This window comes from Melospiza melodia, chromosome 12 (genome assembly GCF_035770615.1).
Source record: "Melospiza melodia melodia isolate bMelMel2 chromosome 12, bMelMel2.pri, whole genome shotgun sequence".
In the NCBI taxonomy this organism is placed as follows: Eukaryota; Metazoa; Chordata; class Aves; order Passeriformes; family Passerellidae; genus Melospiza; species Melospiza melodia.
This window is the reverse complement of record NC_086205.1, coordinates 13,739,794-14,207,361: the sequence shown is the minus strand read 5'-3', so window position 1 is coordinate 14,207,361 and position 467,568 is coordinate 13,739,794. Positions and strand designations below refer to the sequence as shown.

Sequence of the window (467,568 nt, the reverse complement as noted above, 5' to 3'; positions counted from 1 at the left end):
GCAAAGCTCAGTGACTCTTTGGGAATTTTCTCAGCGGTTTCCTCCGCCCCCGACCGAGCTCGGAGCACTCCGGGGCTGCTCACGAGTTACAGAAGCATTCGGCCGCTCTCTCCTGTCCATTGCTCTCTCTCCCCGGCAGCTCTCGCACTGGTGCAGCCTTTCCCATCACGCACAGATACCCACGGCCCATCTCCCCGGGCAGCTGGGGGCTGCCCCTGCCTCACACCAATCCCTCCACAACTGATGACACTGGGGAGATTTTGCTGGAAGGTTTATTAACAGCGCGGATCTGACACTACTGCAAAAGCTTCTACACTCAGAAAGCAGATAAAGCACAAATTCGCCCGGTGTGTGCCTTGCCTGGTAGGACACTTGCAAATAAATGCAAGAAAACAGGACAAGAGATGAAGGAGCTAAATGTGTAAGCAATGTTGGTATCCCTCATTAAAACATTTCAATACTCCTCCCATGTTTTCTGCAGGGATATTTAACAGCCAAGCTCCCTTTCTGGGAAAACGTCTAAGCCCCTTCCAGCCTCAAAGGGAAGGGCTCCTCGCTCCGAGCCTTGTCAGGGCAGGGTGGCCGCGGGATGGGAGCAGGAGCTGCCCTGCTGTGCGACACCGGTGCCACCTGAGCCGCCCTGCGGCCACCACAGCGCTCGGGCCGGTTCGGAGCCGTCCCGGGGGCTGCCACTGACCTGGCGGCAGCGTTCAAATGTCACTGCGAGCTTTCACACAGAAGTAATTCGTTAATCGCAGACTTTAAATAGCCATTAAACATTCAAGAAAAAGTCTCTATTTCATCAAAGTGAGGGGGAAGGGGAAGCCATTTTTTTACCCTACAGTGCTCCAGAGGAAGTCACATTGTGTACATCTTTAAAACCACATTGTGTACAAATTATTTGTATCTAGTTGGCAAAAGAAATGTGCAGCTTAAATGAGCTAAAAACGATTCACTCGTAACTCTTGAAACACAGTATATAATGAAAAATAAACCTCTGGAGCATCTTGTAGCATAGAATTCTTGCCGTTATTTTGTTCTTTAGTTCTAATCCATGAGTTCTTCTCATAAAACAAGACTTTTGCTTTTTAATATATTTTTATAAAGGTTCACATCAAATATTTATCTGGCTTTCTGTGCTCACTACAGATGAAGTGACCATCACCTAGCTAAAGCAGAAATGTTCCTTTTTCATTCTGGAATGGTCTGTAGTAGCATCAATTAGCCTATATTAGGTGATGAATGACAACAGCAGTACTGAGATGCTGGAGTTCATAAAGCAATATCTCTCACCACTATTGTTCTGCAGCACTAATGCAATAAAGGACAGAGATTACAGGGAGCAAAACCAATTCACAGCAGTGAAAAATCATTACAATACCATGAAGTTCAAATTAATCCCTTCTTTCCATTTCACTTGGTTGAAGAGAGATATGAAATTTTCTGAAAAAACCAACAATGCCAGCTCCATTTCTTACAGCATTTAAAAATTAACAAGTAACAAATAAAGATAAGCAAACATGAACTGCAGGTATAACATCTGAAATAGTAAAACTAATCAGTGAACCCAAACATGGAAAGCTGTAATTGGATTCTGCACCTTCCCTGCTGCTACACAGTGGTTACATCTCTCTGAATCAGCGAGTGAGAACTGAAAGCAGCACTGCTTTCATCAAACTCCAACTCAACAAGGAAAACACGAGGCCAGCAGCTCTTTAGTTCAACCTACATGCTGCTAAACAGAATCTTACTTTTCAGAACTGGAGCAATGCAGGTATTCATGCTGGGCAGGTGGATCCAAGTGCCCACACACAACACAACTGTGATCAATCAGGTTCAGTGCAGCTGCTTTAGCTGATCTTCCCACAAGTTTCAGACCTGGTAGTCAAGTAGCACTTGAAGAACTCAACACCAATGAATATTGAATAAGTTTATATGGGAGAGATGTATACAGCCAACTTTCAATTCACAACTTTGGAGCTTTGTTTGGTTGGGGTTTTTTTAATAATTTATATATCTGTTATATGTAACTGTATACAACATATATGGCAAAGAAACACAAAAGTATTAAAAAATGGTAAGAGGCACAGAAAGTGTGTGAAAGAAGAACATTCTGCAGCTGAACAAGTACAGTTCTTCACAAATATATTCAGGTACTTCAGTGTACATTTTCCACCCTCTATTTTACTTCATGTCAAACTTCTTTACTACTTCTATTTTAGGCTCACTAATTTCAGTATACTAGATCACCCATATCAAATAATGAAAAGTTTCCTTTCATCAAAAAGCGAAATTCATCATTCAAAAAGTAAAATTCAAAGCCCAACACTTCTTTCTAGGCCAGCTTTACTTTTTGACAATTACATGTAGTTTGCTTTGAGGAGCAGAAGAGAATGCTACTTTTCCAGTGCAGATTGTTACACACTACAAAACTCAGAAGTAGGTTGGCTGTATTTACCTCAAACTCTGCAGCCAGAAATGTGTAAAGTGAGGGATAAGTACCTGCAATTAAAATTCCCCAATTTAAAAAATGAGGGGAAAATATTTTTTTTCATTCAATACTTAGATATTTTATGTTACAGTTTAGTATTTTATAAACTATGTTTATGAATCTTACATGTAATATTTAGGCAACTCAAATCCTGACTAGCTGAATTTATTCCTCCCTCAAAGTGACACTGCTCCAGTCAGAATTCTCCAAGATCCCCTCCACGACATCCCTTGATTTAAGCAATGGGGCTGAAAAAGGTTTCATCCTTGTTGGAACACTATCCCACTTTCTATTTTTTCATGCTTTAAGATTTGCCTTTCTCATATTCACAAGCATGCAATGGGCACAATAAGTTTTTCCTGAAGTCAAACTTGAGCAAGATTTTATCTTTTAAAAGAAATTTAAAGATGGAGGTTTAAGCTGTTATAAACCTAGTGTGAGATAAGTTCTGGTGCTGATTAAATAGTCCTGTATCTAGACTAATCAGGATAAATAGAGATCCTGAATTCCTCAAACATTGCCCAAAAGCAAGATTCTTAAAACTAAAGCACAAATTATAGACTACAAAATGTGAACAAAATTTATATAAAATTGAGTAGTTTTCAAAACTTGGGAAACCCAAAATTTGTTTAAGACTTTATTTTAGTCTCACCACTAGAGATGGGTGAGAATAGTCTCTACAGCAGCATTTAGAATTGAAGGTGTTTATATTTTGCACCCTTCCTTTTAGTATTGTGCATGATGTCTTAACAGCATATTCAACTTGTCATGCAGCAGTGGCAGCTGATTTCCCTCAAAACACACTTTTTTCCAATAATATTGAATCCTCCAGCAGCCATTCCATTAAGTGATGGTTGCCACAATCTGCCTCCTAAAGAATCCATTTTCTCTTGGATGTTCCTTCTGAACTGTGTGTGCAGGAGCAGCTGGCAGAGACCAAAATTAAAGCAGCCACTCATAAACCAGAAATACAAAACCAAGTGGACAACTTGTCTGCAACAAGCTGTTCCCTACCACCCCAGTTTCTCTTTCATGTTCATTTCCAGTTGCACAGGTGACATTTTCAATAAACTACTTTTCAATAAATATTTATAAATTTCTGTTTGTGCAGCTGAAGGAATTCCAGAACTTTACAAATGTCCTGGGGACAGTGCAGTGTAGATCAGTCCCTACTTGACTTTTATTAAAATTAGATTTTTTTTTCAGCTGTTGTGTAACTGGTTCAAGTTTTTAAGGAAATTAAGATTCTACTTTTATAGCCACACACCTTTAAAACAACGGGCAATGCACTGTTTCACATCACATCTTCCCAAACCTTTAGCAGGTCACACCTATCAGCTACCTCAGCCCCACACATTTGGGCATCTCTGAAACTCAAATCCATGATCCAAATACCCTTCACCCCCAGGGCTTGGGGTGCCCAGGAGCCCTTCAGCTGCTCAGGGCAGCCCTGTCCCTGGATAGCATCCCAGTCCTGGGGGCTGGATAACATCCCAGTCCATAGCATCCCTGTCCTGGGGGCTGGATAACATCCCAGTCCATAGCATCCCTGTCCCAGGGCTGGGTAACATCCCAGTCCATAGCATCCCTGTCCTGGGGGCTGGATAACATCCCTGTCCATAGCATCCCTGTCCCAGGGCTGGATAACATCCCTGTCCATAGCATCCCTGTCCCAGGGGCTGGATAACATTCCAGTCCATAGCATCCCTGTCCCAGGGCTGGGTAACATCCCAGTCCATAGCATCCCTGTCCCAGGGCTGGGTAACATCCCAGTCCATAGCATCCCTGTCCTGGGGGCTGGATAACATCCCAGTCCATAGCATCCCTGTCCCAGGGGCTCTGCCTGGCACCCCCCACCTCCTGCTGCACAGTCCCAGGGGCCTCACTTGCCTCTCCTGGCCCCGAGGGCAGCAGGCAGAAGCCACACAGCAATGTTCCCTTGGATCTAAGCTCTCAGGTGATGGAGCAAAATAGCCAGTCCTCATTTGACTAGAGATTGGACAAATTTTTAAATACCAGGGAAGAGAGTTGCCAATCCTTGTGTAAAAATTCAAACACAGAGCTTTGGGCACAAAGAGTGAGAATTCAGGTTCTCTCATAAGTAACATACAATGTGCTATAAATGACTGTCTAGGAAGGTTCTTGAAATTAATCCATTGCATCTCTTCAAAACTCAAAGTAGCATAAATCATTCACTAATTACTCTCGAAAATCCCAACAATTTGAGAAAAAGAGACTCTATCTGTAGCATTTTCATATTTCTACTCCATACCACAGTGAAGACTTCCTGCAGGCTGGCATGAAAGATGAGTTTTCCCCAGGTGAAACTGCCTGGAAATCAGGATTTATTACAAACTTATCTTCTTCCTTCCTTTCTTTCTTTCTCTCTCTCTCTCTCTTTATTTATTGATTTAGTACAATTACCCTGTGCAAAAACAGAGAATGACAATCTCCAGCCCCATAGTTCACACAATGGTCAGAATCCAATCCCAGTTTGATGCCTAAAAGTTTACAGCAAATTCTTTTCCAGAACTTGCCCAAGGCAAAAGTCTCCATTCAGTTAATCAGCAGCCTGTTCTTTTCTCATAGCACAGGGTAGATAACCTAAAAAGCCAGGAAAAAAAATCACCAGCAATTAAAGAGATGCAGATTTCACGGTGAAAACGCCCAGTATCAGCTGCAGTGCAAACCTCTGTACCATAACAAGTTCAGAAGATTCACCTCTACCCTCCTGAGTCTCTATTTGCAGCAATGTGGTCAGTGTTTGCTTTAGCAGAATCCAGCAGGTGAAAACATTTGGCTAAATCATTCCTGAAACACCAGAGCTGTACCTCTTTAGCATGGCTCTAAAAATATGAAAACTGGTTTCTACTCCCAGTGATGGCTTTGGTGATGATTCTGATTGCTGGTAATGATCCTGGAAGTTCAATCCTGGGCAGAGGCTGCTCCATCTTCCACAAATCCAAATTGTATGCATCAATTCCACCCTCCTCTTCCCACGCCAGCTAAATTTTAAAACAAGAACAATTTGTCATACAGAATTAAGAAATTCTGTAAGATTAAGTCTTTCTGTGAAAGGTTTCTGAGACCTTTACAAGACCTTATGCTTACTATTTCTCCTTGCTCACCTCTCTACAGGCATAGCTACCATACCCAAGCTCTGATCACAGACCTAGGTCCAGCCTCAGGAGGCCAAGAAAGATTCAGGAAACACATTCCACACTTGCTTGCAGGCAGCCTCTTAACAAGGTCTTGAAGGGTCAAACTGATGGTTTGTATTTAAGGCCAACAGCGACAGCAAGTTCCCCAGTCCACACAAGAGTAAAAATAGAGCAGGTCCAGGGATCTCAAAACATCCCATGTTTAAGAACTCTGAGCTCTAAGCAGAGATCTCAGTAACTGGGATTTGTAATCTATCCCAAAGGAATACTCTGGCCTCCAACATCAAGGGTTCATATCCCAGCCTTTCCCATCTTGTGGGGGCATCTGAGATCTCCTTCCTCTTTTTCATCTTTCACAGATCTTGCAGAACCTAAATTACCTTGGAGGCATTTGCTGCACTCATGTTTGAGTGCTGTGTTCAAGTGTCCCTGGAGCAAAGGGGACAAGGACAGAGGCACAGAGGAAAAAGCTCATGGCTGCTAAGGGATGGCCCCAGTTCTGCACATCCTGCCCGCCCTGCACCTCGTCCTGGGAGCCCACTCACCCCTTCCTCAAGGCAAGCTCTCAAACAAGGCAGCAGGAAGGACAGAAGGAGGGAGCAAGAGGCACAGGGAGGGCTGGAACAGGACCTGGCCCAGAACAGCACCAAGGGGTGACAGTGGCCCCACCACAGCACTCAAGGTCCCAGTACAGCACCCCGCAGCTCCACGCCCTCCCTGGCTCCTGCAAACCTCTGCCAGTGCTAACGAGCTGCTCATCATCTCCCTGTCCAGCAGCAGCCCCCAGTGGGAGTTTGCTTTGTTCAAGGGAGATTCACACAGACAAGCAGAGCAGCAGCCCATGCCTCATTAATGAGTGAGGGGAGCACAGAGGTCACTGCTGACAGAGGAACAGCAGCAGCCATCAGGGTTGGACAACACAGGCAGAACAGCACCGAGCAGCACAAGAGCTGCTGAGGCCCAGGAGCTGTTCATGTGGAACAGGCACCAACACTGCTCTCTTCCAGGTTAAAAATAAATCCATTTCTGGCAATCAGCAAACTGACAATTTTATTGTTGCCAGGTCAATTGGAAAATTTTCTTTATAAAATACAAACCCAAAAGCAAGTAAGACAAAAAAGTCCCTGTGAAATTACCATTTCCTCTTTAAATAACCACAAACAGAACAGTTTCTAGCTTATGACAGAGTCATACTGTAGAACATCCCAGCACAAGACCAGACATCAGAAGTGGCAAATGGCACAGGCTCACCCACGAAAGCCAACACTGCACAGACAGAAGCAGGTGGAGGAAAAAACAGTATGCAATTGTTTAAGACCACATGCACGTGTACAGTGTCTGAATAATACCTGACACTGATGCTCAGAAACCAACTCTTCCTCAGACACCATTAGAAAAAATACATACAGCTGTTGTGCAGGGAAGTCAAAAGAAGCCAGAATTTTAAAAAGGCAGTTCAGAGGCAACCACTTCTGCAACACTGGGAAGATTTTAATTGTTGCAAGGAGGCTCTATGTACTATGGAGCTTTCTGCAGCAGGACAGGGCCCACAATCAGCACTGAGCTGACCAAGCCTTGTGGGGACACTCCCGGGGCAGGACGGGCTCAGAGCAGACGCACCCACAGCTGTGTCCCCTGAAGGCTCTCCTGGAAACATGGGCATGTGCAGGAGGGCAGGGCAGGCTTCACCAGAGCTCATCAGCACAGATCTGGGAACATAGCAGGGACATTCCCTTCCCAAGGACACCCCACTCTGTTCCAGGCTGCATGGGGGCTCCCAGCCAGGCAGAACCAGGCTGTACAAGCTACACTCACTTCCTCTGCTTTGGACAAGCCTGAACACTGAAGCATGAACATTTCCCTCTGGTTTCCCTGAGGCAGGGCAGGAGAGGAGCCTATCACCCACTCGTGTCTCCACGCCCTCCCAAAGTGAACAGCTGGACACTCACACACTGAGGGCTCTCACAGGATAATGGGCTCCCTCTTCCTCTACAGCCACAGAAACCATCGGGAGACACAGGACCACACCTCCTCAGGACAGGACTTCATTTCACAAGGCTTCATCTGAATGCTACCTCCTGAATCCAGATCAGTTCTTTACATTACCCACTCAGCACTTCACCCCAAAATGCTGCAGAACACAAGTCCCATAGTAATGGCACACGGTGACTGTACCTTGTCACTGCAACGTGACCTAAAGAAAAATGAATTTCATAAGCAGCCTGATTCTAAGTCTTCAATAATACTTTGCATCTTTTACAAAATATTTGTTAGCAGATGCCGTCCCCTTCCCGTTTCTCTTTGTGGAAAAGCCAAGCTATAAACAAAAGTACAAAAGCAGGAGGAAATTAAGACTAAGCAAGATCAAAACATACTTTTTTCTACAGGGCAAAAAAGTCCAGGCAATTCAGTAAAAGATACAGAATCTTAATTGCTCTTATGAGACTATTGGGTAAGAGCAGCTGTTTGAGCCCAGGACATGAAGCAAAGAACAAGAGGTAAGGCAATGGTATTGAGAGAACAGATTACTGAAAAAGGCATTGCATAATAGAGCAGTTACAAAATACACCCTAATGTGTGTGCTCCTTTAGCTCTCCTGCTACTTGGCTTAAGCTTTCCATAATCACTGATGAGAATTTTGTAAAAGCTGAAATGAAAATTAATTATTGAAAAGTACCTGAAATGCTAAGTGATTTTCTACCCTGAGGGGTTTTAGCTGTTAAATGAAATATACAATCAATTCTGCAGATAAAATACTTCTGTGGCAAAGCATCTTTAGTCCCACTTGACCCAGAACACTGACATTTATCACTCCTGCATTTATAAACAGCTACAATATAAAAGAAATGAAGTTAATTGGATCTGAAGTGATCATCTTCCCACTGCACAGTTAGGATTCTCCCTGTCCCCAACAGATTTTAGTACTTACTTTTCTTTCTAGAAAGCCTCATCTGGTCTGTGCCAGGTATAAATATACAGCATTTAAGAAAAAAAATTAATTGGTATATAATAGTTTAGCAACCAAAATCTCTGCTGAATCCTATCCTGAAACATCTTATGTTACAGGGAGAAAAAAAATACAAAAAATAAACTCTGCATATCTCCAAAAGAGATTCTTTATAATGTATTACAAACAGATAAAAGGTGTATTCTTTTCTTATTACCAATGCACCTATTCCATACTCATTCTAAGAAAGTCTTTACAGTATGCATGCACTCTTCATATTTTCAGAGTTCCAATCAGTGCAGAGTTCTCATTAGCAAACATCACATATGTGATGTGTTGCATCACGTATGCAGCAATTTACATAATCTTATAACAATGTCTCTCATCAGGGAAAAAAGAGAATTTTTTTTTCTTTTTTGTAAGCCCTTTTAGATCCTGCCTCTGGAGGTGCAGCCAGTGAGGCTATTTACATGTCCAGTAGGTTTTCCCCAACACATTTACAAGTCTCTGTGACAAGCCTGTGGACACACCAATGAAGCAGCAGGCCATCCTGCAGCACTCTGTGCCTGCAGCTAAGCACAGCTTTGGCTTTTACAAACAGCTCACCAGAGGCCAAGTCCCTTTTGATTTTAGAATTTTATTTCCATCTCCCCACACCTCCACATATAAACACTGAAACCTCCCCGTTTCTCCTCCCTCCCCCTCTCCCACCCACAGAAAGGTTGCATGGTGAGGTGATGCAATTCAAAGCCACATCAATGCCTAACACACAGAACAGGTTTGGAGAAGCAAAATCCTAACATGAAAAAAAGAAGTTAAACAGCCTCTTGAATCAAAAATATCAATAAATATGTAGTAAAATTTAACTTTTCCCATCTTGAAGAATTTTCACAGAGGAATAAATTCAGTAAGATAATGTAAAAGCTGTCCTTTTGCAGGAAAAATCAGTTTTAGAAAACAAGAGTACTGAAGGCTGCAATTATTGTATCTATATGTAAAAAATCACAGAGCCTCAGGCCTGCTGTCCTTTGGTGCTCCCCATGAGTGCCACAAAGGTGGCTTGTTACTGAGACATCAGTGACACATATGCTACACACACACCCCCAGAGGATGTGTCTTTGCAGAGGCCCTTTTGTAAAAATGAACAAAAACATCACAGTGCTGTTATAAATATTCCCTGTGGTTAAAATGCAGACATAGGAAGCAAAGATTTACCTGTAAAGCTTATCAGGGTGGGTACCAGAGTGCTGAACTCTTCTTACAGTAAAATCTCAGAGCAGGAAAGACAGCCCATCCACGGGATTCAGAAGGTGCCTGTACCTGGAGCCAAACCATGAGAACAGAACAGAGCCACGCTGCACTGAACCATCCAGCACCCCAGCCTGAAACACACAGCACTCCCAAACAAACCCTGCACCCCCTCAGGGATCTGCATCACCACCGGGGCAAGAAAACAACATCTTCATTTTCTGTTCAGATTTTATTTGAAATCTAATTCAAATTGTCAAAGCTACAAAAAGGGGGAACATTTGGGTTATTTCTGCTATGTCACAACATTCTAAAAACAAAATATCACTACTGCCAGCAGATCGGTTACACACATTTCTGATGAAACCTCTAAACACAAAAATGTTTCTTTTGGGAAATAGTCACAATGAAGATATTTTGTACAATATAAAACAATGACAGGTCTACAGATGCCGATACTCATGAGTATACACGTGCATTCACAAAAAAAAAAATCAGGAATGCTTTTTTGTTTTTAAACAGACTGTTCAGGCACAAAAACAAAACTGCATTTCCAGTAAGTGACAGCATCATAAAAAATATTAACATTGTCAGTGTTTGCTTTTCTTTGACTTCTTGTGAGATCTGTGAGGAGAACGGGACTGAGACCTGGATTTTTTCCCTGACTTTTTAGGGGATCTGGATCGTGACCTTCTTGATCTTTTGGGTGTCCTGGAGCCAGAGGGCGACCTGCCAAAAAAAAAAAAGTCAAATATTAATAGAGAAAGCACCTTTTCCTGAAGTTATTTGTATTCATTTATTGAGCCAAACGAGGCAGAAACATCTTCCCTAACAATGAAAGTAACAGGATGATATCTTGCTTTTGAGAAAAAGGCCATTTTTACATTATAAGGTTTTGAGAGTATTTGGCCTTAACTTCAGTGCTTAGGACCCACATGAATAATAACACACACTCATGTCCTTAAACCCACATCAGGAACTCACAGCCTTTCACATAAGCTTGGCTCTTGTATGAACTGCAGCCTATAGCCACAGAGAAATGAAAAACTATGTTCAACTGTGTAACAGTGAAATACTTTTGATTCTCATCAAATGTACTCAGAATGTGATGCACACCCTACAGAAAAAGAAGGGACACTGAATAAATATACTGTCATCTAATCCACACCTAGTATATTGATCTAATATAATGAAACCTGAATAAGCATCATATTAACTCTAAAAAATCTCAACTACTTTTCTACTTTTATTTGAAATCCTTATTTATATAAGCACAAGAACAGTTATGTAGTTATGTGCTATGATTTTTTCAACACCATCAAAGGAGTATTCCTCAGCCTGACTGAGGAATTTTACATCAGTAAGATATTCTGTACCTCTAAAAGAAGTGGAAGGTGGAACTTTCAAGATACAGCAGCTTTAGCGGAATAATAAAATTTCACCTCAAGTTTAACATTAACTAAAGACAAATATTTGTGTCAGAGGTTAGGAAATACCTAGCTTGGAAACAAAACCCCATAAGCAGTATCTAATTTTTTTTTCCCTTAGAAAACAAACTATGGGAGTGAGGAGCTTCATGTAAGCTGATCATCAGTGACAAGCTGCATGGTCACTCCAATTTGAGAGGTTCTACAGAAGGGCTTCAGGAATTTTAGGACTACAGAAGATTTATCCTTTGAAAATAAAAAGCTAAGAAGGCAGCAAGGTACTCTGGTTTAAAGCAGCATTTCTTAAAATCACCAGTAAACAGGTAAATAAACAGGTAAAAAAAACACAGCAGAGCAGAATCTGGAGCTGATTATCAGGGCAGGAGGCTGTGTGGACTTCCAACCCCAGTGCTCAAAGGGATTCATGAGGAACATGCACTAAAGATCCTGGGAGAGAAAGTACCTGAGCATCAAATGCGCTCTGCTGAACACCCCCTCGCCCCCCAAAGCCCAGGCAAGCACACCCACCAGCTCCCTGAACCAGAGAAGATACCAGCTCACCTTTTGCCTTTTTTACTGACATCTCTGGGAGAGTCTTTGTGCGAGGAGCGGGAGCGGGAGCTCTCCTTGTGGGAGCGCTCGGAGCGCTCGGATTTGGGCGAGGGGGACTTGGCGCGGCGGCTGCCGCTGCTGCGGGACGGGCTGGGGGAGGCGCTGTGCCGCCTCTTCCTGCAGGGCAGGGAAACACACGGTCAGGACACGCTCCCCTCTGCAGGCACGGGCTTCAGCCAAGGGCATGTCAGTTACTGGGGAGTAAGTACGGGATTGTAGGCTTTTTATTATTAAAACAAAAAAATCAAGTGTAATGTGTGCAACAGATTTTCTCTGCTTGAAAAAAAATGAAGGCCTGTGAGGCATTTGGTAATGATGATGGTGGAACGGTAAACACATTCTGTCACAGCTCCCTGAAAAGCAAGGCCTTTTACCATAGCTACACCTAGAACCACGGCAGAGTTTGGCTATGCAAGCACCAGAAGATCAGTGTCCCATCAGCTGCCCCAAGCCCAGCTGCTCAGGATCTGCACTGGGGGAGGAGAGGAGTACGACTGCAAGCACTGCCCACCATCTGTGCAGGGGTACCACTGAAAGCACTGCCTGTCATCTGTGCAGTATCACTGCAAGCACTGCCCATCATCTGTGCAGCACCACTGAAAGCACTGCCCATCCTCTGTGCAGTACCACTGAAAGCACTGCCCATCCTCTGTGAGTACCACTGCAAGCACTGCCTGTCATCTGTGCAGTACCACTGAAAGCACTGCTCATCCTCTGTGAGTACCACTGCAAGCACTGCCCATCCTCTGTGCAGGGGTACCACTGCAAGCACTGCCTGTCATCTGTGCAGCACCACTGCAAGCACTGCCCATCCTCTGTGCAGTACCACTGAAAGCACTGCCCATCCTCTGTGAGTACCACTGAAAGCACTGCCCATCATCTGTGAAGTACCACTGAAAGCACTGCCCATCCTCTGTGAGTACCACTGAAAGCACTGCCTGTCATCTGTGCAGGGGTACCACTGAAAGCACTGCCCATCCTCTGTGAGTACCACTGAAAGCACTGCCCATCCTCTGTGAGTACCACTGAAAGCACTGCCTGTCATCTGTGCAGGGGTACCACTGAAAGCACTGCCCATCCTCTGTGAGTACCACTGAAAGCACTGCCCACCATCTGTGCAGCACCACTGCAAGCACTGCCCATCCTCTGTGCAGTACCACTGAAAGCACTGCCCATCATCTGTGCAGCACCACTGCAAGCACTGCCCATCATCTGTGCAGCACCACTGCAAGCACTGCCCATCCTCTGTGCAGTACCACTGAAAGCACTGCCCATCATCTGTGCAGCACCACTGCAAGCACTGCCCATCATCTGTGCAGCACCACTGCAAGCACTGCCCATCATCTGTGCAGCACCACTGCAAGCACTGCCCATCATCTGTGAGTACCACTGCAAGCACTGCCCATCCTCTGTGAGTACCACTGAAAGCACTGCCCATCATCTGTGAGTACCACTGAAAGCACTGCCCATCATCTGTGGCCCATCCTCAGGACAGTTCTGACTGAGGCACTGCAGGCAATTCACTTCACTGCCACAAGACACCTAACCCCATCTGCAGCTGGTAATCATCTGACCATGCTTCCCCAGGGCATAAATGAGCCAAAGGGCAGCTCTGTTCAAAGGGACCCCACTTGTCAATTGTCAAAAATGACAATTCCTTTAACATTTTGGAGCATGTTTTAATAGCCAAAGCATGGGTTTTGTTTGGTTTTTTGTTTTGTTGGGTGGTTCTGTGTTTTTCTTTTAAAATCAGATGTGTGATACAAGGTAATTTCAAGGCTGCCACTGCCTGCAAAGATACTGTGAGGGTTTTCCTCCCATCCACTTCAGCCCAACAAGAGCCATACCTCTCTTTTCGTGTTGGTGTACATTCCTCTTTTTCCTTCTTATCTTTGGACCTGGTCTCAGACTTTTCCTTGTCCTTTTTGTCTCTGTCCCGTTCTCTTTCCATCTCTTTTTCTTTTTCCTAGATAATTAGAAGGATCATGATTTCAGATAAGGTGTGAGTAATTATTAGAGGCAATCAAGCTAATGACAAACAGCATAAAAGCAGTGAGCACTGATGGAACACAGCACATGATCTGAACTAATGGTCACACCCTCCCAGCTCTTTGGGCCTTTCCTCCTGCTTGGGACACAGCACAAACATTTACTGTAACACAAACTAACCAAAACATGAAGGATATCAGCCTGGGTGAGAAATCTGAGCATCTAACCGGAAATGAACAGTCTTCAGTGTTACCAATTTCAGGGCAATCTTACAGCTGTAACACATTTTCTAAACTCAATTAAACATGGAAGAATACCAGGAACCTCTTTCTACTTTAAACATGTGCAGTCATCCATATTAATCCATACTGAAAATTAATATACACTCATAACTAGAAGTTATCTAAAGACAAAACAAAAATACAAACAAGATTCTGCAATAACATCTACTCTGTCAAAAACAAACAATTATAGTCCATTCCTAGGTATCAACAGGACCATTGTGAGAGAAAATACATACCCCTGAGCACACTGAGTCTGTCTGTCAAATAGAAAATTAACTACATAAAAACAAAGCTCATCAGCAAGTCTGAACACAGAGATCAGATGCTGTGGTTTTTAGTACTGATCATTCATTAAAAAAAACCAATTCCATGGCAAAAAATAAACAGGTATTCCCTGCATACCCCATAAAGAAGAGAAAGAAGGGGTGATTTAGCTCAATGGAATAAAGGAGGGATGGTGGGGAAAAAAAAAAGAAAAGAAAAAAAAAAAGAAAAACAGTAGAAGGAGGGGAGGTAACCTAAGTGCAGGAAATACCAGGACATTAAACCTCATCTAGTCTCAAGTTCTTATTACTGGGAAGGCTTACCAGTAAAACCTCCAAATGTCCTTATCCTTACACCTATTCTTACAAACTGCTGCTAGGTAGCTCTAAAATCACTGCACTCTCAAGATGTGCCAGGTTTATTTGACAGCATAACTATGTATTTCATCTTGATAAATAAGAATAAATAGTATTTTGAATAGCTCTAAGTTTCTAGACTCCAAACAATATACAATGTTGCTGGGAAATTACTCTTGGAATTTTAAGTCTGATAAAAAAGAACAACCAACCACCAAGTTCATGGGAAATGTAATCAGGATCAGTATTACATTCCTGTTACAAAAACTAATTTTATTATGGCATTAAAGCAAAAGATTAATTATTCCCTTAACAACAGAGTTACCATTGTTTTCAATGATGGTTAGAAATATTTCTTTCTTTCTTGAGAGTAAAAGAAACAATTGCTAAAAATCAAAAATATTGTGAGCCGGTTGAACTAATTCAACACAAGGCATCTAAAATTTTATCAAGACTGTTATTATCAATTTCTGTTTGTTTAAGCTACTGTCTCACTAAGCATTCTGTGCTTAGTGTACAAATAATTTTACAGAAAAGTAAGAAAACTTACTTACACTTCCACCAAGAAAGTAGAACGTTTTACAATACAACTACATTTAGAAAGAAAATTATAAAAGCCTTATAAAGTCTTAACTGCAAACATTAACCTCCAATGTGTGCATCTCCTTCAGGGATCAGTTTACCTAATTTTTAAAAGTCTTTTTCTTCAAGGTACCGTGAATCAGTCAGATATTGAGCACCAAATAATGCAAATAACAAGTGACAGAAGAACCCCTGGTGGAAACTGCTCATTTGTGTTTAACTTCCAAGGAACTGCATGGGTACCTAATTCCATCAGTGATCTGTCAGGCTCTAAACCAGATGAGAAAAGCAACTGTCATTTATCCTCCCTCACCACATACAATGTCCAAAGAGGTTGTTCTTTCATTATGTTTCAAAGGTTTGAAATCACATCACATCACATATAAGATGTTAACTTTTAAAATCACTCTGACTTCACAGTCCAGAGAGGTCTCCTAAAAATGGTCATGGTACAGAATTAGTCACATTTGGGTGAATGGATGAACTGGAATTATTCAGGAAGCTCAGACACTGGAGAATCAGAAACAGATACACTGCTTCAAACTATTTTCTCCCTTCCTTAAGAAGCCTTTAGTGCAGCAGATCAATTACTAAAAGCAAAAGCAGAAGTCTGATGAGCATCTTCAATTGAGAGCTGTCCTTTCCTTTCCCACACTAACAGTTTGCTTCAGGCAGTAGATGCAGAGGGGTCTCTAAGGTTTCTGTACAGGCTGTGGTACCCAGCTGTGCAGTGGAAACACGACAGGACTTGGATTAAAAAAGGAGATTGTATGTACTCTGCAGAAAGCACTGGGACTTAGGCATGCAGATTGACACTGCAGCAGTATTTTAACAAGAACCACGTGTTGTAATGTTTACAGCCACCTCACATTCAATAAACTCAACAGAAGCCTATCACAGAATCTGAGGCAAACACAAAGAACAGTTCTTACCCTCTGGAGCAGCTTGTCTCTATAGTGTTCAACCTGTTCCTGAAAACTCTGGCCTGGCTTCTTGGGTCTCTTCCCAGACTCTAACTCATCCTGAAACTTCATCACCTTAAGCTGTGAAAATAATACTGACCATTAGATTATTTGACTTATTATAATCAAGTTAGGCAGGTGGCTGAAAATGAAATTTCCATTACATAGCATCTGTATTCTTCATTCCTTCTATACAAGCTTGTGCACAGAGATACAAAATTTAAACTGGATCAAAGTAACGAAACCACACACTCATCTGCAGGCACCTGCAGTTGTTTACAGACCTGGTGAGAACTAAAAATAGAGGGAATTTTTTTCTGTTACTCTACTAAATTCTGTTCTCATCATTAGTACATTGCACCCTTGTATTTCTTGGGTCATTATCTGTTTTTTTTTTCTTTCAAAATGAAATTGTTTACTGCAGGTGTCAATATATTCTTTCAACTTCTCTTGTCTATTTCAAAGTTTCCTTTGGAAACAGCCTTTTTCCATTTAACCCTGAAAGTTAAAATCAAATGACTGACATAATTAGGACATAAAACAATGCACCTCCTCTTCAGGGTTGTTTGCACAGAGTGCCTGAATTGAAAGAACTGATTTTTACTAACATAATACTTTTTCATGTGCTAACAAGCTCAGCAAGCTAATTCAGTTCCCAAGTGCTGCTAAATGTAACACTAAATTTGCTGCAGTATCCCTGGCAGTCACAAAGTTAAGCAAATGTTAGAATTTCTCCATGTGGGTTTTTTTTTTTTTGGTGGGTTGTTTTGGTATTGTTTTGTTTGGGTTTTTTTTTTGGTCTAGATGAACTAAAACCTTTTCCAAGTTGATTCATATCATGAAACTTCACTCACATCTCGTATCATTTGTCATTCTCTCTTCCTAGTGACAAGTCCTTGTACAAACAATCATTCAATTTATTTTGGAGGAGAAGGTGTCTCTTTTCTGGGGAAGAGGGGAAGGAGGGAAGAGCTTTCCCTCTTCCAAATGTTCATGCTCTGACCCTCCTGCACATCCTGTTCCAACACTGGCATTCTATATATGAGTAGATTTTTTTCAGTGCTCGAGCTTTTATTTTTAGCAAACACACAAAGTTGTTTTCTCTTTGAAAATATTTCATTCTTCCACACTGAAAACACACAAAGGAAAAGACTTTGCAACTGTGCGCATTTTGATTAACTGAAAGGATTCTCATTCTCCCTAATATGAAGTAGTCACAAAATCAAACTCTACAGGTTTTTTCTTCCCTCTCAAAAATCCAGCAGACTGGATCTAATCAGCCCTTCCCATTACTGACAGAAAGGAAAGGTATCACAACCTAATCGTGAGCATGTTAAGAAACATAAAACCCAAGCAAGGATAACACTACTTTGAACAAGATCCCCTTTCCCTTCAGCTACAGAGTTTATGACAACACCACATTTTTCATTTTAGTCTCAAATGTAAAGGAACAACTTGCTTTGGGGAAAAAAGACATAAAATAAAATTTTTAAAAAGCACTATTATCTCATACCACAGTAAACTTCTGTCAAGTGTTCTGCTTTCCTCCCTCACTCACAGAGCCTGCTCTACCTGCAGTTGAGCATTTTTTCTGACAATTCAGCCAATGGAAAACTGTCACCATCATTTGTCACACACCATCTTCTATAAAGGCATGTTTTTCTTCCCCCACTTTAAAAGCAGAGTTTCAAAGGCAGAAATACCTTTTGGAACCATACACTCAGTGTCACTACTCCCTGTTCTGCTAAGAAATCAGGATAGCATTTCCTACCAGCGCATAAACTCCAAGCTCAGCAGCTGCTCAGCACCTTCAGTACCAGAGAGGAGGAGTGCAGGGAGGCTCAGCTGATCCAGGAAGCCTCTTGGGCTGTCACGGCATGAATATGCCCATAAGATTTTAACTCTGTTTTCCCAACTAAATAACCCATATAGTTTAAAAAACAAAACAAAACCAAACCAAAAATCAAAAACAACTAAAGTCCACAAAACCCCTCCATCCTTATAAGATGTGTTTCTTTACATTTTTAGCCACAAAGCTGTGACAATTTGATCATATTCTGAAAGTAAAGAAGCCTAAATCTATAGCCCAAAGTAACCTGAGATGAAACCAGGAATCCAAACAGGCTTCACCTGATTTAATAAGCTCAACAGATGCAAAAGATGCTGACATGCATGGCACACAACCCACTACTGGCAGCAAGTTTAAAATGGCAAGAGGAATTATTTGCATGCAGCTCCTCCAGAAACTGAGGGTGGAGTGGGGGCTGAAGGTGGTCATTAGCAGGTGCCTTGAAAAGAGAGAAAAACAGGAAAGGCTGCACTGTACTAACAAGTCACTCAACACTCCCCAGACTCCAGCCATGGCAGGATCATGAGGGGAAAGTTCCTGACAGCCAAGAGAAGGCTGTTCCTGGATTTTTGGTTTTGTTTGTTGTTGCTGCTGTTGTTGTTGTTTGTTTGCCTTGTTATACATACAAACTAGTAAAGAACTATTATTCCTTTCCCCAGAAGCAGAGCAAAGTATTTCTTTGAAAGCTTGATTTTTCCAGCAAGTCTATAAGTAGTGGCACTTCTGCAGCTACAATATTATCAACAACAGATGACAGACATACTGACATACTCATGTAAAGTATCTCTTCTGCCACAGAGCCCTCTGGCCTGCTCCATCACACTCTCAGGCTGCCATGTGTCTTGGAGCTAAGCATCTCCTTGCTTTTGGCTTCATGTAGAACAGAAATAGAGTCAAAGATTTAAAATAGACCAGAATCTTCTGAGTAGTCATCGCCTTCAAGAAAAAACTGCTATAAATAGCAAAACTATTGGTTAAGCAAAAGCCAATTTGTCTCATCTGTTGTTATTAAGCCACAATAAGGCCTAATAGGATATTTAATAGGGTATCTTTATGCCATTTTGCAGTTAAATGAAGCCAGCTACAGAGACCTCCACAGACTGCAAAAACCGAAGGATTATATTTTGTTCTAGTTATAATTCCAGATACTCCTGTGACCTAACAAACAACTACCCAAAATTTGAGTATTCTGCACTAAGCACCATAATCCAGAGAAAGAAATAATGGAAACTGTATGGAACTTCTTGACAAAGGTAAGCACCTGTCCTTTGTGACAGGCAGGAAAATCTCTGTGGCTCTGGGTAGAAAAATGAAAGGACTTTCAATACCAACTGAGGGGGCAGGGGGTGTTTGGTGTGAGTATCTGTGCAGGGAGGCACTGGCAGAGCACAGCCACAGGAGGGTGAACAGGATCCACCCCTGCCCCCCTGCAGCTGGGGTGTCAGCAGAAAGGCTCAGCAGGAACCCTCCACACCACCGCCCTCCTCCCTCAGCCAAACTCTGCTTTCAGGTGGCCAGCACAGGTGAGTAAAGCCAGCTACTAAAAAGGACTAAAATCCTGTTTAACCCTTTTGGAAGCACCAATATGTCTGAATTTGAGATGAGCCTGCCTCCTGCTGCAGATGAAGCTTGTGCTGTGCATTTTTGTTTGGAGAAGGATTATCAAAATTTGTGCAGCAAGGTGGAGGCAGAAGTGAGATACCCTAGAGAAAGGTCCAAAGAGGACTGAGCTGCTTCATTTTGTCTGTGAGTTTACCTACACTCTAAGGGAACATGCTTAATGAACAATTTAAATAATAAATTCTCATTTTTTTCACCACTTCATAGCACTACAGCCTCTTTACAAAGAGGAATACAGTTATTTTTACATGTCTCAGGGAGGAAGAAAGACACACAAAGCACCATAAAGACCACTCTGAAATTTGAGTTATAATATACAGCAAAGTGCCAGTCTTTCCACACTTAAAAAAACAGTTAAAAATCACTGTTCTTCAGTGTTATAAGAAAGGTTCTGCTCCTGCTAAGTTCAGGAAAGAATTCACACTTCAGAAGGATTAACAGGGGCATGAGGGAAGCAAACAAAAGGTTCCTAACTTGCCTCCTCTGATGGCACCAATCTAATGGCTGAGGCCAAAGTTTGTTTCTTACTTCACTTTCTCCTTCCAGCTAACAAGCTTAATTTACTAACTGTGCCAAGAGAAAGAACTGTTGCTTTATTAATGAATTTCCAAAAAATGCATGAAAAAATGGTTCTTAGCTTCCCTGGCAGTCACTGTGTAGACTGTGCAGCTGGCGCATTAAACTTCACCAATTTTTTTGCCAAATATTTTAGACAAGACTTTTTATAACGCATATTAGATGGCATAATTGTTAAAGCTTGTAATTGGTTGTTTTTTTCCTCAGCTCCTTTCCTCAAATTTAATAATGAATGGGGGTTTTGGCAGGGATTGGGTACATACAAAGAACAAACCATGAGTGTAAATGCTTTGAAGTAGTACAGGGAGTACTTTCCTGTCAATGACAAACTTGAGGAAAATTTTAAGTGCTCCTACATAGTGTCTAAAATGTTCTCAAAAGTAAAAAAAAAAAATTCTCCTCTTCCAGCAATTCCAAAAGTCTGAAACCAAAATGGTAATTTACTTACCAAAAAGAATAAAATGCAAGCATGCACTTGAAAAACTCAAATATTTGCCACCTAAAACTTTTACTGACAGAACACACTGCTGAAAGAACATAAAACACTTGTGCAGTGTAAAACTGACAATAGTAAAGCAAATCACAACCTGATCTGCCTCCACAACTGCCAAGATAATGTCAGTAAAACAGATACTCAGTCTGAAAGGAGCTCTTTCCACAACTGCTACAATCAATATTACCGCAACGTGAAAATTAGTTTCACTTGTACTTTCATTAGTCTGACATCATGTATTTCCTACAAAGATACTGCCACCATGAGTCAGGTCAGACATAAATCCCATTCAGCTTCTCACATTCGGAATTTATTCACCTAATATGGCTGTGTATCAGGAACTATCAAACTGCTGTGCTAAGCAAGAGATTCCTAAGTGCTTAGTGAGAGTCTATTAATTGCAATAAAATCTGAATAGTTAAAAAGAGGCATATTTAAGAGAAACAACATTTGTGACATTCTAAAATGTTATTGGCTGAACATTTCAGAAGAATATTATGGTGCTTTGCTAATGTCTGATTTTAGATAACCAGCACAGTATAGCATGAACAGGTAGGCGGCCACAATTCCACCTTCCAAACATTACCCAGGTTATAACCTGTCATCTGGAGGTGCTACAACTGCAATAAGCATTTAGCAACTTCTTAATATCATTTTAATGCACTGAACAGAACAATTCCGATATTCAATGTACCCCCGGGTCTGAATATTGAATACAAGCCAGGAAGTCATGTACAATTTAAAACCTGACTTTACATGGCAGTGTATGGCAAAAAGGCTTCACTGCTACACAGAGCTCATGCTAAATTCCAGTTGTAGTTGCCTTCTCAGTCAAGCACAAGCTCAGAACAAAGCCATAACAACCTCTGCTGGTTAAGCTGAACAGCTACACTAACACCTGTGCTTGGAGAAAGGAGAGAATCCTGAGCCCTATGAACTGCATGTAGGACTTCAATTAAAATACCTCCAACTCATGACTACATGGTCAGCTCTATCTACTTCTTTGATTGATGGCTGAAGACAGTGAAAAGAAACACTTTTAAATGCAATAAAATACGGATACTTCAATGCAAGAAACAGAAAAAACAAGAAAGGTACAGGACTAAGGCTACATCCAAAAGTTAATCCCAAAAGTTAATTTTCCAAGAGGAGCAAAGTGTAAGGGCATCCAATTGATCTAAAGCTACAGTGGTACTGAAACAGAACACTTAAAAAGAACAGTCATTCTCAACAGGCAACATGCCCTGACTCTATTCTTCATTTTTTCCTTCATTATTTTAAACATCAAAACCAGGCAAGGTGAGGGTGTGAACAAACAAACCTTTACAAAAATACACCAGACTACAACAAAATCCACTATACATTATAGGACTATAATTATTGCAGAAAAAAACCCCTCCCAGCTGTATGTAGAGAACTCAGGGTGGGCTGAGAACTGGAAAGGTACAGAAGGGTGGCACAAAACATCCCATGCTCACCTCTATCTCTCGGAGTTTGGCACGCTTTTCTTCGCTCATTTCTGAGTATTTGACTGATGACTTGGAGTCAGGCATTTCCTCTTTAATAGGGTTTGAATACATGTGCTGTTCTTCTGACTTAGAACTCTGTGTGTCTTCTTCATCTTCACTTTCTTCTTCTTGACTTTACAGAAAACACACAGAATTAACTAAGATGTCACAGATATCTTAAGTATATATGAAATGTACTATTTCTCTTACTTAGTCTCTAGGATTAGTTATTAGTTTTGAAATCTGTTAAGTTAAATTATGTAAGTCTGTAGCTACAAATTAGTCTCCATCTGTGAGACAGATCTTTCTCATTTAATTAACTGTTGGTTTTTATGATTCACACAATTTACAGTTTTCATAGAAACAGACTGCAGAAGAACTCATTAAATTTACAGTCATTAAATACATATCTATCTCAGCTACAAAAGGAAACCCACTCCTTCAGCAGAAGCTCTAAGCGCTGTAATGGTGCTTTCCAGGGATATTAGAATAATAACAGAATAACAATATTTACTACTTTTGCTTTTGGGAGATAACCCTGAGAGATGGCAGATACCCAAAATTATATTCCCAGGCTGGCCACTAGAGTGCTGCAGGACTCCATGCAATGCAGGAAGTATTTACAGCATTAACAGACCCTCTCAGCAAAGTAAAAGAGAACTCCAAACCACCTTCTGCTGGCATGGAGCCCATCAGCATCCAGTGAAACACCTCAGAACATGACTCACTGTGCTCTCTCAGCAGAAGAAAGAGTTTTAGATTCATTCATGTATACCTGACAGCAAGATTTCCATGCTATTATCTTAGCTCTTATTATTTGATGCTGAATTCTCAAATCAGCATAAATTCAATGATTATTGTTAGCAACTCTACCAAAAGATGTCATTTACCAGGTTAGAAAAAAATCATGGGAGCTGAAAGTATGCTGCACTAAAATCCTGAGTTTTCTCCATTTTCTTATTTTCCTACTTTCAAAATTTCATTGTTGTTCTACTCATGTAGTAAATAACATATATATCTTATAAGTAGTTCCAAAGACACTCAACATTAGATACATAAAAAAGTACGCTTTCATTAGAATGAAAAAGTATTTACTTTTGAATTTCCTCCTCCTCAGATTCTTCATGTTGGTCAAAAAGCTCCCATTTAGAAGTAGTAACGGCTACAAGAGACAGTAGGATAATTTTAACAACAAAAAAGCTACAACTTAATCTGAAAATTAGTATTTGTAACATAATTATAGTAAGACATACATAGTATATAACATACAATAAGAATTAGTGTGGTAAAATTTGCCAGCATCTAGCACTTTACAGAAATATTCAACCACCCCATTAGGAGAATGCTTATGATTCACAGAGCTATTAATTCCCACTGCATATCATATTCAGTAAATCCTTCAAAAGCAGACAAGCATTTGTCAGTTTGTAAAACATTATCTTTCAAACCAAGATTTAAAAAGACTGCCAGCCACATGCTCACATTTTTGTTGTTTGTTTTCAGTATTTATTCTTAATCAACAGGAATTTACTTTTAAAGGTTGATCAGTTATTGAAGTAGAATAACCATAACAGAACACACCATTTTCCTTTTTGGTTAAAAATTCAGTGAACAAGCTACAAGAGAAAATCCTACTATGTTACATGAATCCTATTATCATTTTAATACAGATCAGCTGAAAATAATCATTACATAAGTGACATTATGCTTTCAGTTTACTTCAGAAGAGATACTTTCAGAACTAACCTTGAGCTTCCAGTTCCGATTCATCCACTGCTTCCCACTTCGAAGGGGCAACCTTAAATATAGGTTCATTCTTTTTTGAGTCTTCAGCTGTATCCACTGGTGCAGAAAGGGACACAGAAAAATAGCTTAGAAAGCTTCTCAGAAGTTGAAACCAAAAAGTACTAAGATAACAGTCAGAACTAAACAATGAAACAGATTACACAATCTTAGTATTTGCAAAGCAAAGAAACCAGGGTTTAGATCTTGCAGGAACCTCCTGTGTTCCTGAAGCAATTACTATCCAAAGACAGTAGAGCATATTGAAATTAATCAACATTTTACAAAGTTCAATGCCAGATCAATTCTGGGCTGTATTTCTAAAAACTACACAGGAAGAAAAGATGCAAGACTGAAGAAGCAATCTGAAAGCTGAAACATTTCGTACAAGGAACTCCATCCAGATCATCATCCAGAGATTTAATTGGGACTCCATCCAGATCATCAATAGGAGCAGCATCAATAGGAATTCCATCCACATCTTCTAGTGGAGCACCATCGAGCTCTTCCTCAATGGGAGCACCATCAAGATCATCAGGTACTTCCTGAAAGCAAATAATAAGTCATTATTTCAAGCACAAATTTATATTGCTTTTCTTCACTTCCCCAATTATCAAATAATTTCTTTTTAAAGAAGCACTTTTATAAATACCAAAACCTCCAAAATACCTATCAACAATTTCTGCTAAGCAGTATAGTTGCTTATTGTAGAGAAAATAACACAACAATATCTTCCTTTAAAAAATTATAGGCAAAAACTTTAATTTGTCCACAATGTACTGGAAGCTTTCCAATATCTATATTCAAAAGAAGAGCTATTAAGTTGAGGTTTAGCTCAAAATCAATTAGATAAATCATACTTCCTTGATATGAAAGTTTCCCCAAGACCAGTAAAATGAACAACAGACACAAAGGGACCATTTAGCAAGAACACCAATTTAAGGAACACACAAATTATAAATACAGCTGTGTATTCTAACTTGTTAGGTACAGGCACTGTCCTTCATGTGTGTGTTCACCCTGCTTTTCCACTCCAAGAAATCAGCTTTAGTTAAATTATACTGCAGGTGTCCCTCCCACTGCTCTGAGAGGTATCTTTCCACAGAGTTACAAGGCCTGAAACTCCACTCAGAATTCAAAGACAGGTATTACAGAGCATTTCCAGCACAAAGGAAATTCCTGTCATTCTGCACTAGTCTTTGCTCTGAAACACTTTCACAATGTAACTCCACCACAGCACCTAATCTACAAGCAAGAAACACAAGAACAGAATAAACAGTATTTGCTTCTGAAAATGTTACACCTCTATTTAGGAGCAAGGACTTGGAAGAAAGAAAGGCTTATTCACCCTAAAAGAAAGAGCAAAAGAATCCTTGCCAGCTCTATTTTATATTAACACATTTATTCCCTGCCGTCTGCAGGCATCACTCCTGAGGTCACTCACCTCTGTTTCTTTATCTTCCATGATATTTACAAGTCCCAGGAAAATATTCTGTAGTTTGATCAGAAATGGTTCTGGATAGATTGCCCAGTCTTCCCATGCTCGGAAGCATGTCATCACCCGTTGCTAGAAGCAAGAGGAAAAAATAAATGCTAAAACATTTCTATTGAGAAATTTTATGTGATGGGAAAAAGATCACAGAGAACTACTACTGTGGGCAACTATTCTTAGGTAGTTCCATACTGAAGTATATTGCAACGATACCATACTGGGGAAGACTAGTAATTTTACAAACATACGTATATAGGAACTACATTTTAAGTAATCTCACTTGGGTTTCCTTTTCCCTATAAATTCCTGTTACATTATCCATTTTGGCTGTTGCCAGTTCTACCCTGACAGTAAATTTCATTCTGCCCCAATGTTCAAAGCAGGTGCCTCTACCAAATGTAAGAGAAGATATCTGTTAGTAAAATAAAATAACTAAAATTAACATTGGCTTATACATATTATTGAACTTAAATTGTGTTCCTACTTTCATTTTATTCAGCCTGGAGAAGAGAAGGCTCTGGGGAGACCTTAGAGCCCCTTCCAGCACCCAAAGTCACTAAAACACACCTGGAGAAGGATTTCTTACAAGGACAGGTACTGACAAGCAAAGGGGGGAACGGCTTTAAACAAAAAGAGGGTTGGCTTAGATTAGGTATTATCAAGAAATTATTCAGTGTGAAGGTGCTGTGGCAATGGCACAGGTTGCCCATGAAGCTGTGGCTGCCCCATCCCTGAAGTGTTCAAGGCCAGGCTGGATGGAGTTCTGAGCAACCTGGTTCAATGAAAGGTATTCCTGCCCATGGCAGGGGGCTGGAACAGCAGATCTTTAAAGTCCCTTCCAAAACCAAATCATTTTATCATTTTCCTTTTTAAAAAGCATATTTGAAAGATGTGTTTCAGTTCAAGTTTGACACACTAAATGTAACTGAAGATGTATATATATTAAAAAATCTTCCTCTCTTTAACATATAATTTAAGAAAGTTTTAAAACAGCAGATAACTAAAAATTGATTCTCAATCTAGAGCAATTGAGAGCAGAAGGAGGACAACCAGGATGAAGACCTTGATTCAGACAAACTAACTGCTCTGTAAGCTATGTATTTAAAGCTTCTGACTGAAAAACAAAAAGAAAAAAAGTGCAGAGACATCATGAAGAGAAAGACAGGGGTCAAGCATGAGAAGCAGAGAGCATTTGACCTCCAAAACCACTTTCAAGTACCCATGGTCAGACTGCTTATCAGAACTCTAAAATAAAGCCTGTCGCAAAAAATAAAAGTTTAGAAGTAACTTTATGCTGTTCTGCCCAGGAGCTTCTTTCCCACACTGAGCACTTGCACACAAGTTCACTTCTGAAATTGAAATACAGGTGGCCCTTCTTACTGTTTCTTACTGAACGGTAAGAAAGCTAGAAAGCCTTGTTTGCAATTCAAGTGATAGATTAGATATCCTCTCAACTCCACAACTGTAACCTACTGGTACACTTCAGGTGGCAGATGCTCATTTCCTTCCTTCACTGCAAGGATATCCTTGCAAAAGAGAAAACTTTTTAAAAATTATTATTTTAAAAGCCTAAATAGAGACCTTGATGTCTAAGCCATCTGATAGTATGTAATCTCTTGTGCAGGAACATCTATTTATGTGACTTCTATGTCATGTAAATAACAATGAAATACATACCTTGAAATTTTCAGACTGTAAATGGCCTTGTATTGTACGGTAAGTAGCATTGAGATCAGAGAATATCTGACATAATTTTGTTTCAAAACTAGAATTAAACATATACATTTCTTTAGTTAAACTTCGTAATATATGTTTTCTGGTCATACACAATTCATGAAAATACCTGGGACACAGGACTCAAAAGCACAATGTTCTGATCCTTATAGTAGCCATGAACTGAACTATAAAGCAAATATGATTACTATATATTAAATCACCTTGGACAACAACAGAACTGTGAAGGGAGATCTTCACATCTGCTGCAGTCTCTTTATACACCCTGGAAAGATTGGAGGACGATAAAAGGAGTTTTACAACCTTAAATAAAATGAAAGAATTGTCTCAAAATTCAATCTGTATTTTAAAAAAATCTTAGTTATACTTGTATTCTAATTTATTCAGTGAGGCCCTCAATGAAAGCACAGTGAGCAACAGTTGCCCGGCTTCCCTTGAGCTTCTCACAATGTGCAAAAAATAAACCAGCACAACACAGACACATTGCAACAGGAAACATCAATTGCAATCACTAGTTTTGTAACATGCTGAGTATTTCCCACCATGCTGCCCTAACATTAGAGAGACTCCAGGAACTAGACATAAACATTGAATATTACAAAGATACTGTCTCATGGACATTCTTCCTAAATTCTTCTCAGCAACTTAGAAATAAACTACATTAATATCCCTTTATAGCTTATTCAAGGTTTATGGAAAGTTACACCACACTAATTTTAATTAAAATAAATCTGCTAAAAAATGTACTTCTTTTCTTGAACTATCTGCTATAGCATATCTTGAATATTATCTACAGCTTTCTGTCAAGAGGCATTCTCACCTTTATGGAGCTCCATGTAAAGGGTCCCTTGCATAGGGCACATACATTTTTTGCATTACCAACATGCTACATCTTACACATTTTCATGCAAACAGATATAAATATCATCAGTCTGTAATAGCAGTAGCACAGAAAAGTCTGAATTTCCCACAACCACGTTTATCCAGAGATGTACATACAGAGATGAATATAAGAGGGTTTTTTTTAACAGCCAACCACCTAAAATATACTTACAATTTTCTATAGTAGGAAGCATTGGCAACTTTAGCTGAAGAGTTGTATAACACATCCGACACTAGATACAATCTTGCAATCTACAATAAAAATGGTCAAATTAAGGTAAGTCCAATTTAAATTTTTCTGAAAATAAAAACCTTTTTTACTGAAAGAATACAAGACAGTTTAAACTATCTAATGAGAATTAAGTGTAGCACAGCTATATTATTAATGAACATGTTAAGAGGCAATTATGCCCCTGTAATGCTGTAGAGTACTAACTACTGTAACATATCACCACAGCACTACAAAGGAGAATCATGGCATTCCTCTTTTAATTTTCTCATTTGAATAGATCATTTCACTCATCTTAATTTCACAGTAAGGCAGAGTATTACTTACAAGCAACTTCAGTAAGAATAAAAAATATGTAACAAAATTCCACAGGAAGAGATGATACTAGAATTCAAGACCACACTTCAGTACAAAATCTCAACACTACCTGAAACTTATGAAATAATGCTTGTAAATTACATATACATGCTGCTAAGTGAGCTCTGCCCCCAAAATACAAGATTATAGAAAATCTCCACACCTTCTTAGGAAGAGGAGTCTTGAGGATGGACAGGGACTCTGTAATGCAGTCCACAATTTCTTCAGCAGCTTCTGCATTATTTAGACAGAAGACCATTGCATCACCAATGTCATTCTTCCGAGGTGTTAACCCACGCAGGATTTCCTCTAGTTTGTCCCTCTGTCTGAAATACCAGGAATTTTAATACTTTCAATATGAAATGAAAAGTACTTTTGTGAATTTCCATTTAACAATGTTTATTTTGTTTTTCCATCTTTAGGAGAAAAGCAATTTTCAATATTTTTATATTCTTTTGCTTGAGTTCTTTAAGTGGTTCATGAATTTATATGTCCATATTACATAAAGTGCAAAAAATTCTCACTCAAGTCTTGATTACATACAGAAATTAAGGAAAAATACCTAAGAAATAACTTAATTAAGCACATCAGTATCACTAATAAAGTAATTCTCTTTCTGGATTTAGTTTAGGTTCAAATCAAATGGATAAATCTAAAGCATGCAAGTCATTTCTGCTACAAAATAAGAAACACTAGATTCAGAAAGTAAACAACTGCTTCACATTTTCCCTGACCTCCATATGAGAGAAATTTTTTAAAATAATCTTTTTCTGAGCCTTTCTAAAAGAAGGTATAAGAAACAAACTGTGTATTAAAACCTACAGAAGCATGACTGTTGTGGTAATTATGATGAGAAGAATAAAACAGAAAAAAAATTCCACATGTTAGTAACACATTTGTAACAACAACAGCAAAATTAGGAAAAGCAAATCTCTATTTCCAGTGCCACAGCCACCCCCAGTATACGTCAAAGCAAAGAACTCTGATGATCTCTCTCTTCCTGTTTATTAACAACAGCTCCCAATTTTAATTTCTGATGAACAGTATCAGTAAGTTTAAGATTACAGCAACAGTTTAGTTTGTGAGGTCCTAACAATGTTGAGAAAGATGCTACATATCCTCAGCTACAGACAGCAGCAGAAAAAGGGGAAAAACTCTCATCTTCCTAATCCCTTTCAAATTAAGCGTTCATAACATTGGAATGAAAGGTTCAGTGATGACAAAGCTAACCAAATCAAGAATGTATCAGCTACAGGTATGATCAGAAACACTGAGGTGAAGAGACACTTACTCAGACACGTACAGAATACTATGACAAGTATGACAGCTCAGGGGATGACACCTCAGAGCTACAAAACCACAAAGGACAAACCCAGGTAGCCCTGCTATCAAGGCAGCACCATCCATCAATGGTGGTACTTACTCTTCCTTGAGTGCACCCTTCTTGTTTGGTTCCTCCACAAACGCTTCTGTTTCCTGCTCTTCTGACATCCCATGCAAGTATGGGTTCAACGGTGGTGGCCTCCAGAAGGATCCATTTTTGAACATGCGGAAATCTTCCGTCCTCCACTTGGTTGGAGCGTCCCCCTGTGAAAAAAAACAGAAGTATTTTTACTTGGTGTTATTTCACTTCACTATGCTTGAAGCTATGAACTATTATGAAAATTCTACTTGCCTGAAGAATTGAATAAAGCTTCCATCTGTAATACACATGGGCTGGAGTCTGGTTTTCAAATAAAAACCTAAACCAAAGAGCAAAGAAAATACATAGAGCATATTACAAATCTTGAACTGACAAAAATTTAAAGGAAACAATAACAAAAACCCCAACCAAACCCTGTTCAGAATCCCACCTCAGCTGCAGAGAGAACACAAGGAGCTAAAATCATGTACACCCACAGCACAGTCAGGCAGAACATGTGCAACTGCTCCACACACTCATACACATACACACGCATGCAATGTGCAGAGAACAGAGCTCCCCAAAGGCACAGCACTGCTCAGAACTCAAGAGCAGAACAAAGAGGGTCAGAAAGAACAACGGTGCAACCTCACAGCAAAGCAGAAGAATCATCAGTACAGACACTACAGGAGCAGCTGCAGCCTCAGCACAAGTGATGCAGGAGTTTGCAGTTACATAGTGAGGTCATCAAATACTAAATGACTTGAAGTTTTCCACCAGTAAATTGTCTAGCAGAGCACTGGCAACATCTGATGGAGGGTGTGGGGACAAGCAGCCCATTTTTAATGGCCAGGATATTTTTCACCTGCATACCTTCTCACTTTACATATAAAAATCATAATGAAGCACTTCAAATTTACTGCAAACAAAACACTGCTAAAAAGTCATTTAACATTTCCCTCAAAACCTTTTTTGAGAGACTGCACTTCATAAGAAATTTAGAAACTGGTCCTTTTGTATTCCATTAAGGACAAGTGCTCAAAATTCTCAAAACTTCCCTATGTCAGCTGAAGTTTAATTGTATTTTAATTGACATATAAGAAAAATTACTCCCAGCTCTTGCTAAAGGTTACAAAATAGGCTCCAGGAAGAGTAGACCTCACATTGGGTTTTTCTGTTTGGGGGAGGAGGGGGATTTTTTTCTTTTTTTAGAGCATATGCTACTGCTTCAACTGACTGTGAATCCCTCAAAAGACTATGTGTTAAATAGCATTTATTAAAATATATAGAAATTTATTACATAGTGAGTGTACTATTGTACTTATTTGTATGTACACATTAGTAACAATTGGAATAAAAGTGTGTTCTGCCTTATAAAAGGATTGTACAGCCATAGGTGTGATTTGTAAAGTTTGCATCTGCACACAAAGAGAGACCCAGCAGAAGTCAGTCTTATTAGTATTTGGAGAATGCAGAGTGTTAACAAGAGTGAAACCAGCAGGTGTTATTTGCAAGGGAAGCAATGCAATAAGCACCTGAACATTGGGTTGTTGATTTCTCGGTTCATGATCATGGCTTCGAACATGGGCCCTTCCCGAACCACAAACTCTATCATTCGATGGATCAAAGCGAGCAAATTCCTACAACAACAACACAGTTAAAGAAAAATTGATTCAGACCTAACACTATATAAAACTACACTCCACCTAAGATACTACAACTGTGCAGGAGATTATTTTGCTGTATTGTTAAGAAATCTGCATAAAAGGTAAGGCAACATGGAACATATTATAGCTTTGCATCACAGACACGGGCATTCTAAAAATCAAACCATGCCTAGCAGTGGTGGAGTAAGAATTTAAGAGACCTCCTTCCTGAATTTCCATGTCTTAGCCTACAACCATGTCTCGCTTAGCAGAAACCTGACACACAAATATGGGCACGTGAGCACCAAAGTACAATTAGCTATCAAAAACTAAGCCCTCATCTACATTGTCTAGAAGTAAGACTGAAGTGTTAGCTGAAGTTCCACAGGGGAACAAGTGGCTGAATATTCTGCTCAAAATAAAACACACATGCTTCTGAATGTTCAATACAATCTGAATTCAGCTTTCAAAGTATTCAAGTATGAAAGGAAAAGCAAATAGCCTTCTTGATGCAAAACAGGGCAATGTATTTATTAAATTTAGATCTTATCTTTTTGGTCAAGACTCGATTACTGGCATAGAACAAAACTGTCCATTCTTTTGTGTCATAGCATCCCATGTTCCCTCCCTCAGACACACAACAGAACTAAATCACAATTTAAAAAAAATAAAAATCTGTATTCCTTCATTCAGCACTACATCCTGAGACAGGCAAGAAGTGGATGTGAAGTGCACATTTTTCAATGTAGAGTCACTTCTAACCATGCTAACAGGAGACAGTCAGAAAAGCTTTATCAAAAACAGTGATAGCCAGTTTCCACCCCTTTGGGGTTTTATGGAAACAGTGTCCTGAGTTTTTAAAATAGATTACCTACACATGCCAAAAGCTTCACAGTACGTGTCCTTTGAATGTGATGCAAGCCCAAAAAATACAGATTTTTGCATTTTTAAATTTCTTAGATGCAACAAATGAGTATTGGATTTTTACACGTAATTCATTAGATTTCCATATAGCACTTTTTAAATGACTAAAATTCCATAAATTTTACATTGTAAAGTTGCAGAATTTTCTATTACTTCTTAGCACTGAAGTGACTATTTTCTACCATGAGTATTACAAGTTCTGCCACAGATATAATGCACTAGATTAAAAAAAAATCAACTTAAAAAATAGTAATAATAGAATAGTAATAAAATCCTACCCCAGCCATCTGCAAGTGCTCTTTTAAGCCATCTAGCACTGAATCTACATTTGCCTTAAATATTACACAAATAAAATCAAACAGCTACCAGTTCAATTTTCCTGTCTGCTTTTTATAATCCCAGAAACACTGCAAAGAGGAGATAGTTTCATCAATTCTGTAGCCATTTTATTTACAGCAGTCTTCTGAAAGTCTGAACAGCCAGACTCTTCTTGTTATATGAACTGTATTTGAAAACATCAGCAAGAAACAAATCTACAATAGCTTTCAAGCCTCTGAGCTATAACAGCATTCATTTATTTTAAGGCAAATCCAGTGTGATCACTTCTGGCTTCCTGCAAATCATCACTGGTTTTCATCTAATTTTTCCTTCATCAAATAAAATCTAGTTGTGTATGAGCAGCTTATGCTTGAAGAAGAACATCTGCTTCATAAGACCTCCAATGTATGAAAATAGATTCAGCTCATCCCATATCTGAAATGCTACAGGCATTTTGGTATGCAAGATGTGACTACTTGGAAGTGAATTTCTCAAAAAAAAATTGATTATACATACTCAAGCTTTGCTGTTTACTAAGAACAAAGAGATGTGGAAAATAGTATTGAAAATTTCTAATCAAAGGAGAATAATTAAACCTATTATCCCACTGAAGTCAGTCAAAATTTCTGCATGATGGGATGCACTGAGTAAGGAATGGTCTTAGCAATTATCACTGACAACTTCCAAAATCAGCAGGAAAAGAATTATTAGAAGTGTTTTCAAATACAATTCATTTAACGTGAGTTCTTATCATGCAGGCTTTTAAAATGCTACAGTAAATAAAATGGACATGGAAAATTAAAAATTTTTCTCTGCCAGCTACTCTGTGAGCACTGTACAGTTTTACAAGTACTTGTTCTGCTACTCAGTATGTTTCTCAAATCAAGACTCCTGTTTGGTCGCCCCAATTATTCAAGTTTCTACCCAACAAAAATTGTACTGTCTTAAAATTCCATCAAAAATGCAGTACATTGGACATTTACTGCCAAGTTTGTTAATGCACAACAACCAGCTCAGAAATCTCCTTCTTCCCCCTCCCCCCACACGAAAAAAAGAAAAAAGGGACTTTGTGACAATTAAGACAGTGTAGTAAAAAACCCATAGTGCATTATTTTAAAAGGTCATTTAGCTTAAGTTGGCCAACAAAAAAAGGTTTTTCAGTTATAATAAAACCACATTTATTGGAGCCGATCGTACCAATGTCTGGTCAAAAACTGTATACTTTCCCAATCCATCCCATGATGTTTTCCTGGTCCCCCGCTGCCGCAGACAGTTCAGCTGGTGTTGCTCACCAAGGCCAATGTCAAAGAGAATTTGGTAATCTTTTGTGCTTCTTTACTTTTAAAACAGTGTTGTGTTCCTATGTTTGGGAAAAGGCTTTAGCTTAACTGAGCAAGAGTATACCTAGACTAGCGTGAAGATAGGAACAGTGATGGGGACCAAAATGGAAAAATATTCTTGCAATAATACAAAAGTGACAAAAATTATTAACTGCTACAATTAAAAAAATAGCAGAATCAAAACTGAACTGGCCTCAATGGAACTGGTTAAAAAATGAACATGTCAAAAAAAAAAGGGAAAGAAAAAAGAAAGAAAAAAAGAAAAAAACCCAAGGAAAAAAAAAAAATCCCACAGCTGCATCCCCATATGCAGAGGTTAATGTCAGGACTTAGGCTGCATCTGTAAGACAGTGTTTCACCCTAGTGTTCACTCACAAAATTACCCAGCATCACTTTCTAGGGATCAAATTAAATGCAAAAGATAATTACTTAAGTCTACCCTCAAAAAAACCCCAAAAACAGTTAATAAGACAAGAATAGTTAGACTGCAAACCACACACATTTCTTTTAACTGTTATAAAATAACCATTGCTCAGTCAAGCCATTACCTTTTCCACAACATCACCATTTTTCTTTAAAATTCCGAAGGGGAAATTTTCTATATTTAGATCAGTAATAATAAAGAAAAACATGTACCTTTCTGTTGGGATAACCACTTTGACTATGGCTTGCGACAGAGTCTGTATATGAAGTCACATCAGATAATAAACATAGAATATGTGAGTATTGTTAACAAGTAACAAGCAAAAATATACATATGCAATGAAAATACTACACATCTATCACAAACTTTGCAGGCAATCACTGCTGTGAAGTTATAACTAAGCAATTACACAAAATTCAAATGGTTGTGGCAGTGAACCATGAAGGTTCACCAATTGCAAAGTATCAGAACATTCCTGTCAGAATGTACATTGAGGCACTGAATAGGAACTATGCTGAATATATAAGAAAGGAGTTCTTACGTTTATGAAAAGATTCTAAACTATTTGACTTGGATCACGTTGGTATTACTTTATTCCCAAGTCTTACAAAAAACAGCCCTGGCATTAAAGTGTCATTCAAAGAATCAATAAATTCTTACAAATGTAAATCAAGTTGGTTTGTGATTTCAAGATACTTACCCTTTTATCAGCTAATATTCCACAAAAAGAAAAGTTTGAAAACTGACTCCATAAGTAGCATAAAATACTTACTCAATGTCCAGATTAATTACCTTCTATACAAAATACATCAACTCTTCTAGGGTAAAAATAATGCTACCCAAATTAAAATGTAGGATTTTCTATAAGGAAAACAATTTAGATACTGCAATTTGGCAGCCAAGAAAATGGGGGGACGTAGGAGAAAAAAATCCAGGGAGCCTGGAGGGGGAAAATGATAGCCAGATTTTAAGCAGCACTAAATTAACCAAGAGCCAATATATTGTACCCTAACACAGACATGAAACAGAGCTTCAGGAATTAAGTAGGTTCCCTTGGGCTACAGCAGGGAGCCAGATTTTGCAGGCTAAGGGCTGCCAAAGTCAGCCTGAACAATGCAAATCTATGAAGCCATTGAAATACTGTCACAGATGTAGTATTTAACAATGAGATACGGCCCAGGGTACTGTAAGTTACCTTCTCAAAATCCTCCTTGTTTTTTGGTGGTGGTAGCATTGGAGCATTGGGATTCTTCAACCTCTCCCTAGGCTGGGCATTGAAGGGCAGTCCTGACGGGGGCGGCGGCAGGGTGTGCTCCATCATGGAGGGCGGAATGTAGATGGGATGTGGTGGGATAGGAACAGCTTTGCCCCAGCCCAGCTTCATTTCAAACGACATTATCATCTTGCCTGAAAATGTGAAAAAAAACCCCTTCATTACCATGTTATAAACGGGTTCTGCATCACTTGGGATTTCCCCTTGCTAAGTGCAACATTTAGGTTTGCCGGCCACTGTTTACCTTTTGCTTACATTGTTGATTACTGTTACTAGATCTATCAGACTACAACACAGGCTAATGAAGGCCTATTACACAAAATGTTTTATTAGTCTTCCCCTAATGTCTGTCTTCAGGACACTACAGTACACAATTACTATTGTTTGGCAATATTCAGCTGCCAGTAGAACAGTCAAGTGTAAACTCACTACTGGTGTGGTATCTACTGGAGTTACAGAACACATCTCACTTGGCTGATAAAACAACCTGAAAATGTGCTTACAGTCTGCAAAGATAATTACAGCCCTGAACTGAGAAATCTGTTTACCATTTAAATTCTTCAATGCTCTTTCAGCATCTCTTCTGTTCATAAAGGCAACAAAGCCACAATTTCTTTCTCTTGCTCTTTCTTCATCAGTTCTTGGCCACATAATTTTAACACTCGCTAATGGTCCAAAGCGGCCAAATTCTTGACATAACATCTCTTCATTCATCTACATGAAAAAGAGGTAAAAATTAACATTTTGCCACTGTAATTCTGTGACAGCTGTTTGCATTATTGTCCAAATGTCAAAATTTTCATTTTTTTTTTTTGACATAACATAACTTCACTGATAGCTCCCCAATGCAATCTACTGCAGAAACAAGAATCTAAAAAATTGCACTTTTAACTGAGCACGCTCAAATGCCTAAGGTATGATCCACCTCGCTTAGGGATATCAATGGAAAAAGAATTTTAACTGAGCTAGAGATTGGTAGTCTAAACTTGAACTTTGCAGCATTATATTCAGAGCACTTATTCCAATGAATATTGCAAAAAAATTTGTCTGGGCCCAAAAATGCCAACACTGCACTCCCTGGCCCCAAACTCACCTGAGGATTGATGTTTCCCAGATACAAGTTTGTTGTGCTTGGATCTCCAACATCATGTGACCCTGGTGCATAATCATCCAGTACTAAAATACAGGAAAACAACAAACAAAAAAAGAAGTCATAATCTCTGCTATGCATTTAAACGACAACATTAAATTGAGTAAGAAAAGAATCTGTATTACCACCAGACGATCTGTTTCTTCTTGAAGGAGCATCCACTGAATATAGAGAAGAAAAATATGTACAATTTAGTCTACAAATCTTGTAGCCCAGACTAACATAAAAAATAACATCTACTTACTTGAACGCCGCTGCCCATCTGAGTCAGACTGGGGTGGTTCAAAACGACTCAATCTACCTTTTGTTTTGTGCCTTTCATCACGCTCCTCCTGGATTCTAAGAAGCAAGTTTAAAGTCAGCAACAACTTAAAACCATTCTGAAGTTTTTATTTTAAAATTTTGAGTTGACTAAACAATTATGAGAATTTTCAATATGAAACAATGAGTTTGTTAGAACTTCCAAGTTGCCAGTATGTCTGAACTTCTGTTTCATCAACTGGAATATATCTACCAGAATCATTCCAGCTGCATGCTTCCTCATTCATATTGTCAGGGTATTTCATTCTCAAACAAAACTGGAAATAAGAACTGTGCTCTGAAAAAGTGACTCCAATTCCACATCCAACTGCCAGAGATCCACAGACCACTCAAGTGACTTTTCAAGATGCACACAACTCCTCAGTGTCTAGTTATGCTTCCAGCTTTTCTAAGCCTTACTCAGAGGCACATCCACATGACTATTTCCAGAATAAACTGGATTTCATCTCAGTTTCTAACTCTGAGGACAGTACTCACAAGTATTTGGTGCCCTGCAGTCTGGCCTTAAATCCGGATATGAAGATAGTGAATCCCAGGATACAGGGATGTTCCTTCAACTCATTTACACCAACTAAGGAACATGCAGCAGTGAGGCTCAGGCACTCCTCACAAAAGCCACATGTGGGTTTAGAATGTTGTACCTACTGCTTTCTAATGCACAGAGATTCACTAGCAGCAGGATAAACAGATGGCACTCAGCTGCTCTTTGTTGTATTCCAACACATATGGAAGTGAAACAATCTGCTTTTTCAAGCATTATCCAACTTGCTTTTAATACTATCTAAGTTGAAGTCTCTAGACTTGAAGCACAATTCTTATTTCTGCATTATACAAAAGCTCAGCCTTCTCCTACAAATTCCTCTGGATACAGTTTAGAAACACTGACAAAGCTCACTCTTGTCAAGAGTGACAGACATTTCATACTGCACCAATCTCTCTGCTACACCCCTGTAGTGGGCAGGTTTTGGTAGTGGGGGGATACAGGGGGGGGCTCTGTGAGAAGCTGCCAGAAGCTTCCACGATGGCAGATAAAGCCAACACCAGCCAGCTCCAAGATGGACCCAACAATGGCCAAGCCCATCAGCAATGGCAGTGATTAAGCCTAGTTAAGTTCTTTTAAGCTAATTAGCTATACCATTTCCCAAGTATTTGTGGAAGAAAAAAAATAAAAACCTTCCTTTGAAGACAACTTAGCAAGAATGATCTTAAATACTGGCAAGGCAAAAACCCTGGACTTTGTTTATTTACAGTAAAAACTAGCAAACTTACTGCTTTAATTCTTCTTTAAAAAGTTCCAAATTACTCTTTTTCTTTTCCTTCTCTCCTTTCTTCAAAGGCTAAAATTAAAGATATACAAAACAACATTTCAGAAGACAAAATGAACAGAATTAAAAATAACATAACAAAACCATAGATAATTTCCATGCACATTTTACCCACAGCTTTCAAACCAAGTAACTACAGGAGAAAAAAAACAATGAAAAAAAACCAAAACAACAACCAAACAGACTTGAAACATTCAGACTGAGCGCTATCAAACACAAAGCTAGAAAATAAAAATTCAGAATAGTTGAAAAAAAAATTTGTTACTTCTCATTCTCACAATGCAGCACATATGATCAAACACTCTCTCTACGACATAAACATTTAAAATAACTGTGAGGTATTTTGTCACTTTGTTCCATTTGGAAACTAGGATGCTGACTACACCCCTAGCATACCATCATGCTCTAATGAATTTGATAGATGTGTGTGCATATATATGTAAATTGTTTTACATATATATTTTCAATTATTTTATCTACAAACATTCTACTTGAAAAGAATTTCCTTCTCTTGCTTCCCTTTGGATGTAAATATAGTCTGAAAAAACAGTTACTTTAAATAGTTCAAGATCCTCAGGAAAAGCTCTTGAATGATGAAGAATATGGATACTGCAATATATTTTTTTTTAACAGTAATATACGTTCCTTAACTAACTCATGTGAAATGTTATCTTCAACAACATTGTTTTTATATAATCAAATTTAAATGAAAACGTTTCCAATAGGCAGACATACAAAATACTTGTGTTACACACTACAGCTTTGGAAAAACTGGACTTCCTACTCACCCCAGGCAAAGTTGTTTGTTTGTTTTTGTTTTTGGGGAGGGTCTGCCAAATAAATAAAATCATTTTTACCTCATTATCTTCAATCACCATTGGACATGGCAAGTGAGTAAACTGATTGCATTACTTCACAAGTATTTATGAAAAATTTGAAAAGCAGTAATAGTCTTACAGTACAAACACTTGCATATGACAGAACAGAGCTCAGAAAAACAAAAAAATGCTACAATTCATTTCTGTATATGTAGAGCTTTACATACAATGAAAATCAAAACTGCCATCCAGCAGTACCCCACTGCTCTAACACTGACATTTGTTTAAACCTGGAGGGAGGTTATGATGGAATTGCCCACAATTATCACATTACATTCATTTCCCACCCTAACAGGCAGCATCTTCCACATTTCACTTAAGCTTTAAAATTGTAGTAAGCTCTATTAAAAGACTTTTAAGACATCCAAGACATTCATTACACATACACAGTAGTAACAGTAATCATATGCAATTATCACTTGACTTGAAGACTGCTGGTTCATATTTCTAATATTTTTAATACTTTTTAAGACAAACCTTAAAAAAAAAACAAAACAAAAAACAACCTAAAAACAAAACAAAAAAAAACTCCATCAAATCATGCAGAAGATAAAATAAATTAAATAAAACAAGGTGTTCAGCTTCTGAACTGTGCAAGTTCTGGAACTCAAAGAGGGACTTCTAAAGGAACTTCTCAAACTTCATCCCCCCCTAAAAAAAACCAAACCAAAACAAACAAACAAACTCAAAGAACCCTACCAAGAAAAACTTGGATCAACACAAAGGTCAATTTATTTTTTCGTTTAAAGTTAAAGAAAAAAAATCAAAAACAGATAGTAGCAACAGAAATTGAGAATTGCACCTAAACCCAGAAATTCTGACGACTGAAGAAGTTATCCCTTTGCAACAGTCACTAAACCCATATCCACGAGAAGTCTGTGCACCTTAGCAGGAACACAATAACAGGGCAGTGCAGCACCAGGTGCATTGTGCCACATACAGGGCTCCTGGGCCTCTGCATTTCATCACCTTTGTGTCTGCTACTGGTCCAGGAAACTCCAAATGTCCACGTTCTCTCAGATGTGACACGTGCAGATAAAACTACTCTGCAAGCACTCAGGGCCCTTTTGCTAAGCACTTCTAAATACATCAGGATGGAGTTAAGATTCAAGTGAGAAACTTACAGGCTTTTTGGTTTCTATCATTAGGAGGGATGGAGGTTTCTCATTAGATGGCTGACTTGGCTGATTTTTTTGATCTGAGAATCGTGACGAAGGTTTATAGATTTTACCCCGTTTTTCATCTGTTTCATGCTCCTCTGAAATGAAAGATAAGTTGAAAGCAAATCTTATTAACTCATGCTGCACAACACTGTTCATTAGAAAGAATGCTGATTTGTAGTCCTGGTCATTGAATGCAATATATTACCCCATTTTTAAAAAGCTGACAATATGAATTTTATATAGCATCTTTTAATATGAAGGAAAAGAACATGGATTAGGTAGTCTAAACCAAGGCATTTTTTCTTCATATAGTTAAAGCACAAATCACACCACTGCCTACCTCAATCAAGGCATAAAGTAGATTTTAGCATCAAGTTTTTTTTGCTCCTAATGTAACATACTAATTTTAACATGCAATTCAAAGCCAATCTTCATCTTTACTCAAAGCCAAATGACCCACCACCTCCAAAAAAAGATTAGTTATACCTTTAGATGCATTAACGATTCCTCCTCTTACAAATGTTTTCACTTTATTACCATCACCTCCTTCAAAGGCAGCAAGGAATTCTTCATAAATTTCTGCAGCAGCCTTCTCATCCTCCTACATAGCAAATGTTCATCTATTTACTATCATCACAGAACAACTTTCACTAGACAGTTACTCTTAAATTAGCTATGTGACATTCATTTTTATTTTCTAGAGTTCAAGCTACAAACAGCATCAAAGGAGCTTTAATTTTGGATAATTCAAATTTCTGAGAAATGTGGGCAGAACACAGCACATAACACACAAATCCACTGAGGCTGTGTGTTCCTTTCCAGGAGTTTACATGGCAATTTAACATTCAAAAGATGCCAAACAGAAAAGCTCAAATCAAAGGCTTATGAGCCTGGAGCTTTGCTGGCCTCAGCATGAGAGAACGGTGCCCATTCCATCTCAGCCTTTACCATCAACCCACGTGGCTGAAGGAGATCCACAAGAGGATCACCCTTTCCTATTTCAGGAAACCCTATTTCAAGAGAACTTGATTTCTCACAGAGAAGGAAAGAGTAAGCTTCTCAGTATCATAAAGCCATGAATGCCAAAAATACATTATACATGTAAAATATAATTCACTTTCACTCTTAGAGAGCTACAATTACCAAAATTAAGATATCTGGTTGCAATCTAAAAGCAAATTTATCTGAGCTCTGCGTACAAAGTAAAATTTTCATTGTACACCATTACCTTCTTTTTTAATTCTTCTTGCTCCTTCTTACTCAGTGTCCGTTTGGCAGCACTCATTTTGCCAATACTGAATGCTTTAAGTTTACTTTCCATTAGAGGCTGCAAAGGGAGTGAGAAAACAGACATCAAACTGTTTACAAAACAATGAAAGTAATGCTACTTTTGACCTCGGCCTACACCAGTAACTCAAACAAAACAAAGAAAGGCCTTTTCTGTACTGATCTGTGAAGTTTTCATTATCTAATACAACCAAAAAAAAAAGTGTGGCTTTTGTAAAACAAATTATCCTTGGTTTAATGAGGAAGCTTTTAATACACCACTCAAACACAGCTGAAATCTGAAGGACACTTGCTGTAAGAGCCTGGACATTTATCACTGTGCAGTGCTGCAGTTTGTAAACCTCCAGAAATACATGCTTTGCCTTACAGTTCTTCCCCCTTCCCTCACAAAAGCTTCTCTGACTCTTTTGGCAAGAATAATGTTTGTGCAAGGTTGGACAGGTAATGGAACAACCATATGGATGCTAAATTTCCATTGTACTTTAAGGTAAAAATTAACAGCTTTGCTGGAACAACAAAATGTATTCTAGAGGTTTTCAGCTATACAAAAACCTCACACAAAAACTTCACATTCAGCTCCTTGACTGTTTCTAATTTCTTTCCAAAACCCTGATGAAGGAAGTACTCCACGTAAGAGTAATTTCTGGAATTCTTAAGACTCTATTCTGGTAGTTGACAGGCAGCAAAGCATCAAGAGAAGAAAGACAACTGGATGGAGAGCATGTTCCAAAGACATGGGCAGTGGGAAGTTAAAAGAGAGAAAAGATACCTCTCTGGAAACTCCTGCCTTAACACAGTAATTCATGAAGAACCAGCACAACAACAAAGCCCCAGAAGCTACTAGTCTTGTTTTCAAAATATTTGTGTTGCTCTTACACAGAGCACACAGCGATGCTTAAAACTATGATTTTTGCAATGACAGTTCTTAAAAAAAAATCAACTCAACGCAACATCAATTCAAATAAGGTGAACAACTTAAATGTCATATCATAAAAAATATTCTGATACCAACTGGAAAGAGTTTCCTCTAGGAATAATTTTCTTTGCAAAGAGTTTTATTTCTAGTATCAGCTTCCTAATAATTTTTTTTTCATAAAAAAGCACCATTAAAAACAAACTGTTGGAAATATCTTCAATTTATAATCCCTGCTTAGCATCACTCTCAGATCTGTGCTAAGCATAGGACCAAGCAGTTCATACTTCCTTGAAACTGTTCCCTCTTCATCACTGAAAGTAAAGCTATCAGTGACAAATTTATGCAGTGTTCTCTGTGAAGTTATCTGGTTTATGACACCATGTTTGTCAACGTGAGATACTGTGACAGGCTTATCAGGAGCTTTTAATTCATCTCTGTGTTTTTAAATTTAATAAAATCCCATCTCCCAGATGTCTGAAAAGCAGCTTCTATTTCAATATGTCAAACAATATACAACCTTGGCATGAGCACACAGCAATGGCACAGCACTGCAGGCAGAGCAAATACCACACTCCTACCCAAGGCTTATCCTGTCATCAGAAAATAATCTCTCACAGTAATGTCACAGGATACCTGCAGGTCAGCCACATGAATATTTGTTCCAGTGACATAAAGGAAGCAGCTGCAAGATAAAGAGTTCTGGCACTAAGAGCTGCTCAGTTTAGAAAGGGTCTCAGGAAAAAAAACACCTGCCAACTGGCAGGAACAATATAAAGTTAAGATTGAACTAATTTATGCCTGCTAGTTAGATTCCAATAGGCAATTATAACATTGTCATTAACCATATGCAGCTTCACAGAATTCTTAACAACAGAACTACACAAAACTTGAAGATCTTCCTCCTTCAAAAAATGCAAGATACTGTGAAAAGGGTAAAGCAAATGACAGAAGCAAAGAGAAGCTTAAGCTGAGTAATCAAATCTCTGTATGAAAGCAAACTTCTGTTTAACCAGAATACTGCACTGACTGTGAAGTGGCACAAAGCACTGAAGTTCCAGTCCCATCAGTACAAAATACTCAGAAGAGATTTAAGAGTAATTGCCCAAACTGTAGCAAGTAAAAGAAATCAATAAAACAAGCTACTTCTCTATGAAAAGTTTCTGCTACCACAACTCAACTAATGCTCTTACAAGCAATTTAACAGCTGGTAATTGACTTCTGCATGTACAAAATCAAATTGAAATCTTGAAGAAAATCCAAACCACAGAATGAATTGTCTGGTATTAACTCCCAGTTTGGCTCTTGCTGCCTGTTTTCATTTTAACTCAGAAACAGGTAAGTCTTCATGCAACATACCAACCACACAACCAGGCAAAGGTCTCGTCACTGAGGGGATAAGGGGCAGGGGGACAGCAGGACCAGGTTATTCTTCTTACCTTTTCCTTTATCATATTCTATTAGAAAGAAAAATAAAAATAAAGGATGGAATTAGGGCCACACTGTCTCAGCCTCGAGAAGCCAACTGCATGTGAAAAAGCACTTGAATATCCCATGATTCCCAGGACCTTGCATCCTCAAGCACTCCCCAGTGTAAGAGACAAACCCATACAGAGTCCTTGCAGCTTTTTTCTGTTCCAGTACCCATTATGGATGCAGTGCCATGCAGCACAGCTTCCTACATTGCTACTTGTTTTGAAAGTTTCAAGGAGTATTTTTAAACATGAAATCATTGGTTCATTTGCAAACACCTACAGCTTACATACCCAATGCACCAGACTCTGCCTGTAGCAAGCAGGTTTCTTTAAAAACAGGCCTAGTTTGGGTTTGGTTGGAATTTTTTTGGTTTTTTGTTTAAGTGTTTTGGACTTACATGTGAATCAGCAGATCCAGTGGTATGTACTGCATCTGGCCCTCTGACCTGAGGAGAGAACGAGGAGGAGGTGAGGCACACAACAAGAAACAGACACACAACCTCTGGGGGGGTTTCCCAGTTCTTGGAATATGAATTGTCATTTCAATTTCAACATCCAAATACAAAAGAACAAATATACCTATAATCCATTTCAATGATCTATCTGACCTAGGTCACCTCAGGAGCAATGTCAATATAAGGCAAATAAGGGACAGAGCTAAAGATAGACCATTAAAAAATCTGAATTTCCACAGCTGGATTTTATAAATACATCAGTAATGGGGAAAAAAAATAGGTTAGTTACATTGCATCTTCAAGGGTTGTCATTAAAGGCTGTCAAAGATTATATTAAGTGCTTGATTACATTTGGCTTCCTATAAAATAATTTCCAAAACTGTTTTTACTATATTGTGCATAGATGGGACCTGGCCACCTCAAAAACCACAACATGTGACCAGGTACTCACTGGTTACTTTAAACTCCAGCTGAACTTTAACACCTAAACCAGCATATACACAAAATCAGACTTTAAATGAGCTTAAGTGATGGAGAACACACTTTTAAATTATGTAATGCCCAAATTCCAGAAAATTAAAAGTATTATTGCCTGATGCACAATTCATACTTTAACTGAAATTTAAGTCAAAGTAACACATTTCCATTAGCTGAAATTAGCATTTCTCCTCATTACCAGGAGTTTATAGTTTATACCAGAAATAGTAATATATGATGCTCATTTCCAGTCTTTCAAAACCAACAAGCAACAAATACTACTCTAGAAGATCATTTACTAGGCCTTGTTTTTATTGTGCATGCTGCTTTTTCATCAGCTAAGACAGAGACATTTCTCTTTTAACAAGTGTATTCCTATGTTATACAGTAAAATCAATTTAGAAAGAAATGGTCTTCAACAGAAACCAGAATTAAGTGCACAAAGGCAGAGTGCAACACACACATACAGCCCTAGAAAGGGAGAAGCAAAAGGCTTCCAGGAATATGTTTGGAGGTTTTTTTAAGAAAGATGATTGGGGCAGGAAAAAAATGGGGGGAAAAAATCATGTCTTACTCTCAAGGACCTCCCAAATCCCCTTCCTTGCAGCACTGTACATGAGTCACAAGCACAACTCTGCACAGAAGCCAATAACAAGCTGAGTTCACATGCAGCAGTAGCAGTCCATTAGAATACACATGCAAGCAAATATCTCAAGCATTTTTTACTAATGCCACTGCCTGCAAACTTCTCCTGCTGTGTACTTGGTGCTGGATTTTTTTGTGATCTCCAGCTGCCTGTGGCACTCAGATCAGTAATCTGTTATGCACAGGTCTCCAGACAGCACAAATGTAGCCTAAGGAAAGCTGTCCTCCCCTCAAAACTTTAGGAAAGTGCAGGCCAACATCACACAGATAAAAGATGTACACTGCACAAAAGAATTGCAGAGCATGGGAGCAGCATTCTCCTGCTGCCAGCTGCCACCCTGCGGCAGGCAGCACCCAGCTGCAATTCAGCCTTCCAACAAACAGTGAGAGCTGCAGCCCAAAACATCAGTCCCAAAGGTGGAGTGCACAGGGCTGTCTGCCCTGCTGTGCTGCTCCAGGAAAGGAGCTTGTCTGGCAGCAGCACAAGGGAACGGCCCCTTCCCGAGTCCCCACATCTGTTCCACTGATGGAAGTGTTGATAGTGACAGCTCCCAACAGGGGGGTGCTGAAGCTGCTCACAGGGGGGACACACACAAAGCATTACACAGAGGAACAGTGGCAATGCTCAGTACAGACAGATTATCCTGAGGAAGAACATAAAAAGAAGCAAGACACTATATCTGCTTCTGCAGCAGCAAGCAGATGATACTGCTCAGAAAGGCTGCAGTGTGTGGTGGCACACAGAGATTCTGTGGGAGCCCAGTGGCACTTCCCAACCCACCCAGAGACCACAGCACTGTAGAGCCACTGAACATAAGCTGAGCAGCACAATTTCTATTCAGGTGCACTCAGAAAACTTCTAAAAGCAATTTTAGCTTTCAGACCAACTGTACCCCACAATAATTAGCAGCTTTGGAGAGCCATGTCATCTTCCTCCTTCAACAATTCTTATTTTTAAGGTCTTCTTTTTCCTATGTATAAATTTAGTTCTACCTTTGATACTGCTCCTGACCAACCAAGCAACTGTTCTGACAAAGCACAAGATGAAAAGGCTCTTGACAAAACCACACATTGCTATCTGCCAGTTTCCAAACAGCAGTTATTTTATTTTAAAAAATCACAGATTCTCCCAGCACTGCACTTTCATCCATCTGCACTGCCTTGACAAAAGGGGCCATTTTGTTTCCTTAGGAGTCAGACCAGCTGCTCTGACTCAGCGGAATCGGTGTCTAACAGAGGGAAACATTTCAGAAGATGTTGCCCACCTGTGTTGAAATCTAGAGCAGGATTGTTTTTTCTGTTCTCATCATGTCAGGAAGCTCAACTGAATTTAACTGCTGAGAGACACACAAAGCTCTGCCCTACACATGAGATGCGAGTGAGGACAGCTCCCTCCTGTTCAAAATGCCAACAGAAAAAATGCAGTGAATCCAACTTCCAGTCACTGCCAGCACAGACAATTAACAAATAACTTCTTACCCCCAATTCATTGCATCTCTGCATGAGAACTATCTTCCTTTTTTTGTCCTCACCCAGACTTTTTTAAGCTGGATCACTTTTTCCATCACTTTCACACTGCACATTTGTCAAAGCACGTGCCAGCACAGCTGAAGTGTCATTTCAGCAGCCTGCATTAAAATACAGCCCTGTCAAAGCCCAGTCCTGGAGCTCAGGTCACCCAAAGCTGAATCCAGCCAACCTCACTCAACCTCCAAAAGAAAAACCAAAAACTTCAAAGAACCAGACAAATGAGATTTATGACAAACTTCCACGAAAATGACAAAGCAGAGACATCTCTGAGATCCTGATTTGTTCTAGCTTCATGGAAGCTTCCAAGGAAAACAGAGAAGAGAACAGCTCTTCCAACGTCTTTCTTCCTGCCCACAAATCCAGCTCTTCATGGTTTCTCCAGACTTAAAGATCTCTCAGTAAACCTGGCATGATTGTGTTATTTCACAAGTATTTAAAATACACTGTATACAATAAATATTTTTTTTAATTAATACTGATGCCACTTAGTGACACAAAGAGCAATAAAAGCACAAAGGCTGCCAATAGAACCCAGGAGACAATCTGTGGTCCTATAAATGCTGAATGGTATTTTTACAACTGTAACTGCTACAATTTAAAACATAAACGAAAGCCCTGTCCTTGAAAGAACCAATAGCTTCAGGGTGAAATGTTTACAGGAAGCTCTGCTGAAAGCCACTCCTGCCCTGTTTAACACCTTCCACCGATCCTGCCCCCACAGTGGTCACACTGAACTCCAGCACTGCTCCTGGTCTAGCTCATCCCCCACCACAGGGAGATGGGGAGCTTCAGCCAAAGCACCTCCCAGCTCAGAGCAGCAGCCTGCTGCCCAAATCATGCCAAAGTAACCAGAGAGGACAAAGCTTGCTAGGGAAGGAGTAGTGAAGGCTGGGACTCCTTGTGCCAGCACCAACAGCAAGGAAAAACAAATGGAACACATCATAAATTAAGATGTCAAAATTCAGCTAAAGGAGGTTCCCAGGTTGCCTTATATTTTTTATTCTCCCTTTCTTTCCAGAAAATAAGTGCTTGAAAACACCTGCCAATTATTTCACAGCTAATGTATTTAGTGTTTGCAGTTACTGCAATAATGCAGGCCAGAATTAGTTCCTACCTGAGTAATCATAACCTGCAAACACAACAGCAAATGGACAGTGGCTTTCTCCAGAAGTATTTGTACAGAATTGTATTCCACTAGAACTTTCAACTCAGGTAACAGGTCCAGCTTTTGGGGTGAAAAAGGGAAAAGTACAGCCTGGTCCAAGTGGAGTATTTCAGTATTTCTTCTGCATATGGCACCCAATTAGGACAGCAGTCTATGTAAGAGCAGAGGCCTTGCCAGACAGTAACTATTCTCAGAAGATACAATGACAAAATCAAAGAGTCACTGAGCAGCTAAAATGTCCTTACATAAATAACAGAACATCTGTATCTGTCATTTCAGAATCATGCCCTACACTGATGTGCTGTGCAGTCTTTGCAATGTCTATTTCCTATTCTTTAATTATCCTTCTTTCCTACTTGGATTTCTGGAAATCTCAAGCACCAATCTTGCTATTCTAATCTCAAAGTGCCAAAGGAATAGTTAATGCTTTTGCAACACATTTCACATGGGAGACTCTCAAAGTAATTTAGCAGCTGCCAGTATCACACAAAGCAGCTGCCACCACAGCAGTGCAGGCACTGGGGGCTCCCTGAACCTGCACCACCTCCAGCAATGCTTTCCAGTGAATCAAACAAACAATGCCTGGCTGAAAAAATGGGATTTTACACTACATATATATATATATAAACTGGGTCAAATTTGGTACTTGGACAACAAGACTGAAGAACAAATTCCAACCATTCTGAAGGGGAGAATTTCTTTTATTTCAGGCACTAGGTCATAGCTCCTCACAGAGCACAGGAAATAAAAGGTCACTGTGTCTTTCCAGCAGGTATTGAGAAGCCAGCAAAGGCACTGAATTGGAACTGCCACTGAAACATATTCTATGAGTCTGGGAGGTACATAAAGTACTGCATTTGCAAAACAAATGTAAATGCAAAAGAAGCCTACAACTTCACTTTTAATTATGTAAGTAAATGAATCCTAAAGTTATTAAAAAAATCAAAATGTCTGATAAATAATTACTTCATAAAATCTAGCAAAATGGTTATTTGCTCAACTGTTAAACCATAAACATTCTCATATAGGCTCAACTAAAAATACACATTTTAATCCCTGTGTGAATAAACTAATTAAAACAAATATTAATAATTTCAATACCACTTCTTTCTGCAGACATCTGAAAAGTATCTCAATGTATATCACAAGCACTTATGGAATAATAAAACAAAGATACCAAAGGGGACACACACTGTTCAGCCCCCTAAGATCTCCCAAGATTTTGTTTTTGAGAAATAAATCCCAAGAGATAAGGATGTCTTATTTTATTTCACTTTTCAACAGAAACATTCCCATGGATCCAAGCAGGTACTACCCCTATTTTCTGGGGCACATACAATAATACTGACAAGAAGGAACAAGCCAGATCCAGAATGTAAAGTGGAAGATGGCAAGGATGTCTGGAGGAATGGAACTGAGGAGTGAGGGGAGTGCACAGAGTGGCAGTGCAGGTACAGACTGTCCTCAGCAGGGCTGGCAGATGAACAGTCTGACCTTACAGTCCCTAGGTGGCTTCCATGGCATGGAAGAGTTAACTGCCTGAACAACCTCTGCAGGACTGACATCTAGGACAGAAAACAATCCCTGTAAATTAATTATTAGTGTATATTGAAAGAAAGAGTATCATCAGTACAGAAATAGCAAATGACACAAATAGCCTACAATGTAACTGCAAAAAGAAAGGGTTGGTGTTCTGTACCACGCTATCAGCTGCACTCATCAATAATTAAATATTCTATTTCTAATTATACTTGAAATCCCAAAATGTCCTATTCCCTGAAAGGCACTGCCCACAAATTAAGATTTATTTTACTACTGAAGTTTTCTGTCCAGCTCTTATTTGCCATTCCAAGTCAAAAGCAAGATAAAAGAACATTTCTTGGCAATATTTGGAACAGATCATAAAAGGGAAGCAAAAATAAAACGCTCCTACTCTAATAACAACTGAGTAAACATGCAAAGACTTTAAGTAACTACACTTCACTACCAACTACGTTAATTACTACAGTTTCTTGGCAGCAAAATAAAATTTTAAAAAACTAAATAATCCTGGTCTTGCTTAATAAAAAGATGGGCAAAAATTATTCATTTATAGCACTGGTAATTCCTGAGCCATAACACGGCTTTCTGTTTGAATGGCTTGCACACACACACACACACCAAAACCTGGAGGATTTATATATTTCTGATCTAAAACCTGAAACGAAAGTGAATGAAAGGGAGCAATCCTCAAACCATCAGCGGCCAGTGCACCCCCCAAAGTATCTCACCCTCCACCCTCGGGCAGGAGCGATGCCGGGAGCGCAGGCAGCTCCGCGCTGCGCCCGCTGCTCCAGAGCACAGCTCTGGGCCAGGTTTTGCAGAGCTGCTGCGCTACCTGCGCTCCTGGGCTGGAAATCCAGCCAGCAGCACCTACAGGAAGTACAGAGGGCTCCGTGAAAAGCGCGGGGAACGCCGCAGCAATTCCATGAAACTTATAATTTCACCGCGCTTCAAAAGAACCCACTCCATCTCAATTCGTGGTTTTCCTTCCCACCCGCGAGCTGGAAACTCACCCTGCGCGGGCTTCGGCCCACGTGGAGGGAGGGAGGGCAATGGAATGGAAGCCGTCGGTGGGCACGGCGGGGCTCGGGCACTGCGGGCCGGCACAGCGCCGCCACCGAGCCCCGCGCCCTCCTCGGCCGGGCCACGGGGACGCCACGGGGACAGACACGTGCCCGGGCCGCTATCGAGGAGCGGGCGTGCCCCGCAAGAGGCCCGGGACCCGAGCCCCCATCCCGCCCCCCACCCCGTCCCGGGGCCCGCGGTCACCCCGGGCTCAGAGCAGGCCGCGCCGCCCGCGCCTCGCCGCCCCGCCGCTACCGGGCCCCGCCGCGTGGGCAGCGGGCCGCGGGCCGGGTTCCCCGAGCGCATCGGAGCGGGCCGCGGGCCATGCCTCCCGAGGCGAAGGGAGCGGGCGCGGGCCCGGGGCGGAGCGGCCTCACCTTCCCGGCGGGTTTCTGCGAGCCGCCGGGCGCCTTGTCCGCCATCTTGCCTCTCCCCTCGCCCAGCCCTGGCGGCGGCCGGGCGAGCGCCGATCCCACCGAGCCCGCGAGCGGAGGGCGCGAAGCCGATGGCCGAGCCGCCGATGGCTCCCCCCGCCCCCCCGCGCGGCAGGGCCGCCCCGTCCGCTGGCAGCGCTCGGCCCGCACGGCAGCGACGGGAAACGGAACGGACAGCGCTGGGAACAACCCGAAATGCTGCACCTCAGTGAGAAAAGCCCTTCAGTACTGAAAGGATAACACAGCACACCCTTTCTTACTGGGTTTGATATCACACTACAACTGCAAGTGTATTGAAGGCTGTTTAACTGGGGATTATAACCAGCCGTCACATCTATCACGAGTCTTGAATTCCCGTGCTTTCATGGATTTTCAGAGTGGAATATGCAGGGGCTGAGATAATACTTAAGGAAAAGACAGGAAGATACAGAGAAGTTAATGAAAGCTTTAATCCACCACCTGCCGACACGCACTGCCCTGTGAGCGGCGGGAGGGAGCAGGGCCTGTGCTAACAACCGCTGGGGCAGCGGAGAATGAAAGTTCCAGAAGGAAGGGGGGGGGGGGGGGGGGAAGCAAAAGGAAAGGTTGAAGAGGGCAGAGGCAACTGCAGAGGGCTGGAAGTTTATAGAGGAGGGCAAAACTCTCAGGAAACCTCACCGGCTGCAGATGTGCGTCCAAGTGTGCAGGGACATGGTCTGCTGAGAGCCGCTGCTCTGCTCGCAGCCGTGTCAGGGTGACGGCTCAGCTGCGAGCACGTCCATGGCAATGTCACCGCGTGTCACCAGCGCTGAGCAGGCTGGGCAGGGCGGACAGGGCACAGCGGCGCGGCAGCGAGGCTCACGGCGGGCCGGAGAACGGCAGGGAAGTCTCTGTCCCTGAAGGGCGGAGGACGCGGGTCAATGTGCAGGAAGAGCACGGCGGGCAGCAGGAAGAGCTCCCTGGGTTTGCTGCCCCGCAGGCGCCGCCAGGGGGCAGGCACGGCCCGTGCCGAGCGCCCGCCCGAGGCGGCCCGTGCCACGTAAGGTGACTCCACCCGAAGTTACACAAAAAATGGCGAAATAAAAAATAACGCTCCCCATCGTTCCTTAGGTACGAGCTGCTTTACTCCGCAGTTCAGTCTGCAGCTGCAGCTGAGGCAGGGAGAAAGGTTACACGGCACCACGCGTTTCTCGGGCTGCTGGCGCCGCCCTCCGCCACACAAGGCGGAACGTTCCGGTACCGGCGGGGCGGCCGAGGCCCCACAGAGGGGGGATTTGTACCGAATACACCGGAGCGACTGCAGCGATAAGCGCGTGCTGGTCCCATCTCCAGCCTGCAGGAGCCTGCACGGCTCTCTTGGATAAATTTGAGGAGGAATCACTGAGGCTTGGCAGGAAGGAGAGGGAAATCAAACCCACGCATTGACAGGCACAACTCCACCAGTCTTTTTTAGGATATTTTGAGCCCCAAACGTTCCCATAGAGGAGTCCTTCCACATGAAGGGATGCCGTTGGTCAAGGAGCATTATGGATGGATTAGGCAGGATTTACTGCTTCAGAATCCAAGCCAAGCCCTTCTCTTCCCCCATCTTTCCCCCTGTTTACTTGAGAACCATTTCACTGCCTTGCAGATATACAGGATTAGTATAATCTGTGGCCTGCTTTTGGGGTGGTTTTTACCATATTAGTGCAAACAGGTGCAGCAATGAGTTGAAAGCAAACCAGCTAGGGAACTTGGGGCTACAGGAGAAGACACGAGATGATGCTCAACTCTGCTGGCACCATATTAATAAACCTGGCATGAAAGATGACTGACACTTCTGGATGAGAAACAGACATCTAGCTGGAAAGAGGAATGTGCCTTTGGATGATAAGAGGTTTCGGGGCCAATAATGTTTAGAAAATTTGTGCTCCATTTGGCCTCAATCCCTTTATTTTATCCACCTCATTAATCCATTTTAATTATCCACCTCATTGTTCAAGTCCTCCTCTTACTGCTTAGCCTCTACTCTCTTTTGCAATTAATAAACTGCACCAAATTAAGAGCATCACAATCCAGAGCATGCTGAGAAAAACAGGAAAGAAATAGCTAAGAGTTTCAAAGGTCATCTCTAAAGATAATTTTTCAGAATGAACTGTATTCCTCAACCTGTGCTATTTATAACACATTGCAATAGTACAGTAGCACTTGTATACAGTTAGTGAATGAGAACACATGTCAGGCTTTTGGGCTTCATGGGAAAGCGAGGGCAGGAAGGAAAGGAAACAGTGAGATACAGAAATCCATGGAGAATTAATGCTGGAAAGGGTAGCTAATAATAATAATAATAATAATAATAATAATAATAATAATAATAATAATAATAATAATAATAATAATAATAATAATAATATTTAAAAGCAAATTGTAGGCATTTTTCATTATAATGCAGTAGGTCTGGTTGCCTGCAGACCTGGGAATTGTTTATTAACTGTAGTCACAATGACAAGTATCATTAGACAATATATTTGGGAAAATCACGAATTATCATAAATAATTAACACTAAGCTACATTAAGTAAACCACATGCTGCAGTGTGTTACACTTGTCTTTCTGGCTGCTTTTTTCCCAACTTTCAGAAGAAAGCTCTCCATTGCTCTCACTCCAGACCAGGGCACAGAACTGCTGCAATTCTTTAGCAAACGTGGGTGTGAGGGAAAGGGAGAGGAAGGATTTCGGGTGCTGTGGAAGTTCCCTAGCCTGTGGCAAAGGAAGCACGTTCGAGGACATGAGGCAGGCAGATAGTGAGTAGGACAGGAGTGCAGCTGCTGGGTGTACAGGTTTGTAACTCTGTAGTTTCACACTTTGCTGTGTAGTTTCGCAGAGTGGCTCACGGATCCCTAAAGCAACCGCCTGTGTGTGTGTTCCCCAGCGCTTAGGCAGCCGTCTTGCAGCTTCTTCCCTCATTGCGCCCTGCGCCTCCTCCGCCAGCGAGGGTGCTCAGCAGAGGCGGCGGCAGCTCCGCCGTGCCCCGCGGGTTGCTAGGGGGCGCTGCGAGCGGAGGCGGGCAGCCCTCAGCCTGGCCTCAGTTGAGATGCCTTAGCAGGGACCACCGCAATAACGAAAAACAGCTAGAGGGGCTGTCTGGGAGAGGGCACTTCGCCTCTCAGCAAGTCTGGTCTTGCTGCCACTGCTCTGTCTGCTCTCTGTCCCTCGGCAGGAGCCATCTCTGTGTTACTCCATCTCTCAGTGCTAGTGCTTTACCTTCCCTAAGCTGTGACTGCTGCTCTACTCCTGCCATTCAGCAGCTGCTCTCCCTTCCAGGACCTCGCTGCTCTCTCCTGGTACACGTCTTATCAGGGAACCCGGGCTCTTCCTCCCCCTGGGATGCCTCAAGCAAAGAGGGGCATTACCCAAAGCAGTCACAGGGGCAGCATCTGACCTGCGCCGTCTGGCTGAGAAGGGTCGGTCATTTGCAGTGTAGTTTGCAGGCATTAGTGCAAGTATCAAATGAAGGCTTAATTTCAAAAGTTCTCCTGCAGCTTCTTGTCAGAGAGAATTAGCCTACGTGGCTAGAATCCAGATGTGCACATCTATCAGCTGTTTTGAAAGCACGGAAGTTCAAGATTAGTGCAATGCCAGTCATTCCTTCGCCATACTGAGAGTCCCTCCTGTCAGGTTACTAACAGCGAGTAGCAATTTGTGCTCTGCAAAACACTCCCACTCTGCACATACAAACAAAACAATTTCTTAGTTATGCACTTTGTAAGTGAGGGTTCAGTTCTGCAACCCTTGCAAAGGACAAGCTGTACTTTGCTCTTACCACAAGCCCCTGGAATCTGGGGCAGTGGTGGATTTTGACCATGGAAAACATGAAATATGCACCCACCCGATACGTTATTCTTCATCACAGTGAAACTAATTTCACAGCAATACTTACGCTCAGATTTGCTGCTGTCAAGAAAAAGGCAAGTTTTACCTCAAATCTTTCAAAACTCTATGAAGACAATAACTAAACTTCCAGAGAAATTTTCTTTAAATGTGAAGAAAATTTAGCCAGTTTGCTGTGCTTGGTGTTTTTTTCAGATGGGTTTCATTGCTGGTTTTTAAAGCATAAAGGATACAAACCTGTAGATATTCAAGGTAAAGAGGGCAGAAAATTAGAAGCTCCTGATCACCGAGACATTAAAATGAACATTGCTGTGCAACTATGGTGTTGGTTACTGCTATTCCCATTCACAACATCTACCTTTTCTCTCCTCCAGCTGAAGCTTTAAAATATAGGTATCACTCCCATTTTTTTATATCTATCAAGGTATTAGCTTTATAGAGTATAATTGACCCTAGTTAGTTAGTCAAGAAGGAGAAAGTGATGCAAGGTTTCCTGTTTATCCAGTCTTACAAAGACAGTGGAGCAGAATCTTTAAAGGCAAGTTAATCACTTCAGTATTAGATCAAAGCACAGTGTCTACTCAATTATTACAAAGTATTGCAATCACTGCAGTGGAAAGTTACCCATCAAACCATTATTTGCAAGAGATTGATACACATTCAAGAAAGGATAAAAAAAACCAACACAGAACAAAAGGACTATTTTTGTATGTCTGTGTATCTCTTCAGATGTTCTCCCAGAGAAACTGCAACCATGAGGTACAGCAAACAAAGTTAGATGAGGCCAAAGCTTCCCTTTCTTTAATAGCTACTCTTTTTAAATAGAGCCAAATTCTACCCTCTCTCTGGTTTAGTGGGGTTGCATGAAAGATGTCACAACAGAGTTACTAAAAAGGTTTCAGTGCAGAAGAAAAATCCAGAGGAAACAAAGAGGGTAAGTGTTTCTACTCAGATAAAACTCGTTACTGAGAAAGAAATCATCAAAATCTGTCCTAGAAGTGAGGATATAAAAAGAAAAAAGGTATTATACAGGTGGAATTGTATGGTGGAAGATTAAGTCAAGCAAGTTCTACTAAGACTGATATTTGCCAGCATGAGTTGAATTGGGTGAGGCTAAAGGTTTATCTTCAAAAGCATCTTGAATCTTCCATCACTGCATATTCACAATAGGACTTTCTCTCTTTTTAAGTTCTTTTTTAAATTAGTTTATTTAGTCAAAAAAGCTCTGTATAGGAGGAGGGCTAAGTACAACCTCTTCCCTAGTGTGCTGAGTATGTTTGAGTGCAAAACATGCATTTAGCTTTTATTTCTTCATTTCCTAATCAAAAGGCATAATTTCACTGGGTAGGGTTGAAGTAATTTAGAATATTTTTTAGGGCTTCTGATATTTCAGACAAAATAACACCTCAGAAATTACTTCAACATCGAATAAAACAAAAGTATAATGTAGAAACAAACTCACATTTGGTATTTTAGCACATCTTTTCCTTTGAGTCTTCATCCAGCTCTGATTAACATTAGCTTCCATTACTTACCTCATTAGGCAGCACCTTCATCAGTGCTTTAAAAGTCTTCTAAAAGGTTATTTGGAGATAAAGCCTGCAGAAAATTCTACACATGGTAGGATTAACCATGGTATATGCTGACCATGCCCTTCTAAATATAAACTCTGGTTAGAGAAATGGAGAGGCTCTTCATGCACTACATTACGTGGACTCCTCTCTGTGACCTCCAGATGTCCTGATTCTCCCTGGCTCACCACATAATAGTCATGTAATACTAACCTTGATGGACTACATATGAATAAGAGGCTATTTTGAGGTTGTAAGTGCTTCAAATTGTAAGGTTCCCTGCACACTATCCCACTGCTGGCTTGGGAGGAGAATACTCAAGTCAATGTAATATGTATGGAGCAGTCTTTATGAAAGCCCAGGCTGTCCTCAGAGATCATTCTCCCTGTGAGGAGTCTGCCTTGGAAATAAGCAGAAGACTTAGATCATTAGCAATGAGTTCCATGAAAGTGGCTGCTAAAGCATTAGTGTGTCCTCCACCAACAGCCAGACAGCCCAGTGTGCACCAGGACTGTCAGTGTTGAATCACAAGCAAAGCCCACCTGCTCCTCCCAGCGTGGGCTGCCCCACTGGGCCATAAACCCAGTGGGTGTCTCCCAGGCAGCCAGGCCACAGCCCAGAGCTCCCTGAGGCCTGAAAGCCTCCCACATCCCTGAACGTGGGGAGGCTGCAGCAAACTCAGAACGTGTCAAACGAGCCCTGCTGCTGCTGCAAGGCCAGCAGTTCCCAATCAGCAGTGGATGCTGTCGTTCTCTAGACACCATCTGTTGCAACAGCTGCTGGTGGCTTTCCAACAGCCTCTTTAGTGCAGGTTTGAAACTGATTGCTCTCAGTCAACCACCCCTTCTTATCTAACCTTCATGAGAGAGACTGAAGATCATGGTCACTCTGGCCCTCTACCACAGGGCACGCAGTGGCATTGACTGGCAGTCTCACTGCCATATGGGACTGAGACAGGATCACCACAGCCCTCCGGGGAGTGCCTGCGTGTGTGGTGGGCTGGGAGCAGGACAGGGGTGGGTGTTGTTCAGCAAAGAGCCCCCTCCCCACTGCCTGCCTCTGCAGGGATGCAGCGCCCAGTCCAGCATCTGGCCTGTCTCCTCTGTGGCCTCTCTAGTGGAGAGCAGCACCATGAGAAGCCTGACCTCTACCAGAGGCAGAGCAGCTTCCACTAATCCCCAAAAGCCTTTCCTCTCCTGAAATCCCACACTGCAGAGCCCACAAGGAGCTGGGCCCTGCCCACTCCTGAGGCTCCCTGCAGGCAGAGCCCTGTCAGTCCCTCCCCAAGGAGTGTCCCTGCACTCCAGCATGCACCCCCTCTAAAACACACGGGTACCAGAGCATATTAGGCCTGTGGTCTGAAAAATGTCTTTTGTTTAATATTTTGCTCCCTATGTTGGCTTCTCAGCAGTGTTCAGTTATGCTTATTTTCTTAGCAGGTCTCCTGTGTAATTTTTATAAAGATTATAAACAGTGTCACCAGTCTGCCCTACTTTTTAATGAAAAATGCATTGAAAATCACTTTCAGCAACACACTTTTAAGACTTTATTTCTGCTAACTTAAAAAACTTATTTCTGATTGCCCCCTTGTTCAGAAGATTTTTCACATTGTTGAGATTCACTACCAAATAGAAGATTTTAATGACAATCTTTGGACAAAGCGTTCTAATTACACTTGGCCTCAGTTTATGTCATGTGACCATGCACATATCTGAATATCACCATGTAAAATGTACTTTTGGCAACCGAGAGCTATTGGATGTTTAAGACTATCTGAAAACAAACAAAAAGGAAACACGTTGAAGCAGCAGAGAGCAATCCCTTAGTCTGCCTCCTACCTGTATCTGCATTACTGGTGCAGGTGCATTAACCTTTTATTTCCTTCAGATGTCTCAAGGAAAAGTAACATCCGTACAGCGCTTTCCCCCGTATTTTTATATTCCGATTATGTAACTGTGCTGCTTGCATAACCGCGACAATAAGTGTAGGATTTGTCCAAGGATCAACACGGAGCAGCTCCTGCCAGCCGTTCCCGAGTGTCCCTCCCAGCCGCCCCGCTCGGAGCGCGCAGATAAGGTGGGTGCCGTGTGTGTCAGTGACGCTCACCCCATGCAGCCCGGCCGGGAAGGTTTAGCCTAAAATAACGTTTGCATTCACTGCATGAGATAATGTCACCAAAGAAATCAGGTCTCAGCGGCCTTACCGAAGCACACAGGACAGACCGCCACCCAGCTGCCACCCGTCCCCTGTCTGGGTGTACTTCCCCGCTCTGTCGCGCCGCCGGGGATCCCCCAGCGCCGCGGGTCCGTCTCCCTTTTCCCGGGGCTCCCGCCGCACGCGCGGGCGCAGCCGCGCTCGGGGCTGGGCGGGCGCCCCGGTGCCCCCTTTGTGCTTTTTACAGCAGAACAGCCCCGCGGGCAGGCCCCGCACCAGGCAGTGCCAGTGCCAGTGACCCTGCGGCCGGGAAGGGGCGCCGCGGGTCCGCTCCGGCCACACGCCTCGCTGCGGGGGCTCTCACGGACCCGCCCCCCCGCTGCGGCCGCATCAATCATTAACGGCGGCTCGGGTGTCCAGCGCCTCCCACCCCGGGAAACCCTACCCGGGGCGGCGGGGGCGTCTCTTCCCGCTCCTCGGGAGCGCTGGATGCGCCGCCGGTCTCCAGTTACCGCGATGCCGGGCGGCGGGGCGGGAGGAGCCGCGGCGGTGCTGCCACTGCCCCTGCTGCAATGAGTGATGCTGCCGGGGGCGGCGGCGGGGGCGGAGAGGCGCAGAGCTACCGCGGATCCTTCGCCGGCGGCTGCGGGCGCAGCGGCTCTGCCTCGCCCGGTCGGCGGCGAGGCGGCGGGCCCGGGGCCGGCCGGGGCAGCGGCAGCATGCCGGCGGGCGATGGGGACAAGAAGGAGGCGGCGCCGCCGCCACCGCCTCGCCCTGCCACCCTGCTACGGTGGGATGAGGTGCCCGAGGACTTCGTGGAGTGCTTCATCCTCTCGGGCTACCGGCGGCTGCACTGCTCGGCACAGGAGTGCCTGGCCTCGGTGCTGCAGCCCACCAACGAGACCCTCAACTTCTGGACCCACTTCATCCCACTGCTGCTCTTCCTCACTCGCTTCGGGCGGCTGCTTCTGCTGCGGGGCGCCGGGGACGTGCCCTTCCACCACCCGGCCCTGCTGCCCCTCTGGTGCTACGCCTCGGGGGTGCTGCTCACCTTCGCCATGAGCTGCACGGCCCACCTCTTCAGCTGCCTCTCCCCGCGCCTCCGCGCCACCTTCTTCTACCTGGACTACGCCTCCATCAGCTACTACGGCTTCGCCAGCACCGTGGCCTACTCCTACTACCTGCTGCCGGGGCTGAGCCTGCTGGACGCCGGCGCCATGAGCCGCTACGTGCAGCAGCGGCTGGGCTGGCAGCTGGACTGCAGCCTGCCCATCGCGGCCTACCGCGTGCTGGTGCTGCCCGTGGCGCTGGCGCTGGCCGTGGGCTGCACGGCCGCCTGCTGCCGCAGCCGCGCCGCGTGCTGCGCATACCCCTTCGCCGTGCGCACCTTCGTGTTCGCCATGCCGCTCAGCATGGCCTGCCCCATCATGCTCGAGAGCCTCTTCTTCGACCTCCGCGCACGCAACCCCACGCTCTTCGTCTACTTCTACCGCCGCTACTTCTGGCTGCTGGTGGCCGCCTTCTTCAACGTCAGCAAAATCCCCGAGCGGATCCAGCCGGGGCTCTTCGACATCGTGGGGCATAGCCATCAGCTTTTCCACATCTTCACCTTCCTCAGCATCTACGACCAGGTACACTACGTGGAGGACGGGCTGGCTGAGTTTCTCAAGGCACCCCTGGCCGCCCCCACCTACCTAGGCACCGTGGGCTATATGCTGCTCCTGACCGTCTGCCTTGCTGTTGTGGTCAGGAGGTTCCTCAACGTTGCAGACATCTGCAAGCAGGACTGACCAGCCTGGCGACCCTCGGGACAGCGACCGCCATGCCAGTGACCCTTGGCCTGGAGGTCCTTGGGCCGATGACCTTCAGACTGGTGACCCTCAATCCAGAGCCACCATGTCCTGAAGGAGCTGTGACACCTGGGGAAACGCACCTGTGGAAGAGCCAGGTCCCTTTCTTGGAGGTTTGCTGGAGAAAATGATCATGGCAGAACTGCTCGTGCTCTTTAAGCTACTAGGTTACCAGGGGAAGCAAGCAAATGCTTACTGGTATGTTGCTGCTTAGAGTATAAGCTGAAATAATTTAGCTCTACTACTAGGAAGAATGCATGAATGGTGAATGCCACTTACTAATTTCATAACAATTAGGTCTAAACTAGCTCTGTATATACATATATATTTATATATCTAGCTATATATTTATTAGCTACATATATGTGTATATATATGTATACACCTGAAGACATTTGTGCAATGATTTCTCATAGACTTTTAATCAACTCCTATGTGAAATTTCCTAGCAGATTATGCACTGACATTTATCTTCCTCTCTGATATTGTAACAGGCCTTTGCAGCCACATACTGGATTTTAAATGCAAAGAAATCAATAGCTATCCATAGTTTCTAAGATCTTGCAGCCTTTTCAGCCAGGGAACAATAGATTTAAGAGCGAGAGGAAAAACAGCTGTGAATTATTACAGAATTACCAGTTAATGGAGAGACCTTAATTAGACAGACAGTAAGTGGTTGGTGTAGCCACTCGGATACTAAAATAAAATAGAAGGATATGTAAAATAACCGAACCAGAAAGGGGTCAAACTGGTTTGGAACGGGGGCAGAGGAAGAACAAGGACCCTGCATAATGGAATGGCTCTTCCCTCAGCGTGTCAGGAACATCTGTTGTGCTGAGGGAGTTGCTAAGGGGCCCCTTTATCTTCCTGGGTAAATCACCCCCAAACCAGTCCTCTAGAGTCAAAGTCAGATGCCAGACTTTCTATAAATCCCTGCCAAGCTCGGTGGGAGTTCTGTGGATGTAAAGAGAGTAACTGATGCATAAGATCTCATTCTGGATCTTTTAAAAAAACTACATGGAACTAGTTTCTGCTGCTCTTTAATTAGAGCACTGTCATATTTACCATCCTAAAATTAGTTGCAGAATACGATACTGCTGAATCCGAGTTCAGCACCTAAAATCTGGCTCTACAAGTACAGGATACTGGCACTTTTTTGTCATTCCCCACTTTTTCCTATTCTGATTAGTGGTGGCTGCAGCTGGATGTGTTGAAGTCCTCTTTCAGAAGCTTTGGGGGAGTTCAAAAACAAGAATTAGGAGGTGTTTTCCAAAGCAGTATCTTTTCAGAGCAACCCATGTATTATCCTTGTCACAGGACAAAGAGCTAAGTATAGATTGAATTTACTCTAGAAACATTTTTGTAAACCATGTGCAGATTTTAAGCAGGTGCATTTTGCGTTCGTCTGACAGAACAAGTGCAATAATGTTACACAAGGGGCTTACCAAGCGAAGTTCAGGTGAGAAACTGCTTGTGTAACCCATTGTCTAAAGAAGGGTGGTACTTCCTTAGCAAACCCTTGTGTCAGACTGCATAGTAGTGTAATACCTGTTTTACTCAGCTCCTATTGTAGAAGTGTATTTCTGCTTGGGTCTTTCCCATTTTCATGGACATGGCATCTGAATCCCACGACAATGTTTTGAGTCCAGTTCTCATCTTCTGTAAGACAAAGTCCCCTTTGTTAAAAATGGGAATATAGGAAGGACTGTAGCCAGGGATTATGAAGTCACATCCTTAAACATGGGTCAGAGTAATCACAGACCCAATAACTGATATGCCCTCTATCAATGTAACAGCTTTATGAAAATTTCTCAATTGAAGTGCATAAGCTAAGAGAAAATTACACTCATTCAATTTAGCTTTTATCTCAACCCATTTAAAGTATAATGGTTTGAATATTTTAGATTCTTAGCGAACGATGAAAATGGCCTAACAAATACTCTTTGCCAGCCACTATTCTGCTGGTATGTCATTTCTGGAAGGGTCAGATGTATTTTAAGGAGATTGACTAGAATTATCTGGAGTAGCAGTTCCCAAAGTGTGGCCTCTTGAGTTATTGCTGTTGGGCCATAAAAAACTGCCTAGCCTGTGTGAGTGGCTGTGTTCAGTTTTAATTTACCAACCTGCGTGAAAAGAAAATGGAAACTACATGAAGTATTTAAAATTTTACCTATTTTCACTAAGTTTTGTCATAAATGTAGCATTGCTTTCTTTATTTTCTTCATTGCTGCCAACAAAGCAGAAAATGATCTGCACCACTGGGAGAGGAGGCTGGTTCACAACAGTTATTCCTTGAAATGTGCTTTAATATTGTGAAAATCCTGAAAACTCACAATAGAAAGCCAGTGGATCAAGACCTTCAACCATGTCATGCTATGAATTTCCACAACTGCAAAAAGAGGCCAAAAATCTTTGAGATGGGCTGTATTCAAGTTAAAATAATAGAGGCATAGTAGTTAGAGCCCAATGACTCATCCAAACTAATTATGTAGAAAGGGTTTGCCTGGGAGATGCCACTAGCACATCCAACCAGCAATTAAAAACTAAGAAATAAATCTTAGGGATAGCAAACCTCAGCATTAGAAGGCAGCTCAGAAACAAACAGTAAAAGCCAAATGTAAAAGACCAGGCTTTCAAAGCATACTGTATAATGAATTATATTTGTGCTTGTCAGTCACAATGTAGAGGACATCTCAAGAGGCAATGTCAAAAATGGCTGTTGCTAACTTGTAAAAATACATTTGATATTTGGAGTTAGGCCACCCAGGGTCATCTATATATATCTCAAAGACAGATAAGAGAATAAAGTTTGGATTGCAACCAGCTGCAATTTTACTGGAATCTTACTGCTGTTACAAGAGTTGCCTGTGAGCCCCAGTCACACTGAAGATTGGTACCTGGCTCTGATATTAAGAATATTGCTTCATTCAGAAGTTTCTGTTGGCAGATTGTTTAGGCACGTGTATGGGCCTGAGCACCTCATGGAATTATTGTAAAAGCTGGTTGTAAGCACTGCTGGCTGAGCCACTGTAAGCAGGATGCTGAATCCTGAGTGAATGGCTACAGGGAGATGTGATTACAATTTAAGAGTTCTAATTAATGGATTTTTGTTTGTCTGGTTTTTGTTAAAAAAAATGTGACTACAAATTAAAAAGGTACAGTAAGTGTGGAGAATATCTAGGGAAATGTTACCTGAGTGTCTGTGTCTATTCAGTGAAGGACATGCATGCAGAAAATAGTTCCATTTGCTGTGTCCAATGGACAAAACTAATCTGAGATAAAAAGATTCAAATTGGAACAAGATATCTATAATTATAGTGCTTGAATTTGCTCATATAGAAGTGAGTCAGCATTTGTGTGACTTGTAAGGGTGCAGGATAACTTTCTGGTGTGAAAGCACATGACTGAAGAACATGTGTAAGCATGTTCAGAGGTCTCACCTGCAGACTAGATGCGTAAGGAAATCCTAGAAAACTAACTTGCTTGCAGAAATACGTGTCATAATGTTTTTATAACCTGCCATAAGGTCTACACTGTGGATTCCACAGCTCATGTTTAAAACCAAAAAGGCTTTTCAGGCCTTTTGGAGTAGATTCTGTACAGGGATGGGAGCACAAGGTGGGGACTGGAGCACAGGGAGGTGGCCCGTAAATGCCTGGGTGTCTTTCTGTGTTTGGCCAGCACTGACTTTCAGACTGACACACCTGTGCTGATGTGAAGTGACTGTTGCTGGGGCCACTTCCCAGAGTATTGGTGGCATAGACACCCTCCCTTGCATTCAGCATGTGCCTAGAACTGCAATCTACACTGGCATATATTCAGTAAGCCTGGCTTCTGGGCACTTCTGAGTAGCCTGTGAGCTTCCAGCTCATCTTCCTGTAAGATCGATGAACCTCATCTGTAATCACTACCCTGTTTTCTGTGGTGATACAGTATTTTTTCTGCAGTGTGTGTATTTGAATGTCACTATCCAGGGAATCTGTGAAGCTCTGAGCAGCCTCATTAGCAAGACTGGAATCTATATTTGGAAACAAAGGGAAAGGTTTCATCTGCATGCTGCACTTGTAGAAATGTAGCAGTTAACAGTAGAAGTATGTTCATATTTTTTTTTGCTAAAATGGTAATTCTGCTTAGTTGTCCAAGTGTAATGCTTATTATTTATTTGCTGAATCCAGCTACTGTGTCAGGTTTTTGTCAACAGTGCACCTGCAGGAAATGACAGTATGAAAGTTTTACTTCATGTTTAAGTAAACTCTGAGGCAGCACATTCATGGAGCATTATTGCACTAAACTCAGTTGATTACCATCCACATGCCTTACAGAAGCAAGTCATACCTGTAGTGATTGCCCAGATTAAACTGTTTTTTCATTGCCTATGAGCTTAAAAATGACCAAGTGGCCAGTAACAAGCTGAGGAGTCAGGCACTCCTGGGTTCTTATCCTTGCTTTGCCACTATCTGTTCTGTTATCTAGGGCAAGTTGTTTAAACTGTGTTCATTTTGAATGAATTTTAATTCATGTGAAACACTGGAATTGTACCAGGGTTGAATTTGACCCTTTGTGTCTCAGTTTCCACATCTGTAAGATGGGGAGAATATACCTTACCTACCTCGCAGGGTTGCTCTGAAGACTAGCAAATGTTTGTAAAGCACTTAAAAATGCAAACACCCTCCCAGGTGCTAAGAAGAAATCTTCCAGCAGAGAGAATGTTATATTTTCCATCATCTCACAGGGAGAGGAGCATGAACGTTTCCAGATTGTGAACTCTTGGGACAAACCCTTGTCATTGCCATACTCCTAGGATGTTCACATCCTGTGTATTTTTGGAGCTGATGGCTCCAGAAATTTCCACTGGCTCAAGTGGGGGGCAATCAAGACCCAGGCAGTATTAAACAGGCTGACTAAATGCTCTAGGGTCAGGAGTAAAGAGAAAACATAAATGACTTACATATGCTTTTCTTCAGAAATTCTCACTGGTAACTTGTACTGAGGAGCATTGTAACACCCACGAGGCCTCCTTGTTCATTTAACCATGGATTGTATTCCAGTTACTATGAAACAATGGAGCAGGATTTCCCATCAGTGTCTGTAAGATTATGATTATGTCTCAGTTGCCATTGGGAATTTTGAACTACGTCAAACTTCTTACCAGAGTAAAAAGACCTGAAGTAAATGAAGCTTTTAAGAAAAAAAAATAATTTGAGAATATAAAATTATATTGATCAAACAACGTTCTCTTTTTCCCTCCTGTTCTGCAAAACCAACTACATGGAGTTAATCTTATGGTTGAGTGAAATCTGAACTGAGATCTTTCGACCACATATATGTACTCCGTCAAGAAGCCCTGAATAATTATTCTACTATCCCACTCTGCCCATCAACTGGAAGGGCTGATACAAAAAGCACCACTGACAAGAGGACCATGTTTTTTAGAGCTTTTCTAACTGGCAGCAGTAGCTGAGGGAAAAAAAAAAAAGACTACATCAAAGGGTTTGAGTGATTTGTTAGTCAAGGCTTGTACCTTTAGAAATTCTCCCAATGTCCAAGTATGTTCCTAGCTTCTGTTAGACACCTCTGAGTCAGGGCTGTATCACCAACACTCAAGTTACAGCTGAGACTTTACTCTCTCAGATGAGATGTAAGATGGTAGTGTCACATGCACTGAAAGACACTGACCTCCATTCAAGACACTTAGTGTCTTGGAGCTGGGTGTGGAATTAAGTTAAATAATTTTCACATCTTGCTTAGACAGATGCTGCTTCATTCCACTGAATTCAGTAATAAATTATTGACCAAGACAAAGGAAGCAGGCTTTTGCTTGAAGTTGCCTGGAAGGGAACACCACCAGCAGACTTCTGCTTTCAGGGCATTTGCTTCCTGGGCCGTACTCAGAACATGGAGGATTCTGAAGTAGGGCTTTGCTACTTCATGGGAATGCCTTAGGATTTGTGGCTGTAGCTGGGGGTTATTAGTACAGAGAAACAGTTTATAGCAAGTCAATTCTGTCTGCTAGAGGTTCAAGCACGCTTTAGTAGGAGGTATCATGTTTAAGGGGCTGTGCATGCAATGAACAAAGTGTGACTTTTGTGTGGTTCTGTTGGGAGGGTTTGAAAATTTACTCTTTGTACACTTTTGGATGCTGACTACTGTATATGTAATGACTATGCATTTTTAGCAAAAAAAAAAGGGTGTGATCTATAAATAAAGTTGATTCTGAATTCATTTTTGCAGAAATGCATTTATAAAGGCTTTTCTCATTTCTTTGTATAATTTACTGTGACACCTGTAGGATCAGAAATGTGTTGAATGCAGTTCTCTTCAAACACAGGTGATGTTAGCATGAGTACAGGAACCTTCAGTTCTTACATAGGGGCATAGGGGTGTTGGTATTTCTGAAAAAACTATACTAGCAAAAGTATCATTGCCATTTTGTTTCTTTAATATTTCAAAGCAATAAAATAGCATGCTTTGCCATTTTAGTTTTCTGCTAACTAATTATAGACATCCCTGTTACATTAAGGTCTAATACATTAATATGTATTAGAAGATTAGTGTTCAGTGCTCCCTGAAAAATCATAAAATTGGTAGCAATAGCAGTGTATAGAATCAGCAAAATATTGACTGCAAAATGAAGAGGTCTCTTTGGCATCAAGTAAAGTTTCCTATTTGGCAGAGTAGGATGGCAAAATACTGTTTTCAGTCCAAGTCAGGCACTAAAAAGCACTCGGTGAACTGCAATTACATAAAGTGTCTGCCTTAAGCCTTTTCTGTCAAAATTCAGCAGGACAGGATGTATCCCAGCATAATTGCAGGTTCCCCCTTATAGGAACACAATGGAGAACTGTAGGATCTTCTAGTTAAGGTGTGCAGAATTCCTTCCAAAATTCTAAAATTCTTGAGATTCTTATTCACAGACTTTGTACATCCTATTTGAAATGTGGCAATGACTTAAAGGATTTGATGATTCCAGCAAAAACCTCCATTACCCTCTTAGAAGTAGATACTTCAAGAGACTACATCCTGCAAATAAACAAATACTTCACAAGACTGCATCCTCCTGTTAACACTTAAGGGTTTTCATAATGTTATCAGTAAACTCTGGATCTGACTGCTGGACATGAACAGGCTGGGGGAAAACCTCACAAAACTGATGAAGCCAGTGAAGATGGCAAAACAGTGAGCAGAATGGTAAGCAACAAAAAGCTGCTAGGACAGGTAATTTATTGAGGTCAGTGCCTCAGCCTTCAGCTGTGGTGGATCCATAGTTACTCTGATAATCTACTGGAAATCTGAAGGCAATCTATATTTTGTTACCATGACATCACTTCTCTGACAAATGACCCTAAAACTCAGGACTGTATTTGAGGAGGAACAAAGAAACATCTGACACACAACAATTACATTCAGATTTTATTCTCTCATCATAAGATCACATAAGGCTAGCAGGATCTGCGAGTGGAGATGAAACACATTAAAAATTAAAAGCTGGTAAAAACATAGAGTATTCAATCAGTATTACTGCTAAAGCTCAGTCTTGGCTGCAGTGACAAGAGCCTTTGGGGCAGACACTACAGATGCACTTTCTGCATCAGAAACCCTCTACCACTACAAGGCAGATCTCTTATCAGGAGTGGCAGTACACTTCTGTTCTGGGGAGCTGGAAATACTTCTCTTGCCAGGGAGCACAGCCTTTGGGTACATGATGCATGCTGTACAGAAGCAAATTAGAGACCATGTCACACAGTCTTTTTGGAGAGTAAGCCATTTTATAGAGTTTTCTAATTTGAGTCTCTCCTGCCTCCAAGGTCTAATCCTTTCCTGTCCCTTCTGACTGATGAAACATGAAAATAGAGTTTTCTTTAAATTTTGGTGTTAAGTATACTTTTCAATATTATACTCTATTTGCTAGAAAACGTCTGTTCTCTCTCACTCTCCTCTGCTGTCTTGAGAAACTGGGCAATGCCACATGTACGAGAAAAAAATCCTTGGGTTTTTTCCCCCCTCTTTATATGCTGGTCTCTCCACATCCACAGTCCTGGGGCTATGGAATTCAATCACTGGCACTCACTAGTGTTCCAAAATCTCAGCTTTTCTTTTTAGCAGCACTTGGAAGGACAACTAGGAAATGTCAGTGAGGTGGATAACAAGCAGCAGTATCTGTAGCCCTCAGAAATAATACAAATAATGAGCAAAAGGTAAACAGGTCCCTGGGGCAGCTTCTCTGATACCTTTGTACTCACAGACATCATCTCTCATTATCCAAAATTTAGTGAAGCTCATAAGCACATGCTTAACTTTAATAGGACTGCATATTTATCTTTGTTCATTGGTGGGGTGAACTTTTCCTTGTGTTTCAGTGTGCTATAGAAGCAGAGCCCTAATGGGCAGACTGTGCCAGGGAAATGTTGCCAGCAAGAGTCTGGCATAGCAGATCCTGCCATCCAGCCCTAAGGCAGTGTCCTACACTCCCAACTCACTTTCCCTTCTTAGCTGTAGCACTTTAAAGCACTCTCAGGGCATCATCTGAAAAATTTTAATACAAAACAAAGAGCAAAGTATATATATAGCCAGTAATGCACCAACTTAGTCATTAAATAAACCTGCAGATTTTGTGCCAATTACAACATCAAAACACTGTTTCTTGTAGTGTAGTAGAAAATCATAGCTTGAAGAGAAACAGTTTGGAACAGTAAGTAACCAGAATCACTGAGCACTGAAAAATATATTCAATAGCCAATATAGTTAAAAAGAATATTTATGTCTGTAGAATATGGACTCAAAACTTAAAAAGAGAAGGCAAATATTCTGTGAAGAACACCTTTGTCCCTAGCAATAGAGCAAGTTCCTTCAAGCCATAACTTATTCTGCCCTAACAGAAGCATGCCATCTCTTCTATTCTAAAGTTCAGACGTTCTTTGGACAATAAAAAAATAATTTTACTTAATTGCGTTCAGTAAAACAAGGAGAACTGATAAAGATTGAGAACATACACAAGAGTGGGAAACCTGCTCAAAATGCAATAATCAGGTTAAGTGAATATTATTTCAAGTCCCAGCTAGCTTAGCAGACCTATCACCTCAGAGGGAATATACAGTGTATCTTCAGATCTGCTTCTACTGGCATGACCAAAGAATACAGTGAATTGATATAATGAAAGGCAAATAGTAGATACCTCAATTACAGTTAATCTGTGATGAGGATATTCTTGTATTCAGATATAAGGCTGAATTACATACATGAAAACGTTGGTGGTGCTCTACATACATGACGGTTTAAAAGAGTTTAAAAGTTGTATTGATTTTGACTTTGCTGGCAGATTCTTACATGGGTTTGCACAAAGCAAATGAACTGGTGGACTTACAAATATTACCAAGTGAAGTAATCACTGCTTTCTCTTCTGAAAGTCACAGTGACTCCGAGCAGAGCTACTGAAGGCCCTCAGTGAATCTGATCTGGCCCTCTCCCCTTTACAGCAGTGGTAGCTTGAAGTGCAAGTCCTCTGTGGAAAGTACTAGATGTTCACCTAGCAGTTTCCAACACACTTCATTGCTGCTTTTAAATAACCCCAAGGAATGTTATTTATTAGCCAAATATGCACATCGAGCTAATAAATAATTATGATTTTCAGGCTCTGGAACTATCATAATTTCTAATTTCAGTGTCAGGGCAACACTGCCAGGTATGTCCTAGACATGGGTGACTTCCAACTTATTACTCAACACTCTTTGTTCCAAAAGCCATTTCAGTCCCCCACTAGCTCATGAAGAAACAATCTGCAGCAAACAGGCTGGTAAATGAAGTCTCTAAGGTGACAGCTTCCCATGTGCACTATAATAGGTCAGCAGCAGTGCAGTTCCTTTCACAAGTGATTCCTGAGCTCAATTCACAAACAAGCACCAGACTCAGTTCTCTTCCCTTGGCATTTTGCCCGGAAGGCTCAAGCAGGCTGGAGAATAATTCTGACTTGTGAAAAGCTCTTTTCCCCTCCTATTCCCCAATCACATCCGTGTGTGCAGCACTGGCACAGAGGAGGCAGCAGGAATGCAGGGTGGCACAGCACATCCCTGTGCTGCACCAGCCCATCTGTGGCACAGAGCCACAGGATCCCACCAGGGCAGCTCCCACACACGAGTCAGAGCAGCCTGGGAAGCTGGCAGTGACAGCCCTGCCTGCCTGCTGGGCCAAGTGAACCTCAGAATAAAGAGATCCAGGCCTGCTGCTCAGAAGGAAGTTTTGCAACATTAGTCTGTGCCCAGCAGACCCATGGAGGACACTGAGGTCAACCAGCAGGAGTTTCCTAGACAAGATTTGGTGTTACTCAGTTTTAAGAAAACAAACTTTCATTTTCAAAGTCAGCCATCAATGATAAATGATACAGAGAATAGAAATTTTTAGTTTCCCTGAAGTTGCTGGATAGAGCTTAAAGACTAAATGACAAAAAAAAAAAAAAGATAAATGGATGTAAAAATATGACCACAGGAGGATAAAGGTAGTTGGAACCAGTGGACAAACAGATAAAAAGGACGAGAGTGGTTTTTTGCAAGTCATTTAACAAAGAAGCAACAGCACATGCCCAAAGGAAAAGTTCAAGGAAAAGTCACCTTTAATATCAAAGCATTCAGTGAATGCAACCACTAAAGTCCCCTTTTATGACTCTCCAGGACCAAAAAAGGACTTCCAGTGAGAAGTGGATACATACAAATTAGTTCTAGGAAAGTAATGTTTATGTATTAAATAAAAACCACATTTTAATGAATATGTATGATTATGATGGATAAATACCTTGTTGTAAAGCCTCACAACACATACAGAATTTAAAAAATATATCCTCTGTGTGTCCTGCACAGGTAAAGAATGCCTGCTTTCTAATGCTTTAAATGTTTTAGCAAGTTTATTCCAGCGAATTTCAGGATCTTCTGTGCTCTGAGGTCTGAGTTGGATCAAATCCTCAATTTCAGTTTGAAATGAACAAAGCAAAACAAATTATTCACATATTTTGAAAAAGCAAGGGGTAATTCAGATTGTTTTAATCTGCCCCAGCACAGGCCCAGGGATGGAGGGAGCAGAGCGCGGGGATGCAGCCGCTGCAGGGGCTGCGGAGCTCCGGGAGCCGGGGCCGCCAGGAGGAGCCGCAGCAGCGCGGCCGGGGCGGGCACGGCCCGGGGGCTCCGGCACGGCCCGGGGGCTCCGGCACGGCCCCGGGGGCTCCGGCACGGCCCCGGGGCTCCGGCACGGCCCCGGGGCTCCGGCACGGCCCGAGGGCTCCGGCACGGCCCGGGGGCTCCGGCACGGCCCGGGGGCTCCGGCACGGCCCCGCTCTCGCCGGGGGAGCTGGGGCCGCGTTTCTCATCTGCAGCGCACGGGAGGGAGCACAGGAACCCCCGCTCGCTCCTGCACAGCTGGTGAAGCGCTGCCCTTTGCGGCATCTTGCCTGGACACCGCTACTGTCCCCGGGGCTGGTCTGGGAGGGATCCCATCCATGGAACACTCAGGGAGAAGCTGGCACAGAGACCTGGCCGGCTGGCAAAAATAATGCCTCAGAGGCAGCTGCTTGCTCATACAATCCAATAGGGAAAAAAACCAAAACTGTTTTGAAGGGGATGACGCCACTCTCTTAGACATTCCTGGAATTTAAACTGAACATAAGTCAGTCGGAGTGAGAGTATGCAGCTTGCCATGTTGGCTATTTATTTAAACATAGTGACTAAAATAAGTTCATTTGATCTGTTTCCTTTGTCACATGCATACCGCAGCAAATGCAGATTAACATACCTATTAGACTTCTATAGTAGTTTAAAACCAGCGTGACAAGCAAGCAAAGAAACAAAACAGGCAAGCAATAAAAAAGATAATCTGAAAGTATCTTCCTGTGCAGGACTGCACCTTTCAAAGGTGAGCAGTTGAAAGTCATCAGTTCAGCAATGGCTCCTTCCTGGCCCAGACCCAGTGAGATGGATGAGCCCTGGTAAAGCCCAAGGTAGCCATGAGGCACTCACCTGGCTGGCACAATGCCATGACCACCCTGCCACAGCCAGCATGTTGCCTACTGGATAGGAACAACTGTTTTACTCTGCTACCCAGGTATCAGACTCAGCCATGTTCATTGAACCTGCCTACCATATTCCCAGCTGATGTCAAACAATGCACATATATTTCACGCTACAGTTTTCAACACCTTAGGCATTCAATTGTACTTTCCAAAATGCTGCAGTCCCCTTCTTGGCTGTAACATTGCAGTGTTAACTGGAGTATTGCAGCAGTGCCATGATTCAGTCCCTGTGTGGTAGTTTACTGCAGGAGCTGTTAGACTGGCTGTGCTGTTTGTAGGGCAGAGCTGACACTCACAGTCTCAGTGACAGACACAGACACCAGCTCCCCACCTGCCATGACCTTCAAGCTCTCCTGGGGAACTCCCATTCATTTTGGCCAGTGACACTTCATTCCCAACCTATGCCAAAGATCATACAGCACCTTCCAGACAGCTGTGCTTTCCTGTCTACTGGTCATCTTTCAAACAAGTCTCTCCTGGGCACAGCCACTATCCAGAGCTGCTATCTGAGGCTGTTAGATTATCTCCACAGCCCTTGTCAAAGTTGGGATATAAGCAAGTTTGATCCACTCATTTCTTATTTAACACCAGCATATGGAAAATGTTTTTACTGTATTATGACTTCCTGTGCAAGCTGCTCAGGGATCCCTACTTCTTGTGTTGGCACAAGCTGTCAAAGTCAGTAGCCTTATTGGATGGATGCAGAATCTCATCAAAGTGTTTCCAACTGTTTTTACTACTTTCTTCCTTTTATTTATTTCTTCCCACTCTCTGACCCAACTTCACTATCTCATCTGTTTCCCTTTACAAATTTCAGACCTGAAGCTGAATTTCTTCAGATCTGACTCCTTCTATGCAAGCAGAACACTGACAACTACCTTGAATGTGGGTGGAAACTCTCTGAGAAGAGCCAAGGTGGAGCTCCCTGTGTCAGTGCCACACTGCTGCCCTGCCTGAGGCTCCTGTAGCTCCATGAGCTGCTGCCACACAGGCAAGACCTACAAGTGACTTCTTTACTGCCTGTGGCCTTTCAGTAGTCTTCTCTTTCTGTCTTCTACTGTTGGTTGTATTAGCACTAAAGAGTAAATAACTCTACATCCCACTTGAAATATGGTTGAAATGTGGCAACATGCAATCATGCTTGTACATTCAGTTAAATCCAGTAATAACACATTTTATTCTGACATGCCATTGAAAACCAAATGCATTTATTTCCTCACACAGCCCAGGTATAGGCAAAGATTTTCTGGATGTTTCAGACACCTTATATAAACTAAGTCAACACACAACCTGTCTAGATACAAAATACCCTTTGAGAGTGAAATTCTGGTCTCTGAGGAATTTGCTCTGGCAATACCAAGATTTACTGATTTTATCATTAGATTTTATTCTTAGGATATCAGTCATCATTTCTTTGTCAACAGATTTTACCTATCTCAACATGACTGATCGACTTGCAAATCCAATCAATGAGAACTCAGAGGCTTCAGCATCTTCTCTGGTAATAACTGCTGGGATTTGCTCTCAGGAGTACAAGAAATGTTCTGCAGTACAAGCCCCATCTTTTATGCTCAATGTCAAATGTAACAGGTTTCTAATAATAGAATCACCACAACCTGTCCAGCAATTCCAGTCCTGGATTTGCCACAGGACATATCTCCTTAGGTTATAGCTAATGCAGTAAACAGTGACTCTTCCTAGTGACATGGTAAAAATAGAAAGGCTTCACATGACAGGGAGTTTTCTCATCTACAACACTCTTCAGAAGGTTTTAGCAGGGGGAGTTTCAGTGATATGTTTACAATTCCTCTTACACACATTACAAAAGAACTCTGGGGGTTTAATATGGCTCTTTATAGGTAGGAAGTACAACCATCTCCAGGGTATACAGATGCTAAATCTTTAATTTCAGACCTCACTTATAATTGTATATTCAAAGATTTTTATTTTATGATGGGAACATAATAGAAGAAATAGAAATGTAATGGGGGCAATAAAACTTTCCACATTATCCCTTAACTGAAAGAATTTTCTTGAAAATTCTCATATTCCCTTAATTAGTTCCATGAAAAGACCAAGTTGCAAAAGTATCAGTTGCTTTGGAACTAGCTGTCAACAAAATAAAATAACATAGTTGTAAGCTGTTGCTCAGCTTTGACAACTGGGGGCAGTAATTCTCTGGTCCAGCAGGTGTTACACTGCAGTGTTCTCACCAATGCTCATTTAAAAGTTACCTTAAGCCTCCAGAGAATTCATGTGACAGCCACATGCTTAACAGGAAGGATAAAAATGATGCAGAGGTGCCAGGCTTCAGGGGTCTCGGAGCTACAATGCAAAACCTTCACGGACCCATATCCTGCAGCTGCACAGCCACAGCTCCCCAGGGACCCCAGGCTCGTGCTCCCTGCTGTGCCCTGCCACCATCCCAGCCTTACACCCTCGGCCACCACCAGAGTCAGCTGAGGCAGGGAAACAGGTTACACTCAGCGTGCCACAGCACAGCCCACAGGCAGGAGCAGGGCTGGACAGAGTCATGAAGTCATGACTGAAAACTCAGATCAGACACCCAAGGACAGGCAGCTACAAACTAAACCTGCAGAGAGCTTTACCTCTGCACTGCCTGCACATCCTGGGCCAGGACAACAGCTTGTTTCCTGTGAGCACATGGCCAGGGACAGACTGCAGGACACCCCAGACTGAAGGACACCTCAGCCTCAGCTAGGCAGTGGCTCACTGCACTCATTTCCCTAGGCCAGGGACACTCATCCCATCAACCCAAAGTCTGGTTCCTGGGCTGGGCTGGGCTTTGTGGCTGCTGCTGTGGTGAACACAGCAGAGCAGTGAGTGGAACAGAGAAATGCTGCTTCCTCCAAAAATGCACACACCCATGGCACTTGCTCACAGTGTTTCTGCACACATTGCAATGGCTGCACTTAGTTTTGTCCACACACAGATGGACACAATGCTGTAGTTTACAAGCATCAGCTACATACACTAGATTTGGTGCAGTACTTGCTGCTTGGTCATTCTCTTTTCATCTGCCAGAGCCTATGTAATATTCAACTCCTTAACCTTTGAGTAGTCATCACAATATCACTTGGTGGATTCTTACCTCTTGCTGACAGCTGCCTGTTCTTTATAGCTTTTACATAAGATGCGTAGATGCAGAAATCTGCTGTGTCCTATCCATCTCTGAGTTTCAAGACAGTCTTCTCTGCCTTTGCAGCAGCTAACATTCAAAATTTTCTTTGAAAAATCTTTTATCTGAAAATATGTTTTAAAGGTTACAGGTCATTTATCCCTCTGCAGTCCAGAACTTCTTTCCAGATGTCAGAAACTACTGTTCTTTAATTATACATTCCTCTGAAAGGCCTTTAACACTACAAATTCTTTTTTGTTTCATGAAAGTCATTTTATTGGCAAAACATATGACTAACAAAAGGGATATGACTTTATTCTTACCGTAATATGAAGTATTACAACACTGTTTACAGCTGAGCTTCAAAAACAATTTTCAGGCAGCTCTGGTTTTGATGACTAAAGCTTAAACATCTTAGGATTTTTTTACTCATTTTTTAAAGCCAGAGGGAGTAAATTTCTAATTCCTGATGCCATTTTTGTCAAGCTGGGTGTCTGTAGGTCAGGCATATGCACTAGAACTATCTATGCTTCTTTGAGTTCTCTAACAGAAACTCATAAAACTGTAAGATATTAGAAAATTGTGACACATTGTCTAATTCACAAACTGAGATAAAGTGAAAGCAGTTTTCCTCAGCCTGCACATAGCTTAAAGCTTGCTCCTTGCCTTAGCCCTGAACAAGAATTTGTTGCCTGAAACATTGTCTATCCTCTAGCTGGCTCAATGAAAACTCATTTGTGCTGAAGAGCTGTGCCTCACATGATGCTTTCAGCAGGACTCTGCACAAACATTACTGCTGGGGCTCCATACAGCCCTGGCTATCCAACTGGCAGGCAGGTCTCAAGAGTTCTTTATTCCTGCCAGACACAAACCATTATAGAGCAGCATTCTCCAAGAGACAGATCTGCTTGTGGGACATATAAATACTGGTTTTCCTTCCATTGATATCAATAGGAACAAGGATGGAGGTATGATGTTATGAGATGCTAAGTTCTTAAAATATGTTCTGAATGATTTCTATTTTTAAGAGCTGTTTTGCTTTGGAGGATGAAAAGCCTGTTCACTTAATATGAGGAACAAGGTCTGTCTCAGAGATGTGGAAGAACATCTATTCATCCAAAAGCTTAGCTATTTCAGGAATAATCTGTAAATTATTTTTAGAGTTTGTTCAAGTGTTGTTAACTATACCTGGCAGATTTCTGGCAAATGCATTATTGTTCCTTTAGACTTCTCCATTCCTGCAAAGAAACTTTTTGGGAGATGAGACTTGTCATTTCTCCTGTTGACACTGTTCTACTTTGTATAAATAATTACACATTCACTGGGACTGGGACTAACACCTCCACCCTCCCCAGGAGGGTTACTGAACCATCAGACTAGAGCATTGTTTTTCTCTCACCAGCTGGCTCCATGAATATTTAAGTATTTTTTACAAAGTGGGACTGTTCCAGTGAAAGGGGCTGATGGTCAGGTCACTGCTGTGAGGCAGAAACCTGAATTTGCAGAGCAGAGGAGAATTCCTCTCAAACACAGGGAGGAATAAGATTTTGTAAGGCATGCACTGACTTCTTCAGGAGCACTAATGCAATCCTAACTTTCTCTGTGGGAGTTAAACATCAGTTCATGTCACTGTTTTGACAACCACTTCCATTAAAAATCCTTCTTTAGCATTAAATGGAATAGTTTGCACCAAATGAAATTGAATTTGGAAACTTCAGTTCATTTACAAATATGAAAAATCATATTCAGCTCCTGTGTACTGGGATTTTTTTTCTTGTCCAAGTATTCAGTCAATTATTAGCTCATCCTAAGTTAGAAAGTCTTCTAATAACATCTTGTTTACCAGTATGAGCTCCACAAATTCTATGCCTTTTATCTTAGTCTAATCAAAGGTCAGATAGATCAATTTCTGCTTTAAAAACTGGGAATTTTATGAATTTTTTTGTTGTCATAGAGTGAAGGGTCTCTGTGAAAGGCAGGGTATCTTGAGAACCCACAGCCAGGAAAACTTCAATTTCCTTAACTGAAAAACTTTCAGTTTAACAAATAGACTTATTTTAAGGGTAGTTCAAACACCAAACTAAACCAAAACAGATAAACTGGGATTAGGAGTGGAACAGACTGCTAAACTATCCAAAATCAAATGGCAGATCTGGCAGATACAAAGTAGCTGCCAAAAGAATTTGGAAATGGAGTCAAAATTGTCACAATAATCTCTGAAGGTGAGGATGCAGTAAAATCAAAAGCCCTGTTGTGTTTGGATCACAGCTCTGATCACTTTCTTACAGTGGAAACCTTTTGGGTCTAAGTCTTGCATTAGACTTTGACTGGAAATGGATGCTGGAGTCTTATTCTACATTACAGAAAATGTAAAACAGATATAAAATCAGAAAATAATCCAGGGCAGATCAGAGATGGTACACTGAATTCAGAAACTACTTAGTTGAATTAGATGTACTGGGCTTACATTAAAAGGAGATAATTGAATAAGGGTACTTAAGAGGAGACTCTGGTGTCAATAAGGACAGAAAGTGATTAAGGACTCCACAGAGTCACACTTTTCCCTGGGTAAAACCTGTAACCATGAGATGGGTGCTAACCAAGAGACAGGCCAGCAAACATTTAGAGTGGTGTCAAGGCAGAGAGAAGTGTCAGCAGGGTTTAAATTCCTAAGAGCCCAGAGCTTTGAAAACCTAGCTGCAAAGCTGAATCCAGAGATGTACTGGATAGACAGAATAACAACCATGGCCTGTTGTTGCACATAGGCTCCATATGAATGAGTTCTTCTCATGCCCTTTCAAGAATCTATATACCTCACATCACATATCTACATCTGCTCCTATTCACAGCAGGAATTCTTTGCTATTTGACACTGCGCAGGATAATTATTATCAGTGCACTGCAGTACATCACGAAAGATGAAGGAATGCTGGCTCAGCATACCTCAGGCATGCACTGCACCTCTTAAAGAAGGATGGATTACATAAAACAGCACAAGAGCTGCATCAGCCTCTCATGCTGATGAAGCCAGGCATAATTGCTTTGAAGTGGAAGAGTTACAGCAGTGCAGGTCTGCAACTGCAGAACAGGTAACAACAGAAATTTAAATAAATACTCACCAATCCTTGCAAATTCTCTGATTTCCTATTCAAAGATGCTCCCCCATCCACAAGAAAATGTTATATGGTAGAGGCAGGCAGTATTCATTCCTTTTTTGCTGGGATTAAAATGAAATTTTGCTGTTATCTCGAGAATAAGCACAAAGACCAGGCTTAGATTCTGGAAAGGCTTTTCTCACCTCAAAGTACCCTTTCAGTAAGTGGGCAGAAGGATTTAAACATAAAGACTCTTTCAGAACAGTTGCCTGTGCTCAAGTGTCCATGTGCAAACTGAAGTCAAGTATAGTTTAGGAACATTGAAATTAAATTACAGTTACTTACTCAGTCTGGCCTTTATTTTGTTTGGTGGATACGAGAAATTTCCTCAGAGACTGTTAAAGCAAAAACAGTCTGAGGCTCTTGAAAGGATTAAAACAAGCAACTCCTGGAATAAAGAAAGGATAAATTGCTGCTTGATTCTGGCACTGCACTTATGATTCCTAATGGACTAAATGACTGCTGTGGAGTCAGAACTGAATACAAGTTTCTGGCATTTTTATACCAAGTATATATCTAATTTAAGCATATAATGCTGTTTCCACAATTCTTTTCCAGTGTTTAGCTTACTTTTCTGATACATTATGTAACTAAAATTACTACTATCTAGAAGTCTCTGATCCCAGCTCCTAAAATTTCCATGTCTGTTCCTTCCATTTTTTATAACTTTCCCCCTTAATTCTTTAACATTTTAATGACCTGTAATATTTTTTCCATAGCAAGAAGCATTTATCTAGTACTCAGATGTGTTCTGAGTACTCAGCAATACCATGCTGAGACTGATATTGATAGTGACATTTCTTTGCATATTAAAAAACAAGGATTCTGTGAAAATCATTACTCAGCAACATAATAGATCACAGATGTGTTTAAAAACATAATATGAGGCTAAACTCTGAATTCTGGTCTGGAAGTGTGTGCATCTCCCAGGGCAGTAATTCAGCACTTAGAAAAAGTAAACTCACTATTGTAATGCACATGGCAAATAGCTGAGTTCCAGCCACGAGTGAAATAATTTGGCCCCAGTTTTGCATTCCATGACCCCTGTACTCTGATGGGAAGTAGGCCATGGGGACTGTCTGTAATTCCTGCAGCCAGAACTGCCCAGCCCTGGTGCAATTTATTGTTGCACAGGAACATCAGTGATGCAACACCCACTTTCTTGCCAGGGACTCTGTGCTGAATAAGGACAACTGAGAGCACAGCATGAACAGCAGGAGGAACCCAGGAAGCCTTTCTGCACCATCAATATGATGCTGCACCTGGCACAGAATGACTGTATCAAGATATTCCCGCACAATTACTTCAGCTCTTTTTGCCTTGGCCTAATCTGCTTGTTAAAGAAAGGGTATTCTCTCTGTTCTGAATTTTCATCTTTGAGGAAGGAAGTCCTTCAGATGTAGGCTCACCTAGTTTATCATTCAGCTGTAGCTGTTGAGCTGCTCATTGAAGTTAGGGACTCCTTTTCAAGCCAAAAAAACAAGTGCAAGAATTATTACAGCTGATGGAAATTTGATTGTATTCTCCCATCTCTTGTTGCACAGGCTGTCATATCATTTGCATATTTTGTAGAGTGCTTTTTTCTCATTGTCCCATTTATGGTAATTTGGAACCAGATAGTGAGTTTTCTTATCAGTAAAAGTAGGAAATCAAGATTTTAGTTGGCTGAACAACACTTTTCTTCCTAAGAGTATTTGCAGTAAATAAATTCGATCCAACTGTTCTCCTTTTTTTGTCCAGCTCTATAAATAATGTAGAGGGAAATTCAGGAAAAGTAACGAGAGCATTGGCAGGAAAGAGTTTCTCAGAGGGCTTAGTTCTGATTTCAAATCTGTGTTGCCAGTAACAGCAAACTAATTACATGTGAAATTGCACCATGAAACCCAGGTCCCAGGTATCACCTGTGCAATAGAGTATGACACCACAACACATCTGATTCTCTTCAGAAACATCTCTATCCTGCAACTACAGCATACAGAAGACAGGAAAGAACTAACATGGGGAGAGGGAACTAGAAGCTAGATGCCTTAATACAGACCTACTTATAGATGATGTAAAAGTCTTTCTTTCTTGAACTCCAGAGAATGAAAACATACACACAAAAAATAGTTTCCTTCTTTGCTTGAGGTTACAGTTTTGGTTTTGACAGCATTCTTGCTGAAAGCCCACTCTCATCCCAAAAGAGACTTCTCTGGCACACCCTTGACATCTTTTGCAACCTTTCTTTCCCTACTTCTGCACGAAGAGCACCTGACAGCCTCTCACTGCACACACTCCTGAGGGCACTCCCATGTGCCTTTACCCTGTGCCTCCAGTGTCACTTGTAGCCAGCTCGAAGGGAAGGTGGCTGTGGCCATGACCAGTCTGTTACCATCAGCTGTGTCATGTAACTGCACTCTCTCTTCATTCAAGTCAGAGCTGAGTTGAACAGTGTCTGGTGGAGGTGGTGCTTTTGGAAGGGAAATGACACTATTGTATAGTAGATTGTTCAAAATATCAGCTCTTTTCATGTCTCAATCTATACACCAGACTCTGATCTAAATCTCCAGAAATTTATTCGTATACAGACATAAGTGACTCTTGTCATTAAACAAGAACAACGGCTCCAAGGATGATTTATATACATACATATCCCTCAATAAAGTAATTCTACTTTGTACCAAGAAATAGAAAGGCTAATTTTTCCATTTTGTGACAATTTTCTAGCTGCTTTCCTATTTCTTTCACAAGAACAACAAAATTAATGATCTCAGGTTTATCTCTCCCATCCACCAAAGCTAAGGGAATCAATTTTGTAATTATGTTTCATAATATTATCCACTTGAAGATTTGCTGATTTAGATTACATCAAGACTGGCTAGCTGATCTATCTTAACTTTTACAGCTATCTAGATAAGAATAGCACCCTGTGACCCTTGCTGATGCCCTGCCCTGTGCTGGAGCTCAGAAGCTGACCTGCAGAGACTGAGGTGTCTTGCTCCTCTCCTCTCTTTCTCTGTCTGCTGCTGGAAGATTTGGCCATGGGGCTGCCTGATTCACAGGTACCTGCTGGCACTTCAGGGGCTCTGCCTTTCTTTATTTTAGGGCCCTCTACTCCACACTTTATGCTCCTGTTCCTTTTACATGTTGAGTATTTGTCTTGGACTATTATGTTTAAAATGCACTGCTAGGGACATAGCACTTGCTTAAAACCGGGTTTTTTTAGAATCCATTCCTCTGATTGGTACTTTAGCCATTTCTACACCTGCTGTGTGGTCACTCTAAGTGCCTGTTCTTGGACAATAGACCCTGGGATGCTTCACTAGAAGTGTTGAAACAATCTTGTACTATGAAGGAGTATCTGCTCCTGTTTGATATTTATTGGATCTCTTTGGTTAGATGAATGTTTGCAATTTAGCAGTAGTTATCTAATTTACAATTTTATATTATGATGAAAAACATTTATCAACATTACTTGATAAATGTAATGATAAATTAATGATGTAATTTATCAAGTAATGATGAATCAGCACCATTCCCCTTAATATTTTGTTACGCTGGCAAATAAGCAACTGACTTTGAACAATAGAAGGTAAAACATTTTAAAAAAAATAATATTATTGAGTATCAGTTTGTATTCCTATAAAGAAAAGAGGCAGGTAGAAACTGATATTAGAATTACCCAAACTGACAAATGGAAACACCAGAAGGTAATTTAGAAAAGCCACATTGAAAAACTCTACTGCTTTTATGATTAATGCATCATGTCTGCTCTCTGTTAAATGCTAAAATGAAATATGAAGTTTTGAACAGTATTAAATATGACAATACTTGAGGTAAAACGAGCAAAGAGACAAAAAAATAAAAGGTAAGAATGCAAGCTTAGTTCCTAAGAATTTCCTAAATTCTTAGGGTGTGGTAATACTGTCAATGCTACATTTGGTATCTCAGAGTCAGAAGAACCAGGGGAAGGGAGGTCTATGGCTCATCACAGTCAGTTTTTATATTAAGCCAGAAACTATATTGTCATTTGATAAATGAGCCAAGAGCAAAGCTTGACAGAAAAAAAGAGAGAAGAGTGAAATTTTTGGCCTGGAGGCTCTGCAAGTTTTCCAGTGACAATTCTTGTGTGGATTTTTATTTCTGTGAAGTAGCAGATTCAGTTAAAGGTGCCATATGGATAACTCTTGGTCTTACAGATCTAAGCAAATTTGGGAATCCTAGGAGCTGGCTGGGCATATCAGTTTGCAAGAGTCATTTTAGGTGCTTGGATTATCCAGAAAATAGGGATAAATCCTCTCTATTGCATGTTTTCCAATGCTATTATGAAAAGGGACAACTTGCAATTACAGGAAATACCAAAGTTCTTTTGGAAGTGAAAATATCAAGATCTTGGCACTTCAGAGTGCACTGAAAGAGCTGGGGTTGTTTAGCCTGGAGAAGGCTCAGGAGGAGCCTTACTGCAGCCTTTCAAAGAATGAGGGGGACTTAATAAGAGGGGGGAAACTTTTTAATAGGGTCTGTAGCAATAGGACAAGGAGCAATGGTTTTAAACTAAAAGAGTGTAAACTCATATGAGATACGAGGAAAGAAATTTTTTATTATGAGAGTGCCAACACCAAGAGAAATGGAGGATGCCCCATCCCTGGAAACATTTGAGGTCAGATTGGATGGGGCTCTGAACAACCTGATCTAGTTCCTGCTTATTGCAGGGCTTATCATTGGATTAGATAACCTTTAAAGGTCCCTGCTAGCTCAAGCCATTCTACGATTCAAATGAAATAAAGTGTGTTTATTTGTTGTCATCTTATTGCAAAAGTCCCATACCTTCTTGGCGATTTCTCATGGACATCTCCTCACAGTCAACAAACTCCATCTCTCACCCATCTCACCCACTCTTTTGTAGCACTTATCTTGTTATTGAACACAGCTGTGGCCTATTGAGGGCAGGCCTGTTCCCAATCTTTGGTGATTGGTACAGCTGCAACTCCTCAGGTGTGAGACTGCCTTCTGCACTATTCTCTTACATTCTAACCCTCCACATTTATTGATAGTATCTATGTAAATTTAAATTAATTTCACAGTGTCAGCTGAACAGGACACGTACAGAAACACCAAGAGAGCACTGCAAGGTCTTTTGCCGTGGTACAAAATGCCAAGGTATTTTGTCTAGGTGACTCTCCACAGAGAAAAGAAGATTTGGTGAGAAGCCTGAAAGCTGGAGCATAAGCTAAGCTTCATGTTCAGTCAGGTCATCAGCCCACTTTGGCTGCTGCACAGCAGCATTATGATTAACTTTGTCCCAGGGAAGATGTCAGGGAGAATATATATGTGGGATACATGAGGCACAGGAGGTTTGCACCAACATTTACACAGTCTTTTCAAAGAACATCTCAGGGACAGTCTGTCACACAGGGTTACATTTCAGGAAGAGGTTTCCACTTTCCACTTCAGTAGCTGTCTCATTTTCAGGCAGACAAGGTCTCACTTGCCAGACATTCATTAGGAAATTTGTCTCGTCAGCTCTGTGTACAAAATATCTTTCTTCAATGCCTGATAGGGAGAATCCCTCACCCCTGGATCCCCAGCATGACTAGCTGAGCCCAGCATTGCTGGCAGCAGCTGGTGGGGGAAGAGGGGTCCCTCAGGCTGGCTTTTCTGCCAGACTGCTGCAGGAGGCAATGACACCCTGTGACACCAGGCATTTTTTATAATTACTATGACACTAGCTCTGTAGTTCATCCATTAAATGTCTGTCACTAAAGATTCATCATTCCAAGCCTGAAGATCTGTCACCTCAGGGACACATGACAGAAAATAGTTTTTGTTCTACCTTCAAAAAGAAACTACTATAGAAAACTTTTGCTGCAATGTCAACTGTCCAAAGTTAGACATTTTTGTCCACATTAAGAAAGACCCTTTGCTTATGCAACTCCATACTATTTTTGTCACATAACCTATGCATCATTTGTGTAAAGATTACATACACAAGGCAGCATAATTAAGATTGCATGAGATTGTAAATATGCCATCTTTTGGGTTTGAGCTTAAAACCTTTCTAGCTGAATTTATATCTACTACCTACAAACAATTTCTAACTGTGCATTCCATGGTTTTATCCCAAAAAGACAGGGACTCTAACAGATGCTGATTGAGCAGCTTCCTGACTTCAAAAATGAAATATCATCAGTATATGAAAGGGTTTATTTTATTTGGTTCCCTGCAAGAGTAGAGGACTGGGCTTGGTGAAGAAGAAAGGTCACTCCTGTTTCTCTGTTCCTAACAGATCATAATTTAGCTGAAGATTAATGTCAATGCTAACAGGTTTATTTATGGGTAACTACTTACTGGCCTTTTACTTTTCTGTTCCTTCTGCAGCCATTGATGGAAACCAGCCAGACATCTCTGGGTTAGTTCATGGATGAATTCTCTCTAGCAACATCATTTACATTTGGTAAATGCAGTTTAATTTGAGAGCCTTGTTTATAGTCTGTCATTTACTACTTGTGGTATTCGCAATCTATTTAATAGTGGGCACTAAAGAAGTACTTGAGCACACCAGACTGAGGGTGTTTGGGGAATACACATTTAGGGTGTGTTTCTGGACAGGCAGTGCCAGGGAGTGATGCTGCTGTTTTTTGCTGATTGGCAAAGGTGCAGGAGCTTGGCTGCATGGGCTGCATGGGCTGCATGGGCTGGGAGCTTTCCCAGCAGCCTGCTCATCACCTCAATTTGCTCAACAGGCCTGAATTGCCCTGTTGCTGCACAGATCTGTAGATATGCCTGGGTGGCAATGCAGAACCTGTTAAGGTGTTAACTGTTCAGAAGTTTAAAACTACCTTTAGATGAGGCAAAATCTGCAGCAACCACATATAAAAGGAGTCCTGGAACATGTAATCCATGAGATCTAACAGCCTTTGTTGGTGGTTTTGCCTGGAGCACAGCTCTTCAGTTGATATTAGGCCTGAAATCTTATTCTTATAAAATAGTCTTCTCTAGACTAAAAATCATTGATCGAAAGGAGCAGCAAGGAACTCGTGTGTCTGTGCTGTGAGGATTACACAGCTTTCTGTCATACACATTGACTTCCAGATGTAACAATTTTTATTATCATTGTAATATATTATACCTAATGTAATATATTATACCATTATCATACCTTCATGACTACACCCAATATACCTCGTGGCACCAGTTAAACTTCTAGCTGCCAACCAGCATCTCATTGGTCATGGTGTAAGTAAATGTTTCCTTTGTAGCCTTCTTACTTTCCATTTCTGTCACTCAAGATCAGTTCAAAACCCAGATGCAAACACAGTCTCTGTTCTCACAATGTTATGATCTCTGTTTCCACAACCCCCTTCTTGTGAGCTGGACTCCCTGCCCCAACCCTCCACCAAGTCTTGCCTGGATGTGTCCTGCTCCTTCCTCCAGTCCCACTGGGGGGATGTGGCAGCCTCTCCTCAGGGCTGCAGGCCAGGCCCTCACACCTGGCTGCCAACACACAGCCTGCACTCCTGAAATCCTGGGCCTTGCCAAACCCACACAGCCCCCAGCCTCTGCTGCTCCTTGTCCTCCAGTGCCTCTGTGCACACAGGAACACTGCTGGCATCTCTTACTCGCCAGCCTCTTGCAGGCTGCCTCCAAAGGTCTGGGACATTCCAACAGCAGCTGCACCTCCTCTCCCACAAAATCCCTCCTGGAAATGTAACAAGCATGAATCCAGCTTAGTCTACTGCCTCCTTCACCCAGCACTGCGGAAAGCAGAGTACAGGTATCATGACTACTGAACTGCAGCATCCACTTTCTGTTTAATCCTCAAAACATCCTCTCTAATCAAGAGCACTCCTTTAAAGTTTTGGTAGTGAGACCACTCTTCTTTGTATTTTGCAGGAATAGGAATGTTAAGTGCTCAATAAATGAACTAAAAATAAGAGAATAGGCTTATATTCTGCCTTATATGCAGGAGAATTTCTGTTTAGTTCCTCAAGTCTGTTCAATTGGCTGTGCCTGAACGCTTCTACCTCCTTCTCCTGCAAGAGACACATATGGGAAGAAGTACTTAAAAACAGTAAGAGGAACAGGTTCTTTTTAAAGCAATACTCAGAACATAAATTATCACTTATCGATGTGATAATCTGTATGTCATTGTTCAATAGCACTAACAATGTGGTGTTTTTCAAATGTCATGTTCAATAAGAATACTGTGTTCAAAATAAGAATACTGGCTTAATTTTTCATTTCTTTTCTCAGTCAAACAACTTTGGCCCAAATTCTGTAAAACACCCAAGTATTGAGTTCATCACTGCAGGCTCAGCCACAGCCTTTTAAAGGGTATCCTTCACAGCCAGAGTGAAAAGGCTACTAAATGGATCAGGATTTACCACTGGTAAACAAAACGAAGCATTTCGAGTTTACTTTAGAATTTAAATAAAGAAGAAATTTCAAAGCAGCATTACTATTTCTCAAGCTTTGGCGGAGCTGCAGACGATCGCACCGCCGGTAACACTGAGTTCATTCATGGCCGGGACAAACCCCCGCACTGTGCCACCTGAGGACGGCAGCGGGGCGTCGCGGGGGGCTGCGGGCTCGGCCCGGGCCGGCGGACGGGGGCGCAGAGTGCGCGGGGCCGGGGCTGCCCGGGCCGAGCCCGCAGCCCCCGGGAGGCACCGGGGCGGGGCCGGGCACACCCGGGGCAGCGCCCGCGCCCCGCGCGGGAGAGAGGGCGGCCCTGCCCGGGCCCCTGCCCTGGGGGCGGAGGGCCGCGGAAGCCTTTGCCTCCTCCCCCGGCCGTGGCAGCCACAGGAGGAGCAGGCGGCGGTCGGAGTAGCGGCTCCGCGGCCCCAGCCCTGCCCGAGTCGCCGCTGCCGCGCTGAGATGCCGCCCGCCGTCCCGCCGCTGCTGCCGCTGCTGCTGCCGCCTCTGCTGCTGCTGGCGGCGGCGCGTCCCGCCGCCCCCCCGCACAGGTACCGCGCTCTCTGGCCCCGCATCCCCTCCCCTCCCCTCCCCTCCCTTCGTCCCCCGCAGTCGCGTTCCCACCGTGTTTCAGTGCCCGTGACTGCATCAGGGCAGGAGCATTGCCCACGGAGCCCGGCACCCTGCGAGAGCAGCCCGGTGCCCGCTAGTCTGTAAGCTCTCTAACATAACAGTAGGATAGGGTGAGGCGTGCCGGTGTCTGAAGCTCGGCAGGGAGTTCGCTCACCCTCGTGTGCTCAGCAGTAGCAGAGGTTCCACGCAGTTTTCCTGGGTTTCTCACGTGTCCGGAGCCGGCACCAGCACCTGAGCTGAGCCCTGAGCACAGCTGGGCCACAGGGCTCAGCACCACGAGCGGGGCTCAGCACGGGGTGGGTTGTGCTACTGAGGTACAAAAAAGTACCACAGACTTCCTTGATTAAAACATATAAATTCAAAGCATAGAAAGGAATGAGAAGTAATTTTTATATCAATGCTATTTTAACTACTATTATATGTACTATAAAAAGTTATTGCTAATGACTTTTCAATAATTATTTTTCCATTATAATAGCAATTTGCAGTGATACATCACATTGGCACACCACTGCACTTAGGAAGTAAAAAAGGAGGGAGACATAACAGTCTGTGCTGACCAGAATTAAGGCCTAAGAAGTTAATTTTTTCTACACCTAAGTTCGCACATTAAATTGCACATTCTATGTCAATTACATTACATTACATTTTATGTAAATGATTAAACATATTCCATATTAGCAATGGCTTTAAATATTTAAGCTGTTGAGACAGTTTGTGCCTCTTATACCAAAAATAAATGAATTTTGTTTTTCTGTTATTCTCAGGCCTACATTTGCATGTGGAGGAGTTGTATCTGGAGAGTCAGGGTTTATTGGGAGTGAAGGATTTCCTGGCGTCTACCCACCAAACAGCAAATGTACTTGGAAAATTACCGTAAGAATTTTTAATAACACAAAATCAGTGCTGAAGACAATGAACAGCAATTTGTTCTGAAACTGTGTTTTACATGGGGTAACATATGTGTAATAATGAACTCAGTAACTCAAACTAGCTCAGCTATCTGGAGCTTTTTAGGGTTGATGTAATATGATAATTGTGGCTGAACCAAACTGGCCTTACCTCATGTCAGAAGCAAGTTTTCATTGACTTCCCTGATGCACCTCTAATTGTTTTAAATGAACCCACTTACAAGCAAACATCTCCCCTTCTGTCACTGTGGAAAGCAATAGCGAGTTCTATCAAAGAAAAGATTTGAGGTGGCAAGTATGAAAAGCAAAATTTCTTGGCAAGAAGACATATAAAAAAGTTTCAATCAAACCCAAAAAAAATCAGGCAGGTTTGTTTGAAGTGTGCTGCTAGCAGAGTTCTGCCAGCCAGGACATCTGGAGTCTGTCATACAGGAGGATGACAGCAGTAGGGAAGTGCTGTTACATTTATAAATGACTATGTGAAATGGAACCATGTGGTACAATTGATATTTCGATGCTGAAATGAGACTGTAGGGACGAGATATCATATTCATGGACAACAAATTCCATGAAACAACTAGGGCTAAATACTCCTGATCTGGATGTCCTTATCTGGTCTGGAGTCAGAGAAGGGAATGTGAATGAATGATTACTGTTCCTCACATCTGCACAAATTAAACCCTCTGAAACTCTTTTTTTACACATAGTTCACCAAGAACTCTTCTGACATTTGGGCCTACAGAAAAAATAGGATGGCATAAAACATAAGTTTGTCTGTGCGTTGACAGGATCACTAAAGACAAGTTCAGTTGAAAGACTGCATCACAGGCTAGGTGCTGGCAGGAGAATAGGAGGTCACAGGATAATTGTTTCCTGCTACTATAGAGATGCTGACGCAGAGCAGGAGACATTGATCTGTTTACAATGTTCAGTTTAAAACAACTCTCGTTCCAAATGAGCACTGTGATTTTAATCGTTTTATCTGAAAGATGCCAGTGAAGCTGCAGAGCTGCTTTCTGCACCTTTCTGTTGTGTCATTATTGGGGCCTAGTTAGAGGTTACCTTTGAGCTGTGTCTGACCTCATCCCAAAGAGGATGTGAAGCGTGGTGCATGCCCATAAACTTGCTTCCTTGCTGTTGAGGGGCTGAGGTGACAGCAGACAGCACGGCCCACCTTGCAGTCTGAAGAGCAGATGCAAATTGCATTTGGAATCATACACACATGCCTTAAATAAAAAACATACAGAATTAGTTTACCAGGGTAACTCAGTATTAGAGGTTCAAAAGTTCAAAATTTAATCTGGAGGGAGATAATAATTTTGCTTATAATAGCATGAAGTTTTTACCACTAAAAACTTGGATAACAAATGGAGGCAGCACTAAAGAAGCAATTACTGAATCATGCCATGTATCTGCCCTTCATATATGGGGGGTAGAGGGAGAAGAGAACAAATTATTGTACTTAAAAAGTCCATACAGAGTGCTTTAATTGCAGACTTTATGTGGCTGTTGCTAGCAAGATGCCAACATCCAGGTGAGCCTGGGCACGGTGAGAAGCATTTCTACAGAGCTGTAGCAGAGCTGTGTCTGCACTTGAGCTTTTTTGACCATTGGAGGAACTCAATGGCTTCTGTCATTTCATGATCACCCTGACTCCCAGTGCTCTGCTGTGCTGCCATTTGACTGCCTCCTGCTTGTCCTTTGTAGTTTGCCCAAAGCCAGAGAAGGGCTGCACAACTGGATAGTCCAGGCTTGCTTGTGCCCTCAGCCCATTTAACACCTGTTTTGTTAAATATAATGTTCACTAAGCCAAGCTGATTTCATCTCCCCATCAACTGTAGAATGCTCTGTGTCTTTTGGGTGTGCAGGAAGGATGCAGGGAGGGCAAGGACTAATAAACCTGCAAGACTAAGCCTGTAGTCTCTTTAAAAAGACCATGGTTTACCAAACTGTGGCAAAACAGTACGCTCAAGAGTCTGGTTGGCCTGAATTTGTACAAGAAAATCCTTTCACCAAATATTGCTGAGGCTCAGAATAGCTTGTAATAGCACCCAAGTAAGTAAGCCAGTTACACTGCCATGAAGAAATACTCTGTAGTTACTGTTAGTCTTCCTCATTTAGCATCTGGTCTTAGAAAGTGACTAAGACATTTGCCTGTCCGTTTTAGCCAAGGGCTGTGAACACCTTTCTGAAAACAGTCTCCTAATGCAGGATCTGACAAGCCTGCAAGACTGATAGAGACGTTGATTTACTTTATGTCTGGGTCATGAGAAGCGTGAAGCTCTTGTTTTCTCAACTACAGAATTTCATCATCTGCACAAGAAATGCAGGATGAAAGGCAGAATGAGACCTAATTCGTTCTTTAGAGGAAAACAGGTTTAGAAAACATTACAGGTGATACAGATAAAGCAATGTAGCATTCAGGTATCATCTGAAATCTTTCCAACTAGTTTGCTAAAGCTGGAAGAGTCTAACTCAATTATGGTTCTGTTATTTCAAGAGACTGTGACTTTTTCAGCTGGCTAAAGAAAACAGCTTCTCTATTCTAAGAGCTCTAAGAAGTGTTCAGCACATGCTTATGGTTCTATTACTGCCTTGGCAGACTACCCAGCAGCTTTTCACTGGCTTTGCTAAGAAGTCATTTGTACAGCTATTTCCTTTCCTATAGTAATGTACATAGTTTTATCTAAAATATGTCATATACACTTGGTTTTAATACTCTGTAATCCTTCTTGGCCATCACCTCACATAAATGTGTCACATAGTCCGAGAATCTGGACTGCTGTCCTGTGTTTTTCTGGCAGGCTGCTTAGTTCCCATAAAACTCCAACAACTTTATGTGCAACAATAATACTGAAAACTGTCAGAGTTATGTAAGGTTATGTTTTTATAGGTTCAGGAGCTGTGTTCCAGCAGGTTTGCTGACAATAAGCAAAGTTTGAAAAATTTACTTATCAGGGCAGTTGGGAATCTGCCCTGAGGGATCAGAATATTTTACATAAATTTTTCTATGTTTTAAGCATTCATTTTCCTATGTCATTGAAAAACTGCCCTTCCAGTAGAAAACAGGTCTTTACACATTGGTTGTATAGCTGGAAAAGAAAAAGATCAACAGGATCTAGTGCCTTATCAGGAAGAACAAGCTAATACAAATTTTTAAAATTGGAGATGGAGATAGACAAGCAACTAGGCAGAAATCATAGTTCTTCCCAGGATGTGACTCCAAATAACTTCTACTTCATTCTCAGAAGAGAGAAATAATACCTTTGGCTTGCAGGTAGCTGATGTATTTTTCAACTCTACCTGGGACTGCTATAGCAAAGCATACATCAGCATTTTTGTATTAAACATATATCAAAATATATTCTTCAACCCAATACAGGTTTAAAAGTTAGACAAAATATATTTGTGAAAGTTGGCATTTAAGGGGTTTCTTCCCTTCAAAGTAAATAGTCTAAACCATGTAATTCTGACGAAGAGGCTTTGTATTCAGTCAGAATAATAGAAAAACAGCATCACTACTTTAAAGATAACTGAACTTTGATTAATATTATATGAAATATCTGCAATGAATTATAAACAAAAACAATCTCATGACCTTATTTTGAGGTGTGTTGTATATATGGAATAATCATGCCCTTTTGAAGAGGTTAGTAATTTACACAGATGATTTTAGGGAATTATGCTCTATACAAACTCCCTCTAAAATTTCTTTAGCCTTCCATCGGAGTAAGGCATTAGTTCAGCATCATAATTTTGAACCTAAAGAAATTCATAGAGTTAAAATAAGAAGGGAAGCAGAGAGTGAGTATGGGTCAGTGCCCTCTTTGTGACAAGGAAAGGCAGAGGATGGAGTGCCTCTGTTGTTGAAAGATACCAGCTGGATGGATAAAACAAAAATAAGGCACACCCTGCAGAGGAAGCATCACATCATTCTTCCTTTGACTCCTCCCTCTTTTTTTTTCCTTTTCTTTTAAGAGCTGAATTCCTTCCAGTTCTTCCTCTGAGGTATCCCATCGTACTGCATCAGGCACAGATGTGGCTCAGAGTAAACAATACTGAGTCATGCTGGCCTTTGCTTGCTCCCCCCTGTTTCTCATGGAACAATATTTTAAATGTCCTGGGACAACCATTGGCAGATTTTAGCACATTAGTTATCAACATTTAAAGAAGAGAATGGTAGAAATCAAAGAAAAGCACAGTTATGCAAAGATGCCTGTATTTAGCACAAGATTTCTTGGGAGTAGCTGCAAACTGGAACAGCTGCTGCCAGAATGTGGAACCAGCATCCTCTGCACTTCGTTGTCATCTACTCAGACCACCAAATTTTAACTGATTTAACATACTGGAACAAATTTGTTATTTTTGTGAATGACAATTATTTTAATAAGCAAGTATATTGTAAAAATAAAAGTAATAGCAGTAAGTGGTGACTGTAATTAAGGGCCTGCCATGTTTCTTTAAATGACTTACCTCTCAAAATTCAGCTAAACATGAGCAAGGATTATTCTGACAACTAAAACCTACAGCAGGCTACATGTTAAACCTTTATGACCACGTGGCTGAGTTTTTCCAACACATTTTTTTACAGACTGTCATGAAACAGAAGTCAGTACATCTATGGGGAACAGTCTTGACCAAGTTCACATAGACTAAACTGACAGAAGCAGAGATTAAAAGCTACAATGAAATATAATTAGAAAGTGTAGTATAGTACAGTACAGAACAGTATAGCCAGTGGTGGGGAGAGGAGAAGGAAGCAGAACACTGCACAGAATGGCTGATACCATGAACCAGAAAACCTAAGGCTTGAGTGAGTGGCTGACTACAGTTTGGGCTTGGCTGCTTTGCCAGCATCCTCTCCCTCCTGAGCAGGGGTCTGTCCCATGCCCTGTTTCCCTCTGTCCCCAAGAGAGTGGCATGCCCAGGGACAGAGTGAGTGCCTTGGGGCTGGTGTGAGTAGAGCAGTGCTGGCTCAGTGCACTCCTGGAACAAAGCTGTCAGTGAGCACCATCAGCATTACTGAGCACTAACCACTTGGCTAAATCTGAGTGCGACTCTACAAGGACAGCAAAATGACCTTTTTGTACCCCAGAACCAGCCACCTCTCACATTTCCATTTCCTTTGAACTCTGGGAGAGAGCAGGTATATTCAAAGAAGGAATTCAGGCTGAGAAGATAGGGAAAAATCTCCTAAGCACTGATAAAACTGTTTAATCTAATATGCTAGAGCAACTCCTGCTCAGCTTTCAAAAACAGGGGAAGGAAAAGGGGAAATATCTTAAAGATGGGCAAGTTTTAGCCAAAGCTGCAAGACACTGTTGTGGGATATGTTGGACAAACTTAACTGTAGGCATGATAGTTTATTTTAAAACATGATAACCTTTAAAGGTCACCCCATTTGCATCCTGTCATACCAGTTGTACAAACATGAGAATGACTGTTCCATCCCAAAAGAGCATATGCTATTTTACATACATACTTCTGGAAAAAAGGCTTCTGTCATCTAACTGCCTAAATTTGACTTTATCTAACTAATTTTACTGTCAGCATTTCTGAATTGACTTGTCCAGTCACACAGAGTTTGTAGTATAACTGTAAATAATATTCAGATCTTCTGGCAGGAATACCAAATTCATTTTAGCTCATTTTATGTTAAAATGACCAAGCCTTATTCTCCTTAGGGATTCAGACCAGAAGACAAGTAAATGTGGTAAGAGATTTAGATATGAGAGCAGTGATTCAAGGAATAAATTCAAGATTAGACGAGTTGTGGTTTTGTAGTAGTAGCACTGATGTGTATCAGCACAGGGGCCCTGAATGCATTTTTGAGAGAACTTTGAACTTCAAAGGAAAATTCCCTGAAAGCAGCAGCAGGAACTGCAGTGGAGGTGGTCAGGAAGTGTGCACATGGACCCTGGGCAGCTGAGAACAGCTCAAGCAGAAGTCTGTCCTGCTGCAGGATCAGTATCAGCACTGGGCATAAAAGCAGCCACATGAGAGAGTAACCTGAACACACCTACAGCACATTTTCCAGTACATCTAGAGCTGCTGCCTCTATCAGTATCTTCTGTGGGTTAAAACAGTCACTTTCATTTATAACACTTCCATCTATACTTGACAAGCAATTTTTAACTGTTGAGACTAAATGTTAAAACAGTTTGACAATTTCATATAGGAACAGTTTAGTTTTAGTTTATTTCAAACCAGTGTTTTAAAATGAGTCACTGTTAAGGAATGAAAAAAATTCATGAACTCTTAAATAACGTGGCTTAAATATGAACTTAATGCAGATATATTAAGTGTATATTTAAAGCAGAAAATTGTAGTAGTGTCTCAGTAAAGCAGAACAGCTGCAATTATTTTAATAGCTAACCACTCTACCATGATATGGATTGAATGCAGATAATTACACTTGCCTGTCTAGGGTCCCTCTATACTTTAAAATACTGTTTCCCTTCTTCAGTTCTGTTACACAGCATTAAGTGCTTTATTAGAATAGTTTTCACTTCTCAGTATGCTTATTTTTCTCTTAAAAGCTTGTAACTGTATCCCAGGAAATGTTCTCCTTGTAAACAATTATGTTGTCTTAATTTACATCCTTCTCTGTACTCTTGTCTCTTTTGCAATGTCCACATGCAGACATGTAACAAGATTTGCTCTGACTTATGTTTCCTCAGATGTTTCAGAAAACAAAACTCTCTTCTGTATTGAGGACACCCACTAGTGGTTCTTTTGAATTCTCTGTTTATAGTTTTACATTGTCTTTCCAAATATAATTATTTCACTGCAGCCACTCCAGTAACTAAATATTAGGGTTTTAAAGTGTCATCCATAAAATTTCCAATTTTATTTATAAATGTGAGATGTATGTCAGTAAATTAAAAAACTCCTTTAAACTATGAAACTTGGTAACACAAATCAGAGAGAGAGGCCATTTCATTTGTTTAAAATGGTAGATTATTTTTTCCATATTTTTTTCATGGTAATCTCATCCTCCTCACCTTGCTTAGTGTCAGGGAGCTGCATGGCTGATTCTACACTTTCAGCAGAAAATAAGAGAAACACACCAGGCTGAACTGGTTTATAATTAACTGCATGAGCCTGACTAGCAGATACTCTGGATCAGAAATAAGATAATGGTAAGAGATGGCCAGAGCCTTGTATTAAGGATTGGTCCCAGTTACTTTAGAAACTGCTGTGCCTGGAATACAGCTGACAAAAAGAGCTCATCTGACCAGGAGGTGAAGGGTACGAAAGCAGTCATGCAAACAGTGCATCTGATAGATATGTGGTCACACTTGCAGATGCATGTCTCCCTCCCTCCCTGTCTGTGCAGGTCCCAGAGGGAAAGGTGGTGGTGCTTTCTTTCCGGTACCTGGACCTGGAGAGCGACACCCTGTGCCGCTATGACTTCGTGGACATCTACAGCGGCCACGCCAACGGGCAGCGCATCGGCAGGTTCTGTGGCACCGTCAAACCGGGGGCCCTGGTGTCCAGCAGCAATAAAATGTTGGTGCAGATGACTTCAGATGCCAATACTGCTGGGAGTGGATTCATTGCCAAGTTTTCTGCAGCAGAACCACACGAAAGAGGTAATTCACCAGTACATATGTGCTGAAGACAAATATTACTCGGCTCTATCCAGAGCCACATTAATGCTTTTAAAGATTTGGTGCCAGAGATATTAAGGATTGTGCTATTTAACATATTTATTAATTACCTTGCCTAGCAAATAGCAAAGTGTAACTGTTTAGCCATCTTAGTTCATCACATAGTAAGGAGAAAGGCTGACAGTCTAAGAGTAGTGAGAGAACTGTACCTAGTAGTAAACTGGTAATAACTAGCCGTTAAAAGGGCAAATGAAATTCAAAATAGATAAATGTTGCACATAAGGGGAAAACACCCTAACTTTGTGTACAGTACAGCAGGTTCTGAATTGACTCTTACTGTTTTGGAATGAGATCTTAGGTTCAAAGTAGATAATTCATGAATACAGTAGTTGAGCATCAATTCAGTGCTTAGTGGGTATCCAAAACGAAGCATAAACGTAATAATTTTTAGAAAGAAAATAAAGACCAAACAACAACAACAAAACCCATGCCATTATAAATTCCTAATGCATGTACATCTTGAATAAAGTGTGCCTTTCTGATGTTCCCATCTCAGAACTGAATATGATCAAATTATAGTAAGGAATCAGAGACAACAAGTAAGATAGAGTTAAAAGAGCACCACAAACATAAATATCAACTGCACAGCATGAACTTCTTCATGCTGGAAAAGAGAAAGTCAAAGGGACTGTAGGAGAGGGCTTTGAAATCATGCCTGGTGGGGAGGAAGTGTGGTGTGGAGGAAGATGGACCTCGGTCCGTCTCTTTCAACATAAAAACCAGATGAGCAAGTGACTGCAAAGGAAAGGAGAGGGTGATTTTTCTCTGTGGCCTGTGAAGCAGTAGAACACTGTACCAGGGGATATTGTGGATTGTCTGTTTCTGTCTTGGTTTAAAACCACTTACAAAAACATATCAAAGCAAAATTCATCAGGTATTACTAAAAATAAAGGTATTGCCTGGTGCTTGGGAAGAGTATGAATAGTGAGAGGCTGGGAGGTCACAGGAAGGTGGTATTGCCCTAGTTAGTGACTTTTACAAGGCTTTTGCTATTGGTATGATACCAGACTGGACAGATTGTTGGGCAGAGGCAGTGCAGGCGGTGAGTAATTTATCAGGCCTACCAGTTGTAACCTTGTATTGAACGATACAGTAAATAACTTTGCCCCGATATAGTTAATTTCATGAGAAGGTTCATAGTAATACTGCAGATAAGGATTACACACCTGATGGAGTTTTTAATTTGGAACTGAGGGCAGGAGATATGGAAGAAAAGACCCCTCTCCATCAAGAACACTCCCCAGGCTGCAGTTCCTTTGGGAGTGCATGTTGGCCCCACCATTGCTGCCATGGGCTGTGGGATGGCTCCTCCAGTACCTGCGGCTTCTCCTCCTCCAGCGTTTGCAGGAATGCTTTTCTCTCTCTGTTTTGCTGCCGTTTATTAGCTGTGTTTTCCCAGAGGTGCCCCAGGGGCGGAGGGCTCGGCCGTGTCTGGGCGGGCTGTGGCGGAGGCTCCCTCAGCACGGCCGCCGCCCTCAGGGCCCCGCTGTGCTGCCTTGCAGGGGACCAGTACTGCGGGGGCCGGCTGGAGAAACCCTCGGGCTCCTTCCACACGCCCAACTGGCCAGAGCGGGACTACCCCGCGGGAGTCACCTGCTCCTGGCACATCGTGGCCCCGAAGAACCAGGTAAGGCCCTGCTGGCACAGCTCAGCTTCCAGCGCCTGCAGGGACCCACGCTGGCCCGGGACACTGCGATGGCACGGCGGGCACAGGCGCGGCCACGCTCCGCCCGTCCCGCCTTCCGCTCCCCCTTCGCCCCAGTGACTCCTGTGCTTCTTCAGCAGGGCCACGCGCTGGTACACTCCCCTAAATGAAACCCATTAAAGCATCTGTGACTGTTGAGGCTTTTAAGCCCAGAAAGGTTTAAACATTATTTTCTTGATTCAAAAAATACCATGCAAATGAAGTCAGGGCATGTGATCATCTCAGCACCAAACGTGATGATGACCAGTGCTGCATTTAAGTCTGACAACGTTTGAGCATTTACTATTGAGGTACCCAGGTGGAGCTGATTGAATTTAATAAAAGCAGTTTATTCTATTTCGTATTTTGAAGGCTCCATCGCATAACATGCTTGCTTTATTAGCCAGATGCCATGAGAGCATATGTTCCCACTTCATTAGGAGCTGAGGAGATGTGCCTGCAGACTGAGAGGGCTCTTGTGCCACGCATGGCAAACACAAGTGTGTTGCCTACACTGTAGGGCAAATCTCAATCCTAGCTGCACATTTTCTGGTTGCTGCTGAGCCATCTGCTCTGTATCTTAGCAGGAGGTATACAGTGATTGAATGTTTTGGTTGACAATCACGTTTGGTAGGTTGCTTTTCTTGCCACATTCAGCTTTTAAAATTAATTTACATATAAAGATGACTTTCCTCTTCATCTTCCGCTCATGACTAATCCTTGAAATAAAAAAAGCTGGCCTAGATAAATATATTCTTCTGATCTTTCCTACTTTTGCATTTACCAAGACAGTTCCTCCCTTGAACTGAAGCAATATGTCAGCTTAGTCTTGCCTGTATTCCTTTTTAATGCATGTTCCTTGTTTGCTAGATACAGGCCATTTAACAGTCCTATAGATAGGCAGTGATTTTTAAACCCTTATCTGTAAACTGCAGATTACTTTGGTGCTTTCCAAATGTCTCTAGATAAGCGTAAGAACTTTTCCTAAGCTCACAGAGATGATTTGAGAAAGGCTATATCAGCATAAAAATAAGGGCATTATATCCTGTGCCTTTTGATGATTCTATTCCACAAATCTACCTGTTTCCAAATATATATTATTCATGTACTGCAACAGTGGTTGTTTGCATGGAAAAAAGGCAGAATCTTGACAGTGCCATTTTCCATTAAGTATTGAATAAGCGTCTCTCTTCAAGTGCACAGAAAAAGCTCCCCAGTCTTCCATTTGCCAGAATTTAGGTGTTGTTGTCTCTATTTCCCTTACATAAGCAAGTGATCAATAAAACAAGGCACTCTTGTTTTGTTGCTTCAAATACAAACCAATAATTACTTAATTTATTACAGAAGATGAAGGAGCTTCTCCTGATCATGAAGAGCTTGTATTCTATCATGAAATACTTATCAGTGCAAAGTGCACTTATTGAACAATAGTGGAGTAGATACTATGGCCTGCTGTTTTGCCTGCTATGGAAAAATTTAGCATTTCTATTCCCAGTTGCATTACTTCTTTCTTTACCATGTTTTTTGATCACAAGCATGTTATTCAGATGGGTATTCCATTTAAAGTGCATTTTTTCATCATGATCCTGAGGGTTTTGAAACAAGCCTGTTAGTCATCTCTGAAATCAAGTCCCCCAAGGTTACTCATACTTCATGGGAAACAAAATTAACAAAATTATGCCTTAAATATCTTAATAGTGCAAAACTATATCCAAGCAAAACTAAGACATCAGCTGATAACAGGCTATCATTACTATGAATGTAGAACAAGATAACTTTTGCTATGTCAGTAATCAAATAAAGTACATGCCATGTACAAATTACTTCTTTTTTTTAATGCAATCTTAAAAGATTTAATACCATCTTTTTTGAGTCAGATCTTTATAAAGGTTGATCTACAATCAGCATAAATCAGTCTTGTCATTCAAGCCTTATTTGTGCTATTTATGGGAAGGTGATTTAAATACTGTTGTGCTTCATCTAAAGAAGCAACCTAAATGCATATATTACCTCTGTTTCCATGCAGTAGTTGGGTTGTGTTTCCCTTCCTTGCCCACTTGACTGACAGAGTCATTCTGCAGAACTCCATTTCAGAGTAGTAGATTCCATTTCTGTTTTCTTGTACATTGTTTTTTTTTTTTTTCTTTAAGTGGAAAATTCCATAAATAAAAGTAATTGGAGATAATAGCATAAATACTGAAATACCAGCATGATACTATTTCACATTTATGACTTGTAAAGCCTCAACAATTATGGGCATCTGACATGGAAACACTGTTCCTTTCAGTACTTACTGTCTCTTGGGTTTAGTTTTACTATTTGCTAATTTTCTTTCTATCAACATTTTAATTTTTAATGTTTTTAATTCTGCATCAAGTATACACAGCATTGGCAACCACAGTGATTTAAACCCTGCTGTTAATGAAGTCAGTGAAATGCCTTGTATCAACTTTGCCTTTGCTTTTTCTTTAGTGTATCTTTAAAGATGCAGTGACATTAAAAGCTCCTTTTCTGTGGCTTACACTTGCTGTAGTTATTTTAAGAGCATTGTAACACCTAACACCTACTAACATTCACTCATGAAAATAGCTTTATCAGAAGTTATTGAACTTGCATACATTTGAGAAGAAAACATTTTACAGAATACTAGAGTCATATGCTGAACAATTAGTTGGAGAGATCATGTGGGTTAAAATACTTCAGAATTAAGTGGATTAAGGAATTTTCCTTCATTGAAATAAAAATTAAATAGTACTTTATATGAAGATGTCACTTACTACAAGAAGTATTAATAAATTCTGCATGTCAAAACCTTAATGATTTATTTCCATTTTCCCTTTAGCTGATAGAGTTAAAATTTGAGAAGTTTGATGTGGAAAGAGACAACTACTGCAGATATGACTACGTTGCAGTGTTTAATGGTGGGGAGATCAATGATGCCAAAAGAATTGGGAAGTACTGTGGAGACAGTCCACCAGCGTAAGTAACCTCCTCCAGTTGGGGACTTCACTGCCACTGTGTGTCATTTTGCCAACAGCTCTGTCCAAGGCTTCTGAAAGATTTTAATTTTTAAATTAAATGCAGTGTTTTGTACATCCAACAGAGCATGTAGAAATTGCTTAGTATCTTGTCTCTCTCTAGGTTTTCTCTATTTTCTCTCTCTCTCCATGACTAACCCTGGCCCCAGCCCGTGTTCTCTGCTGTCCCACAAGCCTCATCAGCCACTGTGTAACAACCCCAGTGCTCCTGATACTGGTGTGGCACCAATAGTAGTGGCAGCTGAACATGAACATAATGTGTGTGTTTGGATTATAGATACTGAAGAACCAGGACCCAGCTGAGCTCTCTGGCCCCTTGGCTCATTCCTCACTTTATCTGACTCACTTTCCTCTCAGCCCTTTTTAAAAAGACAGGATACACAGACTGGGTCAGATCTTTCAGATTTGGCCTTGTAGTCCTGGTGTTCAGGAAGCAGAACAAAGCTCTTGGCAGCTGACAATCAGTGAATCAGTGCCCTCCTATGTCCACAGGCTGTGTTGATACTGCAGCAAGGAAAGTCTGATCTGGGCACCCACCATGGCAGCTGTAAATCCAGAGAATTCCAGTTAATCAGCCCCTTACTTTTGGTTAAGTCAGACCTGGCCATCAGAGTAAACTGATTTCTGATAATCTGCCAAAAAAAAGGAAAACAATGACAAGTTTTTACTTCAAAGACCTCATTAAGGGTTCAAAGAAATCCTGGGTTATCAAAATCTAATAATTGACAAAAAGTGAGCCCACAGAAGTAATAACCCAAAACATTTTATTTTTTGCTGGGTTTCTTGAAGAGTTGCAGCATCCAGTACTTAAGGAATTTTCATAGCCTTTCCAATTGTGCAATATCTTTTTTACTAAACAAAACCAAATTTTAAAACACCCCATTTACTTACTTCCCCTGTGTACAGAGGATTTCTTCAATGTATTTTCCCACTTTCCTAATCTGACCCCTTCCATTTCATGAAAGTGAAGTTTGCAATGAAGTCACTGGGAAGAACTGAACAATACTCATATTGACATAAACTTCAGGAATCAAGAGTTTTAGGTGATTAGTGGAAATGAGTTTCATCCTCAAAACACCAGTGTGTGACATGCCAGCAAAGAATCATGTATTTTTCAGTATTAGTGTGGAGTGTTGGGGGTTTTTTTAAGAATGTTATTAATGCTTTTTGGCTTTGACATGTGAAAGAATGGAAATATTTTATTTTGTTTTTCTATTTTAGGCCTATTCTGTCTGAGAAAAATGAGCTGCTCGTTCAGTTTTTATCTGATTTAAGCTTAACAGCTGATGGCTTTATTGGCCATTACAAATTTAGACCAAAAAAGTTACCCACAACTACAGCTCTGCCTACAACCACAACAGTCCCTGCTACCTCAAGTAAGTCTTACTGGCTCTATTTCATTTCCTATAAAAATTAATTATTCTAGGACAAGGAGAGAGTTACAGAAATACAAGATAGAAATTATATTAAAAATTCAAGTTTTACGGTCTGTTAGTATTTTAAATGTTGAAGGAATTAATGAAAATTAATATACTCAGGGGAGTACTGGAATATACTCAAGAGACAATGCACTCAACATTCTCAAAGGAAATCTATCCAGGCAAGAGTTTAGTGTAAAAGTAACTTACCCCACCTGAGAGAATTTTCCTGTCTGTTTTCAATTTTGGACAGTTAACTAGCACATTCCATAGAAGAATGAAGAAGCTAATTTCTGTTTAATAAAAATTTCTGAATATTTTGGGAAATAGCTTTATTTAAAGGAACTCTTTCTTCTAGACAAGTTGATATGTAAAAATCTTACTGTGTTTTTCTTCATACAGTTTTTAAGATCAAGCAAAATTGGTATGGAAGCCAATTGAGCCCTCTTCAGGTTCTGTGAAAACCCTGTCAATATGACACTCTCCTAGAATAATTTTTATTTGAAAATATTTAGTGATTGGAACTCAGAGAGAAATATGTCTCACTAAAAGTCAGTCTCCTTTTGTATATGAGACAAGACAGCATATATGAAAGATCTGAGCTGGATTTCTCTAAAGGTGTTGCCAAAAATACCTCATTACTGAGATATTGAAGGGATTAATTCTTAGAATTTCTATAACCTGAATGTGAAGCATTTCAGATACAATTATAGCAGAAAACCAAATTATTTATGATGTTTTTGCAAGACATTACCTGATTTGTACTTAAAACACATCACAAATCAGGGCAGCAATCGCTTGTTGGCAGGAAACCAAGAAGCTGTGGTGCTTTAATCTGTTAATGAAGGTATTCAAAATAGATGAAAATAAACATGAAAAAAATGAAACCATAGTGACCTGTAAATCATTCTGATGTGACTCTAACAATAAATAATTCAGCTCTTCTTCACTCTAAAGCACTTGTTAGCGACCTTGTTGGTTGAAACACTTGGTCTCAAGTAATCCAGGCTGTCAGTAACCCTGTTCAGGGTTTTGCACAGGCAAGAGAGGTGAAATTTACCAATTAATTCCAAATCAATTTTCATGACAGCATCAGTGTTAGAAAATGAAAACATGCCACTTCATCTTAGAGAGGGCAACGGAGGCAAAGAGTTCAAAAGACTTGTCAGGCAGACAGAAATAAGAAGTCCTTTCAAGGTGTGATCAGTTTTGCACAGTGTAGGCATTTCTGATCTTCAAAACAAACCACAGCAAACCAAACCTCTACACTTCAGTTACATTTCTGAGCCATCATTTGCATCCAGAAGTGTCCAGTTCCAAGAGACTCATCTTATTATCTTGCAGATCAGATCTGTTTAAACTTGCACAGAACTCCAGGCATGAATAAAATATTAAACTTTAGTAAGCTCTTATAAGAATTACATCAGATTTTATGTAATATACAAATATTAGTAGTTGCAGAAATAAATAAATGCTATAAATAAATTTGTAAAAGTAATGAAGATTAATCCAATACCTGTGGTGAGGTATTTGACTTCCTCATATCTGAAAGTCATAGTGCATAAAGTCATGCATTTTCCTGTCAGTGTGCCTACATGTAAAGTTGTAGGCAACTAAACTTTTATTTCAGTTCTCCAGTTCATGTTTTGCTAAAGTACCTTACAAACAATAGACAGCCTCTGCTGACAAGTCATAGCAAAGCTGGTCACCAACCAAAATTTATTAAACTGAAAAAAAATGAAAGAAAAAAGCACCCTAAAAGGACCAAACAAGATATTTTGTAACACATAATCCTAGTTTTAAATTTAGAAAAAACAGAGCACCTCAGTAAATTTTTGGCAGCTACCATGATGGCATACACTTGGGACTCATCTACCTGCTGAATTTCCTAACCTGCTACTATGGATGCTAACTTTAAAGAATCAAGAAACATTAAATTCTAAATTTTTGGTGTGCTGTGTGTAGCATTGAGATAGGAAGCACTTGCCAGACCTGTATCATTGACATAGTAACTTGTTCTTTAAAACACTTTTCCTTGTGGGAGGCATTTAACTTTCTAAAGACTCAAATACCAATAAGAAAGATGCGAGGTGAATTCAGTTGTTTATAAACAAAGCATTCCATTTCAGAAAGGAAATGTCAGTCCCTAATGTTAACTCCATACTTCAAACATCTTGTTTCAAAATGTCATGAAGAAAAACTATGCAACACTACCTGACATGAAGCTATGTGAAAAATTTGGGGAAAAAGGGTCAGGAATTTGAACTCTGATCCCTTTCATCACAGTGCCATAATTTCCAATAAAAGGCCACCCCCTCCCAGGGAAGTGTTACTGTAACATCCTGTTGTGGTGTTCCAGGTGTTCTACTAGGGCTGTGTAGCAGCAGCAGTGACAGGCTTCAGATGCCACACAAATCTTGAGTGACATCCCATTCTCTCAGGCTGCTGGAACAGACACAGCTGAGACACCTGAATAGACAATGACAGGAGGTGACAGCAGAGAAAAGGAATATTGTTACTGTGCTGCTTATCCCTGAAATGCCAGGTCTAGCTCATGCATACATCAGGATTATTAATCTTTCTTCTTGTCTTTTTTGAACATAGTGCTTTTTATTTGTAGCAAATGCTTCATTTCAGTTTCAATTTACTTTTTTCCCTTCAAAAAGCTGTGAAACCTACAGTTGCCCTGTGCCAGCAGAAGTGTAAAAGGAGTGGGACTCTGGAAAGCAATTATTGTTCAAGCAACTTTGGTAAGGAAGCAGTTTCTTTTTATTTATCCATTCTCTACTGTGTTTTTACACTCAAGGAAATTTTCCCAGATGGAGTTCTGGGTTTCCATTAATATATAGGCTAATATTTTTACACCAACTTATCTATGTATCTGACATTAGTATCTGTGTTTCACTCAGTACATTCTTGGAGATATTCTAAAATAGGCACTGCACAGATATCTGAGACAAACTTAATTTCTCAATCTGAGAAGCAAATGACAATGTAAGACAACCCCAGGATTCATTGATTCAGTTACTGTATTGTCATCTCCATTTTCTGTAACCAGCCAAGACTGTTGCACAACACAGTGTGTGTGCTTCCAAAATGCTTTGAAAAGAAATTAGAAGGGATGGAAGCTTCCAAGCACTGCTTTCTGCACACAGACATAAATCAATCAGGAAAAACAGTGTCTGCTGTGCATTAGCATGGCACTGGCACTGCTGATCTGCTCAGTTATGTGTCTGTATTTCCCCGTATTATACTGCAATCTTTTTTTAATCCCCTATAACATGCCTGGCAATTTGATGGGAAAACTCCCTGCCACTACCCTAATTTCATTTTAAGCTGAGTCCCTCTTACTGCACTGCTAATCCCATGAGATCTGAGGGATCTCAGGGCAGCTTTGCCTGATGGTGCCCAGCAGCAGGGGAGCTGTGGCTGTGCCCCAAGGCAGGGCAGACTCAGGGAGCCCTGATGGTGCCCAGCAGCAGCGGAGCTGTGGCTGTGCCCTGGGGCAGGGCAGACTCAGAGAGCCCTGATGGTGTCCAGCAGCAGGGGAGCTGTGGCTGTGCCCCCAGGCAGGGCAGACTCAGGGAGCCCCTGATGGTGCCCAGCAGCAGGGGAGCTGTGGCTGTGCCCTGGGGCAGGGCAGACTCAGGGAGCCCCTGATGGTGCCCAGCAGCAGGGGAGCTGTGGCTGTGCCCTGGGGCAGGGCAGACTCAGAGAGCCCCTGATGGTGCCCAGCAGCAGGGGAGCTGTGGCTGTGCCCCAAGGCAGGGCAGACTCAGGGAGCCCCTGATGGTGCCCAGCAGCAGGGGAGCTGTGGCTGTGCCCCAAGGCAGGGCAGACTCAGAGAGCTCCTCCCCAGCCTGCAGCCCCTACAGGCTGGTCCAACACAACAGAAACAGGTAGGGGAAAAAACCCAAACCATAAATGGTCTCCTCTTACTGACCACACCCCAGCTTTGTGGCTCATGGTAAATGACACTACATAAAGCTTGGTTTTTTCCTCTAGCATTACAGTAAGAAATCACATTGTTCTCTCCCATCTTCTGTCAAATACTTGACATTTTTCAGTCTTTTCTGTGACAGGAGTGAGAGTAAAAATACTTTATATGCTACTGTGAATGCGAGCATATCCTAAGGTAGGAATAAGAAGTCTGTTCATAGAATATTATTTACTTGAAGTTTATTTGCAGAATTTATGATTTTAGAAAATAATAACTATTTCTCTTTCATCATGCATTTCATTTTATTGTTCCTAGAAATATAGCTGCAATACCCAGCAGTTTAACATCCACAGTTCTTTCTTGATTGACCTGGAATATTCTATTTAATTAAAAGCTCTGCATTAGAGGAAGATAATGTAAAAATTTACAAAATGGCAAAATGTGGATGCAGTTTTGTAAAATAAATCTGGCTGTACCTACTTGGTAATTGAAGATCAAATTTATCCTAGGATAGAATATCTGATGTAAAAAGATGACCTGAGAAGAAACCAAATTGTTAATACCAATTACCATTTCCTTTGGATAAATAAAGATGGCTTAACAGTTAATTTAGTCATCCTAGGGAAAGAAAGTGTCTTGATTTTCATACTGAGAGGTCTTTGGGAGATATGATGGTAACTAGAGATCTGTAAATACATTCAGCTGAAATAAGTAAGTTTGTATTAGGCCTCAGGCAGACCAAAATCTAGTTCTTATGGCATTAACTATTCCCTGCTACTCATGTGGGAGTGTCAGAGCGCTGGGAATTCTGATTTTGGCTAGAAGAGTTTCAATTCAACTGCTGCACAATTTGAAAATGACACATTAAAAGTAGTATCAAATTGTACAGTTTAACTGAAATCAGAGAACTGGGCTTGCATGAGACTGACACATTGTAGAACAGTTTCATAGTTGGTGCCACCAAAATTTGACAGTAGTGAGTTAGTTATTAGCAGTGATACTCATATTTTTAGTAAGTGTTCCCAGTACTGTTTGTTTCCTTATTAGGCACTAATATACCTAATACATTTTTATGATGCCTCAAAATTTTTGTCTAAAAATAATAAAAATGTACCAAATATATCAAATGTCTTTTCTTCTAGTAATAACTGGAACTGTAATCACAACAGTAACACGGGCTGGCAGTCTGCATGCAACAATATCCATCATTAATGTATATAAGGAGGGGAATTTAGCAATCCAGCAAGCTGGCAAGAATATGAGCGCCAAAATTCTTGTTATGTGTAAGCAGTGTCCTCTCATCAGGAGAGGTGAGTACACAGTAATAACTGCTTTGTGTGTTTATAAAAGATAACACTTATAAAAACTACTATTAGAAATATGGACACAAAAATCAGTAAAATTACCATTTTTTTCTATAATCAGCAGTTAGTATTAAAATAAATTTAAAATAACCAGTAATCCAGAGGTTTATTGCATTTTTCTGTTTTTCTGGAAAAAGATTAGGCTCACGTGGATCACAGGAGTTTGCAAAATTTTTTCTTTAAAAGCCTTGTGATGCAAGATAAAATCTGATTTTCTTCTTTATCTCTCAGATGAAGCTGAGATAGATTTGGTGTTTACTTGTATGTATTTTGGAGCTAGTTTTTATACACAGCTGTTTATAAGGGAAAGACAACAGCCTGCTAAACCTGGAAGAGCAGTATCTCACAGGAAATGGCAGAAAATCAAGTTCCACTCTTGTGGATCTCCTGAATGTATTTATAGCTTCACAGAAATACTCATAGCATTAAGCCCACTTTGTATCTGCAAACAGCCAGTACTGCTAAAAGCTACCTTAAGTAATATACAGAGATCAACCAACATAAATTCCAGTTAATTGTGGTAAAGGTGTTAAAAGAAATAGTGAGAGCATTTTTTTATTGAAGTAACTAAGTAAAAAATAAATCTGTTTTTAGCTTTGCCTCATAAGTAAATAGGTAGAACATGAGAACATAAACAGAGTCATAGCAGGAAACAGTCAAAGTAATTTAATAAGCATCAAAAACACCCTGATATCATTCCAGATACTACCAGTGCTTAAGCATATTAACTCAAAGTGGGCAATAACAAAGTGAAAAATCATGATCAGAAATTAGCTTTTGCCTTTAGTTATCTGAAAACAGCACACTGGGAGACATAATAATGTCCTTGGTGAAACAAACTGTCTCCTTTTAGGCAGACTTCTGGCTCCAAACCACTTCTGTTTCTCATCCTAAATCTCAATGAATTATTTAAGAGCCATTACATAATATCTGAACTTTTCTGTTTATATCCCTGTGGTACCATTCCTCTCAGCCCAAGACCTTGCAAATCCCCAACCCTTCTAAGGCATAAAAATACACAGATCCAATTGAATTGTCCAAAGCCAGGTTTTAATACTCATTAAGTCCACCTTGCCTGAATGCTTCTGTATGTACCTAGAGAATGTTTACATTTCTGAGGAGGGAAAAGGAATGAGAGGATTTAAGAGCATTATTGCTTAAGGGCAGTAACCGATAAGCTGAGCAAATGTGAAAATATTGAAAATTGAAACATATTCCACCCTGGGTGACAGTGGTTAGGTTATCCAGTGTTGATGGGCACTTCTAGTGCCTCTCAGACTTGACAGTCTGTGTTTAAAGAGTATCCCCTATATATTTAATTATGTAGTAGACACTTAGCTGTGCATCTGCTTGATTTTTACGTTACTAGTTTGTGGTGTAACAAGTATGGCAAAGATGGGTAAGGGAGTAAATGCTGTAGGTAGGAAGGAAGAAATGTTAGAAGGCATTGGTAACAAACACTGAAATGAACAGAAACCACAGGTCAAGAACTGTACTTACTACTAAATGATGTTCCAGATTTCTGTCTTGTAATCTCATTCTCTCCCTTCTAGGTTTAAACTACATCATCATGGGCCAGGTAGAAGAAGATGGCAGAGGCAAAGTCTATCCCAACAGCTTTGTCATGAGTTTTAAGACTAAGAACTCAAAGATCCTAAATGCCTTGAAAAACAAAACATGTCAAAATTGAACTCTGCAGCTGTGTTCTATCATCTGTCTTGAACAATCATTTTAACTTAGCCTAAGTCATGGAAATACAAGTGACTGCCAACAGTACAACCATGCTGACCCTTCCTCCTCTCCTGTCCACATAAGGACAGCTGGCACAAAGTGAAATCCATTCCATGTACCAGATGAGAACAGACCCTCCTAAGGCTGAAAGCCGAAGATTTGCAGCACAGCCATCTGATCTCATAGAAAAATTCCAATTACTTGGAAGATGTTAATTTATAACTGTCCAATTTTTAAGGAGTTTTGTACGTAAAATAAGAATTCTAAGTGCAATATTTATAGCAACTCAGTTCAACTTAGCTTTTTTCTCTAAAGTTGTTTTATTACATGGATTTCTGCATTATTATCAGTGCTTAATAAAATATTTTAAGATTAAATCATCCACCAACTAGTTATTAATTATTTATAAAGTGGGGCAGCTAAATATAGAAACTGTTTTTTGATAATTTACATGCTTTTGACGGTTTGGGCCTTGCACATCGTAACTGACACTACACTTCCTTGCTGATTAAGGGTCTGATTTTCCTTTCATGGAAGTCAGTGAATCATTGATCAGAACAGGACCTCTTCAAAGAATTAGACAGCTGTAAACCAGCACCACACTTTTCTCCACTGATGACCATCTGCTTAGTAAATGTCACTGTTAAGTTCTGTAAGGTAATAAGGTAGAGGAAAGTAGGAATTAATTTAGTTGTGGTAAGGTGCATATAGTATCTAAGATCCCTTTAATTATTTGTTTTTCTTGTATATAAATACCAGAGCAGAGTTCTTTGGATGATCTGTGACCGTGGGCAGGAAACCAATGCAATAAAAGTCCCTACTGAAGTACCCATTGCCTATTCCAGCAGGGGAATGCAGATTGCCATTCCCTTCACTGATGGATTCTCACATGTAATGCCAAGAGGCACTGCCCCAGTGTCCAGCTCAGCAGCACAGCAGCCTCTCCTCCAAAGGCTTTATGGCTAGCTGGGCTGGGGACAAAAGATCAGAGGGGGGCACAGAGGTACAAAGAGGCTCTGCTGGCAGCTCACATCCAACAGCTCAGTGCTGCAGCCACACTTCACAGATTGCACTGCCCCACTGACCAAACCAGACAGCATTTCTCTCTGGAACCAACAGCAACATTTGGTTGCAAAGCAGATGTAGTTTTGTAATTTTAAAACTTATAAATCAGATTTTTAATTTTCCAGCATTAATTCCTATGCAGACTAAGGGATTTTATGCACAGTGCTCTCTGCATTTCTTGGCAGCAGCCTGGGGAAAAGCAATGTGGAAATCATGCTCTGAGCTGTCTTGAACTACAACAATCTATTTTTATTTATGATGACATGGCCATCTGTCACGCAGCTTTTTTCAGTGAGGCAAGAAAGGACTGGCAGCTTACTCATCATCTGCCAAATGGAAGGTAGGGAGAGCTCCTGCCTGCTCTTCTCAACGCTCCCTTTACACCAGTTCCTTTCCCCAGTCATTGCACTGGTAGCAGTAGGCCTGAAACAGGGAACAGAGGAACATGGAGCAGCGCCAGTTTTCTCAAGTAAGAGTTGGTTATACAACACAGGTAACAATTGTTGCAAGTTTTAAACCCAGTTTGTAGCAACTGTAAACTTAAAACATTTTAAATCCAACTTGCAACCAAATAGAATCAAAATGATCTAATCACAATTTCTGAAATGATTTCTACAGAAATAACAAGACCATAGTTCACCAAGAGAGTAAAGTAAGCTTTCAATCATCATTGATTTTGACCTTCCTGCTCCAAATGCATGCATGAAAATTTTCATCTCCATTTTTCATTTATCAAGCTAAAGCTAGCTCTAAGACAAAACCAACTTTAATATGAAAGGGAAGAAAAAGCCTTTTCCAGTTATCTAAAAAACTTAGTCCTTTCAAGACTTGCAGCAACATTTGTAGAAGGAAACTCTGAATCCTATAGCCAAATTAACTCCAGTTTCCCCAATTTTTTTTTACATGTAAAATTTTGTTTCTGTGCCTGTCTAGAACTATTCTGTCAGCATAAGGGAGACCTTGGAACAGCCTGTACTAAACTGTCAAATGAGAAAGCAATAGCATATTTAACACAGGTGAACTAGAAACATATAAATTATGAGAAAAAATACAGTACAGAGCACTTGGTACCGATTAGTAGCCACAAAGCTTGGAAGAGCACAGCACTTTTCAAATAAAACAGAGATGTATAACATGATATAACTGAGGTATGGCAGAGAACAATCTTTCTGTCTCTCTCATTCTGCAGGTTTGTATTTCAGTGACAAGTAAAAACTCCTGAATTCCCAATCCAAAACCCCTGAGAGCCCTGAAGTGCCCCCGTTCTTCCTAAGGCCATCTACACTGTAGTAGAACACAGCACCAAAGACACTGACCAAGCCAGCTCTGATGGGCTCTGCTCAATGTATGAAAAGCACTCAGAAATAGCTCCATTAGCTCCTTCATTCACTGTCAATACCCCAGTTCCCAGCACTAACCATCCCAGTGCCAAACACCTGCTGGTGCACCTAGGGTCCAACCAGCTGGTCTGGAACCAGCATCACTTCATGGTGCTGCATGAAGCCATTTCACTGAACAAACAGGATGGGCCCAGAAGGAAAAAGGCAGTAACACACTGACACCAGCTACCTTCCTTAAACTTACTACCTCAACATGACCAAAAAAATACTTTCAGTGTGGTAACTGATGTAATGTGTTTGCAATATGACAAATATTAATACAACCGTATTTTTCAAAGAGCTTTTATTTGCTTCCTTTCTTGAATATACATAACATACACAGCACATAGTTTTTATGTTGGTGCATTATTCAAACATGAGATCTCTTCAAATACAAAACTCAGAGATCCTCTTTGCTTTGAACCAGGAGGTTAACTTCCTATTCCCATTAAAAGCCAACACAGATCAGAATCCCTCTATACTCTAACACTTCTGAAAGTGGAGTATTAAAACCTAGCTCAGAAATACATAATTTCATAGTATGGAAAATATATTAACTTTACAAGAAAGAGTTTTATAAGAATTCCTTCAAAAAAGTAAACATTCATGTAAGCCCCCACTCTGTCAATCTCCCAAAATCAACTGCAGTCAAAGACCACAATGGCTACCTGCGCCTTCTGGACACACAACCATTTCAGAGGAGCACCATAACAGCAAAACTGTCCATCAATCCTTTAGCTGTCATAAATATACTTACTTTGTAATTAAAAATACAGGAATCTCACATTTCTCAGTTACAATTTGTCAGCTTGAATTATATATAAGCATATAAAGCCATATAGGACCCTCTAGCACAGAAAATCCACAAAGCCCTTACTGTCCATTGTAAGCAATGTCAGATAAACTATTCTCAGAAAACACATTTTACCTGACAAAAAAAAAAAAGTCTAGCTTGGCAACAATCCTGGTAAAAAAACAGGAAAAAGGCAAACCAAATTTAAAAGTAGGATATGTGTCAAGCAGACCCTTCTAAAGTACATCTCTCCAATGGCAAGACTCAATGACCTCACAGAAAGAAGAGTAGAATGGTGTACAGGAATTGTTCAGCACTGCAAACAATAGCAGTCATGTGCTTCACCTCATTCTCATGAAATTACAGGTTTTAATAATTCACATAATTTATCTAGATTTTAAAAACCCAAGATACTAAACATTAAATGTTCACAGATTAATTTTTAAATTCTGTTCCCAATCCTAACATGTATATTAAAATATACTATTGAGGCACTGCTGAAAAATCCAAGCAGGGTGTGATTGTCTTACACATAACCACAAACATTCAAGAAATGATTGGTCTATTTTGTGTTCAAAATGTCAATGTTCCCACAAAAGTGAAAAGTCTTGATGATTTGCTTTGCTGTATTCTAGAAATGTTAGTTTACAGTCAGTGTTATCATACAAAACTAGAACTGCCTCTTTCAGAGCCATACAGTCTTCACATGCACTGTAACCTACAGTCATACATCATTTCCAGCTGTGCTGGAAATTTTCTATTATTCTTTATCTGACTTTTCTATTAAAAATAAACAGGCTGGATTTTCATTTTAAAAAGCCTATCTTCTCCCACAACTTGAAAAACAATATCAAAAAAAGAACAAACGGCAAAAATAGAAGAAAGAAACACGTTGTGCTAGTTCTGAAGCTCTAACACCTGACAGCCACAATCAGTCTGAGGAACATTTAAAAAACTCCTATATACAAATTTTATATACATACCAAGATTGAGAGGTTAAGAAAATTAGTGTATTTGTTTTTGCATTCACTTTGACCACTTGGGCACCGAGCTGCAACTCACACAAATGCATTTTCAAATGTATTTTTGTGCAATGATCTTACCTATATGATCTGGCAACAGAATTAGGTCAACACTTTCACCTATGGGTCTTTAAAAGCACACACCTTTTGTTTAAAGGTTAGGTCTTAGTTTCTTGGATAAAACATAGCATATTTGGAAGTTCGGAAGCCGAGCAGGTCTCTCATTTCGTTGCGGAACTTTGACAAGTCCTGCCGCAGTTCATTGAGGTTCTCCACAGTGGCCTGATCCGTACTCTGCATCTTCTGTCTCATGGAAGTCAAGTAACGGTGCACTAAGCAGCACATCACCTTCTGGTAATTCTCATCTCTCTTCTGCTTCAGATTTCTCCATTCCTTTAAACAAACACAGCATATTTACTATGGAAGGGATTTTTGAGCCCTAAAGCCTGTATATCCTACAGAGCACAGTAGGATATACAATCCTACAGAGAAGAAATGTGAGCAAAATAACAAAGCTATTTTTTAAATACATCCTGATGTACACAAATATACAGCACATACAGATTGTCCACAAAATTCACATTAAATTATAATCTTCTGTACCAGCAAACCTGAAAATTTTTATCTACCTGGCTTGGTTAATTTTTCTGTGAGCAATCAAGACTTCCATAACCTTGAATGTCTCTCAGTGCAAATTCCATAAAGTGCTTGAATTTGTTTATTTAGCGCTATTTTCATCAGCAAGAAGATGCAAAATTAGTATGCAAAATTGCAGGGTGCAAAAATGTTTATAAAATAAACAAACAAAAAATCCCTTCCCCAACAATGAGAGGCTTCAGTGATCTTTATTGGCTATTTATTCTGACACTTCTGTAATATGTTTAAAACCAATTACCTTCTCCAAAGAATATTCTAACCTCACCGTTTTTGAGATTAGCACATACTTCCTTGAGGTTTCTGTGTGTTTTCATTCAATCAAAGCATTTTTTTTCAGACTATTTCTGGGGGAATTGGGAGTTGGAGGGAAGTGGGTTGAAATTTCCAAACCAGAAAGTTAATAAAACCTTACTTAAGTAGAAATAAGTAACACATATTTATCTTGAATGCAACACCCATAATTCTGCAGTTCCTATTTCTCTTTGTAGCATTCACCTTCTGACAGGCAGCTTCATGCAGCAATCTGTGTTTTCATTTCAGTAAGCAGCACTTTTCCTGCTGCAGAGCTCAGAGCTTGCCCAACCATTCCTCACCTTGAGGCTGTTCTGACGTTTCACTTTGCCACTTGATGTATGAGAGCAGATCCATTTACTGAGACTGTTGAAAAGGTAACAAATGGTCTTGGGAGAGGGAATAACATTAAAAGGTGGGGGGAGCGTGCATTTATCATCAAAGTAGCTAAGCCAAAGCTTGGCACGAGCAAACTTCCACTCCTTATCTTCATGATTCTAAAACATCAGAAAAATTAACAGAGAAAAGAAACACAAATATTAATAGGTTATTTTCTAAGTTTAGTTTGCTCATACCTGAAAAACTGACCATTATTTAATTTTGGTTATATAGCATTTTAATGGATAGAACATAGGTTTGCTTGAATATTCTAACATTAAATACTTAAAACAAGTATATCTTTCTTCAATTCCTAGTATAACAATCTGAAAGTATAGATCAATACCCAGATCAAATGCTAAAGCACCACACATATCAAAATCAGCATTTGAACAGCCATTGTATCAAGAAAGTCTTCAATTACCAGGGGGCCAAAGCCCTATATATATTAAACATGGAAATTACAATTTTTTTTTTAATCAAAGCAAATAAAAAGTTCTTATTTGAAGGAAAAATATGAGTTCACAGACAGAGCTCATCCATGAGGTCTACAGACCAGAGTTTACACACCATCAGAAGACATTTTGTGTAAAATCCAAAGATACAGGTAACTGGTAATTAATCAGACACCACTTACTGCTATCAGCTGAAAACTTTTGTGAAGCATTGCCACAAGGAGTTTTGTTAATACTATCACAACCACCACGTTGTAGGTCCCAACAATAACAGCACCCACAAAAGACTGTAATTCTTCACCGTAGCTGAAACGTGTCACAAAGATTGCCACATGTGCCAGGGAGAATATGTACCAGAAGAGAGCAAAACATGTACCAATAAACCTACAGAAACAAGGGAAAATCTGGTTAGGGAAACACCAGAAGTGTAAACGTCAGTTCAAGATCAGTGAAAAAATCCAGTTCTGTTTAATTACTAGGGATTTAAGGCTAAAACAATACAGTTATTTTAAGATCTCAAACTCACGAATGGAACGTGTCGTTGCTCTGCTGTTCACAGAAAATGCCCGCACAGTCCTTCTCTTCATTTACAGTAAATCCCTTATCATAAAGTTGGGTCAATCCAATTGTGAATGAGAACAAGACAAGAAGAAACATGCCCAGAAATTTTCCAAAATCTTGTAGCATCTGCCCCATTGAAATCTGTGAAATAGATTTATTTCTAATTTTAGTAAAACATGTAGTTATTTTTTATTTGTATTGTCTCCTTCAGCCTTTGAGCAACAAAAAAGATCTACTTACATTTTAAATATTTAAGGTAAATTTTGATATGCTAAACAGATCTTAAGGTCAGGAGATAACCTTGTATTGTTTTTCAGAGAAAAATTCTAGATATTAAAAATAATATATAAGTAATTTTAACATCGCCTGGAAAATTAATGTCCTCCAAGTAACCATAAGCAATAGCATGTACACCTTGTTACTTATTTGCAATACCAATGGTAATAAGAAACTCACAGGTCAACAGACAAAAGCAGTAAATGAAATTAATTTTACCATAAATGCCATCATAGAAATATAAGAAAACACTTAGAAGAACACTGAATTAATCAAAACATTTGGAATAATTTATCACTAATTTAAAAAAAAGCAGTATGCAAAAGCCCATCTGCAGAATACAAAATTAGCTCACTGTACATTTAATGTATGATTTTAAATAAACATGTGTGTAGACACACAGAAATTGAAGGATAAAGCATACAAGGTATGACAGTAAATTCGGATCATTAGTTTCCAATTCAAAATATCCTATACAGAACTTTGCAACATTAGAAATACAGCCCCTTTAAAAAAACTGAATCATATGCTTGTGATTTTTTCCAACACAGGAAAGACCTTGATTTGCTTTTGACGTAAACCCTAATTTCTACACAGACACAGCATAAACTACTTATATAATTTAATTAGTCTTCTTACAAACTTCTTCAGAACAATGTACCATTTTAAAGAATGCAAATATATGAAATGTGGGATTGGGTGGATCTAATCTATATAAATCAGTGTGTGGAAAGCCCAGACCTATATGAATCAAAATCTGTACCAACTCACAGTCCAGAACTGTAACACAATTGCCAGATTTTGCAAGTACAGCTTCACTGGGAGATGAATTCCTGCTCCCTCCTTTGCTGCTGGAACCTCACCAAGTACCTTGTGCAGCACAGCACATTCAGAGTCTGTACAGTTTGTAATGGCCATGGAGACTCTGCAGCTGTGGGCAGAGCTCTGCACCAGTTCTGTGCATGTTTGCTCAGAGGATCACTGTACCCCCATCAAACTGTTTCATCACATCTGACCCTTCAATGGAAAAACCCAACCCAAATCCCAACAACAAAACATTTTCCCTTTAACACATGGTTCCTGCCAAGAGAGAGACAAAGTAGATGAAATAGGAATGCACAAAAAGTGCAAAATGCCCAAAACTAGTTTGTTTGGAAGAGAGTGTAACAACCCATCCCAAATGCCAGTTGCTTTCTTCATAGTTTGATGCTTTCCCTCTCTAAGTATTTACAACTTCTAAGCACTTGAAATCTAATTATCTCATCTAGGGAAGTACTATTCTACCTTCTGTTAATAATAAAATTCACCCCACACTGCCAATTTACAAATCTGGATTATTACAGGTTTTATTAGCCTATGAGTCAAGTAACTGAAGGCTTAAAAATAACTCTAAGAACCAAGAGAACACAGTAGCTGCCTTCCCCTGCCCCCCACTGTTGGGTTTGCATCCCATATTTGATTACCACCATCTGAACTTTGTGACCTACTTTCAGAAAATACTGTAAGAGTTGTTGCACCAGCCCTACTGGCCAGCAGTAATAACGTAAGCTCCTGTGTGCCTCTGAATGGGGTGACTGTTGACTGTTTTTATTTACTTGGAAAATTTCACAACACAGCCTCCTAATAAAAAACTTGTGAAAGATCTAGTACATAAATAAACTTGCACATTAAACAGTGAATCTCTTTAAAATGTGGAAAGTCTTCAGTGTTTAATCAATTTGTACAACCCTAATGCTTAATGCAACATCAAGACTTCAGTACTTTTTTCAAAGTGTGCAAGTACATTTCCATTTAAAATGTGTAACAGAAAATTAGATAATTAAAATGTGGGAGGTTTTACTGTCATCATTAGTGGAAGGCTCCAACAAATACCAAGTAAGAAGAAACCTGTTCTCCCTTCTTAAAACTGCCAATAAATAGGTGAGTATTTCAATACTCTAGACAGATTTATATTTTTCAAACAAAAGCAATTTGCATAACTTGAGGTGCAACTTTAATGAGATGACAGACATAAACAGAAAGGCTTCTGATTACTCTTCCTTGCTACACACTCACTCATCTATTGCTTTAGAAACAAGAAGCTAAGGCAATTATTTGCATAAAACTGCAGGAAGAACCTAATCCTTATACCCTCCAAACTGTGGAAACTTAGCTGGCATGTTATGCTTAGAACAGATGAAAACAAAAAGACAGTATAGGTACAGCTATCATGGAAAAATACCCTAACTGAACTACACAAAGTCTTTCACTCTTTTTCTTACCTTTCCCCATCCGAATCAATGTTTTACACAAGAAATTAATTTAAAAAACAACAAACTTCAATGCAGTATCACTTCTTTCTACTTTTCACTTTCTTACTTTAACCTTTTTTCCTATTTTAAATAAGACTCTTATTAGCAAATGATGTTTAATATTTTTTTCAAACAGTAACGATATTCACCTGGAGTGGTCCCAGAATGGAGCTGGTTGTGTACATGAAGAAGAGACGCAGGTAACTGAGAACATTGGCAAAGGCAAAAAGCCCTTCTGCCACTAGAGTAGGATGGAATGCATCCCAGTCCTTCCTTTCAGCATAATCATGAAACTGCAACATAAAAAAGGACAAGTTGAGATCACTAACATTATAAATACAGAAATGTACCCATACACCTCTCCCTACTTCTACTTCCAAAACAGGCAACAGCATAAAATAAATTAACATATGTCACTCATAGGTGTCATACCTGTTTCAGACAAAGGCATTTCAAAAGCCATTCCAGAGGGAGCCAGAATTTAGAGAATTTAAATTGAACACCTAACTGTCACTCACTTGTTCAAACCATTTATTCTCTGTTCTGCCTTCACTTCTACTCTGTTTTGCACGGTCTATTGAAACGGGGACTTGGGAACTTTATTATATAAACATGTGCATTGCCTTGTGTAACAGGCTTCAGTAAAAAACAATATTGAGATGCTACAAAGAAAACCAAGGTACACATGCAATTGCAATGTGGTGACAGCTGATCTTAAACAGTTTTGGAAAGACTTAGAACTTGGGGGTCCTTTCACAGATTTTATGAACAGCTACAGAGAATGGGAGTCACAAGTAAACTGCTGTTTGATGTATTACCCACTAAGTTTGATGTATTACCCACTACTATTCAACTTATTCAGGGAATATCCACAGATTCCTAACTTTTGGTTTGGCTGAGAACATTCAGCATTTATATTACCAGCTTCTGTTGTCTCAAAATGGACATTCAAAAACCAAGGAACTCTGAGCTGCTTTACAGTAACACCCAAAAGTCTGCAGCACAAAGATGGCAAGAAATAGGGATAGTATTTTCCCACACACTGCAACTGCATGTGTACAAATCCTTCTGCTACGCAGATTCTTCCTTTATTTCTTACAGCTTTAGGGCCTATAACGGACCTAAGATGCAAATTAAACATTTTAACCTGGTTTGCCATATGATTAGTAAACTATAAAAATAAATTTGGACATATAAAAGGGGAAACCCCCCCATTATATGCCTATTGTATAGGACAGGAGTCCTGCATGTTCAAAAAGGTTACAATTTAAATTGGCAACAATGGGTCTTATCTCAGCAAAGGAACTACTACTAGAGACATGCTGGTTGCAAAGCAAATGGCTGGGAAAGCAGCCCAATGTGGCATTCTCCCTCTATTTTTTTCCAAGAAATGGAGCCTTCCTTTCCAAACAATTACCAGCCGCTGAATCAATGCTAGGATAGGAAAATGAGCCAAACACCAAGTTGGAAAGAAATGAACCCGTTTATTTTCCTTCAAAATGCCAGACAGCTGTCAACTTGTAGTTTTTAAGACACAGTAATGGTGCTACTGCACTGGCTTGGATTTTGCTGTAATATTCACATTCAACTGGTCTGGCAGTTTGCCATGTGCTGTGTGGTTAACAACACATGCAACAGAATGGCAATGATCATTTTCACAACTCGTATTTTCCATCAAATCCAGCTGGATTTTCATAGAGACAAGACAAGGCTCCTCTGTGGTCTCAGGACTCTTATCCTTACTACCAAAGAAAGCCTCAACCAAAAAAGTCCCACCAAGTAAAAACCAATTAAAATCCACCACTTATGACATTTGAGCATATGTAATCAAAAGCTAAATAAAACTTTCTATAACAAAAATGCACCAGGCAATCCAAACATAGAGACTAATATTAGCTTTCTGCATAGTACTGAATGGAGTCAGGCAAGCTCAAATGCCCAATCTGATGAGATGCATTTCCCTAAACAAAAATCAAGCCATTTGGAATACCAGGCAGCTCCTACAGGAAGACATTATCTCTGTTTGGGGTCTCCAAGTACTTGGACATGTCCTGATGTGTTTCTAACTCCCATTTGCCTGATCAATGGCGCTATGAAGACCAAGGTGCAACAAGACCCAAGGTCTTGTCACCTCCTTGTGACCCTTGCCTTGCTACCTCCATGGCCTGTCCCACACAGAGCATTTCAGCCCAAACCCACACTGCACCCCATCCCAGGCTGTTACTGATATGGTAACTGCACCACAAGTCCCTGCTTCTAGCACACCATGTGGAACACATCTGCAGCTGTTTTGCAGCAATGTATAAAACCACACCTGCTCAGTCAGCCCCAGAGCAGCTTTGGTCTATGGAGATTGGTGCTCACCTTGTTATGGGCAACGACTTTGAGGGCAAAAGTTGCCAAATAAAGGGAATTCATGACAAAACTAAGCTGATTGCGGGACTCTTCTAAAAAATCTTCTAAACCATCATACCAGAGCCTCTTAACATCTGACCACACCATTCCTGCAGGGAAAAAGGGAAAAAATAAAGCCCAGGAAAGTGAAGCCATTGCACTGAACAGGTATTACTTTACATATAACCACTATGTATTTTACACTGAATTTGTTACAGAATCAGTAAAAACAGAAGAAGATATTTACACACAAAACAACTGGAGTTCTGTTGCTCTATCTTCCCATGGAAGATATCTGTATTCATGATTTTGAAAGTTCACCCAGAACAACACAAAACTTGTTACTAGCCCAAAGTGTAACAAATTCTGCTGTGGCCATTCTGACAGTGATTTTTAGGGAGTATTTTAATGGGACTGTGGAATACAATAATGTAAGACAATCTTTGTTACTTGATTCTTTTAATTCCAGTTGATTTTGCAGAATACTTTCTAAATATGTTTTTTATCAACTTAGACTATTTTCAAGGAGTCAATATAATGTCATTACAAAATAAGCATTTAAGCTATAAATGCAATTACTATTAAAAAACTTGAGATTCAATGATGTGAAAAATAACCCCATTTTAATGACAGTGTTTGCTTAGATATAATTTTTAAATCCTACTTGAAATCCACATTACAGTATTACATGCAGAAAAAATAAATTTCTATAGCCTTTAATTAAAATTACCAAGACCACCTAATGACACACTTTGCCAGCAGACTTGATGGAACAAAAGAATTTATAAAATTATAATATTTAATTTCAAAGCAATGGAGGAATCTGACTTGTACTCAAAATATGAAGTTTTCAAGTTTCTTTTAAGACCTGCCTGTGTTTGTGTGTGGGATACTACATACTTCCAAAATCTGCAAGAACTGCTCCACAGTTTTAATACAGCTCAATTGTGAAAGGGATCATTACTACACAAAAATCCTCTCACCCTAAAATATCAAATAAATCACACTCAGAATTACTTAAATAAAAACTGTGTTATTTTTTTACCATATCACTGTTTTTTACAAGCCAAATTAAACAAATGATACATATCTAATTACCTTTCATTAAGAAAGATAAATTTTAATGTCAAAACAATTGCATGCCAGATGATCAAAAACAAGGTAAAAATTATGAACTTTCAACTAAAAGTTCTTGAGAACTCAGCAAAAATGATACCTGTGCTCCCTCTGCTGCATCAACCAGAAGTGACATGCAGCCTTTCTGCTACAGTTATGATAATGGGTGACAATGACATAGAAAACTGTAACATGGGAAAATAATAGTTGTTTTTGTGTTTTGAAACAAGCATGAGGTAACTGCACACCTCCAATCTGTCTGTAAGATGGAGCATGCATACATAAACACACATAACATATACTTCTTTCTTTAAACCACATACCAACTGCGCAGCAAGCCCAAATTTTGTTAACTGCTTTCCAACCAAGCATTACAGAACTGATCATGAAAGACTGCATTATTACTTATTGCTGATTCACCACTAAAATGGCATTTTAAAATATATTTATCATATGTTTTTTACATATTTAGCAACTGTCATCCAATCCACTCAAATCATACCTACCAATAAGCCATATTATCAGAAGATAGTCTATTCTCTCAAGGGCTGGTCCCATTGTATTCTTCTTGTTCTCATTGTAGACAAGGGAGTACAAATTAAGTAATAACAGAAATGTGAAATATGAAGCTCCATGAATAATAAACTTCATAAAAGGAGTGTGAATTATTCGACCTACTCGAGATTTAGGAGCTAACAAGTAACAGAGGGACAGGACTGGCCAGAAAATGCCAACCATCAGAACAGTCAGGATCTTCTTGCAGGTGTGCTTGCGCCGATAGCCGGCCATCTGCCCAAACCACACCGTGTTCAGAAACTGCTGGCAGTTGGACTGGGCAACAAACTGGGGGGAAGGAGGGGGAGAAACAAACAAGGAATCACTCTCAGATTTCTTCACACGCATTACTAAGTTGCATCATTAAAATTAATTTTCTAACTATATGTATACCATACAAAAAAGTCATTATTTTCCAAGCCCTGTAATAAAAGCAAGCTATGCTCAGACCCAGAGGATCACCAAAATACTTCAGTGTGCTTGATGAATGCAGGCCAGAAATGTGTAATACTGGTTGTAGGGCACTCCAGAACTACAGCTTATGACTTTCAAAAGGTGTGTATTTCAAATAGTTTAAGCCTAGACACGTAGAACAGACAGAATTATGTAATTCCTTTTGCAAATGCTAACTAAAAATGAATTTTGCTTGAAAAGGAAACTTCCACTCTGTCCTTGATCCTTCTACTAGAATCCCACAAATATTCACATTCCAGCACAGATAATTAGAATTATAATTTATGAAGGGACAAAAATTACAATAACCTACTGCATGGAGGAAGTTGCACATTGATGGCATAAAAAGTGCTGCTGTTCTGGAACAGAGGGGCTATTCAGTTATACTAGCACAGGTCCAATCTAATTACTGAACAGCACAGGCAAGGCCTGAGACAAAGCTGAACAGTTAATGACCAGTGAGAGGATGATAAATCATGTTTGGCACCTAAGGATCCATGCCTCTCTAGGCAAGGATTTAATGAGGAACTGAATAAATAATTACCACTGCCCGAGCTGTTCATAAAAAAGCAGTGGCCTATACTTCAACACAGAAGTATACATTCACCTCCACAGTAAACACTGAAGAATCCCTCAGTATCTTGCAGCATCCCAGTTTCACATACTGATACCTGTGTATTACCATCTCTTCTATAACTCCTGCATGTTTATTTCCACTTCTGTGCCCAGAGGCAGAACAACAAAGTAATTAATTAGTCTATCGAGTTACTGCAAAGACAAACCTCTTTCTGATTATACTTGATTGCAAGTTTTAAGCGACTTAAGTTCATCCTCTCCTCCAACAATCCTCGCTTGTCTACGTGCTCATCGCTGGAGGTGTGATTCAGAATCACTTCCAGCTCCCGGGAATTCCGTGCTTGTGCAAGTAAATCTTTAGCAAAGGTTTTGCACTGCTGAGCGAGCTCCTCATAATCATTTCTGAAACACACAGAAGCAGTATGGACTTTACACTGGGCCTGGATTTCCCATTCAATCACAAACTAGCCATTTTTGGCTGGGATTGTATGTTATGTTGAGACAAATTAAAAGAAACCACTCCAGAAGTCCTATGTCAAGTCCAAGCATTCCTAAGACAACTCTGAGTAGTTTTCACCATGTAATATACAAACAATTCCATTTCTGTTTAGCTTGCAAGATCACTAAAGAAAATCTGGCACACACACTTACAGCATATAAATTCTATGTCATGTACACAGAGTTGAAGATCAGAGTTATTTCCAGGACATGAGAGTGCATTTGTCACAAAATATGGCACTGGTAATTAATCATTTGGACTTTCCAATTGGACAGAAAATTCTTTGGGGTTTTGCTTTGTTCCTGTCATCTGAAAACTAAAATCTATTCACTAAATATTATGTATTAATGTACTAAACACATGAAAAGAAACCACATGATTGCCTTGTCTCACCTTGCACACAGTCCATTTTAATGCCATGCTGTATCACAAAAATGCAACAATTGAACTCTTATTAAGAAAGATAGGCAGCTAAAATGCAGAACATTCACATTTATAGAAAATTCACGTATTTAGGAAAGTAGAACTTTACCTTATATAAACACTTGCTTTCACATTCTTGGAAAGCTTTTGTGCTGGTATGTTACAAAATGGTAAAAATCTGCATTGTTTAAACATGAAATTACACTGAGCATTTGTTCATCATATAGAGCATTTTCAGCATGAAGTCTTCTACACACATATGTATGTTTTAAATATATACACATATGTGCTCTTCAAAGTCTTATAATGAGCAAAGTTAAGAAACAATACCCAAAACAACTCCCGACAGAAGTCAGGACAGTATAAATAAGGTATTGCATACTTCTACCCTAATACAGAAAAAAAGTGCAGAGTACTAATGAGATATTGGTATGATTAATAGGTGTATAATTTCCAACTAAGTCAGCATTTAGCATAATTTCTGTTTATTTTTGCAGAGTAGAGCTGAAATTTGAGCTGTTGGTGCAACTAGACACATTAAAGTGTCTATACCTAAAAGGATTTAAAGTAATTAAACTGTCGAAATGACTACTAAGGAGGCATAAATTATATCATGTAACTTATTATGTCTAATTATCAGTTGAAACACTCCACTTACACAAAATGAAGAATAAACTTTTTCTAATGCAAACATATTTCTACACCTGTAATTACATAAAAATATTACAACTGATTTGTGTTACCTGAACTCAACCTCAACAAGGCTTAATTCTTTCAAGTCTGCACTAAGTTCAAAAGCTCTTAGGATTGGATCCTCCTCTGTCAACATTATTAAGGCAGGACTGGCCAAACACCGATAAATGTCAAGACGAAACCTGGACAAAAGAACAGCAAACAAAACAAAGATGTTTTATTTCATTAGCACCTTCAAACCAGAACCTGTTCCAAAGGTTTGCCTAAAATGGCAAGATGAAAGACAAAACAATATGTTTTTTTTTTAAATCAGACACTACAAGCATTAACTGCATTATGTCCTGAAAGATACATGACATATTTAGAACCCTTAAGTATCCAAAATCGGCCAATCTGATTCCCTCTTCTTTTCCTCACTACTTCCATTGTTATCAGTACATCAGCAGAAGTTCTAGATTAAATTAAGAGTTGCTACCTCAAATATTTCTATTGTTTGTCTGCTTTGAATACCCTGACATCTTTTCTCATACTGAAGTTGATGATACAGGGAATAGGATGGATACCAGAACGTGCCTGTTGTAGTTCAACGCCAAAAACTCAAATAACTTTTGAGAAGAATTTTATTTGCATGGCCCCTATGTCCCCAAGTCAAAGGTAGCTAGGATGTTTGAGGCACACCTGCTAGAAAGCAAAGGCACACAGTGACTATGCACAGTGACTAAAAGTATAAAACCAAAATGGAAAAAAGCCACTGCCTCCCACCAGCCTTTTCAGGCACAACTCATGACCAAGAACTACCACCTCTCACAACAAGAGCTACAATATATTAAAGGAATCCACTCATAAATTTCACCTTAAAAAGAAAAAGGAAACATAGTGAATGTGACCCAGGCAATGCCAGAGAATGAAGAACCTTTTTTATGGCTCATAACTGCTAAGTGTTACCTGGAATGTCGCAGACTATCTTTTTTGTTCTTGGCAGTGCACAGGGTGCACTCACAGCCCACAGCATGAGGTTTGGGTAATGATATGTCTTGCTTCAACAGCATAGTGAGAATTTCATAGTTGTTACGATGAGCAGCTAAAATTACTGGTGCCACATCCATGGTTGTTGAGTACTCTGGGTTCTGAATGCGTTCCATTAATTTCTGGAAAAAAATATAGGCAGTATCTACATTTATTACCTACAGTTCTACCACATGTAAGGGGGTTTTTGACTGTACAATCAAGAATTTCTCCTTTAAAACACTTGCCAGTGTTTCATAACAGGAACAGAAAGAAAAATATATAACAACATTCAAACATCTGTCAGATAAATACTAAAAAAGAATAACAGACCCAGATACTTTTCTGCTTTATTTACATAGAAATACTGCCTATTTTTCCAATAGACATGGGATAACAGAAATTGCTATTTTGCTCTAGTTTGTGAAAAAAAAAGACTGTATTTAATACTGAAGTGCAGAAAAAATATCCTGAATGTCCCATACTCTGTTACTCAACACCTTATTCCTTCCCTGCCTCCACCTCCAATTTGTGTTTTTAGGAGTTTTTGGTACTAAAGCATTGACAAGGCAAGCTTCAATTGCTTAATTTCAAGGTGAAGGTCTGATGTTTATAGATTTGCTCTGAAAATCTGTGAAGTTTCAATACATGAATAAACACTTTATAAGTCAAGGCTGACTTATAAAGTGTTTATTCATGTATTGAAACTTCACAGACTACCTTGCAAACAGACTACTAGAAAAGATTTATAACCACTAGGTTTTTTCTCCTCTGAACTAGTCATGTGTTTGGCAGGTATAAAGCCACTGGATTCCTTAGGTGAAAAAGCAAAATCATGTATGTCATCTTTCAAGACAAAAAGAGGTTACAAAAAGAATCCCTGGTCTAGACTCTATCATCTTACAGATGCAGAATTGAAGAACATTGTTTTACACACTACAGATACTCAAAAAAGCAATAGCCTTCACAGCCCCAACCAAAAACCCAGGAGTAGCAACACTTAACCACAATGGTTGGCCTGGAGGATCGTTTAGGTCGGTGATTAAGCAGAATGTCAACAGCTCCCACCACTTCGGAGTCAATAGCCACCAAAAGTGCATCCGAGGACTACAAAGAAAACAAATCATATGTGAAAACAGCAGTAACTTCAACAGCACAAAGAGACAAACTCAAGCCAAACTGCATTTTTAAAATTTAATTTCCAAGTACTAAAATGATGTTCTGTACTATCACCAGGTATATGATCAGGATACAAATTCAGGTTGCCATTGCAGGAGTTCACACAGCATTAGTGACAATTTGCATCACTGCACCAACAGAAGAGGAATCAATTGAATAAATTACTTTCCAGCAAAGACGATGCAGAAGACTTAAAAAATTAAGTTTAAAGACCCAATTTACCAGGTCTATTAGACAGATTAAAAGCAAGTGTTAACATAACACAGCTCAGGCCTATGGGATGCTTCAGCCTTGCATCTGAAATTCTGGGGTACAGCTAGGAAAATAAGCTTTTTCCATCTTGGCTGGTAACCAACCCCTTCTGCACCTTCTATTACACTGAGATAAGCAGCTTTTCATTTTCCCTACAAATGATATTATTCTTCTTGATTAATTTCCAAAAATTTGGAATTTTACTTAAAAAATAAAAGAATAAAAGACACAGCTTTTATTACTGCCACTAATTCAGGTGCAGAAAAGATTGTGGTTTTATTCATGCCCAATATCAAACAATGTACAAAAGATGCTACTTTTCCCTGTCTTACGTATTTAATCCATCACAGCTTCACCTCTCCCACCAGTAGCAGAGATGCTACATACATCTAAGGAAGTCTTGTTGGTAGGAAACTGCCCTGCCATCAAGCACAGATCAAGTCTAACAAGTAAGCACCAGAGAAATGCATGTTTGCCTTAACTTATAATCAACTAACATAACGTGAATTTTTCTGTGTTACCATTTATAAAGTTAATATACTCTAGCCAAAAGGATTTTTGCATTTTACACTTTTTTAATATAAGGCACTCAAACCATGTTCTTTTTTTCTTGAGGATAATACATACATTGTATCAGCAGCAGGAGTAACATTTAAAATAAAACTCAAACTTGTTAACATCATAGCAAATGCTACTTATACATTTGCCATGAGCCAATAAAATTCCACTAGAAAAGTCAACTTGTGACAAGAATCACTTTCACAATTACTTTTTCCAATTTACTGGAAATGTATTGCCTAAAAGGCAGACTGCATTTATGTCCAAAATCTGCCAGATTAACAAAGAAAACACATGACTACACTGAACATTTTTAATAACGTGTGTTGGATACCTGGCAGCCATAATCCAAAAGCAGCTGTAGTATGTCCAAGTTTTCATTTTCAATCGTTATAGTAACAGCATTTCGTCCAAGCACATCCACACAATTTATGTTCATTTCACCTGAGCTGTTTTCCTCTAAGAGTTTCTTAACCATGTAATAGTCACCTGCAGAAGTAAGGCAGGGATATCACTTCATATTATAAAACAATAAAAGCATGTGATTATTTTAAGTACCAGCTACCATCAAACAAGAGACTATTCCATAGACGACAACAGTAACTGAGTCTATCAGACAAGTAAGAAGTCAAGGTACATAAGCATTCTCAGAAAACTGAAGATATTTCAGCAAAGCACCGGACATGTACTTCAATCCACCCCTTTAGTTTCAGTCCTAAAAACAAACACACAAAAGCACGGGTGCTTTGCAAAACTGTCTCTAGGGTAACAAATTACAACACAGAAGACTACGGCCAAGACAGATCTCAGTGTAGAATACTTAGAGAAGTATATGTAGAATACAGTAAAATACATACCAAGAGTACTGAACCAATTTTTTTACAGACAACTGGGTTTTGTTACTTTTCTTGTTATGACGCAGAATTTAGCTCCTTGAATCTCTGTCTATAGTTAAAGAGAGAAAGCCATGGCTTCCTCCGATATTGAGGACAGACTCACGGGCTGTGCAGACGCAAGGCATCGCACCAGCGAGGGTCCCAGAGCAAACTGCTGAGCTCGCCGGCAAACGCCAGTGCAGGAACGGCCCTGCGGCTCTGAGCGAACCTGAGCTCCGGCAGCCCTGCTCATGCTCCAGACACGCATTAAAAGCATTATCATTATAAGCATACCCTAGAATCCAACGTTTCAGAACCTTTTCAGATCAGTTTGATTTAAGGCCACGTTCCGACTTAAAAGTAACTAAATATAGGCTTAAAACAAGCAGCGTGTTTTAGAAAGACAAATCTCTTCCCATCCGCCACCAGTGGTGCAAATCGCAGCATACTGGTCTCGCGTATACTGGGGATGTCTAGATAAGCCCAGTTTTACAGCAGCTCTCTACTCAGAGACCCTTTTAACAGCGAACACCTCCCACATTCCTCCGACACAAACCGAATGCCTCACGAACGCGGAGCAGCGGCCCCGCGCCTCCCTTCCCTTCACCCCACGCTGCCCCATGGCAGCCGCAGGCGGGACCGCACCGCGGGCCAGGGGAGGCAGCGCAGGGCTGGCACCCGGCCACGGCTCCAGCCCTCGGAGCGAGCGGCCGAGGGGGGCCGGGCCGGGCGGCGGGGCGTGTACCTTTGTCGCAGGCCAGCAGGAAAAGCTTCTCGTCCAGCGTCGTCTCCTCCTTCACCTGCCGCACATCCTTCAGCGCCAGCAGCTTGTTGGGCGAGGCCGAGGCGGACGGGTCCGCGCTCTGGTACAGGGCGGCCATAGCTCCGCCAGGCCCATGCGGACCCGGGCGGGGGATGTGGCGGCGCCGCCGCTGCCCCTCGGCACCGCCGGCGAGCGGGGCAGCGGCCCCGGCCGGGTCACGCCTGGCGGGCGGGCAGGGCAGGGCAGGGCCGGGCGGGGCCGGTAAGGCAGGGCAGGGCCGGGCCGGGCCGGGCGGCCGCTCCCCGCCGCAGTGCGCAGGCTCCGGGCCCGCCGCCGGGGCAGCGCAGGCGGGCGGAGCGCGGGGTCCGCGGCCCGGAGGCGCCGCCGCTGCTCCCAGCGCGGCCCTGCCCCTCCCCACAGCCGGCAGGGGCCTGTGAGGGAGAGCGCGCTGCAGCAGCTCCTGCGTCTGCCCTTAAATCTGTTTTCTCCCAGCCGGTATAGTAATTACGGCCCTGCTCATCACAGCATCAGAGGGCTGCCCGTGAAAATCTCCTCAAAGCAATTCTGAAGTAATTCTGGACACTTACAGCAATAGTTCATAAAATAGGAAATAGGGGCCTTTATGGAGTAAGGTACCAAGTGTCTGGCAGGTAAATCCAATACATGACGATTCTATAATTTAATAAGAGATCATTTATTCTTACAGTATAGATACTAACTTGTCTCCATTTGGCCTCTCCTGAATGAGGACTTGGACTGAGTTGTCACCAGAACTCAAATCCTGTACAAAGCTCTGTCATCACCTTGGACTGGGAATAGAAACCAAGTAAATCAAGTCTTGTCCCAACAATGCAAACCAGGAAATAGACAGAGGCTAATGGCTTCAAATCCAAGAACTTAATTCCCTTCAGTCTCCATTATCCCATTATACAATAGAAACTAGATGGATGCATCCCTTAGTATTGCTGTATTGTGTGTAAGACAGTGAAGATGTCAAACTCAGTCCAACTGCTTGCTCATCAGGATTCTCCTGTTCTCTGCCACACTTAAGAGTGGTTTCAGGACCTGAGAGAAAGTAGAAGCTTCATACTTTAAAAGAAGTCTTTAATTTTGATTTCGTTTCCGTATTGTTTGGCTTTTGGTAACAACTTCATTAAATGTACAGCTCCAGCTTGATAAGTGAAAATTTACACGGATGAAAAAGGAGTACAAATAGTTACTTTAAAATTACTAAGAAAAAAATACAGATTTCATCTCTTCCAGAGAATGCACCAGTCTTTCTACACCAAACCTCTGCACACATGATACACATTTTAGAAAAATCAAAGGAATTATATATAAGGAAATGCAATACAGTAATGAGAAAATCCATAGTGGACTAGCCAGCTCTTTATTGTTTTCTTAACACAGTATTTTATGAAAAGGTTAAAAAAACCAATAGCTGTTTAGTCCAACCGCAGAACTTAGCACATATGCAGACCTAATAATGACACGACATTTCTGCTTTCTATTGCTGGTTTTTTCATACAACATGGTTTGTAAAAGTTTCTGCTAAGTAACAGAACAAAACTACTACATATATTTGAAGATAATTCCCACAAAAAAAGTTTCATCAGTTTAATCAGTATTCATTAGTTACCAGACATTATCATAGGCCTTTACTTGCTCTAAAGTCAATGACAAGACTCCCACTGGCTCCAACAAGAGTTAAGCTCTCCAAGAATAAGGCAAGGATGATAATTTCTGTGCAGTTTGGGGTCCAATCCAACAGGACTGGAATGCACCTTGAGACTTGTATGACTATATATAACTAACACCCACAAAAATCAAACAGTGTTTCATAATTGGTCCTGAAACAACATATGTAAAACAATGCAGGTTCTCACAGTGCTATGGAAACTAATACAAATGAAGCTTGATTCATATGGGTTTTTCCAAGCAATACAAATCTATGATGTTAATTTGTTAATGAACATGTTCTGAAAATGGTATTAGCCATAAGTAATTCATGTGTTATGAAACCGAAGAAAATTAACTAATACAAACACATGATTAAAAGATAATTGATATTTGTGCATACAATTTTTCTCATACTAAGTTTCAGAACTCTGTAAACTGCGAGGCATTCATTGTGCTTAACATGGCAGAAAGTTATTATATGTCTGCATTATTTTATTCTGTTCAGTCCTCTTCCCATCAAACATGCAAACACTGTCATCACCATTTTTGGCTTCACTTCAACCAGATCATCTGGGAGAGCATAAATACGAGCACCAATTTTTCGAGCAACTGAAATGGCATACCTTGGAAAACAAGAGAAAACAAATACTATTATTTTCTGGCTTCTACCAATATGTCAAAATTCACAACAACAAAATCAGATTTTAATGGCAGGATATGCCTGTTTAACAGTACTTAGGCTCTACCAGAAAATGGACATTATGGTGAAGAAAGCATGTACTGGCAGATGTTTTACTATTTGTTATCAAAGCATTTCTTTTGGTCAAAAACAGTATGAATTATGGCAAACTGTTAAGAAACCAATTCCAGTGCAGTGTTGGTAGGTCATATCAGCTGTAAATATCACTTCCTATTTTAGATGAACTAGAAAAATAAATAATATTAGAATTTATATTCTATTCAAAAAAATAAATTAGTATTATCTTTCTCCTAACAAATCAGTAAATAATGCATTACACTGTGAATTAATGCATTTCCTGCATTTCAGGAAAATATGAAGCATTCATTTAAAACTTACTTGGCATTATTCAATTTGTCTTGGTAAGAAAGGTCTTCTCTCTTGACCATTTCTGGACGAACTGCTTTTGGTGCAATGGCATCTATTAAATCTAGGACAGGTAAGCTAGTGCTAATTGATCTGTCCTAAAAGAAAAGGACTCAGGATTAGTTTAAAGGAATCTGCTTTGATTATTCCATCTTCAAAATGCAAAAACCCTACATCACATCTTGCATGCATACTCAAAGACAGAAGCCTGTTTTCTTACTTCATAGTGTGAAGGTTCTCCTCACCCTTTATGAATTCTAATTTTCTTTTCTACAATCAGTATTATAATGTTCACCGTGCTGGTATCATTATTGCACAAATGGTTTAAATTTATTTCATCAAACTTCCCTCCTTAAGCCCTAAGGAAGGAAGGGAATTATGTCATAAGTTCAAGGGCTGGACTTTCAAGACAACAAAAAAAGATCCTTCCAGGCCCCCATTCATGTATTTTCCTTGTTTTCTTGCCATGAAACTATTTTCTCCAATAGTTAATGGCTCACTCTTTCTGTAATATTTCAACTCAGATGGTGTTGTGAGCTAGTGTAAGCAGTCTGTGTTTCATATTTAATACAGAGAGATTCTAAAAAGAGCAATTGCTGTTGGTGCAATCATTCCCTCCCAGCTGCCCGGGCAGAGCAGGAGCTGCTGGTGCCAGAGCAAGCACAGGCAGTGCCTGTGGGGCTGCATGGCTGAGCACAGCCACGGGGCACAGCTGCCTTTGTCACCAGGTCAGAACCAGGACTGCCACTTCAGGGGAGTCCCACAGAGCCATCATTAATTATACATCTAAAAATACTAATAGAATTCTGCTTCAAGGCATGAAATGCATGCAGTCCCCAAGACCATGAGACACACCTTTGTTATTTTGACTGTTTGAATAATGGCAGTACTATAGAACTTGGCTTTCTTAGTCCACAGTGAAATATAAGGCACTTCTGCATTCTCTATGGTCTGCTTGCCACAGTGTCCCAAAAGCCAAACAGTGAAAGGCAATATTTATGTAAATATTGTAAAAAATTAGCAGTAAAAAAACCAAATACTGAATAGTGCCACTTTACATGAGTACCTTCTTATCTTTGGTCAACCAGCAGTTGAATTATCTTAAAAACACTATTTGAATGGCCTTAAAAACTCAACCAATGTAACCTCAAAGACACAGGGATACCAAAGGCAAGATATTGGGACAGGTTCTTGTCATACTTTCAGCTTATTTAATATCACCTTTATAACAATTTATGTAGAAATAAGAGAAGCAACATCTCATAAGAAAATGAAGTGAAAACTAAATATTCTTACTTAATTTTTTTATTAATAACGATTATCTAATTAAAATTCATAACATGGTGAACTCTCAAATATTTAACTTGCTAGGTTCTCCTGCTTTGAATCACAGACATAACTGTCTGAGGTTATAAAATGAACCTGTACAAGAATGTTACATTTGTGTGCAATTATTAATCAGCCATTTCGAGAGCAAGAGATTCACACAGAATAACACACCTGACACACATACGGCTTCTTTTGTTTTGAACACTGAAATAACGCGGAAGGAAAGGTTCCTTTATCGGTGTGTTCTTTCGTGCTGAACGGGAGCAGCTCCTGCTCTCCCCGGCCTGCTGCACATCAGCAGCGCCAAGGAGGACACAAGGTGTCGCTGGCTACCCGGGGCTCCCTCTCCCGGCTGTGTCACACGTGAGAAAATCCTTTAACCAGCTCCTAGGAGAAGTGATCATCTGCCCCCCGTATTTCCAAAATCGTTCTTATGGCTTGTGTAAGCATGACAGTGCCTATATCCAAATATTTGGAAAATATACGACATGCCAGGCCCAAAGACTGGTAATTTCAGACAGAAGACCCTTTGAAAGTATAAAGTTATTTTTCTTTTCTTTATTTTTGGGCTTTTTGTTTTGTATTTTACTGCAGCTACTATAAATTCTTTTATTTTTCAATATATTTGAAAAATACTTTTGAAGATTCAAAGACTGTCAGAAATATTTCCATAAACAATTTTGCTAGTCGATGGCAGAGCTGCTGTTAAAACCAAATCATTAACAGATCAGGTTAAAAATCCCAGGTCCTATTGTATGTGGAAAGAAAAGTAAATAAAATTTATTACCTTGAAACTTGTAATTGAAGTTTTCTTGTTTGCTTTTGCAAGTGTCTGATTCACCCACTTAATAATAATTTCATCATTTACTTTTTCGCCCTCTCCAAGGTCAGACAGTACATTCAAAGTATACCTTCAACAAAAACAAGAGCCCAAATTAAAATGAGTGCTGGAACTCAACTTTTCTTGCAAAGCTATAGCAAAGGTAAAATATTACTTCATCACAGTAACAATGCTAAGTACTCTTCATAGGGTACACTTACCTTACAAACGATATAGTAATTGAAATCACTTTTTCAGTGGTTACTGAATAAAATAATAAAATAATATCCCAAACCTCATAATATTCATGGTAACATCTTCATGCATTTGTTTTACTCAGTACATCATAATAAATTATACTTTCTAAGTTAAAATGACTCCCTACCATCCTAGTAGGGAAAAAAACTAAATCACAGCAGTCTGAGAACAAAAACCACTAAATGTTTTGGGATAGGTCTAAGAAAACTAATTTGAGGAAAGCATTTGCAATCAAACACTCCTTAATCAAATCACTTTATAATAATTTTTCTCACTCAATACAGTATAAAGATTTTGATTTGATGAGACTTATGGTATCTATAGCTGTAATGGCCTACAATTTTTTACCCTTTCAACTTCTATAGTGTATGTATCACCACTGCCTTGGGTTTTAAAATATTTAAATTATTATACTTACAGAAAGACACATGGAATCAACATGAAATAAGGTGAATTCTTTTTACTTGCTGCAGGATCTATAGTTTAGACGCAGTTTCTAGTTTATAAGGTTTTAATTGGCACTATAAATTGTGGTTTCAATCACTGCAAAGTATGTAAGATTACAAAACACATATACAATTTTATCTTTGAGAACAGGGACATTTAGAGATTTCTCTCTACAATACCAGTTGGGTGACCTGAATACTACCCTTAATTTGCCTTGATTTACAGACACACATGCACAGACACATTTATACACATCCATCATACACTGCCTAACTTACCTTCTCATCAGCTGCCACACCAAAGCCAAAGTCAGAGTTGGATTACCCTCATTTAGATCATGTCCAGCAATACCAACCAGTGAGAATTTGGCTTTTGTCTTCCCAAGTTCTACTGCATAATTGCAATTCTCAATCTAAAAATAAATATTGTGTGCAAATAATGAAACATATTATTATTTCTGCAATATAGACATATACTCTATGTGCATTTTAAATTACTTTGGCTTACTGTTACCTACAGTGAGATCTGAAGCTAGAAAAGATTTCCAGTCTAGCTACACTGTGATTGAAATAAATAACAGTTTTTACTATAAATGCCATTATGCAAGATTCCAATGATAATTTTTTCCACATTTGAGAAAATCAAGTTTCCACTAAAGTAGTGAATAAAATATATTTATATCAAAACTATACTTTGAAAGATATTGAAATGTGTTCTTCTTAAACAGGCAGTAATTTTTATCCTCTACATTTTAGGCTTCACAACAACCACAAAACTATGTGAAAGCTTGGATCCTGCAAGTCTTGCCCTAATCCTCTGGCTAGCATATAAAACTGCTCTGGGAGGAAATGTCTCACAGTACAGGAGCATCCAGCAACAACAGCCAGGTCAAACCTGAAGCTTTCACTTATAAGAGCAAAATTAGGCCATAAATGAAATATTGCTAAAAGGTGCCCACATTTAGAAACTAAGGTGATATGTGCTATTACTGCTATTTATTCTTTGGGATAATAACTGAAAATTAGATTTTCATTTTTTTTCTCCCAGGGCTGTCTCAGTAGCACAGAAATCTCAACAACCCAGCCTGCCAGGAGCAGCATGGGAGCCAGTGGAGCTGGGCTGCCCCCAGAGCATCACCCACCTTTTTCATGTTGCCCCCGAGCAGGGAGTAAGGAGGTTTGTTAACGTGGCCCCAGTCAACCGGAACGCGCGTCATGTCGTACAGTTGGAAGATGATTAAAGCATCAGAAAGGTCACTAAATCAAGAGCAAAACAATGGGTTTCAGCACAAAAGGACAGATTGACAATGAAAGTAAGTACTTGAGACTTCTCACAGTGTAATTAAGTTGCTGAAAAATTCCAGACACGTAAATAAAAACTGGTGCAGTTCTGTAAAGAAACTAGCCTACATTCCATTGCTTGATTCCTGCAAGTATATACACCAAATTCTGCATTTAATTTCATTAGTATCACAAATCTAACTGAAGCAATCTCAGTCACTGGCCTCAAATAAATAATTACTTTCATAAGGCAGGCATAGACAAAATAGCTGCTAAAAGAGTTTTAATCTATTGATCTCGTTTTAGTTCTCTAAGGACTTTCCCAAATGTTAAATACTCATGCTTTATCTGCAGATGCCTACAGATGAATTTTGCTAAAGAATAATCAAAGCCAATGAACTTATCTTGCAAAAGAAGAATAGTAGGAAAAGTATTATTTTCCAATTATATGTTGCATTACTGATAATTCCCATCAACTACTTAATAAATGCAATTCTCCATGTTAAGATCACTTTACAGAGATCAGAAAACTGAAATAATGAAACCAATTAGTAAATATACATACAAGCAGGGGTTCCTATTTGCTCCCTCAATCTCATCTTTTATTGGCAGAATTTGAATCAATTTCTGGCATAATTTGAAAGTGACCAGAAGCATCTAAAAAGCTTGTTATAAAGCCCTTCATCTGAGGGAATACTACACTGCAGAGCTCCTTACAGTCTACTGAAAAAATAAAAATTATACATCATAAAACACAATTATCTCAACTTTTATAAAAACATAATTCAACATACAAGTGAGTGAGGGAGGGAGATTTAAACCTTCTTAGGTTTTCTAGTCTATCTAGATTATAACTAGAATATTTGAGTCACATACTGCTTAATGTGGTCCTACAGATCAGTTTTCAAGAAGAAACCTAGATATCACTATTCTAGTAGAAATACAACTTCCCCCTCTTCTTTCCTTCTTTCTTCCCCTGTCACCCCTGGGAAGTCAAATAATTCTTTTTAAAAAACCTTACCTGTATAAATGATTAACATATGGGCTCACACCCAGTGAATTCATCCAGTTTCTGAAAGTCCTTTCTTCCTTACTTTCTCCTATGGTGACAAATACAATTCTATATAAGTTATTGGAGAAAACACTTTAATAAGCAATGTTTAAATGTTTCTCATATCCCTCACCACCCCCCTCCCACCCCAAAAAGAGTTCACAATTTCCCAAACAATAGTCTATACTACAAGGCAATCCTATCCAATTCAGACCCACTCAGTTCTGGGCACAAGGCAGGGGGACTACATGAAGTAGTATCATTAGACTACATTTATCTGAGTAAATACAATTTGATAAAATACAGAAATAAACTTTTGTTGTATTTCACATAATTAATATATCATGAAGACGATTAATAGTAAGTTCCTGAAACTAAAATGAGCAGAAACTGCATTCAACAGTTTGAGAGAAATAATATTTTTTTATTAAAAGTCAGTACTAACACATGAGGCACTACAACTCCGTTCTCTCCTCACAGAATTTGACAGTATTAATTTGCAAAGGGCCCCCCTAAAGCAAGGATTTCTTTTTTTTTTTAGTTCTTTGCACTGAAAACATGGAGAGGCAGTGTAGTATTTGTTAACTTTGTGGAGATATTTATACTGCTGAGGGGGCCAGTTATCCTCACAGCTTTAGCCAGCAATTCTACTTACAAGAACTTCAGAAAATTCATTAGGCAGTAAATCCCAACCTTCACTTTCCTGACATAGGTTGCTTTTATTATTGCAATCATGAGTCCTAACCTAACTCGTTCTCTATAAAGTTACAGATTGCAAAAATTCATTAATTTTCTACATATAACACTACCTAAATTTTAACAACATCTCTGTAGACATCTACATGTGAATCAGTGCTGCATAAGCTGTTTTCTCTTGCATCAAAGAGGAGCATTTGAGAAAATATTCAGCCTGAATATGTGAGCTTGGAATAACTTCATAACTTTGTTCCCTTGGGTTGATAATCCACAGTTCAGAAAACAGCGAAGACACCGAGGAGGGAGAAAGCTCTGGACTTCAGAAATTTCACCTGTAGTTTACAGTTTCTAACAGAGTAAATTTTAAAGTTTCAGCCACCTTACCAGGTTCTTTCCTTTCCAATTATTAAGAAATAGTTGATATTCATCTTACCGATATATTTTTCTCAACTATTTTTTTTCATATGGAATTTGAATTAGTGTTTGTTTAAAATATTTACTTGTAAAAATAACCACAGAGCCACTCATGAAACAGTAGAAACAAAGAAAAATACTATTCTGCAAGATCATCAGAGAGCTTTGTTTCACATATTTCTTGCCACATTAAAATTTAAAAGAACAATCACACTTTATGACAAAGTTATTAAAAATATCAGTTTTTCCATTTAAAAAACAATAATAACTCAAGAATTATATATAATTTAAGTTTATAAAGAATACCTTTGAGATTATAGTATTTTGAAGCAAGTGCCTTGTGGTTTTTTTAATGATTTTATGGTTACTGAGCTTTGAGTTGATTTGCAGTACATAAAATCCTGACTGCAAAGTGCTTTTAGGAACACTTGTCCATTACAAAGACAGTACCAAGGTTATTTAGTGAACTCTTAAGAAACAGCATAGCCACAAAAACAGATACTCAGCAACTGCACTCAGACTGAGGATTTTAAAATGCTTGCTCAAGATTGTCAGGAGAATCCAAAGCAACCAAGCAGGAGCAAGAGCATGCAAGCTGGGCAGGACCCTTTTGGAAAGTGGGAGTCCAGGAACTAAACCCAGCATACTATATTTAATATGCCACTCTAAACAAATCCCTTTATCATGCAATACATGAGTGTTCATAAGTTTTCCAGATGGCTGAGAAGTGACCAGTTTTTTTCTCTCTATTCCTTTATTCAAAATATACCTTGTGATCCTATCAGGAGCATATCTTCTGCTGAGTGGTGCAGCAGATAGCCAAAATCATTGGAAAACTGCAGAAAGGGGGCAGAGCTACACAAAAGAGAGAGGAGCAAATTTGGTAGTATCCTTTATATTTATTGCCATCTCTTTTTTGAGATCATTACACTGTGGAACTGAGTGGAGAGTAGCCATAGGGAGGGGATGAAAAATCCAAAGAGCTCCAAATAAACCTAAAATAATCCCTGCAACACAACTGAGCTCAAGATACAGTGGCACCCAAAGCTCAGCCAGCCTGAGTGGGAGTACTTAACCCTCTTGTGGTGACAGCCATGAAGGCTGCCAGTAATCTAAGCAACAGCACAGAACATCTACAGTGGAGGAAAAGTGGGTGGACACAAGTCCCTCCTCTTCCTCCCCCCAAGAGCTCAGTTCTCTTCATGACTTGGACTCCAAATTGCTGCTTTCCCCACAAGCCAGGGCCTCCTTGGATCAGCAGCAAAGGTGGTGCAAGAACTGAGCTCAGGACTGCCCTCTCCATCCCCACACAATATTCAAATGTTCATTTTGCTGTGTCAGTATTCCTGAGAGACACAATCTCATATTTCAATGCACATCACCAGATGTATTATCAGGGCAGATGTCAGTTTATGCACAGCATTGACTGTCTTAATCTGAATAGGACAGCCACACCATGCTGATGAGGTGGGACAGTCCCTGAAAAGATGGAATTTATGCAGGAAAATGAAAACTTTCAGGAAGCTCTACTCACCCACACATACCTACAGCTCGACATCTCAGTTCATGGCAAGCCCTCACTGGCTAAACCCTCCAAAATACCTGGATGGCATTTGACTTACTGCAACTCTTGCCCTCATTTTATATGCTGTGGGGTTTTTTCCATCTCTTTTACTTATGATGGCATATTAAAACAATAGAAAAATGTAAGAACAATGCAAAAAAAGAAATCAACCAGAAAAGGACAGAGATGATTAAACAATAGGGGAAAAAAAGAACGAAAAATTGCAGAATAAACACTTTTATGGAGTACAGAAAAGTACTAAATACAGTACCTACATTAGGAGGGGTCAAATCTGCATTTCATGAAGCAAAACAGGAAAGCATTATAAATTATGAGTCAGATTTCAACAGACAATCTATGATGAAACTATAAAGAAATCAATGTCATATTTTATATCACTAGCTTGAGAAAACATCGGTATAAACACAGGACTTAATGGAAAACAAACAATACATTAACAGGAAAAAAAACATTAACAACCTTGTCTTTGGGCTGAAATAACTATTTTGATGGTTTAGATCTACTTGATACCACGGCAATTATTATTTGAGGGCAAAAAGGAGTCATCTACTTTTCTTTGAATAGGTAACATTGGCATGATTATCCATCTCAAAAATATATACTGTAAGTAGTAAGTTAAATTTGGCCAGTATTTATAATTACAAAATCATAGCCTAGCATTCAGCTGATTGTAACTTTTTAAACTGGTTTGGCTGAGACTTTCATCTCCATCTAAATGTATCAGGAAAGTCCAGAAACCAATTCAACAGGTTTTTCCCATGCCATTGAAAATGCTTCCAAATTTAACCAAGTTTTCGGTATTTCAAATCACACCAGCAATTTTATCTTCAGAGCAGAGAAGGTGAACTGAGCATATTCCACCTCCACCCAGCTCCTGTATGCATTTCCAAGAGCTGACATTTCTAACAAAACTGAAGCAGAGGAAGAGCAGACCTTTCCTTCAGTCATTTGTCCTGGCCAGCAGGGACTGCAGTGACTGGGGATATCACAGCTGGAAAGGGAAGACAAGGTCCTGTGCTCTAAGCCTCTATCACAGCTGGCACCCAGCTGAAGCTAGAAGAGCCAGAAGCCTGAAACAGGAATGCTCTGAGGGATACAATATTTGTGACACAGGGATGCAGCAGCACAGACAAATCATGAAAAAACAGGAGCAAAGGAAGATGGACTCACCTAGATGGAAAGGGAACCTGATAGGAACAGTAAGAGGAAGGCACGAGAAGGCAGTGCAGAGGACTATGTGAACATTGCTGATGATTCTCCCGAGTGCAGCACCCCTGATTCTCACACTCCTTTGAGATCAGTGAACAACTGTGAAATACACTGGCAGGAGCCACTCCATTATCCTAGATTAGCTGGTCCACAGCAAGGGCAACAGCCAAAGATTGCTACCAATTATCCCTTTGTGTCTGGCATTAGGGATCTGAACTGTACAGTTAAAGGCCAAATTCCCTGCTATGACAGGATCTATACAGGCTGCTGATGCAATAGATTTATATAGGCTGCTGATACAGAAGCCTTTTTAAAAAAAAGTTTCCTGCTTTAAAAGGCAACAAACATACACACACATATATACAAATGCACAAAAGTATGTGAAAAATACTTTTAAAGACTATTACAGTTGCATAATATAGCACTTCAAAGAAAAGCCAGAATTTGTATATCAGCTCAAATATAAATAGCATGGAAAGAAGCATGGAAACTGAAAGGAAAGTAGGAGGACAATTTTTGCTCCTGCAAATGGATGGCAGAAGGTTATTCAGGAATGACCATTTGGTCAGGCTAACACAAGTGAACAATATACACACTACTGGGGTTTTCCACTAAGGCTTAAATTGGCTGCTAGTAAGTAAACACAGGCACCAGCACACAGGGATCCTAAATCACAACCTAGAAGGAATACCTAAGTAGAAATCACTACAAATATTCTAATACTAATATTATTCTCTTCCATACAGTTAGAAAGTTGAGTACCTTCTAATAAATTGAGATCATAAGATGAATTGTCAGGCTTGTGCAGGGCTGGATATGTGTTAAAGAGATTTGCAACAAAAGCCAAATTGAGTTTAGGGTTGCCTGCAACCACATCAGCTGGAGTTACAAACTGTCTGCAGCCCAATTTATCTGCCTGTTGGAGCATGTATTCAGCCCTCCTCAAGTCATTTTTATCCTAAAAAGAAAAACAAACAAAAGTTAATTTACATTTAAGTCTAGTACTAGATTTTACTGAATCATCAGCTAGGGAAATCTTTAAATGACCCATGTCAGTTCCTCCCTCATTCTGCCAATGCCTGAGCTAGCTCTTACAGCCCAGGACAATTCCCCTCTGCCTTCTACTGTCCTTCACTTCTGTGGCTGTCAGCACAGCATTCCTCATGAATCACAGCAACTGCAGCCAGAAATGTAGAGATGCTATTTCCATTTCCAGGCTGTTGATTCCCATATTCTTTATCCTCCTACATGCAATAAAGGTTCACCATCACTGCTTTAAAATTATATTCTCAAGTAATTCCAGATGATGCCCAAAACCATCAGTAAGAGTTTGAATGCTTCCAACTTGCTGTCATTTTAATATTTTTTTCTCTTAATAATCATAAGTTGGCAAGTTATGTTTGTTATTCTTTATTAGTACTATACTGGTTCATTACAAAAATGTGATCATATGAACTGTAGGAAATTACATGGAAAAAATTTACTTCTACTCTCTCACTCTCAAAAAACCCAAACAAGAGCAAACAAAGCAAACAAGGAATTTAAGAGAACTAAAGCATGTAAGAAAACAATCATGCACATGGGTTTCATGCTTATAATGAATAATGAGATTCTACTGTATATTCTGATTAATATATAAGTATCTCAGGCATGCAGTTCAACTTTGGAGCAAATGCACTCCCACAATAATCCTTCCAACAGGCATTATGAAGCCACTTAGACAAGTGCTTCCACATCAATGTAGGCTGGTTTTAAACCCTCTGTCCCTTTACACCTTAAAGCTTGATGGATGCCACACTTTGCTGCTGGTTATTGGAAGAGCTCACATGTTATTTCTAATGGCTGCTTGGTTAGAGGAAGGAACAACGGTTTGTGAAGTCTGTTCTTCCTTGTCTGAATTCCAGAACAGGAGAACTGAGCAGGATGCTCTAATATTCATGCTGGATGACCCAACAATGTACACTATTCCAACTGAAAATCAATATACACTACTCCAAGTGAAACATAGCTCCAAACTTTTGACTGCAGGATGCATTATCCTGTTTCAGCAGCACTGTAAGCTCAAGTTTTTGCTCATTTAAGCTTTAGTAACACTGAGCAATCTGGCTGAGTTTTTGCACACCTTAGGAAACAGAAGAGGATTCAGGGATAACCTGGTAACCAGAATGTTGGATACATACACAGAGGTCTCAGATAATTCCAGTCTATTTTTACATTTCTGGATACTTACATGAAATCCTGTAAAATCAATTTTAATAGGCAATTGCTCAGGGTCATCTCCTTTGGGTGCAATCTCATTTAACAAATGGTAGTAGGCTCTTGAATCCTAAAACAGTGTAATAAAAAAAAAAAAAAAGCAGCACATTTGTAGCCTTTCCTAGACATTTATTACTGTAATACTCCAATCCAAAAGCCACAGGAGTCAAATATACAGCTCTCTAATTTCAGTGAATATGGATGAAGTCATGCAGCCATTTTACTACCCTGTTTCACATAGAACTTAATCAGCCAGATGACAGTGAAAAGGAATATCTGCTAATTATTGTGGACAACACTAGTTAAATTTATTCTGCTGAATATTATCTAGACTGTTGCAATTAAGATGTTCAGGGCAAATTTATCAGGGATCACCCACAAAAAGGATCAATTTTGCAGTAACAAACTAAAAGAAAAAACAAACCCCTACTAGTTCTAGAAGTATTTACTACTTCTCTTAAGCACCATATAATTTTTTTACCATAGCAGCAGTTTTCATATAAAACCCTAGTTACAGTCTGCTGTAATAACAGCCTTCTTGACAGCATTTGAAATGATGTAACTTGCTGAATGGTGCAGCAGATAGCCAAAAACTATTAAGGACATGGTTTTGTCCAAGGAAAGGAGGTCTAACCACCTTAAGGCAGTCTTCTTCCTTTGCTTTCAGTTTTTAAAAGTTGCTGTGTTCTTCCTCAGCGGGGCTACTACAATGCTCTGCCTGCCTTTGCAGAATGACTGAAGAGAGAAGGAACCTTTCAGCCCCTGTGTCACCCAGCTGACACACCAGCAAAGCAGTGACTGGCAGTTATTAGCAGCTAGTAATGCAGTGCAAATTATCCTAAATAACTCTAATAGACACCGAACAACATTAGAACTTCCCTGACTATCAGCCTGTTGGAAATGTTCACTTTGCACTGTGATATGATAATACAGGGGATGAGCAACTAAATAGGATAGAAGAGATCAAAATAATTCTCTTTCAGTGTTGAAAAATGCAGGATAAACCTGCAGTCAGATAAAGCAGATTACTATTGTATCTAAATTCTCCTGATCTGACAATTTTTTTCTATGCACTGTGTGTTTTAATACCACTGTGTTCAATTATGAGAAGAAATAACTACATACCTTGATGTCTTGGCTGAAGTTAGTGATTCTCTGCCACCCTGCATTGGCCAGATGGTAATTCACCCAGCGCAGCAAGAGGTCTTCTGGGGAGAGCTTCATTAATTCATCCAGCTCTTCCCCTTCATTTAGCAAGGCAATAAGAGCTAAAAGCAAGTTTGAAAGAAAGCTGAGATCACTGCTATTGTGGTCTGAGCTAATTCCAAGGGGCTGGCATTTCTATAGCAGGCATTACTCTTACCTTCATTTCTGGAGATCTCAATATCAGCAAAAAGGCCAACTTTAATGATCTGCCACAAGAGTCCCAATACCAAGTGTGGTTTTCCTTCTTGCAAATCTTGTGATCCAATATTGACAACTGTGCAGCCAATGGCAGACGCTGAGTTCAGAGCCAGGTTTAAGTTTTCCTATTTGGAATATCATCATTTAACAAACTTGGGAGATTGTATTTTTTAGTAAAATTATTCATATTAAACTTTGGAAGAAAAAATGCATTAATTCAACGGCTTTGAATGGAAAACTGCACTCTGGAGGTTTTTGTTAACTACCTTGCATCTTACCAAAATTTTATGAAAACAATGACAGTGTTAATATGGACCCACTTAAAAATTGTGGGCCACCTTCTGCAGCTGGAATTACTGAGGAATACTTTAATAAAAATATTTTTACCCACATAAAGGATTTAGAATAGTGTGGTTTAACTTGTCATATTTTAACACCACTGCCTAAAATAAAGTCTGCCATTTAACTGAGGCTTTTATCAGCAGTTTTTTCTCACTGGGTTAGTAACTTACGGATCTGCTTCCCTTTCCAGCCCTGTTTTCTTAAACCCAAACTAAGTTCTTAAAAACTGTTGCTGTCAAATTTTTCCATGACTTCATACACAATTAAAATAGATCTCCTCATCCTCTGTCAAAGCTACTCTCCAGTACTGAAAGTGCATCATCCTATCACAGAATATGCAGCCATGCAGACACTTTCTACATGGCTGAAATACAACCTGGCCATCCACTCAAAGTCTAAAATTATTTACTTCAGGTACTCAGTAAGGCAAAACAAAAATAGCTAATAGGGAAAGAATTAGAGAAAACAAGAAAAAACTATTTTTTCTGTAAATAATCTAATAAATAGGAGAATACAGTAGAGTTTTTTAGAAAATATAAGCTCATGCTTCAGGATTTTTTTATTACATATGATTTTTAAATTTTTTTTTCCACCAGAAGAACTGTCATTAAAACAGAAAAATACTTTCTCACTTGTGGCAAGTTCCTATTCATGCAGTACTTACAGAAACAGTGAAAGGAGTGAGTTTTTTCTTATTAATAGCCCTTTCATCAATTGTATCTGGTTGTGAAAAGTTGATCATTTTGCTAAGAAAGAAAAGTCAAGAGTTTATTCAAACTTCCGTTTCTCAGAAAATATATTATTTGGTTATAAACTACCAACACTCAACTAGCTGCACACATTTCTGACAAGATTTAAAAAAACAAAACAAAACAAAAAAGACCATTGTCTAAATCTCCTCTCCCCCATTAAATAACTGCACATTCATTCAGAATGCCTCAGATAATATATTGCATCTTCCTTTTATAATTAAGAGATCATATTTATAACAGTCAAAGAAAGCTCCTGAGATGAAAACTGTAAACCAAAGTAACTTAAATGGTCTCTACTGAAAAACTGTAGTATAATCAGTGTATTCCTGCACTGCATTTCTGTAGTACCTTGTATCTACGTGGATCTCAGACTAATTCACATCAACACTAACAGCTAATCCCTTGTTACCATGGTGTGTCAGTAAGTACTAGTAATCCACTTTAACTAGAAAGTTACAGCAGACTGAAGTTAAGGGATCTACTATATGCTCTCTGTTTTGCCATGAATTTAAATTCAAATTTCTTTTCCTGATATCCCATGATTTAATGACTATAAGTAGTAACTTTTAAAAATATTTAAAATAGTCAAGTTTTCTAATTATTTCAAGTAATGAATTTATGAACTGTTTAATTATCTCCTTTATAAACAGCCTGCACATATCTGGCATGAATAATTATGGGTCTGAAGAGGAAAAATGCTTCTATAACGTATGCACAGAGTCACATAGAAAATATGCTAAAAATCCCATTACTATGGGCAAACAAGTGAAATATTTAAGAGTGGGATCTTGACCTTAATGCCTGTCTAAAGTTTTCTAATTCATGTCACTGTGATCAGCATTTAACCTTCAAGATTAACTTCCTTTCTTTCTCATAGCCTTGGACTCACCAAAGAAGGATGCCATCTGCAAGGGATTTAAACAGACTGGCATCTGATGGGTTCATTGGTAGGAGGTGCTTACAGTCTGGGTCATCTTGTAGAGCTTTATTTATCCAATTAACAAAAGCAACTTTTTCTTCCTCTGAAAAGAAAGACATCATTAAAATAAAAGATGAACATTTCCAGGAAGACATAGTAGTAACAGCATACTTGGGTCATCTGCAGCAAAACCCCTTAATTTCACAGAGGTCAGTTATTAAAAAAATCAGATCAATGAGAAAGAACACAAAAAATGGTAAGTACAGGTTGACCTTTCTCCCACTGCACCCTCTAAGTATCTGGTGATTTTCTGAAGGATAACATGAATATCATAGGAACATCTGAGAAAAGGTGTCTTCAAGGCTGACTTCAAATTTGGTTTCTCAGCAATTACAAAGAAGAGGTGAAGACATCTCATCTGAAATATGCAACATCTCACTCCATGCACTGTTTGCTTAAAATGAGTGTTTGATTCAGCCTTCTGCTGGACTTTGGAGACTGGCAGCCTTTTGAGACTGATCTGAAGTGCTGAGCTGTCTTTAGCTTTGAGAAACTTAAGTTTAATATCTCAGTTATTTGAAGCACCTGACTCACTACACTTCTTTTCTAGAGCACACTTCACCTCATCATAAATGAGATGCTGGGTGAGGCCAGGCCAGGTGAACCATGCTCTAGTGGGGTTTGTTTCTCTCCCCCAAAAACAAAACTGCATCTAAAGAATCACCTCTGATGCCCTACAGGCATCCTTTGGGATGGAGCGTATCCCCTGCTTTAAGGATGTACCAGGTATAGCTGGTGCTGGAATCCTACTGAAAAAGAAGATATTGCCACCTTTGGTTAATCAAAGTAAACCTTACTCATTTACAGAACCTTAACACTATCTGGAACAACACAAATTCCAGACTTAAGTCAATCAAAAAAGTTGCAATATTGCTGATTGCAACATGATCCTAGGAGGTGGCTCACACTCTATCCAGGAGCTGCAATGCAATTAGGCACAATTACCAACTTAAATTACATGCAGCAGGGAGAGGTAGAAAGAAACAGATCAAATATTAAAAGCAGCTTCTTCAGTGTGAGACAGTCTATGCAAAAGCCATGTATGACTGAATAATTCTGTAATGCAGAGACAGCTGAGGAGGGCAATCCATCCAGAAAGGATTTGTGGCATTAGAGGGGTTTTAGTTCATGTTAGTTAACACTGTGGAAATGAAAATGAGGATTTATTCATTTTTTTAATCTGAATATAGGAATAAGAATCCATTACCATACAATGAAGGCAAAAACTTGACTAGCTTTACTAGAAGTACACCAAAGGGGCTTTTCCTCCCCCACAAGGTGTCAGTGCTTGTTTTCCTCGTTTGTTCTCACACAGATGCCTAACTTGCCTCCAAGGGCAACTAAGAGTGAAACTAAGCAACAACTGAACAGAGCTAATAAACTACCACCCACACTTACTTTGTCTATCTCCATAAGCTTTTGCTGTGTTAATTTGCTTTTATTGCCAACAGTTTCCAGTTAGATTCTGTTTTATCTGTAGTGCAAATTCAAAGAGTCCTCCTCCATGGACAATTTACCCATGTTTGACTATTTCTTACCTGAATAAGAGTGCTGTGTCCCCTCACTAGATATTGCTGATGTTCCTCCAATTGCTGTAATACCTTGCTTTTTGTTTATTGATTTTCTGAAAGATTTGCTAACATCTTTGCTTTTCAATTCCTGAATTATCTGAAATTTAAAAAATAGACAGCATTTTGTGATTGATTGTACCTTCAAATAACTGTTAAATCATCTAGGTAGTCTAGAGTCAGTAGTTAATCTGTCTGAATTTCTTTGATATTTAAAATGACTTCTTGTCTAAAAAGAAATAACTACTGTTTGGATATGTGTATCTATACTGGATATCTAACATATTATTTCACAGTGAATACCTCTATTAAGCCATGCTATCTAAAAAAATAGACATACAAAGATCAACACAATTTTTCCATAGATATTTTGGTAAACTGAAGAACACAACTAAAGATACACACAGTTTTGATGATGATGGTATATTTTTTCCACTGATTTCCCCACATGCTTTGCATGTAAAAGGTTCTAATGTGACAGTTAAACATGCCCTTCCTTTATCAAGCTAATACCATTCTCCACCTGCCTGCAATGTAACCCACACTGAATATATCAGTATGTCCTAGGTTTGCCCAAATATTGCAGAGGTCTCAGACTGACAATGAAGTAAAAGACACAGTTAATACCTGGAAGCAAATACTTGCATGTTTAGAATCTCAGAAAAAAAAGATCAATCCCTAATTCAACAAGCAACCTTGTGCAATTAGCAGCAGTACTCTAATTTCAAAACAAAACACCATCATCCCCAAGCACCCACAACCAACAGCCTGATAAGTTCTTGTTTCTTTTAAAATGCACCAGTGAGTGATTCTCATTAGAAAAGCCTAAAGCTTTGAAATCTGCTCAGTGAAAGGGAAAACTTGTACCTCACTCCCAGTAATAAACAACCATTAGTATAGAGATTAAGCATAGTGAAGCACTGCTAAGAGCATTCAGAGGCTGCTATCCAATTGTCTGCTCTTTTGTCAGAGTGAGGGCTGACCCAACAGTTCCTACAATATGTACTCCTTCCCCTCACCTTGGAGGAAACAGAAAACAAGACTGATTGCAAATACTGTTCTTTCACATGCAACATTAAATAGGAGTGTGAAAGATAAAAATTAGAAAATAACAATATAGGATATTCTAGGTTGTCACAGAAAACTCAAAATAATAGTTAAATATAAAAATAGCACTTAGCACAGTAGAGAAACATCCAAAGGGAAGGCCTTACAGAGACAAATTCTTCAAAGTTGATTTTCCCATCCTTGCTGCTGTCTGTCACCAAAATGATTTTTTCTACAATCTCCCGGACTTTGTAACCAGGCAAGGGCAGACTTGCTTCTTTAAACAGGTCTTGAAGCTCGTAATCACTGACATACCCACTGTTGTCAATATCTGTAGAATGAAAGCACAAGTTGTTATACTCATGCAAACCCATGCATATTCATGTACTAAACTATGGTAACTGTTAAGAATAAACGAAGCAAAATAAACACAGTTCTAGGACATGAGTGTTTCTTTCTCTGATACAGATAAGTATGAAGGAATGCTTGTGGATTGGAGGCATAACTAGGACTTGTGCCATCTTGTTGTATGCTTTCTCAGGAACTATCTTCTGATCCCAGAGCACAGATAGAACAAGATAGCAAATTTGCAAATAGTGAAGTTCAAGATTTTCTTATTTGTTTTTAAGACTCACAACAAAATTATCTATAAACATTCAAGTTAAAGGGACATGAATTTATATATGCTTAGTGTAATATTAAACCATTTGCAATCAGCACAATCAGTGAGCTCAAATCTGATGCATGTTGTGATTACAAGAGCTCTATGAATTATATATTTGCAAGAAATTTAAGAGAACATCACAATGAATCAGAAACAGAAGCAGATGATATGGCCACTTCTCTGACTTGTCAAGGTGCTCCCACTTTTGTTTTTTTTTGGTTTTTTTTTGTTTTTTTCATTTACCAGTTAAAAACATCTCTTCATATTGCATCTAGTATCAGAACTCAGTCAATGATACCAGAGTGGATGAATGCCTCCCATTACAGAAGGGCAAGCAGAGAAACATGCTTTCATCTCCAGCCATAATTAATTACTACACAGTAATTTTTTTTGTAATCCATACTACACTATGTAGCTTCTGTACAGCTTCATAAGGCAGCCACATTTCACTGCAGGCAAAAGGCTAAAAATGCAGGGCAAAAAAAAATTGTGGTTTTGATACTATCAAAAGTTCACAAAATAATATACAAACTTGATGTCTGCATATGCATTAATTCATCCAGTGGCTTGCAGACATGTAAGACCACACATAATAACAGGGATGGTCTAACCATCAGAGGACATGCTCATGAGCTCACTCAGATTACCAGCTATTTTATTTCTCTAGGTTCATCTTTCACTGAGGGTAAGTTTCCATGATGACAAGCTGAGAGTTAAATAAATGCCTTCTCTCAGTTTACCAACTTAGTTGCAAGTACTTTATCCATAAAGACATTAGAAATGTGAAAAAAATTAAAACCAATCATGCTTAATTTTTATGTTTTACAGAAAGCATAAGGGAAAAATGCTCTTCAGGGAGTAGGAGCAGTACAGACAATTCTTCAAGCTGAAATAGGAAAAGATGCAGGTAGAGGATGGAGATAAAGAAGAAATACAGATGGTGAAAACCAAACATATAGAAAAGCTGTCAGACAGCACCAGTGAGTCTCTAGCTGTGCTAACATCTCTTAGCAGACTGATACATGTATATAGTGCTCTTCTCCTTGGTCTGTCATCCCAGCACCTGCAGGATATAAACCACTTGAGCTATAGATGTCCTGAGGATTGTTTAACAGCAACTCAGGAGTTATCTTCCATGGATGTATCATACTCCCTGTAGAATTTCTACTCTTTGTTTGGTCTCAGCAACATCCTGAGTCAATGGGTTCATTGTTCTGCTATTTATTGTAAAGTTAGTATTTTTAATTTTAATTTCTCTAGTGGGCATCATGTGATACCTGTATTGGCATATCCTAAGTAATTCCCTCTTCACTTCTTCATACTACTCATGGTCTTCCAAATCTCTAACACACAGTTTCCCAATAGTTTCTTTACCAAGTAAAGACGCCTAATATTTAAGAGTTCTTGCCTAAAATGATCCTGTCCCCCCCATCATGACTGATTACAATCATGGTTGTTTGATTTCCTGAGCTGCACAGTTACACATCACCCCTCAGTAAATAAGAAATAAAGCAGATATGAACATTCACAACAGCAGTGCAATCTGGGAAAAAAGGGTGAGCTGCTATATAATTTCTTACACTTTCTGTGTGCTCTGATTAATCTCTAAACATCCTCTCAAGCATACAAAATTGTACAGTTATTTATTAACACTGGTGTAACAAAGCTGATCTTATTAACAAAAGATCAAAAAATCTTCAAGTTTAGTTCCCTTAAAACATAAAATCGGATTGAATAAATGAAATTATTAGTTCAGCAAAGCATGCAAATAAAGCAAAAACCAAGTGTCAGTAACCTAACGTGAAAATATAGAACACCTGAATCAAAAGTTTTTCCAAATTAAGGAGTTCAGAAACCTGAATTTTGACTCCTTATTTAAAACATACCTATTTTGCCAAATGCCTCTCGTAGATCTTCAAGCTCTTCACGAGAGATAGTAGTTATGTTGTTCTCCATCTTCAGCCAGCACAAGTGTTGTCCTCAACTGCTAATACCTAATAAAAACAATAAACAGGTAAGATACAAGGCAGGCTATAATTCCAGACACATTAAAGTTACTGATCTATTCAACACAAGGCACCAGACCTGAATGACACGTCCAGACCTGACACACTTAAAATGTTACAAACAACACTTTAAAGTACATCAGATATCTACAGAAATTCTTTTCACTGCAAGAGTAAGTGAAAATTCACAACAGCAGCCCCTGTTTACATACATTTGATGTTTTCATTTGCATAGAATAAACACTGGCCAACAACCTTCCACCACTGCTTAAGTGGTTTTCTATCATTAAAATCTTCTCATACTTCAAAAAAAATTTCTGGAAACATTAATTTCTAAGTGAGATGCAGTATCATTGCCAAGCAGTGCTTAGAGCTGGAATCTAGCCCTGCAAAGCACTGAGCACTCCAACATTTACACAACATCAACCTCAGTGGGACACTTCCAAGGACCTGCCCACAATCTGTCAGTGAACACCAGGGAGCCTTTCCATGACACCAGGAGGTACCAGCAGCTGAACTCTACCACCCTTCTGACACCCTGCTGTCTCCTAACACTGTCAGAGCTGAATGAAGGCTTTTACTGTACAAAGACTGGAGTCTGACTGGGAGCCTTTCTCTACTGACCTCTTAGAAAAGCAGAACAAAACTGAAGGCACCTTCATAGGGGTTGGTAAACTCCTATGAAAGATTTTTCTTCTTATCAAAGCCTTACTACAACAGGATGACTCAGATTTATTGGCAGTAAGTAGAGCTTTGTAAAGAAGCCCCATGCAGTTGTCTCCACACCCAAGTTTATATTTGTATTTTTCATTTTCCACCGTGCAGTGCCACTGGCACACACAAGGCAAGCCCAGGGCAGCACAGCCCTGCCTGCACTAAGCTCTGAGTGCACCTGGCTGGAGACAGAGGGAGCACAGGCTGCTACAGGAGGGGTTGTGCCTGTCCTAAATGTCCAAGTTTCATCTTTGCATTTACTAAATAAGCCAAAAGTGACAAAAATCCACCTCACACAAATATTTTCATCAAAGTTGTTCTTGCCCAAGTTTTCCTTTTGGTTTAGTACTTTTGCTTTAGAGCAAGAAAAAATACATTCCTGGAATGACCAAGCTCACAATAAATATATTCTGGTCTGCTAAATGCAGCTGCTTCTTCCCCAAAAATCCTGCATACCAGCAGAACAGGGCTGTTACCCACTGGACAAGACTCTAGAAGAGGAAACCTGACTTCAACAATCAGTTTTAGCATGAATCATGCTGGATGCCCTTAGGAAAGGCTGTACTTTTGCTTCCCCACCTTTTGTGGAAAATTTTTCTCCCACAATGCTGTATAAACAGAGTTCTTAAACAACAGTGAGTTGTTTTAAATAGATCTTGCCTACTTTACTTGGGTTAGTATTTTCTGTGTCTTCACTGGGACTGCTCCTGTGGGTCACACAGGATATGGCCTTGAGTGTGGGTGGCAAGTTAAGTCTTTTTCCTTCATGTCACTAGATCTTATTTAAGTACTAAAATCCTTCTTACCTGTTTTGCTAAGCTTACTAATAGCATGTACCAGTGCCCATAATCAAAAGAAAAAAAATTAAAATATATATTCAGAAGAAATAACCCTTCACACAGATATTTCTGGAAGTGCAAGTACCTTCACTGGGAACCTGATGTGACAATTAATGTGGAAAAATTGATGAAAAAAATAAAAGATTTAAATGTAAATTACAAAGGAAATTTAAACGGCTCTAAATCTAAAAAAAAAAAAAAAAACCAAAAACCAAACAGATGAAACTCCTCTGAAATACAGAAATGGCATGACAAATCATAAGTGAAATATTTAGCTATGCAAGTATAAAAGATATCATCATTTTTGCTGGCACCATTGAAGTTAACTATTTACCATTATCATGACTCAGATCTTATAAATTTCTGCAAAGTTGCATAAAATTAGTTTCACTTCTGCCCTTTTATAATTGATAATTCAGATTTTCCATCATATTCTATTTAATAAAATAGCAATCTTTGATTTCCAAAGATGTTGATTATTTCAGTAACACAGTAGAAACATCTGTTTTTGAATGAAGCAGAAAAAGAAAGCTAATAACTGCTCTAAAGAGACAGCCTTAAATAGCCTATGATATCCTGACAGGGTAAATTATGGCAGAAGTGCTGCAATCATGGTTCAGGCATTCAGGGGAGTCAGAGCTTGAACAGTCAGAGACAACACCTTAACTAGTCAGACATTACAGACAATTCCAGTCCACAAACAGGGACCTTCTATCTAAGCTAATAAATACCTTGCACACCCAGACTCATCATCATCCAAGATGACTCAGGGCACAGGCAATTCTGACAAGATTTAGCCTCAGAGGTATCTGGGTCTTGGAACTGTGACCTGTTCAAAGGTATATTCATTTCCAGAGAACATTTCTCTGTACTCTGAGGATGTTCATATGGCCCTTAGATTTTCTGTAGTCTCCACCTACAACAAACCATTTCCTGCTGCTCCAGGACAGGGTAGGTACAAACACTGTTTTAATGCTGATGAAGTACCCTTGATCCTTTTTTTAGTCCTTGAAAATGTGCTTAGTATGAACTTACAGTATTTATGTAGTCCTAGCCCGCTTCCTATGCCTGGAAGTCTTTTCCAATCTAAAGATAATTCACTGGACACTGCTGGAAATCATCCACATCCAACATAAGACAGATACAAACTACTGTTGGTGCCACTGTGGTATTTCTTTGTGTGCAGAGGAGTATCTATGGCTGAGCAACCACAAAGGATGGAGTAGGTCAAAGAGAGCTCCTGCCACATTTCTGACCTGTTATCAAAGCTGTCAGAAAAAACAGAACAGTTAATTGGCAATCAGGCCCAATACTTGTCTCCATCCATGCAGGCAAGTGGCAATTTCTTTTCCAGTTCTTCATTTCAAATTCTGTTTGCCTCATTTCCACACGCAGCTGCTACTGCAGTGACAATGGAGTTCAGAATGCTGACTCGAGAGCCTATTTTCTTTTGTTGCTGCTCTTTTTGTCTGCATCAGGGACACACCTCCTCCATCCCTGCTGCAAATACTGCCTATTGCTGCATCATTCTTAAAGCTCTTGTCTCTAATTACAGCCAAGAGAGCATCATTTGCATATACAGGTTGTGCTTTTATATCAACAACCAGCTGGTTATTACTATGTACTATCTATAATTACAAAACATGAAAATTCTCCTCTTATTTGGCTTTGAATCTGCTACGGATTTTAATGGGAAAAAATACCCCCAAAACACAGTTTAACCTGTAGTATTCCTGTGTTAGTTATCCAGGTCTCTAAGTCAATGTGATGAGAACAGGATAGCTTTCAAGCACTATTAGTGTCTTTTAATAAACTAGGAGTTCTGTCCAGTCTCAGTGAGAAAATAATGCATTGTAAGGTATAAGACACACAAAATAAACTTTAAAATAAGAATATGCATCACATATTCCCTTTAGACAGTAAGGAAAGAGGAAATGCTAATTAAAAATTACTGGAAATATCTGCATATAATAAAGATTTGAGCAATGGAAGTAACATACAGAATGTTGGCTTGATATGAACACACACACAGAGGTTTCTGATGTTTTTCAAGAAGCTAAAACTACCCAGGGTTTGTTTGTTCTGTTTATTTTTTGGTTTCCCTACCCCAACTCATCTTAGACTGAAAGAACTTATTTATGCCAAGATTATTCTTGTCCTTCAAGTAAAAAGATGATGAGGGGCCAACTGAATCGATCCTTTAATAACATGAAAGCACAAATTGTTTTAGGGGTTGCACTGGTGGTCTGCAATAAAACAGCAGTGGTGATTAATCTGAATTAAATTAGGAAAAGGTAATTTTTTATCTTATTGTGATAAGTCTCAATCTTTATGACAAAATGAATAACCACTAGAGTTCAGTGGCTTTATAATTTTATTGTTATTGTTGCTTGCCCTGGTATAGGGTATGGAAAGATAACTTATCTTTTCTGTATCACTACTAAGGCTGCAGGAGACATCATGAGGAAAGAATTGCACTGTCTGGTATTCAAAGTGAAAAAAGCCTTCACTGTGGAACAGTCACAGAATCACAGAATGCCAGGTTGGGAGGCACAGCAAGAACCAGCCAGTCCAACCTTTCTTGGCAAAAGCACTCTCTGGACAAGATGGTCTAGCAGCCAAATCTTAGAGGTGTCCAATGTTGGGGAATGCACCACTACCCTGGGGAGATTATTGCAATGGCTGACTTCCTCTTAGCAAAAAATTGACTTGTGACCAATAGAGTGTCCCCAGGAGCAACCTGGAGATACTACCCCTCCTCTTTTCCATGTGACTTCTTTTAAAAGGGAGTAACCACCTTTAAATACTGCAACACGGTGATAAGGTCTCTCCTAAACCTTCTTTTCCCAAGGCTGAACAAGATCTTTTCTCAAGGCTGAACAAACCCAGTTCTCTCAGTCTTTCCTTCTATGGCAGCTTCCAACCCTCTGATCATCTTTGTGGCCCTTCTCTGGACCCTCTTCAGCCTGTCCACATCTTTCTTTGCAGCAGAAATCAAAACTGGACTCAGTATCTCAGGTGTGGCCAGCTCTCTAATTGGTTCAGAAAGAACTAATCTAGCACACCTGTAGACTGATGAGCACTGGCTTCATAAAGAAAAAAGATAAAAAAAGAGATCCACTCTAAATGCAGCAAAGAGAGCACCAAAAGGTCAAAGTAATTAGCTATATACACACATATTTAGATACTATATATATATACATGCATATATATATGTGTGTGTATATATATATATATATATATATATATATATATATATATATATATAAGGTATTGCAAGAACACAGGTAATTTTTGAAAGAAGAGATGGGTATAATTATGGTATCAGTTACAGTTATTAGCAGAGGAGTATGAAGAGCAACAATATGATACAGTCAGTCTGAAGCTTCACAACCTGGAACATTCAGAAATTATATTTCTCAGCCTAGCTTATAAACATGACTGGATATATTTATGAGGATCAAAAGTATTTAATAACTAGAAGTTAGAGGATAACAATGAAGAAATATATAAACCAATATTCAACACATAAACCAATAATCCATGGAATTTTCCTCAGTCTTTTAGGAATGACATTACACTGTGAACAAGGTACAATTTAAGAGGGAAAAATAGTATTTTTAACTTCACTGACCTTTGCTAAAATAAGGCTATCAAATCAGCCACAGTGATAAATTTTGTGTCTACAAAACATGTATGTCATGAAAGGAGGACTAGATGTACACTGAAATTAATTACTCACTCCATGGGAATTTATTCAACAGTACAGTAACTATGGTTAGTAATCGACATTTCCTCTATGCCTTTAAGATAAACCTGGATGAATAAGAAGTAAAACAAGCTGAGATATTTGATTATTAGACTGGTCATGGCCTGTTCTGAGTTCACTTACTGTGGTGTAAGTACAGAACAATTTCATGAGGCTCAGGTCAGGATTAAGAGCAACTCTCTTATAAGGAGATAAAAGCTCATTTCAGTAAGATACCTTTTCATCCAAACAAAATGCCTCCAGCCTCATTTGGCTGCTGGGTGTACAGACTAGCCATGCAAATTTATCAACAGTATCAGTTTCATGCAGTTTCCTTTGCATGCATCATTCAGGAGGATCTCAAACTGCCTGTGCTTTGTGTTGTTGCATTCAGAACTCCAAATAAAATATAGCAACAGAAACCTTACCTATGCCTATACCACTCACAGGCAAGTAATTTTGAAAAAGGGCTGTTGCACACTGAGTTCATGGAAAAAACTTTCATGAAATGTCCTGCCAAGCTAACCTCTTTACAGTCTAGCTACACCAACATTTTGGGCTGAATTTGACCAAATGGATTATCTCAGATCACATGTGACCCATTCTGCTTTGGTTAATAAGTTATTTTTTAAACATTTCTTCAAGTTTCACCTGCTTCCAGCACAGAGCTGTGAGTATTGTCATCAAGGGCAAATCTGAAATATGACATTCTCTGTGAAACTGAGAGAGAGAGGGACACTGAGGTGACACAAGTCAATAACACCAGCCCTGAAGAGCTGTGCACACAAGTTACTACATTCTTCAGCAAGTAACAGAACAGCAAAGGAGTTAATTTTTTTATTTCTGTAATACAGTGTGTCCAAGGCTCCCTACCTAATAGCAAACCATTTCCAGGCAAATACATAAACAAAGCTGCTTCCATGCAACAACCAGCTTTTCTTTAGGACTTGAGAACACCAGGAAAATCAGTATTAGAAAGAACAGAAACAAGATTTTTCTTACACATCTCTTGATAAGACACAACACTTCTGTTTTTTAGAACACAAGATCAGACTGTCTACAAAAACAATGCACCCCCTAATCTGAATCAAAATCATTCTACTTTTGACATAAGATTTATGTTTTCTGTGATGAAAATGTCAAGATTCAGTATCTTAACAATCTTCATCTTTTATGTAATTTAAATATATTACCTTTCCAATAAATTATGGAGTACAGAATCAAAGTATACAATACAAAATAATAAACCTGTGCCATAATACAGCAGCAAATTAAGGGACAAAACCAAAGTTTCCCACGTATTTTTTGTAACATGGTTGGATTCAAAAAAATCCAAGCCAAAGTAAAAGTCTGATACAGTGAATCCGTTGAAGTGGCACTTGCTCTCACTTTTATTATGGACAGCCTTTAGCTTGGTGAAAGTTCAATAACAGCATGTAGCTGGTATCCAAATTATGTCAGGAGAAGTACTGACATAAGGAAAATGGAAGTGTAGGAAGAACCTGAATACACTCTTACCATAAATCTTAATTACCTTTTATGCTATCTCAGCTTCTTTCATGGTTTTCATTCACGACAACACAAATATTTAGTCAATAAAAGGAACACAAAAGGGATAAGAACTTAATTTTTAACATAAACATACCAACTATCCACCAATACGACTGTTTCCACTAAAAAGTGTTTTCCGAATTCATTGTGAATAAAAGCAGCTTATGAAATAGAATAAACAGGAATTGAGTTACTGCAGTCTACAGTAGAAAAGGATGCTCCTGTTAGGTTGGTTCCAAGAAGTTTGAGCCTCTCACTTGGAAGGCAAACAGCTTGGAAACACAAGTTTAAATGCCTGGATGACATCAGAAGGTGTGCCACCAACCTAAAGCAGTTCAGCTCTGGAACATCCTATCAAGCCTCACAGCTGGCCTAAAGGAGATTAGTTACTGTGGCATAGAGGACATCCTGCTCAATTGCATTCCAACAGCTTCAACTGTACGGATTTTCAGAATCTCTAATAATCATCTCACAAATCAAGTAATGAAAAACTTTGGAAACAAATAAGTGTAATGCAATTGAAATCTCCTTCCAAGAGATTTCAATTGCATTGAAAGAGAGAGACAGAAGCAGTTCTTGTTTGGTGCTGCCATGGAAATACAAGTGCTAGTGTACACACTCAATGTCTCAGTTTCATAGTTCATAAAGCAGAATGTCATAGACACAATAATATTTTGATTTTGCAATAAGAAAGTACTGCATCCAGCAACAGTATCTACATGTTGTTAATGACACACAGTTGCAACACAAGGACAGGAAACAACCGGCAAAAACAGTGTGAGAAGTGGGACTAGAGAATTCTCTTGGAGGATTCAAGATCACACAGCAGACCTTCCATTTGTTGAGCAAATCCTCTAACAAGTGTCTCCTGAAGCCTATTGGAAAATGGACATTTGTAGAAACCACTAGGTTTGTAGTACATGTGACCTTTGTGGGTGTGGTTCTAACCTTCCTAATGTAATCATTTTACTGTTGCTTTGCTCCTACCTTATTGTCCAGAGTCTAGAAAATTTTTTACCTTTTACTGACACAGTTAAAACTAGTCCTTACAAAGGAAATTCACAAGTCCTGGTATAAAACTTGCTGCCCATTTCTGCTGTGTGGCTTACGCTTGAGAGATCCATTTTCATCTCTGTGTTTCTGATATATAACTATATATAGCCTACTTCTATTTGTCATTAAAGTCACCTGTATTTTCAATTAAAAACTTCATTTTTGTTAGTCATTAACAGGTTTTTCTTAGCTCAAGAACACTACTTAAACTGCCCACTATAACCCAAAAAATAATGCTAACAAAAGTGAAGCAACCTCACCACCTCATCTCTTTATCCAAGAATCTGAAGTTGGAGTTTTAAATTACACATTTAAAGGCATCGTTCTGAAAGCAAAACTCCTGCTTTTCCATTTCACACATGGCAATGTATTTAAACAATTCATGACTCCAGAAATACGTTCAAATTAATTAGCAAGGAAGTAACAGAATTAAGTTGGATTGGTACAAGAAACTTCTTTACCTGTGTAAACAGCAAAATGTTTACAATGGTCCAAGACGCATTTGACTGAGCCTTGAACAGAAAATTCAATCAATATAATGTATTGGTTCATTTATCTGACAAAGTCTTATCTCTTCTCACCATCAATATAATTTAACTTCTCCAATTTGTTACTCTCCAAGTATCAGTTTGTTATACTGAAACCTATGTCCCATGCTGACTCATCATTTGGCTTCCCTCACAGAAGTGCTAGACCCTCCTTCCTGGGGAACTTGTTCAAGCTCCTATCAAGCACCTTTCCACTCCTCCTGTTCCAAAGGCTTCCCTTGCCTCACAAACCTTGTCCCCATATCTTTGTATCTTTGCTCGTGCATCACTTCTGCATGCATCCACAGTGACCAGGAAAATGCCCTCTCTCTGGAGGGCCACAGGTGGCAAGGATCAGGCTTTCCAATTAACACTGGAAGCTTCTACCTCAGATGCTGAGACCAAAAGCAAGGAAAAAATACAGGCTGAACCAAAACTACAGCAGCCAAACAAAGGAATTGTGGCAAAACTAATTCCTACAAAGGTCAAAGCATCACAGCAATTTCAGCATGCAAATACATGTTAGAAGGAAAGAGCACCAATACATAGAGAAAATTTCATGAGTTTACTCATAAAACCTGTTTGATTACCAGTAACTGCTCTGAAGAACATAATTATTTTTTAAGTCCAAACCTGGTGCCTCTATGACATTCCATCAGAGCAAACTACACTAAAATATAAATGGAAAGGCTACACTACTAAAAGCAAGTTCATTCAGGAACTCCATCCTCAAGTCACTCTTTTGTGCCTAGGCTGACATTACATATCAAGTTTACAACACCAAAAGAGAGAGTTAAAAGACACACCAGCAAATGATACTTAATCTCTTTCTTTCTCTGTCTAGGTTTAGGTACATGCAGCTTTTGTTAGCATGCAACTACCATGACAAATATAAGCTGCATTATTTTTAAAGGACATTTCAGTTGGAAAACATCCTGAAATTCTTATTGAAATACCTGGATCAATAAAAACCTCATACTTAGAGCTCATGTGTTGACAGAACCCTCATTTGACAGTAGGGCTTTTTGGGTATCCCAGTCCTCTCAAATAAGATTCATAGGTCGAAGTTTATGCTTTAATTATTCTTTTAATAATAAACTTCCTTTATGCTAGTTAATTACTAAACAGAAAAGCTAATGAGAAGCAACAGTCAGGATTACAAAAATAACTTTTCCAAAAAACCCCTACACATTAGACCCAAAGCAACTAAAACCCACATGAAATATGGAATAACACCTGTCTTCAATTTTCAAATACTTCACATTATTATCAGATTAACTTTTTAAGCCCTGCTTTGCAGTAACTGGAAAGACTTGAAGTTTGTTTTAGAATTAAACAGATTCTTGTGTATTTTCTCAACTCCACAAACTGTGCCAAATTACAGCTAAGTTATGAGCTTCACAGTTTTTGAGACTTTGCTGGATTTTTCATTCTGTCTACTCCAATCAAAGTGTACTCACCTTCGCCTGTTTAATGTGTTACAATGTCACTGATCTTTTGCAAGGCTGTCAGTGTTTGTCCCAAGCCTCTGTTTCTTCCAGCTTCGGTGCCACTCTGGAGGCAAGACATATTGTATTCCCTATTTTTGCTGAGGAATAGGCTTTAGCCTTCTATGGCACTCATAACTTCATAAAAGGATCTTTTTCTTAAGCCAGCTAGAACATTATGAACCATTTTTCTCTTCTCTGAGCATGAAGATAACATTTAGTTACGAGGTAACTGGAAGAGCAGAACTATGAGCAATGAACAAACAGCCTGAGAGGCAGAGAGGAGGGAGGTGTTGAACAGCAAACTGAAACACTCCACAAAACTGCCTTCATCCTGCCCTGTGCCTGCTCCTTGGTAGCTGAAGGAGGAAACCTCAGCTTGCTACAAATAGTAAAACTCCAACAGAGACACGGGCTAACTCTGACTAATGAACTTAGTTTTAAGGTCACCCCAGAAGTTAATCACATGAATATCATTAAGAGTAACAATAGAAATGCATTCATTCTGCCCTTAGCAGTTGAATTTACAGCCACATATTCTCCACACTCTGGCTAATTGCAGGTAGTACTGAATAGATGTGTGGTGCCACAATATTTCCCAGTTTTCATGAATTGTCAGATGGCAGTATGGCCTTCTGACACCCACTAATGCCTCCTTCAGCTCCACATGGTTCAAAAGATTATTAGATTAGACTGATCAGCTACTATACTGCAAGCAAGCCAGGATTTTCTGTCATGGAAAATTCATAGGTTATTTTTGGGTTTCTTTTTTCATTGGTGCAGCTAGAGGGAAAAGGAGGGTCCTCCACAACACATGGCCAAAGCCACTGGCAGCATTTCAATGTGCAGAACCACAGATGCCCCAGTGCTACCTGTTTGCCAGCTCATGGCTTTAAGGAGCTATGTTTGCCCAAGTGCTGAGGATAAAAGAAGCACATTAATAAACCTGAGTAACTAAAGCTAAATAGAGTATTGTTCCCACCTTCTAAACTAGAAGACTATCTGGGGCACACAGGAAGCTCATTTGCTGGGGCTGTAGTTCTTAATAATTAGGCCAGAATAAAACATCTACAGTTGTCGTTGCCAACTGTCATTTTTAATCATGTTTTGTAGATGAAAAAGAACAAAATTCCTGAGCACATTATTTTGTAACTAAATTATTCAAAATCTCAGCCTTAGGATTCCTATGATTAGGAGATAACTTTATATTCTTTAATGAAAACTACTTCTGATGCTTTGGTGAAAACTTTGCCATCTTTTCTGCAAATATCAGAAATCAAAATTAAAAACAATAAACCTATCAAAATCTTCAGTTACAACAATTTATCTTTTTTGATAGTTTGAGCTTGCAACAGGAGCAGACATCCCTAAGCATTAAACCATACATTGCAATTATGCAACAAAGTAATGAGTTTGTTTAAAAAAAAGTTTAAACAAAAGATATATCCAGGCATTTCTACTAAAACAATGAAAATCTAACATTTTATTAATCTGTTGGAAAACAATGCATAAAAGCATTCATGATTTTTGTTAATTAGAGGTTTTGTTTCCTTTTTATAAGTATAATGAAAAAAATCATCTTACCAATCAATGTTAGGTTATAAAAACCTTTACAAAACAAAAAATAATAATTAAAAAATTATTTGTTGCTTTAAAATTAATTACCTGAAGTCCCATAAGGTAAAGTCCAATATAATTGTATCTATACAGTTATCTAGTATGTACTTGCTAAAAGGAACAATACCTACAACACAGAAAATACTGTAAGCTGTAAGCTGGATCACCTTTGTAATGAGCCTCTTTGCTGAAACACTGAGTATTCTTAAATATAATTATTTATGTGTATTCACATTTGTTTTGTGTTAGCCATTTTTAGATGTCCCACATTAAGTGACAATTGTTTACTCACAGCCTGCAGTGAGTGCCAGATTACAGACCAGAGCCTTTCCAAACTGACACTTTCAAGGGAAAATGTTAAATTTCTTACACCACTCTGCAGTCATAACACTTGCTCAGGCTTTGAGAGCAGATTTTCAATATTTGGCAAATGAAATCCAGAGCTAAAAAGTGACTCTTTGATGATAAGATGATCAACTGGGATCAACAGATAAATCAGTTTGTTGTTAAATCAGCTCTTTCACAAGGACAAAACGTCTTTGGAGGAGATCATACAAAATATGCATTTTATTTCACATAATACTTTAACGGATATGGCTTGGATTTTAAATTAGCTACAAATCTACACCAAAGGAATCATCCTACTCCTGCTGACCTTCATGAAACCTCAGTAACTCTGTCACATTGTTTACTGTCACTTTACATGATGGCAATTTATGAAAAATAACTCATATTTCTAAGTCTCCAAAATTAATGCTCTCGAACATTAAACACTACCCTATATTTAAATCCCTATTTTTAAGTATCTAAACATGACCCAGAAATATTCATTGTGCTGTTACTGTCACTCAGCAAGTCAGTACCATGCTTACCCCCCCAAGCTTTCCCCTATTGCTGGTCTGTCTCCTGCTGGGTGAGGAGTCCAGTGGGAAGCAGCACAACTCGTGACATTTTAATGAAGCACTTCTTAGGTGGCACACTGACTCTGGTCAATCACTCACCCAACATATGCTGATTTCCTTGGGGAGAGCTGATATCGAATAATCCCATTGAGTTTACGCCTCCATCTTCATTTACTTAGGAAAATGCAGAATGGCAGCTTAAAGAATAAACTATATGGCAGAAGGGTCTGTTCCACAGATTTACCACACAAAAAAATTCAAGAGGGAAAGCACAAAGAAATTTTGGAATGCAACCAAAATATGTGTTCCATTATTATAGCTAATTTCTACTTTCCCCAAGGCAGTCAGTCTATCAGACAGAGGCTCACTAACAAGCCCAGGGTGCCTGACCCAGTAGCTGTCTTCACACAGCACAAGGGCTGCCATGTCAGGGTACAAGCACCTTATGAAAACAAACACAACAGGAGTGCCAGAAGTGGGGATTTGCTCTGGCATGACAAAAAACAAGTCCTGTGCTGCTGCCAAGCTTCTCTTGGGAGCAGCTTTGGTAGGAGCTGACCAAAACACCTTGCCCGTGGTAAAGAGGCCAATCTCAGGTTTGAGTTTCAAGCAAAATGGTCAAAGATTCTGGAAATTTTAAGGAGTGCACACATTGGTTTTAATTACTTTTTAAATCTCTGGCAATAGCAGAATAATGGAATCTCTTTTGAGAAATCAAAGATATAGAAGTGTCAATAATTAAGATGAACAAGATAGCAGCTTTTAGAAGAATTTGTCCAATAGGGCTTGCACTAGTGAAGCAGTTACCTCCTATATGCAACATCAAGCAAGTGACAACTAACTCTTCTAAATAAGAGTAAATTTTTGGTATTATTTAAATGATAACTAACTCTCTTTTTTAAAAAAAAGAAATTTTTTATAAAAATCTAAATTTATGTGCTTCTAATACTTTGTAATTTGGGATGTGAAGAATATTCTGCCCCATACAATTAAATACACAGCCACAATTAAGTGGCTGATAAGAGTGATGATAAGTAAAATGAAATATATCTTTATATTCAGTTATTTCACATTGAATACATCATATTGCCTGAAAAGGGAGGAGGAAATCCTCACTAGCTTCAATTAAATATATCTTGATTCTATGAATCAAGCTTGGAAGGACTAGAGTAAAATAATCAGCCCAATGGAAAATTGTAACTTCATACTACTTCACACTGCCTTACCTTTAGGCTATGAAAGAAAGAATTTCATTTCTCTTTGTTATAAGGTGATAAATTAGTGCAAAGAGAAGCAGTGGGGCATGTACAAACACAATGGGAGGAGATGTGGAGTTAGAAGGAGAGCTTGATAAATCAGCAAGACAAAAACATTCCAAACTATAAAATTCTGGAAAAGAAAAGCTATCAGAACACCTGGTTTGAAAGAAACAAGTGGGTCCTGAATCTTCAACAGAAACAAACTCTTGAAATTGCATTCAAATAAATATAATCTTGCTGAGAAGATATGACACAGTATTTCAGCTTTTCTGCATGTCAGTGTTTTTAATCAGTCTATTCAAGCACCGATTATTAACAAGATGAAAGGATGAATACACTAATTGAACAAAAGTGGGAAATAGTAGATCCAGCTTTTTTTTTTTTCTCTCTAGTGACTATTATTATTAAGGAAACATCTGCCAAGAGAGCCCTGAAAGTGGGTTGATAATTCTTTTCCCGCCAAAAGCATGCATGGAGAAGCACACATTTTGCTCTATGCATAATTTATTTCTGAGGCTTAGCAGTACCAGTGTCTCTGATGAGCTATTGTGATGCAGTACCTTTATTCTCCTTGGACACCTGTATGTAAGAGCGGTAACCAAGTACACACCTCCACATAAAAACCTAGGTGTTCAGCAGGTTACATTTTGAAGTAGCAAAATAACCATGTAAATAATAAGGCTATGGCTAACACTTAGCATTCCCTGCATTTGATCAGATCAATCAAAGCTGATATAATGTAATTAGTATATTTTATCACAAATATTATACATCAGAAAATAGAGAAACCATCTCTACTGTTTCTGTTTCAAGCCCTTTTTGAAAGATTTAGCAACACCAATGATTAAAAACCTTAATAAAGAGAGCAGTAATGCAGAATGGGTTCTGTCAGTAACCTGAATTCCTGATCCATATTGATCTGACCAATATCAATTGCTATTTTCATTGTTAATATTGCTTTACAAATCACACCACCATCACCATTTGACTGTTTGCTCCTTGAATGCCAGGCTGAAAATGAACTAAGAAGGCAACACCTTCCACAGAAGCCTTCAAACCCAGGCTGCAGGTTGGACAATTGCAATTGCTCAGCTCAGTATCTTTTGCCAGAACTACATTTACAATTTATTGCTTCCTTATTCTCTGCCACAGTACAGTGGAGCCTTGTTCAGGGACAGTTGTTTGTTGGGATCAGATTCTGTTACTTGCTGGTAGTCCTGTCCTACATTTATTTAATCTGTTTATGTAGACCTGGTGACTTTTGGAGCTTTTATGGAAACAGTTATCATGGATGTGAAGTATTTCAGACACCATGATGAATGCTATAAAAGTCTTTTATTTAATTAATTACTGCAATAAAAAGATGGAACATTACACTGAGACTTCACATGAAGTCTTACATGTAAGATTATGCTTATAATTTTCACTTCAGGTATTTCCATACAGCAGGCTGTTAAGCTGATGTCTATTCTACTGACAAAACCCTCACAGAGCAGCAGAAGCTCTAAGTACTGGGAAAATACTCACCAAGGAACAAAGAAGTGATAATTAGTGCTCCACTGCATATAGATTTATTTGCTTTCCAAAAAAAGATGGAAAAAGGACAAAGAATATGAATTCCCCTTCTCCCTCCCCCATTGCACTGATTTTTATAGTAAGCAATACAATGGGGAAAGTGAACATTTAGCAGAACATTTATCAATATTCCCATGCATAAACTCTACTCCAGTTTTTATCAGTACTGAACACAGAATCAGGTGGAAAATTGTAGCTTTTAATAAGTCTCAGAAAACAACAACTTCCTTCTATGAAAACTGGAGCAATGGTAGCTGATACAGTTTTTCAGATTTTCATTGAAGAAATATTAGAATAAAAGAATCTACATAATTTCAACAGTTAGAATTTTCAAATGTAGTTTAAATGAAATTTTAAATGCACACTGCAAAATTTTCTCCTAGCATGACTAGTACAGAGTTTTAGACTTCACTAAGGGATGTTTAAGCATCACTGTGGCTACATGTTTTTTTAAAAGAGCAAATTCCAGATCTTGTAAATTTTTCTTTAGGAAAATAGATTCCAGGAATTTAAACTCTCATTCAAAAATTCTTGATGATATACACTGATACTGGTAGTAAATACATCTCTGAGTTTCCTCCACAGCTACTAGCCTCAAGAATAATACTCTTCTAGAAATACTGGAAAGCAAGAAACAAGTAAGAAAAAAATATAGGCAACTATTTTTAAAAGTAGCAGTTGCATATAAACAAAAAACAGTAATTGCTACTATACCAATAATAAAACTAGGTTCCAAAGGCATGTATATTCTAATATGCCATTTCTCCAAATTTCTAGATACTCTATTTTACATTATCAGTAGTATATTAGTAGGCTTGTTCATAGAAAAACATGAATAAGGGCTTGCAGGACTAGGACATGTCAGGACTATATTTAGAAGCCAAATAGATTTTGGTGTTATATGTTTTCTTTTTCCACTTTTTCCCCTTTTGTACCTGTTAGCTTTTGCTTAGCTGGAAGTACATAATCTGCTTTTAGGTTTCTGGCTCACCTCTTGTCCTTACCACCATTTACTGTTTCCATTTTTACTCTTTTGTTTAATCATCAGACGAACATTCAGGGTGACACATCATTTTAATCTGTGCCACTTCATTCCAGCCCAGTTGACTAAGCAACAGAGGCAGAGATAAAAGGCTTGAGTGCTGAAATCCACATTCTTGCAGTGCAGAGGAGCAGTGCCCTGTGTCCAAAGGTCAGGCACCTGCGTGACTGCACAGGGAAATGTGACTTGGAGCACTCACAGCCTCTTGGTGTTCCTGCAGATGAGGAGCCATAAGCACATCCTGACACTGAGTGAAGCTCCCTAGTCCAGCTCACAGGAGCCCCAGGCACCATCTCAGCTGCATTTCCCTTCAGCACCGCTATCAGCCTGTGAGGTCTCAGCTCCTGAAGGCACCGAGGAACACACACCTGCACTTCCATGCACTCCTTCTGTCTGCCCAAGGAACACACACCCGCACTTCCATGCACTCCTTCTGTCTGCCCAAGGAACACACACCTGCACTTCCACTCCTTCTGTCTGCCCAAGGAACACACACCTGCACTTCCATGCACTCCTTCTGTCTGCCCAAGGAACACACACCTGCACTTCCACTCCTTCTGTCTGCCCAAGGAACACACACCTGCACTTCCATGCACTCCTTCTGTCTGCCCAAGGAACACACACCTGCACTTACACTCCTTCTGTCTGCCCAAGGAACACACACCTGCACTTACACTCCTTCTGTCTGCCCAAGGAACACACACCTGCACTTACACTCCCTTCATCAGCCTGCAGGACAGCTGAGACTGAATGCAGTTCAGGGAACAGCTCACAGACATCCCCAGAGCACATGAGCTCCCAGAACAGTAATTATGCCTCAGGATTAAACAACAGGGGGAAAAAAAATACAATTAACATGCTCATGTCCTCTCAGACCTGCTGGTCCAATGCAAAGTCACTCAGTGCCTTACAATAAGTACAATGTCCTGCAGAGGCATGTGGTAAATAAATAATGAAAGCCAAGAAAGAGAGAGGCCTGAGTGTGGAAGAATCATGCAACTATATACAGTGAGAGGACTGCTTAAGTAGGGAGAAGAGCAGAAAAAAAATGAAAGATAAAAAAAAAGTAACAGCAGCTTTGGTAGAAATCTTGGTAGCGCTATATACACTGAATTTGACACTTAGCTGTACCTATCTGCATGAATTTCTTCCCCTGACCCGAGCTGGGCAAGCTGGGCTCTGCTCATCTCAGATTCCTTTCACCAACATGAATCAGCTGCATTGGAGGAGAAAAGTCTCCAGGCACACTATCTTCATTAGCAATAGCCACTCTCTTCAAATGCCTGGTAACTTGTCTGCTCCTCTCCTTGGGGCCAAGAGACAAAAGTGCAACACAATGACATGAGAAAGAAACAAGGAGATGCTTATCCTGTGCTTAAGAAAAGCAAGACATGAAGGCAGGTGTTTCGGGTGCTGCTTCCCTGGAGGGTCTATGAAACACTAGGGTGTGTGAGTGAGACTCCTTACATCTGCACAGCCCAGTGCAGTTGCTATGGGCACTCTCACGTGGAGTCTTCCAACACCAAGGCAGCTGGGGAAATATGATGGTATGGTGAGAAGTCAGTAGATGGGGCTTTGCAACTGGGAAGTAAAATTCCCAGCTGAAAAATGGGGAGCAGAAGATCTCTCTGCTGTTTTGTTAGAAGTACTTATCACAAAACAAAAGAAAGCCTGAGTTACATGCTCAGTAAATGCTCACAGAAACTGCACAAGAAATTTATGTAGCATTCTACCTGTGACAAATGAAAGCATTTCTACAATAACTATACTAATATGATCTCACTGTTAATTCCAGAGATTCCCTTGCAAAAGCACATTTTAAAATTAGGCATTTTATGTTTTGTCAGCAGAAACAATCACCCTATGATTCAGTATACTTAAGCTTATTTTTTAGGATAACAGAGTCCTCCTGAACTTCCTAACATACCAACAGTATCCTGTTCTCTCAGGGATGACACAGGAGTTTACATCAAACTGTCAAGCAGTACAGTTTAAACCTTCCTTAGTGTGACTGTCATTTCAGTCTTGCAAATTTACACTCAGAACATTGTTTTCACAATAATAGATAATTTAAATTGAAATAGTCTAGAAAATTTTGTGTTCAAAACAACACTGATAACAAAACCCAGATTTACTTGTTCTTTCTTAAGCATTAAAGTTCTACTTAACACACCACATATAGCTACATGGTTCCTGCTTTTTCTCTATGAATAGCTCCAGAAGGACTAACATCTTATTAAGGCAGCTGGTAGAAAACATTGCAATATATGCTGAAAAACAAAGACCAAACCCAGTTCCATAAAGTTTCTTAAAGTATTTTAGGTCCTTGCCAAGTTACCAGCCTTTAAAAGCTCAGCAGAATTTCATTGAAATGACAAACATGTATTTTGCAGGACAAAACCAACCATCTCTGAATGAAATATTAGCAATAGGTTCGCGAGAGCATTCATCTGAAATGGTTCAAGTAATTGAAAGACACGTGGGTTGTTTTACATGCAAGCGACACAGCCCTATCACAGTGGAAACAGGCATCAGAATTATCCTGCAAGAGGATTTTATTTCAACCCAGAAAGAATGCTAAGCGAAGTTCATAAACAAATAGCCGGAGCTCCTAATGACAAAAACAAAGCTCAGGGTGGAGTGTCCCCTCGCGTATTCTCTCTGCGGTTCGCACCTGCCCATGCCCCCCAGTTTTATCCTTTATTCCCCCGAACGCGCGGGACTCGCTGCCCGATTGGGGCCGCACGCTCCCGCTCAGCGCCGACCGCGTCCCTTCGGGGATCCCATCAACGCCTTCCGTACTTAGCACACGTAAACGTTTCGCAAAAGAAACATAACGTAAAGCAACATACGCTCAGAAAGTAACAACAATAACAGAACAGAAAGTCTGTATCTTACACACGCTGCGCACCGCTACCTGTGCGGAGGAGCGCCGAGCCCGCTCACCTGCCGAACGCGCCCTCCCGCCGGCTCCGCTCGCCGCTCGCCCCGGCCCCGCTCGCTCCGGACACGGCAGCACCCGAGAGGCGGCCCCCGGCCCCGCTCACTGCCCACCTGCCCGCGGCCCGTCCCGCAGCGCCGGCGCCCCGCCAGTCCCGCCGCCACCTGCTGCCGCGGGGCCGGCCCGGGCGGGCGGGGCGGTGCCGGGGGCGGGCCGGGCCGCTCGGGGCCGCTCTCGGCGGGGCTGTCCCACACCTGACTCCCAGGTGCGTCCCGCCTGCGCCGGGACGCGGCGGGCGGAGAGGGAGCTGCACCGGGCGCTCCCTTGGCGCCGAGGTTTCCTCCCTACCGCCCCTCCTCGCCCAAGCCACTCTCAACACTGTGGCGCTTCCTTTCGCCCATCCCCTGGAGCCCCCGCCCGTACTCCGCCAGGCGCCCGCGGCGGCCGGGTGGTCCCTCAGTGCTGCTGCCGGACCGGCCGAGGCTCGGCGGGGAGCGCTCGGCCCCTGCTGGGTGTTACCTGTCCGTGCAGCAGAGCCCCGCTGGGGCGGCGAGGTGTCCGCGGGAGCCATCAGGGACCGACCCGGAGCCGCCGCTCCGTGTACAGGGACGAAGCGGTTAAAGCCGCGCAGCGCCGGGGGAGGAGGTTTGGGCCGTGCCGGCCGCCGTCCCGCCGTGCCCGCCCCGCTCCGCGCCGCCCGATTCAAAGCGGCGCCATGGCGGAGCAGGGCCTGGGCATGGCCTCCATGATCCCCGCGCTGCGGGAGCTCGCCGGGTAGGACGGGCCCGGCGGCCGCCGTGCAGGGCGTGTGTGTGCGGGGCTGTGCTGCACTGGGGGAGGCGCGCCCGGCGTGTGCGGCGGGGAAGGGGAGAAGGAGGTGTGCGAGGTGTCCTGCGGCGGGGCCAGGCCGTCACCTCGGCCGGTCCCTTCTCCTCCCGCCGCCTGCCGGGGCCTGGCCCTCTCCCTGCCGGTGGCGCTGGCAGATCCTGACCGGAGCGGCCTGGGGGCCTCAGAGCCCCGGCCTGAGGCTGAGTGTGCTGTGAGCGCTCACTGAGAGCCCTGTGAGCTGGAATTGCCGGGCTCTGCAGTTTTAATGGCAGCACCAGCACTGGAGTTTGCACTGCAGTAGGCAGCGAGCGGGTATGGAGGTACAGTTGTGTACTGAAATTGTGACCCTACGAGCCCTGAGTGCTGAGGGACAGGCCGGTCACTAAAACAAGAAAATTGAAAAAGAACTCCCAACACCTCCCCCCTCACTCCCCCGCAAAACCTCTACACACCACCAAGAAATCAATTTGTATTTATTTTTGAAGAATTCTAGAAGAAAATCAGTGTCTAACATTAAGCTGTTGAGACAGACTTCCAAGTAATTATTTTGTACTTTAAAATTGGTAACATCAAAATATCATTCTTTTTAATTTTAGTGCTAGTCCAGAGGAATACAACACAGTTGTGCAGAAACCAAGACAAATACTGTGCCAGTTCATTGACAGAATTCTTACAGAGGTAGATGTTGGTAAGCATTACATTCCTATAATCTAAAACTGTCTGCTTTATACTTTTAAGTAATTCCTGTCAAAAATAAAAGTTAAGAACCTCTAAAGAAAGCTTTAGTTGAATACAATACCATTTATAACTTAGTTTTTAATAAAGCCAGTGATGAAGTATTTTCCATTGGGATGTGAAGTTCCCTTTGTGAATAAACCATACACACACATCCCCAAGGAAGGAGGGGTGGATGCTGCAGGGTTGTATGGATACAAATGCTCCCAACAGTGTAAAGCAGGAGTGCCATGGAATGTCACTGTTCATGAGTAACACAGCTTGCAATTCTTAATATTCACATATGTCTCAGAACTGAAATCTTGTCTGAATCTCAGATAGTTTCCTTCTTGTATTAACACTGGATAGGATCCCGGTGGGATCTGGATAAATCTGATAAGATTCAAATACCTGTTTCAATGGAGCAGCATCAGATATGTCTGGTGTTTTGTTAAACCTTCTGCTTTAGTGAGCTGAATTTGCCATTTAAAACCTTTCCTGTTCTGGAGGTTTGAAACAATTCTCAACATTGTTTCTCTAGCAAGACTGTAAACCTCGGGAAATGTTAAGTATTTGCTTTTCTTCACTCCACACACAGCCGGATAGAATTTTAACTGAATGCTAATGCATTTGGGATTAATAATATTTAATGAGTAATTTATACTTCATACAGTTTGGAGTCACAAAGAGGGCTTATAATATGCACTCAATTACCTTCATAGATTAGAAAATATACTCACAATAAATAATTTGAAAGGTTTAATACCATATCATAGTATTTTTTATATATGTTTTAAAAATATTCCTCATAAGGTGTGAACAAAATTTTTGAAGTGGTTTATTGCTATGCTGATTTGAATATTGTCTTATTTTTTTAAAGTTGCCTTGGAACTCATTAAGAAATCAGATTCACAGCCAAGTTCTGTGATGTTGCTTGATTTTATTCAACATATCATGAAATCTTCCCCACTTATGTTTGTAAATGTGGATGGAAATCAGGAGGAAACCAAATGCAGTTGCATTGGTGAGTTTGTTAAAAATGTTATGTTGAAGCTTGGTATTTTGAGGATTTAAATTTGCAGACAGTGGGATCATCCAAAAGAAGAGGAAGGTGAAAAAGGCAGATATGTAAGTTCATCATTATAAATTTATGAGTGAATATGATGATAGACTTTGAATATTGTGAATGGATTAACACTTGTGATAATGGAAATTTCTCAGGACAGACTTTGACATTTTCCATTACCATTGTATAGATACATTATTATATGGTGTGGATGAGATATGCTGTACCTGTACTCATTGCTTGAGGGTGTTTTTTAACAGAGCAAAATGTCTGGAAATACCACTGTAAAATGTGTGTCCTCCATTCCCAACCCCCATATTCTGCCCCCTCTTCTCCTCTTTTTTTAATGGGATTTGCTGAGTAAATGTCCCAGTGAAGACTCTGTTTACTGAGCCTACAATTGTAGCATTTATCTCAAGGAGTTTAAATTTAGTGGTAAGCAATCTGCTCTTACGGAGGTCCTCAACTGGAGATTTTAATTTTTATCTTAATAATAAAAATTCTCTTTTATTGTCCTAGAATTTAGTAACTGGATCATAACAAGGCTTCTCCGTATTGCTGCAGCTCCAAACTGCAACACCTTGCACAAGAACATTTGTGATGTCATCTGCTCTTTACTTTTTCTGTTTAAAATGAAGAGTGGCTCCATTTTTGAAGCACTAACTGAAGACTTGCTACATCTTTTTCAAGACTTAATTATCTTGCATGAAAGAGATGCACAGAAGCATCTCTGGGGAGATGGGCTGGTCTGGCCAGTGACTGTACAGAGATTTTCCAGCAATATGAGTGACAAAGTGGGATATTTAAGGCTGGCCCCATTACAGCTGATGGGTATGCAAAATATAGAATATTTGGAAGTTGTATTAATGTCTATTCTGACAAATATTGCTGCAGATATCTTTTTTGTAAGACAGGATATTATTCTTTGGGGGATAGGCTGCTCCCTGTTAGAATATGGCAGTCCAAAAGTTAAAACTTTGGCAATGAAGTTTATAGTGAAGTTAATTCATTTAGGAGGACCTCCAGAACAGCTAGCCAGTGTTTTCTTCTCAGTCTTTTTTGCAATTCTACAATCAACACTTGAAATGGATACTGAGGAATCAGAACTCTTTGGAGAACCACTCTTACTGTTGGTGAGGACATTGCTGCCTTTTGAAGCAGATTCTTACAAAACTATTGAACCTGTCTACTTGAATATGCTGCTAGAGAAGCTCTGCTCATGGTTTGAAGGGGATGTGTTTAGGTGCCTTCAGTGTGAAAAGCTGAAAACTGCTTTTTGCCACATGCTGCAGTATTTTCTGGAGTTTGTTCCAGCTGGCTATGAATCTGCCTTACAAATAAGAAAGGCCCGTATCAGTACCATATGTAGAATTTTTGTGAATGTGCTTGGAACTCAGGAAGAACAAAAGGTAGGTTTATTTTAAAAACTGAATTTATTGTGTGAATAGGTCATATACAAAATTCTATACCTATGCAAAGAAGAAAATCTAGGAAATGTAATCTTTAGTTGCATGTTTAGGTTGATACTCCTTTTTTCTCAATTGTTTCATGTGTTCGTACAGGTCAGGGTTCTTAAACCTGTTGGATGTAGCTGGACTGCTGTTTTTCACATTATTAAACTGCCCATAAGCTATGCAGGCACAACTGTCTGTCCGTAACCATAATATGAGATGGAAGTAAGGCCCAGAGTGCACTCATATGAGGGCAGCTTTGCAAGTAATGTGCAGCAGCTTGAGATGCTCTTACTTTCCAACCATTTGCTCTTAGTCATGCTTGTTAGGGACAGGTAGAAAAGCTTAAATTAAAATAGAGTCAATGGTTTAGGTTGGCAGGGACCTTTAAAGGCCATCTAGTCCAACTCCCTGCAATAAGCTTCAACTAGAGGAGGGTTCAGAGCCCCACCCAGCCTGACCTTGAGCGTTTCCAGGGATGGGACATCCACCACCTCTCCAGACAGCACGTGTCAGTGTGTCACCACCCTCCTAATAAAAAACTTCTTCCTGACAGTCAACCTAAATAAACCCTGTTTTAGTTAAGAAGCATAACAAGGTTGTTGATAATGAGTTATTGATATGCTGAGTGCCTCTGTTCCATCCTGCCTGTTTGTTAAACTTTGTGTGTCTGTGTCATGGCTTTGGTAGCAAGGTATTATGGCAGGAACTGGAAACCAGCTGAATAACCTGCATCCTGTCTGCTAGCACAACAGGAAACTGCATTGCTCATAAGAGCTTTCATCTTGTAATTAAGTTTTTTTAAAATGAAAGGTTTTAGGAACTTTTTTACCACAATATTTTGCAATTTAATATTTTAAGTCAGAAGCAATAATACCACAACTTAAGGCAGAGCATACATCATGGTACCTCTGTTGTTTGTCCATCCCAGTATCTGGTGAGTCCACTTTATACAGCATTAAAAACACAAACAGAAGAAATCTTTGAGGAGATCCAGCAGAACCAGCTGGAGAGCTCAGATACTGATGGGTGGAGCAGCAGCAGTGACGAAGTTCCAGAGAAAAGACGGCGACTGAGCCTACCCACAAAACATCCAAAGAAATCTCCTGCACCTTTAATGTATGGCACTTAGTAATTGCTTTTATAGTCATTTGCATATTGAATAATAATGACAACTTCTTGAGGCAGTTTCTTCTTAACAGATTGAAAGAGCTTCTGGGGAAAAAAATCCAAATTATATTTTGAGGGATCAAAATCTACTGGTGATTTTCAAGCCAAACTTTAGTAAAGAGGCTGTTTTGAATGGGTTCAATGAAAACTATTTTCATTTTTTCACACTGAAAACAAAGCTGAGAGCATACATAGTGTGACAGGATTGTGTGTGGCTGTGGTCTTACACTGGATGTACTTAAAGCAGGTCTAATTAAGTCAAGTTGTGCTCAGATGAACAAAACAAGTTCTCTCAGCCTCTACTTGTGCTGTGCTCCCTGATTATCTTGGACTTGTGCCAGCAGTTGACCTTTTTCTTGTCTTTGGGCACTCAGAATTGGCTTGGGCATGCTGCACTCCAGGTGTGGGCTTGTGATCAGCCTTCACTCTTTGTGTACAGCCCAGGGTGTAGTTGACTTTCTCTAAAACAAGGTCACACTGCTCTAATATTCCACTTTTCCACAAGCCTGCTGGCTTTTTCTCCATTTTCTCAAGTCATTTTCTCCAAAGCTGCTCGTTAATTAGCCAGCTCTCAGTCTGTTCTATTGCATCAGGGTTTTTTTGCCAGTTGCAGGACATTTCATACAGACCGTCACAAAGTTCTTGTCAGCCTAACTTTGTAGACAGTTGAAGTTGTGTGAAGAAGCAGCCACTTTACTCCACAGAGCTGCCTGTCTCCTTGTAGGAGGGAATCAAGTGCACAATTTGCCTGTCATAAATATATGCTGGCTGTTTCCAGTCACCTTCTTGTCCCTTATGCAGGTAGAAATGGGTTCAAGGAAAACTTTTTCCGTGATCTTCCTAGGGAGTGAGATTAGGCTGACAGGCCTATAGTTCCTTGGATTCTCTTTTTTTGCCTCTCTCAGTGATGGGTGTAACATTTGCCATTTTATGGTTGCCAAGACCTTCCAAGGACTGTAGAGTTAAATGTTTATAGCCTATCAGATAAGTCTGATATGAGTCATACTAAAATTCAGAGTTAGGATCTTTTCCTTCCTAAAAACACATTTAAGCTAAAGCTTCATTTGGTATTTTCCCAATCCTATATAAAATATGGATTAGCTCTGGTTTTGCTATGATTATTTATCTTTTCTGAAATAAAGTGTGTGTTGGAAAATAATTAATATGGTCAAATTACAGACTTAGCCCTGTAAACATGAAACTGAGGAGTGCTCTGTGGAATTCCATCACTAAGAAAGCAGCATCCTTAATATCTGTCCTTGAGGAAGAAGCTCTGCCAGGGGATGTTGTCCAGCCTGTGGAAGGGATCGCTGTGATTCTGCGATTGGCTGCTCTGTGCATCGTTCACTGCTCTCCCCCAGCAGATTCCACCAGGTAAAAGTACCAAGGGGAAACTGTGAGACCAACAGTTTCTGTAACTCTCGTTACAATTTGTGTAATTTAATGCTTGCCTGTATGTCAGGATCAATATTGGATGGGTCTCTACATTTTGAAGAAGTACATTTCCCATTTCCATACTAAGTTGGCTTACAAGCAGTTAATATTCAATGTTGTTTGTTGCATTTGTTGCATTGATGTGATTTCTGTTTTAACAGTAAAGAGCATGGAGTGTCTCATCCATGTAACTCTGATACGTGTAAGAATACTCCAAGCTCCTCAGATTCAATGGTGAATGTACAGTTCAAGTGGATTTCCTCTGATTTTACCACAAGAGTAGTGAAAGTCTGCAGAAACCTGTTAGAGGCTGCTGCACAGATTGTTAATCTAGAACAAGTGATTGACAGAATAGTTAAAATCTTTGATGCTTTGCTATATGCTCAAGGTAAGAAACCCTTTAAGATTGTCTTGTATTTTGTAAATTAGGAATTCATCTGACTGTATTAAGTATTTTGGTGAAGGTGCTGATGTTATTAATCTTGTGCTAGTATTCCAACTCTTTTACAAAAAAGATTAAGTAAAAAAAAAATCATCATTTTCTGTTTAGAGACCTTCATTTGCGTTGCTTTATGAACATCATTTACTTCTCTTTGGCTGTACTTGTATTGATTTTTATCTGATGAAGAGAGTACATGGGGATAGTGAAAATACATAAAAAAGGAAAAAACTTTAGCGGTTTTCTTTTAAAGGCACACAGAGGCAGCATAATTTGCTGTCATTTTTCCACTCAACAATTTCAAAGCCCGTGACCAGCTTCAGCAAACATGGCATGTGTGGTACCAAAAATATTGAGTACTTCCAGGTTTTTTAAAAGTAACTGCTAGGATTGAGGACAGACTCAGTTACCAAGACTAAAATGTTATTGTGAGTTCAGCTTACCAGACACCCCGAAGTCCAGCTGAAAATCTTTGCACAAATCCAGAGATACCAAAGTTATATTAATTCTGCTGCTCATGTGTTACATTCTGTCATCTGTTTAATGAGATTTTTAGGTTCCATGCCTAAAAAGTATGATAACATGGGGGAACAGTGATACTAATCTTTGTTGATAGAAAGAGTAATATTTTGTAACAAATTAAGAACATAAAATGTTTTATAAATGTTTTTTAAATGTTTGTTTTGCTGCTTCTTTCCCCTAGTGAAAATTCCACTGAGTGATCAGATTCTTGATGACTTATGTGGATTGCTGTCTCTGCCCTGGATTTACAGCCATCCTGATGATTCTTCTTTTAAGCCATCTATATGGGGGTTTGGTCCTCTAGTTTTGAGTCAAAAAACTGCACAGAGTTTCTGTAAGTATGTTAAAGTATATAAAGCCTAGTTCCACTTTGGAATGATTATTATTCTAAAGTAAAATTATTTTATTTGCCTTCTTATGATGAGTGATGGTATTAGAAATTTAGGTCAGGTAACTCTTTGCTTTCTTTTTTTTCTCTTTAGCACCCCAAACTCAGTCACACTGTGTGTTCCTTCTGACTGTCTTCCCAAAAAACATTCATCTGGACTGGAGAAAATCAGTTTATCACTGGGCATTACAAAGTCACCATGAAATAATTCGGGCTACTTGTGTTAAAGGATTCTCTCTCCTGCTTCAACCTGTGCAGTCCTGCAGCGTGATTCCCAGAGCTCTTTTGTATGTATTAATGCAGCTTTTCTGTCTTTGTGCAAGAAGAAAAGTGGGCATATAATAAATGGAGCATAAGCACAAAAATAAATGTTCATTTCAAATGAAATTCATTAGATCTTAGTTTCAGAAATCATGAGATATTAACAGGATAGGTGCACATGATGATGTCTGTGTGACAGAATAGTGCTCACTTAGTATGTCAGTATGCAAGTTCCTTTGCTAGCTGAAGACCCTCATTTAAATTAGGAGGGGAAGGGAGATATTTTTGTCAGTAAAATCCATTTTGTTTGTTTGTCCATATGTCTCTTCAAATCTTTGCAGCTTCTCTGCCCTTTTTATAGATGTCTTGGTGTCTTCTGTCCTTTTGTGTTAGTCTTCAGTTTCTTCTTTAGAGCATGCCAGCCTCACCATGCCCAGTGCTGCTGCAAACATTTAACAGAACGTGAGGGTGATCTGAAAAGGACAGAGATGATTTAGTGAGACAGATCCTTAAGCTGTCCTGATAGTACTGCCAGTGTAGTTAGAGAACTCAGACAATGTAGAAAAACAAACTTCTAGGTAAATGACCTATTAAAACAATTTCATTTTTGTTTCCATTTCAGAAATCAAATCAGAGATGAGTCTGAGCTAGTCAAGGAGGCCTGTGCTGCTATAGTTGGGAAGTTATCTTGTTGTCTTTCTGGTCCATTCCATGTACAACCTTCCTTAGCAGACTCTGCTGTTAAGGATGTTACTCATGATATTTTGTGTAGCAGCCTTACTGTGACTTCTGCTCATGGAAAAACCTCTTCTGTGCAAGCCTGTGTTTTCAAGCCCTTTTTCATTCTACTTGAGAGCAAAGCACCCAGTTCAGTAAAGCTAGGTATGTGGCTTTACCTTTAGTAACATTTTACACTTCCATCTGACGTACTAAGTCATTATATCTGTACCTTTCTCCATTCCTTTTATTCTGTGTTGGGTTTTTAATAGTTCTATTGATGATTGAAGTGTTGTGTTTCAATTGATATCACTGCTGATATTTAATGTTGCCAGTGATGTTCTTTTTAAGCTGCCTTGGCTTAAATTTGGTCTATGGCTATATCTAAAAGTGTAATACATGATAAAATCTGAATTTTAAATCTCTTCTCTGATTTCACAGTATTTATTCTTTTGGTTAAAAAAGTTAAGTGTGCTTTATGGTTTGTTTGCCTCACCTTTTTGTGCACTTCTGTAGATTTGGAAAAACTATTAAAAGCATGTTTTTCTTCCCTCCTCCAATCCAGCATTTATAGAAAACATACCTCATCTTTGCAAACACCTGGATTTTAATAATGATGAGTCCAGTGTGAAGACTCTTGTTGGGTCTTTATTAAATCTAATGGAAGATCCAGACAAAGATGTAAGAGTGGCTTTCAGTAACTGCATAAAGAACATACTAGAATCCTTAGACTCTGAAGAAGGATTCATAAAAGAGGTGAATTCATGTTTATTTTTGGGTTTTGTTCCTAACTTACTATGGGTTTTGTTTCACTAGTGTCAAACACTAACATTTATGTGCTTTTGTTCTCCTATGTGTCAGCTGTTTGTTTCAAGGATGAAAGAAGCCTACACAAATGCCAAAATGTCAAGAAATAATGAGCTTAAAGACACCTTGATTCTCACAACAGGAGATATTGGAAGGTATTTTGATAGTATCTTGAAAATTGCCAGGTTGTGTCAGTTTGTGATACAAAGTGCCCTTTCTTTAAGTGTAAGATTACTTATTTTGAAGTCACCCTTTTCCCAGTCCATTGCAACTGTACAGAGCTGTTGATTCCTGTGGAACATTTTCTCATTTTCTCATTTTCTTCTGCCCTGTCACAGGAACTACAGCTAAGCCATGCAGACACAAGCATGACTCATTTTGCATGATGGCAATTGCATGTTCTTAAGTAATTTTATTAATGCAACAATTCAGGTTTACTTTTTAATCCTTTTTCTTCTGCTTACTTTGTAAGGGCATCCAAAGGAGAATTGGTGCCATTTGCCCTCCTGCATTTGCTGCACTGTTTGTTGTCCAAGTCGCCTTCGGTGGCCGGAGCAGCGTACACAGAGATCCGGGCCCTGGCAGCAGCCAAGGCCATAAAGCTGCAGGCTTTCTTCAGTCAGTACAAGAAGCCAATCTGTCAGGTAAAAAGAGTGTGTGGTTTAGAAAGTGCATGCCTTTGGGTTCTTTGAATATATTTTGAAAATGGAATTCAAGGTCAAAATTGCAGTATTTCTCAAGATGAAATTTCATAGGACAAGAAAGAAATGATTTTAAGGAAAAGGCCCTACCAACATTCAGGAAGGAATGGGAAATCTTGGATTTTGTTGTGATCTCCCCTCAATAGTGTTGCTTCTCTGGTTTATTCCCTAGATGCTTCATTCTGAAACAGAGGCTCTTGCATTCTGTAGTACTATTGCTGCAAGACAGTGTGGTTTAAAATTGGAATTGAAGTCAGCATTGCACAGGCATAATTCTGTGCCATGATTGATTTAGGGTTTTTGTTCTATCCATTATCTAACGACAACAAGTTCTGTTTAAAAAGAAAATTGTCAAAGCAGACTTTTCTAACTTTGAATATTTTTTAGTAATGCAATATTTGAATCCAGAGTTCCAAAACTGAATATAATTAATAAGTTGATTATAATCCAGTTCTGTTGCAAAGTCATAATCATAGATCTATGTGCAATAAATGAGAGGGAAAAGTGATGCATGGAAAGACCAGTGAAACTTTTGTGTTTAGTTTTAGGGAGTGAACAAGGGGCAAATAATACTAAATACCTCTTTCTTCATGCTTAGTTTCTAGTGGAATCCCTGCACTCCAGCCAGATGGTGGTGTTGAGTGCTCCATGCCAGGGCAATGAGCTGCAGAAAGAAACAGCTGCTCACCAGAGAGAAATGGCTCTGGACATGTTATCTGAGATTGCCAGTGTATTTGATTTTCCAGATCTAAATCGCTTTCTCTCAGTAAGTTGGTCATTCCTTTTGGTATTTTGTGCTTGTGCTTGTGAAGTTCAATTTTAATCCACACTTTCTCTTGGGAATGCTGCAAGTGAGACAGCAAATGCAGAACAGTTTTATCAAGGGGGTAGAGGGATGAATACAGTGCCAATTCAAGTATGGTGGATAAGGAGCTAAAGTTTAAAATGCTCATTAAGCATATTAATGATTTAGTGCACTTGGAGGCATCCTTTGTAAGGTGTGATTTTTGCACGGTGTCAGCTTTCTTATTTCAAAAGATGAAAACTACCTTTTTTACTTCTTTTGGGGTTTTTTAAGATTCTTTTGTGGAGAATCTGGATTGACACAAAAAATGCTAGCTCAATTTTTGTTTACAAGTTTCTTAGTGTGGATTATATGAAGCAGCTCCTGAAGTAATTAGTTCTATCTGCATTTTTGCTAGGTATATGCATTTTATGAAAGTTTTTATCTGTTCATACCTGTGGTGATAATTACGACCAGACACGTGTTGTGGTACTGACCCAAATGGAACTTAGCCTAACCCTGGGGTTGTGGAGGGTTTGTTTGTTTGGTTCTTACATTAACTGTAGTTCTTCATTTACCAGCGGACCCTGCAAGTTTTGCTTCCTGACCTTGCAGCCAAGGCCAGTCCTGCAGCCTCCACACTTATCAGAACCATAGCAAAGCAACTGAATGTGAACAGAAGAGAGATTTTAATCAATAACTTCAAATACATCTTCTCTCATTTGGTCTGTTCCTGCACTAAGGATGAGCTGGAGCGGGCACTGCACTACCTCAAGGTAAATTGGCATTTGCTCTGCTACACCTGCAGATTAGGAGCAACAGCTGATGCATAGTGAGCTTTCTGCTGTATTTAAATTAAGGTATTGCAAAGCAGAGGTTGGGAAATTGCATATGCAGAAATTTTGTTTTTATTGTTTATAATCACTTCCATTAGCTCTGAGGAATGTTTCTAAGATATTTTATGAATTTAACAAATTCTAAAAGCTTGGTCTGTCTAACATTGAGCTGTTTGAAAGCTTTGACTTCTATAACAAACCAACCAGCCCACTGGCTCCTGTCTCTCAGTGCTCTAATTACATTGTGATGAAATGAAATGATATTTCTTTGTGTTGAGTGCAGAATGAGACTGAGATAGAGCTGGGCAGCTTGCTGAGGCAGGACTACCAGGGCCTGCATAACGAGTTGCTGCTGCGGATCGGGGAGCACTACCAGCAGGTCTTCAATGGTCTGTCCATACTGGCTTCATTTGCCTCCCAGGATGATCCCTATCAGGGACCTAGGGAAATAACCTCACCAGAACAAATGGTAAGGACATCAAAATTTTCATGCTCAGTTTTTTCAGTAATTTCTTTTTGGCCATTGTGAGAGTGTAGACAATTTGCCATTCTCTAAACAGCACTTACTTCAGGGGAAAAGTGGAAGAAAGGCTGAGATTTCCTATGAAGTGTTTTTGTAACAGAGAGATCCATACCAAGTATGCATAAAACCAAATCAAAACAAATAGTGCCTGAACAAACCAACAACACACATGTAAATCCTAACATCTTACAAAATAGCAAGACCCACAGCCTAATAGGGATGTCTGTCAATAACACTGATATTTCTGAAGTAGCTACGTAGTTGGGATTCTTCTCATATGTATTTCAGAATTTGCATTTCATACCTGCATTTTAATTTCTTAGGCTTTGAAATGTGTTAATTGTTTGGGGTTTTAACTTATTGTAATTATTTGGGGTTTTAACTTTTTTTTTTCCTCTCCATAGGCTGATTATCTGCAACCTAAATTGCTTGGTATCTTGGCTTTTTTTAACATGCAGTTACTGAGTTCCAGTGTTGGCATTGAGGATAAAAAAATGGTGTGTAAACTTAATTCTGAATATTAAAACAAAAATAAGCAAGCACTGTTATAATATTCCAGATTTACTTGTGTGATCATGCAACTGTCAAGGGAGTCTCAAATATACTAGGGTCCCAAAATGATTCCTTAAAACTGGTGGTCTCACTGAGGGTAGGACTTCTGTGTAAGCTTAAAAGTTCTTGATTTCTTTAATGTTCGGGTAGAAAATGATCAGATAATAATGGCAGATACATATTTCAGTCAGACATGGTGTATGCAAGGATCAATCAACCAGGAATTGTGGGGAGAAATCCAAGTGTATTATTTTTAGTGTGTGAAACAAACACCAGTGGGAGGATGAGGGAATGTGGGAGAAACTGGAATTACTGCATGGGGTTATATAAGGACACCAAAGGGTAAAGTAAAAAGATGGAAATCCAAGAGATTAGTTTTGGTTCCCACAGAACAGCTCCTTTAAGCTTTTCAGTAGAGTGCATTTAGAGAAATTAGAGCTCACAGCTTGAGACAAAGTGAAAATTCTACTGAAGCAGTGCTTCCAACCACAAGACTGGCCTTTTAGCCTCTTCACAGAGTGACTGTAGATGATTTCTACAGGAAGTTTTCAATGCTAGAATGTACATAACCTTTGCTTTGACAGACTGCATTTTCTCTGGTTTTTTTTTTGATTTTCAGATATTCATGTTAAAATGTTCTCATTTTCATAGCCCCTTTTCTGCATGCTTTCTGAATTTCCTAATTTGTACAGCACTTCTTTTGCTGCACCTGCTATTGTTTCTATCTTCTGTTTTTGTTCTTGGTGAGTTTCCCCTTGCATGACCTTTTCTCAAGCTCAGGTTTATTCTGTGTTACTGATCTGCCATGCTGGACATTTTACTACCTTGTTTGGTGTAGTGTTACTGTGACTGAAATATCTCCTGCATCTCAGTATTTCTCTTCTGTCTTTCATTGACAACTGAGCTATTACCTGTTCCCTGATGCTTGCCAGTCACTTCTGTGAGCAGTTGTATGTCAACTCTGTTGGGGTTTTCTTGGTTTGATTTTTCTTTTAAATGCAAATTTGTTTATTTCCTCTGTATTTCCTAAGGCTTCTCTTTTCAGCTTGGGATATATAGCTAATCATGTCTTATAATAGACATCTGTTATCATTAACTCCTTGGTGTCTGCAGTTCTTCCCTCATGATCTGTCAACAGCCTAGATAATGTAGGGTTTTGTTACAATCTTGTCATTAGAGATTCATCCCCTTTTTTTTCTAAACCCAAGTTCTTTATTAAAACATCAAACTAATTTTGATATCTTAGAGTATGATTTCTTAAGCAAGGCTAGTCTGATTTTAATAGAAAATATAATTCCTACATGTTTTCCTGAGTATCTAATACATTAAAATGATTTTCATCTGTCTAGGCTTTAAACAGCCTGAGGTCTTTAATGACACTTATGGGTCCCAAGCACATCAGTTCTGTCAGAGTGAAGATGATGACCACGCTGAGAACAGCTCTGAGATACAAGGATGACTTCCCAGAACTGTGCTGCAGGTGAGCTGATGGTGTACCCAAACAGTGACATCCCTGCTATTTCTGTCCTTTGATGCACTGTGTTGTTTTGTTCTGGACAGGAATCTAAACCACAGTGCTGAAATAGCTTAAAGTGCTTCTCACGACTCACCTGAAATATTTCCTGCAGAGGAGAATCATTGATTATATTTTTTGTTGCCTTTTCTTGTTTAGAGCCTGGGATTGCTTTGTTCGAAGTCTGGACCATTCCTACCTTGGCTCCTTGCTCAGCCAGGTGATAGTGGTGCTATTGCCCCTCATACATATCCAACCCAAGGAAACCACAGCAATATTCCACTTCCTCATAGTGGAGAACAGGTACTGCACAAGATATTTCCAGTTAGATGGTTTAAATCCTTGAACAGGAATGGGGATAACCCTAAATTCAAGTCATCCAGCACTGAGACCAGAAAACATATTTTTCTACTAAATAGTTGCTGTTCTATAAAATTGCCCCTTCTCTAAATTGTGTTGAGGTCTTGAAATGTAACAAGCCTCATCTGAAAAGGGGTTTTTATATTGTCCTTATAAATATATATGATGCTGTGGCCAAGTTACAGCCCATTCAGACACTGAAGCCTGCCAGGTGTTCTTCAGTGTATTTATTGTGCTGATATGGAAAATTACTTCCCTCTACAGAATAATGATGATTGCTAACATTTGCTCTAAGCTAAAGAGAAGTGTACAGAATTGGAAATGGGGAGGAAATTAGTTCTTTGTTTTCTTCAATAATTAGATGTATAATTATGAAGTGCACAGATTATTATGTTGAGTAAAGTTTCATACATTCCATTCAAATGGTCAGACCAACTGAAAATAAAATCAAAGTTTAATACAAAATACTTTAATTCTCATGCTTAACCTTTTTGAAGATAAGGTTGAGTCATAATTCTTTTTCATCTTACATTTTGTAACATAAAAGGGTTTTTTTAGGAATGTTGCTACTTAATAGCTTGATTACTTTTGATGGGTTTTCATTTTTCTTGCATTGTATCATATCAACAGTTTTCACAATAAAAGGTAGCAATAGGAATAATAAGGCTCTTGTACAAGGCCATAGTAGCAATATTGAAAGAGATTTCTTCATTGCTTTATTTGGATGGGGGTTTTTGGATTCAACTAATGTTTGCTGTATTCTTTGCAATATTTTTTTAATAACTATTAGGGATGCAGTACGAGACTTTCTGCATGAAATATATTTTCTACCTGACCTTCCTGAACTAAAAGAAGTTCAGGTTGTCCTTCAGGAATACAGAAAGGTACACCTTCTTTTATTTATTTGCTTGGCTTTACTGCATAAAATGAATTCATGGCAACTGAGGAAAACATGTGAAATGTATTGTTAAGTGGAAATATATTTATCTGCCTGTGATACACAAAATTGGTTTTATGTATCACAAAAAGCATGTTTGAAGCATGTTCTGATTCTGGTTAAGGAATATGTTCAACATTCCTGTTTCTGTAGCGTCTCCTGAACCCAGACTTTTCTTCTCTTTTGTGACAGATTTTAGAATGAGAAGTCAACAGTTTTAGCTTTGGCCATGTTATCTTTACAGGGAGCAAAGTTTGTCTCTTCTTAGGAGTACTCTGTGGTCCATTTCATTTGCTTGTCCTCAGAATGATTAGGAAATAGATGGGAAGTAGCAATTATTTTTGGGAGTGATGCAACAAAAGTAGAAATAATTTAATTCTAGACAGACTTTAAGCAAAGCATTTTCTTATGATTTTATACTTTTATTTACACCATCATTATGTTCACCCAAAAGTAAAATAGCAGCTTTTTGAGTAAAACATTTTTAGAAATAGGCAAGAAGACAATGGTACATAGATATAGGTGAGAATGTAAGCAAAAAGGCAGTTGTTTCCATGTATTCTTGTGTTCTCGGAGATGCTGTTCAGCCATATTCCTGTTATACTTTCAGTCATATTCCTGTTATAGTTAACTTGAACTTCTTATGTCCTGCTCAGGAATCCTCCAAAAGCACAGACCTGCAGACAGCCCTGCAGCTGTCCATGAGAGCTATTCAGCATGAGAATGTGGATGTTCGGATTCATGCACTAACCAGCCTGAAAGAAACACTGTATAGAAACCAGGTATAGAAAACCTCCTTCAGCAGAACTAAAAATAAATCACATTAGCATCTGGACCAAAAGTCTAGAACTCCTAGTTGTGTTCACTTGAGCTGGGTTATTCTCCTTAGTTTATTAAGCTGTTTCTTCATATAATGGGGAAAATGGATTCTTTTTGCATGACACCACTGTGTAGGTGGACGTTCAAATCTTTCAAATCGCTGTGATGCTGATTTAGCAAGGCTAGTGTACTATTTTTTTTTTCAACTCTGAGGAAAGATGTATTTAAGAAGTCCATTTCAGCAATTTGTTGTGTGGGCTCATTGTCTGTTTAGGGCATGTATGGTTTTTGCATCAGAAGCCTCATGCATAAAAGCAAGTGTGTGTGTGTGTAATATATGAAAGAATTAAGATGTGCTTGGAGCACCTTTTTTTTTCTCTTCCTTATTTGTCTTCCACCCTCAAAATTTTGAATCCATTGATCATATTCAAAAGCATTTTATAGCTATGTACAAGCTGAAAATATTGCTTTACAGTTCTGTTATTATTAGCCCAAAGGGTGAATGTGACCCATTAGAAAAAGTAATAAATCTGTACCCTTAGTAGTTATAAGATTGTGGGACGCTCTTTAGCCAGAAATTTAAAAAAAAAAGCCCAGCTAAAAGAACAAACAATCATTGTGTGTACTCCTGGCCAACCAATAATTCTTGCAGCTCAGGTTGGCAAAATCCTACTGTGTCTTGCTGAGTTAGAGGTCTTGCAAAATAATTGAGGCAAATCAAACTTAATTAGTTCCACAGCTTGTGAAACTATTTGCTCTGTTATGTTGGCTGTGGTTTCAGTTTTCATTAAGCATAACAACAACAAACATCTTGATTTTTTTCTGTATTTGGACTAAATGTGAAACTAAGGAATAAAAGCTGGGTCAAAGCAAAAAAAGAAAGGACATCCAATTAAAATGATGGACATTGATCAAAGGACTTGAAACCCTGGGCTTTGTAGGACTTGAGAGTGATGAAATGTCCAAGAAATGGCAAATAATAAGAATAGAAATGGATAGAAATGGCAGGAAACCCAGGAGGTATCACAACAGTTGCATGAGAGAAGTTGGGAGGAAGTATTGGAAAACATGAGAAGAGGGATAAGTAAGTGAAAAATATAGATAATGTAGAAAAGAAAAAATGGTACTTGGTAAGACAAATTAAAAAAATGAAGTTAGCAGAGAGGTGTATGATAATGAAATACAATATTCGCCATGACAGCATTAACTGAGGCCCACATTCCTCACACATTTATTTAGTCCTTCCTAAGGTGAGAAGCAGATGAGTGCAATTGGACTGTAGTTGCAAGCTGAACTTGTGGCCAAATGAAATTGGAAGTGAGTTACAGGTTGAAGATTTCTGAGATTATTTACAAATATGGTTGTAGAATGGCTCATCTTTATTATTCATCTTCCCAGGAAAAGCTGATCAAGTATGTCACAGACAGTGAAACTGTGGAGCCAGTCATCTCCCAGCTGGTGACAGTGCTTCTCATCGGCTGCCAGGATGCAAATTCCCAGGCACGACTGCTCTGTGGAGAATGTTTGGGTGAACTGGGAGCTATAGATCCTGGCAGGCTCGATTTTTCAACAAGTGAAACTCAAGGAAAACACTTCACTTTTGTGGTAAGAAGCATTGCAGTAGTGGTTTGTTTAGCATTAGGAGTCTTCCAAAAGTCCTTGGGAGGAGGGAACCTCTTTTCTCTAGGCCCTTTGAAAATCTGGACTTGCTGTCTCACCTAAAACAGTTTAGAGTTACACTTCCAAGTGGTTATTTAGAGATACAGCTATTACTCTGTATTAGTAAAACTGGCATTCTGTTTGTGATTAAGGCTGGAGTGGAAGATCCAAATTTTGCCTATGGATTGTTAATGGAACTGACCAGAGCTTTCCTTGCTTATGCTGACAATGTTCGTGCTCAGGATTCTGCAGCATATGCAATTCAGGTAAGATCTGTGGTTAGATCCTACTTTTATTTCACAGATTATTTTCTGTAACACTGAACTTAGAACGGTGCAATACAATTTTTTCATTTTTAAGTATTTGAAACTTCATCCTGTAACAGGTTTAAATTAGAAAGTACACTTAGTATTCTGGGTTAGTCCTCAGATAAGATAGATGAGTTTGTTTTTATGTCACAATATTATAGGAGACATCTGATGTTTTAGAGGTAACTGGCAGTCCATACACAGGGATTAAGGACTAATCCTGAGAATGGCTTAGAATTAGTTCAGGTTGCATAGGCAGAAATGAAAAGCAGACTGTTTCTTAGGAATACTCTGTTTCTGCTTACACTTTTAAGAAGCAAGTGAAAAGGAACCTACCCTTATTTTCAGGCTCTAGTCTTTTGTGCTGGTTTTATTTAGCAGATGAAGGTTTTTGCTTTTTCATTCTTGCTGTTTTTGGTGTTTAATATCTTTGTGAAAACGTCAGGATAGTTCTTTAGTCCAGGAGAAAATAGGTGGTCCTATGTAGTCAGCAGGTAAGAGTTTTATTAGCATATGCACAAGATTGTGCACTTCCTGCACAAGGAGGAATCAGACTAAATTCTAGTCCTGGTTTATTGGCAGATGTGAAGAATACAAGATAATGTGGTCCAAACACCAACTGGAGAATCTAGGGAATCCATAGTTGAAATCAAAACTTGCCTAGTAACAGAGGATTAACAGTGTTGGATAACAGTTTTGCAGTTATGATTTCTGAATTAAGCATACCATAACTTGTCTCTCATTACTTATCACAGATTCCTTCAGGTTGGAAAGATCATGTCATGTACATGGGGTTTTGGGTGTATGCACAGGGTTTTGTACTGTGGTCATGAAAATCCTCAGTGCTAACTTGGTGATGGAAACCATCTTTTTCAGGAGTTACTGTCCATCTATGACTGTAGAGAGACAAACACTGACTGCCCTGGCTCCAGGCTTTGGAGGAGGTTTCCTGAGCATGTGCAGGAGATCTTGGAACCTCACTTAAACACAAGGTATATGACAGCTAAAGGAATGGCTTTTCTTAACACATCTGTTGGGTTTTTTCTCCAGGATAGTGTTAACCATATATGGTTTTGTGACTCTCACTCTTCATGTATGAGTGACTCTCACTCTTTTGTGTATGTGTATACACAAAATTGGAATAAGGTCTTTCTACTAAAAGCTGAATTATTACTTACTTGAATGTAATTCTCTCTAAATCAAACAAGCAAAACTTGGAGCTCATACTTTGCCCATGTTCGCCTGTTTGTCCTGAGAGCAGTGACTTACATGATGTTTTGAAGCTTTTGTTTTTCTTTCCCCTCTACTCAAATCTACTAGCATCCTATTAGTCCTACCTTCTACAGAAGTAGGAGGAGTTCAGTGAGTTTTAATTGGACTTTTTCTTCACATTCATTTTGTTGAAGTAATGATAAACTTCAAATGATGTTGCTGTCTCAACTAGAAATAATCAATGTTTTCCCTTCTATTTCCTCATGAAGACAGTCATGCTCACCTGTGATAAGCTTTACCTTTTTAGAAAACAGATTTTCTCAGCTTTCATGTATGCTCTGGGTTTTTCCTGTCAAGAACTCAGATGTTTATCAAACTTCATTTCTTAAAACTGATTACGAATAGCACTTTAAAATATACTTACAAACAACCTATCAAGTTATGAGAATTTTTATTTCATATTTCATTTTAAGGAGCTCTAGAATAAAAGATGTTGACTACTGAAAGTGGGGGTTTTAATTCTACTTTTGAAGAGTCAGAAGACAGGACTTCATATTGCTCCAGTGAGGGAATTTCATAACTAACAATGTGCTATTGTTTACTGTATTACATGAAAAGTTAGTTTTATTAAATGAATATTTCAAAATTACAGGTACAAGAGTTATCAGAAGGCTGTAAACTGGTCTAAGGTGAAGAAGCCAATTTACTTAAGCAAATTAGGTGATAATTTTGCAGAATGGTCAGCAACTTGGGCAGGTTATCTTATAACAAAGGTAAGAAAAGAAATCTTTCTGTAGACTCTTTGCAAGACAGTTCTTGAACCTCATTTCAGTTTCTGCAGGTCAGGGGTGGATGGGAGAATATGGGTGCTGGCTGCAGGCCTCTTACAGGACTTTGCTGCTTCTACAGCAGGGTAGTGCACTCCCCCTTCCCCAGCACTGCTTCCTGCCAAGGCTTCACAGGCAGTAGCAAAGCTAAAAATCAAGGAAACTTGTCTTTGACCAGACACTCTTGTGAAACTGAGGGCACTGAAAAATGCTTGTGAGATGTTTCTGAAATACTTCTGGATTTATCTTCTCAGTTTTGGAAAGATTTCCCTGTAGCTCCACAGCCTTAGCACATAAAATGTACTTGTATCTTCTTTTTCTTTTCCCTTTCCAATATCTAAGTGACCCACTGAAAATGTCACTTCCAAATGAGCCACTATAAGAAGTGAATTGAATTGCAATCGCTCAGTAACTGCACTGTCCTCTTTCAGACAGAGTAGAATTGAATGTCTTCATAATATCCTACTTTCTGCAGGCTTTTAATTGCGGAAGAGAGGCTGAGTGTGGTGGCAGACTCTCAGCCTTAAGGTTGTTTCTACAGCCAGTGCAAGTTCTCAATGGTGTAAAACACATGGAGAAGTGGAAATTTAAGCAGTGCTTGCCTGTCTTTGTGCTGTCAGCAGTTGCTACATGTAATAGCAGCTGCCATCTGGTATTTGTATTGCAGATTTAAGTCCAATGAACCTTCTGTAGAAGACAGGTATCTTAAAATTATTTAATGGACTGGAATTTGTGTTCATCAACCAAAGGAAACCTATTGATTGTTCATGTATTTGCACTTTTGTAATGATGCTTTTCCTGGATATAATATTTTTTCTATAGGTGCGACATGATCTTGCCAGAAAAGTCTTTGATTGCTGCAGCATTATGATGAAAAATGACTACAAAGTGACAATTTATCTGCTTCCACACATCCTTGTCTATGTTTTGTTGGGATGCAGTCAAGAGGATCAACAAGAGGTGAGATGTGTAAAGATGGTAGTGTTTTTCACAGGAATGGTCAGCAGCTGTTCTTCATGAGAGCTGCTCAGCCCTGTAGGCCTACATGAATAAATTGTTCAGGTGTTAAACTCCTTTTTGTGTATTAATAATAGAAATAATAATATAAATTTTCTGACAGGGTTTTGAATATCCTCATACAAGTTTATGTTGGAACTGCTTTTTGGCAGATTTCCATCAGTTGGGCCTGGGATGAGATATTATGTGTTCGATCATGACTGCAGTAACAGCAGCAGCTGGAGTGGTACAGAGAGGAAGTGTGCAACACAAACAGCCAGTAAACTGAACTTTTATAATTCCAAGAATTCACACTCATAATTTTTTCCTCTCCTTTGCATACAATTATAGTTTCAGTGGATAAACTATTCAGCTGCCACATTCATGGGGAGCAGAATCTGTAGATGTGTTGTAGCAAAGCTGGGGTGGAGGAGAAGTCATCCTGCTTCCCTTTAGTTTGCCTGAGCTGTCAGTGCATGTGCCCAAGTGCTGCCATTTGTACTGGGAGCAGCACAGGTATGTACAGAGAGATGCAAGTCTGCAAGGACTCTTTGTAAGCATGTCCTGGGTGAAATGAAGGAATTAAAAGATACTGAAAAGTATAACTTACATTCCATTAATTTGAAATTTCACAGCTAAAATATTTGTGTTTAAATATTGTGGGTGTGTAGAGGCGTGTGATGATTTTTCCTCTGTGAGCATCTGTTATTTATGTTAACTCATATTTTATGGACTAAAACAAACAGAAACAGATATTTTGTCAGGGCATTTATTTAAACAGAAGCAAAAAACTAGATCTGTAATCTTGTAACTAGTAGATAACTTTATTCTTACCAAATTTTCAAGTATTGTATTTGTAGAAGAGATGCAGTAGCATTTGTTGTGTCTTGAAACCTCAAGACTTTCTCCCTGTATAGAATCCCTTGGCAACAGCTGCTGCTTAGTTTGCCATTTCTTTGCCATTTCACTTGTGTCTTTTGCCTTTGTGTAGGTTTACATGGAGATCATGGCTGTTCTGACACACGATGACCAGTCCAGCAGGAGGCTCGAGGACAGCGCATCTGACCTGAGCCAGCTGAGCACACAGACAGTGTTCTCCATGCTGGATCATCTCACTCAGTGGGCCAGACATAAGTTTCAAACACTCATTGCTGAGAAAAATGCTGGCAAGTCTAGCAAAGACAGAAGTGATCTAAAAAGTGAGGGATGCTTATTTTATTTAAAATGGCATTAACATTATTTAAAGAAGTATTTTATTTATGTTTGCAGCTTCACATTGTGACCATTTACAAATGCTGTATTAACATAATATGTAATCTCTTTTATGATTTCTTAATGTTATATTGAGATTTCCACCCCTTCTACCCCAAAGGGATTGTTCTGAATGCCTGTTGCAAGAAATACAGATTTAAAATTTGAAAAATGAAATGTTAATTTTTTGATATGTTTAACTGTTTAACTGAATATAATATATTATGTATGTAATATATAATATTCTGTGCTGTCTTGCAAGATGCAGAAAGTTCACCAGAATTGTTTTAAATGAATTCTTATTGACAGAAGAGAAAACAGTGTTCTTTAATTAGTACAATTATCTCACTAAATTGTTAAATGAGTTAATTGAATTTTGATGCATAAGCTAATTCTTATAAATGAAACCTCAGTTGACAAACGTTTTAATATGTCTTTTTTTCGACAGCATCAAGTGAGGACTATGGAGAATATCAAAATGTGACACGTTTCCTAGACCTCATTCCCCAGGACACACTGGCTGTAGCCTCCTTTCGTTCCAAGGCTTACACCAGGGCTGTGATGCACTTTGAATCATTTATAACAGAGAAGAAACAAAATATTCAGGAACATCTTGGATTTCTTCAGGTTCTGAAGTTCTTTTTGGTTTATGTTTTTTATTTTAAGATTAAAATGTGTATGATTAATAAAGCTTGGTGAAATTCTCCTTTTTGACGGGAAGAAGAAAAGATTTATTTGTGCACTTGTTAAACACAAGTGTTTATTCATCTGTGTTTCAGCAATATTTAGTATGTTCTCTTGCTTGGCATGCTTCTTATGTGAAAAGGAATTAATAGCTTTCTATTGTATAATAAAAGATTGTAAATTCCTGAAAATAATTAAATGTGGGTTTGTTGATAGGATAGTATTTACTGCTTTGAAGTTGGCTCTATGTCTTTTGCCAGAAAATACGGCCAAATATATTAACAAAAAAAAGTGACAAGTACATTGGAAGAAATTCCAAGTGGCTTATTCTAAAGTAGAAAAAGAGCTAATGCTAAAGGTATTGCAAATCATAGAAATTATTTTTAAGAAGTATTTTAACCTGTGGGATGATCCTGTTTGTGGTTCCCTATGGTTTATATTTGTCAGTGACACTTCAAATTTGAAAAAAACCTAGTATGTTGCTTTTTCACCAAAAGTAATCATCTTTATGCTATCATGTAATAATAGGATATTTATTTTACTCTTTATACAGATGGCTTCAGGTAAGTTTATGTGGTAGTCTATCAATAGCATGAGATCATAAATATTACTGTATACTAAGGAGAACTAGGGCTCAACTTTGGAAAGAGCCTGGCAAAACTGACATCTTCAATAAAAATTGATTGCCAATGAGTCCTACAGAGTAGTGTGTGCCCCATGTTTAAGGAGTTCTGTGATTCTGCAGATTATCAGTGAAATACCTGAGTGTTTTTAATGGCCACATCCAATTCTGTTTGTGTACAGAAATTGTATGCTGCTATGCACGAGCCAGATGGAGTGGCTGGGGTGAGCGCCATTCGGAAGGCAGAGCCATCTCTCAAAGAACAAATCCTTGAGCATGAAAGTATTGGCTTGTTGAGAGATGCAACAGCCTGCTATGATAGGGCTATCCAACTGGAACCTGATCAGGTAAATAAAAACCTTATTTTTCTTTTTTAATAAATATCATTATTATTTTTAATCTTTCTAGCTCACAGATGACCAAGGAAAAAAAACTTCTTCAGAATATTTAAGTAAAATAGAAATCTAAGTGTTTATTGTTCCAGTTGCTAAATAATTATTGCTGTTGGAGGTGGCTTACGAACTGAAACAAATCTCTTACTGGATTTTTTGAATGTTCATTTATCTTACAGTGCAATTAGTTATGCCTTTTTATATTCTAAAAAGCACCCAAATGAGCATATTTCTTCCTTCAGACTGCCATGAGTTTAATTAATGTGTATGTAGGGTTTTCATTTGTTGTTTTGGGTTTTTTTCCTCTTTCTAGATCATTCACTATCATGGTGCAGTGAAGTCCATGTTAGGCCTTGGTCAGTTATCTGCTGTAATAACTCAGGTCAATGGAGTGCTTGCAAACAGGTACTGTAAGCATCTAATACACAGTTCATTTGAATAATATGAAGCTTTGGTATAAATATCTGCATCAGTAGCCATTTCTGCTCATTATAAAATATTTGAGGCTTATTTAACATAATTGAATTAGCAGTGTGAAGCTAGAAAACTTTGAGGGCTTTATCTATAAATAATTTAATTTCAAGAAGTCCAGAAATGTTCATAGTTCTTGCCTGCACTGTAAGCAGTGTTGATATGTGTTTTAATTTCTTAAATAGGATTTTTGCATTGTTTCCTATGTCACTGATTCCATTGGTATTCTGTAGTCTAATAGGTAGATAGATTAAAAGCTGGTAGTTTTTGATGTACCACAGAAGTTAAATACTTTGGAGGTTGTATTTGTGGGATCATGTTATACAGATCTTATTTGTAATCAGTGCATGTCCTTTGGTTTTACTGACTTTCTTTAGAAGCAAGCTTATCTTGCCTCTTTTCAAGTAAGAGAAGTTTTATGTAAAGAACACTTGCTAATGTAATGTAGGATTAACATACTGAGAGGAGACAGCACAAAATTGTATTGCCTTTGTTTTCTTTAATAGGTCTGAATGGATTTCAGAGTTGAACACTTACAGAGTGGAAGCAGCCTGGAAACTATCACAATGGGATTTACTGGAAAATTATTTGGCTTCAGGTAACTTACCATTACATGAAAGTATTCATACTTCATTGCATTTTTGAACAATTGTATGTTTTAGTTTAATCATTTTGAATCAAGGGGCAGCTACTATAATTTGGTTTGGATTTCACTGGTAGGAGGGTTGGTTCTGACTGTTCTGGATTTTGTAACTGAATTTGATTGTAACCTGTGTAGTCTTTGAGCAGAAGTTTTGAGTGACATTTTTTGAGTCTATCTGGCTGGGTGGATTGTGGAGTTGAATTATACAGTGTTAATAACATGCAGTTACTGAGTTCTGAGAAAAAGTTATTTTTCCAGTAGCATGTTAAGACAAATTAGCATGTCAGGTTAAGCTGCCTAAAGAAGCAGAGTCTTCTTTTTCTCCCCAAAGATGTGAAGTCCACTACTTGGAGTGTCAGACTGGGACACTTGTTGTTATCAGCCAAGAAGAAAAATGAAGCAGCTTTTTACGAGACGCTCAAGGTTGTTCGAGCAGAGCAGATTGTGCCCCTCTCAGCAGCAAGCTTTGAAAGAGGATCCTATCAGCGAGGATATGAACACATTATCAGGTTTCTCATTTTCATGGCACTATTTTTAAATTCACAAACCATGTAATCAAGTATGCAGCAGCAAGAATTTTGCATTTCTACAGTAAATGGTACATTTTTTGTCACCTTTTTTTTTTATATTCATCTAACTGAAAACCTTTGATTAATTAGGAATTTATATTTATCCTCCATGAAAAACATTCCAAATAAAACTATGTGGTATGGTCTTGCCAAATCAGCTAGCAAGCAAATGTAAACATCAGGTAATAAAAACCAGCAATTTAATTCCATGCTTGGAGTAGTACAAATAGGCCAGTAACTCCATTAACTTAAGAGCATTGCTTTTGATCTGTATGGAGGCTGAAAAACTCTTTTTTATCAAGAAAGAGCAGTAAGAATTATACCCCATCCCTTTTCTTTCTTATTTAACTTTTAATTTGGCTGCAGTAGACTAAAAAGTGAGTAGCCTTTTTGAAAAAAAGACCTAATGCTTCCTCTGCACTGTAAATGCATCCTTATGGCAAGATATTGGCTGAAGCCAGTTGAAGTGCATGTTTTAGTTACTTCTTAATTCTCTTTTCTGTTGGTAATTTCTGCAGTGTTGTTTGGGAAATGAACTTTGGGAATTGAGAAAGAAGTGTTTCAAAGTAGTTTCCTTTAGCCACTGATCCAGGCTACTTGGGAGCCTTTCAAGGATCACTTTTTCTCTGTCAGATGTACCCACTATATTTGTAGCCACTTCTCTCTGCCAGTGAGAACTGGGACATTTACAGCCACTCAGCTTTCCATCTTTACACGGACAGATATTCACAGTAATGGTATTTTAAAATAAATGGAATAACTTCACTTTAAGTAAAAGTATATTGCTTTTAAAATGGGATTTGTTGAAAATGTCAGATTTTCTGAAGAATTGTTGCTGAAAGTAATAGATAGAAGTACTCTATCTAAAGATTGACTTCCTCTCTGGGTGATCTACATTGTCTCTCTGTTCAGCAGCTTGACAAAGAAATATTGAGGAAAAAAGTAATCAGTTGATAAATCCTGGATTTTGTGTGCTTGCTTTTGCTGCATTTTTGCTTTTCAGAATAAATCCTACTGGGTGACATTATTTACAGGACCAAATTTTAGAAAGATAATTGAAAAAACTTTGTAAGATTTGCATGTATCTCAAACAGCAATCAGTTCTCACCAATTTCCTGCCTTTATTTTGCTAACACAGGTTGCATATGCTGTGTGAGCTGGAACACAGTATTGGGCCAATGTTTCAGCAAGCAGATGGTGACCACAGCAGAGATTCCCTGAACTGGTGTGCTCGGATTGAAATGACCCAAAACTCTTACAGAGCAAAAGAACCCATTTTAGCACTGAGAAGGGCTTTGCTTAGTCTCAGTAAAAGGTGAGGACATGACTGTTTCTTGTCTGTGTTGTATGCTCAGTGATTCTCTGGGTTTCCATATATATGTTAGAAGAGAGAAAATAAAACTCAGAGAATTTATTCTAGACAAAAGCAGTCCTCCAGTATTATGTGCCTTCAAAATAAGGAGGAGAAGCAGTGTCTAAAGGCAAGAGAAGCAAGAAACAGGGAGAAAGTGTATTTATTTCTAGGCCTAAATGGAAAAAAGGTGAAACAAATGTATTAAAATAGTTTTAAATTATCATTATGTAGCATATAATTTCTTGAGAAATTCAACTTGTGTTTCAACACATTGATTTTTACTTCAGATTTTAAAGTAGCATTCAAAATGGAAATGTTTTATTTTTTGCAAAAATGTCCCTGCAGCCAGGATTACAGTGAGCTTGTTGGGCAGTGTTGGCTCCAGAGTGCCAGAGTTGCAAGAAAAGCTGGGCATCACCAGACTGCCTATAATGCTCTGCTGAATGCTGGGGAATCAACCCTCTCAGAACTTTATGTAGAAAGAGCAAAGTGGCTCTGGTCCAAGGTAAGGAAAACAAAAATGGAATTTCGTTTTCTACCTGCAAGAAAATAATATTTTTAATTTTCTTCAAGAAAAAAAGGCACACAATCAGCATATGTAAAACAAGATATGTCAGTTGGGACTATCAGCACATTGCAGCTGATCTCCAGGTGCTGGTCAGCCCTGTTCTGTATCCACTGACCTTCCTGGCACCCTTGTATAACACTGGTGGATTACCTGGCAAATTTACATTCTTTTAATAGTACACCTCTTCTTAATTTGCATCCTTTTAACTAATAGCAGCAAGTAGGCAGCAAACATGATAGAAATTATTGTGGTACACCTAAAGGCACAACAATGCTGAGATAACATGGAATACAAGAAGCATTTGAAGTTAGTAATATTCAGTTACCACAGCCAGAATGGCCTAGAAGACATTTGGGGACACAGCTTTGCCTTAAAGCAACTCTTAAAGGGAAGTTTTGCATCTCTCTTATTTCAAGTATATAAAATGTTTTCTGTCTTTCCCATAGGGTGAAGTTCATGAAGCACTAATTGTTCTCCAGAAAGGAGTTGAGTTGTGCTTCCCTGAAAATAAAGCACCCTGCAGTAGCAAAAATCAGCTCATCCATGGTCGGGCAATGCTGCTGGTGGGCAGATTTATGGAAGAAACTGCTAACTTTGAAAGCAATGCAGTCATGAAAAAGTATAAGGTAATCTGGAATACTGCCGTTAACAAGGCAGGAGCTTTGAATGATAATGTATTCCTTAAGTAAGCTGCTGTTCTGCTCCTCATAGTGTCACCCAAGTATAACATAGATGGGATTAAACAGTGCATCCATTGTAGCAGGGAAGCAATTCTTCTTGTTAGGATTTACCTGTCTTAACTAGGTTTAATGTAACACATGAGTACAGGGAAGACTGCAGTTCATATAATTCTTTTTAAATAAACAAGTTACAGAAGTATGGCTTTTTTCTCATGCTTGCACAGATTAGAATTCCTCACTAAAATGGACTACTCCAAGTACTCAGAGTTGACTTGGTGATCCATTGCACTACTCTTCAGTGTTATTTCTCTCTCTGGTGGTGACTTGTAAGTGTGATTTAAATGTGCTTCCAGTCTCTGAAGAACTAGGAAAAGGGACAACTGGTATGATCTTCTTAAACAAAACAGCACTGCATACTTCATCTTGTGATACCTGTGAAACACTTTTTGGCATTGATTAATATTGCCTTCTAAAACAGTAGGAGCTGCAGATGTTTATGCTTCCTTAAAAGCAGCATGTCTCCTGTCCAAGTTTTGGTATTTGATACTGCTAAGAGTTACTGCTGTCTTACTAGATAACATACATCTGTAAAAGTAATTTAGGGGAAAATGTAAATGTATCATACTCAAATGAAGGTTGAAATAATGTAAACAAATGAAATTTCAGTGGATTCTATGAAAACACTAACACTCAGTAGTCTCTGCTAAGTATTGGCACAGGAAAGAAGCCAGTGTTATTAGATAAGGGAAGTCCCTCTCACCAATTATTTCTTTTCTAATACATGTCACACAATTTTTTGTTTTTCTTTCAAACATCATGATTTAGAAGGAAAAGAGAAATGTGAAAAATATGGAATCATAGATTCATTAAGGTCAGGAAGATGATAGAGTCCAACTGTTAACATCACACTGTTTCACTTTTCACAAAGCTCTGAGAAACCCAGTACTGAGTTATTAGGATCAGGAACCTGATTTTAAAGAAAGTATGATCTTTCCTAGTTCAGGAATCCCTTATCATGAATTGTCTGTCTTCAAAACCTAGATGTATTTTGAAAATGGACTTCTGGTTTGTAGAGGCAATTATCTTGAGGCAAAATTAGAATTTTGGAGTTACAGGGTTAACAATTAATAACTATTGTGTACATACTATGGACAACATAACTAATACAAGATTGTTTCTTGAAAAGATTTATTTTTATTTATTATTTTTAAGTTAGCATCCTCTCAGAAGTAATTGTCTCATTTTGATGTTGCAGGATGTTACAGTTTTCTTACCAGAATGGGAAGATGGACATTTTTATCTTGCAAAATACTATGATAAATTAATGCCGATGGTAACTGACAACAAGATGGAAAAACAAGGAGATCTGATTAGATACATAGTTCATCACTTTGGGAGGTTAGAGGGGAACTTGGCTTGCTTTCTGTAAAAGGATGACAATTATCCTGGGGAAAAAAGCATTTCTGTAGGAATATATTGTCTTTCACCAATTCAGACAGACTCCAATTTTTCTGCATGATTGTAAAACAAAGTACTACATCCTTCCTTTTTGTTTCATACATAATTAATTTTACTTCTGACCAACCAATTGTGTCTTTTGTCAGAAAGTTAATTATTTAATCTGTGGTTTTGAGTAATAAAAAAAAACCCCTTTGTATATTTTTTGGTTGTTGCAGATGCATTAAAATGCTGACATCAATTTCTAAAATTAGAATGGAATATTAAACAAATGAGAATGTAAAATTTGTATTACTTCTAATATGTATCATTCTTTGATTTAAACATTTAATCACAGGTCTCTACAGTATGGAAACCAATTCATTTATCAGTCAATGCCAAGAATGCTGTCTTTATGGCTGGACTTTGGAGCAAAAGCATATGAATGTGATAAAGGTAGAACATTTTTTCCCAGTACATAGTTCCCATGTCATTCTTTTGAATAGATGATTGAAAGAACGGTGAAGTAGATTTACAGTTTTTTGTTTAGATTTACTGCCTGAGGTTATATGGAAACAAGAAAGTACTACTATTCTTGTAAAATACAGGATGTTAATATGCAGGAGAGTATTAATTATTTTAATTAAATATTCCAGAATTTTTCTCAAGTATATAGTGAGACAACATTGTTCCTTGGGTAACTTAAGGCATTAGATAAAGGGAAAATCGTTGCATGCCCCTGGTCACCACTTTTAAGCTGCCTCATGAGTGGTTAGTAATAGTGTTGTATGCACTTGCTACAGTGAAGTGTTAGGCCTTGGAGGTTTTTTTTCAATTTGTTTTTGTTCCAGTCTTTGAAGGAATTTTTCTGAAATTTTCCACCTCATTTTACTGTAACAAAAGGAAAAAAAAATCTTTTAGGCAGCAGCATGAAGGCATGAGAAACTAACACTACAGATGCACTTTGGGTGGGAGATTCTGGTACAAATGAAAATTGCAAATACTGCTTGCAGGTGTGGAGTGAAGCAGACAGGTGTGCTCCTTGATCTTGTCCTCATTCTACACACTTAGGTCCACTGTTGGCTGCAGGCACATCAGATCCTGCACTCTGTGTGAAACTCAAGGTGGCTCCTCAGGGACAGGGGTGGAGATAGGAGCAGATGTACTAATTTCATCCCATGGAAAGACTTTCTTCATTTCCTCTCCACTAAAGAACATTGGAATCCTTTAAAAAGGCAAATACATGAAGTGGTTTTAGCCTGTTCTATGCCACTGTATCATTTTAGAGAAGTCATTTTGGGGGTGTGAGGAGATTTAATTTCCTGGTATTCTGCTTAGTTAAATAGCGTATGTATTCAGTCACTGTATGCTGTGTTAAAAAGAATTTTACAGTTGGAACTTTTTAGTTGCCTTCAATTTTTTTTTGGCTCATGAAATTGCCAACAAAATATTATTCTCTAGCCTTGATTTAAATGACTTTCCATTTCCAGTGGGAGAACCAGGAATATGGTCTTTTCGTTTTTCAGCAGGTCGTTCAGAACGTGTTCAAATGAAAAATGATCTGGCTAAAATAAACAAGGTGATTACAGAGCACACAAATCACCTGGCACCTTACCAGTTCCTGACAGCCTTCTCTCAGCTCATCTCCCGAATCTGCCATTCTCATGATGAAGTCTTTGCAGTTCTGATGGTGATTGTTGCTAAGGTGTTCTTAGCCTATCCTCAGCAAGCAATGTGGATGATGACTGCTGTGTCCAAGGTACCTTGATATGTATAGCTACACCTTTATTGAGTTCACAAAACTGTTTTTCTCAGAAATGTAAATATAACCCATTTTACTCTAAGCTGATAAGAAGGATTTGAGAGGCTCATTTGTTATGATACAGTGTTGTAGAAGAGGATATCAGTGCCATCAGTGCAAATTATTTTATTGCAGTCTTAATTCAGATATTACATTTTAAATGTTCCAAATTGGAATGCTAATATGCATCCAAACTTGTATGGTGAATTAGGAAAGGAAATTTGAATAACAAATAGCCGATGAATTGTGTAGTTATGGGCAACAGATTTTGTTGCATTTACAAATTGTGTTACAGTACTTTCAGTCCTATAATCAAAGAATCAACTTAGTAGATAGCTGTAATTACAAGTAATTACTTAGCAATAAGGTCATTCCAAAGCAGACTGGGAAGTGGGCTGCATACTGTTTCTTGAGGATGGTGAAATAACATTCAGGATACACTGACATATTCTTGAATATTGGCCTTTATGTTGTATGACTCCCAAGAATGGTTTCAGAAGTAACTCTCACACACCCAACAGTACCACTTCAGCTTTTCAATTGGAACTTTTCAATTTCAATCCTTTTCCAGACATTAAATATGATAAGCAATATGGAAAGAATAATAATTACTGGGGGGGGATTCTTCAAATCTTTGTTTAATAAATTTTAACTTTGCTTTTTTTTCAGTCCTCTTACCCTATGAGAGTCAATAGATGTAAGGAAATTCTAAACAAAGCTATTCACATGAAGGAATCTTTAGCAAAATTTGTTGGAGATGCCACACGCCTTACAGACAAGCTGCTGGAACTGTGCAACAAACCGGTACCCACAGAAACAAACAAATGGCTGCATGTTGGGGGATTAGTCAAGAATGTCATGCAAAAGCTGCTTCTGATTGCTTTAATTAGCCAATTCATAATAATATAATTTATTACATGGATAATAATATATCAATAATAATCATTATTCATTCATAATGTTACTGTAGTTTAGCAGAAGCACTAAATTGTAAAACATTTAAAATAGCTCTAAATCAAATACACTGTAAAATCTTTCAGTACATAATGGCTTGTTTAACAGTGCATGGACTTCACATTGTTTTGTACTTTCACATATCATTCATGCCCATTAATTTTCAGGGTTTTATTGTAAAAATACGGTGGTTGTACTTTTATGAACAAATCAACTTGATAATGAAGGTAGAACTAAATGAATTCTTTCATTATTCTGTATTTATATTCAAAGTGAAAAATATCTGTCATATCAGCCAGATATACTTACTACTTGATTATTTAATTTGAAATGTAGCTTGCTGTTCTTATTACAATCAGCATTTATTATTCTAGTCCATTTATTAGTTAATATGAAAGAGCAGTATTATTTTAAGTGTTTGTTAACTTTAAAGGTTATTTCTAACTTTGGTCATCTTTTTTTCCAAGGTTGATGGAAACAACTCAACATTAAGCATGAGTATTCATTTCAAAACACTGAAAAGATTAGTAGAAGAGCACACCTTCAGTGAAATTCTCATTCCCTTGCAATCTGTAATGATACCAACTCTTCCCTCAATTCCTGGTACCCATGCTAACCATGACCCTTTCCCTGGCTGCTGGGCCTACATCGCAGGCTTTGATGATGCGGTAAGGCTCTAATTGTCACCTGCTTTTTCACTTCATGTTCAACAAACACAGCTGCAAATGCATCTCTGTTCTCTAGAAATGGGAGGAGGAAGTAGGAAATTCCATAATTACTTCTGTGGAAGCTGAGCTGAGTGGCTTCTGCCACAGCAGCCTGAGGGAACTGTGGCCCCTTGGCATCAGATAAAGATTTGGTCTGAGGTTAATGTGCTGCAGCACCATGGAAGTGCTAACACAGTTGGTTGCAGTGGCTTATTACAGTTACACACTTTATTTTGGATAATCTGGTACAGATGTTACTTAAGAAGTTCTTTTTTCTTTAGGTGGAAATTCTTGCCTCGCTTCAAAAGCCAAAAAAGATCACCTTGAAAGGTTCAGATGGGAAATCCTACATTATGATGTGCAAGCCAAAAGATGATCTGAGAAAAGACTGTCGGCTGATGGAATTCAACTCCCTTATTAATAAGGTTTGATGAATGAGACAATCAGGTGCATTACACTTACTGACCAGAACAGAACAGTGAGCTAACAAAAAATCCAATTTAGCTTTAGCAAAAAAACCAGTAGCAATTGATGCTGTATGACTTCTAACAGGCTTGTGAAAACAATAACAAATTACAATATACAGGACAGGTTATTTACAATAAATAAGTATCTGCAGACTTTCTGCTGTCAAGCTCAGCATTTCTTGTTTAGTAATTTCTAATATATTTTATAAAACACAGGTAAATTAATTTTTTCATACTAAAGTGTCGCCATACCTCTTATTTTAGTTCTGTTTTGCTTTTCAGCAATATGCTTAAGGTTAAGGTACCATGTCCTCTGTGCAGTTAAAGCAAATGACAGCACCTCTGAAACACTGAAAGATTTATTTCAAATATTGCTTTTAAGAGATTTAAGTCATGTACAAGTTATACAATTTGACTATTTTATTGCAAAATCCTTTTTTTTTAAATTTACTTTGGTGAACAGATGCACATTTTGCTTTCATTTGACCTACTGGAGACTGTGAAGCTTAGATTTGTAAATTCTAGATTGTGTGATTAGAAAGTAGTTATAGATAGAATGTAAATGCTATAGATCCATTTTGATCCTATCTGTGTTCAGTGTTAATCTCATTTTCCTTTTGTGAATAGTGCTTAAGAAAAGATGCAGAGTCCCGTAGGCGAGAGCTCCACATCCGCACCTACGCAGTGATTCCATTAAATGATGAATGTGGCATAATTGAGTGGGTGAATAACACTGCTGGTCTAAGAAATATCCTGATAAAACTTTATAAGGAAAAAGGTAAAGAAATATACTAGAATATAGTAAAAGTTTTTAGATATTTTTAATGGGCTTGTATCTTTTTAAGGAAATGAAGCAAATGGCAGGAGTCAGGCTAAATTCTAGGAAGATGTAGTCACATGTATTTTTATCTATCAGCAATGTATTATTATTCATATGTGTGGTAGACTTTTGCTCTTAAATGGAAGAGAGCTGGAGCTTGGAATGAACAAGTTCCTTACAAGTACTGATACCACAGGCATCTTAATACTTTCCTTCATACAGTGATGTAAATTGTTTCAGCAGCATGGGGATGTGCAGCACTGAATAATAAAAAATACTTGAACTTTTTCTCTAGATTTGATTTGCTATTTTTCATTTTTGTTACATTTATGTGAGATAATTAATATACAATTGAATCAAGGTTAGGAATACAGCAGCTTTACAGAGAAAATATCAGGTTTCTTTTGAATTTCTTGTTAACAAAGCAGCTTTCTGATCAGTGCAATAGAAGTTTGAGGAAAAACTTCCCTGTACCCCACAACCAACATGGTTTATAGATTATTTTTCATTTGATCATTTATTTCAACTTTACAGAGACATGTATTTTCTTTAAATTACCATATTGTAATAGTACATGTAAGGTTTTGTATTTGGGGATTTCTTCTCCCTAACTGAGGAATTGTGTTGCAGGTATCTATATGACTGGGAAAGAACTGCGGCAGCACATGCTTCCCAAGTCAGCACCTTTGGCTGAAAAGCTGAAAATGTTCAAAGAGGTCCTTCTGCCTCGTCACCCTCCTCTCTTTCATGAATGGTTTCTTAGAACATTTCCTGACCCTACTTCATGGTGAGTGACTGGGTTGGATCAGCTCAAGAACATTCAGTTTGTGTATTTCCCTAAGAGTTAATGGCAGCCCAGGATGAGGCCAGCAAGGTGAGCAGTGCCTCAGAGCTGCCTGCTGTGTCTCCCAGGTACAACAGCAGGTCAGCCTACTGCCGCTCCGTTGCCGTCATGTCCATGGTGGGCTACATCCTGGGGCTGGGCGACCGCCACGGCGAGAACATCTTGTTTGACTCCTTCACTGGGGAGTGTGTGCACGTGGATTTCAACTGCCTTTTCAACAAGGTGAGAAATGCCACTTGCTGAATGTGCTCTGTGTATTATATGCATCTAAGTTATAAATTTCTGCTGTCTCAAGGTTTTTTTCAAGTTTTTACTTTAACATATCCATTGTGTTCTTTGTCTCACTTTGTCTTTTATTTATATCCCAAAAAAGCCTGGGATGTGATAGTTCTGTGTGCTGCATTCGATGAAAACCACCTTTTTGATTTAGCCAGTATCTGATAACCTGATGTGGATACAGCCCAAATCACTGTTCATATTTTGTGATTCTCCTCTCTCCACTATCACCCTCCAAACAAAACTGTAATTGCTACATTCAGAATTCTGCTGCCGTGGAGAATTTCTTGAATGGTTCTCTCTCACACAAATTCAGCAGAAAAATTTCAACAGTTCTGTAAAATAAATAGCAGAAATTGTGGCCAGATTGGGATTTGGAGATTTGGTGTTCCAGTTGAAAGATATTTTTGGTGTGGGACATGTGGCCTTTTTAATTCTGATACATGAAGTAGTAATATTGTTAGGTTATTTCTTCTGGTTTCTTTTTAGTAAGTCTAAATTGTCCTATATAACAATTTTTAAAATGTTTTTAAGCTAACTTGCATATTATAAAAGAAAAGTTAGCATTTTGCAATCAGACTACAGAGCATAAATATATATTTAAGAACGAAATTTTATACCCTGTATTAGTGTGTTCAAACAGGGAAAAAGAGGTTGTTTGGACAATGTTATCTTTTACTCATTGTAAGTTCCCCTTATCTGAGTAGGACTGTGAGCTGAGCAAACATCTCTTGCTAGCTCAGAAATTGCTACTGACAAAGATGGAAAAAGGAAGAAAAAAGCTAAAGCCAATGCAATTGTTACTCTTTAATACTGCTTAAAACACTTAGGGCATCTCTTTTTTCCCCAATGTAAAGGGAGAAACTTTTGAAGTTCCGGAGATTGTTCCTTTCCGCCTCACCCACAACATGGTTAACGGCATGGGCCCCATGGGCACGGAGGGGCTGTTCCGCAGAGCCTGTGAGGTCACCCTGAGGCTGATGCGAGATCAGAGGGAGCCTCTGATGAGGTATGGCCGCTGCTTTTGTGCAAACTCCTCAGAGCTGTCTGTAGTGTAAATGTGTGCAACAGTCACTGCTGGGGAATGTGCCAGTTCCAGCATGGGCCTGTCCTGCAGCTCACTCTTACCATGGCATGGAGCTCAATATAAAGCAGTAGAAATATTCAGCACTAACTACAGGCTCCTGACAGTGTTTGTGTTTTGAAAATTAAATGTATTTTATGTATCATATCCTTTTCTATTTTTTTTATTTATTTAGTGTCTTAAAGACTTTTCTCCATGATCCTCTTGTGGAATGGAGTAAGCCTGTTAAAGGGAATACAAAAGCCCAGGTGAATGAAACTGGAGAAGTTGTCAATGAAAAGGTGAGTTTAAAACAAACACAACCTAAAGTATTCAAACATCAAATATCCATTATTGTTACAAATTACATATTTCCTAATTGAAACTTCATCTTTTTTTTTTCTTCCATTTAAAAATTTCTCTGGTTGTTCTTTATCTCTCTGTTCATAATTTTTATCTATAAAGAGATTCTTTTAAACTGATAAAAAATGTAATTTATCTACTAAAGAACCAAACAAAAAAGACTGTAATTCTCTTGTTGGTATTAGTAAATCAAGGACAACATCAGCAGAAGCAATGGATCTTGTTACCCCTCATTGCAGAGTCCTCCAGATTTACAGTGATGGTGACATCTGGAGTCTTTTCCATGTGTATTTTTATGCTTTTCCTGAGTGGACGTTTATTATTGAATAAATATGTGCCTTGGTACATATAAATAATTATGTGATTAAAATTAAGATTTCATACTGTTTCTTTATTAGCTGCTGCTGAAGACTGTATTATTGATCCAAAGTATAGCTTAATTTTTATTATCTTCCCTCTATGCAAAATTTCTGATTTGTCCCTTTCTATTTTTTTAAGGACTATTTAATGAAAATAAATGTCTAATAGCAGGCAATACTTAGGGAGCACTGACAAACACAACAGCTAAGATAAGGAAAAACTACATCATTGAAACTGTATGACAACAAAGAACTTGCCTGGTCTATTTTAGCACAGAAAATCTCCTGGTCTTCAAACAGTTACTAACCAGTCTGCATTCTTTTACAAGAATTTTTTTTTACAAGACCACCCACATAATTGTATATGTTAACTGCTTTTTCTGGAGGAGTGCCAATGTTATGCTTGAGCTTTAAAAGCAAATGTGTGAGTGTAATTGGTATGAACTAGCAACTCCAGTGGGCCTTGGAACAGCTCATTTTGAGATGCTCAAATTTTAACCTAAATTTTCCAGACTTAAATTTTAACCAGCATTCCAGGAACAAGGCTAGGAAAATGTTGCATTTATTTGAAATTATTTGTATGCAATAAAGCTTTCTAACAATTCCCAAATATAAAGATATAGCTCTTTCAGTCTCCTTTGGTAACTTTAAACTGTAAAAATGTAAGGCAAAAGTTATAGCTTGACCAATAATATATTCATTCTGGAGAATTGTTCATAAAAGTGAGTAACCTTTGTTTTCAGTGTAGCTGGTATAGGCATCTGGATTTTGTATTAAATTATAATATGATTTCAAACACATCCTAAGAAATACTGGTTTTATTTTGAGAAGTGGAAGTTCATGAATAGTACAATTTTTTTTTTCTTCCTTCCAGGCCAAAACCCATGTCCTTGATATAGAGCAACGGCTGCAAGGTGTCATTAAGACTAGGAACAGAATCAAAGGATTACCTTTATCTATTGAAGGGCATGTTCACTACCTCATTCAAGAAGCAAGTGATGACAACCTGCTCTGCCAGATGTACATGGGCTGGGCTCCATATATGTGATATTTGTTCCCTTTGGGATGGTACCATCCACAAGTGATGAAGCTATAATATTGTTGGGAAGCAATCAGCCAGTGGTACCTGGTTACTTCTGTTGATTTTTGGCTGCAAGGTTTATGGTCTTCCAAAATCTGTGTAAAATGTACAGTGCCCTTGCAAGGATGCTATGAATGCAGATGTGTAAGGTGCAAGGACTTACCTTTTGAACACACACAGAAGGCAGTACATAAGAACTGCTTAAAAATTAGACTATGCAAGGCTCTGACTATATGAAAGATTTTCATCATGTTGACAGATGCACTATAAAGTACTGTATATTTTTGTAAACACATTTCTCATTTGGTTTAGATTAGAAAATAAAACAATGACGTTTAATACTGATAGGATGTAAAGTGGTTATTTCAGCTTTTGTACTCATATACAGAAGGGCTTTCTAAAAATTATTAATATTTCTTTCCAGCAGTAGACTCTTCTTCAGCTTTCTTCCATGTTGCCTGGTTATCTCTAGGAAAGCTTCTGGGATCTTAAATCTTAGCATGAATAAACTGGTAAAGTTGTTTCCATGTTCTGAACCTGTTTCCTTAGCCCTTGAGTGCTAAAAAACCTCCTGAAGGACAAGGCACAAAGCTGGGAGATGGAGGGACCCTGTCAGTGTGGCTGTGAGGCCAGGCCAGCCGGCAGGTGGTTGGAGCTGTGACTGTAACATCCCTGGAGGCTCCTGAGAGCCTTGCTCTGCCCCTCTTCCTCCCCTGGAACAAGCACAGCTCTAGGGGTGTTTTTCTGACTCCATTTCAGAAAAGGTGTTTTAGCACAGGGGGTAGACTAAAATATGGTTGAAAGGCAAATGCTGTCTTACATAAGTGCTTGCTTTCTAGGCATTCAAATTGTAGGGAAATGAAGGGTGGGGGGAAATAGGGAAAAATTATACCCTTTTAACCTACAGTAGGCTATCATTAGAATTTTTGTACAGTGGTTTTGTTTCTGCTATTCTGAGAGACAAAGAGTGCTGTTAGGTTTTGAACATAGGCTCACACAGTGGTGTGACACTCGCCTGTTTTTTCTCTTCAGCTGAAATCCAGAGGTTTGGGAAAGTAAAATAATAGGTTTGCAACCGCTTCTAGGGCGTTTGTTTCTCTGTCTATCTACTGGGTAATCTAGAAATGTCACTGTCCCATAAACGTGACGAGTTTTCCTGGTAAAATACTTGGAACATACAGTGATCTTTTCCGGTGTTGTGTTTGAGTGCTGACGTTGTTTTTCCCAGTTTTTATCAGTTTATGGGAGCGCAGAGAGCCGCCCGGGGAGCTGTTGCAGCGGGCGTTGTCACCGCGCGGGGAGCAAGCTGCTCCCCGGGGCGGGGGGACGGGGCCCGGGCTGGGGCAGGGCACGGGGGTCCCGCGTGTTCGCCGCCCTCCAGGCCCTGCGTGCCGCCAGCGGCGGTGAGGCAGCCGAGGGGTGGGAGCCGGCCCGGGCCCGCCCCGCTCCCGCCCCGCTCCCGCCCCGCCGCGGCCGGGCCCGCCCCGCTCCGGCGCCGCTCTGTGCCCGCTCGCTGTCGGTGGTGCGGGCGCTCGGCCGCTGTCAGTGCGGCGCGCCGGAAGGAGGGCGGAGCGCGGCCCGCGGTGTTTGGTTCCGGCGGGGCTCTGAGGGCGGCGGGGAGCTGTGGCCATGGGGGTCCCCAAGTTCTACCGGTGGATCTCGGAGCGGTACCCCTGCCTCAGCCAGGTGCTGAAGGAGCATCAGGTGAGCTGGGGCCGGAGCGGCGCTGCCTGACACCGGCCGGCCCCGGGGGGTCCTGCCCCGGCCCCTCGGCGGGATGAGGGAGGGGGGCGAGCGGCCGGGCCTCGTCCCCGGCCGGCCCTGCGGGACCGAGTCCCGGCCCAGGCCGGCTCGCCCACAGCCGGGGCGGCGCAGGGGGGCGGCTGCGGCTCAGCGGGAGCGGCCGAAAGTGGTGGGAGGGCGGTGGGCGATCGCTGGGAAGCGGGCGAGGCGTTCGGTGCCCCCTGACAAGCCCGTCTGTCCGGGCCGAGCCCCCCGCTGGCGGGCGGCAGTGCCCGGAGCCCGCGGCTGGGGGCCGGCGGTGCTTTCAGCAGTCCCGGACCCGGAGTGCCCCGTTCCCCCGGGGAATGGCCGGCCCGCGGCGGTCCCGGCCCGTGGCTGCCCCGCCGGGCTCTCCCCTCGCTCTGGGTCCCCTCGGCAGCTCCGCGGTGCTGCCTCAGCACCCGCGGGGAGCCCAAGGTCGGAGTTTGCTCCTTGTTGGGCTCAGAAAAGTTCCAGCTGCTGACGGCCAATGGCGCGGTAATGACGAGGGACAGGTTTTACAGCTCGGCTGCGTTTCCTTGTTGTTGTCTGCGTCGGACAGTTTGTGTTAGCAGCTGAACCGGGAAGTGTGTTCAAGCCTGGGAAACGAAAGCCGTAAATCATACTTCCAACAGTTGGACCAAGACGTCATCTTTTCAGAGATAGCACGTTTGGTACCTGTTGGATACAAGCGCTTCTAATTATTATTTTCAGCTGGTGTCACAGATGTGGTTTTGTAGATTGAATAAGGATGGTCTGAGATAGGTGATAATTGAGAGTGTGTTTGAATATTGATACGTTTTCCCTAAACACCTGTGATTTTTAAAGATTAAATAGCTGTTGTGTCAGGGTAACTAAGATGCCCAGCTCAAGTGATTCCCAGCCTGCATGTTTGGCCTTACCTGCTAGTTTTAAAGCAGTTTTCTAAAGCTTAGGTCTTTGCTTGTGATCTGTTGGCCTTCTCTGAAGTGTCTAAAGCTATCTGTGTAGCAGGGCAGCAGCAGTTCATGCTGCCTTTTCTGCTGTTTTCTTAGAAGCCCGGGCTGCTCACACATCTTTAAACTTGTGCTGAGGAACTGTGGCAAGCTGAGGAGGCAGCAGTGTCTGCTCTAACCAGGGGAATGGCAGAAGGGGTGCTACCCTTGGTGCCTCCTGAAAGAGGCAGTTAGAGCTCTTAAGATAAACAGTAAACATGACTTAACCCTTCCAGGTCACTTGAATATACAAACTGACACATATTGGCATCTAGATTATATGCTAAGAGTAGGGAAAAAAACCCCAAACCAACAAATTGAAAGGCCTATCTATGTAAAACAGCATTATTGTTAATTCATAGCAGTGCTTCTTGAAGAAAACATAGGACCTTTTATGTCTGTTGTTTCCATGTAAAAGCTTTAGTTTTTGTCTCTTTAAAATGCTGCCTGTGCATTGCCCTGCTCACTTATCTGAAAGTATGGAGAGCAGTTTGGTTACTGAGTTTAACCATTCTAAAGATCATGATGTGCAACAACAGACTAGTTACAGCAGTTGAGTGGGGGTCATTCCTGATCCTGCCTCGAATTTCTTCTCTTCACCATTTCCTCTTTCTAAGACAGTTACATTTCTCTTGCATCTGGAGGATAAATGCAAGCCCAACCAGGTGACTTTAATGATGTGTCAGCAGCAGTGCTATAGAGAACTGTAACAAGCTGGCAGTGCCTTTTCCTAGGTGTGATGATGGAGGGATTTTGTGAACAGTTTTACTGGGGGATTAGGGAATAGATTTGTTTAATGTCAGTGCTCTTGTGGTGCCTTTTGGTAACACCTAGGTAGTACTGACCCCTTTGTGTCATACATTTACCAGTGTTTGTTCTCTGTATGTTGCTTGTGTACATTTTGGAAGGCTTTCTTTTTCCTTTAAAAGAGAGTGTAACTGCTGTAGATAAGGCTGTTAGAAGAGCAGAGGACTAGATGGAAAAAGAAAATCTGTTTGGAAAGTCTGGGTAAGAAATGTATGCTATTATTGCCCACTCTGCTTTTGGTGCTAATTTCCACTCTCCAGACTCAAAGATGCTCACAAGCATAGCTGAAGAGACAGCATGCAGTGGTTGGGGTAGGAGCTGCTGAACAGGGGGAGAATTCTAAAGGTTCTTACATCAGCTTTGCTTGGAAATATTGTTGGAAATGTGAAAGTTTGAATCGGTTAAATGTGCAGGCTTACAAAAAAGAAGAAAAAATCTTCCTGAAAACAGTGGTTTTGGTTTGCTTTTCCATTTTACAATGTAGAAGATAGTCTGAGCAGAGGGACAAAAGTCCTGAGGTTCCAGGATAAGAAACAGCCAGGATAAAGAGGGAATCTGTTCAGCTGACTTGGCTCACTGAGGAAAATCATAGTAACAGATTGCATGTGCAGGCAAACCCAGATACTCTCACTCTGCCTGTTGGTGGGCAGGAGGTTCCACAGAGGTCTTCCCACCTCAGCTCATTTCCAGAGTGCTCTCAGGTGTGCCTTGGGCAGTGCCTGCCTTCACCAGCTGATACTAACTGTGGCATTTGTAGATTCCAGAATTTGACAACTTGTACCTGGACATGAATGGCATTATACATCAGTGTTCACATCCAAATGATGACGATGTCCACTTCAGAATCTCAGAAGATAAGATTTTTGCCAATATTTTTCACTATTTGGAAGTACTGTTTCGCATTATTAAACCAAGGAAGGTTTTCTTCATGGCAGTTGATGGAGTAGCTCCAAGAGCAAAAATGAATCAGCAGCGTGGGAGACGTTTTAGGTAAGAAGATGGGTGCTGACTCTGTCTTGAGAATAGTAAACACCTAAAAGAACCCACTTACTGAAATGTGTGCCATGCAAAGTAAGAGAGATGGTGAGTGGTTGTGCCTTTGACAGTAGTTTTAATTGAATGAGGGTAACTACCTGTAAAATGTTAAAATCAGGATTCCAAAAGGAAAGCTTGCTTGCTATGTAAATTTTTTCTCTGTGTATGTGGCACTTGGTGACAAAGGGAGCTTTTTCTTACGGAATTTTCTGTGAAACAGCTCTGCAGTGGAGCTCTTTCAGATGTTTCCAAATGCTTCAGAACCTTGAGAGTCTTTGATATTTATGAATGCTAGTTCTAGATATGCCTGTTTGGTAGCTGTAGTGGAAGTCATAGAAAAAAATGAAGTTTCTAATGAAACTGATTTCCAATTAATACCAGTTACCAAGCTAGCTCAGATACAGAGCTACAAGTACATTAAGAATTGCACTAATGTTTTGGGAGATTTGGAGGCTTTTTAAAGATTGCTATAAGGAAAAATAGCCAGTGGTCTGACAGTACCAGGATGGTGAGTGAAATGCAGCATCAACAAGCTGCAGGAAAGGAACAAGAGAAAAGCAAGGGAATTTTTTTTGTGATTTGGTTTTTGATGTAATTTTTGCTTTAAGGAATAAAGGAGGTTGAGAGGAAGCAGAGATTAAGAGTTCTAAATAGAAAATTGTAGCCGAATTGAGAGCCAGACAAAAACCAAAGACTTTGGTGGTTACTTTGTTTGTGGTTCAGAAATAAACCAGAAATAGGAAATTCTTGACCGAGAAATTCTAGCGTGATGTTTAATTTCTCCATTACTGGGCATGGTAAATTGTTCACTCATAACTCCCTTGGAATTCCACACCTGCTGCTTTGTTTAACTTCTGTTAACTTTGTCTAACTCTGTTCAACAGCAGTTATTGTTCTGGGGTAGCATTTTCAGATGTTTAGATAATAAATATTCCTGTTGTTTCAACATTAATAGCCATTCATTGTGATCAGCCATTGTATGATCACCTTGTTAATCTAAATGCTGACTGCATTTGAATAGTAACAGATTTTCACATTTCTATGAAAAAAGTGCTATTTTAAAGCCACTTAAGTTGTATCAGAAATAAGTCCAAACTAATCATGTATTCATTTTTTCTCTTTTTTATTTATTAAGCACTCTAAGTATTCAACTACATTTTGTCAAAAAGCTGTACTAGGATATTAACATTTGAAGAAGAAGGTTTGTTCTCTACTCTCTCTCCAATGCTGTTTTGTTTTAGATCAGCAAAAGAGGCAGAGGACAAAATAAAAAAGGCATTGGAAAAGGGAGAAACTCTCCCTACAGAAGCCAGATTTGACTCCAACTGCATTACACCAGGTAAGATAACTTGTTGATTATTTAAATTAAGTGCTTATGGTTTGTCATTTGTATTTTGGTACTATTTTCCTATCTTTAGGCATGTGTTTTTAAAAAATGGAAGGCAGAATCAATAAAGGCTTAAGTAAGTTTGTACAAAAGTTTTTGTAACATTCAGTGGGATTGGAATTTTGTCTCATTCTAAAAATTTTTTAGATTACTATGTAAAAAATGAAATGTCTTAGGAAAGAAACCAGTCATCCCTTCATTTCTGGCAGAAGTTTTATTTGTTGACATTTTTTTAATACTTCTGATATGTCAATGCAAACTAGTGAAAAATTTTAACTTATGTTTCTGTTTTCAGGAACTGAATTCATGGCCAGATTGAACGAGCATCTTAAATATTTTGTAAATATGAAGATTTCCACAGACAAATCCTGGCAAGGAATAACAGTCTACTTATCAGGCCATGAGGTCATTATATTTTCTTATTATCATATTTTAAATACATTTATTTGTATAGGGTAATGCTTACTGCTGATTTTGTTGTTTTTTTTTTTTTGTTTTGTTTTGGTGTCCAGACCCCAGGGGAAGGTGAGCATAAAATTATGGAGTTCATCAGATCAGAAAAAGCAAAGCCCCATCATGATCCAAACACAAGACACTGTCTCTATGGCTTAGATGCTGACTTGGTATGTGCAATTAAAATAATATAAATAACAACAGGGATTTGTCAAGTATCTGCATTTTTGATATCTTCCTAAGCTCATGGGATTTTAAAATGGTTTGAAACAAGCATGTCATTTTGTATTCCTGCCAACTTTTGAATTTGTAATGAAACCAAACATCAACATTTTTTTATTTAAGATTTAAAAGACATTAAAAAGTAAGATCTTTCTGATATCTCTTTGTAATAGATAATGCTGGGATTAACAAGTCATGAGGCACACTTTGCGCTCTTAAGAGAAGAAGTCAGATTTGGTGGTAAAAAGGCTCAAAGGTGAATTGATTTAACTTTACTCTTATTTTATTTATGATGAAATTAAATCCAAAACATACTGGGTGACTAAAACAGGTGTGTGTGTGGTGATTTGGGTTTTCTTTTATTGATTGCATAGTAATTTATGAAGTCTAGTAATTTAATGAAACATAGTAATTTAGTTTATTCTTTGGGTTAGAATAGTCATGAAATTAGAGAAATCAACAAAGCTGAATTGTGCATTTCAATAGGTTTACATGAAAAAATGTATGCTGTCAGAACAGCTGATTCCTTTAATCCTTTAAACTTTGGTATGTTTTACTTTTTTCTTCATGTAGTAATGGAGCAGCCTGGGCTCTATTGACATTGTTTCCATAACTGTGTTAGGCAGATATTAACTTTCAAAAATGTATATATGTATATGTGTATGTATATATATATATTTATATCCGAGGTTTTTCAGTTATTCCTGAAGTAATACAGGAATAATTTATAACTGTTGCTGGGGCTGGGTTCCTTCTTTGAAGGACTTTTAAGCATATATTGGGTACATAAAGGTAGAAAATGGGGGAGACAGAAAAAATACTTCTGACAGTAAGGAAAACACAGAATAAATCATAAATGTTTAGAGAAATGTGTAATTTTTGCTAATAAAGGAATATTTTATTGCCAAGGACAATATGATGAACATCAGAAATATGCTTTCTTTTCAGTCTTTGCAGTCAACATTTCACTAATACTCGTGGGTAGTGTTGGCATGCAGCATTGCAATATTTTTAAAGACCTTACATCTAATCAAAGTGAAACCTTGGTTTTACCTTTGTCAAAAATAAAATAATGTAAAATAAGAGTGTGATTTACTTTTTGAAAGATTCATTAGTGAAAGTATGAAATCAAAGTGTTATTTATTCCCTCCCCCCTCCCCCCAAGCATTGTTCCATGTTGTAATTTCTGAATAATTTGCTCATTACAAGAATTTACTTCTGTAAGTTACAGGAATTGCCTTCTGTCAATACTGTCACTTTTGTGGATACTTACAGTTCAAAATGTGAAAATCCTAAAAATATCTACAAACTTATATGTCACCGTGAATGTTTTTATTGAGCGAAATTGCTTGGCTTATCAGGATTTCAAAGTCCAGTGCAATGAAGAGTAAGGGCAGAATGTCTCTAGAGTCTTATGGCATCAACCTGGTTGGCAAAGTTCTTTAATACCAATATGAAAATTGCATTTTAAAAATGACACAATTGATTCTGAAGTCCAGTGTAGCTCAGAGTTTGTCTTACATGAGTTTGTCCTGCATCTGAAGGCTATCCCACACATGTTCCTTTTGAGATCATTTCTGAAATTTCCTCTTTATGTGTGAAGGTACAAGTATTTATGCTGGTTTGTCATTGGGTTGTCTCGGCTAGTTATAGTATCTACAAGGTGAAATAGTCCTTTATTAATTGGAAATACATCATTTAGCTCATTAATCTTTTGGTGTAGGTATTAACTGATTTGGGGCTAATGTTGGCTTGGGTTTTTATGAGTAGTTTTACTGAAGAGAAAAAGGGAAGGCAGAATATGTATTGGCTATGCCATAAACAAACAGTTGGTTTGTTGTTTTTCTAGTGCAGCATTGAAGCCATGAAATGATACATACAGAGCATATTTTCAAGTTGAGCATATTCATCTCTTGCAAGAACCATTTCAAGTGACTACAAATGTAACCCAGCTGGTTTAGATGGAAATTCGTGTACTCTGTTCTCATTCAGACTAGTTAGAAAATGCCCTAAAATGGTGAGGCTTGGTGCCAAGTTAGACTAGTTTGTCTCTTTTTTGAGCAATGGGATAAGGAAGTAGGATTTAGGAAATAGTTACTGCAGCTTGGAACTCCACACAGCTGTTCTCTGAGTTAGTTGTTCTCTATACAATCTCACCTGGTGTTCAGAAGATGCTACTGCAAAATTTTATATATAATCTCAAAATAGCTTCAAGGAAATGTTTATACATTATTTCTACAAAGATAGAATCCTAGTAAAATTGCTTGTGTTTGGGTAACCTTGGACTTATTAATATTAATGTTGAAAGTGTGTTTATAAATAATTAACTTGGTGGTCTGAATAATTTACAGAGTGTGTGCACCAGAGGAAACCACGTTTCATTTACTGCACTTATCACTGATGAGAGAATATATTGATTATGAATTTTCTCCAGTAAAAGTAAGTTCTAATGGAGCTGAGATGGGAAAGAATGTGTGAATGTGTGAAGTCTTTATGCAAAAATGACAACAAAAAGTATACTCCTGAGTGTTGTTCTTTTATCCTTTTTCTTTTTCCTCCAGGACAAGATTTCTTTTGAATATGATATTGAAAGGATAATAGATGATTGGATTTTAATGGGTTTCCTTGTAGGAAATGATTTTATTCCTCATCTACCTCATTTACACATTAATCATGATGCACTGCCGCTACTTTATAGAACATACATGGCTATTTTGCCAGAACTGGGAGGTGAGAAAACTAAGTTCAGCTGTGGAAAGTAGAAGCATTAACACTGATGTATTTGTATTTATTGGCCTTTTTTTTCACATTAGAATGTTTAGCATTTAATGCCCTTTCCTTAGAGAAGCAGCAAGATTACATTTTATTACCTGTGCATCATTTAAATGCAAATCTTAAAATTGTTGAATTGTTACTTCAAAAACATGTTTAATTTTCTCAACAGGTTACATCAATGAAAATGGGCATCTGAATTTAGAACGTTTTGAGAAATATCTTACAAGATTGTCAGATGTAAGTAACTTTGAAATTTATAGAGTGTTGAACTTAAACTCAGTATGGTACCCTAAAATACACCATACTGTAGTTGTAATGAACTGTTAAATGGCTGTGATTTACAGGTGGTTTAATCAGCTGTTATAGCATTGAACAGATGGAATCCTATCAGTTGTTGTCTGATCTTAGAGCATAAGAGGAAAAAGATTGAATCATTTGATCTGTGCTTTAGCCAGCACAGTGCTTTTGGTACTGCAAGTCAAATGAAGACTCACCAGTAGAATCATGGTACTCCCCATCAAAGTGGGTGGCAGTATCAGGCAAAGCTGGTTAGAGCAGGTGCCAGTAATGCCAGGGATGTGGGTTCAGTTCCTCTGGAGCAGGTGCCAGTAATTCACCTGGGTTCAGTCCCTCTAGGGCTGCTCACATACCAGTTGGACTCAGTGATCCTTGTGGGTCTCTTCCAGCTCAGAATTGTCTGTGATTTCTGTGTATTCTAAAAGCTTGCTGAACACAGTGATATTCTTTGTTTCCCCTGCTGTAGTTTCCTGGGGAGCAAGTTGTCTGAAGGTCTTGGAGGGGAAGAATTGTTTCCAAGTTTTTAATGAAAATCACTGGTAAAGATCAAGGAGCATCTGAGGGGCAGACATCAGTGTTGTTCATGAACTAACTAGTTAGTGTACAGAAGGTAATCTTGTTAAGTGTTAGTGCAGTAATCCATCCTAGAGATGAGGTAGGCTATAGCCATATAGAAATGGAAAGGATTAAACCTTCTGCTGAACTTGCAAAGAGGGAGATCCTCTGTTGGCCCTGCCTCAGCCTTATTTTCTGATTCTTGGATAGAGCTGGGAAAGTGTTAGATCCGTGGCACAAGGCTGTATTAACCAGACCTTACATGTGCACTGCTAGAGTTGATAGTGAAGTGTAGAAGTTATTTAATTCTTTTTTGTTATTTAATTCTGTTTTGTTTTCCTTGCTGCCATACTGAAAGAAAGCAAAATATCGCTTGGCTGTGTGTTACAAATTGCTGAGAAATAGGATTTTTGGTATTAATCTAATCTGTTTAGTTGTATCTCTAGGGCAAAATGTTTCTATACAGATTACTCTAGATGTAATCTAATGCATGTACTAAAAAGATATTGTTAATCTGGCATTCTAAATTTGACATCCCTCAAATGTTTGCCAATTTACTTTAATCTCACAGTTCGATCGTGAGCACTTCAGTGAAGTCTTTGTTGACCTAAAATGGTTTGAAAGTAAAGTGGGCAATAAATACCTCAATGAAGCAGCTGGGATTGCAGCAGAGGAAGCCAGAAAAAATAAACAAAAGAAACAAAAGGTCAGTGTATTATATGCACAATATCAGAAATAAGAATTTTACTTTTTGCAAATCAGTAATTTAATCTTAGACTAATTAAGTGGTATAAGCCTCTGTTTTGAGATTTTTTTTCAAACCAGAAAAGGTAGTGTAAATTGTAATAGTTTGCATTCTGCCTGTATGCACTGCTGGTTGTGGGTGATGAAATGGGTCAGTCAGGGGCAGGTGCTCATGATTTTAAAAGTCTGGTAAACCTGTATTTAATGCTTTGCTGTTCTTCACAAACAGCAGAACTTAACTTTTGTGTGTGTTATGATCAAACCTGCTATGCTTTGTAATCTTAATTTTTAATGTATAGTCTGCTGCAAGTTCCATGTATTTCAGATACACTGATAGAACATTCATGTATGTCTTGGTATTGGCTAACCACTGGACAGCAAATAGGGAACAAGCAATTTAATTGGTGAGCTATCTCAGATCAGTATTAAACTTGCAGTTCTAGATATAACCAATTAAGAAGAAACAGCACCTTGTATACGTGTGTACTACTACATTATAACAGCATCCTGGCTCTGCCCCAGTGTCGAGTTCCCCACCACCACTTCCACTGACTGCCCTTCACTATATGCTTCAGCAGACTGTAGAGCAGCAGGAGAAAATTGCTCTGCATTCAATCTGTCTTTGTATATTGTTATCCTGTTCTTTGTGTACAGAGCAATTTTGGAAAGAGTAGCATTTTGGAACACAAATATTCAGGTATTTTTTGAGAAGCAGTTAACGTTTTGACACTGCTCCTTTTGTCTGATCTGTCCTTCTTGTCTACTTAAATAATTTTCTTGAAGCAATTGTAAGAGAAGGAAATGGGTTTTAAAATAAATAATATGTATACATTTTGATTGTAGCATTTTGAGTTGCAAGTTTTGAATGGGGTTTGTGCATATTAACCTGTATTTTATTTTATCTCAAATCTTAATTTAATAGGCTCAGGAAAATTCTATATCTTTGGCTGCTTTAGAAAAAAATGAAGGTGACGTGACCCCTAAAAGTAAGTGCAAATAATTTTTCCATGCACACATAACAAAAAATATGTGTATAGATTTTAAAGAACTATAAGAATTGCATGTCAGAGATGAGCTTACTCTGAATGCAAGACATGCAGTCATTTGTTGGGAAGTGGAACTGCTCTGGTGAGAGAGTGGGGCTAAAGCTTTAGAGGTGCTTCTTCCTTGCCCTGTATTTCCATGATGAGTTAAATGAATTAATGAACAAACCTTCAACAATACTATGGATTTGATAATTGTATGCATAGGTATTTTCTTAGATGGGGGGACAAGGGAACAGATTTTTTTATAGCTTTAGGGTTTTTGGTTGTGGTTGGTTTTAAACTCATTCTACTTGTAGGAAATGTTTCTTTCTCATGTTCTGAAATTATTGTCAAAAATGTATGAATATTACTGCATGATATTAGGTGATGTTGCTAAACATAATTAAATTTTAAAATTCTTTTTAATGTTTTCTCAGACTTTTTATGACAGCTTATATTATCTTCTCTTTTCTTGTAATTGGGCTAAAAATTGGGTTGCCTGTCTTAAAAATTCCAGAATTTTTGTGAGTAAAGATTTTGTTTGATTGTTTCATGTTATTTTCAGTGCAAGAAAGGTGTGAGTACCTATAGTTTTGAATTGAGGAGTAAAGTTAAGGCTTAATGTCAGCAGTGAATTTTTTCAAACCTTACTGTAGTAGAGAAGTGAATGTTAATCCTTTTTTTTCCAATGTGGTTTTCCAGCCACATTGGAAGATGAACCAGAAGATGATGATCTGTTTGAAACTGAGTTTAGGCAATACAAAAGAACTTACTACATGACTAAAATGGGTGTAGAAGTAGTGTCTGAGTAAGTATATACTTCTTTTTTTATTCCTAAATGCTGAAGACAAGTCTTTGTAGATATGTATTCGAGGTATACATTTGTAAATGTGTATTAGAGACATTTTTCAAGAGTGTGTAGTGATGGGAGAAGGCATAGTGGCTTCAAACTGAGAGGGGGTAGGTTTAATTTAGATAATAAGAAAGAAATTCTTTACTGTGAGAGTGGCAAGGACTGGAGCAGGTTGACCAGAGGAGTTGTGGATGTCCCATCCCTGGAAGTGTTCAAGGCCAGGGCTTGGATGGTGCTTTGAGCAATCTGGTCTAAGGAAGGTGGGCAGGGGGTTGGAACAAGATGATCTGTAAGGTCCCTGCCAACCCTCAACATTGATTCTAGTAAAAGACAGAATATTCATCCCATGTCAAAAGCAGAGAACACCTGGCAGAGTACTGCAATGGTGATTTTGCCTAATGCAGCAAGAGCTGCAAATCAAGTTTTCTGTAATAAGTATTTGAGGACCAGAGAGGACATGAATCTAGAAAATCATGATATTATTAGGTTCTCAAAATGTTCTACATTCATTCATATGTACAAGTACTTTTTAAGTACTTTTTATATACCAGCGAAAATGAGAAAACTAATAGGTATCTTTCCTTTTTCTTTTAAGTGCCTTCTTAGCTGATCAAGCTGAATGTTATGTCCAGGCAATACAATGGATTTTGCATTATTATTACCATGGAGTTCAATCATGGAGCTGGTAAGAAAAAACATTAAATGGGAGACTGCTGAAAGATAGAGTGGTATTTCATCTTCTATGCTGGGAACATTTAATGGAGTTTGGTTTTTTTCTGATCTGTGAACACTGCTGTCCTCTAATTAAGTCATGTCACTTTGGGGATTTTTTAACCTGCAGGTATTACCCTTATCATTATGCACCTTACCTGTCAGATATTCACAACATCAGTGAACTCAAAATCAAGTTTGAACTTGGAAAACCTTTTATGCCATTTGAACAGCTTCTTGCTGTACTTCCAGCAGCTAGCAAAGATCTGCTACCTAAATGTTACCAGGTAAGATATAGAATTAAGTTGCATTATCCACCTACTGCTTACTCATTGTCTGCTTTATTTTATTTTACTCTGTTCTTGGTGGTTTTGCATGTCTTGTTAATTAAATTCAATTTTTACATTTTAGAAGTATGGCTAAATATTCTGCTTGTTACTGTATGTAGTGCATTGTAAAGTTAGTAATAAAGACAGAATTTTACATTTGCTAAGCAATTTCCAGCTAGGCCAGTTAAATGTTTCATTCTTGTACAGCATTCCATTGTCACTTCCTGCAATTACTGCTAAATTGCCTTTGATATCATCTCTATTGTATTTTCCTAGCATTTGATGACTAGTCAAGACTCTCCTATTATAGAATATTACCCACCTGATTTTAAAACTGACCTAAATGGTAAACAGCAGGAATGGGAAGCTGTAGTATTAATCCCCTTCATTGATGAGGTAAGTTCTTTCAGCATCTGCTATCCATAAAAGCTGCATTACAAAACTTCTGAATTTCTTAATTTTTCAACAGGTAGACATGCAGTTAAGTGGAAGTCTAAATTAACACTTTACAACACCACAGAAAAAAATATAAATGTTTGCTGCTTGGGGAGTAAGTCTAGATTAAGTAACCACAACCAAAGTTAGTTTTAGGGAGCAGAAGTCCTAAGTAATGGCTGTGGACTTGGTGTTGTTAATGTTTTTAAAACACCAGTAATAGGGAAGCATTAATGGAGAGCAATAAAAGGGTACTTTGCATATAGGCTAACAGTGTTAGACAAGGCCCCCCTTTGGAAACAGGCTTGCAGAAAGGTGATTATTCTCCAAAGCCATTCCATTGTAATTGTTCTGGGAGCATTTTGATCAAGGACATGAGAAAGGGCAAGGCTGCAGCTGGACACTGAGCACATAGGGTATCTGGATTTCTTGGGTTACTTTCCCAGTGTAGTTTTCTCCATGCTAACTTTTGTTGCCAGTTTCACATGTGCTAATTCCTCTCAAATTTAGAAACGACTGCTGCAGGCCATGGAATCCTGTAATAAGGGCCTAAAAGAAGAGGAGAAACGAAGAAACACTCACAGTGCTTGCTTGATGTACTGGTATGACAAAGATGCTGAGTTCCAGTACCTGTCACCATGGCCAGAGAAATTCCCTGCAATAGAACGATGCCACACGAGGTAATGCTGGAGTAACTATTTTACAGCAGGCTAAAAGTAGTTGGAGGATTTTTAGATTTTTTACTAATATTTTAACCAAACCTTGCAAAGGCAATATGTAAACTGAGAAATGAAAAATATTGAATTAGATGTTGCCTGCTTTGGATGGTACAGTAAAAGTTTTTGTCCCTTCTGATGTTACTTTGCGAAACAGATGAACCGGTACTAAGTTGTCAAGAACAATCCAGAGAAAGACTCAACTTTGTATGACAGAGGATGAAAGACTGGTACAAATATCTGATAAATAGTGATCATTTTCTGGCATGCTAATTCCAGAGTGATTTTTTTTAAATGTAAGCATTTGGATCCAGTGCGGAGAATTAAACACAAATTTGTTTTTCACTTTCTCACTGAGAGTAGCCAGCTTTAGTTCACACAAACTGAAGATGAAAGGGAAACATAAGCTTAACAGTAGTCAGACTTAAAGCAGAGTAGAGGAGGAATGCCTGTTGCTGGATTACATTTGGTAAAGAATGGACAGTTGTGGAGATGAATGATACCATATAGAACCATTGCTAGTTAGAATTCAGTAATTACAATTATTTAAAAGAGTGACTTTGGCATATATCCTGAAGTTTTGTCTTTTTCCTAATGAATAGTGTCTCTGTAGCATGGAGATTTTATAGTCATTTCTATATATTCCAAGTGACATGAATTAGTTGCTGGAAAGCAAAGGGATTGTCAATTAATGAGTGAATGAGTAATGATTTTTTTCTAGAGATGTAGGTCAGTCTGCATGAGCAAATGTTGTGCCACTTCTTTTTTAGGTATAAAACAATACCTTTGGATGCTTGGCATGTAGAAATAACCCACAATAAGATAACTAAAATCAACAAGAGTGCATTGTATTTTTGTGGATTTCCTACTTTAAAGCACATTAAACATAAGGTAAACGATTTTTCTCTTCCAGCATTTCAATTGTGTGTAGTAGATAACTATGTTAGAACTTAAGTTTTATATGTTGTTTTGTTTTTACCCAGTTCTATCTTAAAAAAAGTGGTGTGCAAGTGTTTCAGCAAAGCAGCCATGGAGAGAACATGATGTTGGAAATCATAGTTGATGAGAACTCAAAGGACCAGGTAAGCGTTCAGCTCCTAACAAAAGACCAAAACCAAACAAACAAAAAAACCCCACAGCTGGACAAAATACTTGCTAAGAAGTCTGAATTTGTTAAATGGTCAGATTTGAGGTGTTTAAATGCTGAATTTGTGTGGGAAACAGTCTGGAATTTTGGTTATCTGCTAAAATCATTTATTGTTTTCCAGACTTCACAGTATGAAGGATCAGTAGCCTTAGTTGATTTTTCTGGCCTTTCTCTGTGGTAGCATTTAGGTGTTCTTGGGTAAGGAGCTGGTGGCTAAGGAATGGTATAAATGCAGGGAAGCAGTCTCCAGAGCATTGGTGTTTGTCTTTTGTCTGCCTGAAGAGATGACCACTTAAAAAGAAAAAGTGTTTCCTTTTAATCAACAAAGCAGACTTAATGCCTTCCCCTCTAATGAGGCTCTTTGATAGGGGAATCAGAGAGAAGAGTCAAAGTAGCAAATGACAAGTGCAGAACAGAAAAAATTCAGAAGTAAATAAAATAAAGGAGAGAGGAGGAAAACAATATAATATGATATGATTTTACAGTAGAGGGATAGGGGGAGTACATATTCAAGATATATGGCAAGAAAAATAAAGTGGGCCCAATTAATATATTAAAAAAATAGCAGAGACTCGTTAGAAAAAAAGAACATAACGTGAGGCTGAATTTACAGATGCTAGCAAGTTGTGGACATAAAAGTTGTTCCTTTTTTTCTATGTGATATATAAGTAAAATATATCATACAAAATACTTTGGTAATCTCAAATGGTCGTTATATTTATTGTGTCCCAGAGACACAATTAGTTCTAAGTAATTTAACAAAAGAAGTACTTAGCAGACCTCTATGAGACATTCAAATTATGCCAGGTCTTTCAAATAACACATACAACATGGTAAGAGCCACATTTTTAATCAGGGATTATGTAATCTGTATCAAATATATTTTAGTAAGATAAAATGAGTTTTTTATTCTGCAAGAAAATCTATTATTAAACTACTGCAGTTTTTATTGCAAAAGCAGCTTGAAAATACTGTAACAAAAATCTTCTAGTATGTTAAACAATTAGTAATAACAATTGTGGGGTTTTTTTCAGATGGTAGAAAATGTTGCCAGTTCGATACTTGGAAAGCGAGTTTTTGTTAACTGGCCCCACCTTGAAGAAGCCAGAGTTGTTGCAGTGTCAGATGGAGAAACTAAGTAAGACTTACATGATATCTAGTTCTTTGTTGTCTTATTGGTTTTGTTCAAGTTAAGTTCCTTGGGCTGCACAGAAATTTTAATTTTATTGTAAAACTAACAACTAGTTAGTCCAAATGTAACAAAGCTGCTTGGTGAAGAATGTTAAACATTGTTCTGAGGTTTGGTTGCCTCTGTAACAGTCTAGTCTTTCACTGTTTGTCACAGATGTAGAAGCTTGGGAAGAGCTCCTTCTTAGTTCTGAGGGAAAAAGGCATGCACAGAAATCCACACTGAACATTTCTATACCATCCTCCTTTATGAATAGCATATGTACTGGTATTTTGTATTAAAAACATGCTGTGGCCCATTGTGGAAGGGATAGAGAAAACAATGCTGCAAGTCTTCACATCCTTAACAAGTAATTTCTAACTGTTTTCAGTTTTGCTCACAATTGGTTATGTCTAGGGTAATCTTACTTGGTTAAATTTGTATCTGTCGTAATATTCTCAAGGTTTTATTTGGAGGAACCACATGGCACACAGAAGCTTTACATGGGAAATGCAGTGCCCCCAACAAAAGTGGCTTATGTTGGAGATAAGGAGCAAAGCATGTGGGTAAAAGAAGTTCAAGGCATTTCAGAGCAGTAAGTAACTTCAAAAATTAAAGTGTAGCTTTGCATTTTATGTCTTGGCCTGTGTTTTGTTCCTGTATTGCAGACCTAAGTAGCACAGAAGAGCTGCTGCATACTTGATGATAAAGGTTAATCAAGTCTGCTTAAATTTAAAACAACAACATAAAAGAGCTTATGTTGAAATTTCAGAATATATGGAGTCTGTTCTGAGGTAACCAAAGTTAGATGCTGTTACAAAAGAACTCTAAAGTGAATGAGTTTCAGTATTTATTCTCCCTCTCAATTTTCTGTTCTGGTGTTAGCAATCTTCAGTTGTAGGAAGCATGTAGGATGAAGCAATACAGAACCAACTTGCAACTCAACTAGCTTAGCTTTGTTAAATTTGAAAACAGCTCTTGCTCTTCTAGAGTGTGGGTGCTCAGTAGAGTATAAATGAGTTGCTGTGGTTTTGATGCCTCCTTGCTGGTCCTAAAATCACGAGCCAGACACAGTTATGTGATAAAAAGGGGTTACTTGTCTAAGCATCCTTAGGTGCACAGCACACTAGATGGAAAGCACCTGAAGATGCACCTGGAACATAAAGCACACACAATTGTTGTGTTTAGCCAATTAGCATAACTGACAAGAATCCCCAGTTAGAGACATAAGTGATGAGGCAATTCCTCCTCAGTTCAACCCTTTCTGAATTCCTCCCTCCCACCCTCCTTAGACAGGAACTAAACTTTGTTTATGAAAATGTGTCTTGGAGAGCTGGTTTCAACCTTGGCTTCCCAGAGAATCTAACCTTGGACCTCCAGCTTGGAGCTGCCCAGGAATTTATTTTGTCTTTCTGTCTAACAGAGTAGGGGAAAGGCTAGCTATGAATACTGTGACAGGCTAGAGAGCTACAAAAGTATATGTAAAGATTATAGAGAATATATAAAAGCAAAAAGGCAAAAATCAATCTGGCACCAGATTTGCATTTCATTATCTGTCATTTGAATTTGAGTCAACTGATTTAATTACCCCTAACTCTTCTACTGTAAAGATTAAATGTGCTTAAATTAATACTCTGAGCTCTGTAGTGATGGCTGTGCAACAGCAGGTAAACAACTGGTTAAGCCATTTATTCTGGGTATTTTTTGTAAAATAAGAAAACCATTAGAAGCCTCTTTTAAAGAGGTTTTTTTTTTTGTTTTATTTTATTTTACTTCAATAAATTAATTCTACCCTCTTGGTTCAGTTCTGTTTATTGTAATCAAGCTAAATGTTCTGCTTTGTATTCAGGTACCAGAGAAGGAAAGGAATAATTATCCATGAAACATCAGTAGTGGTATATGCTCAGTTACTCACTGGTAATAGGTATCAACTAAACCAAAATGGAGAAGTTTATTTGGAGAAGCAGTGGTCTAAACAAGTTCTTCCCTTTGTTTACCAAACAGTTGTCAAGGTAAATATACAAGTTCAGTACAATCTCTGAATTATTTCAAACTCAGACTATGTTTTAAACCGTCTATTTATATAAACTTTGTAATTACTCTACTGGAACTGAATGATATTTAAGATCACCACTATTGTCTCTTTCATGTAGGATATCAAAGCCTTTGACTCTCGTTTTTCAAGCATCAAAACTTTGGATGATTTGTTTCCTCCTGGAAGTACAGCCTTCATGCTGGGATCTCCTTACTATGGCTGCATGGGAGAAGTTAGTTCCAGTAATTTCTTAATTTTTCCCTGTAGATTTTTTCTTTTTGTAAACCTAAAATAATCTAATATGTTGTGTGACAGTAGTAACCATTTGCTAGCTGAAATTTTTAATCTGGGATTCCCTGGTGGTTTAGTCTGAGCAAGAGAGGGATCTTGTGTTTTTCCTGTTCTTCTTCTTGTGTAACAACTTGAATGCAGGATTATTTTTATTAGTTCTTTGGGATAATACATAAAGTTCCCATTTGTGTTATTTTCAGTCATGAATTCCTTTAGTTTAATGCTGACTGATTGGCTCTATGAGGAAGCAAGGTACAGGTCAAGGCAAGGTGATGAGTCCCAAAGCATCCCTGTGCCTACTGCAGCAGAATTGTTGATAAAGTAGAACATGAGGTGTGTTATCCAAAGACTGCTGTTTTTAAATAGCATTTTTCTAGCATTTGTAACCTATTGTGTTTCTCTCCAAGGTTCTTGATTCACATGATGTGATCCCAGAAGGCAGAATCCGGGTAGTTTTTAATATTCCCTGTGAACCCCAGCTTGATACTTTAATACAGAACCAGCATGTGAGTGCTTCTGCTTTTCTAGTAAAAGCTTAAACAATGTATCAAGTAAATTTTGTAGTGGTAAATGTCTTTCAGGGATGTTTCCATATAATTAATTTGCCATTTGTATAAAAACTCTTTTAGACATTGCCAATATGTTTTGTTTGTTTGTTTTAAAGAAATACTCTGTGAAATACAATCCTGCATATGTTTTGGCCAGCCGTCTTGGAGTAAGTGGATATCTTGTCTCCAGATTTACAGGGAGTATCTTTATTGGAAGAGGATCAAAGAAGAAGTAAGTACTTTTTGTGAATTTTCACTGTAGAGAAGCTTCTAAATTCTGCCATAACTACAGAATTTTTGCTGTGTTTAAGTGCTGTTTTTTTCAAGTGCACACTCTTGTGATTTGAAGCTTTCTTTAAAGTATATTTTCTGTAAACTAAGTTGATATGCAGTGCTTTTTTTCTATCAGAAGCATGTTTTAATTTTTTGTTTACTGGGCAGTTCTGTTTGCTTTCATATTGTAGACAGACATAAAATTGACTTTTCTGGTTAGCCATTTGCAAAAGTGAATTAGGAGTTTAAACTGACTTTACCATACTGAGAATAAAAAAGTGGAATCAGGATCTCATTTAATTGTATTTATTACTGCTACTATAAAGGGAGATTAATTTTACCTGTACCTTCTTTTCAGAACTAGTTAAGACTGCTTAAAATACATAAAGGAGGCAATCCATGCAGTCCTGTGAATGTCAAATTGTGGTTCCTCTGTAAAGATATGGTTGATGGATGCCTTAGCATCTTCTTGTGATCTAATGTGTACATTTCTTCCTGATGGATTGTTCAATGACATCCTTCTGCACCTTGGGAAGTGCTAAGTTGATTGTGGTTGATTAGATCTCAATTAAGGAAAAAATGTAAAATATTTCCTACCCTCCTCTGCAAAGAAGTATAGGCACACAGGTGGACAGCTAGCATAGCACAGCTTTTGCCCTGTGACATTTACAGCTGACACAATGTCAACAAGTAAACAATACAATGAATTTAACTTTTTTGTGTTTTAAGGCCTTGAATGCATGTTTATGACATTTTTTTAAATGTAGGTAAATACACACACATACTGCAAGTTAATGAACTTTTTCTTCTTTCCAGTCCTCATGGTGATCACAAAGCAAATGTGGGGCTAAACCTGAAGTTCAACAAGAAAAATGAAGAAGTTCCTGGCTATACTAAGAAAGTTGGAAATGAATGGATGTATTCTTCTGCAGTAGAACAACTACTTGCTGAGTATTTAGAAAGGTAAATGATTGGATATGAGCTTCATCCAAATTACCCACCTTTGTATCAATTGTAGGGATTTGTCCTCCTGTCACAGATCTTCTAAGAACAATGAGTTTGTTTCTTTTATTTCAGTGTTCTGTTTTGGGATAGAGTAATTATGTTAGCAGCTTGCCTTTGGAAATTTAGTAGTATGATACTAAATTAAGTAAAAAATAACCCATCTGGGCTTTACAGTTTTTGAAGCCCAGCAGACTTGATTTTGATGAGGCTTTCTTGTGGTCTATGCTGATGTGAAACTAAAGTTATCTTCCATATATTTGGGGGTTTTTAGGGTGCCTGAACTATTTAATTATGTAGCCAAGAACAGCCAGGAAGATATCTGCTATGAAGATGACATTTGGCCTGGAGAGGATGAGAATGGGTAAGCCATGGTCCTTATCTCTTTTCTACAGTAAGGAGAGTAAAGACTGACAGTTGTGAAATTGGTAATGATTGTGCACTGGCTGCTGTGTAACTGAAACCTTGCTGTTCCTCCAGCAGCTTGATTGTTCAGTGATGGCTGAAAGCATTATTTGAATGCTGTACTTTCAGTCATGGAGTCCAAGTTTCTGCCAGACTTCAACCTCAAGTTCAGTAAATGAGAAATATAATTTTCAGTGGCTATTTCATACTTCTTGCTTTTAAAATAGCCTAGAGTAAGCACAGCTATGACCAGTCATAATTTTTTTTTAAATAACCAATAATTGTGGTAATTGTCTAAAACTACTTGGAATTTGAAAAATAAATCCTACAGAGTTTGAAGTGTTTTGCACATTTTTAGTATACATTTACATTTTTAGTATACATTTACATGGGAGAAAAATAGCAGCCTTGGTTCCAGACACAGTATGGTAATTTGAAAAAGCTTTCGTTATTAGACAAAAAACCAAATCCATTGGCTTCAGTCAGTAAATCTACAGGACTCTTACCTCGTGATACACCAGTGTGGGACTCCTCTTGTAGAAGAATCTCAGATTTTTTTTCCATTTTACCAAAGAGTCTTCCCCTGTGAAGTTCTTTCTTCCTGTGTTGTGAGAAACAGCTGGTCACAGAACCAGTAATCACATCTGGACACTGTTGGTTGGTTGGATGCAAACTTAATTTGCTGAATGCTTTTAATTACTATAATAATTTTTTTTTCCTGAAACAAAGCTTTGTGTTATAGTTTTGAAACAGTACTGTGTAATTCTTTCTTAAGTCATAGAGAACTTTTAGATTCCATTACTTAATGAATATCTACAATCAGTGTGCCTGTATGATAATACTTGACCGATTAAATTAGGGAACACAGTAAAATGCCGTTCATGCAGCTAAAAGCTTTCATTCATGCCATTTTTTATTCAGAGCTGAGAAAGTGCAAGAAATTGTTGCCTGGTTAAAAGCACATCCTGTGTCTGCTTTGTCTCGCTCATCCTGTGACTTGCAAATTTTGGATGCAGCCATTGTGGAGAAAATTGAAGAAGAAGTGGAGAAATGCAAGGTACACAGCTTGGTGTCATTGTGATCGGGGTGGACCAAAAAGCAGTGCTCGTTATTTTTGAGGTTCTTGAATTTAAATAAGACAATTTAAGATTACTTGCTATTCCAAAGAAAAAGGACACAGAATATAATGTAAAATCTGGATTTGTAGTATTATCCCAGAAATTCAGAAGAGCTCATTATTAATCTTTGTGAGAAATTCACTCCTTTAGCGATGATTTATCAGCAGTGGTACGTACTCTGAGCTGTGCCTTTTGGTGGTTTTGTAAAGGAACACGTATCAGTATATATTGAAAAATATTAAAATGATCTTTTTATTTGAAATCCCAGCTATTCTTCCCTTGCAGTTTCTCTTTGGTTTACACAAAATTTAAAGTTTTTTTTCTGAAGGCCACCGATGAAAAAAGTGGCCAAGGAAATTACTAAAGTAAAAGCTAGGGACAAAGCCAAATGAAATCATGGGCTGATGTTTTTTGAAACAACTTGCAAGGACATCTTAAATTGGTGTGAAATCTGGAATTAGACAACTAATGGTTTGGTATGAAATCCAACATGCTTTAAATAATTATTTATTCTATTCATGCTGTATATAATTATTCTAAAGACTTCATTAAAGCTCTATACCATTATCTAAAAGAAGTTAAAGAACTCTACTTGATGTTTTCAGTTTTGCTTTACATATTCCAGTGCTTGTTCTACACTGGTTTGTAAAGACTTTCTGTTCCTTTCCTTTAGCAGAGGAAGAGCAACAAGAAGGTGCGAGTAACTGTGAAACCCCATTTGCTGTTCAGAGTAAGTGATATCAATGGGTTGGGGGGGGGTTAAGTTCTCCAGATCAAATTTATTTTACCTAAGCTTACCCACTTAAGGAGAATAGAATTTTACGACAGTGTTGATGAAAGGAGACATTTTGTTATGCCTTCTAGAAAATAATTTTGCAAACAGCATTCTGTCTCTACAAGGGGAGAGAATTTCTTGTAACTACAAACTCCATTATGTCAGGCACTGACTTAAAGGTTTTTTCTGCCCTTTATACTTCTGCAGTTTTTACTGGCTCTATAATGAAGGCAAAATAAAATGGGCTTTCTGCTGTCTCTTTTCCCATGTTTTACTTTTTATTCAGTTCTTCACCTAAGACCAGCTGTTCCTCTTGCCCATGTTACTGATACAGGCAGGTTACATGTCATGTTTTAGTTCTGTCTGAATTGATCAGCTAGTGTACAGCACATTTTCAGGCAGAAGCATTAGTGAGAGTTGCAAGGGGAGAAAATGAAGATTTGCTTTGAATCTGGAGAGGGAAGGTTTCTATTCTTTGGGGGGGGGGGTGTTTCCTAGGGTTTTTTTTCACCAGCGAGTTTCCTTTATAGTGTGTCTCAGATATTGTTATAAATGCATTTGTATTGTAATTCTGATTGTTTTGCATACATTAACACAGTCTCTTGGTTATTGGCAGCCATTAGAACAGCAGAAGGGGGTTGTTCCAGATCGAGATGCAGAGTACAGGCTGTTTGACCGAGTTGTCAATGTCAGAGAGAACTTTTCTGTTCCTGTTGGGCTACGAGGCACCATCATTGGAATTAAAGGAGGTAATTTTTTTCTTCATGATTATAACTACATAACAGCTCAGCTAGTACTAGGAAAGCAGGATTCAGGGTAGTGCTTAATGTAATGGTTGTGAATGCACATATTTCTTGCTGTGAAGCATATGCAACTTGAACCTGTTAATAACATATTTATTGTTTTGAATAAAACCTACCTTGTGTTTTAATTTCATGTGTTACACAGCTGTTATTTGACAAAGAAATTACTTACCCTATGATCCTTCCTGTATTAATTAAAAATTACTCGTCATTTCTTCTTAATATAAAGAAGGCAGATCAGAAAAGGAACAAAATGAAGTTATGGGAAAACATAGGCAAAGTTAAGTGGAGTAGACATAAAACCAAGTATTAGCCTGAATACTTACATCGAACATAAAGCTTTATCAAATGTGATTTGTCTTAAATAGTTTTACTTTGAATTTGTATTTTTATTCTGTAATATTCCATTTCCATTAATTGGCATAGATTAATACCTTGTTTGACAAGAAAATTAACCATAAATCTATTTCAAGAAGGATTTTTTGATCCCTACAGAGTGTAGCAGTTTCAGATGGAGTATTAAAAATGGTCTTCTTGCCTGCCATTTCAGTAGCTGCTTTCTCATTCGGTTTGCATCTAACAGAATTTCAAAGAGACTAGACTAGAGTGCAGTTTAAAAAAAATACTCTTTTCTCCATAGTTCCTAAATACTACTATAATTTTGAAGATGTATTAGTCTATCATTATGCAAGAAGTTAATATTAAAGCTGTTAGTTTCTGACTGCCTGAATGTAGAAGTGGCTTGCCTCTCTTTCTGCCAATTTCTGACAAGTATGACATAGTGCTATAAAGTGCAGTTCTCTAAATGCACATGGGTAAGGTGAATGCACTATCTTAAAGGGCAGACATGTGAGACCTTTAGAAGCATTTCCAAATTCCTGTTAATGAAATTATTCAGAAATTATTTCGAGGTCTGTTGTTCATTTTTAGTCTTTTCGTTATTTATTGTATAACTTGTAGAGATAGATATTTACATAATATAGATGGCCATAACTGCATAGGATGATGTTGTACTTTGTTTTTTGTAGCTACTAGAGAAACAGATGTGCTCTTTGAAGTTTTGTTTGATGAAGAATTCCTTGGAGGCCTCACTATCAGGTTTGTGTGGCAGAGTTCAGAGTCAATTCATGCTATTGGCATAGATGGCATGGAATTGTTGGCTTTGGTTTGGTTGAGTATTTTTAATGCCTCTTCTTGAAATTTTGTTTCTTGGCAGTGTTGGTCAGTTTTTATTTCCTTTGTGGTTTTTGATTCTCTTTGAGTAGTGATAATTTTTTGTGAAGCGCATTATATTGTGGAAATGCTCTATAGGCTTTTTTGGTGTATGAACTTCTGACTTGCAGAAAGAAAATATGAACCAGCAGAATAAAGCACCAGATCCAGATGTCTTTTTGAAAAAATATGTAGAAAATACATTCTTACCAGTATGTATTTGACATGTAGATTAAAAACCAGGCAGAAGGCATCTGCTCCTCTGAAGGAGGGACTCTGAACTCAATAGTTGATAGTTAAACACTAAATTCCTACCATTAAAAACCTGACCTCTTTTTCAGGAGGTGGAGGTGCTTTTGTTTTTGTAAGTGTGATAACTCTTCTGTATTGAAGTAAACACCTGATCTTCTAAGTGCTCAGATATACCCAGCCAGCTTCATTTTTACTGTTCTTACAGAAGGTTTCAATGATGGAAGTTAGAGGGAATTCTTCCCTACTACCTGCATTCAGCAATTACAGCCCTTGCATGTCCTGTAACACAGATAATACTCAGTGTTCAGAAATGCTTCTTAACTTCAATTTGTAATTCTGCTACTGAACCTGAAACTTCAGTTTTCATTTCTGTAAAAATAAAAGGATATTGTTTTCTGGTTCTTTTACAGAAATATTTACTACAGAACTGTGCTATAACAATTCACTCATCTTAAAAATTTCTTTAAGCTCGGCACTGAAAGGTACAATATAAACTGAGAGTAGTGCTAGTTACTGTTTGACAGCCAGAGGGCAAAGGGGAGCCATGGGTTTCAGGTTGTCTGCAATGCTACTAGATTTCAATATTGCATAGTTTCCAGCTTCTGTTGTTCAGACTTGAGTCATTGTCTTTTGGCAGCAATTAAAGTGCATGAAACAACTGTGGAATTTTTTTCTCAAGGTGCTCACCTGCCAGAGGTTATCGCCTGCCCTCAAGTGCCTTAATTAACCTGTCTCATGGTAGTCGGTCAGAAATGGGAAATCAAAAGCTGATGGCCATAGTTAAACCTCAGCCAGCAGTGAGTAACTACAACTCATATGCATCTGATCTGTCATCTGTATGCTCACAAAAAGTGCATCTGGGAGGCCTCAACCATTCTCCTCGTTCCCTTTTTGTTCCTACCCAAGTAAGACTTTTCTCGCATTTGTACAAAATTGTTTTTCCCTAGAATCTGAAATATTGACGTGGTTATCTTTGTTGGTACAAACTAAATTTAGTTTTTATGTCAATATATTAAAAGTAGAATAATTGTTATGCTGGAGAAATGAATTAATCTAATAATGAAAAGGACTAAAATTTCCTTATTGACAGTGGTTTTGCTCTGAGTAACTCCAGTGCTTTTCTGAGAGACAGATACTTAGTGTGGAGCAGTGACACGTTATTTGGTGTCAGATAGTGTGTTTGCACAGAGATGCAATTATTTCCTTAAAGCTTTGATCCAGTTAATGCTTCCTTATAGGTTCTTTGTCCATGCATAGAAAAGGAAGACATGATTTCCCTATCAGTTTTGCTTCTTGGTTATAATTTACTTTGAAACTACAATAAAGGAGGAAAAATTACAAGTTTTGAATTGAGTTTCTTGGTGGTTTAGTGACAGTTTATTTTTTTAACAAGAGGCTTCTTTAAAGTAACCTTTATTAATAACTTCATGTTGCTGTAGGTGTGTTTGAAAACAGTTATCTCATGTTTTTCAAGTCTATACAAGAAAAAGTACTTTCCAAAAGAAAATGTAGGACAATGAAACACTTCTGATTATTTTTTTTTTCTCTCTCTCTCAATGATTTAGCAACTGAATGGAAGACAGCATTACAATCTCAGGGCTGAAAATCAGGGCAACTCTAACTCACCCCAGAAAGGATCATTTCTGAGTGGCAATCAGAAAAATAAAGTGAGTGTTCGGATTCATTTACTATCGGACCCAAATGTCTCTGTTTTGGCCTTCTGTTCAGGGTGGGTGTCATTTTCTCATGATTAATAAATTGCTTTGTTTTAGTACATCACATGTTGTAGTTCAGATACAGACTGGAGCAGAAATGCTCTCAGTTGTTGAATGAATATAATATCCTGTGTTATCCTTGTTTAGATACTAGATTTTTTTAAAGTGTTTTTTGCATAGCTGGGCTTCAGTTCTGCAATAACATACCTGTAATTAAGTAATTGAACCTTGCTGTCAAGGCCTTACAAAATAAATCATTAATAATACAATCTAAGAATACTCCCAGTATGAAAGCATGCTTTTGAAACCATTCTGAACTGTTACATGAGTTTCATTATAATTAATCATCAAACTAACTTCATTTCACTTTAGTAGTGATTCTTGGTAAAAATTGTAACTGCAATCCACTACCACAGCTTGTTTCATAATTAATTACCTGAAACTTGCACTAGTGTCAGTATGAAAATATCTGTCATCTGAGGACTGTTAAACTTGAACCTTACAATTTCCAGAATGTCTTGGTATATACTTGGCTGTTCAAAAGTTGAATTTATCGCTGCTGAGTTTGTCTGGGGTCTTGTTTTTTTATTTTGTCAGGCACAGAGTAAGCAAGATGATGAATTCTGCAGCATATGGCAGTCATTGCAGAGTTCTGGGAAGTCTCATCACATTCAACAAAACATGCATGAGAAGGTTTGTATAGAAACTTTTAACAGATCTCTGCATTCAAAATATGGAGGTACTTAATTTCGTACATCAGTTCATTGTATCAGAAAACTTGATGTTACAAATAAATCCTCTGGATGCAAGTGGTGTTACATGGAGTATGCATAGCTCTGGAAAGGGGTGATCATAGGGCACTACTATGTAAATAATAAATACTCAGTTTTCTGGTTAAGCTTTGATGTTTGAAACCCTAGGGTGCAGTTCTACCTCAGGAAATCAAGCTGGGACCTGGCCATCAGTTTCATAAGCCAGGCTTCAATGATGGCAGCTTTAAATGTCAGCAAAGAAAACAGGAGCCTTATAAAAAATGTAAGTACTGTTATTAGAAACTTTGGTTAGGGGAACTGCTTGCTTTATTTGACCTTCATTGAATTGTCTGAAGAGCTTTTTTCTTTTTTTGTAGTTACTGACAGGAAATAATTTATTTTAGTTTTATAAACACTACTTTGCACTTGCTATTGTCAAATGATATCCCTGGTGTGTATATTAGATGGTTGCACACATAATCCCAAACCTTTTAGGTAAGTTGTTGTGTGTTCTGTTGACTTACCACCTATCTAATATAAAAACCAAAGAAAAACCATGTGTGTCTTTGAAAATCTGCTTGTGATCATATTTGTAGAATAGAAAATTAGATATATTATTGGATGTACTTAATTTTACCTTATCCTAGAAGAAAAGCATACACCAAATTACCTATGAAGTAAAAATTAAACATTTGATAAAACCATTCTCATTAATGCAACTCTGTGTATTTGTATGGAGTTACTAATTGTTTTATGTCTTGACTATTACTGTTTTTAAGAGCACTTTAAAATAATGCATTCTTTTGTAGTTAAAGAAGAATCCAAAACTACAAGAGGTGAAAGTCAACCACATAATAAAATGTCAAACCAACAGGTAATTTTGTCTGTACTGAGTTAATCTATTCTTTTCATTTTACTCTTGATGTGATTTATCATGTTACAGATTTGTCTTTAACTGTCATATTAGTTGATTCTTTTAGTCAACGAATTTGTTTTGGAGATTTTTTTTTTGTTAGAGGTTTATAGACAGAATATGAGAGAAAGAGCAGTAAATATATGATGATACAAAAACAACTTTACTATTCCTTTTAGATTCTAAAAGCTATGCTGTAATGGGAAAACACAAATTCTAGGTGTTCAATAAGCTGAAATCCTCTAAGAATATTAGCTTGTGAAAGCTCTTTGCAGCTGCATTTCTAATATGATTGTGTTATAATGAATAGTAGAGTATTCAGTAATAATGGCTGCAATTTATTTTAGAATTTTGCAGGTGTGAATAAGTACAATGTCAAGCTTTTGAAGAGGAATGGAAGTCCCAACGCGCCTTTAATTCAGAAGGCTGCAGTTGATGGTCCCTGCCCAGGTGGAAAGGTAGGATCTAAGGAGTTGACTGTCTTGTGCTCTTTGAGTAAATTCAGTTTCCAGTCCATTTTGTTCCAATTGTTCCTAGTTGTTTGAGTGCAAATTCATGTTTAAAAAATACAACAAACCTGTGTGATTTAATTGTTCTTTAAATCAATTCTATCAGTTTTAATATGCAGAACTTGATGCAGTCTCTGGTATCGGTTCACACTCTGAACAGACATGACTGTGACCTGCCCAACCTAAGAGAGGAAAAATCTGAATGAATGAGAGTAAAATGAACCTCAAATTGATATACCCTTCCTCTTGCATCTGCTTATAAATACACTTAGTTGAAGTACCTTTTTTCTTCTTTAATTTTAGAAGGACAATGAACTGGAAAGGCTTCTAGCTTCTTTGAAAATTCCCAAAGAAAATGAAGTGCAGACTTATTCCAAGGAAGCAAGAGCTACAAACGAGGAACATCTGTCACCACAGTCATTTGCTATGGTCTGTATACTGCAGGAATCATTACATTGCAGTTTAGCATCTGTGTCTTAGCATCAGTGCTTCTATTTAAAGAATCTCTATGAAACCTCATACTGCTTTTTAAAATGTATTAATGATTTTTAATTAGCTATTCTCAAAGAAAATTAGCAAACATCTTTGTTTATGCTAAGATGCTGTAACCTTTGCTTTGATAAAATATAACTGATTAGAAAATAAAAAGCAGGATTCTGTTGCCAGTTATGATAATCAATGTTTAGAAGGTCATGTTGTCTGGATGCCAGCATGTTCCTGAGTGGTTTATTTTATTTTTAAAGAAAGGAACACAGATGCTGAAAGAGATTTTGAAGATAGATGGCTCAGATCTGCAAAAAAAGAATGAAGTGAAATCACAAGTTAATGATGTTCCTGCTCCCTCTAGTAGACAGGATTGCCATGGAGCTGCTGTGCAATACAGACCAACCAAAAAAATGGGTATGTGTAACCATCAACTCATAATTCAGAGCTTCACCTTGTAGTGACATTTTAGAACACAGTTTCAGCAGGGTACTGTTTATCAAAATACAGTAATAAAATTTCCATTTTTTAAAATTTTACTTCTATATTCGGATCTAAAACTTTCTTCAGCTATAGTTTCTTGGTTTTTGTTAAACAATATGAAAATACCAGGGAAAAATCAAATAAGCCTTTTTTTTCTTTCTTCTTTTTTTCTTTTTTTTGCTAATAACCAAGTTACTATCCTTTTTTTTTTTTTTTCTTTTTGTCAGCTGCTTATATGAACAAGCATAGCCCTGGAGGGCCCCAGAACACACCAGCAATAGAAACTGGAGGTCACCCTTTCCCTTGTCCACAGCCAGCACTCTCTACTGTTTCTGAGCTTTCTCGTGTTTGTTCTCTTCTTGGAATGTCACAACCAGATTTCTCTTTCCTAAAAACACCACAGGTAAAATGTTTTTTCTGCAAAAGTACAAGTTCTCAGTTTTCTGTCAACTGTTCTGTATTAAATATTTCGACTGACTGCTGAAATCTATCTGAAAATAAACCTTAGCTCCCTTTGTTGCCTTTTTTAAAAACAAACAAACAAATCTCTATTTCTGTCTCACAGTTTGTTAGCAATACACATTGCCTCAAAAATCTTCTGTTTTTTTTCTAGACCATGACAGTTTGCCACATAAAGCTGTCCAATGGCTTGTTGGTTCACGGCCCGCAGTGTCATTCCGAGGCCGAGGCAAAGGAGAAAGCTGCGCTTTTTGCTTTACAGCGCTTGGTGAGGATGGGAAAAATCTCTGCAAATCTTTGTCTCTGTGCACTGCATCTCTTGGTAAACCTCTGTTTCCTTCCTCCTAGGGTTCTATAGGAGTGAACTTTGCTTCGCCTCCGCCTCCAGCAGTGTTTCCAAATTACCAGCCACTAGGAGTTCCTGTACCACCTGGATCAATTCCTCCAGTATTTGCACAGCCCCCTGGTAGGTGTTTGACCAGTACATATTGCAAATAATATCAATATATCCTCTAATTATGGTGGTTCTTTATATGAAAATTAATGCTCTCCAGAAAGCCCCATTTTCTGGTCTTCAAGTGTACTTGTATGTCTGAACAGTTTTGAAAACAGTTCATGATCCTCTTTGCATCAATGTGCACACTAATTCAGTATGAAGAAACATCTCTGTTAATGATTTCCTCAATAATGTATTGATCTATTCAGTCTTAGGTGCTTTTTCCATTTTTTTTTCCTTCAAAACAACAGTAATTACTTGAAAGTAGATAGTCCCAGTCCAGAATTTGTAAGAAATAGCCTCCTTGATTTTTTACATGGATTTTCCCCCCATGCCATGTAGTTAATGTTTCTCCATGCAATACTGTTATTATTCATCTATTACCAACTTTCACTCAAGTGCTACATCACACTTGTACACTACCAAACATGAGCATGGTAAGTAACTCCCCAAAAAGTGCTAGAAGTCCTGCTGCTGTTGTTTTGTATTCTGGCTCCCAGTTGGTTTCTATTTTACTGAAGTTCCCATCACAACTAGCAGTTAATGAGTCAGCACTGCTGTAACATCCTAGAAACTCATACAGCAGCTGCTACATCTCTTTTCCATGGGGTTTGTCTGTTGTTGCTGTGTTCCAAAATGATGGCCTAAACTTGCAGCTTTCTGCTGATACAGTTGGCTCAGCTGAAGTGTGGAGATCCCACATTATGTGCACTCTGGAATGCAGATACCATGACTTTACTGCTCTTATTTGTGTTGTTATTTAGGTGTAGTTCTCTTTGTTTGGGGGCTTTTGATAATAAATAAATAAATAAATACTTAGCTATTTTGAAGTAAATATGAAGCATATGAGGCTTTGCTGGAAAGATAAACAACATGCAGACAGCTGTAGTTGGAGTAGTCCTGGGCTCTTGGCAAGTTTGGGTTTTTTGTTTGTTTGGGGTTTTTTTGAGGAAAGAGAGCTAAAAGTTTCTTGTTTTCATAGCTAATATGATGCCTCCATCACCTCACATGTTTGGTCCAGTGTCCTGGAGTACTCCAGTGCCTAAGCATTATTATCCTGGCACCTACCCAGGAAATGTGTCTCTTGCAGGAACTATACCAGTTGGTTCTCACAACCAGTTTATACCTCTGCAGGTAAGAGCAGCAGGTTTGTCTTAATCTTGTATTTTTGTAAAACAGTGTGACTACAAGATTAATACAACAACACCCCCATTGTGAAGTAGTATTTAGTGTTAGAAAATTATTGTTAAGATACGTATGCATGTTTTCTGAAAGTGGAATATTTTCAGTTTTTGATAATGCATTCTGTTAAATAATATTTATTTAATTTAAAGGTAACTAAAAAAAGGGCTGCTAGCAAGAAAAACTTTGAACTCAAGGAGTTTCAGAGTTCCCCTCAAGCTGCACCACTAAAGAATGAACAGCCAATGTCTTCTGACCACATTCAGCAAGATAGTTCTTCAGCTCCTTTAAAATCTCCTCAAGCTGCTCAGTCCACTGTTTCATTTCAAGACAATGTGGCTACTCCAAGTGTTCCTCATAACAAATCAACACCAAACACTTCCAGCAAGCGAAAGCCAAGAAAACTGGCTGTCAATTTTGGCGCACCAAAATCTTCAGAATAAATCTGGTAGCTAGGTGTATTTTATCTTTAATTCTTTCCCCACTGTTATGTTCTCTCATTTAAAAAAATCAGAAATCTCTATTAAAAAGACCAGCCACTTTAAGTATAATATAGAAGGAAATACATTTTATTTGCTATGGTTTTCAGGTTGTCAGTAAAACCATAAAAATTATGTTAAAAATTTGTTTTATTTTCACCTAGAACAGCAAAAACCAGGAAAACCTGAGTTAGGGTTGCCATGCCATCCCTTGTGCCTAGGTTTCTAAACAGTGGCTTACAGACAATATAGGGTAAGCAGCAATAACAGTGGCAGCCTTAACTCAGGTTGGATGTGCTTTTTGGGAGGGATGTGGAACAGTAATAAGTTGGGCATCTAACAGTGTTTAGCATGACATTTTGTACTCTAGCTTGATTTTAAATAGTGTAATAAGACAGAAAGTAAAAATTATTTAAATGCAGTTTTTATATTGGCACTCCAGGTCCTTTTGAGTTGAATCAGTGTAACAAAAAGCTGACTACAAAGAAACTGCCAAATCCACTCTAAGTAGGAACTGCTGGGTTTTGTACTAGCGGGCAACAGCTTTACAGCTTTCAGAACATAGGTGTTATTGTGTGTCTGGTATTGGAGTGGCAAAACTGGTTGCTCTTGCACAATCTGTTCCAGGAGATTAATTTATAGGATGTGTTGAATTAAAAAAATATATTTGCAAAGTAGAGATCCTTTTGGTAAAGTACATTTAACTGTTTTTTAATTTACCAATTTACTTGTTTTCTGATGATAAAATAACAAAGTTATCTAACAGCATAGCCTCCTAAATGCTAGTGATAGCTTGGTTTTTTTTCTAAACTATAAAAATGGCCAGACAAAAAGACAACCCATTTTGCTGGATGGCTGTCAAAGTTATGTTTACTCAGAGTCCATTTCTTCCTCTAATAGTCTGCGCCCTGAACCCTTCTCTATAGTAGGTTATTTTTTGTTACTAATGACTTTTAATATTTATTTTTTTAGTTTTTTGAGAGAATTTCTGTGTTGCAAAATTAAATTATCAGGAAATGTTGCTATTGGTTACATAAGAATATTCAGACAAAAAGCTGACTTGAATTTTTGGACAGGACTATGGGATTCTTTGTTCATATAGGAAAAAAAGAAGGTTCAGAGCTCCTTGTATTCTTTTTAACCCACATGTACCAATCTTATGGACACTAATATAAAATCTTCATCTTAAGAAAAAATTTGAAACCTCTATTGGTGCTGCTTACTGGCATCGATTAAATTTCATTTTTCACCTGTTCTAGAAAAAGAAGTATTTTTTTCTCTAAGGCCCAGGAACCAGAAGTAAAGCAGTCTTGAGTGATTTATTTTGTTGCTTCTGAACAGGTTTCATTCTGGGTCTGCAAGTCCATAAACTTTCTTTCATGTTTTTTTGCCTCCATTTCTTGGTGTAGTATGAAGTTTCACATTATTACTGTGTTACGGTGTTCCTTAATTTTCATTTCTCCAAAACAGTTGTTGGCTCAGCAGTATTTGTAGAATAGCAGCAAGCCCTATAAAAAGGATCACAGAGGTAGAAACAAGATTAAGAAATTTTATTTTACTTAATATCACAAAACTTGTGGAATAGACTGCATATAGTCTGAGATCACACTGATTTTGTTGTTTTCTTTATAGTCATCTAATCTCAAGAGGTTCAAAGCCATATTCTGTGAAGGGAAAGTTGTCTTTTTTGGGGTTTTTGCCCTTATTAGCAACATGAGACTGATATGATGCTGCCATGTCAATATTTTACAAGTGGTTATGTGACATTTAATTGGTCCACTGTATCTATCTGAATGATCTGATCAGAAGAGAAAATATCTATTTGAAAATTTCCGTGACAGAGATGAGGCTGTGTTAGACTCTGCATCACAGCATTTTGATGTGTCTCTACAGCTAATTTTTGAGAAACAAAGTTATGGAGGATACTATACTCTTATGTACCAGTGAACACAGCAATTTTTATTAATTATTCTACTTCAGACTAAGATTTCTGCTCCCTGGAATTGCTATATGTAGTATATTTAGGTGGTTAAACCCTTTATTCTGTAACTGCTGCATATTGTATTAGTCTCTAATTTTTAGTTTTTCTCTTCTATGAAAGTGACTGCCTGGTGCCCAGTTAATTACAGTTTTACATGTCCTGGTAGGTGTGACATCTGCATTGATCATTGCCATGTCCCCTTTGATTTTATTATTATATTTTAACAAGGTCATAATGTTTAGCTCATACAGATATCAATTTAGGCATTTCTTTTTCTCATAGATATAAAGTATTTTCTAAGCACTGGAGTTTTTCATTAGATCTTATACAGAGCAGTATTTTACTAAAAATCCAAAAGGGAAGACTTTTATGTGCGCATTTTTGTAGTTTCTGATTTTTTTAAAATAACTTTTCATTGTTTATCTGCCAAGTGAAATGTTTTAAATTTGCATATGAATGGATACAGAATGTATTTTTTGTGCTGTTTTGTGTTAAGTGTGCATTTGCAGGTTTTTAGCATGTAGTTGCACAAAGACTGTGCAAAGATATTTTGGTATATGAATATATGCTACACTGAAGGAAAAGCATTCATAAAACTTAAATGCTATATAGAACTCTAATGCAATAGAGTAATTTTATAAACTGTCTGTGTCTGCTTGGATTAAATATTGAAACAACAAACATTACCTATTTTCACTGTTTTATTTCCAAATACTTTGTGGGAACTTGTGTATGCTCCAACCCAGAAGTTTACAATATGAATCAAATCTCATGAAACTCAGTTTCTGTGATCTCAAAAGAAGGACCTGCCCTCCTGACTGTTTCTTGATGGCTTTCAACTGTAACTGTGATCAAAATACAGTTTTTTTCAAAAGGCTGTTGGTCACCTTGCAATTAAAAGCATTTAACAGGATACTGATCTTCCAAAAATTTTTTGGCCTTGTCACCAAATAGATTAAAAAAACCCAACCCCACAGAAAAGTCATTATTTTCCAGTAAGCTCAGTCCTAGTGATTGTTAACAAGGTGGAGAACCAGCTGGTGGCTGAGAAGCACAATGTTAATGTCTTTCTTACACATTTTAGTGTGAATTAGCTTGTTTAAAGCAACAAACATAAAGACTGGAGTACACTCTTAGCATGACCAGCTGCTGCAACTTCATGTAAGTGTGTATGCAACTTGGTGCTTCTGTATAGAACAAGTCTGCTGTAAACACTCAGGTCATATTGCTCAACTTAAAGACACCAAGATAAAATCTTAGATTTCATAAACTGTCTTCAAATTATTAGTCAATGAAGTCTTAACTGCTGTTACCCTGCATGGTGAGTTCTGCCATCTCAATATATAGCACTAAAGAAAATTCAGGCAACTTAAATGAAGGGATATCTTGAAAATATTATTAGTTATTGCAGAGTAAATCTTGCATGGACGCTCCCATTCAAAAATTACAGGACTTCTGTTTAATTTAATTGAGTTGATCTGAACTACTATATAGATGACCCCTGAAGGTGAGGAATCTCAAAGAAGTAATTGGTACTTGCAATAAGGATGTTTTTAATTCTATTTGCAATTGTGAACTCCTTATGTATTCCATAATCAGCCTTCCTTACTACTGAGAGACAGTTATGTTCTTCTCTTTCTGTATCTGGAAAGGGGACACAGTGACATCAAGGGCATAAGGGCAGTCTGAATACACACTCTTGGCCAAAAGAATTCAAATTCAGGTGCATGAGGACCCTTGAATATTGAGACTGTAACTGATAAATGTTTTGAAGAATCTGATATCATGAGGTAAGTGGCTGTTCTTTATTAAAAGAATCCATGGTTCCAACAACAGTTCCTTATTGCTGTCAGTTTTTAAGTGGATGTTTACTCTTTGTTTTTCTATAATTTACAAATTTCCTGTTTTATTTCTGCTTTGAAATACATTACAAATCAAAGGAATGGTCACAATGTCATCAAGTGCATATAGTAAACCTGGTTCCTGTTATTTGAAAGTACAGAAAAAGCATTTTTCATTAAAACATTTTTTTTCTGGTAAAACTTGGTCAATAAAGCATCAGTGCATTGGCAGTGATTTATGAAAGTTGATAATCACACTTAGTCCTGTATTTTGTGTAATTGCAGTTATTTTTAATGGCTAGATCTTACTGAAACAATGGTTCTTAAGTGCTTTTTCATCCCTTTAGCTTTTAGTATATCCATTTTTCTTGTTCTAATTAAGCTTCATTGATGGCCGTTTTTCTCTCTTTTTAATATTTTTTCATTAATTTCTAGACTTGAAATAAATGTTCTTTTAAAGAGCTATTCAGCCCTGAATTTTCTAGTTACACAGTACCATCATATGTATGTACATACATACACACACACACACACACATATATATATATACAGGAACTCGATCACTCATTTTCTTAAAATTATTCATAGTTATGTCATTTTCAGTCCACACAATAATTCTTTAAGAGACATCCAGAGGATGATGGACACTGTCTTGTTAATAGACATTGCTCTTCTCCAAATGCAGATATTCCTTAGGCCGAGCAAAAATAATGGGCAAATAATGAAACATTAACAGAGTAAGTACACCACTTTTCACTTCACTTGCTTTGGTAGATAGATTCTTGGCTTACAGCTTAATTGTCCTAAAGTCCACCTCATTTCCTGTCAGAGTTTACTTGTGTTGCAGAGCTGGCAGAAAGGAAGGACCACTTGTGCCTGAGGCACAGTGCAAATCCTCCTGCATGTGGGCACAGATTTGATGTGCAATCTCTAGTGATAATCCTGGATTAACCAGTCTCCTATTACTTGCTCCCTCTGGGTCATGCCAAAATGTGTTGCCACATTATGAACCTTATCATGGAATTAATCTGATTGGCATTCTCCTGTATGTTGTTTTTCATAATAGTTCATGATGGAGCCCCAAGAACAGCTGGGTTGGTACAGTTTGTAGTGTGAGTGTGGGATGATTTAGCAAGAATGGAACCCCTTAAGAAACATCCCATGACTGTCTAAAGCTCAAATGACCCACAAATCTAACATTATTCATCAAGTCATGTCATTGCATGTGGTTCTGTGTGTTGACTTCGAGGAGAGTGGTAACTTCTGCAGGAGTACAGGAGGAACTGATGAGAAAGGGTCATATGGTAAATTATTGCAACATCTGCATAAAAATCATCATTTTCATTTTAGTTGGTCTGTTAAGTTTTTAGATGAGTCTTAATGAATGATGGATGTGGGCTGCACCAGCCAGTGGAGCAACAGAAATTAGTGGGCTCTTTCTTGTTTGTGTGCAAACTGACAAAGGGCCCCATGTCAGTGCTTTCATAATATTAAAACTTGTTAAAAAGATAGAGCTAAGTAAGTGGGTAAAAGGGTAACTCACAGTTTGAGGAGGCAGTAGGAAGATAGATGCACCTTGACCAAAAAAACAGCTGAGGAAGAGAAGATAAAACCCCCATGCACTGCAAATTTTGGGTCTTGCTCTGTAATATTTCAGTATCTAGATTCCTTTTAGCAGTGCCACTGGCAACTTTGATTCATACTGGAAGCCTTAGGTGAATGAAGATGCTCCAACACAACAGAAATGCACCTGAGAATACTTTATAAAAAAAACCCCAAAACTAGTTAACTATTCAAAATACAGTTAATTTGTAAATTTTATTTAATAATCTGGTCCTAGAAAATATCAAGACAGTGTCAGGATCATGTTTTCTTTCTGGGAATTAGGTGTGCTGGGTCTGTGGCAGTTCCATCTCAAGGTCTCTTGCATCATCCTATAAAGTCTATCTATTGCTGACTGAAACATGCCAAGTGTGATGACATTACTTATAAATATTCAGTTATATTTAGTATAAATCATGGTAGGGGTTTTGCTGTCCCTGCTAGCAGTGTAAGATCTTCTTGACCCTGATGTTCTGCCATTTGATTGGTTTTACTGAATAACTCTTTCCTTTGCTACAGCATTGTACAGGTCCCTGGAGTGCCTCCACTCCTTCATTTGGTTTGATAAGCCAGTAAAATTAAGACCTGCCATGCTTTTCAGAGAGCAAAGCAGCTGAGGATTTCAGCAGAGAAGATGCAGAAGAATGGGACATGGCTGCTGAGGTACTTGGTATGTGACCCCAGGTGTGCCAGCTCCCTCTCTGAGCAGTGGCACCCCCCTGCCCTCACCCAAGCAGGAGGGCTCGGGGTGCTGGTGGGGGTTATGCAGGCTTGTGACCAGGGAAGTGTCCATGCAGTTTCACTTCAAACTGAATCTTTCTTGCCTGTGCTAAAATGAACTTGGGGCTTTTGTGCATATTAATAATAAGATTTTTCTCTGAGGGTGGCAGAGGTTTTGGATAGACAAAGAGTGCCTTGTGGGAATGAGATTATTTATGACCAATATAAACCAACACAGATAAGTCATGTATGGACATGCTCTGCACATATCAAAGCACACTGTGTCTTTTATTGCATTCCTTTTATGGCATAACAAACACAACAATAAGAAATTTGTATTTCATAAGCCTCTCATAAATTAAGCAATTTTAACACATGCTCTCTATGATTGATGATGACTAACATTATGTATGCATTGACACTTTGCAGGTTGGTTAAGGTTATGTTTTTCCACACATCTAAGTTCTTTGTTAACATATTAAACTGCTAGAAGAAATCAACTTTACATGGCCACTTCCATGCAATCAAAAGGATATGTGTTTGTTACATTAGGAGCTTGTGAAAGAAAAAGGTAACCTGCATCCATTTTCTTTTTGAAGTTTTGCTTAATCTTGCTGTGAGGCAGGCCCTGCTTGTATTGATACTGTAAAAGCACAAAGGATACCTTTTTTAGATAGATGCCTTTTTTTCTTAAGGCTTCTTACTTTTTGAATGTTTGTAGAGGTTTTAGCCTTTTATACCAGTTACACATGTTGAATCTTATTGAGGTAGCTTTCATCAGAAGTTCTAAGTAATTATTATTATTATGCTGTTAGTTTTGATAAATTAGTTTGAAGAAAAGTACTCTTTGTCAGAATATGAAGTACTTGGTACCTCTGTGACATACATCTATTAGCTGTATGTGACATACGTCTATTAGCTGTATGTCAAGAGATAGTCAAAGAGAATAAAAAGTCAAAGAGATTGTGATTTTGTAATGTGTTGTTCCTTAGGGAGGAGAGGTAAAGCGCTTGTTCCTTGGCTTTCTCTTTCGCGTGTCTTCACGTCCTCATGATCTGCACCTTTGTCCCAGTGACCTCTGCGACTGCCCATGTGAGGTGAGAAGCCTCTTCTTACTGTGGCTTTCACTGTCAGTAGTATTCCTGGTTTAAAGATCCAGTAATGCCAGACTTTTCTCACATAATACTGTTCATACTGCAGCTTTTTTTTAAGAGGGGCCTAACCAGAAGTGCAAGGGGGAAATATTTTCAATGTGGGGTTTTTTTTTCTTTTTCTGCTCTAATTAAATGAGTTTAAACTAATTGACTAGTTCTTCTGATTACATTTGAGTTAAAACAAAATTCTACTGGTACTGCTTTGGGGTTGAGCATTTTGCACTTTATTGGTTTACTGTTAATATTTCTGCTTGTTTCTGTTTGAAAATTACCCACGTAAAATTTTTAAAATTATTTTTAATAATAATAATTTTTAATAATTTAAAAATTACTCATCAAGGGCAATACGGGAACATTTCTGTCACAAACTCTGTTTCAGCAGTAGTTTTAGATGCTGTTCCCTCTATAAAGCAAACTGATGGCATCAGTGAATTGCTGCAGCTCATGACTTTGTGTAATTATGCGTAATTTGTTCATGGATACTCAGTGCCTTCAGTGACAAATCCCAGGGGAAAACATAGCTCGTTTAGGGTAAGGAGAAGTTGGGGTCAGGCACTGATCACGGGGGTCAGCATCGCACCGTGGGCATCTCTCCCCAGGGCGCTCGGGGCTGAATTTGGCAAAGCCCTTTACACTTGGTGTTTAACTAAAAGCCCTTTTTTACGTGCATGTGGCAGATTTTTGTAGAGATTGCACAGACGAAACGCGAGGCTCCGCTTTCGTGTTCTTGCTGTGTCTGTGGGATCCCGGGGCCGGGGCCCGGCCCCCCGGCCGGTGAGGGCGCGGCGGGCGGGGCCGCACCGCCCGCGCTGCTCCCAGGCCGCGGCCTGGCCGGCCGCCCCCGGCGGCGCCACCTGCCCGCGCGGCGGCCCCGCTGCCTGCCCGCGCCCATAGGCCGCACAGCGCCCGCCCCCGGCCGCCTGTGGCGGGCGCGGCCGCTCGGCCGCCCTCACTCCGCGCTCCGCGCCGGGCCGCGGCGGGCGATGCCGTGCGGGCAGCCCGACAGCGGGGCCGCCGCGGCGCGGTACGTGTTGGGGGTGGACGTGGGCAGCACGGTGGTGAAGTGCCACGTCTACGACCGGGCGGCCGCCGTCAGGGGTTCCAGCCACAGGAAGGTGAGTGCGGGCGGGTTGCGGGGTGCGCCCCGGTCCGGAGCGGGGCCGAGCGGCGGGAGCAGCCGGGGGCAGCACCTGTCTCGGGAGCCGGGAGGGGCCGAGCGTGCTCGCTGTGCCCCGAGCGCTTCCGACCTGCGGGGGGTGCCCGTCGCGGTTCGGCGTTCGCAGGCTCTCCGCCAGCTCGGCTGGTCCCGGTGCGCGGGCATCCCCTGGGGCAGGGCGGACAGGAGCGGCTCCGCCTCCCGAGGGGTGAAAGGAAACGCACAAACCCCGACCCCCGCGGGACCGCCGTAGCTCTCACCCGCCGTTACTTCGGCGCTCACCCCCTCCCATCCTTCCCGGTTGCCTTACCGTCGGTCGCTTATCGACTAATCTGTCTGAACAAAACCACTGTTGTTAGTAGGGCATAGCTGAGATTTGTGTAGGATTTACGTTTGCACGCGTCCCATCATGTAACAGCGCTGTGTGAAGAAGTGTCAGCAGTAGAACGTGAATTTCAGGCTGCTTTTGGTTAGTAGTGGTTGTGATTTTAGGATCAGGGCAATCTCCAGAATTAACTTTTTTTACTGTTGCCTATTGCAATGAAAAGCTTGCAGCGAGGAGAAGTGTAAGAAGTCTGATGGATTTCAGAGATGGAAAGGGCTGCTCTCGGTGGAGCTGACCCTCCCTGGCGCTGGAAGCTCGTCTGACAGGTGATCCCTGCTCTGCTGTTCTGCCACTGAGAAGCTCAGAGGCACCGACGTCAGAATTAAGCAATGCAACAGAAGCGGCTTTCTGAGACACCTGCTTTCCTTTTTGCAGCTCTGGAAGGGGTTTTGCAGGTTCCTTTTTTCCAAGAGGTTGGGACTTCCTTATTTCAAGGTGTTTGAGCTTCTTTATTGCCCCAGAACAGAGGAGGTCTTCTAGAGATCACACACCCACGTTGAACAATGTTTTAAAAGTACACTGTTGTTTCTGCTCTTACAGGAGATTCACAAAATGAAGAAAAAAACAAAACAACCCAAAGCCAAATGTATTTGCTGATTTCTAGGGATCATAATCAAGCTATTTGTGTTTCCCAAACAGGTAGAATCGCTTTATCCTCGTCCTGGATGGGTTGAATTAGATCCTGAAGTGCTATGGAGTCAATTTATTGGTGTAATAAAAGAGGCTGTACAAGGTAAGGGCTTAAATTTGAGAAATTATTTATTTATAAAAATTAGTAAATTTAGTTACTTGGATAATAAAACTATTTTTAGCTGGTACTGAAAATCATCACTGGGCACAGGACTATAACATGCTTTAAGGTCTATTCAATCATTATGTCAATTAGGCTTCTTCAATTACCTTTTTCCTTTCATTGGGGCCAGATTAGAATTGAAGTAGAAGCAATGTGAATACTTGATTTATGCATCAGTGCCAGCACTTTGTGGCTCCAGCTTTTTGTATATGCATCCTTCCCCAGTGTCTGTTCCTCCAGATGCCTCTGTGCAGGAACAGAGAGCTGGCTTGTTCCCCTTCCAGTGCCCCATTGTTCTACCACCACTTTGTATGTATGAGTGAGAATGCATGCAGGATGCTGCAGAGCTGGGCTCACTCAATTGCAACCTGATATTCCTCCTTTTCCCATTCAAACTTTAAGTGATTCTTACTGTCCTATCCTGTATTACTGTTCTTTTCTATTTGTACTTTAGCCTACAAATTCCTAGTGCTCCACACACTAAATACATACAACTCCTTTTTCTGACAAACCTCTGATGGGTTTTCCCCCTGCCTTTCTGGATGCTGCTCTAACCTAGCTCTTGCTCTCTACAACTCTCACAGCTTTTGTATTAATCTGCCATCCATCCTCGATCACCTGTGCCATGTTGATGCTGTGAACCTGTCAACTGGACAGGTTGCCTTCCCACAGTGCCCCAGCCTCCTTGGCCTGTGTGTGCACATTGCACTCTTTCATTCAAGTCATTCAGTTCCTCCTGTTCAGCCCCTTTTGCTTGGTCTCCAGTGTTGCTCTGCCTTCAGACTTGGCTCATGGCTAAACTGCTTGTCCCTTCCTTTGGAATACTGCCTAAGGAACAGGGAGAGTAAATATCACCAGGTGTAAACTGAAGCTGATTATTTTGGGCTCTTGGTTTGTTCTGTCAGCAGCCACAACTGTTTGGTTACAAGAACAGCAATGCCACCTCAGCCCCCAAAGACCTTCCTGTCTTCCTTCATTTCCATTCTGTGGGAAAAGTCAGGAAGCAAGACTTTTCGGCTAGTTTAAAAAGGGAAGATTTCCTTGTGGCCAAGCTGCACCCATTGTTGGCAAGTCATTTTTAAGTGGGTGTGTAAGTAAGCATAACTCAGTGCTGTCAAAAGAAACAGTGCCACCCTTTTTTTCCAGAGGTCTCCTAGAGCAGGGCAGCTTCCTGATTGGAATCACTGTCGGGTTGTTTATGCCAGCAGAGCTTCACCAGTGTTTGTGCTGACGCAAGCGAGGGTGTGGTAGCAGGGGCAGGAATGAGTGTCTGGAAGCAGAAGGAGCACAGTGACACTTGGGTTTGCAGAGCTTGTGGAGCTAAACATGATTCCATGCACGTGTGGATGAGCTGCTGCAGTTCAGTACCACCTGATGGTGGAAACTTCTGGCTGCATGGTCTCAACTCTGTCTCTTACTGTGGCACTCCATCCAGAAGGCAGCTTAACTGAAAAATACCCATGTTTGTCTTTAGGTTTGTTTTTGTCTGTAATGGAAGTCAGCTCCATTTACGTGGGTGTCTCGAGAGTATGATAGCTGACACAGGGAAAGTGGTGGGACCGTGCAGATTGTGGAGATGGGAAGGAGTAACACATGCCAGCAGTCCTTAGTGAGCTGTAAAAGTGCTTGAATGCTCTGCCTTTGCCTGACAAAGAAATAGTGCTGTTGTCAGGCCACCCACTCCCAGGTCCCCCTCCTGTACCCTCCTGCTACCAGCAGCACTTGTGCAGGCAGGTGGAGCAGGTTGCCTTGTGAAAGCACTGGTTTAATTCCCATCTGATTGAGGAACTGATAGCACTGCTGGCAGGAATGCAAGGAGCCAGTGTAAGGGCAGGGGCAGAAGCACAGGTAGAGTTGGGCAGCACAGATGTGCCCTTTGTCTGTGAAACCCCTTCTGTAATTGTCACTGAGAGGGTGCTGGGTGTAGAGTCTGCAGTACATGCTCACACAAATGAGCAACTTTGCACATGAAAATTAACAGGAGAACACGTATGAGCAGGACCTACTTAACCTGGGATTTGTTCAAAGGGCTGGATTGAGAGCCCTTCAGAGTAACAGTACTTAGGACAGGGTGGGTAGACTGTCATTTAAGTGGAGATTTTTTAATGTGTGTTTTCTTGATGGAATTTTGCTTCTGTAAGTATGGCTGGAGGTAATTAGCAAGCTGACCAGAGTTGCTTTGAAAATAGCTATGGACATATTCAATTATTTACACTTATATTAGAAAAAATGTTCTGTAACAGTTACTTGAAGGTAAGGTTTACAGCAAAATTGGTGTGTACATTTTTGTACTTCTGACTTTAAAGTATACTTTGTTGCATTCAGTGGTACCTGATTTAAGCAAGATCTTTCTTAGGAATTTTTTAAACGTTGCTTAAGAAATATTTAAAGTGAGACATGTCATCAGAGTGATGCAAAAAGTTATGATGTATTCATATTTATCTATTTACTGCCTGCAGGATCAATCTAGTTTTGTTTCTTTATAGAAATTCTTTCCCTAAGTCTGTAAAGGTACTTTAATTGGAGCTTTTGTTCACATTCATCCATGTGAAATACACATTTTAGTGGATTATGTGGACATGCGTCATCTGCCTGCCTGTCTCTGGGATTGTTCATATAAAGTATCAGCAGGCCTTTCAGAGGGTGGAAAGGGTCTGTGCCACAACTGCTTTTGCAAAATACGTAGGTTTGTTTATCTGCTTTGGAATCAATTGTCTGACTCAGTGCTCTCTAACGTTTCACTGCCCCTAACACGTAGTTGAACTATATGTAGCAATTTATATTCTCTTCTCATAAACTTTTTTCTCATAAATTACTTTCCTAAATATTCCATAGGTTTTATAGTTATACTGAAGAAGTAATATTTTTCTTTGCTTCTCCAAATAAATTCTTTTTTTGTGATTGTAATTTATTTTTGGTTTTTAGCTGCAGGACTTCACATGAGGCAAATTGCTGGTCTTGGCATCTCCACCCAGAGAGGAACTTTCATCACATGGCACAAGTATGTATGTTGTGTATTCTTTAAAATGAATTTGTATTCATTTGTATTCATTTGTATTCATAGACCGGATGGCAGCAGGCTGTAGATGTGTTGAACTCAAAAGTAAAACTTGTCAAGTCACTCATGTTCTCTTGTGCTTGCACAGCCACACCTTAGAGCTGTTCAGAACAGATTGTGACTGTGTGGCCTTTTTGTTCTTTATGCATTGGAAGAGATGAATGCATATGTATTTTTAATTCTGGTGAGAAGTCTGACACTCCAAATGTCTGTATGCTGATGTAATAATTCCTCAAATCCACCAGGAGGATATGCAGTTATTATATGAACTAACCTAGTTTATTGTCCTGATTGGAAATGGTGCATAATGTTGAATGTTTTGGGCAATTTGTGTTCTCTGGCTTTAATTGTTCAAATACTGTTTTTCAGGAAGACAGGGAAACCTTTTCATAATTTCATAAGTTGGCAAGACTTAAGAAGTGCTGAACTTGTGAATTCCTGGAATAACTCCCTTCTGCTGAAGGTAAAACTGCATTAATTTAGGTACTGCTTGGATATATTACATCTGTTTAACTCTTCTGACAAGTAAGGGCACTATATGGAATACTGCAAGTGTCCTGTTCACATGGTGATGTGATGTGCTGTAGCCATCATTTAACTGAGCAATGAACATTTCACTGAGTAATATTGGCATGGAAGATAGTTCCAAGAAATAAAGTGCAGTACTGGTAGCCTAAAGTAATTATTATGGAAAAAGATACCTATAAGTCTAAGGCTCGCTCGTTTTGTTACTTTTTAGTCTGTTATATGAAAATGTTGCATGTTGACACCACTACAGCATGGATTGTGGATGTAGTTAGGTCTGGATTGGAAGTGGTTTGGACTTTTGATTCCTTGGCTTGTTTTTTTCATGTACCCTTCGCTCTGATTATCTATAGATGATACATTTTATGCTGTTTGTGGCTTGTGCTTCATACTTTTAGAAGAGAAAGATTTGCTCCAAGTCCAAAACCAGAAGTTAGTTTTCCTCTTAAGTGGAAATTAACCAGCACAGTCACAATAAGAAATTAAATTATAGGGTTTGCCAGTTACTTCTTTTGTGAAAACTTGATTAATGATTAAATTTTGGTAAATCTGTTAAGTCATGATTGAGCCTGTCAGCTGTAAGAGAACTTGCCCTGGAATAAGAGTGTGTAATGCTGCCATCCACATCATGCATTGTGCTCACAGAGGTGACCAGTGTTGGCAGTGCAGAGCAGCGGCTGTCAGTGCTCCAGCAGAAGGTGCTCAAGCAGCCTTGCTTAGAGCAGCTGCTCTTTCCTGAGGTGTGTGTTGCAGGAAGGCTGTCTGTTAATATGAACATCCTTACATAATCCTGCTCAGGGATCCTCTAAAGGAGTTTTAGCTTTCTGAATGTAATGTCAGTAGCTTTCATCTGTGTTGTCATCCTTTAAAGGTAATTGATCAGTAACCTTTAAAGGGCAAGATTAAAAATTGAGTAACTGTTTTCTTTTGAAACAGGTAATCCATGTTACTTTTACAGTGCTTCATTTCTTGACTGGGAATGATCGATTTTTGGCACCCAGTTTTCTTACTTTTTCAACACATCAAGCTTCTATGAAGTTGTCATGGGTTTTTAAAAACATACATGAGGTAAGCTGGAAAGGGAAAAGCAATAGATTTCTTAATGGCTTGCAACTATGAGGTGTTCAGGGCCAGGCTGGATGGGCTTTGAGTGACCTGGTTTAGTGTAACATGTCCCTGCTCATGGCTGTGGAGTTGGAACTCTTTAAGGTCCCTTCCAGTCCAGGCCATTCCATGACTCTGTGACTATTGGCTGTAATTGCTTCAGTTTTGTCTTGCTTGTTCTTCTCAGAAGAAGCAGAAAGGATTTTTTCTGTGTTAATTTTCAAAGCCTGTCCACCTAAATAGTAACTTACATTTGTACAGATTTTCCCTCTCACTCTGGAAATGCGTAGTAGTAAAAAGCTTTCTTCATACATAAGCAACATAATAAAATCATCTTATTTCACTTGATACATTTATACAGTTAGTGATTGTACTTTGTTTTAAAGCTGTTTGCCCTCTGGTTTTGCATGATGATTTTACTTATTTTCAGTGGGACCTCTTCCCTTTCCACTCTGCATTATTCCAGAGTGTTTTGCAGTTTCACAAATAACACCATACTGCACAATTCATTTTGCATTTTGGTGAATTGGAAAATGCATGTGGAATAAGTTGTGCTGGATTAACCTAGTGCACTAATGAGCCCTGATCTATGTGTTGCTATATTCGTTGCTCTAATACTCACCATGCAGGACCTTTTTTTCTTTATCTACCACTGTTTCACCACTGTTACAATTGTAACTCTAAGTTTCTTTTCATAAGGTTATGATGCCCCTTCAGTGGAAGATCAATTGCTTTTATTTCCTTAGAAACAGCTGTAAAAAAGTGTTCTTATTTTCTGTTAGGAGCATGAACTTGTAGGATAATTTTAGTTAAATAGCCAACTCAGCGTTTTTAGAAGAAGAGTTTACAATCAGAGACTTATTTTCTGAGGACATTCTGATCTATCATGAAGACAATAATAAAAGAAATCAATAAATATTCTTCTCTTATTATACCCAGTTGTAATTTTTTATCATATATTTTTTCCCAGGCTGAAGAAGCTGCCAGAAAAAACAACTGCTGCTTTGGAACGGTTGACACGTGGTTACTGTATAGATTGACTAAAGGTGAACATTACAGTTCCTCTTAAATATCAGTAAAACACACTGGAATCTAAGAAATTATGTTCATTACTTGTCATTTATATATCCTAGAATAGATACTTTTTTTGCAATTTGTGCTTTTGTATGTTCAATAAAAATTGTAATGTATTTCCTGTTACAAAAAGAACTTCTGAATAAATTATTCTTTGGGCCTGTTGGAAGGGAAATATTTATTCAGTGTAGTCAGCCTTCTAAGAGTATAAGATTTAAAGAGGACTAACAGAGCTAATTGGTGTTGATTGAAGAAAAGTACCTGTGAAAGCAGAAGAACAAAGAATTGTTAAAAATGTGGAAGAATTACAATTTTCTATTCTGAGTACTACTGCCTGAGAAATCCCATTATGACTGTGATGCAGTTGGTGTGGTGCTGTTGGCTGTTCTAGACAGGTTCATGAGAGGAAACAAGATAATCAATGTGTGCACAGTGTAATGAGCAGCAGGTAAAATCTCTGTGCTCATTGTATCACTGTGATTTTGCTCATTCACACTTGATTTATATTTCATGGGAGTCAGTGAGATATTTAAATATCTCTTTGATTCCCATGAAATATCTTAAATATTTGGATGTCTAAAAATCTTTCTTTGTTCTCTGTTTTCATGCTAGGTTCTGTGTATGCTACAGATTACTCAAATGCCAGTTCCACAGGCATTTTTGAGCCCTTTACGGTATGTGCTGTCCCAAAGAATGTCTCTGCTATTTATTGTGCTTCTCAGATGCTTCCTAATGTTTTTACTTTTTCCATTTCATTTCAGAAATGTTGGAATCCCACTTTGTGTAATCTACTTTCTATTCCAGTGTCTATTTATCCACCAGTGAGAGACACAAGGTAACTATGAAGACATATTTAAAAGAATATTATAACTGTTAAATTAATTGCTAAATTAATTATGATTAATTATTAAATACTAAATATTCTGCACAGGCCAAATAATACACACATACACAAAAAATATTTTTACATGTAGTTATACCTTATAAGTATATGAAGTCCAAAACTTTTTTACTATGTTTCTTAAAGTGATAGTTTTAATGTTTTGCTTAAAATAAGTCAGTAGCATTACCTTTTATGTGTGACCCAGACCCAAGCTGTATGTACCTAGATTTCATTTTTACAAAAAGGTCATTTTAATGTAATTTGTTTTAAGCTTCAACTTTGGATCAACTGACTCTGAAATATTTGGGGTACCTATTCCAATAATGGCAGTGGTAAGTGAAAATATTTTCTTACATCTGTGTGTTTATATTCTGTTTATTTGGCTTTGATTTAGTACTTGCTTCTTTCATTAATATTCTCTATTGATTCTCTGTGATTTAGCTACAATAGAATTGATGGTTGAATTTTTCTCCAAAAACCCAGTCTACAACCTTAGGGAGAAGGAGGAGAAAGGAGCAAGAAGGGATTTCTAGAGGTTGAGGTCCACTAAGATTGTGTGGCCACATGATTAAATTCTGAATGTAGGACTCTAAACTCTGGTAATGTGTGTATCTGGCTTAAAATCAGTTGTTCTGTGTAAAGTTATGCAAGAGTCCATTCTGGCTTGACTTCAGTGAGACCAAACTACTGTAGGAGTGTTTGCTAATAGATCCACTTGTGGTACCTTCTATGCCTTTTTTATTTTTTGCTAAAAATTAGTGGCAAATAGCATGTTCATTCCTCAGTAGTTAGAATTTGGATAAGAAAACCTAAAGTGATGATTTGGAGCAAAATCTGCTTGAATTGAGCTAAATGAAAAAATGTCCCCTAGCTAACATGAATTTGTCTTGTTTTAAAGGACTGTGGACTAAATCTAGCTGTAAATTTACTGTTTCACCAATGCAAAAACATAAGTAAAAATATTTAATAACCATAATCATGGTTGAAAAATGGAGCATGGAATAATTTGGTACAGGAGGGGTATCAAGGAGAAAAGAAGGCAAGACCTCAATACTTCAACTTTCTATTTGGAGAAAAAGGAATTCAGGCCAAGCTACTCTGTTCTGCTCCTTGGGATTGCAACTGCCTGGTTTATCCTTGTTAAATATTAAACCACAAAATACTTCTTTTGTTTCCATATTTTTTTTCAGTGTTGCAAGGAGTCCTTCAGATACTTCACACTGTGAAACTTGGTGTAATTTGATGCCAGTGATAAAACTGACTGTTGTAATGGCCTGCAAATGCTTAAGAAATTGTAAATGAGTCCTGTCTGAGTGCCCAGTTCCTGAGTGGTCACTTATATTCAGAACTCCAAAGTGTTTGCAGAGATATTTTCAAACCCAGCATTGCAGGTTGGTGGTGGGTAGCTAACTTGTCCCGTTGTTTTTGTTGGATTGACAGGTAGCTGATCAGCAGTCAGCCATGTTTGGAGAATGCTGCTTTCACCCAGGAGATGTTAAACTGACAATGGGAACAGGTGGCTTCTGGAATGTCAATACTGGAGAGCATCTCTTTGCAGCACGGGGAAGTAAGACTGAAGCTTTGGTTTCAGGGGATTTTATTCTTTCAGCTGTTCCTTGATAGCTGCTACTGCTGAGGATACACAAAAGAATAGCACAGAGCTGTGCTTTTCCTTCAGACTATAAGTGTTCAAAAACAGCTTGGGAGTTCTTTCAGAAGGGAAGACTGTGGAAAGTTTGAATTAGCAATGTAAATTTTGGTTATCCTAAAGTAAGCTTCTCAGGAAGAGAACTTAATTAGCATCATTAGTAATTATATCTGCTACCTGCATCCCTCCTGTTTTGTTTTTTCCTTCACCTGTTCTTCATAGCAGTATTGTACAGGATAGGAGAAAAAAGGGATTGGTACTCTGTCTTCTCACATCACAATGTTGCAGTGAATCATTGCAAGTTCCTCCCCTTGAGCCCTTAAGCATTGAAGCACATGCAAGGAGCTAATGCAGGGTTAGAAGCTATAAGTTTTCTTTTAAAATGGGCACCCCAGTGTGTTTCTAGTGTTTAAAACTTTGTCATTCTGAACATCTGTGGTCTGTCAAGTAATTTGTCATGAGAGCAAACACTGAAGATGACACTGAAGTACATTTGCCTACAGTCTCTCTCTGTCTGTCATATTTTTAAAGAGTTACTAATTTCAGGATGTCTGCTGCTTAAAATGGAGTGAGGCTGGGGAGGAGGACAGCAGTGTGATAAAGAGAATTTCACCAGCTCAAGTCTTGAAGGACATTGGCAAATACATGAGATGTGTCAGAACTGAATAGCATAGGCATTCAATTCCCTATGAATGCAAATGCTTTTTATGCTAATTAATTATGTCATTATTATGATATTTTTACTTAGGAAATAATACATATGTAGTCAGTTAAAATGTAATAGCAAAAAACTTGCTGTAAAGTTTTTCTGTTTAGGGGTTGTATTCTGATAGGAGTTAACATCTAAGGCAGTGCTGTGAAACTTTTACTGCTTTAGGCTGTTACTTTTGTTAAAATTATTTTCCCTAAGTTCTCTGGCTGTTGTGGGGTGTGGTTAGTGGGACAAGTTAAGTGCCTGCCTTTCTCAGTGCCCTGGGCATGAAATGTAATGTGTTCAATCTTTAAAGCTGACATGTATTTAAGACTGCAAGATGAATCCCTGCAGCATCCTTGTGCAAGCTATTCATTAGCTGCTGTTCTAGTCCCTGGTCTACATTTAGCTCCTACATATAACAGTTCAAAAAAAAGAAAAATAAAGTAGTTCCTTCAAGGCCAGCCTGTCTCACAATTCAATGATGGAATCATGTTGTATAGGTTTAAAGCTCCCTCTGGTAGTCTGAGGGTTCTTAATACCTCTGGTCATGCCAAGTGTCATGGGGATCCCTTCCCTAGAGGCAGGGTTATGTTACCCTGCTAGAGACTCTGGTGTGAGCATCCTTAGGGAGGCCACATGATGTCTCTGTCCCCAGTTAGCTGCTTTTCTTTAGGATCTTCAGCTCAATTAATTTTTTGGGCTTTTTTCTTTGTGGCTTTACTTTTAGTAAGAAGTAAAGATTTCAAGGGACACCTGCACCAGGATGAATATATATATATACACACACATTTCCCCTTCAAGAGACAAATACAGACTCTAATCAGTGCTGCTGATTGTTCCTGCAGTTGCACTGGGACTCGCACACAACTCATTTGGACACATGCAAGCAAGCTGGAAATGATTCTGTGAGGAACACAAACATCAGCAAAGTCACTTTGAGAAAGCAGAGAGAGCCCCTAGATCCTTGTGGTGCTTTTCTGGTCCTTGTAGAGGTACTATGGGACTTGTTTATCTTTGTTGCATTTTCCATGATCTCTGAGTCCTCAGCAGGTCTCCATTTAAGTATGGGCACTTCCTTCACTCCAACAGTTACTGTGCCTGATTGGGTGAGGTTGTTGCAGTGACCACTGACTACTGGGCTTCTTATCTAGTGACCTGAAAAGCCAATTCTCTAGCTGAAGTGCAGGTGAAACTTGTTTTCTTTTTTGCTTTCTGTTTGATGAAGCATTGCATATTAAACAGGGAATTTAAAAGTACATCACTTTCATCCTCTTCTGTGAATAAGATCTGTGCTCCGAGTTTGTGTTACTTTTTTTGTGTGTATATGTCTGTTTCAGTTTTGTGTTTCCCATCTGAGAGACAAGCCCTCATGCTTTATCTTTTGGGGGAGAACACTCTTCCTTTTTAGAAACCCATGGGGAAAGTTGGATGGACTTAAATAGAAAAACACTGATAAATTTTTAGGTATGCACAATTTCTTATATAAAAAAATAAAAGGCACAGATAGATCTTCAGTTTAAAGGTGTTTTTTGGTAATTTGATAGCAATTTTTTAAGTTAACTTTGGTCTAACAGCCTGTTACTCTGTTCTCTTGTTATCCCATCACTAAAGTTTTAAACAGTATATTTAACCTCTACCAGTGACTTCTTTAGTTTGAATTCTACAAAGAAATTGACATTTTCTAGGTGGGTTTATTGTGAGAGATGTTTGTGTATGTTTTTCTGGAAACATTTATTTTAACTGAATGTTTTGTTTCCTGGAAAATAATGAAGGTCTTTATCCACTGATCGGTTGGAAGATTGGGGAAGAAGTTGTTTATTTGACCGAAGGCTCCATATCGGACGTTGGCACTGCCATACAGTGGGCTCTGGATATAGGTAACTTCTGTCATTTTACAGAGGGTGACATTTATAACTGCTTAAGCTGTTTTATGGGTTCATAGTTGTGCTATTGGATTTGATTTATTATTCATAAGAGAAGGAAGTAATCTTCATGCTTTGGACAGCAGAAATGCGCAGTCCTTTTAGTAAGCAATCTACTGAGGGTGTTTGCTGCAGGGAATTGGGTTTGCACAATCATCTTCAGTCTCTACCTCAGACCATCCTACCTAACTAGGTTTTTATTTTCCTGAAACATTTTACTCCTCACTTGCTTTTGAGAGGGCTTGAGCTATACATCTCATAGCTAATAACAGGTTTGATTTATATGAAAATAACATGAAGAACTTTGCAAGTAACTGTTGCTTCATGTGGAAGTAATGTGCCTTTTGGCTGTTACTATTTTGTAATGAAAGGTTTTGCATTCCAGTTTAATGACAGACTATGAAAATACTAGCTATGTAGTAGGTGATATTCAAACTTACTGATTGTTTATAGAACAACTGTTCTCAGTATTCTAATTCAAGCTTCAAAATTTACTTGACTTACTTAGAAACAGGGTATTTTTTACTAGGATGAGAAAGAAGTGATTAATGTCTCAAACTTTGGACTGTCTGGGAAGGGTTTTCCTCACCACAAGATTCCACATTTCTTGAAGCTTTAAATGCATGTGTACATCTGTGTGCTCTGGTATGTGCCCCTAAGGGTTAAGTGGGACTCAGATTGGTCCTCACACTTGATCCAACGTTTGACTAAGCCTAGAGAGTAAAGCCACTAGGCTTTGGAGGAAGTGACTCAGTTCAGTACACAGTTCAGTGCTGCAGACTCCAGTGTCAGTGCTACATATATATAAGCTTGCTACTTCAGATTCCATAATTAAAATGGGTAATTATCCATATGGAACTTATCTGTACTTAAAATGGATATTATTGGTATATGCAGAAGTATAAAGGATTTTTAGCTAGTCAGTAGAAAAATGATCATGACCTACAGTTGCTACTGTAGGAAAAAAAGGGGGGGAAGTTTAGAGATGGGATAAATGAAAGGCAGGCTGCTTTAAACTCTGTAACAAGTAAGGCCTTTATTTTCTGAAAATATTGTTGCAGAGAAGCAGAATTCAGAAACTTTTATCAGCTTTAGAGAATGGAAAAACTTTAGCTCTACAGAAGGAATTGGGCCAAAACACAAGGTAAGCTAATGGCCTCAATAAGGGTGGTGAGGCCCAACATGGATGAAGATGAGACACAATAGTGGTAAAGGTTTGGAAATACTAATTTCTGCAGCAAGGCAAACTTAATTTAGTAGACTTCGTTTAGTGGAATCCTATAACTTCTAAGAATTTTTAAGAAGTAGTAGTTTGTGGAATTTCAGCATGAAGTCAGTCTTAGTTAATTTTTGATTTTCTGTCCTGGCATAGAGGTACTGTGTGTATAATTCAATAATAGCAAATACATCAAGAAGAAAAAAATGTGATTTAGATTTATTAGTCTGAGCTCAGTAGAATCTATAGTTTTCCCACAAATTCATAAAGGTTACAAAGGTAAATTGAAACTCCTGATAAATTACCAAGATGGGCTTTTCAAAGGTAAGTTGAGCTAGATTAAACTAATTTACCTTTAATAGGAAAATTCACGATTTTTAGACAAGAAAAAGCAATATCTCTCATGTACAGAAGACCTCTAATTTTCTGTAAAATCATGTTATGTGGCCACATAAGGACATAATTTCTTTAAACTGTGGAAGAGGGATGTTAGTACAAGAGTTTCATGTGGGTGAAGAACAAGCTAAAAAGAAATGTCTGTAGAGTTATGAAAGGAGTCATCTGGCTGGACAGAGAATAAAAGCAGTGTTTATCCAAGAGGCATTATTGTGATAAGAGGTGATGTATTACCTCATGTGTCACTTGTAAAGATACTGAGAGTGCTGATAAAATATGGGTATTAAGGACTCTCTCTGTAGTTAGGTGGTTGGACTGACAGTAACAACATGGGGAGTGGAAAATATGTTCTATGAATCTAAGGTTTTAGCACTCTTAGGTGCCATTATCATTCTTAATTCCCATTTATGTCTTGAAGATAAAAAGGCTACAGCACAGCAGATAGGAGAGGATCCTTTTGAGTTTAGTCTTCATCTGAATTTGGGATTCAATAATCTGAGTTTCGGATTATTGATGTGACTGGTGGACATGAAATAGAGAAGAGATTGTCTCCCTTAAAACATGTAGTTTGAAAACATTTAAAAGGAGTAGTCTGACTCGAAATGTTTTTTCTTAATGAAACAAAATGAAGAAATTGAAGGAAATAATAACATCCTACCACCTGTGTATCTTTACAGAACTTTTCACCAGTGTAGATGAAACAGCAGAAATGGCACAGAGTACTGCTGATTCTCAAGGTGTTTGTTTCATTCCAGGTTTTCAGGTAAAGGTATTATTAATAAAATCAAGATTATATTTTAATAACCCAATTAAAAATTATTTTTTACATTTTAAAGGTAATAATTTACATCTTGTCACGGTATTATTCCGTACTGTTGAGGTTCTTATTGTCTGTTGCTCATCACAATATGTGAAGGCCATTGTCATATCAGAATGGTTAAATGCCATTCCTCCCCTTGAGAAAAACCAAATATGAAAATCAGTGATGAACAGATAGACTGATTTATTTTCCCATAGTAACACAGACAACGCCTGCAGAGACACAAAACAATGTCACAGCTTTTCTGCTATGAAGGGCAGAGCTTTCATTGAGACAATACTTCTAATCACTGTTACAAAATAATTTATTTTATTCTGCCTTTTTTCAAGGTGTAGATTTGTAATTCATCAGAATATTTTATAGTATCTAAATATTAGCAAGATTGCAAGTCCTGGTGTTATGAAAAGCAAAGATAATACTGTAGCACTTTCCTGGGGATGATCAAGCTCAGTATAAGAGATTTCTCTCTTAGAAGTCTTAGTGACTGTTTGGCTTCAGTGATACGAGCTCATCTCAGTGTGTTGCTGAAAGTTTGAGTTAACCAAGATCAGTTTGATCATTCCCAGGACTAGTGGTTTTTTATGAAGAACCTTAACATCTTTACCTTACCTTTGTCTAAGTTCTGTGTGCTAATGGAATAGAGCAAAGAATTTTATTTATTCTCCAGATAGCCCAGCTGCCTTCAGTGTCACTGATAACAGGCTGTAGTATACATCAATAAAAGGTATTATTGTCCTTTCCAGTATTAGTTTTGAAAGTCAGTTCATCTTTTTTTCAGGAGTTCAGGAGGGGGCATGTGTGAAATCTTGTTAGAGAACAGCAATATCAGTAATATGAGTGTGCCCTGTCCTAGACAATTGGTGTACATTTTAAATGTATTTTAAAGGGAAATTGTGTGGATTAGTCTTTTCTAGTTTGTTTTATTTGGAAGAAGTCACTTAAATGTTTTGCTGTTGAAAGAAGCAATTTAAACTGTTTGCTGAGTAAGCCAAAATAACACTACATGCCTCTTACATATTGTTTTCAATTTTCTTCTTCCACTGCTGCCTGTAATTGTCGTAAGTTATTTTTTTCTTACTCTTTTACTTCTTTCACAAAAGCCTACAAATATTATTCACTGAATTCATGGTGACATCTTTTCTGCAGGTTTCTGGGGATGACCCATATTTATGTGCCTCTTTTATGGGGCTGAAACCTTCCACTAACAGGAACCACCTTGTTCGAGCTATATTGGAATCTGTAGCTTTCAGGTACTGCTTGCTAAATTATCTGGCTTCTGTTTTCTTATCTTTGCTTTTATTTAGATCAGCAGTGTTAAGTGGATACATGGGCTTTTGCAGTTTGTACAATACAAATACACTGGAAAGGAGTTTTTGCTGCTTCCTTTTTTTTAACACTTTACAAATAAATTTTTGTATATTTGTTAGTTTAGAGTTTTTGTCATTAAGTAACCATATCGAGATTCTTAAATAATGTTGTTTTCTGCATGTTTTGAAAGTGTTTTCTGTTTAAAGATTGTCCTTCCTCACCTGACAGTGTTTTGTCAGAAACTGTAGTCCTCTCCAGCTGTGTTTAAAGTATCCTTGAAGCTGAAAGTTTTGTATCAGCTTTTGTTTAAAGTTTGAAATTTTGGTGTTTTATAAAACAAAGTAATAGGCCTCTTAAAAGTTTTAAAATATGTGAATGGACAGCAGCTTCCAGATCTGTGAAGGCTAAAGATGTCACTGCTGGTCACTGCTGATGCCACATCAGTATGTCACTGCTTTGCCATCCCCCAGCATGGATTGAGCCTGGCTCACACTGTGCTGTGGCCAGTTAGGGAGCACTGATTGATTCCTTCCATGTAGTCAACAGCTTTGCTTTTGATGCCTTAGAGGCATCACTTTGGGCTTAAAAATCTCCTGCAAAGAGCTCAGAAAAGATGTCTGGAGCAGGACAGTATTCTGAATTGCTGCAGCTGGTTTCTAATGGATTTTCCTTCTGCATTATATGCCTGAACATGAGATGCTAGATGTAATTTCTGAACTAACTTATGGGTGTCTTGAAAAGGATGTTAAGAATTTGTCTATCTGATTCAAATACTGCATACAAATAACTGGGAAAAAAGTAGAGATCCTTTGTGTTTAGATTTTCTCCCATTAAATGAAATGGTTTCTGGAAAAAGTCAGCTTGGAGGCTTCAGATATTCCCCTTACAGAATAACTGGATAAACTCCAGTTAGCACTGTTGGCCTACTTTCCTCACTCTAAGCCACTTGTTACACATCAACAATTGCATCTCTAGAAACCTATCAGTAACTTTCAGTGGGGAAAATGAACCTTCTACAGTGACTTGCTATAAAATGGGCCATGATTTAGCCATACTTTGCCTTTGTAACAGTGACAAAGACCAAACACCAATTTCGTTGGCTTTGGGTTTTTCATTTATGCATTCTAGAAATTTTCAGCTATTGCAGCAATTCTAACAGAACTGAGGCCTTTCTTGCCTTGCATTTATTTTCTGACTACGCAGATACTGAAAACACTTTATGGGATATATAATGCTTAATTCAACTAAATATTTTTTTAAAGGAACAAACTGCTTTATGATATCATTGTGAGGAAGGTGCACATTCCTCTTCGAACTATTCGGTGAGTTCCCCAGAACTTTTAAATTCAATATGTGAGAGTTTGATTTGAAACAGGTTTGAACTTCATTATGCATCTTCTCTTACTGTAAAAATTCTGCTATTTAGAAGTAGATGATTTCCAAGTCAAATGTTAATGTAACTTAAGCAGCAGTAGAGTGTACCCACAGCTATTGGCATTGGTGATTGTTAGTGGGGGAGTAATGAACTGCTCTAATTATTAAAACAAAAATTAAAAAGAAGGCATATCCATGTTTTCAGGTAGCACTACAGTGCTTATAGCAATGCCTACCACAAAGGTCATTCTACCCTTTGTCATCATTCTTTCATACTGACATTTTCTGTGCTAGGTCTTTCACACACAATTTTTGAAGACTTTGGTTAGAACTGGTTCTATTTGTGAGGGAAAGAGAAAGATTAGTTTTAGACATCAGTTTTCCTTTAATCTTTGAAGATCTATATCAAATTTAGTGAGGCAGCTGTAATCCCTAGAAAATGCTTGCACATTTAGCTGAATTAAACATTGCTGGAAGACCACATTTCACATTTTGGTAGGGACCTTCTCTGAGCACACCAATTGTCAGAAGCTCCAGCCCTTTGAGGCTCAGAAAGCTCTGCAACAAAATTCCTTCCTCGGGCAGCCAGGGGTCAGCATGGCACTGCAGTCAGGAGCAGAGGTGAGCGTTCCCATCCCTCCTGTGCCTCTGCAAGGTAGGCACGTCAGAATCAGGCTCTCAGAGGGAAAAAAGCAAGAATACAGAAGTGGGAGGAGAAAAAAGTTTCTGCATTCCATTGCATATTGGGAGAGAGAAGGCAAAGGTGAAAAAACAGCCAGGATTAGGGGTTTAATGAAAAGATGAAAAGTACCAGAACTTTGATTACTTAGGAAGCTTTTTAACATAGAAAATTGCATCAAAAAATTGAAAAGTCACATTAAAAGTGCAAACTCTTAAAAAACTCTTAAAATATGGGAATTATGGAAATACAAACTAGGGAGCATTAGAATTCTGATTCCATTTACCTTGCAAAATAAACCTTAAATTGTATGACCATGTTATTTTTTATTCATGGATATAAAATTGCAGTTTTATATAGTGTCTGTATTACTTAACTAAAAGCAGTAGCAATTTAGCTTGTGGATTAAATATTAAAACATAATGAGACACACTCATTATATGTGTGGGGTTCTCTGTAGGGTTGCAAACTGCTCTGCCATCCTTATGTCCACACATCTTTTGCATCTATCAATTACCTTTGATTTTTTGTTCTTGCTTTTATCCCATAAACTTACTAATTTCTTTTTTGGCTGTTTTCCTGTAGTCCTTGTTCCTTCCTGATTTCTGGGCATTGTTTTGATTAGTCCTCAACAGGTTTCTGTTACTTCTCTTTGCTTGTCTCAACACCATCAAGGAAAGCTCAGAGAAGGAGCCCTCAGTCTTAATCCACTTGTCCTATAACTAAAGAGTTTTATTACCTAGCACTTTCTACAGCAATAAACACTAGAGGTCTTCTCTGCACCACATTTGATAGAACAGCAGCTCCATACATGGCTGGTTCTGGAGTACAAGAGCATAATGAATCTATCTAGGACATTTCAAAGATTGCATTTTGTTAGAGTTATTTTATTTGCAAGAGTAATTACTTCGAAATCTCAGATGATTAAAGACCAGCACTGATAAGTTCTCGTTTTCCCCATTAAACTGGTCTCAAAGCAGGAAAATAGACAGATGGAAGCCTCATTCTGAACTTCCTCTTAAAAAGAAGCAACTGTGAAGGCATTTTAGGTAACTAATACAAAGATTTGGTATTGAGGAGAACTGTACTTTTCCAGATCTGAGAACACATGAAAGGTTTGTTTGATGTTGTCATATTGTGGTGGTAACTGTGTAAAGGATCTGTTATAAATCCTAATATTTCAGCCAAGATGATGCATAGTTTTAAAAGACAGAACTTTGAGAGCTTTTGATAGAGTCCTGTGTCCCTGTTTGCCTAGTATTCCTCTCCAAGTTTATAAACTTCTTTTTTCTTTTTTTGGCACCTTGTTCTGTCCTCTAAATTTACCCATAAAGTGGAAATGCATTTGTGCATGAGTGACAGGAAGATTCATGCATAAGTGTGAAATACCAAACGTTGTTTTCTGAAATGCTGGCAATAAGCACTTAACACATTTTTTTAACTACTTCTTCCCTTCTCCCTGTAGAGCTGATGGAGGTGTCAGTAATAATAGTTTTGTCATGCAGATGACATCAGATTTAATTAATAAGAAAATAGAAAAACCTGCAAACACAGAAATGTCTAGTCTTGGTGCAGCTTTTCTAGCAGGCCTTGCTTCAGGTACGTAGACATTAAAAATACTTTTTTCCCCTATATAATGCATGTTGTAAACACAATAGAAAAGAGATCAGACAAAAAAAAAAGGCATAACTTCAAATAATTGTAAACCTCCCCCAAAGGATTACTTTAGCCATTTTGGTAGGAATCTAAGGTAAATGGTGTTTATGTTTCTCTGTACAGTACCATTAGAAGGATGTATTGCTAGAGAAGAAAGGTGAGCCCTGTCTTTGCTGCCTCCTCTTCCTTGACTCAGACATTCCATGTCCATTCCCATACTGGTGCTGGCTGGGGAAGGACCCTGTGGCCAGGGAGCCACCGTGCTCACCTGCAGCTCTGTCACTCCCACTGAGGCTGTCTCCTGTGCTCTGTGAGCACTGCCTTTATCCTCTGAGGCTCTCACAGAAATGGAAGTACAAAATTAATTATTAACAGGAAAAACAGCTCTACTCACACAGAATTGTTTCATATTGTTAACCAGACTGAAAGCTATAAAGTGTTGACAGTTTTGCTTAATGTGCACCTACAAAACATGTTTTTGTTGAAGTGCTTTGATCTGTAAATAATGCAAATGAAGGTAAAAACTATGTGCTTCGATAAGACTTATTCAGCAATTAAAAGTGCAAGAAAGCTGAGACCCTTGATAGCCAAGAATGATTTAATAACATCAATTGATATGAATCTGTAACACCAGCTGTTTCTTGCTATTGATACAATTTTGAAGACAGTAGGAAAGCAGCTAAGTCTTGGTTTCTGTGGCCCTTCTTCATTGAGAAGGACCTGCAACCAAAAGCACTTTGTGGATGAAACCTAAGGGAGCTTCAGTGTACCAGAGCTGTTCTTTGGAAACCATCCCAGTTAAGCAGATGCGCTGTTGTCAGGATTCCAAACAAATGGATCCTACTGGAAAGGATTTTCACAATATTAAAAATATGCTTCCCTCTGAGAAAGTTGCTGGTAGAGTAAAAAGAAAAGTTGTCATTATTTCTTACTGTGTTTCTGCTTTGGATCTCTTAGATTAAAACAACTCAAAAATAACATATTTGCAGTTGAGCTGGAGAATGAATTTTCTATTTATAGGATTTTGGACAGACAAAAAACAACTGAAGAAGCTGAGGCAAGTAGAAGCAGTGTTTGAGCCCCAAAAGGATTCAGAGGAATACAGACCTGCTATGGATGCATGGCTGCAAGCAATGAAACACTCACCACACCGGTAGAAATTTGTATTTTAATTTTAGAAGAATTAAGATGGTTTAATCATATTTTATAACATCTTGACGTGAACAGGACAGTAAAAAACCATAACTGAAATTTGTGATGGTGTATTATAAGTCGTGTGGTATTTCAGTTCCCCCCCTGCTGCTGGATTATTTACCATACTGTACTGAACCTTCCCATCATCCCTGTGGCAGCTGTGGTCCAGCTGCAGCATTTGTGTCCCTTCAGTGACCTCCTTTGGGTGGCCCAGCTGCTCAAATCCTACCATGTACTGCCCATGGGCCGTTCCAGCTGGGATGGGTTTTTCACTGAGCTGCTCCCCTCCCTTCAGATCTTTAAAATCTTGCTTGTGTTCATCATCCAGGAAGGCTAAAAGGCACATTGGCTCCCCTAGGCATTGCTAAGAAACAACATGATTGTTGGGGCTGGGTTGTGAGGAATTCGATTGTGTACAAAGACATTGTTTGGCAGTAGCCTGTTACCACCTTTTGGTTGACACTGGGTGCTGTGATCACATTATTTGTGCACTAGATCAAGATGAAATACAAAAGCAAATAGGCTTTTAACACTCTATTTAAAAAATCCAGGATTTTTATAGCTGATACTTTGTAGCTAGCTTGTAGCTCAATTTTTAAAAATTTTATAAAGACCAAAAGTAATTTTATCCGCAGTGGCCAGCACAGATACATTAAAACTAGTTCCAGGTATTCTAACTGGTAAATATCTGTACTGTTAGTATCTTCAAGGCCATTTTAAAATCCTATTATTAATAGCTAAAAGGGAGTAAAAAGTCTATTTTTGATGCTATAAATTACTTTTGTATTTTTTAAATGAATAAAATATAATTAAAGAAATGTATAGTTAAATATTCTTATATAATTGCTTATTTCGAATACTTATTATTGTAATTTTCTCAGGGTTATGTGTAAATCAGCTTCCAAAATGTAAAATGATTAAACATTTTAATTTCAGAATAATACCAAGTTCAAGCTGTGGGTGATTTATTCCATAGACACTGGAGATAAGAAATGTTTACAGATTTAACATCATTGAAAGAGGGCTGAAGAACTATAATTCATTTTCTTGTGCTGATACACAGAAGGTCAAATCAGACACCATTTCCTTAGTTTCCTTCAACCATGTACCCTGAGTTGGAACATCTCCTCTAGCTGTGTTCAGCCTCCATCTCATTTACTTGCCAGCCTTAGCTTAACGTGCCATTTTTCTTGTTCTTCTGTTACATTCTGCCCTTCAACCTGTGCTGCATCTTGGCAATTTTCTTTTCTCTGGGTATCTTTCCAATTCTCCTTAACCTTCTTTAATGTGAATCCTTAAATGAAGCACAGAAGTGTGTCTGCTGATATCTAGTACTATGCCAGGCTGCATTGCCAAGACTCCAGTATTAAGTCCTTCAAAGAGATTCCCTCCACTCCTCCTCCTGCTGTAAGGTAAGATTCTGCAGTTACAGGATATGTGAAACAATTGTTTTGCTTTAACACCTCTATTCAGCTTGGGATTTTGCTCTGCCATCACAAAGTCACTGCTAAAGAAAATGCTCATCAGCAGGAAGGCTCTCTCTCTTCAAGGCCAAGAAGGAAGGCTTTAAGTCTGGCACTCCAGGCAGAAGTTTGTGCCTCAGTCACTGCTATTCTACATTTTGTTCTTACTTCTCAGGGAGTTTAGTTTCATCAACATCTGCCTTTGATCACCTACTGCTCTTTTGTGGAAGGCTCCTTGACTTCGGTTCTCTTGATAGCCTGGAGGTTTAGCTGGGCTGAGCAGGCAGTGCTGCAGTGCTCCCAGACAGAGCTCTGACAGGAGCTGAACCTGATCCTGTTCAAATCACTGCTGGAGGCAACTCTGCACTATGTGCCTGATGCTTCACTTTCATGTGGTGGTGGTTTTCACCCTGGACATGGCACAGCTAGAGAGAGAAGATATCCAGCACATTATGTATTCCTCTTGCTCCAGGTGGTATCCTAGAGGACGCACTCTGGATAACCATTTTACCGCTGTCACTGTTTAATTTGAAGCAGGAATTTAAGCTGTTTTTCTTTCACTACCCTCAAATTTACAGGAGGGAAACTTCACTACAAATTAAGGATGTGGAAAGGCCTTGGTGTATTTACCAGCTGAACCTTTCAAATGGCCTGCAGAGCTGTGAGTTCTGTTGTGGAGAGGTTCAAAGTAGGGAGTAAAGCTTTGGAACAGAGGGGTGTCTGGAAGTCTCCCATGATGGACCACCCTTTGGAGATCAGAGCATTTGCCACGGCTTGTGACATGAAGTTGCCCAAGGACTGAGCAGACAAACTGACATTTTGAAGAAATTTGATTACTGATCAAAGTCTTTTGCTTATCTTTTACAAGAAAAATTTATTTTTCTTCTAAAATATATTTTCTTCCCAGGAAGTCCTTAATGTGATATTATCTAAAAGTGGTACCGATTAATTGATAATGGATTTGTAATAAGCTTTGGATATATTTTTACAGGTGCTGTGCTGTCCCAATTTTTGCTGCACAGAAGGGGATTAAAACCATTTTAGAACCTCACTCATACTAATTTTTATTAAAAATATGACAGCTTTTACTGCTGTCTTTTTGCTTGTATGTAATTTTTTGTCTCAAGGTTTTTTTTCATCAGTTTGGAAAGTATATGCAATTTTACATTTTCTCTCTGCTGAGTTTGATAGTAAAGGTAACAATACAAAATTACAAATATTAACTAGTGTGCAGTTTTGTCATTTTAAGATACTCAATTGGGATTTAATGTTGTACTTGGATTGGACAGCAATGCAGCTCATTGGCATGTGAAGTTTGGCAATTAGTTGAGATTGTTAATGATCTCTGGGCATTCTGCCTTCACAGATCCCACTGTGCTGATAGCACATAAAGTCATATCAGTTTGGCAGTTCATTCATAACATAGAGCCCTAGTAAATACGTGTGGACTGTGTGGCATGAAAAGTGATGCCTCATAATAATCCCTCTGTTGTTGGAGGAATCTTGCTACTATTAGATTAATTGTTGTATATTGAGAGAAAGGGCAGATGCAAAAGTCTCCAGATAGTTGAAAATACTATCAGCAGCTGTATGAATTTTGTTACATAGCTAAAAAAAAAAGATCAAGTCAGCTGTATTTAAAAGCTTGACCAACATTTTTGAGTACTGTTTTCTTTTAAGCAGTATTTTCTGCTCTACTCTAACAGCTAATTTTATGTAAAATTAATTCAGTTGCTCTCATTGGTTTTTAACAAGAGCATTTAGACTTGCTTTCTTGTCAGGAGAAAGTAAAAAAAGCAAAATACTGAGTTGCTGAAAGCCTGATACCTTCTACTGGCATAATCTCTGTAGCAAGATCCTTCAACTAGTCCTACTATTTCCAGGCTCGGGGCACAGCACAAGAGGCTCACCAGTTGAAGAGAAAGAGGTTAGAACCATTTCCTGCCAGTCTGTGGGGTTGTTTCTGGTCTGAGCTAAAGAGTACAAAGGTGTGAGCCCCTCTTGGAACAGAGGTGTGACAGTGAGTCAGGGAATCTGGCAGTGCTCTGACCCAGAGGTTGGGCAGTGTGTTAGTTTAAGGCTTCAAGGGGAGTCAGGGCAGGCTGAGCAGGAGAAAAGGGATGGTGGTGGAGGGGGAGCCTGTTTTGGGTTAATGTTTGTGCAGGTCATCACAGCAACCTGTGGGCTGGCAGGAAAGCAGTAAAACTAGCAAACACTGAAAAGTGATGTACTGTGAAAGGGAAAAGAGATGGCATCTAGGAGGGATCTGACTGGCCACGGGGAGCAAGATGTGTTCTAGGGCTGGGACACCAGATGGATTCTGGAGGGAGACACGAGAGCTTACTGCAGGGCAGGCATAGCTGCTCAACCCACACCTTAGTGTGCCTAAAATCCCAATTCTAAGGGTTTTTTTCAATGCAGCCTTCATTCTAGGGTAAAATGTGGGATTTGTGAAAGTTTTGAAAGACTGTGCGTCGCTTTGGAATGTTACATAAGTAGCATACTTACACTCATGCAAGTTGGTCATTGTTTCACCACCTTCAAACTCAACTGTGTGAATATATAGGTATAGATGTGTGTATACAGAGTTAGTCTGCAATTTGCTGCTGAAAGCAAATGCAAACTACAGCAGTGACCTTCCTTCTGTTTCTCCCTTTGGGGGCTATTTTTCATGTTCACAATCAGTTCCAGTATCTAACTTCAGCTCATCAGTGTTTCTTGCAAAGAAGTAAATAAACCAGTGAACCAAAAAGAGTTCTGTGAAGCCCAAGTGTCTTTATTGAGGCTGGGTTCAAGTATTTGTTTAGCTGTGGTAACTAATAATAGTGCAGTAAACCAGCCAACCTGGTTGTTTCTGGTTTGCTTCCTTTTGAAGGCAGTGTGTGCCTTCTGTCAGGGCGTGTGTCATGTTAGTGCCTGTGGCTGTACCTGTTAGAGGGGGCTCCAAGAGAATACACAATAGCTTGCATATTTCTGTTGCTTTTGTGAATGTATCTTGCTTTACACTGCCAAATATTGAGAAAAGGTCTTGTTACATGTCATGGAAGTGTTTTATAGAGGATGAAAAGAAATTAAAATCACAATCTGCAAATTCCTAGGCACATGCAAGATTTTCAGTTGTAAACTGCCCCATTACAATAAATACAAAGGTCTGGTTTGCTAATATTGCTAATATTCCTTAGACTGACATTTAGGAACTTGATTTTATAGGCTGAACACCTGGTTTTTTTGACGTTCCTTCCTTTTTTAGTGAAGGGGACAGGATTAAAAATGTCTTTCTAGAGCATTTAATGTCTGTAATGCAAGAAAAACAGAAGTTTATCATGTTTGATCTTGTATATGTATGATCTGCAGGGATCTAAAGCACATAAATAGTGTTTGTGTCGCCATAAAACTTTTGCTCAGCTTGCTCAGTGGCGTTAAGCTGCATTTATGTTAGAGAAATATGCAAAGTGGGTAATGCGCGCCTTGGATGTGTGCCTGGCTGCACTCGAGAAGACTTAACAAATGTTGCATCGTTGCGTTGAATGGAACTAGTGCCGAGTTTATTTTTTTGCTCCCAGAAGTGCTTTCTATTTATATGGTCCTCTGTAAGAATGCGTAACCCTGCTTCGTTGAAACGTTTTTTTTTAAAGCGCTAAGGAAACGTTGAAATCAAACACTTGTCAAGGCTTTTCCAAGGCGCCGAGCGGGGCCCGGGTTTCTGCGGCGGCGGCTCCCGGCTCCGGCAGGGCGGAGGTGCGAGGGCGCGGTCGCTGCTCGCCGGCCCCGCCGCGCTTTGTTGGCCCGGGCCCTTTGTTCGCAGGGGGAGCGCAGCAGGAGCCGGGCCCGGTGCACGGGCGGCCCTGGCCTCGCTCTGCCGCCGGCTCCCGCGCCGGGCCGGACGTTCCTGCAGCGCCCGCGGCGCCGAGCCCGCGGCGGGGCTGAACTTTGCATCCCGGGAGCGGCCCCAGCAGCTCCTCGCAGATAAGCGGCACGGCCGGCGGCCGCCGCCAGCGCGGCGCCGCGCGCTGTGTGTAAATACAGCGAGTCTATATTTCTGCGTTTGTGTGTTTGTACGCTCCGCACCGCCCGCAGCACCTGGGCGCCGCCGGGACAGGTGCGGCCGCCGGGAGCCCTCGCGGGGATCGAACCCGCGTCCTGACAGCGGCCGGCGCGCGCTGCGCGGGAGAGGCGGCGGCCGCGGGTCCGGGCCGGCCACGCCCTTCCGCCCCGCCCCCCCCGGCCTCGGCCCGGTGGATTGGCGAGCGGTGTGTGTACACACACGGGTCCGGGCCAATGGCGCGGGGAGGGCGCCTGACGTCACGCGTCGCGGCAGCCAATGGGCGCTCCCGGCCGGCAGACGCCGCCAAGCTTGTGCGGGGGAGCAGGACCGGGTAGCGCTCGGCGCGGGGCGGGCGCGGGGGGGCGGCGGGGCCGGGCCGGGGGCGCTGCGGGCGCTGCTGCCGCCACGCACCGGGGGCCGCCCGGGGGTCCCGGCTCCGGGGCCTCCTCGCCAGCGGCGAGTGCGCGGCGCCGGCCCGGCCGAGAGGCGTCGTCGGCGCGACTGGATCGCTCCTTGCCGCGGCGGCTGCCAAGGGACCGTCGCCGTCTCGTCGCCTCAGCGTCGCTGTCTGGGCCCAGCCCGCGCTGCCGCCCGCCTTACCTTCCGTCCCTGTTCGGGCCTGCGGGTGAGCGGGGAGCGGGGGGCGGGTGTGGGGGGCCGTGAGGGGGAAGGGCAGCGCCTTTCTTCGGCGATCGGCGGCCGCCTCCCCCCCGTGCCCCGGGCGGCGCGGTCCCGCCGGCCCTGCCGCCCCCTCCCCGGTGCCCCGGGCAGCGCGGGCTCGCCCCACCTCGTCCCCCCCGGCGCCTCAGGCCGGGCGGACCCGGGAGGCCGGGAGCCGGTGCCCGACACCTGCGGGCGGGCCCGGGCGGCGGTGACAGCCGGGGCGCCTCCTCCATTGTGGGGCTGGGCCGCGGCGGGCTGTGCGGGCTGCGGAGCGAGCGGCGGCCCGGCCGCGGCCCCGGGGCGGGAAGGCACCGGCCGGGAGCCCGGCCCTGCTCGGCCGTGCCCCAACTTCGTGTCGGGGCGGTTCTCACCCGCCGCTCTTATCGGGACAGGGTCAGTCCGGCACAACAACAACAAAACTTCCCTGCCTGCCTCTTCCTGGGAGTTCCAGGCCTGCCCGGGCTTCCAGCTGTAAAGGGCTCCGCGGCAGAGGTGAACCCAGTGTAAACACCGTCTGCTGCAGCTCAGCGTACAAACAATGGCAGGAAAATACGGAATAAGCAAACTTCCTTGAAATGTGGAAGAAAACCGCAAATGAGAGCGTGCTCCCTCATTGAGTAAAGGGGGATGCCGAGCTGTGTATCACAGCTTGTGCTGCTCTCCTCTGGAGAAAGGACTTTGGGTTTCATTTTCTCTCTAAGTCCTTGATTTGACAGAGAAAATGAATAGTTTTAATTGATATGATATAATATGCCGGGTAAACAATTTTTGCAAATTATTTCTTGGTCAGTTTTTGTAATTCTGAAAGCAGTTCTATTCTTTTTTTGACTCTTAATTAATATGGCTCACAGTGACTGTTTTCAATTTCTATCAGTGATGTAGCTTAATTATGTTGACTAAAGGTAGTAAAATGTTGGAGGTTGTGTAGTGCTGTAACAAATTGCAACTTGATACAATCTTTGATTCAGAAATAATGTTATGCTGGTAAAAATGGATGCTGTTAAAAAAGAAATTAATATATTTTCTCTATTCCTTTACCCTTCCCAAATTCACCTCAGTTCTTTTGATTATATTATATCCTGTCATACACAAAAATGAATCTATATAAGTGTGGTGAGGACTGAGAGGAGCAGTGTTCCAGGGCAAATGCAGACCTGTGTTTCACAGCCCATATTTATGCCAATGCTCTGTATACTCACCCGTGGTTTTTATGCAGTGAAGTATTGAATTTCAGGAACTTCTGTTCAAACTAATGTGGAGAGTGTTAAATATAGCACTTTGAAAAATACATGGAGGACTAGGGAGAAGTTTGTGTTATAGAAAAGACTTTGCTGGAGAGGTGATCAAGAGGGAAAAAAGTCAACTTTTCTTTTGAAAAGTGTCTTACTGTGAAGCGAGTCTAGTGCCTCTAGAAGAGGACAGAGTAACAGGTCAAATGATTTAGTTCTATACTAGAAGAAAAAAAATTATTAAATATTAATAGGATTGTCTCATGGGTGAATTCAAGAGTGATCTTATATTACTGTCAAATTATTTGGCTTTCTTTTAACCACTTCCTCTTTGCATAGCAAAAAGAAACCATTTGACTTGTACTATCTTAATAGAATTAATTTTACAGAAGACACACCAGTGAGAGGAGTGCTGTTGATTGCTGCAGAGGGCTCTGGCTGGTGGGCTCCCTTTACAGAGTGGGAAGGTGCAGTTTTCAGAAGAGCATCTTGGCAGCAGCCCTTCAGTGTGAAAGGCACAGGCCAGTACCCAGCTGGGCAGCAGCAGTGCAGTTCTGCAGGGGATGGCAGCAGGACAAGAGCATTCCTTATCTCTGGCTGCTCTTGTCTGTGCTGGACAGCACTGCAGAGACCTCTGGTGCATCTGGACACACTTCCTGAGCAGTTGTGAGCACCCTCCCAGTGAAGATCTTTCAGTAGCTTTGGCTAAAATTGTTAAAGGTTTAGTGAAGAAACAGGGACCAAAATTCCAGCATTCCATCCTCTTCAGGGTGTGCAGACCCTGCCACTGTGCCTTTGAAAGCTGAATGTGTCTCTCTAAATGCAATATAGAGTATAGAATACAGTGACTTGCATGGGATGAAGGGAAGCTCCTGCAGCCCATCCTGTGTAGAGAGAAATATTTAAATTTCTGTATCCTCATGTGGAGCAGAATGAGTTCTAGTCATAGCCAGTCTAATTCAGTTCTTGGAATTGCATTTCTTCTGGTGTGCTACCTTAATATAATGTTCTTAGGGCTGTCTCTAAAGAGTGATAATTTCTTAAATTGTTTGTTTTTCATGTTTTGAGTGTAATGGTGTAAGACTTTCTCCACTGCTTTTCCAGTTATATTCACTGTACATGACTCTTGATGCACCAACAGTGAATCTTAAATTCAGGGAAAAATCAGGGAAAATCAGCTGTCTGTTCTGCTGCAAGGAAATACACTTGTGGATTTTTTTGTGCATAAAGCCAAGAAACCACTGGAATCAGATGGGTTGGTCACAAAACTTTAGGTATTAATTGAAAAACAGCCCCAATGTCTTGGTGTGGCAATGGGACACAACATGGTGGAGCTGAGGGCACAAATCCCACAATGTCTGTGGTGGGATCTGAGAAACCAGGAATATGCAAGGGAATATTGTAAGAGGAGCAGGTGTGCTAGGGAGAGAGAGTTTTGTAGAACTTCCTGGATTGATTCTTCATGTTGTTTGTAACATCCAGTATTAGAATGAAGTGAATTCTTTTTCCCCCCATTATTTGATTTGTAGACCATGACTCTTCTGCAAGGGTCTGAGGCAGTAGTAAGTGATCTTATTTTCATAGTTTCATTAAAGAAGCTCCTTTGCTCCTTGGTCTGATGTCCTGTGTGATAGTTTCCAATAAAGGGCTTTACAGACTGCTCAAATTTACTTTTATGCTTTTCAGTATTTATAGCATAAAAATCAATCTAAGCAAAACTGCAGGCCTACAATAGTTCAGTTTGTAAGACCACTGTAATGGAACAAAAGCACAGCTTTGTAGGATATCCTACTTCTGGTGAAATACAGAACAGTAATTAAATGAAAAAAGATGATGTTTGAAAATAATTTGAGGTCCAGCTATTCACTTAGTACTGTTAAAGAAACTCTGCCTTTCAGAGCACGGTTTGCAAAATCCACAGCCTCCTGTGAAGCCATTTGTGAGGATATTTGTATTTACTGAAACCTAAAGCAACTCCTGGGTTTTTGTAGCACGTGAAAAATAATGCTTTAGCCAGCTCACATCCAGAATTGGCTGTCACTGTGGAGCCTGAAACCAAGCTGGGAAAAGATGAGTGGTTGGTTTCGTGAGTGTGCTTGGTTGTGAACTGCAGCAGTTCAGGTGTTGGCACAGTTTCATTCTTTCTGACTTGATAATGTCCAAAAGAGAAGGCAACTTGATTTTTGGTAACTTCCCAAATCATTTAAGCATGAATTCTAAAAGGGGTTTCTTTAGAGGTATCTTTGAAGGCATTATCCAGAATTGTCACAGCACTGGGATCTTCCTGGTTTACAGTCCATAGGATATTTGACTGACATGACCAGCCAGGTTTTAACATGACCTGTAGAAATCATCCACTTTATAAAGGTGATGTTGTCTTCACTGCTTTTGTGTTATTTCAGTCAGTGGATGTGCCCTGACCACCAGGTTTTACACAAACAGAGGTCAGAGGAAGCAGTGATGGCAGCTGAGGCTGCTTCTGTTCCTCTTTGCTAGCAGAGAATGGAGTGCCCAGGTCCAAACCATGGAATTTTTGTTAACATCTAGAGACCAAACTCCATTTGGGAATGTAATTCTGGTCTTGCAGCTCAATTTATTTTTTCCTGTGGAGCTTAGCGTATGCTCCTGTTTGTTTTGTGTTTGGCAAGGCAGGTTTCTCCTGTTCCATCAGGTTCCTGCTGCTGCCAGATTTGTGTTGGTTTGGGTGGGAATAGCAGGTGATTCAGTTGTGGCTCACAACCTCTTTAGTGCTTTTGCTGAGTCCCTCACTGACCTCTCTTGGGTGATTGTAACATCTGGCTGGGTGTATGGGAAGGTTAATTTGATAGGAATTCATAATCCATTTACCCATGGGTGGTGTACACAAATATGTTCTGTGTGAATAAGGGACCATTTTAATTTACTGTTTTCTTACTTCAGATTTCAGGGTGGGAAAAAAGAAAAATAAAGTCAGAAAGAAATTAGCAGGTTGCAACAGGTACTCAGTGTCTTTAGGGCTGTGAATTTTAGTTGTGTAGAGGAATTCTTTGATTTGGTAGCAGCTATTATAATGCTGTTTGTGGGAATTAAAGCCAATATATCAGGAGCTGCTCATTAAGGCTTGTAAATGCCAATGCATTGACATACTGAAAGTCACTTGTGAACTGTAATGGTCATCCAAGAATATATGGTGGTAACATGACCAGTAATTATGGATGAGATTAGAAACTGCAAGTGAAAGTGAGCTTATGTCCTCAGGGTGAAATAAGAAACCGTGTGTGCATGGGCTCTCCATTTCTGGGAGGGAAGGAGTTAGGTAACTTCCTTTTGTTATGAACTTGACCTTGAGATTTGAGGAATGTGAGAAATATATTGCTGTTCTCTTGAAGGTGCAATCAGCTTATTGTAAACTTCAGTTTATTTAAAATTCGACTTGCAATTGCAAATACATTCCAACATTTTTTTTAGATCAATAAATTCATACCAACAACTAATAAAATTTCAAGCTGTGTATTGATTTGGTATAACAGCAGACTTCTGCTCTCTGTCAAAAGCAAATTATTAATCCTGCTTCTTGCTGAATAAGAAATTGAGGAAGCTGTGATCTGGAGACAAACATAGCCCCCTTCCTAATGAATTTTTGAAGCATGCACACACCCCAGTGAATTCTTCAAAAGCACACAGTAGTCTTCATAGGAACAAGCCATATGCAACCTGTTGTCACATTTCAATCCATAAGTAATCTTTGAGGGATCGTGAATGCTTTTTTCCAGAAATGAGCTGGTCAGTCAGTGGCCAGGTCTGAGGGTGGGTCCTGTCCTGTGCACAGCCTGAGGTGGCCCTGGGAGCTCTCAGGGCTCACAGCATTTGGAAAACTTTCCTGTAGCCCCTGTCAGCCCCACTGTTGGAGCTGTGGCACTATTGGAGCTGGGTGGCTCACTGAGGGGCCAGGCAGCAATGGGAGCTGCTGAGGAAGCAGCGCTGGGAAGGAGGGGAAGGTGGAACCAGTGGGTAAAGGTGGAAGGTCCCTTGTAGCAGGGGTGGGGTCTCAGAGCAGTGCAGCATATTTCATTGAACTGTGCCCTTCAGGTAACGTTGGGTGCTGTAATCAGTATTTGTGAGCTTGTTCATCACCAGAAAAATCCCTTTTTGCCTTTGCACCAAATTATTATTAAAGAAGTATGAAATTTTAGTAACCTTTACCCTTTGATGTACACTGTTATAATCTTTGACCCATGCAAGAGTAGAGTTAAATAACGGCATTAAACTAGAGTAATGCTTCTAGCAAACTATGAGGAAAATGGAAGAAATAGCTACTAAGTCTTCATAATCAAGTTTTTGTTGCCATATAACTTGGTGATTTTTAATTAAATGCAAATGTCAAATTATCTTCTGTTCATTGAATGTTAAGATCCTTCCAGCTGCACAGTGTAGCCAAAAGTAGATCTCAACTGCGTGGTTAAACATTTCCATATATTTGTCAATACACTGGTAATTCTGGAAAATTTTAAATATCAAAATTAAAACTTATAAAACCAGGTTAATATCTAGAGCATTGTCTAGAGCATATCATACAGGGTATGGGCTGGTGTTAGGAAGAAGCTGGTGTGAATCTCAGGAGACAAAAAGATGCTGTTTTCAGCTGAGCTTGATTGAAAGAGGAGCCAATGTATTCTTGGCAATGCACAAAGACCATCTTACCATGGCATTTTACAGTCATCACATAAATCATTACATTTTTTTTCAAATGTCAATCCATTGTGAAAATGAAATTTCTTCAGGCAAAAATGTGTTTGTGAAAATACAGTGTTTATTCTGAAAGGAAACTGTACCTGCTTCTTACTACTGAAGCAGGAGACTCCCAAGTGTTGTGCCTGTGTAGTAGTCAGCTATGGGCTAGGAACCCAGTGAGAGACCAAAAAATGAACTTATAGAATAGATTGTCTGCTTTAAAAAAAAAAAAAAACCTGCAGCTAAATTTCTCTTAATTCCAAATTTATCTTGGTGGTGATAAAAGTTGTCTATAAATCTCAAAAAGACATTTTAGATCATGCTTGAAGTGTGCATGAGTGTTCCCCCCTGTGCTGATGTCCGGCCCTGTGTACTCTGTCTTGAATGACAGTAAGCTGGTTTGGGGAATTAAAGGAGCCTTCAAAGGTTCAAGTGCTTGGGAATTATTCCACATGTTTAATGAAAGTTCTCCTTATTTGGACAGTAACAGACCTGCTCCACCCCCTGATTTAGAAGGAAGCCGTGGGTGCTGCCCCTGTTGTTGGCCCCGTAGCTCCGTGCTGGTGCTGGCGCTAAGGAGCGAGCCTGAGGAGCAGCCAGGCCCAGGCTGGAAATGGGACCCAGCCCTGGGCAAGCAGCAGAGCTTGAGGGTCAGCATGCAGTTAAATGAATGGAGACCCTGAGCACTTTCAGCTAGGACAGGGTTTGAATCCAGCTTTGGATTTTCTTCCCATGTTACATGTTCTTCTTGCTCAGACCTGTCTTCATTGCTGGGGTTCAGGATATTGAGTAGCCTCCATCAAACAGTGCTTCTTCTAGTCATGTATACATGTACAGTCATATACTGTGTGCATTGGTAGTACATAATAGGTACAACAGTGAGTAAATACAATAAATAGTGGCATTAATTGGGCTGTAGCATTTGTAGCATTTGTAGCACTCTGAGTCCCGAATGGGATCCGATTCATTTGTTGCCTCAGTATTTGCTACATTAAGTCCTTGAGGGGACATTTGCCTTAGCAAACCACACGGGTTGGTGGATCTCCCTCATGGGGCTGAAGTGCTACAGTTTATACTCATTGAACTTGCAGGAATGCCTGCTCTGCTTTTCCAAGTTCTTTGTGCTGTGTAAACTTGAGTCATAATTACTGCTGTTGCCAGGAGGTGTCAGTTAATTTTTTCTGATGATACATTGGCATTTTGCTCGATCTTAACTACATGATGAGATCTTCACTTTCAGTTTGGGTTCAGGTAGTTTTATCTTTCATTTGGATCTAGGTTTGAAGCAGTAATGTTCATTTCCTTTTTGTGTTGTATAGTTGGGACAACTTCTGTGTTTTGGATTCACAGGCTGCAGCCTTTTAACTCAAATAAAGGTGATTAAACAATGGCACTTTTAAACGGAATACTCTTCTCAAATTATTTTATTTTGTTAAAATTTGTAATATCCTTCAGTGGTCAAGTCAGACTTGCTTTGCTCAGTCTCTCTAATCACCTTGTCTGTTATCTACTAGGACTGTTTTGAAGGCATATGGTTCCTCACAGTAAAGGCTGGAAAAATAAGTTGTGATACCTGCCAGACCTTCATCATGCACGTCATGGTGGGAGTTCCTTTCAAGGGCTTCCTTAGAGCTACTTTCTAATGTTATTTTCAAAATAAAAATTGCTGGGTGACAGCTGAAGGCAGTGACTTATTTCCCATCCTGTGTATGTGACTTGTTGAATAAATACCTTGGTTGGCTTTTTTGAAGAGCTTCATTGAGTGACAAGCTGGATGTTATATGGCATTCTTGTCTTGGTTTTTTTTTAGGGATTTTTGGTTGTTTGGTTGTTTTTTGTTTTTTTTTTTTAAGGAGTTAGATATTGAAACATGTTTTAGGAACAAGCTGGAGAAACACGTCCTGGGAGCAGGCGGATTTCTGATGAGTACTTAATAATTCTGAAATTTTACTGATCTGAAAACTTGAGACACACTGAAGCAGCATATGTGTAACAGGTGGTCTAAGCCATGGAGATGCTGTGCATAAATTAGTGGTTTAAAACTGAGCCTGTACTGATTAATAAGGAGTCTTTTTGTTACTGCTGTCTTCTGAAATCAGACTTGTAATAGTTGAAAGTTAGTACTATGGAGAGGAATATGAAGAGTATAAATTGCTTTCTTGTGGGAAGACTGGTGTTATACAGGTTTCTTTTTCTTGAAACTCATCACACTTTTCTCTCAGCTGACCCAGTTACCTGGAATAATTTTCACTTTGCAATACTGTTTATCAGGTAAATGAGGAAAGGCACTCCTTAGTGGTGATAAAAATCATTCTAGTATACTAAAATATCTCTTTTTCCAAACTTTTCATGTGTTCTGTAAAGACTTTTCATCATAACAATTAAGGTGATTGTCCAATAGTTGTCTTCATTTGTAGATGTTTATACTGATGTAATATTACATAAATGGCACTTTCTGTGGGAACTGGCCTCTGGCACTGAGGAGAATCTTTGCATGGTGCTGGTCCAGGCGAGGGTGTGACTTGTTCTGATCAAATTTTAGAAGAGAAACCAGGGTAAGTTTGGTAAAGCAGAGAACAGACTGTTATGTTATGGGGTAATTTAAAAATAACACTGGACAGTAGATAGAAAATAAACATAAAAAAGAATGCAATGTTATTCTGCAGATAGCTGTTTTCTGTTTTGCACTTTGTTGTGCTGGGATTCAGCTTCAAAATCACCAAGACACCAGAATAGATTTGGCATTTAACTCGTAGCTAGAGTAGGTACAGATAAAACTCCTGTACTGTTTTGCTGTAACTAGAGCTTGATTACCTGGGCTTCTGTAAATTTCATGCTCAAACTGGCTTTTTAATATCAGTGGCATAAGTGATTAGAAAATATGTTGTAAAAGAAGCTACAGCTCAGAGTTTACAAAGTCAGGCAGTTTGATTGGCTCCTTGTACCATACAATATGTGACCAAAAGGCAGTTTTATGGGAGTGGATTATAAACCAAGACTTAGCTTATGAAGGGACAAATGTAGTTCAAAAAAAGCAATCTTTGTGTCTCATGTGCTCTGGGCTCTGTCTTTATGCACTTCATTTCAGTAGAAACCAGCTAAAGAAGAAAAAAGGTTGAGTTCTATGTTTTTCTGTCTGTGTGGTGCATGCACATGCAGCAACCGGGAATGAAGAAAATCTCCATTTTGAGGCCATCTGTGTCGGTTCTTTTGTCTGAACCTGACAAGAGGTCATGGCAGATGGTGGGGTCACAAAGTCTGGCTGCTGGGGCTTGACAAAATGTGTTCATAAAGCTGGAAGAATCCCAACTGTTCTTACTGGCTGAGGAGCATTGTGGCAAAGGACTGTAATAGTTTATGGACAATACCTTCTGCATCATTAGGCTTGACAGCAAATAACTTGTCATGATGAACCTAGCTTGCTTATCTGCAAATAAGTTAAAACTGCTCAGCAATTATGCTCTTAACTACATTTTATTGGAGTGAATTACTTGTAAAGCCTCTTAAAGAGAGGGAGGTCAGACTGCAACGGGAATTTTGGCCAGAGCTCCAGATGATGGATTTGGAGAGTTCATCTGCAGGGGTCAGAAATGTGAAAAAAGAACAGGCACCAAAGATCATAATTTTCAGATGCATTGCAAGAATTCAGTATTTGCTCCTTGCCATGACCTCTGTAGTTTATGGCTTCAGGTTTCAGGATTACTGCAGATCCAGTAGCTCCTTTCCCCAGGGTGGGAATAGATACCTCTTTGTAGTATCTTCTCTAAAGCCAGAGAAAAATTTGTATTATTTTCTTGGATGTTTTGTGGTGAAACTAAAATGTCCAACTTTTCACAGGAGAATGTCTTAGTAGATTTGTGTGGTGTCCACATGCTGGAGTAACTGCTTAATTATGGCTGCAATAAAGGGAGGCACCAAGGAAGATAAGTACAACTCGGGCAACAGGAAGTGGAGGACTCCTCTAAGTTGAATAAAATTATTTTCCACTAACAATTTAATTGATGTGATATCTGAATAAACCAAGAAATGTGTAGAAACAAACAGCCTAGAATTTAAAATTCTCTGGGTTATCCAAAACTACTAAAGCAGTGATGGGAAGTGATGGTAGAGTTCCTCATTGGTTGCACACACTACTGGAACAACCCCTGGCACTTTCCTGGAGGGAGATGAAGGCACTGGCCATTCTCAAACTTGACATAGGTTAAAATACAGAGGAAATGGCATAAATTGCATCCTACTTATGTAGCTGGTGAGTTCTGCTGTAAATGGTCATGAATCCTCTTTGATAAGTGGTTCAGGTGTCTTCCTAATTTTACTGAATTGATTCCACACTTCAAAGTGTGAGCAGTTCTCTCTCTCTCTCATTCATCCAAATGCAATTCAAATGTCTTTTGTAGTCCATTTTTAAACTGCAAGTAATACTTATAAAGTACTTTCAAGGTACCTAAACAATTTATCAAGTTAATTCTATCTTTAAGATGGTTTGTGTTGACAACATTGATTTGTAACTTTTCTTCTGTTTGCTGTAAGGCTTCTGGAAGCTTTCATTTAAAAAATAAGTCACTTTAAACTATTTTAGGTGTACCAAATTTTTTATCTTTTCCTGGAATTCTAATATTATAATTCTAGCTACACAGGCTTAATAGAAAAGCATGAAAATATTTAAAAGATTATTTAGAGCTGAATTCTTTTTTCTTGCGTGTTTCCTAAAAATTCTGAATGTTTTCTGTTTTTTCTGCACATATATTTGATTAAAAGCCTTCTCTGTTGTTGACTAAAGAGACAGTGGAGAGAAGTAATTCACTTCACTTTTTAAAGCCAATCTGCATTAAATGCAAAAATTGCATGGTTTTAATTATAAAACTCTAGTAATAATATAACATGGTTTGCTAGCACATTAATGTAGTCAGGCCTTTATGTAAGTTGGGCCTTATATATAGGATTTCATCTCTGCCTGTTCCAAGCAATGACTGTTTTCAGAATCTCTGCAGAACCTGACTATTGTGGTGATTATTTTCTCAGAAGCTTGGGTTTCAACTAAGGTATTTCATTAACTGTCTTACAGGATGTTCATTTTAAAGATTCTGTGAGGATGAAAAGGGATCTCTTATGGCTTTATGAAATATAGAGCAATACTGTCTGACATGACGGCAAAAAATGTAAGTATGATCTTCAACATGTGTTACTGTTCATGTTGGCATTCTGCCACTCACTGCTGACTTTCAGAATTGTGTGCACAAATAGAAGAAATCAATCACAAAGACCTTCAAGTTCAGAAATCTTATCTGATTTGTGTATACCACAAATATGTACCCATCATCTTCTGCAGTATTTTGATAAATCTATACTGGTTAGAAGCTCTTGAGCATGTGGAGTTTAGTTGGTCAGATTGATAACTGAGGCAATGTTTTATGCTGTTTTCATATTGATCCATGCAGGTCCCTTCCAACTTGAGATATTTTGTGTGTCTGTGATCTCTCTAACATTTCTTTAAACTTATGTGAAAGCTGCACATTTTGTTGAATCTTTTCTCCTTTGCACCTCTGTAAAATCCTTCCACTGAGTCTGAATCTCAGATCTGAAGAAAAAATGGAAGGACTGCATATTATTTAGCTGCTGTTGGTACACTCTTGGTTTCTAGAAGGCTGGAGGCCTTCTGGTTCCTTTGCCTGCTCATTACCCAGCCTGCAGTGGTGTCTCAGGCTCTATATTTGACTCCTCTATCCTGAGTTCTGAGGAAGCTTATGAAATGTCTTAACATCCTGACCTTAATTTTCTGCCTAATTAGCTGTGCTTCCTGAGGTACACAGCTTGTGTACAGAACAGTTCTGGTTAATCCTGGTGATCAGTGAGTTGAGGGTGACTTTGGGCCCTGGGCAATTTGCCTGTTGACATCCTGCATTCTATTAAATCTGAGTGGGTTTAGGAGCCAGCACCACCAAAGTGCCCCTCAGTGAAAGTGCAGGTAGCCCAGGATTGTGCTCTGTTCAGTACCTGCAAAAGCTTTTGTGCATATTGGGTTAGATTGGTGCCAATGACATAGTTTGGTTAAATTAATTCTCAAGTGTTGGAAATTTCTGTTGGCTTTATTAAAAGCTTCATTTGGTGTGTGGTTCCAGGCTTTGAGGTGTCTTATATCTCACTTTTTGACTCAAGTTTACCAAGACATAAAATAAACTGATGTGTATGAGCAAATGTGTAATGAGCAAAGCCCTTTGCTCATTATTTCATAGGTCATATTTATCTCTAGTCCAAATAAATAATTCTACTGATGTATGTGGGACAGCTGCACAAATCCAGGTCATTTGTGGCTTTGACCTTTTGTTTGATGCAGTCAAAGGATAAATACCAATCCCAATAAAATCCATGGAGTGCTGTGTAATAGTCATGGAGCGGCTGGAAGGGATTTCAGGAGCCCATCTACTCTGGGGTTTGTGTAAAGCTCTTTGCCACTGAACCCAGCTCCTTGGTGCTTTGTTCAGGCTCCATCAGGGCTTTGGGGTCTGAAAACCTACGAGGAGAGACGTGACATTCACTCTGGGTAACCTACTCTTGTTCTCAGTACAAAAATACAATTTTGTTGTTTACTTCAGTACAATGCTACGGTTACTTTAGAGAAGAAATATTTTATTGGTATGCATACTTTGAAATTTTGCATGTCAAAATGATGCAAACGTAGTCAGATACCTAATATTTATGGGTTTATGTTAAAAAAATCAGCTGCTGTGGTACAGATGGATGTAGGACTCAGTTTTCATGTTTACCTGTTCATGTGGTGGTCATATGCTTTCTGTCATTGGCAGCACTTCTTAGGGTTTTCCCAGCCTTGGTTACTCAGAATTGCTCTGGTTACTCAGAACAGTGCCAGCCCTGGTGTTTCCTGGTGCTGTTAGAAGGTCATAATGCTTCTGAATTTGCAGAGTTGCAGGGGTTAGATTCTGTATATGCCTGGGGGTTTCTGCAGCTCAAAATCTGTTTCAAATGTGAGGTTAATATTTGTTAGTGTCAGAAATGATCTGCAGAGTTGAAGGAGAGAGCTTCCTTCTGAGAGTACTTCCATCATTTTCCTTTATGTTGAAGCATCAAGGAAAGGAAATTTTAAAGTACTGGAATTTGAGCATCTTTCAGGAAACTCTTGAAGGGTTTCTGTCAAATGTGGAAGCTGCCACCTCTGCATTCTGCAATCACTGCAGGCTCAGCTGGGCATGTGTGTGCTCCTGCTGCATCACAGCAGTGCAGTGAGCTGTGCCTGGAATGCCACAGCTGGAATTTCCACCTTGCAAGAAGCTGTGTTGAACAATCTCCTGTCCAGCCAGCTTGTGCTTCAAGCACATGCCAGAATGTTCCTGGAGACTGGATGTGTGTGCAAGATGAAAAACCTTCCCCATCACTGCTTTTCCTTCCTAACTCTGAGCATGTGGTGGGAAAATTATCCAGGCTGGGCTCACTGCTCATGTTCTTTAAACACCTGACCCTTTCTGGTAACTGTTTGTGGAATATTGTTTGTGGCTAATTTGACCTTCCTTAGAAAACTAATCCGACCAAAGAAGCGATGAATAATAAAATGCTGAATAAAAGTTCTCTTGGAAAAAAGATGTTTATATGCTTACCATATACTTGTACCCAGATGTAATTCACATCACCCTGTCCAACTGGGTTATTTCATTCTTTACTTATAAAAGAAAATGTGGGGTTTTTTCTTGCCTGTTTTGTATCTCCTTTCCCATTGGTTCTTCAGGTAAAAAGACACTAAAACAGTATTAACAAATGGAGGGGAAAAAAAGAGCAAATACTGGTGGTAAATTTTAGTTTAGTTTACTCAAACAAATGAGTGGTATAACTTCAGCAAGTTTTTTGAATAAGACTGTTGGTTATTGATTATGAAGTTATTTGTCAGTGCTTCTCAGAGGGTGGCTCTTGCCATAGATGAGGTCAGTGGAATGGCTGTGATGTTCTCTTGGCACATTCAGCATGGAGGGAGCTTTCACTGCTGAGGGTGCTCACAGTGACTGCCCAGCCAGGCAGAGGAGAGGGCTGAGCTGCACGAGCTGCTTGTGGCAGCTGGCCCCTCCAAGACTCTGCCTGGGACTCTTCCTTTCCCCTCACCCTGTTTGGAAACTTAGTCACCTAACAGGAAAGGCAAACCCACCTCTAAGATATTTAGTAGTGTGCAAAGGCCTGCCAGGTCCTTTCTTCATCTTCCATCGTGGCTGGGTTCCATGGCAGAGTCCAGCTCCTGCCGTGCCCAGTATTCCAGGCACTCTGGGCCAGTGTTATAAAGTAGAAATATCACAGGAGCAGTACAAAAAGTAACAAATGATTCCAGTTAAGCATTGGATTGTGTACTGGTTTCAGTTTAGGAGTTGTTACAGTTCAAGATTCCCAAAAGCAGTGTGTGGTCTGTCTCAGATAACAACGTGGCCTGAGACCTCTTGAACACTGAGATGGAATCCTATGAAGGTCTTGCTGTGCTGCAGTATTAGAATGTTCCATCACACATTGCATCTTCTGAGGACTTAGGATCATTCTTCTGCAGGAGAAACAAATTCCTTTAGATCTGTCACATTTCTCACTTCAGTTCTCATAAAATTCAAGTTTGTTTTCAAGCTCTTCTAAACTTAGATACAAGGAATATAAAATTGAGAAAAGTGCTGCTCTTTATAAATGTGCTACTAGGATCATTGTAATGAAAACAACATATTTCTGTGCAAACTGAAGTTCTGTAACTGTGTCATTTGGATCACTGAAGTACAACATACACACAAAATCTTTCAGAGAATTAAATGTGGAAGTTAGAATTTTCATTCTGACACTGTATATGTATGTCATCTTCAGTGTTTGATTAAAACACTGATCTGAATTAACAGGGAAATGTACAGTTGTAGATCTAGAGTGAATGTTCAATTGTGAACACATTCCAGTGCTGTCTTTGAAGATGTTCCTTGTAATCCCTTCTCTTGGAATGAGTTGAGGCCCATAATCTAACATGATATTTATCCCTGTGGACCCCTATTCTTTCCCTGAATTTAAAATTTCTCCTATTGGTGTTCTAGTTGCTGCAGAGGCAGGCAGGGCTCCTGGGAGAAGCTGACACTGTTGTTGGTGTGAAGGCAGCAGAGGTGTGAGCCAGCAGTGCAGCCTCTTGCCCTGGCTGGGCCTTGCAGAGCTTTCCCCTGTGCAGTTCCCAGCTGTGCCAGCCTCTGTTAAACATCTCCTCAAGAGCACATCCCCAGGGAGGAGCCTCAGTGGCCTCTCCCCACACAAGGAGTGTTCTTGTGCCCATCACAGGAGATCCTGGAGTGCTGCTCTTCTCCTGGATGTGCTGCCAAACCTGCTAAGGAGACATTGTGGTTTGTTTTTGTGTCTTCCTCCCCTTGCCCTGCTGCAGCCCGGGCCCTGCCAGCCCTGCTGCATTGCTGCTGCACCGGTGCCACCTGCTGGGAGACAGCCCTGCCGTGGAGGGACAGTGGGACAGCCTGGGACACAGCCCCTGGGGACAGCACAGACAGTGGGACAGCCTGGGACACAGCCCCTGGGGACAGCCTGGGACACAGCCCCTGGGGACAGCTCAGACAGTGGGACAGCCTGGGACACAGCCCCTGGGGACAGCACAGCAGCCCAAGCTGGGAGTGAGGAGGCTCTGGCTGGGTGTGCCAGGAAGGGCAGGGAAGGGACACTGTGACAGTGACAATGCCTGAGATAAACTGAGGGCTGCACTGAGCATCTCGAGGGGTTTGTTTATGGGAGCCATCACTGAGCTCATTTGGGCAGTGTTCTACTATCAGAGTAGTGCAGCAACAGTTTATCTTCTCACATGTCTCCTGATGGGGAAAAATTTCAGTAGAAGTATTTTCAAGAGTGTCACAAAGCAGTGTGGGCAGATTTTCCCCTACAAAAATTATCTGGTGAATACTGAGAGACTGAATGCTCATAGGAGATATTCTTTTGTCTTGTGTAGTTTATTTCAGTTAAGTTTAATTTACCTAAAATTAAATGATGCTCTGACAGGAGTATATTAAAATTCTTCAAGTGGCCCTAGCATAGGTTCCATTATTGCTACACACATCTGTAAAATAAAGCAAAATGTTTGATCCTTCATTATATGATTGCCTTCTTTTTACTTGGATAGTGGAACCCTTTGTCCCAATGATTTACAGAAGTACTCAAATTTTATAATATTTTAAAAAGAGGTTGGGATATGAGGGATTTCCCATCTCTTCCTTCCTCATCCAGGATGATCTTGTATTTTTCTGTACAAACTACACCTTCCTATGCTTTGTGTGCATGCTGAAGTCTGAGTTGCACTATTCTGTATCAGCTTGAAGTTTTCCATGTCTCCAGTAACTTCCCCTCAGTAAATCAGTGTATCTCTGAAGCTGGAAATGTGTTTAGAATGCATCAATAGTCACATCTCATACCTGTAGGCTGTGCAGCTTGGTCCTGAGCAATTGGACATGGGCACATTTCTGCTGTTAGGAGTGGCAGCTGCTCCCTTGCACTTGGAGGGGTTGGTGCCTTACACCATCATAGCCAGAATGGCTGCTTGGGTCACATGTAGTACACAGAATATTCAGGGTGGTTTTTAGGTAACAGCTTAGTTAAAAGCAGACTTTCCAAATGTCCTGGATACCATGCCTTGAGTCTCATGCACTTGTTAGACTCTGCTGTCCATAGGATTATGCTGTTTCATTATGCAGAAAGTTGCTTTCATAATATTGTTAGTTTCATGTTAGAAAGCATAGAAAGGTTTATCCTATTTTAATACTTCAAAAATGTTTTATTCAGGTTGGTGTGACTTCCACAAATGGAGACTTGAAAGGATTTATAGATCAGAACCAGAGTCCAACAAAAGGTAAGGGAATTCTATTTGATACAGACATTAAGACTTACTTCACTGCAATATATGATTGACTCACATTTGGGTTACTCAGAATTTAAATGTTCAAAATATATTTCATACATCCCCACCTGTAGTTGTTTAATATCAACATGTAAGTGTCAGTAGCAAAGATGGGAAGGTCTTCAGGATTTCAGAGGGGAAAATAAGGTTTAGTAAAAATAATAAGAGGATAACATAAGCCCCTTTTTTTCATTCCTTGATGGTGAATAATATGCTGAATTTCCCAATTTCTAGCCCACCCTTAAAGTTTCCTTAATCTGTTGTAGTCAAAATGACAGAGAAGGCTAAGCATGATGTCATACTTCTTTCTAAATGTTCTGCACAATTTACAATAATTATTATGTTTTGTCCTGTCCTGTTTTATCTTAGCACTTGTAGATTAATCACTTTTGACTCAAAAACAATTTATGATCAGTCATAACAGCTATGGTATTCCAGTAAAATAAACCCCTTATCTATATTAGAAAACTCGAGGATTTGCAGTTCAGGAAACATTTCAATCAACCTTTCCAAGTAAATACTGGTGTGCTGTTATCCACTGCAATAATCCAATGCATGTAGTAGCAGGAAGGTTGATTTCTGGCTGATGCCATCAAACCTAAGAGACTGAAAAATTGAGACAACTAAAGAGAAAATGGCTGGAGCTACAGTATCTTCCTCATTTTCTAAATTTTGCAGAACATGACAGACTGGTGGAGGCCTTTGAGAATTATTTATTGCACATTGTGCTTTATTGTTTTGTGATTATTGTGCTGTGATGCTAGGGAAAAAGACTAAGTGCAACATTTTCAATAATTTCTGAAACAAGCAATTGATTTGTCCAGAAAATAACTGAATAACTTTATAAAGTGTGGGTCATTACTGTTAGGAATATCCCATTCTTTGTCAGATTTTGCTTCTGGGATGATGGATGCATTATTACCTCCATTTTTGTATATTTTTAAAATGTTATGATCTAATGATTTTTTTTAACCTTGAGGTATAGTTAGAAATTGTTGCCACCTCTATTGAAATAAAATATCTTGTTCACAATGGATTACTCTTCTCAGAACATCAAATATTCCATAAAAGCTGGAGAAACTTGTACAGGTACAGCCAGTATCTAAGCTGTCTCTTACTTTCAGTTTAAAATATCCTTTACTTCTTTTGGCATGTCCACTCTTGAACTCTGGAAATTAGGGAGGGGGAGAAAAACCCCAAACAGGCATTCAGATCCCCTGTCTCTTAACAGGGCTTTGTGAGCTTCCCAGTGAAGGCACTTTGGTTTCTTTGGGGTTTTGGTGGTGGTGGGTTTTTGTTTGTTTTTTGGGGGGGTTTTTTGTTGTTTTTTTTTTTTTAAATATACATTATTTAAATTAAATAATTTGCTATAATAAAAATAAAGGTAATTTATTGCTACATGTCTGGGCCTGTTTATAATGTGCCTTCCTAACAACCTTAGACTGAGGTGTGGTACATTTATGATATGTTCAAAAACAAAGGAGAGAGGGCATTTGCTCTACTGAAAACCTTCTTGAAAGCATCAGATTCCAAGGACTAGAAATTTTTGCTCAAAACCAAGTTGCATTTTTCTTTTCTCTCCAGAAGATAACTGGTGTGTGTTTGTTGTTTGCCCTGCCCAGCAGAGGGGGCCTGGGGGGGAGCAGCTCAGTGAAATCCCAGAGCTGGGCTGGATGCCAGGGCACAGCCATGGGCACCCAGAACTGGGCACATCTGCTGCTGCTGCTGGGCCATGGTACAGATTCCTACCTTAGAGTGGCTGATGCAGACTCACACACGGGTTTTGAGGAATTTTGCTGTCCTTAGTTAACACTTCTTTGTCACTGTACTCCCAGTTCCTATGAGTTTATGTGTTGTTCTTTGTTTCCTGCTGTGGAGGGAAAAGGGAGTCCAGGCACAGAGCACCAATCCTGCAGCAGGCTCCATGAGGGAGCAGCCATTAATCACATCATAATTGTGGAGGCCTTGCTTTGGGTGGGAATCTGCACCTCCAAGGCAACTTCACAATGAACTTCATTTCAGTGCATCTTTCTATTACACAGTACCTATCTTTTACTAAGTCCTGACAGGGCTGGTGTTTTAAAAACTTGGTGCACAGGGCTGCTGTAAGAGAAGCACTTCATTGTATGCTTGAAGAGATCTGCCAAAATGACCAAGACATCAGCAGCAGTAATCCATAGCCTGTGCCTGGTGCTTTCAGATTCATACAGCTGTTAACTCCTGTAGATTTGTCTCTAATTGGACACTAAAAGGCTGAAATTGTACTGCTCAGTGTAAGCCTGAAGTACATTGAAAAACTGTCTGCCCCATTTTATTTATTTCTTTTCTACAGATCTCTTTGATTTCATCTCTGTGGAATTTTTAAAGTTAGGTTTGTAGCCCAGTAATTTTGTGCAATGCACAAATGAAGAAATGTACCAAGAAAATACTTGTGTACTAGTAATGCAATAATAATTCCATTTTTTCTATATGTTTTTATCATACTGATCTTGGAGATCAGTAAATTTACTGATCTTAGTGTAATAGAGAACCCTGAGGACACATCACATATATTATTCCAAAATATCCCAATGGGCTGCTGAAATCTCACAGCTCTGAGCTGGGGTTTTTGCCATCATTGTCAAGCTGTAGGCTGTATTATTAAAAATGGCTGTCATTGAGACACTTTTAAAAAGTGGACATTTGTTCAGAGCTCTGAATATGAAATCCAAATTACCACCACTTCCCTGGTGTTTTGTTTGAAGATTCAATGGGTTTTTTTGTTGCTGTATGCTTTGTGTGTAACCCCAGCTGGTTGGGCTATGCTCCCCATCAGCCATGGTCTCCTTCAAACTGGCTGTGACAGATTCTATAGATTCTCCAGTTGACATTGTTTCTGATTATCTTTGCAACTGAGCTGCAGACCTAACACATTTAGTTATACAGGAAAAAAAATCATTAAAATTTATTCAGCTTCATATTTGTATGGGAGTGCATGTTGTTTATGAAATTAGACTATTTAGGTGGCACATAATGATTTAAACTGAGTTTGGTGAGCTGCTTTGTGTGTGTATGTGAGCATACATGTACATAAACATGAATAACTATCTGTGACTGCTTGAAGCTAAAGATCATTTAAATTGATTTTTTCTTTTTGTGCACCAGTAAAATTATTGCACAAATGCCAGGAAGAATAATAGTTATGTAGCAATGATGGTTTTTTAAAATATGAAATTACAGCAACACTGGTTTCTCTCCCTGAGAAGCAACAATAGTGGTGACTGAAGAATGGAAGAATAATTTATGTAGAAGCAAAGTGCTTTTGTTCTGAGAGAAACATACATATATATATATCCATTGGCAGATTCTTATTCTGATTTGCTTCAGTGCTAAGGAGGCTCAGTTTGGGATGGCTCTCTGTGTATTGCAGCTAAAGCCTCCCTATGAGAGTGGTAAGTGGGTTTCTTTCCCATGTGCTTGGTTTTCCATAGGTAAATGGGAATAATGACACTGACCTCCTTTGTGCCTTGAAAGTACTGCTGAGAAACATTATATAAGAATTGAGTATTATTATACAAATCATTGCAGTTTGATCCATCTGTGCTGACCTTTTCCTGCATGCAGTGAGATTACCGTGACTCAGGGCTGATGGGGCTCATTGTGTTCAGCTTATCACTGTACTCACTGCTCTTGTGCCCTGGCACATAAATCAGTGTAATCTTTTTTGTCCCCAAATGATGGATGTTATTAAGACTTGGCATTTATTTAGAATTTGGTCATGTTTAAAGCCTTTGCAGTTGCTTTATGATAGTGTATATAGTTAGTTTGATGATATTTCTGCTTTCAGTTGAATACCAAAATCTGTTGAATGTTTTGTCACATCTACTTCCTCCTAAATATAATGATATAATGGTATAATAATAATCTTTGAAGCAATTGAGGTTACAGGAGTATTGGGACCATTATGCTATTTGGAAAAAAAGAAAATGGTAGGGAGGAATATTTTATTTGTAAATGATAAAACTTTGTTTACTATTTTTTCAACTGCTGACAAACACAAAAAGCAACCTCTTACTGTGAAGAATTTGGTTGTTCTTTTTTTCTGGCCACTGTGGATAAGAAATACCTCACTTATAAAAACAAACTGGTTCTTTTATATCTATCTGTATTTTAAAATCTACATATCCACATATTTATATTTGCCACTGAAGAAAATTAAAGTTAGAACAAAGGCAGGGAAACATTTATTTGAAAACTTGGTCAATTCTTAAGATTATTTTGACAGTACTGCTGGCAAATGAGGGATTTGTGTAGGGATTAGAAGATGAAAATCTTTTTTATTGACAGTAACTCTGGCCAAAAAGGCATTTAAACACACACCGTATGTAAGCAAATGTCTTTTTAAAATCAAGATCAGGTCATTTGAATGACCCTTGTATTTACTGAAGTTACCCAGTGGTGCCAATGTTCCATTGTGCAGGGAGCCTTGTAAATGAAGGCACAGTGCAGCAGTAGCTGCTAATTAGTGCTTTATTAGTGGTTTTTCCCAGGCTGCTCAGTAAATCTGGTGGGTTTGTGTGGCTTTGGCCATGGGTCTGCATGTGTGTGTGAGGGAACATCCCTGCAATGTTCTCAGCAGTCACGGGTGCAGCTGGATCCCATGGATGCCAAGGGTGTCACGGGAGTCAGTCTGCGTGGCTGTGCCCAGTGCTGGCTGTGCCCAGGGTGTGCTGGGTGGCCCTGAGCTGTGAGCCCCAGGGTGTCCAGGGCTGTGAGCCCCACAAGGCCGCTGTGGCAGGGACAAAGGTGGCACCCAGCGCCTCGTGCAGGCTGGCATCTGCAGCTGGAGGCAGCCCTGTGCTGGAGCCCTGTGGTGGAAGAGCTGGAAGCCAAAGCCCACATTTCACAATTTTACTGCACTTGGCCGTGTGACCTTACGCTGTCAACACCAGAGAAAGGAATTTATTTCTTTTCCCTGGTAAGAAAAGGGACAAGGAGAAATAATAGGAGAGCTGATCATGGAGGTAGTGGGGTCAAAAGTTTCAGTTGCAGCAGAGAAGAGGAAAATTCCTAGAGCAGTACTGGGAAGTGACACGTCATTGATGGCACCAGCCCGGAATGAGGGGAGAGACGAGGTGTTGATGGAATATGCTGGCACAGCTTGGGAAATCCTGGGCAAAATCCTCTAGCAAAAGTAAAACTGGCAAGTGAGAGAACTCTTTTGAGCTCAGCATGGGAACACAGAGTATGTAAATCATTAATTACTGTCTTGTACTCTCTGGCACTACCTCACAAAAGATTTTTCATAACAGAGCAGATTTACTGGAGGGGGTGGGTTTGCAAGTGTGGGAGGTTTATATTTGTTTTTGTAGGTGAGTTACATGACTGAGTAATTTATTCATTTTATTGACTAGAGGTGCAAGCTGCTTCTGAAGATATTTTCAGATACAGATTTGCCTTTTGGAAAATTAATATTTAGTACTAGTATTACTGCAGATGCCAAAAGAATCTACACAGAACATTAGAACATCCTAGTCTCAATTTGTTTGTATTTCTCATATATCTGTTGAACATTTCTTATGAAGGTGAGACTTGGCATAAATCTACATCTTTTCTACTGCTCTGCTGTAAGATCCTTTTCCCTCTCAGTTGTGTTGCTTCTGCTTCCTGTTGCAGAGAAGTTACTTTGTTGAATTTATCATTTTTCAGTAACCTTATGGAAAAACAGGTATATTAAAATAAAATGTAAAAAAAGACACCATGATTCAGGATCAAGTGAGGAAAGAAAATTGGGCAGTGGAGGTGAAGAGGTGATGTGAGAAAAGACAGGGGAGCAGGGATGTGTAACAGCCCTGAGTCAGCTCGGGCCATGTGGGCTAAGCTGAGTGCTGGCTGGCTCCTGGGGGAGGAGGGCTGGTGCTGTGCTGCTCTGAAGGGAGCTGTCACCTCAGATGCCTCAGCTGCTGGCTGCAGTGCCAGACAACATCAGGAGCTCTCCGGGAACCTCTCGTTGTCCTCGTGACCCCAGCCAGAGCCAGGCTGACTCTGGGTTACCAGGCAGGGGCCTCAGAGCCGCCCTCCCCACGCGGGGCAGGAACAGGGGCTGGTGTTTGATTGATGGGCTCCCAGCTCTCCTGCTCTCAGACTGTCACAGAGAAAGGAGCTGCTGCCACCACAGTGGCTGTCTGGATAAGCCAGTGTGCTCAGGGCTTGGAGAGGCTTGTGCACAGCAGTTTGAACACACAAGGAGTAGCAGTGGTGCTGCAACAGTTTTGATTTAAACTTTAATTCCAAATAATCGAAATACAAGATGCAATTTGGGATAGAGGAGGAGCGGGAGTATTTTGGGGCTGTCAGCACAGAGCTGCTCTTCTCTGTGGAAGGCAGGATGATTTAGATCCATAAGCAGTTTGGGATCACAGAGCTGATAAACATCTTGGCAGGAGAACACCCTGCACTGGAGAAGGAATGGGAGACTTTATTGTGACATGCAGCTGCCTGTAACTTTAGGTGTGTTGTAAAGGCATCCCTTACTCCATCTGTGCAGTGGCTGGCTTACATCAGCAATGACTGTGGAATGCTCTGGGACTGTCAGATGAGGAATGGTTAAGGCTTTGAAGATTTATGGATGTATATTTCTTACACATGACTATAATTGTAAGTAGGATTTGTATGTTGGCTTCTTTTAGAAGTATTCTCATTAATTTTCACTTCTAATGCTGAGGAATGTCAGGCTATGTGCTCTTTGTCTTAAGTAAGAATAAATTGTTTCTGGAAATAAAAGACATGTAATTTTAAATGTAAAATAGTGAAGGTGTAGTTTTTTGAGGTGTCCTTGTGACATCTGCTGAGAGGTCTGGAGCTTACCTGAGGGTGTGTTCACAGCAAATAAAACAAAGCCAACCTGATTCCAGAGTGTTAGAATGGTGTGAGAATTTGCCAAAGTGTTTTTCACAGGTTACTAAGGAAGTAATTTAAAACTCTCCTTTTACCATTCTTTTTAGGTAATATTTCAGTAATCACATTGCCAGTTTCCAGCACCAACTCTCCCACTAAGATTTTGCCAAAAACCTTGGGACCAATCAATGTGAATGTTGGACCCCAAATGGTAAGTTCTGCAACCCCAGTAGTGCCAGCTTGTGTAACTGGCTGTGACTTCCTGGTGGTGTAAGACAGGAACTGCTGCCTCCTGCTCAGCCACAGAGTGCCCCAGCTGTGTGGGAGGGAGGTGACCTGGGGGCACAGCAGGCCTGGCCTGCCACAAGTGCCACTCCCAGCAGTGCCTTTGGATGTGCCCTTAGCGGGTACCTATCTTCTGGGCTTTGGGTGGAAATTGAAACAGCTTTACCAGCTGACACTTAAACTATTACTCAAATGTGTATTAAGAAAATCCCCTCATTGTTGATACTCTTTGAATTATTTAAGTCATGTTCTCACCAGTAAATCTCCAGAATTGTCAGAGAATGTCTTTGATGTGTTGGTAGAAATTCTAAACTTGTTGAAACTACTCTTCTTAAAACTCTCTTTTCCTGTGCATGATAACTGTATTTGTATATTGATGTTCCAGGGATTTTGGATCTAGTTTTGAGAAAAAAATTAGATTTTCTGGTGGCCAGAGAGCTAAATAGGCAATACTGTGAACAGTTTCTAGTAACCTGATACCTCCTTGCCAAGCACTCAGCCTGAGAACAGAACCAGAAACAGAACAGAAACGTTTGATGTGTTTCATAAAAATGGTTTTGGGCGCCTTTGTCACCTGAGCAGTGTTCAGTGGGGTTTGTCCCGGCTGGGCAGAGGGGCACACACCCCACAGCCACCCCCGTGGCACTCCCAGCTGGCAGAGCTCTGCCCCCAGCACTGGCCAGGGGCTGCCTGCCAGGAACAGCTGAGAACATCAGCGCTGATGTCTCACAGGCCTGTGCCCTGTGCACTGCCCTGGAACATTCTGCCACTGAGGATGTGCCCTGGCAGTGCAATAAATAGCCCACAACAGGGAGAGCTCTCGCTTAATGCACTTCCTACTCTTGTGAGGGACTTCTCAAGCCCTGCTTTTGCTTTCAGTGAGCCCTGCTTGCACTTTAGGTTCTATGGCAGGTAGAAGTTGCAAAAGCTACCGTGTGATGTGAGACACATCATCTGTATTCTTTTTTTTATTTTATTTTTTATTCTTTTATTCTGCTGTATTCAGAAAACATTTTCTTAATGAAATGCCATTAACGCAGGCTTTCTAAGAGACCCAGCATACAGCTGTGTTGTGCCAGGCTGTTTGAAAGCAAACGAATGCTCCTGAGCTCTCAGCAGTGGCAATTTTAGTGCTCCCTCACCACCTGCCTGTGTCAGCAACACCCTGCTTGATGAATTAATTAATTCATGTAGGCCTTATTTCCCCCCCGCGGGTTGCAGGCCCCGGTGCCGCTGCGGCTCCTCGGAGCAGCGCGGAGGCTCCGGCGCGCAGCCGAGCCCGGGGCTGCCCGCGGTGGCTCCGGGGCCGCTCGGCGCGGGCACGAGCGCTGCAGGAGCGGCCGGGAGCCGCCAGAGGGCGGCGCGGGCCGGGCCGGGCTGTGCCGAGCCCGGGGCCGATGGCAGCCCCGGCCGCAGCCGCTCCTTGCAGCGAGCCCCGGAACACCGAGCGGCCCCTGACAGCTCTGCCCCAAACACCGAGCGGCCCCTGACAGCTCTGCCCCAAACACCGAGCGGCCCCTGACACCCCTGCCCCAAACACCGAGCGGCCCCTGACACCCCTGCCCCAAACACCGAGCGGCCCCTGACACCCCTGCCCCGAACACCGAGCGGCCCTTGACAGCTCTGCCCCAATCACCGAGCGACCCCTGACAGCTCTGCCCCAAACACCGAGCGGCCCCTGACACCCCTGCCCCATACACCGAGCGGCCCCTGACAGCTCTGCCCCAAACACCGAGCGGCCCTTGACACCCCTGCCCCAAACACCGAGCGGCCCTTGACAGCTCTGCCCCAGGCCGGAGCAGCAGCCAGGTGACGGGAGTGACACCTGTCCTGTGCCTGCCTGCAATGGGTAAAGGCAGGCACCTTTGGTTCTCCAGTACCAACAGGAAATAAATACATACCTGCACCTGTGCTTTGGTTTCTCAAAAATTCTATTTTTCCTTGGTTCTGTCAAGCTGTACGTTTGCAAACAATAGATGAGATAAATTTATGTCTTTAAGACAAAAAAGACATGTATGTATTCACAACGTGGTACCAGGGGGGATGTGAAGTAAAGCTCAATCAGCTAAGGAAATGGGGAATTCTTCACATACCATTTTTCTACTTGTCTAAACAATAGTGATGGATACCAAACAAATGCTGTATACTTATCTCGAGTTTATATATATATGCATATATATGTACGCACTTGCAGTACCTGTATATCTGCTCTATACTTACAGCATATACTTACAACAGTTAGTTACCTGAGTGCCTTGGGAGGCTTTCACAGCTGTTGGATAAGTTAAATAGTAAAGGAAACCACAAAGTTTAGTAAAGTCACTACTCCAAATGTCACTAATAAATGGAGTAAAGTAAAACAAAGTTTAAAATATTAGGTAAGGTATAAGAGTAGAAAGCACTGTCCAATAAGGTTTGATTTGAATCTTACCATAATGCAATCAAAATAATTAAATTTAGTTTATTTTAAAGATAAGCTTTATCAATACTGTTTCATTTTAAAATATTATTTAAATTATTCTGGTGACCTACTTTGAAAAATGAACCTGGATGTGATTTAAATGTTGAGACTCGGTTTTGGTGTTAACCAGTGTACCTACAATTTCACCAGGTTTGCATAAATGTAAATTCTATCTATACCATAAAGACTTTACATTGAATTCTGTAGGTACAATTAGTTGCCAGAGTGCCTTGGGATCTTGTGATTGCTAGAAACTGCAGGGAATGCTTTGCCTGCAGCTCAGATTGTCTTTTGTATAGACAATTACAAGAGACAAACCCATTGGAAAGAAAGAAGGCTGTATTGATTACATTGATCAAGAAGTTGCCTAGATGTACTCATGAAGAAACAGTTGGGTGTCTATAGGTACAGATCTCTGTGCCATGCCTAGGAATTACTTGGAATCATTTGTCTGGTTCTTGTCCATGTGAATAATGCAGTAATATGGTACAACTAATAGGGAACTTGGCAGCACTGTAATGGCTTTGCTCTATGAAGATCTTCTGGTGCCATCTCTTCTGTGTACTGTGACTGCTTCTGGTACAGAATCATTATTACTTAGTGCAATGCTTAGTATGGATTTTGGGCTGTATTTGCCTCTGTTTTCTTTAGACAGCTGTGGTTTTTCTTGCTAAATTTTACAGATCATAAGCACCCCCCAAAGACTGGCCAGCTCAGGGAGTGTTCTGATCGGGAGTCCGTACACCCCAGCTCCAACCATGGTCACACAGACACACATCACAGAGGCGTCTGCCTGGGGCCCAGGGTAAGGCTTTGGTCTCTTGGAGGTGTCTGAGCACCTCTTCTCATCTTTTCCATTATTTATACTGTTGAATCTATGCTGGCTTACAGTTTCTACTTCTTGCACAACTAAATGGAGTATGGCATGTGCTTTTCAGACTGGGAGACACTTCTGATGTCTGGAGCATATGAACACAAATTATAAGCACCAGTCACTTCACTGTCTGGTTCCTGGTGAAAATGGAGGATCACAAGGACTCCTGTTAAAAGAAGTCTTTATTTTTTCCTGAAGTTCATGGTGCACCCATGTAGCGCTGCTGTTCAGCACAGCAGCAGGTGCCTACAAGGGGAGAGACTATCAAAACACTTCAACAGGCATTGAAGAATAAACTCTAATAGAAGACTTTGAATATAATCAGTGTGCTATTTTTATTACTATTCTACATTAACAACAAGTTTCGTGGGGTTCTGAGGTGCTCCAGCCAAACATGACTTTCTTTATCTCATCTAATTAAATCTGGTCTTTACATTGTTTCTTGGTATTTTGTTTTAATATCAGTACTGCTGAGCTTAGCTGTCTGAAAACAGAAATGTAGTGCTTTGCCACTGAAAAAGTAATACATTTCTGCATCTAGATTAATTTTTCTAATCAGTGATGAATGTCAATATTACCTTTTCAACAGTAAAGATGGGAAATGGAGCATCTAGGAGAGCAGGAATGAGAGTGCAATATTTGTGCCTTGACTTTTCTCCATTTTACTGTGTAAGCAAGGTCTGTCATAGGTTGTACTTCCCAATTACTGTATTCCTCCCCAGAGAGTCAATAAACTGCAGGCCCAGCACACAGTTTTTAGGCTGATTTTTTTTCCTAGCTGAGTGTTCATTTCCTGAAATACCTGCACTTAGTTCTGATTTTATTTGAGAAAGTAGTTGTCAAAGATCACTTTTTTTATGCACATTTTGTGAAAAGTGGAGGCCAGACAGAGGTTCTTTTCAGTACCCAGAAGAGGGACAAACTCTGCTGTCTGGTCACAGCTTGCTGAACCAGAGAATTGACAGCCCTCACTTTCCAAAGTGCCGTGCAGTGGAGAGCATTCCCAGGGCAGCCTTGGGCAGTGCATCAGCCACCACTGTCCTGTTTGTGTGCTGCCCAAGTCCAGGCACGGGATTTCCAGTGAGCCTCATCCACTAAAAGGCTCGAGCTGACTCCAGACAGAGCAGTCAGCAGTGACACGTGCAGGAGTCCATAGAATGGGCCATATTTTCACTTGAGGAACAGAGCTAAGGAAGGGTCTGTGGTATTCCTGAACTGAGATAGCGAGCCATTGCTGAAGACACTTCAGAAGACAGCTTGCTTTACCCATTGTTTACTTCACAGACTCCAAATTATTTCCAAAAGGAGAGGAACAGGTTCACTGGCAGGACTCAGCACAGGCTCTGGCAGCCTGGTGTGCAGAGCAGGGCACAGCTCTCACTCACTCCCTGCTGTCCCAGGCCCGTGCCCAGGGCAGCCCCCAGCCCAGCTGCTCAGCCCCCAGTTAAGCACCATGGACAGAAATCCCTTTGGTGCTGCTGAGGGAGGGGCCTGGTTGTGCACTCTGGATCACACAACCAAAGTGTGCTGGCTCTCAAGCCCAGCTTTTCAAACCCCTCATTTTTGTTTAGCTGCCTTCCCAGCAGTGGCAGGTGTTGAGCTGTAGGTCTGTGCTGGGAGCCCAGCTTTGGAAAGCACAGGGACACAGCGTTCCCCACCTCAGCGCAGCTCTTGGGCACTGCCTGGGGCTGCTGCAGGAAAAGGCAGGGCTGGAGAGCAGCTCCTGCTTACTGTGGGGAATAAACTGGAGGAAAGGAATGGCCAGTGATTGCAGACTGCTGCTGCTGTTCAAAATTCATAGCAGCTGCTTCTTCAGAGTCTATCTCCAGCACTGTATGCATCAGCTCTAACAGGAATATGTTTGGTGTTTTACCCTGGGTTTTGTTTAAAGATTCCTAAACATTCACTGGCTTGAAAATATAGGATGTATCTTATGCACTGTTTCAAGACATTTTTCTTCCATATGGAGGAATTTTAAATAGGAATTTTCAAAGGAGCCCAGCTTTTCCTTTTTGATGGACTTTGGACATCAAGCTCACACAGCACTTCCTGTAGTTCCAGGTGAAGTGACTTCCCTCAATTCCTGTGGGCAAAGCATGGTAAAATTTGGAATAGAATTTGTCTGGCAGTGTGCTCTGACAACTTCCTCCACAAGTCCTAACCACCTTCCCTCAAATTTTGTCAAGCTCTGTGTGTTGTATTTTTCCCTTTCAGTAAACATGTAACAGCAAACACTAGAACCAGCTAGGCCCCATATACAGTGATTTTAGTGGTCCATAATGTTATTTTCAACCTAAGTTTGAATTGTCTTGTCTTAGGGAGCGAAAACGGACTCAAGAAATTATAGAGTCAGATTTTTCAGAAAGGTGAGTGTTACTGAATGTGTATGTTGTGTATAGAGTCATACCTGCTTTACTTCAGATTTGCCTTTCATAAAGATAACTGCCCAGTTCCTGCTTTCAGCATTTTCACTCCTTCAGATCAAAAGTGTGTTGTGGTTTTTTTTTTAGTCTGCTGATGTTCCTTTTTATTCTTTTTTGTTCATTTTACCTGTATTCTGTTTTCTTAGGTACATTCACAAGTTTGAAAACCATTCTTATTTTTTTAATAGTTTCTTTAGCTTTTTACTGCTGATGGGGGCCCTTTTTCTGTAAAATAACAGCTCTCCCTGGAGCACATTGTCAAAGGAAACCATGAGACTGATTAAAAATAAAAGGAAAAAAGAAACAAAAACAACACAGCTGAACTTTTTAAAGGCTTCTATTGAATTACATATCCAGATCTAGTTTGTGTGATAAAAACAACTGCTCCTGTTTTTTTCTATTACCATTACCTTTTCTGGAAGAAGGTGAATGGCAAATAACCCTGACAGTTTGCCAGTTCTTAATTTAGCACCTTAAAATCCAATGACTATGTACTTACTCTGCACAAAAGAGATTCTTGTGTCTGTTCTATGATGGATACATCATAGAATAGATGGATGTATAGGTCTATATACTGTGATGTATATGTGTGGATATATTCTATGATGGACACATTTTAATTCCCTCAATGACCAAGTTTAGTATCTCCTGCTGTATATTACACAGGGAGGTTTGAGCCTTTCTATTTTAGGCACACACATGAGAGCTCCACATAGACATAGCTCCCAGGTACATAAGCACCCTGGGAGATTCTCCTCTTTTTTTTGGTTGTTCTTTTGTGAGACTACCTGGAGATGAATTACAAATCCATTTTAAGCATCTTCCCAGCAGCATGTGTTCAAATGCTACCAGTGTAGAAATAGTCAAGGAAGGGGCTCTAGTGCACTTTTTTGCCAACTTGTAAGAAACAAGAAATTGATGCAAAACTTTTATTTTTCATTTACATAGTCCAGATTTCTGTTACAAAGTGCAGACCTTTTGCTGTGTAACAAAGTACCTTATTAACATTCAATGTATTAAAATAATACTTTTCTCTTTTCAGTAAGAGAAGCAAGAAAGGAGATAAAAATGGGAAGGGTCTGAGGCATTTTTCAATGAAAGTTTGTGAAAAAGTTCAACGTAAAGGAACAACTTCATACAATGAAGTAGCTGACGAGCTCGTGTCAGAATTCACAAATTCTAACAGCCACCTAGCAACAGATTCAGTAAGCAAATATGTGTTGAATTTTGTTATACCAATACAGGTTTGTCTGTTTTATCATGGAATTCTGTTTCTGCACTGTCCTGCCACAGTCCATAGTCTCCTTCACTTAACTAGTTCTCAAATATAAAGACTTACCATTTGAAATCACAAAATACAGAATTAAGGTGAAGAATTGAACTCCCTCTAAATTATAAACAAAGTAGAAGAATCTGACAAAATAACTAACTTTAAGAAAAGGCTACTCTTGTACATGAGGTCTTGTCAGGCTTTTCAACTGTGCCAGACTTACCATGATGGAATTTCCTGCAGAGATGCTTCAGGAAGACTTGAAACTTCCATTTGCAACCAAGCATGCTCATGTGGTGTCCAAGGGGCATCACAGGTGAAGGATTGTGGTTTAATACCACTCTGACCAGAGCTGCCATTCTGGCATTTGAGCTGCTCCATGTCTGTGGAGGATGTGTTCAATTGCTTTTCCTTTTTTATTTCAATTCTTTTGTGGTAATTAGTGTTGTATTATTTTCTTAGCAGGCTTATGATCAGAAGAACATTAGACGGAGAGTTTACGATGCGCTCAACGTCCTGATGGCAATGAACATCATTTCAAAGGAGAAGAAGGAAATCCGATGGATCGGCCTTCCCACAAACTCAGCTCAGGAGTGTCAGAATCTAGAGGTACATGGGAAATTCTGGCTTGTTCCCATGTTCTGATAATTGACTTGCTCTTCTTTAGAAGAGGGATTTTTTTCTTAATTTGAACCTGATTGGTTTTGATGCTTGTGCACTATGGAAATACAAATTCTGATATTGGAATAAACTGAAAAAATATGTTTGTGTATGCTTAGTTCAGTTTCATTTAGTATACATTATATTTAGTTTTTTTAAAAAGCCAAGCTGTTTACCTTACAAAAATGGTCATTGGTGAAATCAGGGATTATTTTTAAGATTAAAGTCTGTCATACCTTGAAATAACCAGAAGAAAGTAAAAAGAATTTATGGTTCAGTTACGCTCACAAAATGGTTTCCATTTAAAATGAGACCAATTCTCTATTAATGTCTGTACTAGGAAATATAATTCAAAGGGAATTAAATTGAAAAAAATTCCTGCTGGAATGTCAGATACTAGTTATGATCTGCCAGAGAAAGCAAGAAGAAGTTTTACTTATCAGTTATTTTCATTATTTTTTCAGCAGACTAAGAGTTACAGTGTTTTTTGCAGGGATGCCAGAATTTATATGCACAAATGTTGCCTGTCCTTCAGGCCAAATGTGCTATAAATAAAAAGCACAAATCACTGAATTTACTGCAGCCTGCTGTAATGGCTATCTGCAAATACATCTCCATTTGTGACACTTGGACATTAGGTATCTTAAAAGGTAGGTGGGTGCCTCTGCAGTACAGAACAGTTCTTTTTGTGCAGGGTCATTTACATCAATTGTCTCTCTAGATGTGGTAAGAGAAAAGCTTTTACTGTCCTTTTCCATTACAGTGACTTGAAAAATACATCCATCCAAGGAGAATGCATGTGTTCAATCATTATGCTCCAGGATGTTTTTTTTAATTCTAGATAAATCTACATTTTGCATGCATTCATGTGAATGCATTGTCTCCAGTATAGGCTATTGTTACAAATATGGAACTTGAGTTTCATTGTCTCATCTTCAATAATCATATGCAATTCACTGTTTCAAGCTGTAATTACACATGCACAAATTGGAAGCCAGCCATGTTTTTCAAAAAATGTTGCTTCCTCTGACATAACAGAAAAGAATGTAAAACAAAGTTGCATTTTCATGGTGAAATCAGAATTAATTTGCTTTTAAGGCTGTATAGAGTGGCAACTGCTCTTACAATATAAATCTGTAATAAGATTACCAGTACAAAAATCACTGCAAAAGAGCTTGTTATATAGGAACCATGCCTGAATGAGAGCTGTACTGCTCACTGGTTTTAAGAGTCACAGCACAGAAAGCCAACTGAAGGATGCATTTTAAACATTAAAATGTGTGAGGAGGGAACCACCACAAAGCAACCTTGCAAATAAGATAGAGAGGAGTTTGGGCCAGCTAAGATTTAAAATACCACATTTTTTTGGGAGCCAGAGATACAGAGATGGCACCAAAGAGGATGATGAGCAAAAAGCCCTTTCAGCCCCAGTGACTGTTGTCCAGTTCTTCAGCATTGCCCCAGAGGACACTGCCAAACACTGCTGTACCTGCAGGGTGAGCTCTGCCCTGTCCCAGCCCCGCCTGTCCCAGGTACAGCAGCCTGCCCACATCAACCAGCAGTGACTGAACTGCTGCAGGAGCTGTGCTCCCACAGAAAATGCCCTTTTTGTTGCTGCAGTCTTGTCAGTTTAGTCAAGTCTCAAACAAAAAGGGGAGGTCACTGGGAGGATATAGGTGATCATAAGCCCAGCCTCCATGTATTTATGTCTAGTGGTTTGCAGCTAGGAGAACAGTGGGACATGCACAATTCCAAAAGAGTGGAGGGCAGAAGGGCACCAAATTGGCACCAGATTGGCACCAAATCAAATACTTGCTCATCCTCTTGAGCAAGTGTTTGATTTGGTGCCAGTTTGCACTCAGTGCAACACAGAAGAAGCAGAATGGGAGGGACATAAAAGTCTCTTGTAATAATTAAATCTTTACTGGACTTAAAACTGTTGACAAAGAAAGACCTTTCAGTCTGCCAGACCTGTTTAATGGAGAAATCTTATGTCCATGCAATTTGCCCCCATTTGCAGAGAAAGCCAGTTCAGTTTGGCACAAGGGAATGGACAAGGTAATTAAGGATCTTGATGCATTTACATTTATCTTTTAAGATAGAAAAGCAGAAGCGGATTGAAAGGATAAAACAGAAGCGAGCCCAACTGCAAGAACTGCTACTGCAGGTATGTTTAATTTTAATTTTTTTCCCCATAAATGAAAATGTCAAGTGTAAATCCAAATGTTAGACCTTCTGAAGTTCTTTCTAGATTTAACTAACAGCTGTGACACACTAAGGAGAAAAGTTTGACCGGTGTGACCTTTCTGGATTCTGGTAGGGGACCTCCTGCTGACACTCTGTGGTTCAGTTTTGCCTGCTGTAAATCAGCACACTCCATCTGTGTGCCACAAGCTTTCCTAGGTGTTCTGCTGAAGCCCTGCCAACCTCAGTGGGAATAGGAATAAGTCACAAGTCCCCTTTGTTGACTCTAAGTTCCCTCAGAGCTACCCTGAGTCATTATCCAAATTTTCTCTTTGGTCTAAGCTATGAAGTTCACAACAGAACTTGTGTAAATGTGTGCAGAGTTGTTTTGGGGAACGTAGACATTTCTGGATCTTGAGTGGAAGGCTGGCAAATCCAACACCTTTACTTTCTGTCCCATACCTTCGAGATTACTTTTAGGTTTAATTGTTGAAATATATTTCAAAAGCATCTTGTTTATAAAGTAACATTTTATAAATATAGTTATGAGCATTCCTTAACATTCTAGTCTGTGCAGACTTCTAGTAATTTAAATGTAATCAAATGATTTTATGAGTTTTCAGGCAACAAGGCTACACTTTATTGCTAGTCAACTGCAGTGATACAGTTTTCATGTAATTGATACTCACTGAAACTTTCAAATATCTGATGCTTTTCTTTGTTGGTCACTAAAAGCTGTTTCTCCACTTAGGGTACAATTGGGATTCTATCTGTCTGACCCAATACAGCAGCAGTTCCTCCAGCAATAACATGAAATTACACTAGTGAAAATAAGGCACCTCAGGCCCTCTTAACTTTTAGTCCAAATATTGACAGAGTTGATTTCCTTACTTTTCACAACTGTCATTATTGCCCTGATTGTGTTGATTGCCAAAGGATTTGCCAGTCCTTTGGGATTGTGGCTATCCATCTTTTTCCCCTTAAATGGAATAAGCAGTGCCTCAGGTGGGTAAGTTCACTGACTTTTAGTCCCTCAAATAACCTAAAATAATTTCCTAAACGCACACATTTTCATACATGTGCAGTCAGATATAAGAAACCAGCAGGCAGAGAGTGGTGTCACAAACAGCATCTGCTTAATACCTTCCAGAGGAGAGAGAATTCTTTTGAGAGGGAGAAGAAGGTGATGGATAAGAAGGGAAAGAGAATAAAAATACAGATATGGGAAGTGGGGGAACTTCTGTTTCAGTGTAGGTATCTCCTACCCTGAGGCAATTACACATAAAAAGTACCAGAGAAGACCTCTGACTCCAGAGCCTTTTGAAAGGCATTGGGGAAGCATTCTCCAGCATGCCTTAGTGCTCCTTTCTTGTTTCTTCTCCAGGGAATATGAGGGGAAACAGTCAATAGTAAATGTGTGCAAAAATTGAGTTTAACTTCTGCTCCTGGTGAACTTCACTAGTGCCAAGAGAAAGTAAGGCCACAACTCACTTTTGACAAAAAATTACTGAAGGTATTGAGAGTTGGTAAATAAGACATTATGATATAAGGTTTCATTTCCTGGAAACACTGATGTCTGCTCTTTTATTGTCAGTGATCATTTTTTTCTTTCTTTTATTTTACAGCAAATAGCATTTAAAAACTTGGTACAAAGAAATCAGCAAAATGAACAGCAAAATCAAGGCCCTCCCTCTTTGACCTCCACAATACAGCTGCCTTTCTTAATAGTCAACACTAGCAAAAGAACAATTATAGACTGCAGCATATCAAGTGATAAGTGAGTGTTTGTGAAATTAATTTTTATTATTTTATTTTCTTTGTGGACTGGAATTTTTCCTCAAACAAGTGAGGGAAATTTTTCTAGTTTACTAGAAGCAATTATTGCATTACGTTTGCAGCTGTCACTTCAGGGCATTGCTTGTTGTTGCTTTCAATATTTAATGCAACTGCAGTAATAATATGGATGAGTTTATTAACACTGCCTTACAATCTCTAGTTAAAACAGGCTGACTTTTACTATTGTAAAAGGCACTTCAGGCTGACATTTCAAAGAGCATTCCCTGCACAGAAGAAATAACGTAATGAAATTGTTTACTAGGAGAGCACTACCTTTTAAAGCAGCCATGTGAATTCTTACTCTTAGTATGCCATAAAAATGTACACAGTCAGAAATACAAGGTTACCCATGTGACACAAAAGTAACATACTCCAGGTGATGATAACAACTTTGAAAATGTTTTTTAACAGCAAAAAGTTCTTTGAAAGAAAAGATACAGAGATTTGTAATACTTTGTGAGCAAACTGCTACAGTTGCATTCACATTCATCTGAAAATCTTCCAGTTACATAATTGTGGGTGTTTGTGCTTTTCATCCTGTGAAAATATGGCTGAAGTTTGAGGTGCTGTTACCTTAACTGGTAATCTGCTCACAATCAGTTTATTAGCTGGAAATAGCTGGCTTTGCTCTAATACTGTAGATTACAGATTTCTCTCTGTGGTATGCAAATCCTGTACTGAACTTCAAGTCAATTACACAGCAAAAATAGGCAGACTCTAGTAACCCATGCACCAGCATGCAAAACAGCAATTAAAAGCTGATTTTTTGTAGAAAATTCAATGAAGTTCAGTATATTCTATCACAAAACTTGTGGAATACTCTCAAGAGCACTGCAGTTCAGCAAGTTGGGAACTTTAGGATCATTTTTGATTTAGCATAATTATACCCTTATTCTGTAGTCTCATTTTAAAGGTCTTCCTGCTCTTTTAAACAGGACTCTACATTTAGGTTTGAAGTTGTTAAAGAGTTGTACAATTTCATACTGACACTTCAGAACTGCTGTTTTGAGCTGTCAGAGATTAATCTGGCATTTGGGATCCAGAGCAGTGTAACACACTTCTGTGCTCTCCAGCTGTGTGAAAACACTCCCTACTAAAAGTGAGCACACCAGAATTATTGTTGTTGATACTTCAGTTTATATAACTCAGCTGTGGTAGTGTGTCACCTGGAGGTCATTAAGTGTACAACCCAAATTAAGCCAGCTTTCCACTGGGGTTATTATTTGTGCAACTAATTAGTGGCAGCAGTAATAGGTAAACAGTGCCAGAAGCTGCTCTGTTTTAACCACTGTTACACGGATCTGCTAAATAAGGCAGTTAGCAAAGGTGGTTTGGTGATTTCCCAGTCTGTAGTTAATTGGGGAGTGTTTCTGCTGCCTGACTCCATCACTGGTCAGCTTGAGGGCTTGCTCTGCACTTGGTTCCAGACTGAATCCACTTTTTAAGGGGCTTCCATTTTCCTTTCTTCTCCAAATAACATTTAGATAAAGTACTGCTGTTAGTAAGTCCAATGAAGAGCCAAGCTCACAGCATTAGCTACTCAAAACTGTAGAGGAATTACAAAATTACAGAGGAACTTCTACAGAAAGTAATTGCTTTGAAATGTCCTACATATAAGGGTGATACAGTATCAGAAGGAAAATAGGTGTGTGTCCTCTAAGTGTTTTCCTATGCAAGAACAGCCAAAACAGAGCAAAATGTCTCACAAATAAATTTAAAAAAAAAAAAAAAAAAAAAAAAAAAGAAAGAAGTTATTGGGCAAGCTTTGTTTAGGGTTTGAGAAGGCAGATGGGTGCCAAGCAGCATGCTGGGAATGGCATTTCTGAAGCTGGAGCAGGAAAAGCAAAGTCTTCAGGTAAAAAGGAAGTAGTTAAGAACTAATTTTAAAGATGAGGCACCTGAACAAGTAAGTCCCATTTAAACAGGGAAAATTTATTTAGTGTATATGGTACTTCTGTATAAATGCTGTTGGTCCTAGAGAAAAAAAAAAAAAAGAAAAATTAGCCAGAATACCTTGTTGTAAAGAAGCATTCAGACACAATAGATGTATCAGAAACTTGGAAAATTAGAACATCTCTAAGGGGAAATGCAGATTTTGTACAGCACTGGAGATACAGTGCTGTATATTAGCAAGAACATGTAGGAAGTGGCCTCTTGTACCCTTACAGAAAGAATTGCCTGTAGCAGCAGAAAATCCAGATTAAAATCACTGGTGATCAAATTTGCACTTATCATGGGAAAGGGGCTGGAAGTGTACCCAAATTTTGCATACACAGTATTGATGGCCTCTGGACCTGCCTTGTATCACTGAATAATAACATGGTAGCCCAGCAGATAATTCCTGTGAGAACAAAAGTTGATTTCTCAGTAACAACTGAAATCATGCTGGGAATTACCAGGAAAACCAGCAAGGACTACAGTGTAAAGCTAGATGCATGTAGTGCTTTATATCTGGAATACTACACTCTCATGTTCTTGGGACAAGTATGGCATAACCAAGAGACACAGGAGGGCAGCAAGAAGGGCTGAGGCTGTGGAAGGGCTTTGACAGAAGGAGCAGATGGGCTCTTTGGCCTAGAGAGGAGAGGACAGTGCATTCCCAGGTGTCTCAAAAGTCATGAGTGTTATGGGAACATGTATAGAGAACAGCTGCACACAGTTGCTTATTAAATTGAGAGACATTAAGAGAAGAAACCAGGTGATGACAAAAAGGTTTTTGTAACACTCTATGCAAGTAGTAATATTTGATTTTGTTCATGGTAAAAGTTTATGGTTCAGAAGGGGCTCATGTCAAGTGCCTGAAAGAAAATCTTCAAAAAGCTGTTAACAGCAAAATGGAAGTGTAGGGATTTCCTGTATCAGTGACTGCAGGCTGCTGGAAACTAAACTGAAGAAATACTGAAGACTGTAAATTTCTCAGTTTGGAAACTTGCTGGGAAAGGAAAATAAGTTGCCTTCCTTTCTGACATCCAGTATTTGGCCACAGCACATGGGAGAAGAATTGCAGAGCTATCAATAAATGCAGCTTTTGATGCTGTGCCATAAATTGGAATTCAGTTATGAGTCAGTAATTACAGCTTGCTGGTGGTAGCTTGGTATGACACCGAGCTGTGCCAGTTTAGGCAGCAGCGATGGAATTGTACAGGTTGAAATGAAAATGACACATCTTATTTTCCTTCTTAATGTGATTATGCTGAAATAAATAAAGGTACATAAACAATAGGTTTAACAAGTAATATGGTATGAGTCACAGAAGAAATGCTGTATGTAACTGATAATTACACCCAGCACAAAACATTATATTACCAATTAAAAATTCTGCGTATAAACTCAAGAACTATAAAGCTTCCAAGTTTCCTGGTTCAGGTATAAGAAAATCAGTATTAGAAAACAACCTAGCAAGAAAATTGACATGTGACATGAGCTTGGAGAGATAATGGAAGACCCACCAGTGAGTTATCTTTTAAAGACTGTATTTCACAGATGAGTTGCTTTTCCAAGGATAAAGGTTTTGTTGGCAGGACAGGAGGTACTGGGAACTGAGCCTTATTTTACAGACCAGAACTGTCCAGGCTTTTAATACCTGTGATGACAGTGTAAGACCAGCCTAAATGCCCCTGCATTTCTTAAAGCTGTCTGAAGTTTATATCTCAATTTCCATTTTTATATGCAGTTAAAAACACTTTAAAAGTCCTGCAGCAGAAACAGTGGATTGTGAACACACATGACTCTGAACAGACTGCTTTTCTAGCTGCATCCAAAGAAGCAAAATTATACCAAAGTAAATAGGTCAGTTCACAGGAGGAGTGTTGCACATTAGAACAGAAAGTGAAATGTGAAAGCAGAAAAACAAAATAGTTATTTTGGTGACAGGGCTTCAGGTGACCTTATTGGCTTTAGTGCAAGTGAAGGTTCATGTTTAATTAAGGCCTCCCTCTTCTCCTTTGAATCTACTTAATGAGGTAGAAAATTTTAAACTTTGTTCCTGCAATGGTGAAGTTACTTTAATTGAGAATGTGCCATTTTAAACCTGTAGGCATGCCAGTCACAGAAAAGAGAAAGCATTTCTTGCACTTCTCTTTCCTTGAGGACCCCTTACAGAAAACCAGGACTTCAGGTGCTTACCTTAGTACATGCCAAAACCATCAGAGAAAGAATAGGCAAGAAGAGCACAGCTGTGCTCTTTTCAGAACCATCTCACTTTTAATTTTTTCCATGCAGATTTGAATACCTCTTTAATTTCGATAATACTTTTGAGATTCATGATGACAGTGAGGTGCTGAAGAGAATGGGAATGTCCTTTGGGCTCGAAGCAGGCAAGTGCTCAGCTGAGGACCTGAGAACTGCAAAATCACTGGTGCCAAAAGCTTTAGAAGGCTACATCACAGGTAAGTGAAATATTGTTTCTGACCAAATCCATAACCTTACTAAACTGAAGCAAATTTAATTATATTAACTTACATATGTAAATTTCAGGGTTTGTGGGACTTAGTAGGGTTGATACATGAACCAGTTGTTTTGCTGTTAATTTTGGAAGGTATATCTTAATTGTCCTTAATGCACACTGATTTGTAACAGTGTGATGTGTGAGCTGCATTATGAAGAAATTATTTCTTAAATAACTAAGTTGACACCAAGAACAAATTTTTATGTTAGTATTAATTCTGAGTAACTGAATGTATGGAGGAGCAAACTGGAAGAAGGCAGCTCTTCCCAAGCTGAGGAAAAGGAAAGAAAAAAGAGCACCTTGAGCTGGTTGGGTGTAATCCCTCAGAAGCCAGCAGGTGCCACCTGAGAACTGAGCTTCTCTAAATAAAGCAAGTCCAAAGACTTCAGGACAGGTGTCCCAGGCAGGGGCTTTTGCCTGCCCTGTTTGAACAGGTCGTGCTTAGACACAAGACCAGAACTCCTTCAGTCCATCCCTGGACTAGAGCTGCCACAATTGGCTGTCACTTCCTATTGTTACTGTCACTGTGTCCTTGCTGCACTCCAGCTTTAACTTAGCCCAGCATTTTCTCAAGTTTATATTTTAAATGGCTTAACATTTCAAACTACATCAGATGTGCTTATGTTTATTAACATTTATCTGTATTTTCCTGGTTCTCTTGTCCTGTGGGTTTTAAAACTAAAATTTCCTATTTTATTTTTGATCAATTTTGAAATCACACCTGAAGTCTTTATAAAATGGCACTCACAACAAAAAGAGAAGTGGAAAGAATTCTTGATTTGTTCCTCACAGGTTCACTCAACTCAACATTATTTATCAGCATGTGATTTATCAGCAGTGTGAAAAAGGGGAAAGGAGCAGAACCCATGTCCTTTAATAGTGTTGCAATGTTGAAGTTACTTAATTGTTCCCATGTGTTGAGGATCAAACTAAAATTCCTTTTTCATTTTAAGCCTGCATTAATTTACCTCCAGGGAATAGGGTTTCCTTACATTTGCAAACACCCAGTGTCATGACACTGTTTACTGAGTACTTCCCTAGTAGCAAACCAGCAGCCTGGTACCTGTATAGAGTTTTAATCATAGGAAATGCATTGATTTTACTTTTTACTCAAAAATCATTAAGGCAAGTAATGTACTCTTCATACATGGGTTACATTCAGCTGTTTCAGCCTCTGTAAAAATTAGCTTAGAAGTATATGTACTTTAAAAAAAAGGTACTTTATTTTACATACCAGTACATGTATTAATTTTAAATGTTGATTCTATTTGTTCCTTATTACGTAATTGTGCTACACAAATCTACAGTTAAGAGTGTGAATTGCATAGTGGTGGTTTCTAATTGCAGTAAGTGACCAATAAAGGAAACAGATTTAAATGTTTTGCACAATATATGAAAAGCCAGCATTTACCTGATAACATTTTTTTGTTATCATCCCATATTAACCTTGGGAGGCTTTAGACATTTTCTTACACAGCAAGAGTAGGGAAATAGAAGGGTCATCCCTGGTTTCTAGAATTCATGGTTACTTCTACATTGCCATGATGGCTCTTCCAAGGACAGTGGCTTCAGTTACCACCATACCGGGAGAACAGGTCCAGGTCTCTTATTGATTCACTGAGTAAATATATTGCAATCAAGATTCATTATGATCCCAGGAGCTGCTCTAGACAGCCAGTCTAGACAGACACACAACTGCTCTAGAAGCCAGTCCTGTTCTAACATGTCCAAATAGGTGAATTATTTCCTGTACAATATCAGTTTGACCTTAGCCTGGACATTATTTCAGATAATTCCTGACTTCTAAACACTAACAATAGTTGGCACTATAATGCTTACCAGCAGGACTAGAGAAGCAGTTGGAAGAATCCTAAGTGTAAACCAGATAAACTAAAGAAACTTTTACTTGACAAAAAATGTTGGATCATCTCAGCTTTGAAAAGCAGTAACTTTCTATTTGCATTGAACAGGCACGTAAAATGCTTGGAACTGCTGAACTGATGATGTACACATCAAAGCTTTATTGGTGGATTTTCTTTTGAAGAGGATTGTGTGAATTCAGCCATTCTTCAAGTGCCCAAATTTCATAAAAGTAGTGTCTTCTAGGTTTGCTAGTTTCACCATGTTTTAGCAAATAAATGTATTTTTGTAATATGCATTTTAAATATTACATTGGTGTGATTCCCAGGTATGCCTGCCACTGAAATCAGCAGAAGCTAAGGCATATTGACCTCCAAGAGAAAAAGATTCTGTGTATCTTACATTATTTTTGTAACACATTTTTCTGTTGCTTGTCATAACTGACAATGTCTAGTCTAAAACATGACACTTGCCCCAGCTTAAGAGGACATCCCCCAAGGACACAATCCTAATTATACATTCCTGCCCATTTCTGCATTTTGACTCAGGTGATTTCCCATGTGCTCTCCCTGAGCTGGTTCCTGGTACTAAAGTGCAGGCTTTGTCTGGCAGACAAGTTTGCATCAATTAAACAATTAAACAATAAATGTAGCAAAGGGCTCCAGCCAGAACAGCTCAAGTGCAAAGGGGGCAGTGAGGTTGCTGGGTGAGCAGAAACACTCCTGGGACAAGCATCAACTCGTACAACAGCAGCCAGAGTAACATCTCTCTTTTTTGGGCTGTACACTTCCTACAGGCACTTACCACAAAACTAAGTCCCACTTTTGTTAGTTGAGTTGTGACTACTAGAAATGAGGCTGCAGATTTTAAAAAATGCAGGAAATAAGGTTTCTGAGGCACTAACAGTTGAGGTAACAACATCTTACCTTATGTATCCCACTAAGGCAGTGAGCAAAGTGGTGCGGTTTAGGACTTGGTTTTTTAACCTGTGTGAAGAAGTGCTCTGCTGTTTACCTGTGTAATTATCCATGACTGGAAAATGGGCTGGAGATGGAACTAAAGAGCTAAGAGCACCCACTGCCTGAGCAAGTTTGTTCAGATGTCAAGAACACTCCCATGCAGCATTTGTACATTAACTGCTAAACTATTGAGGGCATTGCTTTAGAGCCCTCTCAAATAAAGTATAAATTTCTACCAAGAGTATCTGCTACAAGATATGCCTAGTATATAACAATGCCACTATGGATTGGACTGCACCACCTTGGGAAGGTTTATTCAAATTGCTTTCCCTGGTTTTAGGTGTAGCTATTAGTAATTGATCTACACTGCCAGAAGAAATGTCTTTTCATTGTAGGCACACTTCTGTTTTGACAGACTTTAACCATACTGGAAATGGCTTCAACTCCCCACCTTTCACAAACTTCTTATCCCTTGCTCCTCAGAGCCCACTGGAAAATTGAAATACATATTATATTATTGAAATATATATAATATTTAGAAATATGAGGCAATGAAAATTCAAGGCAGGGATATGCTTTTATGAACCACCTTTCTGCCATGCTTCTACTTTGCTCTTCAAAAGGAAGACTAACGAGCCATTATCCAGAAATGTTTATAAAGCACAAGATTACCAGCAGTGTCTTGTTATTATTCTGAAATATTAAACACGTACACACAGGTACAGTACTTCAAAATACAGGGAACAACACTGTGGTACGGCTCTATTAGTCTAAATACAATGCAGTCATTCCAAATGATTTAGCCTCCTCCTGCACAGACAGGAGGAAGCTGTGAGAACATGTTCTCTGTAACATGAAACCTGCATTTAGGGCAATCTTGATGAAAGACATCAAGCTCCAGCCACACTTAACTGTTCTCATCTATTCTGTCCTCACACATCACCCTAAAACTGCCACTTATCAACATTTGCTATCATGTTCCAAGGACTGCTGCCAGGAACACCACCCTTGCTAGCCTTGCTTGGTACCATGACATTTAAATACCTTGCTGCAACAGCACAAACCAAGGTAGCCTGTGAAGCCAATGTAACATGGCTGTGTCAGCCTGCTTCAAACAGTCCCTGTGCTAGGCAGCACTGCCAAATCTAGAGGAACCAAAGCTTGACAAGGACACAGGACAAATGAGAATGTGTGTGTAACAAATACAGTTATTTCTCTTACCTGCTATTATAGAACAACTCGAGATAATTATGAGTAGTACAGTCCCAGTTACTGCCACTGTGCTGTCTAAAACAGAGGCTTGGTTAGGCACAGAGTTTAACAGTAAGGACTCTAACTTCTGATTTAATGCATCCAGCTGGAACCAGATGCAAGTGCCATAGAAAAGAACTAGACAGTCTTGGTAACTTTGTTTTGATGTTAACTTTGTGTCGAGATAGAATTTGGGTAGGTGAATAGAAATGCCTTATCTAAAAAGCAAATTAGAAACACAAAAAAAATCCATAAATGTAAGTGGGTCTGTAGACTTGGTTTGGTGATTATCTTGGCAGAAATGTGCATAACTGGAAACAACTGACAGGCATAACTACTTCTTAGGGAATTTGAAAACAAGTGTTGTGGGGGCTGTTAGTAACCTCTTCACATCTCTCAGGGGGTTTTTAACAAACTGCCTAAAGAAATTGGCATTATTGCCAGACCATTTTAATGGTCTTAACGCCCCCATTTCCTGTCCCTAGGGAGGAGAGTGCCTTTCATGTCTCATGTGCAGTGTACAACAGGCTCTCTCTTCCATTCTTGGCACCAGCCCTTTGCCATGTCCACAGCTGCTGCCCAGCTCTGGCTGGGGCACAGTGGCTGAGGAGGCTGCCCCACAGCCAGCCATGAGAGCACCAGGCTGAAACTGCCTGAAACAGCAATACAGAGACTGCCTGGGTGGCTTCACTGCACTGTCTCAAACCCAAATAAATACAATTCCTTTGTACCCTCACCAAGTGGGGCAGCCAAGGCTTGGAGCTGTCTGGGCATTTCGCAGGGTCAGGCTGTGGCAGTGTTTCCATGAAGGACTCGAGAACTCATTTCAGGTACCTGTGATTGCATACAGTCACCAGCCAGGTGAATCTTCTTCAGACAGAGGGAAAAGCTGAGTGCAAGGCTTAAGTGAATCCACAAACACAGGATATCATTTCATCTTGATTAAACAGGACACATGTACAGTATAAAACTCAAGCTACTGGTACCTTCTAAACTAAATTAAGGGATCCTAATTGCAAAGAGAATGCAAAGTTTAAAAATGTAAAAGAAAGAAAAAACGTAAGTAACTATCATAAATAGTTATGCTTTCTTCTAGATATGTCTGCGGGATTTTCATGGGTAAACCAAGGGTTAATTTCAAGTTCAGCACAAGCAGTTTCCCATTTTGAGGCAGCTGGAAGCATATATGATGCTAAATCAAGGTAAATAAAATTATTTTTTATTCAAGAATAGTTATATATGCTTGTGGTACTTTAGTAACCTTGCTATTTCATACCATTTGCATGCAGGAATTGAGATATTATCATGGCTGATTTTGATGGTGAAAAAGTCTCTGTCTTCCTTGAAGGAAAATTATGTTTGAGAGGTCAAATCAACATGCTTTGAACAGTGACCATACCAGCTATTTTGTACCTATGTTTCATAAGAATAGAATCACTTCCAAGCCCCTTTTCCTGATTAACCCTAAATTCCTGCCTGGGCATGGACTACAGACAGATAATTACATGTGCATAAAAGCCTGGTAATATTTCTGAAGATTGCACAAAAATGTCTGCTCTCTAAATGCACTGCTATTTAAGCTTTCATGAAAGAAGTTTAGTCCACACAACTTAATAAGAATTTAAAATTAAAAACCAACAACCAAACAAAAAAACACCATGAGCAAAACACCAACCTTAAATACACCTCAGCAGCAGACTTTGCTTGGAGGTTACCTGTACCACAAAAAATGGAAATAGGGATTAATGTTTTGCAGCAGGCTCTTTCTCATAACAATTAACAGCTTCATTTTATATTGCAAACATTTCTGTGTATTAAAGAAACTGAAATGGATTTCCTTTTTTTTCTTCAGCTTAAGCAATTCTATCAGTTGGTTATGAAAAAAAAAAAGAAGTCACCCAATATTCTTTTTTATGCAGTTTTCCAATGTTTTATCAACTCTCCTAACTAATAGCTGTGTTTACTGTAACACTTTGGGATTTTTCCTTGTTGGTAGCATTTCTCTGACTAAAGGAAAAGCTGAGGCCAAAAAGAAAAAGCTTAAAACCTCCTGAGAAGCCCTCTAAACTTGCCCCTTTCTGTTGTCTTGCTAGTGAGAATGCAGGGTTGTGTTTGGATGCTGAAGTGGCCTTAGCAACAGGGCAGCTGCTTGCCCCCAGCAGCCAGCAGTCCAGCAGCGCAGCGTCCCGGGGGGAGACGCCCTGCTCCTTCAACGAGGAAGATGAAGAGGATGAAGATGAGGATTCTTCCTCCCCAGAATGAGGACAGGAGAAAATGGAATATACAAAATGCTGCTCAAATATTCTTAATGGGAGTTCCTGTTTGGATTTTACTGGTTTCTTGCCTTGGTTTGCACTGTGTTTGGTGAACTAAAATGGAAGCTTCAAAACAAGTTTATCCATAGCTGAAATTGAAGAATTGTGTAACTGAACACAGAGTGACATGCAGAGACAGAGTAAAGTGGGTTTTATAAACTATAAATGAGGAAAAGAACAAAGTCCCTGGAGATTTGGCAAAGTAAACCTTAAGATCATCTTTTCCATTTTGGGACTCGAGTATCTGTCTTCCCCTTGTCTTTTTCAGATGGAGGAGAAAACAGTCAGTCAGTAAAAGCTGATTCTTGTATTGTCTTTTGGCTGTTCTGCCTTTAGAAAAAGGGGGAGAGAGCACACACAAATGTGCTAAAATCATTATTTAAAACTATCTTGTATGAAAGTGGTTATAGGGAAAAGGGACTGTTAAAATGTTTGCTTTTTTTCTGTTCAACTTGCTGTATAGAAGATTCTTAAAGTAATATAAATTGCAAGTGATTAAATGAATCTTGAAATAGTTTATATCCATTTTAGATACTCTAAAAATAACAGGAAGCATTAGTATAAAAGGTTCATATGTTCATTTATATTGCAGGCCTAATTTATTTTAAGTGATTATTCTTAGCCATTATTAAAACAGTCAGGAAAAAAACCAGTATTCTCTGCACCAGCTTTTTTCAAGGAAAATAAGTTAAAAATTTGTATTTCTAGATTACAGCGTATTCAGTGTAGCTTCTCCTTTATTGTTCTAACTTTATATAATCCCTTTGATATTAGAAAAAAGGCCTCCCACTATGTTAAGGATCTCAGGCAGTGTGTTTTCAAGGCAGTCTTTTCAAATTTGGGGTGGGCAGGTCACATAACTTTTAAAGTCATAGGCTGAGGTTCTTAGGGAAAAAATTAAATTTCAACAATACATTGTTTCATGTTTTGCATTCTGACAGACTTTCTTATCAGTAACTTCAGTTGCACTCACTTTGATGCACCTTTGAAAGTTGTTTCAAACCATGTAAAATGCTCTGTGGCTCAAGTTACCCAGCCCATATCCCATGTGAACTGTTAAACTCAGACTTGCAGCAGGAGGCTGTGTTTTCCATAGTTAACATCACATCCAATCATAAAGACCTTTTAAAAAAACCAAAACCTTGAATATCAATGTAAAATACACTGGATGTACTCTTCCCACGGTGTTCCAGTGCCCAGGACTTTGCCTAGCTCTAAGGTAACTGTTTTTCATGAGGTCAATCTTGCCAGTTTTCCCACTGTCTGCCGGGGCTGTCCCATGTCCCAGCTGTCTGGGGCAGCTGTCCTGGCTGTGTTCTGCTCTGGGGGGTGGGTGAGGTCCCCTGTGCTGCTGCTCACTGAGCAATGGCAGCAGCTGCCCTGGGCTGCTGCAGCATCACTCTCACAGCCTGGGCTGTGTCCACATCACCTTCTACAGCCGAACCTGCACTCACTCCAAAAGCACCAAGCCTGAGCTGCAGAGACAAAATGAGGCCCCAGCTCAAGAGCTGCCTGGCTGTGTGCAGGAGCTAGCCCAGGGCTGTCAGCCACAGGTAAAACTGTGAGGCATACCCAAGCACCACCCACACGTTTCCATTACAAACAGAAGCATCCAGGTAGGAACTTCTCACAGACATTCAAACTCCTGCACCTGAGGAGTGCCTGAGGGCAGCACCAGTACTAGCCATGGCTTTTGACTGAGCTGTTTTACAAATGAATAGCAAATGCACAAACTGAAATGCCCACTATGGTACTCACCCTCGGGGCAAGACTGTTCAGCCCATCCCGTGCTCATGGCTCACAGGCAGCAGCAGACCGAGGGCTTCACACCCCCTCACTTCCACCGAATCTGTAACACTACCTCCATTCCAGAAAAGCTTTACAGACACAAAAAATATTCTTGCTGAGAGTCAGTGCATTGAGCCAAGTGGCTCACTTTTAAAACGGGGTGAGAAGGGAACAGGTACTTCAGACATACTACTATGGAATTGTCAGCTTCGTGATTGACATTTCATTTAAACAGATCATCACTTTCATTGTTAAAAAACACATTGCTTTTTCAAAAGTGCCCTGTCAGTAAGCTTTCATTGGAAAGGACATATCAAAGGTAACTTACATATGCATGAGCCTAAGCAATTCTTTACAAGGGAAATATCTTCCAGAGTAGTTATACCACCCTCTCCCCAGCAATACATTAAGGACACATTTTACTTTACACTTTCTTCACATTTCCCACTCAAGATTGATGTAAAAAGAAAAAACAGCAAAACACTAAGCAGTTCCTGAAGAGCAGCGCTTTGAACTATAAGAACCTGGCAAAAAAAAAGGCTTCCAGCCCAGAAATGGAATGTATTTTATTAGCAGCCAGTCTGCTTTACAGGGGAAGGAAGATCTTCAGTGACACCTTTCCTCCACTGATGTCTGTGCCCTTCAAAGCTGCAGCCTGCACAGCTGCTTGCTTTCTGGCAAACATCGAACTATCAAATTTAAAGATAAAAAATATGGGCACATATAACATTTATTAGACAGTTGAACCAAGCCTTCAAAAGTTATTTTTCCTGGACTAGTTGAATACAAAGGACAAAACAAGTTAGAACATTTAGAAGAGACTTCAAAAGTAAATTCTTTCCTTGGGCTTCTTTGTACCAGTTGAGGATGAAGTTCAACTGAAGCACTGCAGTCTTGTGGCCACACTCAAGTCTGGGAACTAGGAGAATTTGGGACCTGATCCAGCCACAGTCACCTGTGTATGATCTCAGGCAAACTTTTCAATCATTCCTGGTGATCTTAGCTGCCATAGTTAAAAAAGACACAAAAACCACAAACCAAAACAGGTAAATGCAAGACCTCACCAAAGGCAGCTGCTGCAATTGTGAGTAACAAGGAGCTTGAGAATATTAACAAACCACAGAGCTCTCACTGAGCTCATGGCAGTGCTTCCCTCCCTCCTGCCGAGAGCCAGCAAACACTTTCCACAGTAAAATGGTCCTGACCAAGCCTGGTTTTCCCATTTTCTATTCAGTTCCACCATCATCTCCTGTCTCATGCAATACCCCTGACATTCATTGACAGGAATCAAGCAGCAACTGGTACTAGGTTATACTTCATATGAGAAAAAGTTAGCACTTAGATTTTAATTATTAAAATTTATTTCATTATTCAAATTTTCATTATCAAATTTATCTTATATTTAAGGTAAATTTAAGTGATGTTTTTGTGTCTTGGAACACTCTCTCTTGGTTATGGATTCAGGAGGCACTTGACTGCAAGCAATATAATGCTGTATGTAAATGCCTTTATAGCTATTGTGCACTAAACTTTATTTCTGGACTAACTTTGTGGTGCTTGAAAAATCTAAATTTGATTTAGAAAAACTTGTCAGCTCCACCACCTAGATGAAAAACTACGAGTGGGAGACAGCATTTTTCCATTATGTGGAAATATAACAAAATATTTGTGGATTTTGGTATTTAAAATTGTATTAAAGTGCACCAGTTTTCACATTTCCACACTGGAATTAATGCCAACTTAATCTCAGAAAGGGTGTGTCTCTAGCAAATAAGACCAGTTCAACTGAAGGTATGACTTCAACTAACACCATAAACCCAGTAAAAGCCCTGTTGTAGGTGTTTCCATTTTGGTTAAGGGGTTTTAATGTTTAAACCACAGCTTGCAAATACCCCTAAATCCTTTTGAGTAGCTAGAAATTGCTGAGGATACAGAATTCCCACAGAAGGGCTTCTGCTGATCAACTATGTCAGCCTGAAGTAACATTATGTAAAAAGGCCTAATAACCACATTTTAATCCTTTTGGTTTTTTAAAGAAAAATGAGGCCTTCAAGTTCATGTTCACACATGAAATGATGCTTCAATTTACAATTCCACAGTTAAGGTTTAAAATTTCGAGTGCTCTTTTTTTTTTTTGACCAAATCCACTATTTTAATTCAAGAGTATGGCTGAAACTTAACCACATTTGAACTCTGGGCAATACTCCTTTTTGTAATTAACTGGGCCTTTTCAGCTGAAAATAATCAGGCAGTTGATGGTAAAGACTTTCCCTTTAGCAAGTTAAAGATGTTTGGGGTTTAGATTCATTTAAAACCAAAGCCAGCACCACAGGGGATGGTGTAGAGAAAACAAACCAAAGCAAGCTATCTTCCTGCCTGACCCACCTCACTTATATCTCTTCATTCCAGGAATCTCTCATGGGCATCATTACATTAAATAACCAGATGTAATGGGCTGGGGAAAGACTATGTGTGCTTTTTTAATTTGTGATTTAAAAAATTCTGGTAGTAGCCATACTTGGAGGTGACATCCTTGTGCTGCACTGGGTCCATGAGGCTGCAGGTGTCTCAGGTGCCTCTTGCAGCATTAGTGATGAACAGGGGAGGGAGAAGCCAAGGACCCATTTATGGAGGTTTGTTGTTTAAAATGTGCCACTGCTTGAATCCTGGCCCCTGTCTGCAAGCAATGCACCAATGAATCATTTGTGATGTTGTGGACATCACACACCTACCTGAGCACATGAAAAACTCTAAATACCTAATTTTCTGCTGGCAGGTGTTCACACAACCCAATCCTGATACCATAAAACTTCATGAAACTCAGTCCTTAGACTTAACAAAGTTCCCAAATCAGATTATCTCTTTCCTGTTTAACTGTTAGGATTTTGTCTCTGAGTATTTTTAAGAGGCTGTGAGTAACTCTTCTCTCTCCAGTCCAGGTACATTGCCAAAAACCACCCATAAGCAATGTTACTCCCATTTGTTCATTCCCTCTGCCAAGGATTATTGTCCTTGCAAGTCACTGCAGAGCTGTGTGTGCCAGAGCCCCTCAGCTCCTTCAGTCTGAGTGCCTGAGGGGGCATCCCTGGATCCCTCCCCAGCTGGCACTGAAGGGAGGGGAGGGAATGCTCAGCACACACAGCAGTGTGCCAGGAACAGCTGCAAGGGCTGTTCATCACAGCTGTACAGTCACTCTCCACTTTAATACACCTACTCTGTCTGCCCACCCAGAGATCAGACAAAACCAACATGTTCTCTTTTCTGCTTCCATATTTTTGAGAGTACTGAAGAATCCAACATTTAGGACATCCACCTAAACTGCAGGACACCAAAAATCCTTGCTCAAAATTGGTCAGAAGTAACATCTGAGATCTAACCATCCAAATCCCAAGGGAAAGCCTCCTACTTAGGACTAATATGGAGCAAATAAATACTTTTGCATTTATCTAAGAAGAAAAGCAGACTGACCTGCTTGAGGTCAGTATCTGTAACACAGCCATTATCATTCCAAGCAGACACAGGAACATCCCAGAAGCACAAACTTGCATCTCTATGATTATTAGTTTTCTGTATTGGCTAGAAAAGTGCAATCACTTAAATCTGATTTCTCTAAATGCCATTCTTAAGTACTCAACATTCTCCAGGCATGGGTACTTTAGAAATATGGCCAGCATGGGATAGCAGGATACAGCAATGTCAAATTTAAACCCAGTTGTAGCTGCAAATCAAACTCATCTATGCAGAAACTTTCCAAGACAAATTGAGTTGGCTTTAGCCCATTCTCCTCTCCATGAGTGAAACACTTGTCCCTCACACTGCCTGGTTCCTGTGCTGCCCATGCTGCCCACCCACACCAGACAGGCAGCCAGAGAGGGAAGAGCATCACATATCCACAGCCCTTCCTGCTGACATTTTCAGGTCACACACAACTATTCTGAATGCTCACAAAAGTTAAAACTATCAGAAAAGGTAAAGTCCACAAAACCAGTCTCCAGGCTTTTTGATGGCTTTGTTCAATTGCTATTGTAATTGCTTTAACAATTAGTAGATTTGGTCATACTAATGCAGGGATGAAGTGGATCTCCCAGAATTTCCCCAGGAAAACACCAGCTGAATCACAACCCATCATACGAGTTTCTGAAACAGTCCCTTGTCCTAAAGGCCATGAGAAATCCTTCAGAGAAGCATAGGCAAGTGTTATGACACTGTATCTCACAAGCACCTACTGTAAAACAAATGAATCCTGCTTTGAACAAACCTGTAAGAAGCAGGATGTGAGCCTGTCCTCGTTCCTCAGGCCCTGACTGCAAAGCATGCCCTGGCACCAAGGCACAACTTTGTGTTTGCATATCTTACTGAGCATCAGCAGAACCTGGCCAGCAGGCACAGGCAGAGTTTTACACCAGGACTTGTTTGCTGCACCTGGGGCAGGATCTGGCAGTGGATGAGTCCTTGGCAGGGAGCACTGTTGCTGAATTCTGAACGCTCGTGTGCCATCAGCCCATGTTCTGAAGGTGCTACAACATGCAGCAAGGGGTAGACAAGGCAGGTCTGGCCCTCCTCCCCACCCTTACAGTAGCACTTTTTAATGTCCACTATATTCTACATGGAAGTGATTGTAGAGACACTTCCTTTTTATATTTAAAATGCAGAAACCACTTGAAAGTCTATTAACTTTTAAATTAAACTTTTTTTAAAGAACAAGGCCAGTCATGGACAAAGCTATTTAATGACCTCCAATGCTGAACTGAAAGCAGGGTTTTGTAAACATGGTGGGTGGGAAGAGACAAATCCAATTACAAGCATGCTAATTATATGGGATTTGAAGTTTTAATAATTGTTTTAATCTACTCATCTTGCTCTCCCAAGATGTGTATTGGCACAAACACTTTGGTGGAAAAATTTTCTCCCATTTCTTGTGCTAAGCTCTTGTATCTTCAGGAAAGCTCAAGTTTCCCATTGATCTTCATTTGCTGCATATTTTTGAATTCTCCACAGATTTCTCTCTTTCCAAATACCTATAAATTATAAACTAAAGTTTTATTTTTGCAGAAAGTCTGCTATTAAGCTATGCTGATTTTTTGTCCTGAACAAATAGTGTTAATTTCCACTACCACATTGTACGTGGCTAGGAGTAGTGTAAAAAAATGTGGTAGTATTTTATGTGCTTTAAACACTGACAAAGATATAAAGAAAAGTGCATATACAAAGTTTTACTTTCCTAATAGGAACACTGGCATTAGCAAATAGTATATTTGAACCAATAGGAAATATTACTTTGTAGTAGCAAACACTTTGTAAATAAATACTTGTTATTTTTTTAATGGAAATTTTATAGAAGCTTTTTCTGTATACTCAATTGATCCCATGTTTACTGAAAATGCTGCAAGTGGGAATTGTACATTGTAAATGGGGGTGGGGAGCAGACAGTCAGGCTGAGGTGAAAGCTGTGTATGCTTTGGAGAAGAACAACCAGTTTTCTGTGAACTGAAATGTAAACCTTAACTGTAGAAGAACTGAATAAAAGAATTTCAAGGCAACAGGACTGAGCTTGTCTTTGAGAAGAACACTGGTTGCTCAAGGTTAACACTGCCAGCCTGTGCACCTCGTTAGGAAAACAAGGAACTGCCCTGCTTTACATGGGAAATATTGCATCCTCTGGTTACTGAAAACACCAGTCTAGCAACTGCATCCTCCTTGGCTGCTCCTTCAGAGAAACATCCTATGTCCTTATCCAGGGAGAGGTGCTGGACTTCTGAAATGGTGACATTTTGATAATCACAACATGTTTAGGGGTATTGCTGTCCCTATCCATTCAAGACACACAGGTAATCTGTACCTGAGAGAGGGCCCAGAAACAGGGTGTTTTCCCCCAGATTCATGCTAGATCTATCCTGCTGAACCCCCTTCAAACACCTGTAGACTCTGAACGTGCATCCTTCCATACACCATCCTATTTTGATAGCAAGAACCCAAATGACAGGAATTTAGGCAGCATTAGATGCAGTCCCTCTTCATCCTGTGTTGCTTTTCCAACTCTGCCAAACATGAAAACATCAAGTAATGTCACAGTGCTTGCTTTTCTCCATGTGCACAGATGACTCACTATTTTTAATCTCAAACCAGCTAAAAGTAAAGGTTAAAGACAATAGCAAAGACTTGCAAAAGTGTAAGTTCATTCTTGTGTAATAAATAGAAACTCTACCACAAGCTCCTTACATCTAAAATGCAATGGCCTATTTGGGAAAGCATTTTCACTAAGAGATTTGGCAAATAACCACCTAAGAACTCTTGCAAAGTCTTTTTTATGGGCAAGAAACACGACTGCAGAAATGAGAGGATGTTAGGGTATAATCTTTATACCAACAATAAAGATATTCAGGGCTTATTTATGCTTCTTAAAAAAAAAAAAAAAAAAAAAAAAAAGTCTAAAAATCCTTACCTTCTTTTGTGTCAGTGCTCCATAATCAGAATGACTCTGAAACATAAAGCTGATGGTGAACCTGGTTAGAATAAATACTCTCCTCTAAAGAATCCTTAGTTCTTTGTGCTGTGTTTTCAGCTGGGGATCTCCTCCCCAAGAACCCAACAAAGCAACTGAGGAGATGTGAAAGCATAAAAGCCCATTTCATCTTTTCTAAGAAGTACTCAGCATGGATCTCTTAAGAAATCTGCAAATAGTGCTCTCTGAAATTACAAATACTTCTGGTTAGAGTTTCTCTGTCCTACCAGATACCACCATATAAACTAGTCTATGTTTTTCTTCACCTAAGTAAATCTGTATGTTTCCTAAAACAAGACATCAAGCAATGGTAACTGCTGCAGAATTAAGCTCTGTGCTAATAATGGAAACATTAAGACAACAACAAATATTATCCTTGGTTAAAAATAACACTATTTGAAACTGTATCTTGTTGAATTCCATACATTCTGTTAGAAAGCAAAAATATCTGGAAACATTCAGGAAAACCAGAAAACCCCCAAATTTGTGTAGGTTTCTTATTCATTAAACTCTGTCTGAAGCCCAAGTGTAGGATAGGAGGTAGATGTGAACAATCGTTCATTGTCCAGCGCCGTGTCACGAGTGCTGCCCTGAGCCGTGTGATCCGTGTAGGTTGCTGCTGAGGAGGCTCAGCCCGGCTGCACTGCCCGTCCCTCGCCTGCCGGGGGTCCCACACAGAACCCAACTCCTGCTCTGCTCCTCCCACTGCACATCGTTCAAAAGGCTGGAACCCTGATGGCACTGGGACTGCTCGCTGAACCACAGTTCAGGGTAACAAAAGAGAACAAACTGTTCCTGTACATTTCACAGAACTTCCCATCTGTCCCAAAGGATAAATCAAGTCCCAAGTTGTTGAAGGCACTGCTGCCCACTGATTCTCACAGCCACCCCCTGGACAGCTCATTGCAGGCTCAGTTTTGTAACATTTCAGCCATCTCTCACTCAACTCACAGAGCCATGAAAAAACTGAAAACCACTGTCCCAGGCAAAGCTGCACAGGAAACGAGAGAAAAGCCTACAACAATGGGATGACATCAAAAGGAAGAAGTAAGCAAACAGAACAGAAGGCTTTGTGTTCTTCCAGCCTAAGGCGGCAAACAGAGCTACAAAATGGCAAAATTGTCAAAGCACCTTTCTTGTACCACACATGAAACCACACAGCCAATCCCTTGGTTCAAATGACCTGTGCTAACTCAAGTTTTCATCATCCTGACATTAAAGTCCAGGTTATGAAGCAAAGACAATATTACATACAAATATTACATTCAATTAATCTGCCAACATTAACTGAACATTATTTTTCAAAAATTAAATAACAAAAATTACATTTAACGCCATATTATGTAAAAAGCAGCAAACGGCATTTTTACAGCAACTGCTGGCATAAGCAAGACAGTTATTTGTAATAAATAAGCACCATGTATGTTTTGGCACATTTAGAAGTTAAAAAACGTTTCAAATGAGTAAACCCCGGGAAAATGTCCTAGCATTGACCTGTGTATAATTTAAGTCTCCGGCTCTGCAGAGTGAAATTAAAACAGCAAGCAGAGCTCGCAGTGACAGGACTGGGCTGAGTGCATGGAGAACAAGTTGGTGCAAGGAAAGGCAGGCACCAGCCAGCCCGCGGTGCCTGCCCACACCGCGCCCACGCTGCTCCGCGGGAAAGGTAAGAGTTATTTTTTAAAGAGGGTAAAAAAGAAACCCGTGGAGCTTCCACATCTGCCAGCATGCTTTAAGGCCACACCTCAGTTAAGCATCAGAAAAAGAGGTGTTTGCATGTTCATGTGTTTTGTTAAGAGGCAGTTCTTGTGCTGGTTTGGGATGACAGCTTTGGACCACAACACCTTTCCAAGGAGTTGCATCCCTGTCTCGAGGGCCCGGCCGGTATTTGCCGAGTTCCCACGTGTGCCCGTGTGCGTTGCCCTGCTGCGCTCCGGCCCGCTCGGCGATGCCTCAGCCTGGGCCGCTCTCCGCGCTCGCTGCCCTGCACAGCCCCCCCTCCTCTCTCCCCGCCACGGCCCCGCAGCTCCCTCACGCCCTCCGGAGCGGGGCCCCGCGCCCAGCGCCTTCCCCTCCCCTGCTCCAGGGGCACGGACGGGCCGGGACCCGCCCCGGCACCCGCGGGGCCGAGCCCAGGCGGGCCGGCGGCCTTTGGCTCCGGTACCGCGGAGCACCGCACCCGCTCCGCCGCCGGCCCGGCCGCGCCGGCTGCCCCTGCCCTGGCCTGCCCACCCACGGTCCTGCGTCCCGCCCGCGGTTCCTGCGCTGCCCGCCCGGGGTACCTGCCCGGGGTTCCTGCCCGCGGTTCCTGCGCTGCCCGCCCGGGGTTCCTGCCCGCGGTTCCTGCCCGCGGTTCCTGCGCTGCCCGCCCGGGGTACCTGCCCGGGGTTCCTGCCCGCGGTTCCTGCGCTGCCCGCCCGGGGTACCTGCCCGGGGTTCCTGCCCGCGGTTCCTGCATCCCGGGCGCCGCTCGGTGCCCTGAGGGGCCGCGCTCGCGCCCTGCCCTCACGGTAACGGCCCGCGCGCGCGCTCCGGTCACGCCGCGCCCCGCGCTCCTCCGCGGGCCTGGCCGCCGGGAGCCTGCGGGAACGCCGCTGCTAAAGCCACCTGTTCGTAAACATTCCTGATTTCTGGAGAGTCTGGGATTAGCATCTTAACACGAAGATAACACTCCCACATTAGCATAAGCAAGTAACTAAGTACAGTTAATACTAAATTAACCAAGTTGTAGAAAAGGCTGCTGTAACTGCTAAGATGTAGGTTAACACAGCTGCTGGCTCTTTGCAATCGGAATGGCCAGGCTGATGTAAGCCTCGTGAAAGCCCAGGTTTTTATTGTTATTACTTTCAAACTTCTCACTTTTTGTATTTTCTCATCATCTCATTAGCATTACTAAAGCCAAGTTCTAGACATTCTATCTAGGCTGAAAAACTTCTACTTAATGTTCTGCCAAGCTTCTACCTAGCGTTTTCTGTCATCAGGCAATGCATTAATTTTATTAAATCAAGATTGGATGTGATAGGGCTACTCTGTCTAGAGGCCAATGCCAAATGACTGAGTCAACTGTATCAGAGCATTTATCAGACAACTGTTTGTTGGCCCTGAGGCAGCAAAAGGAGGAGCAGAAGCTTTGGGACTGGCAGAGACCTGCTGAGGTTTGTACATTAACTGCAGACCCTTCCAGCACATCTAACTGTACAACCGTGTGTGTGTGTTCCTGAGATGGTTGGTATTGACCCTCTATGTATCTGTAGGGAATGGGTGACTGGCATGATGACAAATGGGCACATACACCACCAGAGATGCAACAATTCCAGGAAATAAAGCAGTCCTGGATGGTGAAGATTTTTCAGAAATAACTGCAAATTCATTCATTTCATGGAGGAGTGTCCATATTTCAAATCTTTGTAAAATGTATCACCAAGCAGTATATTTTCTGACTAATGATCCATTCAGAGTTTAAAAATATACTGAACTAAAAGATGATTTAAAAATATAATTATAATTTTAAAATATATTTGCAGCCAAATATACCCTAGTCTGATTATTAATAGATATAATCCCCCTAACTGGGAGTTCTCTTGTTTCTATTCAACTGGTTAAACTTGTGTTAGAAAAGTTTATATGAAAATATCAGTAGCAAAAAAAAAAGCCCCAATAAAACAGGAGACTGTCCTTTCCAGTGTTCAAATTCTTAAAAGATAAAAAACCTGAAAGTAAAATGTAGTGAAGTCCAAGGGCATGGAAAAGGGTGGGTCATCAGACATTCCTAACCAAGTGGGTTTGGTTTCATGGGCACAGGATGCACATCCAGCAGAACAAGCAGGCACCCTGAGGAGTGACCAAGGTACTTCCAGAATTATTTTTTTCCTTCCCCACTAGCATGTTTTTCTAACTATATATCGGGGGTAAAATACTGCATGAATTGGATACCCAGGAATGTGCTAAAGCTCTGACACTGCTTTGGAAGAGAGAAAATGCACATGCTGTAGCCTGCTCAGTGCTCCCCGGGTTTGGTGGTGTTAAACTGAACAGAGAAACTGCAGAGAGCTGTGTGTGCACTGAGCCCCACACTGCCCTGGCCCTTACTGATCACCAGCGAGCCCTCAGTCAGTGGAGGAGCTGCTCCAGATCCTTGCCCTTACAGGACTGGCTGTGTGCTGTGTGCTCTCAAGGAGCCCGGCCAGCAGGGGAACACAGAACGCATTTCGTGCGGTGCAGGAGGAGTTAAGGAGCCGTGTGCCTTGAGTTCCCTGCAGATAAGAACAATGTGAGCCCCCCTGACAAGCCAGGCAGGCAGCTCTGGCTCAGCAGATAGCAGGAACATGAACTGAAGGGGCAAAGACATCTCACAATTCCAACAGCCATTCATATCCTAGGGAGATTTCAGAGAGCTCTCTTGTCATGTTTTAAGCCATGGCTGCATTTCTCTTTGTCAGAGTGCATTTGCCAGTTGCACTGCTGAGTTTTCATATGCAAGTCAGCCTACAGCAGTTTCCAGTAATGGCATCTTATGCAATTTCTGACCTACTTTAACACATTGGGGCATTTGGAAACATGAGATCCACTGCAGCAGCTTTCTGCTTGACAATGTGACACTGCAGCAGGAAGCCCAAGTCTTTAGACTAACACATGGATCAACTAAAATACAGGTGACAGACTGTAATCTTCAAGGTATGTGTCAAGCCATTAGCAGCATGCAGATCAATCATCATCTGTATAATTTTTTACCTAGAGATCCTGCACATTATTTCAAAAAGATCAAATGGCCAGGTCAGTAAGCTGTTCATAGGCACTGACCTGCATTGCTCTCTCTTGGCCCTTCTAGGCTGCCCTTCCTGAAGAACACCTCAAATGAGAGCTGTGTGTTACTGATGATAAACCATGACATGGGTAGCAGTACAGAGATCCTGTCTCTGGGCCCACCAGCCAGCTGTGCTCAGAAGAAATGTGTCCTCTTCTACACATCCTCCAGAACTCCAGCAATCTCAGAGAACTAAAAGTTTTATCAAAGGAGATCTTTGATACACTTTCATTAATTCCACTACCAAATGTAACCTAACTACTAACAGGGACCTAACACTACTAAAGCTTTTTCACATTCACAAGAACGCTTAAAATGTTAAGAGAACTTGGTACTAAATAAAAGCCATTAAAATATTTATGGTGTTAAGTGCATCTGTCCCATTTGTAATTAGGAGTGAAGTGGCAGTTTCTGAGGTTAGAATCTGCAGCCCAGCAGGTTTAAGAGAGACCTTGTTAGGGACAATAAACCCTGGAGGAGTTATCACTGTAGGGGCTCTCTTGTGTCAGAAAAACAGAAATAGCATAATATGCTCACAAGTCACATAACATTTGAGTACTGGAAGGACACATTTTTGTTCCATACAAGTGTAAAGCAAATTCAAAATAAGATAATCCTCTCTAACACATAATATACACAGCTAAGTAAACTTTCTATACTTGAATATGAAAATTTTTTGTTCCAAATACATTGATGACCATGAGCTTTTTACAGTAGAAGGGAAGTCAAAGCTCTGAATACTTGCAAAAATCTGTTAGATTAAAGCTTTGAGCATTCTGTGGTTTTTAAATCCACACTCAGAGCTGCCCACATACTCTTAGCATCCAGGATTTTTCCAGAAACCCTTAAATTATGCAGTTTCCTCCATCACAGGCAACCTACCTCATTTTTTATGACGACCAAAGTGTACCTTCTGATGCAAAGCTCTTGTTCCACTTCAAGCTCTATTTAACTCAATCTCTCCAAAAATAATGATGAATAAACTTCACAGAGAGGTAAACTTAAATAGGGCAATTCCAGGTTCAGTATCAGGCTCCTGAGAACACTGCATTTAAAGAGTTGTATGAAATCATTCAGCAGGACTTGGTGCTGAGAAATATATTTTTCCTTTCCAAATCTCCTACTGAGAAAGAGGCAGGGTGCAGGGGATTAAAACCACAAAAAACAATACCCACCCTCCCCACTCTTGTTTTTGTTTCCATACTGATTCACAACTCCTTTAGTCTACAACTCTTCCTTCTACTTTCAATTTCCATCCAGATTTTCTCTCCAGTGCTGGGGAACTTCTACAGCAGACATTTCAGTACAAAAGGAAGGAGTTTTCTTTACTGCTGTTCTACAAGCAGCATCATCCCCAGCTGAAAGTAATTACTGGTCAGTGCTAAATGGCATCTGTCCTCAAGGGATCATCTCACCTTCTGCAGGCTGGATGTAAATAAAGCCTTGCAGCTCATTTTGTCTTTGACTAGCTTCTCCTCAGCCTCCCCTGTAACCCTGTGTGTGCTCACCTGGGGGGTGGCAGGGGGAGTGGGACATGGCAAGGAGAAGGAACCTCGGCTGATTTGGACACACACAGTGGCCATTTTACAGCTTTGAAATTAAAGGTCCTTGCTCCACATTTGAAGCCACTAAAAGTTACCTAGTAAGAATTTACCAGTATAAAAGTTAAACATTTCAGGTTTCTGATTTTTCAAATCAGCTACATGGTAGCTAATTTAAATCTTTATTCATAATTTAAAATGAAGGCTAAGAAACCTTTACTCTGAAGTTCATATGAAGGAAAATGGTAATTTTATCCTGTCCTAATAGTCTGTACACCTCTTTACAGATAATTGCTGTACCCTTTACCTACTCAAGACAAAGAAATAAAAATTAGAAATAGTTCAGTTTAATTAAATAGCTTAACACTAGACTTACTACTCACATACTATTTACATGCTTATTTTGATAGCTGAACCCTTCCAAAAGTTGTTTTTTTCTTTCTCCCCTCCTCCCCCCAAGTGACAATCTTTACATGTTTAAATTTAAAAAAAAAAAACCAAAATCAAAAAACAAAAAACACTTGTACAGAATCTGGGGAGAACAGGAGTTTATTGAGTTTTACCTGTCTGAAAAGTGCTGGTGAAAAGTTGCCATTTCATGCTTTGTCTATAGACAAGATAAGTCAAAAGAGAAATTGTTGCAAAAAACAAGCTCATTTGAAAACTGAGTGTTTCTCCAGAACTTCTTACCATTCCTAAGTGAACACAAATGTGAGAAGTTTTTACATGAAGCTAGTCCTTTTCATTGTCAGATGCAACATCTACACTTAAGGTCCCTCACAACTATTAAAATACTTTCAGGCAGTATTAATACACGGAGAAGCAATTAGTCATATCTTCAAGAAGCCAGGTATCCCAGCTCTAAAAGTGCATCATTTAAAACATTAGTAATGGAATATTTTGAAAGAACATCTCATTCAGTATTAATGCATGCCATTATTACAAAAATATTCATTGCCTATTGTAGGAACAACAACCGTTTTTTGTAGACAACAAAAAGCATGCAGAATGGTATCAGATCAATATAAATCTATTTTTAATGAGGTTTAAGACACTGTTCAAGTCCCATTAAGAGCAGCTTCCTTCAACTGTGCATCAGTGTAGGCTTGCACAGCTGTTAAAAGTTTTTCACTAATGTGGCTTAGACTGGCCCCAAACATAAAGCAGGGCATTAAGACTGGATCTTGAATTTTAGAAATCCTTCATTTAATTTGTTTAAATAAAATATTAAAAACCACTGTAATAATTAGGTATAAAAGTTGTTAAGTAACAAATTTGGGCCTAACTAGTACAACATACAGGTATTTACACAAATGCAGATTTGCTGTGGTCTTTAATATTGGGAAGACATCAAAATGTGAACCATGAGCTCAAGCCCACCGCCCCCAAGACTGAAAGACACAAAAACCTTGGGGAAGAGTAATATAAATTGCATGTCAGCTCAACTGCCCAAGTCAGCCCCATAGCATGGCTCAGCCTGGCTCAGTGAGCAGTCACAAGTGAACCAGTCTGGCTGTGGTCATTTTAGCAGCTGCACTTTAGGTTACATTGCAAGTAACGAGCCCCAAGTCAACAAGGTATTTCTACAAAGCAGTTGATGACACCAATTTTCTAATGGATGATGATGAAATACATAGAAAGTTCAAGATGAAAGAGCAGATGAAGACGTGAGATGTTAAAATGATGCGACAAAACAGATATATAAATTAAACATGAATGTTTAATCAAGACAATCCTTTCTTTTTCCTTTTTTTTTTTCCTTAAACAGAGGTTCTTCCAGAATTTTTTTCATCGGAAAATCAAAGCCTATTCCCACAATAGTGAGGCCACTTCTTTCAAGCAGCTCTGTTGTACAACTATTACCAGGATCCTAAACTATTTAAATTGTTTTCTATTGATATTTCTGAACTAAAAAGTTTCAAAATATTGTAGATTTTATTTGTGCTCCACATATTACAAGCAATTAACAACACAAAGAAAGGTTCAATTCCTCAGCTAGAACACCAAACTCTATCCCAAGTATTACATGTACACAATACTTGCACAGTGACAAGCACAAGAAAGTACTAGTTGAGCACTTACTTTCAGATATTCATACCAACTCTTAAAATCCACCACTTCAGTTCTCCCATGCCACCCAGTCTACAATTTAAGGCATCTCCACACAGCCATCCATCCACTGACCCACCCACTCCCACACACACGATTTATGTTGGAGGTGTTTACTCTTACAAAGAAATCACTATGTCAATCAGGTACCATTTATTATTTATCCCTCTAACTGTGTCAGCATTGAGATATGACAGTTAAACCAGTGTTAAATCAATACAATATTTACAGAGCACAGCACATTAAGCTTGAGACACTCACTTGGAGGATAAAACCACATTTTAGAGCAGGACAAAGGTCACCATTATTATGTGTTTGAAAACAGCTATTTACAGGTCCCTATGACATAACTATAGTCTGTACACTGTTCCAACAGGGCAGGCAAAAAGCAGGATAGGCATTTATTTTAAGGGAATTTAAACATACAATTTGGAAGCATATTATTATGCTACCCTGAACGCCATGAACCACCTTAACATTCTTCAAGGTGGTCTCATATCCTAGAATGGCATGTCCAGCTGATACAAACAGACAACACAACATTTACTTGGTGGAGAGTGCTTACTCCAGCTATTCAGACATCATGACTTCGAAGGCAACTCGTCCCAGGAACTTGTCACGGTCATCTTGATTTTTTAAGTTAGGTGAGCCGTGGATCTTACACTCAATTGTTATTTCTTCTTTGGTAGCGTTGGGGGCAATGGCTAGCTGAACAGCCACTAGAGGCTGCAAATAGTGAGCCTAGGAAACAGAAAGAGGGGGAAAATGTTTGAGAGATCAGAGTAAGTTGGCATTAAATTAACACTTAATCCATCAGAACAGTTAAGAAAAAGCTAATTAGGAACCCAACTTTTCAAAGTCCAATCTGATTCCAGTAAGAAACTTCATTTTCCCAGGTCAGAAATACATCCTTCATAGCATTTCTTAACTAATATATTCAACATCATTTGAGTCACAGACAGTATCTTCAAGATGCATATGAATTTCTACTTTTTTAGTTCCAATTCTTCGAGGAACCTTCAATGACAGAACCTCAGAAATCAGTGTCTTCCACTCTTCTGCTTGTTTTGGGTTTGTTTGGCAGGGTGCATGTAATCTGCTACAGAATGCAACTTTTCTACCAGGGTTTAAAGTGTTGGTTTTTTTCCAAAAGCCTGGCTCAACAAATACTAACAAACCAGCTTCCTTTCTCCCCTATCCCATTTACCTTTTCAGCAACAAACCATTCTGAAAGGTGTTATCTGTTTAAAAGCTTCATACAGAAACCTTTCCTTGAACATCCTGACAGCATCCTTCCTGGTCACTTATATTTGGTGGACCAATTACAACTTGTGACTACTGTAAAAATTAAAACTTAAGAATGAGAGCAGAATCAATTCCATTCTTTTGCCAACTCAATATTGTACCTCACATCCAATTCAGTAAGAACTTTCATTCTCTTGTGAAGTGCCTATGAATTAAATAAGAGCTTATACCCTGTTAAGGCAGCATTTATGCAATGTTCATGAAGCATTTCCATAATTTATTAATATTTTTAGGTTAGTACTGCTGACTGATGATTATGCAAAATTCTTTTCCGGGTAAAAATTCATGTAAGTCAGTGGACTAAATACAACATTACAGTATTGTGTAAGTATAAACCTTGAATTTTAATTGAACAAGTTTGTGTTAAGACTTTTTCCATCCTCATCAACTTAAAAGACTCTTAAATACATTTCTGTTGGTTTTAGGCTATCTTCTCTACACTAGAGAATACCCAAAGTCTCATTTATGATGATGTCATGGAAGTAGATGTGCTAAAATCTTCAATATTAAGTACTAGTAAGAAACAGACTGAAGTAGCTGCTTTCATTGCATAATGGTTTCACTAGATCAGAAATTTTCCTGTGCTCCCATAAACTTCAGACTGGGAGGGAGGAAATGCAGCTAGGCAAGACTCCCTCAAAACTTCCCAGTTCTAAGGGTGATACCACACTTAAGAGTTTTCTAAAACTCAGAACTAAAATTCTGATGTTTCCTCAGGCAGAGAAGTCTTCTCACCATCAAGGTTTTTCCAAAGGGGCACACAAATTTCTATGTTTTGAAAAGAGATGATATCAGAATGGACTTTTACTCAGTATAAAATTTGGAGGAGGAGGGAAGAGAGGCAGCATCCTCATTAACTATGTCAGATCATCTGAAAAAGGGAACATTCCCCAAGGTCAGAGTTGGGCTCGTTGTACTAAGCAGCAAAAGACAAGAACCATCCTGGACCACAAAACTGTAGATATTAGTATTTTTCTGGTTCCTACCTGAACAAGAGCAGCAAGTTTGTTCAAATCTTCTTAACTCCTTTACAGAATAAAGTAATTTAACAGTTCCACACTGATATAATATAAAAATACTGTTGCAGAGCCAAGGAATCGATCCAGACCCTTGAGATGCAAACACTCAAACTTCCCACAACTCTTCTTACTGCCTCTTCTTTTTCTCACTATGCTAATGTTAGGAGAATTACGCCTTACATAAGCAAGAATGCCTAAAACCAAAGCCCCTGTTCCATATGAAAAAGAACATTAAAAATAATAATTTTAAAAGTTTTTTCTAAATCACCTAATTCAAGCAAGGAACAGCACTGTGTTTTGCCTATCATTAGTGTCTTTTCATAATCTTCCATTTTCCATTAGTATAGCAGCAAGATGGGAATTTTGTTAGTAAAGCTCTTCATCCCATCCTTGGTACAAACTGGGTCTTGACATGTCAAGATGCACAGATGCTGTATTTTGCATTTCTTAGGGAAGCAGTGCTCTCTTTCCCTATTCTTTCATTCCAAGAACAGGACAGAGTCTGTACCAACTCCAGCTGTTGGAAGCACAGGCAATCTCTCTTTAATTTGCATGCCTAAATGGGGCACCAATTCATAACATAGCAACAAAATGGAAAATACAGAATTACCCAGAAGTAACACGAAAGCACATGTTGAAAGAAAAAAATCTCCTTCCACATTAGTAAAAGTCATGGGAGGTTAAAAAAAGTCATGGAACTGCTGCAAGTATAGAATACACTGGAAAAGTAACTGAGAAAGGAGTAATTTGATAAAAAAATAACTTTGGTGTAATTACAACCACTCACCATGGTACCCTATGAATCTAATAGATTTATGTTTGAAAAAGTACCTTTATCTTCAATGGTGAACAGTGTTTAGTAGACTAAATGACTTGGTCAGTAAGAGGCAATATGATTTTCTGTTTTATAGAACGTACAGATTTTCTGCATACAGTGATCACAAATTGATGCAAGAAAATATTTCAAAAGAAAAACTGGAGTTTTAATTTTACATGTACTGTGTTCATAAAGTAGTGAATTTAGGGTTTTTATAACAATAATTTTAGAAAACCCCAAATGTATCTGCTGCATTGAAGTCCTCCTTTATAAAACAGGGCAAATAGAAAGTATAGCATGAAGAGCCACAAAAAATATAATCAACAACACCAAAAGGGCTTATGAGCTTAACATCCTACACAGAGACACCAAGGATGAACTACTAGAAGTGTATTTAACATGAAGACAGTTTACTTCTCCTGCCTGTCCCTGCAGTCAAAAAGACTCCAAAAGATTTCAATGAGCAAAAAAGAGCAGTGGCTCTCCAGACTGCTGGTGTACAGCCACTCTCCATGAGGACAATGCCCAGCTTGTTCATGGCTGCCAAAGCACGTCTCAGCCTCTCTGAGCGCCGTGCAACGTCTGCATCTGCAATATTCCTCAGCAGCACCTCATTACAAAGTTCAAACTTCAGAATTAATCTGCTACTAGCAACTGGAAATGCACACAGAAACAGAACACAAAGTGAAGACCATCATTAAGGGATACTTACATGCAAGTTTTTCCCATAGTACGGGAAGTACATCAAGTCCATTGCGCCATTACGAGGAAAATAATTTATGCTAACCATGCCTTCTTCCTGTAATTGCAGACAGCAAGGAAAGCAGAAATTAACATTTGCTTGCATAAAAATGAACACAAAATTAAAATGATAACCCAATGATGAACTGCAAGAAACCTAAAAAAAGGCAACTGACTTGCAAACTCAAAATAATTCAAACCAGATTTCTTTTGGCAAACAGTCGCATGCTGCACACATCTGCTGCATTAAGGATGAGCAGTACTTCAATCAGCAGTCGAGTCAAAGACAGCCTGCCTTCACACTTATGAGTCAAAGAAATGGGGAAGGGGGGATGTTCATTGTAACGAGTAATTTAACAACCCAACCCCCCATATAGAATTTAAATCCCAAGTATCTCCAAGCAAGCCTGGGTATTTTTGGTCAATCATGTGCTGTTTAAAGCCAGGTTTTTAAACCTCTGAAGCTTGTAACAATACAAGCCTTCACAGAGAACCACAGGCACCTCTCTGCAACAGTGCCATTCCTAACATGAGGTACCCTCTATCCTTCAAGTACAGTCCAGATATGAAGAAACCCAAATTGTTAAATGGTGATGCTGTCAGAGTTGTATCACCACCTCAGAGGAACAATGTATACAGATGCAGGCCTTATCACTCCACTGGCCCCTGCAACCTAAAATCCTGGAATAAGAATAAGCTACCTACAAAGCTGCTGCCTAATTTCTGACTAAGGAGTCAGTCAACCCATAAAATATACAAAATATGTCTGTATGATGGAGCTGTCCAGACACAGGTTATCAGTATAGCAATACACAAACACCTCTCCCTATACACAACATTCTTCAAGACTGTATATCCTGGCAGAATAACAAGCTGCTCCAAGTTTACACCACTAGGAAATGCCCACATCTGTAACCTTCTGTAATAAATTAATTTATTACCATAACCAACAGAAATGTCATTAAAACAACCACCTCAAAATGCTAAATGCAAGTTCAGAACATCACTATTTGTTCCATGTAATTCACAAGTTCAAAATTAATTAGCAAGTTTCATTGTTGTTTCTCTATTACCATATACAACAGCTGTAATTTTAAACAGATCCCTAAAAAATTCAGAAGACAACTGCAGTAAGATCAAAACATATTTAAGAACAAGCCACAGCTCAAGGTTACCTTCTTTTCACCTCCTCAAAACAGCATACAGTAGTTTTTTAGGATATAGCCACATTCTCATTCCTTTGCAGTCTAAATTACTGCAATCATTAATATAAATTTATTAAGTACTTTGGACCTTGAGCTTGTGTATAACTATTAAGAAGGAATATGTTGATTTTCACCATTATTGTTTATTTTATTTAAAGCTCATGCAGCTGAAAATACTTACTTTTCAAATATATTGCTGAAATAATGGTTAAATAATCAGCATATGGAATAACATAGGCAAAGTAAGCAGGAGTAGTGCTTTCTGGAGCAGCTGGATACAAGGCATGCATGCAGTCATCACTATACACTGAATCTATGCATTAGGCTCTCAGTGCAGTAGCAGGGAGCTTCTGGGACATGCAGCTGCCTATCTAATGCAACTGCTGGGGGGGTTCCAGATATTCCTGAATAAACAATCCTAATTAATATCCCTACACAATTAAATAAAAGCAAAAAACTAAAAAACACCTAAATAAGCTGTATTTACTGAAGAACTTCAAGAATCTGTCCATTAGTGAGTGTCACTTTTTCTGCTTATCATGTAGTTTCCATGAAGAGCTGGTGACGGTCAGCAAATCTAAAAATTGGACAACGTAGCTGGACAGACAGATTTCCATCTCTAACTGGGTCTTAATTAAGACTAGTTTAGAAAGAAGAGTCTACCAGATGTTGAAATAATATAAGAAAGACCCAAGGAAATAATTTAGGAAAGAATGATCTATAATGACTTGAGAAGAAGAAATGGAGAAGATAAAGAGCAGTATTCATTAGCAGAAACTGTAAAACAACAGATTTCGATCACAAAAAAAGATAACTCAGATCCTGAGTATGCTGACAAAAGCAAGGCACACAGAATGTCATTCATACAGCCATTCTTCATTCTTGTCAACCACAAAGTGATACCTCACATGAAGTCAAGATGGTCAATAAAGAGCAGAAAAAGATGTATTTTGGAATTAAGGCTTTTCTTTTCTCTAGTTAAAAACAAACAAAAAAAACCCCCTGAAATTTACCAGTTTTCAGTAAAGGCTGTTTTAACTTGAAATAAATACTGCAAGATGTTCTAGCACTTGTGAAACTGCACAACTCTGGCCCCAAACTAAAGACCTAAAATCTTCTTGGAGGCAGAATCTTCTGGTTGATTTGTTTCTCTTTCTGTGGATTCTCAACACTGCAGCAGATTAGTTCCTACAGGGGGCAGGAGGAAGAACCAGCTGCAATGAGTGTCTGACACTGCAAACACATCCCTCATCTACAGAAGTTACAGTGATGACAGCTTCAACTACATGAGGGTACAGGGGGAAGCATCCCCAGCTATAAGTGTGCTGACTCTGAAATTTTTCCATTAAAAAAACCCCACCATATAAAAAGTGCAGGGAGAATAAAGAAGATTCACCTCACAGAAGAATACCTGAATAACACAAATTTCACACTGAAAAACTTAAAATGATGTTTCAGGTGGCCAAAACTGGCAGGATGTGCAGACTGAAGCTACTGAACAAATTTTGTATTTGAGAGACTTGTAAAAGCAAAAAAAAAAACATCTAAAAGTCAGATGGTGTGTTATGTCCAGGCAGACACTTCTCCAAATGGCTCTCAGCATATGTAGGATTGATGCACAGAAGTTCCATCTGAGCATCAAGAAGAACCTTTTTCCTGGGCAGTAACTGGGCACTGGAATAGACTGCCCAGAGAGTGTGTGGAGTCTCCCTCACTGGAGATATTCCAGAACTGTCTGGATACAACTCTGTGCCATGGGTTCTAGGATAAACTTTCTTTGAGCAGGGAGGGGGGAACCAGATGACTACTGTGGTCCCATCCAACCTTATCCACTCTGTGACTCTTAATTGTAAGAAATATTTAAAAACAAAGATGAAAGGGAGATAAAAAGCAGTGAGCAGTAAATCTACAGGATCAATTCCAACTGGTACCTAAGCTTTCCTAAGCAAGTAAATTATTACGAGCTAGGGTGAGAATAGGCTAACAAAAATAGATGCATTCAAAGTAGTAAAACCTGACAAATACTTCCCTGGAAGTCACTAAAGAACTACTAAGATGAATAATTGTAAAAATCATACCCATCACACTTGTGTAGATGACAAAAATTTTAAGAGGATGCAGTAGCAGAACTTGGTACTTAGAGAAAGAAGATGCAAGAAAACACACACAAATTACTCCTCTGTATCCCAAAGGGTAAAAAACCAGCAAAAAATGCCACCATGATCAACCAAGTTGTTAACAAGGTTACTGTTTTGCTAGTGAAACCAGTTAAGAGGGTAAGAAGAAGTATCTGTTTAGTACAGTTTTTACTACTGTCTCATAGAGCATCCATAGACAAAGTTGAAGAAATACATTGTAAAATAGGACTGCCATCCATCAATATTTTGTAAATCACTTGAACATTAGTACTCAACACTTCACAAGGCATTTCTGGTGGAAATGGAGATGACTGCTCTGAATCCTATTCCATGTTTCACTAAGGACTTGAGAGGCAAACCCAAGTTCATTCATTGATGGCACCAAGCTAAGTAGTGCAAAACACTTCAAAGAACTTGATCCCATTAAAATGATCACAAAAAATGACAGGGGAGGGCCAAAAACAGCCCTATGAAATTCAAAGCTGTGAACTATGAGAAATCACATCTATAAATACAGACTGGGAAATAACCAGAAGAATGATTTAAATAGTAAAACAATTAAAGACTAGTGTATTACAAACAGCAAATTAACCTTGCTTTCAATGTGATCACAAAGGGAGAAATGCTGCCACTAACAATAACTCAGCTAGAGGCAAACTTGTATCTAGTTTGGAATATCACATTGCAAAAAATTATACATTAGACAAGTCAAAGAAAAAAGAATACTTGTAGAAGGAGCTTAATTCCTTTATTCTGTTCAACAGAACATGGGGTTTGTGAATGGAAGCAAATTAGTCTCAAGTAGGAGGAAGAATCACCTTTGTTTGCTATGAGACCCAACAAAAATAAAGTATTAAAATCTGTGCCTACCACAGGTATCTAGGATCAAGGCAGAAACCCTTACAAGTGTTTGTCTCATTAACTGCTAATATTTCCCAGCCTACACTTTACAAGTCACCAGAAGCTAAAAGCCAGGACTCTGCCCCTTGCTCAAGCTACAAACTTACCAACTCTTTCACTGCTCCCCAAGAAGTCTAGGAAAAACACCCATAAGTCAAAGTAATTATTATAATTGCAATAAAACATTCAGTGTAAATCCATTGGCACATAACAAATATGCAAAGATTAGCTGTTATTATAAGTAGTTGATACTTCACTTGAAGGCAACTTTTACTTGAGTGGTAACATTAGTTTTCACACACAGTTGTCTTACCCATCATTTATAAAATTGTCTAAGGTGCACTTGCAGCATGGAGAAAAAATAAAAATAGAGGTTATGAAATGGGAAAACAAAAATATAACTCACAATAAATAAATAAACAAGACCACAAATACACATGTCTGCATTTTCCTCAAATCTAAACCAAATCAGGTAGTTCAAACATCTAAGGATGAAAGAAGAACCAAAGAATGTTTCTATAGGTACACTGAAGAAATTAAAGACACTAAAACTAAATGAGACATACAGTAAGATGAAAAACACAAACAAAAGCACAAAATCTCTAAGAAGGGAAGAGTGAAATAAACTACTTCATTATTCATCGTAATCACAAGGAAAATCAACAACACATTTATTTCTTACATTCTGAACTGACCTTAGGGTTACACTGTATATGTGGCTCTCCTTCAGGCTTTAATCCAATTATCTAAAGGAGACAAAGGTAAAATATTTACAGATCTTTTTCCCACTTTCAATTTTTACAGACTGAAATTGAACTTTTCCCTCACTAAATATGAGTTCATACAGGGAATAAGTGTATCTAGTGTAATTTTCATCTGAACACAATTTTAAACTAGGACTAAGATTTAAAGCATTGTTAAATTAAATAGCTTACTCAAGTTAACTCAAAATAATTACAGTAGGAACAGAAAGTACTGTTTTCTTATTTTACATTTAGCATGTAATTTTAATGGCTCAAACCAATTAGCAATTCAAGTAACAGGTACATCATTCACCAATCAGTAACAGGACATCACTGAAAAGTCAAATACATTGTAGTTTTCCTCACCTTTCATAGTTTAAGAGTTACAGAATGGACTAGATTAGAGTTATTACATTAGAGTTCTGGAACACAGACATGAAGTACAACACTTTGCAGAGTGGTCTAGAATCTGTTTCACAGAACAGTTAAGGGGGGGCAAAGCAAAGAACAATATACTTCTGAAAACAAGATTCAGATATTTTGGTTCAAGTTATCTAAGCCAATACTGGTAAGTATTAGAATGCTTAAAAAGCTTACTCTCTGGAATTGCTTAATGTTTCAGTAAATTACACTATTAAAGAAATGCAAATATCTTGAGTAGCAAACTGAACACATGTTTCAGTCCTTTCCACAGTAATCTTTTCATACAGCAGTAGCTGGGAGCACTTGTACCAAGAGCTAGAAGATAAGCAGGCACTTACTCTATTCATTTTCACAAGCACGCAGGGAGTTCCTTTAGAGTAGCCAAAATTGGCATCCTCCTTGCCAGAGCAGGGTCCCAGGTCAGAGAGGTTGAAGCGACAAGCCTTTTTAACAGCAGCCTCGCTCTGATCAAAGATCTTTCCCCGGGTACAGTCTATGTTCTGGGACTGCTTGGAATCATTATATGCTATGAAACAAAAACAGCTTGTAAATCAATGGTATAAAGCACAACCAGCCAAAGCCTGCAGATGCCTATATAAATAATTATCCTGTTACTTCCCTAAGAGTTTCCTCAAAGAAGTATTTTCAGAGCACTGTATCTTACATCCATCTTAACAAACACTTTTTCAAAGCCTACAGACAAGTAGCAGTTTACTTGAATAAAAGCGTATTATAGAAGAATGAACGCTTTCCTGCTTTTAAAATTGTAACAATAATCACAACTTCATGAATTTCTGTACATAAACTAACTACATATGCTAAGCCAATAACATATTGATTGTTTGTATCTGGAAACTCAACCAGTTTTCCCTTCGCACATGTTTCTTTTACAAACAAACAGGAAACTTGAAAGTATTCCAATAATTAATATTAAATTGCCTCTACAATTACATCCATCAGCTTGTATAATTTATGTTATACTAACATCTCAAGCTGTTTCTCACTTTCTTGTGTTTCTGAAGTGCACAGAGCACACTGTCACAAGTGTGAAATGACTCCCATTTAAGACACTTTGTGGTTTCTTCTCCTCCCTTACACTGCAGCTCCCAGCTAATAAGGTAAAATGAAGAAAGGGAAAGTTCATCCTGATGCAAAACCACAGAAGTGCAGGAGAGGCAGGTAGTCATGAAATGCAGCATTGCCCTCAGGAACCTCTGGCAGAGCTCTGAAAGAAAAGCCTACTCACAGAAGCTTTTAGTAGGCTTCCAGTTTCTCTCCAAAACTGAATATGGAGAGATTCAAGCATAGCTGGAGCTAACAAAGCAACTCATGCACACAGGTGAGATTTCACAGCACCTTCCTCATTCTGACTTACAACTTCTGAGGGGTTAAACTTATTAATAGTTTCAATTGATTTCCATTTATTAGAATAAGTGTACATTTAGGCACACGTAAAATAATGTATGACAAACCAGTGATTTTTCCACCCTTCAGATTTGCCCTGTATTAGCTTTTCTTCATGTTCTAAATTCAGTGTTTTAATATTTCTGTGTGTAAATACTGTGTATCAGAGTGAAAAATCAATAAATTGCAATTAATTTAATCTTTGTGTGCCTCATTTTCCAAAGAGACACCTAAGTTCTTCAGACTAAAGTACTCTCACCCAGTTACCAAATCATTTAGATTGAGACTAATCAGATAACACAGGTCTTGTATGTTATTTTAAATTAAATTCTTTTGGCATATGTAATGTCTACATCTTACAGTATTTTTAAATAACCACATCACCCAAAACTCTCCATTATGTACTGCACTGTTTCTCATGCCCACTGTCCAATATAGGCATTTTACTCACCATTTTCTGCAAAATACAGACTTTTATAACACACATATCTACAGTAACTCTGAACTTGTAACCCTGAACTTGCTTTAGTAAGTTAGCATTGGCAATTAGTAGCTAAAAGCAAGAAATGAAATAATGTACTCAAGATTAAGACCCCTAAATTACTTGGGCAATTGTAAGTAACTTACATTCAAGGAAGTTCTGAAGTGTAGTAACATATTCTGCATATGATTGGCTGTCACTCTTATTAAAGTGAAATTCCAATGCAGTGTCTGGCTTTGGTGAAATCATAAGTCCTTAAAAAGAAAAAGTTTAAGTCAGGAACTAAGCAACTTATCTTTCCTTCACCACTCTAACCCTTACTCAAGCATCCATAAATTGGAAAATGTCTATTATCTGTAAAGAAACATTAATGTTATCCCTATATTCTACAGTAATGGAAGGTACTTTGTGTTTGAAGCCAGCAATCAAAATCAGCATTACATTAATTAACATTTAAATCCAACCCAATGTACAACCCCAATTCACAAACCAAACCAAGTGATTAGGAAAAGCAAAATCAGCAGTTTAATCACTTTCAATCAAAGATTTTTATTGATCCACTTTCCACACTCAGCAAGTTAAGCTTTAAAAATAACTGGAAAAATACCCAAAAGCACACCCACAAAACCTTCACTTCAAGCAACAGTCCAAAGCTTTAGGCAATACACAGTGAAGCTATGATTGTATTATTCTCACAGAAACCCAGGAAAAAAAAAATTAAAATTGGATTATACATAAAGGCGGCTTGAAAGTTACCCCAGTCGGAACAGACAAGTCAAATTAGTATTCAGTCTTCTCCTCCATCTGCTCTAACAAAGCTGAGGTGCCACCTGTCCCACGGAGAACAGGAGACACCTTACAGAGCCCTGGGCACGGCTCAGCCCATGCTCCAGAGCTGCCCCTCAGTGTCCTGGGGGAGCTCCAGCTCCTCCTGCTGCCTCTGGGGGCTCTGGGCAGCAACCAGAGCTGCAGCAGGTACCAGCCCACGGATCACCAAAGGCTGGAGCCAGCCCCAGCTGGAGGATGGGCAAGGCACACAGGGAATGAGGTGAGCATGGCCCTCTCAAGAGCTGACCGGCCCCTGCTTCCCAGAAAGCTGCAGAGCTCAATCTCAGGCATTTCTGTGGAGCAGTGAAAGCAAAAGGGACACTGAGCAGGCACTCCCACAGGTACCTGATGGCAACACCCCTTCACCCACAACAAAAAAAATAAAAAACAGGACATCTTCATAAAAAATGAACATCTAAGAAAGTAAGATAAAGTTAGGCTACGGTAGTTAACCATCACAGTAAGGTTCAGAAAAGTATACCAAGAGTGTTTTTCAGCAGCCCAGGTCTATTAAGGATTTACCTACGGAAATGGCCAAGCTTCTCATCCAAAGGCAGAAACTATTTACAAATACTTGCAACTTGCAAATAATAAACATCTATACTAGAAACTCATCACCAACAAATATTCTTCAGCTTTAAAAAAACCCCAGGTACAAGTTAATGTATTTTATTCCAGGTCTTTTATAGGATTCCAAATAAATCAAAAATCCTCTTTTTTGCAATAACAGCACTTAAATTATTTCCATGGAAGCCATCAAGTAAAGGCCTTAATGACTAACAGTCCATATTTTGACTGCAGACAACTCTGCATCATTACAGTAATTTCCTGGCCTTCACAGTGAACTGGGATTCAACAAAATGAAAGGCAATTAGTAGCAGGGCTGAAAAATCACTGGAGGGGTTTTACACATTAGGAGCTTTCAGGGGATAAGAGATTATTATCTACAAAACTATAATGTAAATGAAGGATTTAAATGGTAATTTTCAAAAGGTATATGACACAATAACGAAACTAGTCATCAATGAAGGAAAAAATAATTTGAAGAGATTTACTGCTTCAGGGGAATGTCAGAAACATCCCATGAAGAGGGGACTGCTCCACTTCCAGTGGATTACATTCTGCCTAAAAACTATGGTATAAATTCTACAGAAAAAGCTATTTTAAGGACTGATGCATAGACTGTGAGAAATGCAGGATTTGAGCACTTCTAGAGGAACAGAATTAACAGCCTCAGCACAGGATCACATCTAGGATTGTAGAAGAGATTACATTATTTTACAATTCCAGGAGGGATTTAACAAAAGAGGTTTTAAAATCATCTGGATTTGATTTATACTATTATATCCCAGTGTACAAAGCAATTCAGGTATCAATTATAAAATAAATCAATTGTGAGATTTCCAAGTACATTTAATGTAAGAGGAGAACCTTTGACCTACGGCATCCAGGTTTTGTGTGTAGATTTTAGGTTTTTTAAAAGAATTTAAGTTTACAGCCAGGAACATTACATGTCTCACTGCAAATGAAAAACAACAGAGTTAAGGAGAAACATTAAAACAGAAACAAGCAACTTGATTAACTTTAATGTATGAGTTACTAAAGACATGGTTAATAAAGATATTTAATTCAGAAATGGTACAGGAATTCTTCAATTAAAAACCTAATGCAGCATATACTTTTAAAAACAAACATCCCTTCAAAGCCAAGGAAAATTAATATCCTGAACTACATGAGAGAAGAAATGTCACTCAAGCCCAGCATTAAGCTACCCACAGCTTCATCCACTACAATGCTTCTGACTGCCACAACAGACACAATGGAAATGGGGAGAAATGGTCAACTAAGCCACCTTTTTCTTCCCTCCTTTATTTTGCTTCTAGTTTTTTTTTTAATTATTCTTTCGAGCATCTAGCCCATCCTTAGCTTGAAAAAACAGCAGAAATCCTCAAAATCCCTGACAATATGACACTTGTTAGAGAAGTCAGAACACTACACCAAAACAAATTTTGTTCATACTGGCCCAACTGCAGCTTGCTCTACAAAGATCACTGCACCATCTTAAGTGTGGATACAGCTGCAAGGTGATGTTCCATTTTAAGAGTTTTACATTCAACAAAAGGAAAACAGTATTTTAAAAAATAACATCGTCTTACTTCCCCCCATATATTATTATATTGGTGAAGACAACCACCTTATTACTCATTCTTATTTGCACAGGGTTGGTTTTTTTAACATACAATTAGTTCCTTGAAGCAGACCACAGTGAGGCAGGAGGGCAGCACACAAAGGAAGCAGGACAGCACTTTCAGTGTTACATGGACTTAGCGTCATCATAAACAGGGCTCTTACTCCAGTGGATCCCTATCCCTACAATCCCTAAAATCCACAGACTTTCCATGTCAGTTGGGAACTATCTAATGCTGTAATAAAAACTCTGCAAAGGCCTCTATCCCACAGTCCTTACATGCTCTTGAGCAGATCACACCCACAGTAGAGCTTTCCTGTACCTTCTGCAAAGTATCAAACATTAATCAAGGTGGCCTTCCACCTGATCCAAGAGAACTGGTTTCAAGTAGCTTTATAGCAATTTGATTAAATTATAAACCAACTTCTACATCAGCATGCTGTGTGGATCTGCAGGCAAAATTGTGGTCTACATGACAAATTCAACTGACAGGAGCTTAAAGGAAAAACCAGCAAAATTTAGCAAAAAAACCCACACAAAAAGCTATTTCCTGAATTTATGCTATAAACATATAGAACTTGCCTTACACCGAGTTTTACCTTTGCAACCTGCAAGTAACTGAATAATGATGATTTCCCATAAGAGGTTAATTACTTCAAAAGAGCTCTCAAATGAAACTCAGTTGTTAAAGCAGGCAGAGTTAATGAAGAAATAAATACAGCGTTACCTGGACTAGAAATGCGGTCCCGGTACTTGGGTAAATCATTGTTCAGGGTCTGAAGCATAACCCACAGGGTGAATGTGAACAGGGCTGCTAGGAAGCCATAGAATACCAGATAGAATAGCAAGATCAATCCTGTAAAGAAAAAGATAAAATTACAATTTTTGTTTCATCTAATTCCATTACCTATTTTGAAAATCAGAAATGGGAAATTAGCAATACAGTGTTTGTAGTCATAAATATGCCCCTAGCATACACATGTAATGCACAGTGCACAATAATGCAAACAAAGAGGTTTTCTTAATACTTTCTGATTCTTAAAGCTTATAGACCATTTTGGCATCTCTATTTTTAAGAGAGAAGCATTAAAAACCACTCTTCAGGCTATACAGAAAAGCTAGCAAAAATTACTAAGCAGTGCATTACAAAAAAATAAACTGTCACTTGTTTACTAGAATTTTAGCTTTGTATCTGGTTCTTGGGAAGATAAAAGAACTGAGGGAAAGATAAAATTATTACACTGGATCCAGACCAGGGAGGAAGCAATTGTTGCTTTAATAACATAGTTGATACACAAGAGCAGTTCTTCACAAATGTCCAGTTACAAGATACTTTCTCAGGGTGAAAGTGCTTTTTGCCACATGTGTTTGAAAACAAACCAAGCCTTCTCTCCAGATTTATCCAGCCTAACACACACACACACACACACACACACCTGCTTTACCAATCTACCCCGGGGACACAGCAACCCCACCAAATTCACAGATTATTACCAGCTTCAACTTGTTTCACTAACTGAGCACTCAATACCAACCTAAATAAATGGGTGGGATTCTGTTTTAAGAGAAGCTTAAGGACATATGCAGAGAATTTGTCAAAAAGAATGGGAGCTATTAAAAGTACTGAGGGGACTGGATGCTTGGACTGAGAGCCATCTTTAAAACCATTCTAATTCAAAAACAAAACCAAATGTTAACACAAATTCAATTGTTATTGGATATTCTAGCCATAAGGGCACTCTCAGGAGCCAGATATGCAACTTGGGTATGAAGAAATGTACTTCAAAACCATTATGCAACATCTTACCACTGACAATTGACAGAACCAAGTGCAGAACTTTCTAACCTTTCACAGAAAAGAGCAAAAGTAAACACAACTGTACCCCAGTGCTATGTACTGTCCACTGGAATAAGACAGAAGGAAGCCTAAGCCCTGGCTCCTGTCCCACAAATCATGCTTGCATTTTGCACTGAAATAGTCTCTAGTATAGTATGGTACCCAGAAACCCATGACTGCTAAAAATCCAAGCACCCATTTAACTTTTCCCAAAAGAATTCTGTGTACATCTATTAAAATAACGACACGGTTTCCAAATTCTTTAAGTAAAGTTCTCAACAGCAACCAGCTGAATGTCAGTGGATTCTCCATTTGGTTTTAGTTTTCTATCTGACACATTGATGAAGATACCTACCAATCTGCAAGAACCTGAAAATGATCAGCTATTTAAAACACACTTGAAAGCACCAAGATGTAAGATTCTGTGCAGCAATTAGAAGTAGCAAAGTATGCAAACACAAAAACAAGACTACTCTATAATGAACAAGACAGCTGGACATCTATTGTGAATGATTGCTAAGGTTATTTAGAAGCTATTTAGCTGCTAAAATGAGAACATAAAACCAAATAGAAATTCTAGTCAACAAAGCCATTACAAGAGTTGCATCTGTATTTGGCACAGCAGCAATGGGTTTTACCTAAAAGCTTGTAATTGCTTTAACTGGATTTAAAGCAGAATGAGGATCTTCTGATTAATATCCACCGTGTTCTGGGTGTTATAAAATCAACCAAACAAAAAAGCTTCCTTACAAAACCTCTGGTCAGCTCTCATTTTGATCCATACAAGTTAATCAACTAGTGGATACTTCCCTCAAACTCCCTAGACAGTACACTTTCCATCAAGTGACCGAGATGTTCACCAAACAGTCCCAATGGAACAGAAGAATTTGACATGTAAGACAAGCAGCTGCTGTGGCAAGTAGAGTAAAATTAAGAAAACCAGGGAAGTTATTTCAGAATACACTCGTATTTAATTTCTAAAACAATATGCCAAACTTCATTGGAAAAGGAAAAAATTGATGAGCATAACATGGGCACTCAGAGCAGCATGGAGTGCAGCTCCAAGCAGACATGGCCCTAGGAAGAGCCCAGCCCTGCTTTGGGCCAGCAGCACCACGTGCCCTGCACTCCTGACCCTGCAGGGCAGTGCCACAGGGGCAGCTCTGCCCCGCGGGGTGCCAGGTGTCCCACCCAGCTGCACAGCCCCTCACCCCAGCAGGGCTGGCAGAGCTGGGACCCCTCTCAGCCTGGAGGGAGCACCAGGACAGGGCTAACAGGGGTCCCCACTCCATGATGGAGACTGCAGTGACAGCAGCACCTCCCCCAGCAGCAGCCCAGCCATCAGGGATGGGCAGCGGAGCTCGGCTGGAAAGGCTGTTTGTATTCACGGCCCTGAAGCTCCACCAGCCTCCCCCAGCCCAACAAAGTTTAATCTTTATTTTAATACAGCTTGTAAATTCTCTGCAGAACGCTGACCACTCAACTGACCCATTTACATTACTTTGCCACATTAAAAAGAGGGAAAAAACAAACAACAAAAATCCCCTCTGCAACTTCCAACCGCTCCAAACTGAGTAAGCTGCTCTTTGTGAGCCTATTAGTACTAATTATCCTTAGCTAATCACAGTGAGCAAGCCATAACCTGTCAAGAAACTCTGCCAAAATAACTTCACATAACACTGGATTTCTTGTCAGGAAACAAGATGTACCCAAGCAACAGTGAAAAGCTATCTTCCATATTTCCTCCTAACAAAGTCCAGCTTCCACAGCTAACATGCAACCCAATTCAACTGTTGTACAACATCTCATACACCAAAACCATAACACAAGAAAAAATCAAACCCAAAATTCTGCGTTACAGTTTACCTAGTTGTTTTGGTTTGCTTTTCTTTTTGCAGGGCATCACAGCACCAAAACCACTTCTTCACATCCTAACCACATCGACAAGCAAGTCAAATCTGGAAGACTTCAATTTCTGAACCAACATGTTCATACTGTCATTAGCTGGAATTCATTTGCAGGAATCAAAACACTTCTCCACTGTGAAAATTAGAATTTCTGACTCTGGTGAATGCAAGTTATCACATACCTGGCCATCACTTCCATGGAATACAAGCTTTCCAAACTTTACATGGCAAAAGCAATGAAAACTCAGGCATACACCAGACTGACAAATCTACCTGTACGTAATGCTTAGTGAGATATACAAAGGTATCAATACAAACACTCCCACAAACAGGGTAGCAACTATACAACATTACTTGCAACAACAAAAATTAAATTGTTTTTATAGTTTGTTGGATTCCATGCTGCACTGATCCTGTCACCTGCATGACTGTCCTTCAGAATCTTTAACAAGTGGGATTTAAACACTCGAGTGATCTTCCTACAGACTGATACCAGGAACATCAAGGAGTTTTAGTCAACCTGCAAAAGATTTCCTTACTTTAACCTAACTATCCACATTAAATAATCACTAACCATGTTTCAATCTTTTTTCTTGGACACTCAAGAAATACTGCTTTCCAGATTTGGATGACAGCAGAAGGAGGAAGAAAAAGACGAGTTAGAAATACAACCTCAGTCCCATGTTATATTTTATGTTACAATAAGCCAGGGCTCCATGCAGAAAATGGCTAAACCTCAGGAGACAATAAAAACTGTCAAGTGCAACACTTGCAAAGAATCCAAAAAGCCAGGGTCTAATGCCATGATTAAGAATTTAGAACATCCCACCATCACCATAAAATACACTTACTGTACTACTAGAGCATACTGCTATCTGTTACAAGACAAAGCAAGATGCCTTTTTTCAGAGTGCTCTGAGCCAAGGAAAATAAAATGCTCTACTGCAATGACAGACAGTGATGCCAGAATATTTAATATTACACTACTCATGAAGAAAGCTAAATGACAATAAATCTCTGCTCAAAACACCAATAAAGAAGACAGAATAACCATGTCAGAAAAGCAGTTAAAAGTCTGACGGCACTTTTTTTGTCTTCACTGAATTCCAACCAGTGAAGACAAAAAAAGAAGCAAAGCAGGATGCTTTGTCATGGTGGCCAACAAGAGTGTGTTTCCATTGACATGGTGGAAAGCTTTCCCAGAAATGAGGTGTTGGGTTTGGTTGGTGGGTCTTTGTTTGTAGTTATAACTACGTATCTGTGCACCAAAAAATACAACTAAGCATTCAAAAGAAAATTCAGTAGGGCCTGATTTTTGCGCACTTCAAGGCAATGCCACCTCTACCTCAAACACCCTGACACAACCAGGCTTACAGAAAGGCTTAAATACCTTGACATGACATCTAGTGTGACCAGAGATGAAGTACTGCTACAGCCTATATTGCCCCTCTTTTTTGGCACAAATTAATGTTTTATTAAGCTTATGTGAATAGAATTAACTACCTCGTAAGACAATGCACACACCAGAGTATGCAGTGAGCATCTCAACACAAGCCGTTCATGCTGACCTCACTCCATCCCTGCAGCACCTCGCCCTTCCAGGCAGAGACTGAGGCTGATCCTCCTTTCACTCGCAGAAGGCCCCACCCAGCAGCCGGCCGAGCGCTCCTTGCTCTGCTCCACCTGATTAAACGCTGGGGGCAGCCCAGACCCACCCTGTACCCATCACCTCTTCCAGGACTATCGGCACCCCTCAGCCTTGCTGCTGAGAACAGCACAGCCTCAATCAGCAGGTTTTCCCAGTAGTTTCTGTCTCTTTTAATACAACAAATGACTATGCCAAGTAATTAAAAATTACTTGTGTGTGTAGGTTTGGGTGTCAACTTGTGAAAGATTTAAACTGAAGTACCCCTCAAGTCTGAAAAAAAATAAGGTGAAAATCCAGTTTTCTTCTGCAGGAGACATCCAGTTTTCACCAAGGTGTTAAAATCAACTCTTTACCAAACTCTAAATTGCAACCTCTGTTACATGACAAATGACTACAGAATCACTTGTGTCTGATCTTTTCACTAACCCTGAACTGGAAATGGCAGATAGAGGAGTACTCCAATGCCACAGCATTGGCATTCACAGAGAATCACTGCCCTGCAGTTAGCATTTACATAAACCCCCCAGACTATGTCAGACTAGGCAAAACATGCACATACTGTGAATAATTACTTAAAAGGCTTCTCTACTGCTCCTGTCTCATTTCTGTGAGGAAGCTGTCTTGAGACAAGAGAAATACGCACAGAAGAACCAGAGCCAGCTGAATTCTCATCGTGCTGTCCCTGGAGACAGGACAACCCAGCAGGCTGGCAACCAGAGCTCCCCTCCCCTGTGTCCTCGCCTTTCAGCCCAGAAACCAGCAACAGAAAAGCAACTGTAGTCGGTGAGAGAGCTCTAAGCTCACACCTCGACTGCAGGAGCAGGAGACCTAACCCTGCATATTCTTCTGTGCCAACAGAGCCACCCACTTAGTGTCCTGCCATCAAAAAGTTAAACTAAACAGAAAGCCACACACCACGCCCCAAAATAGTCAGATTATAATTAAATTAAATAAGCACAGTATATTAATCATGGAATGCCAAAACAAACAAAACACTGAAAATATGGTGATTCTGAACATTCACTTCCTAATGCCCAGACTGAGGAAATGGTATACAGTAGTAACCACATGCCAATCACCTAAGCTACTAAATAAGTAGTTATTATAACTATTATTAGTTATAATTTTTCTTCTTAAGGAAGTAAAATTATTCAAACTGTCTGTAGATACTTTCTCAAGCAACTGTGGAAACTCAGTTACCAACTAAGTCATCTCAAATTCAAATGTTATCTATTGGCCTTGGTCTAACATGAACTAGTAACATCCTAGGTGACTAATCCCACTAGACAGGTTTAAACAGAGAAGATGGTTTCATCTTCTACTTCAAAAAAGAAAAAAACAACCAAAAAACTTGCAAGCTATTTCTAACATATCTACAGTCTGTGCAGCTCAGACTCATGACACAGCCAGACTTCTGCAATCCACACACCCAACCCACGCACTTGAGGAAACCTGCCTGTACAGAAAGATCACTAGACAACAGCATAGTGGAAATTTCCTATCCTTTGCTATTCAACTGGCAGAGTAGCTGCAAGCTCTTATTTCCATCTGAATGGAGGGGAACTCCTGTCAGAGCTCGGGCCCTCTCCTGACAGACAGGAGACACTGGCACGGCAGAGAAAGCACACCCCAAGCACTGTCCGCCTAAAGCTCCTCCTCGCTATTTCAACATCAGCGTTCATTGAGATCGTGTCAAGGCCAAGGATGTATTGGCCTGTTCCTTCACACCACGCTGAGAGCCTTGTTGGTTTTGTAAGCACAACTATTAAGTATCCCAACTACATCCAAGTTTTGGGAGGAGACGCAGCATTTTCTGAAGTCAGTAAATATGTCCCATGAGGACTGAAGAAACATACTAATATTAAGCATTTGTACAACTGCTTAATATGAGAAAACACACTCGGAAAATCAAAATATTTTTATTGGAAGAAACCAGATTACGATAACATGCTTTCCAGCTCAGAAGAAAGCAATAGGATGACTACCTGAAAATAGGAAAATAAACACTGCCTTCACAGGCTTTAATGGAGAGCCTTCATTTAAAGCTTCCTTTAAGAAAATAAAAGGCCCAGAAGACCTACGCTGGAACAAATTTAGCACGATGACGCACAACCACACACAACGATCACTTTCTGGAATTGGGGCTCATGAACTTTTGGGGAGGGGGGTTGGGGATTTTCCTTTCCTCTCCCGAAGCGCGGCTCCAAGCACACGGGCAATCCGCGCTCATTCATTCCGGGTTCCGTGCGCCGCCGGAGCGCGGGGGGGCCTCGGGCACGGCCGGCGCGGGGGAGCTGCCCCGGCACGCGCAGGCTGCGGGCGGCGCGGGCGATGCCGCGGGCGGGGCCGGCCCGCACCTCGCGGCGGAAACCCGTCACGGCCGCACCGCGGCGGCCCCCGGGGCGCCCCCGGCAGAGCAGGCGGGAGAGGAGCCCACGGGCCCGCACCGGTTGCGGGGCGGGCGCTGAGTCATCTCGGGACGCGCCCCGGGAACTCCCCCTTCCCCCGACCCCCACCCCCGCTGTCACGGACGGAGCTATTTTTAGACCGGCGGTTGTAACGGGCACCGGGGTGCGTGCGCCGCCGCGACCGCGCGGGGCCGCCTCACCTGGTGCGCGCCGCCCCCGCATCCCCGCGGGGACCCTGCCGCATCCCGTCCCCTCAGCCCGGCGGGGGCCCTCCAGCCCATCCCCGCGGGGGGCCCTCCCGCATCCCGTCCCCGAATCCCCGCGGGGGCCCTCCCGCATCCCGCCCCCGCACCCCCACCTCCCGCGCTCGGCCCCGCTCCCCGCCGCCCCTCGGCTTCGCCTCACCCCGCCCTCGTCCCCCGCGGCAGCCCTTACCCCAGCTCTTCGCCGTGCGCCCCAGGAACTCGCCGCTGTTGGGGTTGTAGATGAACTGCCGCCACTCGGCCATGCTCTGGCGGAAGGGCTTCGTCGTTTCCTTAGCCATGGCGAGGCGAGGAGCGGCTGCGTCGCGCACTCCGGCGGCAGACCCTCCCCGGCAAAGAAAGCCACAGGCAGCGCCCGCTCCCAACCGCTAAGTAACTGCGGCCGCGGCGCCCGGCGGGAGAGCGGGCGGGGGCCGGGCACGCCGGGACCTTCCCCAATCCCGCCCTCCTTCCCTCTTCGCGCCCCCGCGCCGGGCGGGCCCCGCGGCGCTCCGCCCACACGCGCTGCCCGCTGCCGCGCGCGCGCGCCCCCTGCCGGCCAGCGCCGCCCTGCTGCGGGCACGCGGCCCGGCCTGGCGGAGCGGCGGCGCCGAGCGCGGGCAGAGCGCGGGGCCCGCCAGGCCCGGCCCGGCCCGGCCCCGCTCCCCGGCACCACCGGGCGCCTCCCAGCCCGGCTCCGGGCACCCGTGACCCCGCATGTGCCCGGCCGTGCAGCGCGGGGATGTTGCGCGGCGGGGCGGGCCCTGATGCACAACCATCTTAGAGAGGTGCCGGGGGCGGAAAGGCTCGCAAGTGTAACCCGCATCTCGGCGCTCTCCGCGATCCTGCACCGCCGTGAACACCAATGTGCCGAGATGCTACAGAAGGGCTGATGGAAAGGTGACTCCTGGAGCATAACGGCTTCAAAGCTCCGTTGCTGTGGCGCTGCTGAAGGTCCGTGTGAGACAGCACGCACCCCCTCTCCCATCCCCCGGCTGGCAGCACAGCAGCAGCCTCCATTTACTGTGGCACGGATCAGGAGCCGGAATTCTCTTTCCCCAGTACGGAGCGGAGCAGCCGCAGCCCCCGCGCACCCCCAGCCCCAGGGTGCTCTCCCTCAGAGCTCTCAGCCAGCGGCGGTAATGGCATTAACTGGGGACTTCGCAAAACTCACGTGTGACAGGACAGCTCCTACATCAAAGCAGTTCTTAAAAATAGCAAGAGACCAAACCCGAGTGAAAAAGCTACACCAGACTACGTCTTAAAAATTTAACACACAATTTAAGAGATGTCTTATGAGCAATTACATATTTATCAGCATGGTTAGTTCAAATCATTACAATGATTGCAATATTGCCAGAAAGCAGTAAACATAAAGAATAAAATAGAATAAACCTATTTGCCTCTTGAACCTCTGATTCCAATAGTCTCTACTGTTACAGTACATCAACTAAATCATTCTATTGGCTGTAGAACAACAACAGAAAATAACGTATCACTCACTAATTACTCCTTGTCACACTACTCAGCTAATACATTCCATTTCAGGCCAGAAATAAGCCATCTCCATTTTTATTCTTCTTTTAAATGTCACCAAGCAAAAGACTGACTGTCATTCCATTTTAACATCTGCTTTGCTGAATTATTTTTCCCAGTTTATTCAAAGAGGTATCCTACGCTATTAGGGAATAACATGCCAGCAAAATGCACCTATATCAATCTTTTTGGACTGGGCACCATATGGATTCAATAACAGTAAAGTTTACTAGATGGAAAGAACTGTGGAAATTAATATAGATTTAAAAATACAGATTGTCTCTAAGGAAGGACCAATCCCTACATTATGCAATGACATATCAACAGCTAAATATATTAATTTTTTTAATTAAAGAAATTGTAAACTTAAGTATTAGAAGAAGCAGCATTATCCGGCATCACCAAAACTCCAGTCTGCACAACCTCAAACATTGGAATCTTTTTGTACTCTGCTCCAGTGAGTTTCAGAGGCTCAGTTTTACTCTACTATTATGCTCATTTTTAAAAGCAGCCCAGCCTGACTTGGATGAGACAGTGGATCCTCACCCCCACTGAAAATCAAACTGTTTGTGAGAAGGAGGAGGGTCAGTGTCCTGACTCATGGGCATATAAACCCATGAGATACACACTGCTGCCAGGTAAAATAATGGAAGGGTCCCTCCAGCCTCCAGTGAACACAAAGTGCTGAATGAGGACAGCCTGATCTGCCACATGGCTCCTGTGAGAGTCCAGGCCCAGCTATCAGCCCCAGAGTGGAGGCTGGCACTTCCCTGGCAGTGCCACATCACAGCAACTGGAAAAGAGCTAATGCAATCTAATGAGCATTAAACTTGTCTTCTAGAAAGCAGACATTTGCACACATTGGTGAAGAAATGGTACAAAAACACCTGCAGCCACTTCTGATATTTACAATAGCAGGGAAGTATTAGTGATTGTTCAAAGAGTACTGAAAAATTATCCAGAGAGCAGACAACAAGCTAACATAGAATATGAAGCTTCCACAATTCAGCTTATTTAGTTTCTGAAAGAAAAAACACCTGACAAAAGACTGGATTACTTTGAAAAGGTACTTAAATACAGGAAAGAGATCTCAATAGTATAACCTTTTCAACCTGCCTGACAAAGGCAATGCTGTCCATTTGCTGGAAACTGAAGCAAGACAAACCTAATGTTGACATTTCTCAACTGTGAGGGCAATTAAACATTTAAATAGTTTATATCAGCAGAGATAGTGGCTATACATTTGCTTGGGTTTTAAACATGAGATTAGATATACTTTTTAAAGATAGGTTTTAACTCAGGTTTGGAAGAAATCCAGTCATGTGTATCAGGTGGTTACTGAAACACTTGAGCTGGTTCCACAGAGAGAAATGAGGGAGTGGTACTGGTGGTCCTGAATATGGGTGTCTGAACATTGTCAAGTGTAGGCTCATCTTACAGACCGTTCAGCACTGAGTGCTCCTCAACTTACAATTTCTTGTTTCTCTGGAGAGGCAGCTTTATCTGATCTTTGTAATGGTGTCATCAGTAATACTTATTTCCCAGAGCACAACAGGAAGAAAACCACCTTGAAAATAAGATATGATGATGATAAAACTGTAAATCATATAACACAAAAAATTGCAAACTTTAAAAATATTGCCTAAGCATACCTGCTAAGTTCTTTTTAAAAATTGTCATGTAGAACTCTGGGGAAAAAATAAAATATGATAGGAGGCAAGATTGTAATTGTTAACAATACAGAAACTCCCGTAGAGGACAGTTCTTCAGCACAAGGGGATTTTTTTGTGTGTGTTGCTAAAGGGAATTTCACTTTGGCCCATTGGAGAATTCCTGAAAAGTAGAAAGCTATTCCCTTGTTTTCTAGTTTGGGTCTAGGGTGGACCACAGCCTGACACAACTTTGGCACGACTTGGATAGTTCCCTGGGGCTGCTGGAACTTCCAGAGGAGCCTGCCCAGTCTCGTTTGAAAGCAGCTTTTGAATTGCAGGAGACGTACACATCAGGCTCAAATCTGCTTCTTTACCTTCAGCTCAGTTTAAACTGGAATTAGAAGATACACAATAAACTCAGGAAGGAACAACTTCAAAAATATTGTGACTGAAAAATATTTTCTGCTTCATTGTACAAAATACCAAGACACACGTTTTCATGAGAAAAATACGTACAAAAGACTTCCCACTAAAAATGAAAAAGAAAATGTGTGTCATTGTGAGAGTAGAAAGACTACAGAAGCAGTTCTTGTGTTTGGGAGTTTGCCAATGAATCAGAAAGGGCTGGTAAAAATACATTCATTGTGCAGAGCCCCCTCACTCTGGAAAAAACTCCTTTATTCACAGAGACAGGATTCTGCTCTCATATATAGCACGATAACTCCCGTGAAGTCAATGGGAGCTGACTTGCATTACGCAGAGATTTTTGCCCAGATATTCAGCATTTGTTTACAGTAGGAACAAGAGACTCTAACTATTGTTGAAAACTATTTCACTGCTTATTTTTAATACAAAGGGTTCAAAGTGAGGAAAGCTCAATTTGTAGGAATTTCATAACTATCAGGGGTTTTATCCATTTTATAACATGTTGTCAGAGTTCAGATTTTTTTCATGGACAAGTAAAAGAGCTTCTTAATGAAAACTGGTCTGAGAAGAGATTATAAAAATTAGGTATCTTAATTGGTAAAGCATTTTCTATCCTCTCAAGCTAATACTTTGTAAACAGCAATTGAGTGAGGGACCACAGGTGCTTACTGGCAAAGTCTGTCTACAAGACATCAGTGAAGTACAGGTCTGACACATTAAAAAAGGGAGCTGGGCAAGACAGCTGGCATTAGTTCATGGATATCTCTGGGATTGGAACAGAAAGGGCAGGGACAAATGGGAAGGAAGAGGGGCTAAAGGGGGAAAATGAAGCACAAGAGAGGCAGGGTGAGAAGTTTGGAGCCGGAAATTCAGTTTAATGATGAAACTCACATTAATTATCAAGTGCTGCTGAAAGAGGTGGTCCCTCCTCTCCCTATTTCACTGTCTCCAACCCTGGCTGTGATTTTTAGCATTGGTGCTCATTTTACCCCATAATGACCTGATTCAGAGAGCTGAACTGAAAGAAAAGGAACTATACAAGTTTAGTTCCCTGACTCAGCTCACAAGGGAGACCAGGACAGACAGTAGGAGGAACGGGACGGACTACCCCTTTCAGTAGCAGCCCACAATTAGATTGGCAGAACCACATCCTGAGTTCAGCAGGGGACTCAGGCAGCAAGCCAAGGAGAAAGCCAGCACTGGCTAAGTCAGGAGACTGAGGCTGAAATGAAGAGTCTATGAGGACAAAACACTGTTGAAAAATTGATGTTGGAGGGAATGAAAGGCCTGGAGAAGTGAGGTCAGGTTTGGAAGGAGGAAGAGGATAGAAAGAAATTGCAGGAGTTTGTCCTTGCTGCAGCATTATGTTCTGCCCTTGAAAATACATTAGAAAATACTAAATTTCACTATTCCTTTACCACCAAATTTTCTGATGCAAATGATGAGCCAATGTGCATATGTCATTGCCTTCTGCTGTCATAGATAATGAAAACTCCTTAGTCTTATCAGTAACCAATACAGGCAGCAGGGAAGTCTTTTGCAGTCATCTAATCTTACTGATAAAAGCAGTGGTATCATACTAGCATGGCAGTACTGACATGTCTCTAGGTCATTAAAAAAACAGGAAAAAAATTAAACAAAAACAAAGCAAAATAAGAGAAATTAACTTTGAACACCTGTAAGGCTACAAAATACAGTTTTTAAAAGTGGACTCATACATGGCTAAAGACAAGCGAGAAAGACTAATTTTTTCTCTAAAAGAAATACCTACAAATTCAAAAATCTTTGGCAGACAAAATTTGATTTAAACTGGTTTCAGTCCGGTATGTCTGTTAAGATATTTGTCACATAAAAGTGTTCAGCTTTTTCATTCAGTTTTCCTTCTGTATCTGCATTTCCCTACTGATGTAAATTTAGTCTATACAATGCAGCAGTTTGTACAGATGACTCTGAAATACAATAGCTGCCCCTCTAATTTACTTAAATGGTACTGAGAAATTATCCCACCATGGGAACTAGAATTTTCAGTTTTCCCAGTCCAGCTTTCTTACCCCAGTTGAGTCACTGAATCCCTTAGTGATCTTGAACAAATCATTTGATTTAATTGCACCCGAATCAAGCCAGCGGGACAAGTAAAGTAAAGGGCAGCTCTTCCCTGCAAACCAAACCCCTGCCTGCAGTGGGCCTTCCCCAGCAAGCAGACACGAGTGAAAGTAACACATTTCCCCTTGGGACTACTCTGAGGGACTCAAGCATTCCATATGTGTTTCAAAACCAAGAAGATGGGTTCAGATTTGGTCTTGAAAGATATTTTTGCTAATCCAGTAATTAACATGATGGTTTTGTATAGAATAAAGAATCTTAAATATTTAGAAGCATATGATTATAGTGTTTTTAAAAGAGTCACTATTACTTAAAACATATTAATTTTCTTGTTCACTTCAAACAGACTAGATCTCAAATGTTACATTTCTTAAACTCGGGTGGCTTACTTAATGAATGCTTGTGACTCATAAGGCCTATTATTAGTCCTTCTGAGCATACATTAGCAAAAAAAAAATTATAGCAAACCAGCTTTTATGTACTGTTTAGCAGAATGTTCACAGTATTATACAGACCATTGCAATGTAGTTCCCCTTTAACTACTAAAATGTGTTGTAATCTACTCCTTTGGGTATGATCCATTTTACTTCCTAATCCAAATAACGTGTGTTATAGATATACACCTTAGTGATGGTGGCATCAAACTGAAGTTATAAAAATGTTGAACCAGCTGCTACACAGGAACAGCTCCTGACTGATATTTTTATCTGGGCTTATTTACTAAGTCTTTGTGAGCATGTCTGCCCCTCAGTGAGAGCTAGATTTGTAAAAAAGCCAACCACCTTCCTCTCTCATTAACCACAAATGATACTGCAGATGCTTAGCATTTTTTCCATGAAGTCCTACATCCATCTGTTCCTGATAAATTCACTTGTAGGGAGTATCCCTATAGTAAGTACAATTGTGGAACTCCCACACAAAGTCACAAGGCTTACAAATTGAGATAATATCCCCTTTTCATGCTAGGAAGTTAATCTGTTTATTTATATGATTTTTTGAAAAGGAAAGTGAAAAAAGAGAACTTTGAAAATGAAAAATCAAAGTCAGCATTTTCCTTCTAGTCTGAATTCCACCATTAGTCTATTTTTGGTCTGACTTTTTTACAGCATTTTTGGTAAGACTGTGCTATCCTTGCAGCAAATTATTAAATCATCTTAGAATGATAAACTCTCAGCAATTGATTTTTGTTGATTTTTAACTATCTGTGGTTGTGAAAAGGCAGTAGATACACCACAGTCTATAGCAGAATTTTATTAGAAAGTATTATAGGACTAATAGAAAATAATTGGAGTTACATAGGATGTGTGCCCATTTCTTTTAGGTTCTGCAGGCTCCTGCATCTTTCATTCCCAATAAATGCTAGCAGGTTTTTTTCCAACAGGGCCACCAATAAAGGCTGTTAATTATTTTTATTTGTATTTTCCAAATTCTCTCACATTTGAACAAGCAGTACAACCAGCCACCCTTTTCATTGCTTCCTAATCATAATACAATCTAAAAATGTTTCTTCTACCTCCAGTTGCCAGATGCAATCCTTTGAAAGGAAGGAAATTATCCTTAAACAGAACTTTTAACTTATCTCTATCTATTTTAAGGGCAACAGTGGTTACTACAAGAGGATGGGAAAATAGAAATTTTTTTAAAACATGGCAGCTTGGGAAAGTTTTTTTTAGATTCATACTGCAGACAAAACCAACAAAAATCCACACTTGAGTGCTCACATAATCAGCAAAGCTGCTGTATCTCCTCCCATGCTGGGAGAGATACTTGCCATACATGAATGGAAGTGGTTGAGCAGGAGGAGCAGGATCTAGTTCACTGAAAAATCAAAAGAAAACCCTGTCAAAATGTGGTCTGTTATAATCTCAGAGCCTAAGAGGAAATCAAATCTTAAACTACAAACAAACCCTGAGTATTAAAAAAGACTCAAATGTTCTACATCCTTGTTACTGCAGATCTCTGCTGCTGTAATTGTAATGGGCACTTTGCTCTAATACCATCAATCTTCATTTTTTATTTATTTGCTAAATTGTTTGCTAACATGAGAAAAAGAAGATAATTTATAATAAAAGTCCATCTGCATAGATTTGTGCAAATATAATTGCACATTCTAATGCTCAGACAAGGATGTATTGATTACACCTGAGATCTATTTGTTAACAAATCTGAGGCCATGGAAATGTATTTTTAAAAGTAATTCCACAAGAGATAAAATAAAGTACTTACAGCCATGCTCAGGAGTAAACCTGGTTGTGATTTCTGGCAGAAATCATAGTGCAGCTTCCAGGTGTGGAAGATGATTTATGAGACAGATGAAGGAACTGTGTTTCATAAGAGCTGTGAAGAGCAGAGCTGTGTCCTCAGCATTCAAACACAAACTAAGCACAGCTGGCCACTGCACTGAGCACATCTGGAGTGCTGAGGCTGCTGCACAGCTGCTGTCCTTGCACTGCATGTCAGCATGGACTGCTCAAATTTGGCACATAGAAAAGGTCATTAGCAAGCTTATTAGAGCTTATTAACCAATACTTGAGAGGCATAACTTCCATGTGTAACAGAAAAATACAAAGTTAATCACATTGAAAACACTGAAGTGGCTGCAGAGAAAATGGTTGTTGAGATCACAGGCAATGAATTCATACTCAAATCCATTATATATTGCCCCAAACAGTGTTCAAATAAATACTACATCAGGAAATACTAAACATCTATCTTAAATTTGACTATGAAATACAATTATAGCTGTCTCCCCCTCCTTGGTAATTGCCAAGTGGTTGGGATGAGCTCACTAAGAGCAGATTTTTTTGTTAGATCTTCAACCACTGTCAGGACCCACAGTGGAGTCCAGGTAGGGCAGCTGTAATATGTGTCTTGTAGGTATGTGTTCTGTATTTTAAAATATTCTTAGAAGGAGACCCAATTTCAAAACTTGGTTTTCAATTAGGTCTCTTCATTTAATCATTAAGGATTCATACCACCAAGATCCAAACCCAGTTCATCTTATCTTTGTATACATACCCTTAAGTAAACTGGGAGGCATGTGAGCCACTGACTGGAAACTGTATTTAGGTTGGAGGAGGAATTGTTTATACAGCATAAGGAATTGTCAGCAATTCTTGCTAAATAATGTTCATGAACACAGACCTAAGAAGTTCTGGATTTAGGGGAAGCCAGTGAGGATTCAGGTTTTGCCACAAGTGCCATTTCAATAGCAGAAAGACACAAACCCTCATTTGCAGTCCTCAGCCATTGACTTTGAAAAAGCTTGTAACTCTTGCAAAAAATCATAATTTAATTTTAATTTCCTGCATTGCATTAAATTACAAAGGTGTAAGTATTTTACTTTTATCATTGTTGTCTTTCCATTTTAATAAATTTGGGACAGACTTCTTAACCTGTGATTGATGCACAGGTGGAAAATAACAAGTTAATGATGGGACAAAGACTGTATTTATTTTAGTAGCTTTTTTAGTAGCTTTTGCTTTGCTTCTGGCTTATGCAGAGATTCTGAGTGCATTTACAGAGATTTCCAGGGCTGCTTCTGAGCTTTTACCCTGTGAGATACATAACTCTGCTGTTTCCTAGACAAAAGATTTTTACTTATTTTGGGTCAAATAATACATAATAAATCAGTTTGTAGAGACAATGATCTGATAAGGATTCCTATTAAATAAAAAATCCCTTCTTCCATGGTACTTTTCTAAGTTTGTGTTCAGCTTGAGTCAAGTAGTGCAGGGTTCAGTACACTACTTGTTTTGCTTTTCAACAACTAATCTCAGAAGAAATCATTTTGGCACCTTGAAATCTGAATTATTCTTTTATTAGAACTCATGTCTGTTGCTCAAGTCAGAAAAGAAGGACAACGTGTTTTCATAAGGGTGTGTCCTACCATATAGTTAAAATAGGTTTTTTTCTTTCTCTAAGACATTTCCCTGTTCTAAAAAGGGTTAATATAAAGCATAAAGTAAATAAAAATGCTGCAGTCTGAACTTGAAGCAGCAGAATAGCCCAAAAAATCCTTAGGGTGTCACTTAGTACTACACAGATAAGCATCTGTGACCACAGAGACCCTTATAAAAAACAAGTATTTTTAATTGAGTTCTTCTGGGCACATATACTGTGCTCTCAAGCTGTTTCCTTGGCTCTCCTTGTGTCTCCCTCCCCATTGCTTTGCTTCTCCAGTGAAATAAAAGCCCTTTATGTTGACAAAACCATTTGTGTTGTCACTAGAAACAGAAATTATACAAATGACTGTGCAGTAATCTATAAATTGTAAGTTGAGCAACTGAGAAATTGGTAGGTAAACCATCACTCTAGAGATGGATACACAAAAGTTCATTGCAGTTGCTCTGTATGTACAATTACTTTAGGTGCCCTGGCCTTTGCCTGCTGGTTGTAGGCTTCAGGAGAGTTTTCACTTACTGTAAAAAATAAATACATTTCTTCTAAACAGTCCAAATATTTTCATCTAGGTGACCCATAGATGTGAGGCAAAGTCTGAAACATTTATTCATTCTTATTTATCAGTTCTGCTGGAACATGCATTAATTGCAGTCTGCTAGCTATATAAAGGAACAAACAAATTAATATAGAGGGTTGTTCACTTGATTTACTATAAATCAGAAAGTATTTCCAAGGGGAAAAGAAAGATTCATGCAGCATTTGCTCTGTTGCCATTGTAAAAAAAAAAAAAAAAAAAAAAAAAAGGGCATTGTTCATTTAAAAGAATAGCTTTTACAGAATGAGTCTATTTTTCTCCTTACCGGAAGATTGCAGGAACAGAACACAATTAATGCATTTACTGCCACTCCTGATTAAAGTGAAGATTTAAGCTCCTGCATATCCTGTCTTAAACTGATTTCAAAATGACTTTTTTTCAGATAATACCAATATGATGGTCATTTCAGAACAATACTTTACCGTCTGGAACATTGACCATTACATGGATCTCAGAATTACAAATTATCCTTGTGTCCATCCAGACAAAAACTGGAATATGTTTGTTAATACATCTCACAAATTACAACTTTCTCCCCTCAAAATTAATATTTTCATTACTGTTTTAATTTACAGTTCTCCAATTAAAAATTTTCCCTCTGTTTTACTCTCAGCTAAAGACTAAACAGATACCTGTAGATGATTAAGTCCTCAATTAATTAGCCCTGCATACTATGACTGGGACAACACGCTGAAGGGCGTGCAAGATTTGTATTCTATTACTACACAGAAGATAATTTCATCACACATATCTGGTCTTAGGTCTATTAGCATAATAAAACTAAAAACCTTGTCATATGGTAGCCATGGCCAGCCTTTGACTTCAGACTTTACCAAACATCTTCATCATCTTGCTCTTCTCACTGAAAAAGGAATAGTGAAATATCTAAGAACTTGTGCTGCATATCTGCTTAGAGAGTGCACTGAAATCACAACTACAACCACTGAGGATATGGTGTAACTACAATAACTAACTCAACAGCTTTAAAGGAGATTAAGTTTCAGAACTGATGCATTCACTTCAAAGGAGTTCAGTTTCTTAAATTTATTAAATCTCAGCTTTTTTTTTTTTTTAATACAGAAGATATGGAATCCTGAAATCAGGGATTTACAGAAGATAGGAAATCCTGAAAATCAATAGCAAAAGCAATAAAGTAATTCCCTTGCAATAAGAGATCAACATTCACAAAGCCAGTAACTTTGATGCACTTGGAGAAAAAAGTAAAATTTGCTTACAGATCATCTGAGGTGATTCATTGCTTAGAATTGTGTTTTCAGGTTCATATCAAAATTGGAAAGTGAATCTGTCCCTACATAAACTAGGGCAGATTCTTAGTGTTGCCATTCTGCAGAGCCTGTTTCTTTCACAGCCCTTGGCTTTACAGATGAAAAGGAGCTGTTTAAGGTGAGGAAACTGTTGGCAGCAAAATAAACTAGCTTGGCAAAAGATCAGGAGGTTTCAATCTCTTGGCAAGAAATCAAAGTTTCCTTCCTTTCTTTGTTTAAAACATTTGATCTGCCATTCTCTGAACAAAGCATATGGAAAATTCTGAAGAGATTGTCCATTTCTTTATTCCTTTCCCTGCCTGGAACTGAAGTAACCTAAGAGCCTTTAGAAAGCCCAAATATAAAAATACATACTCAGTTTTGGTTCTCATGGGTAGTAGATCCTGGATTAGAGTTATGAATTCATGAATTACAGGACTTTTCATCCAGGATCTCTCACCACATTTTCATTCACACCAAAAAGAATGTAACATCTTGATTTAGTATTGGCACAGAAAGATGTGGAGAGGAGCTGTGAACTGCAGAAATGAGAAAAATCTTTTGGGGTGGTGGAATTTAGGAAAACCAGTATTTGAACATTTATCCATTTCTTGATTTAACAGAGTAGAACTCTCATTATAGGATGTCTTAAACTAAAATGAAAGCATGAAAATTCTTAGGTTGCATCAGACAATATCATTATCAGCTTACTTTAAGCAGCATACAAAGTATCCTTACAATTTAGTAAGAACACATTTTCTGATTTCTTCCTCTGTACTTGATGAAAAGATGCAGTTGAGCATTACAACTACAGAACACAACTTCCCACATTTCTTCAAAAAATACTGAGAATGTTGCTGTTTTCACTATTTATTAAATAAAATCAGATGTATCAATAGATGCATAACTGTAGAATCATTACACCTTCTCACGACCTCTCAGAGAATTCATCCTCTTTAATGCAATACCTTAAATTTGAAATTTTCAGCTATCCTAATCAAACATCCAGAATTATGTCTTTGCCTTCACTCTATGCAGCAAGATATTTATAGGTCTCTTCAAACCTTACTTAATATTAGGATGAATGCTTCTATGTGGATGCTGATTAAAATAGCCTGCAACAGTGATACAGTTTATTTAGACATGGACAATAGTTGTACTAAGGAACTGATGGATATCTCCTTTTTGCTTAAGAAAATATTCCTTAAACTACAATCTAATTTTCAATATATAATTATTTCCCATTTCTCATCTTTTTGGACACCAGATAATTACTGATGTATCATTATCTTCTCAAGGTAGCCCTGTTTTTACCAACTTTGTCACAGTTTTGGGGTCAAAAATGGCCTCTCACATGTGTTTGCAAAATTGCATTAATGTATCACGTCCTAGTAGGGAATAGGATAGAAATTAGCCTGGAGGAAGGGATGAAACCTTTCAAAGAACAGAAAGAAAAAATTCTTCTATTCTTCAGAAAAAAACTTTGCCTAATGGTGGTTGTCAAACCAGATTCACAGTTCTTGCATAAGTAGGATAGAATACAACAGATTTAGACCAGATGCCATATTTGAGATTACTATTCTGTCAACTCGTCCTGTACAAGTTCACCAGACAGTTTCCTCCTCTTGTTCATGACATCCTGTTGTCATGAACAAGACATTGTTCATGGTGTTTGTTGTTTAAGGTATTATGTTTTGGAAACAGAAGCAGAATTCTTTTGCCTTGTTTGTAAATCAGGCCTCTTTCAAGTTGCTGCAGAGTAACAGGCTAAATTGGAAATTGGTGCTAGCAATTCTTCTTTATGATCCTGGTCTTATTATTTCTAGTAATTATAATAACTATCCATACTTCTTACTATGAATTTAATTCCTTCCTACAAGGAAATGCACTAACAGGAAGGCTTTAGAGCCTTCCTGTTTGGTCCTGTTGTAGACATTCTCTCACTGGTTCTACTCCAATCATCCATTTTTATCAAGAAATAGCTGTACTGTCAGTCTAGAGAAGCCATTCCTAACATGGGACTGAAGTGACTCCATGCATTATGAAAATGACTTCCTTCTGCCCACTTTCATACTCCCAAAGCCACTCCTGCTTTCCATGCTGCTGATGGCAGCAGCAGCCTCAAGCCCTCGTACCACTACAGTGCTGTGCTCTGCTCTGTGTCCTCTGAGAAGTCCCAAGAGATAGGAATCATTTCCCTCTTTGTAGTTCCATCGATGTATTTGCACCCAATGAGCACTGCAGAGCAGCACTGGAGTTAAAAGACAGCTTCCAAGGCTGTCCAAAAGGTGTGCAGAGGGAACAGAATGTATTGCTGCAGGAATGTTTGCAGGGAGGAGTGATTCACAAATCTGCTCTTACTTGCAGTAGCCCTTTTACCCCAGCCATTCAAAAGTCACGAGACATGTCTAGCACATCCCATGTCATGCCTGCTTGAAGGCTTGCAAAGCAAACATAATTGAACATTCCTGTACAATAGCTGTTTTTTTAAACTGTTACTTCACTATTGTCAACTGAACTACAAGTTATGACAAGTGATGTATCCATAGTCATCCCTTTGGCATTCTTTATAAAAACATGAATCACGGAAACATTCATCATGAGGAACTCCCATCATAAGGACATGTACACAGTGTGTCGTTCAGCCTGGCTGTATCTTTCCACTCTGTAAAATGTAACTGTCAGAACAACTTCAATGAATTGTACAGGCCAACATGTAATTTTGGTAAAGAACAACTGTTAAAACACATGTCAGAATTCATTAGTTATGTTTAACTTTGAGTAATGCTTGTGTACAGAAGAAAAAATGAAATTTTTCTTTCTTTGTAAGTCATTCTACCAAACACTGTAATAGCACCATATTAGTGTACATTAACCAGAAAACAAAACACTGGGAAGAACGGGCCAACTAACAAAGGTCAGACATTGTAAAACATGGATAAAGAGCATCAAGAGGATAAAAGAACTACTAAACGAGATTGTGCTTGAGCTTGGTCAACAGGAAAGGGAGGAATTAACCACTGCAGCTGCCCCAAAATTGTCGAAAGGAAAGGAATAGACCTAACATATCCAGAAGTTCTTTCAAAAATACTCACAGGGCTTTTTTCCCATGTTTTTCCCCACAGAAGCCTTTCACCACTTTGGGTCAGTGCTAAATAGTACTGACAGCTGTTGTTTATGGTACCTTTAGGCTGCCCAAGATACAGAAGTAACAGTAAGTTTCCCTGAAAACTGAAATGGTTTCATTCACAATTGTGCCAGTTTTCTGCAGGTGACAGGAGAGGATACACAATGGGGTAAATATAAGGACCATCTTTTATGCCATATAAAAGGAAAGGAACTCAGGAGAAGGGTGCTACCTACAGACATCAGCAGGCATGTTTTCCCATGGATAAAGGTACTTGCATTCCAAGAGACACAGTGACACCCTCTGTGCTCTTACTCTTCTGCTTTTCTAGGCAAGAGGTGCCCAAAAGTTTTCCACTCCCCAAGGAAGAGTGCTAACTGGTAAGAATTTTACACTAGCTCTGCTCAGGTTCACACAGTTATATAAGTGAAACTCAAGAGAAACACCAAGCAATGATTTCCTAAGAAACATTTTTCTTTTGGTCTATTTTTAAAAATTTAAATACTAGATCAAGTGTTCCTTGCTGTAATGAGGCAGTGCTGAATCATAAAATGTCCTGTGCTGAACTGAGCTGGTTTGCAGTGTCTGTCCATGCACTCCTCACTGTGCCCATGGAGCTCCCCAAGGTTGCTGTGACACCAAGTTCCAAATGCACTCCCTGAGCTGCCCTGACCACAGGAGACCTTTACCCAAACATTACACATCAGGTCTCAAACTGGAAAGCACCAGTACCTTCTTCCACCTGCAGGTTTCAAAATGGATGTGTCTAACACAGGAAAAACGTACACTTTCCTTTTAGCAGAAGTCCCAGAACTGGAAGGATTTTCAGTGCTTCTACAGAGCTGTGAGCCATAGTTGCTAAGATCTTATTTAAAATCCTATTATGGAGGAAAAAACATTGTCTATAATAAAAATACTTCTACAGTTCATTCCAGCATAAAGAGATTAAATGTTTTGGTATTAAAAACTAATGATAAAAAGACAAGAACTATTGTCGTAACATTAAATAAGCAATTTATACTTTTTAAGGTAAATAACATCAGCATACTTACTTATCCTCATTATAGATATGGATATTCAGATCAGAAAAATGTTACAGATATATGATTAAAAGCTGTAAAAGTGACAATATTTTAAATACAGTATTATAAGCATTTTGTTTCTTAAAAAATGCTGATATTTAAAGTATATAAAACCATGCATCACTTTATAACTACAACTGTACAATTTCAGGCATCTGCTCTAAGTACAGATCTCATCTTACTTCTGTATTGGCATTAGTTTATAGTTGGAGAAATAACTATCTCAAGTATTATATTTGTTATGATGCTCTTAGCTTAATGTAAAGCTGCCTTCCCTAATAAAGAAGCCACTTTGAAGATGTGCCAGGAATTTGCACATGGGTTCCTATTACTAAATCTATTTCATACTGGAATATAAATGTGAACTACTTGCTGCAGCACAAGGTGTTTATTAAGCCTATGTGATGAAACAACTGAAGGTACTCAGTGCCACTGAGAAATAATCTCTGTGAACAATGATTTCATTAGGTTAATATTATAATAACAAGCATCATTTTGTCCCTGTGCTCAGTGAAATGAGGGGAGTAATGGTAAGGGGAACAGAGGTAGCATCAAAGAAAATCTGGACTTGAGATACAAGGGAAAGGTCTTTCTCTTATACCTTTCAGAGGCAGCAGGAGTGTTGTTGAACTTTAAATGATGTTCCTGTAAGAACACATCAACTGCTTGCTACAGTCAGAGTTACCAAACTGTTCCAGCAGCTGGGCTGAGAAAAACATGGCAGCAAAGTCAGCACTGTTTGTACAATGCCTGCAGAGTGGCCAGGGCACCCTGGAACCTGTCACAAATGGCATTTAATGCAATAGAGTTCACAATTCAGTATTTTAGATTATATTAGCACTCAAATGCATCTTGTCTGCTGGAAAACGAGGCAGCCGAGCGAGACACCACAATATTGGCAAAGCAGGAAAAAGGGAGACAGCTAGAAGAAAAAAATTGCAGTTTCAAATTACATAATTTCCTTCTGCCACAACAACTCAAGTAATCCACAACCACATGGCTATTTTCCTCCCCCAGTCATCCCTCATTTTCTATCATAAACATCCAGTGACCTGGTCACTACTTTTGACTTGGGCCCTGCTCTTGCAACACTTGCATATTCATTTAAGTTTACTCACACAAGTAGCATCTTTGGTTGCAGTAAGACAATTCATTGAACATGTAAATCTTTTGGAATTGCTGGCTTTTTGTTAAGGTGAAGCAGGTTGTTGAAAGAACTTTGCTCCTGAAAGTTTAACAAGGAATTTTACAGTAGGAGGAAGAAGGAAAGAACAAAGTATTTCACAGATTCTTTAAAAAAGGTGAAAATAATTTTTAAAAGACTCACTGAAAGTGCTAATGGGAATACAGAAATAATTGCCCTGCCTCCCTTCCAAGGTGCAAAAAGAAGTTGTCCATGTTGTGAAAAGTGAATTTAGAAAATTAAAATGAATATTTCAAACTAACACATTCTTCTCTGTCATACACTGTGCCAAACTGTGCATTATCAGACTTCTGATGTGTTACTCTGAATGATTCATGAAACACTTAATATTATGGATCTCACTGATGCACATCCTGCTGGGATTACTGACACCACAACATTTCTAAAACTAAATAACCCAATGTTATGCCCACAGGGTGTCCCAAATTCACAGATCTCAGTATTGCAACACATTTTGAAAAATGCAGCCTTGCAGCACCCACTATCACTGGGAATATGTGATTCTAACAAGACATTAAATTCTGGTTCTGTCTGTACATAACCTCTTTCCAAATGGCAACTTAAAACTCAGTTATGCACTGGAAAACCTATGGCCATTTCAGAGGATGGTTCTGCTTTATGGTTCTGGAGGATTTTTGAAACAGCTTTTTCATTGGATTTGAGGTATATCAATTCAGGAGAAAGGTTTGATGCCACTAGCACTAACATGTAATCAGCTGTAATCAGGTGGTGGCTGTGGGTTTTGTGTCACTTTGTGTTTTGTGGGCTTTTTAAAATGCATGTAAGAACAAAGTTTTCTGTCTTGGCTTCTTAAATATACTACTCTAGTGTATTTACTACCACTGTAAGAGCTTTCTACAGGTGGGAGCAATGAGAAATAAAATCAATGGATGTCAATAGTGGAAGCACTCTTGTAAATCCATGCCAGGATGACATCACTCTTCTCTCAACCTCCTCTGCTTTTCACCATCTTTCAGGATCATCCTTCTCAATTAAAAAACCAGAATTCCACTTATATTGTTTTAAATTATTTGACAGAAAGTCTCCATTCAAAAGGCAGACAATTTTATGCTCATAATTCATAAACAGAATTACCCACTAATCCTAAGTAAAACTGTTCTTGATTTTTCACTTCAATGTTAAGTATATAAAGCACCGGAAAAGCAAATTTAAAACGAAAAAAGAGCAATTCCTTTTCTACTCAGAACAACACAAAGTATTACCAATGTATTACTTAGCTGTGACTAAAATACTTACAGTATTTAAAACTTAAGAGTTTGGGATGTGCTATTAGGTTATAAATAAATACCAATACCAGTGTTCCACATGACAGACCTGAGTACAGAAGACATTGTATATACAGGTTTTCCTCCTCTGAAACAGACATGTGAGTTCATACCAGTGTCTAGCCAAAAGAAGTCCTTGAGTTCAGCAGGAAGTTTGCTGTATGAAAAACAGAAAATGGGGCATTTGCAGCCTCCAGGTCTCCAAGGAATGAAGCAGCTTCCACTTCCACTTTAGTCAATGGAAATTATGGCTGGATAGATGACAGTGACCAGCATGTGCAGGGTCAGTTTTAAAAGTTGTGCAAAGAACAACTGCCTATTTTCTTACCAGAGAAAATCAGCAGGAGGCATCTCATGAGTAATACACTTCACCAGTAACAAGTATTCATAGTAATATTTCCAAGTAATTCAATTTAGGTTGTCATAAAATTGAAAAATAAAAACACTTCAAAATTTGCATTAGAATCAATAAACATTTGAAGATAGTTTCAACTTGCATACATAACTTTTTCATCATTACACCACTCAACAGTATAATGCATTTTGCAACTTGAATTAAAATCTATATTACACTGAAATAAATGTATTGTAAAAATCAATTACAAATTGCTTTGGTCTATCTGTAGCTTAATTTATCACCAAAATACAGAAAAATTATCAGGAAATCTGATAAAACTTTAAAATTGCCAAAAGGAATGTGTATTTACTTGTAAATATGTTTTCTTTGTATATAGTATTATCACTTATAAGAATACACTTAATAATAACAAATAAATGCTTTATTCCATTACATTGGTGCAATCTTATCTTCACTCCATTAAAATCACCTTTGAAAAGAGTTTGATCCTGTTGTTCTTATTTCCAAGTGATATGTAGAGCTTTCTTTATATCTTATGACAATTTGAACATATTACAATAAACCACCCAAAACCCTACAGAATTTAACAGACAGACTGGCTAGCCAGTAAGATTCCAAGTTTGACAGGGTATATGAGCTCCATTGTCTGAGATTACCTGAAAATTTAAAAATCCTTCCTGAAAACTGTGGAATAAAGAGGAAATGTTAGTAGAAATAACAAGAAAAAAAGAAAGAAAACCAATGATTCATTGTATTGAAAGCAGTAACAGTCATTTTCAAAAGCTTTGCCTCTTCACTCTAACAATGCTTTCTGTATTTCAGAATTTCTATTCTAAGCTTCTTGGAGAAATATGGGTCTTCATTTGATTCATATCCAATAACACAAAAATATCTCCTTTCTTAGAGCAAAGGAAAATAATACAGTCTATTCAGCTGGTGGTCCTACATAGCCTGTCAATGTCACATTACACTGGCTGGCTCTTCTCAAACAGGTGTACTGAGTTTCTGAAACAGAGTCAGAATATGGAAAGTTCTGAGGTGGTTTCTGCTCTTTTTGGTAATGATATAATTACAACAACAAACAAACTCCTGACTTAGCTTCCCCTCCATTTGCGTAAGCGACTCTGTTGGGGTCGTTCAGTTCGTCAAACAGTCCGGTCTCGATGATTTCCTCCTGCCAGGGTATAGGGACAGCACCCGTCGCAAACTTTTTGAAGAACTTCTTGTCTTTGTCATCAAACTCAATTCCTCGTATTTCAGAGAAGTCAGCAATGTCTGCAACATCTTTGGCATAGACAACTGATGGATCTGGCACAAATGGAGGGTCAACAAGGTTTGCCTCTAACCTGTGGAAATTTATTGTTTTGAAGAAGCTGTGTTTTCTTGGGTCATCGTCTTCATTCCTGCAATAAAGCAAAAGTTTGTCCATCAGTGTGTTTTGCTCTCAGAGGGATACAGGGCTGTCTGTGTTTGGTACATGACAGTACTTTAGATACACATATATAAATACATATATACATCATGCAACACAATTCCTTTTTTCCTAACCAAGGAATGCTGCATAGTACAACATAATCTGAGCAGCTGAAAACATTCTGATGCCATTCCTGCACCTCTCAGGGTAAATCAGCCCAGGCAGGAGCTGCAGTGCTGCATCTGGGACACCCCACCCAAAGCTACACTTCCACCAGAACTGAACCTACAGCAGGGAGGGGAGGGGGAGTATTGGATCTGCTGTCACACAAGGGAAGTTCAATGATTGGCTCTGCATCTACGGGATAAGAGTATCTGTACTAGAGGGTAAGAATATTTATTAAACTCTAGGATGGGGTATATTGGGTCAATACATCTATAGACCAACTCTGAGCAGCAACAGTCTGAATAGGAAGCTGGTGACAAATGCAAATTCTCATTTTATCTTAATTCAAAGCATCTACACATATATATCCTAAAACTCAGTTATGTCACTCAAATAAACAATCCCACTTATAGTGACAGTTCATTCAAAGTAACTACTCTTATAAATTAACAAAGATTTTTTAGGCAAGAGATTCACAGATGATGACGTTAACAAAAGTAGATGTGCCACTGTCACAAATATAATCCTTTATTAATATAGTTAAAACCTAATAATAAAAACAAGAAAGGACTAAATAATTGCAAATGCTTAAGTTAAATAAATCTTACAAAAAACAATTACAGACCTCAGGGAGAACTTCAGCTGTAAAAGAACTAGTGAATTGTTTCACTACAGACCTGTAGAGAGACTTGTGGGATATTTTCTGGTGATAAAAATCATCTGAGCCTCAAACATGTGCTTGCTGAAGCATGACCAAAGACCACAGCTTTTGAACTGTGCCTCTAGTGTCAAGGCATGCAAAGTCTGAATTTGGAATTCTAGAGAAAGGTGGAGCATAGAGGAGCCCTGTCTTTTCCACACCTATGCATTCTTTCTTTAACATATTTATGGATGCACTGCTCTTGAAAACAGTAATATAGGAAAATCAAATTTGTCTGTGTTTTGGCCCCAGAAAATGGTAGTTCCTAACACAGCTTTTTTCTTTCCAATCTCCTTACAAAATCAAACTTAGCAAAGTGCAAGCCCTCATGTATTTGTAGACAATGTTACATGAATAAAATGTAAATGCAAACCTTTGGCAAGTGTTTTTATCTTCACAAATGTGCAGAAGCACCATACAGAAGCAGCAGATTTGTGTGATTATGGAAAAATATTTATTTTGTAAAATCTTAATATCCATGCATGCAGAACAGCTCTTCCACCTTGGCACTACTGCCTGTTCCTCATGCTGCCTGCTGTGCTTCTGGCCTGCCTTGGTGCTCCCTGGGCACAGCAGAGATGAAACCACCAGCTGCTCTTTTCAGTCCCTTGCTGGAAAATTGTTACTTTGCACCTCTGCTGCCCAGTTCTTCTGAGCAAGCCACCACCAACCACTACCCACTGTGTACCACCATGAATAAGCAGGATGCCACAACATGAAGAATGGTAGATGCTGCCATCCAGGCATGCTGAGCAATGAAAATATGTTTTCAACCCCAAAGCACCATATGAACAAAATTGTGAATGTACAGATTAAGGATCTTGATTTCTGCATATCCATAGGCTTGCATAATCATCTCCTACCTTACCCAGCCAGTGATAACCAAGTACTTGAGAAGCCTGACATTATTTATTTACATTCACTGTTAGCCTGAAATGCATTTCAGCTGCTGTTCAAATTAACTGGTGTCCTGGGACACTGGTAAGCCAGGAGTGCTGACTGGGCAGAGGCACTCACAAAAATCTCCCCTCATTTTGCTTTTCCTTTCTGTAAAATAAACCAAAGAGCACTAGAAACTGGTGGAGGCAGCAAAATGGATTGCTGCAGTGTTCCTTGTCCTGAAACCATAAAAAGTTAAAAAATGTAAAGCTACATGAATGCCATCTACTGGAACTCAGACATCTTCCAACTAGCTGGAGAGGAACTTGAGCTCATCCTCCGTGAACTGCATTTTTACATAACTTTAATAGGAAGAGCAAATGAACTTGGTCAATTTTGTATTCTTCCATTAAAAAAAATTAAATCACTTTACAGGTTCAGGATTTGAGATTTTAATCTCAAAAAGCTTGAGTGGAGAAAAGGGGCTACATCTTCCCTGAGTTAGCTAGTGAAACCACATCTTCAGTAGAAGAGTGGAGTGTTTTAAAAGGTCAGGTGTACAAAATAAAGCTGCCTTTGAGCAGCTTTAACTTATGCAACAGGCAGTGCTGTGGATAACCCAAGCTCTTGTTGTCCTTAGGAGAATTACAGTGCTAATCTTTACATAACACACAGCTGTCCTGAATAGTATCACCCTGTTTAAGAGGTTCATGCATGCTTTTATTCTGTATCATGCCCAGGGTATACATCCTATTTATTGTCTGCCTTCTCCAAGTATGACACATCAGAGGAAAGATATCTTAAACAGCAGAAAATTAAAGATACTATGTGCATTAACCCTTCTGTGTGCATTTCTCATTTTGCTGAGAAGTTATGGAACAAAAAGCAGGCAGAAAGATTGTAAATTCTTCCCCTGGAAAAGGCAATGTGCTTACAGTAAGTCAATAGTCTGTTACTGGTTTTGTTTCAGACTTGCTGAATTAACTCAACCAAGACACAATTCTAAATTTCATTTTCCCCTACTCTGAAATTTGTTTACTTCACAAAGTGCTGTAATTCCAAATGTCTGCAAAGTATGCTGACTTTAAGTTAGAGTGATCTGAATGTTTTTGTGTTAAATTTACTTTTAAACTAAACTTTTAAAAGATACTAAAACAATATAGATTTTGTATTAAACATACTCCATATGCTGAAAATAACTTTTTTCTCCGCCTTGCACAGTTGCTGGGAAAATTCATCAGGCACAAGAGTGGCTGTCCTCATTTAGCAACAGAATATTAAGAATATGTGTATTAATGATCTATTATCTTTCATTAGATTTATTTCTTTTAGACAAATGTTTGCCTAACATTTTGAAAAACTGTTTCACATTGCTATGAAATATAAATTTAGAAGACTATCTCTGCTTTCTCAATTAGATGCTTTGTCAATTCCACCTTTAGACTGGAAAAGCACCTGATACATACATCTCTATTTACAGATTATTCAAATAATGGTATATTCTAAAGATAGATATTATTGGTTTCCTATTAATTTTTCACATTTTTATTATATTTCTTTATTTTGTCTATATTGCAAATGTAGATCTGCAATCTGTCTAAATAGAAATGCACTAAATTATTTATACACACACACAAGCACATATAAGGGGAATCAGAGCTATTACAAGTTAAATATTACAAGGTTTAGCTTTGCAATTCTCTTCTTATTGAACATTTCCTTAAAACTGCTAAGTCATGGATAAATCCACTAGTGTTCATCAACCCAAAGCCACCTCTGAAGTGCCCATAAATGTTTTGCTTTATAGGAATTTGTGCCAAATACTCTTTTTCTCCCTGGAATGAGTCAGGATGACCAGAACTTCTACAGCATTTTTAAAAGCACTTGAGCAAAACAGAGGGGTTAAGGTCTCTTCAGTTAGAAGCCAATGATGCAGCCTTGCAAATTAGATATCTGCAGGGAAGAGAATCCACTTTGCAGATCTGGATTTCTGCCCACATCATTCCAGTAAGCACTACAGCCTAATATCTGCATTCAGTCTGCACTAGCAGGGATGCAGGTGGCCACTGGAATATCCTTTTATCTTTAGGAAAGAACGTGTAAGAAAAACCCTTCTGACTCTTTCTCCCAAAACTATATAGGGTCTAACACAGATAAAAACAAGAAGATAACTCCTATGAGTCATTTGGAGTGAGACAGATGATCACACTATTGCAACAATATTCCTTATTTCCATATTATCTTCAATACTTTCCACCTCCTTCTTCCTAGAAGTGAAAGGGAAAATCCATTACTCTGTAGAAAGTGAAGTTCTAACCTATTTTTGCAATGAGGGAAATAACTATATTGCTTGCAGCTTTAATTTCCCTTGCACTGAGACTGAGAAGGCATACCTGCTTCCCAAACGTTCCTCTTTTTTCTTAGCCAAAAACAGCTTGCAAATATCTTTCACTTCCTCTGTAAAGCCAGCATGTTCAAATTTCACCTCATCTTCCAGAGTTCTTCTTTTAACCTCATCCTTATTGACCTTTTCTTTGAAATCCTTGAATGGTGTTCTCCCAGCAACCATCTCATAAATAGTGCAGCCCATAGCAAACCAGTCCACAGGATAGCTGTAGTCCTCTTCCTTCAGGATCTCAGGAGCCATGTAGCCATTTGTCCCAGCCTATGGCAAACACAGACAGGTTTACTTTACAATGCCAGGACTGAAATGCATACAGTTAAACAGACTAGCCTATAATTCTTCCAAAATATTAGTAATTCTACTGATATATTTTGTATCTAGAAACCCTGACCTTTTTTTTTAAATCTAGAATTGGTGAGGTATAACTTTTTTAGGACATGGACCATATCTCTCTTAAAACATCTTGGCACATAAGAAAACTGTCTTAAAGACGCTTTTCAAAGTTGAAATGTCAGTGCAATTTCTACCTAAAAGTGGTTTAATTTTAAATTCATGGCTAGCTTGCTTTCTTCCTCCATTTTATTTTTTTTTCATTGAAGATATTCTTAGTTGTGTTGTGTAAACACGAGTAGCAATCAACTTGATAAGATTTAAAAAAATACAAAACCCAGGCAAAACAGTCACTGATTCCCACCCTGTGCAAGGGTTATATAATTGGTCCAACACAGGGCTCTGCTGCCAGTGAGAAAATTCTCATCAAGCCAGTAGCTGAGCTGCAATGAGGAAGTTCTCAGCTTCCTCCCTCTTGGTTTCTGGATAAATGTTCTTCCACCAAGGGCCAAGGAAAACTATTAGAAACCACTCTAAGAAAGTAAACCTATGAAAATTATAATTAATAAATTACACACATTTAGGTGAAGGAACAAGTTCATACTTCCCAACTAAAAAAAGATGCCTGAATAAAGACTATTCATAGCACAAATGGCCCCTTCTCTGACAGAAGAAATGGCCACTCTTTGAGAGGGACATGTGCCTGCTTTCTTCCCAGCCAGCCCTGCCACCTTCCCTTGGGGGACAGGCTGCAGGGACTGAAATAGCTCCTGCTGCCTCTGGCCCCAGGGAGCTGATTCACCTGGCAGGGAAGTGGGGGATCAGCTCTCTCTGCTGCACTGTTACATGAGTGAGGATGTGGGATTTCAATCACAACAGCATTTCCTCAGCTGAACCCACGTTTACTGCTGTGTCTCATGCTCTATATGATTTATTTACCAGAAGCAGCTAACAGTGATAACCACATCAGAAGTTGCTTGAACCTCTCATATATTTTTTAAATACTGGGACTGATGTATTACCAGTATAACAACTTAAATCTGTGCAAAATTCCACTAAAGCTTACTCAGGATGGTCACTATTACTGTATCAGAATACAATCAGTGACAGAGATTCACTCCAAAGCAAAATGGTTAGAAAAAGGTAAAGCTAAGATCATTTGGACAAATTGTATTTATAAAAAGTACAGCTCAACAGATGAATTTTATTTTATGGGGTTGGATAACCCCTCTGATTTTTGCAAATTTAGGCACAGTGCTTCCAAGTCAAGTCTCCCCACAAACTTCAGCTTGTGTCACTACACATTATGACATATAATGTCTCTACTGTAAACAATGTGTGCAAGAGGTAACATCTTAGCATCAATTAAAACATAAGCCTAACAGACAGAAAATTAAATGCACTTTATTTTCTCTCCTTGTAGTTTGGGGTTTTGTTTTGCTTTTAAGGATATAGAACAAAATCCTCCACATGACTGAAAAATAGAAATGAGATGAGAAGAACAGAAGTATCAGTCAGGTTGAAAGCAAAAGGAAAGGTTAAAAGTGAACAGTTGCCTCTCTCACTAAAGCTACAGAAGTACAGAGGAGCAGCACAGGCACTGCAGCTGCTGACATCATCCCACAGGCAATTTGCACTGCTTGCAGTGGGTTTCTCTAACTAAAATATTGAGAGATACCCTGACAGTATTACATTTTTAGGTATGATTGCTGCTCTGTTCAGAGAAGGGGACAAATGTTCAAATACAGACCACAGACCCCAGATCCATCTGGCCTCAGAAAACCTAGAAGGGAGAGGAGAGGTTGAAAGTAGTAGAGAAACTTTGATACAAAAGCTCACTGAGCTCACTGTGGATTAGTAAACACAGCTCTAAATAGGTTTCTGGAACTCTTTTTTCTTTGCTTTTTTTTTCTCCTTCTGGGAAGCAATAAACATTCTTATTTTTACTGAGATGAAGTTAGGGCACTAATGCCTTGAAGAACTATTGAATCACATTATTATCAAAATGTGCCCTGACAGCACAATATCGTCCTTTTGATAAGAGATTACTTTGCTGCAACTTAGCATCATCACTCAGAACCTGGATACATCTGACATGGAGAAGTCAGAAATCTACTGTCACAGATGTGTCTCAAGGCAGCTCCTTTCAGACTGTCTCTTTCTTTCCACGTGCATTTTCTCTTCCACAGCTGTTTTTTCAAAAGAAGTAATTGCCAAGTAAGTTCAGTCTGTTCCATGGATATTTTCAAGGCAGGCTCCAGCAGGACACACCATCTGGAAGAACACCCTGCTTTGACATGGTGCTTGTGTTTCTCAAGAACAGAGAAAGCAAGGCCATCACCACAGGCCACAAAGACAGCACAACCACAACTTAACAGAAAACAGAATGGACCAACAACAGCCTCCCTGCAGGCTAAAGTGACAGGCTGTGGGTGAGCTTACATGTAAACAAGAACTAAACTTCCACACTCTAAATTAGTAGCTCTGGAATCTTGAGCTGTTACTGGGCTGATCCAGGTCCCTCTGGGGAAGTCTAGAAACATCATTCCTCTGATATGGCAAACCATTTCAATTCAGAATTTAATGAGCTGGTTTTCTAACAGAATATCATCCAAACTCGAATCTAAAACCAAAGCTCTCCCAACCCTGAACCTGTCCTTCTATTCACAATGAAGGAACAGGCCAAGAAGCAGGAATCTAAACTGGATCTTATAAGATTTGAGATTTTTAAAATGCACTAAAACGTGACAATTTTATAGCAGAAGCAAACACATTTCACTAGTGAACAGGGATTTTTAAGGGGGAAAAAAAACAATAAGGAAGGAGAAATACATAAAACTCTATTTTTAACAAAGCAGGAATTTGAAGATAGGAAGAAAAGAGCTTAAATTTTAGTCTTTTTCACCTATTTCTCTATATGTATAGTTTTGGCAAAATGATTTGCGGAGAAAGATGCTAAAGCCTTTAGCATTTGCCATATTAGAGAACACAAATAAGGAATTATTCAGCACCTGGAAGGACATAGATCCTTCAAATGAAGATTTATTTCTATCTTTGGAGAGTAGGCAGCATTAGAGGGAAGGTAATACCTAACATCCCTACACTAATCATTATGGAGAACAAGATGTAAAAATCAGATCATCTTTCCAGGAACAGAGAGATCCCAGGGCAACAGGAAAGGCAGGAAAGCCTCAGGAGAGGTTTATCTAAGGAGGTAAAACAGAAGTTTTGTGAAGGGAGTTATTATTAAACTGTACAACTCTCATTAGCAGTGAAACAAAATATAATGTATTAGGGGGAAAACTTATCCACTGATTCCCAAAGCAAAAGTGAAGGAAAGTAAATTACTCTTGGCAGGTGTGGAGTAAACAAGTATACTGTAAATTATATTTTAATGCAAAAATGAAAAAAAAAAAAAAAAAGGACAGAAAGCAAAGAAATTAAAAGCTACCACAAAAGATAAATGCATTATTTTTTTGAAGGGGTCTATTTCCCACAGACTGGTATTGAGTATTTAATTCAGTTAGAATTATCTGACCATGCCTCAGGATGGATATCTCCAAGTATGGGATACTGATATGTCTATCATACAAAAAATCAAGGACGTTTGTATGATTTTGCAGAGGTTTTCATTCTGTATAATTGATAAGTGAATTCAGAAGCTGTATATTAAACAAAATCCACTTTTTCTTACTAGATCTTACTTTACATGGGCAAATTTCACTCTTTTAATGGAAACAGAGGAAATAAAAAACCCATACTCAAAGTTAATTCCTTTGTTATCAACTCTACACTATTAGGATGTTCAGTGGGTTTTGACTGATACTAAGCACATTATTCTCTTCTTTCCTGTGTAATTCCTGGTACCACAAGGAACCATTTGAACATATATGTTAACTAATCAAGGGATCTTACAGAGACACAAACACATGATATTACACCTTCACTGACCTGGCAACATCTTATAAAAATATCACAAAGATGACAAAGAATGTTATATTATCCCAACTTTTTACTAGAGACAGAATTCTTATGCCATTGTAGAGGCACAGAACTTTTTAAAGCCTAGTCAATACAACACTAGCTATTTTTTGCTTGCTGTCCATCTAATATTGTCTTTTGTGATAAGCAGGACGGTTTACTTGCATATGCTGCTTGAATTATAAAAATAGTCAATAAATTTAAGTCAATTAAATTTTAATTGCTTTTGACAAAGCTTCACAGATCTACTTTCCCTTTATTTCACTACCTTGAGAACAACCCAAAGATAATTTTTCAGTAATCCTCTAAAATGTAATGAGCAAATGCTGCCCTTGGCTACATTAGCAAAGAAGTTCCGTTGAGTGGAATTATTGCTTTGAGAGTGATTTGACAGGGCATAGTAGAAATGACTAATCTGAAAGTATACAAATGTTTCTTTTGTGAAATGCGATCCTGCATAAATTTTTCAAAGGTCACATAATTACAGTCTTTTAGTAATTCAAGATGTGATGCTGAGAAGCACTAAGTGCACTCAGACCCCAGTGCAGTGCAGGGGCACCTGGCACAGCAGAGCTGGCAGCAGAACCAGGCCTGCAGTGCAGCAGCTCACACGTCCCTCTGACAGGGGACAGCCCTTCCACAGCGCCCTGTGCCAGTTCCAGCAGGTGCAGGCAGCAAAGACACAACTCTCTGGAGCTTTCAGCAGCACAGAAACAGGCAAATGGGGAGAAATGGGATTTAGGATTTAGATCTTGCTACCTTTTCCCACAGATCTCTGCAAAACAAACTCAATTGATATAACAAACCAAACAGTAAAGCAAATCAGAATGTCTATCTTTTGTTTGCCATGGCACAAGAACTGTTGAACAGAGGAAAAAAAACAAGCTGAGTTTAGCTCTATCAGCTGTTTCCTGGGGCTCGGTCCTTCCTTCCTCCAAGGGGTGCCACTGCCTGCTTTGTTCTCTTGTCCAGCTGTTCCTCCACTCCTTCAGCAATGGCCTTAATAGACCCTGCAGGAATGCAGGAACAGACCACAGAAATCTCTTCCCTGCTCACAAGCTAGCAGGCCCTAGATGTGGAGAACACTGATCTGCCTGTGTCACTCACTTCACTATGTTAATTCTTCTCCCAAGTCACTGTGAGGAGGAACAGAGCATAATTTAAACGAGTTACACAGGACTGCAGTTCCTCCAGGTTCTCACCACATGTTCATACAATAACAAGAAACTAGCTGACCCAATCAGTAGGCAACTGGCTTTGGTTTTTTTTAAAGAAGATAGAAGTAAATCTAAATAGGGCAAAAGGCACTCGGGAAAGTCACACAGAATAAAGATCCTTATGCAGACTGTTAATGCTCAGCAGAAGGAGGGATCTTTTAATGGGATGGCCCATCATGAATTGCTGGGCTACTGATTCAGGAGAGCACAAGGAGGACTCTTCAGAGTAGCAGGAGAAGATAATGAGAAAGACAATATTGGAGCTTAGGAGCTCCAATCCCATGTTTGATCTTGAATCTTACATAAGCATATGAATCCCACATGCTTATGTAAGATTCAAGATCAAACTTTTTTTGATTTTCACATAAGAACATAATTTTCATAGGGAAAGCTGTGTGCTTTTAAAAAAGCCCCCACAGGCAAAAGCACAAAAGGTACAAACCAGATTTTTGCTATATTAGAGAAAAAGAAAAAATGGCCCTGGATCCAAAATCACTAACTGGAATAATATAAAAATCCAGCACTGGCTTTTAATCTTTTAAGTTTGGTCATCAGTAATCACTGAAATGAAGGAAGTTGCACAACAAAAGAGAAAGCCACTCTGTGCAGTAGGGACTGCTCTCTGTGTGCTCCTCCTTGGGAAGAGAAATAGACACAGGTACAACATGGTTTCAGTTTAGATTCATGCTGTATGGAAGTCAAAGGGCTTGAGAAAGGAACATCCAGTAACCAGGCATGAATCTTAACTCTGGATTCTAGAGCAGGTCCCCACTTCCTCCTTGCATGATCACACATAAAGCTTTGCCTCAGATCCTGACTGGAGAGAGAACCTGCTAACACTCCCACCTCAGTGACGTGTCATGAGAGGACATGAGAAGGCATTCTCAGACAGGGAAGCAATGAGACGTTATAGGATGGAGCATTTAGGACAAACAAAACACTTGTCCAATCCCCACTTTGCTACCACCTCCCGTTAAGGACTTGGAAAAAACAGTGAGGTCCCCCTGAGCCTCCTCTCTGCAGTTCCCCCTCAGCTGCTCCTCACCAGATTTGTGCTCCAGACCCTTCCCAGCTCCACTGCCTCTCTCTGGACACACTCCAGCACCTCAGTGTCTTTCTGGTAGTGAGAAGCCCAAACCTGAATACAGATTCAAGAGCAGCCTCACCAGTGCTGAGCACAGGGGAGCAGTCACTGCCCAGCCCTGCTGGCCACAGGCCAGGATGCCTCTGACCTTCTGTCCACCTGGGCATACACTGGCTCATGTTTAGCCAGCTGCTGACCAACAGCTCTCTCTTCCCACTGGGCAGCTTTCCAGCCACTCTTCCCCAAGCCTGCAGTCTGCAGGGGGTTGTTGTGACCCAAGTGCAGGACCCACTGCTTTGCCTCACTGAACCCTGCAGAAGTGCCATCAGCCCATCACCCCAGCCTGTCCAGATCCCGCCTTCCTGCCCTCCAGCAGATCTGCATTCCCACCCAACTTGGTGCTGTCTGTAAACTCCTGACAGTGCACTTTCTCTCCTTGTCCAGATCATCAGTGAGGACATAAAGCAGGGCTGGTGCCAGGACTGAGCTCTGGGGAACCCCAGCAGTGACCAGGTGCCAGCTGGAAGTGATTCCATTCCCCACCTGTCTCTGGGCCCAGCCATCCAGCCTGTTTTCACCCAGCAAAGAGAGCACCTGTGCAAGCCATGAGCAGCCACGCTCTCCAGGAGATGCTGGAGCAAACAGTGACACAGGCTTTCCTACAGTCCAGACAGACACATCCACAGCCACCTCCTCATCCACAGAGCAGGTCACTCTGTCGTGGCAGGAGATGAGGCTGCTCAAGCAGGACCTGCCTTTCCTAAACCCACGCTGGCTGGGCGTGATCCCCTGGCTGTCCTGCATGTGCTGCATGCCCACACTCAGGATGATCTACTCCAGGATCTTCTCTGCTACAAGGTCAGGCTGACAGGCTGGGAGTTTCCTGGATGCTCCTTCAGCCCTTCATGTGGATGGGCATCACATTTGCTAATTCCAGCCAACTGGGACCTCCTGGGTTCTCCGGGACTGCTGGGGAAGTCATGGTGGGAAGTGACCTGGTGAGCACTTCTGCCTGCTCCCTCAGGACCCTGCACAGATCCCAACTGACCCTACAGACTTTGTGGGTAAGGCTGCATTCTGTAAAGTACATTTCAGAGATGACAAAAATCTCAAACACCTGGCATGACAATGCACCTCATAACAACTGTGATTATCAACATTTTTAGGAACCCACTTCTGCTAGTAAAAATATCATCAATTTTACATGTCACACTTCAAAATGTGTAAGAAAAACAGCTGCAAGTTCTTCTAATTCTGAGCAAATGAAGAGCTGTCATTTTTCAAAGAGCAAACAAAGAAGAAATTTTTACAGAATCTTATCCAATAAGAATGCCATGTGATAGTGAACAAAGGTCAACTGTAGAATAGCTTGCTGAGTTATTTTTTATTTCACAAGTCTAAACCCTCCTCCTGCTTTTCAGCTGCCTGGAAATTAAACTGTTAGTTTCAGGAACATCTAAATAGATTTCCTTGTGTTTTCCTAAGAAATAGAATCTTATAATAAACAAACATACAGGAGGGCAAAAGGACATTTTGAGTAAGATTTTAACCAAAACATGTTTTTCCTATAAAAATATTATGATGTCCTTCAAATATATAAAACATAGCACAGGAAAACTGTGAAGAAGCCCGAAACCTCTGAAGATATGAATGCACTTTTATAAATACTACAAATTATGTTTATGTTATTTTTCACAGTTATTATGTCAATATTTAAGCTCTCTGGCTAGCACATGCATCTGCACAAAAGTTCTTCACAATTTACATGCAACAGTTGCTTTTCACAAAAGCCATACCCAGTAAGGGCAGAATATTCTTCCCTAAATAAACAGCAAATACACACTAACTTCTGGAAAAATGGAATTAACTGGGGATGGAAGCTCCTCATTTCATATGCAAAAAACCCCTAGTGCTAGAATCAAACTAGAACACAACAGACAGAACACTTTGCCTGTGTAAAAGCCATCTTTGCAGGCTCTCAGTTTCTCCTTGTTGTCTATTTCAATTATGTAAGACAGAGAAAATAATATTTAAAAAGCCATAATTTTAAGATACAAACTAGTTCCTGCAGGATCTGATCAACACATCAGATGAGATGCAACAGGCACATTTATAGGAAGTCATAATGACATTTAAAGTCCTGAATAGTTTTATTACCACTGGAGTTTGTGTTTCCAGCAACGTCAGTAAGAGCTCTGCCTGACTAAATGTGCATAGACACATTTCCTGGTAGATTGCACAGGTGCATGTAGCTGTCATGAGAGGATCCCTTATAATCCATGTATGTTTAATGAAGGAAAATTACATTGTAAGTAGCTTTAAAATGTTTTCTACTTTTATTTTCAAGACTGTTATTATTCAAACTTGTGTATTTTAATTTATTCTTGTGATTTCTTCTTTCTAGGGACAACTGGCACTTCACAAAGTCAAATCAGCAACTTAGTAAAATAAAATTATTACTGTACCAATTACTTACAACTACAGTATAAGTTTGAAGTACATTCACACAGAAAGCTGGATGTTTCTCCTTCCTGCTTTAGCAATTGAAAAGAGAGAGAGAAAACTAAGGCTAGGTATCCAACTCTTTCAAGATCTTTGTAAGGAGCACTGTTTCTGAAAGCAAGGTATTTTTATTTTTAATAGTTATGACCAACTGGTATGGAGCACACAGGTGCCTTCAAAAGGAGTGTATGTAACAGCAGTACTTAAAGGATACCAAGGCTACTGCTTCAGTTACATAAGTATTGAATCATCAGTTGCACAATGCTTTTCTGAAGTGTAAACACACTTTATTTTTTATTAACACCATTTGAAGTTATCCATCTAAAATTCAAAAAACCTTTCTACCCACAAAGAACACTTTTTTGGCTGATGAACAGTACATAAACATTATAATTTTGTAGAAATCCTCAATGAGAAAACTTGGAAAATGTCTAAAACAGGAACTCATTAACAAGCTTATTACTTGTGCCATGTGATAACATAATCACCTAATAAGATTTACAAAAGGGATTAATGGATCCTCCAGCTGATGTATGGGTGATGTGCATTTATTCATACATGACCAGACAGGAATTTTTTTCTGCTTTGAAAGCAGAACAAATTTAATCTTTAATGGCTTATACAGCTATGAGAGTGCAAAAAACTTTCATAATTCATCAAAATAGTGTATTTTTTGCAATCTTTAATGAAATGAACGCACAGATAAATCTTCATATTATATACTAGAGATCAGTAGCCATATTCCTTAATTAGTGATTGAAAATTGTAAACCTTAAATTGTCAGTTCAAACCATCATCCAAAATCTAGAAACAGCTTTATGATATTAGGCACTCAGATATCAGTACAATATAGATTTGGCCTGCAAGGAATATATATTCTGCTTTAGCTTATAAAAATGCCCTTATAAAACTGTGTCCACAAAATGGTGCAACTGATTAAATTTCATTTGAAAAACCTTGGAGCCATACATTCCTTTGGGTGAAAAATGAAAAGGTGACATGTATAGGTTTGGTAAGTGATAACGATTTGGCAGTCATACTCAAACAGCATGTTATGATGTAATTTTTCAGATAATTTTAAGTCAGAATGTCACTACAATTAGTAGACGAAAAATAACAAAACCATTTTTCCTTTCTTACAGGAGGACATGGTGAAGCTTAATGTAAATTTTGTAAATGTGTTCTTTGGTCTTCCTGTGTATGATATGAGTATAAATAATAATAATATCCAGTTCTCATATAACATTTTTTAGAAGCTTTCAAATATGACTATTTTACAAAAATGAAAATAAAAGGGAATTATTCATTTAACTAGTTTATAGTTATGATACAAACATATACACAAAAAATCTTTTTCTTCCATGTCCTATTTCAACGTAATGTATGAATAAAACTGCCTTTAACTGAAATTCCTTAAAAAACATTACAATCATGTAGCACATTATTCATTGCAGTTTTTGCTTTAATAAAAGCAACCGTATAATGGTGACTAGAGCTTCTAAAAATGACAAAAGGCACTAACATTTTGATGGCTTCACACAAGGTAAGGCAGAATAACACCTTGTCCAATATTGCTTTGAGATTCTACCCTAATACCACAGAAGTGAGTACATATTGCTAAATACACTCTTCAATTTTGAGGTTTTTTCGTTTTGCCAAACTCCACATATTTAAAAGTATGAAAAACTGCCCTTTGACAAAACTATTTGTTCTGATCCTAGTTAACTGCATGCCTCTTGCAAAGCCCAATCAGGTTTACACCTTTGGGTTCACTGATGCAAATGCCATCTTTTACAAACAAAACAACATTCTTATTTCACATAAGCTCTACTGAAAAACCTGCCTTAGCTTGCACAGAAGCTGTATTTTTGTATCCAAAACACCATGCAGTTTAATTTTAAAATTATTTACTATTTATACATACAGCAATGTCTACATACTCCTTCGTCAAGAACTAAAACCACTCATAGTACAAACTTCTTATATTGCCAGGGAATGAAAAGATCCTTCAAAAGTACTGAATTTAACAACATCAAAGGATGTGCACTCAAACATGATGTAGAAGGCCATCAGTGGGTCCTCTCTTCCACTGAATTTCTAATGTGAACTTGGGGAGTTTAACACAGACCAGTTTATAATGTGGCTTTCATTTCTTCATTTTCCTTGTGTATTTCAAACACATTCTCTCATTATGCACATCTTTAAGCTCCAGATACCTTGAGAGAAATACGTCTTTTTCACAGTTAAGCAATACATATTTTTTTTTGTGTAAATCTCCTGACATTATTACATATCCAAGTTAGTTTGGGATGACCAGAGGCACAGCTGAAGTGCTGCACAATCTAATTCACAAAAATTCTATTTGGTCATCAATGTTTTTCTTCCTACATGTAGACAGGCATGGACATTTACAAACTGTCAAGTCTGCTAACTGTTTCAGGAACTAATTTGTGTGGGGAAGGAGGGCTGGAAATAACTTATCATGCAGCACCACACACACCTGCAATAAAATCAGTAGCATCACTTAAGAGTAATGTGTAAGAAACTATATTCTCCTAGAAGCAAAAGCAGAATACAGAGGAGCCATATCTTTGACTGCTGCTCATTAAACAATCAATTAAATCCCTGACTATGCAGTATTCCGTAAAGCACAAAGCATCTGCCTCTCTACAGTCATTGGTTCAAGAACTTAAGAGAAGAAGGTCAAATAGATTCTACTGTTTCTGTACAAAAGAAGTTATTTTACCACATGCAGCAGCTAAAGAGTTAATCAACCAAATCTTCTTAGGACCTGACTCTCAGAATGAAATTACTACATTTGGTCTTTAGCACAGAATCAGTTCCGGGGAATTAAGTCTTGGTCTCATAAGGCATTAGAAATAGAATGGCTGCACTTCCCACTGCCCACGTTAAAGAATTTGTACTTACCCTCTGGGTGATGCTCTTTCCCTCTTTGACTTGCACTGCCAATCCAAGATCAGACAGTCTGCAATTCCCATTATCATCCAGGAGGACATTCTCTGGTTTCATATCCCGGTACACAATTTTGATGGAATGGAGATGCAGAATCCCACAGGTTATCTGAGCTGAGTAAAAGATGATCCTTTTCATTTCCAAACCCCTTTCTCCTACATTGTAGATGTGATACTTCAGATCCCCTCCATTCATGAGGCTCATAACAAGACACAGATGGGTTTTGGTCTCATAGGCATAAGCTAGTGTGACTATGAAAGGGCTGTTGACCTTCTCCAGGATCTCTTTCTCCAGCAGTGCCATCTTCTCTCCACTTTTCTTTTTCAACCTTTTCTTATCCAGTTTCTTGCAGGCATACATCTTGCCAGTATTTTTGACCTGGATGGCACAAACCTAGAGAAGATGCACATGGAAAGGTAATGAAGGAATTTTACACAGAGAGTGGAATATTAAGGATAGTGACAGACAGGAACTGGGCAATCACTGATGCCTATCAGTAGCTGCTGATGCTAACTTCTATGAAGAATATATCAGCACAGAAAACAAGAAAAAACAAGTGCACAATCAGTTCTGTTCTGGACCGGCAGTTTATCGTGGCCCTGAGGCAAAGTTCTTGAGGATGCCACTAGTAGGCATGTATTAGCAAATAAGAGGAAAAGGACAAGAAAAAAATCTGTAGCCATGAGAATAAGGAGCATATACAGATGGCATCTGTACAGTTAAACTCTCTTGACTCACAAAAAACCTTCATACAGAAGTTTGGGAACAGATCCTGATGGGTGCTTTTCCCTAAACCGCAGCTAGGAATTATCTGGGAGTGTGTGAGATAGCACAGGCTAAAATGATGTCAAGAAGCAGACTTAGCTCACTACATGAACATTTATGCAAGTTTTTGTAAAGAAGCCTGTTTTTTTTAACTAGCATAGATACAGAATATAAAAATGTTAAAGTAGCTTTTTACCAACAAGAGCCTCTATCACAATATAAATAACCCAGCCTGATTTCTGGAAAATGGGTAGTCTGGAGGGGCACATTTTACAAATCTTCATAGAGTGGCTTAATCCACTGCTCTTTGCAAACCCACCTGCTAGTCTTGAAAGGGGAGAGATGACTCACATCCTTAAAAGTACAAGCTCTTACCTCTCCAAAGCCACCTTTGCCCAGCACTCGGAACTCAGAGAAGTATTTATCAGTTACTGGTTGCTTCTCAAACACTTTCCATTGGATGAATTTGTCATAGAAGGGGCTGTTCTGGAAGTCCTGGAAAGGCTTGTCTTTAAAGAAGACTTTGGTTTCCTCCTTGGCCAGTTGCACGATGTTCTCATATTCTTTTACAGTAGCTGCTTTGCATTTGCTGACCAAGTCAGAGCTCATGAAAGACAGATAGTTTCTGCCACCTTCCTTAAGATAATTGGTGACCATAATCTCCATGCAAGTGCTCTTGATATTGTCCTCTGCCAACTCCCAGCTTGACACCTCATCCAGGAAGTCTCTAGCTACCAAATATTCTGGCACTGTCTCTAAGAAGTCTCTGAAGAATTTCTTGCCAATGGGCTGCTGCTCACAGATACTGTCATAATCACCAGCAACAGACTCTCTGTGCTCTTTGCAGTCCTCAATCTTGGGCAGCGAGAGGCTCTTACGCCTCTTTTGCATTTCCTTGGTGTCTCCTTCTCCACTCTTCCTTGCCTGGAGGTAGGCAGTGTTGGCAATCAGGTTGTCGAGCCCCCCCATGTCACACATCTTGGCAAGCCCTTGGGGTGGCAGAGCCTGGTTCAGACAAAATGAGTAACTGGCCCAGGAGCTGTGCTGTAGCTGCACTGCACTTCTCCCTGCTAGTGGTGTGTGAGGGCTTCTGAAAAACACCAGGGAAACTAACTGCTTTTGCATTAAATACCTCTCAAGGATTTTCACTAAGTATCTTTAGGTATAGGCACCATTTGTGGAAAGTGACTGGTAAGAGGTTTCTCTGTAAGAAGCTTTGAGTTTGCTATGTATAGCTGAGGGATGACACCCTAGGCAAACCTTCCCACTGGCAGTACCAAGTGCACGTGGTTCAGCTGGTGTTTTTCAGAATGGGCCCTGATAACCTTTAAATGTGCCAAGATTCCCTCTACATGCACTGTCCCTGGCTGCTGGGAACAGGCAGAGACTCATGGCTGCAATAATACATGCATTCCCTCCAACTCGAAGCACTTTGGCCACAGTCAGTAGGACAGGCCTGGATCTCCCCTGGTCAATATCAAACACCAGCAGACTAACAACTGGTTTTATGAAAAGCTTTTATCACAAATCTGCCATGCCTAAAAGATCTTGATATAGATGAATCACACAACTCATGCTTTGAGCATTCACACCTCCAAAGCTCAAGTTATATTCAACATTAGTGACTGAGCCCCACAGACAGTCCATGCAAGCCCTGCTGCCTTGCGTGGCTCTGTCTGAGCAGATTACATGCAGAGGCTAAGAACTGCCACTGGTCTAAAAATAATGATCCTTCTATATGAAACAACACAGCTCTGACTTCATCTCCTACCCACAGAAAAAAGAAAAACACTTCAAATGAACAGCCAAATCTTGCCAAGACCCTTCCATATGTTGTTTTGGCCTCAGTTTATTTTCCCTGCTGAGCTTTATGACAGAAAGTAGTTGGATAAGAAGGTGGCAACAACATATAGCTGAGGTGACATCAACAAAGGGACAAAGCTGATTATAATCAAGTGAAGGCAAATTCCACCTGCACTTGCTGGCTGCCTACCAGAAGGCATTTTTTTCCCTTCAAAAGAATAAAAATTATGTGTGGCACTCACTAGGCTAAGCCTCCTTCTGCTGTGGGGTCAGGTGGTTTGGCTGTTAAAACTTTCCTTAAATATAAGGAAAGTATTATGAGAACAAGAAAAGAAGTAACACTGGGGTCAAGCTGTGCTCTTGAGGTCAAGGTCAAGTGTCTTTTTTCTTTTTTCACAATCTTACAGCAAGCTGAAAAGCTGAATCACAAAAACTAAACATCAAGAGTAATAACAGGCACCTTTCAGACTCCCTACATAAGTGTTAAGCCCTTCTTGGCTGCTTTTTGCCATTCTACAACCATGCAGTGTTTTGTTTTTACATGCTTAATCCTGTCCACACTGAATCCATCTGACATAAAACTCGCGCTTGCACTCTACAGAATTGCCATGGAGGTGTTTCTCTAGGAGTGATGGAGAGGGCCATCCACTGCAAGCTGCTGTGTGTGCATGAGAACAGGGGCAATTGGAAGGAGACACCTGAAAGCCTGGCCAGCTCTGCCCAGGGTGGGAGGTTACATAAAGAGCTCAGCAGAGCAGCCACAGCGTGGGCAACACTGCAAGGAGCCAGCAGGAGAAATGGGGAATTCTGCTGCTGGCTGTCCTGAAAACGGGGCCTGCAGCAACACATTCCTATAATACCCTGGGTAGAGAAAGGCATGAAAGGAGGTAACAAAGCTTTAATTTCAGCTATTTTTTTTAAATAAAGGTTTTAATTTCCTAAAATTCAGTAGGGTCTTTTTAATGTTTGGCCAGAATATCCACCACAGCTCAAGAGCAGCAGGACAAATGGCTGGTAGCTGGGGCCCTAAGGCTGAACTCGAGCTTACTCCAGCTATTGGTATACTCATGCCTAAGCAAATCAAGAAAATTCCTAATGTTTATGGCACCTGCATAAGACACATTTACAGCTCCAAAGACCATTGTATTCAATTAATTAGACTCTTTCCCAGTTTCTGTGGAACATAAATTTTCTCTAAAATAGCATAACTTCATTAAAAGCAAAATCAAACAATATGATGATTCAACACATACTCATTACTCCAGTCACTTTTGAGATTTGCTTGCTGACTTATCCAAATCTGCTCAGCATTTATTAAACACTGGAGAAAAGCAGATCAGCATTAATCTATGAGTTGACAATGGCCATTTAAGGTAGTGTTACCTGCTCATAAAACAGTATGTTTGGGTGAGAAGCAAAACTGATTTATTTTTCATTTCAAGAGGTGAACAGTTGCAGAACTGGACACAGGGATGTACTGGGATGTACTAACCACCATGCTAATCAGCCATCTCAGGGTGTGGTTTGGAGAAGTTCTCTGGTGGAGAGCTCATAGAAAGACTGGGACTTAGGCTAACCACTAAATCACAGAGAAAATATGCAGGACTTAAAATTCATTACCTTATGTTCTGGATGAATGTCAATTACTGGTCAACAAGATACTTAAAATATGCAAACAGATACACAAAAATATCAGCTGCTTTGATTTCAACATTAACTTTCCTAATACCTCATTTGTGTCAACACCCCTTTGAGCTGACACTTAGAAAAACTCTTCCACAATTCTCAGCTACTCTTGCCATGCAAATGACATGAGCTAGAAGCAGGGTTTGGTACTTTCCATACTCACCTATAAACCAAAGAAAAATGAATAAAGTCCTCTGATGGGACCAGATGGCATTACCAGAGGTCAGGTGGTAGGTAAGATACAGTTTGACTGCGACAGCTAAACTTTATTTTCATGTCCACTCTGATTGCTTTTTTAGCAAGAATTTTGGGAATACTTTTACACAAACAGAAACACTCCACAACAATGTAAATGCTAGAGGCACCTCATTACTACTGTTAATATATTTTACATTTGAGTTTTAAGACAGACATCATCTGGCATAGTAACAACTGATACAGTGTAACAGTGACTCAGGATTTTTTTATCTCAGTGTGTAATTACACAAAAGCTACATTTTAAAAATCACATCTTAAAAACCAAGATTACAATATTAAACAAACCCACAGTAAATTCTGCAATATGCTTGATGATACAGAGATTGGAACTACTTCACAGTGAAGATAAACCTCTTTAAATGTACTTAGAATTAGATAGAAACACATCTACTGAGAAACACATTAAACATTAAAGATGATAATTTTGAAGTAAACAATGCATAATATATTGCTTCAATTTTACCCATATTAATTGAACATTTTATTAAGCCTGGATTTGTTACAGATTGAAAGCAATAATTCTACCTCTCTGTTACATATATTTTAAAAATCCCACAGCATATATTCAGATTCATAGTAATTTGGATATTTAAGGAAAAAACAAAGCTAAAGGCAAGCACTTAAACAGCTGTAAGAAAAAATTCAAAGATGATACATTCAGGATTTCCACAAAAATGAAAAAAATGCTTCCAAAACACTGTGACCAATAAAAAGATAATAAAGATATTTCTATTAACCAAATTTTCATTAAATCACAATTTAGCCTTTTTCCCTAGATTTAATAAGTGCCTTCTTTCTGTGGGTTACTAAAATTATCACTTTTGTTTACTTCCTATATTAATCAGCTAACCAGCAAGATTGCCTACACCTCTAGTTAACTGATATCAAATACATGGCTTTGTACAAAAAATCTTTGGATTAAAAATACATGTCTCCATAATCACTAACAGAAATACAAATAAAAGAAGTTATTAACATGGTTAAATTTTAATGTTATGATTGTAGAAATCATGTATAGAATATAACAGAGCAACAGATTTAGAGATACAAGAAAACAAAAGTCATAAAGAAACCCTAAATTAGAAATGTTTAATAGAGTGTCATGGAAAAAGCACATAGCAAATTTTTATACACTGTCAATTTTAGATTAAAACTCAGAATAATTTCTTAAGAAACACACTGACTGTGTTTTTGCATACAATAGTACTTAGGAAACATTTTCTTTATCCTGGAAGTAAACTATGCAGTGTATCAGACCAGGTAAGGTGACCCTTTCAATTTGATTCATTTATCAATGGAAAAAGATTAAATGCTCTGTGTTTAGGGTATAATCTGCAGCACCAAGTTTCTGTGCTCTGATGCAGAGAACACTCTAATCATAGCAGATACATTTGTTGAAGTAGCATCTCCAGTTTGAATTGTGGAACCCTGCAGTGAGCCTGACTGCCCATGGCCTGCACCTGGAGCAGCCAGAGGCCTGCCCCAAACCCACCCTGCTCCTGGAGCAGGCAAAGCCACTGAGTCACCTGATGGACACCTTCTGTTCTGCATCAGCATAGGCCATAACACACACACCATTCCAGGAAGTGCAACAGAAAGAAATCCTTCCAGATTTTATTTGCCTATTCTCTGGACTACCCAGTCCTGCTGGCAGAGGGGACAGCGATTATTCTGTTTCACCCACAAGGACATGCAGCAATTGTGGAAGGAATGATTGCACTCTCCCCAAACCACTGAAAGAGAAGAAAGAACATGTTCCAGTCACACTCAGCTCTTCAATCAACTCCTACAGCAAGATTCAAACTATCACTCTCAAATATTTATAACCACTGGAAACCTCAGACAAAACAGGTCATCACTGATTTATCCCCTGAGGTTGGATTATCACAATCATCCTGATGATAATGCGTTCCACCATCAAGGCTTTTACTTCCTTCCAAACATTAAAAAAGGAAACACATATATTCTCACCTTCTTGTATAAAGTGACAGGGTTTTGTGGCTGTATGAACACATTTAGGGATGTGTTCTATGCAGGAAATAAGTGTAACTATGAAAGTTTTTCCCTTTATCCTCCCCAGTACCAACATAAAGCCAGTGCACTATGACTCACTATCACAGCAGAGTGCATCACCAAATTCTCATGTGAAAGGCACTGTTTGAACTGCAATGTATGACAGCAGGGAGGCACGTGTGACACAGTATATAGTCTAAAATGGGACTTTACAACACGAGTTATTCACAGGCTACAGCTGTTCCAACACTACAAAAATTGTTACCCATTTACTCCTGAATAATGTTTTAGAACTTTGCTTTTTTCCCTTATTATAATATGCGCACATTTTCCTCACAAGAGCACAAGGGTACCAATCAAAGGAGTGCTGTAAATTATATTTTTCCTGTCTATCTTAAAATACTTAGCAAGCCAATTAACATATCTTGAACAGGAAAACCCTATTCCCATTAAAACCATCATCAAAAAACCCCAGTGGCTTCAAAACACATAGCTCTACAGCATGGAAAGGTTTACCACTGCTTTAAAAGTTGTCTTAAAGGTTTAAAGCAAATTCTTTAAGATAATTTTCACTATTTCCAATTTAAACACTCAGAATTAAGACCTTCTTTTGCATACATTGGCACTGAAAGTATGATTATGCTTAAACTGAAGTGATTCCACTTTTGAAAATGAAAAGTGAACAACCAAGTCATTGCCTCCATTATCTCTGAATTATGAGTGGGAAAAATACCACTTTCTATCTCAGACACACATTTATTTCAGAACAGAGGATTTTTACTTGTACCACCATTGTGCTTTCTGGCATGCACCTCTGAAGAAAAAAGCAGCTTTTTCCTACCCACTTCAAAAATCTACATTATGATCTCAAATATGCCCACAATGAAAGAAATCTAAACCTCTTAGCTGTGTATGTGTTGACAGGAAATTGGAAGCTGTTTTGTTTTACAGCACAGCTGACATGAAAACTGATTTTTTTAACGCTCAAAAATAAAGCATAAAGTATTACTAATGTAGAAAGATGATACAATGTAGGACAAAACACCAAAACAGTTTACTTTTGAGCATTAATAAAATCAGTATTCCCTTCAAACCTTAAAATGCACCATACTGAGAGAAGCTTCAATTGAAAAACAAGCGAATGAAGTCACTACATACCAACACAATCTTCTTGTTTGTTTTCAGCTTGACATCTAAGACAGGCATCTAAAAGTAAACAAGAACAAACTCAATTTGATTCTCAGGATTCCATCTTAAGAATAGCTTTGTCAGAGGAAAATATAAACTCTAATATAAATTTACAGAGGTAAAAAGCTCAAGTTTTGATGTCTAGTTCAGCTCTTTAACATTAAAGCCCCCTTCAATTCTAAAACTGTGGAAATGACAATGAAATATATATCTGAAAGAGATCAGAACGACTCTGAACTCTCCAGCATGTTTTGTTTATTTTCCATTGCTTTGGTATTTTCATAACTTTTGCTGAAAAAAAGCCTTCTCCATTTTGTAGATATAAAAGCCCATAGATTTGTGCCAAGGCACTCAGGCATATTAAGACCAGAGCAAGCACAAAGCCAAACCCTAATTACAGGACTTTGTTTTTCACATGTCAGCATTTCCTTTTAAGGAAGTCATTCACAATTTTGATTTTTTAGGCTGTGCATCTCTCACCACAACTCCCACCATCTACTACTTTTTATAGTAGCTTCCCTTAACAAGTAACTGCATTTAATTTTCACAGGAGTCACAAACATACAAATATAGTGGTACATTTGATAATATATGGTAATAAATACAGAACAATATCTAATTAAAAATATTTATCATCCTTATGCATTCCAGTCTGTGGCTTTAGGATTGGATGGCAGCTCCAGGACTCAGTAAGACACAAGAGTGACAACTTCCAGGCTTCCCACTGTGCCACACTGGGCAGTGGAAAAACACCTTTGCTTCTGCTTTGCCCCAACACAGGCTGCCACAGACACAGGTGCACAAATCATGGACAACAGAAAGCGTTCAACTGTTATGTGAGCAAACACATCTTCATCTCCTCCAAAGAAAAGGAACTAGTTTAAATAAGTGTTCTGGATGTTGAATCTGGCTTACATGTCACTGGTTGGACCATATTCTCCCACAAGACAAGACAAAACTATAATGTGCTACAGGAATTTAGATTTGAGTATTGTTGCAGTATCTGCCAGTTAGGGCCAGTATTTCTATTTTAGATTGATCTGCCAGACATTCCTCCTTTTCTCAGGTAATAGAGAACAAAGAGGACAGAACTCTGAAACAGCTGCCCTTTCTTCATTGAGATAAAAGCAAAACTTTCCTGCTGTCTATCCCTACAATTTGTACTTCAACAGCAGTTAAGGGCCAAGGTGCTGGGAAGACTGAGCTGAAGTGATTCAGCTGAAGTGCTTCAGTTTGTATCACGGTGTGTGGGAGCCCACTGACCTGGGGTCACAGCAGAAAGTCACAATAAATCAGCTGCCCTGTGGAGCCCTAGAGCTGCAGTTTTCAGCACAGAGTGCCAAGGACAGAAATCGCTGCCACCACACCAAAGTAACCTGTCCCCACTCCTACATCACAACCCCAAGGGGGTCAGACTGAAATAAGGACAGCAAAGCCAGTCCAGCTGCAATCCTGCGCTTCCCAGCTAACACCTGCATTTTTGTCTCTTTCCTTCAGCATCTAAGGCCACATTGGTTCAAGGAGTTAAACCAGGAGAAAACAGAGCCAGCTAACACCTCCTTCCCTGCAAAAGTCAAACTAACCTTCAACAAGTGCCAGTCCCAGCCTGGCACTGCCTCCCACCTGAGGTTACTGCAGACGCAGTGGCTCTACAGGAGCCAGACCCGCTCTGGCAGGGTCAACGCGAAATTGCTAAACTGAAGTCAGAAATGATCAAGTTTCACATTCTAACAATGTGGTTTGTTCCCAAAAAATGGTTACTAGATTTTTTCAGATTTTTTTTTGCTAGTTTCAGACTAGAAGTACTCCCTTGGTCTAGCTATGAAAAAATGTGACTTTTTTTAACTTTTACAATAGCTCTGGATAAGATTTTGTTACATTTTTTAAATTATGGTTTACACGGCAAATGAAGCCAATTTCACATTTCCGGAGTGGTCTCTGCTTACCATAAAAAAGCAAATAATCTTCAAAACATGCTTATGTTAAAGATCAATTTCCCACCACTTCAGCCTGCGCTTCCCCTTTTTTCCTCTTGAACACCCTTTTGCCTCCTCTGTTCCACAGAAAGCTCCCAGCAAAATACATTTATGAGAAGTGACAGAATTGCTTTATTTTGCCTCTTTTCTGTCAAGTCAAAGGCTGACTTCATTTCAGTATCATGGTTCCTGGCCCTACAAAAGCAAGGTGCTCTGGAGGGGATGCTGGGCCCTTTGTCCTGCACACCCAAGGGAGAGGACAGTTATACTGAGCATGACTCAGCCGAAGAGTAAAAATGGGATATGCACACACAGTGAAGGAAGAATTTAAACAGTTTTCAAAGAACCAAGATAAATACCATATTTAACAAAGATGTCAGAAAACAGTAATATCAGTCAACAATGAAGGTGCTTTCAATCAGTCTGTGGATTTCAAAACCAAGTAAATTAACCCCTTACTCAACAGATTTCACAGTACATTTATGGTTGTTAAACTGCACCAGTAATCACGCTTGTAGAGTAGTGTAAGACACCCTGGTTTAACAGATTTGAAAAATAAATTTTTACGTACATCCGTAACTGGTTCGTAAAAACAGTCCTAACAAAAACGCCTTAACAAAACCCAGCCCGTAAAGAGCAGCCCCAGGCACGCAGCCCTCGGTTCAGCCCGGCTGTAAATAGGGGCTTGCGGGATTTGCCCTCAGACGAGCACCAGCCCTCACGACGAGGGCGGCCGTGCACTGCCGGGGCCGCTCACGGAGCACCCAGCGGGGCCCAGGCCCTGCGTGAGGCGCGCACGGAGCGCGGCCCGGCCGGCCAGGGGGGCACTCGTGCGGCCCCTGGAGCGCGGCGGCCCGGCCCCCGCGGGGCCCTCCTCCTTCTCCTCCTCCTCCGGGAAGGCGCGGAGGAGGAAGCGGAGGCGGGAGGGATCAGCCCCCCCGTCTGCCGGAAACCGCGCCTCTGCCCTGCGCCCGCCGTGCCCGGGCCGGCGGGCACGGCCCCAGGCCCGGCCCAGGCCCCCCGCCCTGCGGCCATGGCGGCCCGGCCGGCGCTTACCCATGACCTGCACCCGGCAAATAGCGCAGGTGTCGCACTCCACGTCCCAGCTCCACATGGCCACCGCGTTCCACTTCTTCAGCGAGAACATCTTGTCGGGAGCGCCCGCCTTGGAGCCCGCGGAGCCCGACAGCGAGTGGGGGGCGCCGGGCTCGTCCCCGTCCTCCACATCGGCCATGGCGGAGGGGCGGGGACGCGGCGGCCGCGCGGGCGGCAGCGCCACCCTCCGGCAGCGGCAGCGCAGCCCCGCCCGCGGAGCGGCAGCGGTGATTCACATTGTTCAATTCCCTTTGCCAGCTCCTCTCCTTAAACTCATCATTCTTTTCTGTCCATTTAAAAAACCATCATGGCACTTCTGAATTTGAATTGCTGGGACAAGATGTAATGCAGAAAGTTTAAAAAACTATATATATAAAGGTACATTTAATTTCTGCTATGTAGACTGTCTACTACCTCTAAATAGAGTTAAAAAAAAAAAGAAAATTCTGTTGAAGTTTTGGAGTTTTTAGATTTATACAATTTGCCTTGTATCCCTAACCGATGCAATTATTCAGTTCTAACAGCAAACTATGACAGAGATTATAATTGTGGTTGAGTGCTGTCAAACCATCACACGTGCTGTACACGATGCAAAGTCAAATACAAACCACACTTAGATTAGCAGTGAAAGTAGAACAAATATGACACAGGCACCTTTGACTCTGTCCATACTGCCTTAGAGAAATAAAGTGATAGCTTCCCACCTAAAAATGATTTTGTTGCTATTTTATCAGCCAAAGAGCTGTGTAAGAAAAATTCCAAGGCATGTCTGAGGAGTAGTTCTGGCAGTCTGTAATTCACCTGTCCCCTGCAGCCACACACAACTGGAGGTGACACAAGGGACAGCGGCGCAAACCACGACAGCTCTTTCAGAGGGTTTTCCCTATGTACATTGTCACTGGTTTTCATTGTAAATAAAAACCACATTTTTCAGACTGGGCATTTGCTCATCTCATTCACTGAAAACATTCCAAATTTAATATCTAAAAATGATAACTCAAACCAAGTTCCTTTCAGCCCATCAAGGGATTGTTCAGCTAGAATTAAAGCCAATTGTGTACTGCAGAATGGGGAAAAAAAGAACAAAAGCCCTGTGAGGAAGCACTGAGGGAGCTGGGGGTGCTCAGCCTGGAGCAAAGGAGAGGCAGGGGTCTCCCTATCACTGTGTACACCTTCCTGAAAGGTGGCTGTAGTCAGGTGGGGTTGGTCTCTTTCTCCAGGCAGCACTGACAGAACAAGAAGACACAGTCTTAAGCTGCACTAAGAGAAATATAGGTTGGATATTAGGAAAAAGTGTTTTATGGAAAGAGTGATAAAGTACTGGAATGGCCTGCCCGGGGAGGTGGCAGAGTCACCACGCCTGGATGTGTTTAAAAGAAGCCTGGATGTGGCACTTGGTGCCTTGGTTTAGTTGAGATGTTAGAGCATGGGTTGGACTCTATGATCTTGAAGGTATCTTCCAACCTAGTGATTCTGAGATTCTGTGAAAATTATTCTTATTAAAAACAAAGCCTTGACAAAAATGTCAGTTTTATGATAATGCAAAGAACAGTTATGTAAGTATGTGTTTATCTTGGCCAACTGATGCCTGTACTGGACTGTATTATCCCACTTACTGTTTGTTCTGTCAATAGATTAACATATATCAAAACACTTGAGGACCGTGTCAATTTATCTGCCAAGGAAAACAACTTAAGCATACTCCTCTGCCAAAACTATTTCTTAAACTCTGGTTATCTGTGTCTCTCTGTGCCTCTTTCCCTATAGGAGTATGCTACATGGGTCTATTAATGGCCAGTGGGGCTGAGATTTGGCTACAGTGGGGCTGCAAGACAGGAAGACAGCACAGGGAACAGCAGTGTATGAGCACACCACCACCTGTCACAAACCCAGCTGCAGCAGCTCCTAAGGGCTTACTGAAGCTGCCAGCTGCAATTGCCAAAATGGAAAACAGACTCCAATGCTGATAAGTACAGCTTCTGTGAAATAGAAGCATGTAGCAGGCATGTAGAAATATAAAGGAAATCACAATGGGAGTTAGGGAAACAATGTATTGGAATAAACTGTGCGCTTTTGCACTGGGAGCATCTCACTGCATGGGAGGAAATCACACAAATATATTGCTGCACAGCATAGCAAAGGGGTCCTGATATTCCTATAAATGTATGTGATTGGGCATGAACTTCATAAAAGTCCAGGAATGAGCTCAAAGACTGAGAAGCAGCAATAATTCCAATTCTTAAATGCATTGTGCTTTACTCTTCAAGTGAAACAAAAGTTCATGACACATAATACACAGATGGGAAATCCTTACAGAAGTTATTTTAAAATAAGCCTTAATGACTTCTGCAAATGAACTTCTCTGCTTTAATGGAAAACCCTGTGTCACTAGACACTAAAGAGATCCTGACTTTGCTGAGCTGCTTTGATCAAGTCTAAACCCTTGGAACTTCTCCATTCTTCACACAACACCCTGGGCTCATCCATGTCTCCTTCTGCAGCAGAGATTAAAAACCAGAGACACAAAGACCCCTGACTGCTTTATGAAATTCTATACTGTGTTTTTGTTCACTAATTGTTTTACTGTGGAGTAAATCTCAGCTATTACAATTACCTCTGAACAGTGTTGATTTTCAGGTTCCATGTCTATCTCATATCCATTCTTTAATTTAGAAAATGTGTGAAGATAAATTTTTGCCTATTTTAACTGTAGTTAGCTGTCTGAGAATAGAACTGCATTCTCAATTGAAAACTGGAAACCAAATTATGTTGCTCTGTTGTTGTGCAGGGGCACAGCCCCCTCCTATTTTGAAATATAGACACTTCCTATAAAGTTGTGAGGTAGCACAGTCTGTCTTATTATTTTTAGCATCTCTTTGATATTTGGATCCTGCCTAGTATCAGGATGGACCCCAAAAGCCACTCTTAGCAAATCTAGACCTCCAATCCCCACCAGACCACCACTCCTCAAAAAAAATCCCTAAAACCCCAAACAAAAAATAAAAACACTACAAAGAGAAGTTGTGTAACTTGCCTATAGAAACTCCCTTTACTCACATATTTAAATTACTGGAAGGTGTTGCACAGGTGAACTTTACTTCTCATTATTCACCTTTGCAGGTGTTATATCCTGTGTACCATGTAACAACTATTTTTTTTACCTTGACCTACATTTCTACTTCTAGATTTTGGCCAAGGTAGTGCCAAAATATGCATTTAAATTCAAGTATATATATAAATAATAATAAAATAACAAACCCTTATAAATGTCACACCATGACAGCATGGAGGAACTCAACTGGAATATAAATTATCTACTCAGGAGGAAGCTAAATGAATTATTTAATTGTTTGTGTTTCAAAAAGTTCTATCTTTCCCTTTGGACTTTTCAAATTTGTATTGCTATACAAAGGACAGTGCCTGAAGTAACCTGGTATGGAAAGAAGAGACTGAACTGTAGATACTTCCCCTTCTTTCATTAAGTACTTTAAAGGTCTGTGGGTGAAAGATGCAGCTAATTGTCAGGTCTGTACTGCTGCATTACTGTAAATCACTTGATTCTTAAAGGGGAGTTTCCTTCTAACTCATTTTGTCTCTGCTCCCTGCTTTTTCCAGGCTTGTTTCTGTACCCTCAGCAGCAGGCAAGGGCTGAGCTAAACCCCGGGAGCTGCAGCTGAGCTCTGGGAGGGAGGGAGGGAGGGAGGTGCTGCTGCCCTTGGAGCCTCTGCTGCTCAGGATACACTCACCAGCCTCCCTCCCTGCTGCTGACACACTGCAGTCTGCCACCACACAGCACGGGATATCCTGCATCTTCGGAGAAGTCAGAGGGAGCAGGTAGGAGATTTTCACCTGTAAGCCTTGAATTCCACAGTAGGTTTACTCTGGCTGTTCCATAATCCTCTCGGGTTTTTTTTCCCTGTGTACAAGGAATGACCAAAAAAGAAAAGATGAAAGTGGGGAACAATTCACAATCCCTTAAAGCAAACAAATTCTTTGATCCAATTGTTTGGATTTAAAGTTTCTAAAATCTGTATAATGATTTACATCCTCTTTTCAGTGAAATTGTTAACTAGACTTTCATACAACTACCATGGCATTTGTAGTAGTAATTATGCTAAAATAATGATGGACTCGAACACTTAAAAATCTTGATCATACAAGATCTTCTATGGAAAATTGTATTAAGCAAGATGGATGAATTTTGTTACTTGCCATAAGCATTTATTAACATAAAGAATATTTTAAAAGCATTTCAGCAAGGTCATATATTTGCTTTTAGTAAAAAAAAATATCCAAAATATTCTTACCAAGAATACCTAATTAAAATTCTTAATTTTTGTACCTAATTAAATGCTTACAAAGCACAGCCTTTCCTGAACACTGTAGCCACTGCATCTTTTAATATCTTATTCTCATTGCACAGCAACCAATTTCAACATTTTTGTCCCTGATTTAGGTACATACAATGCCTTTTAAAGTAATTTAGCTGAATTACAGGCTATATTTCCAATGCTTGCAACTCTGCTCTTCAACTCTGAAATATTTTTTTTTTAACATTGCTTATGATGATCAATCCCAGGAATACACAAAGTATTTCAGTAGCAGTCTCATCACAGCTGGACACAGTAACACTGATATACTCTCCTTACTGCTATTAAAGAATTTCTGGTTTATTTAATGTGCATAAATCACACCAACCTTAGTTAAATATGTTTCTGTAAGTAAGAACTTCAACTAAATTTCATGCATTTGTCCATTCTACTAGAAGTTGCTTCTTACTGGGATCTTATTGGCCTAATTTAATTTGATGTGTATGCTATTCTTAACATAATACAGGATCTGTCCTTATCACATGTGAGTAAATGTTGCGAACTTTGCCATACAGCTGACCAGGAATTAAAGGTAATGTATTGTAAAGCATTTATCATACATTTATTAATAGAATAATTTAGATTAGGAAAGACCTTTCAGATAATCAAGCTCAACTGTTAACCCAACACTACCAAGTCTACCACTAAGTGGCATGTCTACAGATCTGAAATGGGAATGCCCTTCTGGTGTCACAGGTTAGAGAAAACTCTGGTTAGTGGAATGGTTAGAGATGGCAGCATATTAGCAGAGAAAAGAAAGGATGAATCTGCTGTAATCATTACAGAACACATGCAATTCTTATTTTTAATGTTCACTGAAAAGATTTTCCTCCTGTACTTCCAACTTTATATTCCTCTGCTTTCAAATCTCTGCAAATGTAGTGACCACTCATACTGGGCCTTAATACATCTTACTAAAGATTAATCAAAATTAATAAAAATTGCTGGAAGGTTTGCACTGTAACTCCTGACAAAAACTTCCATGCTGGCAACAAAGGACAACAGGTCAGTTCTCTGCACAAGGAAACAAAACACCTCAGTGCACTAAAAAGCACTTGTACAAAACTTCCTTATAAAAAATGCCCAGAAGAACAGGAGGGGAGAGTGGGTGGCAAAAAAAGTGCCCAGATTACATAAAGAAAAGAAAGCAGATTGAGAAAAGTAAACTTTTTTTTTCCACATGCAATATATTTTAAATAGTTCTGACAAATTCTACAGCCCATCCTGGTACACAGCACAGGTAACGGAACACAAATCAGTATAACAAGAAAAAAAATGAGTCACCTAACCCTAACAACACAGTATCAGCTATCTTTCAACTCAGCAGACTAATCATTACAAACTTTTTAAACACTGTCAAATTCCCAAGGATTCTCTGATGCTCTTACACTAAATGATGAACCAGCACTTATCTCCCCAGCCACCAATTTTGAATGGAACAATCTGCAGACACCACATCCCCCAGGTCAATTTTGGTGGCTTCTGCCCCCACCATCAATTAGGTTTCTCTCTTTACACCCAATTCCTGTATGTAACCCCCATTCATTCAGTAAAATGCTACCATTTTAAACAGCCAGGCCTCACAGGAAACAAACAGCTGATCTCAGGTTTGTTGTAATTTATTTCTGAGTTATTCTCAAGCAATGTTACAAAACATTTTAATGTCTTGATAAGAAAATAAAATTTAAATAAAAATACATTCAACAATACATCATAATAACATTAAAACTTTTACAATCCTAACAGAACTAATTACTGAATAACATCACTTTTCTACACTAATCAAAATGAATGCAACTTTTATTATTAATTATTCTACTTGTACCTAATTAAATTCTAGAACATCTACTGTACTTTAAAACATTATAAAATGATAAATCAAATCTTAATGGTCACAAATATTCAATGGACTTCTGGGTTTTTTTTCCTCAATATTCCAGTACCAAAGCAAAAAAAAAAAAAGTGCATATTATAAAACCCCAACATTGCAAGAGTATACTACTCAATTTTTCATAAATTTTAATTTGAAAACAACAGAAAACGGCTCCAAGGAAGAGGGTTTGCCACTGGGTTAATTCATATACAACAAACCATAATTCTGACCCTCAACCACATTCAACTTTGTTTAATGGCAGTTTTTGATTAATGGCAATTTATCTTTACCTTGGCAAAACACATCTATTTGCATTGCTGTATTCTCCCTCACTTTTAACTGTTGGCAAATAAAAGTCCTGCTGAACACAATAAATGTGTAAAAAAAGGAAAAGGCAAAACCAGCTGAGGTGATTAAATGATTGTGATGTTGCAGGTCCTAGTACTGAATCTCAGATATTCCAAAATATCTTGGTATTAAAATGAAGTCATTTTAACAAGTTACATTCATTCCAAAGAAATTTCAATCCTGTCTTACCACCTTGCTTCCATTATAGAAAGCCTTCTTCCAACAGTATAATAAATGTGTGGTAATTCCAACACCTTACTGTTTCAAGCATTGTGTATTTCTAGTCTAAGTTACATTCCTAATTAATTTGGCCAAATTGTGATTGGAAAAACAAAACAAAACCTAAAAAATACCCCACAAAACAACAAAAGACCCCACAGAAAATGCTTTAAAAAATAAAAGTACCACATACAACTTTTATTAAAAATAATATTCCAAGGAGTACCATTGTATTTAATACTGATGAAGCAAAGTTGCCACAGTAATACCTTTGCTTCTTCCTGGTTATATACATATACTTTTTCTCAGCAGAAAACTAACTTCTCAGACAAAGTGAGCAAAAATTAATCTTACTGAAGTCAGGAATGCCAGTTTAAAATTGTGTTAAGTGGCAAATACGAATCTATGTAACTAAAGATACAAAAATATTCACTGAAGCATTGTTTAAAGACAAAACAATGTTGATCATTCAACTGATCATAACAAGCAGATACTACAAAGTATCTAAAAATAATCTGGGATAGTCCAGATATCTAAAGTGCTTTGAGTGATTATAATAGAGATTATTTATTAGATTTGTAGTCAAAAGTTGAGCTGGACGTAGTTATTACTTTTTATAAAAAGAAGTTAAATCATACATGGGATGATGTTAATTGATCAGTACTTAACCACAATCTGTTCACACTTCAATTTTTCTATCTGAAGGCAAACCTATTTAACAAGAATGTTACTACCCTGCATTTCTTTTCAGATTAAGTAAAAATATGTACCTTAAAAACTGCTAAAGAAAATAGACAGTGGTCTAATGTCACTCCATATATTACTCACTCCAAATGTAAACAAGAGGTACAACGTAAGTTCCCTGATTTCTTCTTTAGTACTTAATAACTCAACTAACACTGGTATTTGCTGTCCAGATTATTTGCAGCATACTGCATGGTTCTGTAGAACTTCAACTGTAGATAAATCAAGTCCTGACAACACCTAATACAAGGAAAAAAAAAGTCAAATGTATTGAGTGTAAAGCTTCAGATCTTTTCCACATCATAAGATCTTGGGATTTCTATTTCGAGATCCGTATCAGCAGGGCAGGCACTCATGGTAAACTCATGCAAGTTTGCAGTGTATGTACTGAGATGTAATCCAACCAACAAATGCAGTGTGGATTTTCTTCCATGAAAAAGCTTATTTCTTTACAAAGTTCTTCCCAATAAGAAAACAATGGCAAAACAACCTTTAGATTTATTCACATCTGTTATTTCAAGAACCTGGAACTTCAAGTTCTTCAGCAAAATGAGAATAAACCTTAAAAACCAGATTTCCAAGAACGTATTTTTCTCTTAAATATTAAATAGATTGTCAACACAACTAGCATTTATGTTCATTCTTAAATATTTTGCAAAAATTCATATAATGAATTAAAAAAAAACAAACAAAAACCCAAAACACTAGAACATTTCCAGTTTCTTTTTTCATCCAAGTGGGCCAGTTGGTTTTTGTTAGGAAACTTTTCCAACAATTGGATTTTCTCTGCAAAAAACCAAAATATTATATGTAAATACTTTTAAGATTAACATTTGCTTTCTAGTTCTCATCATGCAATTTTAATTTATCAGGCAAAACCCCCCATTTTCTACCATTAATTGTGAAATTTAGTGATTTGCAAAAGCCTCATTTACTTTCACATGGGACTTCTAAATCACGGTCAATTTTTCTGAAAAACTTGGGTCAAACACTAACCTAAGCAAACCACACCAGGTTTTGAGCTTTTCTTTATTTTTCCTTTCCTTCAATAAATCCTTAGTGATACAAAGACAAAATCTAAAAACTTGCCAGTGGTGTTCCAGAGGCATAAGCCAGGATTAAAGAGAACTAAAGAATGTGCTCTAGAACAACAATGTGCTCCAAAGAACAGTTTTTTACATTCACAAGAAGTAGTATTTATCATTGAGTATGGCAAGTGAAATACAAACAGTAAATATGCTACCTAAAAGATATATTTCTGCAGTAAAATTTTGACAGTTTCATATAACTTGATACTTCAATTATTTAACCAAATTTTTTTTTTGGGGGGGGAAGAAGGCAGGCATACTGTTATGGATAAATTCTGTGTGCACTTCAAATGCCAAGTTGCAAGGAAACAACAGAGTCACTGCACCCACTTACAGGAATCCCAACAGGAACAGATGAATCCACACCAGAAGAACTCGGATCTTCAACAACTGGTAAAAAGCTGCACTAGTACAAATGATGTACCATTCTCTCCATGTCTGTGTTGTCTAACTCTACCTTCATTATCTTTATCCCAACAAGTCTGGCCTTTCCCTATGATTTATTTTTTTCAAAATACACATTTATCAATGTCAAAGTTACACAAGATACTTACTCACTACCATATTTGGCACTAGATGATCTCTTCTTCTGGTATTTTTCATGTGATTCATCCAGCTTTTCTATTATATCTATTATCTGCTGAAGTGTATGAAAAGTGGCTACAGAATCTTCTATGGTGAAGTTAGAATAATCATCTGGTTCTTTCCGAGGACCTTGATAGACTGCTATACTTCCACAAGCCTCTGCAAAAACAACCACAATCATCTCATTTAGAATTTCAACAATTAAAAACCAAATCTAACTCCCATGCAAATGGTAACTCCAACATTCTGAAATGTAAAGTTACTCGGGCTTATACATAAAATGGATTAAGATAAAAGCAGGAGGCAGTATCAATTAAATGTATCTACAAGTCTATAGCTTAAGTTCTGCTAGCTCTGTTCAGCATCTTGAGCATCCAGCTCTCTCCTCTTCACATTAAGAGAAGTTCAGCATTTCCTTACAGCCTAATATTCATCACATAGTAAGGAAAGGGACAAAGGCAGAAAAGCACCACCTACAGTTGCAGTTTAAACTATTAAAATATTACACATATGGAAATTCAGTTAGAACAATGCCTGCTATCTATTGTAAAGAAATGCCTGAAGAACATCAGACACCAGGGCACTTTGAATTTTTATCTTCTAGCTCTTTCTCTACTTTCTATTATTTCCAGGTGAATCGTTAAATTCAGTTAATTGTTCAAAATTTATATTCTTGGCTTAGAGAACTAAAACTGAATATCAGTGTAATTCTTCTTAATTATCATTTGGGTACCTTCCAACTTCTGTAATTTAGACCTGTTGATAGTGAAAAGGGAGTAAATTCTTTCCGTCTCTCTGTCTCCATCAATCTCAATTTGAGTATCAGCAGGAACATCTCTAAAAGGTGAACAAAGACAGGTAATCAATAATTCCTCAAAGCAAGTAAAAACAGATTCTTTTTCATTACACATAGCCTTTTAATATGTTTACCACTCATAGACAGTTTCACAAAACTTAGTATGTAGTTTATATAACCTACCCAGTTAAGGATAAATTTATTTTTAAAAGAAATCAAAGCATTTCTTTGTTTTCAGAAATCAGCAGCTTCTAAAAAGACATTAAACCATTTTAAGATGTTATTAGTTTTTCTAACATACCTACAAAACCCAAATGATTTGTCAAATCTACATGCAAGATTATTTAGCTGACTTTCTTAGGGCACTCCTTTCAAGTATGTGAAGTGGTTGTAAAGAACAAGACAAAGTCATTAAGGAGAGAAGACTTTCAGGCTGAACTTTCTGGTGTGTCATATTTCTTCATGCAACCTGGCATGTGAATTAAATCCATTATTCTGCATGAAGAGATCTCAGAATTTGTGCTTTTCATGCCGAGCAGGTTCCCTCCACAGGGTGGCACCCAAAGTAACAGAAATCCAGCAGTCTGTGCCTGATCCCCGTGGCAGGTCGCTGTGGCATTTAGCAGAACGAGAGAGGGAAAGCCCTGCTCCCCTGTGTGTGAGCCGCAGTGGCTCCCAGCCCGGGCAGGCAGCACTTACGCGGTGCAGCGCGCGCAGCCCTCGGTGCTCTCGGCCGTGGCCTTGCAGCACAGCCAGCTCCCGTTCAGGAAAGCAGAGGGGTGGTAAAAGCTCAGCCTCCTCTGGTTGCACCTGGTTACCCGGCACAGAGCCTCTATCCACTCGCTGGCTTCTACACAGTTATTTGCTTGGATATAGAGTGGCTTTTCTCCATGGAGTACTTGAAACATCTGTAGAAGAAACATGTTATTCTGCTGAGTAAAAAAATCCAGTTACCGAGCAACTTCAAATATGTAAAAATAGATTTCAGTGCTTGGGCAATTCCAAAAACTCTAAGACAGAAAGTGAGACAAGGGAGAACAGCAGACTTTTCACCTTTTTAACTACACAGAGCAGAAAAGCCCTGCCAGAACAGCTCCCTGTGTTCTCATCTAAGAAAGAACCCTTATAAATTAGAACAGGATGCATCTTCTGTCTTCTTCATCCACATATCTTTCAGTGTGACCCCAGATTTCAAGAAGCATGACCTTCACGCTTCAGCACAGAAGATTCCCACAAGTCTCTCTCTCCTTTAGCCATCACTGGCCTTAGTGACAGCTGCTCTTTTATCACTTCCTCAAATGTTTGGGCTGACATAAGAACAGAAATAACTGACGTGTTCCAGGGCTAGAACGAGGCTGTGAGCACAGACAACTGCCTCAGCTGATGACGAGATTGCAGGAAGTTCTCGCCAAAAGGAATAAATACAAGTTTGGTAACATTACATTTCGAGTAGCACATAATATAATTTCAACTGCTTTGAAATAAAGTCACATAGTTTTAACCTTCATTCCGGAAATTAGGCAAGGGGGGCAAAGTCACAATCAGTCAGAAAACTTGGTGCAGACAGCCACATTTCCAGGTTAATTTCCATGTGCAGAATAGCTTGTTATTCCTGATCCATAAAAGACCTTTTGCTGAAGTGTTTAGTAAGGGGGTTTCGTTAACTCTGTAAGCTAATTACAATCTTTTATTTAAAGAACATATCAAGAATTAGATATAAACTATCTTTTGACCCACATTTTTCTTGTTGAAGGAGTTCTCATCAAGTTTCTCCACTGCAAGGATGTTTTTGATTGGAATAGTGAAAATTGGTTCTTTATCTGTAAAAAATTGTAAACAGAGGAGTGAAGCAATCTTTAAGAACTGTTTTATAATCTCAGGGCACTGATATTGAAGTTCATGCTCTAAAAATATGCATTTTTATTATGGAAAAAATAGACATGAATCAGACAGAAGCCTCTATTAATCAAGGCAAAAGTAACTAAAATAAATCATAGGTATTTTAGGAAAAGAAAAAAATGATGCCATTTTAAAAGCACAAAAAAAGCTACAAACACTTAAGACAATATTGAAAAATAAAAATAATTGTAAAATAAACACGATTTACCCTGCTGTTTGTGGTATGTGAATTCTCTACTTGTTAGACAGAACCATCGCTTCTTGAAATTCTTTTTACCAATCCGAGTCCTTCCCTGAGCTCTTTTGTACATTTCTCTGTAAAGACAGAATCAAATGAAATGCAACCATTAGTCTTCAAAACCATTTATTGAGATAAGACATTATCGTTCATCATGTAAAAATCTATTCATTGTACATTAAAAAAAAATCTAATACTTGTTCACAACAGATCCTCAAGATTCGCTCCCACTATGGTGATGGTGTGCAGGAAAGGAGTCTGAAAACCACACAGTCCAGACCAGTACTTGTAGTACATTTGGAGGGGATACATAACTTGTTCAGATGAAGAATTCCAAATTTTCACAAAAGGGAATAAGGTGTATCTAACTACAAGATTCTCTCTTTCCTGCCACTTTCTCCATGTAATTGGAGAATGTACTTGGCCTTATCTGGATCAGAAACTGAGTATCAGTGAAATGATGCTGGACATGGCTCAACAGCAAGGGCAGACAAACTGCATTTTGTACACTTTAGGTGTACTCACTCCTAACTCTTTCTTTCATTTTGAACAACAGCCATCAATTTATTACTATAACCAAGTGTTGATCTACTACAATTTCCTCCTTCATTTCTATTCAGTATCTTAGTAAGAGAAATGTTTCTTCCTTGTTTGAAATTTGGATGCCCATTTGATCTTTTCTTCTTATAAACCTGCTGGTCACCTAAATTAAAATATTCTCAAGTAAATTAAACTAGTTTTTCCTCATGAATGTTGTTCAAATAATCACCTACTCTCGATCAACATCAAGCAAAAGAGAGTTCATTTTTTAGGAAGAGTGACTTTCACCTCCATCTAGATAACAGTATTCTATCACTAAATGTTAAGTATTTAAATTACAGGGTAGTTTTCTACCTAATTTCAAAGGCAGAACATTTAGCTGGCCAGACTTACACAGGAGGTAGAATAATTCTAAGTTAATAACGTTGTTTTAAAATACACTTTCACAACCCTCAAATCCACCACAGAGCACACACTGAACTGTGACAGTAATGCAGACAGTCTTCAAAGGTTTTCAGCTGCTTTTAATGATTTTTTTAAAGTATTTAGAAGATGAGTTATGAAAGTTTGCAGTTGTTCTGTTAAACTAATTCTACATACTAAGAATTGTCTAAATTACAAATATAGTACTTTCTACAATATATCACACTATATTTTTTTTTCTTCTATTCTACGTCCTCGGACGGGGGTCTCCTCACACGGCAGGCACATTTTAATAAGCTTTAATCTGAATGTGGCATTAATGAAAAAAGACTGAAGTCCATTTTGTTACAGACAAAATAAATTCAAGATGTATTCACCCTTCTTTTAGATGTACTGGCTCGCTCACACCACTGGGCTCTTTACTCTCAGTAGAGGAAACATCATCCAGGAACTTCAGGAAAAAAACCACAGGAAGTATAAATATACAATATTCAGAAACACAAAAACCCCAAAAGCTATTTTGAAAATGTAAATGCACAGTTTCTCCTTGAACAGAACGGGCTTTTTAAGCAATAGATGAAAATATATGGCAGGGCCTAGGAACAATGTAACAAGGGATGCCCAGAGGTCACACAAGCTTTCTTTAATGAGTTCCTGAACAGCAGAACCAATAACAACTTCTTTCAAAAAATATACACTTTACTTTTTAAACTAAATTAGCTTAGTTCACTATGTGTAACTTCTGTGTATGGTTTTGCTATATTATTTTTTGGTTTGGGTTTTTTTAATGTCTGAAACAGACCATAACTTTTTTTTCTCTCTAGTAGCAAACTGAACATTAACACAACCATTTAATAATGAAGACTGATTAGCTACACCAACAATAAAATAAAATACAGTTGAAAGTTACCTTTTTAACAGATTCAGTAAATTGTTCTTCTTGAAATGTTTTGAAAAATTCACACATGAATGTCTCCTTGAAACTTGACTGAAAGGAAAAGTATATTGACATAAATAAAGTTTTTTATGAACTTTCAATACACAGAATGTTTGAAATGAGAAAGAATTTTAATAGCCTTACAAGTTTGCTTTTGGTCAAACTTCCCCAGCTCCCCAAAGTCTGGATGGCTTTTGATATAAGAGTTAATGTTCTAGAAGTCTGTGCATCCTAAAACAATGAAACAAAATTCACAAGTCATATGTTTTCACAGTTCCAGGTAGAACTGATTAAAAAATTAAAATGTCAAGAAAGATAGTATATTACACAATGTAGTAAATATGGTACATCTGCATTCCTTTTCTTTCCCCCAAAAGAAAAAAAATGTGTATGAAATATTATCTAGTTTATTAGCTACTGCATAGTGTTTATTATTTTAGTCACTACCACTAGAATTTAATATTAGTACTGGTGAAATATTTTTACCTATAAAACACTAGAAGCCCTCAAATCCTGTAATCATTACTACACATCTAACAAACTTCTGAATAATAAACATAATGAACTACTGCAGGAGAAATGGTCCAAGTTTTCATAATAAAAAGTGAAATTTAAAACTTCATCTTAAATGCTTTTACTTGGTTTGTTTGCTACCTCACCGATTGCATTTTAATACATAATTATAAACACAGCCTCCAAAAGTGGCCTTGCTGTTCCCTTTTAGATGTTTAACCCTCAAGTGTTAAAATCCTGTAATTTTTTTTTTTACTCAAAAATCTGGATAATGTCAGGGCAATGAATTTGAATAAGTGTATCTTTTTCTTTTAAAGGCGCACACACACCTAAGTAAATAAAATAATAATGATAACCTCAGGAGAAGCAGATTTCAAATCTTTTCTGTATTTAATGTGAAAAATAATACAGGTTTTTTAATCTTGATATTCCTGATTTTGAAATTGTTTTATACTGTGTATCTACTTGACAACCAAACACAGAAAATTTGTCAACCCGTTGCAACTAGTGGAGTCCAGGACAAATATACCAACCAATTACTGGATAATGCTACAACCTCTGCTTAAGACCCACTTGGCAATAAATGTCTGGATGTTTAATTTCCTTGGTGGAAAGAACCAAAGCAGTTTAGGCCTATACCTTAAAGGACCCTCAGTCATGTTGTTATTTTACCCCAGAAGCACATTCCCAAAAAAAGCACAGAATCTTTAATATTGAAAGCTCTTCCACATCATTTGAGAACACCCCATAAAGACTGAAATATCTGATGCTTAAAGATTTGTAAATATCTTACTTCCTTTATGAACTGCACCTAGAGATATTTAGTCATCTTATTTCCCAGTTACTGAAAGTAACTTATGCCTTCCCAAACCAACAGCTCTGACAGTATGAATAAAACAGAACAAAGCTTCACAAGACTTACTGGATGGTGAGGTCGTAAATGAAAAGTATGAGGTGAGACTACGGCTACAGCAAAGAAACGAAGAAACACAAAGCTGCTCACTGCAGAATACTGTACATGAGGGTCATCTGCAGAGAAAAACCATGAAATGTAACATGCACTGAACTTAGGAAATCATGAAGACAGTTAACATAAAAATCCTTAAGAAGATAACATCAAAGGTGACATTCATATTTTAAAATAGAATAGAAAAATCAATGAAGCGCATGAAATGAGAAAGGTGGTCATGGTAAGAAATGTTCTCCTTATAGTGGAGTGTTTACTGCTAATTTATCTGAAAAGAAGTTCTATTCCCATACAACTGGCTCAGCTCCACTGGGAGAAACAATGAGATGATTGCAAGTATTTACATATACAGTTGATTAGGTCTGGCTGGATGCTGCACCCAGAGACAAAACACTGCAGACAGTGCCTCTAAACTCTGGGGCTACTGGATTCTTTCACCTGGAAAGCTACTCACTGATAATTCAAGTACATTAATGTTGCATATCAAATGCAGTCAACACAGAGGAACAAATATAATTGCAATTCTGAGTTGCATCATAAACCCCTGCTGTTATATAATTTTGAGGACGTAAATGAGAATTTTCTCATTAAATCTTGGGTATATCTGCTTTTATACTGGGAAATACAGTGAGGTCACATTCTTACTCTAATGACCACTTCAATCTGATCTGGTAAGTCAGCTTTTCTGAAAGGACTGTCTAAACTGGAGAAATTTATGGCTCAGTTTCAGTGATAAACATGAATCAGTGAAATGTTCTATATTATGAGGAGCAGTCTTCACCTGTAGCTTATTACAGGACATTTCAGATTTTAATTGCCTCAAGTGTGAGTACTTGAGACCCACAACATTACTCCTATATTAAAAGCATTCTGAAAGACTAAAGCTATTCTAATACTGGTCATATTTACAAACTCAATAAATAATTTTTATTATCCACCCTCCTCAAAACTACCCATAACTAGTCTAGCTATAGCAGTACTAAAGCTAACTTCACAGAAGTTATGAATGTGCGGGCCATGATTAACAGAGTCACAGTTCATGTAAAGATGCAAATGTTGAATTGATTTTCAAGTTCACATCTTGCTTCTTTAGAAGAAACAAACAGAACAGCTCTTAAAAATTTTAAGTATCTTTCAAATAAATCACTTCCTGTACTACTTGTGCTTTTCTACTATTATCTTGTAATCTTCTGATGACTTCTCATTTGCTGCTGTCTTGCAGTTTCTGATTTGCTATATTTTTGGATCAGAAAACAAAAAATGTCTCTTGACTGACCACGAAGTTTCACCCTAACGTACAGCCTGACAGAAAAACAAACGCTTGTCAAAGTTCAGGGCACAGCCTTGGACAAGATAAGAATTTTAACAATCTCCATAAGGTAACTGCAGAAGTTTTCAGTCTGAACACCACTTTCAGAAGTTCTTAGAGAACACTTACTTGGAAATCTTTTGGCAGCCAGATGCCTCAAAGAATAAAACACATCACACATTAGTGTAGGACAACTTATACTCGACCGCACGATTTCACGGAACACTTTGTCCACGTAATAGCGGAGATTTTCCTGCAATTATGAAAAAAGGTATTTTTAAGACCTTTTAAGACATTCATTTCTCCTTTTCCCTGGGCACAAACACAACACTGGTCTGATTATTCAATACTGAATTCTAGTATAGTTTACAGCATACTTTAAAAGCCTCATAAAGTTTATATGGCATTACTACTGTTAAAAGGTAGTTTAATGATATTTACTTAAAAGTATGTAAGCAGTGTCTAGCAATATAAACTACCTATCAATACCTGGTCTTGTCATTTGACAACAAGGAAGGAACATTTCCCACGTATATCAAGTGAACGTTAATTTTATTGCAGTAACTGTTGCCTTCAACATCAGCATACTCTGGTAAGAGGGAGGCAGCCAGCAAAATTTCAATGAAAAATGACAGAGCACTTTTAATTAGGTACACCAATCTAGATGTTGAGTATAGGACATCAGGAATCCAAACACCCAAAAAACTGATAAGAATGACTGTCATCTTTAGCTTCTCCTCTCTGTCCCATTTTCCACTGGACTTTTCCATTGCTGTCTTCATAAAGACAAGTAAGAAGATACAGCTTATTCTTTGTTTACTCTGAAAACAGAGTTATATTGCTACTGTGAGTTACTCATTTTCCATTACAAAGACTGCTTTTAAAAATGCTTCTTTCAGATTTTAAGACCAGTTGGTAAACTCACCATATTAATTTCCACGTTATCCCCCTCTCTTAATTTGATGGGATCTATTTCACAGGGTTTAGGTGACTCACATATCTGAAAGAAACAAACAAAACTACAGGAGTTCAATTTTTCAGACAAAGTATGGAACTGCACCCATTAAAAAACAGATTCTTATATTTAGGAATAAATTCTAAATAGGTCCTAACCATCTCTAACAACATGCAATGACCATCCTCACTTTTGTTTGGGCCTTTTCAAATGGATCGATTACATAAAGCATCACATGGGCAAATTCTGCAATGTGTTGGGAGGCTGCAATGACTTTCATTGACTGGTTTTTTTTGAAGCATCTGGAACATAAATAACAAGACACAGCTCCTCCCACTAAACTTGAGCAATTATCATTCAATTAATTTTTCCTCTAGGATTCCCCTACCCGAATTATTCCTGCCACAGAGCTAAAACAGGAATGTCTATCCAAAAGAGAAGGATACCAGAGGGGGTTGAGCTTCCCCAAAGAAGTTTCAGCAGGATAACATACCTCATCAATAACAGGTTTCAAAGTGACCTTTAGGTAGTGCTTCCCCACTATTTTCATCATTTCATCCACACACCGAGTTGCTAATGAGTTGCCTCTGAAGATTGTGTTTGCTTCTCTGCAAGAAAAGAAATTATTTTATTTGAATAGGGAAAAAACAAGTTCAGTAAAAAAATTCAATTTATACTCTATCTTGCTATTAAATATTTTAAAAGTATTTGTAATATATTTTAATCAGGAATCCCAGAACACATGCACCAAGCTTCCAATGGCACTCAGTAACAAAAAGAGGATAAACAAGAACATTATTACAGCAATTACCAAACCCAGGAACATAAATAAAACCATAAGAAAAAGTCTAAGAAATTTTATGTAATTAAAGTTATAGTGCAGTGTGGAACATGAGAAACAACAACTGGAGAAAATTCCAAAATAATGAAAATTGCACCTCAGCAATATACAATTCCTCCTGCAGTAGTCATGGTAAAAAAATCTGGAGCTATAGCACACTGCTACACTACATCAATAAACCCAGACACTTAAAGCAAAAGATAATTTAATCCAAGATTATATTTTTATTCATTATAGTTGTTGAAGAAAACTGACAGCCAGGTGTGCAAAGTGTATCTTTCTAATCTGAGAGATTTAGTTTAAGCTGCCTTTGTTACAGTTCAATTACAATGGAATGTGTGTACTAAAATGCAGTTTAGAAAATTATTTTCTATGAGTCACCTCTTTCTACACAGTTAAGCTGTCTTGCATTATTTAAATCAAGACTAAGTGCTTTGAAATGAACTGTCCTGTGGTGACACAATCCCTGCCACACCTCCACTGGACATGACCTGGCAGTGCACTGGTTGCTATTCACATCTGCCTTATTTCTCTCCTAACCACAGAGCTGCAAACTCACAGACCACAGGCTGCTACTTGGAAAAACTCCTGTGCTTCCTACCTGCAAGGCATGCAGGCCACATTCTTAATTACATGGCATCTTTGCAGAAAGAGAGCAGCCTTCATTTAAGCCCCATGTTAAAAGAAACAGGATAGGATTTTCAGCAATTTAAAAGATGTTCCATCTAAGTTTATAAGTTTTGACACAATGCACAGTAAAATTTGAAGAGTGGCCAAATAAAGAAATTTAAAATAAACACCATGTACTCTAAGACAAAGTTTTACCAAACTGCCCAGCACCCTTAACTCTGATTCCCAGCTTCAAAATTATTTTAATGAATGTTTTTCAAAATGAGCATTAAAAGATGAATATATTTAGTCAGTTTTACGTGAGAGAAAGAAACCAAAGGGCTTACGTATCAGTGTTGTATCATGAAGCCCTGTGAAACTCTAATTTTAGAAAGCATGACATCAATAAACATGAAATACATACTGGGTGTCCCTCAGATCCAGTTCTGCCACTGCTGCAACAAAGGGAACCAGCTTATGGTGGTGCAGCAGCAGCCGTACCAGGGGCAGCACAGCATCGCACTTGTCTCGACACACCTCGCTCAGAATGTAGGCAGCAGATGCAGAAATGGGCTGTGAGAAAGCAGAACACAAAATCTGAGTAAAGTAGTTAAATGTTCTTTGTGTATTTGAAAAAGTACAGATCAAATCTAATAACATAGTTGGTTAACAGAAAGATTGAATATCTGCTGCGTAACATGGCAATTAAAAGCTTTCATTCCAGAGATACTTGATTGAAAAGTAATATTATCCACTCTATAAATACATTCAAGAATGGAATTCAGTAGCTACTCATCCTACTCATTCTCCCTAAAGGGTTACACTATGGCTTTGTCACAAACCCAAGCTAGAGACAGAAAGCAGTTGTTTTACTACAACGTCATATATCTTTATAGACTTTTAAAACTGCAATCAGGGGACATTAAAATAAAGTTCTTACTCTTCTAACATGTTTGCTGCCACTGTACATTTGGGAATTTCAATACAAAAACTATATTATTTCAGTAGAAAAGACCACTGCTGACTGCTGCTACCTATATACTCAGGTATTCCTGATTTCCAGTGAAGCAGTATTTGAATATTGGCCAGCAAAAACTTGAGTCACATCTGCTGCCTCTTTCTTCTCCTCTGTCAGTACTTCACTAACACTGAATTGATGAAAAGCTGTAAAAGACTGAAGAAGATAAAGTCTGGTTACTACGATCTGATTCCTGTCCCAGTGTTATGCAAATACTCCACCACACTTCCCTCCTTGTCACTATGTCCTGGTGAGAAATCCAGTCATGCTGATTAACATCCTGGGGAAGGCAATTCAGAAGTAGAATTTGAAATAAATTCTGAAGTAGATCCTTTTTGTTAATTATCTGCCCTTCAGTGCCAATAATGAATCAGCATCCCTGGAAAACCTCTAAATCCAAGAAGCCAATAGATGCCAATGGAAAAATACAATGTTGAAAAGAGCAACCAAAAAGAAAAAAGTATTTTATTTCCTCCAGGCACATAGCATAGATTATTTTCCTGTCTCCTCTGGTTCTTCTAAAATAAGAAGAAATTCCTGGAGCAGAAGTAAGAGCTCTAGAAGCTGTTCATCTGGGTGTGACAGAAGTAATTTATACAAAGAAACAAAACCAATTATCTAGATATGAGTAATTCATATTGTCTCACAACTGCATAATGCAATTTAGTTTTCACTTCAATGAAATTTTCAACAAAAGTACCTGAACATCTGAAGATTTTAGCAGCAAGTTCCTTAGAGAACTGTAGTACTCAGATGGAAGTACACAGTCTTCAGTGTAACAGATATTTAACCTAAGTGATCCCAAATCATCAGTTTTAGAAGACTTGTTTCCATTTTCTCTTGGCTGAAGTAAGTACCTGTAAGCAACAGGACAATTACAAAATACTAGATACCTATTTCATTCGACTAATTCCATAATAAAGCAAAGTATCACATTTAACTATTTCAGTATACATGCATTGTATCTGAAAACCGGCAAAAATTCACAAAAAAAGCCCCTTGAGACACAAAAGTAAAAACATGAGCAGCATTTAATTCATCTTTAACACATAATGGAACTTATATTTATTTTCTCACATCTTTGCAAACAGTAGCATATGATATACTTTTTGCAGGTTAACAGGGGATAGGAGGAATAGTTTGAGATTACACTGGGCCATCTAATTTTACATCTAGATTGTATTTAGGGTGTTGGACACTGCAGGTGAAACAGGTAATGTGAAGAGTTAAAATGGTCTTGTCTGAGAACAGAAAAAACACATAATATTAACAGGCTCCACTCCTGAGAAACAAGTATGGGGAAAGGGCTGATTTTTTTCTACTCTTAATACAAAATACATTGAACAATTCACTGGCTGCAGTTTCACTGCATTCCAACAGGAGGTGCAGCCCTACAAAAACGTTCACAGCTTTTAAGTGGGGTCACAGTAGTTATAACACTCATCCCAACAAACTGAAACCCCATCTCCAAATATTCTTTTACAATCATGTATATCTGGACCTCTACAATCAGGAGATCACACATCTTTTTTTCATGATCAGATGCAGTGTCCAAGAAGGTGTGCTAACAAAAAACAAAACTGATTTACCAGGAGAACCTCTCCTTAACAGCATGACTCCTAGGCTTATTTTCCAAATATTTAGTGATACAGATAATTTCTCTGCTGTACTTCAGTTGCATTCAAAATCATATTACACAAATTAGCAACAGTATAAAAGATTTGTTATTTTTAATCACAGAACTGTTTTTTATAAGCAGATCGCGTGTGTGCCTACAATGCATATTAGCAGACACAAGAGAACTAGACATGAGTTAGGTCAGTTCAAAAAGCTACACACAAACACAGCTCACAGGCAATGAGCCCATGCTGATACAATCTTTCTCTCTGCAGGCTGTTGACAGAGGCCTGTTTTTATGTTAATATGGTCATACAGCTGTAGATGAGACACTGGCAGAACAAGCCTGTGACTGCAATACACCATGCAAAAAAACAAACTCCAACACAAACACCTACAGGATCACATTCAAGCACCAAGAGTCTGAGTTCAGCATCCAAGAAGACACTTGGAGCCTGAGGTGGGTACATGGAGCAGAGCCATAATGGTTCCTGGCCAAGACCTGTGTTACATTTAGTTCCTATTTACACATGTCCTTCCCATCTGTTTTCTGTGTGGATATGAAAGCGCTTCCTCCATGCTTTTTCCTGTACTGAAAGGTTCACTAAAGGCAGAATATTTTACACACTTGGAGGCACTCAAATCCCTTGCACTCATGGCTTCCTGCTGCTAAGTATTTGGGACAGCAAAGGAGCTGGAGATGGGCTCCTGCTTCCAAAACCATCAGGAAGGAGGGTGCTGAGATGTCCCACACCGAAATGTTTCTTTCCTGAACTCCCTTCATACCTCACCCTTCCAGCTCCTGTGCCTGCTCCCCTGATATGATGTTGGGTTGGTTCTAGAAGATACTTCCAGAGTCTCCCCAAGGCAGAAAAAAAAGCCATACTTAATGATCAAATCAATTCCTCATTGGTCATTGTGGAAGTCTAACTTAGGAATTGCGTTATGAGTGATGCAATTCTGAGAAGCTCCAGGTTTGCTGGGTAGGCTGGAGAGCACACAGAAATCACTGAAATCCAGCAACCTGACCAAAAGACAGTTACAGTCCATCTTCCCTTCACTCTCCACACATCCCCTTCAAACACCAACTATGCTGTGACTAGGTGCAGACATGGGGAAGAGCAGAGCTAAATGTACCTGCTGACAAGGCTAATTTATTGAGCAGGGAAACTCTAGAAACAAGTTTCACCTAGATTAGGACAGGAAGACATGGTTTAATGAATAGGTAAAATAAAACATATCCGTTGCAAGAAAAAACGTGCAAGACAAGCAAATTCACTTCTGAATCACCATTTCTCACCATGCTTGAAAGGAATCATTTCTTAACACCTTCACAGGAACCTTAATTTCTCCTAGAAAGATGTCTTGTACCAGATTGCCATTATTCCATAGGTCAACCCTGAAAACAAGAACATTGCTTAATTTTCTTTTCTCCCAGAGAGAAATAAGCAAGTTTACAATAACTGCCTTACAGCACTAATCCACATGCATGCAGGCAGCAAATGTTAGAAATCTCACTCCATTCTAAATAAACCAAGAAGACTCAAACAAGTGGCTTATTAATCCATAAAGAACATATAAAGAAACAAACAGTGAAAGTTAAGATTGCAGACCTTGCATCAGTAAAACAAGAGTGATACTGGCACAATGTATGGCTTCTGCGCAGTCTCCACCCCCAAAACTGTGCACATTTCTTCTCGGGTAATTCCAGTGAACTTTTTAACCAGTATATTTAAATATCTACCTAACTGCTAGAGCCTGGGACACTGCAATGCCACACCAAGACATGCGCTTGTTTCTCCAAGCAGCAGCTCGTACGCTTACAACCTCCAACGGAATCCGGCTCCACACATGCACCCTGCTTTGCTCTAGCACTTCTTACCTCTCTGACATTTCTGACAGACAGCAGTTGTTAAGAACAAAAAAAAAAAACAAAAACAAAATAAAAAAAAAAGACAACTAGATTTGTTGGGGCATGACTTTTTCTAAAAATATTTGCATCTACAATGAAATATAGTGTCTTAATTAATGAAGCTAATAGTTAAAAACACACATACTAAGTTAGTTCTATAATGGCTATGTGGATTAACTGATAAATTATTCTTCTGATGCCTGTTAGGAAACATGTGCTGGCCTTGAAGACTTTCTGTCATTCAGCAAATTTGGTGCATGTATGTGCAGGAGCACAAGAAAGACAAGAAACTGAGTACAGGGCTCTCTGCATCTCTAACTACATTGCATAAATACACAAAGACCTGCTCTGAGGGGAAAGCAGCAGAAAAAGGGAACCTACTTTGAGTATTTGCGTTTGCAAGGAAAAGATGAAAGACAAATGTTCCTCTAAAAAGCAAAATGAAATTGTAAGAATCTCATAAAAGAGGCTTTCTCCTCTTTTTTTATTAAACCAACCAACTATATTTGAAAATATAGACTAGGATCAGGTATGCTGGTATCCTTCAGTAAAAGTTCTATTACCAATATTCTGCCCAAATAAATATAATTTGATATAAGTTATTCATACCTCTTTACTCACAGGCACAGGAATGCTAAATACACTCAACCACTATTTACTTTAAAATAAAAAAACCTCATCTTCAGTAAGAAATACAAATAAAAAAGAAAGAAATTTTCTGTCATCTTTTCTACAAGTCTTATCAGTAATTCTATGAAGCTAAACTAAGATAAAACAGGTATTTATTGTCTTGATGATAAAATATTATGATTTATTAATGATTCTGTGATATCACTTTCTAATCCACATAACTTACCTGACTTCTAGTTTCTCAATATCTTCTTCTTCCACCTGAAACTGGGACTTTTTGGTGTAACTGCTGGACCTGGTTACCTGCAAGTAAATTCTTCCTATTAACACATTTTTTGTATTATGGATATCAAAAATCAAATAAAACCTTCCCTGCCTCTAGCATAGGTAAATAGCTACTGCTCCTTATAGAAAGGAAAAAGGTCAGTTGGCCAAACAAACTGTCCTTTTCCAGAAAGCAGGAGAAAAATCGGTCAAGAAGGGTTCATGGTGGAGCCTACTGAAGGCTGATAAATGAGGGAATTGGAGTATAGATCTATTAGAAAAAACAAGTAGTATGACAGGAAACTGGCAATTTTTTTTTTCTTTTAGCATAAGCCCTATGAAAGCACTGAAGTCAGTTCTGAAATATTTAAAGAAACAACAAATAGGAAACCCACTCTTCTTGCCCTAGTTAGAACAATTGTAACCTCTCATCCACATTTCCTCATTTCTTGACTGACTGCATTCTCAATTTAACTCCAATAAATCATCAGTCAAAAAGTTACCAGAGTGGTTTGGATCACATTTACATTTTTACTAATCTCTAACTTCTTAAGAAATCACACTCAGTATTCTTGAGCAGGTCAACTGACACACACACATGCACTGAAACTGTGCATAGGTATGAAACTATTTCTCACTCAAGTCCCACAGAAGGATTTATTTGAAGCACATGCAACAGTTGTACTCCTTCCAACTCTCAGTACAGCATGCTTTTAATGCAAATCTGAATTTTATTACTGACACATATCAGATGAAAATTTAAACTCATCGTTTCTTTGTCAGATAGCTCATGTAGAATTGAAATCAACTCCTAAATAACAACAAAGTAAACTTTTTAAAATAAAATAAACTTTTTTGGGTATAATCATAATATTAGTTTATTAAATAAATAAGTTGTTTGGGTTTTTTAGGTCAAGCTTGAAAATATTTAAATAGGAGTCCATGGAATGGGTTAAGTTATCTCGGAACTCCAGATGGCGACAAATGATATATAAAGTGATTCAAGACAGAAAATTACCTTCATATATGTGCTTGTGAGAAAGTAATTTCTCACACAGCAATTGGAGGAGAATGCTATTGTCTGGCAGACAGAAATTGAAGTATGTCATCTACTTACATTTGAGAGGCCAGTTAAAGCTCTTCAATTTGCCTGAAGAGAGCTTTCTGCATTAGGTATTGCTATGCAGCTTGCTTAAAATTACCTGAAGAGTTGCATAAAATAGATAAACAGGAAGAACAGCACACAAAAAGTTACCTCAAAATAAAATGTTTCATTAAACTGCGGATTGCTTGTTTTCTTCTTAACTTTGGTCTTCTTTTGGTCATTCCTGTTCCAATGTGGTAAAATTTTTACCATAGACAACTTAAACACACAATTATAAAGACATTCTATTGTCAAGAAGGACCCATGCATTTAAGTTAAAACATTTTTTGTTATTCTACAATTCACTTTGATCAATGAGGAAAATCTTAACATGAAATTAGTTCATCTTCACAATACAGATTAAAGAACTAAAATTTTAAATGCTGTATCTAGCTAGCCATGCATCTATCCAACTCAAACGCTGTATTTAATTTCACAAACAGGCAAAACTTACATATATTAATTAAAATACATGAACAATTTCGAATGTATTTAAAATTTAAATTTCTTTACCACTGCCTGAAGGTAATGAGCACACTTTTCCTTGTCTTGTTCAGCTGCAGTTTCTGTTTTTCCCACCCTCTTTTGCTGGTGAAATATCCACTACTCCTTTACAGAAAGGGGCTTACACCCAAGACACTGAAGGTCTTCTTTAAAAACAACTGCTGCTCATGTTAGATATGAAGCAGCACAGGGTCAAACAAAACAACTGCCCCCACTTCCTTGTAAAATTAAAAACAACCAAAACCAAAACCAACCCACAAGTTTTACAAAGGAATAAAGTTTTGTTTATTTATTTATTTAGCAAAGGGCTGTGGTAGTATAAAATGGCTTTCCAAAAGAAAGAAATATAAAATACGTGAGAAAGACGAGGGAGAAGAAAAACTGCCCTAAGTATAAACTACCTATTTTCAGGCACTGGACATATAAATATTCCAGTCATAGTACATGAGTCACACATGCATAAGATTGGAAAATCTCAACCAGGAATTCCTGTCAGATTTGCACATACATTCCCATACTAACAGGATAACTCTTTTGTGGGACCAACATTCTCCCACTTCATCCATACATAGGACTCAAACAGAAAATGGATGTCAATTTACCTTCTTTGCCACTTGGCCCCATGATGCCTAAGTATACTGGATGAGCCTCCCTAGTCCCCTTAGAAAAAACCCAAACAAACAAACAAAACAAACCCCCCCCCCCCCAAGCCAAACCTAAAAAATGTGATTGTTTATTACCAAGGAGAAAAAAAAGTGCTCCATGTAGAGCTTACTCAGGGCCAATCCTTCCAGTCTTTAAGCCAAGCAAGTCTGGTACAACCCATCCTGGCACTGTGCTCACAAGGGCAATTCCTCAGCACAGGAGAAAGGAAAGGGTCTGATGTGGCAAAAAAGAAGCAACTGAAACTTATCTGCCTTACTGGGCAGGGACTTGCCCATAGTGAATATGTGGGATGGGGGATTTTTCTTAAACGAAAAAACCCAGCAGTTATTGAGGATTACTGGTCCCAAACAAGGAGACATTTGAACTGTCTGGACATTGAAGGCAATATCCAGAAGGTGTTCCAGAACCTCTCCTCCCTCATCTCCTCCCAGTTACTACACATCTGCTGCAAAGAAACCCACATAGGAAAAACAGAGAAGAGAGGAAGGTGAGGGAGCAACTGGCTGCATCAGGACATACAGGAATTTCACATAAATTAACAGAAGTACAGTGCAGAAATCCAATACAAAACAGAAAAAAAAGAAAGAACTGAGTCATAAGTGGCTCTTGACTAGTGCAAACAATTCAGACAGACCAAACACCATCCCAGTCTGGAGCATATGGCAGGGAAGGGAGAGAACAGTCTCCATGGAGATGTGATGTACGCATGAGAGCACTGGAAGATTTTTTTGTGATTTAAAGATTTTGCTTAAAACCTGTGACTTTCTTTTCTAATTCAACATCACAGCATTTTTAGACTTATTCATTTTATATTAAAATGTTACCTGGAAGGCCCCACGAGAGAGACTGTTGCATAAGGATCACAATTCTGTCCGTTTATAAGAGGTAACCCATGGCACTCCTTTATGCTACAAGGAAAAGACAAACAATGATCAGTGAAGCAATTATTTGGCTTAAAAAAATAAAATCCAAACAATGCTTGCTTTTTGAAAACTTTTTGTCCTGCTGTATAACACACAGACATAGCTATACAATGATCCAACATGCTGCATATACTTGAAGAAGATCTCTAGATGGTAACACAAAATAATACTCAAGTATACAGTCAGACTTGAGGGGCTCTCTGAGAACAAAAGTCTTGGAATTGCTTTGATAAAGACACTCCAGTATCACACATAAATGACAAAATCCTAAATATAAAATGAACTGCTATATGTAAGGAAAAATTGCAGATTTCATTAACTTAAATTTGAAAAGCTATCTGGCCTCAACCAATGGCAGCAACTATATCTGGAAGGCATTGAAACAGACTGAAATATTTCGTTTTGAATTAATTACATTCTGAGTTATGCTAAGAAATGCAAAGTCAAATCCTGAAATGATATTTAAAAATAAGCACCTAAAACTATTATAGTATATAGTTATAGCTCTATCTTTGAAATAGTGCCAAAGGTTTATTTTCAATCTTTTTTCACAATAGTCCATGTTCAGGTTTAAATTACCACCAAGGTTAAATGACCCTTTTAAAAATTCTGTTTTCTTCTGTAATTCATACAGCAAGCGGTAAACTGGTGTTTAACAGGTACCCAGGCACACTGTTCATCGGCCCTGATGCAAAAGGGACAGGATGGTTGTCAATTAATGCTCATGGAGACAGAGAAACTTTTTCTGGACCTTTTCTAAAGTCTTGCAATCTTTGAATCACCACAGCAGCAACACAGAGCTGGGTCAGCAAGCTGCCTAACCTTCAGATGCTGCCCACATATGAGCATTAACTAAAAAAAACTGGAACAACTGAAGTGAAGCAGAAGAGTTTGTAAATTCATAGCAGAAACCAGACTTTTTAGCAAAATGATGCTCTAATGTAACACATACAACATGTAGTTTAAGTCCAGAAACATCTGCAGATTACAAAATGTCATAAGATCCGAATGTTGTATTCATGTTCTCTTTAAAATAATATATTTTTTAGCTCTATTGCAGGAATTTAACTAAATTAAAACAAGAAAACTTCAATTGTCATAATTTGCTAGTTTGACTAAAATCCAAAACCTAGTCAACTTAAGGAGAAAACTTTAAATTCATATGAACAATTAAGTAAATGTTCTAATATCATAATGTGGAACAATAAGTTGTGTAGATCAAGTGGTAGTTATGTAGCTGCCCACACTTTAAAATAAATGCTTTATGTACTGCAGAAAAATGTTTTTAAAGAGAATAACAGGAGCTGCAAATTCAAACACAAGAGTAGAAACAACAGACACTAACACTCCTGTGCTGCCTCAAAACTCCACCCTCTTTGGAGTATGCACAATTATAAACCAGATGGTATTTTCCCCTCCTAAAAGTCCCTTTGTCTTAGCCAGTTCAGGGAACATTTAGTGCTGAACCACTGCACAATAATTTGTTATTTTTCTTCCAGTTATCAAGCACGTGGCCTTCAGCATTTCAATAATTTTTGAATCACAATGAACACTACAGTGACTTCAAACCCACCATTTAAATGAGTTCTTGAAACATCCAGTTGTTTCATAAGCATTAATTGATTCCTCCTCCAACACATAAGTGGCACAGAAGAGTGGCAACAAAATTAAACTGTCTAGACTTTTTAGTCATTTGGGGTATCTGATCTGAGGCAGGACTCTATTCTTTCAGACTGATGGGCATACTGTAGCATAAAACACCCTCTGCAGCTCCTCAGGCTTTGTAGTTTCAGGTGTGAGTGCTGAGTGTACCTATAAATCAGCTGCAGCTTGAACCTGGTAAGAAATTCATAGCAGATGGATCAGCCAAGCTTTTCTGAAGAGAATTCAGCTGTTTTAACAAGAATTTCTCTCCTTACAGTCTTTGACATGATCACCAAGCTCCTGGATTTCTCTAGCAAACAGATACGAGTCTGTGGGACTTTCAGTTACACAGCTTGTTCTGTTCTCTTGACCACAACATACACAAACTAAGGAAAGGCTTGTTTGTGATTTCCTGCAAATTGAAAAACATTTTACTGACAACTTCACAGCCTTGCAGCAGAACTAAAATCTCTGATTCATCATATGGATCTGTCACTTCAAGTTGATTTCATGCTCCAGCTGGTGTCCCTGTGGAGGCAGCTCTAGCACTCCATCCTCGCCTCCTGTCCAAACCCCAGCTCTGCTGCTCTGCTACCAGCAAGTGCAGTCTGCCCAGTTTATCAGACAGCCTGTCCTGGTCCAACACCTCCCCTGTCCATCAACTCCTAATATCCCCAAATCTCTCTCTTCTTCCAAATTTACCTGACCTCCTCCCCTTCCATCTCTCACTCCAAGGTAGCCAGTCAGATCCATCCCTTCAGTCTGCAGGTACAGCCTGGAGTCTGCTTTAGACACCTATGTGACAGCACAGCCAAGTCAGCTGAACTGCTGCTTCTGTTTACCACCCTCACAGGAAGCTTTTAACCTAAAAGCCACTTGTCAGTTTGGCAAACTGAATCACTCTGCTCATGCAGGAGCCCTCCCAGGCTCCAAAGGCAAGCAGCCATTAGGGATAGGAAGCCATTAAATCAACTCAGCACTACCGAGCTGGATTGCTCCTCCCCAGGGACTAAGCACACTGCACTGAATCATTACTGATACTTCTAAGCTACTAAACAAACAGCCTCCAGCAAACATGTTTAAAAATCCTGAAGATGTTTGAAGTGGCTAAACTGGAGTAGACTTAACAGAAATGGAAAAGCTGGAATTAAAATGAATGAAACGAAAAAAACCTCACTCAGTTTGCTAGTCAGCAAATTTCATAGGAATGCTGCCTTTCCTTAAAGAATCAGGCAAAGTACTGCAACTGCAGTCTCCTTTAGAAGGAAAACAACAACCAAGAAATCCCAGCAAAATCACCACCACCAACAAAATGCCAGACATTTTGACCAAGTAAAAACCAAAATAACATTAAAAATACACTTGTATTCCAACAACCATAATACATACATTTCTAACACACAGTAAAAATATTTCAGCTTTGACAAATCATTTCATCTACTTAACTAGACAGCTGTCATTCAAAAGGCATAAATGCATAGATTTTGAAGAAGCAGACAGGAACTTAGAAGCCTTTTATTTTATATTTTCGACTTCTATATCCTTATGTGCGGTCTAAGCAACAGAACTTTGGTTCTTTTCTCCAATTGCTGCCCTGTTCCAGTGCAGTGTAAGATATGATTCAGTTTTCATTAATTCTCATCTCAGAAGTCTGTTATGCAAGAGGAGTTACATACAGGAAATGAGAGCTTTTCAGATATAACTGGCATACATTCAGCTTAAAAGATGAAATTAAGTCCTTACAAAGACCCAGTCCACAATAAACCCCCTCAATGGCTGACTCTACCTCCACCATGCAAATCAACTGAAGTTCTCCACAGGCAGACACTCCTAACTGCAGCCATTAATATCTGTATGTACACTTCAAAAAAACTGCTGTGTTTGCTAGAAGAACTTCATGCAAGCAGACAAAGTATAAACAGGACAGTAACAAACTGACAGGTCAATTGAAGAGAGTATGGTGTGTAATTCATTTAGAAAGGTATGTGCAGTGAAGTCAAATCTGGCTGTAACAAATCATTTCTGGGCTTTGAAGTATTCACCCTGTAAATACACAAAACCTTCTTTCAGAGCTGAAGGGCTGTTGATCTCAGAGAAGGCAGGTGCCACCACTCAACTGCCTAATTTGCCAAGAAACTGTTCAAGCATCATCAATTTCAGCAGCAGCTAATACGCAAACAATGGCCATGCAAACCTCTTCAGAGGGACTCCCAGCAAGAGCTGCAAGGATGTATTTGTGAAATGTGCTACTATACACACCACTGTGGTTTCAAAAAAAACCAACCCCTGCATCAGCAGGTAATCTCTTGCACTTTTCCTCCTCCTCATTCACACATCAGAAAAGGAAGCAATTTGTATCAGAGACAAAACAAAGCTTGAATTCACAATCTGTGAGTGTATCTGCATGAAACTTAACAGCAAGTCTGCAATTAATACAAAAATTATGTGTAAAATCAGGGCTTAGCCTGCTCTACACGAGCTCTAAGACAGCCCTTCACCAAAGGAAGATTAACTATGCTTTATGACAAAAAAAGCAACAGGAATTGAGTTTTTAAAACAATCCTAATTACAAAACTTGTCTCGAAGACCAGCAGAAAAAGCTTCTATAGCCATGTTACAGACCCAAATCAACAGGAATCCATTGCTGAGCCAGTCATGGTTTTGGTTTAGCCACAAGATGACAGGGGACTCCAGGTAATGCTCAGAATCACAGCCTTTTAATTACTTGCTATTGTGTGTGCACTTAACACCATGTTTCATCTTGTGTAATGAAAGTTGGAGCTACTACTTGTCATCTTTGCAGAATTTCTGGATTCTCAGGGAACACACAGTGGAAATCCAATAGCAATTTAACTATGCACAGAAGCCAGCACAAGTATCTAGCATTCTACTATCCTAGAAAAAAATTAACTGATGAAGGTTTAAAAGCATCTAATTTTCATTGCATTGAGACACTATTAATTTGAACATGAAGTAAGATATTACTCCTGAAAGGCAAGTATCATATCCTGCATGTCAAGAATTATTTTTTCAGTGATTTTTTTTTCCTTTGGCCATTATTTTCCAATTTAAAACAGATAAAGAAGAGTCAGAAACAGCACATAAATTTGTGCCCACTCCTTGTCTCTCTTACTCTATCATGGTTCTGCTCCTTTCTATCTTTCAGCTTTGTTAAAGGAGTTACTAATTCAATGTCTTCTCGGGGCCTGGTGACTAGCAAAAAGCATAGCAGGAAGTGCATCATTTACTAATTACCGTGGGAAATTTACAGGACAAGCAGGGTTTTAAAGAGTTTAATTTTCTCTTTAGTACTCCCACATCTATTTTCTGTAAGTTCCTCATGCTTTAAGGTCAAATGCATCTCAAAAATGCCCTCACATCCATTTCTATAATACCACATTCAGCGAGAGATTTCTTATTTCGCATACTCTCACACGTGCAAAATATGCAAAACTCTCTCATACACGCAAAATACATTAATGTACCATCTATTAGTAATGTAGTAAATTATTGAAAGGGCAGCAGCACGTGTGGTACAATTCTACTGAACATTTTGAGTTTAAGGAACTCAGTGCATTTCCTAACCTCAGCCAACTGCACTGATGCAACACAGCAGTGTCTAACGCACAGTCCTCTCCCACATGGCAGCGAGTGGGCGAGTGCTGCAACCAAAAGAGAACCCTGGCTTCCTTTTGATCAATTATCTCCGTCACAGAGAGATCTAAGAGAGGGCACAGAGAGTAAACCACTTCCTACTCAAAACTGCAATTCGCAACAGTAACTTTCTAATGCAACTTTTCTTCATCATATGAAAAATTCAGGCAAGTTTTTAAAATAAACAACCCACAACACTAACATGAAGTGCATTAGCATATAAAAATATCAAATTTTCTGAAAATTAATTAAGTTGGGAATAAAACACAAAGTCATAAAGCTCCAGCCAGTTTTTGGTGGTGAATAGTCCATGGGGAAAAGCTGTTCTAATTCTGCTTTGTGTTGCAAATGGGATACAAAAATAAGAGCAGCAGGACTCCCAATGAACCATGCTGCTACCCCACTATAAAAGCAGAAACATTCCAAATTATCTTTAAGTAATAAAGATAGCTTGATGTCCAGCAAGTTCCATCTTACCTGAATGATGAGCCCAAGCCATTAAACCATCACCAGTTTCACTAGCTTAGCTCTATCACAGAATAGCTTCTCCCTCATAACAAGCTAAAGAACAGCACACAGACCACTCTGCTGGGTCCTGCTCCAACTCAAATACCCATCTGGGTCTAGAGAGTTGACTAAGACAAGAACATCTTAAATTCATCATGAAAATTACATTAGCAAAAATTTGTTGTTTCTATGATGCTCTTTGGTATGATGTAGCATTTTTACACTTCAGAGCCAAAATTAAGTTTAATAGTGAAATCTCCTCAAGTTGCTGCTAAGAAGTTTTACTGAAATGTGGCAAACACGCTGTTCCAGAACCACAACTCCTGTACTTTGTTTTTCTGTAAGAATTTCTTATCATGGTTAACTGGAAGAAAATAATTCTGAAGCAAAATTAGCAATAAATTTTACCATACCAACCCCCAAAAATACCACCAGCAGCAGTAATTCAGTCAGTAACAGCCATACTGCAAGTTCTGGCTGTCAGCTGCACTGCTCATTCCTACCCTTCTCACCACACCAAATTCAACTGGAATTACATGACACTAATCCTAGTAGTCCCAATGAAAGTGAGGGCTTTGGCAGCAGAGATGATCAGCTGTGAAAAACTTCTGCTGGAGTTCCCTAGACATTTACTCATCTCTCCATAAGGCAGATTCCAAGGAAAGCCCCATAAAAATAAAAATGCTATTGGTACTAAGATGTGCAGACATTCAGTACCAGCAAAGACAAATCCCATAACATTCTAACAAACAACCAAATATCAAAGGATTGATGCATTTCCTTACTGTACTACTAGTTGCTGGCACACAGATCCATTGTCTGTTATCAGTTCGTTCAGTTTTAATTCAAGGTGAACTTTCCCCTGGAAAAAAAACAGGAGAGAAACACAAGTAATTTTTAAAGCATTTATTTTAAAACTAGGAATTAGAACAATAATATAGTTTACAAGTTATTTAAGGTAATTCCAATATTACCACTTGAAGAAAATACCTCATCTAAAGCACATATCCTGCAAGTAGAGCATGCTGGATGCACCTGAACTTTGAGACAATGCTATAGAGAAGCACTATCTCATCTGCAGACAGCACAAGAATCAAGCCTCTACAGATTTAACACACACAAGGATTTCTTCCACCATGAGCAATTATCAAGTGCAAGAGTCTCAGCTACTTTGTCCCAAGCATGGGATGAACACTTGCAGAGATATGAATTTCTGACACTTCAGGAGAAAGTTCTAAAATGACCTTGGATTCTGAAGGCAGGTAGGTATGCCTAGAGAATTAGAATAGCATGCAATAGCCATAACCAGCAGGATTTAATATCCACAGTGAAATCCTGCCCATCCCACCAGACTGAAGATAACTTAGAAATGTACTGCACATCCCAGGGCAGTTTTCAACTACCTCATGAAGACTGCTGACGTACTGAAGGAACAGTAAACACAACCAGAAGAGAGGAAAAGGTGGCAATAATTGCCAAACCCAGCTTCCTCCTTTTCTTTTCCTGATAAGGCAGGATGTATTCAAGTAAAAGAATCCATAAATTATAGAACAGCATGGATTAATGTCAGAAGCCACAAAGCACCAACCTACTGTACCCTCTCAATAAAAGGCTCCATAACTTTAAACCATGATATGCAAATTTTTTGGGATGATCAAAATTTATTACTTAAATCTTGCTCCAAAGAGCTACTGCCTGAACAACACCTGCTACTCCTTTGGGTGCCTGGCTGATCATGCTGGCTTTTACATCCAAGACAGGCACACACTGCCAGAGTCTTTCCTCTAACAATGCTCTCCTTGCTATTCTCAGACTTTGTCTATTTGCTAAATGGAACATCAGATGATACTGGTATGCTCACAATGAAAATTCTCAGGGAAGGGTTCTGGAAGGTGATTTGCAAGAGTGCCACAGGAAGCAAGTCATAATCTGAACTACAGCTTTGCCTTTCTGCTAAAATGGAAGTAAAACCCTTAGCTGACCTTGCACACATTTCTATAGCAGTTATGTTTTGACACAGAACTGCAATGTTGTTATTGTAAATCCCCTGGGGCAAAGGCTGCGTTTCCCTCTGTTCGTCACAGGGGAGGAGAAATGAAGCTTCTTTTACAAGGCAGTTCCCAACCTAACTGCTTTGGGATGCCTGCCAGGTGTTTTGCAAACTGTTACTACAGGGACAGGAACACAGGTACATTAAGAAAGTATTTGTCAAGCAGAGAAACTCTATTACAAAAACAGATTTACAGGATAAAAACAGGATACCATAAAGCATGCCAACAGCCTTACAAGGCAAAGTTTTTGAATGACAAATGAAAAGACAACCATTATTAACATTTATTTAAATAACTGACTTCACTTGTTTTAGAAAACAGATGCTGTGAATGGCCTAAACATCTTCCTTTTGCTTTTAAAACCAAAAGCCACAAATTGTGTTTTAACAGTAGGAGTAAAACAGCACATTGCTGCTCCTGAGAACTACCTGGGGATGCCGTTTGCTCCCAGCTTAGTGCCATGATGACTACAGCAACATGGCTCTAAGAAAATATTTCCCCAACATGCACGGAGAGTTTCAGAACATTTTGTCATTTTGTTTGTTGAGAGCAGTGTAATGGTTTCCTAAAGTTGCTGATCTGCAGATCTATATCAGAACTTCTGACATAATATGCAACTGGGCTTTAAATGTGGCTGTACAGAAGGCTGGTTTATTTACTTAGTATCCTCACATTTGTATTTATTTTTCAGGAACTAGTGGAGAAAGGAAAAAGTTTCAAGAAAACAAGATTAATATGAACTCATAATACTGTGCACAGCAGCAAAACAAAAACCAGGTAATATCAAAACACAGAGCAGAGCAGCTGCTTTCTAAAAGTCTCCACCACCAAAGTTCCTGGTGTACAGGCTGCTAATTATACCGAAGTTAACCTGTGAAGAATATAAAAAGTACACTTTTCTTGAAAAAAATGCTGATGTATGAAAACCCCCAAAATAATCCAACCAAGCAACTGGCAAAGTGTCCTGTGCATAATTATGGAACACAAAATACTTCTCTGCTATCCTACTGCCTTGCACACATCATAAATTTTGGAAAATACTCACATGGAGGGAACCAAAGGAACAAAAAATCAACTACATGTATGGTGCCATGAGGAAAAGAAAACAACTTTTTTTTCCCTCCAAACTGATTTACCTTTATAAATATTTCATGCACTTTTTCTGCACATGTACAATACAAAAGTCTGCTACTTTAAGCCATGCCCAGCCAACCATCTTGGACATCTCAGAATATATTTCAGTACTGTATAGCACAACCAAACCAACAAGATTTCAGCCAAACGTGGCAGATGGGAGCTGGTCTCAGCTATGATCTAAAGACTTTTATGGAAAAATAAACCAGGACAGGAGAAACCTACCCAAATGCCTTGACTCGAGAAAAGATAAATATGAGGAGTGTACACCTAAGCAGAAAAGGTCATTTCTTAGTGGAAGTGTCATGCAGGACAGTGCTTTGTATGGCACAGTCATAAAAAAGTAAGAGTTTACATTCTGCTGTGAGTCACAAAGCCAAAGAAAACAATAAACTTTTTTATTTCTAATATGTAAAAAAATCACTAAATTCTATTAATGGAATATTCTAATTTAATTTTCACACACTCATGTAGTGTTATGACAAAAATTAATACCTTTCTCAAAACATTTTTATGAAAAAACATAGCAAGCATGACAATGTTTAAGTCAGAGTGGAAACTACCTTTCAGTTTGCATCTGGAAAGTGCTTTCTAGAATTTTCAGAGTGATTACATGAAAGAATTCAAAGAAGACAATGTGTAGTAGGGACTAGATGATCTCTAGGTCCCTTCCCAATGAACCATTCTACCACAACTGAAAGAGGACTGATTTTCAATAGAGAAGAGGAAGTGGTATTCAGATGTTTTGAAAATCTCTCTTCATGTAAAGCAACCACATGCCCTCCTATACCCAAGAGCTGCAGGCTAAACTTATGACACATAAATGAATCATCAGTGGAAATAATAGGAGAATTCTGTGCACATTCAGATCTTGTAAAAGCAGCCAGGATTCTCCCTACCCAAAGGGACTTTCAGATTACTAAAAAAATATAAACACTGTCAAGTCTAAGACTTTTGCCCTCAGGCAAATCTGGAAAAAACCCCTATTAAAATCTACTAGTATGTCACATCAAGAAGGCTAAGAGATTCTCAAGAATTCTTTTTTATTCTTGAAACCAAAAAGAAAATTGCTACAACTTCCAGAGCCATCTCACTTTTACCTATTCCTAGAACAATCCTGTTTGAAGAACTGGAACCACAGGTTGAAATAGAACTGTGAAGTGCAAGTTGTTTGATACTGAATGAAGAAAGTGTTTCAGGATAAGACACATGAACACAGCATAAGTACATCCAAGTTTTGAAGACTAATGATTTTACTGTCATAGAATTAGTCATTATTTTAGTTAACACCAAAAATTACTAAAAAAAAAGATATTCAAGAGTTTTAGGATCCATTCATGTGCCTCAAGTACATGACCCCTCTCCCAAGCATTCCAGACATGAAAATACTGTTAAGACATTTCCAAGCAGTTGCTTCATGTCTTCTGCCAGTTTTAAGCACCATGAGGCACAATACCAGCTTAGGTGTAGAGTGCATTGTTCCCTAACCAAAGTGAAGACACAACTGCCTCACAAGAAATACAGATGCTAAATCTTATCTCCTACAGCTCAATGGAACCTTCTACCATCATGTCCTTATCTGTACTTCACTTTCAAAATGTAAATGTGCAATTTAATAGTTACCTGAACCTCTGAATTAGAATCAACAGGTTGAAGCATAAACCAGTTCTCTTTTCCTGTGTAGTTGCATAAATCTTCTTTTTTGATTGACACCTTTCCTGAGGGAGGGTGGCAGGGGGGAGAGAAGCATAAATATTACCTTCATCTGAATAGAACAACTATTTAACTATGTTTGAAATTTGGTTTTTTTTCTAAACTCTTTTAAGTTTCTCTTTAAATTGATGATGCTATATGAAGAACATAAAACAAGAAATGTTATGGGTAAGTAAAGCAGAAAATAGTTTGCATAAAGCCTGATGGCATTAATTATTATTTGTTATCCTGGATATCACCAATAGGAAGGTAAAATAAAGAACACACTTGAGGCTGGAAATAACATAATAGATTTGGGAGAAGAAAAACGGTGTTCAAGAATGCTTAAACAGGAAACTGAAGTAGATGCCTTTTACTCTTCTGATTGCTATTTGGAAAGCTGTTATTATATCAAATTATCTGACATCCTGGTGCAAATTATTTCCTTCCTCAATTCAAGTAAAGCAAAGGCTTGTTCCACAGCAGACTATTAGAGTTTTGTAGCAACTGTATCCAAAAAGCAGCTGCAATAAAGTCATTATGCAGTGGTGAAAGAAACAGAAATCTACCTCCTGTGATTTTTCACTTAAGCTGCACAAGTTCCTGCCAAATGCTTTGTAAGTGACTAAGTTAAGGTTGCACTGACAAGGAAAAAAATTATCTATACATTATTTTAAGAATTATTCCACAATTGTAATTATTTGCAGAATGATTCCACAATTTATTCTTTAAATATCTATAAGTAGTGACAATTATTCAAATATTCCAATGAAGCAAAAGTGGAGAACAAAGAATTTCTCAAAATGCATTCAGACCACAATAAGACTATAAAATGTCCTACTAGCCTGAAAATCAAAACGTATTTTAGTATAAAAGAATGAAGCAAGTAACCAAAATCCTTATTTTCAAACTTTAAAGGAGTACTTAAGTGCACTATACAGTTTTGAAAGATGCTTCACCAAGAATTGTATCCTTAATCCTACAGATAACACTACTGAAAATAACCAAGTGCTCTGCAAGATGCAGACAGCACCTCACAGACACTTACCTATACGCAGGTCCTTTTGTAAAACACTTTTATCATAAATGTAGAAGGACAACCACTGGAATGTTCTTGGAATCTCAAAGTAAAACTCCTCTCCAAAATAAGGACTGAAAAGAAAGATTTGAAGTTAAAATAGAGAAACACTTTATGCAATTTATATAGAACATGAACATCAAAAAACTGCATTTTACAGCAGTCCCAGCCCGGGGCCCTCAGCACTAGACTGAGTTGTCATCAAAGGTGCCCAAAACCATTTCAGCACAAGAACACACAATAACATGGCAATGTCTTTTGTTTGTTTAATCAAAGGTAAGAATCAGAGCACACAGAGAGTGGTGTCTCCTCTGCAATTTCAATTCTATTTTTCTGTCTTGAAATTATTCTAGCTGGTTCTCTAGACTTCCTGAGACATGCACAAGCATTGCTCCATTTTGATATTCAGTACATGATTAAACTACATTTAATCTTAATTTATTTTAAACTTATTGATTACTTAACTAACTGGCACTTGTTTAGCTCTAACTTCCATGTCAAAACTGCTGCTCTAAGATTCAGATCTGTAAGAAGTTATCACTAGAAATTGTAAGACAGGACAGTGAAACAGAGAGACATTAATCTCAAGTACACACAATCTCCCTCATGCCAAAACGATCCCCACATTTCTCCATCTAAAGCAGTCCAATATCATGTCTGCAGCTCACCCTATTTAGCTGCCAAGTGCACAGCCCTCTACAGAAAAAGACTCTGAGAGGTTCCTCTATGCTACACCTATTTCATACAATGTGTTGGTAACTTCCCTCCCAGAACTGGTACCCTCATTAAAGTTAAGGAGTGCTTATTGATGCAATCAGAGCCAGCAGTCAGAAAATTGTATTTCAAGACTGAACAAAACCACAATGTTGTTTGTGCTACTGCAAGTGATGAATTCCAAAAGTCAAGCAGATCCACAGAAAAACCCTGCTATTCTAGAAATGGGCTCTTAAAATAGTTTCGTTTACAATGTATTAATATCACCAGGGAAAGATGTTCATGAAACTACTTTTATGCAGAAAAGTACTGTGATATGAGTTACACCAAATGCTGGGGTTTTTTTGTTTCCCAGCAAAGTACCATTCTGAGCCTACTACTACAGTACTTTCTTAAACTAATAAAAATATGACAAATATGCTTAAGTTTGGAACAAGCAGTTCATGTTATTACCTACCCAAAGGATACCAGGAAGAACAGGCCACCATCCCTGCTTTCTTCCTTCCAAAATAATCACCATTTTAAGACCACCCCATGCTTAAGGACAATGGCTTATTAAATAAATTTAAAAGAGCTGATAACTAACTTGAAAAGTGGGAAAGAACACAGATAAAAGAATCTAGTATTTCTAATGTCTAGAATAGATTTTTAGAAACAAGAACTTTAAGGGCAGGAATTCATTATAAGGAATTCCACAAGTAAAAATGTTCTTTTTGTTAAAACACAGACCTTTTACCACAGCCTTCAAAGCAGACAAATCAGTATTAGCCTTTGCACTACACTGAGAAATAATTTAAGAATTCTCAGTTGAAAAATTCAGCTGTGGTTTTTCAGCTCCCCTCTTTTTTTTTTTTTTTTTTTTTTTTATATAATTTCAAAGCCAACAAACTCTGCTTTGATTACAAGGGCTGGGTTCTTCTTGTCAGCACCATGACTGAAGGTTTAAACTCACGAGCATTACCTTCAGCAGCAGTGCAGCCCTGAAGAGCCTCAACTTCCTTATTACCATCACTGCTCATTTTAATTGTATTGACACAGTAAGTCAGACCAAAACCAAGGATGAAACAAAGGCTTATTTTAAACTTAGGTCAAGTCCATGGTCTGCTTCCCCTCGCAGCTATACAAATAGAAGTTGCAGCAGTACAAACAAAGGGACACTCCAGCAGAAAGAGTGAACAGTGGGGGAATGAGCTGGCACTGGTGGGTGTCAGGGGAAACTCTGCTCCAGCTCAGCTTTAGACTGAGGGAACAGCAGGCTCCAGTGCACACCAACAAGTGCCAGGGGTTTAATGTCTACTCTGGAAGGAACTATGGTACTCTATGCATCCAATTATAATTAGGCTGGGATGGAGACTGCAAGCAGAGACCTCCAAAAATCTATTTAGCACCTTTACCTTGCACCTAAGAGAACAAACTTTGCAGCTGCCCATATCCCCCAGTCCACAAAGGATGAACAGCCATTAACTCTATTATTATTCTTTTGACTTCAACACTACATTAAGTCTCAGATTCAGCAAGAAAGAACACGCCAATAACAGGAGCACAAATAGAAGGTTAATACATTCTTTTACTCATGTTGATACATTTTTCATTATCTAAATTAACAGAGGTTATTAGTCGTTGATTCATAAGCAAAGTAGGAGGCAGAGAGAGAAAATTTAAAGTAAAGAAATTCTTAGGTAGGTACAGAATAGGTTAGCAGGGTACAACAGTTTACACCAATGAGGAATAATTAAAATGGAGAACTCACTCATCCTGTTCCTCAGGGATTCAGTCAGTTTAGTACTTTCATTTGTGACTTTGATGCAAGAACTTTAAAGACTGTGATGGATACAAAAGTAGAAGATAGCACTAATTCAAAAGACGACCAGACTGAAGACAGGAAGAACCGGATTACAGCAGTACAGAAGATTAAATTTCACTGGCTAACACACTCCTCTGCTCTTCCCTTCCTTGCTGCAGTAACCTGGCAGTTCTGTGAGGACACTGATCAATGCCCCAGCCTGTCAGTTAATAAAAGCAATGGCTACATCAACTAGGAAATTAATTTCTGCCATAACCTTGCACTACCACAAAGTTCAGTTGGGAAAAAAAGAAACTGAACTTAGTTTAAATTAAAAAAAAATAAAAAAAAAGACACACGCATACCACAATACCCCTTCCTCATAATTGACCACAGACATCTGAGGAGGCTCACAGATATTCTTTCAACTTTCCAAGGGAAAAAAAAGTATCCTTCTTCAGAACCCACAGAAATCCCACACCATGTCAGGAAATATTTCTTAAGTCATTAGCCAAAATACCCCTCTTTCACTTCAGTATTATTTCATGCTTTTTTAACTTTGGAAAGTTTGTTTTACATCTGCACTCCAACAACTCTCCCAGTGCTGGTGAAAGGCCAAACCTACTTGTACATTTAAAGAATACACTTCTTAATAATTTTCAATCACGGTAGTCAAAACTAATTTTAATTCTAGTGATAATTACTTCCACAGACATTTAATTAGTTGATATTCACAGGACTAAAATTTGGATTAAAAATTGTATAAATTTGCAACCCATAATACAGTGACAAAAACAGACTGTGAATTATGTGTGTAAGAAAAAGCAAGCAAACAATATGAAATTCAAAGTTGCATCTATGACTAAAATGATTCTGTACTACACCTCACTGAAAAGCAATTTATAAAGTGTTCAGGTTAATAAGAGATTGGAGCTTTCCTCTCCTGTCCCAGTACCTCTAGGTTAGTAGGGTTTCTAGTTTAACACAGCAATAAGAAACAAGATGTTGTTTCTGGAATGAGAGTCAACCTTCCTAACTGCACACACTGAAGCAATCAAGTATAAGCACCCATCTGGTTGCTGGTCATAGAGGATGAGTTTTTTTATTACATTTCACTGGTTTGTATGGAACCCTCTCCTAATTCAGAGAACGAAGGAGTCACCTATGAAGTCAATTGAGACAGAAAGGAAAAGAGCAATTCCAAACACCAGATTCTAACTTCTAACACAATGCTATCATCATCTGAGAAGTTCTGTATTTGAGGCAGGTTATTTGAAACTCCTCTCTCCCCAGCTGTTTTGTTAGAGTGAGATTTTTTACTTCATTTCCTCTCTAAAGTATTATTGACATTGCAATTAAATTTCAGCTAAAACTTAAATACTATTAAAATATTTTTGATGGATATAAGGTGTTTTACTTTATCAAATATTTTATTATGCAACTAATACTTCTTTCATTAGGTGATGAAAGTACATCAATCTAATAATTTTTAAATAGAACATAATAAAAATGTCTGCATATACATCAACTGTAACAGATCTTGTTTCTAAGCATAGTAGTAACTTCTAGGATTTACATTATTAACATCAAAATCAGAGAGCAAAGTCTTTCAGAGATGGGTTGGGTTGGGGTCTTTTGCTCATGAAACTGCTGTCTATTTGAAGGGAAAATGCTAAGTTTCTGCTTTTTCAATACAGTCTCTTCAACATTTTTCTCTGAAGGATTACTCAATTGATTTTGTTCTGTTAATCTGCAGCCCGTTAGATTCTGAAAATTTTATGGATCTAACTACAGCAGCTACAGATTACAAAAATAAGCAAAATATTTGCTCCTGACTCTACATATGTGACATTTGCTTTTCATGCAGAAGCATAAGGAGGCTCTGAAATGATGTCCTGAAAAAATAAATTCCCTATTTAAGTTTGTCATCTGAGTTATTCCTCACCTGTAAACACCTGGAGAGAGAGCTCAAAGAATGAACACTAACAACAAAACCACTGGAGAAAGGAATTAAGAAAACTTCCAGGAGTTTGAACAGACTGTCTGGGTTTCAAAAGGAAGGCTTAATGTCACCTCCACATAACTGAAACTGTCACTCAGATATTCTGAACAATGAAGCTGCAGTGATGCTTTTTTGGGTCCTCTGTGAACTTCAGAGTTGTCAGACATGAAAGCCTTACACTGCTGCAGCTGTGCCATCCTGACTTTTTGTTTGAGTCTTTTCAAGGCTCTAAATCAGCAGCAGAATCTACAGCCCAGGGAAGCAAAGCAAGGAATTCTGTGTGGATCCTGTTACAGTTCCCAGAACAAGAACTACAGGAGAGAACAAGGCCTGTTCAGGGGACACCCCACAGCACACAAAACTCTCATACATGGCAAAGTTCCGGTTCCTTCCTTCCAGAAACTGGTTTTACCAGATACACAGTAAGAGCAGAATTCCACCAACACACTTCAACTGCTTGTCAGCAGAAGGAAATAACATGGGGAGCATGTATCAAGTAGATTTCTTTCCCTAGAAAACAACCTAGCAAGAAAAAGAATGTTATACTGCCCACTGGAACAGAATAGAGTAATTGTGAAATATATTCTTGCATATTTCATTTAAAAGCTCACAAGACTCAATTTTGACTTCTTGCAACACTCATGATTTTACACATTGCTGTAACATGTGAGTAGCTACCACAAGTCAGTTCTCATTTTAAAGTAGTACAAGCAAAAGCCATCCACATTGGTATTGGGCAGTCTTGCTTATCATATCCATTTAAAAACTAAGCTTACCTTAAAGATTTTTCAACTACCTGTGTACGAAAAACTTCTTCTTGGTCCAAGTTTATGGTACAGAAAAAGTCTCTCATTTTGTTGGGTACTAAGTGTTTGGCATCATCTGTAAATTAAAAAAAATTACTGTAAATATTGCAGGGGAAAAACTTACAAAATATTAGGTACAAGAATGTCACAGCTTTAGTGTGTTCAAAAAATTTACTGTTCCATTCAGCATGCATTTTGATATCCATTTTCAATTCATAAGCTTCAGGAGGGCAGAGAAGTTGCTCCATCCAGCTTCCCATGGAATGAGAGTCGACAGGAAGAGACACACTCTGACTCATGAACACCTCTTCTTGCAGCACCTGCACTTTCCCTTGAAAGGTCTCATCTCTGGCTTGACCCTGCACAGCTCGCTAAATCCGCGACACTCACAGCCTGAGGTCATGCGGCATTAGGTCATTGCACCAGGCATGATCTGCCTCAGCTATTGCTCACCTGGTGTTTTCTCTGCACATACTTTGGCTAAAGGAAGCTGATTAATCAAGAACTTGCCCATCAAATCTTTATTTCATTTTCCACGATGAACAGAAGATTGTGAGTTGGCTGAGCCTTTGAAAATATATCTCTCATGAGTACTGTTCACTTTTTCCTAACTAGTAGAAGGGGGAAATAATCACCTCCTAATTCAATGTAACATGGAAAAGAATAAAAGGAAGTTTCTAATAAGAAGGAAAGATTGGCAGCATGAGAATACAAAGATTTGCTGGGTATTGAATCTAGGTCACTGCAATTACATGCTGGACATAAGGCAGATCTGTTAGGAAATGGTTTCCTCTAAACAATCACAGCTAAAACCAGTTGAAGTTGCTCTTCCAAAATCCAAATGCTACAGATATCTATGTAATTTACAGCAACACCATTCTCTAGATTAAACAAAGACTTTCTGCCCAGATGTCTCCTCCCCCTCTGAATGTCTGAAGACAACACACAGACCCTTTCCACCTTTTATTTTGCTAAAAGAAATTACAAGCTTTTCTGGCACTTTCTCCCATGAGAGGGTCCTAAACAAAGCAGGTGATCCATCCCTTTTCCACTTGCTTGTCCAAACCACAGGCAACCAGAATTGCATTAGGACCTCTCATCCTTGCCTGCTGCTGGAAATACCTCTCCTGATGACATGTGGAATCAACTTTATCTAAACATTATCTATTTATATAAGATATTAAAAATAGAATGAAAAGTGCATCTAAGTATTAAGTTTTAATTACTTTTATGTCTGAATAGCATAAGACCTTTCAGAAAGCACAGAATGAAACTAGATTTGAAATGTCATACATGTTTATTTTTTAAAAATGCAGATATGAAGCACAGTGAGTAAGCTTTATTCTCTATGCTGGCAAGATGTGAAATCAAAGTTCTGCTTTCTCTCTCCTCCACACTCTTTTTGTGTTAGATGGTTAATTTAGGGTAACCTATTACAGCCTTGGAGGTTAAGTGAGTAATGCCCAGCACTGGAAGGGCTGCTCTGACTGTGTCTGAGTAGGGAATGTGACACTTCAACAGGAACACAGACTGAACTTCAATCATGGCATTTTCCAGGTCAGGGATGTGCACACTGATGGAAAGCATGAACAGACACTTAAGGAACTTCCACAGTTGAAACCTGTGCTCTCAGAAGCATCAACAAGCTTTTCCTCAGCTTGGGTGCAGGAGAGGAGGAAGTATACACATTATTTTTAAACACCACACTTCATGATGACAGATTGAGAGATGTGAACAAAACCTGGTTTTAATGGCTTTAGACTCCCAAAAAGGGCTCAACTCCAAGTTACCTTTAAGTGAGATATTGCAGGAGAATCAAGGAAAGCATCAGATTATCACTGCCTTAACTTTTTTTAAAGATGAGGTAATTTAATAAAACATATGACACGTAAAAAATCAATTCATCAATCTGGATGTAATCCCTGGAGAGCTCCTGATACCAAAGTTGGTAATTAATAAACATGAACTGAGTGTGTCAGCTGTTCCTGAGAACAGCTTTATTTTTTAGTTAATACTTGGCATGATCCTATTTTTCCCATAAAATACGTTAAAACACAACATTAATCATCACTGCAAAGGCACAGTACAGTGGACTTTGAAAGGAAATTACAGTTATTATAGTTTCATATTATCTTAAAAGGAATAGAAATGAAATATTTCTGAATAATTCACTATTTCTTTGTATACTATAGTACAGTTTTTCAGTTTTAAGAGACTGTCCACCCAGAGGAATACACAAAATACAAGTTTTGATTTCAGTTGGTTAGAGCATGGTGCTAATAACACCATGGGTTCCATCCCCATATGAGCCATTCACTTAAGAGCTGAAATTGAGGATTTGTAGGTAGGGTATCTTTCAACTCAGAATATTCTGTGATGTGATTTTCTAACCAGTTAAAAACCTTTATTTTGTAGCCCAAGTGTCTGGCTTTAAAGAACAGATAAACTTTTGGGAGGAAGAGGATCCTCAATCCTGAATTAAAAATAATCTCAGAGCACTTGTCAGGTAAAATACAGAGCATGAGATCTCACATTGTTTATAACACCTCCTGGTATCTGTGACTGTGGGACACATTTCACCCATATAGTGACCCAACTCTTCCAAGATTATTTCCTTAAAAAAAAAAAAAAAAAAAGCTCAAGCCTTCAATTACACTACATCTTCCTTTTTCTGAGAAACCTAAGGCTATAATGGTTGCATAAAAATCAAGTATTAACAACATCAGATATCTGCCTGAATGTTTACATTTTCTGTACATATATGTAATACCCTCTGTCAAGAAAAAGTCTGAAATTAGTGTCCATCTTCAAAATTTCTATGCTCTGGGTCCCTGCCAGAGCACATTTATGCACACAAACTCTGAAGTATTTGCTTCACAGGACTAAAGATATTATATAGCAACAATAAATTCCACCCTAGGAATGCAGCATAATCCAAGATAACCACACACTGTTAAAAACACGGAGCAGGTTTGAAAAAGAATGCATCCTGAATTTTGTCAGATGAACTCTAGGAGACAATAGTTACATTTTTCCAAGTGCTTCACTAATGCAGGTCTCAGGAAACACTCCAAAAATCAAGACAACTACAATCACTTACTGTACTTCCATACGGCATCAAATGAAAACAGAAGCACAGCCTGAAACGCTACACTACAAGATATGCCTAAAGCTACCTGACACCACACCTTTGTAAAGCATTTTTGTCATTACTGTGGCACATAAAATACAGCCATCAATACAAAAGCATTGCCAAAAGGGAAAGACAGTCTTTACTGGATTTTTGGTGAAAACCTGCTTAAGAGTAATACTACACTTTCCAAAAATATTACAGGGTCTTAAACAGTCAAGACCAGTTCACCTCACTTGAAAACTGGAGGCAGAAGGCTGGTTGCAAACAGCCCACAAAAACAGGGTACCAGGGACTGCAAACTTGTCCCTACTCAGGTTCTTCTGCTAGGTATGCAATGGCTGCTTAAGCCACCTTTAAGAACATGTCTCAATTCTAAATCTGGTGCAATGATTTGTATAACATGGCTAAATTTAGATTTTGCCACCAATTTATGCGTTGCAAAACACAGTATAAATAACAACTTTCTGCAGATGGTGTTTTCTATACATGCAGAATTACACAGAACTGACATTACCTCATTAAAACTAACATGCTCTCTCATGCAACACACATAAAATTAGCAAGTGTCAAATTTTAATTGCCAGCAAAGCTTGGGCACCAAAAATGTTTCTCCCTGTAAGAAACATGCTATAAGGAATTCCTTCAGACTATGAACATCAGCTTTCCAAAGTGAGGTCTGCTATTGTTAATCCCTCCAGATCAAGGAGGATTACATTATTACATTTGTTTATTATTCTTCATTTGGAGGGTTTTCCCCTACAAAACAGTATTAAAATACTAGCAATAAGTGAAAATAACTCAGTATTTGTGATGTGAAAAAGCCAAAAGAGCATCCAGGCATCAGAGGGTTCCCAAGTTTCCACAGGATATTTAACTCATTGAGTTTTTAAACTCAGAAGAAGTTTAAAAGGGTAGGTTTACAAAGTGATTTTCACACTGTTTCGAGACATGTCTTTTATTGCAGCTGTTACTTCCACTCATTTTTCAAAGGGGTTCTTACAGGTCCATCTTTAGCAATGAACTTTTCATATATTTCCCAGGAAGAAGGTCACATTCCTCTGTTTACTGACACTTTTGTCAGTTAACTGAACATCCAAAGTTATGATAGAACCACAGGCTCAATCCATAACACACAGATGGGACAATAAAACTGGTTTCAACACAAGTGTTAAGACATTTTGCCTTGTTTATTAATGTCTAGTGGAAAACTTTCATCAATATCCCAAAATGCAAAACTCACTGAATGTTGTGTAGTCCAGTGTTAACAAAATGTTAACAATAAAAGATAGGAAGCAGAAAAGTATCAAAAAATAAGCCAGCTTCAATAATCTTTAGCAACCAACTTCTTATGTACTCCTAGGAAGCAGGTCAGAGTCCTTCTTCCCAGGGAGTACTATGACCTGCTTCCTAGGGAATACATAAAACTTTGGTTGCTAGAGATTACTGAAGACAGATTAAGGAAGGTGGGGCTGCTCAGCCTGGAGAAGGTTGTGTGAAGACCTCACAGCAACCTTCCAATATCTCAGGGGGAAGCCAGAGAGGGACTCTTCATCAGGAACTGCAGTGACAGAATGAGGAGTTCCCATTGTTCCCATTGGAACAAACTGAAAAAAAGGAAACTTAGGCTAAATATATGGAAGAAATTCTTTACTCTGAGGGTGGTGAGGCAGTAGCATAGGTTGCTCAGACAAGCTGTGGATGCCACATCCCTGGAAGTGTTCAAGGCCAGGCTGGATGGAGCTCTGAGATGGAGTAGCAGAAGGTGCTCCTGCCCATGGCAGCAGCATTGCAATGAGACCATATTTAAGGTCCTTTCCAAAGAAAACCATTTAATAACCCTATGACTCTATGAACTCATGCATTAACCCCAAAACTAACAGTATGCTTTTTTAAAGGCTAGCTGCCCTGTATTATTTCTGTGCTAATTGCTAACAGCAGCAGATCCCAGTGTGTGTTCAGCCTTGCCTCCCTAACCACGTCCTATTGCTCACACCTCGGACTGAGAGCACCTCCAGCTCCACTCCCGGCCATCTCCTGTTTTCATGACCCAGTCTTCTATTTACTGAAGACACAGCAAATACATCTAGGCTGCATGACGATATTTAAGTAAACACGACTCCACTCCTCCACCAAACCTAATCCTTCAACATGTTTTCACAACCGGTTCTCAGCCCCAGCGCCGGGCCCGAGTCAACTTGTTTCGCTTCATTCTCAAAAAGTCGATGGGCTGCGTGAGAAAGGAAACAAGGGGGCCGCGTCCGAGCGCAATGAATGTACTCGGTACCCTCAGGAAGCCGCCGCACATCCTGTTTCTCCCGCTCGCTTTGAAGTGCTCCCCAGCCGCACCGCACTATCTGTGCGCCTCCCCGAGCCCTCCTCCCGGCCCGGCCGACGGCTTCCACGTTACCGAGGCTATAGGTATCGGCAGTCAGCACTTCCCAGGCAACAATATAAGGCCACCGGCCTCTCTCTCCGCCTCCTCCCACTCGCACACACGCTGCACAGAGGCACGGGAGGGCTGGTGACCGCTTCCAGAACAGCCCTTCACCACCAACTTCCTGCACATCGCTAATTTCGCAATTTCAGCCTGACAAACAGACTCTGATGCCCGAGGTCCGGGCGGGAGGGGGCATTTCTGGTCGCCCGCTGACTCCAGGGATCCCTCGGAGCCACCGATGCTTCCCTGGCACTCGGGCCTCCCCCGGCCCCGCCGCGTCTGTGAATCCATCCGTCCACCCATCCGCTCACCCCCCATCCCGCCCCGGGGCGCGCAGACCCCGGCCCGGCCCGCACGTGTCGCCGCTGCCGCCACAAAGCCCCTCCGCGGGGCCCGACCCGCACCCGGCCCGCGGCGGCCGCGGCCCCTCCGCGCCCTCCCGCTCCCGCCCCCGCCCCGCCGCCTCCAGGGCCGCCGCGCCAGTGCCCGCCCGTCTGGCCGCGGGGAGGGAGCGGCAGCAGCGGGGCCGGGTCGGGAGCGACACCTGAGCGCAGCGGCCCCGGGCGCTCGGCCCCACCGCAGCGCCGCACTTACAGATCTTCCCCCGCAGGTTCTGCAGCACCCGCACCTCGTCGCTGCCGTCTCCCGCCGCCATCGCGCCAGCGCCGCCGCCGCCTGCGCAGTGCAGCGCCGCGGGGGAAGCGAGGGAGGGAGGGAGGGAGGGAGGGAGGGAGGGAAGGAGAGGAGCGGCCCGGCCCGGCCCCGCCGCCCGCCCCGCCCCCGCCGCCCGCGGGCACCACCAGCCCGGGCGGGCGGGGGGCGCGGCTCCTGCGCCAGGGCGGCTTTTCCCGCTGCGCTGTGAGGGGGCTGCGCCCGGGGTTCGCCACCCCGAAGACAGGGCATAGCCTTAAGCTGCACCAGGGGAGGTTTATGTTAGACATTAGGATGAAATTCTTCACAGAAAAGGTGATTAGACAGTGGAATGGGCTGCCAAGGGAGGTGGTAGAGTCACCGTCCCTGGAGGTATTTAAAAAAAGACTGGATGTGGCACTGAGGGCCAGGTTCTGGTTGACGAGGTGGTGTTGGGTCATAGGTTGGATTAGATGATCTCAGAGGTCTTTTCCAACCTAATCGGTTCTGTGGTTCTGTGCCTCCCACCGGGGCAGAGGGCTCGGCAGCCCGGCATGTTGAACGCTGTATTCTCTCTGCCCAGACTGGTCACATTAAATGGCAGGTGGTCGCATCAAATGGAACGAGTGGCAGGTCCGGCCATTTTGGTCTGTGGTGTGCCAAGCGCCTGTCCCTATACAAAGCACGGCACGGGCTCCAATGGATCTCCTCTGCTGTCACTGTTCACGTTCAGCTGTCGGCCGTGTGAGGAATGCCATGAAACAAGTAGGAAATGGCTCGGCTGCCAGCACTGCCCCAGGAGCAGATGTCGCTGCCTGCGGAATGCCACAGGCAATGCTTCCCTCAGGGGTCACACAGTGCTCAGAGGTGTTTGCAGGCTGCAGCAGCTCACCTTCCTCAAGAAATAAAGGGCCTTTGCATCATGTTTTCTACCATGGGTTCTTGAAGACACCAATCCTAATGTGAAACTCTGGGATCTGGCTTATGCCTAGACTTTACCCCGGTCCTGCATTGATGCTGGGTGTCTACCCTGGGCCCTCACAATCCACCCAGCCGTCGCTGCAGGTGACATGGCCGCTTCGGCGTCACTCTGGGTCAAACTGAGGGTACATCTGAGTGTAGACAGAGTCTGGTGAAAGCCTTTTGTGACTGACATGTCCTAAAACACAGGTAGTTCAGCTGGCTAAAACTGTTTCAGGAAGCAGTATAGGGACATGGATTCTTCACTCTACACAGAAAGGCCTTCTTCAGTCTGTCCTGCTGTTAAAAGGCCAGCATCTGTCATTGTCTCTAACTGAAGTCCCCTGCTGTGGTGCTCTGGCCATTTTTTACTTTTCCTCACAAATCTTGCTGTTATCACTAGGACATGGTATGGAGCCATATAATCTGTCATTGTTTCTTGATAGCTTTTCCTGCATCCAACTTCTCCCCCACTGCTTCTTCAGCAGTAGTGACATTCCTTCCTCACCCCTACACTCTACATTGTGGCTGGGGAAGGACATATGTGTATTTCAAGGCAAGCAGGGCAGTGGTGGGGAATAAACTGCTTCATCACACCAGTAACAGGTGGATTTGTGTGAATGCAAAACCTAAACCTGACAAAGACATGAGTTTGCATAAGCTGAATTTTAACCTGTTGGAAATGAGAGGTTCCTCTACAGTAGAAATTGAGGATTTGATTATCTGCAGTTGGCTGTCTAGGCTGCCTGCCCTGTCTGGCTGGTGGCTGGTGAACTGAGGCTCACCTGGGCAGAGTCAGAGCTTTGATCTGGAAAAGCAGCAGGGCAGCACCCTGTGAATGGAGATCTGTGCTTGAACTGTGCATTGCCACACTTTGGGAGGCAAAGTGACTCTACCGCCTCCATATTCTCTCAAATGTTATGACTACAGCTGGGGTTTACTGTTTTAACTTAGCATCAGCTTCCTTTAGAGCACTGACCTGCATTATCAATTCAAGTTTTGCCACTGTCTGATTCCTGAGACGGTTTTATTTTAATAAAAGTTTTGCTTTAGTCTAACATAATAATATTCAGAATACTGTTTCAATTGCATAGTATTAATTTTTGGCCTCCTTTAAAGTTACATTTTAGGAGTATCTGTATGGCAGGTAGGTCTGCCTAGCTAAGGACATGGTTAAAATAAACACTGCTGTGCTGAGCTGCAAACTTATGGGAAAGATTTCTTCATTTAACAATGGGGATGTACCATGGGGGATCTTTGCTTCTTGTGAAAGAACCTCACAGCCAAGGTGCTGAACTGTCAGCGATAGCTGCAGCGTTAAGAAAGTTTAGAATGAATAATAGTAATGACAATGCACAGTGGCTTCCTTCAAAATGCTTCTGCCTGCATGCAATCTCATTCCCCAGAAGACATCAGTATCATTTTGTACATTTATTCTAACTCTGGGTGTATCATAAATGAGGACTGACGAACAATTTGTTTAGATGAACAAATTTCATGATGTTCCACTTGTCTTTTCAATTAGCATTTCAAATAGAGAGAAAAAAAGAGCTT

At 39.5% G+C, this 467,568-nt stretch overlaps 13 protein-coding genes and 3 long non-coding RNA genes across 47 annotated transcripts; 8 read left to right on the top strand and 8 right to left on the bottom strand.

Moving 5' to 3' along the window:
• Positions 1-10,060: 10,060 nt before the first annotated feature.
• Positions 10,061-97,212, bottom strand: U2SURP (U2 snRNP associated SURP domain containing). 13 transcript variants are annotated; one of them, XM_063166914.1, is made up of 29 exons: positions 97,081-97,212; positions 90,765-90,928; positions 45,083-45,130; positions 44,649-44,666; positions 42,238-42,336; positions 41,496-41,610; positions 40,971-41,104; positions 38,913-38,980; positions 37,567-37,661; positions 37,448-37,483; positions 37,266-37,348; positions 36,721-36,886; positions 36,095-36,306; positions 35,112-35,155; positions 31,783-31,887; positions 30,521-30,587; positions 30,269-30,432; positions 29,009-29,171; positions 28,432-28,511; positions 27,321-27,408; positions 25,596-25,718; positions 24,540-24,696; positions 24,116-24,211; positions 23,465-23,531; positions 22,340-22,502; positions 16,294-16,404; positions 13,734-13,852; positions 11,836-12,003; positions 10,061-10,576 (listed from the first exon to the last, which is right to left on the bottom strand). In XM_063166914.1, exons 2-29 carry the CDS (start codon positions 90,906-90,908, stop codon positions 10,438-10,440), a joined length of 3,072 nt encoding a protein of 1,023 aa, XP_063022984.1. In that variant the 5' UTR covers positions 90,909-90,928; positions 97,081-97,212; the 3' UTR covers positions 10,061-10,437. The 13 variants fall into 13 exon arrangements, with proteins under 13 accessions (XP_063022984.1, XP_063022985.1, XP_063022990.1 ...); XM_063166915.1 differs by having other exon boundaries at positions 37,451-37,483; XM_063166920.1 differs by lacking the exons at positions 90,765-90,928; positions 97,081-97,212 and adding exons at positions 39,757-39,798; positions 52,655-52,840.
• PAQR9 (progestin and adipoQ receptor family member 9) lies at positions 60,129-67,643 on the top strand. Its single transcript, XM_063166928.1, has one exon. It carries the CDS (start codon positions 60,144-60,146, stop codon positions 61,359-61,361), a length of 1,218 nt encoding a protein of 405 aa, XP_063022998.1. The 5' UTR covers positions 60,129-60,143; the 3' UTR covers positions 61,362-67,643.
• Positions 88,621-110,932, top strand: PCOLCE2 (procollagen C-endopeptidase enhancer 2). Its single transcript, XM_063166927.1, has 9 exons — positions 88,621-88,709; positions 89,559-89,667; positions 97,042-97,297; positions 98,878-99,002; positions 101,902-102,038; positions 103,319-103,473; positions 106,182-106,265; positions 108,598-108,765; positions 110,373-110,932. Exons 1-9 carry the CDS (start codon positions 88,621-88,623, stop codon positions 110,507-110,509), a joined length of 1,260 nt encoding a protein of 419 aa, XP_063022997.1. The 3' UTR covers positions 110,510-110,932.
• Positions 110,933-113,281: 2,349 nt separating this feature from the next.
• Positions 113,282-131,213, bottom strand: TRPC1 (transient receptor potential cation channel subfamily C member 1). The gene is made up of 13 exons (XM_063166926.1): positions 131,042-131,213; positions 129,756-129,910; positions 128,438-128,539; positions 127,373-127,575; positions 126,478-126,609; positions 125,019-125,214; positions 123,735-124,071; positions 122,083-122,222; positions 119,868-120,011; positions 117,117-117,292; positions 116,773-116,974; positions 116,060-116,254; positions 113,282-115,202 (listed from the first exon to the last, which is right to left on the bottom strand). The coding sequence occupies exons 1-13, from the start codon at positions 131,175-131,177 to the stop codon at positions 114,975-114,977; spliced, it is 2,346 nt and encodes a 781-aa protein (XP_063022996.1). The 5' UTR covers positions 131,178-131,213; the 3' UTR covers positions 113,282-114,974.
• Positions 131,214-132,430: 1,217 nt separating this feature from the next.
• On the bottom strand, positions 132,431-173,746 carry PLS1 (plastin 1). 3 transcript variants are annotated; one of them, XM_063166912.1, is made up of 16 exons: positions 173,726-173,746; positions 153,832-153,939; positions 151,449-151,612; positions 150,205-150,334; positions 148,577-148,709; positions 147,600-147,681; positions 146,553-146,718; positions 146,315-146,457; positions 145,164-145,259; positions 143,696-143,891; positions 139,000-139,078; positions 137,840-137,954; positions 136,977-137,110; positions 135,961-136,084; positions 133,818-133,942; positions 132,431-133,362 (listed from the first exon to the last, which is right to left on the bottom strand). In XM_063166912.1, exons 2-16 carry the CDS (start codon positions 153,899-153,901, stop codon positions 133,227-133,229), a joined length of 1,893 nt encoding a protein of 630 aa, XP_063022982.1. In that variant the 5' UTR covers positions 153,902-153,939; positions 173,726-173,746; the 3' UTR covers positions 132,431-133,226. The 3 variants fall into 3 exon arrangements, with proteins under 3 accessions (XP_063022982.1, XP_063022980.1, XP_063022981.1); XM_063166910.1 differs by lacking the exon at positions 173,726-173,746 and adding an exon at positions 173,212-173,266; XM_063166911.1 differs by lacking the exon at positions 173,726-173,746 and adding an exon at positions 154,164-154,190.
• A 169-nt stretch (positions 173,747-173,915) lies between these two features.
• Positions 173,916-212,781, top strand: ATR (ATR serine/threonine kinase). Of its 3 annotated transcripts, none has more exons than XM_063166908.1 (47): positions 173,916-173,980; positions 174,631-174,722; positions 175,629-175,772; positions 176,334-177,223; positions 178,197-178,384; positions 179,615-179,809; positions 180,031-180,257; positions 181,012-181,164; positions 181,313-181,505; positions 182,102-182,361; positions 182,762-182,952; positions 183,058-183,158; positions 183,476-183,647; positions 184,303-184,470; positions 185,070-185,264; positions 185,608-185,793; positions 186,252-186,344; positions 187,749-187,879; positions 188,072-188,215; positions 189,063-189,156; positions 189,866-189,991; positions 191,427-191,633; positions 191,840-191,953; positions 192,872-192,987; positions 193,860-193,980; positions 194,857-194,994; positions 196,022-196,229; positions 196,730-196,908; positions 197,770-197,934; positions 198,293-198,384; positions 198,957-199,048; positions 199,425-199,602; positions 200,801-200,977; positions 201,362-201,521; positions 202,031-202,210; positions 203,520-203,662; positions 204,060-204,157; positions 205,231-205,460; positions 206,172-206,306; positions 206,924-207,124; positions 207,445-207,588; positions 208,258-208,408; positions 209,081-209,237; positions 209,363-209,516; positions 210,428-210,579; positions 210,830-210,935; positions 212,230-212,781. In XM_063166908.1, exons 1-47 carry the CDS (start codon positions 173,922-173,924, stop codon positions 212,401-212,403), a joined length of 7,974 nt encoding a protein of 2,657 aa, XP_063022978.1. In that variant the 5' UTR covers positions 173,916-173,921; the 3' UTR covers positions 212,404-212,781. The 3 variants fall into 3 exon arrangements, with proteins under 3 accessions (XP_063022978.1, XP_063022976.1, XP_063022979.1); XM_063166906.1 differs by having other exon boundaries at positions 205,228-205,460; XM_063166909.1 differs by lacking the exons at positions 173,916-173,980; positions 174,631-174,722; positions 175,629-175,772; positions 178,197-178,384 and having other exon boundaries at positions 177,052-177,223; positions 205,228-205,460.
• Positions 212,782-214,001: 1,220 nt separating this feature from the next.
• On the top strand, positions 214,002-253,256 carry XRN1 (5'-3' exoribonuclease 1). 10 transcript variants are annotated; one of them, XR_010029172.1, is made up of 48 exons: positions 214,002-214,140; positions 216,736-216,968; positions 218,255-218,352; positions 218,696-218,805; positions 218,913-219,023; positions 219,249-219,331; positions 221,427-221,514; positions 221,637-221,805; positions 222,020-222,087; positions 223,274-223,408; positions 224,369-224,432; positions 225,174-225,279; positions 225,920-226,009; positions 226,166-226,322; positions 226,641-226,760; positions 227,310-227,479; positions 228,286-228,406; positions 228,499-228,597; positions 229,697-229,800; positions 230,294-230,425; positions 231,680-231,842; positions 231,984-232,097; positions 232,564-232,662; positions 232,821-232,936; positions 233,794-233,940; positions 234,254-234,343; positions 235,306-235,441; positions 236,176-236,232; positions 236,894-237,026; positions 238,109-238,178; positions 239,224-239,449; positions 240,110-240,211; positions 240,857-240,952; positions 241,180-241,294; positions 241,821-241,885; positions 242,272-242,382; positions 242,737-242,862; positions 243,177-243,333; positions 243,627-243,802; positions 244,013-244,126; positions 244,207-244,324; positions 245,337-245,488; positions 245,689-245,984; positions 249,619-249,786; positions 250,523-250,574; positions 251,959-252,109; positions 252,589-252,730; positions 253,152-253,256. XR_010029172.1 is itself a non-coding variant. In XM_063166902.1 (44 exons), the coding sequence occupies exons 1-43, from the start codon at positions 214,066-214,068 to the stop codon at positions 245,977-245,979; spliced, it is 5,307 nt and encodes a 1,768-aa protein (XP_063022972.1). In that variant the 5' UTR covers positions 214,002-214,065; the 3' UTR covers positions 245,980-245,984; positions 249,619-250,117. The 10 variants fall into 10 exon arrangements, 4 of the variants coding, with proteins under 4 accessions (XP_063022972.1, XP_063022974.1, XP_063022973.1 ...); XR_010029173.1 differs by having other exon boundaries at positions 249,649-249,786; positions 250,523-252,109; XR_010029171.1 differs by having other exon boundaries at positions 250,523-252,109.
• A 1,040-nt stretch (positions 253,257-254,296) lies between these two features.
• Positions 254,297-279,586, top strand: GK5 (glycerol kinase 5). Its single transcript, XM_063166905.1, has 16 exons — positions 254,297-254,428; positions 255,494-255,587; positions 258,573-258,648; positions 259,075-259,168; positions 260,167-260,298; positions 261,305-261,380; positions 262,021-262,082; positions 262,170-262,243; positions 262,563-262,623; positions 263,732-263,858; positions 266,406-266,510; positions 268,845-268,930; positions 270,134-270,237; positions 271,558-271,617; positions 273,814-273,947; positions 275,025-279,586. The coding sequence occupies exons 1-16, from the start codon at positions 254,297-254,299 to the stop codon at positions 275,159-275,161; spliced, it is 1,554 nt and encodes a 517-aa protein (XP_063022975.1). The 3' UTR covers positions 275,162-279,586.
• A 1,641-nt stretch (positions 279,587-281,227) lies between these two features.
• On the top strand, positions 281,228-329,670 carry TFDP2 (transcription factor Dp-2). Of its 4 annotated transcripts, none has more exons than XM_063166897.1 (13): positions 281,228-281,331; positions 292,374-292,467; positions 298,094-298,160; positions 305,192-305,295; positions 308,514-308,635; positions 311,023-311,070; positions 312,170-312,332; positions 312,863-313,006; positions 315,156-315,224; positions 316,867-317,018; positions 321,299-321,465; positions 326,691-326,796; positions 327,688-329,670. In XM_063166897.1, exons 2-13 carry the CDS (start codon positions 292,426-292,428, stop codon positions 327,854-327,856), a joined length of 1,353 nt encoding a protein of 450 aa, XP_063022967.1. In that variant the 5' UTR covers positions 281,228-281,331; positions 292,374-292,425; the 3' UTR covers positions 327,857-329,670. The 4 variants fall into 4 exon arrangements, with proteins under 4 accessions (XP_063022967.1, XP_063022966.1, XP_063022969.1 ...); XM_063166896.1 differs by having other exon boundaries at positions 312,860-313,006; XM_063166899.1 differs by lacking the exon at positions 311,023-311,070 and having other exon boundaries at positions 312,860-313,006.
• Positions 318,845-338,539, bottom strand: LOC134423665 (uncharacterized). The gene is made up of 5 exons (XR_010029169.1): positions 338,482-338,539; positions 336,140-336,188; positions 329,668-329,786; positions 327,270-327,309; positions 318,845-319,051 (listed from the first exon to the last, which is right to left on the bottom strand). It is a non-coding gene; the product is annotated as an uncharacterized LOC134423665 (long non-coding RNA).
• On the top strand, positions 337,821-341,359 carry LOC134423666 (uncharacterized). Its single transcript, XR_010029170.1, has 2 exons — positions 337,821-337,865; positions 341,028-341,359. It is a non-coding gene; the product is annotated as an uncharacterized LOC134423666 (long non-coding RNA).
• A 1,718-nt stretch (positions 341,360-343,077) lies between these two features.
• ATP1B3 (ATPase Na+/K+ transporting subunit beta 3) lies at positions 343,078-367,349 on the bottom strand. Of its 2 annotated transcripts, XM_063166894.1 has the most exons (8): positions 367,081-367,349; positions 359,573-359,701; positions 355,976-356,083; positions 354,283-354,470; positions 353,474-353,524; positions 352,886-352,912; positions 348,507-348,593; positions 343,078-345,394 (listed from the first exon to the last, which is right to left on the bottom strand). In XM_063166894.1, exons 1-8 carry the CDS (start codon positions 367,187-367,189, stop codon positions 345,224-345,226), a joined length of 870 nt encoding a protein of 289 aa, XP_063022964.1. In that variant the 5' UTR covers positions 367,190-367,349; the 3' UTR covers positions 343,078-345,223. The 2 variants fall into 2 exon arrangements, with proteins under 2 accessions (XP_063022964.1, XP_063022965.1); XM_063166895.1 differs by lacking the exon at positions 352,886-352,912 and having other exon boundaries at positions 367,081-367,343.
• Positions 367,350-367,593: 244 nt separating this feature from the next.
• On the top strand, positions 367,594-368,285 carry LOC134423434 (uncharacterized). The gene is made up of 2 exons (XR_010029108.1): positions 367,594-367,841; positions 367,950-368,285. It is a non-coding gene; the product is annotated as an uncharacterized LOC134423434 (long non-coding RNA).
• Positions 368,286-385,830: 17,545 nt separating this feature from the next.
• On the bottom strand, positions 385,831-407,526 carry GRK7 (G protein-coupled receptor kinase 7). The gene is made up of 4 exons (XM_063166890.1): positions 404,214-407,526; positions 403,029-403,466; positions 390,976-391,247; positions 385,831-386,827 (listed from the first exon to the last, which is right to left on the bottom strand). The coding sequence occupies exons 1-4, from the start codon at positions 404,961-404,963 to the stop codon at positions 386,494-386,496; spliced, it is 1,794 nt and encodes a 597-aa protein (XP_063022960.1). The 5' UTR covers positions 404,964-407,526; the 3' UTR covers positions 385,831-386,493.
• Positions 407,527-407,676: 150 nt separating this feature from the next.
• Positions 407,677-414,010, bottom strand: RNF7 (ring finger protein 7). 2 transcript variants are annotated; one of them, XM_063166891.1, is made up of 3 exons: positions 413,819-414,010; positions 410,757-410,804; positions 407,677-409,318 (listed from the first exon to the last, which is right to left on the bottom strand). In XM_063166891.1, exons 1-3 carry the CDS (start codon positions 413,994-413,996, stop codon positions 409,200-409,202), a joined length of 345 nt encoding a protein of 114 aa, XP_063022961.1. In that variant the 5' UTR covers positions 413,997-414,010; the 3' UTR covers positions 407,677-409,199. The 2 variants fall into 2 exon arrangements, with proteins under 2 accessions (XP_063022961.1, XP_063022962.1); XM_063166892.1 differs by having other exon boundaries at positions 409,262-409,318; positions 413,826-414,010.
• A 5,820-nt stretch (positions 414,011-419,830) lies between these two features.
• Positions 419,831-465,089, bottom strand: RASA2 (RAS p21 protein activator 2). 2 transcript variants are annotated; one of them, XM_063166887.1, is made up of 24 exons: positions 465,019-465,089; positions 458,825-458,930; positions 453,520-453,623; positions 452,403-452,497; positions 448,380-448,456; positions 441,691-441,774; positions 439,808-439,880; positions 438,515-438,591; positions 437,047-437,145; positions 434,830-434,986; positions 433,536-433,684; positions 432,155-432,269; positions 431,632-431,706; positions 430,836-430,959; positions 429,353-429,459; positions 428,062-428,148; positions 427,891-427,968; positions 427,358-427,431; positions 425,988-426,094; positions 425,618-425,700; positions 424,580-424,788; positions 423,818-423,921; positions 423,054-423,243; positions 419,831-422,197 (listed from the first exon to the last, which is right to left on the bottom strand). In XM_063166887.1, the coding sequence occupies exons 1-24, from the start codon at positions 465,077-465,079 to the stop codon at positions 422,167-422,169; spliced, it is 2,466 nt and encodes an 821-aa protein (XP_063022957.1). In that variant the 5' UTR covers positions 465,080-465,089; the 3' UTR covers positions 419,831-422,166. The 2 variants fall into 2 exon arrangements, with proteins under 2 accessions (XP_063022957.1, XP_063022959.1); XM_063166889.1 differs by lacking the exons at positions 441,691-441,774; positions 448,380-448,456; positions 452,403-452,497; ... (1 more) ...; positions 458,825-458,930; positions 465,019-465,089 and adding an exon at positions 437,629-437,641 and having other exon boundaries at positions 439,808-441,689.
• Positions 465,090-467,568: the final 2,479 nt, after the last annotated feature.

Coding starts and splice junctions, on each gene's coding strand:
- PAQR9 (XM_063166928.1), top strand. CDS start 60,144: ATGAGTGATGCTGCCGGGGGCGGCGGCGGGGGCGGAGAGGCGCAGAGC.
- PCOLCE2 (XM_063166927.1), top strand. CDS start 88,621: ATGCCGCCCGCCGTCCCGCCGCTGCTGCCGCTGCTGCTGCCGCCTCTG. Junction 97,298..98,877: donor AGCAGAACCACACGAAAGAG/GTAATTCACCAG, acceptor GCTGCCTTGCAG/GGGACCAGTACTGCGGGGGC. Junction 108,766..110,372: donor GTGTCCTCTCATCAGGAGAG/GTGAGTACACAG, acceptor TCTCCCTTCTAG/GTTTAAACTACATCATCATG.
- U2SURP (XM_063166914.1), bottom strand. CDS start 90,908: ATGCAATTTGCATCTGCTCTTCAGACTGCAAGGTGGGCCGTGCTGTCT. Junction 30,433..30,520: donor AGCTTTATTCAATTCTTCAG/GCAAGTAGAATT, acceptor TTTTTTTCACAG/GGGGACGCTCCAACCAAGTG. Junction 27,409..28,431: donor GCTTCCTACTATAGAAAATT/GTAAGTATATTT, acceptor GTTTAATTCTAG/TTTTGAAACAAAATTATGTC.
- TRPC1 (XM_063166926.1), bottom strand. CDS start 131,177: ATGGCCGCCCTGTACCAGAGCGCGGACCCGTCCGCCTCGGCCTCGCCC. Junction 127,576..128,437: donor CCTCCAGGCCAACCATTGTG/GTTAAGTGTTGC, acceptor ATTTTTTTCCAG/AAATTAATGGAACGCATTCA. Junction 115,203..116,059: donor AACGTCAGAACAGCCTCAAG/GTGAGGAATGGT, acceptor GTTTGTTTAAAG/GAATGGAGAAATCTGAAGCA.
- PLS1 (XM_063166912.1), bottom strand. CDS start 153,901: ATGGAGAACAACATAACTACTATCTCTCGTGAAGAGCTTGAAGATCTA. Junction 136,085..136,976: donor GTGTGGCAGCTGATGAGAAG/GTAAGTTAGGCA, acceptor TTTTTGTTGAAG/GTATACTTTGAATGTACTGT. Junction 133,943..135,960: donor CTTCAATTACAAGTTTCAAG/GTAATAAATTTT, acceptor CTTTTCTTTTAG/GACAGATCAATTAGCACTAG.
- ATR (XM_063166906.1), top strand. CDS start 173,922: ATGGCGGAGCAGGGCCTGGGCATGGCCTCCATGATCCCCGCGCTGCGG. Junction 187,880..188,071: donor TTCCCAGAACTGTGCTGCAG/GTGAGCTGATGG, acceptor TTTCTTGTTTAG/AGCCTGGGATTGCTTTGTTC. Junction 200,978..201,361: donor TTGCTTAGTCTCAGTAAAAG/GTGAGGACATGA, acceptor ATGTCCCTGCAG/CCAGGATTACAGTGAGCTTG.
- XRN1 (XM_063166902.1), top strand. CDS start 214,066: ATGGGGGTCCCCAAGTTCTACCGGTGGATCTCGGAGCGGTACCCCTGC. Junction 232,937..233,793: donor GGAAGAGGATCAAAGAAGAA/GTAAGTACTTTT, acceptor TCTTCTTTCCAG/TCCTCATGGTGATCACAAAG. Junction 243,334..243,626: donor CAGACCAACCAAAAAAATGG/GTATGTGTAACC, acceptor TCTTTTTGTCAG/CTGCTTATATGAACAAGCAT.
- GK5 (XM_063166905.1), top strand. CDS start 254,297: ATGCCGTGCGGGCAGCCCGACAGCGGGGCCGCCGCGGCGCGGTACGTG. Junction 261,381..262,020: donor ACTGTATAGATTGACTAAAG/GTGAACATTACA, acceptor TTTTCATGCTAG/GTTCTGTGTATGCTACAGAT. Junction 273,948..275,024: donor TCTAGCAGGCCTTGCTTCAG/GTACGTAGACAT, acceptor TTCTATTTATAG/GATTTTGGACAGACAAAAAA.
- TFDP2 (XM_063166896.1), top strand. CDS start 292,426: ATGAAATATAGAGCAATACTGTCTGACATGACGGCAAAAAAT. Junction 292,468..298,093: donor CTGACATGACGGCAAAAAAT/GTAAGTATGATC, acceptor TGTTTTATTCAG/GTTGGTGTGACTTCCACAAA. Junction 311,071..312,169: donor GAGTCAGATTTTTCAGAAAG/GTGAGTGTTACT, acceptor TTCTCTTTTCAG/TAAGAGAAGCAAGAAAGGAG.
- ATP1B3 (XM_063166894.1), bottom strand. CDS start 367,189: ATGGCTAAGGAAACGACGAAGCCCTTCCGCCAGAGCATGGCCGAGTGG. Junction 359,702..367,080: donor GCGCACGGCGAAGAGCTGGG/GTAAGGGCTGCC, acceptor TTTTCTTTACAG/GATTGATCTTGCTATTCTAT. Junction 356,084..359,572: donor GGACCGCATTTCTAGTCCAG/GTAACGCTGTAT, acceptor TTTCTTTTTAAG/GACTTATGATTTCACCAAAG.
- GRK7 (XM_063166890.1), bottom strand. CDS start 404,963: ATGCAAAAGCAGTTAGTTTCCCTGGTGTTTTTCAGAAGCCCTCACACA. Junction 391,248..403,028: donor GAAAGAGCATCACCCAGAGG/GTAAGTACAAAT, acceptor TGTTTGCCATAG/GCTGGGACAAATGGCTACAT. Junction 386,828..390,975: donor GAGGAACGTTTGGGAAGCAG/GTATGCCTTCTC, acceptor GCTTTATTGCAG/GAATGAAGACGATGACCCAA.
- RNF7 (XM_063166891.1), bottom strand. CDS start 413,996: ATGGCCGATGTGGAGGACGGGGACGAGCCCGGCGCCCCCCACTCGCTG. Junction 410,805..413,818: donor TTGCCGGGTGCAGGTCATGG/GTAAGCGCCGGC, acceptor GTTTACTTTTAG/ATGCCTGTCTTAGATGTCAA. Junction 409,319..410,756: donor CAAACAAGAAGATTGTGTTG/GTATGTAGTGAC, acceptor CTTCTCTTTCAG/TGGTTTGGGGAGAGTGCAAT.
- RASA2 (XM_063166887.1), bottom strand. CDS start 465,079: ATGGCGGCGGGAGACGGCAGCGACGAGGTGCGGGTGCTGCAGAACCTG. Junction 439,881..441,690: donor TCTCTCGTGGGGCCTTCCAG/GTAACATTTTAA, acceptor ACATTGGAACAG/GAATGACCAAAAGAAGACCA. Junction 431,707..432,154: donor TGAAACCTGTTATTGATGAG/GTATGTTATCCT, acceptor TGTTTCTTTCAG/ATATGTGAGTCACCTAAACC.